This window comes from Leptosomus discolor, chromosome 11 (genome assembly GCF_034619465.1).
Source record: "Leptosomus discolor isolate bLepDis1 chromosome 11, bLepDis1.hap2, whole genome shotgun sequence".
NCBI classification, from domain to species: Eukaryota; Metazoa; Chordata; class Aves; order Leptosomiformes; family Leptosomidae; genus Leptosomus; species Leptosomus discolor.
This window is the reverse complement of record NC_141401.1, coordinates 16,956,333-17,407,005: the sequence shown is the minus strand read 5'-3', so window position 1 is coordinate 17,407,005 and position 450,673 is coordinate 16,956,333. Positions and strand designations below refer to the sequence as shown.

Sequence of the window (450,673 nt, the reverse complement as noted above, 5' to 3'; positions counted from 1 at the left end):
CCCAAACAGTAAAAACATATTATTCTTAGCTCACGTTTTGCATGTGCCAGCACCACAAGATAGAAGGGAACAGAGAATTACACCAGCATTTAAAAGCCAGCACTAAAAGCCTGATTAAGCAAACCCACATTAGGATGAACATTAGAAGATAAAGGGAGCAATAACTTGGAAAGCGAAGGAACATGTTCAGGACCAGTATCGCTGAGACACTGGAAACGCCGGAGAAGGACAGTGTGGTTTCTTAGAGAAAACACAGTGCCAGCTGGGTGTCGCGGAGTGGGGTTCACCGCCTCTGCAACGACGAAAACCTCTGGCCCCGGCAGCTGCCAGGCATGGCGAGACCCTCGGTTGCCCACGCAGCTCACACCATGTTCACAGGGTGCAGCTGCCACAAAGGGGCCTCACATCGGGGAGACCGTGATTTAACTAGTCATAACGCGACCTTTCGCTGACATTCGGGGTGCCCGGCCTTCCTCTCCAAGTGCTCCTTAGCTAAATCTCCCTATGGCAGGGCTTCACTTGCACGTCAGAGGGAGCTCCAGGCACAGGCTGGAGGCAGGAGTAGCAAATGGTCCCTGCTACTGCACTACCGGTGTCTGAGTTCCATGCCCGGTCGGGTCCCCAGCCACCTCGGTGTCCCTCCTGGCTTGCTGCCTGGCTCTCCGGCGATCTGGACCTTGCTTCCCGGGGACTGGGATTGCCCCCTGGCACTGCCCGCCCATCAACGTGCCACCACGATGCTTGTCCAGTCCCGCGCGGCCTTCAATCCAGGAACAAATCTTACTGGAAAAGACCACAAAGAAACATTTTTCAGCCAGAGCAGTTCTGCCACCCTGTTACCTGTGAACTTGCACTAAACCCACTTGAACTCAGACTGGTGCAGAAAAGAAAGGCGTTTTGGACCAACATGTGACATGTTGCAGGGCTTTCCGTGCTCCCGGCCATTGTGACTCACTGACATGTTTTTAAAAGTGCTGTAGGGCAGACAGCAAACTGCTGGGAGACAAGGCTTCGTCTCTGCAAGCATCTGGAACAAGCTTCTGTCTCTCGGAAAGGCTCGGTGGTGTTGGCGGCACTGCCCGAAGCGGAGCACAGCCATTGCAACTTGTCGCAGCGGAGAGCAGTACCATTCTTCCTCCTCTCCCCCCCCAGGACGGCTGCGGTATCGATGAGTGCTGGTGCTGGGCGGTGGGACATGGGTGCCAGCCCCCGTGATGAGGATGGCAGCGGGGAGGGTGCAGCGAGAGCCCCACTGCCACGGAAGGGAGGCCCGGGGTATCCATATACCACCTCCTTCCCGGGGACAGCGCTGGGGCCGAAGGGCTGAGCGGCCCTGGCGAGGCGAGCTGGAGCGGGGGCCGCGGCCGTGCAGCTTTCGGCGGTCCTGTGCCTCCGGGACAGAGATTCCCCTGCCCCGGGAGGGGGCCGCGACCGTTCGCACTTGGAGGCGGCTGAGGAGAGCGGCGCGGAGGGGACCCCCGGTGAGTGGGTCGCGCTGAGGGGAGCGACCCTGTGGGGAGCCGCGGGGAGGTGACGGGCTCAAGGGCCCCGCTCTGAGGCAAGAGGCTCTGAGGGGACCCACCTGACCGGGCTCAAGGGCTGAGCGCGGCGGCGCCGGGGGACCGATCCGAGACGAGCGGGGCTGAGGGATGGAGCACTGACGAGACCGTTGCGAGAGGAGCGGGCTGAGGGGAGCGATCGTGACGGGAGCGGCCTGAGAGGAGCGGTCCGAGAGGAGCGGGCTGAGGGGGGAGCGATCGTGGCGGGAGCGGGCTGAGGGGAGCGATCGTGACGGGAGCGGGCTGAGAGGAGCGGTCCGAGAGGAGCGGGCTGAGGGGAGCGATCGTGACGGGAGCGGGCTGAGGGGAGCGGCCCGAGAGGAGCGGGCTGAGGGGGGAGCGATCGTGGCGGGAGCGGGCTGAGAGGAGCGGTCCGAGAGGAGCGGGCTGAGGGGAGCGGTCGTGGCGGGAGCGGGCTGAGGGGAGCGGTCCGAGAGGAGCGGGCTGAGGGGGGAGCGATCGTGGCGGGAGCGGCCCGAGAGGAGCGGGCTGAGGGGAGCGATCGTGACGGGAGCGGGCTGAGAGGAGCGGCCCGAGAGGAGCGGGCTGAGGGGGGAGCGATCGTGGCGGGAGCGGGCTGAGAGGAGCGGTCCGAGAGGAGCGGGCTAAGGGGGGAGCGATCGTGGCGGGAGCGGCCCGAGAGGAGCGGGCTGATGGGAGCGATCGTGGCGGGAGCGGGCTGAGGGGAGCGGCCCGAGAGGAGCGGGCTGAGGGGAGCGGTCGTGGCGGGAGCGGGCTGAGAGGAGCGGTCCGAGAGGAGCGGGCTGAGGGGAGCGGTCCGAGGGGAGCGGGCTGAGGGGACTGGTGCGAGAAGAGTGGGCTGACGCGAGCGGAAGGACGCGGTCGCCCGCACCCGGCGCGCTGCCATTGGCGGGCTCTGGCCAATAGCGCTCCCCCGCGGGCAGCGGCAGCTCCCGCGCCGGCCGGGCGACGGCGGGCGGGGGCAGGATGGTGCGGACGAAGGCGGCGGGCGGCGGGACCTACCGCAAAGGTGCGGCGGGCCGGGCAGGAGGGGCGCGAGCGAGCGCGCGCGCGCGCGCGCGCGCTGCGGAGCCGCCGCTCCCCGCTCCCGCTCTCCCCTCCCCGCTCCCGCTCTCCCCTCCCCGCTCCCGCTCTCCCCTCCCCGCTCCCGCTCTCCCCTCCCCGCTCCCTCTCTCTCCTCCGCAGTGCTGGCCGCCCGGGCTCCCCGGAAGGTGCTGGGCTCCAGCAGCCCCAACGCGGGACCGTCGCCGGCCGCCAAGAGAGGTGAGAGCGGGGCGCGGCCGGGACTCGCCCCCTCCCTCCCCGCTCGGCCTGCGACGGGGCTGACGGCCACTCTCCGCAGGCGAGGGCCGCCGTGTCGGGGGGAACCCGGTGTGCGTGAGGCCGGTCCCCGCCTGGCAGAGAGGCATCGGGGAGTTCTTGCGGCTGGCGCAGAAGGAGAACCGGGCGCCCGGCGGAGAGGCGGCGAGGAGTAGCGGCCTGAGGCCGGCTGCCAAAAAGTAGGTGTTGGCCCCCCGGGGCTCGGGGGGCTGGGGGAGGCAGCCCCCATCTCTCTCCCCTCAGTCCCCGTCTGCCGTCAGCCCACTCCGTAAACTTCTGGGCCTTTCTCAGGAGCGTATTGAATGGCTGGGTTCCTCTCAGCCTTAGAAACAAGCACCGCACGTCCCTACAAACCGAAATTGCACCGAGATGGGTCTGAAGGAGGTGGGGGAGCGTTGTACCTTGGGGCGAACGGGCAGGGAAGGGGCCGGCGTATCAGAGAGGCAAAGTGCAACGCGGACGGGTTTTGAACGCTGGAGGGGTTCCGGTGGTCACCTGTAGCCCGGCTCTTGGGACGTGCTGCTTGAAATTAATGTTCGCTTCCTTTAAAAAAAAAAAAAAAAAAAAAAAAAAAAAGCTGTCTGAAGTATGTCAGAGAGCTAAAACCGCCTGCAGAGCAGCAGCGAGGCACGCAGCTGTCATCGCTGCAGCTGGTGCTCCCAGGCGTTGCCTTAAAGTGTGCACCGGTATTGTCAGAGTGTGATCTGGGGGCTGACATCAAACAGCAAAATCCCTGGCGTTTCCAAACAATACTAAGAGTGGCGTGCCTGGCTGCCTGCGAGGGGGCACTGAGCACTGTCAGTGCGCCCTTGGATGAAACATTGTGACTGGTTTTCCTGCACGACTGCTTTGAAACTACAATTTATTTTTGAAGGAGGAAGCGACCACTAAAAAGTTGTCGTTGTGTCTCAACCTCCCTTTCCTCACTGAAATAACGTTTCTCAGCAAAGTTTGGTAACACGCAGCATCTGTCTGTGCTGACCTCATGGGGATTTTGTGGAGTAGGTCAGGCAAATTCTCTTTGCTCAGACATGCTTCATTTGCATACAGATCAGAGTGATGTGATGCTCTGTGGCTGTCAGCTCTGTTTCAGAAAAGCTTAAGAAGACTGGTAGCGACTTCTGCACGTCAGAAATTGCTCTACCAAGCTGACACTTCATAGATTACCTCATAGGCTGCACTACTGACTCAAAAGGCAGCGGTGTGAAACATTGCCTTGCAGACACTCGGTTCTCAATTGCCAAGGTTTTGATTTTTCACCAAATATACATAATCCTAAACTGTCTGGGGAGGGTGCATAAGAATTAGTCCTAGATTGTCTTGAAGGACAAGCAAACAAAGACTTTTAAGCACGCGCTCTACCTCTTGGAGAAACAAAAGCTGTGTGCTGTAGCGCTGCAAAACTTTCATCTCTTCCGGCTGACATTTGTTCAGCTGGGTAAGGACCAGGTGGTGATCACCCTGCCGAGAACACAGCACCGCCTCCAAACCAGCTCACAGCTTCCCAGAATGTTCTGGAAGAAGCACGAGCTGTACTCGCTTAACTGCACAACTTGGGTTTTCCAGTCGCACGGGTAAGGTAGGTTGAAACTCAGGTGTGAAATGGGAGGTGAATTTTCCTAGAAATGATGTGGAACCTGCATGTGGCCTCTGGATTGAGGAGGACACACAGAAAACGGCCGAGGATGTGTCTGTGTACGATGTGTTCTGCACTGAGGTAGGCTTTTCGGCTTGAAAGGTGTGTGCTGGTTAATCTGGGCTTCTGGCACTGAGGATGAAGGAGCTGGTGTTAGTCCTAATGTCTCAAGGTGCAGTCTGGGGCTAATTAAGTCCCTGAGGTCACCCAGCCTCTAGGAAAAGGGCTTCTTAGCCTTTCAAACAGGAGTTGAGTTCTGCTGACTCTTTTGAATTGATAATGCTTTCACAGAGCTCGCCCCCTGCCACCAGATCCTGCAGAAGACGGCGAATCCTCTGACAAAGGCTAGACGTGATCTGACCCCAACTTTAATGCCAAACTACGTGACTCCTATGCTCAAGCTGTTTTTTGTATATTTGTGTAGTCTTTTAATTTGTTAGGGCTTGTGTTCAGCTGTTGTACAGAATGACAAGTAGTTTGAGAGACTGCAAGAACATCGTGGTGAAATTAAAATAGACTTTTTGAAGCTTAGCGTTCAGTATAAGTCACTGTTTTAATTTTTATCTTGGTTTCCTTGAGTTCCTCGGTGACTCCTGCGTACCATGCAGCTTTTATCTTTTGATTGCCTTGTGCTTGTCCAAGACTTGTTCTGTGTTTAGAAAGCAGCTCCTCAGTTTTCTAATACACCGAAGCACTCTGAAAATACATCTGTGTCTTGTCTTTGTTGAAGTAAAAACTGTCAATGATGGTCTCTTTGTCTGAAGAAGGGAAAGCTGGACTTGAGAAGACACCGGTGAGGTGGAAGGGCAGCTGTCCCTTGCTATGGTTTAGAGGTGAAGTTTAATTAAAACAAACTGGGTTGTTCTAACGAATCAAACCCCTGACAGCCTGGGGAGCGATAAACTGCTCCAAATAAATAAAACTTGCTCTTGTGGGGTGCCTGAGGCTGCCACACAACTTTTGGGATGATTTGTAGGAGTGGGGTCTTGTGGAAAAGAAGTGATGGGTCTTACTCTCAAGGGTTGTGCTTCTACTTTTTCTTAGAAGCACCAGAAGTGATCAGAGTAGGGTTTGGCTGATGAAAATGTGAGTGTTTGCACACAAGGAGGATTTAGCAGCAGCTCTCATAGATCAGCCTGGTATATTTATCGTGGGGATCACTGTCTAAAAGCCTCTTCCTAAAAGGTCTATGAATAAGAAGGAAGACTGTTATAGAAAAGCAGTTTGAGTTGCTTTGAACGAGGGGCAGCAAGTGAAGGTTTCTTTGAAATAGAAATTAAAAAAAAAAAATGATGGAAATTCAGGGGAACGAGCTTGTGATCATGTGCTGTACAAACTACAGGCTTCTTTCCTCTGACATCACACAAAATAACAAAAAGACCTTACTTCCTGATTGTTTTTTAGCCAACTGAAGCACAGTGCCAGTAAGATAAGGTGCTGAATTGCAGTGTGGCTAGAGCGGTGCCTGCACTGCTTCACGTCCCGTGGCTGCGGAGGCGCCGGGAGCGGGTCTCTCTGCTTTCCCTTTGCTGTTTGACTTTCCAAGGTAGCTGTGGTCCTCAGCCGCTGTTCGTCCTCCAAAACTGCCTGGGAGCCAGCAAAAACCGCTGCGCTCTTATCAGATCTGCACGTCACCTGCACCGACTCCTGTGCTAGTCGTGTTTAGCCGCCCTGTGAGGGCTGCGAGCTGGGGAAGGGAGAAGGACTAAGAGCTACCCTTGACAAAATTCAATCAGGGCTGTTCTCCCAGGCCAGCGCCGGTGAAGAAGCTCTGGATCGCTCTGACGTCTGCATCATTAAAAAGTTACAATCTGATGCAGCAGGAACGTAAGAGGCCGTGGAAGGATGCAATGTGCACAAAAGGAGCTCAGGATCTAATAGTTGCCTGTGTGGTACACATCTGCCCTGCTGTAAAATCTCATAAAAGAGCAAAACTTGGTGCTAAGGAGCCGCTAAACCCACTTTTGCTTCTAATGAATAAATATGCTCACTCCGCACTGGTGAAAGAAAACCCTAATATTTACATCAGGAACTGCGATCTTAGAGCCAAGGCCCAAAGTTTTTTCACAGAACAGCAGTTTCTGGGTAAAAAGCAGGAAAAGATGTTTGCTTGGGTGCATTCCCGTCCCAGTGGGAATATGGGAGAGGAACCTTCAGCGTGTGAGTGGGGCTGCTGCACTGGGGCTGGGAGAGCCGACTTCGCTCCAGCTGCTGCTGACCTTTGAGTTTGGCTTTGTAGGGGAAATGGGAACAGCAGCCAGCTGTTCTGACCATGAGGAAAAAAAATCTAAGAGGGAGAGAGAGATAAAGGAAAAGAGCTCCAGACAACTAGAAATAAAATTTATAGATAAGACCCTGAAGACTTGTAGAAGTTTCCACATCCAAAAGCTTGCCTGTTGTGTTTTGTTTGGCTATTGCTGCTCTGATAAAAAAAGAAATCTCTTTAACGTGGCGCTGTGTTTTGCAGGTCTGTAGGTGTTTGGTTGCAGGGGAGCGATACCCTCACTGTGCCACCCCAGAGACATTCCTGAGCAATTCACATCTATCACTGCAAATGCTTTACTCCAGCAATACAATTAGCAAAGCAATAGCAAAAGTTTAATGTGGTAAAGAAGGGTCACATATGGTGTTGAAAATAAATTTATGACAAGGACAAAGTGATTGTATCACTGTACTTGGTGTAATGCTACGCCGTGTAACGGCGGTTGTCCCTGTGCAGTGGGATTTCTAGAGTCTTAGGGCAAAAAGTGTAGTAGTGTGGAGGAACAACCAGCTGGAAATCCAGTCGGCTGTTATTACTATTATTACTACAAAGTCGTTTTCACTTTTGAGCTCATTTCTTGTAAGTTTAAAGAATTATTTGATAATGATGCTATTTTGGTTAAATCCATATGAACCCCACAATTCCCTGATCTTTTAGCAAGGCAAGAAAGCTAAAGCCTGGTGCCCGTGAACGCCCTCTGTAATTAGGATTTTCAATTTAATTTATAAAATGGAAAACGGGAGCAAGCTGAGACCTGCCAGCACGAGTAAGACCCACCGCCATGACCCTGCACTGACCAATTTATTCATCTCAATTTATTAATACACTTACAAGCATCCACTTAAAAAATAACTACCCGGAGCTGACAATAGGTGTCAGCAGCATCTCCAGCTACCAAACGCTGGACTGGGCCAGGGCAATGCTCATTCTGCCTTCTTCCAGTTTATTTATTTAGGTAACGTGCAGGGAATATGTAATTACATGGATGAGAGACTGAAATTGCTCATTATTTCCTGAGAGTCAGTGTTATCTCGCCAGGTAATGGTCTCCCCGGGAAAACGGCACCACCAAAATCACCCGCCGTTTCACCGGCTACATCATTGCATCGAACTGCCCTGAACGGCCTCAGCTGGGACCCCCACCCACGCCCAAAAGGTCCAGGAGCTCCTTTTGACGCAGGCTGTGGGCACTCGGACCTTTCCTGGGGGATGTTGGATGGATCTACATTGCCAGTGAGTTCATTGCTGCTTCTGGCTGCTTGAACGTTGCTCAAGCCAACCCAGGCCAGCAGAAGTGAGGTTTCTCCCCTGGGAAAAGGGCTGTTTCCCCACGGAATGGTCAAAATGCCACTTCTCCCTCTGTGCTGGGGCTTGGACTGAGCCGCTGCTGGATGGGCAGTGATGTTGGGCGTGGGAAGGGGGACAAGGGCCAGGGGCAGCACTGGGGGAGAGCAGGCAAGAGGGATGTGGAGGTGGGGTGAGAGCACAGGGGGGTTGCTGCTGGCATGAACGTGTGTCTCAGTCAGTGCTCTTGGATGCTCCAGAAACAGCTGCAGAACGAGCACTAGCAGGGTGTTTGGGAGAGGAGACGGTAGTGGTTAGAAGATAAAAAATCCCGAGCATGTAATATGTTGTATTTTAAATTGTAGGGGGCAAAATTGTCTTTGTCTGGGCAATAGAGAGTGATGGGACAGACCCCATCCTTTTCCATCCCCACGGCCTTTTTCCTCTTCAAGTAACGTGGGATAATCACAAAGTCCTGCTGCTCCAGAGCGTTTTCAAGCTTTTCCTGGCGAATTCTTTCTGCCCTCATGTCCGAAACAGGACAAACAGAACGTTTCTGTTGGATCTAGCTAGGCCGGGCTGGAAGGATCTCCTTCTGCTCTCCCGCAGCCGGGGCTGTGCCAGGGGGCAGCTGTTCGGCAGGGAGAGCAGATGTCCCTGCTGCGGGGATGCAGACAGAGGGGAGGGGGGAAAGGGCCCTCAGCTGCCGGGCTACTGCCCTCTCACCCCACTGTGGGAAATCCAACACGAAACCTCAGGGACCTCATCCCCCAGATGAGGGGTTTTCATCTCTTTTTCTGACCTGCAAGGCTTTACCTGAAATCAAGCCGTTACCAGACGATGCTGCACCGTGGCGTGTACGACATCCACTTAATATCTCTGGCTTTTTTACTTGCCAGTCCTTGAAATAAAGCCTCCTCACTGCAGCTGCCGCTGTTCTCAGTTCAGGTGCTGCTTCCTTGTGCTTTGCACAGGACACCTTCTCGCGCAGGAGTGCTGATAATTTTGGTAAATGCCAAACCTGTTCAGGTATATTCCTGCTCTGGACTGAATGATTACAGGGGCTCTTTTCACTGGGTGAGAGAAGAACAAGACTCTGGTACCTTCTCGCTTTACGTGGTTGCTCCTCAGCTCTCACTCCCCTGCCAAAAAACATTCTTTTAATCTTTGGTTTTGCTTTGACTTTGTTTTTTTTCTCTTTTCACGCTCACAGCCAGCATCACCCCAGGTCTTTTTGCGCTTGTGTCCCTGCTGCCCACACTGCTCCAGCGCTTGTGCCGGGGTGGTGCCTCCCTGTGCCTGATCCTGAACAGGAGCTTCATTGTCCTTCCCGCTGCCCCGGACAAAGGGGTATTGTCCTGCCCACCAGCTCCAGCTGGCTGCCCCGCGGCAACGGGCCGCTTCATCCCAGCCCGAGACGCTGCAGCGGTTTCAAGAGTAAAAGCAGGACGTTTCACTTCTGTTGTTAATAAAGCGCTTGGGAATCAGTCCGGCTTCTCACCTGTCTCTGTTGAGGATCAGGAGCTGAGTGTCGGCCTGTAAAACCTCCGGTGGGGTGGTTCTAACCCACCCAAAATATTTTTGGGTCAGCTGCAAGCTCCCTTCACCTCGTACATCTTTCAACACAGGGGCCATTCTGATAAACTCTCAGCGGATTGTCACAGGGCTAATGAGGTGTGCATGTTCAATATGACTTACCAAAAGAATTACTTGGACTAAAATTATTTGATGATTAAGAATTTTTTAGAATTCAGATACTCCTTGGGAGCTCCCGGATTGTTCAGAGCAGAAATGGGGAGAATTGGGATGATGAAGCGTATTTCAAAATGCAAACAGGGATGCGGCTGTCCCTGAGCCCTCTGGGGATGCATGTCCTGCTCCGGGATAACATCAGCTGCTTCGGTGGATCTGTACCGTTTTCTCCTGATGGCACTTAAAGAATGGGAGTGCTGAATCTTAATGTTGTGGAAGCACTTCATCCCCAGTGCCTTTTTCTTCTGTCAAAGATGGGGTGACACTAGTAGTAGGGTTTTTTTCATTAGTAATATCACAAAGAGACAAAAAGTGCAAAATAAGCTCATCCCAGAGCCGAGGCTTGGGATAGCCTTACACGTGACAGTGCCAGGGCAGGCTGTCTGAGTGGCTGGATTAAGACATTCTATACATGATATTAATATTGATGACTTAAAGGTATAATATTGTAACTGAGTCGGTGGACTGCACAGGTATATTGAAAGAGTGAGCAAAAAAGCTAAAGTGAAATATTAGCAAGTTTTACTAAAACTGGGCTTAATTACAGCGACAGGGGAAATTTACAAGCCTGGCCTCGGGAATACAATGTAGTGAGGAAAAATACATCGTTTAAATGCCTAAATTCTGGTTGTAAAGAGGTTTCCCAGGTGACTTTTCAAAATTAACCCATGGCTCATTCAAGGGGCTACGTACGAACAAGCTGTGACTTGTGTGGCCACATGAGATTGCCTGTGGGCTCGGGGGCCACATGCCAGGGACACTGTTTTTCCTCCGGGTGTTTTTTAGCCTTTTTCAAGCAATATTGCAGTTTTGAAACATCAACCTGGCAAACGTCAAGTTCTTCACCAGAAGTGACCTGGGAGCGTTGGGGTGATGACCCCCAGCGGGTTGCTCCTCCTGTCCTGCCACGTTTCCTTGGTGACTACTAAAAGCTGGGAAATTCTGAGCTTTTGGCGGGACGTGAGGTGTTTCAGAGCTGCGTTTTCCCTCCGAAAGCGCCTCCCAGCCCTTGTTTCAAGTAGCACGGAGGCGCTGCAGGCGGAGGGGATTCGAGACAACGATTCATCGCCACGTTCAAGGTCTCCAGTTTATCCCCTCGCTTTCTGGGTAGAGATTCCCCTTCCACAGCCCGGTGTCCCCCTCGCCCCACCGCGCCGGCTCGCGGCGGGGGCAAGCGGGGCTGCGGCGCGGCGGGCTGCTGAGCCCCGGCACGGCCCTGCTCACGGCCCTGCTCACGGCCCTGCTCGCTGCCCTCCTCGCTCAGCCCCGCCGGGCCCCCCTCCCGGCCGCCGCCCCGCCGAGGCCTGCCCGCCGCCGCGCCGGGCGCCACTTCCGCCTAGCAACGGAACGCGGTTGCTAGGGCGAACCCGCCGCGGCGGCGGCCCGGATGTGGTTGCGGGCGGTGCGGGCGCGCTGCTGCTATAGGGCGCTGCTGGCCGAGGGGTGGGGTAAGGGGGGGAGCGCTTCCGGGTCGGGGCCCTCCCCGTCGAGAGCGGCGGAGGGAGGAGCCGCGGCGGGGCGCGGGGAGAGCAGCGGCGGGGCCCGGCCCAGCCCAGCCCAGCCCAGCCTAGCCCAGCCCAGCCCAGCCCAGCCTAGCCCGGCTCAGCCCAGCTGGCTCGCTCGCTCTCCCGCTCGCCCGCCCTCACGGGGAGCCCAGCGCCGCCGGAGCGAGGTACGGGCGCGGGGGGCGGCGGGACCGCCGTCGCTCCGGGGCCTGGGCGGGGGCGGTCGCTTCGCTTCGCTCGGAGGCGCGGCCCGGCCACCTTCCCGGGGCCGCGCCTCCCGTGGTGCCTCCTCCGCCACCGCGGGGCTCGCCGCTGCAGCCGTCCCCAGCGGGAGGGGGAGCGGCCGCGGTTCTGCCGGTGTGAACGGTTCCAGCCGGGGGGAGGAGCCGCGCGGGGCCGGGGGACAGAGCGGGGACCGGCGGCGGAGGATGACAGTGGCCGGCGCTGGGGATCGCGGGGGGCTTCCTGAAAATGGCCCTGGAGAGCCCTGAGGGAGTCTGGCTGTTGGCGGACCTGAGCTGCGGGAGACGCATGGGGGGGTCCCACCTCGCCCCGGGGCGCGGGTGAGGGGAACCGGCTGAGTGCGGGAGTCCCGCACCGCCTCTGCCACGGCGGCTTTCCCGTGTGCGTGCTGCCGGCTGATCGGTCCCAAGGGTGGGATTGGGAAGGGGTGCGTGTTGACAAGCATTTCCCGTGGACTGGGGCTCTGCCTGTGGCTGGGAGCGTGGGGCAGGGCGCCTGCCCGGGAAGGGGCTGTAGGTGGCTTGGGTGCTCTTTTTGTGTCTCCAGGTCTAAGGGAAACAAAACACTCTGTGTAACTGCAAGTGTATTTACAACTTCTTTGCGTGAAGTGGTTGAATATTCCCCTTTTATCTGGGAAACTTATATAGATGTGCTGTTTGGCACGGTGTTGAACTTAAAGGGTTTGGGTTATTGTCCAAATTGCTCATGAGATTGTCGTCTTCCTTTCCCAATCCATTTAACTGATGGCAACCATCCTCTTTAGCCCTTCTCAACAGGGACTTGACTTGTCAGTTCATAGGAAGTGTCGTGTGCCGAGTCCAAGCTTGCGGTCAGCTGTTAGTACCTGCTGCCTCCCGTGTCCTGACTTCATGTGAGGTTTTCCACCTTCCCCCTTTCTCGTTGTCGGGCTCGCAGTGGCCTGGTTGAAGTCACACTGTCATGGGTGTGATCTCGGGCTTGATTTTTTTTTTTTTTTTTTTCTTATCAGTGACCTAATGCACATGTGTAACCAGCTTATGCTGCCACTCCCCAAGTTCTTCAGAACTTGCCTTTTCCTTCTCACAGCTCCCCAGCTGCTGGCTGTGATTTACTTAAATAAACCATCTTCTGTACATGCCCAGTTTAGTGCTATATTGGTAACTTGGTCTCCGTCAACCCGCTGGGAGAAGACGATGGGTGAACTGAGAAGCGTGAGCTTTGTTCATGTCGAGAAGCTCTTATCAAATATTAGCAGCACTTCCCACAGACACATTCCAAAAAAATACAAAGAGTGCCTTTGAGTTCCGAGTTTGGGGAGGTTGCTTTCTTCAGGCTGCAAAAGCCGTGGGGGATTCCTTGCTGCCTGCCAGTTGCTGAAGTTTTGGAAGTGTTGCCGATGCAGTGAAATGTTACTGATAGGAGAATTTGGATTTTATTACATTGCTGTTGTAGAGACATGCACAGGGTGGTCTTCTCCACGTGAAGCTCGGCTGATGCTGAAGTTCTGAGTCTGGGATGAGCTGGAGATGCTGCCTGTGATAAATACCAGCAACGGTTCTTGTAGGGGGAAGGTGACCACTGTCAAGGTGTGACCAGATAAGAAAGGAATTTAAATACCATGGTGTGTAAGGGGGAGATGACATGACAACGACTCAGTAAAAAAATAAAACACAAACCCTGATCTACTTAGAAAATGTGGAGGTTTGTGGTGAGAACTGGCCAGGCAGATCTCTTGTTCTCCACGTTGAAGTTCCAGCTGCCGGTGTCATGGTACCCTGGTACAGCTGATACCACAACCTTTTGGCAAAAACATTGCTGACTCCAATGCAGTTCTAGACTAGCCGCTTGATAAAATCAGGGCTTTGCTCTCGCGCCTTGCATGCGTACCTAAACTTTGTTTGGATCCAAGCGTTTCTTCAAACATTGCCTGCCCTGAAATTGCTTTTTCTGGACTCAGCAAAGGGTCCGGCTGGTACCTTTTTTATTTTTTAAGAATTGTTGGGCTGCGGGGAAGACAAGGCACAGCTCTGCTTTACTCTGCAGGTCTATAGCAGTATATTTTCAGCCGCTGATGTAAAGTTCTTGCCGGTTTAGGCCAACTGGGGCATCTTGCTGTGTTTTTCGTGTGGAGAGTTCTTCTGTTATCCTCTGGCCGCGATGGTTGGAAACTTGCACCAGATCCTTACAATAAATGTGTTTGTGGCCAGTACATACCTATCTGTCTGTGCCAGCGTTGCCTTTTATAAAACCAGCTCGTGTCTCCTTCGGCGCTTTCAGAGAGCACTCAACTCTGAGCTGCTTATTTTCAAACCACGCACGCCAACTTTGCAGTTGCTCTTCTCCCAGGTCTCTGTTGATCTCTTCTGTGTGCACGTGTTTGCTTAAAGCTAATCCCTGAACGCCCCTGACCGGAGCAGGGCGCGGGTGGCAGGGGAGGCCTCTTGGAATGCTGTGCAGTGTCGCAGGTAGTTTCTTTGTGCCGGTATCCTTCATGTCTGAATTCGTGTGGTGGCTCACAGATCACAGGGACAAGCTAATACCTCGTCTCTCTCTCGCTGATGGATTAAAGAGCTTTCTGGTTCATAGTACCATTTCTTGCGAAGTCTGAAGTGTATGACCTTGCCTCCTTCCAGTCCATCTATCTTACCCTTCCGCAGGAGTTCTTATGCTGCTCCAGTTCTCTGTATTGACAACAGTTTGACTTCCTAGGCCACAGTCGCTGATGGAAAATATTCTGGTGGGAGTGATCAAGCAGGCAGGTTCACAGAGCTCCATTGCGAGGGGGATTATGAGCTGGGTGAGATGTAGGTACAACCTCGTCCACAGCTGCTTGCTGCCTTCCGTACACTGTGATTGCCCCCACTTTTTGTGGTTTTTAAACTAATTTCCAGCTCTTCTGAAGCAATCAGTTGCTGTGTATTTTCAGGTTAACAGATGAAATCCTGTATAATGCCTTAAAAAGTGGTGCCAGATGAGACCAGGAATCCATCTGGCCCAATATCCTGCTCACTAGTAACCAGTAGCAGATGCCTGGGGAGGGGAGTACACAAATACAGCAGACCTAATCTGGGGAAATACTGGTTGATTTTTCTCTCTCCAGCAGTTCATGACCTCCCGGAGCCAGGTGTTTGAATTTTGTAACCTTCACGCTTCTCTTCCACGGATTTGTCTTCTCATGTTGAACCACTGTAATACTCACTGCCTCATGCAGAGAGTCACAAAGCTGGATGCTAAGCGTGTATGCTGCTTGTTACGTGGCCTACAGATGAGGAAAAGACAGAAAACAAGAACTGGGGGTGTCCAAAAAAACTAGCAAGAAACAAATTCGGGGCTCTTCTATAGCCGTGGTGTCCTGTTCCCCAATGCTGGCTGGAGTTCAGTCTGTCATATTTTTTTAAATTGAAGTTAGGGTGGTGGTTCCTGATGTGTTGCGCTTTGAATTGTGTCACCCACTTATATCACGAGATTTTACTGCAATTCCTTAGAGTCATTGCTCTTATTTACTGATCATGTTGAATTATTCAGAGTAGCAAATGTTGTCATCTTAGTGCTGCCTTCTCTTGCACAGCTCAATGTAGTTGAGAAGAGCAGAATCTGTTGGTGAGTCTCCTCCACTACAACACCGACCAGTGATGCCTTCCTTATCTCTTTTTTTTTAACCAGTTATTTTTGTATGTGAAGGATTTTTCCTTTTGTCCTATAGAGGTTTGCTCTCCAAAGGGCTTTGGAGTTAGTAGTATGATTGTTTTTTTCAATGAAGTGTATCAGCTGCCTTTTCCTTGTTCACATGCTCTGTCTTCTGCAAAAGGAAGAAGGAAGAAAAAAAAAAAAAGACAACAACCTCCAACTGACTGCTGAGCCATGACTTCATTTTATAAAATGTAATTAACCCTGCGTCCATTTAGTTTGTTCTTTAGGACAACTCTGATTTGCCCGGCGTGCCTGCCTGGTTTGTGGTTGCTCAGATGTCTCTGAATCGTTCTGTGAAAGCTGGTGCAAGTGTCTTTCGTGTACCCTTGTGCAGCTTTAACCAAGACACTATGGGGGGGACTTCCCTGTCTTCCTCCTGCATGACTTTGTGTGTAAAGTGAGGTTGTTGCTGTCACCTTGGCTTCTGAGTGGTCCTTTGCTACCCAAAGCCTTATTTGCTTGGCTCGGCTTGCCTTACTGGGGTCAGGCAGGGAGAGTGGAGATGGCCAGGCTCAGCATGTTGGGTGTAAAACACGATTTTAACTTTTAGGAGACATTGTCTAATGATTATTTAACCCAGTAATAAATCGTGTGACTTTTTACCCTTTTTTTTCTTTAATAAAACCTTACAAATTGTTATTTATTTTCCTTCTTGGACACTTAGCCTTGCTGTACCAGCTGAGCTGGCTTCTCTACAGCACGGTCAGAGCTCACACCAATACTCCAGCCACCATTCAAGGTGTAGGCAGGAACTGCTGCTTCTCTCCTCCACAGCTGGGGAGGAGTTGCTTTATGCTACTTAAGAACTTAGTCTTGACGTTGTATATTGACCTGACACTTGCACCATTTACGTGGAAGTATTCGAAGTCTCTGTTTAATGCCGTGTTTCCTGCTTGTACAACCCTCTGGTGATGGCGTGACAGCTGCCATCGCTGCTTGGGTGGCTGAGACTATATTTTTCCTAGTTTAGGCTTGGAATTCTGATTTATGGGGTATTTCTTGCTGACACAGTAAACTCAGGTTATTCAAATGGCAGTGTATGCTAAAGAAAGCTTAGATCCTCTGAAGGCTTGCTTAGTCCTTGTGTGCTTTGAATGTCCCATTGACTTGTCTGCCCTTCACTGTGTTTTGAATGAACTCTCTACGTCCTTATTATCACTTTAAAAACAGACATTTAAGTTTTTCTGTCTTACTTCTAGACTTCCAGGATTTGTGTAAAAACATACTTGTGCCTTGGTTTTGTCTTTCCTTCTTATTTTACTTGTATTAATTTCTTTCCTAGCTTCTGATTTTTACATGGCTAATTCTTCCATCTGTAGGGGATTTTGAGGAGATGAAGTTCTTATGAATCAGCTTCTTTCCTCGAAAAGCTGCATCATCCTCAGATATATGCTTCTCTGTATCTGCTGGCTTTCTCTGCTCTTCTTGGGAAGTGTCAGAGGAGCCTTTGATCTTGATTGCAAGTGCCAGTGTCCAGGGGCTCTTTTGGTTAATTCAGTCCCTGTTCTTGTACAGGCTTCCAGTTGTCAAAAAACCTTCTCAATTCCTAATGAGTCCAAGCCTGAGTGTGGGAGCAATTCTTTGAGTTGCTGTCACACAACCCTTGGTCATTACCTTCCTATTCTCAGCCTGAATTTTGCCTCCAGAAACTTCCCTCCATCATCGCTAGCTGTACCTTTGTGGACCATGGGCAGCATCTCTTTCCTGATGTTATTTGGTAGCGTGTTCCTGTACAAACAGGTAGTCACTGAAGATACGCCCTTTGGAGTCCTGTGAAGTTCCTGGTTTTGGTGAAATTATGGCAGTGGTCACCTTGACCTGCAGAGAACTGAGACAACTGAAGGCTTCAGCCTACAGTGGAAGAAATGCCAGAGTGGAAAGCACGGTCTGCAGGATGTGAAGGAATCACCTCGAAGGAGGTGACTCTCCTCCTCTGCTCCACTCTTACGAGACCCGACCTGCAGTACTGTATCCAGCTCTGGGGTCCCCACTGCGAGAAAGACATGGACCTGCTCGAGCAGGGCCAGAGGAGACCATGAAAATGGTCAGAGGGATGGAGCACCTCTGCTATGGAGGAAGACTGAGAGAGTTGAGGTTGTGCAGCCTGGAGAAGAATACGCTCTGGGGGGACCTTATAGCGGCCTTTCAATATATAAAGGGGCTTATTTAAAAGACGGAGAGAGACTTTTTAACAGTTCCTGTAGTGACAGGACAAGGGGCAACAGTTTTAAGCTGAAAGAGGGTAGATTTAGATTAGATGTTAGGAAGAAGTGTTTTATGATGAGGGCGGTGGGACACTGGCACAGGCTGCCCAGAGAAGCTGTGGCTGCCCCCTCCCTGGCAGTGCTCAAGGCCAGGCTGGACGGGGCTTGGAGCAACCTGGTCTAGTGGAAGGTGTCCCTGCCCATGGCAGGGGGTTGGAGCTAGATGATCTCTGAAGGTCCCTTCCAACCAAAACCATTCTGTGATTCTACAGAGAGGTAAAATCTCAGACTTCTTGAGCCTACTTCAGAGCTATATTCCGTATTAAATCCCCCTAGACCTTTCCTTTTTTTTTTTTTTTTTTTTTTTTTTTTTAATAGGGGGAGGAGGTAGTTCAACTCCTTCCTAAAATGCCAGCTTGATTTCTGGTTTGTCAGACACTACCTACCCTTTAAAAGACCGCTTATTTCTAGAAGTTGGCAAAAAAAGCAATGAAACACAATCAGTGTGAGATTACGACCATTTTCTCCGGGCTTTTCATACATTATTCCTTCCCATAAGATCTATTTAGAGCCACTCATCTTCTGAAATGGATAGGTGTCTCTTACCTGTCTGAATCCTCTGTTTTGGTTTGCTCCTCTGTGAGCAAATCTCTTCCGGATAATAACTTAATAGACTGAAGAGTTGACAGCAATTCTACCCTGAAGATTAGCCTGACAGTTTCTGCTTTGTGGAAGACAATTGAATACTTGGATTTACTACTCCTAGCATTGAATGTGGGAATTGGGGATGTTCAGTGTTGAGATGGGAAAACTGTTTTTCTGTCTGCCTCTGCTGTCCCGCCTTTTTTTTTTTTTTTCTTATGATTATATTATGACATTCCTTTAGGCTGGGAAAATTGCAGCTGTTTACAAAAAAGTGAAGGTTTCTTTGCAGTCCTGAATCTGCTGTCTTTTTTTTTTGGAAGCTGTCGCATTTCTGTAGTTGTCTAAGATGAGATGGCCATACTGCGCCTGGTACATTAGAGGCGGCCACATCATTTATTAAATATCCTGAGTGGTTGCTGTCCTATATACGTGTTTTAATGTCTATTGATAAAGCTTGGTGTGTTCATGCAGTTCATGATGATGCTGAGAAAACTCTGGAATACCTGCTTTCTATAGAGCTGCTCCTTTTTTCCAACCCACAAGGAATCGCTGAGCCTCAGTGCCGAAGCTAGGTTAATTAAGTTGTAGGAGAAACCTGCTTGAACTCTGAAGCCAGCCACCCTGAAGTATGTGTTTCTTGAAGCTATTTATTTTGTGTTGTAAAATATGATCAGTTCCATCTATCTCGGCGATTTGCTACGGAGCTCAGTTTGTAATTTAACTCATCTAATGTAGCAGAAAATCTTGGGTGCTTTTGAGATTGAAATCTGTATGTGTTTTTTCTTAAATACTTATCTTTGCACCTGTAGTTAGGGTAACATCTTGTTTGTAGAAATAACAAACTGAGCTTGGTGTTCCTGTGCTAGCTGCTGCACTTCTTTTCTGAGTTCTAAGTCAGAGGATGGATTCAGATTCGGTCCTTTTTCTTCCTTCACGTTAATGGAGAGCACACTACAGGAAAAACTAACTTGAAGGAAATCTGTCTAGTCTTCCTCAGAGCAAGGAGGGGCATATGAATTGAGTTATTGCTACTGTGGGATAAAATTCTTTAGGTGGGTTACTGAAGAGCAGCAATTTCAAGCATGTCAGACTTACTGGGTCTTCAAGCTTTTATTCCTTGTGACTCAATTCCTTGTAGATCTGACTTCTGCTTATTTAGGTCAATTAAAACAAATGAGAGGAAGTCCTCTAAAATACGACTTGTGATATTGTTCCACTGACAGTGCCAGTTCTGGCAAGCGTAATGAAAGAGTTCAACTTTTCTCGAGTTTAGTACAAGCTGCTTAATTGTAAGTCCTGTAGCAACCCCATTTTGGCTAGCTGGCTGTCCTTGGGTGCCTTGTAACTGTCTTCCTTTAATGTGCACAGCTAGTTTCTGCAGCTTGTTTTTATTTCCTAGATCTTAACAGAACAAGTTTCAATGAACAAAAGAAACTTAAGAACCTGTAACACCTTATTTTAATGAAGCAGAGACCACATACTTTGTAGATGTCTCTTTTCAAGTCCAAGTTAGATGTCAAAGGTCTCACTTTTAGGAGGCTCATGAAGACTTGTTTTTGCTGTCGCTTTTTGGCAGGGCTGCAGTAGCAGGTAACAACATTCTGATTTGCACTGGGAGGGAGATATTGAGGCAGCACATGCTTTAAGTAACTGCTTAGCTGGAAATAAGCATTTCCAAAATGTGTGCTATGTATGCCCCCACCGGGTAGTAAGGTTCTTCCCCACTCTGAAAAACGTTTGGTCCGTGGTTGCGGTCCTATTTTGCTAGCCATGGACTACCTCAGCTTAGCATCAGTGCCAGGTTAGATGGTTTGGAGGCCCTTGGGTTGTCTGAGTGATTATCCTGCAGCTGAGATCAGGCCTGAAGCCACTTCAGCATCTGATATTGCTTCCCAGCTGTCCTCTGTTTGGAAAGGTTTTGACAGGTTTCTAATTCTGAAAAAGCTCTGTGCAATGTTGGCAGCGCTGAGGCTTCAGCTTTACTGGTGATAGATGCAACACCAGTGATGGTAAATCATAGGCTGTGCTCTGCTTCTGCGGGAAGAGTATCTCTGCTGAAATTCATGTTCGGTGGTTAAGATCCAAAACTGGTATTAGGCTCCAAACCAATATGCAGTCCTTTGTTTTTGTCTAGATTTACTGGATACAGCGCTGGTACTCAGTGTTTTTTGTAATTTCTAAATGTTAGTAGTTGTGCATGCCAGAGTGCCTTCACTTGTCAAGATCTATGATTGAGAGCGTGGTGTTTGGAACCACTTGTTCTGTTCTTTCTGGTCTCTGCAGAAAACTGATTTCTTCAACATTAAGCAGACAACGTGATTGAAGACGGGTGTTTGGGGGTGACTTGTTGGCTGCTGTGGCGAGAGCTCAGGGTTTTGGCCCGCAGCACGTGGGCTGGGGGACTTGAGGGTGTTGGCATCCTCCTGGCTGGGGATGCTGCAGGACAGGTTTGGAGGTAACACCAGCTACGTGCAGGGTGACCATCGGATGTGCAGGCAGCCTTCTGTGTTACCATCTGTTTGCGGAGATTTGAGGGGATGGAGTGTGACTTACAGGTGGCCAGTTGGACTGTATATACTGAACATCTAGTGCAAGAAACCTTGCGCTCATTTGGACTTGGTGCAGTCATCTTAGTAATCCTGGTTTTGTTTGTGTGATTGAGCTAATGCTCCTGTTTGGGTTTCTTGCACCAGAATAGGTTCTTTGGAGTCTCTGAAGGCCTGCAGGGCTGAGGCAGATAGTGTAGATATTTCCCAGTAGTGTCTTGAAACCAAATTCTTTAACTTTTTTTTTCCTATGAGTAGATTCTGTTGAACGCTTGCAGCAATCCTGGAAATTGAACCTCAGTTGAGTACTGTAGCCCTTCTGTGGGCTCGTGGCTGATGCTGATCCTAAGACCCCACAGAGCTGAAGAATCTGCGTCATCACCATCCTTTTGACTTGGAAAATTTATTAAATGTTTGACGAAGCTGTTTACTGTGACACCTTTTGGTAAACTGGGGCTTGTCTTCACAAACTGTTCAATCGGTCTCTGTTAACATTTACAAAAGCTTGGAATAATCCCTGTGTTCTTGCTGATCCACTCTCCTATTGTGTGTTATAACTGTAGCGTGAGGCGTGTTAGAGTAGGAAATATGCTTGCTAAGGAGGTGTTCTAAAATACATTTGTGCTGAAACCCCATCTGTTAAATCTTGTTGAGCTCCTCTCTTTCTGAGTGACATTGAACGTAGTAATAGTTTACACCATCCGAGCAACCCAGCCTTGAAACGCTATTGCAGTGTCCTGGTGCTAGTTTTGTACAGTATTCAAATACGTCTCCTCTTTGATGAATTGAAATCCCCGTTAATAACTTTGAGATCATTTGCAATTAAATGGAGTCAAGTCTTCCAAGGGATTTACCCTTGGACCAGTGCTCAACCCAATATCTGAGCTTCCCATAACTAACAGACTTGCCTGAGGCACAGGTGGCTAAATTTAGTCTTCTAGCAAGCTTGCTATGACCTTGTGTTACAAGGACTTTTTCTACTCGTATCTATATCAAAATGTAAATGTGCTTTTCTGTAGTGGATGGAGCTTTGAGGCTTAGTGATGCCGAAAACCTTTTTGTGTTGGGTCATCGGCTGACGCTTCCAGTGCCACTGTTGGCAGCGATTAACTCCGTACCTGAGTGCGGTTCAAAAGGTTTACAAGCGATGTACAGGTACAAAGCGATCCTCACCGTGGGTGTTGAGGCTTCAAAGAAGACAGATGCGACTCGGTGCGTAGAGCAGATTACTTGGTAACGAACATTTCTAATTGACAGCTATGCTGAAGACTAGGGATTGAAAGCAGAAGTTGAATCAAACTGGCTTCATGCAGATGCAATTTCTGAACTGTGTGACTGGTAACGTTTGCCTTCGAGGTGACGTTAAGTTTATCTGTGCAAAATAGCACTTTACTCCAGCTTCTGGGTGAAGTTTTTAGTGTGTGTGAGACGGTGTACAGAGGTGGACAGCTCTGGCATCTGCTTTATTGCGTGGGTTTGCCTGCTTGTGTGAAGTGAGACTTATCCTCCGTGTTCAAATTTAGCAGCTTTTCGTTATGGCTGCTTCTAATGAAATACATAGTTCATCCTACCAGCATAGTGAAGAAGATGCATTCAATGTGTAATCAGGCTTCTGGAGCTCTTCTGCCATCCTCAAAAAAAAGAAAAGCCAAACTTTGCTGAAGTTGGTAGCAGGCTGCTAGCTGAATGGGAGAAGTTGTTGCTGAGAAGTCGAACAGGATTTTCAAGTGTCTGCCATGCTTATGTTTAGGAGCGCAGTGAGTGGTGTGGTGTTCTGGCTTGTGAAAGAAACTCTTGCAGGTGACTGGGCAAAACCCTTATTGTTTGGCATGGGCATGGCTTGGGACTGTCAGGATTTATTTCCCTGGCATTGACTCTGTTGTTATTGGCATGCTGGTCTCTTGCTTGCTACAGGTAGTACATGTTGTTGTTTTATTTTTTGGAGGGCTGAAATATTAATCTGATTAAGGACTAGGGTCATTGAGTAATATGCTGAGTGGATTTCAGTTGGTGAGTGTGTGACTCTATCTGTTGCGTTCTGTGTCTCTGGTCGTTGCATCTTCAGCAACTTTCAGAGTTGGAAAACATACAGAGAAGGGCAGTTTTGTTGAAGGCAGAGGGGCAGCTGCCTATCCTGGGGAGTCTAAAATGTCTGAGACTCTTAGGATTGGAAGGATTTCTTTAAAAAGCAGGCAACAAACTTCTGTATCTTATTTGAATGCATCTAAACCATCAGCTTCCACAAAAAGTGGTTAAACAGGAGTCAGCAGGTCCATAAAATGAATGCTGGTAGGACTGGGCAGTTGTGTCCATACTGACATCTGTAATCCAGTGGTTGTGGATGCTGGAGCAGACTGCAGAAGCTTACTGCTCCCTCTAGCATCTGTGATTGTCAGGGACAGAATAGCAGGAGAATAATTCTTATTTCAATTATTCAAACTTTGTGAACCCCTTGCCTTTCCAGAATATTGGGGCAGCATGGGGAGGCAATACTGCTGAAGAGCTCTGGAAGGTGGCTTGCGGATACTTACAGGAAGGTTTCTCAGCATACCGTACATACCTACAGGTCTCCCATGCTCAAGGGGGATTTCCCGTACAACGTACTGCCGCTTATGTGTAAAAGTGTTTCAAGGTGGGATAGGTAGAGACTGAAACCAGGCAAATAAAAGATTAGAAATAAGGGATGGAGGAAGTAATTGCACATGAAGTTCTTGGTCCTTTTAAAAGGGGAAAATTCTTGAAATTCCACCTTTTATACAGAAAGTGAGAGGAGGTGATCATAATGCCTCTCTTCAGCTTTCCTAGTGTGGGATCATGACCAGCAGGCAGCCGGGTGTTCCTGGCAGGCGGTGATCGGCTCAAAGCCCAGAACGGGGCAGGGACAACGACGAGTGAAGCGTGCACACATTAATGTCCTATTCTGTGTTGGACTAATTACATGAAGTATATATAGCGATGATTGCAGTGCTGCCCTGGTGCTGTTTTGCTTGTGTTCATGTCATGGCTGACCAACTGTGGATTGCTTTCTTAGTTTCTTAGCTTGCTGATCTTTGGCTTGCCAAAAATCTAGTTTTAATCAGAAATGGGACTATTAAACCAATATAAGTCTTTTTAGCACGGTTGAGGAGCTGTTCAGGTAGTTTTGTACCTAAACATGAAACTTGGTGTTTCGATACCTTGCCTGGTATTGAAACATCGTGTTGTGGAGTGTTAAAAGCTTGTAAGGCTTTGGTGGTAACTGCTGTGCCCAAAAGGGGTGGTTTTGGTCCTGCCTCTTCCATGTACTGCTGCTAGTGCTTGTCAAACCTGTTCCTGAGCTGCCCTAACTCTCTAACCTGTCACAAAGCTCGCCAGGTGTTGTTGGGTTGGCTTTCTCCTGTTGCTGTAATGAGGTAGACTTGTTCACGAATGGGTCTGATAAGCATGGGCAGGAGAGATACCAGCAGGAATTCCTGCTGGGAGTTGTTGCAACTCTTTGGTTGCTCCATCTTATGGAAGACACGCTTGGGTTTTCCTTCAAAGATACAGTTTCATTCTGGTACAAGTTCTAGACGGCCAGCATCTTCCCAGCTTTTGAGGCATGTGTGGATTGTTGGTCTCTCCTAAATGGGGCTCACATGTGGGGGAGGAGAACCAGGAGGGATAACCAGAAGCTGTGAAGAACTTGAAGTCTATGAAGACTCTTAAGGAGCAGCAGAGGCCTTGATGAATGGAGACTAGCGGGCTTTTCTTGAAAAGCGTCACCTCCGTTCTTTAGAGGGCCAGTGGTGTCACCAGAGTACATGGAACCCGTCATGTAGGGAGAAAGATGTCAAATATCTGTATTTAGGTTACTGCCTCATGCTTAGGCTTCAGGAGGAGTATCAGCTGAGCAGGTTGCTCTAATGACAGTTAAACTAAGAGTCTGTTAATGACCTAGTAAACCAATGTAGTAAGCAGGGTAATGTTGAGCAAATCATCTTTGCTGCAAAAGCTGGGAGAGGTGAGTGCTCTAACGGAGCTTGGTTACCCTTTTCTTCAGAAGCATGAAGATCTGAAGAACTCCATCTTCAGATGTGACTTAAAGGGGTCTTGCAAGAAAACTCCTTGGACTAGATGGGATTTTCTTTTTCCTTTAAAGTGTTATTGCATGATGATCCAGGTTGGGATTGACACCCGGGAGTGTGAACTTCACTGTGTGTAAGAAGACAAATGCCATTTGGGATGACTTTTTTTAGACTTGACTTAGGAGATGTTTACCTCTCTTCCCGGAGGGACTGGGAGTAGAAACATTTCTTGTGTAGACACTAGAAGAATATCAACTGTGTGACTCGTGTAACCGATAAAGGGATCCTTGGAAAAGAAGAGGGGGGGGAAAAAAAATCCAAAATATGAGCAAAGTGCACCGTGATAATAGTAACACACAGCGTGCGATCCAGGTACTGTGTGTTTCGGGGGAAGATGTAAGGTGAGCGAGTGCTGTGTAGAGGCACTTAAGACAGATTGCGATCAGAGTGTTCCTTAAAGCCTCTTTTGATAAGATAGTGAGAGTTCAAAATCCCACTTTTAAATATTTATCATAACTCAATGTTTAATCAAGGTGAACGCTCCATTCCGGTCCTTCTCTCTGAACTCCTGGCACCCAGACCGTTGCTCAGCTCTGTTGCATTGGGTACCCTCTGCTCTTGTTTCAGGGGAAGCCAAAAGGGCAGCTCTCTTTCTTTGCTCTGTGATAGAAGAAGAGTAAAAAGCAGATGTTTCATGTTAAGTTGTATGATTATTTTTCCCAGAGCCAAACACTATCTTTCTTCCAGGCTACTGTTCTTGCACAGTATCTGCAGCTGTTGGAGTGGGGGGAAAGATTAACTCATCTGGAAGTGAAAGGGAAAATACTCCTTGAGTGGGCTTTCCCAGTTTGAGTTTCAAGCTTTGGAGGCTGTATCAAACGGATCAGGGTTTCAGGAGTGGAGGCTGGCATCGAAAGGATAAAATATAGTTATCTTCATGAGCATCCTTGGCAGGGCTGTACCGTCTCTGTGCACTCAGGCTGAGATGTCATTGAATGACATATTATTAAATGCTTACTTGCTGCTGGAAACACATAGTCGAACTCCATGTTGGGAATATCTCAAGTAAGTATAGGCAGTGAAAACTTTATATAATGAAATTTAATTTAGAGTAAGCAGGACTCAGTTCTGAATGAGTGAAAAAATTTAAAGAATTTCATTTCATGATATTCACGTGTTGCAAGTAGACTCTATCTGAACTTGCCCCCATGTTTTCTGTAAATTTTGTAGTCTCCTTATCTTATTTGAGGCACCATTCTGTTCCCTTTCATCACAAAGACCGTTGGCATCAGTTTTGAAGTCTTCAATATTTTGCTGTTAACAAAACGTAGGCTCCCTGTTACGCATTAGAAGTACCTGTGGGTTTCAGCAGCTTGCTGGGAATACTGACCCTTCACGCACGCTGAGATCACAGTTAGGCGTGCTGCTAGATAACTCAAAAACTTTTGTTTACTGTTTTCCTTTTATAAAGACAAAATTGATCTAGACCTACTTGCAGCATTCTCCTGCTGCATTTGAAACGTGTGGGCTACTCGTGAGTTAAGGGAATTGAGAGAGAGAGAGTTTTTGCAAGCACTAGTATTTTTATTCTTTTTATTTTACCAAGGTGTCAGACAATAAATAGTGTTCTGAGTAGGACCCAAGTACAGTGTCAGAATAAAAGCTGACTGTCTTTTTCTCCAGTTGAGCAGAATAAATGTACATGTCAGCTTTGGAGTGTATTCAGGGAGGAGTTTACAAATTACCGAGCCCAAGCAGGAGCTTTGCTTCAAGTGGCAGTTGTCAAGGCATTCAGCTTTCTGTCCAGCTCTTTTCCACGTGTTGGATGTATTTGGTTTTGGCGAAAAGACGGCAAAATCTACCCAAGAAGGTATGACTTTTCCCCAGTTGACACTGCTACTTTCCATGTTTTGAGGGCAGACAGTCTTAGTGTGTAGTTTGGGTCCTTTCTGCTTCACTGCTGCTCTGCTGTCTGCTAGACATAGGTTTTAATACCTACTGATAACTGGTAAATAATATTGCTTACTTACTCACAGCTAGTTGGCACATAATGCTGCTTATTTAGTCTATGCAATCAAAGGTAGTCTCTTACTCTTTCCCTTCCGACAAGAAGTGTTATTTATATCTAGTGAACATTAAAGGGTCAGCAGCGGGTTAGGTCAGGTTAACAAAATCATCAGTGGTGGATGTGGGAGGACGGTGCACTGCTTCTGCTGTGAGATTTGGGGAGGATCAGGTGGAGCTAACAGGAGGCAGGTTCAGAAGAAGCAGAAGGATGTTTTTCAGGCAGCAAACAGTAAACTTGTTGAACTAGCCAAGGGCTGTTGTGGCTGCAAAGGTTTGGGCGAGTTCAGAGAGGACCTGGACGTGCTCATGAAGAGGTTGCACTGAATGTTCCTGAGCACCCAGAAGCCCAAAATGACGTGGGAAGGCCCAGAAATAAAATCCACTGGAGGTGGGAAAGTGCATGGACAAGTTATGTATGCTTACCCTCTTCTTTCCCTTTCCCAGACATCTGCTTATGGTGCTGTTCCAAGGTTAAGCTAGATGGGCCATATCCTTCAGTTCACCTCTTTGGCTCACGGAGGACACTGCTTTCGGTGGTTTGCTGCTGTCCTCTGAGCTGTATCTGTTAATGGTTTCTGTAACTTGTTAAGCAGCCTGAGCAGCACATGGATGGAGATGCAGGTGGTATGTTCTAGCTGCTCTTGTCTGATGGAACTTAAAAATGGGGACTCGCTCCTTCCTCTTAGTTTCATGCAACACGTGGCTTGAGTTTACTGGGCTTCCTGAGTGGTCGTACTGGTATCTTTATGACTCCCGAAGAGCTCTTCCTTGTGCATTGGCAGAATAGAAGAGGGATGTTTCATGCTAAGAACTCATCTATTTAATGGTTTTAACTATTAGTCAGACTTTTCTTTGGCAGTTTACTTGTTTGAGGTGAGGCTTTAATACATAATGATGCTCTTGCTATTTTTCACTTGTCCACTGAAGGTACTACCTGTGGAGTCTAAAAATGTTGGTACTTCTTGAACCTTTGAAACTGTCTTAATATTTTGGGGGTTGTTTTTGCTGTTTTGTGTTCCAGGTTTTTTTTTTTAATAGCTCTGGCTAGAGGTCTGTATGAGAGGAGAAGAAAATACTGAGCTGTGAAATGGTGTTTACCCTGAGATTGTTTGCATGTCTTTCAGAAAAGTGATGCATGCTAAGAGGGAATGCAAGCCTTTTTCTAGAGGAGGCTTTTGAATGCTTATGTATTTGACTGGAACAGAAATACTTTTAAAGTTTTATGCCAAAACTGCCTGGCAGTGTTGAGGCCTCCTGAATAGGCTTTCCTGCACGCCAGGGATCGTGATTTTTCCATACGAGCATGGAATGCTTTGGTTGAAAATCTGCTCACCTGAACATGTATTGATCCAGGACTGATGGGTTGCTTTTTGAATATGGCACTTGTTCATGGGGAGCTACACATTCTGTGCGCTGCTGAGCAACGTTCTCGTTAGAGCTTGACCTGAGTGCTGGAGCATTGTGTTGGCTCTTGAGGTTTTGTCCCATCATCTAATGACATTGGGAGGTGTCTTACCTTTTTTGCTGTGCTGGACAGCATGAAGACTTTGGAGAGGGGCAGTGTCCATTAGATTGGAATTTTAATATTTCTGTGCTTTAATTTGGTAAGACTATAAATGCCTCAAGCCTGAAGATGACAAACTTTTTTTTAAATATTATGCAGAGTTTTGTGCTGCTAACTGGTAGTAACAGAATAATGAGCTGAAGTACAAAAGATCCAAAAATTTTCTGTGTACCAGCTTCCCGAGAGAACTAATAAGGAATGGGTTTGTAAAGTCATCTTCCCTGCTGCAGCAGAAGTGATGTCCTCCTCCAGGAGCTGAAAAGCGTCTGTCATACACCCCCAAGTTTCAAGCGCTGCGCCTTGGAAATCATGTCTCTGAGTTCAGGCTGGCACAGATTTCCCTGGTCCCCAGAGGAGATGAAAGACCTGGTCGTGTACTCTAAGGTAGTAAATAACATCTCTTCACAAGCTGCCTTTAGGGACGTTAGTTTTTACTCTGAAACCGAAACAAGTTTCTCATCTGCTCCTTGCTTTGAAAAGTAATGGGGAAAAACATCTAGCGAGGCTTAAAGCTTCTGATATAGCTTTGTTCTCTCTCACTGATAGCTGGAAGAGGTCTTGGGGGTCTGTGGGGCTTCTCCAGCCAATGTGATGGTGTTTATCTGAATATCGTGACCTTTGAGGGCTGAGGAGAAACGCCGCTAGTTGGCAGTGTGCTGAGAAGAGGCAGCTTTGCCGCGGTTATGTTGAGCAATGCAGAGGAGCATGTCCTGAGCACAGGTGCGTGGGACCTGTGCCCAGCTCCGCACCCCCAAATGCTTCGTGTCCTTCTGGTTTTGGCATTTTGTAAAATAAGTAGCTCTTCTTCCGGAAGCAAGTTACCTGGCAGGAAACAGAGCAACCTCATTGAAGGATTCTGTGTGGTTGTATGAAGCCAAAGTCTGCCGAGTTCAAGCTGAGATGTGTGTCTCCAAGCCTAAGGCCTAGCTAGTGCCATCAAGGAGGTGTCACAGGAAATGGGCTTGGTGTCTTGGAGGTGCTCATTAAACACAAAAAAAGTTTAATTATCTGCCAAAAGCGAGAAAGGGTCCCTCTTGCTGTTCGTGTTTTCAGACTGCCTCTTTCATTGTCATTCTTTCTGTAGCAGGTCTTTCAGCTTACCTTCACAAAGGGCTGTGGACCTCTGGGTTCTGCATAATGTTAGGCTTTGGACAGCGAGGCTTTCTGGAAAAGGAAAGACTGGAGCTCGTTACCACGATAAACTACTGCTCCAGCTGGGTTGTCCACATATTCTTGCTCGTTAACCATTGCTTTTTGCTTCTGCGAGAGGTGGCTTTCTGTTTCATGCCATGCTTGCAGCTAAATGAGGTTCCTGGCTTCTTGGCCAGGTTTAACATGTACTGCAGTCGTGAGCTGAATCCTTTTGTTACTTAGGACTTCTCTGCGCTTTGCTCGAGCCATCTTGCTGCCAGATGGGATTTCTGGGTGAGCCCAGCACCATCAGTGTATGGCTGGGGAAAGGACAGAAACTGAGCTCTGCCTTTGGAACTTCAGGTGCTCTCAAGATGCTGGAGTCTCCTCTATGTGAACGTGAAGGAGTCATGTTTGCTGTGCCGCGGGTCGAAAGATCTGGTAGGGTTTTGTATGAGGTGGGGATGGGTTTTTGTCAGTTGACCTTGCCAGTAGGAAGTGACAGAGGCTGACCAGGATTATCTAACCCCTGGTTTGAACCTGAATCTTAGGATAACATGAGATGATTTATTTAATTTTACAAAGTAAATCATCGTTGTGTAATGAAACTGAGGCAGTTTCTGGCCAATGAACCTCATTTGGAATTTTTATGCACAACTTCTGTTTCTTCCTTCGAAGTTTAACGGGTGTGTTCGAAGTGGCAAGGACGCAAGCTTCTCCAGGTTAAAGGGTGTTCAGCATTTAAATATGTGGACTTTCATGTTAATGGGATACTCCTGTTCTTTGCCCAAGACTGCTTTTAGGGTTGTGATGTCAAGTAGCTGAATAAAGCTGCAGTCCCTTTTTCCCTGTGAATATAGGTGCTTGCGTCTTCCCTTTCTCGTAGGCCTTGGTTTGGTACGAGTTTGGCTGGTTCTTCCTTTCTGCAGCCTTTGACCTGGTCAAGTAGCTTGGAATAACTTTAGCGTCAAGTAGAACAAAAGCTTGCCTTGAATGCTTTGCAATAAACTTAATATTGGGGGATATATTCAATTACCTAATGCCTTTTCATTTTAGAGGAATGGATGTCACTCACCACTTGTACGCTGAAGCTGTGGAGTGGTGATGTGTATTCCTCACCCCAGTGGTTGGCTTCATTCAGGAGTTGGTGCTGGATAATTGTAAATGAGGATTAATTAATGACAGTTGTTGTGAGCTTGTAGAGACTTTTGAAGTCTCATACAATGCCGTTGAGCAATCGTCCTAGCTTCTTGAGGCCAGAAATCATGAATGACATTGAAAGAGCACGTGTGTGACTTGGAGTGGACTGACAACAAGCTTATGAAAGTATAGGGCAGAGGTAGACCAAATTCCTGTGTGCATCAAAGCGGTGTCTCCTGGCAGTGTGGTGCTGGTGACTTCAGTCTATCTTGGAGAAAGCAAAAATGCACTCTGGTACAGGGTTTCCTTCTGCTGTGGTCAGGGCAAGAGTGACCATTCTTCCTCTGTGTGCTTACAGAACAAGCAGTTTAAGAGGTTAGTATGGACCCTTAAACTTCTGTCCTTGCTGTAATAGTTGGGGAAGAAAGGATAAAAGTGCTCGCTTAGGCACAGACTTTGAATGCCCATTAGGCACTGGGGAGCCTGGTTGCTTGCAGCCCGTGTCAGAGCATCACATGTAAGTGACTCTAACGTGCTATTTCAGTCTGTCAGCAGAACCTGTCTTCTAGATGATGCTCAGAGCTTCTCAGAACTTCAAGTTGCTTTTTAAAATTTTAATTTTTGGTAGAACAATCCTTGTGTTTTCTTCTGAAGGAAGTTACATGGCCAAGTTTTGAATGCAGAATGGAACAGCATGTCTCTGGTCACCCTGGGCAGAGTTTTCCAGAAATAGTTTCATTTTGGTTCAACCTTTACATCCCTGTTACAGCACACTCCCCCTCAGAAGCTGGTGTTTGGGCCCTGTTTTGCCCTATGGGCTATGTGCTCTGAAGGGTGTTATTTAAGGGGAAAAAGACACAAACAAACAAAAAAACCACCCTTGTGCTTTCTTCTGACCAAAGTGCCTGGAGCTTTGCAGGAGATGGAGCCAGCCCAGGGATGCTGTGTCACAGGAGTTCAGGTTTGGGAACCTGTTTCCCAAGGTGGGGAAACACAGTTTACCAAAAACAAACCCCAAAATTACTGGAGAGCCATAAGGATCAGTATTTTAAGAAAACGCTGTCGTCTTTCACAGTGAAATTCAAGTTATTGCATGGAAAGTTATTAGTTTGCCCTGACATGGGGTAAGGAGAAATACTAGGGTTTCCTGTAAGAAGTGCTGTTTGGCTCTGTTTCATCCACAGTATTCTTGGAAGCCAGTATATTAAACTGAAAACTGTGAACAATGTTTTGGGGTTTGCTTTGTTTTTTGGGTTTTTTTTTTTTTTTTAGAAGAATAAAGCAAGATTGGAAGTTGCTTGTATGAACTTTTACATTAACACTTTCTAAAAATGTCCTTTCTTCTTTTCCAGATTCACTACAGATATGACTGGCTGGCTGCTCTGCTGCTCCTGTGCCCCAGCACTTGCTACCCTGTGATTTCAGATAACAAACATAAGAAGTGAGTTAAAAAACGTGTGGTGAGTATCATGTGTCTTTGATATTCTGGAACATCTTAGCATGCAACTCAAATATTCCTTCCTAACCAAAAACCAAAACCCAACAGACTAAACCAACCATATATAACAGAAGACACTATAACGTCCAGTAACTTATAACCAGGGTACATGAAATATCTGTCAAGCCTGTGGAAGGATGTTTAGACGTGAACGTAAATTGTTCAATTCTTACTCCTTATTTCAATTTTAGTATTTTTTTTCTCTCAATTTTGTCAGCATTTTTCACCTGAAGTAACTTCCCTGGGAACTTGCATCCCTGATCTACTCTCCCTAGCTTTATTTTTAGAAACATACGGGTTGAGCCGAGAAGTAGGTAGCTGCAATGCTGCTTGTCAGTGATGAATTTCTCCAACAAGTAAATTGGGTAGAATTAAAGTTGGGGAGAGTCCAAAGTCTTTTGTGGTGAACTGAAGCTTCTCAAAGTGCTTTAACTTTGTTACTGGGAGTAGAGTTGATGTGCTTTGTATATAAGCGTTTGTTCCAGTGTGACAAGTAAAATATGGGCTAGGTTGCCTATTCTATTACAACTGACCTATGAAAGGAGAAGAAAACTCAAAACTCGTGTTGGGAAAATTTGCCTCTCCAGAACGGAGAAATCAAAGGAAGTAACATTTGTAGGTGAGTGTTTGACTGACTCTAGCGTGGGTAGATACCCTGATTTGGTGAAATAGGCAAATAGTGATGAAAGTAAACAAAAAAAGCAAGTGTGTTGATTTGCTAAAAGTGATGACCTTGAGAGCAGTGCAAGTCTCTGCTTGGCAGGAGAGGTTTTTTTGGGTGTATGTAATGAGTACTGCAGGAGTGAAACTGGCACTAGATTTTCCTTTCTGGACTTCTGGAAAAACATAATGACAAACAGTATTTCGGTTCAATCATAAGCCAGTGCAAAGTAAGTGATACTTAAGTAGTTGGGGCATTTTGTTTAGGGCCATAATGGTGCACCATCGTTTGGGAATACTGTTTCTACTTTGAGACAAAATGGCGTGACAAAAGAAATTCTTTCTAAACAGTAATTTCTATTTTGCGTTTTGCATGTAGAAAGCGTAATGAGCTCTTGCTTTTGGTAATTTCAGCTGAGGGGGGGCAGATGGATGGGCAATGGTTTCATGCTTTCAGTAGCTTCCAGCCTGGAGGAGATACCTGTTGTCAATTTTGCCTGATACAGTATCTCACATGATTTTGCAGCTTCATCCCCTAAAACTGATTTATCTTTTTTTTTTTTTTTGGTGCCAGTAGTACGAGTGCCATTAATTGTTTGAGAAGTCTTTAGCTTAAGCAGTTCAGACTGGCGTAGTACAGTGCTTTTAGTATCTTCGTGTGAGTCCAATGGAGACGGTAGTCATCTGACTGTGCTTCATTTTATATTGCTTTGTCTTAAATATCAGCCCCTGAAGTCTAAAGCTTTTGTTGATGTGGTGGTGTGGAGAATTTCTTTTGTGACTGAAGTCACTGGCTTGTTTTCCTTCATCCTGCCTGTGAGATGTCTGGGATCTTGGGGACTACTTTTTTTTGTTTAATCAGTTCAACCTATTTCCCTGGGGTTTGGGATTGTAGTGTGCTTTTTCACTTGGGCGGAGCTTCTACCCAGCTCACAATGTCCAGGTTGTTCCCTGCCTCGCTTTCTGCTCAGCCACATACACCTGGGGATGTGGATTCTTAGCACAGCCTGCTAGGCAGCATGAATGCTAAATGATACAATGAGGAGACCCATCTTGTCTTTTTTTAATACAGTAGAAGTTGACAATACGTTACTAAAATCCTTTATCAATTCAAAGACACTGAAAAGTGCTTCTGTCTCAGCCATGGATCTTGCTCCCAAGCTGCCTACACTTGTATCTGGTTCCTGCCTGCTTTTATCTTTCTGTATATTTAAATTTAACATTTAAAGAAGCTCTGGTTTTCCCATTTCATGACTTTTACTTGGCCATAACCCTCTGTAAGCTAACACCCTGACTCATGTCATTACTTGTTAAAGAAGCATTTGTGTCTTCGTCTGTGTGTGTTCCTTGCCTCAGGATCTCCAAGCAGGGGTGTGCTGGCCTGACTTCTTCCCAGCTCCAGTGAAACCAGTTGCAGGTGCTCCCACTCCTGTGTGTGTGCTCTGGAAACAGGTGTTGTCCATGTGAGTGAGCAGTTAGTTCTTGACTGCTGTGTTGTCCGGCCAGTGTGCTTGGTGAACCACCTCTAGCTTGAAGAATCTGGCTTTAGAAGGAGATTATTTTTTTTTTCCTGCATGGCATAAAGGAACAAGAGCAGCAGTGGCTGCTGGTTAAATGGTTAAATTTCTGGCTTTAAACAGCTGCTCACAGGACATGTCTCTGCTGTGCTCACTAAGTAGTGTGTTGGAGTGGCTTGCTGCATAGTAGTAGATCCAGTACATGGTGATATGGGATAGACCTGGACCAATGGTGGCTTGCCCAGGAGAACGCTGTGCCATCTAAGTGATTGGAGTTGACTGCAGAGTGGACTTCTTCAGGTGCCGCTAAAGGAAGCTAGCTGGAACCAAAGGCTTTGGAGCCTATGTCAAAAAAGGAGATGGCAGCGAAGGCCGTAGATGCCTCTGTTGTTCTTCAGCTGTACATTGAGAGCAGCTCTGATGATGTGTGGTAGCTAAAATATCCTTCTGTACGCGAGGTTTTCTAGTTGTATTAGTCATCCATCAGGCTTCTGGATTATTTAAGTGCTGAAGCTTTCCTCAAAGAACAGCAATATCTATTTGTAGAAAGGTACATAATGTGAAGTGCAGTTCCAGTATATTAGAGCTATGCTGCTTGAGATGTTCTCAGGAATGCTGCCTCTCCTATTGTGGGACTTCATGATCTGTAAAGCCCCTATCAAACATCTGTAATCTTATGAGGCTTCTGATTGGTCTTAGGGACTCGAATGGTGATGCCATTAGAGGTCCTTCTCAACTTTTTCCACAAAATCACGCTTCCTTTTCAGTGCAGCATAGCTTCAGCTGTTGGGTATTGGTCTCCAAACACTGATAAACCCCAAGGAAAAGGGGACAATGACCAAGAAGGTGCTCTGTAGCATTAATAAAAAATACTCTTCTACTAGGCATAGGGGAGCCCCTAACTCAAATAGTTAATGACCCAAACCATCTTCTATAACTCTTCAACTTGTACAGACTTGATCAAAGTCTGAAAATGCCTAGAGCTGATCTGGTCCATTTTTAAGCTGTAATTTGTCTGTCTTTGCTGTTTACAGAAAATCTTTACGACAGCTGCTAGCTAGAAAGTTAATTACAATACAGTGTGATTATTTTCTCATAAACTTAGAGAAAACTCAAATCTTTGTGGCTTTTGTGATGCATATGGGTTCACTTCATTGTATTCTAACCCAAAAATTAGATGTGGGGTTTCATGTAAAGTTTGAGATTCATAGAGTGGCAAAACGCTTGTTCTTGCTTATGCAGTCTGGCTTTTATGTAACTCATTATTTTTGCTCAAATGTTGCAGATAGTCTGTTTCCTCTAGCAACAGCCACCAGATGTTCAGCTGAACAAGACTTAATTCTTTAAAATTGACCTGTAAGAAATGTGTGAAGGCGAACATGGGGGCAGAACAATTGTATATCAGCATGATTTCCATTTCCTTGCAAAAAACCCAGTGCAGGCCTTGCAGTTTCATTTGAGCAATGATGGATCCTTATTTTTTGTGCTATGCTATGAGGCCTTTTCCATGGCTTTTGATGTTTCCATAAATGTACTGTTGTGAGAGGGGAATGGGATCAAGCTGTCTTACAAGAATTAGCATTATGTGGGCAATTAGCACTGTATGGGTCTATCTGGCAGGTGTGCCACTGTGCTGATCCTGCTATGGATGCTGGTTGTCAGCTAGGCTTCTTACCTACCTGTAGGTCTTCTGTGATCATCTGTTGTGCTTTGATAGACTGATTCTATTTTGTATTTCTGTGGGAAGATGAGTCCTGTCTTGGTTTTGCAGCTGGGTGAGAAGAGTGCCCCGATGTTTTATGGGGGCACATGGGGTGAGTAGTCCTTATGGTGACTGCTAGGAAGTCCAAGCAGCCCTTGTCTCTGAAACATCCCCATTTTAGGGCTTCAAGTAACTCTGTCCTTCTGGGACTGCTCTGCATGGGAGAAGATTGCGCAGGGACTCTTCTGCTGAGGGTGAATGTTCTGATAACGTGGCTTCTTGGGTCTGTTGTTTTCTGCTCTGCGTCTGCAGAGACTAGATAAATCAAAGCTGAGCTGTGCCATTTCCCTTCCCCACAAGGATATCTTGCTCTAGGTCCTGTTTGGGCATGAAGGTGTGTGTGCACTGCACAGCCACGGTGGCTGTGACTGTGGTCTCCTGGCTGGACCTTCAGCCAGTCTCTGAACAGCATGGTTGGTGTGGGTACGATGCAGCTTTTAAGAATCTGAATGCAGGAAAAGCTGCACAGATTATCTTCAAGAGTAAATTTATTGGTCTTTAACTGGGAATAGTGACAGGTCTGTACCTAAGAAATATGTGGCTCTGCAATTGACTTCAGGGTTTCAGAGGTCAAAGTATCTGGTGGTTTAGGTTAGAGATGCTTCTGCTGGAAACAGTACTTATCTAGTGCTGGAAATGCTTCAGGACACAGTGCAGATGCTCCAGTCTTCACAATCGGGAATTTTGGTACATGTTAGCCTTCATTTTGATGCTTTTCCAGAGGTTCTAGATGTTTTCACACAAAATTTGACTTTTCTTCTGGTGAGCTGTGAGGCTGGTACTCAAAGTAGTTCCTCAAACTCCTTTCCCTTGTGCTGCTTACATCAGGTTTGTGTTTGCAATAGTTTTCAAAACTAGTGTGTGTGGATACTTACAGTAAGACCTTGCTGAAATGAGCTCATGGCCCATGTGCTTGCTGGCCGCTAGTAGGGCTTTACTGTGTTTACCAGCTGTTGTCATCCTTGCACAACAAGTTGCATTTGTTTCTTCTTTAAGTACGTGCTAGATAACTCATTTTCAAAATGCTCCCAGATTATTTTGCTTACTAAATATCTGCCACTTTTGAAATTCAGCATTTCTTGTCCTGTTTGCTCCTGGTGGGATGGGGGAGGGAGGCTGTGCTACGTCCCTGTGTTTCAGAAATGTGTGAGGGTGGAAGATGTGGCTGCAGTTTCAGTGAAAGCTGTTGCTACTTCAGTTAATGCAAATGAAAGCCTTTAGGTTCTTGGCATTCTGCTATTATACAGGATATGAAAAGAGCTACTGAAACAACAGGGGAAGCAGAACTCCTTGGGTACATGCATTTATTTTGAAATGTCAGAAGAATCATAAATGTCCAATTGTCTGCAAGTTCCTTAGCTGTCCATCTAATGGAACAACAGTGTGTGACAGCCTACTGCTGCTCAGAAGGATGATACCATCTACCTGTACCTTTCCTCGTGCTGTCTCTGCTTTTCTTAACTTCTCAGTAGGGATTCAGCTGACAGAGCCCGACAGAAAGTCAGACAGTTCTGGAGTTGGCTTGCTGAGAGGTCAAACAAGTGCCAGAGCTAGTGAAATGGAGAGACTTGAGGGCGTTTGATGGATGGAGGAGCAGGAAGATGCCTTTCATGATAGCTACAGGATAAGCCATTTGATGTGTATGTACCAGGCATGGCTGTTCTGATAAGCTAGGGGCTACTCAGATCTTCTAACCAGCTCATCACTGTGTCCTTCAGCCCCCAGGAGACACCCAAAGCCTGGCGTTGACTCTGTCCTTCCTTGTACTGAGAACATGGGCAGAGTAGGAAGCTGGGAACAGGCAAGGTCAGTGAGGTGTGTGGGAGCAGGTAGGTGGTGGTATGCTTGGGCACTGCCCTGCTCTGCCTGACTCACCCCTGGGGGTACAAGGTATCAATCCCTCCTTCCTACCCAGCACCAGGCTTGGGAGCACTTGGCCTCAGTGCTTCCCACTGCTTGTCTGTCCTGTGCTCCCCTAGTTGTAGCACGCCAGTGTGCTGCTGGTACCATTTGTGAAGCCGTCCTGTACCTTACGGGCAGGGTGTTGCCCTGTAGTTGGAGAGCCGTGACCCTGACCTATGGCTGCCGACTCTGGGAGGCTCCTTTGGGCTGGAGTTGCCTTGTCTTTGCTTAATTTCAGTTTTTAGCCTGTCTTAGCCTGGCCGCTAAACCACTTAAGACTGCTGTAGTCTAGACTAATCATGGTCTGTTATATCCCTGGGGATGGGGTGGAGGAGTCCGAACTGCTCTGTGATGTGGAAGCAGTGTTTCAGACTCGTGGGGTGCTGTAGAGGACTTGTGGAGCCGTTTGGGGAGTCACCTGAAGGTAGCCACTAGGAAGAGTATGGAAAGTGGATAGAAAAATGTTACTGGGATAAACTGATGGCTGTCTGAGAAAGGCTTGCTTGCTATTTACTTCTCTGGGGCCGTGAGAAATCTGGATGTAAATGCTTAATTATTTCAGTTCTAAGGTTTTGGAGGTTTTTTTTCTCATCACCTTGAACTCTCTTTCTGTGCTTCAGCACTTGCAATTGATTGAATATTAAACATGTTGCCATGTATCTGAGCTACTATAAGATCAAAACCAGAAGCAGAGTACATATGGAGCTTTGACTCACACCCAAACTCTGTGGTTGTGCTGTCGTAAATAGATCTGTGAAAGCTGTTTTTAAGCGCTGCATGGATGCTTAGTCTCACTGATTGCTTTCCTGGAAAAAAACCCACCACCAGGAAAACTAAAACTTACTAATTAATAACAATATGGATCTGATCACAACCTAGATCAGGTATAAGCTGCTTGCTTGTATGTATACGTGAATTGAAAAAGTTGTCATATAGTATAACTGGCCTTTCCTTAAAAAAAAAAAAAAACCAAAAACCAAACACTAAACCAAACAAAAACAACAACAACAACAAAACCACAAAACCAAACAACAAAAAAACCCACCCAAACCCAAAACCCCACTGCTACCACGGTAATCCAGGGAATAATTCTGTAAAGGGCTGTAAAATCTTAATCCTTTTATTTTTCTCAGCATGTAAGTGTGTAAGAGAGGTCAGAGGATGTGTGCCATTGTCAGCCATATTTGGTAGCATTTCAGGGGAAACCAAATGAGTCCGGGTGGTAATTAAGCTAACTCCTGTGCAGTTGAATTGGTGAGGAATAGCCCCACTAATGAGCATTGGTTTGCTGACTGCTCTAACTCATCTGTGCTCAGATAAACCACTCCTGGAAGTGGCATCTTCTGTCTCTTTTGGTGTGAGAGGTCCCAGATTGCACTCTGTGTTTGCACGTGTGCCCTGTGGATGAGGAGCAGATAAGATTCAGATAAGGGCTGTCCTACTTGCTTCCTAGCCAGCTGACAGGTAATGGTAAGAGATTTCTAAAGGCAAATGTGTGGTTGCTGTCATCTTCTCGTTCTCAAGCAGCAGCAGAGGTCTGCAGTGTTGTAGTAAACCACTTCAGGGAGTGCAGGTAATGAAGCGAGATCCCCCAGGGAGGTTGTGGCAGCTGTTGGACATCTTGCTGGTACTTTATAGATGTGGTCAAGCAATGATCTGTCACAAACAACGGTTTGACTGTAGATAGGTGGGCTGTCCCTTCTCCATGTGCAGCATCACCGTGTCCTGTAGAGGGACGATAGCCAGACCGCCATGGTTGAGAGTTTTCCACTTTGGTGTTGAGTCTTCAGATGCTTGGAAGTCCAATTATTAGCATTTCCTTTTAAAAGGCAGCAGATGTCAGATTGTCCTCAGTGTCCTCTCCTAAACTTTCTTCTCCAGCTGAATGAGAGTCAAGCCTGTACAGTTTTTGTAACAAAACCACATTCTCCTAGTTCTTGTTCTCTCGTATATCAGTGGAAATGTCACTCAGAAGAAGAAAAGACCTTTCTGATGTAGATATCTGTTGGCTGCACTGAAACTGTATCAAGTTTCACTTTTTCTGGGATGCTGTCTTTGGGGACATAGTGCTGGTCCTGTGAATGAGGATGCTGGTTAACCTCAAATGAGCTGTGAAGGTTGTAGGTTCAAAATGAGGATGAGATACCTCACTTAATGCAAGCTGCGGAGCATTGTTCTCGGAGCTGTGGGTACCAGAAGGCTACACAGATTCAGAAAGAAGCAGCATGTGGGGAAAACCAGTCCAGTATCATTGCATTGATATCACTGCAGGTTGTGAAACGGTCTTCAAGTCTTTAGCTCTGATATAGAGCACGGCTGTGTATTTCCCGTGCTCCCATGGTCTTGGCTGGATGTTGCTTCTAGCCACCTAAGATGGGGTATTGTGCCAAACGCACCCTCTGTGCGTCTTGGTGTGCTTGCTCATGCTCTGATTGCACCTGCACTTTCATGGCATAAGTTTCTTCTGAAAAATCTGAAATGTCCTTGTGCCGCCTGCCGATTTTCATAATCTGGCTGAGAAGGCTAAGCTGGAGATAGCATGAATTTTCTTCTGCATGTGGGGATTCAGCGGGATATTTTGTAGCTGAATATGGAGCCATTTTCAGGTTTCAAATCATGAAAGATTACTTTTCAAAAGGGCCTGATGTACAGGGCAGTGTGCATAGATGCTATCAAGAGGTGCAGTTTTTCTTTCTGGAAGAACTGCCTTGTAGGCTGAAGAATTTGGCTTCTGTTTTTTCAGCTTTTTCAAGGTTAGATTGTTTGTGTAAAAGGGGAACAGGCACTGTAATGAAGCAATTAATCTTGAAAATAAAGTTTTAAGACAGATCACATGTAGGTACTATAGTTGAGGGAGGCAGGGTTTCAGCAATGTATTCTTAGAGGCTCAGCCTTTATGTAAGTGAAGATTTGGTGGCAGGGAAGAGTTTGCATGGGAGGTTGGTGTTTTTCAGAGGACAGAAAGATGCTTGGTAGTGGAAGTACTCTGACTTCTCCCATGGTTAGGAGGTAAACCTCTGCATGGGATGAAAAAAAAAACCCACTACTTGTTTTAGATCATGGTATTCAAACTAGTCGGATGGAATAAGGTGTGTGCTCTGCTCAACAAGATTGGTGCTTGTGAAATAAGTGCTAAAGCTCAACATGAAGAAATCTGCCAGCCATGACTAGTCCAAGGCCATGTGTTGCAGGCAAAGGAATGTTGCCATCAGGATGTGCTTTCCTTGGCTACAAACCTCTGGGAGATTGCAACCTGTGTTGCATCCCTACTTCATTTTAAAATATAAACTTAACTCTTAAGTTTAGATGAGTGTGAAAGGGTAGAACAAACAGCTTTCTCCTCCAGCTTCAGGAACAGAGGGCTTCCTCTGATCGTTGCTCCTTGCTCACTATTTTTCTTGGGGCATTGGCTTCAGTTTCTCCCCATTGCTACTCCAGGGGAAGCCATAAAGTGTCTTCTAATCTCTTTGCACCAAACTCATCCGAGTTGCCTTAATCTTATCACAGGGACTTATTTTGGTTCTTGAGAAATCTTTAGGCTTCTTTCTGCAGTGTCAATGATTAAGTCACTGGTGGGATGGGAGATGCAGTAGCATGGATCTGCACTCAGTATAGCTGCTTCTCTTTTTGTGCTTCCTTAAACCTTCATTTATGTGCTTGGTAGCTAGCTTGAGTTTGGAATGTCTGCCAAGTGCTCGCTCTCACTTACTTGTTGAGTAGCAAGCAAGCTTGTATGGTTGTCAGTGTGTTTATTTTATATATGAAGAACAGCAGCAAAGCTAGCTGGTGTGCTTTGGGAGGAAGGTTGCACCCATCAAGACATCTTGGCTGAGGTACAAATACCCATGCTTTGCCCCAAGGTCTCTTGAATCCTGTAGCAGAGGGAGTAAATGACTTCAAGAGCCATTTAGGAGATGTGGTTTCAGTGTTTGGATAATCCAGTATTTAATAAAACCAGAGTTGTGAAGCTTTTCTTGCAGACAGGGGTGAGAAGCTCCTCTCCCTTGTGCATTCCTTTGTGTTACACTGCGTAACCGAGGTTGTGCTTCATTATTTTCCTCGATGAGAGAACACATGTGGATTGCTCTCCTCTGGCTTTATCATAATAGCTGGATAAATTGAAGGTCTTTGAATTCTTTGTCAGGTGGAATTGAAACACATGAATGGGTTAGAAGCTTGCAAAATAGGGCTACCAACACAGCTAAGGCCAACATGTAAGTCTAATTCCTCAAGGAATAGAGCAAAATATTTCTTTTTGTTAACCGCAAGATTTTATTCTTGTTCACACTGGATGATATTTATAGTTTTAATGGTATGTACCTTGCCTTTCCTTCCTAATAGATTGCTGGACCACAAGTGGGTGGAAGATTTGTTTGTTTGGGCACAATATTCACTTTACATAGGCATGTCTCAGGTTTACAGCAGAGGGCTGTGAACTGTGCAAAGTCCTTGATATGAGGCAAAGGAGAGAAGTAGGAAAAGTTGTCATGTAAAATTTACCTCTCTGAGACTGAAACATCTCTTCAGCTTATTTCCCCTGCTAGTTTGCATGCCGTTTCCTTAAGCTGATGTTGGTCCATCACACGCAACATGAGCTTGAACGCTTGTGTCAGTGCTGCTTGTTCCTGCCAGTTGCAGTCATTGCTGAGAACCAAACGTGCTGTGGGTTGAGCATCCAGTATCCTCGTTTTGGGTGTCGAGTAACTTCAGTGGTGATCCTCTTCTAGCACTGGGGAGTTCAAATCTGGATGGAAGTAACCAAAACAGCAAGGTGACCTGGCAAAAAGTTAGCCAAGGTGTTCACTTACTACTTAAGTACCCTTTCTGAGAAATAAGCATCAGGTGGTGGAACAGTGCTGAGATGCAGATAAAGGGTTATTGGTAGCAGTGGCAGAGGTTGTCGTGAATTAAATCCACTGCCATGACCTTAGCACAGCAACATTGCTGAATACATCTGGCCTTGATAATGAACATAAATGCGCTGCGGAAGCTGGAGATGGCTTTGGAGCTATTGTTTGCAGCTGAAAAATGGGGTTGCTTAGCAAGCTGCAGAGTCACCAAGGGGTCCTGCTGTGTGGGACCGCGTCAGGGCTCTGGGTCGGGGGGGAACGCTGTTGCTGCCTGCCTTCAGGCTGCTATTTTGTGAAGGCAGAGGACTATGTGTTTTTTCTTGGTACTCAGGGATTTTGTGGGTTGCCAGCTGTCCTTGTGGGGATTAACACCCTCTTGCATCTTGGGCATGTTCTCTATCACCTGGTGTAAAGGCAGGGTGATGTCTGGCCGCCCCGTATTTGTGAACCTGCATTCAGGATAAAAGTGTGAATGAGGAAGGGATAGTGATGTCTCATAACCAGGCTGATATTTTGCAAATTTAGATTTGTTGCATTACTGTGTACTTAAGGGGGGAAATTTGATGACCTTGATGGTGCGTGAAGGCAAATGCTGTCAGCTGGATAGGTAGAGTCGAAAGAAACCTCTAGAGCTTATATCAAGACTGTCACTGTGAGAAACCAGAGAGAATTTGTTGCCATCTCTTAACGCTGCTCGTGCCACCCAGACTTGTCCCAAAGTGCTGGACCATTGTAGATACGATGCCAGTGTGGAGAAGCTGCCTCTCCTGATGCTGCTTTACCTGATGTGGCGCACGGACCTGACCTCAGCAAGCAGTGCAGGGGATTTTTACAAAGAAGTTGCATCTTGTGAAGCACAGGTAGAAGAATTATGGGTGTGGGATGGCGCTTGCTAATAACTCTGGAAGAAGCTAAAACACCTGTCCAGCACGTGAAGACTTCTAAGGCACTGTCAACTTGCTACCTTCAGATTTAAGGAAGAAAAAATCCTCACAAAACCACCACCAGCAGAAACCTTCAAGTATCACAATTTTTTTAAAGCCGTGTAGCTTGTTCTCTGGAGTATTGATGGCTGTTTCTTGGCTTTCCACTGCAGGCTGGGGGTATGGGCTACTTCCTTGCCATATCAAGGAACTAACTAGGCACTAATGTTTACTTTCTGTGAACAAACATGACTTGTCTTAACTGTGTATCTTGGGATTATTATGTCTAATTGCTCTGCTGAGGAAGTGCAGGTTTTTATGGATCTTATGGTGTTAGTGTGGGTGTAGCCTATCTTGCCACTTGCAGGCACAGAATGAAACCAGTAACCGAACCTGGACCTTGCACTGGGAGGAGGCAGCTCACAGCTGCCAGCAAAAGGAGAGACCTTTGGTTTGTTTAGAAATAAATAAAAATAAAAAAGGCGAGAGACATGATTATTTCACAAAGCTATCACAGAGCTCCTAAGCATCTTCTGGCCTTCCTGCAAAGGGGCTGTACTCCTCCAGTGGGTATTTTGCTTGGTCTGCGTGTAATTCTCGGCATCTTTCAATTGTATAGGCTATCTGGATCAATCTCTTCTGACAGCTGAACTGTTTCATAAAGATACACAGTTGGGAGATCGGAAAAAAGGGAAGATGAGTCTCAGAGAGAAAGGAAGAGGTTGTTCTTTATATGCTGTAAGGATGCTGCCCAGTAGGATAGGTGGGGTGGTTTTGACAGCTTGTTTTGGGGCTGTAGCACAGCTGCAATGCTGACTTCATGGAGTTTTTATAATCCCATGATGGGAAGGGAAGACACATCGCTGCAGCAGTTTCAGGCTTTGAGTGTAACAGTGCCTTAACTATTAAGCTCCATCAGTTTTTAACGGAAGTGAGCTATACCAGTAAAAACCTTACCCCGTGAAAATAGAGGGGTGGGAGACAATGAGGTGATGGCAGGGAATCTGCTGGCAGCTGCTGCCCTGTCTTGGTTGCAGCTTTGAGATTTGTTTGCTTAGGCTGAAGCAACTTACTTATTAAGCCCAAACAAGCAGGATTTATTACTCGGGAGTCTTGGTTCTTCCTTTTCAGCTACTCTTTAACCTCTGCACATGGTTGCAATGTTTGTCACCCATGTTTGGCAGCAGTTTGCCTCCAAATAAATAGCACATTAAAGGCTGGGGGAGGTTTCTCTCTATATACAGGTATTCAGGACATAGTTTCCTCGTCAAGCCATAGTTCAGTTGCAAGCAAAATATGTAGGTAATGTCAGCTGAATTCTTGCCAAATGTCTAATTATATGAAGTGACAGCATGATCTGATCCTCTGCCTTTTCCAGCAGTCATGGTACAGTACCTTCAAGTAAGGAGAAGGTGAAGTTCAGGCATTAAAACAAAAAGACATATACATTAGGTCACTAAGTATCAAGTTTTCTTGTGTTTCCTCTTAACACACTGCTTGTCTCTCTTTTTGGCATCACCATTACTATTTGGTTTTTTTAAGAGATGCTGATATTCTGGCTCACCATCTCTTGCATCACTGTGTTTCCATTTTGTTAACCAGCTCTTAGGAGGAGTTTCTGGTGATGAACAATCTGGAGACAGGGTCCAAGTCAAGTCTGTTGGGCAACATCAAGAGTCTGTGGGATGGAGTCACATGGACTTGGCAGGGTTGTTTGCTCCCCCATTTTTTATGGGGCATAAGGGCTTTGCCTGCCAGTCCAGGTCTTAAAATTTAGCCACATGGGCTGCACAGAGTATACTTGTGACTTTTACCAACCTAAACTGTTGTTCTTTGTCACGTTCCCTTCTTACAGGTTTCTCTTTTTGTCCTCTCTTCATGTGAAGCTGTGTGGTGGTGAAGAACAACTTCTTCAGTTTCTGTGGTGCTGAATTTGTGCCCACAGCGCAACATGAATGCACATAGTCTCTTACAGCTAAATTTGCTTTGGCTGATTGCTGGTATTCATCCCTGGAGGACACACCTAAGCTAGGATGAATCTTGCCTGATTTATGGCATGCGTTGGCTCTCAGTGCCTAAACCCTTGCACTGAAGTAAATACTTGCATAAAGCTGCCTTTCTGACGGCACCTATTTCTGATGCCCCTTCATAACTTCATTCCTTTTGAGTGGAAGTGGTATTTTCTCTAAGGCTTTGGTGCTTTGTGGAGTGGACACTTGGACACTGAGAGCGCCGTTACACCCGTCTTTAGGGCTCGGGCTCGGTGCTGTGAGAGGCCACACTAGTTTTCCTTTGTCTCCTGAGCCATCAGGTGCAAATGCTCCACAGCATCAATATGTTGTTTTACCCTGACGAGATACCACACATGTTCTCTTCCCTGTCTAGCAGTCTTTTGATCTTTGCAGCTATGTACGGATTAATACCAAGTAGAGGGTGCGCTGCTGTTTCAGACTGCCAGCAGACATCATCCCAAGTCTACTTAACCTGGTCTCAGAGGCTGAGGTCCTGAATCCGAAGCTCATTTTGGGAGCTGATAGGAGCTTCGGCAGAGGTTTGATGTCCTTCTGATCTGAGGCAACCAAGAAACTGTTCTGCTTATTGAGCTTTTTGAGGCACCCTGGGTAGTGGTGGGACAGAGGAGAGGCAGCCTGTTCCCATCAGGCAGCCACAAGCCAAGTCTGGGGACCTGGAGCTCTTCTCAAGTTGGGGTACAGAGAGCCTACAGCTGAATCCCACTTCATTGCTGTTTTTGATGACGCTTTTTGTTGATACTGGGTGGCACTCGACACGAATGTGTTTTTCCACAGGGGAAACATGTACCTGATGAGTGCTTGTGTTCAGTGTGGCACACGGCCAAATGCACCTCTTGGAATTAGTCAGGGCTGCCGGTCATCTCAAGCTGGGTTTCACTAACGCAGCTTATACCTACCCCTTGCTATCGAGGGGTCTTCAGTTTTCTTTGACCCTGTCTCCTCAAGTTCATGAGGACATTTCTTCTAGTAAGAGGCCCTTCTCTGCCCCACACGCGCACACTGCGAAAGCTGTGTTGGCTCTCAACTTGATACTTGCATTCCTTTCTGAAAGCAGAAAAAGGCACTTCATGGTTTGGATAGTGCAAAGGGGTTTTTTTTGTGTGTGTTTAACCGCCAAATTTACCAGTCTTTCCAAGCTCTCTGAGCCTGTCTGCAATTCATCCTCCAGGCTTCTTTTCCTTGCCAGGCAACGTGCAGATAAAACAGTCGTAGACTATTGAGGTGCATCTGTGTTAAATTATGCTATAAATCTGCAAAAGTGATGTTGCTGCCAGTGATCCAAGCCTGTTCTAGAGCCCAAGCTGTGATGGTGGTGTTGTCGAGGACTTTGTCGTTGATACTGGTAACTGCAGACTACATCCATCAGCCACCATGGATGCACCTGAATCTTCCTGTTGTGGGTTATTCCTTGAAGATGCACGTGGCTGTTGAGAAGCTATCTCTTCTCTGGTAGGCTTTACCTCTTTCTTCTTCAAATCCATTGCCTGAAAGGAAGAGGGTGATGTAGATATATCCGCAGTTAGTGTTCCCTTTGCTGTTAAGCAACCTGGTATTTTAAGATGGAAAAAAAAAAAAAAAATACAGGTATATGCGATGCCTGGATATCAGAGAACATCTGCAGCATTCTCATCCCGTCCTAGGTCTGTGGCAGACCCTTTGCTACTGCCAGCTTTTTTTCTCATTTCCTCTGTAGCATCCTCATAAATAGGGTTTCTGCAGGAACCTGGTCTTACATGGCCTCACACAGCCTGTTTTGCAAGCAGTGATGTTATCCTAAACATCATGCTTTTTGCCAGTCTTTGAGAAGCCTTTCAAACACTGGATTTTAAAGCTGGGGTCGGTTACTGTAGTATCAGGAGGTAGATCTCAAAAGCTTTGTCTGTGTGACTGTTTCCTCCCAGGGCAGTGGTGCAGCAGGGGCTGCAGGACTCCCAGGAGCGCTGGGGATGCAGCGTTAGGGCTGGTGGTGTGCAGACAGCTGTGTGTGGGCTGAACACCTGCGTCGTTCAGAGGTGCTTGCTGCTGAGAAATGGGGATTTGGCACTCTGTCAGGCTTTTATGCAGAGGGATGTGTGTCTGACTTCTGCAGCAAGCCTCAGAAGATAGAGGGGAGCTGATCTGGCAGTTGCTCTTCAGTCTTTTCTCTTCCCACCCTAAAAAAAAAAAAAAAAAAAACAAAACTAAAATATGCAGAGCTCATGTTTCATTAGGGGATTTTTTCAATTTATTCAAGCGTCCAACTGTTCATTTAGCTGATCCAGCATAATTCAACTCTTCATAAAGAGCGCTAACCTTTTTCTGACAGATTATGGTCTGTAGTGCTTTGTTACACTTATAGGAATATACAGATATGGCTGCTGATATGGCTGCTGGCATTTGTTTGGCTTGAACTCTAGTGGGGAAGAGAAGTCAACGAATCTAGCTTGTATTGCGCAAACCACTTCCCTGAAAAATGGTCTATTCTTTGTTTTAACTCTCTTCATGTGGAAGAACTAAATTACTAACTAAATTACTTTTTCCCTCCCTAGCATTCTTGGCTTCTATGCTGAGCTTGTGTAGAGGGTATTGAGAACAAAGTTCAGGAATGAACTTACAGAATGGGTGCTTGGATTGCTCTTGGTGAAACAGTCAACCGAGACTCATTTGGAAAAGAAACTTGCCAGCACGTTTAGTTGAGGGTTATACAATTAATGTGTTTTAGCATGTTCACATGGTCTTTGAGGAAAAGACTTCATGGAAGTTCGCTTCCCCAGGATAGAAAATGGGATGAGTCTGTTTGGGTTCATTCCTTTCTGTAAAAACTGTAATCATAGGATGTCAACTTATGGTCCTGTGCATTCGTGAGTAACAAATGAGTGTAGTGATCCGCACTTGTCCATCCTTCTCCTTTCCCAGCAATTTAGACTTAAATACTGTTTGTATGCCTCATCTTGTAAGGCGTTTTTTCTGCCTGTGAAGCACTGAACAAAACTAACTGCACAAGCTGAAGATTAAATTGTTGGGTTGAATGATTCAATAGAAGCAACTTGTAATGTTTAAAAGGCATCTGTAACCTTCAAGGTTGGAAAGAATCTCCCAAGTGTGGGACATCTGACATGGCATGTACCTGCTTGCCATAGTCTGCAGCCAGCTTTGTCAATGCTTTGCACTGGCACAGAGAATTTTGACCTACTTTTTCAGTTTTTCTGTTGTTTTGCACAATATTGGGGACACTGAAACCAGGTCAGTCTAGTGCTGTTTGGGAAAGCACAGATAAATGCTGATCTCCTCTGTATGGAGGTAGTACTGGCATACAGGCAGGTAGTTGAAACAGGCTCCCATAAGAGGAGGCTTATTGAGGGAGTATGCCTTGGTAGAAGACCCTCTAGGTAACCGGAAAAATCTTGAGTGGGAGGGAAAAGGAGGGAAAAAAAAGTGTATTACAGCTGAGTGGAGAAAGCATTCAGCCTCTGCATCCTCCCTTCCTACTAGCTTGTGTAGATAGCCAAGCACTAGAGCAGGATCCTCTTCCAGGTCAGACCAAGATAGGGTATTTGGTTATCTGTTGATTTTTCTCCTTAGCAACAGGGCAGATCTCATAACTCTCTTAATATTCTTGTTAATAGGACAGTGACTTTGTCAGGAGTGAGTAATAAGGTGGCTTTAGAAAAAGAATTTTTTGTTGGGGCCAGTTGGAAGGTAGCATTGGGCAGAAGCAGGACAAGAAGTGGAACATCATGGAAGGGAAGAGATGAGGTGATGGGATGAGAAGGCATGAAGGGACGTGAAGCTAGTGGAGATATGTGTCCATGTAGAAGAGAGCAAAGCTGTGAGTGAAAGATTTACTCATTGTGTTTTAATACAGGAAGAACACTGACACCTGAGAAGCTGTCAATGTATGTAGTGAAGCAGAGGGTCACAAAGCCAGTTTGTTTCTCTAAACTCAAGGGTGTAAGCTAATAAAATGAGTTGGCAGGTGCCGATAATGTCAGTGAACACATCATATATGTCCTGGTTTCAAAATATTCCTCATTACCTGCATCCTGGCTGCTGTACCTTTTCGTGAGGGTGAACAGTTTGGCCCAATCGGAAAGCAAAGTTTTCTGCTGCTGAAGGCTCTAGTTTTTACACAGAATGGGAGTGGAAGCTGGTGATCTCATATCTGTATGTTTATAACATGTCAGCTGAGAGCCCTGGAGAATTTTATAGTCTTTGAAGTCATGTGGGAAGTAGCAGATCTTGTCTGGAAAGCACTCTCCAGTTCAAGAGAATTACCAAAAGTATTACACGGGCACGTGGGGCAGCTGTTGGAAAATCCAGTGAGAAGGCATGTGCCTTGTCCTAAAGCAATGATCTTGGAGTTGCTTTGAGAAATTGAGTTCCTGTTTCTGTAGAGAGCAGGATGAGATCACCCATCCCCATAGAAAATGGGGCTTTCTTGAAGGTCTGTTCTTTGAAGAAGAAGAAAGGAGTTGTAGGGCTGAACTACTTCTGCTTGTTAGTGTGTCGATCCATCTGCCAAGCATTTGCAGTTTGATTTCTGGCATGTATTGACTCCTTCATGAATCAAAACCGCATACAGACCTGGATCAGGTCTGCTTGATTTGACTTTAAGAAAGGGGGACACATTTGCAATTTCAGTTTGGACAGATTTTCTGAAATAGTGCCACAAACCAAGACTTTGACAGCTCTTGTTCTTATCTTGGAAGAGTCTCCAGAGTATCTCAGGTAGGTCAAAGACATTTCCAGTGCAAGGGAGGCGAGCTTTTCCTTTGAAGGGCAGGAACAAGGATTTTTTTGGCTTCTTCACACCCATCTCTTGTTTGCGTTGTACTTTGCTGCTGCTTTCAAACTTAAGGACTTCATTGAGAAAACTGGATGGCTGTGAGCAATGTCTCTGTGCTGTACCGAGTGCTTGGTAAGTGATTAAACCTTCCTTCACTAGACTGTGCTGCTGATGACAACGCAAATGGCAGCTGCCTTCAGCACCACCTGCAAGCTGGTTTGTAGCTCTAGCGCTGCGGTTTTGTTGATGGAGGTGAGGTTGTGATTTAGATCTTAGGTCCTAAGTTGTTTGTTGGGGTTTTTTTAACTTAGTTAACTGTTAGTGCTTTAAGAAATTTCCTTTCAAGCCTGTATCTTTCATTAAATAACTGTTCCCGTGTCTCCAAATATATTGTAGTGAAATGAGTACTGGAATTGGATGAGTCACCATTAGGGAAATATCTTCATTGCAGCTTTGTTTGCTCCTGAAAGTTACTTGCATTTAATCTTGCTGAGTGGGTGGAAAGGTAGGAAGGAAAATCGTTATGAGAAAGTTTGAATTGTGGCAGGAAATAGTCCTGGCGTTCTGAGTAGTCTTTAAATATTAATGCAACTGACTTCAAATTACAGTCTAGTCTTCATTCTTCTGGCAGTCCTCTTCCAAAGCCAAGCACTTTGTTAGTCCTCAAAAGCCGTATTTGATGGCATATTTGTTACAGTTGTTTTTAATATGTAGTAACAATAGTGTAATATCTTTGTGCAATTTGGTGTACTGACAGCTGGGATCTGCTCATAGGGTTGGCCGCAATAAAGAGTTTATCAAACGCTTGGTTCACTCATTGCTGATCTGAATTCCTGTTTGCAGGAGGCTTTCAGCTGGGAGAGAGGATGTTTAGTGTTTGCAGACTGTCAGGCGTGACCTTTCCATCCTTCTCCCTGGGGAGACCTTTTACAGATGGGGAAGGGGGAAGGATGGAGGCGTAGTAGCTTATAACCATTAACATCTTATTTCACTAGCCGGAAAATGTGTGGTGGAGCTCTGTACTTAATCTGCCTGAGAAAAATGGAGTTGCTTGTCCCATCAAAGATGCACTGAGCAAGATGGTGTAAGGGTCAAACTAAGCAGTGTGTTTCTGATGTCAGACCTGAAAGTTGACACACAGGGCTTAAGCTGAGTTCAGGCTTTAGTCTGGAGGAGGGGGAAGCTGTACCCAGGCTCAGGACTGCTTGTGTTTGGCAGAGGCTTGAACAGCCCTTAGAGGAGTGATGTACTCATGTTGTTGAGCACTGACAGCACTGCCTGCACTGCAATCACTGAAGGTCAAGGCCAACTCGTATCAGCTGTTTGAAGTGTGTTAAATTGTGTGCTTTTACCTTTTGGTGGCTTTCAGCCCAATTTTATCATAGCTCGTAAAATGCTTTTCTGTAATGATGCTGTCTTGTGCCAGCAGGTTGCCAAATAATTTTGAAAATACCTGCACCTAGGCATCAGGTTCTGCTGCAAAACCACCTCACTATCTGGATCCATCAACTCTGCAGGTCGAAAGCTGGTAGTAGTTCATAGCAGAAGGGAGATGTCAAACACCTTCTCGCATCATGCAGGAAAACACTGTAGTGTGTTCTTAAACAGCCTGTCTCTTCCTGGCCCGCTTCATGTTCCTCAGGGTCTTTAAGAAACCCTTTCCAGTGATTTTAGCTTATAGTGACTCTTCTTACACTCTCTACTGGCCATGTAACTGTTAGCTAGATGAGCAAGAAGGAAAAAAAAAAATCTGCAACTTATAAAAATTGTATCGTTCCTCCTTCCTGTGCTGGAGTCAGTCCCTGTCATCTGGATTTTGTCTCTTTCTTTTAGGGTTTTTAGCCCCTCTTCCATGTAATCCTTCATGGTAGTATCTTCTCAGTCTACAGAGATGTGCTGTTCTTCGAATCTCACACAGTGCCATGTGTCATTTTTTCCAAGCATAAACTGGGCAGAGTTTGTGCTCTTGCTAGAAACTTCTTTCTGTTACCCTTTTGTGAGGTCTGTAGTTTTTGCTCATGGATTATCCAACCCCAATGAAAATAATGACTTTGGTCTCCAGGGGAAACAAATCTTCTCTGGTTTTGATGGGATCAAGTCTGTTTTCCAAAGCGCTCCATTTTTTTATTCATAGAATTCCTCTGTTCTGCTCATCTTTCTTTGTGATTCAGCCCTAGAAGTGCTCCGTCATCATCCTCACATTTGATTTCTGTTCAGGCTTAAGCTTCCTTAGTCTCCATGACTGTCCTTTTTCATGCTGTTTGTTTTGAAGCAAGTCTCTCCTCCCAGGACAGGCTGGGGTGGGGTCCAATCAAAGTACCATTCTGATATCTGGAAGAGCATTGTCATGGCTTCTGCAAGCTGGTTTCACAAAGCAAATACAACTGTGCTTGCATCTACGCAAACAGCTTTGAGAAGCAGCGCTAACTCACCCCCTCAAAATGAAAGCAGCAGCTAAAAGTATGTTGGGAAGCTTATGATGAAAAACCAGTTAATCCTGTTTGCCTGTAATGGGTGCTTCCTGCTTATCCATATTCAGTTTCAAGTATTAAATCTTGAATTAATTTGAGGCACAAGTAAAGCTTGGTACTACCAAATACTGAATTTCTTGTATGTGAACATCTCCAACTCTTCTGTCCCTAGCTAAGTCAGCGGTGCTTAATCACGAAGGGAGTTTCACACATTACGTAGCACCCTATTGGGAGCTTGACGCTGCAGTGGATGTGATACAGTGGTTCTCGGATGACCTGATGATTTTCACACCTCCTGGATTTGCTGCAAACACGCTCTATGATGCTTTCTGCAGAGATCCACCTTTGTGCAGAGCCATGACAAGAATTCATCTGCCTTTCACTCTAGAAAAGAGGGATGCTGAGTCACAGGCTGTAACCTGTGCAACCTGAGATAGGTTCTAAGCATTAGTGTAAACTGTTAAAGATGGGTGGTTTTGTGGGATTGTCATGCTGCATAAAGCATCCATTCACCTGTATGGATGTTTCTTTACACTATTATTAGTTCCTCACAGCCTTCCAGGCGCACAGCACCCTTCCTATGGAAGTGGAGTCTGTTTAGAGTCCTGAAAACTCCCTGTCTGATGTAGAAGCCTGCAATAATACATGGACAAAAGCAGCAGAAAGTAGTTGTAAAGTGGTGTTGAAATTGTGCATTCTCTGTATGTAATCTTTGCTTTTTTGCTGAAGTATTTTTTAAAAAAAATTTAGGGACGAAACTCAAGCTGTGGAGAGCTGTGTCCTCTTTTGTGCAAACACACAGAACTGCAAATGGAAATGGATAGAAAAGGTCAGAGTTGTGCTAAAGACTAGTTCAGTATTCAGGAACTGGGATTTCCAGCTGGTAGCTACCTGCACTTTTTGGATCTAGTGCAGATGACTTCTGCCTTGTATACAGATGCCTTAGATCAAAACAAAAGATTCCAGAAACAAAAGCATACCAACAGTTGAAGGCTGGGGAAAGCATACCTCTATTTCAAAAGGGCTAATGCTTTTGTTCCGTGCCACTGGTTTGTGGATGGGTAATAACTCTTGTCTTTTATTTTTGGATAACTGGAAGTAGGTTCATCGTCTCATGAAACGAACAGAAGAAGCCCGTGCTAAATCCTTGCTACGGGAGGACTGGGCTGATTGTAAATATGGTTGTGTTTCTGGGTGTATCTGGTAGTGTTTGATTGCTGATGTCCTTCCATGTTGACTCTTGTTTAGGCGGTTTCATTCAGTACTTTTGTGCTGACTTTAGAGGTATTTGCTGGAAAATGGTGAATGCAACAGTGTCGCCCTGAAGGAGTACAATGCAGTATGTATCTGTCCCAGGATGTGGGGGATAGCTCCAGGTATGCTTGTTCCAGTTCTTGCTTAAGAACTGCACCACAAGCATCTCCAGAGCGTCCACATCTGCTGCCTAATACCGGCTCCTGATGCGGTGACTGTACAGACAAAGCATGCTGCAACCTTTCCCTTCGTCCTGCTGATTGCTTGAGAAGTGAGGAGAAGCTCCCACACCAGCACCGGCACCTCTGCACTGTCCCAGCAGGCCACGATGGTCTCTTGCTACAGAGACTTCAGAGTTCCATGTCTGAATGGCAGAAATTTCTTCTGACCACAGTGGGGCCAACCCGAATAATTCGGCTGCATTAATGATCCAGTGGGAGTTCACATCCTAGGAAAGGTCTCATGGTGAGATGTCAATCTTCCCTGCACTCCCTGGACTGCCTTTGTGGAGCAGGACCTCCTGGGTCTGTAGAATTCCTGCCTGTCTTTTTTTAGGCTGGTCCATGGGCACAGAGGAACCCCTTGGCCTGCATGGGTTGGGAAGCGTCTGTTTTTCCCGTTCTCTTTGACAGTTAGCAGACTGATGCTCGTGAGGTGCACCAGTGTGCTGTCCGGAATAGTCCGGAGTTGCCTGCGCTCGGGGTTATGGTGGTGACAAAGTAGGACATGTGGGAGGAAGGTGTACTTCACTTTCTGTGGGAGAACTGTCACGCTTTCATTTGCCAGTCATGAATGCAGGCTGCTGGAGAAGATCTCGGCCCTTGAGTCCCTCACCCGATTCCATTAGAATGTCTGGTTTTTTCCAAAACCTCATTTTTTTGGCAACTAAATCATGTTAGTAATGTGAACTGTATGTTGATAGCTAGAAATTTCCTGAAAGCTCTTTTTTTTTTTTAAATAATAAATCTTGCTTTGGCTGCTAATTTTAGTAATCTCTCTAAGACAACCATTTCAATTAGCAAATTCATCCAAAGTCAACTTTAAAAGTTGTAAAATGAAGAAGAATTTGACTTCCTAAGTGCTTCAATATTTTCTTCTCTTGGCATCTTCCATTTGCCACTTTTTATCTTTTGTCTGGCTTCTATGTATTATTTTATAGATCTATGAAGTGAGAGGAAAACAAACTTTACACTTCACAGTTGCTTTAAACACGGGATGCGATCTCCTCACAGTTTCCATCTGATGTGCTGGTGTAACTGAAGTTGCTTTTGTTAGTATGTGTGGTGTGAGTAACTGATAACTCCAGTAGCAAGTATTGGATGGGCAGCACTTAGATCTCTTTGTCATGCTGGGTTTTTCTATCAGAAAATGGTTAAGAAAATCATAAAGTTCCTGTATAGCTGTTCGTTTCCTCAAGGCTGGGAAAGTTGTGGACGTTGGTCCTGTTGTACATTTCTTGCTTAGTGTTTTAAAATAATGCTTTTTATTTCATATATCGTTTTTCTTTTTCCCAGGTAAGAAACCAAAAGCAACCTGCCTTTATCAAGTTCTCAAGAACATAATCGACCCCTTGGTACATTATCAAGATGCATTAGGAAACTGGATACAGTGCCAAAAGAACTCCATGCGTTTCCATGACTCTCTTGGACCCTGACTCAGATACTTTTGGATATATATTTCTAATCTAAGGAGAAGAGTGCGTACTCCAATTTCTTTCTGCCAGCTTGCTGGCAGAGATATTACACTAAGATCATGGACCATCCTAGTAGGGAAAAGGATGAAAGGCAGCGGACGACGAAAGGAATGCCAGGGAGGAGTGGGCACGGTTCTCGACCAAGCTCGTCAGCATCTTCTGGCGTTCTTATGGTGGGACCCAACTTCAGAGTGGGCAAGAAGATTGGATGCGGGAACTTTGGAGAACTGAGACTAGGTAAGAAGCAACCGTTTTAGTGGCCTGCCTTATCCAGACTAGCATTTCACCACTGGAATATAAATACATAAAAACTTACCCTGGCTTGAGAAATGCATGTGCTTGTCTCATTTCCCAGGCGACAAGCTGCCTTACATGAAGCTTCTGACTCAGAAGATGTAACTGTTAGCATTATTTTTATTTGCATAAAGTCAAAGGGAATACACTGGAGAGCCAAAAATGCAAATTTTCAACAATCCCAACAATGAAGACTGTTCTGAGCACTGAATGTCTTGCCTAAGGTGAAAAAATCTTCTTAACTGCTAAGTCTTGCTCTCAATTTCTTGTTCATAAGCTATGGTGCCCAATTAAAGTAATGAGTGAGACTTTCCCAGCACTCAGCCACATCTTCTCTGTTCCACGTCCCTCACTAATGTTGGTGCCTTAGTTTCAGCCCCATCACCCGCTCCCTGATCCCATGTGTTTGACACAGTGGCTGGTGAAGAGTGGGGTGTGCCGACTGGCCATCTGGCTGCTGCCTCTCAGCTGCTAAACCGGCCTGGCAGCCTCTGATTTTTTGTGGTCCGTTGGTCTTCTAACCACATGTCTTGCAGCTGGTCACCCAAACAGATGGCTACGCTAATGCATTGCTTGTTTAGCCTGACTTGAGCCCAGCGCACTGCATTGGGCTCTTAAGTCATCCTAAACAAATGATGGTTGTTTTTTAAATGAGGTGGAGGAAGCAGGCGGTGTTTTTAATTACATGCCTCTTAGCTTCCAATATGTGGTTTTGGGGTAGTTGCTGTAGATCAGAAGCGTCACCTTGTGATGATCTTGATCCTGACTTGCATTTCTCCTCTTCCGCTGAAGGAATTGGATGGCTGTGGTAGTGAACTTGAGGGTGCTTAAGACAGGTTGGCTGATGTAAATAGCATTTGCTGAAAATTTGGGGTGTATTTAGAACTGAAATTAAAATCATCTGTGCATCAGGCATAAGGGATGATAAATCAATCAGGAAATTGCTTCAGGTAACCAAAGGGTTATAACGTATAACGACTGATAATATCTTTGTAGATGCTTGCTCAGAATCTATGTAAACTTAGATTAATCTGCATAATCTTTCATTCTAAGGTTTGGTTATTGCATCCATATGATGTGCCACTTCTCAACAGAGTGAAGATTAACCAGCTTGCTTATGATCTGTCTCAGTAAACAGGTAGTTTGGTGTCAGCATTACATCAGGGATGTTTTATTGATTTGCAGGAGCAGAGATAATGCTCCAAAGGTGGAGAGAAACCAAGGGCAGGGACAGAAACTCCCACTTTCATGAACATGAGCATAATTGGCAGCTGAAGATAAGTTTGGATCCTTATAGTGACATAACAGGAATCGCTGTATTGCATTTTCAAAGGCCCCCCTAACAGCAAATGTCATGATAGCAAGATCCTCATGGAGATGTTGAATTGCTTTGTAATCCAAGCTCTCCTTTGAGGTTCAGCAGCTGTAGTGGATCCTTCCAGGTATATGGCTCTTGTGTTTATTTGGCTGGTGCCCAAATGCTGATCCTGTTTCCTTGGTGGTGATTCTTCATGTTTCTCAAAATTTTAGCAGTATTGGATCTCTGACTAATGTATTGTTCCAAAGCACAGGCTTTACATGAGAGATTTCACTTCTGAAAAGGTCAGTTTACAGACAAATTCTGTTTTAACTATGGAAAAAGCAACACCTGTTGATTGAGTGGCTGTTTTTTTTAGTATGCTGGTAAATTTTTTGCTAATATTGGTTGATTAAGTAGCACGCTATACTTGGGCAATGAGCCATATGTACTGATAACAGCAATTAGGTCTGAGGACCTTATAGAAGCTGTGTTATAGTGACTGGCAAAAAGTAACAATAGCTTCAAGAACTCCTGTTTGCTCAAATACCAGATGTTTTTATTGCACAGATGTGTTGTTAATTATCGCTGGGGGGAAGGAGAAACAGTGTGTCTGAAATAAGAGCAAACAAGTCTCTGATAACAGTTTTGTCCTGCGAAGATGAACCACAACGATGTGCCCTCTGCTTTTTGGCTTTTTTTTTATGTGGTTTGGGAGAAGTTAAGCACTAGTGAATTATTTTAGTAACACAGGAGGAACAAAGTCACACACTGATAAACAAGGGGGAAAATATTTTTTTTCCAATTCCACAAAGAATTGCTTTTTTTCAGGTGTTGTGTTTTCACTCTAAGCTGCTCTTGTATTGTGCTGCAGCACCAGACAGAGGACTGATTGTTCAGGGAGGAGATGGCATGTACATACGGAAGCTGTTTTCTGCAAATATCAAGCTCACTGCTTAGGGTTGATATTTCTTGCTGCAAATACAGATAGCCCTGGGGATATTCCTTTTTTTAAGCACGTGGGAGCAGCACAGTTGGATTCCAGCCCGCAGAGGAGCTGAATTGGGAAGATGAACACAAAACTCAGCGTCTGGCCCAGAGTAATAAGATGAAACAGGGTTAACTCATGGCCGTTTTTTTGGACAGGCTGCAGGTTAGGTGGTCTGTAAGAGCTGTGGTTTCCAAAGTGGCTCAAACTACTAGCAGGGGTACGGTACCAACAAACAGCATGGGATCTTGCCTGCTCTGTCCCTGGGCCGGACTCTTGCCTGCTTACGGGCTTTCACTGCCTTTCGTGCAATGCCAAGCTCTGTTGTGCAGCTCCCGGATATCTGCCAAGTCAATTCTTGTGCTGCCTTGGGAGCTGGAGCACACCTGAAGTTTTATAGCGTGACTTCTGCTGTTACGAGGTCCTGCATCTCCACCCCAAGCTGATAGGAGAACCAGCGTTACGTAAAATAGCCTGAGAAACAAGCTCACTGAGCTGTAAAATCGTGTGATGTCAGTAGGTGCTCACTGCTCAGGAAAAATGGGATTTAACCTGTCAAATCTAGTGCTGTGATAAGCCATGGCTGTAAACTTCACTGTAGAAAAGACATCGCCAGCTGAGCCTACGGACTGCCAGTTTGTATTGACTCAGGGACTTACAACCAGTGGGTATTTCTTGTATTTACCCGAAATCCTGAAATCAGCCATGTTAGGGGTAAATAAGCCTCTTCAAATGTCTCATTTTCCCTGGTGTTTGGCACCCTTATTTAGTAAAGCAATTAAATAGGTACTAATGTAAAATTATTCCAGTTCCAGTAGGTTGGAGGGTTTTCTAAAATAAGCATTAATTTCTGGATAGACCAGGGGCTTATTTTAATGCAGAGCTGTAGACTGGAGCCCAGATCTTTCTGCTCTAATGCAAACATTATCTGGCATTTTCGAAAGTGTGTTCAATTATAATTTAATAAGAATCATAGAATGGCTTAGGTTGGAAGGCACCTTAGAGATCATCTAATCCAACCTCCCTGCCGTAGGCAGGGGCACCTGTCAACTAGACTAGGTTGCTCAAGGCCTCATCTAACCTGGCCTCGAACACCTCCAGGGAGGGGGCATCCACAGCCTCTCTGGGCAATCTATTCCAGAGTCTTACCACCCTCGTACTGAAGAACTTCTTCCTAAGATCTAGTCTAAACCTACTCTCCTTCAGTTTCCTTCGTTTCCTCTTGTCCTGTTGCTGGACGTTCTTGTAAAAAGTCTCTCACCAGCCTTCCTGTAGGTTCCCTTCAGGTATTGGAGGGCAGCTATAAGGTCCCCCCAGAATCTTCTCTTCTCCAGGCTGAACAATCCCAGTGCCCTCAGCCTATCCTCATATCAGAGATGCTCCAGCACCTGGATCATCTTTGTGGCCTTCCTCTGGACTCGTTCCAACAGATCTATGTCCCTGTTACAGTGGGGACATCAGAACTGGACACAGTATTCAAGGTGGAGTCTCAGAAGAGCAGAGTAAAGGGGTAGAATCGCCTCTCTTGATCTGCTGCCCACACCCCTCTTGATGCATCCCAGGTTACGGTTGGCTTTCAGGGCTGCATGAGTGCACTGCCAGCTCATGTTGAGCCTCTTGTCAATCAGCGCCCCCAAGCCCTTCTCTTCAGGGCTACTCTCAAGCCACTCTCTATGCAGTTTGTACTTGTGCATGGGATTGGCCTGACCTAGATGGAGGACCTTGCGCTTTACCTTGTTGAACCTCGTGCAGTTTGCATTGGCCCACTGCTCAAGCCTGTCAAGGTCTCTCTGGATGACCTCCCTTCCTTCAAGTGAGTCCACCACACCACGCAGCTTAGAGTCATCGGCAGACTTGATGAGGGTGCGCTCGATGCCACCGTCCATGTCGCTGACAAAGATGTTAAACAGCACTGGGCCCAGAACAGACCCCTGAGGAACGCCTCTTTTCTCCCTGCTTAGGGGCGGGAAGAGTTAGGAGGGTTAGGTCCTGTACATCACTTGTATCATCCCTTGATACGCTGCTGCACCAAAGAGATTTTCAGAGAAATCTGTGTTTTCATGTGCTACCCAAAGAAATTGCAGTGTCCAGAAGTCAGATGTCAGCATGATTCACGCAGAGGTCTCGTGAAGATTCAGCGCATCTCAGCAGCAAGCCCCAAAGTAGAAGAAAAGCTGCTTATTTGTACATTGACAAGTTGAAGCAGGCTGATCAGATCCGGGAAGGTGCCCCCCAAAAGCAAGAACCACCCAGCTGACTCCCAGGCTTCAGTTTGAAGCCAGGACCTCTGCTGTAAAACAATAAAATAAGTAAAGATGGTAACAGCATCTGCTGTTAGTACTGATTTTGTCTCTGCTTCCCAAATAACACAATCATCATGTGAGTATTGGACTAGGATAGTGCTGGATCTGGAGGGCATGGCTAAGAGTAGACCCTGTGTAGGACCCACAGTAGGAGCTGTTATTCGGAGACACGTGCTCTAGAAGGGACAGCAAATGTGGCACTGCAAAATCAATGTGAAATGCTTCAGCTGCCTGTGGGACCTGGTCTCTCTGCAGATGCTGTGCTGTCTGGGGTGAGGTCTGCTTGGTCTTTAGGACAACTAGTTGGACATTTGCTCTGTTACCCAGCCCTGATCTGTCGTCAGAATGTATTGTCTATATAGCAGCAAGCTAGAAGGAAGGGTCAAAGCATTTTTGATTCATGTCATTCATGAGAGGTTTGTACCTGTGGCTCTTATCTTTGACCTGTAGGAATAGGGCATATGAGATCGATCAGTTTGGGCTCTTCTGCTGGTCTGCAATCTGTCTGTATATTCGACACATCTTACTGCCAGGGCTTGAGAAATCCACTCTGTTAGGTTTCCCACATGAATGCCGGTGACTTAATGCATCACTTCTCATTTAGAATATGTAGTTTATAATTGTTAGTGGAACTACCCAAAACTGAGGCATGAACTTAATCGCTGCTCCATCAAAAGCTTTGCCTGAACTTGAAAGGCTTTTGTTAGCACGGTTAGATCATCTGAGCTGTGTTACAGATCTTTTGTCTTACTGAGATAAGATGCGGCTTTTATTCATGGCCTGTTTTACTGTCCAGGTTCACTTTCTCCTGTGAGCAGTCCTGCTTTTGCTATTCTGTTTTAATACCAGGACTGCCTTGCAGAAAGAGGAGGAAAAAAACATTACACCTTGGACAGTGTGACAGCAAAACCGAGGGGCAGATCTCAGTCTGGAGCAAACTGATGGAGAGATTTTGGGGATTTGCTTTGCCATCACAGCTGGCAAAGCAAGCATCTCATGCTGCATCTTTAAGAAGGGTTTGGAGTTCAGAAGCTGGGCCCATTTGCACCCCCTTATGTTCAGAGTCTCCCCATAGCACGTGCTCTAAAGAGGATGGACTGGAGAATTAATTAGTTCATTTACCTTTGGCTGCTGGCCTGACATCTCAGGCTAGGGTTTTGCTAATCCTGTTTTTTTTTTTAGCTGAGGAATTTCATTACCAAAATTATCTTCTATTTAGTCGTCACCCTTATGAACCAGACCATAATAGGCTGGGTTATGGCTCCACATACATGGAGGGTGTTGGCAATGTCCTTCTCTGCCTTGAAACAAGCTTGGAAGAGCACCGTTGCCCCAATATTGTTACCCTACGTCAGTGGGGAGAGCACAGGTGTTGTTAGGAAGTCTGTGGGTCATCGCTCCCTGGATGGACTTACACCCCTCCATGCTGCATGGCAAAACTACCTTGAAATGGTGCACTTCCAAGATTGTGATGGAGGTTGTGGTATCTGTAGAGGATGGCATTCCCATGCCTCCCTCCTTAGGTTTTTTGGTGTTTAAAGCATCTAACTTTCTCATGTATTTGGGCTGGAGCTTCCCTTAGTCTGGCTCTGTGTCCTCAAACTGAGCATCTGGCTAGGAGTTCCGTCCTTATCAAGAGGAGGGGAAGAAGAAGTGTCAGCTGGAGCCGCCAATATGACTCATTTGCTGGTACCTAATAGGGAGCAGATAATTTAAGTGTATTAAGGCTCCCTTCCCTTAATGGCCTTGCATGTTCTCCCCCCACCAGCCGTTGGATAGCATCAGGCTGGAGTCCTTATCTGTCTCACAGGGTGTAGCACTTTATCCTGCCACCTGCTTTTCTGCTGCTTTGGCCTTCCAGCTCTTTCAGTGCTTTGAAGCCACTTTCCAATGTCTGAGTGTTCCTGATGTGACTGCAAAACCTCCTTTCTACCCTTCATTTCCAGCCTGGACGTAGTAGCTTTTATTAAAAGATCTAAAGAAATAGATTCAAACAATCCTGTGTGGCAAGGGTTAACGCTGGAGCTCAGCTTACACATCTGCTTGCATAAAACACTTCCTCTAAGGATATTTAACCTCACATTCAAATGCCTGCGCTGTGTTAAGCAGCATTGCCAGTTATCGTAACAGGTTGAAGCTTTCCATAAATTTTTTTTACTTCCTGGTGGATGTTAACGCAATCTGCTCAGTGTGGGACCTGGACTGGGAGTGCCTGATGTGAAATTCAGAGGCCAGAACTGCACTGAGCAATGTAGCGGGGAAAGGTATTGAAAAAAGTTAAATACAGAAAATATGAAGCTGTTATAAAGTAAAATAAGTTTCCCCTGATGTTTCAGGATTTAAAGATGACTGTCTTCTCTCATGTTCATAATGTCCTTAATTTTATTGAGTCTTCCAATGCTGTTGTCCTCCTTCGCATACAGATAGAACACATGGTGTGTTTTTTAATGGCGTCACATAGATATGCTAGAGCTGCTCGAAGTCCTACCTGCTCTGAAGTATGACACTCCCTGTCCTGGACTTTCTCAGTAGCTGGTCTGCTCTAAGCATCAGTATCTGTTCCAGGAATTGGAAAATAAATGTGTAATAGAGCTGGGCAAAGCTGATGCTACAAATAAGCACTGATAACTTCCAGTGCATATTGCTACTGAATTTCAGAGCTACAGTCACTCAGTGAAAGCCTGACTTGTGCTGTAGCAGTGCTAGCAATGAAGAGCAAAGGTGGTCAGTGCTTCCCTGTATAAAACCATGGGGAGCTTTGTGCGGTGGAGACTGCCCTCCTCAAAGGATACGGTGGAATTAGAGGAGGTCAGAAAGCTAGCAGAGATGTCAGGATGATGGGACGGATTGGGTACAAGGACTGCCTGAGCATCCTTCCCCAGTGATATCTCTTCCAGGAGCATTTGCTGTCAGTCATGAGCAATGTGGAGAAGGTGAAGGGGGAGTGATTGCTGAAATTACCTAGCAGAGGAACTGGAGGACATTGAATGATATGATAACTGGCAGCTTCAGAACCCACAGAGCGATGCTCCTTGACACATGTAGCTGTGCATCTCTGCCACAGATTGCAAAGGAGGCCAAGGGCTTGGTTCAAACACCAGACAAGTTCCTGGAGAAAAATTCCCCTCCAGCTGTAGCACGCATGGGTACCAGCTCTGGCTTAGAGTCATGGAGTTGCAATATGCCAGCAGCTGGCTGCGTGCTTGCCTGGTTAAAATCCTAGGCTCTTGCCCTTTGTGCTTGCCAGAGCTAGTATCAGACTAGACACTGCTCTGTGTTTTGGGGTCATGAGAATGGGTTTTGTTCTTTCAGTGTTTTTTTTAACATCATTGGTACTATATTGCAACTGGGAGTTATTTGCCTTATTAGATTATGAGGATCACCTTTGTGCCACTGGCATACAGAAGGTATTTTCTGCACGCTGCCTCCCTGTTCGTAGAGGAAGAAATAAGAACTGTGTGTAGATACAAAGGTTATTTTCATATGTCTCATTGCAGTAATCACCGTGATGTGTAGCATGATTAAGCCAGTTAAACTCTCTATAGATCATAGGATAAAATTGTTCGGTGTCCAGCAGATTTCTGAACAAAATGATGCTCTGACTCTTCGTTTTTTGTTCTCTGGACTTTTTTGGCGTGATGCAGATAATAAAACCAAATGTGTCCGGGATACCTCCTCAAACGCTTGCATCGAACATGGTGCTACCATAAAACATGATTAGCTTATGCTGAATGGCAGATAGCGTTTGCCTACTCTGGTGAACTGCTGCAGCTTATTGTTCTGAGACTTGCACTTCATTGAAGGCATGAACTTCAGCAGGGAGTTGAGAAAAGACAGCTCTTTGCCATCAGCGACGCTCTTCTGCATTGTGTCTCTAGCTGCAAGTGTTGACTGTGGAACTAACAGGTTTTTTTCTTTTTCCTTTGCAGGTAAAAATCTCTACACCAATGAATATGTAGCGATCAAACTGGTAAGTAGAAGCTTCAGGTGTTCTTAAATGACTTGTACTTAACATTAAAAATTCAGACAAAAAGCAACTTTCTTACTTTAGGCTTAATGCTGCTCTTGCCTTCAGCTAGAATAACTTAGAATAACGAAGATAATTCTTAAGGGCACTAAAAATGAGGAGAGAACCCATCCCTCCACCTGCTGAACACTTTTGGTACCTAAATGGTGTGTTGGTGTCTTATACCAGGGAGACTCTTGTTCCTCATTCCAAGCTGGCTGCCAGGCCCTGGTGAATGGCACTGCTTGCAGGTTTGCTACCTCTTCCTACTCCCTGGGTTGAGCCTTTCTGTTCAGGACTCCATTGATTCTCCAGAACTCTCTCTAGATGGGCTGTTGTCAGAGTGTTTGGTTAGAAGCATGGCAGTGTGCAGCCTGCTGCTCCTCGAGAGGCAGGAAAAGGGGGTGTTTCGATGGTTAAAATTCCCTTGGGGCGGAGTAACACAGCTCAGTCTGGTAGGACTCTGAGAGACTGCAGATGCAACAGGCAAAACAAGATCCAATTCAGCAAAAGTCGATCTTTCCTCTAGCTGATTTGAGTGGCTGAGGATATTTAGCCACAGCATCTTCAGAATGATTTGCTCCTTTTATGTCATAGGATGGTAAAAATGAATCAAAATGGCTCACCAAAGCATTGCAAGCAGTGCGTTAAAAAACCCAAGCCCCAACAGCAGTGGGCTTCAGAACTTTGCAAGCAGTTTCATTCACACATCTCTTCTCAGCCAGTATTACAAGCCTCAGTACCAGCTGTCAGGTCATTTTCTGCCCTGCAGTGGATGTAGCCCTCCCCAGGTGCACGCAGTGACAGCTTCCATGTTTCTTATACCTGGACCAGCGAGCAGTCCAGGTAAAAATTTGTCTTCTGAAGACTGCTTCAGGGCATGGAGGCACAGTGGTCAACCATGGTTTGAAGTAGGAGCCTAGGGGATGGTGAAATTCTGTAACTTGTAGGTTTTCTGGATTTATAGAATTATAGTCCAGTAGTTTGTGTTTATGCTTTAACTTTTCCTGTCTGTAAGCTAAGACTTTCATTAGTCTCTCGGGATTTTCAGACGTGATGTCTGATGTGCTCTTTTCTCATCCTTATGTTCTTTAATCGCAGATCCAAACCCTAGAATCTGAAGTTCAAGTTGTAATGCTAATTTGATATTAGCAGCAAACACACCTGTTTGCCAACCGATGTTGTCTGGCAAAATGACAGGAGTCATTCAGATTACAGAAGATCAAGATGGACTTGGTGCATTAATTCTGACCATGTTCAAGTGCCGCAGATTTTATATCTCTAGCGCTCTCCTTATATGATGCATGGGAGATGAAAAATAATTAAGGCTTTGCAGGAGGGACTTGTTTTCAAGCCTGTTGGCAAATGTCAGAAGATAATTCCCTAAAACAAATAGATGCCTGCAGTGGAGTTTAGGATGTCCTTGATATGGATCCACATCAGGAAGGAAGACTGGTGCTTGTTGAGTAGCTTGCTTTTTAAGCAGATCTGACACTAGAACACACGCTGTGTACACAGACGAGGTGTTTTATTGAATCAAGTAACGCTTCTAACTTGCTTTCAAAGATAATCCCACAAAGTTATAGCATTGGAAGGTGTAAGGAAGTAATAATATAGGAAAAACACAGCTGTATTAGTCCAAAGGATGCTTGTTTCTCTCAAAACAGTGCCTGCAGTGACACCTCCCAGTAACCTGAAACCTCTCCATAGCTGTATGGCAGAGCTGACTGGCATTACCTTATTGCTACCTTAATCTTACCTATTTTTTTTCCGTTAGCATTCTTTCGTTCTTCCCCAACCCCCACAAATAACTGAGCGTTAAAGCAGTTACTCTGCAACACACTCCAGGTTTATTTGCCCTGTTGTGATTTGTGCTTAAAAAATCTCTGGTCTCTTGCATTTGAAGGACTGGAATTGCCATCCAGTGGCCATCTAGACATTCACATAGCTGCTCCGTTTTTGAGAGGATTGAGGGAACAGTGGGAGAGATGGGGGTTTTTTGGCCTCCTAATCTTAGACCGTATTCCCCCGGAGTAAGAATTCTTCAGCAGCAAATATACTTCTCTTCTGTACTTAACTGTAATTTTCTTTATCTTTCGAATAATTTGCGAACTAGTGGTAGAGTAGCTGCTTTCAACGTACTTGAAGGCAACATTTTCTTTCATCTGCATTGTTGGACCAAGTCAAAACTCTGCTCCAAGTCCTTCTAGCTGTGTGAGATCATCTTCTGCAACTGCAACCCTGCTGTCTCAGCTCTTCGTGCCTCCTGTCATGATGTTAAAGCTGGAAAATTAGAAAACTGTGTGATGGATGCCGAAGAGCTGATCAGGAAGTGCTGTGAAATTCAGTGCTAGTATCTCATGGTTTCTCTGGGGGTGAGGATTGTGCTGCACCTTGGAAAATTGCTGGTGGTGGTGAATAGTGCCTGTGTTCTGACTTGTGTGGTGTCACCCTATAGCTCCTCATCCTGCTCTTCAGCTGTACAGTATTTGCTTAAGGGCATCTAGTTCACGGAGGAGTTTGTCTTCTGAAACGCCTTAGCTGTGTTTACTGGTTTAATCTTCTGAGGGTCTTTAATGCTGAATTGCACATAGGAGGAATTTCTTCCTTGCATGAAATGGGCCTGTTAACATACAGATGTAGTCTGAACGCGGGTACCGAGCTGTACCCTCTCATAGTGATCGCGATGCCGTTGGGTAGAGCTGTGGATTTTGTATGTTAGGCAGTAGCAATTCAGTTATTTTTGCTACAAATACAACATCTGCCAACATCCTTAAGCCCTTGGCCTACAGGACAACCATCTGTTCTGGTATGATCTTCTGGAAGCTGCCACAACTCTGGCAAGCGCCCAGAGCTCAGGTTCCAGCAGCTCCTGATGCAGAAGTGGCTTGGGCTTGCTTTCCCTGGTTTTGTCATGAGCAGCCTCACGTTGTGATACATTAATCCTTCTACCTTTATCCAAGTAGTTTATTTGGATTAATGAACTATTCACTGAACAGGCTGTTGCCCTAAATCCCTTTGCTGCGCAGGCATCTATAGACTCTCCCTTAAGCCACCATCAAAAATTATCTTGATTTAAATTACTTGTATAAGAAACTTGTTTTTGCATTGCTTTATATTTGTATTCAGTACAGGTTCAGTTTTGCCTTCAGGATATTTTTCACCATTCTTTTCTAAATAGTTGATCATATTTGACTTCTGAAGCTTTTAAACATCAGAAAGTTGAGAGGCAACAAGGAGTGTGTTCTCCCCTTCCTGGCAAATGGAGGGGGTGACTTGAGCTGGTGTTGAACAGCTTGGCCACAAGTCAAATTGCCTGAATTCCTATACAAAAATTGTTCTTCCGACTTAGAAGTCTTCAACGTGGAATTCACGCCAAATGTGGACATTAGTCTTACAGTACAGACTAGAGGGGAAACAAGACAAAGTGGATCAGCTAAAACCTTTATGTTCTCCTGTGCATATGGAAGAGTTATTCCACTGTATCGAAGATGTTGGTTCAAACTCTTGTCTATGTCCAAAATGCTCTTGCTCTGACTCACAGGAGCTGATGTGAAACGCAAAACGACTTTTTTTGTCTTGGTCTTAGGGGGCTCCTTTGTAGGAAAACTGCTTCATGATGAGCTCATCAAGTAGAGGGCTATTCAGCCGTGCTTTGGTGCAAGGCTTTGGTGCCGTGCTACAAAGTTTACATAGTTTTGATCATGGAGCATTTCTTTTCTCATAAGCAAGGAAACGAGCAACATCCAAACAAAAATTGAGGCCAATATTAACTTCCCTTTCAAAGATGCCTGGGCAGTAGGTGAATCCATATTACAGTTGGTCCCAAGTGCAGAGTTTTATTCAAAATGTAATTACTCAAGTCTCTTAATCCTCTCCATGTTAACTTTACATTTTTAGGAGCTTTGTAATCTTGCGTGTTAATGCCTTTACGGATCGTAGGCATTAAGTTTTGTGTGTAAAGTGCAGATGATGAGTAACAGTTGAGAAGTGTAATGTTTCGGGTGCATTGCAGACTTACTCTGTGACTAAAAATAGAATATTCTTGAGTGCTTTGAGATCTTTGACTGATGTGTGCTACTGAAGGGGGAGAATTCTTCCTGTGTTTTTACCAGTCACCTGGCTGCAATGTAGTGCTTGCTGCAAGCAAGGTTGTACGTTTTATACAGCTGTGGTCTGACTTAAAACGCAGATATATGACTCGACATTTTTCAAAAATATAGGCAAGTGATCAACAAAAATACTGTCGGCAACCACAGTCCACAAAGTGAACGTGGGACTTGAGCTTTTGCAACCTTGACTTTCCTCTTACCAATGTCCAGGGTCATTCTTCAAGGACCAGGAGCTACTCTGAAGAAGTCTTGAATTTCACTGCTGTGAATGAGCTTTGTATTTAACTGAGCAAGTTATTTCTTCTCCAGAGTGCAAATCTTACTACTTTTTGTTCTCTGCTTATTTACATGACATCTAATGGTGAAGTCTGTTGTTAGACTTTAAGTCTAGGGTGTTTTATCTTGAAGCATTATGTACAGTCACAAATCTTCAAGTGTGGGGTAGAACTTTTTAGTCAAACTGATTGTAACCTTTTTTTTTTTTTTTCTGTTTTAGGAACCAATTAAATCACGTGCACCACAGCTTCATTTAGAATACAGGTTTTATAAACAACTTGGAAGTGCGGGTAAGTAAACCTAGCTTAAGTTTATAGAAAGCTTTTGATTTCTTTCTTAAATCAAACATAGCCATCATACTTGTTGTGTAACTGACTTGAACTTACTGATCTGGGCAAATTCTTTTCACCTCACACAAGTTTTGGAAGAGATTTGGTCAGAATAACATTATATTGATACTGAGCAATTATGTGGGCCTAGAAACTCGAGTTAGTGAGGATTGACAGGTGTGGGAAATACCCACGTAAACATAGGAACCTTTGATGGAGGGAAAGTTATTTATGCATAGAATGACAGATTTCAAAAAGGTGACGTGAAGCCTTAAAATATAGGAAATTGTGTAAGAAACATAGAGCTTTTCTAATAAAAACCTGAAATACTGTTTTCATTGATATTTGCTAAATCCTAAGAGTGTCCAAAAGCTCATGGGCTCACAGCAAATATGAGAAGAATATCACAGGATAAGCCAAAGGTGGGTTTTATTTTTTTAAATTTTTTTTCTTTGGCAAGCTCTCTGATTTCCCTAACATAGGGCTTGAGCTTATGTCTAATAGTATCTGAATTTTTCTTTCCGGAATTTATAGTTGCTTTTTAAGCCTATATACATTTCTAGCATATGCTGTTTCCCATGCCAAGGGTTTCCACAGCCTTGACTACCCACTGCACAAGGAAGTCTCTCTGAAGCAGACCTTCCCTGCTCCTTCTGTGCCTTGATCATATATTGATCTTGGGTTTTGGCAAGTTTCCTACATTACACTTTTTATTTTTATTTTTATTTTTATTTTTTTTTACATTTTCTTCTGATTTTGTTTTTCGTGTTTTTCCCTGGATGGACCTAGCTTCCACTGGCAGAGGATGTGCAGTCATCTTACCAAAATACTAAACTGAACAAAGTGGAAGATGTATCTTCCACTGAGTTCATGCTATGCAGTGCCTGAACATTCATCTTGCGTTTTTCCTTTCTGCTTGTTCCAATTAATTTTTCTAATCAGTTTCCTTAATTTTGTGTAGTGCATCCTCTGGAGACTGGGTGCTATTGCAGTCTGCTATTGTGGCTTCTTTGCTTCTTATAGGATGTAAACTCTGGGATGTGTGAACCAAGCAAGTTGTCACTATTAGAAGCACTAAAATACTGGTTTTTTAAACAGGACTTGCCTACTGAAGTAAGGTGCTCTTTTGTATTCTGGTGGTAGCATCTGGTACTGTGCACAAAGCTCCTGACAGGTTAATGTCATCACTTAATTCCAGTTACCTGTGCTTTTGAGACTTGGGGTATTTCTGCTGAAGCCTGTGTGGTAAATAAATCAAATGTAGGTTCACAGAATAAGACAGACACTTAATTCTGCTCCTCACTCACTACCTGCGTTCAGTTGATGCTTGCCGTCGCTGTGATAACCTGGTGAGTGTCTCATGACACGTGAATGAATCCCAGTCTGCTTTTTCTACACCTGTTGGCTTTCTACCACTTTTTCAAGATGTTATTGGGGATTTTAAAATGATGAAATGTTGGGGGCTTGGCTTTATTTTGGTTAGACTAAGTATTCTAGCAAAACTGTAGCACAAGAGAGAAGCACAAGAGCTCAGGTGGAGGATGTGAGCCACATCTCCTCGTCTCTCCATGAAACTTGGAAGCTGAACAAAATAAATTTTGGTGGAGTCAGACTGCCAGGACCAGGGAGCCTTAACTTGGTGTCTGCATACTATGCTGAGAATTAGGGGAAGATTGTCTGTCTGTAAAAACAGATCGGTGCTAAACATATGCCAATTTGGGGGAAATAGATGGGTCTGTGTTCTTCATGCCAGGCTCCCCTTAACGGACCTTGCTTAAAAACTTAAACTGCTCAAGCAGCCTTGAACTTCAAGTAAGCAGGACTGATTGCTAGAAATTATCATAGACTTGCCAAATGAAGACTAAAAGTATCCAAACCCATGGTGTGTATGACTCAGAGGAGAACAACAGTAGTGCTACATGTGACATACTGTTCAATAAATTAGCCAATTAATCTTGCCAAATAACGTGGCTGACTGCGAACCTCCCACCGTTAGCCTAAAAAGTAAGACTGGTAAAAGCATTGCTGTAACGTCGCAGTAGCAGCGTGGTCCTCTTGTTAGTGCAGCTGCTGTGTTCAACTGCATGTACAACCAGATGGTCTCGGTGAGCAGCATCTCTACGAGAAATCAAAGTTGTCATCACCTGCAGCATTTGGAGGAAAAATGTGGGGGTTTTTTCCTAGTGAGAAGAATGTTAATGGTGATTTCCTGTCTCCTGGATGTTCAGAATAAATATTTTTAAAGTGTATTACTCTTGGATGCTAATAATAGGAAAACTTAGGTTGGAAGGGAGCAACCTACTTGGCCATGGATCAAGTAGGAACCTTCTTATAGGATAGCTTTGAGTGTGTTGAAAAAAGGTGTTTCATCTCTAGTATGTGACTGGATGTGTCCAGTTGGGACTAGCCTGGAGGGAAGTGTTTTGTGGCAGTCGGCCTTCCAAGAGAATGGTCTTGGGTGCTAAAGACTGCAGAAAACCTTATCGTGACTTGCTTGCAACATACCAGATCGAGAAGCGCGACCTCCAAGCTCACGAGCTTAAAGGTTTTGTACATCAAAACCCCTGCAGAAGCCCAATCAGTGTTGGGAGGTATGAAGTGCTCAATCACACTGGTAGGACAAGTGCTACTTTTGGAGAGAAATTTGCAACTTTGGAGCCTGGTCCTGCAGTATATTGCACAGAATAGTTTTGGAGGCCTTTGTCCCAAAATTTTAGAACAATTCTACAGTTCAATGCCTGAGGATGTATGTTGGTATCAGTTACCTGTGTCACTTGTCGCCAATAAAAACTAGTGACATTAATCTTGTCTTTTCTTTTTTAAGCTATTCAGTGGAGTTTTGCGTTTTCCTTGTTGCAGTTAAACAGAGTAGCAAATAGCCCAATAATTCAAGGCTCTGTCAGAAGTTAATTCCTGGGATGAGCTTCTGTGAGATGTTTCCGCGTGAACGGAGGAAGCAGCACAGTTGTGTGATAGCTGCTTCTTCCTTTTGCAGCTGCTCTGTAGCTTCCTGTGCCACATGCCCCGTCAGCATTGATGTTCAAAGACTTTCTGACAAGGCACTGAAGTTGCATCTGTTACCTCCCATCAGCACCAGCTTCTTTGTCTGCCACGTGACTCAGATGAAGGTCACTAGTCAGCTTGGATTATCTGAGGAGGAGACTGAATTTCTTGTCTTGTACATCTTAAGACGTATTTCACACTAGATTAAGATATACTGGAGCAGTGAAAAGTTTGATAAAGGGATCTAAACTATATGAATGTAGCTCCTTGTGATGCTTCTCAGAATAGCTCAATACCAATGGATATATCAAATGGATTCAGAAGTAGCTAACAGAGTCCTGGATCAGAAGTAACCGACTAACAGACATGTCTGCTGTACTTCTGCAAGTAATTTGTGCTATCTCTGATGTTTCAATGACTCCCTGCAGTAAGAGAAACTTAACAGCTCCCTTCTAATTTCCTACCTTGCCCCTCAAAATGGAGGGATGTTTGTTTATAGAAATGGGTTTTCATTATTCTTCCCTGAACTTTTCTACCCTCCAGAAGAAGAGGCAAGGGCCTGCTGCACAGTGACCATCTGCTGGTTTCTTCTGTCTCGCTGTGGAATTAAATATTTAATAACCTAAAATAGTGTATGACTGCTTTACCTTAATGTAGGCAGTGAAACGAAAACCAGTAAGCTGCAGGCACGGAGTCAAAGACCTGATGGTCAGTCTGTAGGGTGTCTCAGGAAAGGGCAAGAATTCCTTTAGGTTTTGGGTAATCTGGGATATGAGCCGTTTGCTGACCAAGATAATTGGAGTATTAACGATCTCTGTGCAAACTAGTTGTATCACTTTATCATCAATGCTATAAGATGTCGGTGTCATTCTGAACTGTTTCATGGTTGCTCTTTGTCATAAAATCCGTGTGAGCATGTGTGAACATCCTGACGTAGAAGATGCATCCTGGCCTGGGCTGTCTCCAGGATCTCACGTCACTGGTAGTGGCACAGTTAGTTCTGAATTTTTTTCTTGCTGGATAGTACCTACCTGGGTATGAACATGAGGAGTAGATCAGCTATCCACGAGAAGTCCAAGTGTGATAGGTATTCCCCAAAATCAGGCTCTTCTCTATGACCCCCTGAGAACTGGCTGTTCCAGCTGTTCCCCTCCTCCCCAAGGCTGATTCCTCATCTGCTGGGCTTCCATTGCTCTGAGGCCTCATTGGGCCACCTTCAGCAGCTGGGTCCTGCTGGTGGCATGCTGAGGTCTTGGCGACTGCATGGGCTTTGTCTTGTGGGCTCTTGATTATTGATATGGTTTGAGCACCTTCCAGGAATGGTCTTTTTGTTTTAAGGCTGATTCCAGGTTCTTACTCTCCTTCAAGCTAAACTCTCCTACAGACTTCACAGGGGAAACATCACTTCCAAAGCTTTTATTGGAAACGCGTACTTTATCAGCAAGCAGTGCCTGTATTTCCTCTGTTTCTCGCTCCAGCAGCCTTTGGCTTGAGCTGCTCTTTCCTGTGCATAATGTGGACGGACATACATGACTACATGGCCATGCTTTTATCTCTGCCCATACCATCCGTTGGATTTTTGGCTGCAATCTGCTGCAGCTCCTACACGTCCTTTTGCATACATTGGTATTTCCAACCAGCTAGTTTGAATTGTACATGGAGATACTGGCCTCTCCTGTTGACTAACTGCTCTGATCAGGACCTGGGCTGTCAATGGGGGTTGTGTGCTCAAGCCTGTAGAGTGGAAGGTGGATCCTACTGCTCTCAGCTCTGGTAGAAAACACTTTAAATGGCTTTTAAATTTGCGAAGCCTTTTAAACTTAAGACACTGCTATGTTTCCTGCTGTAGGAATTCTGTAACCTTACTCAGCGCCATAAGCACATCTCTTCTCTGCTAAGTGTTTAACATCCCTTTGCCAAAGGGAAGATGAAAACACTGTTTGTGAACACTTCTAGAAAGCTGATGTGTTCCAGGGAAGAGAAGCATGACAAAGCTGTCTGCACGCCGGGGCGCGGGGCTGCCCTGTCTCCCAGATGCAGCAGCAGAGCCCACGGAGCTGCTCCATGTCACTTAATGTGATGCAGGAGGATGGCTGGGTGCTGCAGGCACCTGCCTGTGCAGCCATAAAGCTGATGCCTCTCCTCATCCAGCTGCTGTCATATCCGATGGAGCTCACGTATCCGTGTCTGCAGAGCCTCCCAACGGAAATGGAAGCCAAATGCTGAGACTGTAAGACAAGCATTGTCCTAAAGCTTTTTTTTTCCCCCCCTCTCCATCTATGCTGGTTGGAGGAGGGAAAAAAAAAGACTTGTCTCTTTCTATAAGCCTTGCTTTGCTGAGAAGTTGAGGCAAACATGTCTGCTGCATTGATGTTTACTTGCGAAGCTTTAACTATTTTTTTTTTCCCAAAGGTATGTTTGTCCACTGAACTGTAAGCCTTTTCTTGAGGACAGGGAGCCCACTGCTGCATGACCATTACTGTATCACTCTGAGCCCAGTTCCTCTCTCTCAGGACGTGACCATGGCTGAAAAACATCTCCACACAAAAGGAAACTGCTCTTTAATCTTGTGCTTCCCTGCAAATGAATAATTCACCTTGGTCCTGGGAAGTATTGACTTTCCAGCAGTGACCAGTAGATGTACAGGAATGATTTTGTTGTTGTTGTTGTTGCTACATTTCAAAGCATCTCTGGCATCTTTCCCCTGTGGTTGTTAACGCCATCCATAATGCCTTCCCTGTAAGCTTTGCCTTTGGAAGGTAAAATGGAGTACTGCTTATTTTCAGGTTTCTTTTGGCTGTGCTGAGCTTATGATCGAGTTCCCGCATAGTGACAGCTTCTGCCTGCGCACATAGTGCGAAGAAGTCATGCATTTTTGATTCAGTAGTAGTTTATTTTTATATCAGCTGGCAGATAAGTCACACCTTCCCCCGCTCCTTCGCAGTCCCACCTTGGCACATGTGATTCATAGCAGTCCGGTGTCAATATGTGTTGGGTTTCATGCAATAGCTCTGTAGCCAGCGCTCATCCTTAAGATGAGTAGGTGACATTGGCAAGTGGATGTCAAACGTAATAAGCCTCTATGGTGTCATGGTGGAAAGCAGTAGAGGAGTGTGGTATGCTGGAGAATCCCAGGAAACCGAGAAGATCTCTGCTCTCCCCAGCCCACGCAATAGCTGAGTCACAGCGTATGAGCAGAATAGACTGACTCGGGGAGGTGTATGTCGTTACGTATAGAATATTGATGGAGTCTGTAGTTCTGTTTTAATTCTTGCTCTGTAAACAAGTTCACCTCTAATGAAGTATGGAGTCTGTGTGTTTACTTTTGGACCTCTTTCTGTTGTACAACTTGCTGGAGTGAAGCAGTCTGTTTACTTGTCAGGATGTAGGACCAAGGAAAGTGAAGGGGGTATAAATAACCAAGCCTTTTACATAGTCTAGTCAATATTTGCATATATATTTTTCGGTGTAGCTGAGCTGTCTACTACTCCATACTGCGTTGTTAGCTTTTCAGCATTGCCTACGTTGAGCATGTTTTTCTCATTCGGTGTTGCTCTTGCTTTACTCATGACCTGCTGCACGCTCTGTAGGTACCGGTGTCCTTTATAAAGAAATTCTTTCCATGCTGGTTGCATAATGCTGCCATTCATGTAGCAATTAGGTAGGGGTCATTTTAGTAAGACTTGTTATACAGATGAATGTAAACAAGTCACCGTGGTGGAGCATGCTGCCAGTACCAGCTATTTCACGGGGAACTCCCTGTGTGCAACGCTTTTCCCTAAGGGAGCTGGAGTAACTTGATGAGGCCACGTAAGTGAGGGTTAGTGCAAGATGTCTACACCCCTGTTTAATTAAGGAGTGTGAACATACGCATTAGCTATTGCTGTGGTCGCTTTAATCTTCAGAAATCCCACTCGTATTTGCCACCTTGAAACACTGCTGTGGCTGGGAGTTGAGCCAGCAGATCACCAAAGGTGCTGGTGTGGGGCAGGAGAGAGCTGCTGGGTGGGGGCTGCGCCTCCATGCCCTGAAGTGGGTTTGTGCTAGCGTGCAGTGACACATGGCCGTCACTTGAAGTATGTTTGTGTTCTGCTTCATTGTATGGAAAGGTTTGTTCATAGCTACTACAGCACTCTGGATAAGCACTGCAGCCTCCTTCTTTGACATATTTGGAAATATTTTAGAATCATAGAATAGTTTGGGTTGGAATGGTCCTTTAGAGGCCATCTAGTCCAACCCCCCTGCAGTGAGCAGGGACACTTTAGCTAGATCAGGTTACTCAGAGCCCCGTCCAACCTGACCTTGAATGTTTCCAGGGATGGGGCTTCTACCACCTCTCTGTGGTGGTGCCAGTGTTTCACCACCTTCATTGTAAAAAAATTTCTTCCATCTAGCCTAAATCTACCCTCTTCTAGTTTAAAACCATTACTCCTTATCCTGTTGCGCAGGCCCTGCTAAAAAGATTGCCCCCATCTTTCTTATATGCCCCCTTTAAGCACTGGAAGGCTACTGTAAGGTCTGCCCAGAGCCTTCTCTTCTCTAGGCTGAACAACCCCAATTCTCTCAGCCTGTCCTCACAGGGGAGCTGCTCCAGCCCCCTGAGCATCTCTGTGGCCTCTTCTGGACCCGCTCAAGCAGGTCCATGTCTTTCTTACATGAGGGCCACAGAGCTGGACGCAGCACTGCAGGTGGGGTCTTACCAGAGTGGAGCAGAGAGGAAGAATTCCCTCCCTCGACCTGCTGGCCAGGCTGCTCTTGATGCAGCCCAGGATACGGTTGGCCTTCTGGGCCTCAGGTGCACATTGCCAGCTGATGTCCAGCTTTTCATCCACCAGCACCCTCAAGTCCTTCTTGGCAGGGCTGTAAGTGTTCAGTTACTGTAAGTATTGAATAAGTGACTTACATGTGCAAGATGATACAAAGTGACATCCGTTTGTACAGAAGGCAATTTGCACCTTTGGGTCACATCTCGTGTCGTCGTTTCCCTACTTCAGATCCCTGCAATAGACCCTAATGCTTGTTTTAAGCTGTTGGGTTAACTTTCTAACAGTGTGGAACAACTCTTCTCCCTTCATTCTCAAATCTTGCAAAGAAATGTACCATTGCCAATAGGTTTGAGATGCCTCAACAAGGAGACGTGGTTTCATTCATCTGAATATGGCCTTTTTAAACAAAAAGTGCAACACATGTGGAGGTCCCTCACGCTTAGCTGCACCCTTAAAGAATGGTGATCAGCAGCTTCACTATAAAGTCAGGGTAGTCCAGCAAACTTTTGAACTTGAGGGATCTCTGACTTCAGAGCTTTTGAATTGCAAAATAAAATGTAGTGGAATACTGTAACACACCCAGTTAAAGCCTGCCTGCTTTCAAAGCTGGCTTGCTCTTGATCTCTGGAGAATAATATTTTACTATCTAAAAATACTTGGGGCTTTTTTAATGTGGCAGTTCCCTTGTTAGGAAGGGCTTCCTGAATGTGCACATTTCAGCATCTCTCTTAACATCAGAAGTTTTGCCTTCCTTGGGCTAAATTTAGGCTTTGTCAATTGGAAGCTATCAGATGCTTTTAAAGCAAGACCATTAATATTTGAATATGAGATTAGGGCAGTTTCCTTTTTATATTTCAGAAAGTCCTCATACATCTCTTACTCTTCCGGTATTCGTTGCAGTAGTCACAAATCAAAACCCAGCGACACTGGACGGTGTGCGGAGGGGAAAGGCAGGATGCCGGGAAGCTGAAAAATGCCTTTCCTGCAGATGCTTTTCCTTGAAGCCTGACATGCGCCACAATGGTGGTCATAAATCTGTAGCAGTCATCCCACATGCCTCGTTGGGTTCTTCTGATAGATAGCAACGTCTGCTAAGAGCAGGTTGTGCGATGTGCTGCTGGCCCGACTGCTGTAAGGATCCAGTTGGACTTGAGGGGAGGGACAGGCCGCTTAATCACAAAGGTCTCTGTGCTGCATCTGGTGCTTTGTAGCAAACCCTGAGCTGAAATATCTCATGCTTGCTAGCAGCCCAGGTTGTGCTTGGGACTTTGAGTGCTTCAGCCATTTGACTGAGGAGATGAAAATACTCAAGGTTTGAAGATAAACTGGACTTGGTATTTACATTGAATGGAAGATGCAATTTGGCAATTAGGGCCATGATAATTAGTAACTGGTTAGCCTTGCTGTTCTGCTTGTCCCCCTTTCCTAGTCCTCCTGTCAAAATGTTTCAAGCTGTCGGGACACTGCACTTAGTCTAGAGCTATAAAAGTCAATTCATTTTCTGGAGGGCTGATGTGTCAGGTGTTGAGTACTGCCTTGATTGAAACAAAGCTGATTCCCTTTTGGAAGGCGGGTGCCTCGTTTAGTGGGATCCAGCACCAGGAGCATCCTATGCATGCTGAAGGTTTTTAAGGTGCTGTGCACCTTAAAGAGAGAAATGTTTGAGCTGTGCCAGGGAGGTTTGATGCAAGTGAAATTCTGGTACGTAGGGCTGCTGCCTCCCAGACCGGCTATTAAACGGGTTTGGAGTTTGCATTTCTGAGCTGTGCCCTGCCTGCTATTCAAAAACCTCCTGCCATCTTTAAAAGATAAGCTATAGACTCTCCCCCTGAATCTGTAATGGGTCCAGCTATGCCAGAACAACTTTTCAACATGCTCTGTCCTGGGTGGAGACTTGCAGTTTTGTAACAATTTTTCTGTCTGAAAGTGGCAGTTTTTCCTTTAAAACTCCGTTCTGACCTGCTCATACTCATGCATCTACTCATACATACCTGCTATCTTAAGGTGAAACAAAGATACGATAGCTGGAGGTAGTATCTTATTTAGTGCCTCTGAACTTCTGTTTTGCAGGAGGTTCTCCTGTGATAAGGAGTAGGAGGTTTTCCATCAGGCTGGAAGGACTGCGGGGGTAACACTTTCCTACTAATCTGAAAAATCCCTTTTTCCCTCAAAAAACTACAATAGTTTCAGCACTGATGAATGCAAATCTCTTGACTTCTTATGGAGAGTTTACATGTGTTTGACTGTCAGCATCCAGCACTTACTACTTTGATGCTGTTGCAGGAACAAATGTCAATCTCATGGCTTTTTAATCTGTCCTCCTGCTGGGTCCTGCAGTGCTGCTAAAGCAGCTCTGATGGCAGCACAAAGCATTCCTGCTATCAAGCCACCCTCCCAGTAAGACCAGCGTGAGTGTTGTGGGGCCAGGCTGCACCCACAGCTTTGCAAGCAGGTCTCAGCACAGGTTGTGCTGCCAGGAATGTCACCCAGATTGCCCCACTGCGGTCTGGTGTGCAGAAGCTGGCCAGCTTCAGCTGACTGAGTGTGGCCAAGCATCATCTTAGTCCTGAGCACCCAAAGCAGAGGCTGCGTGTCTGATAGCGTTGTCTGCTTTATCCAGCTAAATTGGACAAGCCTGAGCTGTCATTCACGACCCAAATGCTGTTGGATCAATGACGAATACTGCCTGTACGTGCCAGTTTTGCCTTATGTTGCTGTGCCGTCCGGGCTAGAATGGCTCCTGGTCAATGCACAGAGACGTGGGTTGCAGCTGAGCTGTAATTCAAGCTGTCAAATTCCCTCTGCATTGTCATCACGGCAGTTTCACCCTATTTTGCAGCTGGCTGGCGCGCCGTAAGCTTAAAGTATCACTTAACTCGTGCTATAGATTTTTGGCGTGTGGATGGGGAGGAAGTAGAGGGCCGGTAAAAGCTCTGCCTCCAGCCGATAGTCTCCAATGGAGATGAACTGATGGAGGGCAGGGGCCACCTGGGACTTGGTGTGTGATCAAATCAAAATGTTTCTCGGGACAGCAGAGGAGCGATTCGGCAAAAGTCTTTTATTATTGCTGCTTTCTTAGCATTTTTGGTCTGCCAAGAAGTAGCCTCTTCCTTGGCAGTGCTTCTGAAGTTAATTTGCGTGCTGCTGAGCACTCTCTTGCAACTGAGAAGTTTTGTTGTTGATTTTTCTTAAGCTTCCTGTGGATTATACCTGTAATGTAATTAAAAGGCATAGCTTGTTCTTGAAGAAAAAAAAGTGCCATCACAGAGCATACCCTTAGTCATCTCAACTTCTCTGTTACCTGGTTAAAATGAAGCAGCCAAAAGGTGCTACTTACTTCCCTTTCAGCAGGTAGAGCTGGCCCAATGTCAGAATTGCACAGCCAAGGAAAACTGCACGGGAAACAATTTCTCTTTGGTATTAACCAGCAGAACAGAGTTGGCCGTCACAGATGTGGTCTGGCTTTGCACTGACAGCAGAACTCAGGCGGCACGGCGACCTGCAGCGTAGCAGGAGCAGGAGGCCACGTCTTTCTTGCTAGATCCATCACACGGGAGCCACGATCCCAGCTGCAAAGGCTGCTGACAGCGCCTGGGTGGTTGAACAGCGTGGAGCCAATCTGCAGAGCAACGAACACCTTCAAACTGAGCTGAGCTTGGAGGTAGAAAAGCAGCCTAGGGAGGTGGTTCATGATGCGACTGTTGTAATTACCTGAGAGCTTTGGGGGCAAATCCCGTTGCCTTCAGTAGGCTGCCGTAACCCCTCGCTTAACCCTCAAGAAGTTAAAAAGACTGCAGCATGGGCTTTGCTGAGTGCACAAAGAAACCCAGAAAGCAAAGCAGGAATAATTACGTGAAACAAAACCTTGTGATCTTTTCTCCCACTCTTGTCCTTGTATCACAGGTGTGTGGGAAAAGGTAGATAATTAAGCTGGAGCTTAAGCTAGAACTTTTTAGGGTGGTTTTAAATAACTCTTCTAAAATTAGATACTGTTTTGATCCTTCTCTTAAGGTGTTGTCTTATGTGCCTGCTGCTGTCATCACTAGAGCAAGAGATTGTTGCAAAGGGTATGTTGATGTAAAATCCAATGGTAATGTGGAGATTTGAGTGCAGTCATTTCCCTTGAGCCCTAGAATTGTGAATTCAGTCTCCTGAAACTTGCCAAAAAAAGCAATTTGTTGTGTTATGCTTTATTCTTTTGTCTTTGTCAAGAATTGAAACGATTTTACTTGACTCTAGTTTACTTGGTACAGCTAAAACACTGCCTGTGAATGGGTGTTTCTGGGTAAATTTCCCAGATTTTTAAAGTCTTCCTGCAGCTTAGCCTTTCCATCTAGGTCTGATTCTTCTCCCAGTCTTCTTTTATTTTTATGAATACAAATGCAAATGTCCCTTTGGTACCCTCTCTGAAACTGTTTCTTTCTTTGTGTATGTGAAGAGTCATCTAACAGAGTCAAGCCGTGATATCAGGAAACCAGCTTGGACGATCCAAGGAAAATGAAATGCTACCCCGTTTTGATAACACAATGATCGTGAAAATTGTTTTTCTGCAACTGAAGTAAAAATAAAATTGTCTGGATTTTTACCAGCAGCAAGAACAAATATGTTCTTCCTTCTGTCCCTCCCATGTCTGTTTTTCCTCTGTTCTTTTTCCTGTACCTTTTTTGTGTGTGGATTCAAATACTAACAAGCTACTCAAAACACAGCAGGGATTCAATACATCCTGTATATCCTGAGAAGATGCACAAAATATGCTGGGTTTCTGGAGTGAAGCTGGAGTCTTGGAGTCAGCGTGGAAGCCACGCTTTGCTTGCAAACTCGTTGGAGATGACAGTAGCTCTGTCTACTCATGGCTTGTACACAACTGTTGTACTGTTGTGTGCTGTTATCCCTTTCCATTAAAAGCTTGGCTTGCTCTGTGGTCATCAGGGGAGAAGGTGTTGATCCAACTAGTGACATTCTCCCTTGCTTTATTTCCAACTAGGGTTGAGAAGATGTTTGAGCTGTGCCTTTTCCACATCGAAGGGCAGGTGAAGTGCCTTGGTCTGCCTCTCCTCCCTCTTGGCAGTGGCTCTGCACCCTTCTCGCCCGCTGATGGGCTTGAGCAGAAGGTCCTGCCACAGCTACTCCTGCTGGGCAGCAATGCTGGAGCATTTAGCATTTGCTAGAAGGGAGATGATTCATTGCCCAACCAAAGCAGGAAAAAGATGTTGTGGAAAGCTGGCAGCAGAGAGCCAAGTGTCTGGCAGCGGTTGGAGCAAACGGAGCAGGAGGATGTTCAGGGGGAGCGTGAATAAGAGGAGCTCATAGTGACACTCCAGAAGGGTTGCTGAGATACCATCTGGAATAGGGTGAGCAGTTATGGAGAAGATATCTAGAATAAATGGGGCTGAGAGCAGAGAAAGCCAGCACAACAGCTGGTCAAGGTTTGAGGAGGTTGCTTATCTAGTGGCTACTGTGGCAGCCCTCTCAGCTGCTCTCCTTGCTGGGCTTTGGGCAAGGAAGAGGAGCAGCTGGGACTATTTCTTGCTAAGTGATGCTTTGCTGAGTGCCCTTTCTCCCAGAGGAGCCAAAACCAATGATGACCCAGCTGCCTCCCAGGCAGTGTTGCGGGGAAGCAGGCAGGAGAGGGTGGGATGCATCCAGATGCTCTGGATGGTCCAGTTGCTCTTCACCCTGTTCAGATGGGTGAGAGAGAGTGAAAGGTAAATCGTGGGCTTTCAAACCACAGTATCAAAGCTCAGGAGAGCAAGGAACTTATTCAGAAGCTTTGCTAGGCTGAAAACACTCATGATTCCCAAGCATGTTGGTCATCTCCATGATTTCTGTCAGAGCAGTGGGAAGGGAGCTGCCACAGTGCCCACCATGCTCTGACTGCAGTCACCGATGACTCACAGCAGTGCTGTAGCTCCACTTCTGTACGTTGATGTTTTTGTGTGCATGTTGGATCAGCTTACTGTTTTTAGGTTATTCCCCTAATCTGATGCCAGTTCAAGGTTTTCCACCTGCAGCGCAGCTGCAAGTGAGTTGGTGCTAGAGTCAGAAACGGTGTTTTCTCCTCATTTTGCTTCACATCTCAACTCCTGGGTGTTTTCTTATAACAAACAAGAGAAAATATTCTTGATCACCCAAAATCTCTATCCTTGCCTAAACTCCTCCAGTTAAGGTTGAAGGTGAAGAGCTGTATTGAAAAGCTTCTGCAGTCCTACTTCGAAATAAAACATCTCTGAAACATATGCAATCAAATATTTGAAAGACCTTTAGGATAACTTCATTTGAAGTAACAAACCTATCTTAACTATTCTCCCCTCTTTCTGTTTTTGAAGCAGATTATTCAGAAACCTGAACGTCAGAATGAGCCAGCTCATAGCTGTTCACCAATGTACTCGGGTAGATTTAAACCCACTACCCCAGGGCATGTTTTATGAGGTTAAAAGATGACATCTTGGCCCAGTCCATGTCGATAGCAAAGCTTCCGTTTCAGCCAGGATTTTATTCAGAGTTGAAAACTAAGAGAAGGGTAGATCCTCATTAGTGTAATCAGCTTAAATGGGTTGACTACTCTAAAGCAATTTGTTTAATTTGTTTGGAACATGTTTAATTTTAGCTATAGATGTTCAGCTCTCGCACAGTTGCTATTTGTGCTGTTTATCGTGTAATTTTGTGTTCTGTGATTTGTAAAAATAAACTTTCTGCTCTGAATGAGAATTTCGTGACAATCTACATCCCATTCATCAGTGCTGCTTTAAAATCACACAGAACTTTTTGTGCACTAATGCTGCTGGTGTGTCTCTGTGTCCGTTTCTGTGAAGAATAGTTCTTGCTGTTCACGTAGAGCGTGTTTTTGCATAGAGCATCAGCCGTTTGTTTGACGTTGGGTTGCTCCCCCCTCCCTCTGTCTTTGGATATCTAATTTGAGGTTCCTCAAGAGTGTCTTCCCTCTGCAGTAGAGCTCAGCTTTGAAGCCTGCATGAAAAGAGATTATGAAATTCTTCTGCCATTCTTCTTGAAATTGAAGACATCAGCTTCTACTTATTTGGCCACACCACATCCAAGGGCAGTTGAAACCAATTTCCCATGGGAGCAAAAAAAATTGGTGATTCAGAAGCTCCCAGTATCGTTCACTTTTCACAAGTTGCAGTTGTCTCCTGGGGATTTGATGTACGGAAACATGGCTTTTGGGCTTCCACTGATGTAGGTGCCATGTGTAGCTTCCTGCACTTGCTACCTCATCGCTTCGTGCGTGTAGTTTGGGCTGCTCACTGTTGCACAAGGTTTATTCATAGCTTCTCATGATGCTTGTATACAGAGCATCAGTGTGTATTCTCTGCCGCAGCAGATGGTTTCCGCTTTCCATGCCTTCCGCGTGGGGCAGATGCTGCAAAATCAGATTTCCCTTGGGCTTAACCTTTGATTGGCATCTCTGTGCCAGTTGCCATTTTGTAACCGGTCCCGGAAGCGGCTTTGGACTGTCTTGTATGTCGTGTATGTCCGATGGCTGGACTAACGCGGCTTGTTGGAGTATGCTGGATGTGCGATGAGTTATTAGGGCTGTTAGTCATGCTGTAAAGCATGTGGCAACACAACAGCACTGCTTGAATCAGCCAGGATGCTTGATCTTGCAATGGAAATTTGCTGAAAGGTGCAGTTCCCTGGTGTTAATCCAGCTCAAATGAAGCTCTCTCAAAGAGTAGCGGTCCTGCTGTTTGTTACTGTTCTTGTTCTTGCATTCAAGCTCAAGCAAACACCAAGTTTTTTTGTATTGATCCGACTTATTACTCAGCTACGTGAGCACAGGGAAGTGGTGGGACGGGTGAGGGTGGAGTGAGGATGGAACAGTCCCTCTTGGTGGCAGCCCACAGGAGCAGTGAGAGATTTCGCATCTTGGGAAACCCAAGGCCAGAGTTGTGTGGCTGCTCAGGAGCGTGGTGGAAACAAAGTCTGAGTTTTCAGCTTTGATGTCTGCATTTGCTCTCGTTGCAGCCGCAATGCTTTAATCTCCAAAATGCTACGCTAGATTTTTGCTGTGCTCAGCTTGAATTTTTTCCAAGACATCGCACTGCTGAAACAGCAGAATTTGCCTGTGGATTCCAGTGCAGCGATCAGTCTGTGTTTATTGGGGTGATAAACTTTCCACGAGAGCGAGGGTGGAGCGGGGGCCTTTTACATGTAGTCAAGCCAAATCACTCAGCAGCAAGACCAAAGCTGTTAAGCAAATTCAGATGATTTCTGCTTGCAGCAGCCTCTGCTATATTCGGCTGCCTTTTCTCTAAAGAAGAACCCGCACGTGTCATGCCTGGGTTTTCTTCCATTAATGTGGTGTTTTTGTTTAATGCCATGGAGAAATTCCTTGTTCAGATGTGATTTCATACATTAATTGCATTAAACTGATCGTGGTTTGTATTTCAAGTGTTGAATTGTACTTTTGAATCCTCAAGATGGGACCTCTGCTCTGCCTGTGGCTTTTCATCTTGCACTCTTTGAATCCAGAACTGCTCATCTAGGACAGGCTGCTTCACAGCACTGTGGCTTTCTTTGACCTTTTCAGTCCTCTGCCCACACAATTGCCTGCCATTAAAAACCTCAAGTTCGACTGCCCAGACAAAAGATACTTTTTCATCAATCAATCTCTTTTGTTGGCAACGTCCTTCTTAAGTATTTACAGATCTACTGGTGATATTTGTGGAGTTCCTGTGGTTCACGATGGCAACGGACTTGGTGGCACTGGGACACGTTGCTTCTTGCTGAAACAGAGCCAAACTGCTTCATGAATTATGCAGATGGGCTGTAATTAAATAAAATTTAATGCAGATTTTCTTAGGCTGACCCTTTTTACTGTTTGTAAGAAGGATGAGTCGAGAGATTCATGGATCTCATGTTTGCAGAGAACCCCCCTGAAATTGTCTAGCCTCATCTGCCTGCTTGGATCCTGCAGGCAACGGCACCCTGTAATAGTTATACCAAGCTTACAACTTCTCTTTCGAGCTTTGCTGCTTCCTAAAAAGATGCTAAATGTTGACTTGTGTTTGAGGGAGCTGAGGGTACATTACCCCATGTCACTTGTGACTTTATCCCAGTAACTAGTGTGGATCTGAGGAACCATGGCTTTGGCAGGGAGGCTGCAGGACTTGTCAGCCTTGCTCCTTTGGGTCAAGGATACGTGGGCGATGCAGTCTGGGTCTGAAAGTTAGATATGTGTTACAGCATTTTTATTCTAGCAAAGCCAGTAGGTAAGGTCTTGACTGCAGATCTGGCAGCGTTGCTGCTGCAAACCCTCAGAGAAAAATCAAACCCTAAAAATATGCCTGAAACTATTAATGTCTTCTGTAGGCTGGCGCTTTGGATCCTTTTTTTAATGTTGTTTGCTATGGCTTCACCTTGTAGGAGCTCCCACCAAGAGCAGAGCCTTCCCGAGGTTTAAAGCTGAGAATGGTACTCCAGGCTCTTAGCTCATAAGCCTTTGAGTGGGTAAAGCTAACTGAAGGAGTTGGGACCCCAGAGAGCACTAAATAGTTGCATTGCTTCCTTCCCTACATGAAATCCCCATCTTTCGAGTCTTGCTGCAATTTATCTTCCTGGTTCTTATGCCCAGTAGGAATTTAGTTTTGATTGCAGTGCTCTCTCTTTGCCAAGTAAGGCTGTAAGTATACGCCTTTCCCCTTGCTCTGGGAATGGGATTCTTCGCCTTCCTTAAGAGCCTTTCTGCAATTTTATTCTCCAGTATGTCTTAATTAGCACACTCCTCAGCCGAGTGGTTTCCTTCCTGATTTGTGCTTTTCGAGATTTATCCTGATGTAGAAATTGTGATAGAAGTACTCTCTGTGTATGTATCTTGAATTTCTAATGGTCTCAGTTTTAAACTTTTCATAGAATATTCTGTTACTCTCTTTTATTATTCTCTATAATTCTTCTATTATTCTCTAAAAAGTAGAGATGATGATCTTGGTATTAGAGGTAATTATTAGCTAGTCCTTGTCATATTTTACTGAAAACTCAACAGCTCACCATGAGTTACTTCAAGAGGTATTGCAATTATTCAAACTTTCAGCACTAAGCTGATGGCATTAAATTATCGTTTATGTTTATTTGGGGATATTTGAAAATGTTTTGGAGCTGCCTGGATCACATTCCATCATTATTTGGCTTTCTGAATTGCTTCTACATCAAACCATCCTGTTTTCTTGGAGGACAGAATTGCTGTTAATGCTTCCTGAAACACGAAGCTCTGTGAGAAGTAGCCTCCCCAGACCAGGTTGGGTAAATATTTTACATAGGATGTAAAACTCTGGTTGGACTGGGAATTCCTGCAATACTCTGTAATACCTCATTAATGCATCCTGATGACTGATACCTAGTATGATTCCCCAAGCATGTCAGTTAACAAGATTAAAACCATCCTAGGTAATCTTCATCAAGCTGCATTTTGTTCTTTTTGAGTAATGCATGGGAGCATAAGTTCTGTAATATTTAAGCTTTGGTAATCTAAGCACCACATTTATTGTTTTGTGGGCAAGTTGATGAGTGCCATTGGGCAGATTCATGAGGCTTTCCTAAAGCTGTAGTAGGACGTAAAGTTGTTACGTTTCTGACACACTCCAGCCTTAGTGTTTCCCTGTTCTATTGCCTTGACCTGGGCTGGGCTGGGCTGCCTGAGCATGCCACAGAGCAGACAAAACCGTGCCATTATACAGGCAATTTAATTCTGGTATCTGATAGTGAGGGGGTTTTCTATTTTTAATATTGATCTCTTATGTAAATACAGGTGAGTGTATGCATTTACTTAAAACATGCTGTAAAATTTATAATCACTATGCTTTCAGGTCCCATGCCATATAATTTACAGACTTCTGTGTGACTTTGTGAAAAGAAGCTGCGTACATAGTCATGCTCCCTGTGCTGAGCATTTACACTGAATAGCAGGACGTCGTATCTTTGTGGATACACCCAAAGATGTTGTTTTGACATAGGACAAATCTCTGTGTTTCAAAATAAAAAACCTTCCGTTGTGTTTTGGAACTGCTTATGAGATGTAGACTGGAAATACATTTTTTTAAGAAGGTGTTACACAGCTTGATACTGATGCAGGGATGCAGAGCACCTGTGCTAGATGCTGATTAGAAAAAATCGCGATGAATTCCTCCCTGTATGGGCTGGTCTGACTTTTCTTTTTGACTGAAAGGTAATTCAAGGAGCGCTGTGCAGCTCACTGAGTGTTGACTGAGGCTGGTTTTTTCCCTTTTCTTCTGATGCCTTTCAGAAAGCTAATCCATGCAAAAAGACACTGTCAGCTGAGTATAAATATTGCAAATCTTGCTGAGAAATCTGTTGCTGAGCTGTTAGGTGGGAAGGGTAGGCTCTGGCTCCTACCACTTGGGTGTCAAAAGTTTTGTGTGTGACTTACAGCAAAATGGTTTGCACATATGCTTAATGACTATGATTGCTTATTTTTACATGGTGGTGGGTCAAAATTTAAATCTTTGCTCTTTTTTAAAGGAAAACTTTTTTTTCCTTACTCCTGAGTGTAATAAGAGTAAAAACTTTGTGTAAGGTTGTGCTGAAAAACGACAGCTATGTATTATCTTGGTTGAAAAAGCAGCCCATTTTTGGACATGCCTCATTTTCTGCAGGGGCTATCATCTTCCTAACTGCTCAGATGACTGCCAGCCCACATTTGGGGTTGTACTCTGCCTGGTGTTTAGTGCAAAGTAGGGAACTCAGTGTCTTGTTCCCTACATCCAAGCTTTTAAGCTGCCAAAGCTAGATGCTTTCATGTGGTCGTGTTATTGCTTTGAAATCCGTTTGTCTGTTCAAGGGTGTAGCTGAGCAAAGCCTACACTGATTTGGCCTTCGGTTCATTCACAGTGCGTGCTGAAACTTATTTGCTTGCTGGGCAAGACCAAACAGAAAGGACACTCGAGAGGTAAAAATAAAGGCTCTGCCCAGCGAAAGATTTACACACAGGAGGAAGGGTATTAATGTTGTCCTGTTGACTGATTTCAATTCTTTTCATATTCTTCCAGCTGAAGGGCTTCCCCAGGTGTATTACTTCGGACCATGTGGAAAGTACAACGCCATGGTATTAGAGCTACTTGGTCCTAGCTTGGAAGATTTATTTGACCTCTGTGATAGGACGTTCACTTTGAAGACGGTATTAATGATAGCCATCCAGCTGGTGAGTAACAGCAGGCAGGGCTCTGCCTGGCAGCCTCCACAATGCCGACTCATTGTTTATGTCAGCCCTGGGTTAGCTGAAGGATGGGGTTGGTACTGTGGGAGGTTCAGGGGCGTCTATTGGTTGGAGAGAGAATCTCCTTCCATTGTGGAATCACAGAATGGTTTGGGTTGGAGGGGACCTTCAAAGATCTAGTCCAACCCCCTGCCACGGGCAGGGACACCTTCCACCAGACCAGGTTGCTCCGAGCCCCGTCCAACCTGGCCTTGAGCACTGCCAGGGAGGGGGCAGCCACAGCTTCTCTGGGCAGCCTGTGCCAGTGCCTCACAGCCCTCACAGTAAAGAGTTTCTTCCTAATATCTCATCTAAATCTCCCCTCTTTCAGTTTGAAACTTTTACCCCTTGTCCTGTCACTACCCTCCCTGATCACGAGTCCCTCCCCACCTTTCCTGTAGCACCATTTAAGCACTGGAAGGCTGCTATAAGGTCTCCCCAGAGTCTTCTCCTCTCCAGGCTGAACACCCCCACCTCTCTCAGCCTGTCCTCACAGGGGAGCTGCTCCGGCCCCCACAGCATCTTTGTGGCCTCCTCTGGACTCACTCGAGCAGGTCCGTGTCTGTCTTGTGCTGGTGCCCCCAGAGCTGGACGCAGCACTGCAGGTGGGGTCTCACCAGAGCGGGGTAGAGGGGGAGAATCCCCTCCCTCGACCTGCTGGCCAGGCTGCTCCTGATGCAGCCCAGGATGTGATGGGCTTTCTGGGCTGCAAGCGCACACTGCTGGCTCATATTCGGTTTTTCACCCACCAGCACCCCCAAGTCCTTCTCCCCAGGGCTGCTCTCGATCTACTCATCGCCCAGCCTGTACCTGTGCTTGGGATTGCCCCAACCCAGCTGCAGGACCTTGCACTTGGCCTTGTTGAACTCCATGAGGTTTGCACGGTCTCACCTCTCCAGCCTGCCCAGGTCCCTCTGGATGGGCTCCCTTCCCTCCAGCGTGTTGGCCACGCCACACAGCTTGGTGTCACCAGCGAACCTGCTGAGGGGGCACCCGGCCCCGCTGGCCGTGTCCCTGACAAGGACGTTAAACAGCACCAGACCCAATGCCAACCCCTGAGGAATGCCACTCGTCACTGGTCTCCACTCAGACGTTGAGCCATTGACCATGACTCTTTGAGTGTGGCCATCCAGCCAATTCCTTATCCACCAAGTGCTCCACTCATCAAATCCACGTCTCCAGTTTAGAGACAAGGATGTCATGTGGGACGGTGTCGAACGCCTTACACAAGTCCAGGTAGATGATGTCGTTTGCTGTTCCCTTATCCGCCAATGCTGTAACCCCATTGTAGAAGGCCATCAAATTTGTCAGGCACAATTTGCCCTTGCTGTCACCAATCACCTCCTTACTTTCCATGCGCCTTAGCATCTTTCCCAGGAGGATCTGCTCCATGATCTTGCTGGGCACAGAGGTGAGACTGAGTGGCCTGTAGCTCCTCAGGCCTTCCTTTTTTCCCTTTTTAAAAATGGGGTTATGTTTCCCCTTTTCCAGTCAGTGAGAACTTCACTGGACTGTCTCCACATCTCAAATATGATGGACAGTGGCTTAACCACTTCATCCGCCAGTTCCTTCAGGACGCGCAGATGCATCTCATCAGGTCCCATGGACTTGTGCACCTTCAGGTTTCTTAGTTGGTCTCAAACCTGATCCTCTCCTACAGCGGGCAGTTCTTTATTTTGCCAACCCCTGCCTTTGCCTTCTGCGTCTTGGGCGGTGTGGCTGGAGCACTTCCCAGTGAAGACTGAGGCAAAAAAGTCATTGAGTACCGCAACCTTCTCCATATCCTGGGTAACCAGGTTTCCTATTTCCTTCCAGAGAGGGCCCACGTTATCCCTAGTCTTCTCTTTGTCACTGACGTACCTATAGAAGTTTTTCTTGTTGCCCTTGCTGTCCCTGGCTAGATTTAATTCTATCAGGTCCTTGGCTTTCCTAACTAGATCTCACCATCCTCATCATGAAGAATTTCTTCCTTATGTCCAAACCCACCCTCTTTCAGTTTAAAAGTGTTGCCCCTTGTCCTGTCCCTACAGGTGTTGATAAAGAGTCTCTCTCCATCTTATAAAAGAAAGCTTCTCAGGTTTGAGAAAAACAGTTGCTTATGAAGGGAGGGTCAAATTATGCTTATAAGCAAACTCGCTTCTTGCGTAGCAGAACCAGTGAAGCTGGATTCCTAGGGACTTGCGTCCTGTGTCCCCTACACACCCCTGCCCCAGTATCTACCCCAGCTCCCTCCCTCTTGTTTGGACATCCCCCAGAACATCTCATTTCTGACCCACTCCCTGGGACACAGGGAGCACAGCAGCCTCCCACACTCCTACCAGTTTTACTGGTTTGGTGCTACCAGGCTGCTCATAGGCTGAAACCTCTGAGCGATGGGAGCTGAGCTCTCCTTAGCCAAAATACCAGCATTGGAGGTCTCTGCCTTGGTGAAATTTTGTCAAAATTGGCCAATGGGTTTAAATGACTAACAGTTGGAAAATAATAGGGGCAGCATCACTAAGGCCCTGAATTGCCTGAAAAGGAAAGGAAACCAGGCTGAAAGTGGTAGCTTGGATTTGTGTTTGCCTTAAAAGTGGACAGTGTGAAAACTGAAGATACTGAATGTGTGAACTTCCACAAGTCGGTAGGGCAAATCAGTTATCATTTTAGTTTGGCTTTCTGTTTTTCAGCCTGTGCTCTGCGGATACCCAAGTGGCACAGCAAAGGTGGGACTGTATGTTCATGTTAACAGATCTGTGGATAGAAGTGTTGAAGGAAGGAGAACATGGTAAAGGGAGTGAGGAACACATTCCTTTCTAAATAAACTGGTTTGCCACAGCAAATCTCAAACGGAGAATTGAGGTCACAGATGCAGAAGTTTGAACAGCGCCTGCCTGCTATTGGTTTCATGAAGTTGTTCTCCTACGGCTGAGCATTCTAGTTTTGTTGGCTTTGTGTGTTCCTTCATCAGTGGAAAGCCAATTTATAGTATTGATTTTGATTAAATCAAGTGGCAACAGATGGCAAAGCCTTGGGTATAGCTTGTGTGACCTTTTGGTTGTAAAGATGTAAAATGTAAAGATGTAAATTTATTCCCATGTGACTGCTGGGGAAATCAAGATTGTCACAGCAGTGTCTGTCTGCCTTTTGCCAAGCCCTAGGATTGCAGATTAGCTCTGTGCTTGGACAGTTTTCACTGGCATCATTTGCTGATCTTGTGACCTCAACCGGTCTGCCAGCTCATCTAGACACTGGTGCCAGTTTGAAGAACAGATGCTTAGGGTGATGCAGGGGGACACCAAAAACAGTTGCAAATGGAGGAGTTGGTTTTCTCTAAAAGGAGCAGGCAGTGCTGCTCCTTTCTCCATGGGGAGATGTTTTAGGACCTTTCCAGTCTTCTCAGGGAGATTACTTGAGTTACCAGCTTGGAGCATATGCATTTCAGGAGACAGATTTAGCATCTTCAGGTGTGCCCCTTCTCCTTCCCTGGGAGGTTTCCTGGGAGAAGGGCTCACCTGGCCCTTGGAGGCGTGTTTTCTGAAAGGGCTGGCACTTACTGCTCAACTGGAAAGAAAACGATTTGCTCCAGCCACAAGGCTTTGATGGAAATTGTCTGGGATTTATCTTAGTTCCTACATTAAATTGTTGCAGTCACTGTGTCACGCTGCAGTGTGAGACACACATCAGAGGAGGAAAGTTGTACTGTCAAATTCAGTGGGTTCGCCTCCATAAATTATGTTTTGCTCTTGCTTTTGACCAGCCAAGCCTGCTTAAGCTGCTGTAATTCTGACCACAGGTGTGAGACGTAAGACTTCACTGCCAGAATCCAGTGCGTTGCACGAGCAGTGTTTCTCTCCTCTGATGCTTGACGTGCCTGTTAACAAAGCTAATATCCAGGGAGACTTCCAAAAATGTGAATGGCCCGGTACCACCCAGACAGCAGAGAAGAGCACCTGCCCTGATGTAGGGAGTGAGGGACAACTCTGCACGTTGCAGGAAACTGCTACTCTGGATCTCACCAAAATGTCATTAAATTCTATTTTTTTTAAGCCTAGGAAGTCCACCCAAAGGTAAGGCAAAACTACTTGTCTGGGAGGCCCGTCTGCAGCATGGAGTTCTGGGAGCTCCCAGGAGGTGACCCCAATGCTGGTCACATCTCTGTGTTGCCTCTCCTGCTGTGGGCTTGATCCTTTCTGGAGGGGGAGGAAAGAAACATCTGCCATGGATGTCTTTGCACTTGTTGGAGCAGCAATGCTGGCAGCTGGGATGCCCTGAGCTAGTGGGATGTTAAGAGTCCACCCAGATCTGTCTCCCATCACTTGCATGTAATGATCCCCATGTCTTTAGGAGCATCCAGTCCCTTCTCTGCTGTCTGTGTGGTTCCTTGCTGTTGCTGCTCCTTTCAACGTCCCATTTAGCTGCCTTCTCCGTCCTCGCCCTCCTTAAGCCTGACCGCTGCTGCAGGACATCTCCAACACATCTACACGTGTGCTGCATGCTAAAGCTAGGCAGGGACTTTGAATGCGGTGTAGTGACACTTGATCTCCTTTTTTTGTAGCTGGTAGTCAATTTTTAACCAGAGGCATCCCTGAAAGGTGTTTTTTAATAAGCGTATGTGCTTGGCTGGTCTTAGCTCAACAGGTAGCAGCATCTCAGGACTGGAGTGGATCCTTTACCTCTACAGATGTTAGAAGAAAGAGAAGCTCTCTAGGAGAAACAAATATATCCTCATTGTTTTAAGGAATGTTGCTTGTGATTATGGGAGAATTTAAATGTGGTTTTACATCAGGAAGACTCTCCCTGCTGAGGGGATAGAGACCAGATGATAATGTCCTTCAAGAAGGACAGCCTCTTTTGGAATCTTTTCAGATGAGATGACAAAGTAGGAAGGTCTGCCTCAGCAAGAGGATGAGCCATACAGCCCTCAGGTTTGTCACTAGGCTTGCATGATCTTCTGGTGAGTGTGCATTGTGTTCAGAGCTGTGGCAGCAGCTTATCAAACACAGCTTGAGTTGTATCAGAAGTGCTCTTGGTCTAGTGCACCATTTCATACCTCTCGGTGTAAACCTGCATTGAAGGAGTCCTCCGTTCTCCTTCCACAGCGGAAGTTTTCCAGTTCTGTTACTGCTGTAACTTGTGCGCCTCTGATGCTTCACATTGCTCTGCTGAGAGCATCAAACTGGAACTGCTTCCTCCATCCTCCTCAGGAAGCTGAACAGATCAACTGGTTGACATTCCTGAATGAAGCAAAGCTTGGCAATTAAAAAACTGTTCGCTAAAGTCAGTCCCTAAAGCCCGTAAATCGGAATTCAGCTTAGGGCTTTGCGGAGCTGACTTGGTGTTTGGGCTGAGGGAGAATCGTTTTTTATTCTGGCTTCAATTTTTTGCTCTTGGCCAGGTCCAACATGTGCAATGGTCATTGACAACTCAGTTTTGTCAGGAGTAAATATTATTTTCACTCTTGCTTTAAGTGCTTGCTGTCAGAGACAAGGTCTGTTGTGCCCAGCACTGTGCAAATACTTCTGGCTGCAATCTGGACCAAGTCAAAGTGAAAAGTTTTGACTGGTGACCATAAAAATCATTTCACATAAAAGACACCAAAACAGCCCTTAACAGGAAGAATTTTTAATCTTTGCTGATCTGATCTATATTCAAGCAGGTGATGTGTGGAAGAGGGGCTCAAATTTGTCAGGAGGGTCTAGAGATGGGATTGCCATCAAGATCAGATCCGTAAGAGTTACTTTTTTGGGGGAAGAGGGTTTTATTGCGCTTGCTTCCTTGGCAGGAGAAAGGAAAATAGAAGCATGGATTTCTTTGGCATCTGGTTAAATGTCACAAATATCCTCTCATTTCCCAGCTGCAGTGCAGGGGTCCTGCTGTGTGCCAGGGGATGCTTTCCCCTTCTAGGGTTTCTCGGACGTCTGAAATGGAGATCTGTGGCTCCACTTGGCCAGCCGTGGCCATGAAAATCCTGCTTTAATTCACAAGCAAGAGTCTCCCACCTACCCCTAGTGTTCCTGTGCCCTATGATAAAATGCCATAGTCTGTTCTTATTAGTGTTAAACTAACAGAGCAGATGTTAACACTGCTTCATGGTCACTGTTTTTCCAGTGTAAAAGCAATTCCGATGGTTAGTCCCAGTTCCTTGCAGTGGTTTCTCTGTCCATAGAAGAATTAATGCACAGACGTTAGAGCCTGTAGTTCAAACACAAAGGAATGGGCACCATATCTCTGCATCCAGCAGATTTCTGGAGTGGGAACTCCATGTCTTCTCTTCAGCTGTGTGATGGGTTTGAGTCAAGCCGAGGTCATACTGCGCTGGTGCTGCTTGTTTCTTCTCAGGCAGCAGGCCTGGAAGGGCAATACAGCGCAGATAGTCACCAGCTCCCCATCAGTAGCAGCTACAAGCAGGGTGAGTGTCTTGTCAGGGCGAATAAAGCATGGAGGCTACTCCAGGAAACATCTTTCTGACTTGGAGAGCGTCCTTCAGGAGTCGTTGGCTGTGCACAGCTCTCTGGCAGCACATCGTGAAGCATCCAGGCAGGTGGAAGTAAAGAAAAAGGAATATGAAAAACCCAACAGCATCTCTGTGTATGTGGTGGAAGCAAAAAAGGCAGGTAAATAGGTATCTCTAAGTGCTACTGGAGTGTATCGGTTCATCTGACACCTCAACTCAAGTGGTTGTCCTGGCCAATGCAACTTGCTGTGGGTTTTTAAGGAACAAAAAAATTATGCTTTTTTCAGGTTGTGTAATTGCTGTTGTCCATTTCAACAACTGAGCTTCTCTGCTAGCAGGAACAAATCAAATGAGCCAGTCAGGCTCTGTTTGAAAACTTGTTATGTATGGAGAGGCGAGGAAACGCTGTGTTCCAGTTTTAAGGGTTGCATCTTAATTTGAATTGCCTCCTGACATATCTTTTTGTCTTCCAGCCTGCTGCTGTGTCCTGTAGGTGATTCAAAGTGTGAAGAATGGCTGAGGTGCAGAGCATCTGCTCTGTTCTCCGTCATCCTATAATTGATTAGAAATAATGGCTGTTAGCCGTGAAACCCATTTTCTCAGTGCATTGAAATAAATCACTACTTAGAGGGGAGGGGAATGGCAAGGCATGCTGTTAACTTCTTTGAAGAGCCTTTGAGCAAGTCCTGTTTTTTCAAGACTGCTTCACCTACAGTCAATTTTTTTCCTGCCTACTGCCCTGTCTGTACATCATTTTTTATTTTATAAAGAGTGCTGCCCCCTCCTGCCCGTTACTTCCTTCTGAGTGGTGGAAATGCAGCAGGTGTTCCTTAGAAAGAAGGTATCTGATAAACCTCTGGGAGCAGGATGGAATGCTCACATTCATGTGGGGCTTTCAGCCAGGTGCAGATCCAGGGTCTGTAAAGCGACAGAGAGGTCTGGGTTTGCTGGCTGAGAACACGTCTGAATTCAGAGCACAAAAACAAAGAGCAGTTGGGGTCTATCAGCCCAACGGTGCTTGCAGTTGAGGTAAGCGGGGTGGTTGGAAGGACCAACGTGGGGTTACTGCTGTGGGCAGCTGCTCAGCTGGGGGAAAAGCTGATGCAGAGCTCCAGCCTGCCCCGTGCAGGAGGTGTGGAACTGTCCGACCAGTATCAACCCAGTGCAAAGCCGCTCAGGAACTAGCGACTCCCCACAGGGAGGTCCTTGGGGGGTGACCGGCCGGTGGCTCTCACCTTAGGTGTTCACCAATTCTGATAGCATCATGCTGTGAGGTACACTACAACGGTGCGGCAGTGACCTCTGTGGACTGACGCTCGTTAGTGCAAAATTTGGAGTTTGCAAGAGCTCTGCAGTGGTTTCGTGGTGTTGCAAGCCTGCATGCAGACGGGTAGATTCAAATAGCCTTTCCAAGCAAGCATCTTGCTTAAAAAAGCCACCGTGCCCCAGCATGCGGGGCAGCTGTGGACCAGGACAGCCATAAATGGGAATTCACATGTTTTCGTTTAAAACCTGAAAAGGAAATTAAATACTAATAAACAGTAATAAATAAATTAAATAGTAATAAATTAAATGAAGTTATGAGTTATTTCCAACTGGAATCATCTATTCAGTTACGAACTCAAAGGAGAGCTGCTTGGTGACCTGTTCAAACTTTACCTGCAATATATTTAGTTTCAAAAGCAATATTAATGATGAGCATCTGAATGAGCTGCGTTGTTAGAGGGGAAATAGCCTTCCATCATCTTGGAAGTGGAGTTTCTGCCCTTTTACCCTCCCTTCTCAGTCATACTGCCAGAAGTTCGTCAAAAGCCGAAAAATATTCCAGCTATTCCTAGTTGACAACCAATAAGATTAATTATTATTTTTAGAGGATCATAAAGCTTCTGCTTGCCCAAAAATCCCTCTCCATGAAAAATCTGGTGTGTTTATGACAACATACGGGTCAAGGGAGGAAGGTGGTAATAAACAAAGCAACAAGGGAAGGCTGTGGGCAAGGCAAGAGCTCTTGGTAACTGGTTTAGTATGTTTAAAATCAAAACAAAAAGGCTGCTGCAATTCCCCGTGACATCCTTCCAAGAGCTGTGTCCCGGCAGTGTTTCAGAAACTGCCTTTGCAATTTCTGTAGGAATAAAGTCCGGGAGCACAGTAGGGTGGACGGTGAAAGGAGGGGATGACAAATTCCTCTTCCAACTCTGCATCGGAGGACATGACCCAGCTCCGACGGTAACTGCGGCCTTGGATCACTCCATCTGTTGTTGCATTTCTCATAGAGTAGCTGAACTCTGAGGTAGCCCTGAGCCATGGCTAGGTGAGGGGCTAACAAAACCTGGCTGCCTCGCTCGTGGGAGAGCACGGTAGCTGGTCTGCTTGCAAATAACTTGTGCCTCGTTGTTTTGCAGATATCTCGAATGGAGTATGTGCATTCGAAGAACCTCATCTACAGAGATGTCAAACCAGAAAACTTCCTTATTGGCCGGCAAGGCAATAAGAAAGAGCACGTCATTCACATCATAGACTTTGGATTGGCGAAGGAGTACATTGACCCGGAAACCAAAAAACACATACCTTACAGGGAACACAAGAGCTTAACTGGAACGGCGAGATACATGTCCATCAACACTCACCTTGGCAAAGGTCTGTGTGGTTGGTGGGAGCTTGCTGTGCCAAGTCCTGCAGACCTCTGATGGTGGCTTGGCTGACGGCTCTCTTGTACCCTTGGAGCTATTTGTAAACCTCTCGATGCTGTGATGCTGTTTACAGTTGTGAAACTTCCCCCCCCACTTGTGATGAATTGAGACAGCTGAAATGTTGGAAGCCTCATAATTATAGTTTTTATTAGGAACTAAATAACTGGTAGCAGTCCTGCACTGATAAAAGGCAAGTAGGTGGGTAGTAATTGCTGCACTAAATAGTGACCAAATAGATTTTTATAGCAGAGCTTTATACCAGTACCTTCCAGTTTCAGGTGTTAGAGGTGGCTGTTCCCTGACCTCACAACTGCTTGGGGAAAATGAATGATTTAACTAATTTTAAACCTGGCTTTCATCTCCTCTCCTCACTGCCTTTCATACCAGAAGATTACATTTCTGTGGCTGAAAGGCAAAAAACCTTGTTAAATGTTTATATTCTCTTAAACTCGTAAGAGCAGTAAGATAATGGAATTTTCTTTGAGTAGCCTCCCAGCTGTGAGATCAAGGCATTGCTGGCTTTTGTGTCTCTTGGAGAGCTCGCTTGCTTTGGGGAGTCAGGAGGGATGAGCCCAGCCTCTCATTTGGGAAAACCTGGTGAAGAGTCAGGAAGGGATGGAGGAATGAGAATCCACAGTGGGAGCAGGCTCGGGAACTGCTGGTGCTGGGGAAGTGCTCTGCAAGTGGATGTGGAAAGAAGATGTGCTTGCCTTTGAAGTGCACCACATGCCTTCTTTAGGACCCATTTCCCTGCAGGTTTTGCAGCTCATGCAGGAGAAGAGTCAGTTCTGGGTGGGTGTTTTTGAGGACGGGAGGGTTGGCTGCCGGCCATGTGGGGCTGATGCTTTGCTGGTGAGGCCAGCCCAGGTGGAGTTGGTCACTTCACATTTCAGGACCAAGCAAAAATAGTCTGAAATTTTTCTGAAAGACAAGTGCACTCAGCCATCTTCCTGAAAAGTTCATCTGCATCATTGCACTAAATTACCCAGGACATCCTCTTCTTTTTTCCCCTTTTTACAGCTAACTTGCAGGAACTGTCATCTCGGTTCCCTTCTGCTGAGTGTTCTCACCCCCAGCATCTTTTGAGGGTTAAATTTGCCGCTGCTTTGGAAGGAGAGGCATGCTGTGCAAAGCACTGCTTTTTTCTGTTGCAGATGATGCAGCATCAGGGACAGCTCACACACCGTTTGTCGTGGCGTGTGGGCTGCATGACTAGATCTGGTCCGGATTGTGGCTATGGAGGGCATTATTTGCTTGCAGGTGGAGATTTGGAGGAGAGGAGGTTGCATCAAATCGGTCTGCAAGCTGCATGAACCCAAATCTGCATGATGCAGCCCAGCACAGCAGCAGTCCCATGCTGTTGCACTCCAGATTTGTTGTTCTGTCTTGTATCCTCCCTTGGGGTTTTTTTATACATTTTGGTAGATTATTTTAAGGAATTTTTTTCCTTTGGCTTGAGGCCCCTTTCACCACCACCACCACCACCACCACCCCCCCATTTCTAATCGTAACATCTGCATGGCAACAGCAGCAAGTGTTTCACAAGGAGAAGCAGTGCTAGAAGGAGCTATTTTTGATCTGTTCTGATGTGATGAGCTGCAGAAGCAATTAGGAAGGGGTTGGCACTGTGCAACGTGGTAGTTCCCTGCAGGTGGTTGCAAGTGTCCGCTGCCTGTTCCTGTGTAGTTCAGAGGAAATAACTGATCCAGCACCGCACCACAGGCACACCATCGGCACTGGCAGCCCAGAGAAGAACTGGGGAACTGCTTTATTCCTCTTCAGTTAATACTTCCACGTCTTATCCATTCTACCTAAGGCTGGGCATTATGTCTTACAGCTCCTGTGTTACCTCATGCCTTCGAGCTGATCTTTTCTTTACGTGTTTTCTGGTTTTTTGTAACAGGTTCTAGGTGGTTTTGCACAAGGTCTGAGCTACAGACAGCAAGTGAACTTCCCTGTGATAACTTTATGTCAGAAATATGCGTGGCTGCTGATCAGGTCTCAGATCTGTTTCTGCAGCTGCAGAAATAATTTGTCATCTCTTCTGTCCTAGAGCAAAGTCGTCGAGATGACTTGGAAGCCCTCGGCCATATGTTTATGTATTTCCTCCGAGGCAGTCTGCCCTGGCAAGGATTGAAGGTAGGTTTGAGCTTTAGGTTTTGCCCTTGGAAATTTTGTCTGGTTTCTACCCAAATGAGAATCTGATGAGGGAAACATTTGTAAAATCCAGACAGAAACGCTGTCCTCTCCTTTGAATCCTTGAAGTCAAATGACAGGGTGTTAGCTTTACATACAGGAAGGATTTTAAGACAGAAATTTATTATCTGTCACTTCCAAGTTACTGTTAGCGTAGCTGAATTGGTACAAGTCTGGAGAGAAGATTCAGCAGAGGCAGATGAGGAGCTGGGACAGGGACAGCAATGAGAGAGCCACTGAGCTCTTGGAGCAGCTTTGCTGTAATGTGAAGCTGCCCCGAGCTAGAGCATGACTGGAACAGAGTGGTTGTTTATGAAATTCCAGTTACGGCACACAGTCCTGCAGCTGCATCTGTGAAACGTGTTTATAACGGGAGCGGTTTGATGGGTTTAGACATGCAGATGGACTTGAGCTTGAAAAACTGTTTTTTTGGCAGAAGTATTGAGCTTGGCTTCCCTCCAGAGGCACTGCACACTCAGTGCTTAGAAGTTTATGAAATGTCATGTACAATGTGGAGGGCTGCAAGCAATTGAGTTGCAGCAACTGCAGCTAACATCCATCAGCTGAATTAACTAGTAGTGAGTCATTTGCTGGCTCTGAAGCTGTTGGTAGCTGCATCTTCACTTCTCCATCGCTTTCCTGATGATTAAGCTACGCTGTTCAGCTTTGAAACTGCAGTGAGTGAAGGGATCGAATCTGATCAAGTTAGGAGAAGGTTTATAATGAAGACATCCTGTTAGGGCTGTTGGTAGTACTGTTGGAAAAAGGAGACCAGCTTTTGGGCTCACAAGCTGCTTAGCAGAATGCTGCTATGGTCGGTGGCAGTGTCTTGCGTGATAGACCTCGTTAAGATGCTTTGTTGCTATCTGTACAGAGTTAGTCTTAGCTTAGCCTTATCAGAACTGTGCCAGAAATCTTGGCAACAACTCATAAAAGCAAAGAAAGGTTTTTTCAAGCATTAAAGTGATCGTGAAAGAAATCAGAATCTCTCTGACTTTAAGTTCACATCTCTGTAAGTGTGTGTTATTCTGTGACATATTTTGTTTCTGGCTTAGTTGAACTTAGCTGCTTTAAATTAATCCTGTAAATCACTATAAAATAATTCCAGGTTTAGACAAGATTCTACAAAATTTCCTCAGTGCAGTGCTGAAATTGATATGAATTAGTTGGCTGCTCTTGAAATCCTGCATTTTTTTTAGCACCAGAACAAACATAGACTCTTTAGCTTGATCTAGAATATGGCATCTTCACTATTCTAGGTTTCCTCAGCTTACCCTTTTGGTCTATACTGTCAGTGCTAAAGTCTTGAGAGAACATCTTATGATGCTAATTATGCAGCTGACAGGTCTAATTGGCATATTTTGAAATCGAGGCAATAAAACTTGTTCTTAGGGTGCCGACTGGAGCAGAGTTTTCTGCTTCAAGGGGGATTTAGGTGGGAAATCTGACTGAAAATTGTTTCATTTTCTTGATGAGTGGCTGTTTAAGTGATAAGACTGTTTGGGGGTGAGAGGAGAGGCAGTATGGGAGTAGCATGGGATTTGGTAGAAGTATGACTGATGTAAACTACTTAACTATGAGTGGCATTCTGTTATACACAGTAAAACCCAAATTGCCATTGCAGCGTGTCTACTTTTACAGTTGTTTATGAAGTCATCTTGGTTGCCAGTGGCTCTAAGCCTAGGACAGGATGCTGTTGTGCAATTATAGTGTATGCAGCTTTGTCGTCTTGGCCCATGAAAGCTTCCCTATATGGTCCTCAGGACTGGGCGGGTAAGAAATCAGCCTTGTAAGACACTAACAAGTGTCCTTCATTTCAAGTGCTGAAGATGTTTTGAATGTGTCCTTGGGTATTCTTTGCCAAGAGCACATAAAATGCATAGTGAGAATTACAACAGGGTAAGATAGTGTTCCTACTGGTGTAGTCTAGGATGCAGTTCAGTTACAAATAACATCTGATACCACCCAGAATCGGTATTAAATACCTTGTTTTTCTTCCCATACAGCATGTCGTTTATCACATGGTTGAACTCTTTCTCCACAACTGTTTTGTCTTTGTGCGCTATAGGCTGACACCTTAAAAGAGAGGTATCAGAAGATTGGGGACACAAAGAGAAACACTCCAGTTGAAGTTCTCTGTGAGAACTTTCCAGGTAAAGCCCTGATGGGACCATTTGAGTGCAATTGGAGGTGGGCATAGCATGTTAAATATGACAGTTCTGAGCTCCTCTGGCAGAAAGTATTTGGATGATGTGTATCCATTATGTTGTTCCTCAAGCTGGCAAAAAACTGGAGCTGCCACTGTAAATAAGCAGGGCCTGAGGGCTTGTGGCTGTGACTTAAAATGAGCATAACTCTTGTCATCAAGGAGACTGGACAGTGCTCAAGTGCCTTGTGTTCCTGCTTTGCTTCTTGGCTTCCTTCCAAAAGAGGGCCTTGTTGTTTTCCCTCTCCCAAGTGACCATGTTGGATCTACTGACTTAATTCTTTTCCAAATTGAAGGTTTTACAGGTGTAAAATGGTAGGTGGCGAGCTTATATGATGGGACAATGTGTCTGTCCTTGAATTCCACCTTCTGACAGGGGTTTGAAGGAGAACATTACTAAAGATGTGCCTCTAGCCAAGCCCAACACCTTTTCTCCAGTTAAACAAAAGTCCACCTTGGAGCTAGGAGAGCAGAGTACAAAATTAAATCCCTCCCCAGGTATCTTGCGGCCTCTCCACAGGTACCCTGTGGCCTTCACAGAGTGGGATTTTTTTGGTGTTTTTTGAAAACCTGACACCAGGGAGAGCACCTGGGTCCCCACAGTTGGTGCCATTCCTGTAGGAGCTGTTGTGTGACACAGCTCTTTTCCGGCATGAGGAGCAGCGAGCCCGGGAGGGGACTGTTGTTCACTCAAGTAATGCTAATTCCCCAGACATATTTGGATCCAAAATCCACATGGTTCGTTGGGGCTGGCTGTTCTCATCTTTTTCCCCAGTACTTCTTCCTTAGAGCTTGGTCACACCTGCAGGTCCAGGCTGAAGGGAGATGAGAGAACTTGTTTCTGTACCTTGCTTGCCTGAAACCTGTTGGTCCTCCACCTTTCAGAGGTACTAGCAGGAAGAGGGGATTACCTTTCTTCTCCTTTTTTCCTTTTTTACCTCCATGTGACATGCAAGCTGCAAGCCATGGAGTTAAGTATCGCTAAGCAATGCTGTTCTTATTTTTGTTAGCTAAAGGCAAAAACCGTGCTGGTGTCTCAGTCGTACTGAAGTGCACAGACTCATGCCTCGTCCTGAGCTCTGCTCAAACATCCTACCTCAGCCTAGGTGTGAGCCAAGGGAGAGCTAGGAAGGGGTAGGACATGAGTTACCAGGGCTCAGTTCTCTGTGCATGCAAAGTATGACCTAGATGCAGGAAAGCAATTAATTAGCTTAACACCAAACACTGTTCTGTGTGTGCCAGTTAATTAACGTTGGGGCCTCGCCTTCCAAGTCTTGTTTTGGATATTCAAGGCTATGACTGATGTAATGACGTTGGGCAGCACTGGGCAGCCAGACCCTGGTTGTTGCTGGAGCTCAGGGGTGCCATGGGGTGCCTGCCGATATCTCCTGCTTTCCTTCCCCAGGTGAAATCACTGTGGCTATTGTCTGTGTGAGCAGACATACATGTGGGCATCCTGTTGGCAGGTTCAGTGGCTTGGCGTTTATTGTACAGTGTGGTTTAGTGTTTGTTTTTCTACAAATATGTAGAATAAAACTAACTGCGGAACTCAGATTTGAGGTGGAGCAGCAGCTCTCTGGAGCAGAGGTGGGACTTCTAGCTTTGCTTGAGAAGTGTTTGAATTGACTTGCATTGTGGACTATTACTAAACCCCACTACTTTTATAGAAAAAGCCAGAGGTAGCACCGGCAGCCCAGACAATTCTCTTACAGCGTGATGCTCAATACTAAAACACAGACCTTGGTTTATAACTCATTCAGAAGATTCAGAATAAAAGCAGACTATTTTTACACTTCGGGCAGGGCAGGAGGGCTCTGGAAAGCTGAGTGAGATTCATCCAGCAATAAGGGACTGTTGAGTAGCTCACTGGGGGTGAAGACTTGTTGGATATCTGCAGCTTCTGTCAATGCGCATGGCTCAGCTGAACTTCACGGAGCCTGGACAGCTCATGTCACTGGTGATCTGGCCCTCAGCCCAACTTTAAGCACCGACTGTGATCCTGGTGCCACGGGAAAGACTCGTTGGAGTTAATTGAAAAGCATATTTCCTTTGTGTGTTGGCTCTGGGAGGCTTGTAAGTGATGGAGCTCATGTACGAGCAGAACTGATGCTGCTGTTTTTCCCCCTTTTCCAACAGAGGAGATGGCCACATACCTCCGTTACGTTCGGCGATTAGACTTCTTTGAGAGACCAGACTACGATTATTTACGAACCATCTTCACAGAGCTGTTTGAAAAGAAAGGCTACACCTTTGATTATGCCTATGACTGGGTCGGCAGACCTATTGTAAGTTGTCCCTGCAAAAGGCACTGCCCTGCCTTCCAGGTGCTGCTTCCCCACCCCCGGCTCTTGTTCCTGATAATCCCAGTTAATACCAGTGAGCTTAGGGTCAAATCTTTCACTTCTGTTCTCTAGCTAACATGGGCTCAACATAGTGAGATGTCCTGATGTTGTGTTCAGGGGGTTCTTGCAGTGCCTTGAAGTTGCCCTAAGGGGCAGAAGTCCCCTTCCCACCTCTTTGGGGCATTCAAACTTGATTTTCCCACTTGTGGCAATGAATGTGACTAGACTTAATTTCCTCTAGTCTAGCACAGGATTTGAGACAAATACCTAAAGACATCGATCTTAAAGCAGGAGAGCATACTTGCTACCTCAGCACTGAATGGTGGAAGACCTCTGTAATGGTCGAATTCTCGTCAAGATGTATCAGGGATCTAGGCAGGGCTCTGTGAATAGTAACAGCAAACCAGTTCTGAGCTCAAAAGATCTTGGGGGTTACCCTACTCCAGAGTCTGAACTGGTTCTTTATAGCACATGGCAAGGAAATGTGGGAGTAACCAAGCTCCATTTAGCAGTTTCATGATGCCAGATGGACCATAATTGTGATCTCATTATGTTGCTTCTATTGTCAAAAGCCATTTATACTCAAGAAGACCTTGGCCAAAAAGATGTGTCATGAGGAAATCTAACAGAAAAGTCTAGAGCTCTTCCACTGGCTGCCTGTCGCTTGTGTTTTGTGTCGTTCTGCTGGTAGCCTTCCTGCTAATGGCCAGTCACCACACACTGGCAATGGCAAAGGCATCTGTAAATTAATTGTCACTGGTGCCAGATCAAATGCCTTCAGTGCTAAACTTGGTACCGTTGCCGGTGATTTGCCATCCCAACTATATTTAGCATTACTAATGTTTACTGTGCCCAAAACAGTTCATCTTCATAAGAAATCATTCCTTTTGTGAATCATGATTTTTCTCCTCATTTTTGTGTAATTACAAAGGCAATTGATAAAAAGCACCTCGTAAGACAAGCATGCTATTTCTGACAACTGCAGTGGTTGCTATGGAGATTTTGATGTTGTGAGCAGGGATTATGACTTTGGTGAGAATAGAGCAGATGAAGCTTTAATTTTAACAAGTCCTGTTTCTACGCAAGTGTGACTTTTAAAAGTGGCAAGATGACGAGGAAAACGAGTCTGTGTGTTTTCAGTTGTAATAATCCTAGTGAGACACATTAGGTGTGATCCGACAGTGGTACAGATACCTAACGATATCTTTTTCATTAATTTTTATACAAGACGTGTGGTGCTGGTGTCCAGCATCAAATCACATGTCCATCAAATCACAGGGATTTTCTAGCCCTAGCTGTAATTTTCCTCGATTATTGTTAATACCTTTGGGCACTGTTTTAATGTTTTCCTGCTACCGTTCGATGGGAGCCAGCCTGACAAGTTAGATTTGTGCAGGCGTGTGCTGAGGGAGAGCACCGTCCTCAGCATTGGCTTCATCCTAACCAACACTTTGTTTTCCAGCCTACTCCAGTGGGATCTGTTCACGTAGATTCTGGGACGTCCGCAGTAACAAGAGACAGTCACATGCATAGGGATCGACCATCGCAGCAGGCCCTTCGCAATCAGGTGTGTTGCTCACAGCTGCTTCGGCAGTGCCGCATTGTTTGGCACTTCTCTGAATTCCTCTTGGACTGGAGAAGCAGAAGCTGTATACCATTAGAGGTGACTGGGGCTGATTGTTGCTTTGGGCATAGCAAGCAGAATTCCTGCTTAGTTTAGAGATTAAGCAGAATTTTGTCAAAGCAACAGACTGCTAAAATACTGTATCAGCCAGTGGGATTCCTCGGGATTGTGAACCAGGTGGAGTACAATGTGGAACGGGTCGTTTTCCTGTAGTTTGTGGGTAAGCTGTTTGAGTCAGCTGTCCAGCCTGGTCAGACTACCTCATCTACCTGGCCAACAACATTCTTCTGGGTGCTTTTACTCGTAGCACATGGACTGTGGAGTAGTCCAACAGTTGTGGCGATGGCAGCCTGCTCCCAGGTGCCCTCTTCCCATGGACGGTGTGGCTGCGATAAGGATGTGCATGCCCCGTGTACGCGCAGTATATCCTTCTCAGGTGTCCAGTTCGCAGCGTGAGTGTTGCAGAGCGTAAAGGACTGCCAGGGTAGGGTCCCTTGGGGAGGCTGGGCATTGTGGTCTGGATGAACTGCCAGTTTTCGAATTTGAATTTCCCCATTTTTTATCCTTTCTAGTTGTAATATTTTGTTGGTGTTGAGAGTTTGGATTTTCTGTATTAACAGAACTGATCAGAAGTTCAGTAGATCTCCAACTGCTGGCTCCTAGCTAGAGCTGTTGGTGCTCTTACTTCCCAGTGAGTGGTTCTGGGCTCGCTCTGCTCCTCTAACCGCTGTGTGCCATTCTAGCTCCTTGTCTGCCGCCTCTGCTCCCACTCAGCTCACGCCAGTGGGGTTCATGGGTGCAGAACCGAGTGTGAGATGTAATAACCTGTCTGGGCTCAGCTTTCCTTGTTCCGTGCAGCTGGGGTCTGAATGGTAGAGCAGCTAACGTAGACTAGAATACATCTTGAGCCGTCAGCCACAATCAGGGTGAATACTTCTTGTTAGAGTGTTGCTTGTAGGAAGCTGGATTGTTTGAAGCACGTGTGCAGTACTGTGTTTATGCATGCTGATTAGTGTGGACTGGTTTGTGAGTACTAGTAAAATAATCTGCTCTAATATGTTGCCTGATTAATGCATTAACCCCTCTTTTTTGGATGGCAGTCTCTAGTTGTCCGCTTTGGCCACAGACCTTCACGCTGTGTACGTATGAGGCATCTTGTTTCCATTAACGGACAATGACGCCTGGCTTCATTTTCAAGCATGTTAGTTTACAAATTATAGCATTTAGCCCAAAGAAATCTGTCCTAGTCACAAAATATTATGCAGGCAGCCTTCAGTCCTTGTTCTTTTGAGCCTCACAAATAGCCTTGATGCTGTATTGCATAGCAGCTTTTGTCATTTTCTCCACCTAAACGTTACTTAGGATGCTGAATTATTTAATATCCCAATGTGAAGGGAAAATCAGTTTCTTCTTGCTGAAACATAAACAACTCTTTTCCAAGGGATTCTCCTTTTAAGTATTGAGCAAACAATTTCTCTCAAGGAAAAAGTAGAAAAAATAAATGTCTAGAGCAGTGAATCGGAGGCATGGGTTTGGGTCGAGTGTCTGCCTTGATCTCCAGATTTCATTGCCTTATTTTTGTTCCCGGGTATAACAACTGCAGATTCTCTTTTATAATATTTGGTTCCCAGTAAAGACGCTGATGAGAGATCTCCTTTTTGTAGCCTTTTCCTCTAGGAAGTGAAGATACTTAGCTATCGAAGATGGATGAGCCCTGCTTCCTCTGTCTTTGAGTGTCAGTCTTGTCTTGTAATTTGGTAGCTGGTAGGAAGGTGATAAGTGTTAATGGGAACTTGATGCTCTCAGATTTCATGGGCATCGCTTCCTCAATGTCACTGCTTGGGTTGTGTTTTGGCTGGCTCAACTCAAGCATACCTCAAAACCAGTTTAGCACATACTTGGCTGTAGAGCTAAAAGAGAAAAATGTGGCTCGTGTGGCTACTAGAGCCTTTCCTAGAAACTACTTCCAGGCACCTAGGCAGAAACTTGCTTCTCCTGAGGCTTCTCCTACTCCATCGCCTGGGCTAGCCAAGCAACCTGATAGCTTAGTGCCTTGGAAGAAGCAGCACTCAAGATCTGTCTTCTACTAGCTTTTAGAACCTGCATTTAAATTCTCCAGTTGTTCATGATCTTGTGACTTGCAGCCATTAAAAAAATATTCCACGGGAAGTGCTTCTCCTTCGAGTGTCACCAAGCACAAAAAGCGTAAGCAGCACCTCAGGCTGATGGGAAGAACACATCGTAAGAAGATTTAATAGGACAAGCCTGGACAGGACCACCTCTGGGGAAATAGTACCTATGAACTGGGTTTGGTGACTGCCTGGAAGGAGGAATGGCACTATGGGTCACTCCAGGATGGAGTCAGAGGTCACATGCAAAGGGAACAATAGTGAACGTTTTATGAAATGCCAGGAGAGTTCTTTGTTCTCCTGCTTTTTGCACGTGCTCCTGCTCTAGTCGAGTGACAATTTACCAGTTAGTGTTGAAGTTTACTCAGGGGTTTCTGCAGTCTTTCTCTGCTTGCAGTCTTTTTTTCTTTTTTCTTTTTTTTTTTCTTTTTTTTCTTTTTTTACAGTGATCCTGAGCCCTGTGGCTTCTCTTTGTCTGACGGGGTTTCGGGCTCATCAGCCGTGGCTGCAGGGAGTAACACAAAGTAGTGCTGGGGAAAGGCAGGGCCTGTGCACCTCTCTTTGGTTAGCTACTTCAGCTTTACTGCTGATAACCTGGTGTTTATCCGCTTGAGCCCCTTGTTTCCTGGCCAGGTCCATGGTGTCTCTGTTCAGCATCCCTCCTGCCGGGTGTGTGTGCGCTGGGGTGGCTCTGCTGCTCTGCCCTCTCTTCTTTCAAACCTGTGCTTCACCTTTGAAACCTTTGCTTAAATTTTTATAGGGCAACCAGGGAGACGCCTTGTAAATGTGTCCCATCGGTCACTTCAGGCTTGACTCTGCCCTCTGCTGTTGGCCTGAGGCCAACCTGTTTGTCCTACACCTGCCAGTCTTAGGGAGTGTTCCTTCAGCTGGTGGTTGGGTGTAGGTGCACTGAGATCCTCCTGGGTCTTAGGTGAATGATGGATGTGTTGTCATCAAAGCTGGGTGACCCGTAAGGAGCTTCACATGCAAGTGCAAAGTGGTTCTTCTAATAAAACAAATAAAATTCTGATAATTGAATTGCCTCTGTTGGGGATAAAGAGGAAACTGCTAGCAAAAGTTTCTTATCTACTTTTCTGCAGAAAACCAAAAAGCCACCAACCCTCTCCCCAGTCAAGCAGGTGTGGTGGATGTTTCCTTCTCCACTGTACAGGTGAATCAGTGTGTGGAACTGGCTTTTGGTGAAATAGAATGTGGCTTTGTTTTATGTTGCAAATTTTAGTTAAAAAATATGTGTTTTAGGGAGGTCAAGCTTGTGTATCCGATCTTGGTGCCATGCCAAGTGCTCTGGTGTGTGTGACCTGACAGATGTAGTTAAACATACTGTCAGTGTGTTTATTTCTCTGCTGAAACCCATGGAAATGAAGCCGTGTAAAGAAATAACTTCCTGAATAGATCTGAGCTTTCTCTTCATTTAGCAGCTAGAGGAGAAGAAATCCACTCCTGCAGTGGATTACTGCAGACACTGCTGAAGTATGAGGTGCACTTGGTAAAGAGAGATTTTAGCCCAGCTAAAAGTTTAAATGCCTTGCTTTTTGCAAAGAAACTAACTCACTAACAAACACCCTTTTACTTCTTCCCCTCATTCACCTTTTGCCCTCTCTTCTGTTTCTCTGGTGCTTCTGAACTTGTGAGCAGGCATCATCAGATCGCCGAGGGGAGTGGGAGATCCAGCCAAGCCGGCAGACGAATACCTCGTACTTGACATCTCATTTGGCTGCAGATCGGCACGGAGGATCAGTACAGGTACCTCTTCCTCCTGATGTGTACAGCCTTGATGCAAGAATTTGTGTTAAATCGCCTGAATTCTCCTCAAGTTGCAGTGACATCATGGTCAGGACAGTGATTTCACAAGCTGGTTTGGTCCTGTCCAGTATGTAACGCTCAAGCCGTGGTTTTGTGGCTTGGGTCCCAAGCTGTGATGGCCAGCATCACTGCTGTTACCGCTTCAATGGAGATTTTCCTCTGAGAGCTATTTTGAACTCAGATTTGTCGCACTAAACACAGAAAGGAGTGTATATTAGCAGGTCTGGTCTATAAAGCACCCCTCTATCCCCACCTTGGGGATACTCTTAGGTAGTGAGAGGCAGCTGAAATAAGGTCTGTTGCATATAAACCCCATAAATGTTAGGAAAATAGTTGAGCTGTTCCAGTTCAGGCTTGACAGGTGAGGTTCTGGTTGAATTCCTGCTGCTTAAGGGAAATCTAGAGGTGTCAGACTGGAGAAATGGGCAGTGGATGGCTGGTGCAAGCAGGCTGTGCTTCTCCCTCTGGATGGAGGGGGGGACAAGCTGAACTGTCGCTGCAATCACAGGCTGTGGTGACCCTGTTCTCTTGCTCCCCGGTGCATTTGCATTTTAGTTTTGGATCCAGTGGCAGACCAGCACCAGCGTAAGGGTATGGTGGCTGCAAGTTGGATCCCTGGCTGATGGCGCTGTGGAAGGTGGATGAGCAGAGGATGCACAACAGTGCCAGGCAGCATTAAAGGTGGCACTACAGCTAAACTGTTAAATTCCTGGAAAGACTGCTTGTTTATGAAACCATACCTGCCTCTGGTTGTCACTCAGGCTCGTTGAGGGAATTTCTTGCCCTACTGCCTCAGTAAGATGGCTGGACATGCTAGAGAGAAGATGCAACAGTCATTCAAGCAAACAAAAAAAACCTGATGTTGCTGGCGAGGTGAACTCTGGCAGAGGTTTGCCTGTGAGAGCTGCCTCTGAGTGCCAGACACAACACTTTGAAAATTGGCTCTGGTGAGATGGGAATTAGTGCCTGGAGTGGGACAGAGCTGAGCTGAGGATACTGCAGGGTGCCCCTAAGTGAAATGCAGATTAGGTTGAAATTTTTACTTATTCCTGATACTTGGTTGGATTCAATGATCTTTTTACTTGATTAGCCACGTTCCTTTTTTCGTTTAAAGATATTGTACCGAGTAGCAGAGAAACTGAAAGATAAGGAGGAACTAATCTATCTATAGCTCTGATCTCAGACATGAGCAGACAGTAAACTGGAGAAGTGTTCAAGGACAGATTGGATGGGCCTTTGAGCAACCTGATCTTGTGAAAGATATCCCTGCCCATGGTAGGGGGGCCTAGATGATCTGTAAAGGTCCTTTCTGACCCAAACCATTCTGTGATTCTATGGATTCAGCTCTCAGTAAGTACAGAGCAGGTGTTTTTATTAATTTTCTTTATGTAAGGGATATAATTTCCTTGTACAAAGCCAGCATGAGCTGTGTCTCCCCACGAACAGTGCTTTGCCAGAGTAGCTAACAGCAATAATGCAGTCGTATTCCTAATTTGACTGGGAGGCTTGCCTGCCTGAGCAGTGTACAAGCCTGTATGTGCCACCATAAGCATTAAAATTCTGCTTATCTGCAGCCAAAACCAGGAAATATTCTGCTGTGCAGAGCTGCTAGGCTGCAGATGCTTAAATGGTTTCTCAACAGATGTTCAGCTTATGCTGAACCCTTGGGAGGTCAGTAGCTTCAAGTGGCCATTTCCTTTAAGGCAACAGTTCAATTTGCCACATCAGAATGAAGTGACAGCACGTGAAAAAAGAGGAGGAAAATCAAAGCCTTTTGTAAAATGAAGTTTAACAAGTCGCTGAAGAAAGGTGGGGTAGATCACTGGGAATAGCACGATTAAGTGCTAGCATTTTGCAAAGTTGTGTGGGAAGTGTGGGGGTCTGGAGAACCTGGGTGGGCCTACAGTGTGATGAGTCTGGGAAGGGGGTGTGTGAAGAGAACCCAAGGGGTTGTCACTTGAGGAGAGCTCTGAAAACCACATGAGCTGAGTCCCAACCTGTCTTGGCAGAGACTGGCCACTCAACATCTGTAGAAAGAGCACGTACTGGTAGAACTTAAGTGTTCAAAACGAACATGGATAGACACACCTAATAGTGAGGGAACATCTGCTTCAGTGGCTTCCTTCCCTTCATCTCTGGTGGTTAGGTCATTCAGAGCCACCAGGAATACTGGGTAGCACCTTGACCTCCCCCATGGGAGATACCTCCTTTTACCTTGTAGAAAGGTGAAGAAGTGGAATGAAGGGGAGCCATGCATCGTTCTAGCTCTGGAGCCAGGAGCAGCTCCAGGTGTTCACAGCAACATGCAGCAGCCTGTCCTACCTTCCAGGTGGAGTGCAGAAGGGCTGGCCGAACTTCAGTCCCGTACAGGCTTCTTTGGTGGTTGTCATAGCAATACAGCAACAATGAATTATCCAGAAAATTATGTGCTTTCCTGGCAAATGCAGAGCTGCTGGCAGCTGGGGATCTAGATGGTCATCCCTGTAGTGGAAATGCTGATAAAAAGCTGTAATGTCAGCTGTGAAGCAAAAAGATATGAGAGACCATATTAATAGCTTTTGGGTGAGGACATAATTCCAGAAACTGTCTGTGTAAGGATTGAGGTGGGTGGCTCTGGAGTGACTTCTTCCCACGGTGTGGGCAGGCAACGGGACTGAGTCGCTCACCTGAGAAAGTGTCAGGAGAAAACAATCAACATAATACTCTGTGTGTGCGTGTGTACAGGGCTTCCCGCTAGCGGCTGTGCCTCCCAGAGTGGCTGCGCCTGCCAAAGACACAAGACCTGTGCTGGGCACAGGAGTGTAAATTAGCGAACATGGGCACAGGCCCTGCCTGCTGTTCTCCTTGGGATGAACCAGGCTGGTCTCTCCAAGCCGGGCACATGATTCAAAGGCATCCAGGGAACCTGACAGGGTGCAAAGAGATGAGAGCAAACAGAAGTTATTCCACAGATTTCCCATTCCCACAACATCCCTTGTCCAGGTGGCTGGAGACACATCACGTGCAAGGGGGCTTCGTTAATGGGGTGTTCGTTTGTGTTTCAGGTGGTTAGCTCGACCAATGGGGAGCTGAACGTGGATGACCCGACGGGGGCACACTCCAACGCTCCAATAACAGCGCAGGCGGAGGTGGAGGTGGTGGAAGAAGCTAAGTACGTTTGCTTTACAAACAGGCTTTCCACTGGTGTGGTCATTAATCCTCCTCCTGGGAAACGAGTGGGGATGTTTACCCGTGGTGAAGTACTCGATGCTCGTGTCCCATGCCCTTTTCCTTGCATATTGCTGCTTTTGTGCATGGTGCCTTCAGTGCTGCTGCTGCCGCTGCTTCTTTTTGACACTTGTCATGGCTGGAGAACGTAACTCCTACTCAGAGCATGTATTGCAAGATAGACAGTAGCACAGATACCAAAACAATGTGAATTAATTTCAGGAATCCCAGTGAGCATCCCCTGTTCCAAAAGGAGAACACGCTGTACTCTCATGTTGAGAGTGTAGGAGTAGCTTGAGCACAGCTTGGTGAAGAGATTGTTTGTCAGAAAGTTAACACTTTATTTCTGGCTCCAAGAAGTGGATGCCAGGTATCCAGAACGGTCCTAAAGTAACTCTTGCAGGGATGAGTAGTTCTCTCTGAATTCTCTTGGTCCAGCCCAATGGAAGCTGAGCGAAAGAAACCAGGAACAGCTCTCCTGCTTGTGGGGAACAGAGTGCTCCCTCTGAGCTGACCTCTCCTCTGTAGCTTGTGGTCAAGAGCGAGAACTGATGTACAAAGTTGCTGCTTCAACCATTTTGGCCTCCCTTTGCACACGTGCTGCATCCGGCACCATCATGTCACCTTTTGCATGATCCTCAACATGAGACCTTCTCACTGCCTCTGATCTAGACCAGGACCATAGCAGGTCACAGTATAATCCAGACAATCCCTGGACAAGGGGTAAATCGGCCCCCCCTTTGAACTGGTCAGTGCTGTGACGTTGCCCAACTGCCTGGTTGTAATTTGACTGGATGACACTAGTGTTGCTTGTCCCACATTGTTTGTCTCAGCCTTTGTGGAAACCTGTTAGGAGTGGCTTGTGGGAGGGTGAAGAGGAAAACTGGCAGGTGTGAGGAAGGGTGTGTTGATGGGAAGGGTCCCTAGTTGTCTGGAAGGTCTTCTGCTGTCTATTCCTCTGTCCCTTGGGAAGCACTTCTGCGTGGTCTTGTTCACTGGTAGCTGGCCTGGGCGTGATCTGGCAGCAACATGCCCAAGCAACAGATACACTTTCTCCTTCCAGCCAAAGGAGCGAGCCTTGGTTTTGGTACAGGCTCCTCGTAAAGTATGGCGGGGTGGGGGAGGGAGGTGCAATTTGCAGAGTGGGCAATATTCCTCTTAGATGTGGGTAGTGTGGCCTGCAGAGACCACCAGTTTGGCATCACAGGCTCTGTCTTAGACTGATGTGGGTGTCCCCCAGGCATGTGGCTTGGGGTTGCTCCTAGGATGGGGCAAATTGTCACCCTTAACAGTCCTCGATACAACAACCCAATGCAAGGAAGAGCCAGCTTTTCAGATGGGACCGCCTTCAGCCAGTGTTTCTGCAGGACCTTGTTCAGCGAGGCCAGGGTCCAGACCCCACACCTGTGTACAGGGGAGATGTCAAGACAGGTCAAAAGGAGCATGCAAGGGCCATGCTGCCCAAACGGTGTCTCACAACGCATGGAAACTGTTCTGTCTCCCTCCAGCCTTTGTCTGTGTGGTCCCAGTTTGGTTTTGGAGGTGCTGGGAAGCAGAGCACAGGCTGCTTTGCACTGACAGGTTTGGGGTCTCTTGTATTTCCCAAGTGTAGTCTACTTCATTCCTCTTGCCCCAAGGAGGGCTGGCTTCATCTTCCCTTGCATCTGTGATCATAAATCCCCTCAGTTATATGAGGAGGGCAAAGGACTTCTGGATTCTGCTCTGCAATGAAGAGGGCCAGAAAGAGCTAGAAGGAGCTGGAGCTGGGGGGTCTGTGTTTGAAGACAAGATGCAGTAGCAGAAAGGTCTTTCCCTGGCACTCCCGGCAGGCAGAGGAGCTGTGCAAATGCTTCTGCTTTGGGGTATGCTGGAGATAAACTCCTGATCCCAGCCGTGGGTTTCACTGAAGGGCAGGTCCTGGGCATAGATCCATGGCCCTTCTGCCGCTGGAGCTGCAGGGGACAAGAGCAGATTCCTCTCCTGGTGGCCCAGAGCCCCTTTCTGATTCCAGGCCCAGATAAGAACCTCATAGGGCTGGTGGCTTCATGGAAAACAGGGGGTGTTTGTCGGAGGCCTCAAGACCCTGGAAAACGTGGCAGTTCTCAGCGGCGCCATGGCAAGGGCAGAGGTGGTATGAGGGCTGGGGGCGGGCGGTGGGCAGGCATGGTGTGTGTCTGCCAGTCTGCACTGCATGTTTGCATGGCTGCAGTGACATGCTTTCATCCCACCTCTGTGAACTAATTGCTCTTTCTTCCTTTCTGTGTTTTTTCTCTACACTCTCTGTAGCTGCCTGAAAATGCTCAACTTGTGGTGAGTCCCTCTCTCCAGTCCACATGCAAGGGGGAGCGGACCAGACTAGACTGGGGTTGGCAAAATCAAACCGACCAAACCCTAAAAAGGCACAAAGTCAAAGCCAACCCAGAGCTGTTCTGATTTTAGGACCGTGTTGAGGACCACATGCAATATTGGGGAGGGTATGGGCTATGTCTGAGCGGCCTCATTAGGCCGAGCAATTTGGCTGATCCCTGAACTGATGGATGCAAAAGACGAATTTTAATCCTTTTCTATTTGGCTTACCATCTCCCTCAAACCGTTATGTCCGTGAGCAGATGATGTCTAATGGAGTTGGGCAGAGTCGGGACCAGGCTTGCCGAGCATCTTGCAGGAATTCCTCACGCAGACAGTTATGAAGGGAAAACCCTGTGCTGTGTAGCGAGGGGAGGGGGCCAGTCGCTTCCTCAGAGAGTTTCCTTTGAAGAAGCACAGGCCAGAGCCTGTATCGTTAGAGAGGATGGAAACATGTGCCCATGGACTCCTCGTTAGTGACAGAGCCCCAGCTACAGCCCCTGCTTGGAGAGTGTCGGGGGGAGATGGCTGCTTTCCAAAAACCCTGCAGCTGCCAGCTGAGGGTGCAGGTGAACGGGCTTCTGAAGGAAAGAAGAAGCAAAGGGGTGGGATGAGCATTGGTCCAAACCCAGCTCAGGCAAATGTACAGTTTCATCGGGGTTTTGAAGCCACAGCTGTAGTGTCCTGGTCTCAAGGTGTCCCACACAGGTGTTCCTTCCTCCCTTGCCCCTTGGGTCAACCACATACCCAGGAAGTGGAGAGGACCAAGCAGAGACTCAGATGAGGGGTTTGTAGGTCCCAGGGAGGGCTAATGGGTGGGAATTGCTATGGAGTGAGGTGACAAAGCCCGTGTGCAGCGAGGAATGTCCTTGTTGGACGGGAGACTGACTGTCTCTGCCCTGCTCTCCATAGGCATTGCCTCCAATACCTCTGGCATCTCTGGCTTCTCTGTATGTCATAGTCTGGGGCTGTTCTCTTGGGCATTGTCTGCATGCAGAGAGATCACGTTCTGTAATTGTCAGCCTGCCTTATTCTTTTATTTTGGTGTTTTGCCTCTGCCTGTCTGAACTGCCAGGACTTCCTTTCCTGAACCCTTCCCTGGACCTTTGAGTAACAGCCTAAAAAGACAGTCACAAGGAAAAACAGCCAGAAGTCAGTCAGCTCCCTTCGTTCGGTGCCCAAGGAAACAAGTGCTGCTCAGCCCTCTTCTTCCCCTACCCGCTGCATGCGAAATCATAACTCATGCATTTTCCATCCTCTTTCCCCATAATGTTCTCTCCCTTACTCACCATCGCCCAAGTCATGAAGGAAGGTGGCTGCTGTGGGAGAGAAATACTGTGACAGGTTAAAGCAGAAGGGTGGTAGATGGCCCGGGACAATAAAATGCAAGAGCAGTCCTGGGGCAGGGGGTGAGAGTGCCAGCCGTGCGCAGGAGCCTGGGTCGGGTGGTGCTTCAGACTGCACGCCGCAAACGTCAGGCTAGGTGGGTAGTGGTGGAGTCATCACAGGTCGCTCTGAGCCTGGGTTCCTGCAAGGACAAGTGCTTTGCTTTTTTCCTTGTCTCACCTCCAAGCTGGGCCTGTTCAGAACCTAAAGACAAATCGTGGATATTAAACTTCCCCTGGCTCTTAGTCCATGCAGGCCAGAGGAACGTGTAGTGGGAGGTGGCCCTCCTCCGACTGTGGCTGTTTGAGCTCTCCATGTTGTAGAGGGTTTCGGTCTCCTCAGCAGATGATCTATGCTGGCAGGCTTGGCTCACGGGGCAGGGGGCTGGTCACCGATCGCTCCTGCACCCCGTAGTAAGGGTCGTGCATCTTGGGGCAAGAACCTTCTGGGGTGCGAGTGAGAATGGACCTGTTCCTCCAGCTCTGAGAGGACAGAAGTGTAATGCTGACATTTCAGGGCCACGAAGGACCCAATGGAAAATACTTTGGAGAAATTATTACAGTGTTTTTGAACGCCTTTGGTCTGGCTGTTGGTAGAAGATACTTGTAGGAAAAAATGGTCTTTGCATACTCACATCTGCTCTTGCTGCTTAGGCGGGCAGCCCTTCCACCAGCCTAAAAAAGTAGTCTTTCAGCATCACCCAGGCTTCTCTGGAGACAGCTGTAACAGCAGGAGAAAGACATATAGCTCAGGAGCAGAACTCTCACAGAACAAACACCTTTCTTCTGTGCAGAGGTTTCCTGACAGTGGGCTGAGGATAGAAAGGTAGAGGCACCTTAAACTCCCAAGTAACTCTGTAGGAAGCCAGCAGGACTAGAAAACCTGGGCAACTGCTTTCAGTGTATCCACAAGTGAAACCGCCACTCTTCACGGTTCAGCTGCGATGGGCGTTTTTCTCCCCACCTCAGCCTCCACTATCCATCCTTCTTGCTTCCCCTAATCCCCGGGTGCTGTGCACCTCCCTCGCATCCGATGGGGGAAGAAGCAGGCGTTCTGCATACCGGCACTGAATGATTTATCCAAGGTGGAAGCTCTGGTTATCGTGAAAGGTTCAGTAAAGAAACCTGGTTCCTGAGCCGAGATCTCTTTGGAACTTGTCTTTTTAGTGAACAGTGGTGAAAACCGTGTGTCTCGTAGCTGGGAAGAGCAGCCAGGGCTTGCCATCCCAGTCCGCTTCCTCCAGGGTTTGTACAGAGGGAGCGGAGCAGCTGGATCCTTGTTTTACGGCTTTCCCAGTTGGCTCCTTGTGTTCCAGCCCCAGTTGAGCCTTGGGAGGGAGCTAGCCCGGTGCTCAGGGGCTGCGCCCCGCTGTCACCTGCAGCCTTTGGGCAGTGGGACCCCCAGCGTGCGGCCAACTTGCCTTCGCTGGTCTACTGGTCCGGGCTGGTGGATGAACCACCCACCAGCATCTGCTGACCGTCCCGTGGGACGGCAGGTCTGTCTTCTGGGCCTCGGTACGGGCGCGCGGAGGTGCTGTTGCATGCAGTTGAGTGGAGGCGGCAGCCCGGGATGGCGGGGGACCTTCGCAGGGTGCCGGGCACGGGGCTAACTTGCCTTGTCCTTTGTGCCCCAGGTGCTGCTGCTTCTTTAAGAGGAAACGGAAGAAGACAGCTCAGCGTCACAAGTGACCGGTGCCTCCTGGGCCTTGCAGGAACCACCATACCTGCAGCTCCTGCCCTGTCTCACTGGAAGGGGCTTCTCTTTAGGGGGGAGGAGGAGGAGGCATAGGAGGAAGAAAGAAAAAAGAAAAAAAAAAAAAGTGACATTTTAAACCAAAAAGAGAAGAAAACGTTCCAAAACAAACCACTCTGGGGTGGATCTGCTGAATGGTCTCCCTCGTTCACTCCAAGCCTGAAGCTCCTTTTGGGACCAGGACTGTGGCTGGCTCAGGTCTTGGTCGCCCTGGGAGGGGGGCTGGCTGGCTGACCCTCCTTCCCGTTGTTTACGGCGAAGGCATCGTTCACGCAAACCTGAGGACTGTGCTTAGTTCCTGCTCACTTTCTTCCCCTCCCTCCCCTGCGCTCTCTGCTCCTCCGTCCTCCTCCCTCCTTAATTAAGCAAAGAAATAACATAGGTTCGATTGGCTGTCGAGAGGGCAGGAGGATGCGGTGCGGGCAGGAGAGTTGCGTGGGAGAAGGGCCTGACTGCTGCAGCAGTAAGAGACAGGTTCCCTTTTCGGCTCCTTGGGAACAGTTACACTGTAATGTGCAAGCTGTGAGAAATTTGCAATCTACTGTTCCAGTTAGGTTTTATTTCCGGCTCCCTTGACATCTCCCTCCTCTGACGGTAACAGAGCAATGTGGATTGTTTTAAAGAAGCTGACGTCGTTGCACTTTTTATTATTTTTAGCATTTACAGATGCACATTGTATCTGTGGATCTCTGCGTGGCCACCCGGTGCCAGCGCAGACAGACATTCAGCTGGGAAGACAGTGGGGTGCAAAGAATGCCCTCGAGTGGGGATGTCGATGACATCCACACGCCCCTCGTGCCAGTCTGGGGTTCCCGACGCCTGCCTTGGGCCATGTGCTGAGGAAAGCATACTTGAATTTTCAATCACCCTTTCCAGCTGCCGGTGAATGTCCCTACCATGGTTTCCTACACCGTGCCTGACTCAACTGGCCAAGAGACGCGAGGCTGTAGCCTGGCGTTGGCAGGAGGGAGCTGCGTCAGCTTTGCTGAGCTGGAGGAGTTTGCGCTGGCTTAAGAGGTAGATCTGGATTAAGGTAACGGGGAGGCAGCCGCTTCCCAAAGCATAGGTGTTTGTCGGTGTGGGCAACTGGGCAGCCTTCTGAAATCCCTCCGGCAGGGTGTTTATGAACGCGTACCTTCTGCGAGAAAACGTTAGGAGAAGCAAAGCTTCCCCAGCAGGGGAGAGGATACTTCACTGCCTTAACACTGATTTCATCTCCAGATGGTCAGATAGGTTTGACTGGAATAGCCTTCACGTCCTCTCTGCGAGCACAGGTCTGGGGCACGTGGGACGCCATCCCACCGCACAGGAGAAGCCGCGGTTCTCACGCACCGCTTTTGAGCCAAACCAATAGCTAGCAAAGGGCTTGGGGCGCTTTGCACCTGTGTAGAATGAAAATCTTCCATCCTGCTGCAGCATTTCCAAACTCGGGGAGGAGGCCGAGGCTGCCCGGGTGTGCCGTAGGCGTGGCAGGGCTGTGGGAGAACTCCACCTTTTGGGGAGGTTGTGAATAGGTTCCTTGTAGTTTCTTTCCATGTGTGACACCTGACCAGACTGGGAGTGTTCACTTGAGGGACTCTGCTTGTCATAAACTCGGGCCTGGCTCACCTCAAAAATCCTGGAGAGCGTAAAGGGAGAGACTAGATCTCATTATCTTTTGGGGTTTTTTTAATGATGATCTGCATAGTTTGGAGTTCATGGAGCAGCACTCCTGGGACGTTCGGTTCCCCCAGCTGGGCAGAAGCCAGCTTAGAGGGCAGGAGATCATCCTGGGCCGGGAACTCCTGGGCTTGCTCTTCGTGCATCCCTAAAGCAGGCAGACGCTGGTGTGGTGCCAGGGCGGAAAAGCCTCGCTTCCTTGCCAGGATCCCCGTAGGGCACCTCTTCACTGTTCTCTGCTGCGTTCTCTCCATGCCTTATCCCAGCGAGCGCGGCTCGGAGGCACGGGGCTCTTCGCTTGCCTGCCCACCCGGAGATGCGCGCACCCCCCTTCTCGTTCTGCAGAGCGCTTTCCTCCAGACGTACCGTGGGCCGGGGCAGGGAGGGGACCACTCGCCTCCCGCAGGCATGTGCCAGGGCGCTTCGCCCTCTCGTCCCCTCCTGCCAGAAGGAGGACAGGGACTGTGGCCGCATTCCACCCTTCCCTTTCTGAACTCCTCCGCTGCCAGTGGCTCCCAGAAGCCCGCTGTCTCTGGCATAGGCGTTCCCCTCTCTGCTGTAGGAAACCATGGTTTGGCATCTTGGGAGGGGGGGAAAGGGGCACAGGCGCTCCCAGGGGAGCGGTCCTGCTCGCTGTGGATGGAGCCGGGCCCTGAGACACTTCTGTTGCTGCCCTCCCAAGCCCCACTAAGTGCCTGTCACCAGAACTCGATTCCTTCTGCATCTCCTGCCGTGTTTGGTCATTCCTCGCTGACTCCAGTCACGGAGCAGCTTGTAGTTGCAGCATATGTAAGTGTTTGCAGGGTGAGGGAGGGCGGGAGGGAAAAGGGGCCATCTCAACAGTTTTTGTTCTTAAATTTGTTTGTTTGTTTTTTTGTTGTTTTGGGGTTTTTTTAAAGTGAATGTATTTGATTGTTTAGAAACTTTCCTGACCTTGTTTTTAAGTGGGTTGGTTTGAAAGCTATTTCACGGTGACCCACTACCGCTTCTCTCTGGAGATACGACGTTCTTTTAATCCTACGATGATGTGTTTGTAGGGGAGGACTGTCCCCCCCACGGCATGCTGGTAATGCTCACTTGTACCAAGCCCTCTTGCACTATAGTCGTACGTTGGACTCTTCAAAAGGGCAAAGATGTGGGGAGGCTTTTTTTTTAAAAAAAAAAAAAAAAAAAGGAAAACAACGGTTAACAGCAAGTCCTGTGCTTGAGGAAACCACTGTCCCCAGGGAGCTCGGGGGTGACTAGGAGACACAAGCCAGACTGAGCCAGCCATGCTGTGGTAGGAAGCAGGGCATTAAGCCAACCTGGGCAAACTCTCCTCTCCACACCGGCAGGCGTTAGCAGCTGGGAGACCCCAGGGACGCGAGGGGAGGGCTCTCGGGCCGTGCGGTGGGGGCACGCGGTGCTGTGCTGGCCTCCCCGATTGTAGCTCTCCCACGGTGTGGCCCACCAGCGTTGCGATGCAGTCTTCTGAGGTATCAAGTGAGGTGATTATTTTTTTTTCAATAAAACATTGCACTGCTGCATTGTTCTCCATGAATAGACGTATTTATTACCACTTCCTGACAACATCACTTGTGTTTTCTTTTCCTTTGCTTCTGTTGGGCACTCTTGGTAGCCCTCCTCTCCTGGGAGGAGCTCTGAGCCCTCCTTTGAGGGGGTGATGGACGGTGTGGGATCTTATGGGACCTTTTCAACTTTGTGCTTTACAGCCATGGATGGTTCAGCCCCGCGGAGCTTGGCCAAGGCACGGTGGCACCGCTTTATCTTCTCCCTGTGCCTGCACGTTCCCACTTCAAGCATCCTGGGTAGCAGAATGGCTGAACCATTGCTTACTTGGAACACAAGGCTGTGAACCACCCCAAAAGGTGCTGTCACGGGGTCCCCCTGTCCCTGGAATAGCATCTACAGCTGCTGCTGCAGGCGTCCAGTGTACTTTCCCTCGAGTGGGCGGGGGACGTGCCTGTCTGCCAGCCGGGGCACACTGAGGGGCTTCGGCTCCAGCCGAAGCGACCACCAGCCGAATCCCTCGGCACATGCCACGCTGGCAGCCACGCCTGCAGAGGAAGGTGGCAACGGTGCAGGCCCAGCCGCTGGTGCCTCGAGTGCCACCTTCCTCTGTCCCTCTGTCCGCTTACTGGTGTCTTTGTGCTGCTTCCATGGAATCAACCGCCAGGATCCTCACCGGGATTGTGAGGTTTCCCAGCGTGCACAGAGCTGCTGCTTGTTGCTTCTCAGGGCAGAGAAAAGCCTCAAAGGAGCCGCCACCTCTCAGCCCGATGTCGCCTCTTTGAAAGGCGGCTTTCGCGGTATCCGGGCAGGGAGAGCACCTGCGGCGCACCTCCCGCTCTGAGAAGCTGCGTCGGGCCGGGGCCTGGGCCGGGACACCTCGGCCCTTGCCCTGCCGCCACTGCAACGTTTGCAGCGTGAACTTTCACTTCCTGCTCCCAAAAGTCAGCCTCGGGACGCTCTGAGGAGGAAGACCAAGGCCCCTGGACGCAGGCCCCCCGCCAGGCGGCTCCCCGGGCGCTGGAAAGGCCGGGCCGGGCCGGCGGGGCCCCGCCGCCACCAGCACCGCCCGCCCGCCGCTCGCGCCCATGGGCCGGCGCCACCCTCGCGGCCTCGCCCCTCGCCAACCCCCCCCGCCTCTTCCTCCGCGACGGCCAATCGGCGCGCAGCTCCGCTCCTGATTGGCTCGCGCCGCGGCTGCCGAGCGAGGGGTAACGTGGCAGCCGCCCGGCGGCTCCTGCCGGCGCCGCCCCACCCTGCCGGAGGGTGCCTTCCCCCCTCCCCCTCTCCCCGCGGCCGTTGGTCGCGCCCGGGCGGCTGGGGAGCGCGGCGCGTACCACTGCGCGGCGGGGGCGGGGGGGCGCGACGGGCGGGGCCGGATGCAGGCGGCGCGGCGGACGCTGTGGCCGGGGTGCGAGCGGCGGAGGATGAAGGTGCTGGTGGCGGCGGCGGCGCTGGGCGCTGCCCTCCTGCTCCTGCTGCCCGCCGCCTCGCGGGCCGACGAGCGCAAGAAGGGACCCAAGGTCACCGCCAAGGTCGGGGGGGGCCCGGCTGGGGCGGGGGAGGCCTGGGGTGGGGGGGGCCTGGGGTGAAGGCCTGGGGCGGGCCTGGGTGAGGGGGGCCTGGATGGGCTGTGGGGGGCCTGGGGTGAAGGCGAGGGGAGGGAGGGCTGGATGGGCTCTGGGGGACCTGGGGTGAAGGCCTGGGGGGGGGGCTTGGGGGAGGGGGGCCTGGGGGGAGGGAGACCTGGATGGGCTCTGGGGGGCCTGGGGTGCAGGGTGGAGGGGGGGAGGGGGGGCTGGATGGGCTCTGGGGGGCCTAGGGTGAAGGCCTGGGGTGGGGGCTTGGGGGAGGGGGGCCTGGGGGGAGGGAGACCTGGATGGGCTCTGGGGGGCCTGGGGTGCAGGGTGGAGGGGGGGCTGGATGGGCTCTGGGGGGCCTAGGGTGAAGGCCTGGGGTGGGGGCCTGGATGGGGCAGGGAGGGCCTGAGGTGGGAGGGGCCTGGGGTGAAGGCCGAGGGTGGGGGGGTCCTGGGGTGAGGGGGGCCCAGCAGAGGTTGGAGGTGGGGGGCAGCTGGGGAGGTGTGGGTGGCCTGACCCAGTGAGGTTAGGCCTAGCTGGACTTGGTGAGTCAGACCTGGCGGGGGGGTGGGTGGGTTGGCCCAGGAAGGTGAGGCTGGCTCTGCTGCTGCCCCCCCTAACCTACTCCCACCCCCCACCAAGGTGTTCTTCGACCTGCGGATAGGCGAGGAGGACGTGGGCCGCGTTGTCATCGGGCTCTTTGGCAAGACAGTGCCCAAGACGGTGGAGAACTTTGTGGCATTGGCCACTGGAGAGGTGAGGGGCCAGCGGCTCCCTGGCTGGGCCTCGCCCGGCTGCCTGGGAGGCTCCTGCTTGGTGACCTGGGGCAGAGCTAGACGGAGGGAACTCTAGTCCGCCCCATTGCCTCACTCCATTTTCTCCTTCCCCATCCCAGAAAGGATTTGGCTTCAAGGGCAGCAAGTTCCACCGTGTGATCAAGGACTTCATGATCCAGGGAGGAGACTTCACCCGTGGTGATGGCACTGGAGGTAATTTGGCCCCCACTAGCCCAAGGATCCAGCCGCTGTTTTGAAGCGAGACAGCAGCCACGCTCCCAACCCGCTGCCTGGCTACCCCTGGGGACCAGCGTGGAGCTGGAGCATGGTGCCACAGTGGGAACGAGCGGCCATGAGCGAGCACACAGCTCCTGGTGACCTGGCCTCAAAGCAGAGCTTGGCGCTGAGGAGGGATGAGCGCAGTGAGGCATGACTGGCTGGTGCCCGAGTATTACCCCTGTAACTGTGCCCTCTGCCCCAGGAGGACCTGGAGCTCCTCACTGGGAAAACTTCCCTCTGCAGCAGCTGGTGCCTCTGCCGGGTGTCCTGGCTGCCAGGACACATTTAGTCTGGTAGCAGCAGGGTTCAAACCTTCCACCAGCACTTAGCAGACGTCAGTAAAGTTGATAACTGGCATTGGGGCTTGTAAGCTCTGACCAGGTCTGCTGTCACACAGCCTCCTGCTCCGGTCCCTTGGGGGCATGATCCCTCCTGCCCGGCTCATGGGGTGCTTTTAGCACCCCAGGTAGCTCATGGCTCCCTGTGGTGTTGGAAGTTAGTCCCCCCTCTAGATGCGCTCATTCACCCCACCCAGCCTGTGGAGAGAGCCGCCATCATCACCCCTACCCCGACATGTTTCCAAGAGAGCAACACGGCCTTTTTTCCCCCACCCCTTAGGAAAAAGCATCTATGGGGACCGTTTCCCTGATGAGAACTTCAAGCTGAAGCACTATGGCCCTGGCTGGGTGAGCATGGCCAACGCCGGCAAGGACACCAACGGTTCCCAGTTCTTCATCACCACGGTGAAGACGCCGTGGCTGGATGGCAAGCACGTGGTGTTTGGCAAAGTGCTGGAGGGCATGGTAAGGGGGTAATGGGTGGTAAAGGGGTGATCGATTCCCAGGGAGAGATCGGGATGGGGGAGACACTGCCTAGGCAAGCTGGCTGGGGGTAGAGCACTGGAGAATGGGCTGGAAGGTGCCTTCTGGGACAGGGATTGTGCTGAGCTGGCTCTGCCCGTGCCCAGCATTGCCCCACTCTCACGCCTCTGCTTTCCCCAGGATGTGGTGAGGAAGGTGGAGAACACTAAGACAGACAGCCGGGACAAGCCCCTGAAGGATGTCGCCATCGCAGACTGCGGCACCATCGAGGTGGAGAAACCATTCGCCATCGCCAAAGAGTAATCCACCCTCCCGGCTCCGCGACACAGCGCGGGGCCCTGCGCTCTGCAAGGGACCTGGTCGCAAAGGGCTGCGGGCCTGGGGCTGCCCTGCTCCCCCTCCGTGTGTTCCCCTGTCGTCCCGGGGCAGGTGAGCAGCAGCAGAGCCGCTGTGCCCCACGCCCCCGCCGCCCGGCCTCCCCCTTCACCCTGCCGCTGGCCAGCGGGCAGGATGGGGCGCCGGCTCCTCTTCCCATCACTTTTGTAAGAAGCACATGTACCAATAAATGTGACCAATGTGTTTTTTAAAGAATCACCCTTCTGCTTTTGGAGGGGTGGAGGTCGCTTAGCATCCCTCGACCCTCCAGCCCCCTCCTGTCACATTGCATCAAGCCGAGAGCGGCACCGTGTTTGGCCCAGATTTGCTTTGCAGTTACAGACCGCAGCCACCTTTTGCCCATCAAGCCCAAGTGATTTATTGCACCGAAGCCCGGGTGCTCAGGGGGTTTTCCAGCACGGTTCAGAGTCCAAACGCTCCTTCTGCAACCCCGAAGCATCAGGGCAGAAGGCAGAGCTCCTGCTCTCCAAAGGAAGGCACTTTGGATGGGGGTGGGCGAACAGCACTGGCCAGGAGGGCAGCTGTGGCTCCCACTGTACCCCTTGGCTTCTCCCACCCAGTTTTCCTGCCCCATCCCAGCACGGAGGAGTTATTTTTACCGCAGGGATCCTTTCCTCTGCCCGGCTGCTCACCACTGCGGCCCTGGGTGCTGGGTGGGTGTGCAGGAGCCTGGCAGGCCAGGGGCTCAGGGTACTGCCTGGCTGGGGGTGCAGCTCAGGGGGATGTAGAGACCCTGCAGCACCCCGCTGAGGACGGTGTTGGGGAGCAGGTCTGTGAGGAAAGAGGGGAGCTGGAGCAGCTTTGTTTCCCTCCCAGGCCCCATTAAAGGAAAAACACGTCTTGGGGGCCCTAAGAGCTTTTTCCCTTGGAGGCTTTGGGGACCCGCGCCCGCAGTCGCACTCCTTACCGGTGCCCGGTGGCCGCACGTAGGGGTCGATGCAGAAGCCGACAACGGGCCGCTGGGAGGGCAGGCGGCTGGCGCTGCCATGGGAGAGGGGAGTCAGCACCCAGCGAAGGGTCCCACTTTTAGCTGAGGTGACCTGGCCACGTGCCTGTCCCCATTGTCCCCAACCTCATGTCTTGGGGTGCTTAACGCAAGCTAGAAGGAATGAAGCAGGAGCCAGCGGAGCCTGCGGCGCTGCCCACCGCTCGTCTACTCACGGGGGGCTGCTGGCCTTGGGGTCCTGCTGGCAACGCCGCACCTTCAGGAAGTCCAACACGTCCTGGGGCAGCTCCGCGTTGTGGTACAGCACACCCTGCCGTGCACCCGGAGGGGAAGGTCAGCACCCCAAAACCAAAACCCAACCCAACCAACCCCAAAATCCACTGCCGGCCAGCACCTTACCCGGAGGTAAAGCTCCAGGCCCTGCCGGCGCTGCTCCAGCACTTTGGGCATCCAGTTGGGGACGCGGCGCGGGGGGAAGTCGGGGACCTTGCAGGTCTTCTTGATCTGGGGTCGGGCATGGGGCGGGGGGGGGGACACACCACGGACCATGGAGGGGGAGGCTGGTGCTCCCTCCCCATGTGTCCTCCCCCCCCCCCCCCGCCCCGCAGTGCCGGGGGTCTCACCTGCTTGTGCAGCGCCTGGAACTCGCTGTAGCGCTTGGCCACCGTGTGCCGCCGGCCATTGCACAGCACCTCCACCCTGAACACCTGCACCGCGGGCCAGACCCGGCGCCCGCCGTCCTCCTCTTCAGCCTCCCCGGCCCTGAGGAGGGCGCCTGGGGCCTTCTACCCCACCCCACCCCCACCCCCCCACTGTCCAGGACAAGCAGAGCGCCTATCCCCTCCCCCCCCCCCCCCCCCCCCCCCCAACCGCCAGGGTTGACAGGGACTCCCCTCCCCCCACTCCCTCCCCGGGGACAGTAACGGATGTCCACCGGCTCCACCCCACCTTCCCCCTCCCCCCCCGGAGCCCCACCTTCCCACCTTCCCCCACGCCTCACTTCCTTGGGGGGGGGGTGTGTGTGTGTGATGTGGAGAGAGAGAGAGGGAGGGACGGGGGGGAGGGGGAGAGAGCCCTCCAACCCCTGGGGTAGCTGGCAGCCCCCTAAAGCAGCTGGGGCTCGCCATTACCCCAGGGACACAGGGGACACTCCCCTGGGGGCAGTCAGGGAGCTCAGTCAGGTGGGACACACCCACCCTCATCCACCCACCCCCCCACATCCCCTCCCCCCCACGGAGTTAGATGGGGACCATCACCCCCCCCCCCCCCCCCCCCCCCCCCCCCCCCCCCCCAGAGGAGACCCACGAGACAGGTCACCACCACCATCACCCACCCCCCCACCCCCCACCCCTTTTTTAAGTGCGGAGAACTCTGCACGCCCCCCAGCAGGGACCATGGGGACAGGCAGGGACCCACAGGACCAAAGGGACACCCCTCACCACAACTGCCCCCCGCCCTCCCCGGGGCAGATGGGCTCCCTGGGAGGTGGCAGGACTTCTGGGGGCAGGAAGGGCCCTCCAGCCCTTGGAGCATGTGGGGACACCCCAGCAGGCACTTTGGGGACACTTGCCCCAATCCCCAGGGCGCATGGCGCCAACACCCCCACCCAGGTCAGAGAGGGACCTCCAACCCCCCGGGACATGGGGAGACAACCCCACCCCACGCCCAGGACCAGTGGGGACCCCCTGGGAACAGGCAGGAACATCCAACCTCCGGCAGGTGGGGACATCCCCGCCAGGGGACCAGGGGCACCCAGGAGCAGACAGGGGATCCCCCCACCACCAAGGGCCAATGGGTATCCCCCAGGCCAAGGACATCCCCCCCTTTCAAGGACAGAGGGTGCCCCTGGCAGGGGCCCTGGGGCAGGTGAGGACTCCCGGGGACACTTGGGGACCTCCAGCCCCTGGAGAAGGTGGAGAAAACACCCACCCCCTTGGCCAGGAGGGACCCCTGGGCGACACTCAGTGACCTCCACCCCCCCCAGAGTGGGACAGGGCCCACCACCGCCTGGGGCAGGTAGGGACATTCCTTCCCACACCTGAGGGCAGATGGAGGCACCGCGACACAGCTGGGACTCCAGGGGCAGACATGGAACTCCACCACCACCTCCCGCTGGGGCCAGTGGGGACCCCCCCAGGCCAGGGAACCCACCCTTTCAAAGGCAGAGGGGCTGTCCCTGCCGGCCGGGACCCCGTAGGACAAGCAGGGACCATCACCCCCCCAAGAAAGATAGTGGCACCCTGGGGCAGACAGGGACACCGCCCCCCCCCCCCCCCCCCCCCCCCCCCCGGAGCCAGAGAGAACACACCAGGGTAGAGGAACACCCCAACTTTCAAGGGTAGAGGGTGCCCCCCGGGCAGGGACCCCCACCCCCCAGGGCCAGAGACCTCCACCCGCTGGGGCATGTGAGGACACCCCCGGGGACTTCCAACCCCCGGGACAGAAGGAGGTAACCCCTCCCCGGGGGCAGTGGGGGCGCTCCGGGGCAGACAGGGACCCCCCCAACCCACAGGCGCCAGAGGGAACCCCCCACACACCCTTTCAAAGGTAGAGGGTCTGTCCCCCCCCACCGGCAGGGACCCCTGGGGACAGGCAGGGACCTCCACTCCCGGGGCGTGTGGGGGACCCCTGGGGACAAGCGGGGAACTCCGACCCTCAGGGCAGAGGGAGACAACCCCCATCCGCCCTCCTCCGGGCAGGTGGGGACCCCCTGAGGACAGCCCAACCTCCACCCCCTCCCTGCGGCAAGAGGACACCCCCCCTTCCCCGTAGCCGCCCCTCACCGTGTGCGCCTTGTCGGGGCTGCCCGCCCGCGCCTGGGGCTCCGCCGCGGGGATGGAGACGGCGATCATGGCCCCGGGGGAGCGGGGGGGCACCGGGGGCGTCACCGCCCGTCACCTCCCGCGGGCTCCGGGACCGGGGGCAGCCCCGCTCCGGGCGGCCACCGCCCCCCGGGCACCACGGGGGGAGCCCAAAGGTACCCCGAGGGAGGGTCCTGCAGCCCTAGGCTCCAAGCGCAGCACCCCGGGGGGGTTATTTTGGAGCCTGGAGGTACCGCAGGGACAAGGGGAAAGGAAAGTGGGAAGTCAGCACAAGCTGCCCTTTCTTTTTTTTTTTAAGGCAGAAGAAGGGGTATCGGTTTTAATAAAAGCCACTGCTGGATTCCTGGGGGAGTGGAAGGAGCAAGAGCTTCTCAGCCATCACAGCCCCCAAAGGTTCCACGGTGGCTTCTTGGGGGGCAGGTCCCCCCCCAAAGCCCCACCACGCAAGGCCACTGAGCTCAGATCCTAAAAACAGCCCAGGCTTGGAGCAAGGCAGAAAGCCAAAGCTTAATCAGGAGCCAGGGCAGGTGGCTGGGGCAGCGCCCAAGGTCACCCCACGTCCCAGCCACAACAGGGCAGGAGGCTCCGCAGCCTCCCTCAGCCTCCGCAGGGTGCAGCCGTTACCCCTCCCCACCCCAGCCCACAAACAGACAGAGCCCGTTTGCCCTGATAGAAGTTTTATTACAGAATTTTAATGGCACTGCAGGAGTAAGATAGTCATTAGAGCCCTAAAACCCAGCCTGAAAAATATACATTTTACATATATCGTTAACCCCCTGCTGCAGGTCTGGTCTGAAAGCAGGAAACTAGTTTCTCTTCAGTAAGAAAATATATGTTGCTAAATGAAAAATATACAGTTAGAAGAGTTACTGGCTTGCAAGCTGCTTGTCTGGGGGTTAAACCTCTACCAGCTCCAGAGCGTTTAACTAGGGTTCGTTCATGTGTAAAAGAGGAAGAGGTATAGTGTATATAAAAAAAAAAAAAAAGGCAAAGTTCAGGTACGCTCGTCTGCTCGGTCCAATTAAGAAATAGCCTTGGCTTCGGGTAGGAACGCTTCCCAGTACTTCACCAGCTGCGGAGAGGAGAGAGGGAGAGAGTCAGGAGCCTGCAGGCACTTTGCCAGCACCATTCAAGCCCAGAGCGAGTTGAGAAGCACTTGGGGGGGGCAGAAGCCATAAGGCACAGCCCTGCCCCTGGCAAAAGGCATCAAGGGGGACGCAACGCTTCTATTTTGCCCTGCTCCGGCCCCTGGGGTTCATCCTTCCCCACACCTCGGGAGCAGGACGCACCCACAGTGGGGGTTCACGAGTTCGCACCGCTGAGCTTCGAGAGATGAAGCTGGGGCAGGGGCTGGGGCTCCTCACCTGTTGCTGAGAGTTTAGTAACGTCTCAAGGTATTTTGTGACGTGGTTTCTGAAGTCCTTGGACTTTTCTTTCTGCAAGAGAGGGGTGCAGCAGTGAGTGCAAGGCTGAACAAACCACCAAAACCCTCTGGCTTTTGGGGTGGGGGTGGGGCACAGAAGAAACCACCAGGATTTTCCTGTTCCTCCTGGGGCCCCGTGAAAAGACCAGCAGAAGAACCCAGGATGCTGAGGATGAAGGTCACCTCTGGCCACAGCCTGATGGCTCAGAGGATCTTTGCCCGCCCACCCACAGCCCTTCCTTTTAACGGATACGCTTCTCCACGCAGAAGCCCCCTCTTAGCCAAAAGACACCAGCTCTGCCTGCAATAGCAATGCCCCAACTCACACGTGTCCAGATTTACAAACACTACCAACCGCTGTACTGGGAGCGGGGTCGGGAGCCAAGGTGCCCCTCGGCTAGCCCGGGCTGGTGTTCCCAGCCAAGGCACATCAAGGCCAACCAGGTGAAGGGCTGCACACCAAGGGCTAGGCCAAACGTACCTCAAACCGTATCACTTCCTTACGGATGACAGCAGAAATCCGCTCAAAGTCCCTTTCATACTGTGTCACACGGGACTCCCACTGCAGAGAGAGGAAGCAGAGAGGAAGCGCGCTGTTTCCAGGGCAGGGGAGGTGCAGAAGCTCTCGCTCCCCTCTCCAAGCAGTTTCTGTGAGAGGCCCTCAACAGTTCTGGTCCTCGCCGTCACAGCAAGCTGAATCCCTTGCTGCAAGCTCAGCAAGGAAGCCACGGGAGATGGGACCATGAGCAGCCCCTCCTGGAACTTCTGTGGCTTCCTTCGGGGCTTGCTCAAGGCTGGCTTATCCCTTGATGCACGCTTGGCGGTAGATACCTGTCCCTTCAGCTCAGAAGGTCCCTTCTCACTGCTCAGCGGCAGAGCACGGAGGGAAGGAGCTGAGCAGAGACCCCGTTCCTCCTCAGCCCCTACCTCCGAGATCTCCTCTTTGGCCTGCTGCAGCTTGTCGGGTTTGTTGGCCCACAGCAGCCTGGCCTCCATCTCCCTCTTCTTCTGCAGCATGGTCTGGGCGTCCTGCCACCGCTGCCAGGTCTTCATGCGCTGGTCAAAGGCTCCCTGAAAGGAAGGGGCAGAGACTGAGCTCTGCTCTGCCTCTGCTACCACACCAGGAGCAGCGGGCAGCTCCAAGGAGCTCTTTGGTGAGGGGACATCTGCTAAGGGCAGAGCTGCTTCATCAGTGAGGTCCTGGACCCATCTCAGCGCGACCAAAGCTGAGCCAGAAGGTGGGCTGCTCTACTGGCAAAGGAGCCCAGGTGCAACACCAACCAACTCGTGCTTCAGGAGCAGCTCTGGGGCCTCCTTCCGTACAGGGCTGGCAGCACAGGATTTGCCCACCTGCTCCAGGGTTTGGTACGAGCGTCACTGGAGCAGCTCAGCTACGCACACAGTTCGGCACAATCCCGCACAGGCCTGAGGCCACCTGCTGACGTGGCAGCACCCCAAGCACAACGCCTAGCCCACACCCGAGCTCTGCTGCCGGCCCGCTTCAGCCCTGCCATCGAGAGCGGCCAGCACAAGGCGCTGCCTTTGCCTGTCCCACACAGGATCTCCAGCAGCAGCTTGCAGGCGTCTGCCGGGAGGCTGGATGATTCTAGCAGGCCTGCAAACCACCAGCCCAAGCAAGGAAGACCCCATTAGGCTTCTGAACATGTCCAGCCAGATTGTGGGGAAGAGCCAGCAAAGCAGAAAGCAGTGTCTGATAGGCTGGTCAGAAGGACAGAGCAGCCAAGAGACAGGTAAAGGCTGAGGCAACACTAGGGCTCCTTATGAGAACATCCCAGATAAGTCTTACTACCACCAGCACTATCGGAGATCTTGGTGCGGCTCTGGACCACCCACCACACCTCCCAGTACAGACTGGTGGACCAAGGAGGCTTGTGCCTACTCACTAGGCTGTGCTCTGGCCTCTGCAGCCCCCAGAAACAACTGCTCAGCAGCAGGACATCTTTGGTGCAGGAAGGAGTCAGCCTGCCAGACTCGCAGCTCACTTGGGACTGGTTTCTTTCAGCCTCCAGCAAGGAGGCCAGTGCACCAGGCAGGCTGCATGGACTGCACTGAAGACTGCATGAAGACTCAAGCTCTTCCCCAGTAGGATCCTGGCAGATCGATTCGCAACAGCCAGATCACAGGCTATCAGCTCACAGCCTCTGCAGTAGCTGCAGCCTCCACCTCTGGAAGGGTTGAGGCCACCTACAAGCCATGGACTTGCTCCACGTCCCCCCTGGAGAACAGCAGCAGATCCAGGCCTCACCTACCCCACTTTTCCAATCTAACCACTCTGACACGTGCACAACTGGACAACCAGCAAGTCTGCCCTCTGCCTGGCGAGGTCAGAAGCAAGCCTGTGCTTGAATTTAGACGACCAGCTGCCTCCCAGCACACGTAAGCCCAAGATGGGTACTAGGACCAACAGCATAGCCTAGAGCTTGCCCCAAAGGAGTGCTTACCCTTACAACTGAGAGGAGGCGGATGTAGTCTCCCAGGAGCTCGGCCAGGAGGAAGAAGTCATTGTTAGCCTGTTCCTGATGCAGCTGTTCAATCTTCTCTTCCACCTCAGCCAGCTGCGACAGCGCCCGGGACAGCGCCGTGTTGTCCTCCGAGCTCCCCAGCATGGCCAGACTCTTTGCAAACTGGGCTGTATTCAACGCTAGCTCTAGTAAATGGAGTAAGAGAGTCAGCCCATGGGCCTTGCTACACCAGGTGCTCTGCAAAGTAAAGCCCCAGCCTGGAGTTCAGCCCAAGGAGCTGCTTTGCTGCAGCCCCAGGAGACGCTCGCTGGAAGAGCCAGCACTGTCTCGGTCAGAGCTGGCAGGTTCTGCAGCACGGCAGGAGGAGGGCTAGGCCGGGGAGGAGAAGGGATGCGGCGGAGTGGGAGGACAGGCAGAGCTTTGCAGAAGTCAAGCCAAAACATGCAGAGGAAGAAAAACATCCCCGCTCCCTGCCAGAGGACAGCTCGGAACTAGCAGTAAGACCAGTTCCGCTCAGGTTTGCTACAGCAGCCTTCACCCAGCAGGACACTGGTTCACTTCAACACCGTCGTCCTAAGCTTGTAGGGCTGCACAGAACAGGTGGGATTACTGTTTTACTTCTGCCTCGACAATGAAGAGACCGAGAGTCCTTTACAGCAAGGAAGCAGTGTCCTGTCTCCTCAGAAGTGCCTCCTAGGACACTCCCGCACGGGTGACCTCTGGTCAGGCACCGCATGAGGCGTCACTGTCAGGGGCCAAGCTACAGAGCAAGCGGCACCAGGCCCGTTACCTTTCCTGTGGGTCACCAGCGTTTCAACGACAGCGTGCAACTTCCGCAGCCGCTGGTCCTCGCACTCCACCTCCTGCAGCTTCTCCTCGAACCACTGAAATGGGTAAACCCAGAGCTGATCCCCACGGGGGCCACCGCTGTGGCGCTGCGGAGCTCTCCTCGCATCTCGCACTCAAAGCTTGAGCCGGGGAGAGCTTGCAGCTCTGGAGCAAGGATGAGGACAGCCCAGAGATGCCCTAATGCTTACTATGTCAGATTCATTCATCTTGATGGTCATTTTACTGACAGCATCCGTAGCTTTGTTGAACATCTTCAGTATTCCTGCTCCACTCAGGGTCTGGGTGCCTACTGCTCTTGGTAGCTATAAAGAAATAGAAAGGAGATAAAAGCAGCTTAGCAAGCAGCCAAACAGCCACCACAGTGGCATCACTCTCCCTTGTGGGTCCCTTGACAGGCAGGGCTTCTCTGCACGCAGCAACACAGGCACCACAGCTACTGCAAAGGATTAGCCAGACACCACCCAAATGGTGGCACAGCCTGTACAGTATTTCCAACAACAGGACTGGAGGTGTTTTCAAACAAATGAGGAGTTCTGGGATCCGTCTGCTCTGCTTGGCCAAGGTAACACAGATCTTTAAGAACCAGACATGCTACTTGAATCCCCAAACTGAGGGCTGCCCAAGGTCACTAGGGTTGCAGAAGTGCTTCGGAGCATCTCTCCAAAAGCCAGTAGCAGCCTGCGCTGCTGGGGGACGCTAGAGTAGAGCGGTGCTTTGATGCTGGGAAATCCTCTATACCAGCCACAACTATTTTCCAGACAGAGCTGCATCTGCTCAGCAACAAAGCAAGGTGCTTCCACGACACCTGCTCCTACATCAGAGCCCTCCAGCACAGCATTAGTGCTGGAATCACTCAGGCTACAGTTTCCCCAGGGCTCAGCCTCTTTAAGAACGACTTCTCCACGTGAGGTACCAGTTGGGCATGGACACGCTCTCCTTGGAGGAGCAGGGACCACATTTGCCACATGTTTCAGTACAGACCCAGCTCTCTCAACATCTGAGCACCAGGCCAAGCCAGCACAGGACCTCCCTCCCCTCCAAACTGCAGGCTACAGTCCTGTCACGGATTTCAGTGAACAAAGACGCTCTCAACATGTGCCCCCCGCTATGATGCGGGCAGGCTAGGCCACAGCTCTTTGTGAGCGTACAGTGCTTAGGCAAGCACTGACACAGAAGAGAGTTCTGTTGTACGAAGATCGCACGGCAAGTTTTTGGTAGCGGGGGGGCTCCAGGGGTGGCTTCTGTGAGAAGCTTCCCCATGTCCAACAGAGCCAACGCCAGCCAGCTCCAAGACAGACCCGCCGCTGGCCAAGGCCGAGCCCATCAGCAACAGTGGTAGCGCCTCTGGGATAGCGAGTTTAAGGGAAAAAACCTGCCCAGCTGCAGCTGGAGAGAGGAGTGAGAGTGTGACAAGCAACTGCACAGACACCAAGGTCAGTGAAGAAGAGGACTGTGTCCCGTGGGAGGGACCCCACGCTGGAGCAGGGGAAGAGCGTGAGGAGCCCTCCCGCTGAGGAGGAAGGAGCAGCAGAGACAGCGTGGGATGAACTGACTGTAACCCCCATTCCCTGTCCCCTGTGCTGCTGGACAGCAGGGAGGAGGTAGAGAATTGGGGAGTGAAGTTAAACCTAGGAGGAAGGGAAGGGTGGGGGGAAGGTTTTTTAAGATTTGGTTTTATTTTCTCATCACCCTACTCCAATTCATTGGGCAATAAATTAATTTCCCTAAACCGAGTCTGTTTTGCCTGTGACAGTAAATGCTGAGTGATGTCCCTGTCCCTGTCTTGACCCATGAGCCTTTTGTTATATCCACTCTCTCCCTGTCCAGCTGAGGAGGGCAGCGATAGAGCAGCTTTGGTGGGCATCTGGCATCCAGCCAGGGTCAACCACCACCACTGTTGTCAATGTCACTGGTTAAGAGCTCTTACAGAGTTCTGCTGCTTCTGGCTGAGCTGTGAAGCCTCATGCCTCATGACCTGCTTGGGTACCACTTCCTTCTACACTTCCAAGGTACTTGTAGCTACGTTATTCCACACTACTGACCTCCTCCTTTTCCAAGAACTCCCTGACGTCTGGGTCCTGCAGCATTGTGGGATGGCTGACCACTCTCCGGAGGTACCTGTGGAGAGGAATGCACCAAGAGTGACTTTGGTTGTAGCAAACCTGGCTCTGAGCCATCACAGTGAGCTGCAACATGCTTGTCATTTACCCTGAAACAAGGTGTCCTCATTCACCCACCAAAAGTCCTACCTCCCTGCAGACTCTAGTCAGACTAGCCTGCAAGACCAGACCTGCCAGACCATTGATTAATACTTGCTATAGCAAGAAAGTTACTTGATACATCAAGTGATCAAGATCCAGCCTTACATCAACAAGGACACTTTTCTTTCAGAGGCTGAAGCTGGAGGGGATCAGCATCCTGGTGCTAACTACAACAGTCAACGCAGGTGGCAGAGCAAAGGCCACTTGTGGCTGTGTCGTTAGGGTGCAAGTCAGACAGAGACCAAGTTGTTTCTCACCTGATCTGCATTGTTTGTACAATTACTCAACATCCATACTTTAGGGCTCTCGAGACAGCTCAGTTTTCTCCCTTCCCTGTCAGCAAAGTTTGGCCAGATTTGGACCAAACACCAGCAGAAACTTTTGAAGCAGGAGATTGTTTTACAGAGTCAAAGCATCTCTCTGCAGTCGCAACTCTTCAGCAGCCTCCAGGTTTGCTGCAAACCCAGAAGCAGACGGCTTTTCTCAGGTAGGGAGGAGCGTGCAGCCAGTCTGACCTTTCAGAGGTCCCTTGCTTGGCTCAGGCACGAGGGGATAGCTGTTGGGGTCTGTACCTCTCTAGAGCAGCCCGTCTTTTTTCTAGGAACTCTGCAGAGGAGGAGTCTTCTTTCCCAACTTTCACTTTGGTCATTCCTAGCACAGAAGGAAGACATAATTACTGAGCTGCTTCAAACCCGATACACGCGCGGTTCGTTACAAAGTACAGGCTGTCGGGTGGCGGTAGAGGAGAAGCATTTTACGGCAGGAATTAGACCTTGCATGAGCAACAGCTACTTGGAAATTTAAAACCTGTTTATACCTCACATCTAGCAGAAGTCGACATCCAGAAAAGAGGGAAAGCAATGCCAGGCAAGACTGGAAGGGTTACAGGTCTGGACTCAAGTGAACAGCAACTCAGTGACCGCGCAGAGGATAAGGTTTCACTCTACACGGAGCAGATGTGGAAGCATCTGCAGGCTCAAACAAGGCTTGAAGCCCAGAGCTCCAAGCATGGAACCCGAGTTTCGTCTGTGCCACAGAACCTAGACTATTTTCCACACCTGCTTCCCACAGCTGCGCTGCAGCTTCCCCTCTACCCTGCTCCGAGGCCGCACGCAGGCCTGTCCTTGGGGCGCAAAGCTCACCATCAGAAGGACCAGCTCCAGCACTCTCCACCTCCACCACTCACCTATGAGACTCTTCTCGGGCGGCGGAGGAACGATGAACCCGTTTTGGGCATGCTTCTCCGACAACTTCTCATAGAGACCCAGAAAGTCACTGAACCTCCTTTTCACTGAAAACTGCTTGCTCCTGAACATTGGCATGCTCGTCTGGGGGAAGAGACGAGACTCAGATCAGACTCACCCAGGGAAGCTTGCCCCTGCACGCACAGCCTTTTGCTAGCTCTATCTGCTGTCACTTCTGGGGATGAAGTAGGACAGCTTGAGCTCTGCAAGACAGAAGGAATGAATAGAGCAAGCCTCAGCCTAGGTTTTCAGCAACTTACCTCCTAACAGCTCTCCTTGGACCGAGCAGCAGTATTCATGCCACTAAATAACAGAGCAGCTGCTACTGCAGCCGCAGGCTGCTTGGTAAGCCCTGCCCACTGCCTAATCCCATCATCCCTGCTCCACACAGGGACAGGGACCGCTGTCAGGTCATGCTTTATCACCTTAAGACTACAGGGGCCACCAGTGGCTTTTGACTGTGTTTGCAGAGCAGGAGTGGAGGCTAACAAGTCCCTTAGTCCCCTTCACACACCATCAGCTTCAGACCACAGGATGCCTGTCGTCCAGCAGCCGCTCTCCAGACAGCCAGGAATAAATTTTTGCAGAGCTCAGAGCAGCACCCCAAAGCTCCAAGCAAGGCAGCAGCTGCAGAAGGCTCAATTTCTTGTGACTAGCCCAGGAGAGCAGGTCCTGACGCAAAAGGGTTGAGTTCAGGTCAGCTTAATCCGATGCGACCATCGGCACAGAACCTTTAGCAACGACCCCAGTGTCTGGGGCTCTCCCCAACAGATGTCATTCCTGCTGCTCACTCCAACACTGAGCATCGGTACCAGCCAGGACTGCTGAGAGCTAACTGGCTGAAAACAAAGGCGGTCTCCTTTCAAACAGATTCAAAACCTGTTTCTCAGCTAGGCTCATCCTTTGATCTGTAGGGCTGGATTATAACTCCTGAATCCATGTAACGAGGCATTCAGTCCTCCTGTCTATTTAGGTCATCACTGGCTTGTCTGAGAGCAGACAGTCCAGCTGCCTTCAAGCATGGAAAAATAACGGCAGCCCATCTCGGGAGCGATGAGTTAGACGTACCTGTGTTGACACTTTGTAGGCTACATAGGCATTCATGCCATCCCCTACCGAAAACAGAAACAAGGCGTTAATGTCACAAGATCAGCACGTTCCACTGTCACCCGAAAGCAAAGCACAAGGCTCCTGCAATCTCCTGGCCTTTGCCTGCCTCAGTGGTTTACATCTTCGGTCTGACAGAGCCCCAGAGCTTCACGCAGCACCACAGGCAGCATCTCACTGCGGGACCCTGGACTCCTGCCCAGCAGGCATTTCCCCAACCTGACTGCTTAGCCTTCTTTTACATCCTAAGGCAGCCAACGCAGACAATCAGGCGCTTGTTACACCGACAGCATTTGGGCTGGCTCCACGCATCTGCTCAGCACGCAACAATTCGGTGGCTGTACAGTACATGAAGCAGTCTATTCAGGCGATGCAAGTCAGACAGCCCCTGACTGCATGTGGTTGGATTCTGAAACATCACAGGCAGTTTTCTCCAGCTAACACAGAAATCCCCTTGTTTACCTGGCAGTTCAACTGAAGGGCATCCTCAGAGGTCTGATGCTACCCCTAATATACCTCTGATTTACATGTCAGTGCACCTCCCAGCTCCAGAGATCACGAGTCATGGAGTGAGAACAAGCTGCCACTCATGAGGCTGCTCCGCTGGCTGGGACCAGATGTTACCTTGGGTTCTCTGCACCCCAGGGACTGCCACGTAGCCGGCCAAGTTCCTCTGACTCCCACTTTCAACACAGAGAAATCCTCTTGCTTCTCAGTTTGAAGCCAGAGCTGCTTCCCTGGCAAGCACAGCTGCTAGAGAAGGTGCCAGAGCATGGAATAATACACTGTGGTTTAGGTTAATGCAGTTTTGCCATCCCCTTGCCAGCTGCACACAGGACAGTGCTGCCTGGAGGTCAAGTCAAGTTGGTCACCACAGTTCCACACACCGAGCTCTGCTACTGCAAGCATCACGTTTCACCCTCCCAAAAAAACCTGCTCCTGGCTCCCTGCCTTTGAGGTGCCCTGGCTTTCCAGAACATGCTTCTGCCTCACTCATTCTCAACCTAGGCATTTTGCTTTGTGTAGCTTCATTTCTTCTAGATGTTGGAGGAAGTCTCGGAGGAGTTACCCCGGGATAGAGTTTGCGCTTGCGGAGACAGCTCAAAAGCCAGCACTGGGGCACGTGGAGGTGACAGCTGCATTTGGTCCTACTGCCAAGCCTGGCTTGTCTAACTGTGCTTCACTGTACAGCAAGACAGGACGTTAACTCACCAACTTTCTCTGGGTCACTCACTCCTACAGTCAGCTCAAATTTGTCCTCCTGTTCTTCTTCTTCCAGCTGTTTGGAGTAAGCACACAAGGACTGCAAGTTAAAACTAGAAAGCCAGGCTTCACACCACCCCAAACCATGACGTCCCATACGTTACAGCGAGCTTGTCACACTGCCAAGGCATCTTTGGCACTTCAGTCTGGCTAAGATCATTCTACAAAGCCCTTGAGCTTCTTGCCTGTGTCCAAGCTACGTGTTCCAAGGATCCCAAACTGGATTTGTCTTTACTACACCACTACGTGCACAGACTGATGTACAAACTCCTCAGCCCCAAGGTGAAACTCTGCAGAGGCCAGTCTCAGCTCTGCACAAGACAGCTCCCTTTGGGCTCTTTTACATCATGATTTCAGTTCTCATCCAAAACAGCGTAAGATACCCAACTTATGCAGAAGGCAAGTTGTACTGGGTAGGCACATGGGGATGGAAAGCTGGGATAGCAACTGGTAGACCCAGTCTGAACTGGTCTTTTTGTCATACCCTGCTTTGCTAAAGGCCAGTGAGCAGGTACACCAGCAGTACTGCCTCTGACAGACCACAGAGGCTTCAGGCTTGCTTAGCAAGCATTGCCATGCCTTGTTAGGGGAACGGCGTTAAAGGACTGGGCGAAGCACAGCTGCAACTGGTCTCAATGGGCCTTTGGTCTGTGAACCTGAAGGTGACAGCTTATCGGTTCACTGATCAGCTCAGCACCCTGGCCTAGTTCTGCATCACTCCTTCACTTCAGCCAGTCTGCAGACAGCTCCTGACAGCGCTGCAGTCCGTCCTCCTGAGCTCAGGGGTGTTTGGGGCAGAAAAGGAGCACTTGTCTCCAAAATAGTTTCAGTCTCTCTACAGGAGAAAATGCAGATTTAGGCCAAGTACCACCTGATTAACCGGGCTTGGTGACCAGACTACAAGTTCCACTTAAGGACCCTGTGCTCTCACGTCACTTAGGAGACTGTTTCTTTTAAAAACATGGACAGGAGCAGCTACACCGCTTGCCCCAGCACTGTGTGACAGAGCTCCAAGCCAGAGCTTGGACCCTCAGGACCAGATCAGCCGCTTGCTATTTCAGCTTTGAAAGCAGTCTGCATCATCACACAAGCAAGAATGCCATCAGGCTGACCTGAACCCCACTTCAGTCGTATCAGTCCCAGCCTGATGGCCTGAGATACAAGCCAGGGCATCCAATATGGCAATTACATTAATTGCATCATTTAAGATGCATGTTTACAACCAAGTAAGCAGACAGGTTCCTGCCAATTACAGTCTGAAACCAGCAGGGCAAGTTGGAAAGCTCAGAGCAATTCTCACCTCCTCATAGCTCTTCGGAGGGTTTCTAGAAGAAGAGCTTGCAGCTACTTCTAATGAGGGGGCAGGATTGGATGCTTTGGCCAGTTCCTTCTTCTGGTTGTTTTGCGTGCTGTCTAGAGACAACTCTACAGTGGCATCTGTCAAGAGAAGTTTGCAAGGGTCAGCCTCTCTACTTCGGGTTTCTGGAAAGGTAATTTCAATATTCTCCAAGAGGTTCATGGGATTTAAGGAGTAACAATAGTTTCAATTAGCAAAAAAAATCCATAGGGAGGACACATGTAAGCAGGGGGAAGAGCATGACTTAATGCATCTTCACTGCAGTAAGAGCATTTGATCAATCCTGCTGGAGAACATTAAGTTAATCCAATGAAATTCTTATTCTAGAAGGAGCTGGGCATCACCCCCTTGCTGTGTGCTAGAGGAGCTGCACACTAGAACAGCTAAAGCTGAGCTGGATTTTTACACAGCACGTAGGCCAGCCTGGAAGGTAGGCTCCTTCCCAGTACACTTCTCCACCCAGAGGAAGTAAAAACTTCCATCCGTTTAGCAGGTGTCTCCAGAACTGACTCTCAGATGCCTCTGCCAGAGATGTCCCACCATGCCAGGGCTGGGGAAGGTCTGACCCTCCTCGTTTTCCCCAGCTGAGGGTGGTCATGTTTCCTGTTCCTTGGGAACAGACGTGTCTCTACTAGAGATGCTTCCTCCACCTGTATGGAGGGAGAAGGTGGCAGAGACTAAAAGTCTTTTAACTCTGAGAAGACACTCCTCACCTTGCAGTTTAAGACAACAAAAGTAAAGCAAACCCCATTTTAAACCTCTTCAGCTTCCAAACAGTTAATCCCGCTGCATGATTATGCTAGAGACCTGGAGGAGGTTACTCCGACCATCCCAAAAACACTTTGGGAGCTTAGCGCTCCCAAAGCAGACTGGAACACGAGTTTGAGATAAGGACCTGCGATAGTCCAGAAATATCCATGACCTGCATGTTATGCTTAAAAACAGATCCCTCCAAGCTTAGAGCTCAGAAAGCCACAGCAAACACCCAGAAGGTACAGACTCACCTGCAAATAAGTCCTGATCATCTTGCTCTACACGAACCCCATTCTCTTTTGAGGTGCTCACAGGGAGAAGAGATTCTCTTTTTGGTGCCGTGGGCTTGCTCTGTAAGAGAATTAAAAGCACGTAAACAAGAGGTCATTTACACTGAGGAATGGAGGCTGGGGGACCAAACAGTTCGCCTTCCTAGCCACTGCCACACAGAGTCACTACCGTGTGGGCCACGTGGCCGGAGGACATCACAGACTGCTTCCCTTCCACCCACCCTTGAGCGTTACAATCTCTGCCAGCAGGGCTGTACCGAGGCATCTGAGCCATTAAGACACCAAGCATCACGCGAGCCTTCAGCGCCAGCTTTGAACCTGATTTTTAGCAGAACGGGAGCAGCCAGCAGGTCACTGGGACGTGCTAGCCCACAGGCCAAGCGTCACAGCCCCAGTCTTTCTGCTACAGGTGTCGGGAGCAGGAGGCAGTCGAGACCATGCCAGCACTCCTGTTCACAACACCCGTAACACACCCGGCCATGCCGTTTCCAGGCAGTGACTTGCACGCCAGCACTAACGCTGCATCAAGGCAGGTGGGCAGCACCTTAACCGCAGTGAGCTGAGCACGCTGCTGACAGGAGAGCCCTTGGGGAAGCCAAGCTGTCACCGCTGGCGGCAGAGGCCCGCAGCAATTTGCTTGCCCAAAGGCAAGACGCCGGGGACCGCAGGAGCCTTGTCAGCAGCTTAACTTGTGCTAGCAGTTCAACCACCACGACGAGCAGAGGTGTCCTTCCGCAGAGCGCTGGTTAGGGCCCGCACAAAGGCAGCCAGGCCGTGCTTCAGTGCAGCAGCTCACTTCAAGTAGTGCCAGAGGAGCTCACAGCCGACTTCACGGAGCTGCACCAACCCCTCCAACAGCCCTCGCAGCAGGAACAAGGCTGTCGCAGCTGGACTGAAGTCAGGCACGGCGCTCTGTGTTTTGCAAAGCAATGCTGGCAAAGTCTGGCACGCCACGCTTTGAGACCCAAAGCTCGCGCTCCCCGTGTACGGCTCGGCTGGGACAAGCCAGCCCCAAGCACCAGGGCTGGGATTTACAACGCAGCTGATCCTGCCACAGCAAACAGCCTCTTGGGCACACAGCTTCGCTGGGGGGGACCGTCCTGGCTACTGGGAGCAGGCTTGTGGACAAGGTGTAAGCCCACCCGAGAACCTGTGTGCCAGCCAGTCCACCACACCAGAAGGCAGAGCTATTTCTGCATTCCTGCTGCAGGCAAGCACCATGGATGCCGGCAGCACAAATCATCCCTCGTTTTGCAGGCAAACAAGGAAGTACAAGTTATTCCAAGCAAGGATCGGACAGCAAGCACTATTCTTTAACATCTTAGCAGAAAACAGAAAAGGTCTTTGACAGCCAGTAAATGGAGCACTATTAGCAGCGGCTCCGAACCGACAGGCTCCTTGGCATTTTCTTCAGGAAGGAAACATCATCGGTTCCCACTGCTCCTGAAGGACTAAAGCTTTGCTAACGCAGCTCCTCTTTGAGGCTGGCTCAAGTCTTTGGGTACGTAAAACACCAGTGCCGTTTGATGGGGAGTCCTCCCGTATTTTAGGACATTTTCCTGGAGGAGAAAGCTGGGAGTGCTCCCAGCTCGGATCACAACAGTTACAGGCAGGAGCTACATTTGTTAGCGATGGAGAGTGTGGAGCAGAGACCCGCACCAAACATCACACCCAGACCCATCCCAGGGTCCTTCAGACTGGTGCCCAAGCCAACAAGAGTACCGCCACCACCACCAGGACCTCTTCCAGCCAGCGGCCAAGAGGACTACTACCACAGTGACCCACGTTAGGGACATTTGTAGCAGGTCTCATTCAGAACCTCCGCTTCAATAGGAGCTCTGGTAAAGAAACCCCACTGCACATGGACAAGGTAAGGTGGGCTCTGAAGTTTCCCTAATGAGTCTCCCAGCTCTCAAACACAGAAAAGGGCTATCTGCTTTTCTGCTGTGACCGGTTCTCAGTTCGCCTTACATTCAGTTTTTAAGACTAGGAAAGTACCACACCCTGTTCCTACTTCTCCATCTGCTACTACAGAAAAGCCAGGGCCTCTTTTAGATCAGCCCATGACATAATACCCGCATCTCAGAGGCCTGATCCAGTGCACCCCGATCATCACGTGTGCAGGCAGAAGCTCCCCAGGTCCCCCAGCGAGAGCCTGACGCTTACGATCGGGAAGCAGAGAAGACTGTGGTCACACAGGTATCCAACCTTCGCTGACAGACAGACAAGGTCCAGCTCCAGTTACATTTGTGTCTGACCTGAACACTCTTTTGCTGGCTACTGTACCACAGCTAAGCGCCGTCAAGCCACCGGAATGCCAGCAGTTGGGTGCATCTGCCTCACCAGCCTGACCCCCCTGCTCCACAGAAAGTGTTTTGCTCATGCTCAAGGGCAGACAGACAACACAGTCACCAGGCCGCACAGAAGAGCCAAGTATTAGTTATGATAGTTGCTTCAACAACACTACTAAACACCTGATAAGCTGCTTTAGCTTAATAGACTCCAGTTTAGTGAAGGGACGCTTTATTTGCGCGAACGCCCGCAGCAGTCAGTGCTCGTCCATTTTGCTAGGCTGCCTCTACCGCAGAGCAATAAGCCGCCTACAACATCTTCAGCTCTTCAACAAAGAAAGGTCCCAAGAAGTTCAAGACCATCACCATACCCTGGTGCCAGCCAGAGGTACCAGCATCTTCCTCTCACAAAGCCACGGCTGCACTTCCCCACGTTATTCTCAAAACGTACGACCGCACTGCTCTTTTTTGCCCAGACCAATGTGAGAGTTTCATCCTCACAAGCTCATGCACATGTCCCCAAATCTGCCTTACTCCCTGCTGCTAAGCCACCAGCAGAAGACAGCCTACTGCTGAGCAAGCACAGCTCAAGGACACCAGGGCAGCACCAGGCCGGGAGCTCCACCAGAAGCAGGGCAGCAACAGCCTCAGCTTTGTGCCGGTGGCCGGAGAAGCTTGGCCAGGCCAGCTCCCTTCCCAGTAGCAGAAAGGTTTGCAAGTCCACGACCACAGTCTGCTCGAGGCCTCCCTGAGCCCAGTCCAGGGAAAACATGAGGGCTGGGAAACTGCAGACAGGTGAAGGTTTCTGGAAAGCTTCCTGCCAGAGACACCAACTCCTCCTGCTCTGCCGGCAGGAGCAGGCAGGCTGGAAAAAGCCCAGGTGAGACAGGAAGAGGCCACAGCGTCAGCCCTCACAGGGGACAACGTGACCAGCTTCAGCTCGTAGAGCTTAGGAAATCAACCCTAGTACCTGCAGTGTTCAAGCAACCAGCCTGCTGGAAGAGCCAGCTTCTGTGGCCCCTCTAGCAGAGATCCTCGCTCAGTGTGGACGCAAGAACTTGAAGCCAGAGGCTGGCTGGGGAGGGATTCAGCTTGGGAAAGCACCAGCCAGTGTTTTAACTCCCCTCCTGTCGGCTGGTCACTGTTTGGAGCAAACATCGGCACAGCTGGCCAAAGCTGGCACGAGTTAATGCCAACGGCCTTCAACAACCAGGGATTCGTACACCGGAGACCATCAGAAACAAGAAAAGGCGCAGAAACCCTTGACCATTCACACCTCCACCTTCAGTGGGGAAGCTGCACAGCAGCACAGTGACCTGGTTTGCTGAACAAGCGCCACCAAACCTCCCTAGAGCCTTCCACAGATAATTGGGTCAGTACAAGGCAAGGGAGGCCACCAAGGCGTTGGCGAGCCCCCTCACCACGAGCAGGGGACAACGGGTGCCTCGTGCCATCTCCCCCCCGCTGCACGGAGGGGTTTGTCCCCCAACACCAAACGGAAGGCAACGACCACCACGTCAGCCACACCAGCACCCTCTGGATGCTGAAGGGACACGAGCCGATGCCAGGGGAACGAAGACAGGGGCTTTTCCCCGTGAAGTCTCACAAGCTGCGCAGCGAAGACGCTGAGCTGTGGCTGCCACCGGGTTTCAAACCAGCGAGGCAGCCCGCTCACGAGGCACTCTGACCCTGACCAGGGGGAGTATCAAGCAGCAGGCAACTGCCCCCCGTGCTGTGCCCCAGCCACGCAGGGACATCTTTACACTGATGGGCTCCTTCGAGATGCTTGGGTTCTGCAAGAATTGATGGGTTATAATCCCGGGGAAACAGAGACCGGCCCGGCACAAGCTGTTTCACCATCCCGCAGCCAAGAGAGCCGGCTGCAACACCGGGGCCTGCTCCCTGACCCCCGAGCACACCCCTGGTCCCCACAGCACGCCCCTCTGCAGCCACCCAAGGCGCTTGAGGTGCTCTCAGGGAGGGAGGAGATGCCGGGCTCCGTACAGGAATACAGCCCACAGGCATCGCCCACCCCCCTTTTATTTCGGGGTGGGGGAGGGGGGGGTTAGCTGTTTCCCCCTTTTTTAACCAAACACGGAGGATGCCAGGCCACTGCCTGCAGGCACCGGGCAGCCCCTCAGAGAAGGGCCCACTCACAGGCATCGCCGGGCCCAGTCCCGCAGCTCCTCCCTCACAGCTGCCCCGGGCTGGGCCTAGCCCCGGGGCTTCCCCCCCGCCCCCCGCACTCACAGTGCCGGTGAAGATGTCCTCGCCCTCCGTGTCGCTGTCGGCCGCCTCCGGCGCGTCGCTGTCGCCGCCGTGGGGCTCGGGGAAGGGCGGGGGGAGGCGGTCGGCGGGGGATGGGGAGCGGGAGCCGCAGGCGCCGCCCGACGCCATGTCCGCGCTGCCTCCTCCGCCGCTTCCGCCTGCGACAGCCACGCCGGAAACCACCGCCGCCGCCTTAACCCTCCGGGGCGGGGCCGGAGGGGCGGACGGCCTTCTGATTGGGCTGCGCCTCCTCCTGCCCCGCTCTCCCCAGCTAGGTGGAGCCAATGAGCACCGCTGTTTTCCTCCGCTTGCAGGCGTCCCTCCGTCCCCATGGAAACGGACACGAGCTTGGCGGGCGGCGGCGGAGGGATGGCGGGGCGGGGGGGGGAGGCCCGCCGGGCCGTACCATTGCATCGGCGGAGGGGGAGCGTGTGTGTGTGTCCCGGGCGAGCCCGGGGCTGAGCGGGCGGCAATGGCGGGTGTCCCCACGGGCGGGCACCCCACCCTGCGTCCCCTCAGTGCCCCGGCCCAGGTGGCCGTGGTCCCCTCAATGCCTCGGTCAAGATAGTCGTCATCCCCTCAATGCCCCAGCTGAGGTGGCCATAGTCCCCTCAACAGAGAGGACCCAACAGAGAGCCCATGCCCTGGCTGAGATGGCACCCAACCCCTCAATACCCTGCCCCAGACACCACGGTCACTTTGAAGTCCCAACCAAGATGGCCACAGTCCACTCCATGCCACAGCCACCCTCCCTGGGACAGCTGAACTCTGAGGCGGCCATGGTCCCCCTCAGTGCCCTACCAAGATGGCCACAGTCCCACTGACACCTCAGCCAGGACAGCCACCATCCCCTCCACACCCTGACCAGCATAGCCACCTGGGCTTGAGAGCTTTCACAAGCAGCCCGAGAAGCAACGCTGCCACAAATCACCTCGATCTCTCCTCCCCACCTTTGATTCCTCCTCTAAACATCCAGTAGTAAGTCTTGTGCAAGCCCAGAATACTCTTCCCTGCAACCCAGGATGAGTCCCATACTCCCCAGGAGATCCTAGGATGAGCCCCCTATCCCTGAGACAGTGGCTGCCCTCGGTGTAGTTGCTCACTCATGGTGATGGGTCACCACCACCCCATGGGGCTGGTGGTTCTTTTGGGATACTGCCAGGAGGAGCCAGGCAGGGCAGTAGGTAAAGTAAAGCCAGGTGAGACACCCTGGACTTTTCATCAGCTTTGGGTTAAGGGAGGAGATCCCAATGTGGATAAATCAGATGAGGTCCCTGAGCTGCTGGACACCTCTCAGCTGAATTAAATCACCAGGTGATGCCCCAGGGAGAGGGTCTCTTTCTTCACATGGGAAGCACCAAGGGGAGCTGCTGGGTAGTGCGGGTTCCTCAGTTGTGGGAGAGTAACCAGAAGAGATATATTTTCCTTCTTTTGTCTCAGCGGTTTCCTGCAACAAAGCAGCAAAATCCAGTAGAGACCTCCAGCCCTTCCACATTGGATCATTTGGTTTCACATGTGATTGCAACCATGTCACACTTTCTTCCTTCACCCACGCTGGCTCTCAGGCAAGGAGCACTTGCGCTAGGTCTGCACTCTGCTTGTTGCAAACTGAAAACATAACATGGCTTATCCTTATCTTGAAGGACTCGGTGCTGTCCTTCTCCCCCTGCAAATCAGTGAGCAGCTGCTAGCTCCCTTCTGTCTGAAATTGTCTCTAGGCCTTCTAGTGGCAAGGTCCATCCTTTTGCTTGCAGGTGGGTCACCATAGAGGTGTCATTCTTCTGAACTGACATAGCAGTGGATGGCTAGGGATGCCTAGGAATGAACATAGCTGTCCCAAAGAACTTTCCAACAATAAAGTGCAAGGAGCAAGTGGAGAAGACTGCTTTTGGCAAATCTGATTTTGAGGGCAGAGAAAAGGCTGAGGCTGCAGGACAGCAAAATGAGCAGGAGAGGCATCAGGATGACAAAAGCAGGTGCCAGAATGATCTCGAGCTCCTTCCAGCTGGACTTTGCACCTTTTTTAGGTGATTGACAGCCTACACCCTGCCTCTAGCACAAAGGGCAGGAGTTCCCCCTGGGTCCTGCATCACATCTGCAGCATCTCTTGTCTCTGCACAGCTGTATTCAGGCATCTTAGTTGCTCCTCTGAAGTGTTTCAGAAGCTGAGATCTGAGCTGTCTTGTTAAGCTATGGAGATAAATTCCACCCAGCCGCTCAGCCATAGCAGGCACATCCTCAATTTTATGCAAATTCTTATTGTACATTCACTTGGTCTCTGGAGGATGTCAGTTTAACAGAATAGTTTCATCTACTCTCATCTACACAGGGCTGGAGCTCAGGCACATGATAGCTACTAGTTTGAGGATGGGAACTTTCTGGTGCAAACCTCTTTTGAACATACACCAGGCTTTGGGTGTCAAGTTTAGACCTCTGAAGAGACATGGGTGGCCTAGGCTCAGCTGTCCCACAGGGTTAGGGGAAATCCTACCCCTATAAGTGAGGCAGGAGCCACAAAGATTTCTACAGTGGGACCAGACATTACACCTAGGCACGCCCTCACCCCTAGATGCAGAAGTGTGGGTCAGCTTGTGGTAGTGTCCTACAGCCTCACAGTCAGTTAAAGTGGCTCAAGATGCTTCAAGGAACTTCATCATGACCATGTCTGCAAGTCTTTAGACTAGCCTTTGAGAGCTCAGCACAGAGAAGGGCGGCTTTATTACCCAACCCACATATGTTCAAGATCCTCCCATATCCTCCCCATGTGCACTGAGATGCACCCTCCTGTGTGCACAGATCTTCCCTTTCCCCTCAGGGCAAGCTCTGACCCCAGCTTCCCCACACATCCCTCTTCTTCCAGCCTACTCCTCTCCCTGGGGGCTCAACTCCCCTCTGTCCCCAGCCGCATGGGTCCTCTGATCCCCTTTGCTCCCTTCTGAGCACATTGCCTTCTCCTCCACCCCCTTTATTGTCCTTCTGAGTCCTCTGTGCACCCCTCCCTGCTTCTCCTTCCCCTTTACTGCACACTCAGATCCCCACCATCCCCGACCAGGGCTCTCCATGGCCAGGCAATGCCTCCAGGACCCCTGTGCTTACAGGAGAAGCTTCCCACAGGAGCCGGAGGAGCTCATCAATCACCTTTTTATTTTATTTCAAGTGCTGTATGCAAAGTCATTCACCACCAGGTGCTCCCAGCGCCCCTGTGCAGACCCTACTTCGATACCCACCATGATCCGGTGCTCACCGCTACTGGGTGCGAGGCCAAAATAAGTTACCCGCCTCCCCGTACTGTGCTCCCAGGCACCAGGGCAGGTCAGCATCAGCCCTCGAGCACCAGCCCTGCCGGTGCACAGTTCACCCAGAGTGCCCCGCACCAGGGTAAGTGTTTGCTTCAAAACTCAAAGTCCCATTCCCGGCACTGCTGGCCCCGGCTCCCAGGGCTCAGCATGGCATGGCAGCCTCCGATGGCAGCGGAGAGCACCTGCGGGGACAACATGAGCGTGGAGGATCAGGTTGTCCCACTCGCCCTGCCAGCAGGCCGATGCTGTCTGGGGGATTCCCAGGAGAGGCAGGGAGCCATGCCAGGCAGTACTCACTCCATCTTGGCTTCCAGGTGGTGGATGGTCTGCTTGTCCAGGTAGCGGCAGAAGAGCGAGAGAAGATTGCTGGGCAAGAAGAGAGGCTCCACCAGCAAGGCCTTCGGCACTTGTGACAGCTCCCGGGCGACCAGGAACACCGTGTCCGTCCTGGGGGCATCAGCGCAGGGGGTGAGCATCCCACCGGCCAGCAACCCCAACCCTGCTGCTCACACAGCCACTCACCACGTCTCAAAGTCCCCGCTGCGTGGCTCCAGCGGCGCGTCAGAGGACAGCAGCCTCTCGCCATGGCTCAGCAGGGAGTAGAGCAAGGAGATCCCAAACTGCGAGGAAGCACCAGGAGGCGCGTCACAGCCAGCAGCAGCGGCACCCCAGGGATGCCACAAGGCTCTGCGCTCCTCAGGGCTGCGTACCTGGTTCTTCAAGGCCATGGTGAGGGGGAGCTCGGGGGACTCGGGCAGAGGCCTGGTCATCTCCCGCAGGACCTCAATGAGTTTGCTGAAGGTCATCCCGCCCACCACCTCATTCAATGGGCTGTAGAGCAGGGGGAGAGACTGGGCAGGGCAGAGGGGAGAGCAGGGATCTGAGACTGTTTGGCACATCATGGCCACAGCCCCATCCCTGAGCCCCATCCCAACACCTGCAGGGGATGCAAGGATCAATGCTGCACCCCCCATCCCCAGGGGGGCACTGCCACCAGGACTGTTTCAACCTCTCCTGGAGATCTTCCTCCTCCCCAGGGAAGAGGTTCCTGTCATGTGTCAACCCCACCAGCTGCCTGGTCAGGCTGGGACCAGCAAGATAGGGGCCTGCCCCATTGCCCAAGGTGCCCCCCCAGCAAGAGCAACAGGGAAGGAGACAGCTTGGGATGCCCCTGCCCCAACTGGAGGTGCTCACCTCGTCCAACACGTCCTTCTTCATGAGGAAGGGCAGGTGGTGGGTGATGGTCAGCAGGATCTTCTCCACTTGCTCCTGGGTCAGGTGGGGCAGCAGCCGGGCTGTGAGCTTCTTGCCCTTCCGCACACACAGGAGCTGCAGGAACTCATCTTCTGCCTCCCTGGGGATGAAGGCTCCATTGGCACAGGTCCCAAGGGACCTGTAGCATCTCTGTCCATCCAGAAGGACCAGCACCAGCTCCAGTGGAGGACAAGGCTCATGGGCAGGGTCAACACAGGCCACGGTGACACACAGAGGACAGGATCCAACCCTCCCCGTCACCGAGAACTACTCATCCATAACCATCTGAGGCCCACGAGGACCAGAATGTGCTCCCTACTCCTCTTTCCCCACAGCACAAACTCACTCTTCACTGCTGCAAGCCCCGATTTTCAACGCTTGGTAGATACGCTCCACTTCTCGGCTCTTCTGCTCCTGACAGCAGGGCTGCTGCTCCTCCGGGGCCAGGGACATCTTCCGCTGTATTTCCTCCACTTCCAGCAGCTGCAAGAAGAGCTGGAGAAACAGCACAGGGTAAGAGGGCAGTTGGAGCATCTTCTATCAACTGGTTATCCAGGGCTGCTGCCCAGATGTCCCCACACAGAGCTCCTTGGATGAAAACCAAGCATCTGCACCATCCCACCCTGCCCCAAATTGCAGCTCACTTACCTTTTCAATCCTGTGCAGCGCCCGAAGCCGGTGGCTCCCCGCAGCCTTCAGGAGGGGAGAAAGGCACAACAGTTACAACCAGCACCAGCCACCGCCGCCAGCAGAGCACTGGGCCAGCTGCTCCCTGGGGATCAGAGGCGGCTTCAGGATACAGAGCAAACCCATGGGAAAGCCACAGCCAGCTCTGACTGCCCAGAGCCCCATGCTCCCCTTGGCAGAGGACAACCTGCCACCACCAAGGCGACACCTGCTCCAACTGTGTGCCACATCCCGCAGCTTGGGGCAGCGCCCATGCTCGGTTGCAGCAGCTCTTAAAGCTCCTGCTAAAGCTGCTCCAGGGCCTGGGGAAAGCTCAGAGCAGTGTCCCTGGGCACCCGGGGCACCAACCAGCCTGGCTTCCCCTCACCTACCTCCTCCACGAGGGCATGGTGCACAGCATCGATAGCCCGGCGAGGGCTGTAGCAGGTGGACACCGCAACCTGGCCCAGCGAGCCCGCAATGCGCACCACTGGAGGAGAGACGGGATGTGGTGAGACCACGTCCTGGAACCCTTCATCCAGCTCCCCGCCCTCCACCCAGCCCCTCACCAGAGTCATATGTCTCCACTTTTTGGATGAATGGTGTGACCAGCTTGGTGGGCTCCTGCTTGTTGCGCCCACCGAACAGCTCCTCCTCTGCCTGTTTGCGCTCCAGCCGGTGGTAGTATGTCTGTAACAACAGGTGTAGCCAGGAGGGGAGGCACCACAGGCCCCGGCACCCTCGGGCTCCCAAAGAGATTAAGTCCCAGCCCTGAGGACCAGAATAAGACACTGGTGCTGCCTGCAGGAACTCACCTGGTAGTAGTAGTCATCATCCATGTTCTCACTCTGCAGCTGGATCATCTCCACCTTAACAACCCAGTCCTTCTCCTTGGAGGTCATCAGCCCAGCATCAGGGTCCACTTTAGGAGACCACAGCTTCTTGGCAGAGATGCTGGTACAGGAGAAGATCGCAGCCTGCTGTGACTGCCCAGAGCCCCCCCCACGTCCCCGCAGCTCCCTCAGGGACACCCTTACCTCTGCGCCTGCCCGCCTTGCTGCTGCCGCTGGGTCAACATCCGCTGGTGCTGGGGGTGCAGCTGGGTCATATGGCTGGGCGCACTGCAAAGGAGATCAGATGGGGGTCGGGGGGCTCAGCACCTGCACTAGAGCCATCACCAGAGGGGGGGACACCCCCCAGCTGCTCTGTGGGGCTCCTCCACTCCCACCCAGGCACCCCACTTGCTATCCTGCTACCTGAGGTTCAGCTGGCCACTGGCTGACGGACTGAAGAAGAGAGCAGGGTCCAAAGAGGGAGACATGGGACCGAAGTGCATGGCGAGAGGCCGCGGTGGGCTGCCGATGTTGGGCGACATGGGCCGGAAAGGAGCCGGAGAAGCGTACCCTGTGGTCTGGAAAGGAGAGAGGAGCGATCAAGTGTCTGAGGCTTCTCCTCCGAGGGTCCCGGAGGGGTCTGCCAGCTCCGTGCTGGCTTCTGGCTCCCATCCTCACAGGGACAACCCTCTCCCTGCACAGAGGGAATGTGTAGGGCACCACAGCAAAGTGATACCCCCCCAGGATCCTGCCACTACAACTGAGCAATGCAAGGGGGCCCAGGTGTCACCAGGGCTTGAGTGCCCCAGGTCCATCACCAGTACTGCAGCGTGACACCAAGCACAACACCATGCCCAGTGCAGGTCCTGTGGGGACATCAGGACAAGCAGATTTACGAAGCAATGGCTACACCTGTGGCTCCACTTTCCCATCAGCAAGACACTGGAGACAGGTGCTCAGGATCAGACAGAACTGCAAAGTCTGCCCTAGACAGCAGGGCTTTAGGGAGGTACTGTCTCCAGCCCCTGCCACTCCATGGCCACCTCAGAGGGGACATGGCGGTGGATCGCAGCCTGCTGCACTACCTGGTTAGAAGTGAAGAGCGGAGAGGTCCTGCGAGCCGGCGTGAAGGGCCGAGGGGAGCACGGGGAGCGAGGCATCAGGGGTGACTGCTGCAGGGCAGGACATGGAAGGTGTTGCTGGGACAAGCCTGTCCTCAAGGCTGCACTTCTGGGGAGGGGAAGGCAGAGAAAGAGGGGATGCAAGAGCTCCCCAAAACCCATTACCTGCCGGAGAAAGCGCTGTGGGAAGGACTTGGGGGGCATCAGTCTTAAGTCAGGGCGCTTGAGCCGGGGAGACCCCCCATAGCCCCTCTGCATGGGGCAGCGGAGAAAGTCAAGGGCCACATTGGTGGATGGTGGGGGCCTCTCCAGGACCTGGAAGATAGCTTTATCCTGCAAGAAGGAGACAGGAAGAGATGGGAACAGGGCCCAGCCGGGATCAATTTAGCTCCCCCAGCATCGGGTAGCTCACCAAAACCTTTGGTCATTGCTCAGCCAGACCACGCACTAGCCAGGCTCCCACCCTGGCAGCGTGCAACAGCAGGGAACCCACAGAGATACCCGGCATGGGGGTTCCAGACCCCTCAAACTCAACAGCTTTACCTTCAAATCCAGGCTCTGCTTAGGGTGGGCACCTCCACTCACAACCTTGGCATACAAGAGACATACCTGTGCGCCTCCAGACCCATGACAAGGCTTTGGAGGTCCCCCAGTCACCCCAAATCACCTGCAAGACCCTTGGCTCAGGGTACTGGGAGCCACTCCCCGAGGGCCTGGCTGGGGGTACCCACCTCCAGCACATGGTGGGGTAGGATGCTGCTGGGGCAGGAGCCCCACGCAGCAGGATCCATCGCCAGCTGGAAGACAGAGAGACAGTCAGCATGGGGCAGGGGACACTGCAGCTGCTGCTCAGCCTTATCACTGGATAAGAGGGGACATTTTTACCAGGTCCTCTTTGCCGAACTCTGCCCAGGAAGCACCAATCCTGCTGTCCAGCACTGCTGAGTCCTGGCTCTGCAAGCAAAGAGAAAGTTACAGGCACGTGCTCAGCCCTGCCACAGTGGGTCTTCCTCCCTTGGATAGGGAACAGACTATCCCCTGGTGCCCTCCATGGGGCAGGACCCACAGGTGAGGGGATGGAGGGGGAAGCAGCGGGTCCCCACCAGCCCCTCTGCCTGCTGGCCAGGTGCGAGTCCCCTCCCTCTCCGCTCACACATCACCTCCAGCGTGGGTTTGCTCTGCACAGCTCTCATCACCGCCGGGTCTCCCAGGTCGTTTGGCTCCTCGCAGGGCTCCTCGCAGGGCTCCTGGTCTTCCTCCTGTTCCTCAGTCCCTAGTTCCTCCTCCTCCTCCTCCTCTTCCTCCAACTCAGAGCCGACCTTCTCAACCTCCAGCTCCATCCCACTTTCCTCCTGGGGTTCTCCCAGCTCCTCCAGCTGCTCAGCCGCTCTGAGCCCCAGTTCCTCCCCAGCCTCAGTCTCCTCTGCCACTGCTTTGGCCAGCTCGGGGCTTATCTCTGGAGGCATCAGGGATTTCATGGTGTCCTCCTCAGTGGAGTCTCGGTCTTGCAGGGGGGAAAGCAGAGCATGTTAGGGTGGGTAAGAACCCAGGTAGTGCCTACTAAGGTCCCTGCTCCCAACCCAGCTTCTCACCAGGCAGGGAGACATCCTCCTCACCCTGTTGGGTGCTGGCTGATCTTCCCAACACTGGGGCTCCCCTGAGATCTTACCTAGCCCAAAAGTCATCTCGTTGTACAGGTCGAGCTCTTCATCCTCTTCAGCCATCTCCTCCAGCAGAGGCACATCTTCCACCAGCAGGTAGTCCTCAAGGATCTAGAGTCAAAAGCAGCAGAGTCCTTGCTAACAGAGAGGCAATCCCAACATGCTCCCAAAGTGGAAAGTGGGGGACACCCAACCTGCCCCGACCCCACTGGTGGTGCCAGGCAGCTCCCAGGGCTCACAGCTGCCCTACAGCTGGAAAGGGAAGAGCACGAGCCACCAGCACTGCCTGCAAGGACAGGACCTGCTGGCTCAGGGCAGGGTAGGAGACAAGTGAAGCCTGCCGGGACCAGGGCTGTGGCCGCCCAGAGGTGACCCCTGCCAACACAGGGGGTGCCAGCATGGAACAGCACCAGCGTGGCTGGTGCTGAGTGACACCATTAGGCTTCAGAGTGAATGCCCTGCTACCAGGGCATGAACAGCACCCAAGCACAAGGCAAGGAAGAGCACCCCACCGGCACCTCCAAGGCAGCGTCTTCTCCGGTACCGACAACTCTGCAGAGAGCCGGCACCGGGAGAAGCAGCCCCGGGGGAACCTGCACCGGTGAAAGGGGGGCGTGACCCAGGGAAGCGGGAGGGGAGGCGGCCCCGGGACGGAGCAGCACACTAGGGCGGAGCAGGGCGGGCACTCACAACCGGCTCGCCGCCCTCCGCCATGCCGCGGCGCCGCCCGCCCGCCCGCGTCCCTCTACGGGGCCGGGCTGCGCCCCCCGCCGCCTTTTACGGACCGCCGCCGCCGCGCCGGCGGCGCCGCGCCGCCGCGCATGCGCCTGCCGTACAGCATGGCGGCGCCCACTGCTTCCGGCGCCTGCGCAGCCGCTTCTCCCCGCCCCCTCGGCTGGGCCCCGCCCACGCGGAGCCGGGGCAGGGCGGGGGGGAAGACGAGGTTCCATGGCGGCACCCGCGAAAGGGGGTGTGAAACCGCGAACCCCCGCGTCTGCCGGGGCGCAGCGACCCCCGCCCGGCTGCGCCCGCTGCTCTCGTCGCTCCCTGCCGGCGTTTTTCTGACCTGAACCCCTCCACGCGGCGGGTGCGGCTGGACGCGTGCCTCGGAGCCCCACGGCAGGGGGAAGCAAAACTGGGGCGAGGCCGCTGTAAACACCTGCGCCCCGCAAAGCGCAGCAGGCTGTCTTCGTCCCCCCAAAGGCCAGAAACGCCTCGGTCATGTCTGACCTCACCCGCTCCTTGAGTATTTCTGCTGATAAAAGCAGAAGTGCCCTAAAAGAGGAAGATTTGGCTGTTCTAACCGAATCAGCGCAGCCTTTTAGCAACATCGTGTGGGAGGGTTTGGCTTCTCTTTACGGGGGATACGGCAGGGTCACCTCCCGTCCCAAGGGGCAGAGCCCAGGTGTCAGCGTGCAGAAAGGAGCCGCATCCTGCGATCGGCTGTTTGTGTGATCAATCCTCCTCGAGCCAAGGGGGTCACTTGCCTGGGCAGAGCCAGACTAGCCTGCGGGCCGGGCTCCGAGGCGGTGAGCCCCGACGCCAGCTCAGCCGCCGATGCAGCTGTCAGGGCTTATTGCTGTGAGAGCCTGACAAGGCTCCGGCAGCAGCTGCATTCCCTTATCTCAGCAAAACACACTCGACAGCAGCTGCGTGGCTGCTGGCGCCGCTCACTGGGCAGCCAACAAACCCAGCAAGAGCCCATCTCAGAGCTGGGCCCATGGGGATCAGTATCAAGTATTTGCAGGTTTTTTCTTTGCTCAGTCCCGATTTACTGGCTGCCTTTGGGTGAGCGATGTTCTCTGTACACACTTTACTGATTTAAGTGAGGTCTTTAAAGGGGATGTATTAAGGCAAGTCTTAAATGGGGCCCAGTGTTAGAGGAGCTCTGTGATACTGCTGTTTTCTCCCCATTAGTAGTGACTTTCCTTTCCTTTTTTTTTTTTTTTTTTTTAACTTTTTAATCCTTATGCAGCTGTATGGAAGACAATACAAACATACCTGCTTCTCAGTCTGAAACAGCAACTGTAAAGATAAACAGTACATGACCTGCAGGACCACATGCAGACAAGCTCCCAAGTGTATAAAGCACCTATGTGCTCTTCAATACTGTTCATTTGCCTTTCCAACCTTGTTTTTTTTAAAGCTGCTCTTCAAAGCTGCTGTACTTCTCCCTGCAGCGTTCCAGGCTGCTCACAGGCACAGCCAGCCGAGCCAAGCTTCAGTGCTCACAGGTTTTCCTGATTCTTTGACCTTCGGGTTCTCACGGCTGATGTCATCCTGCAGCCCCTAGACCAAGACAGTCCCACAGAGGCTTCTAAAGAGACTAAACCAAGGCAGAATGGAAGGCACCCAGGCCATGCCATGCCAGTGCAGGCCATCAGCGTAATACTGGCCCTGCCTGCAAAACCTTCCAGGAGAGGCCGTTTTTACCCCCTTTTTGGTGAGGGGAGGAGGCGGGCGAGCACCTTGGAGCCGCGATCTGCTCCCAGCGGGGGTTCCTGACCGCACGTGTCCAGCTCAAGGCCTGGCCGAGCGGCCGCCCATGCTCGGCCGGGGCCCGGCGCCGCCTCACACCTTCGATGCCTCCATGCTCGAGGGGAAGGCCGAGGGCGGGAAAGGCCCCAGCACGGGGAGAGCGGGCCAGGGGCACAGCCACGGCAGCAGGTCCTACGGCTGGCGCCGCGCCAAGCCCCGGGCGGTGCCTCAGATCCGAAACGAAAGGGAAAGTGAAAGCGACGCTGCCCGCAGTGCGCAGGCGCGGGGGATGGCTCGCATGACCTCTCAGCTGCCGCTCTTCCTAGAGACTGATGACGCGTAGGCAGTTCCGCATCGCGATTGGCCGCGCGCCATCGGGACTATAAAAGGCGGCGGGCGAGGGGGGCGGGCTAGTCCTTGAGGGGAACGGAGCGGAGCGGAGCGGCTGGGCTGGTGGCGATGGAGCTGGCGCTGAAGGTCGGGGTCCTGGTGCTGGTCGCGCTGGTCGGCCTGGGGGAGGCGAACGGTGAGTGCCCGCGGCGGCGCGGAGGACCCTGCTGGGGGTGAGGGAGGTGCTGCGAGGGGCTTGGTACCGGTGTGAACCGGGGGCGGGAGGTGCTGTGAGGGGATGGGGTGGGGCGGGGCAGCGAGAGCCCCGAGGCCGGTGTGAGCCGGGGGGAGGTTCTGTGAGGGGCCCGGTACCGGTTGCTGTGGCCGGGTGGGTGGGCACTGACTTCTTGGAGGCGGTGCCCGCTGCAGCCGTGCTTCTCACTACCCCTTTGCCTTCCTCTCCAGAGGCACCGAAGGTGGAGGTGTACTCCCGCAACCGTGCCGTGCACGGGGTGGAGAACACCCTCAACTGCTTCGTGAGTGGTTTCCACCCTCCGAAGATCGACATTTCCTTCCTGAAGAATGGGGAGCCCATGAGCGGCGTGCAGTATGCAGACATGTCCTTCAATGACAAGTGGTATTTCCAGCGCCTGGTCTACGTGCCGTTCACCCCCAGGAAGGGCGACATCTACGTTTGCAGGGTGGACCACGCTGTCTTTGGCAAGCCACAGGATTTCCGATGGGGTATCGTGTGCCACCTTCTTCTTCAAGCTTTGCTGCTGTTCGCTTGTAGAAGCCAGAGACCATTCGTTTATGTCTAGTGTCTCTGTTCCCCTTCTTGGGAAACAGGGTGCTCTAATGGGGTGGATTTTGAAGCTCTTGTGCTATAGATGGAAAATCAACTTGGTTCCAGCTGGGCTGCTGGAAAGGCTGTGTGCACATAGCTGTGAAAGGGTTTATTAGTCGCAGATGGGGCAGGCTTGCCTTGGTGTGACCTGTAGGTGTTTGGCTGTGCTATGCCTGATGACTTTAGTGGAGCACTCTGATCTCTTTCTAGGTGAACTTGCCTAGAAAGACATGGGTCATGCTGTGACTTTTGGCTTTATTTTTGGTGACTAAAAAGAAGGATGGGACTGATGGTGGTGACCCAGCCTGCTACAGCAAGCACACAGCCAAGTGGTGGGGCTGGTTCCAGCAGGGGTGGGCTTGTGGTGTGACAGGAGAGAAGGCGTGCTGTTTGACCTGAAGCTTAACACTCTGCTCTTCTTTCTTGCAGATGAAGACTTCTAAGCTGAGTCTGGAATAACCACGGTGAGTTAGGCTGGTGCTCCGTGCTATGCTGATAAAGAGAACATGGAGTGCTTTTCTGTGTGTAGCTTACAGAGTTGAGGAGCAAAAGGAACCACCTACCAAAATAATATATATAGTGTTGCCACTGATTGGGAGTGGGGCTGTTCCCACACCCTTTCTAGCCGCTGTTTTGGCCAGTTATCGGCCATACCTTGCCTACAAGAGTCTCTGTTGCTCAAAAGAAATGAGCCTGTTGGAGCAAAACTTCCCTGGATGTCTTTGGTGTGTCTGCCAGATATCATTTGGAGTTGTCACATATCCTCTGGTGCTTCCCCAGACCCTCTCCTCTGTCCAGTGAGGAGGAAGTTGCCATAGCTGGGAATCCCTGTGACCTGGGGGGAGGCAGGCTGGTTGGCCTTGTGGCAGGCAGTGTGGTGGCTCAGTAATGTGGGATTTATGAGGCACAAATAGATGCCTTGCTGCCAAACCTGAAGCAGTTGTGGTTTTATTCACTGGTATCTCGCAGTCTGAGGGCTCTGGGTTCTTCAGACTACCTGGGCAAACTGATCTGGATTTAGCAATCAGGTAAGTAGTAGTTTAACCCTTGATAGGGAAAAGAAAACTAAAGACATGTAGCCTAGCTGGCATAGCTGCAATGCTGGTTGAAACGCCATAGTTACGTACCCTGGTAGAGGCTGGATAATTATTAACTGTGCCCCGGACAAGCCTTGGCAAGACCCCACTGGAAAAGCCCTTCACATCAGACCAGATGGTGACCGAATCACGAGTCAAACTTTGTAAATCAGAAAAACTGCCTTGGGCATTTCTTCTTGGGAAGATGTAGATGGACCAGAGTTCTTTAGTTCTCGCTGTTTGATGCTGCTGTCCCTCTAAAGCGCTCCAGCCTGCCCTTGCTGTAAAGCAACGAAGGCTTGGAGGCGTGTTAGGCTTTCAGGGACAAGAGAAAATGAGGGTCAGTTGATCATCTTTCTCGTGGGGGGCAAGATACACTCTTTAATTTGCAGCAGAAAAGCTGAGGTGTGATATTGTGGGCTGGGGAAAGGCTCAAGAGATCCCAGGAGCCAGCAGTGGTTGTATTGGAAGGGGATTTAGAAGGGATGCTGTAAATGCTGAAGGGTTTGCTTCTGGCTGCCACTTGGGGCAGGATGCTGAGGTACGTGGACCCATAATTTGATACAGGACAGACACTTCTGGGTAACAGAACTCTGAAAATTATATACAGCTGCTCTTGTGGTTTGTCACTTGCCTTTGGGCAGCAGGGATGGGGTGTGCTGTGCCCACGCGGCAGCATGGCATGCAGTGCCTTTGGGGGGGAGTGGTGGTGTGAAGGTCAGGATGGTGAGGGGTGCCAGGCTGCATTGGAGGTGGGACATTCGTGACTTGCTAGGGTCTGGGGACAAGGATTTACTGAGCTGGGGTGGAGGAGTTGAGACCAGGATAAAGGGAGAATATCCATGCAGCTGGTGCTAGGGGTGGAGAGCAAGGACCGTCTTGGCAGAGGATTGCTTGTTGAACTCTGAACCCCCACCGAGGGTTGAATATAATTGGAAGGTGGGTTGATCTGCCTGCAGCTGGGACTCTGCAGTCAGAGTTCCCTTGTGGAAAGTGCGTTTTTTTTTTCTGAAAACAATTACAGTTGAAGGTGTGAACAGAGTGACTGATGTCCATCTCTTCCCCCATGCAGGTCTGAAAAATTCTGCCTTGCAAGTCAAAAATAATCTTGAGCTTCTGTCCTTTCTTCACATCTTGCTTGTGGATATGATGAAGAGCATTATTCTTCATTGCATAATTTCTTCTTTAATAAAGCTTATCAATGAAATACTGTCTACCCAAAGCAGTACATGAGCTAGAGTTGTTTGGGGTTTTTTTTGAGCACATCGTGATAAATAAATGTTGGTATTTCTGTTTGAAAAACAATTGTAGCTCTTCAGTGCTCTGAATTGTACGGGATTTTTATCTAAATAAAATTGGAGGACTTCAGTGAGGTCCTTTTAAAATGTTTCTTCGGAGTCATCTGACAACCTGAGCTGATTTTGTGGGCTCCAGTGGCTGATGGGTTGTGGGTGGATCTGGAGCATGGTGGCACTGTGCTCAGTTGCACTTTTTATCCTGCTGAGAAGGTGCAGGAATGCTTTTCTATTAAAAAAAAAAAAGGTTTATCTGGTGTACATGGGATCTTTGTGGCTCTGAAGGGAAGGTGCAAGGTGGGACAAAGTAACCTTGGGGACACTGGGTCTGATCTTAAATCTGGGTGAGGGGGAAAAGGAGTGATGGGTGGGATGTGGTGCCTGCTTCAAGGGGGGGAACTCCAGCTGGTGCTTCTTGGGGGAAGCAGAGGTGTGTGTGGTGGTGACTTTCACTTCCTCTCCTCTTCTGCAAGCGGCTGATCCCACAGAAGCCCTGTTGGGGGCTGGTCTTCTGCCATACCTTGGGCATTTGATAGCACTACCCAAAAATGGTGCTGCTGCGTAGAATCAGTCAGCCTGCTTTGATTTTATGAGGAAATGGGTATGATTGCTTGATGAGCATTGGATCAAGGAGGCTCTAATTGGTGCTGATCTCATGTATGGGAACAAGGATTTCTGGCAACCAGGTGGGTGTGATCTGTCACATGTCTCTTCTTGGGTTTGTTAAGATTTGCTGTGACTGGTGTCGCAGAACAGGCACTTGAGATTTTGAGGGATCTTGGCTTGTTTCATAGCTTTTTTTCATTATAACTGCATTTTCTGTTAAGGATTAGGAAAATCCAAACTTGCAGTTTCAACACCCAGGTTGGAAGTTGCTGTGGTGAAGGGACTGGTTATGGGGATCCCTTTGTGCTCATCAGAGGAGCATTCAAACCAAGAGGTGGGCATGTCACAGCTGGGTGGTTGTGCAAAACATTCGTTGCCCGTTGTGGGACAACAGGACTCCCTGGAGCCACCACACAGCTCAGCCTGCAATGCCAGCCATGCTCTGGAGACCAGACAGGGACTGTGCTGGCCCCAGCAGTGGTCCTGCTATGGTAGAAGATGGTCTGGGAGGGATGAAAAGGGCTTCTCCAGAGACCCCAGTGGAGCAGCACAGCCTGTGGTGAGAGCCCAAGGTGGCTTGAGCTGTGGACCTGTCCTGGCCTCCTCCCCTGGATCACGAAGAGCCACCAAAGTGCCTACCACGATCTCAGCTTCACCTTGGCTGTCCTGGAGAGCATCAGACAGTAACAGCTCGATGCATCAACCAACAGGAGAACTTAATCCTAATTAGGACACGAGTGGAGGTGACTGCAGAAGCTGAAGACGCTGTGGCACAGGCAACATCTAACGACCATGTCTCCAAGGAAACTTACACCAACATCTTCCTGCACCGGGGAAGTCTTTGCCCTGAGTGCATTTGTGGGCTTTTTGTGGTCTGTCTTAAGAACTGTTTTGAGGGCTTACTCAAAAATCTCCCTTCCAGGGGAGAACAATGAACACCAATCCCAGAGGCTGGCTAATTTTGATTCACGGCTGAATTTCAGGACCATACCTAGAAAAACCTCTGTTTTGTCAAGCGTCCTTGGGGTCCAGTTGGGGCGGTCTAAAGGTACCTGGGGTGTAGCTGCACTGCTGCTGCTGGCTTTTCAGCGAAAGTCCCCAGGGGATGGACTTGTTGAGGGGCGTCTTGGCAAGTTTGAAGCATGAAACAAGCCTCATTTGTGCTTAATGAAATACAGGAAACTTCTCTGCAAGCAAACCGTTTCCTGAGTCAGCCAAATACGAGTGTTTTAGGAGAACAGCTCTCTAGGAGACCTTTTTTGAAGACCAAATACTTTCTTACGAGGGGCGGTTTGAAACCTGTATGGCTTCGTTCGCGGTGCCTGAACGACTCGGGGCGGGGCTGAACGACCCCGCCTTGCCCCAGCACTTCCCGCCGTCGCCCCTCAGGGCTGCTCCTCCCGCCGCCCCTCAGGCTTCCGCCGCCCTTCAGGTTCCCGCCGCCGTCCCTCAGGCCTCCTCCTCCCGCCGCCGCGATGTTCCGGGGCCGCCGCGCCTGGTTCTCGGGGAGCGTCAGCACTGGCCCGCGGGAGCTGTGGGGTGAGGGACCCCGGGGATGACCCAGGGAGACGACACAGGCCCTCAGCGGGGCCGAGCAGTGGGGGCACGGTCTTCTCACCCCTCAACGCGGCAGAGCAGAGCTGAACCCCCCCCACGGCGCGGCAGAGCGTGGGTTTGGCGCAGCCCCCTAGTGCTGGGGCGGGCCACGGGTGCCCCCACACTTAGGGAAAGACCAAAAGAGTCCTCAGTGGGGCAGTGGGAGACCCGTAGCCATGGGGGGGGGGGGCATCACAGCTCCCACTATGGGCCTGGCCCTGCGGCCCCCTAGCCAGCCCAGGCAGGTGTCCCCACCCTGGGCCACCCCAAGGCTGGGGACCCATTGGGGCATCCACCTTCCTCCTCACCCTGCTCTTCCCCCCCTGCAGCGGCCGGTGGTGGGGCGCTTGCTCCCTGGCGGGACGCTGACTACCTCTTCAGCAGTGACGCCGCCCACCCGGACACCCGCAGGTGGGCTGGGTTCCCTGGCTGTCCCCCACCCCGTGTCACCCCCGTGCTGACAGCACCCTCCTTGCTTGGGAGATGCCTGCGGCCCCGTTTCATTCTCACATTTAGCCCTCTCCACGCAATGTCTGTAAATTAAACTAATTGTGCTGGTTTTCTCTCTACCGTTGAACTGATCTACTGGACAACTCAGGGCCTAAAATAGAGGGGACACCTTCCCCAAGGAATGAACTAGGTGCTAAAAAGACAGCACAAGTTAACCCTGAAAGCAAGCACGGGGGTGAAAATGGCTGGAAAAGGGCTGAATTGCCACTTCCCTTCTTAAAGTAAAAAAAATCAGAGAGCTCAAGACAAATGTAAGGAAAGGCTTTTCCGGGTCTTCCTCCAGCTAGTGAATGTTTATATATACTCAATATTATGTGAATATGTTTATGTGAAAGGGAACTGTAATGTTTTCTCGCAATGGTCTGCAGCAGGCTTTGCTAGGCTGGACTAAGCACCTTATTTTAATACACGACTGCTTAAAACTGGCTTAGATTTCTGTAATTCTTCAGCCACCCGCTCCAGCTGCTGGAGGGGGATCCCAAGAAACCCGTAGTAACGACCTTCCTTAGAAAATTAGGTGCTTTTGACAAAAATATCGGAGCAGGTCAGTTTTAATGACAATATGCCTCTAAACTTTTTTTTTTTTTTTGGAAACCATCTGTCTTTTTCTCTTCCAGAATACACGAGAGCCTCAATTACTTGGAGGGCAGAGCTACAGTCTTTCACTCCCGTTACCTCTCTGCGTGGGCGAGCACTGGCACAGGAGCAAAGCCATCGGTGGTTCTGGGCCACTTTGTCCTGCCACCTGCCTGCCTGCAAGAGGGTCAGAGGAAAAAAAAAAAAAAAATCAGGGTTTTGCTCCCCTGAGGATTCCCCCATAGACACAGCCTTATGGGGGTGCAAACCAGAACCTCCAGTTACTTCTGCTCTAAGTGGAGGGAATTTTCTTCTGCTGGGAGTGATTCTTCCTCCCCGGAGGCAGAGGATGCTCCATCTGTTATATTCTCCATCTGTTATGACAGAATCACATGGAAGGGACCTTAACAATCACCCAGTTCCACCCCCTTGCCATGGGCAGGGACACCTTCCACTAGACCAGGTTGCTCCAAGCCCCGTCCAACCTGGCCTTGAGCACTGCCAGGGAGGGGGCAGCCACAGCTGCTCTGGGCAGCCTGTGCCAGTGTCTCACCGCCCTCACAGTGAAGAATTTCTTCCTAATATCTAGTGTAAATCTCCCCTCTTTCAGGTTGAAATGGTTATCCCTCGTCCTATCACTACCCTCCCTGATCAAAAGTCCCTCCCCACCTTTCCTGTAGTCCCCTTTCAGCACTGGAAGGCCACTGTAAGGTCTCCCCTAGAGCCTTCTCCAGGCTGTACAACCCCAACTCTCTCAGCCTGTCCTCACAGGGAAGGTGCTCCAGCCCCCTCAGCATCTTTGTGGCCCTCGTGGTGCAGTGAGCTGCCAGGGCTCCCGAGTGGTTTTGCTGGCACCTGTGAGAGGCACGGGCAGTGATTGCTCCACGGTCTCATTATTTGACACTCTCACAGTCATTTATTTTTTTTTTCATGGCAGAAATCAGGAGAAAACTCGGTAGTTTTATTTGGGAGCAGGCAGATGATTCACTTGCAGAACAGGTAAGATGAGAAATTCGTACAACTGGAGTTGTAGCTTAAAAAAAAATAGTGGTTGTATGAACTTCAGGCAGCTTGGTTTTCATCCCAGACCCTCAGCCCAAAACCAGGATCAAATAATCTGCTTGTGCTTGCTGCGCTGTGCGTGTCCCTCCCAGTGTGACAGCCCCAAGGGGGGGGACACAGCACTGGAGTGAGTGTGGGACACGCACGATTGGGAAATTCTCCATCACCCAGACAGACGCCCAGTCTCCCCAGCACAGCCTTCAAGGGATGCCAGTCACTGAGGCCCGAGCTCAGCCCTTTCGTGTGGCATTTTCATCCCCTGTGTAGCTCTGAGACACTGCCTGCTCTCTTCTTAAACCAACTTCTCAGTACTTTTGAAGTGAAAATGTGATTAGATTTGTGTTCTAAATTATGCTTGAAATCACAAGTCCTAAAACCGCCGCACTCTTGGATCACATCTCTGGTGTTTTGTGGGGTACCCAGGACACAATTTTAACTCAACTCTGTGTTGATACTCACAGCCCAGTGAAAATCTGATGGATGAACTGGTGGCGGCGAGAAAAAGCTGTGAGGAAGAAGCAGAGGAGGATGTGCTAGACCTGGCTGAAAGGTATTTTCCTGCCCTTGGCAGTAGGATTTGGATGCACCCCCTAAATTTCAAGAGATCCCCAACAGGAAATAACAGATATTTCCCCCCCACCCCTCGATACAGCACCGAGGAAGAAACAGGCTCCAGAGCACCTGCCCAGGGGGAATTTCTCTACCGTGCCCTCCAGGAATACCCGATGAGTAACATGGTCACAGGTAACGTTTGGTGTCAGTAGACTTTTAAGGAGTGGAAAATATGCCTGGAAACGGTTGCGGATGAAGCAGGGACCCCTCGTGCTCCTCTCTTCCTCCCGGCACTTAGAGGAGCAGAAATGCTGCGGGTGCGACTGGAATCCCTCCCTTCCCCTCCGCGCTCTGCATTGTCCATCCCGCCAGAGAGGGCAGCTCCCCTCGCCAGACCTGCCCTTTCCCTTCGTAGGCTACACCGCTGCTCGTGACATGAAGAAGTATGTTGGAGAGCTCCGCGATTTCATCCCTGGCACCTCGGGCTACACGGCCTACTGGATTCAGAACGAAATCAACATTTACTCCGACGGGAAGACTAGAACAAAGAGAAAATTGTAAGTAACAGGTGGCTGTTCGCGTCGAAAACTTCAGTAAGAGCTGCCAGAGAGCCATCGGTCCCGTTTGGAAATTTAGTCCCGTAGTTAAGATGCTGAGACACTTCCTTGCTTGCTCTCTTCTGCAGATTGATGGTTGTTTTACCCCTCAGTCTTGTTCTCCCCACGTTTTAGTTAAATAGCGAAGAGTTTGGTGGTGTCAAGCTATGAATTCTGAGTTAAATCTCCGCAGTACGTGGGGGATGTGTAAATTATCCCTGCTTGGCTTATCCTCATGCAGCTCAGCGCATTCGGTGTATATTTAAATACCTGGCTACATTTACTGTAAACATGTTCCTCTTTAAATAACTATTTAAAACAGAACTTCACAGCAAATACAGACATTTCTCCCCAAAACACAAATCCTTTGTCTTTTTATTTGTACCAGGGGTTTTAAGATGTGGCTGTGAACAGCAGTTTTCCTGGGAGGGACACCCTGAGGTCTCCTCGCAGGGAGAAGTCTGCACAGCCGCAGACACCTGTGGAACGTGCTCAATGGTGGGACCTGGCACCATTACGGGCTGCCAGGACAGGCAGGGGCTGGCCTGGCATCTCCTGGGCACATGGGGAGCTCCATGGGTTTACAGGTTTTGAGCACAGGCCCCCAGAATTCCCCTAAGCAAAACTCAGGTCGTGCTGGAGCCGGCCATCCAAGGCAGGGAAGGCCCAGGGACCCTTGCCCAGCCAGCCCGGTGCCCAGAAGTGCTGCCCGCCCTCGACAAGCGCGCCCTGCCCACAGGTGATGGTGCTGGATGGTGCCAACGGCCGAGGCGGAGACCTGTAGGTCTCCTTTGCCTCCAAGCAGTCTCTCTGCAGAGCAGGAGTTTCAGGGGGTGAACCCTGAAACTCTTCCATGCCTGTTGCACCCTGGGGAAATTCTTGATGGAGCGTCTTGCTGCGGGAAGGATCGCACAAGCTTCACCAGGGCCCATCTCCACATGGGAGCTTCTAACCCCAGACACAGCACTCTGCTCAGCCCAGTTCACACCCCTCACACCTAGAAACCCAGCGACAAGACTCCTTCCTTTCACTGAACCACTTAAAAGTGACCAACATGGTTACAAAAAGAGACTTTTATTCTGGCACAACATGACCCCCAAGCCCTCCACTCGGAGGAGGCACAGGCAAACCTGGGAGGTGCTGAGGGTGAGAAGCTCCAGCAAGCTCTGAGGAGCCACCACAGTCGTCCTGTCTCACCGCCCTGAGAGCCCGTATAGTAACAGCTTTGCAGCTCACACCCCAAACAGCCCACAAAGAACCCAAAAAGATGCCGTCACATGCAAAGGTGTTGAGTCCTCCTCAACCTGTGAAGCCTCGAACACCTGTATTTGGGACATGGCAGCCCAAGGAACCAGCCCTCCCTCGTCATCCCTGGGGACACAGGCTTCCAAAGACCAGGCAGGCTGAGACCGTTTCCCCACGTTTATTGGAAAAGTGACATACAGTGACCGACTCAGAGCGCTCCTCGGGGCGTTTTGAAGTTCATCCCCACGGTGGGCTGCGTCACCTGCAGGTTGGACAGGCTGCCGAAGTCCTGGAAAACAGCACGGGATCCGTCACACCGCCCTGCCCACCATCCACGCCCGCCCCCGCTGAGGGCGCAGGTCGATTCCTCCAGGAGGAGGGGGACACGCGAACGCGCGGCGGCAGCACGAAGGCTGGATTCACGTCTCCAGAAAGAAGTGGGGACGACCACCCTGCTCATCGCTGAAAGGAATCTGGCCTTTTTATGAGCGAACCCACGTTCACCTCCACCCAGCGAGAGCTGACGAGGAGGCCCCTGGGTCAGCAGCCTAGGGTGCTGCAGGAGAGGGGGAGGGCGAGGAGCACACCACCCTGCTAGCGGGGTCCCAGGCAAAGCCACCACGCCTCTCCCCTCTCAAGAGACATATGGGAATTAACCCGCCTGCAGGTCCCAGGGCAGAGGGACCCCCACCACGGGCCCAGATCGTTGAAGCCTTCATCTGATGTCATCAAGCCCCTCAGGGCAGCAAGAGTGCTGCTGGGGACATGCCACCAGCCTGGCAGGGTTACCCGGGGCAGGGGGACAGCTGGGACCACTCACCAGGAGCTTCAGCATTTCCTTGGTGTCTGGGTCCACTTCGATGATCTCCTGGTCAAGGGCAGAGACCTGGGGAGGGAGGAGAGAGAGACACAGTTTGACGAGGCCCCGCAGCCACGTCCCTGCTGCCACCGGAGTGTCCCCACACACCCACTCCTGTCCGATCCCACTGCAAACAAGATCTTGCTGCTCGTCGTGGGGAAGGGCTCCAGCAACAGACTGAGCCAGGAGGACCTGGATGGAGTCCAGGTCTCCTGCCAAAACACCATGAGTGGCCACGTGGCCACAGAGCGACCCCACGCAGGGAGAAGAGTCTGTTTTACAGCAAGTCTTTGGAAACCCAAGGCCTAACCAGCTCCACGCCAAGGCTGCCGAGGAGCCAGGGTCAGGTCCACAACTGCGCTGGTCCTGGTGGTCGCCACCAACACTCGTGCTCGTCCTGCAAGCTCGTCCTGCAACATGAGTCCCTAAGGCTGGAGCCCGACCACCATGGTGCCAGACAGCGATGCCAAGTGACTGCCTGGGCTGTGCCACCCCCAGGGCCTGAAGTCTCCTGCTCTTCCAGGAGCAACCTCCTCCAACCCTCTCTGGACCCCAAACCTTGACCTCCACGTCCCTCCTTCCCCAAGAGACTTAGGTCACGCCAGTATTTTTGTAAGAAACCACAAATAACGCAAGTTCAGCTAACACTGCATCAACAGGTACAGCACGAATGCTCCTTCGCTGCTTGGGGTCCCTCCACGGGTGATCCCTCCCACCAGCACCACCTCACCCTGCCTTCGGAGCTCAGCTGGAAGGTCCCTATGTAAAGCACATGGCCAGTTGCCCTAGCTGGTTCCTCCAAGCCTGCGACACCAGCTGTGCAGGTCAGCGCTGTGCCGACACCTAAAATCTGGGGTGTTGAAGCATTTGCCAGGAGCTGCTGTGTTTCACGCGTCATTTCTAGCTGTCAGGCGTGAGGGAGACAAACTGAGCCCTGGGCTCTCACAAAGAGCCGTGTCACCTCACGCTGGGCTACCAAACCAGGAAGTCAAAGCAGGGAGGGTGCTCCCGAGGCAGACCTCCAAGTGCAGGGGACAGCACCAGCCCACCTTACCACACTGCCACGGCTCCCGTGGCATCCTACCATCATACCTGTTCATCCCAGATAATCTCTAAAATAACCTTCCACGTAACCAAACCTCAGCACAGATGATTTGGGAGGGCTGAGGTAACGGAACCGAGCGGTTTTGTGCAGCACAGAAACCATCAGCTCAGCCAGAAGCTGATCAGGGAGATACGGAAGAGGGGCGAGACCCGCTGTGTCTGAAGGCTACAGGGTTTGGGAGTGACGGGATCGAACCCATCAGACCCAGGAAATACTTTTGGAGCTCCTCTCCTCTCCCTGCACTATAAACGACCAGCTCGCAGGTGAGAGCTCAACCCCTTGCGAACGCCGGCTGAAGACGAGAAGGGGTTTCACTAATTCCCTCTCTTCAGCGACAGCTACTGTACCGCATGTTGGAAGCCACTCTGAAATATCCTCCCGCATCCCATCAAGTTGTTTTTTTTCCTCATTTTAAGTTACGAAAATCGAGGACGGCTATCATCTGCTGACCCACAGCAGGGTTGGAACAGAACAAGTCAGCTGCTCTTCCCACCCAGGCAGCAGTTCTGGAGGCAGCGCCCCAATAACAAGGCCAAAATCTGCCTCAGCCCTCCCTGACCCAAGCCCTCCTCAGCTCCTCCTGGCTGAGGTTTTGTTTTGAAGAAATTTGTGGCCACTAATGGAGAAAACACCTCGCGGCAGGATGGACAGATGCCGAAGCGGGTACTTGAGTGCAGCCAGAGCCTCACCTCGGGGACGTAGTTGTCCCTCCTCTCCCTCTCCTCCTCCTGCAGCTTGATGGAGATGCCTCGGACGGGTCCCCTCTGAATACGCTTCATCAGGTGGGTGACATACCTGCGGGGGACACAGCACCATCCAGGGCTTCTCCAGCCTCCCAGAGCCCACGCCTCCCTTCGCCACCCTCGTGCTCCCCGCCGGCAACCCTGGCATTGTCCCACCACCTCCAGGGAACACCAGCGATGAAGGATGCAGAAGTGTCCGACAGCACCAGGGTCTGGGAGGGACTGGACGGACCCCCCCCAAACACGGGAAAGCCTTCGGCGTTCCTCTCCCTGCACTATCGATGACCCGGCCACGGGCGAGGCCGCGATCACTTTCGAATGCAGGTTCGGGCGGCAGCTCCCGACCCCCCGCCCCGGGACCCCCCCCGCCCCTTACCCCGCGATCTTGTTGCGCAGCTTCTTGCTGGGGATGATGGCGATCTCCTCGCACACCCGCTTGTTGGTGTGGAAATCATTCCCCAGGCGGGTGTAGTACTTCTCGATGATCACCCGGGCGGCCTTCTTCACCGTCTTCGTTCGGACGCGTCCCTGGCCGGGGTGGAGGCGAAGGAAACACCGGTCAGGCCCCGCCGGGCCCCCGCAGCGACCCGGACCCGGCTTCCGCCGGCATCTCGGCAACGCGCCTCACTCCAGCCCCGGTCCCCCCTCCCCCGGCCCAGTGCTCTCCCCTAAGGGCCCCCCCGCAGTCCGGCTCCCGCCGCTCCCCGTGCCCGTCCGGTCCCCGCTCCCCGCCGCAGCCCATCGCTCCGCTCCCCGGAGCCGCTCAGCGCGCCGGGCGGAGAGGTCCCGGCGGTGGATGGCAGCGGATGGTGACGGTGGCCGGGACCCACCATGTCGGCGGCGGCCGCGGAAAGAGAGCAAAGGATGGCGGGAGGCGCGCGGGGCCGCCGGGAGCCCGCGGCACCCACAGCGCCACCCCCCGGCTCGGAGGGCGCCTGCAGCTGCCCGGAGGGGCGGTGACCGGGCCCGGAGGGCGGGGCTCCGAGCGGGCTCGGCTGCGGAGGGCGGGGCTCCGAGCGGGCTCGGCTGCGGAGGGCGGGGCTCCGAGCGGGCTCGGCTGCGGAGGGCGGGGCTCCGAGCGGGCTCGGCTGCGGAGGGCGGGGCTCCGAGCGGGCTCGGCTGCGGAGGGCGGGGCTCCGAGCGGGCTCGGCTGCGGAGGGCGGGGCTCCGAGCGGGCTCGGCTGCGGAGGGCGGGGCTCCGAGCGGGCTCGGCTGCGGAGGGCGGGGCTCCGAGCGGGCTCGGCTGCGGAGGGCGGGGCTCCGAGCGGGCTCGGCTGCGGAGGGCGGGGCTCCGAGCGGGCTCGGCTGCGGAGGGCGGGGCTCCGAGCGGGCTCGGCTGCGGAGGGCGGGGCTCCGAGCGGGCTCGGCTGCGGAGGGCGGGGCTCCGAGCGGGCTCGGCTGCGGAGGGCGGGGCTCCGAGCGGGCTCGGCTGCGGAGGGCGGGGCTCCGAGCTCTCTCCCGGGTCCCAGCGCCCCTCCCTGCCGCGGGGCGCTGCAGGGCCGGATCCAGCCCTGGCCCCTGAGTCCTCAGCACCACTCTGCTCCCCTGGGTTGCGCTGAGGCAGCCAAGGAGGCAGCTCTAAGGGACCAGGTACCCCAGGTAGCACCGGCTGGTCCCACATTAGGCTGTGGTAGAGGAGGACGAGCACTCACAAACTCACACCACGCATGAGAGAGAGGGGTCTGGGCCCCTGGGAGCATGATGCAGCCCAATAAAGGAGGGGTGGCCACCCCCGGGTGGCTGCTGAGTTACTCACTGGGGGAGGTGGAAAGCAGAGGATGAGAAAGGAGCCCAAAGGCACCCCTGCAAGGGCACAGGGCAGCCCAGGGTGCCCACTAGTGGCAGCCCCCCTGCACCCCTGCAGACAGGACCCCTGGAGCCCAGCTCCCCTGTCAAACAGCCCAGCAGCATCTCACCCCTCCACCAAGGAGTGTAAGAGTGCACATGGGGGCACAGGACATTCCCCTTCACCCCATTAACTTGCTGCTGTAAGTAGGGGAGCTCCAGCTGGAGCCTGGCTGCTTCTGCCACCAGCCTCCAGAAACTGGAATGGGAAAAAACACACCTCCCAGCAGAGGCCCCCAGCATCCACTGGTTCCCCCACCACACCGGGCTGAGGCTCAGCTTCTCCTGCTGTTCCAACACCAAGTGCTGAGGGTATTGAGACAGCACCTGATCTCACATGAAGCACACAAACAAAGTTGGCTTTTTTTGCTGCAACGTGTTTATTATGTGCCAAAAACTACACCACAGCTTACTCCACGCGTCTGTAGGAGAGTGCAGTCTTGCCTGCATATACTACAATGAGGTAGAGACTTCACACACAGCTTCACAAAACCCCACAAAGAGCAGCTGGGATATGCAACAATGCAACATCAGCTCAGCAGGAAAAAAAAAAACAAAAACAAAAAAGGAGAAATTATGACACTGGTTCTTTGGCACACAGCTTCCAATAGAGGGGAAAGTAAAAAAAAAAAATTAAAGTTCTCAAATCCCAGCAGCAGCATTTCAGTCGACTGCACCATTACTCCATACATTTTGGAAAGGAAAGGAAAAGTACTTGTCCCCTCTAAGAGAAAGGGCTCCTATGAACCTTCATCTGTCCACCGAAATGCAGCCCTTTTTTAGCTAGTTACAAAAGAAAAGTTAAGTCCTGTGACTTTGTGTGATTAAAAACCTCTATCAACCCCCCTTAAGTGCAACTTAAAAAAGTGCAACAAACTATTTAAAACTATATACAGCAGCTCAGAGATCATTTATCCGGTCCAGTTTCAAATCCAAAAAAAGCCCGTCCTGTTCTGTTGCAAACCCCTCGATTTACAACTTTCCACCAGCAGCCCCCAGACACAAATTGCAATAATGTTAAAAGCTGCCAGGAAAGAAAAAAATCTCTCGTTTCAAACGACTTAAAAACTGTTTAAGAGTGTAAAAAGGAACTGGTAAAAACCCTCGAGCGTAAAATATGAAATATGATTTGGTTTAAATGAAGAGCAAAGTCTCCTTGTTGTTACAGTAAAAAACGCCAGCTGAACATTCAGTTTTTTATGCCGTTCAGATGGGGGTTAAATGAATGGAAAGGCACTGTATGGCAACTGCAAAAAAATGGAGCCAATGAGACCTGCATTATTACCATCAGTATTGCAAGGAATGTAAAAAAGCGCCTTTAATAAATAAAAAACCTAGGTGAAGGCATCTGCATAAACACCTTCTCAACACGTGGCCCTTTTTTTTTTTTGCTTCTCGTCAGCAAACTAGGAACCAAAGTCTGGGAACTGCAGAATCGCTTGAGGGGCGCTCCCCCCCCTCAAAAAACCCCTAACAAAACCCGACAAAATTCACTGTGCATTAGTGCAGAAACAAAAAGACCAGCAAGTGCAAACGTGAATGTAAGATTTTTTTTTTTCCCCGTTAGTCCTCAGGAAGCACGTTCCCAGCCTGGGTCTGGCACCAGCAGGCACGCTCGTGCGCTCTCCACTTGGCAGGTTCACAAAAGGACTTTCTCCTGCGCCTGCGGCAGCCCCCGAGCCTCGGCGGCCGCTTTAGCTGGAGTCTCTGTTCTTCTGGTTGCGCATCAGCGGGCGGTGGTGACGCAGGACCTCCATGGAGTGCTGCCAGTGCCAGCAGGAGCGACAGAAGTACTTGAAGCAGATCTGCGGCGAGAGCAGAGGGGCAACGCCGTGGGGCAGGGGTTTCTGAAGGGACGCTGTCCCACCGGTGGAGCAGCAGCCCCTCCTGCCCTCCCCGTAACCCCGGCCAACACAGCGCAGGGAGGGAATTCCGGCCATGCTGGCGGAGGGCATGTCGGGCTGCGCTTCCAGCCTGGCCCCTTTTAAATAGGTCTAAAACGCAGAAGCAAACAGGATCTGGGCCCTGGCCAGCAGCAGCCACCCGGGGGCTCTGGCAGGCAGGGGCTGCCCAACCTGCGGGCAGGGACGGGCAGCAGTGGGGTGCTGCCACCCCCACTGCGCTCCCGCCACCGCCTCGGCCAGCGGAGCAGAGCCGCTGCCGCTCATCTCCCACCCAGGCTCCGTGGGAAGCTGCCGGATCCTGGCCGAGCTCCTTTGCCCTCAGTGACCGGAGGTCAGTCAGAGTCCCTCTACGTTTTGGGCAGCCCCAGGACTGACTGGACAGGGATGGCACTCCAGCCGCCAGCTTGTCACTGCTGGCAGAGCAGCAGCCTCCCCTCGGGGGCAGCCAGCTGCCCACGGCAGGCCCTGGCAGAGGCTGTCGCATCCAGCACAGTGGAAAGTTGCCTTTGCCTCCTGGTGAGCACCAGAGCTGCCCCCCTCCTCCAAAACAAGGGCCACACCTGGGGCTGCTGCATGAACTCTTCATCCTCCCTGCTCAGCAAGGGACAACAGGCATCCCCAGATGCTGAAGCGGAGCCTGCTCCTCCTCGAGGAAACCCCCCCCAAGCACAGCAGCTGAGCACAGCCGGCAGGGAAAGCCGTACCTGGTCTCTGCAGAAGAAAGGGCCAGGCTGGGCATTGCAGACTTGGCACATGGAGTCCTCCAGGTACGGGTCTATCTGAACCTGCGGGAGAACCAGGCAGTGGGCACAGAGCAGTGCTGGGGGTGACTGCCTGTGCTCCCTGGGTAGCCCCAGTGGCATCAACCCACCACCCCGGGTACCCGAAATCCATCACCAGCACCTCTCGCAGCTGGCAGAGCCGCAGTTCACCTCCTCCCTCTGCCTCGCAGGGCTATGGGGCAGGCTCTGCAGGCGTGGTGCCCCCAGCAGTGCCACCCATCACGCACAGATTCAACTCCCAGGGCGGCCCCACCAGCTCCACTCACCTTTTTAGTAAACTTGGTAGTTTTGATTTCCACAAACGCAGCGGTCACTGCCTTCAGATAGCTGCGCTGGTTGTTAAAGGTGACACGGCCAGACCCTGGAACAAGCCAAACCACAAGCATTAGACTGACCCTGCACCTACAGCAGGAACTGGCAGAGGCCAAGAAGGAGCTGCTGCAGCACCACCCTTCCCTGGCGCAGTTCAGCCACCAGCAGGGAAGCAGCTTTTGCAGGGAGACTCTATCCAAGGCCTCATGGCTCTGCCTGCCTCCTTCCCTAAGGCACAGCAGGCAGCTGAGTGCTGAAAGGCTTTTCCATAGACACCTCCAGGCTGGTTAAGACATGAGCTTATGGGTGGCAGTGCTCCCAGGAGGACCAGCAGCAGCTGGGCAGCCAGAGGGAGGCTGCCAGGGCACTGCTGAGAGCAGCGCAGCAGTGGGCTCCACGCCTGCACCTAAAACAAGCTGGTGCCAAGATGGCTCAGCAGCTTTTATTTTAAGCCTCCCACTCACCCCAGAGCCTCACATTTTGCAGCTTCATTGCCAGTCAGCAGCATTCCTGCACCACTCGTTTCCAGCCAAGTTTTGTTAAACTCCAGGAAAATACATCTGTGCTTACCTACAAGCTCCTCTTCTCAGTGCAGGGGCAGCTTTGGCCATTACAAGGGTGTGCTGCATGCCGGCAGACTGCTAAAGCTCAGCTCACCACTAACAGCCACAGTGCAAAGCATTACCCAGAACCCAGCTACTCCTCTCCTGTAGCATCACACAGGGCACAGGCTGGAAGGCCTGGATTACACTGTACAGGGTCTGCAGCTGCACTCAGGGGGAGCTTTCTAAGAGGGTCAATCCCACCTCCTAGCAGGACCCCCAAAAGCCACCTGGGCAACTGCTTTCTCTGCTGACCCAGATCAACTGATTTCAAAGGCAGCTCATCATAACTAGTCAGACACCAATTTCTCACAGTACACGCCTCCAGCAGGATCATCCTCTACCCAAGATGACTCAGCAGAAGGCAGGTTACACACAGTGGGCTCCCCTTGAGGAGCCTTCTGCCAAGCCAGGGCCAGCAGTCAAGCAAGCCCCGAGGCAGCAGCTCAGCAGAGATGCTTCAATCAACACAAACAAAATTAGGGCACAGTTTAGTTACCAAAATTGAGTTCATAATGCTGCAACTTTAAGACAACTTCAAGAGTGGAAATGCCAGCTGGGAGCCAGACATCTCACCTACTTGGGGGAGGAATCTGGGCTCTGCAGGAAGCCACAGGAGGCTTTCAAGATCATTCTCTAGGCCCTGTCAGTGCCAGCACAGGGCAGGTTGGTGTGCCAGACTTCATCCAAGACTTGGCTTAAAGTCTCATACTTCCATTCCCAACCCCTTGGGACTGTCCCCTCAAAGTCACTTCAGTGACAGAACACTGCAGCACCACAGGCACAACCCAAACCCAAGCCTTGACCAGAAAAGCCTGAAAGCTCTCCAAGGACAGTGATGAGCAGATGACAGCTCTGCACTACCAAACTCCAACGCTGATCCTGCCTGGCAACGCACAGGAGATTCATAGTCCCTTCTTAAGTACTTATGACTTGCTGCAGCTTGAGCCTGGAAAGCTGGGCCTCACGTTGAAGCTGTAGGGTTTTTGCACACAGACCAGTAACCCCAGTGCTGTCCCCCGGCTGTAAGGCCACCAGGGAGGTACACAGGACATGTCCTGACATGTGATGTTTCAGCTCCTGTGATGTAGTGGCAAGTGCTCCATTCCCCTTTGGGAGGCTGCCTCAGCAGGGCACAGGGCTGCTCTCTTACCTCAGGGGCTGCGCTCATGACCTGCCCCTCTCAAGCACACAGCCCCATCTGGGAGGTGGGACTTAGAGGCTTTGTCCTTTCCACCTCCAAGAGCACAGTAGGTCTGCCTGACCACAGGTCACGGTTCAGGGCAGCCACTTAAGCCACAGGCAGCAGACTTGCTGCCTGCAGCAGCTTGTGGTTTCAGCCCCAGAGGGGAGTGCTGTCCAAGAGTCACGCTCATCATCCCCAGCACCTCTGACACTGGCAAAGTTGATGCCTTGAGCTGAGGGGGACAGGCCATCACCCAGCAGAGCCACTCAGGACACCTGAGGAAGCCTCTCCACTTGTGCTACCAGCTGCCTTGAAAGCCCAGAGCAACAGCAGCCTGAAGGGGATCCAAACAGGACAGTAAGGACAGGACACTGCCCACGAGTGCTGGTTCAACTGAGCTGCCTGTGACCATGCCCTGTTCCTCTTGCCAAACAGCTTGCACCTCTCCAGAGGAAGGGCCAGCAGCCAGTGGCTTTATGTTTGCCCTGACAGGCAGCAGAAGCCAGGGCAAGACCCACAGCCATCTCTGCTCTGGGGATGAAAGAGCAGCTAAAGCAGCATCTAACAACCATTAACAGCACTGACAAGGGCAGGAAACACTTCAGCAACACCCAAAAGCCTCACGCTGCCCTGGAATGATCTAAGACCTTCCAGTTTCCAGGTATATCTGCTCTACCAGCCCTCACTGAGGCCTGTCTTACCTCCTCATGACCAGGAGGTGAGAAGCATTGCCTGGGAAGAGGCTGGCTGGACATCTGCTCCCGGAGCAGGCAGAGGCCAGAGCCTGGCACTCTGGGTGGTCTTCCCCATTGAGGGACCGAGTGAAAGGCACCACTGCAGCCTCCTCCGAGTACGCCACGGGCGACTACCAATCCTGGTGGGATCATCGCTTACCGATGGGGTACTTGTGCTTGTCCGTGTCGATGCCAGCGTAGACCACCCCTCCAAACAGGTCGTACATGACAGCTGCCAGGGCCTCCGCGTTCAGCATCCCATGCAGAGCCCCCACGAACACAGTCTTGCTGGGATCAAGCCGCTGCGAGGGACTGCGCACGAAGTTGCTGTCTGCCAGTACCCATGGGATCACCTGCACCTGAAACCACACACAAGCAGGCCAGGTTGGCCAAGGGCCCACAAAGCCACACACCGTGCTGCTCCACAGTGCCCTCAGCTGACAGCAGAAGCCATCCCAGACCCTAGACTTCACCTCCAATGTGCAAGAGTCACTTTGTTGTCACTGCTCAGGGTCTGCATCCAGGGCACTACAGCTCTGGAGCTCCAGCCTTGTTCCAGACACCTCCAGAGAGTCCACAAGGCCCGTTCAAGGGAACAAAAACCTGCTACACCACTCTCCTTCCAGCCAAACGTAAATCCAAAACACTGGTCCCTTGGGGCTGGCAGCCAGGCAACAATCCATGCACGAGTGGATTTTAGCCTACTGCCTGCACCTATGTTTACAGTCAGACACCTCCTCCCTGCACAGGAGCCTGTTGTTGGAGGAGATCAATGAAACAACCCACCCACTGCCAACTTCAACAGGAACTTCCATCTGCTAGACAGCTGATATAGGGCTCTGAAGAGGAGAAACTTCTGCCAGAGCTAAATCACCAAGCATGAAAGTGCTGCCAATAGCCAGACACCGGGAGAGCTGTCTAGAGTGCAATTAGTTTGTGCCTGTCTAGGTAAGAGCTGAATCTGAATTCTTTAACTCCAAACTCGTGCAGGTGTACCTGATCTACAGCTAAGGGCCCCCTTCAGAAGGCCAACCTGAGCCTCTGGCAGCCTCAGCAGCTCCACCTCCAGAGCACAGGTCAGCCCACCAGGGCTGCACTGGGGAGCAGCTGCAGTCATAGCTATGGATCCAAAATATCTGCCTGCAGTGAGCATGAAAGCCATTTGTTCTGCAAGCAGACGAGGTCTAATAAAGCACCAGAGGGATCAGAGTCTGTCTCTGCAAGCAAAGGTGTGCTGAAAACCAGCATGAAGCAGTGAAACCCCTGTCCCCACGCTCCCTTCCAGCTAACTGAAGCTGCTTGCCTTCATGAGGCCAGAGTCTGCCACAGACCCAGGAGCTCCAGGTCATGATTTCTGACACAAGCTGTTGTGAAGGACACAAACACCGATTTGACACTTCCCTCCGTGCCTGCATCCAGCCCTACTGCAGGAACACAGCAATTAAAGATGGCCAAGAGCCAGTTTGACTCCTGCTGCTGTTTTAGCCCTGCTCTCCTAGAGAGAGGATGCAACCCCTTGTCTCTGAGGGTCTCATCAGCATCCCCCACTGTCATCTGTGGGGCTACTCCCATGGGTCTGCTCACCTCTTTGCAGCGCATCCTGCGGCTGGACATCTTGAAGTAGTACTCGCTGAGCCCATCAGGGCTCAACAGGTCCTGGGAGCATGCCTGGAGCAGAGCACGCACAGATTTCTCAGATTCAAACACCAGGTAGACATATCCTTTGGAGGTAAAGGGAAAGAAGCAGTTAGAATGGTAGCAGAGAAGAAACAGATCATCCCAGTTTGCAGTCACCCTCAAAATCACTTGGCTACCACTCAGCATATCTGTACTACAACTCCCCTGCTGTCCCCAACCCCTCCTAGGGGAGGGTAGCAATTTGCAGCACCTGCCCCAGCAGACTCCACACACAAGATCCACCTGGGATGCAGAGAGCCCAGCCAAGCCGGGAAAGAGCCCACACTCGGCAGGGCACAAGAGGGCAGGTTGCTCAGGCCCAGTGCCATGTGGGCCATGCCCCCCCCGCCCCCAAAGCCACATCTAGACATGACAAGTGGGCACCACCAACCTGACCACAGTGTGGCCTGCAGGAAAACAGACTCTGCTTCACATTTAGGATGTCTTGGCCCAGAAGTTCAGGGCTTGAAAAAAATCACTTCCATCAGCACCAGCGCTCTGTACCTCACATTGCTCTGGTGACTGAACAAGGCCATCAGGCACCCCTGAGCCTACGAACTAGCCACCCCCTACCCCACAACTCATTACTGCTTACACAACACACCAGCCCGGCTGCTTCAGACAGGATTCTGCCCCTGGCCCTGTTCAGCTCCCCAGTCCCCACAGCCTGCCAGCTTGCTGCGGACGCACACTTGGACTCACGGCACACACGCTTCAGGTGCCTGTGCTGGCAGTGGGGACTAGTGGCTACCGCCCAGAGCAAGACAGCCCCACAGGGGGCTCCAGAAGCACCAGAGAGGTCTTCCCCCCAACCCCATGCTTTTGCCCAGCTCTGCTAGGGACGGGTGGGGATGCCAGGTTTGAGGTGACAGTGCTCTGCAACCCTGGTGCTGACCCAAGTGAGAGCGGGACATTTACCCTAGGGTGCTCTGTACCATCCAGTCACCAGCATGCAGCCGTACCATCCCAGCATCCGTGCTGTAACATAGCATGGGAAAAAAATAACCCTACCGTGTCGCTATTACCTTTAGGCATATTACCTTTGGGAGGGCAGCGTGGGTGTTTGCCATCCTTACCAGGCCACTCCACACTCAGTGAGCCAAACACACGGAAGGTGTTGATCAGTCCAGCTACAGACAGAAGGAGAAAAGTCAGCATCCCCAAAAAGCTCCATCCTTCACCCTCCTGATGTCAAAACTCGAAGGCCTCAGTGCGAAGCCAGGGGCTGCTCACCTTCTGTAATGTCCCACGGGACTCCTCCCAGGAACACTTTGCAGGAGTAGACAGGGTTCTTGTAGTTTCGGGGAGGCAGCTGCCCACTCCAGGTGCAGGTTGCTTCATTCACAGCTTGGACAAGCACAAGCAACCCTCAGTATAGGATCATTTACTTCCCACTCTCCCATAGGTCTCCAAGTAAATCCCCATATTCCACAACTACAGGTTCAGCAGAGCTGTGGCAGCAATGGGCAGCTGCCCAGACAGCCTGCCTGTTTTTCTGTCAGCAGCAGACCCAGAGTCAGGCTTGTGCATGGAAAAAGGTCTAATCTGCTGCAAACTCACATCCAGCAATGGTATCTGCAGAGGTCACCTATGTGCTCTCCCAGGAGTACAGGGCCATCACCATGCATTGAAGCCTGCTGAGACCCACCATTCAACTTACCTGCTGCTTGCCTATGAAGCCTGGCTTCTCTTTCGATACTGAAGGGGTCTTCTGGAGAGTCCAGGAGATCCCAGGAAGGCCACGCAGATGCTCCAGGCCACCTTTTTGATGCACTGGCTGGGGAGGAAGACGCTGCAGCCAGGGCAGCTTGATCTTGATCCAGCCGGGACCCCACTCCCATCTTTAGGGGATCTCTTGACACCCCACTGAGGGGCAAGAAGGGCAGAGGAGGGGAGATGCGGAGGCTTGACTGCAAGAGAAAGTCCACATTAAAACCCAGCTTCTGAGTAAGAGCACATAATATAACAACACTGGAGGCCATGTAACACGCTGGGGCCCTGCCCTCACCCACAGCAGAAGGGGCTCTCTGATCTCTTGAGACCCTCTGAGGTCTGGCAGAGGCAGGAAAGCAGCCACCTCAACTGTCCCAGCAGCCTGATGGGACCACAGTTTCCCTGGGAAAGGCCTGCCCCTGCAGCCATTTCCCACTGAACCCATGCCAAATTATCAATATCAAGGATTGTCAAGCAGGAGGCACCTTGCAGACCACAAAGCCAACAGCTACCCCGCTGCTTGCGCAGCCTCAAGGACAGCTGCCACCCCCAGGAAGCACCAACCACCCCTGGAGGAGTCTCATGTTTTGCTTTGGGCCCTGTCTGCAGCAGGCAGGGCTGGCTGGCAGCACCCACGAGCTCTGCAGGCAGCCAGCTGGCTCTCACCCTCCCCAGACCAGCTCCCAGGCCTGCCTGACCAGGGCGTGGGCTCAGCTGGCTGCAGACCCAACCACTCACAGGTTTAATGTGCCTCTCCCAGGGTGGAAGGAGCAAAAGCACAGATTAATAGAACAGCAGGGATGAGACACACTGTGCAGCTCTAGAGTGCCAGCCGCTCTGCGGATCTAGACATGCGCTGCTGTGGCACAGCCGCCCACGCTGAGGCCGTGCTGGGGAAGACCTGACCTTCACGAACAAGGCCAGCACAAAGCCCTGCCGCCCCCCCACCGCCTGCCATCAGAGCCTGGGGTGCTGCAGCTGCTTACAGCACCCCTACTCAAGGTCCTGATTCTCCAGCATGGATCATAAGAGAATCAACTCCACATCAAGCCAACTGTGTCCTTCATGCCCACCCTAACATGGGGGTCAAGGCCACATCTGCAGCACGGTAGAGCCAGGAGCAGCTCAGCCCTGGATTTAGCCTCAGGTCCTGAGGACGAGCCATGCAGCAGCACCCCCAGAGCTGGCTGGAGCCAGGCTGTCCTGCTGGCACCCAGAGCTGCTGCTCACGCTGCAACGCAGACCCAGCAGCACAGACTGGGTCAGCAAGACAGACACTCGCCTCACTTGCTGACTTCCAAATTTAGCTATGCTTAAGGGAACAGGAGCAGGCTAGACCCAGTTTGCTCTAGAAGAAACAGCCCTGAGATGGAGAAGTGCAGTCAGCAAATGGGAAGGGCAATGAAAGGCAGGGACAGGAGCTCCTGAGAAGCCCAGGCTGGAGCCTGGAGGCAGTTGTGCTGCTCAGTCACCTCCCTGCTGGGATCAGGGCACAGACACCCTCCTGCCATGCACCAACTCAAGCACTCAGACCCCCCTGGGAGCTACTTTAACCCATTAGGACTGGAAGCACAAAGCCAAAAGGCCAAAACTTTATTTAGAAGAAAAAAAAATTAAGAATACTGCCAGTTTGTGCTGAAGGGGGACTGCATGAGCAGCCCTTCTTCCAAACCCTGGGCTGCAGGAGAACCTCACTGTGTCAGCATGAGCATGACAGCTCCCTCCAGCACTCCCTTCCTAAGCAGGCAGGGCTGCTGCTTGCAGCCCCCCTCCCAGCTCTCCTGTGCTCCCCAGAAACACAGAAGGACACCAGGAACCACAGAGTGGGTCTAAGACCCAAACTTACGATCAAGTCTGAGAGGTGGTCAGAGCCAGAGCTGAACCCACTGGTGTCTGAGTCCGAGGGGCTGCTGGAGCGGGAGTCCAGGAGGGAGCGGGAGTCCAGGCGGGAGTTTCTCAGCGTCGGTGCAGAAAACTTTTCTGACAGATCCGAACCAATTGGGTCTAGAGGCAGAAAACCCAGCGAGGGCTTCCCCAGGACGTTCCCGATAGGGTTACTCAGCATGCTGAGAACTGCAACAGAGAAAGAGCCTGTCAGTGCTGCAGGATGACACACCTCCTTCCCTCTTGGCTCTGTGGCAGAGGCCCAGGAGGCTGCTGGTCTCCTGTCAGCCCACAAACAGCTTGTCTGGGAGGTGGCACATCTGAGAGGTACCAACCCTCCACACAGCTCTGGAAAGGCTGCAAGCTCACTGCCATCAGCTGCAGCATAGTGCTGCACAGCTGGAGCCAGTGGCAGCAGCCTGGTGTGGCCAAACACGAGGGTGGGTTACTCTCCCAAGGCTGAGATCAGCCAGGAGACCCCACTTCATCTGGGAGCAGAATCAGAGACCCCACATCCTAGTTACGGACCTTGTACAGGTGTTCCAGACAGGCCCCCTGCCCAGTCTGTGCCATGACGCTGGCATTTCCCGCTGCTTGTGCTGGAGAATGCTGGGACACAGGGGGTCAGCTACTCATGCAGTTTTAGCAACGGGGGGGCACAGATGCGGCCCACAGCCAGTCTTTGCTGCACACACTGATGGCCAGGCTGAGAGGAGTGAGGCCTGGCCCGTCAGCAGGCTCAGAGGTGGGACGCCACACACGTCAGCCCCAGCTGGAGCTGGCTACGGGCAGCCAGCAATGTGCCAGTCCGGCCTGCCGACAAAGGAGACGCTTCACAGTCAGCGGCGAGCGCCATCCCCGGTACGCATTCACAACAAGCCTGTCTGGTCAGGCCTTCGCCCAAGAGCCGACAGACGAGTGTGTGCCAGACTGCTTCCCTCACACAGCAGCAGCTTTTCCTCCCACTGAGGGGAAACAAGGCAAGCAAGTTCCTCCCTACAAACAGAGCTGACCCCCCGGAGCAGAGCACCGGGCCACTGAGGGGTCATGAAAGTCTCATCCTGCTCTGTGGGTCAGCAGTGTGGGGGCCAGCTGCCACCCAGGAGAGGGAAGGCAGGGCAGGCTAGGCCACACGGGATCCCACAGGGGCACAACACCAGCCAGCTCTATTCAAAAGGAGCAAGTCTCAGCAAGCTGAATGTGTCCCCAAACCAAATGAAAAAGAGCAAAGCATTCAGAAATGATTTTAATTATTCAGAGGCTGCAAAACAAGGCAGCTTGCCCTGAAGCTTTCAGTTTTCAGCAAAGCAAGTTTGGGATCCACTTGATATCCTCCAGCCCCACCTGACTGCAACCAGCTAGGACAACAAGGTTTTTAACCCAGATTTTCAGTAGCTCTTGTGCAGAAGAGGATTAATAATCTAAAACACTGCCCAAACCAGGCAAGTAAAAATGCCATCATGCTTGAGTGCGCTACAGTCAGACACCAGTACCGACTTGGTGCCAGCACCAGAGAAAGCTGCTGAGCATGCCTGAAGCAAGATGCTGGGATACACCTGTCCCAAGCCATGTTATCCAGTGGCCTACCTGCCAGGGAGCTGGCATCTCTGGCCTCATACTACAGGGAGAAGCCTCATAACACCAACAGAAACCCCAGGCAGGTACAGGTGGGTCCTTTACTTGAAGCATTTACCTCAACCTGAGGCAGAACCAGTCTACACGAGCCCTCAGTGAGAGTCACAGCATCTTGCCACATTTGCAGAGCCTTATGTCTGCAAGTTTGCCCAACCGAGGCACAGACCCATTTTGGCTACAGCGCAGGACTACAAACTCCCCCTCTGACCGCACTTGGAAAAGAACTTCCCGCCCTTTGAATATCTGCGTGGCTCTCCCTGACAGCAGCACCTGTGCTCACACCCAACCCCACAGCCACAGAAAAGCCTCACCGGCCCAGCAGTACTTACCCTGGGCAGAGCTCAAGCAGCAGCAGCCCCGCTAGCAGCAGCGGGTAGCCGAGGGAAGGCTGCTGCAGACAGCTCAAGCCGGGGAGGAGACTGTTCCCTCCTAGTCACAGCACAGAGCAGGGCAGAGCATCTCCCAGCCCAGGCAAGCCGCACTATGCTGGTTTGCCGACTTCTCCGAAGCCACGTGATGTGTTTAAAAATACAGCCAGTGTATTGTTCAAGGGAGACAGCTGAATTTGTTAAACAGGCTCAAAAATCTGATTAGTCACTAAACAGTACAAGAGTCAAAGCAAAGCAGCTGATCCCATGGCCCAAGCCTTGCTGCCGACAAACACTCCAGTGCTGACGCCCTCCTCAGCCATCGAGCATGGTGGGTTTGTAACACCAGGCTGCGAGCAGCCCTCTGCTGACCCTGTGTGCGCAGCACTCGGAGACCCGAAGCAGCAAAAGCCACGCAGATCACTACCCGGCAACGCTGTGCTGCACCCCTCTCCTGGTTATCGGACACGCAGGACCAGAACTCCATCTGGCATGGATCAGCAAGGGTTCAGGCTTATCAGGAGCTCCCAAAGGCATTACAGGGTCCAACTGCTCTGTCCCATTTATTTCACTCCTCTCTGCAACCACTCTGGCTTGCTACAGCCAGTGCTTACACATTTGCTCCCAGCATTGCTTAGCTCTCACTGCAGCTAGAAAACCAGTAAGGCCAGTACGAGTGCATTCAAGTAGCAGCATTACTCGCCTTTAAAGGGATCTGCTGTCTGGGCCATCCAAGTTTCAGCACCTACCACCAAGCAAAATCCTGCTGGCTCCAACTGACCCACTCCCAACCTTATGTCCTGGAAGTGCTGACATCCTGCTGTTAATGCAGACGGAGTTCATCCACTCCAGAAGCTTTGACAGGTCCGCACAGGCAGCGCTTGGTTACACGGTCTGCAGGCTACACCGAGCTTGTGGGAGACACCACATCCCCCCAGTGCATCTGAGAGCTTCACTTGGTACCTATGGCCATGCACAGGGACATCAGGAGGAAAAGCTGTGAGCCATGCTCAGCATTTCTTCCTTTACACTTAAGGATCAGGTTGTGTCCCCTGAAGCCAGCCTTTGCAGGTAGCCTAGGAAACATCAGCGTAAGAGACCAGATTTTATTTCTCATCCCTGCAATCCTGCTCCAACTCCCTGCTCAAGTCCACTGAACCCTCTCCTGGGGACAGGGCACAAGAGCTTGACAAAGGTTGCCCACCTAAACAAAGCCCTCAAGTCATTGGGGCCACTCCATGAAACCACAGTTCTTCCAGGGAAGTTGGCCTTGTCTCCCCTCCAAGCAGACAGCTTGCAGAAGAGAAAAAAAACATTTCCAATGCACATGCAAGATGCATCAGCAGTTTCTGTTGTCAAGAGCATCCCTGAAGGTCCCAAAGTGAAACAGCAAACATCAGGTAACTACTCAAACTAAGAAAAAAAACTAAGTGCAAACAACTAAGTATTTTTCACATCTCCAGGGGCAATTTTAACAGAAGGGTCAACGCTATTCCCATTCATCTGCTCATACACAGCGGCCCTGCTGTCCAGAGCGCAGCAGTTTGCAAAGAGCTTCTGGAACTTTTCATGCCTCCGCTCGGAGCTGCAAGAGAGGCACATGCCAACGCTCCTTTGCAGGGGACAGCAAAAAAGGTAGCTTTTAATAGAAACTCGGCTCTGACTTTTGACTCACTGCTGCAGCTTTAATGACTGGATTCAGAGCCAGCGTGCTCCATCTTTGAGCATGTCAGCCAAACACTGACAGATTTAAGAGCTATGTGGAGCAGTCTCGATACCAATATGGCACTCTTCCAGTTCACGGGCACTCAGGTCACTAGAGAAGGAGCATTTTACAAACCACTCCTCCTTGGTTGAGTGTTCCCCAGTAAACACTATCAGGACAATGCTGTTGCAATATGTCCTCTTAATTTCTGCATCATCCTGGGGCCCCTGAAGATATGGAAGGGAGCATCTGCAAGCACCTTGGACCCATCACACTCAAGCCAGACACTTTGCAGCAGAAGTACACAGCTACACTGAGCCCACGGTGGCTGTTTCATAGGGTGGCTAATTTCAAGTCTTCAGGCCAATTCTGCCCTGGAGACCCCAACTTATATTTTAAACCCAGTTACCAGCCACCGAGCTACTACATTCAATATGAACTTACCCGCTCTCAAGCAGATCATGCCATCAGCACAAGATGCAATTCACAGCACATCCCAACAGCAAGATGTCCAGTGCTCAACCCAACCAGCCTCAGAGCAGCTTTTATTCTTCCATGTGCTGTTTAGACTTGCAAGTTAAGGTTTTCAGCACCTGTCCAGCACCATGAAGCACACAGCTTTCTTCCCCATGTACTATAATTTACAGCCATTTAGGAATTAGATCTCCCTGTAGCTTTGACCAAGCCCATTTTACAAGAGACAGATGTAAAGATGAGGCCTACGGAGCTGGGCTTACCAATGCTGGCAGCTCAGGGAAGGGCTCTGGGTAAACTACTTTACTGCTACGATGACAAATCTTTAACACCTTGAACAAGACCTTAAGATAATAACGATGCTACACAGAGTATCCACTGAATTTATTCCTGACAGCTAGAGTTGACAAAGAGCTCTGCCACTATTAAGCTGCCTCTGAACAAGTACTTTGGCTTTAGTCTGGGTCTGCAGGAGACCACCCAGCAGAACAAGCCAACAGCACATTAGCAGAGCAGTGCTTATACTCTGAACTTGACTAAAACTGATGCAACAAGGAGTAATCTGGAAACTGAGTCTTGCCCAGAGCAAAAAGCCTCTCACCTTACAGCTGTGCAGGTCCTTCTGCTCAAGATCTTTCCCCACACTGTAAGAACAGAGGAAGCTTCCCCATAGAGGAAAACAGCATTTGCCATACGGCAACACACATCACAGCCTCTTTGCAAGCCCAAAGGCACACGTAATTGTGCGTGCACCCAAGAAACTCCTGTCGAGCAGAACAGCATGCCAGGCCCCAGATTCTTACGTTACCAGCAATGGCTGGCACCTGCATCCTTAATGAGCAGAGCAGTTCGACACCACATTTGGCAGTGACACCAAGCACTAGATGAGCACATGCACACAGTTCTTTAAGTCATGCTCTGAAGATGTGTTCCAGCCTCTAAAAGCTCACTGGAGGGCTGGAAAAACAGCTGGCTGTTTAGATAGGACCAGGACTTGTCTGAACAGGTCTACAATGCTGAGGCCCTCCGAGGGTCACTTTTGCTGGCTGGTACCTCCAGCAAGGTTAGACAGAGGGACATTTCAATCTCCAGAGATGAGATACCAGAAGTTTGTCTGCTGGGAGCTTACTCAGCACAGGAAAGATGGCAGACTGTCAAGATCTCCCCTTCATCCACCAACTACTACTTACACTGAAAGTCTACCCTTCTGCCCTGATCTTGCAGAGGCAGGGGCAGAGAGATCAATAGGAAAGCTCTTACCAAGAGAAGCAGGGCAGAAGAGAGGGGTTTTCAGTGCCACCGTGCTTCTGCTTCCACTCAGAGACACCTGCCATGCCTAGAGGCCACAGAGCCACATGCACATTTGGGGCAGGGTGGCAGAGGAGGGAAGCAGCATGACCAAGGCCCTGGAGACTGAACACAGTGCAGTTTCTTTTGTCATTCGGCACATAAGCTTGTAAAGAAAAAAAAGGGCTGATGTCCTAAACAATAGCCTGCTGCAGTTCCAGAAAAACAGCTCGTCTGCAGTTTTTACTGCCCAGCCAGACTCTACCCTGGTGGGGTGGGAGCAGGCTGAATGTTTTAGTCAGCCAAAAAGCAGCACCTCCTACAGACATCAAGCAACTTCATGGCAAGAGAAACATTTGCATGTCTGAAAGGCAAACAGGCACCTTAACCACCTCCTACAGCTATAGTTAAGGTCTCTGTAGCTACAGCAGTGACACAGCAACAAGCTGCCAGAGCGAGTTTTCCTCCCTCCATCACACACGAGCACTAAGCTCCTCAAACACAACCCACTCACCACAGGGGAAGGGGTGATCAATACTCTAGACTAATGTTAAGTGAAGTTTTAGCACTTCACACCAGCCATGGGACCTCATGCTGCCTGCGAGGAGCCAGCACGCCTGCAGCCACAGTGCAGGGGACACCAACTGAACCAAGCCCAGCAGAAGCTGCAACATATGCGGGGCTGCAGCATACGGTATGGAAACAGGCTTTGCTTGGCACAGGGAATGTAGACATTGGATTCCCCCCTCTATCCACTCCTTAACAGGGAGTTACAGGGAACAACCAGGTTCTTACACAAAGAAACAGGGAAACGCTGCAGCAAGAGAAGTAGCACAAAAATGTCTTCCTCGTGAGGCAGCCATGGGACAGGGCCCAGAAGCAAAGGGGAACTCTGTCCTTAGGCCCTCAGAGCTCATCCAAGCAGCGCACTGGATATCTCCAGAGATCTTGTCCAGCTCAAATCCACCCAATTTGATTATGCTCCCACTACTCCATTGGGAAAAGTAGTCACTGCTGTTATGAGAGGAGCCACCTGAAGTCAAAGGCACACACTGTCTCCAGAGCTGTACATCACAACAGAAGTCTCCATCATCTTGAACCAACTGCCAACTTCCAAGAAAAGCAGCTCCCAGAACTGCAGATGTGATCAAACCAGCAGTAACCACCATCTAAATAGGAACTACAGCACAGTCCTTTTTGTTTCTGAACTACAAAAGAGGAACCTCTGCCCTGACAGATTCTTCATTTGGGGCAAAGAAGAACTGAGGCTATTCGGGCAGCTATTTCTGGTTTGCTAAGAAGGGGGCAGGGGAATAAAAAAAGGCAGCTTGATCCCACAGCTGAACCACAGAATTAGAGTCAGGACACCTGAGATCTATTCTTGGTTCTGGCACCAACACGGTAAGTCACTTCTCTGGCATGCCCTGAAAAATGGAAAAAGTAGCAGAACTAGGAACAGAGGCACTTATTGCATTAACATTTGAGAGCACAGGTCCTCCTCCTGCGCAGAGAGTGGGACCTGGCTGACAAGAAGCCTTGCTGCTTCTTAAGGCAGGGAATTTACTCCTGTGTTTCTGGGAAGGGAAAACAGACACCCAAGGTAAATACAAAATCAGTAAAGACAGCTAAAATGCGATTCAGGACTACAAGCGCACAGGTAATTGCATTCACTAAGCAGACTGCCACAACTGCGTTTGTCTTTAAAGAGATCAGAACATTGAAATACAGCAGGTTTTAACATGTATCAGTCCCAGAGAGATTTAAAAAGCCAACATATTCAGGTCAAATTCTGCACAACAAGCTTTAGCTTCGTAAGCCTCAAGAACAAACACTTCTATATTTGAGTACCAAACTCCTCTCAATTATCTGCTGCAACATCCCGGGTGCAAACTCCGCAGCATGTGTTACTTTGCGTGCTAACAAGGATGAGACTGACTCATTTTCACCGCTCAGCTGCACCGCAGTTTGTGGGGTGTTGAGTCCATCAGGATATCACCTTTAGGAGAAGGTACGTTCTTTAGACGGGGAGCAGGCAGTCAGGCATAGCCTTTTGGGTAGGGCAGCAGGCTGAGGTAAAGGAAGAACAACTGACAAAGGCTTTAGTCCCAAACGCAATCTTATTTGAAAAATGGCACAAAAGCCTCACTAAAGCATTCAGCTGGCATAAAGCCACTTCATCACTAGACTGGCACACCCAGCACCAGCAGCAATACCTGCAGGTTCCCAGTTACCTTCTAGAGGTTTGCATGCCTCAGGTACAGGATCACAGCTCTAGGGATTTCCTTCACCTTCCCTCTGCACTCTTGGAAAGAAAACAAGCCAGAAGGGCAAGGAGGGAAGCCGAACATTTCTCCATGGCTGCCTCAAATGGAGAGCGGCTGCTACTGTGTCTGAGAGCAGTCTCTGAGCTGGCAGCAGCACAGACATCACCTGTGATTCAGCTGTTTTGCCAGCGCCTCAGGGACCACGCACAAGACAAGTGAGCCCTGAGACATGGATACAAGGGGCTGAGATGGAAGATGCAGCACTGGCTGGAGATGGCCAGCACCCCAGCCCTCAACCTGCGCTCTCTGGGAGGCTGTTAATTCAGCCCCACAGTGGCACCACACAGCATCTGTGTTGCAACAGCTCAAGGACTACAGCACCTTTTGGAAGCAGATAATTTCAGAGCCAGCTCAGAGGTGCCCATCTAAACGGGCCTTGTTCTGAGAACACTGGGGCAGCCCATGGATTAGTGTCTACAGTCCCTTTGGGTCATGCTACTTCTGCCACCCTCCAGCAGCTTTCCTATCCTCTAGAAACTTTCCTATCCTGCTTTCAGCACAAGGTTGGACTAGATAACCTTAAGAGGTGCCTTCCAACTTGAATTACCTTACAACCCTAAAAAGACAGCCTGTCAAGAGCACTGCAGAGGGCCTAAGAAGTCTTCTTACAGCAGTCCCACATGCAGTCACCACACAAGAAGTCAGCTAAAGGGATTTCAGCTGTACAACAGGCCACTCTGATGGCTCACTGGCCTCACCCCTAGTGTCACCACAATGACAGGTCATCCAGCAACACCACACTACACAGCCTGGCTATCAGGGCAGCACACTGCGCCCAGGCACAGTACAGCACCACGGACAAACTCAAGCCTAAGGCAGGAGTAGATGCTGAACTCGGGGCCTGTCCCACCAGAGCTGGGGAAGGGGAGGAGCGGGCATCACTCCTACCTTCTGCTACAGGCGGCCCCAGCACACCAAGAGAGCAGCTCCAAAAGCTGTGCAGAAGTCCAGACAGTTCCCTACCCAGCTCCAAGTGGAAGCACTCAGACCTGAACATGCTGTAGAATTTGTAATGAAGGCACTGATCCAAAAACACATTCGGGGCCTCTTCTAGAGAGCTACCCTATTACCACCAATGAAAAGCTTTGTCTACTGTGGCTTCACGTCTCCGTCCAGCAAGCAAGCATCCCATCTGCTGCTCAGACATCTAGCAGTGCAAAAGCTGGAGGAAAGCCTACCCACCCCATTTCATTTCACTGGCACAATTTTGGGATGAATCTTACCCCAGGTCAGAGCCTGCACACACCTAAACCACACTGCTGCTACCTCCAGTATTGATCACACCAGGGGAAAAAAAAAAAAAAGACTAAGCTATTAGTTGCCTGGTGCAGCTCAGAGCCACCAAACAGCAGCTCCAACACTCTTCAAAAGCTAGCCAAGAGGCACACACTCCAGACTACAACTTGAGTCAAAAATCTTACAGGCAAGCTCCACAAGCCCTGTGTATTCGTCCACAGCAGCATCACCAGGCAGTGGAGCACCAGTCAGCACATCTATGAAGGTCTGCCAGTGTCAGAACATTTTCTTCACCACATCCAACTGCTTCAAGCAGGATCAGATGCTTGAGAAGTCTTTGCCTTCCTTGCACCAACACTCATCTGCTGTTACCTCCAGAGAGCACGCAGGCAGCAGCAACAGACCCTCAGGGTTGCTCCAGAGCTGCAATAAAACATCCTTCCCTGACAGAAGTCAAGGGGAGGGTTTTGGGTGGTGCATGCCTGCTCCTGCAAACCATCCTCCAGCCTAACACTGGAGGCTGCCCTGACCCACTTCAGTTCCAGCTGGATACAAGCAGAGATGCTCGTTAGGTTCCTGTTCCAGTTACTCATCTATTTGCATCTTCTACTTTACAGCATCAGCACAAATAAAATCTGTTTAGAAGAAGCTGCTCAAACAAAAGCTTTAAGAGGTGGATTAAGAGCAACTTCCATTAGGAACCAATTGCAAACTCAGAGTTTTGCTACTTGTTTTACTTATTTGATACATATTTTATTCTGTTAAAGATCAAATACTGCTGCCACATGAGCAGTCTGCAGCTATTAAGTGCTCCCTGCTTCCTATCCCACAGCATGGCTGGCTCCAGCCAGCAGTTGAGAAATCAGCCCACGGCCTGTGCACAGCCCTTACTGAAACGTGCTCAAGAAACAAGTGCCCATTAAGCAGCCACACCAAGTGCATCCTCAGAAAAGCCCTACAGGAGCCAAGACGGCATGGGGCAAGCTTTTAGTAAGGCCACCTCAGCTACTCCTGAAGTACAACTACCAAGCAGGAGACCATGAGAGTCAAGCCAGCTCCCAGCTTTGTTCCCTTACAGCATTATTATGATTAACTTCCACACAGAAGGCACCATCACCATGTTTGTGCTTCCACTGCTAAGCCCTGAACAGTAGACAGCCTGCTCCAGATGGACTTGGACTTAACACACAGCTGCTGGGAAAGCCCATCTTCCTCTCAGGGCAATGAAGGACACCGAAAACATAGGGATTCAGGATCCCCACTGCCAGCAAGTCTTTGGTTACTTGCTTGCCTGAGTCAGGCACAGGTCTGAGGCCAGCAAGAGGTGGTCTCACCTCCTTGCTCCAGCACCAATGACCAGCCATCAGCAGGATGAAGGAACCTTTTACCAAGTTTTCCAGGCAGACTCTGGCTTAAACTCAAGTGAGGCTGCATGTGAACAACGATGAAGAGAGTCTCACTCAGGGTGAAGTGCTCCATCCCTGGACCTGAAGCTCCCCTTTCACTAGAGAGCAGAAAACAATTTTCTTTCTTGAATACTCTGATGACAGCCCAGAGTCCTTCAAATACTGAGCTCTGGATACATCAAAATAAGCCTCAGAAACCTTCCTCCAGCATGAGGAGAAAGATTTTCATGAAGCCAAGCATGAAGGCAGCAACTGTCTTCTGAACCCACCTGTCCAAAAGACAGCACATAAAAGAGCAGGGAGAGACCTGGACACAGAGGTGCACAAGGGAGAGCACTATGGAGCAGGCATTCAGCACCACACTGCAGCACAGGTTAGCCTAGCAGCAAGTTAAATAGCCAGGGAGAACAGCCAGAGATCTGGGGGACTTCCCTCACTCAAATCCTCTGCCCCTCTAGCATCTTCCTCAAGCTCTGCAGCTGAACACTCAAACCAACAGCTCAAGGAAGGCTAGCAATTGCTGTGTTGTACTTACTAGCAACAACCACCCCCAGACCGATTAGCAACGCTTGCTTGGGTGGGGGTTCTCAGCTGCCTGCCACCACATAACACAGCATTTCTGACGACAGTCAGAACACAGCCTGTCCTGGGGGAGCAGCTTACAAGCCCCTCCTGCCCTTACTGAGAAGAAAGGCTAGGAGTCCATGACAACCGTGCTTCCTTCTGTGCAACAGGACTTTCCTTTCATCCTTCAGAGATCGGGTTTTGCCTTGAAGACTTCAGAGTCATTTGTACTCAGAAGCCTCAGCTATCTGCCAGGCGATGCACAGCAGATTGCCTGCAGTTCTAGCCTAGCAGATTTTAAGCAACTACAGATAATCAGCATGTTCAAGCTTATTGCAGAAAGAAGTTGCTGTGCTCTGGGAAGGAAGAGAACCAAGGGCTGAAAAGATGCAGCAGCACTTCCCTACCACAGACCATTTCCCCAGCACCAGGGCAACTGGAGCTGTAACCTTGAAGGCTAGGGAACGAGACAGCAGCTGTCACCCCAGAGAAGGCACAGATGAGGTGGGAGCTGCAGTCTCAAGAGCAGATCCAAGGAAAATCTCAAATCTGTTGCTGCAGCAGCAGCTTTAGGGTCACACGACAAGCACAGAGGCCAATACAGCAAGGTGCTCCATCCAATACCATTGGGAAGAGCTCACCTAGAGGCGCAGAAACCCCCTCTGGAAGAGCTGATCCTTCTGAAAACACCCTTGCAGGTTAGCATTGCAAACTCAGTGTTAACAGACTGGTTTTAGGATGATTTCCCAGTGGGCAAGTCCCCTGTCCCACATAGGGACAGCCTCCCAATGTAGGGCAGGACAGACCAGACCAAGCAGCTGGCATGCAGGCTAAAAACCAGCCAGGAAGACCCAAAATCTGCACACAGACCTGCTTGTGTACTGCTGTCACCCATTCTCCAGGCAAAAATTGGATCAAGACCCCATTTGCCTGTACTCCTTGAGGAACAGGGCAGCAAAGGTAAAGGGTACCATTAAGGGCAGTCCCATCTCACTGCCTCTTAACCCCTTCTTGTCTCTGCAGAGCAATGAACTTGAAGATATCAACACAAGCATGCATCTACTATGAGGCTACTTGAAAGGAGAAATGCTGCCTCAAGAAACACAGCTAGGGATGGCAGGACTGGAAGTGTTCAAGGCTAGCTTCCTGCAAAAGCCCCTCCATGGGCCACAGAGCAGGTTTCTGAGACTTGCTGAAGTATTTCCAGCCTGACAGATCTAGTGGCAGCAATGGGTTTGAGATGCCTTTCCTGCTATGAGACAGCAGTTCAATTCTATAGCCAATAAATGCAGGTAACTCGAGCCTGCAGCAGCTGCTGCCTCCTGGAGAGGCTCTCTCCAGCCACCAGCTTCAGGGACTAGCAGCACATCTGGCACGCTCTCAAGGGCTAAGCCCACTTCCTCACTGCCTTACAGCACTGGACCCAGAAGGAAAACTAGTTACAAGTAACCTTGTCTGGGTGCAAGGAGTTCAGCAGCCCTTTCAGAAGGGTGACATAGGCAGCACTGGAGTGTACAAACCAGCCCCGCTGCTCTCTGGCCTCCTCTGGCACAGCCCTGGCCAGCAGCAGGCACCTGATCCCACTGCACCAAGCTGCACAGTGGCACCGCCCTGGGAGTACAAGGGGACACCAGAAGGGTTTGTAGCCAAAGGTCCTTCCCTGGGTTGAGAAAGCTCTGCGCTGGCAGGGACTATGCAGACAGGAGAGGAGGTCCCAGCTCATCTGTACTCAAGCACAAGCACTGCAGGGGACCACATCAGCAATATTTTTAGCCTGATTGTTCAGGTTTGTGTTGGGTTTTTTTGTTTGTTTGTGGGGTTTGTGTGGGGTTTTTTTTTTTTTTTTTGCATTTCCACCCTTCCAGCCACCTCCCTGTGGGTCTGCGCAGCTGAGTCACTGCTGGAACCTTCCAAAAGCTTGGGCGCCAGCGGCACAACAGCTCTGCTTGGCAGCACCATCCCTCCCCAGGCCCTAGAGACAGCCCAGTGCTGATGCAGCCTCACCTGCTCTCAGGACACCCTGATGGAGACCCCAGCCCTTGGGGCAAGGCCAGCTGCAGCCTCCCAGGCCTTAGCACCAGGCCTTGGGAGCACCCAGACACAACAGCATCCTCTGTGTCCTCCCTCTTTCCATCACAGCACAGCTAGGCCACTCGGAAGCACTGGCACCTGCCAGCCTCTCAGATCCATACAGCTTTCAGACACGGGAACATTCCTCTGCCACACAGAGAGAAGAGTTCCACAGCCTTTCAGAAGACACTCCTGAATTACAAGATCTTCCCTCCCAAGATGCTCCATATCCACTTCAGGGCCCTTACAAAGGAGGAAAAGATGAGGCTCTGCAGACACGGAAGGAGTGAGCAGGCTGAAGCAATACAACAGCCATGCACAGAGATCAGCCTTTCACTTCTCCAGCCAGCATATACCAACCCCACAGCTCTTCGAGCACCGAGTAACAGCAGCCCAGATGAAGGAGCACTCGTGGCCCAGCTGCCACACACCCAGAAAGGGAAGGTGACACTGAGAATGTGGTCTCAGATCCGTGACACCCCCAGCCTTATGGCACTAGGCCTTCTGCACAGCCTCTGAAGGCCAGAGGCTCCTCTGTGGAAGCAGCACAGCTGCATTTGGGCTGGTTTTTACACCCCAGCCATCCCCCCTTCATGTACTGAGGGGAATACCAGGAGTGCGGAGTGAGAAAATGGGCCTCTCCAAACAGTACTGAGTGCCATCTTCCAGCTGCTGTTACCACAAGTTGTCACAAACACCCACTGGGTGCAGATCATCTGAGCCCAAGGCAGTGCCTGAGGTTAGATCCTTTCTACTGCTCTTCCCAGGCCTCTGCGGCAGGCAGCAGCTCCAGCACAATGCACTGCAGTCACCAGGGGCACCTGACACCAGATACAACCTCTGCAAGCAAGGAGGTCACTGGAGCACCTTCAAGTCACCAAATGGTTCTCCCTCCTGAAACCAGAAGCCCCTCCACCCTTGGACAGCAAACTTCACAACCACAGTCCACTCAGCCCCACCACCCAACCTGCAAGGTGCAAATCCTGCCACAGGCTTGTGCAAGCACTGCTCGCCTGCCTGCCGGAGCGCTGCAGAGACATCCACGCCTCTGCCAAGACAGCCTGGCAGGAAGCCGGCCAAGAGAGCACTGGAGATGGCTACAGCAGATCAGGTGGGGCTGGGACATCCGCACAGATCAGCCGCCTCAGCACGTGCCAGCCCTTGTTCCGCAGCTGAGCTCCGAGCTCCAGGTGTGGTGGTTGTTACCAGCAGCAGAGCCATTCAGCATAGATGTCGCCTGCTTTAAGTGTGCCCTGTACATTAACAATCCCATAACACAGGTTCAGTGCCCCATAGTCTGCTAACAACCATAAAGGGCTCAGTGCACAGCTCTAAGGCACTCAACCAGCCCACTGCACACTAATAACTTTTATTTCTCCCTCTTTGAAGGTTTCAGCTGGCAATGAAAGGAGGACAGATACTTAGTGTGTGGTATTCCCTGGTGCATTACAGGAAGCCCATAGGACCATGCACTTGAGCAGAGCAAGGCTTAGTAAAGCTACCACAGCCCGACAACGTAAGTGCCTGTGCTAGGGCCCACACGCAAGCCTGCACACTAAGTCTTGTGGAAATTAGATGTAGAAACTCAAATATGCTGTGCTGATGAAGCTGTCCTTTCAAACCCCACAAGTGATTTTTTGTTTGTTTGTTTTACAACCCCTGCAGCAATATTCAGCGCTGCGTCCCAGCAGCTCTTCCTATCCCAAGGGCAGCATCCCCTGGACATCAGAGATGGTCAATAGCACCCCCTTGCCCCCCTCAACATCTGCATGGACAAACCACACCACCCAGGCCACCCCAGAAGCTATCTACATTCCTGTCAGCACCAACTTTACGCCTGGGGCCTCCTGTGTCACCCAAGTCTGCGCAGAGATGCACTACCCTTTTAACAAAGCAGCAGCGTGCTGCTATAAAGGGATGAGTTTCTGTAGCAACCAGGCTGAACTTGTACAAACTCTGCCAAAGCACTAGATCTTTCCATGGGCTGATACTTGAATGAACACACCACCATTTGGGAAACTGGCTTTTATAGCCCTCAAAGGCTGGGAAATGAACTCTTCCCTCTGTTTTACCCCCCTGCTCCATCACCAGGCTGAGAAGATGCATTAAGCTTCTGCATGCATCAGCCCCCTCTCCTGCAATCTTAGAGAAGGCTGGTGCCTCTGCAAGAGTTAACCGAACCCTGCACCACACCAGGGAAAGCACCCACTACTCCAAAAACTCCCCACCAATCCCAGCTGCAAAACCAGACTGGAGAGGATTGAGGGGGAACAGCAAACATCACAGCACAGCTGCAAGCCCACACCCTGCCAATCACATCGGTTTGCACTGGACCAAAAGAGTTAAAGCAAGAAGCCATTCCACTGCATCTCCTCCAGCCCACTGCTAGGCACAGACCGCTATTTCTAGTTGAACGTGGGAGTGGAGAAGGATCCCTCCAAGTCTTCCACCCAGCCTGCGAGGTGCCAGCTGAAGTTGTTAATCAGGTGCCAGCTGCACCTACCACACCCGGCAGGCAGAGTTCGGCAGGTGACACTGCCCTAGCACAGGAGCAAGTGGTGCTGCCCAGACTTTCGCAGCAGGGCAGAGGGGGTGTCCCTCCGCAAGCCCACACACCCTCGCCTGCAGAGCTACCTGCCACCGGGGATTTTCTCAGGCTGCCAGAGCAAAGTTCAGCCTCACTCCTACCCAGCGTGTTCAGTCTCCTGACACCACATCCCCCACCCACTCCCTCTGAACACAGGGAGAGGATTCCTCCTCTCTCAGCAAGGTTGTTCCTCCACCAGCATTACAGCACCAAGAAAAATAAAAGGCTGGGCACTTCTTGTCTGCAGTGAACTGACAGCAGAGCAGAGGGGGTTGTGGCATAGCCAGCCACAGCCTCCCCAACTCAACTGCCACATTACACAAGCATTACGGGTTGAGAAGCCCCCACCAGTAACTGCCAGCACCCCATTACACAAGCAAATCACTCCGCATTAGGTTTAAAGTGGCCACAAATAAAAGAAACCCAACAACTGTTGCTGCATTTGTCAGCAGACTCACCGGACTGTGTGCTGGTTTGTGCTGCAGCATCAGAGTCCTGGGTGCTCCAGGGTCTGTCCCACCCTGTCAGGTTGAGGGACTGCAGGCCAAGGCACAGATCGTTGGTGTCTGGGAGGCCACGGGAAGACTCTTGCGTGGACGTGGGGAAAAGCATCCTGCTTGCCACTGCTTCTTCAGAGTCCTGGAAGTCTGCTCAGATTGAGAACAAATAGAAGCTTGAGAGTTCAGGGCTGCTTTTTTTCTTTTTAAAGGAGTTTTCCAAAGCCTTAAGCCCCAAGCCAGGTCTTGTGCTGCTCTGAAGCCACAGCTTCTGCAACTAGCAGTTGCACCCCAAAAGGCAGGGCTACCATATGTCCAGAAGCCAGCCCCCCACCCCCCTCAGCCCCTCCACCTTCCTATCCCGTCTGCATTACTGACTGGGTCAGCATGTGACCAGGCTGCTGATGCTTACTGTGCTGACAGTGACGTCAGAGAGCCATGCAAGAGAACTGCATCAGCTCTTACAAAATAAAGGTAAGAAGAAAGATAAGATTTCCCCCCGAAAGACAAGACAGCAGGCAGGAGGAGAGAGGTGCAGCTCCAGCAAATCGAGGGAGGCAGGCAGCACAAAAGCAGGGCTCCACAACACAGCACGGCAGACGCCAGGCTCGAGGCAGCAATCCCCCCAGCAACGACGAGAACAGCAGCAGCGACAGAGCAGACAGTTTTAGTGCTACCCAGCTCTCCTGTCCCCGCCTCCCTCCACCCACCAAACCCAAAAACACTTTAGTCCTGGACAGACTCCAGCTGCTGGCTCCAATTCAGAGCCCAATGCAAAGCTTCGCAATTCTGCTAGCATAATCTATTTGGTTCAACTTGGCCACTGTGCCTCACTGACTCTGCATTGTTTACCACTGAGCAACAAGGATAACCTTCAACCCCGCTACCCAGAGAGAAGCCCATTATCCCAGGTCCAGCCCGAGCAGGCTCATCACACTGGTACAGGAACAAGAGGACCGGCCGCAGTGCAGGACCCATTTCACATCAGGAATTTTTCATGGCCTGTTTACCTTCTGCCTGCCTGGTCCCCCCTTCCACACTCCCAGCTCTCCCCTCCCCTGCAGGGTGTTCACAAGCCTACGGGAGACAGCAGATTCTTGCCTGGGTTTAAGCCTGTGCCAACAGCCTAAGGAAACGCAGCAGGTTCATAGTCTGAGAATTCCAGTTTAATGCGGGGATCTGGGGGCTGATGAAACCACAAGATGCTCTGCTGTGTTACCCAAAATCTGAGTCAGAGGGCATTTATAAGCCAGCTCCTGAGCAGCAGCAGCTGTCTGCTCCTCCTCTCACTGCCCCCACACCCTCCCACTGTGCCATCAGCTGCACACCTCGCACACACACCACTCCAGCTCTTCGGCAGGGCACTGCAGCCGCTCCAGCCTGTCACGTTACCCCTCACGTGTGGCCTGGCCACCCCCGACAGCCTGACAGCATTCCTGGCCTCCTTTGCCACATCCACATCCTGTGCCATGCCACTCAGCTGCCCATGACCCAGCAAAGCCTAGGCAAGGGCTGGTGGCAGTTAGGGACCCTGCACAAGACAGGCCACCGCCACTGGAGGTGGGACCCTCACCTTCACCCCATGATGATTTGGGGAGCGCAGACATTCCCAGATCACAGCAAGGGGGCTGAAGCACTGCAGTCAGGATGAGAGCAGCTAAAACAGTACCTGCTGGCAACCTGCCACCCTCCCCCTTCCCAGCTGCAGCCTCCTCCACAGCACTCCACCAGGATAGCATCCACCAGGCTTTTTTTTCTCCCTACTCCCCTAGTAGTACTAGTATAAGCTGTAGTACCAAATCAGTCACATTACTATCAAGCACCTGTAACAGCAGCAAATATTCCTCCAAAAGCATCACACTGCATCTTCAGCAGGGTATTCCACTGAATTAATTCTACCAGTATAGTTTTCAGATTGCTTGTTTTGGACAGGCCCTAAAAAACATTTATAATGCAGCTGTAGGGAAGAGAGGATAAAGGCACATTGCTCAGTTCCCACAGCAACCATAACTTGCCCATATGAATATGTAACATTTCTGCATTTATGAAAATGCACAAGTGTGCTCTAGCCCAGATCCTTGGCAGTAGGAGACTACCGTCCCTCTGGGGACCAGGACCTTGCTAGGTTTTATGCCACCTTCAAGATTAATTCCCACCGAGCTTCATCTTTTGGGAAGCATGGGCACAGAGAATATCAGACAGCAGAAACTGAATCCCACTCAGAGTCCCTCATTCAACATCTTGGATGAAACCGATCACTGAAGAAATAAAGAAAACACAGAACAAATTTATCAGCAACAGGAAGCACTCACTCCACAGCACCCAGCCACATTTTCCCTAGCTATCTGCATTTCTTAGGAAATAATGCTGGTTTTGTTTAATTGAACCAAATCAGATTCAAGTTCAAGAGATCTATGTTTCCCTCTGATGACTTCAATCTACATTAAAGAGAAGCTCCCCACAATTCAGTTATGGGTATAACTGCTGAAGCACAGAGCAGAATTTGCTTAGATAACCAGCATTTTTTTAATCAGACCTTCTCCCATCTGAAGCAAACAGCCAGCACAAGCCTGCTTTCCCTTTAACACTCCCAGCCACACTGAAAGATTGATACAGGTCATCAAGGAAAAACACGGAGTTAAAAAATAGAATTTAAATGGATTTCTAGAATATTTTCAAATTCAGAGCCTGGAAATTTGTTACAAAGCAATCAATTGTTGATAGCAGACAAAACTAACAATACTGGGGCAGGAAGAATTAATTTCCTACAAAAATTCAGTCTAAAGAGTCATAACCTCAAGTTATTCATAAGTAAATGTCTACCAAATATTAAATAATTTTACTTTGCAATGTGACAGCCCAACCCAGCCCAAATGCTTTGCTGCAGACTGTCCCAAGCCCCAAGAACCAGCATGAGTCTTTCCAACCTGGATTCTTCCCTGGAGTTGCCACTGGAAGCCAACCATCCTGGCAGAGGGAGCCGTGCTGCACTGGGCTTGTGCCCAAGCGTCTGGGAGAGACCGAGCTCCCGCCTCCTGAGCCGGTTAGGTTTGGTTTCAACAGCATCATGAGAAGGAAGTCCTTAGTGAAACGCTCCCATGCCGGCCTTGGAGCAGGTGGCTCTCCTGGATGACACCCTCCTGTCTGTCCAGGAGATCCCTGGAGCCAGGGCGCACGGCAGTGCAGGCTGGACAGCTTTCCACACCACTGCCTGGACAGAAAGCTGCATTTTTCAGACTTTAAATGTTACCACTGCATTTAAGACATTTCAAAGGCTTCTTAAAGGTGAGCATCTCCACACAGTTCAGCTCTTAACCTGCAGTTAGAGCCTACTAGCCCAGACAGTTTACACAAGCTGCAGCCCCAGCTGCTCGTCCCCACCCCAGCACTCCCTCCCCACTTACACCAGTTTAGGCAGTTAAGTTTCCACACAGGAAGCTGGGCTGGGGAGCCGATTCGGTTAAAACCAAGCCACAGGGAGTTAGTTTTAAGCCTGGCTTATTCCCCTGGTCTGGTATGCAGTGTGGCTGCACCAACCAGGCATTTGAAACAGGAGAATATTTAGAAAATTACAGCCTAAGCCTGTGTGGAGAGAACAAGCAGGGACTGGCACCAGGAGCTGTGAACCACAGGCAGTTTGTGGCAGGCAGGTTAAGGTAGCATGGGGAGAGCTGAGCACGATTCAGTCCCTGTCCTGTAGCAGCAACATCTGAGCCATCAGACTTAGTCTTGAAAGGTAATGTTCATTCACACACAAAGACATTCAGATGTTTGAGCTTTCCAGACCTAGGCCACTTGCAAAGCCAGGTGAAAATCCAGCAGATGTGTTTTAGCTTGAAAACTGAGAAAATACAGAGAAAGAAGGCAACAGGATGGTTAAGTAAACATGACCCAAAGTAGATCCCACTCCTACCACCTCTGTGGCCATGAAGATGTCTCCCTTTGCTCCCTCATGCTAATTTCTAGCAGAGCCTGAATACGGAGGAAGCCCCTCCATGAACAAGGCCCCTGAGCATACAAAGCAGGGGAAGGACAACCACAACTCAACTGTAAGTTCTGTTCAGTGACAAAACCAGACTTGCCTTCATGTGCAGCAACCTTGTGGACTGGAGCTCTAACCAAGGCTGAGCTTCCAAACCAAATCCAGAGAGGCAGGAGGCAAGGCCAGCATTTTGGCAGCCTTGGGAATCACAAATGGGAAGGCAGCTCCCAGCAGAAGCATTGTTTTGCCTTTCATACCTCTTCACACCTCCAGTTTTAAAGGCTAGGAATTGCACCCCTAAAGATTAAGCTTCTCAAGTATGTTTTGCAAAAAAAGAAACAAATCTCAAGTGAAAGCTTTCAGAGGATGAGCCAATTGCATTCCTAAGATACACTGGGGATCATCAGGGGCTTAGGAAAGCTCTTGTTAGGCATAAACCTACTAGTTACACGAGGTTTTCCTGATGCACAACTAAGCATCTTCCCTATAATCTGAAAAATTCCTCAAGTGGAGACATTTGCTGCTGCTTGACCCATTTCACAGCCAGATGAAGAAGCCTGCCTTATTCCAGTAACCACAAACACTTGAGCAGCTGGCAAGCAACTATTTAGGAAACTAAGGAAGAGGGCACTGCAACTAGCCTTGTCACTCTACCTACCTCTTCCAAGAGCATAAGAGACCACCACAGGATTACAGCACCAAAGCCTGAACGACAGAGCAGAGTACATCAGGAAACCTGCTGGATCTTCAGCAACGCCATCCAATTTGCAACCGCTGCAGAGTGTGACAGCTCTAGGCCAAGTCCCTGCTCTTTGCAGAACACCATTATCCACTTCCATTTGTGGATCTGACGAAGAAACCCATTTTCTGCAATTCTGTGATTTACTAGAGCTACTTTCCAGCACAGAAAAGCAACATAGGCAAAGACTTGTTAATGTGACACTTGAACTATAAAGGCCAAACCAAAGGCAGTAGATGTGCACCTCTTTTTGGGACATGGGTGTTGAATTTCACTATGGTGGACATGTGAACATGGGCATAGAGCATTTATTTGGGGCAAGCAGAATTGTTCTCAGCTGCCAGCTCCAGGTAAGCTCCTCCTAACAGCCTTGCTCTGCCTCAGGCACCCTCTTAACCCCATGCACTCCAAGCATGCTACATTTTGGGGTCTCTGCAGCTTACAACATTTTGTCTCCTCATCCAAGACCCCACACATCAGGTCAACTGCATCCAGCACTGTCTGGCATGTTTCCTCATGGCTGCAGGGCAGTGAAAACAGAGGAACTTACAGTACCAGAGGGGACTTTTTGGGCAGCTAAACAAGTGCTCGGTCATTGACTGCAGTTGAGAGCAAACAGGAAGCCAATTCAGTCATCAGCTAGTCTGGGTTTGCATTTATCTTTCAGTTTTCCTTAAATAAAGCAGCCACTGAGAATCATTAGGACCTGACAGGCCACAACTAGCAGCCTTTACACTCAACTTGGCACCTTAAGCCACTCCCATCCACAGGAAGTCATTTAAGCATCTCCCATTCCTTCACACAATGGACTGTCAACTTATAGCAAAATAATGGCTGCTACATCTCAAATGAACAGAGCTTAATGAAAGAGAAATCAATGCTGCTGGGACATTTGGGGTACCTGCAATCCTTTTAAATCTATTTGTTTTAAGCCAGCATTACCTTCAGTTGAAGACAGTCAGCTTAGCCAGGTGAGTAAATGGGCATACAAAAGCTGAAGAGGGAGCTTTACTGACTGTTCTACTTAAATAAGCTGGAAGTTGTGCCTACAGAACAGGATGATAATTTCAAAAGGTTCAGGTGTTGTTTTTTTTTAAAACTAAATCCAGTAGCAGCACATTCTCCCCAGCAAGTCCCAGCTTCAAAGTCTGGCAAACAAACCACCTGCTACCTTAAGAAACTGGCTTTGCTCACATTCTTATTCAGACCAGTGATGAACATGCAGATCAGCTTTGAATGTGGGAGAGGAGAACCACATTCCCTGTGAAGCAGTTGCTCAAGAACATGCAGCACTCCAGCAGCACCATCAGATGCTGACTCCTGCCTCTATCAAGGCCACACTCTCTCCCATCTCCAACAGCACACTAAAAGCCACTAGATGTTAGCATCTGCACTACACAACGTTGCTGAGGAAGTCTTGCCTTTCTTCAGAGAGAGAGGCCTGAATCAGCCTGAAAGGTAGGTGTTTTGAAGCACCATGTGATCCTGTCCCAGAAGCTACCAGACAGGTTCTACAATTAGAGCTTTCACCACACTGCTGCACTGTGCCCTCTGGTTTGGGCTAGCAACCTAAGCCCAGTGCTTGGGGAACTCCTGGAGCAAGCGCCCCTGAACTACTGCGGTGGTCAGGCTAGGCCTGACCACTCAGATCACTTTGATGAGGCAACTAAGTTCACCAAGGATTATCATTAACTGCAAACTGATCTTTACAGAGATTTAACATTAGGTATGGCAAGCTAAATCTCCAGTGGCAGTCCCTTCTGCCACACAGCTCTGCCCAGATCTGGATAACTCTCCAACTGTGTCAAGCCAGGAGTGCTGAATAAGCTTGTTCTCTCACATTGCTCAGGCTGCTGCTGTACTGATCTCTTCTCAGCACCGTCTTGCTGCGCACCTCATCACACAAAGTAAGGTGTCTCCACACGTGTTTCCCCAATAGCATTAGTGAAAGGTCACGAACTTCTGCCACCCCTTCTCCACCACGTGTAAGCCTCTTAATGCTAAAAGGGCTGCTTAAACACAAGTCCAATCCAGGATAAATTTAGTTTGACCTAAGGAAGACAACTGAAAAGCTTGAGGGACCATGAATAGATTAAAGTACAAGTATTTCCCCTGTTGGAATAAAAATCTCTTCCCCAAGCTCTCCCACCAAAGGAGTTTAAGTTGTAAAAAGACAGTCCTTTCACCTGGTATAGCTACTACATCAAGGGTGGATCGCCAGGCTCATTAAGACTGCCCAAGCTATAGGTTTCATAATATAGCCTAACTACAACACACAAGTTGTTCCTGCACTGCGTAAAGGCACCAGAGGCTCTTGAATTCTTCAGAAGTGATTTACCTTGGAGCAGTGACAGGACACTGCATGAGATCAAGTGTCTCTGCTCTGTTGGTCACCTACCCAGAAGCCAGGCTCACTGAAGGCAAGACACCGATCCCACAAGAGCCTTACCTTGTTCACACAAAGGCACAGCAAACAGCTCCAACAGCCTGCTTCAGGCTCTAAACCATGTGCCCAGCACAGGGGGCAGTTAGCTGCATTATATTCTGAATTTTAGTAATCAGCTGCTCAGCCTTGTAGCCATCAGGTATGAATTTCTGCAAGACTGCCACAACCTAGGCCAGGGTCCAAGCGCTGAAGCACCTCCCCATTTACAGATCATGGCTGTCCTAGGATTCCCATTCTTGCTGACAGTGCCAACTTTTTCATGGAGATGCTCATTAGCAACACATTAAACAACAGAAGCAGTTCATGCACTTTCCTGACCCAGAGACAGAAGAAAGCTCGCAGAACTGCTACATTCAGGCCCTCATTACCCACCGAGAGGTCCTGACTGACACGAACAAAACACGGCTGGGACTGCAAGTAGACCAATAACTCTGAACTGCTGATGCACTGGCAGATGCTGACTCATCCACATATTTACAGCCAGTAACTGCTAGCCTGGCCAGGATAGCTCAGGTTGTACACTTATCAGTCTCCTGTACAACCCAGAGGCACCTTCTGAGAAAGATCTCATGTTCCCATCAGCCTTAACAGTGAGGGCACCCAAGGCAGCCACTTTCTAGCCCTGGCTCAGCGGTGTCCAGCATCCTTTGGGAAGCTAACAAGCCTCTTTCCTCATGCCATCACAAGCATTTGTGCCACTGCACAAGGGATTCGCTACAAGCTAAAAGCCTCCTGTCGGGTTAACTAATGCTGAGCAGGGCTCCCACCCTGGTCCCCAAGCCACACGAGTGCCTGTGCCAGCAGTCACTCACGAGACTGGCCTCAACTGCTACATCAGGAACAAGAAAAGCTGCTTAGTATGTCCCAGAAAACACAACTTTGGTTGCCCTGCAGCAGAAATAATGTTTGCTAGAAGAAACCTCCCTTTTTTACATTCAAGTCCCATTGTACTTGCCCTACAAGAGGTCTTCCATAGAAGTTTCTCAATGATTGCCTGAAACACAAGCACAGTTTAACACCACTGAAGGGAAATTCACCCAGTTTCCAATCAAGGCACCACCTCTCAGCAGCTCCACACCAGGCAAGACCCTCTGCTCCAGACATCCCTAAGAAATACCACCGTAACTGACAGACCAAGCAGAGATTTACATGCAGCAGGTTCATTTCATCACCAGGTGAATACCCCCATTCCTCCAAGAAGAGCTTTCTAAGTCTAGAAGACATGACTGCAAATTAACATCGATGTGCCAGCTTTAAGCCCAGACCTAAAACCAGAATTAACACACATCTTCACAGGATGAATCTGCTCTAGTGGGCAGGGATAGTTTCTTTATCAACTATGTTAACTTGGGCAAGTAAGCTGCAACTTAATTACGAAACATTTCCATTCCAAATTATAAACCGAATACGAAGGGCTACAGCTAAGATTTCAACAAGGCAGCCAGAAAAAAACTCTTTCATGAACTCATTGTAAGGAGATACAGGAAAATACTTAGGTTTGTTTCTCCCTTACACTTCCAGTGCATCAAGATCAGACAACACTGACTACCACTGTGCCAAGGGACAAAAAAATGTCTTAACAGCTCAGTACAACAGTAGATTTCAAAGTGCAGCACTAACCACACCACTAACCTGAATTAGTTAATATTCACTATGCAACTGCTCAGGAGTAGCCAGCATATCCTCCAATACCATTTTACTAGGCACGTTTCAAGCAATGCTGGCTATAGATCCATACCTCGAAGCAAACGATTCACTTCCCCTGGTATTTCTGCAGCGCCAGCACAGGATCACATGGCCAGATCAGCCCCTGGTCCACAGTGCTAAGCCCTTCAAATACCCAGGAGATTAAGCTGCACTGGAAGTCATCTGGTAGCAGTCATTTCACTAGTCCAGAACAAAGTTGCACTGTGCAAGCATCGAACAGACCCACAGGATGCCCAGACACCCATTTACAGCCTTTTTTTTTTTTTACACACATTTGACTAAAGCTTGTCAGGTTATCCACAAGCACAAGACAAGCCTGTCTCCAAGTGACTGCAGAGAACACTTCTCTGCCTACAGCAGCCTGCAAGGTCACCAGCTGGTGAGGTTTTTCCCTTTACTTCCCACTTTGTTTTGGGACAATTCCAGAGGGTCAGTTTGTTTCCAATACTGGCCAAAGTGTTTATTGACCCTGTAATTCAGAGGCTGGAGGAGCAACAGCAATCTCAAGTGTCCAAATCCTTGGCACAAGTACCATTGCACAGAAGTGCACTGGCAAGAGCAACATCAGGCACCAGGCAGGTACGTTTACTGGCAGATCTTGCCTACTGTAAAAGGACAAAAGCAGCACATCCTTCACTTACACAAAAATAAGATTGGACCCAACACTCTTTGCTTTGACATAGAGCCTTCTGTTTTGAGGCAGATCAAGTGCAAGACAGCAGAATATGCCCACTCCCCTCAGCCTGCAGGAAGCAAGAACTTCCAGCACTGATTTCATAATCCCAAGCTTGCTCTGCAGCAAAGTCTTCACCTACACATACTGCTTCAGTGTGCTCTTAAATACACAATTAACTGACCTGTAGCAAACAGTTATTCAAAATTATTTTGCATTTTTAATATATGCAGATCAGCTGTATTAACCACTAACAGATTGATCCTGCCTCCGGGAGAGCCAAACTAAAGGAACTATTACACCAGAAGTTGGCAGGTCAGACAGCAAGAGCTCCCATCCTGCCCGCACAGTGACCCACAGCATCACAAGGAGCATAAGCAAACATGCCCAGGCACCTCCACACTGCCAGAGAACAACTGGGTAATTCATTCCAGGCACAGAAATGAAGCCCTCTGTACCAAAACAGCACGAACCCCAACTCCAAGCATCTCTGATCACAAGCACAAACCAAAAACGACTGCCACCACCACATGTTTGCTAGGTCTCACCACATAACTCCTCCCCTCCACCAGCCCCAGATCCTCAAGCTCACCTCTAACCCAGCCAAATATATCACCTGGCAGGATGTCACGTTTGTTTTTTGTGACAGGTGTGGTGCAGACTCCACTGAAATCCAAGGAGTTGTCCAACATTGCATTTATTCGGCGAAATATATCTGCATTGCTGCAAGTGGAAAGTGCAGGGGCATCTGGGCTATCCCAGCAGTCTTTTATGCTCCTCCCAGTATCTTCTTTCTGGTAAAAAAGAACAAGTATTAGTGTCAAGCAGGCTAGTACTCACCACTCAGCTTTCAACACATTGTGGAAAGTCTGGATTGCCTCCAACACTCACATTAGCTTTAGCACCAGGTCTTAGCAACACAGAAGTACAATTCTTGGCATCAGAGAAACAGTTAAGCAAACAGGTCAGCAATTTGTCAGCACAGCACATCAGACCAGGACTGCCCTAGTCGCAAACAGGTACCAATGCGCCACGGCTGGGATGACTTTAGACTAATAGCCACAGCACCCAAACTAGTTTGGTTGCTAACATGAACTCCCTGCTGCTTTTCTCCAGCACACAACACTAAAGCAACAATCTGATTAACAGAGGCATGTGCCTTCTCCCCAGAATCAGCCTCCTGATACTGGGGGATGAGGGGGATGCTCACAGTCAAGGCAGCCACCACAAGAAACCACAGTAGCTCCTCCTGTGCACAGAAGAGCAAGACTCACTTTACCACCCAGGTTTGGGAGCTCTGAACAACATCTGGGAATGGACCAAGTCAGCAGCCACACAATCACTTCAGAAAACAGGCCTGCAGAAGAAACATGGCTTCCCAGAGAATCAAACATAGCCCCAAGTCCTAAGGTCTCCCTTGGAGAGGCAGAGAATCTTCCCTTCAGGTAGCAGCTCCTGACCACAAAGGGAGGTTACTCCAGACCAGCTCTGCTTTAGCACAACCCTCCATAGGCACTGGCCTACCAGCATCAAGGTTTTGAGACCATCCTAAGCAACCAGAGCTCTTGTAAAGCTTCCTCTGCATGGAAAAAAACACCAAACCCCTCCTGCTTGCTGGTGCTGGTCCAGAGAACCAGCAAGAGCAGGTGCTTCCCCCAGCTGCTTGCAAGCCACTTCCACATCCAGGCTCATTTTTGGTGCAGCTGCACAACATTCAAGCCTCTGCCAACCTAGAAGCTGCTAAACTTCATTTCTAACCAGCATTTTTGGACCAAGGGCAGGTCTTCCCACCACCCAAAAGCCACTGCAGCAGAACTCTGCTCCTGAGCATGCTGAGCAAATGGTATCACTATCAATTAAGACCCACATTAAAAAGAAGAGCAGGAAGGCACAACCTTGCCAGTCTTGGCCTCCAGAGCAGAATCCTTGCCATTAAGCAAATAGAGTTAGAGCCAAATTCAAAGAACTGGATCGCAGTGAGACTGGCAAACAAGCCCCTGCTACCCCAAGATACACAGAAGCCTATGGCTTTAAATTGGGCCATTTGTACTTGTCAAGAAGATATTTAATACATCTACCTTTTGGATGTGTTCCTGCAAGAGTTTCGGGCCTGGCTTCCCCCACATTTCTCCTCCTGCTTCATCCACTAGCAAGCCTGAAGCATTGAGCTGGTTTTACTTTCAAATCCTCCCTTACTGATCTTTCCAGTACGTGGCCTGTGGCTGAAAGCAGGTCTGAACTGAATTTCACGTGGACACAGGAACTTCAGTCCAGCCCAAGTTACAGGGCTTGCATTTTCCCCCCAATCCTGTCGTTTTACTGCCATAACATACGATCTGATAGTTTCTCCACACAAGAGCTCCTTGCCTGCTCCCCGCCCCCCCCCCCCCCCCGCCCCCCCCTTTAGATAAAAAGCAAAGGAATCCCTGTCCTGGAAGCAGCAGGAATAAGCTACTGAATTGTCAACTCACACGATGCCTCCAGGCAGGACCTGAACAATTGATTCGGGATTTCAGCCCGTTTAAGGCTGTTAACATCCATTCAGCACTGGGGTCCGGGATCTTTGTCTAATGAAAGGCTCAGCCCACCCCCCAGATAAGCTCCTGGGACTCTGCAAGCACAATTCAGGAGCATTTACAAGACAACAGTAGAACAGGTAGGGCTGAAAGCGAGCTTCAGACAAGAGGAAACAGGCAGAGCAAGCTTTAAGTTATCTTTATAAGAAGCAGCTGAGGAATACAGCAGCTTAATTGAAGAAAGTATTGCCAGTCATCTTTAATAAAAAGAAATGCCACATCAGGCTGCTTTGGCACAAGTGAGAAACTCCATATTCTACTCCTGTTACTGCTAAAGAACCACTTACAGCAGGAGGCAAAGCTTTTCCCTAGGAGTTTGTGCTCGCAAGACAAAAATAAACCCGAGCAGCAAACCAAGCGCCTGACCCATTCCTGCTCATTTAGCATTTGATGCTTCCCACAAACAGCGGCACCAGTCCTGCTACATACAAGAACAGAAAACAGTAAGAGTATGGCCAAATATTTCTACAAAAATTCCTTCCACTTACAGAGCTTTTAACCTTAAGACCATCAAGGAAATCCTAGAGATACTGCAAGCATCCCGGACACAGGAGCTGGCATCCAACTCCTTGTAGGAGGTGGCTCATTCTTCCCCTGGTAAAGCTCACCCTCCTCCCTGTACCCCTCGAACGAAGATATTCTTTTGAAAAGAGCTCTGCAGGCCTTCAAAGCACGCAGAGCCCAAAGCATTCAGCAGCCTGGACAGCCCGGTGGAAAGAGTTTGCAAACGTGTAGCTGGAGAATACGTCCATATCCTTTAGTCTCCGTGTTAATGCCAACGCACAGGGAAATACCACGCCTGAGGCCGCGTCCTCCAGAACCTGCTCCGCTCTCGCATCCTCAAGCCAAGACAAGCAAAGGAGCACTCTCGAGCCCAGCTAGAATTAGCTTTCAGGGCTCCATCTTGAAGGATTTTGCAATAGTTAAACACACACTGCCTGTTCAGGCTTCTCTGGAAGTCCTCCACACAGCAGCAACTACAGCTCCAGCCCACACTCAGAGCTGATGATCCCTTTGGCTTTCACCGAGGCACCAGTCCAGGAGCACTGGTGTGTCCTTCTTCCACAGGCCCCAGCAGTGACCTGGCACACTGTAAGACACAGGGTATAACCAGAGACCCAACAGCAGCCGTTCTCTGCTGGTCCTGCCTGCTACAGAACACAATCACAATCCAGGAGGGGACACCATTTTATCGGTGCAGCCACTGGATGAACACGTCAATACAGAAGCATGATCCAGCTCACAGGTCACTTGAAGTCATCACAAGTCAAACACTGCTTCCTGACACCTGTAAGTCTGTTTGAGAGCTGAGAGTTTTAGGGATTTTCCTAGATCAGAAACAAACGAGAAAGGCAATTCAGTTCTCTGCAGTAGCAGGCAGTGCCACAGAGCAATTTAGAGGCTTCAGGTTCATTGTGGTAGACCTGGAACACAGACCCAAGAAGCATCCCACAAAGACACAGCAAGGAGACTCTCAGACAGGAGTACAGTCCATCATATCCCGGCTCAGCTAAACCCTTAGCCAAGAACCCATGTTCAAGCATGAAGAGGCATCCCCAGGACACTCCGAGGTCTCAAGGAGGGCACTGTCAGGCTCCAGACACCTCTAGCACTCCAAACAAAACAGCGGAGTGAGAAAAAGAGTGCCAGGCTTGACTTGGAATAGGGAGGAGGAGTTTCCACTCCCTCAGAGTAAAAGACAGACAACTGCTTACCACCATGGTAGAGAGCTCTTGTTTGCAGGCTCTGCACCGAGAAGCCGGCAGCACAGAGGCTGTCAGGTCTCTGGAGTTCCCACTCCATCAGCCCCAAGCAAACCCCACAGCTGCAGCCTGCTCTTTACCGGCAGGAGGTCGCACTCCAGAGACACACACAAAACCCTGCAGCAACTGAGTCAGTGGAACATACACTTGGGCAGCAAAAGCCACCAAAGATGTCCAAGATAAGCGGAAACAAAGGTACCTCCACAGCCCCGAGGCAGACATGCCCGTAAGAAACCTACAGATAACGAAATCCGAGGGCTAGGCAGAACCCGCAGCACCACAGCGGCGCCAGCACAGGGTTAGGATATCCTGATCCTTAGGGAAGTCATTAAACACAGCTCAGCTGCCGGTACAGCCACGATGTGCATTAGCTCCTAGGGACACTCTGGAGCAGACAAGGCTCCCTCACCTCTGCTACAGTTCAGCGTTTTTTACATCTTTCGTAGAAGTCGCACTGGGGCAGTGCCACGCCAATGCCCAAAGGGGTTCAGTGCTGCAGCTACAGCCAAGAGTGCCTTGAACCCCGAGACAAAATTTAAGATGCTGTTAAAATGGTGTCAGTCTCAACAAAATCAAGCCAATACGGCTCCATACTTGATCAAAGGCAGCTCTGAAAGTCCTTTTTGCCTCTCAAGCTGAAGTCTGCTACACTGATATAAAATGTAATATTGGTGTAAATATAAAGTATAAAATTGGTTGCTACCAAGCAACGCTGCTAACAAAGCAACAAGCTCACACACCGAACTCATCCCAGACAGGGTTAAGCTAGGGCACATCAGTTCTCACCAATAGCAAGGCTGAGCTTAAGCAGCTCTCTCAGGGTTTACTCTGTGTAGAGAGAGTCTGGAACACACCTGGCTGGAATCAAGACTGCAAGGGATTTTGATGATCTTATTTTACAGGGGAGCACTGACTTCAGAAGAACATTTGCCAAAACTCCTGTTTTTAAAGAAGCTTCCCTGTTGAGGCACCTATTTTTTTCTGGTATTTTGAGAGCACCAAGATGCTTTGAAGCTCTTATCCAAGCAGCTTTGGAAACGAGCAATATCAGAGCAGCCTGTTTCAGCACATTATCAAAGCAGAATAAGGTTTTAATTGGTTTAGGGAGAGTGTTCCAGTCGAGATAAACTGCAGCAAAGCAACAGGATTCTGAAACTCCTCACAAAACACAGCTCCCACCCTTTGCACAGCTCCAGCCAGAGCCCCTCACCAACTCTCCAGCTGCCAACACACACGGTTAGCCTATCACAAAAGGCAGGAGCAACGAGCATTAATGTGTTTTAGCTGGGGAATACTGAAGGGTAAAAAAACCCCAACAGAACTTGTTTTTCAGAAGACTTGTCTCTTGCCTTTGCCCATTCTGCACTTCGGAATTAAGCCTCCAGGGTCGCCAACAGACGCCAGGAGCCTGCAGTCACCTGGTTTTTAAGAGTAAAATAGCGGCACACAGAGCAAACAGAGCTAAAAGGCAGTTTAGAAGCACTCAGCACTACCACTCCCTACCAAGCAAGGCCACAAGCACCCACTTAACCCAAAACACACCCTACCAGCACGAAACAGAACTCAGCACCTCCAGTCCAGCTTCACACCCCCCCCCAACCCCCCAATAACCTGGGATGAGGGCAACTCTCTTGCTCGTTGGACTGGGACCACTGGGTTTCCTCCAGTAACAGCTTCATCCCTGAAGGCAGCACAGGGCCTCAGGGCTTCACTCAGCAGCGGGGCCCGGGCGGGGGGCCGAGCGGGGTCTAAGCCCCGGCTCGGCCCCCACCCCCCCGAGCCTAGTCCCCGAGGGAAAGGGGGCTCCGACCCCCCGCTCCGCCGCCACACACAGAAAAGGGCGGGAAACCGCCTCAGCGCCACTCCCCGCCCCCCCTCCGCGCGTCGGCAACGTGTGAAACCACGTGACGCGGGGGGCGGCCTTAAAGGGGCCGCGCGCACCGCCTCTCTCCTCCCTCCCTCGCCTCCGTGAGGCACCGGGCCCGCCGGCACGTGTGTCCTCCCCCCCGCGTTCCCCCCCCTCACCGGCGGGAAGGCCATGGGCGGCGCTGCGGGGCGGGCGGATCCCAGAGAAGAGGGAAGCGACAGCAGCGGGCAGCCCTGCCCGCCCCGCCGGCTTTTATGGGCCGCCGCCCCACGGGGGTAGCGAAGGGGGGGGGCGCCACTGAGGGGAGGGGCTGAGGCGCATGCGCACGGTTCCCGCCCGCCGCGTGGCGCCCCCCCCCCCCGCCCCCCATTACTCCTCCCCTATCCCGGCGTGCGCCGCGCGGAGTGGTGGGCGCGCGCTGGTTCCCGCCCTCAGGCGGTGTCGCTCCTTCCCCTCACACGACGCCCGGCAGCGGCTTCAGTCCCCCCCCGGGCCGCCCCAGGCTGCAGCGCTCGCTGTGCCCCGAAGTGCGGGAATGGGACCCCCGAGGGGTTAAAACGGGGCTTCTCCTCAAGGGGAAAGGGGTGATGGTGGCGCTGGCTTCAGCCCCCCCCCCACGGCCCCCCTGGTGCAAGGCAGTGGCTCTGGCCCCGGTCACTGTGGAAATGGGCTTTCCCCTGCTTGATGCCAGCAGTTGGTGGTGCTTCTGTTCTGGACAGTATTTTGTCACCCATCAAAAGAATAAAGGTGATTTTATCCCATCTCCTACCCACATGCTGGAAAAAGCAGAAAGGCCCCTCACCCTTTTTGAAGAAGCAGCGGGGGTTGGAGTTGAGCTGATTTGGGGTCTGGACCTTCTCACGTGTCCTTTGCTCATCCTGTACCCCCGGTGCTGGGCCTGGCTCCTTGTTGGGCTGCAGCTTTGGAAAGGGAGAGCGGGGGCTCTCTTAAATCCCACCCAACCCATGCTGGGAGGAGAGATCTTGGTAAAGAGTCAAATTTCCTTTTTTTCTTTTTTTTTTTCCCCGGTTTGGAAAAGCCTCCTGGAGTTGGCCCCAGGAATCCCTCCGGTGACACTGCAGAATAGGCCCAGCCCTGACATAGCAGGTATTTCTGCGGTCAAACCACGAGCAATTCTGCTTTGAATAAATAGCTGGAAACTTCCCAGGACTCCTCAGATCCCTGATTGGGACTGAACGCCTCCCACCCTCTGCCAAGCCCCAGGGGGGTTTACCCTGTGCCAGGTTTTTTCCAAGAGCTAGCAGCTTCCCGATTCAAGCAGTGCCACCCTCAAGGGACTTGCATGTCCCCAGCTGCTTAATGGATGGCTGGTCCCCTGATGTCCCCTGTTGCTGCCCTGGGGAGGCTGGCAGAGTCCTGCTTGGTGGCAATTTGGGGCTGATCCGGCTGCTGTACGCTCAGAGCAGAGGAGGGGAAGGGAGCGGGTTCAAGAAGAGCTTTATTGGGAGATCCTGGCCATAATAAATAGGGGTTACACTGGGAGACAGTGGTGAGGGGCCGGGGGTGAGGCACGCTGTGCTCCTGTGGGGGCTGCAGCCACTGCTGCCCCTCCAAGTGCGACATCGCCCAGTGTCCGATCCGCCCTGTCCCGCTCCTTCCTCCCAGTAGCAAAGCTGGCCCGGGGGTAGCTGCCTGCCGCCCCTCTGGGGATTGAGGCAGGGAATAACCCAGCAGAAATTGGGGATGGGAGCATTTCAGGGAGTGGTGTGGGCCAGAGGGGGGTGGGAGGGCAGGGCCATGGGTGCGCAGGGCCTGGCCGTCACTGCGTTAGGGCCTGGATGATGTCCTTCACCAGCATGGTGCCGATAACCATCTTCTCGCTGTTAACGGTCAGCTGGGCCGCAGCACCCTCCCGTCGCTCCAGAGTGATGAGCACCAGGCTCCCACTTGTCATCGTCTTGGCCGCGAACCTGTGCACCAATGAACACAGGGCTTCAGGGCAAGCTGTCCCTCTGTCACCCTCCTGTCCCCCATGATGCTCCAGCATCTGCCACCCGTGGCCACCGTCACATGTGGGTTCAGGCAGGCTCCTTGTCCTAAAGGAAGCCCTGCGTGTCCCTGCTGTGATTCAGGTGGGACTGGGGAGGTGACGGCACCTGCCTGGTCCCGGTGTGGGGGTCTGGCTACCTGTATTCGTTGTCGGCACCGCAGGGCACGCGGCCCACGTTGGCCGCCAAGGTCACTTGCTGGACGATTGCATGGTCGCTCCGGCATTTCTCGGGCAGCGTCAGCTTCTCCGTGATCTCGCTCATGCCCATCAGCTTCCCTGGAGCGGGCAGCAGAGGCACCTGCCTGTCTCTGGCCACTCACCCAGTGGCCATGTCCCTCCTGGGCCTGATTTTGCTGTTCCCAAACCAAGACCCTCCGGCCACCAGGTCCCTGCATACGGGTCACCCACAACATCCCAAACTGGCTGCCCTGCTTGCTCCTCTCCAGCCCAGCAGAGATGGAGTCAGGAAAGTCCTTCTGCAACTCTTCCCGGGCCTGTCCCCACATCCCTGACCAGTGACAGCAGCCACGTCCCTAGGGATGGGCTTCTCCAGTCACCAGCAGCAGTGGGGCTGGGTGCTGCAGGGAACTGAGCACCCACCACTCAGCGTAGACCCCCATCGGCGGGGTCAGAGCATGGATGCTGCTGCTCCAGGAGCACAGGGACGCAGGGCCAGGGTGTCCCCGTCACTCACTCAACACAGTGCTGGGAGTGCCAGGGGCAACACGAGCCCTTCACACCGCGTGGGGACCCGTTGGGGACACCGTGACACCATAGTGGTCACCCCAACCCGTAGGCTGTGGGGTGCAGGAGGGGGGTGAGGGGAGCAGAGCTAGTCTAGGGGCCTACTGAGCAGCCACTTACCCTCGCCCGGCCGCGTGAGGTGCTCTAGGGCCACGGCAGGGGCGGCAGAGGGGACAAAATGGGGGGGTAAGCATCGGCGCTGGGGTGGTGGGTGCCCGCGCACCGCCCCGTCCCTGTCCCCCACTCACCCTGCTCCTTCTTGAACTCGTTCTCACTCATGAAGACAGGGGCCATGAGCTCCCCCACGGGTGGCTGGATGGAGACGTAGAAGTGGCGCGTGTGGGTGCTGGGGAGACAGGCAGTTGAGGGGGGCACATGCTCAAAATGTCATCCCACCTCATGTGCCACTGGGCAGGAGGTGGCTGGAGGGAAACTGAGGCACAAAAGGCCTCAGGAAACGGGGAAACCCTCCAGGCTGGACCTGGGGCTGCTGCTGCCTCCTTGTTCCCTGCAGGGAGCCCAGTGCCTTTCCTGCTCTCCCCCCAACCACCCTGTGTGCCCATCCCAGTGTCCTCCCACCCCTGGAAGGACCCTGGTGCCTGTCCTGCTGTCTCCAATCCCCTGGAGGGGCCCTGCCCCACTGTCCCCTGTGGCACCCCATGCTCTCTCCCGCCTCCTCCATCCCCTGGAAGGATGCCTGTCTGTCTGTCCCCAGTGCCCTGGAGCACCGTAAACCCCCATCCTGCTGTTCCTTGGGGCACTCCATGCCCTGTCCTGCTGTCCCCTGGGGTACCCCATGCCTTGTCTGGCCATCACCTGTCCCCTGCTGGTCCATGTCTCTTGGAGGGATGTCGGTGCCCATCCCACTTCCCCCACGGCCTGGAGACCCCGTGCCCTGCCCCCACTGTCCCCCGTCCTTGGAGCACCCCAACGCTGTCCCCATCCCCTGGGACAGCCATCCTGTCCTGCCTGGGCGCTCACCACAGCTGGAAGTTGGCCGCCTGGGTGGAGTCGCAGAAGTCGATGCCCATCACCACGCTGGCCGTGTTCCCGGGCGCCAGGCGCTCTGAAACCACAGGGCTGCCACCGTGGCCTACGTCCCCTCCACCAGCCACCCCCTGTCCCCGTCCCGCCTGCAGCATCATGGCTGTGCCATACCGATCTCGGGGAACTCCTGGATCCGCATGCCGGAAAGCGGCTTGGGCTCGCTAACCCGCAGGCTCTTCACCTCAGCATCAGTGTTGTTGGAGATCTGGATCTGGACGGCCACCATGTGGGGGTCCCCCGGGAATGGCCGGCGGCTGAAGCAGTACTCGACCGAGAGCCCCTCGCCCGCCATGCGGTGCAGCAGCTCGTAGGTCCTCACCGCGCCGAACGCCGGGCTCAGCAGCTGCAAGGAACCGAGGGACTGGTGTGGGCTGCTGACTCGTTCCCTGTGTCCCCTATGGGTGGCAGGGGTCCTGGGACCCCCCCGGGAAGGGCGTGGGGGGCACTTACAGCAGGTGCCAGGGAGGAGTCAGTGAGTGTGAGGCCCTCCAGGTCGGTCACCAGGCTGGTGGAGACGATGCTGCTGGAGGGGACAGGCTGGGGAGGAGGTGGGGTGACTGCAGGGTGGGCGGGGTGGGGGGAGGAAAGGGTTAACAGAGCTCTGATGGGCCACAGCCCCGTGGGGACAGGCCCAGTGACATAGTCCCATTGAGGACAGCCAAATGGGGACAGCCCCCGTGGCACACCTCCATGGGGACAACCCTGTAGGCACATCTCCATGGCCACAACTGCATGAGGACAATCCCACAGGCACAGCCCCAACAGGGACAGCCCCACTGGCACAGCCACCTGTCCCACAGCCATCCTCTGGGGACAAGGACCGCTCACCCCACTGGGTCCCCATCCCAACTCGGCAGCTCCCTAAGGACCCGCGGGGCCCTGACCTCAGCGAGGTGGGCGCCTGTGCCTCAGTTTCCCCAGCACCACTGCAACAGCCATCCCATGTGCCCCAGGCAGCCACTCACAGTCATCCAGGTCGAGCAAGGAGATCTCCTTGGGGCCGGCCCTGCTGCTGGGGGGCTGCAAGGGGGCAGAGAGATGGGGCTGGTGGTGAATGGGGGGGTCTGGGTGTCCCCACACTGCCCCCAGCCCAGCCCGGCCCTCACCGCCTTCCTCCGCTTGGCTTCTGCCTCGGAGCCAGAGTCAGAGCCTGAGGAGCTGCTCTCGGAGGCGCTGGCCTCCTCTGATGAGGTCTCGGCACGGCCTTTCCTCCCCTGCGGTGCCTTCTTCTTGGCCTTCTTTGCCCCCTCCTCCTCTTCCTCGCTGGGGCTGTGGGGAGAGCCCATCTCAGAGGGGGCTGGAGTTTGGCTGGGGGCACCCCGCTTTCCCGGCGGGTACCTGCCCGCGCTCTCCGGGACTGCCTTCTGGGAGCCTTCCTTCTTCCTCTTTGGCCTCTTCTCCTCCTCCTCCTCCTTGTCCTCCGACTGCTCTTCACTGCCTTCCTCCTCCTCTTCCTCGTCTTCCTCCTCCTCACTGCCGGAGCTGGAGCTGCTGGAGCTGCTGCTGCTGCCGCTCTCCTCACTGACCGACTCGGGCTCTGTGGGGGGCACGGCTCAGTCCTGCTGCAGCATTCCCCCACGTCCCCACAGCTCCCTGCTGTGTCCCACTGCATCCCCACTGCACCCCCGCATCTTCCTGCCGCATCCCCCCAATCCACCCCCACATCCCTGCTTCCCCCCACCATGTCCCTGCATCCCCCTGCCACATCCCCATCATGATGGGATGTCCCCACTGCAGTGTCCCTTGCCCAGTGTCCCACTGTGGTGGCCACTGCCTCGTGCCCCACCAAGGTGTTCCTTGCCTGATGCCCCATCATGGTAGCTCGTGCCCCATGCCCCACCATGGCAGCACCTGCCTGATGTCTCTGCCGCAGTGACCCCTGCCCGATGCCCCACCTACCACAGCGGCCCCCACCCCATGCCTTGCCGTGCCACCCGGTCCTCACCGCTGTCTGCCGACTCTGTGGGCCCTGACTCGCCCTCCGAGTCGGAGTAGAAAGGTTTCTCCACCTTCTCCTTCCTCTTCTCTCGGCTGGTGCACTTGGTCCACTCAGGAACCTGCCGGCACAGGGTTCATGGAGCAGGGCCATCGCCCATGGGTGGGGGTCCCAAACAGCAGCCCTTGCCCCCCTCCTGTCCTCAAGCGGGTGTGTGGGCACCAGAGGGGGGACATGGGGCAGCTGAGCAGCACCTCGGCACCTTCTGGGGTTCTCCCAAGATCTCAAGACAATGCTCCCACCTTGGCCCTGCCATGCACCTCAGCACCCTGGGGTGCTCCACGTACCTCCACGTTCCTCACAGAGGGGTCGGGGGCCTCATCTGGCCAGTCGGGCAGCTCCTGGTAACCCACAGCCTTGGCATTGAGCAGGTGGGACAGGGAGCCCAGCTGGAAATGGTCCCGATCTACAGCAGGGTGAGAGGTGGAAGCAGATCAGGGACAGCTGTGTAGCACCGTGGTGACAGCTGGCCCCGTGTCCCCGTGCCCTGTGACCAGGGGTGGGTACCTTTGAAAGAGGACTCCAAGATGGGAGCAGGCTTTTGGGCTAGGAAGAGCTTCTTGGCATACTTGTTGAGGGCCCCGCTTTTCTCGGTGGGCACAATGAGCTGGCGGATAAAGCGAGCCCGGTCGCGGATGTCATAATTCTGGTCATACTTGGCCAAGTTGAGGACGTACTGGGTCAGCAGCTTGCTCTGCGCCAGAGGACATGCTCAGGGCCAGCCTCTCCCTGGTGGGGAAACTGAGGCACGCCATTGGGCCACATCCCTGGTACCTGTTTGGAGTTGGTCAGGTAGAGCTTAGCTGCCAGGTTGATGACCTGCAACTTGACGATGTCCTCCTCGTTGGTGAAGGACTTGGCCATCTTACGCAGCACGTCGGGTGCGATCTTGGGCACGTGCTCGCAGTACTCGCCGATGAGCCACAAGATGCTGGCCCGCGCCATCGGCACCTGCAAAATGCCCCCGGGCACGTGGCACCACTGCCACTCCCCAGGTCCTGTGGTCCATGCAATGCCTCAACCCACCTGGATGTTGTCGGTGAGCTTGGCCATGTGCTTGATGATCTCGCTGTGCTGAGCCGGCTGCATCTGCAGCAGCTTTTTGATGACCACCACAGATTCGGCCACCACCAGCTCTGCGGGCAGAGACCTGTCCTCAGCGGGGTCCTGCCTTGAAAGCAATGGAGCCCCTGTTTCACCCCCACCATGTGCACTCACCGTCCCGGTTGGAGAGGAGCTGGACCAGGCCATTGAGGCAGGTGTCCCGCACCTTCCCGATGTTGGTGGCGCAGCGCCCGATGGCTTGGATGGTGGCCGCCACAAAGTCCTTGTCCATGCTGCGGATGTAGGTCTGTGCAGGCATGGGGAGGGACACATGACATGTCACATGCCAGTGCCAGGCATCCCCCCTGTGTGATGGTCACATGTTGGGCCTCTTTGGAGCCACCCATGAGGTTGGCATGGCCTGAGCCCACTGCTCCTGGTGGGGCTCTCCTCCACAGTGCTGTTTTGGCACCCAGAGCCATGGCAGGGTGGCACCCCGGTGGCCTCAATATGGCCATGGCATACCTGGAACTCCCGCAGGATGGTGGAGATGTTGGTCTCATTGGCTAGGTTGGTGAGGACCTCCAGCTGTGGGAAAGAGGAAGAGATGAGCAACATGGGGCATGGGGTCCTTGCTGTTCTCCTGTTCCCAGGGCATGGAGGACAGATGCTCCCTAGGGAAGGGCTCCATGAAGCCCCAAAGCGATGAGCGATGGGTTCTGCTGGGTGCTTCCAGCTCACCTTGAGGATCTTGATCTGAGTGGGGTCTGTGGAGCGGATGTAGAAACTCTTCAGGTAGGGCTCAAACATCCCCTGTGTGCAGAGCCAGTGGTGTTAATGCCATCTCTGTCCTCCCCTTGCCAAGGCCACCCACAGGTAGCTGGGTCTGGTGACCCTGCTGGCTAGCCCTCATTCTGCTCCAGAGTCAACAGGGCCAACTCCTCCCACACCAAGTCCGAGACTCACCCGCCGTTTGATAGACATGGTGGCCACGTTCTGGAGCACAACGTACTGCACCTCACTATGAGAACAAAAGGGACCACCATTAGTGGGTCAGGGCCAGACCCCCACAGCAAGTCCCTGTGAAGATGGGGAAGGATCCACCACCAGGCTGGTGCCACCATGATGCTGCTGCCCAATGTCTGGACTGGGCTGGGCCAAAAAGCACTCTTTTTTGGCAATTCACCCCAACCTGTCATCCCTGCAGGGATGGGCTTTTGGGGCGTCTCTCCCAGGGGCTTGGGGCTCCCCATGGGTCACACCAACTGGGGTGGCAGGGTAGGGGACCACCACAACCCAGGTGCCGCAGACCTGTGACTCCGCAGAAGCCGCACCAACGCCTTGGCGATGACGCCAACCTCCGCCTTGGGTGCCAGGTGGAAGTAGAGCTGTGCCACAGCCATCACCACCTGCAGGGACACACCTGAGTGTCACCCAGTTGGCACAGGGACACCCCGAGGGATGGTTGTGTCCCCCAGTGTCCCACCAGGCAGCACCTAGAGGAAGCCTGACCCTGAGGACGTCCATCCTCAGAGTGTCCCCATCCCTGGGTGTCCCTCAGGCCCCTGCTGGCTCCTCGGTGGGTGTACACAGCACGAGCCCAGACACCACTGGTGGCCTCAGTGGACGAAGAGGGCTGAAGTGGGGGGCTCACCGCGGCATTGCGGCTCTGCAGCAGGGGTTTGGTGTTGCGCAGGAGCAGACGGTGGTCGGGGTCCATGACGTAGGGCTTGCGCTTGGCCAAAGAGGCTGCTTCTGCTTTAGCATCCTTGGTGTCCTCCTCCTCAGAGCCATAGAAAGCCTTCTCGGCGCTCTCCTCCAGCAAGGACTCCTGCCGGTAGGTGCGACGCCTTGCACCCTACCAACAGCACCTCCCTTCACCCCACCTCCCCGGGGGTTCCCAGGGCACCCTGAGGCTCCCCCACTCACGTTCTGGTTGGGGCTGAGGAACTGGGTGCGTGCGTAGCGGGTCAGCATGTTGATGATGACCACCTGCCCCCACTCCTCCACGTCAATGAGCAGGTTGCAGAGCTTGCGGTAGTTCTTGTGGATGAGGTCGATGCGCTCTGGGCAGACCTCCTCGAATGCCATCACCACGCTGCCGGCCACCAGCTGCGGAGGGAAAGCCTGGGGTGACTCACCAGGGTGGTGGCATCTTCATCATGATGCTGCCTTGATGGGGATGGTGGCATCCCCATGAAGATGCCAATTTGGTGGGGATGATGGCTTCCTTGTGAAGATGCTGGCTTGGTGGAGACAGTGACATCCCCACGAGTATGTCAGCCCTGCAGGGATGGCTGCATCACCATGGGTGTGCCATATCAGTGGGGATGGTAGCATCCCCATGAGGACGCTGGCTCGGTGGGGACAGCAGCATCACTGCAAGGATGCCCGCTCTGCATGGATGGCTGCATCCCCACGAGGACATCAGTTCGGTGGAGACATCTGCATCCCCATAAGGACGCTGGGTCAGCCGGGGATGGTTACATCCCCAGATTTAAGAGCAGTGGAGACATGGCACCATGCTCACCGTGGTCTTGTCCGCCAGAAGCTTCTCGATCACTTCAATGAGCTGGTCCTTCTGGTCCGAGTCGAGGCTGTGAGGGAATAGGAGGGCAGGTGCAGCTGGACCAAACTGCCCCCACAGCCCTGCCTGTCCCTGACTGCACCGAGCAGCTGAGACTTCAGCACTGGAGCCTTATTGGTACCCCCAAAATGTTACCTGTACAGCTTGGGGATGGCGTGGGCAGCTGTCTTGCGCACGTATGGGGACATGTCTGAGGCAGCCTCCTTGATGGCCAACATCATGATGGGCACGATGATGGGTACGCGGATGCTGGAGAGGACCCGCAGGGCGCTGGCTCGGATCAGCTGGTTGGGGTCCTGTGGGGACACGCACGGGGCTGCAGTGCAGCCGTGGGGGGCTTGCTGCCCCCCAGACCTCCGCACCTAGGTCCCCAAACCAGCCCACCTTGAGTCCTCGCTGGAAGGTGGAGATGGAGAGCAGGGCCAGATCCTGCTGCTCCTCTGCGTAGCGCACCAGGTAGACGTATACCAGCTTCTTCACCTGAGGGGTGAAGGTGGTGGGGCCACCTCAGAGCTCCCAAACCCCAGCCCATTCCCAAAAACCTCCTGCAGGGGAGGTGCCAGACTCTGGGGACACCCATGGATGCCACCAGGGCCACCCAAGACCTTCCTCACCTCGATGTTCTTGCAGGCAACGTTTTTCACCACGGCAGGGAAGAGGTCAGAGGCATTTTTACCCCGGGCGATCATCTAGGGGGTAAAGAAGCAGCATGACACCAGGCAGCTGGCATGGCATGGCACAGCACGGCACAGCACAGCACGGCTCAGCACGGCATGCCTCGGCACCGGCACTGCCGGTGGTGAAAACACCCACCGCCACGATCCTCTTCATGGCCTCCAGCTTGAGTGAATCCTTGTTGCTATCGAGCATCTCCTTGAGGTCATCATGCCTGCACAGCACCGGGGGAAAAAAATTCCCATTTTCCATTTTTAGCTATTTAAAACCATTTTTAGTCTTTTTTTTTTTTGGCTTCCAGCCTGCCATCAGACTGGCAACCCGACCGTCACCATGCAACATTTATGGGGACAGGAGTTGGGTTACAGCCAGGTGAAAGAGGAGCTGGAGGGACTGGTGCAGCACTAGCACCCACCTCTGTCCCCATCCTGGGCACCTGGATGAGGACCCTGCCCCAGCCCGGCTGTGGTTGTCACTCTAGGATGTCCCCAAACCACTTCCCAGGGAGCAGATGCTCATCCTTGGTCCATCCTGGCCACAAGCCCAGCTTGGCTGGGTGTCCCTTGTCCTCTCATGGGCATGGTGGTATGGATGTGCCAGTGCACCCTCATGCAGAGCCCTTCCCCTGTCCCCTCCCTGGGCTGGGAAAATGCCACCAGCCTTTTATAAGGCTGATTGTCTCATCGCCACTGTCCACTTTTCTAAGACATCTGTCCCCACCAAACTGGGGGACCTGCAAGGTTGCATCCATCCACAGCAGCTGAGGGTGGCACCCACGGGATGATGCTCAGCCAGAGCCACCATCAACAGAGAGTCCCAGGGAGGGTCCTTGGAGAGGTCTTACCGCGGCGGTGGCCCTGTGCCAGTGGCCACTGCAGGCTCGGGGTTGGTGAGTGGCTGCAGCTCATCGGCTCTCAGGGCGCTGTAGCAGGCAGGTTGTCCAGCCTCAGTGGCCAGCACCGGGCTTGTCACCTCCTCGGCTGTGTCACCACCCGCTGGTGTTTTTGGCCAGCCAGCTGGCCCCACTGGTAGCTGCCGCAGCAGCTTCTGCACCGGCGGCAGGGACAGCATGGCTTCAGCCGGGGGTGGTGGCCCTGAGGACCGTGGCAGGGCTGTGGCCCTGCTCCTCCTCCTGACACTGCCAGCTGAAACCTGATGCTGTTGTTGGGGTTGGGTTGCAGCCACAATCACGCTGTCCTTCCCAGAGGACGAGGCCGCCCCAGGGAGTCACGTCCCAAGAGACACTCGTCCTGCAGCTGGGGCTTGGGGACATTCCAGGGAGCTCCTTCCCCAGGTTCTTTGAGTGTCTCTGTCCTGGCCAGGGACCCCCACGTCATGATGGGACACCCGCCTGGGTGGTGGGGCGGCACAATGGGCCCCCTGTGGGTGTCCTACCTGGGTGGTGGGGTGGCAGGATGGGCCACCTGTGGGTGTCCCACCGGAGTGACGGGGTGGCACTAGGGGGGCACTTCTTTTGTCCTATGTGCCATGCACGGCTCATGGGGATGGTGACAGATCTAGTGTGGCCTCAAGGGGACGAGCTCTGGGGAAGGGCAGCATGAAGGTGATGGGGCCAGTGCCTGGGGGGTCAGGCATAGCGGGGACTCTGCCAGACTGGGGCACACTGCCAGCAGGGCAGGGAGGAGGGGACACATCCAGCCTCAGGAACACTGCCTGCGGGTCAGGACTGGGGTGTCACTGACAGATTGGGGGATACTATCAGGTGGTAATGGATGTGGGGACACTGCCAGACTGGGGGACACTGCCAGAGGGGCAGGGTTGGGGGGACACTGTCATACTGGGAGACACAGCCAGGGGTAGGGACCGTGATGGTGCCAGACAGGGGTATACTGCTGGAGCATCAAGGAGGGGGGCACACTGTTAGAACAGGGGACACTACCAAGGGGTCAGGGCTGGGGGGACACTGCCAGAGTAGAAGCCAATGCCAGGAGCTCAGGGAAGGTGGGATACTGTGAGATGGGGCCAATGCCAGCAGGTCACAGACAGGGGACACATCCAGACTGAGGGACACTGCCAGGGGATCAGGCATGAAGGACACTGCCAGACTGGGGGTTGGGGGGGACATATCTAGACTTGGGGACACTGCCAGACTGGGGGACACTGCTAGTGAGCCAGGGATGAGAGGCCACTTGCAGAGTGGGGGACACTGCCAGGGTGTAAGGACTAGGGGGTCACTGCCAGAGTGGGGGACACTGCCAGGGGGTCAGAGACAAGGGATACATCCAGACTGGGGGACACTGCCGGGGGGTCATGGTTGGGGGACACTGCCAGAGTGGAAGGGACAGAGCATCAGGGCTGGGGGACACTGCCAGAGTGCAGAATAGTGCCAGGGCAGGGCAGGTGACACTGCCAGACAGGGGGACACTGCTGCAGCATTAAGGGGGGGGGGGGAGGGGGTGTGTGTGTCCAGGGACAGGGGACACTGCCTGAATGAGGGACACCATCAGTGAATCAGGAAGGTGGGACACTGCCAACAGGTCAGGGTGGGGGACATATCCAGAGTGGGGGACTCTGCCAGGGCTGGGGGGACAAAGGGACTGCCACGTTTCTGCAGCTCCGCAGCCCCCCCCCCCCCCCCGTCTGCCTCCCTCCCCAGCATCTTGCCGCACACAGGGGTGACATTTATCAGCTCCCTCCCCGCGCTGGGGACCTCAATGGCGGGGGGGGGGGGGGGGGGGGGGATGCGGGATGCCATCACCCGGGTCCCCATGCAGACCCCCCCCCCGCCTCCAAAACCCCGCGGTTTTCCCCGGAAACCCTCCCCGGCCTTCGCAACCTGCAGTGGTGCTGGCGTGACTGCGTCCCTTGTCCCCATACCCATCCCTGTTCCCACGCCGGGGACCTTGGCCAGACCCCAGCCGGGTACCACGTCCCCGGTGCGGACGGCGGCCAAGGCCCGCGGTGGCGGCTACCGGGCCAGGCTCGGCCGTTGTCCCCTGTCCCCCTCCCGCGTTGTCCCCACCTCTTGTAGTCGGAGGAGAAGATGCCCCCGCTGGCGGGGTCGTGGCCGTACTCGGGCTCCCCTAGGCTGGAGGAGCCCCCCTTCTCCTCCCCGTAGGCCGGGCTGGCCGCCATGGCGGCGGTGCGGGATGCGGCCGGCTGGGATGCCGGGATGATGTCAGCGCCGTGCGGGGCCAGGACCGCCCCGCGGCCCCCCGCGCTCCCAGCGCCGGGGATGCGCCGTTGCGGGGGGCATCGCCCAGGTGGCTCCACCTCGCCCGAAATTCGGGGGGGCGGCTTTGTCTCCCCCTAAAGGGGTCCCTAGCCCCGCACACCCCGCGAGCCGCACAGGTTTGGGTGCCACTCAGCGGTAAAACGGGCGTCATTCGGGATGTTATTGGTGGTAGTGCTTGTAGCACTTCCCATATACCATACATCATAATAGGTTATATATAATTATACATATTTACATTATATCACATTGTATTACATTATATTACATTATATCAAATCACATCACATCACGTCACGCCGTACCATACCACACCATACCATACCATACCACACCATACCATACCATACCATACCATACCACACCATACCATACCATACCACACCATACCATACCATACCATACCATACCATACCATACCATACCACACCACACCACACCATACCATACCATACCATACCATACCATACCATACCATACCATACCATACCATACCATATATAACATATTACATTATATTATGTTACATTATGTTATACATAATACATCAGATAATATACAATCTATATCACATACTATACATAATATGCTATATACTGTATACCATATAGCATATATATGTTATATATTACACATTACATTATAATACATTAATTATATAATATGAAAGATTTTATATTCTATCATATTATATAAAATATTCTATGTTATACTCCAGAGAAGGGCAATGAAGCTGGCGAGGGGTCTGGAAAACAGGTCTTATGAGGAGCACCTGAGGGAACTGGGGTTGTTTAGCGTAGTGAAGAGGAGGCTGAGAGGAGACCTTACCGCTCTCTACAGCTACCTAAAAGGAAGTTGTAGCGAGGCCGGTGTTGGTCTCTCTTCCAAGTAACTAACGACAAGACAAGAGGTACTGGCCTCAAGTTGTGTCAGGGGAGATTTAGATTGCATACTAGGAAAAACTTCTTTACTAAAAGAGTGGTTAGGCATTGGAACAGGCTGCCCAGGGAAGTGGTGGAGTCACCATCCCTGGAGGTGTTCAAAAGACCTGTAGATGTGGTGGTTAGGGACACGGTTTAGTGGGGGCATGATAGTGTTAGGATAACGATTGGACCTGATGATCTTAAGGGTCTTTTCCAACAAAAATGATTCTATGATTCTATAATTCTATAGAGTATATGGTATATAGTATATTACATATTATTTATTGTAATTATTATTCGTAGTATCATTATTAGTATTACTATTATTAGTAGTATTACGATTAGTATTAGTATTTACAGGTAATTCTTGTTATTGGCAGATATTTTAGTTACTATTTTTCTTTGCTGCTAGCAAGCCCCAAGAGGCGGGCTGCCAGCCGGGCAGCTCTCTCGCCCCATCTCGCAGGAGTGAGGCAGTGGGAGAAAATGGGCACATTTGATGTAGCAAAATTTAATAAAGCATATAAATTTAATAAAGCCAATAAATAATGGCAATTAAGCTCCAGCAAGTGGAAAGAACATCCCCCGCTCCCCGGCAAAGGTCCCCTCGACCTCCTGCCCTGCCTTTCCTGCTCCCTGCAGCTGGGTCCCTGGCAGGGCAGGCAGCAGGAGCCCAGCCCTCCTGGGGCCCCCAAAGGCCTCATGGGGACCCCAGCCCCCTTTGATGACCCTAGCTCTCTTTGGGGACACTGCAGGGGTCCCAGGGACCCTGGGACAAGGCTCAGCTGTCCCCACCACTGCCCTACTGCCATCCCCACTGCCCATGAGCCAGCCCCAGGGGGAATCAGGTCAGGATGCAAATGCAGGGCTGGCTCTGGGTGCAGGGGACGTCCCACCGCGGCCGTGAACACCCAGCTCCACGCTTACCAGTTGTTTGTAGAAGTCCACCAAACCCAGAAGGTAGAGGGCGAAGTGGGTGCAGTTGTTTGTGCCCAAATTATAGTTGGCTTTCCTCTCCATCGCCTCCCTGACCTTTTTACGGAAGTCACTGAGGTTGACCCTGCCTTTTTTTCAGGTAAATCTGGCATTTCCCCTTCGTGTCTTTCATGTCGTTGAAGACTTGCTTGGTGATCAAACCACTGGTCTTCTCAGTGTTCATTTCTGGAAAACCGAGAGCTACCCATTGCCCTGGCCCAGCCACTGTGCCACTGGCTGCCTTTTGGACACTGCCATGTCCCAAACGTGAGCAGGGGGTTGGGCGCTCACACTGGAAGTGTATGACCTCTCTGTCCCCACAGCAGACGGCTGTGTGTTCGAAGACATGGCTGAAGCTGACAGAGTCTTATTGCAAGGGGACAAGCACGATGTCCCCGGGCTCCAACCGGCTGTCTGACACCTTCACGAATATCTCGCTGTGCCTGGGGACACTCTTGTACAGCAGAAACTCGAATGCCTCACGCTGCCTTGTCTAACCGTGCCAGGGAAGGAATGTGAGGAGGCGGCAGATCTATCCCCATTGGCCCCCAACTCCCCCTGAGCCCCCCAGTCTGCCAGCAGAGGTCTCCCCAAAGTCTACTTACCGAGCTGCTCGACACCTGCATGGAGAGAGGACCAGAAATGGGGGTCAGTGCCATGGTGCTGCCGTCCTGCCCGTGCACAGAGGGCAGGGTCCCACCCTGCCGTCACCCCCTGCCCCTGATGGCTGCTGCCGGGCGCAAGGGCTTGGCTTGGGCAAAAGCCACCCCTCCTTCCCAGCTTCTCTGAGCTGGAGACGTCCCGGGACAAGCCCCGTTCATCGTCTCCCCCCCCGATCCCGGCATGAATGTGGTGCGGGGAGGTGCCTGCAAAGGGGTGCGAGGATGGGAACATCCTTACCAGGCTCATTATCAGTGATGTCCCTGGGACGGAGCAGTGAGAGCCGAGCTGCTGGCACCTCCACCAAGGGCTGTGGGAAATGCAGCGGGGATGGGTGGGTCGGCGGGCGCTGGCGCCAAACATGACCTCTTGTACTTCCTGACACAAGTGAGAGGCGGAGAAAGGCTGAAAGCAAAACCCCAAAGCGGTTCCAACTACACGAACCCCCTGGATGGGTTTCTGCATTTATTAGAGCTGGGGTTAATTTTCTAATTCCAGCTTAATTGTTAAGTTTGGGAAGGGAGGGAGGTGAGGTGGGAGATCCTGGAAAGGCTCTTGAGTCAGAGGAGCTGCAGGACAGCTCCAAAAGTGTGTGTCCTGCAGTGACCTTGCCCCTGCCTCCGAGAAACCTTCGTGCAGCCCCAGTCTGGACCCGTTATTGACCCCTGGGGAAAACCCCCGGTGACTGGCCTCCAAGCAGACCTGGTCCAGCCTTTTGACCAGTTTTCAACCCAGCCAATATTGATTTTGATGCTTGCAATGAAAGATGGCAACCAGAGAGGCATCTGTTTGTCTTGTTGGGCCACAGGGAGCAAAGGGTGGCAGCTCCCTTTGAAGGAGGCAGGAGGGGGTGGCTGAGGCAGGGGTGGGACATGTAGTCACCAGCCATTTCAGGGCAAGGAGCTTCTGGGAAAAGGAAAGCAAAAGTGAAAACCACACAAATCAAGGAGGGTGTCACAGGCTCTTAGTGCAACCATTTATTGCCACGCAAGAGGGGTGCCAGAGCAGACGGTGCATTGCTGGTCTCCCAGGGAAGGATGCTCGAGCCCCGCTGGTCCCCCAGGTTCATGGTGGCCTCCATCACTGCGGCAATGGGTACAACTGGGAGAGAAGATGGGCTGTGGTGACGCTTTGCTGCCATCCCTCGCATCATGTAGCACCTCCTCTGCAGTGCTGGGCTGGGGGCTGCAGGTGGCCTGGAAAGGGGGGGGACGGTGCCCCAACCCCCTGCCCTGCCCTTTGTGCTCCTGCAGCCGCATCCCCTGCCAGCGCTGGCAGCTGGAGCCGACCCCTCCTTGGGACCCCAGAGGCCTCGCAGGGACTGCAGTCCCCTTTGCAGACCATAGCCCACTTTGGGCTCCTCACTGGGCTCCCAGGGCCCCCACCCATCTCGGGGACCTCACAGGCTTCCTGGTGACCCCGCAGCCCCCCCAAAGACCCCAGCCCTGCTACGTACCCCAGCTCCTTTTGAGGACCCTGCAGCCCTCGTGGGAACCCAGCCCTCCCAGACCCCGCAGTTCTCTTTGGGTACCCCAGCCCTGCAGGGGACACAACAGCTCTGCTGGCAACTCCAGCACCTTGGCAACGCCATCCCTCCTGGGGAGAACTCCCTCCCAGGGACCCCACAGCCTTCCTGGGGACCCTGCCCTCCCAGGACACCACAGTCCTCCAGGGGAGTCCATCCCTCTTTTGGGAACCCAGCCCTACTGGTGACGAGGCCGGACCTTGAACCCCACCGTCCTCCCGGGGACAGGACCCTTCTTGGGACTCCACTCTTCTCCCATGGACCCCCAACCCCCAGGGGATCCCAGCCCTCTTTGGGGAAAACGCAGTCCTCCTTGTGACCCAGCCCTCATTGAGAACCCCAAAAACTTCCCAGGGACCCCACAGCCCCGCTGGGGAGGGCTCACAATGGGGATACTCACGGCCCAGCTGCCGCTGCTGCCACCTTCCTTTTTGATAACCACCTGCAAGAGAAACTTGTCCATGTGCAAGGGGCTCAGCTGTCCCCACTGCTGTCCCACCACTGTCCCCACCACCCATGGGCCGCCCCACAGGGAATCGGGTCAGGATGCAAATGCGGGACTGGCTGTGGGTGCAGGAGAAGTCCCACCACGGCCGTGACACCCAGCTCCACGCTTACCAGTTGTTTGTAGAAGTCCACCAAGCCCAGAAGGTAGAGCGCAAAGTGGATGCAGTTGTTTGTGCCCAAGTCATAGTTGGCTTCACATTCCATCACCTCCCTGACCTTCTGACGGAAGTCACTGAGGTTGATCCCGCCTTTTTTCCGGTAAATCTCGAATTTCCCCCTCTTCTTTTTCATGGCTTTGAAGCCTTCCTTGCTGATCAAACCACTGGTTGTCCCAGTGTTGGTGTCTGGAAAACCGAGAGCCACCTATTGCCCTGGCCCAGCCACCGTGGCACCGGCTGCCTTTCGGCCACCGCCGTATTGAAACCGTGAGCAGGGTCTCGGGTGCTTACACTGGAAGTGTATGACCTCTCCATCCCCGCAGTAGACGGCTGCGTGCATGAAGCCACGGATGACCTTGCCCCAGCTGTTGTCCAACGGGAAAAGCACAATGTCCCCAGGCTGCAACTCGCTCTCTGACACCTCCTGAAAGATCTCTCCATGCCCAGGGACACTCTTGTACAGCAGAAACTCGAATGCCTCACGCTGCCTTGTCTAACCGTGCCAGGGAAGGAATGTGAGGAGGCGGCAGATCTATCCCCATTGGCCCCCAACTCCCCCTGAGCCCCCCAGTCTGCCAGCAGAGGTCTCCCCAAAGTCTACTTACCGAGCTGCTCGACACCTGCATGGAGAGAGGACCAGAAATGGGGGTCAGTGCCATGGTGCTGCCGTCCTGCCCGTGCACAGAGGGCAGGGTCCCACCCTGCCGTCACCCCCTGCCCCTGATGGCTGCTGCCGGGCGCAAGGGCTTGGCTTGGGCAAAAGCCACCCCTCCTTCCCAGCTTCTCTGAGCTGGAGACGTCCCGGGACAAGCCCCGTTCATCGTCTCCCCCCCCGATCCCGGCATGAATGTGGTGCGGGGAGGTGCCTGCAAAGGGGTGCGAGGATGGGAACATCCTTACCAGGCTCATTATCAGTGATGTCCCTGGGACGGAGCAGTGAGAGCCGAGCTGCTGGCACCTCCACCAAGGGCTGTGGGAAATGCAGCGGGGATGGGTGGGTCGGCAGGCGCTGGCGCCAAACATGACCTCTTGTACTTCCTGACACAAGTGAGAGGCGGAGAAAGGCTGAAAGCAAAACCCCAAAGCGGTTCCAACTACACGAACCCCCTGGATGGGTTTCTGCATTTATTAGAGCTGGGGTTAATTTTCTAATTCCAGCTTAATTGTTAAGTTTGGGAAGGGAGGGAGGTGAGGTGGGAGATCCTGGAAAGGCTCTTGAGTCAGAGGAGCTGCAGGACAGCTCCAAAAGTGTGTGTCCTGCAGTGACCTTGCCCCTGCCTCCGAGAAACCTTCGTGCAGCCCCAGTCTGGACCCGTTATTGACCCCTGGGGAAAACCCCCGGTGACTGGCCTCCAAGCAGACCTGGTCCAGCCTTTTGACCAGTTTTCAACCCAGCCAATATTGATTTTGATGCTTGCAATGAAAGATGGCAACCAGAGAGGCATCTGTTTGTCTTGTTGGGCCACAGGGAGCAAAGGGTGGCAGCTCCCTTTGAAGGAGGCAGGAGGGGGTGGCTGAGGCAGGGGTGGGACATGTAGTCACCAGCCATTTCAGGGCAAGGAGCTTCTGGGAAAAGGAAAGCAAAAGTGAAAACCACACAAATCAAGGAGGGTGTCACAGGCTCTTAGTGCAACCATTTATTGCCACGCAAGAGGGGTGCCAGAGCAGACGGTGCATTGCTGGTCTCCCAGGGAAGGATGCTCGAGCCCCGCTGGTCCCCCAGGTTCATGGTGGCCTCCATCACTGCGGCAATGGGTACAACTGGGAGAGAAGATGGGCTGTGGTGACGCTTTGCTGCCATCCCTCGCATCATGTAGCACCTCCTCTGCAGTGCTGGGCTGGGGGCTGCAGGTGGCCTGGAAAGGGGGGGGACGGTGCCCCAACCCCCTGCCCTGCCCTTTGTGCTCCTGCAGCCGCATCCCCTGCCAGCGCTGGCAGCTGGAGCCGACCCCTCCTTGGGACCCCAGAGGCCTCGCAGGGACTGCAGTCCCCTTTGCAGACCGTAGCCCACTTTGGGCTCCTCACTGGGCTCCCAGGGCCCCCACCCATCTCGGGGACCTCACAGGCTTCCTGGTGACCCCGCAGCCCCCCCAAAGACCCCAGCCCTGCTACGTACCCCAGCTCCTTTTGAGGACCCTGCAGCCCTCGTGGGAACCCAGCCCTCCCAGACCCCGCAGTTCTCTTTGGGTACCCCAGCCCTGAGGGGACACAACAGCTCTGCTGGCAACTCCAGCACCTTGGCAACGCCATCCCTCCTGGGGAGAACTCCCTCCCAGGGACCCCACAGCCTTCCTGGGGACCCTGCCCTCCCAGGACACCACAGTCCTCCAGGGGAGTCCATCCCTCTTTTGGGAACCCAGCCCTACTGGTGACGAGGCCGGACCTTGAACCCCACCGTCCTCCCGGGGACAGGACCCTTCTTGGGACTCCACTCTTCTCCCATGGACCCCCAACCCCCAGGGGATCCCAGCCCTCTTTGGGGAAAACGCAGTCCTCCTTGTGACCCAGCCCTCATTGAGAACCCCAAAAACTTCCCAGGGACCCCACAGCCCCGCTGGGGAGGGCTCACAATGGGGATACTCACGGCCCAGCTGCCGCTGCTGCCACCTTCCTTTTTGATAACCACCTGCAAGAGAAACCTGTCCATGTGCAAGGGGCTCAGCTGTCCCCACTGCTGTCCCACCACTGTCCCCACCACCCATGGGCCGCCCCACAGGGAATCGGGTCAGGATGCAAATGCAGGACTGGCTGTGGGTGCAGGAGAAGTCCCACCACGGCCGTGACACCCAGCTCCACGCTTACCAGTTGTTTGTAGAAGTCCACCAAGCCCAGAAGGTAGAGCGCAAAGTGGATGCAGTTGTTTGTGCCCAAGTCATAGTTGGCTTCACATTCCATCACCTCCCTGACCTTCTGACGGAAGTCGCTGAGGTTGATCCCGCCTTTTTTCCGGTAAATCTCGAATTTCCCCCTCTTCTTTTTCATGGCTTTGAAGCCTTCCTTGCTGATCAAACCACTGGTTGTCCCAGTGTTGGTGTCTGGAAAACCGAGAGCCACCCATTGCCCTGGCCCAGCCACCGTGGCACCGGCTGCCTTTCGGCCACCGCCGTATTGAAACCGTGAGCAGGGTCTCGGGTGCTTACACTGGAAGTGTATGACCTCTCCATCCCCGCAGTAGACGGCTGCGTGCATGAAGCCACGGATGACCTTGCCCCAGCTGTTGTCCAACGGGAAAAGCACAATGTCCCCAGGCTGCAACTCGCTCTCTGACACCTCCTGAAAGATCTCTCCATGCCCAGGGACACTCTTGTACAGCAGAAACTCGAATGCCTCACGCTGCCTTGTCTAACCGTGCCAGGGAAGGAATGTGAGGAGGCGGCAGATCTATCCCCATTGGCCCCCAACTCCCCCTGAGCCCCCCAGTCTGCCAGCAGAGGTCTCCCCAAAGTCTACTTACCGAGCTGCTCGACACCTGCATGGAGAGAGGACCAGAAATGGGGGTCAGTGCCATGGTGCTGCCGTCCTGCCCGTGCACAGAGGGCAGGGTCCCACCCTGCCGTCACCCCCTGCCCCTGATGGCTGCTGCCGGGCGCAAGGGCTTGGCTTGGGCAAAAGCCACCCCTCCTTCCCAGCTTCTCTGAGCTGGAGACGTCCCGGGACAAGCCCCGTTCATCGTCTCCCTCCCCGATCCCGGCATGAATGTGGTGCGGGGAGGTGCCTGCAAAGGGGTGCGAGGATGGGAACATCCTTACCAGGCTCATTATCAGTGATGTCCCTGGGACGGAGCAGTGAGAGCCGAGCTGCTGGCACCTCCACCAAGGGCTGTGGGAAATGCAGCGGGGATGGGTGGGTCGGCAGGCGCTGGCGCCAAACATGACCTCTTGTACTTCCTGATGCACATGAGTGAAAATCCCCTGGTGATTGGCCTCCAAGCAGACCTGGTCCAACCCTTTGGCCAGGTTTCCACCCAGCGGCCCAGTAAATGTTTCTTTTGATAAATATTTTGATGCTCAAAATGAAACGCTGGCAATGAAAGAGGCATCTGCTTATCTTGGTGGGCCACAGGGAGCAAAGTATGGCGGCTGCTGTTGAAGGAGGCAGGAGGGGGTGGCTGCAGCAGGGGTGGGACTTCACTCACTGCAGCTTCTGAGGAAAGAAGTTTCTGAGAAAAGGAAAGCAAAAGTGAAAACAACACAAATCAAGGAGGGTGTCACAGGCTCTTAGTGCAACCATTTATTGCCATGCAAGAGGGGTGCCAGAGCAGATGGTGCATTGCTGGTCCCCTGGGGTAGGATGCTCCAGCCCCGTGCGTCCCCCAGGTACATGGTGGCCTCCGTCACTGCGGCTCTGGGGACAGGTGGAAGAGGAGATGGGCTGTGGTGACGCTTGGGCAGAGGAGGTGTCTGGGTCCCCTGGGGTAGGGCTACCCACTATGGCAGTGGAACCCAGCCCAGTTCTGGTGATGCTTTGCCCAGCCTCAGCACAGTGGATGCAAAGTGGATGCAGTTACAGGTGACGGCATCGTGCGTCACCACCTGGTCCATGGCCACCCAGATCCACCGCTGCAGGGTGGCCACATCCAGCCCTCCCTTCCGCCACGGCACCTTGGCTGGGCCCCACGTCTGCAGGAGGCACCTCTTGCCGCACTCAGTCTTGATCCCTGATGGGGTCATCGCTGAGATGCCTGCGGGGTGGAGGGGACCCTGTACCCATTGTCCCTTCCATGGGGACGCCGTGACCACCTTCTGGGGCTCATCCTTGCACCCACCCTTGCTACCACCCACCCTGGCCAGGACCAACCTTGCTAGCACCCAGCTCTGTACCCATCCCCAGACCACAGGAGCCTCCCAGGACTCCCCGTCCCTCCTGCACACCCACACAGCACTGGCAGGCCCCAGCCGTGTGGTCTGTGGGCACCGTTGCCAAAGCAGAGGGGTGGGACTGCCTGGGTGCGAGTGCCCTCCTCACCATCTTCCCCTTTATCTTGGCAAGCAGGTTCATCTGCAAGGAGAAACCATGATGTGCAGAGAGCTGGGGACACGGGATCATGCCCAGCCTCACCTCGGGGACCTCTCTGTCCCCAAACAGTTGTGTTGCCACCTTGCCCTGCTGTAACCCAATTTGCAATGCACCTGCCCCGGTGTCTGTGGTCTGCAGTGTGCCCCATTGATGCCCTGCTGGCAGTGTGCCCCAGTCTGGCAGAGTCCCCGCTATGCCTGACCCCCCAGGCACTGGCCCCATCACCTTTGTGCTGCCCTTCCCCAGAGCTCGTCCCCTTGAGGCCACACCAGATCTGTCACCATCCCCATGAGCCGTGCATGGCACATAGGGCAAAAGAAATGCCCCCCTAGTGCCACCCTGTCACTCCGGTGGGACACCCACAGGTGGCCCATCCTGCCACCCCACTGGCCAGGCAGGTGTCCCATCATGACGTGGGGGTCCCTGGCCAGGACAGAGACACTCAAAGCACCTGGGGAAAGAGCTCCCTGCAATTTCCCCAAGCCCCACTTGCAGGATGAGTGTCTCTTTAGATGTAGCACCCTTTGGTGGCCTCGTCCACCAGGAAGGACAGCGTGATTGTGGCTGCAACCCAATCCAAACAACAGCATCAGGTTTCAGGAGACTGTGCAGGGACGAAAAGTGTGGCCGTATCCCTGCCCCATCCCTGTGGCCACCACGCCCAGCCAATGCCATGCTCTCCTTGCTGCTGGTGCAGAAGCTGCAGTGGCAGCTACTGGTGGGGCCCGCCAGCCAGCCAAAAACTGTTGTGTGGGGAATATGACCGTGGAGGTGGTGAGCCTGGTGCTGGACCACGAGGCCGAACAACCTGCCTGCTATGGCACACTGCGAGCTGACAAGCTGTGGCCACTCGCCAACCTGGAGCTCGCAGTGGCCACCGGCACAGGGACACTGCCACGGTTAGAGCCCACCAAGGATCCCCCTGGGACTGAGCGTTGTCCCATGGGTATCACCTCCAGCTGCTGTGGGTGGATGCAGCCTTGCAGATCCCTTGGTTTGGTGGGCATGGGTGTCCCTTAGAAAATGGGTCGGTAGTGGCATTTCCCAGCACAGGGAGGGGACTAGGGAAGGGCTCCGTGTCTTGTCCCCACTATATATTCCCAGTTTTGGTGACAGAGGGAGGTGAGATGGGACATCCTGGAAAGTCTCTTGAGTCAGAGGAGCTCCAGGACAGCTCCAAAAGTGTGTGTCCTGCAGTGACCTCCCCACTGCCTCCGAGAGACCTCCCTGCAGCCCCAGTCTGAATGCAGTATTGACCCCTGGGGTGCAGTCCAGCCCTTTGGCCAGTTTTCAGCCCAGCAGCCCAGCAAATATTTCTTTTGATAAATAACTTGATGCTCAAAATAAGTGGCAGCAACTAAAGAGGCATTTGTTTGTCTCAGTGGGACATAGGGAGCAAAAAGCAGCGGCTCCCTTTTAAGGAGGCAGGAGGGAGTGGGTGCAGCAGGGGTGGGACGTTGCTTATGCTTACCTGCCCCTTCGGGGAAAGGAGCTTCTGGGAAAAGGAAAGCAAAAGTGAAAACCACACAAATCGAAGCAGATTGGCACAGGCTTAGTGCAACTGTTTATTGCTATGCAAGGAGGGGGCAAAGCTGACGGTGCATTGCTGGCCTCCAGGGGAAGGGTACTCCAGCACCGCTCATCCCCCAGGCACATTGTGGCCTCCATCACTGCAGCGCTGGGGACACCTGGGAGAGAAGATGGGCTGTGGTGACAAAAGCAGGCTTTGGGGTCGCCTGAAGTGGTGACACCCACTATCATGATGGTGGCACCCACCACGGCACCGGCCAGCTGGTCCAGCCCCAGCAGGGTGAGGGCAAAGTGGACGCAGTTGCAGGTGATGGCGTTGTACTCCACTGCCTGGTCCATGGCCGCCCGGATTCGCTGCTGCAGGGCGGCTGCATCCAGCCCCCCCTTTTGTCGCAGCACCTTGGCTGGGCCCCGTGTCCGGAGGAGGTGGCTCTTGCCGTGTTTGGCCACAATCCCTGATGGGGACACCCCCGAGCTGCCTGCAGGGCAGAGGGGACACTGTACCCCTTGTCCCTTCCATGGGGATGTCCCCACACCATGACCTCTTTCTGGGGCTCACCTTCCAGGTGGATGATCTCCCCATCACCGCAGTAGATGCCAGCGTGGGCGGCCCACCAGCTGGGGCCCCCTGAGGCCAGTGGGAAGAGGAACAGGTCCCCGGGCTGGGGCTCAGTCATCCCGTTGGGGACCACCTCAAAGTGCTGGCCTAGCAGGCCCTCACAGAGGAAGAATGTCGCTGTGCTCGCCACCCCAGCCATTGCCTGGGGAGTTGTCCATGTTTCAGGACCACCGGTGCCCTGGGGACACCGTCAGCATCAGCGACCTGCTGGCTCATCTCCCACCCCTGGTGGCTTGGGCACAGCTTGGGTCTCCATGTATAGGGAAACCCTCTGAGATGGTTCCCACCTCTTCTAGGTGCTGAGCACCCGTGGGTGCTGAGAAAAAGGCAGGGCGTGCAGGATTTGGCCCTGTTGTGCCAGGGGTGAGACAGGTGGTGTGGGGCACAGAGGGGATGCCAGCACATACCTGCCTGGAGCTGCTCACCTGGAGGGACAAACACCCAGCATCAGCCCCAGTGGTGCAGGGGAGATGGGACTCAGGGCACCAGTGTCATGGCTCAGTCCGTGCCCGGACTGCTGCCATCCCCCTGCCCGAGCCAGGGTCCCCATGCCAGCACCCCCAAACCTGTCGCACCCAGGAGCCCAGCCAGCTCTGGGGCTGGAGGAACAGCCTGTCCAGGGCTTGCAGGGTCTTCACCACGGCACTCACCTGTGGGAGGAGAGGGCAGAGCGAGCCTGGGACCCAGCCTCTGCCAGCACCCATCCCCTGCTGACACCCATCCCTGCTAGCACCCATCCCTGCTAGCACCCATTCCTGCTGGCACCCATCCCTGCTAGCACCCATCCCTGCTGGCACCCATTTCTGCTGGCACACAACCCTGATAGCAACCACCCTTTCTAGCACCCACACCTGCTAGCACCTGTACCCTTCTAGCAACTCTTCCTGCTAGCACCCATCCCCTCCTGGCACCCATCCCCTGATATCACCCACCTCTGCTGACATGGAGCTTTGATGGCACCCACCCTTGCTAGCACCCCTCCCTGCTAGCACCCCTCCCTAGCCTGCAGCAGCCTCCCAGGACACCCTGCACAGCCCCCGCCCCCCCCCCCCCCCCCCCCCGACTCAGCACCGGGCAGGTCCCAGCCATGTAGTCCATGGGTGCCACGTGCCATAGCAGAGAAGTGGGACCTCCTGCGTGCGGGTGCCCTCCTCGTTGGCTCCCCCTTTACCTGGATGAGAAGGTTCATCTGCAAGGAGAAACTATGATGTGCAGAGAGCTGGGGACACGGGGTCATGCCCAGCCCCAGCTTGGGGACCTCTCTCTCCCCAAACAGTTGTGGTGCCACGTTGCCCTGCTGAAACCGAAGCTGCAGCCTCGGGCACCACACCAGCCCTGGCGCTCATGCTGTGCCCTGCTCCCTTGCCTTGGGGACGCCTCCGAGTTCTCCTCGCTCCACTGTGGTCTCCAAGCAGCTGCTGCTCCAAAGGCGGCTGCAGGGCAGGACCTCAGCCTCTCCCAGCAAGCACCACGGTTGCTCTTGGCACCCGCACACACCTCCACTGGTGCCCAGGAATGTGCCCAGACCACACCAACCGGCCCCACTGTGGCACCAAGCCAGTCCCGCGGGGCCAGTCCCAGGGGGACAAAGCCATCCTGGTGTGACGTTTTATCAACAAACCCCTTGGGTGACCCCAGTGGAGTCACGGCCCTGTGGCCACAACACACTGGGCCCTGTGGCCACGATGCACTGATAGCTAGTAGCCATTAGGCTGGTGCCAATACACCTCTTGCCTTGAAGGTGGCCCAAGGGATGGCCACCAGCCCGTACCCAGCCCCTGACCCGGTGTCCCCAGGGCAGTACGTGGGGTCAGATCCAGAGTCACACTAAACTTTAATCCTTGCTCCACGGGGAGGGGGTGAGGGGGGTGGGTGGTGTGTCAGCGAAGGCTTTGGCAGGGCTTGGGGCAGGTGACGTGGGAGCTGTCGCCCTGTGTCATCGGGCAACCTCCACAGCACCGTTTATTAAGGAGCCTCCAATAAACAAGAGCTAATTATAGCTGAAACCGGAGCCCGGTCTGGACATGGCTCAGTGCTGGGCAGCCACGTTAACCCTTCCCAGCCACCTCCAATCCCACAGCCATCGTGTATCCTCCCAGGCCTTCATGTCTTCTTCTGGTTGCTCTTGTCCCCTCCTGATTCCTACCATCCTCTCCTGGTCCCCGTTGTCCTGTCCTGATGTACGTCCTGGTTCTCACCACCTCCTTCTTATCGCTAGTGCCCCCTCCCCTCCTGGTCCTCACTAGCTGCTCCTGGGCTCCATCTTCATTTCCTGGTCCTCATCATTCCTCTAGGTTCCCTTTGCCACTCTTTGTCACCATTGTCCCCTTCCAGTCCCTATCATCCCCTCCTGATCCCCATCTTCCCTTCCTGGTCCCCATCACGCCATGCCAGTCCTCACTATCCCCTCATGATCTCCACCCCCATTGCATGCCGCTGTCCCCTCTTGGTCTCCATCACACCTTCCTGTTCCCCATTGTTCCCACATGGTCCCTCTTGTCCTGTCCTGGTCTCCATCATCCCCTCTTGGTCCCTGCCGTCACCTGCTGCTCTCCACCATCCATCATTGTCTCCTGGTCACTATCAAAACATTCAGGTTCCCATTGTCCCCTCCTGATCCTCATCATCCTCTCCCAGTCCCCATCACCTCCTCCTGGTTCACCATCTCCTCCTAGTTTCCATCATCCTCTCCTGGTTCCAAATCATCACATCCTCATCGCCATCATCTCCTCCTTGTTCCAAATCATCCTGTCCTGGTCTTCACCATCTCCTCCTGGTCCCCACCATCTTCCCTCAGTCCCCACCATCTCCTCCTGATTCCCATCATCTCCTCCTGATCCTGGTTGTCCCCTCTTGTTGCCCACCATCTCTCTTTCATCTCCATCATCTGCTCTTGGTCCTCACCATCTCCTCTTGATCTCTGTTGTCTCCTCTTGGTCTGCACCATCTCCTCCTGATCCCCAATACGCCCTCCTAATCCCCACTGTCCCCTCCTAGTCCCCACCATCTCCCCTTGGTCCTCATTGTCTCTTCCAGGTCCCCAACATCCCCTCCTTGTCCTCACTGTCCCCTCCCATTCCTCACCACCCCATGCCATCACTGGCAGGATTGGGGCTGACAGGACAGTGGTGCCTCCCTGGGTCACCCAATGACCCCAACTGAGCTGCCCCCTGGCCAGGGTGCATCTGCCAGCTCCCCACAGCCAGTGGGATTAGGGTGGCTGGAGCCTTGGGGCTGCTCCCGACCACAGGTTTCGAGCCCGTTTCCAGCATCTTTGGGTAATTAGTAAATTAGTAATTAAACACTCTTTGCCTGCTGCGGGGGAAGGGGGGCAGATCCCAAGGTTTTAGGTTGGGTAATCCTATGGCATCTGCCCCAGCATCTGTCACCGAGCCGAGTCACGACCCCGCTGCGGGCTTTAACGTTTGCTCCTTCACCCCCACCCAGCCGTCTGCAGCCCCTCGGCCATGGCGTCAGGCCTGCTCGGGGCACTCCCTGAAAATGGGCCAGGTGGAGCCTCCCAGGTGCCCATCTTGGGTGCTCAGCCCCACGAGGGGGACGGGGTGCTGCTCCGTGGAGACCTCACCTTGAGGATGACACGCAGCTTGGTATAATGGAGAAACGGGGTGGGAAACCATATTTTTGTAATTATTGGCTTTCACGGGCATGCTGATGATTGGCCGGCAGCAGATGGTTGGCCCAGCTAATCCCCCTCCCAAATCCCTACTCTGGAGCTGGCTTTTACCCGACGGCGAGGAGGAATGGGCAAATTAGCCGACTCAGCGTGTATCGCCATGCCGGCCGCTCCCCAGCATCCCTCAGCACCAGGCACCCGGATCCCCGCATCACCCATGGGTGGGCTGGCACCCTGGGGTGCGGGTGCTTCCAGCACCCCTGGATCGGGCACAGGGGGTTGTTTGACCCATGGGTGAAGTTCTGCTGAAGGATCTGGAGCTGCAGGCAAGGGACGGGCAGGGCGAAGTGACAGCTTGCTCCTGCCGCATTAGCCCAGCGTCATAATTCTGCTGAGGGAGGCGGGTGGCCGCTGCCGCAGATGGCGGCTGTCAGAGATCTGGGTCAGGGCGGGGGGCCCACCGCAGGATGGAGGGCTGCAGGGTGGGATGGGGCACCCCAGGGGGGGGGACGGGGAGTCCCAGGGGTGGAAGGATGCTGCAGGCAGGCGTGGTGGAGCCATGCTGCAGGCAGCGGTGACCGGAGCCACGCTGCAGGCAGAGGTGATGGAACAATGCTGCAGGCAGGATGGAGCCATGCAGCAGGCAGGGTAACGGAGCTATGCTGCAGACAGGGGAAGGTCAAGCAATGCTGCAGGCAAGGAAGATGGAGCCATGCTAACAGGCAGGCAGGATGGTGGAGACGTGCTGCAGGCAGGGGAGGCTGGAGCCATGCTGCAGGCAGGGTGATAGAGGCGTGCTGCAGGCAGGGGAACATGGAGCAAGGGTGCAGGCAGTGGGGATGGAGCGATGTCACAGGCAGGGGAGGACGGAAGGAGGTTGTAGGCAGGATGCTGGAGCCATGCTGCAGGCAGTGGGGATGGAGCCATGCTGCAGGCAGGATGATGCTGCCATGCAGCAGGCAGGGATGAGGGAGGGATGACCCCCAGCCCCCGGATCCACTGGTGTCACTGCCACCAGCCCTCAGCAGGGACCTGCTGCCAGCGCCTGTCCCCTGGGACGCCTCTGCTGGGGCCACAGACAGCAGCGACACCCCCAGGGCTGCAGGCTGAGCCCCCCCCCCGGAGTACACCGGAGGCTGGGGACCCCCAACAGCAGCCTGGCCCATCCCTGGGGACAACCTGGGCCGGGTGACGGTGGCCACCCGCCATCCCCCTGAGCTGGGCAGGGTGGGGTTTAGTGGCTAAAGCCCTCAAATCCCAAATTGTGCTGCCCTGTCACGGCGAGGGTTTAGTGGCAGTTGCGTAACCCCGGGAGCCACCTGGCCCCCACCTGCTGCGGCGTCAGCAGCCCAATGCCCCCAGGGGCCCTTGTCCCCCCCCCGGAGGGGAAACTGAGGCACAAGGGGGTCTCACCGAGCATCCTCCCTCCCCAGGGCGGATTACCTCCAGGGCTGGTAATTAATTACTTGGGGGCAGGGAAATTACCCCCCTTAATTACCACTTTTCGTTATTCCCCTCTAACCGCCTTAGCAAAGGGCTTATGCGCTTACAGGACCCGGTGGGCACCAAGGAGGAGGGGATGACACATATGGGGGTCCCTACCCCAAGCCCCATCTCCCACCTATGCTGCAACCTCAGAGCCTCGCAATGCTGGGTGGGGGGTACACGTGGTGGCAGGGTGACACCCCCACAGTGGCCTGCGGTGGCGCGTGGAGGGGGTGGCTTAGGTGTCGCAGGGTTTAGGGTTACAGGGCTGGGGCTCAGCACCTTTTTAATTCTTCATCGCGTGGCTGATTGATCCCCCCCCCCCCCCCGCCCCCCCGCCCTGCACAGACACTAAAGATTAAGAGGGTGACAAAGAGGCGGCTGCTTACACAGCACCCGCCACTAAGCTGCCTTGAAGAGAGCAAGGCAAGAGCCCCGCTGTCCGCAGAGCTGCTGGAGCACCCACCGCCTCACCAGACCCTGGTGCACCCACCGTGGTGGATCCAGAGGGAGGGGAGAGGGAGAGGTCAGGAACACCAGGTCCAGGATGGCTGCGTCACCAGCGGGGTCGGTGGTGAGCGCCGGGCTGGATGATAGCCCCACGGGTAAGAGGTGGTGTTCTGCTTGAGGGCATGCGACATGGCGGGACCGCGGTCACTGGTGGGGTCTTTCTCCGGGATGGCTGGGTCCCAGATGTGGTCTTTCTCCATGATGAGGCCTGGGGGTCCTCATCATGGATCTTCTCTGGGATGCTTGGGGTCCCCATTGTGGTCCATCTCCAAGATGCCTGGTGTCTCCCGTTGTAGTTTTTCTCCAAGATGCCTGGGAGCACCATCATGGGCCTTCTCCTGGATGCCTTTGGTCCCCATTGTGGTCCTTCTCCAAGATACCTGGGGTCCCTTTCAGCCCTTCTCTCCAAGATGCGCAGGGTCCCCATCATGATTCTTCTCTGGGATGTTTGGGGTCCCCATCATGGTCCTTCTGCAAGACGTCCAGGGTCCTCATCATGATACTTTTCCAGAATGGCTGGGGTCCCTGTCATGGTCCTTCTCCAGGATGCCTGGAGTCCCCACTGTGGTCCTACTCTAATATATCCAAGGTCCCCCTTGTGGTCCTTCTCTGGGATATCTGGGGTTCTCAGCTTCTCTCACCCTTCTCCAAGATGCTGAGGGTCCCCATTGTGGTCCTTCTCTGGGCTGGGATGCCTGCAGTCCCCAACCCTCTCCATGATGTCCATGGTCCTAATAACGGTCCTTCTCCAGGATCCCTAGGGTCCCCAGCTATGGCCCTTCTCCAGGGTGCCTGCAGTCCCCAGCCACAACCCTCTTCTGGATGCCTTTGGTCCCTGGCCCTTCTCCAGGCTCCCCACAGTCCCCTTCTGCGACCCTTCTCTGGGATGCCCCCAGCCCCTTGCTGGGAGCCCAGTGTCCCCAGCCGTGGCCCGTCTCCAGGACACCTCCAGTCCCTGGTTGTGGCACTTGTCTGGGATGCCTTACTGGGACACCCAGTATCCCCACCCCTAGGGACACCATTTCATCCCTTTTTTTTTTTTTTTAACAAAAAAATTGTGTGAGAGCTCATCCCACAGCATCCAGGTGCTGGGACATGGGGAGATGCCAAACCCCATGTGCAATACCTGGAGTCCCTGAAGTGTCCCCATCCATATCCCTGGGCTGGACCAGTGGAGGTGGGAGTCACCCCATCACCAGGATGCTGGGGGCGGGCAGCAGGAACTGGTGGGAGGGAGGGACGAGGGACACCAGAATGTCCCAAATCACCTCGAATGTGTTGGCTCCACTCTCACAGGGCTGAGCCCAGCCCCTGGCAAGGCGCTGAGCCCCGTGCTGCTGTGCAAGGTGTGCGGGGACACCAGCAGCGGGAAGCACTACGGCATCTACGCCTGTAACGGCTGCAGCGGTTTCTTCAAGCGCAGCGTCCGCAGGAAGCTCATCTACAGGTGGGAACAGGGGTGGGGGGTCCCTACGGGGCAGGGAGTGAGGGGATGGGCAGCCAGTGAGACAGAGACCCAGGAGATGGACACCCCGTGGGGCAGGGACTGGAGGGCTGGGCACCCAGTGGGGTAGGGACCCATGGGATGGACACCCACCAGGGCAGGGACCAGGGAGAAGGGCACCCAATGGGATAGGTTCCAGGGGGATGTGAACTCAGTGGGAGAGGGATCCAGGGGATGGACACCGAGCGGGACAGGGATATGGGGTTGGACAGCCAGTGGGGTACGGACCAGGGGGATGGACACCCAGTGTGACAGGGACCCTGGGGTATAGGCATCCGGTAGGGTAGGGTCCTGTGGGATGGGCACCCAGCAGGGCAGGGACCCTAGGGTGTGGGCAACAAGTGGGTCAGGGACCCAGGGGAACTTGAACCCAGCAGGTCAGGGGCCAGGGGACAGGCACCCAATGGGGCAGGGACCTGGGGACGAATCCTGGGCACCCTCATGGGGCCAGGACACCTGTCAAGGCAGGGTATTCACTGGGACAGGGCATCCTTGGACAGGGGAGAGGGAACCCACGGGGGACAGGGCCTTCATTGGGACAGGGCACCTATTGGAGACAGCGTGCCCATCGGGGTGGAGCACCCACTGGGTGGAAGACACCCATGGTGGGGGGGACAAGACACCCAACAGGGACAAAGCACCCCCAAGGATATGTGACCCACGGGGGCAGGACACCCCTCAGGGACAGGACCCTCCAGGAACAGGGTGCCACCTCTCCCCACAGGTGCCAGGCGGGCACAGGGCTGTGCCCAGTGGACAAGGCGCACCGCAACCAGTGCCAGGCCTGCCGGCTCAAGAAGTGCCTGCAAGCTGGCATGAACAAGGATGGTGAGATGGGTGGGGGACACAAATGATGACAGATGGTGGGAGGTGATGGCAAGGTGGCCGGCGCTGATGCCACCTTGCTCCCGCAGCTGTGCAGAACGAGCGCCAGCCCCGCAGCACAGCCCAGGTCCGGCTGGACAGCATCGAGCTGGACACTGAGCTGCCCCCTGAGCATGTGGCCACCACCCGTGAAGTCGCCCCAACCCCCTGTCCAGCTCCCCGTGGTCCCGGTGCCACCATCGCTGTCACCCCAGGTCCCCGAGTGCCCACACCGCCCACCAACCATCGCTTCATGGCCAGCTTGATGACAGCTGAGACCTGCGCCAAGCTGGAGCCTGAGGATGGTGGGTGGCTGCTGGTGGGGAGAGGATTGGTGGGGATTGTCCCTATGCTGTGGTGACCACCAGGATCCTCTTCTGGTCCCACAGCTGATGAGACAGTGGATGTGACAGGCAGCGAGCCAGAGCGCGCAGCTGGCGAGTACCAGGTGGCACCATACCCGGCAGCCAGCCCCGAAAATGTCTATGAGACCTCTGCTCGTCTCCTCTTCATGGCTGTGAAATGGGCCAAAAACCTGCCCGTCTTCTCCAACCTGCCCTTCCGTGACCAGGTGGGGTTGGGGTCCCCCATGGGGCAATGAGGACACCCAAAAATGTAGGCAACCGGTGGGATGGGGATGGCTGGAGCATCCCCACAACATTCATTGCAGGCGTTTGGGCTTCCCCCCCTGTAGAAGATGCTTTTCAGCCCAACCAACCATGGTGGCTGCAGGATGCTGGAGGTTTGGGGGTGACAGGGGTTTTGGGGCTCCCCCACCTCTCCCCAGGTGATTCTGCTGGAGGAAGCATGGAGTGAGCTGTTCCTGCTCTGTGCCATCCAGTGGTCCATGCCCCTGGAGAGCTGCCCGCTGCTGGCTGTCCCTGAGCCAGCCCCTGGCAAGCTCCTGCCGGCCACCCTGGATGTGCGGGCGCTGCAGGAGACCCTTGGTCGCTTCAAGGCATTGGCTGTCGACCCCACCGAATTTGCCTGCATGAAGGCCGTGGTGCTCTTCAAACCAGGTGAGGGGACCCACCAGCACCCGCTGCTGCCTCTTCCTGTGTCCCCACCCCATCACCACCTTGTCCCTGCAGAGACCCGTGGCCTGAAAGACCCCGAGCAGGTAGAGAACCTGCAGGACCAGTCGCAGGTGATGCTGGGCCAGCACAACCGTTCTCACTACCCTGGGCAACCTGTCAGGTACTGCTGTCCCCACGTCCCCATGGGTGACACCAGGGGTGGGGACACTTACCTATAGCCACCACTCTGTCCCTCAGGTTCGGGAAGCTGCTGCTGCTCCTCCCATCACTGCGCTTCATCTCCTCTGAGCGTGTGGAGCTGCTCTTCTTCCGCCGGACCATCGGCAACACCCCCATGGAGAAGCTGCTGTGCGACATGTTCAAGAACTGACCACCTCCCCGCCCCACGATGTCACCCAGCTTGTCTGTCACCTTGCATTGGCACCCTGTCACCCCCACCCTGGGTCTCCTTGCCCTGGGGTACTGCGGGGTGTGAACGTGCCTGCGATCCCATCTCCAGGGTAATGGCCAGGACTACGGGATGCTGACAGCAGCTGGGATGTGGGACCAGCTTCACTGGGGACAGCTGGTGGCACAGGGATGTCCCCGAGTACCACATGGACCAGAAACACTTCATTGGGGTGGGTGCCTCGATGGGTGCTGCTGTCTCAAATGCTGGAGGAACCCATGGACCCAGGCAAGGTGCCCTTGCTGTGGCACTGGCACCCACAGGGACCCACTGCCACCGAGGGGTGACATGTACCTGGGGATGATGCCAGCCTGAGGCGTGACACCAGCCCAGGAGTAATGCCAGCCTGGGAGTGACACCAGCCCAGGGGTGACACTGGCCAAGAGTGCTGCCAGCCTGGGGTACGACACAAGACCCAGGGTGACACTGCCTGGGGATGATGTCAGCCTAGGGGTGACGCTGGGCACAGAGACGATGACGACCCTGTGGTTGATAGCAGCTCAGGGGTGACACTGGCTGGGGGTGATTCCAGCCTGGGGGTGATGCCACCATCCAGGGGTGATGCCAGCCTGGGGGCATGACCCCAGCCCAGGGGTGACACTGGCCAGGGGGTGATGCCATCCTAGGGCTGGGTGGCCCCCCCAGCCATAATCACTGTCCCTCATTCCCGGGGTGTAGGGCCCCCCGCCGTGACTTCAGCTCTGCGATCCTGGGGGACACGTGGTGACGGACCCTTGTGCTTGTGTCCCAGGGGGTTCCTGCTGTCCCCACCCCCCCAGTTTTATACTCTGAATAAAGAGGGCTTTTGCAGCCAGCCTCCTTGTGCCACTGACTGGGGGTCCCCCTCCTCAGACAGGGGTGGCAGCAGGTGGGCGCCAGCTGAATATTGATAATCTGAATAGAAATTAGTAAGAGAAAAAGAAATAGTATGAATATAAATAAATTGAAAATAAATTATCTGAATATAAAGTAAGCTAAATATCAGTAAAATGAAAATAATCTGAATAAAAATAAAATGAAAATAAATAATCTGAACATAAATAATAGCAAATAGCAAAAATCTGAAATAATCTGAATACAAATAAATGGAAAAGAAACTATCTGAATATAAATAAACTAAATATAAATAATCTGAATTGAAATAGAATGAAAATAAGTAATCTGAATAAAAATAAAATAAATATAAATAATCTGAATATAAGTAAGATGAAAATAGATAATCTGAATATAAATAAATTAAAGATCATCTGAGCAGAAGTAATTAATCTGTATGTAAATAAGACGAGCAGAAATAGCCTGGACATGGAGAGGACGAACGCAGCAAGTGCACAGCGCTGAGCCGGCAGCACCGACGGAGGCCCCGGGGAGCCGCCGTCCCCCCGCATCGAACACAGCACCCAGCGCTCCTCGTTATGGCTCTTTAGTGAGGGGGGGTCGGGGCTCGCCGAGCCGGGAGGAGCTGAGGTAACCCCACAAATGGCACTCAATACACCCCTACGGCCTGACGGCAGGAGGACAAAACCCCAATCCCGGCAGAAATCTGGGGGCTCAACCAGCGGCAGCGGCCCCCGGCTGCGGGGCACCACAAACCCTTCGCCTTTGTAGAATTACACTTTTATTTCTCTTTTTTTTTTTTTTTTTTCCTTTTTTAAACAGTTTCTAGCGCGGATGACACAGGATAATATATCCTCGTACAATACAGACTTCAGTTTTAATTTACACGCAGCAGACTTATAAATTACTTAAAAAAATTTCCATTAAAAATAATAATAATAATAATTAACAGCCCCTCTCCTTTCCAGTAGTAAGTACATTCACGCCGCTCCGGAAAACCCCCTTTGCCAACGGCGGCGGCTGCGGGCGGGAGGGCTGGGCAGGAGCCGGGGGAGCTGCCGGGGGGACGTGGCGGCCGGGGACCCTGGAACACCCCGTTGCCCCAGACACCTGGGGGCCCAGCGCCGCCTGCCAGCTCAGCCTCTGCCGGGGCGTTTGGTACAAACAGAGAGAGAGAGAGAGAGAGATATATATATATATGCACACATATTTCTTTCAGTTATTTTTTCTTCATATATATACACACAAATATATTATATATATAAAGAAATATATTTTTATATATATTCTATACATTCATATATATAAAGAAATACAGATAAAATATATAAACATATATCCTTTATATATGGTATATATATTTTTATATATTTCTGTATATATATCTACTCCCTATATAAAGAAACATAAATATATATATAAAGAAACATATATATTTCTTTGTACATACAGAAATACATAAAAATATATATAAAGAAATACATATTCTTTTTATATACCATATATATGTCATATATATTTCTTTATATATAAATATGTATTATATATAAAAGAAATAAAATATATAAAGAAACATTTATTCTTTATATATTCTTTCATACATATATTTATTTATACAGAGTATATTCTTTTATATATATTTCTTTATATATAGAATATATATTTAAATATATACATTTAAAATATATTTTCTTTAGATATATTTAAATATATATATATGGGGAATAAATATATAGAATATATATCTCAAAAGAAATACATATACATACATATATATATACACACACATATTTGGAGGCACTGCCTAAGGCAGATCCACCGTCCCGGCTGCTCTTGTGCCACCAGGGTAAGAAAACTGAGGATGAGGATGGTGCCCTTCTACCCGCCCTCAGGGCCCTCCTCGCCCGGAGCCTGGCCACTTTGAGAGGAATTCCTGGGGTTTTGGACAAAGAGGCTCTAAAACAGGTGGTTTGGGTGCAGAGCGCTGGGGATGCTCCAGCCAGTCCCAGCTCCAGGGGATTTGGGGTGGCTCCCCAGGAGCTTCCACATCATGGTCACCCCCCACCTTCCCAGGGCATCTGGGTTGGTCCCCAAATCCCTGTTTTCCATCTGGGGATGGTAAAATCCCGCTTTCCCCCACGGATAGGGGATGATTGACCTGGTCTTGCTCCGCTCCCAGGCTGCAATGCTGAGGCAGATGCTGTTCCCGTGCCCCGACCCTCCCTGCAGCATCTATCACTTTCCCCCATTGAAAAGAATAAAAAAAAAAAAATTAAAAATTTAAACATTTAAAAAATAAAATAAAAAACCCCAAACAAACCCAATAAATAAATCATCCCTCGAAAGAAACCGCCCTTTGGGCAGGGGGAGAGGGGACTGAAGGGCAGCTTGACTAAACCCAGAGATGCGGGGATGCCTGGCAAACCACAAAATGCTCCGGAAAACTAAATTTTTTGGTATTTCCCCCCTTTTTGGTAGTGTTTTGGGAAGGGACAAGCCTCAACCTGCAACGCCCAGCCCATCTGACAGGACGGATCCATCCTTTATTAATCTCATTAGGGCCCCAGGTCTCCTAATTTTGCCCTTCCAGAACTTTTCCGGTAGCTGGAGCTTCTCCGGGTGCCACCGAGGGTGCTGATCACAATGATACAGGAGGGATTAAGAGCCAAGTCGTTCGCTAGAGTTGCCGATTAGTTCTGTCACAGGCACTGTTTTTAAATCCTACTAATTACACCTCCAGGGATTTCTTGTTCAAAACAAAACTCAACGTATAGAGCAAGGCGGTACCAGCAAGTGACGGATGGTGACACTGCCAGGATGGCTCAGCCCATCTCTTCCCTCCTCCCCCGGCCAAAAAAAAAAAAAAAAAATTTAAAAAAAAGCTCTGTCTGGGGAAAAATATTAAAAAAAATAATAAAAATAGATATATTTACAACAAACTCCAGTAACCAGCATATAAACAAATATAGCTTCAAGTAGTCCTTGATTATTATTATTATTATTTTTTTAATACTGATGGTCTCCAAAAAAAAAGAGGAAAGGTGGTTAGGTCACATTAAAAAATTAAAAAAAAAAAAAAAAAAAGAGTGATTTTTGGCAGATTTTAATGCTTTTCCATGCGCTTGGTGTTGGCGTGGATGAGGTGGTTAAAGCGCGGAGGGCTTGGCTGGCTGGAGTGGAGCCAGCAGCGGCTCGGGATGCTCCCATGGGTTTTTTAGGCTTGGTCTTCTCCTACCGACGGCGGTTTGGCACAAGGCTTTGGCCGCGCGAGGCTCCGAGACGTGGGATGCTCCGAGGGGAAAGGCTCAGGAGCCGGCCAGTGCCCCCCCATCCCCGGTCCAAACCCCCTGCCCCGCCTTGAAGGTCTCAACCCCCCCAACCATTAAGGCCACCATTAAAACCGTCCCCCATCGGCCTATTTAATTAAGAATTTATCCTCCTGGCGTTGACGCAGAAGCCATCGGGTGCGCTGCCGGTGCTGCCGACGGGGAGGATGCTCCAGCGCGCACCACATCCCCGGGGTGGAACGTCTCAGACCATGAACTCATTGCTCCCCAGGAGGACAAGGGGTTGGGTGGCGGTGCAGTCGGCCTCGGGGTTTCTCTTGCGTCCCCCCCCAGTCCCCCCATCCGGGGGCTCTTTGGTTTTTGGGGGCGAAGTTTTCACACTCTTCAGTTTCTGTTTGCCCTTCTCCGGGTTGAATGTCCCACGGGTGGTGAACTGAGGCCGGTCCTCAGGGTAACGGAAAGGTCCTGTGAAGCCCTCGGGGCTCGCCCGGGTTTCAGGGGGCTCGCCAGAACCCCCTGCTCGGTAGAAAGGCGATTTGGAGTACATCTGGAAGCGCTTCCTGGGCAGGTGGGGCAAGCAGGAGGTGGACGATTGGGAGGAGGAGGAGGAGATGGAGGCATCGGCTGGGTCCGCCAGGTCTGGCCGCGTCCTGGGGTGCCTTCGCAGCCGGCTCGGCCCCTCCGCCTTGCCGGGGCGCAGGGAGGTAAGTGCTATGCTTCTCTCTGGCAGGAGGGAAGGGCCACCAGAGGATTAACACCCCGCAACCACCCAGCATCTCAGCGCCGCTCCTGGGGGGCACATGCCATGAAGCCAGGACAACATACGCAGCATCTTGCTGGAGGCAGCATCACCCAGGACGATGCAGCAGCACTGGAGGAGTGCTCACCTCCCAGGCAAACCCTGGGTGCTACCACCCATGTCCCCAGGTCCCCGTGTTTTAACCCTTAACCCCTCTCTTTACACACATTTGAATAGCTGGCTTTAAATTTCCCGTGGGCAGGAAAAACCACCTAAGCCCCATGCAAGCTACAAAAAAAAACCCTGAGCAACCTGGCTCATTGCAGGGGGGTTGGACTAGATGATCTTTGAAGTTCTGTTCCAAACCAAACCGTTCTATGATAAACCCAAGAACGCCTGGATTTACCCGAGCGATCGGAGATGGCTCCTTCGGAGTCAAAGTTCAAATTTTCAGAGCTGTCGGCGGTGCCGATGGAGGCTTCAGACTCAAGGGTTTCATCGTCAGAGGCACGAGGCTCCAGCGTCAGCATCTCATACGTCAGCTCCTCCCTGCCAAAACCAACCCAGCCCCATTGACCCAACAGGACCAAAAAGGTGAGGAGAAGAAAGGGCTGCACATACACCAAGAGATCACGGAGGGATGGAGTCCTCCAGGTCACCCTGTGAGCAGCACATCAACCCTACGATGTCAAGCGACATCCATAGGTAACCTATAGTTAGGGGATGTGGCTTGAACCCTTGGCCAGACTCACTTTTCCTTCTGCAGGCTCTCAATCTGCTCGGTCAGCACCTTCTCCTCCTGCTGCATGGCCACTTGCTGCTGCTCCGTCACCTCCATCTCCATGGCTTCCTCGCTGCTCATGGTCTCCTCAGGGACATCCGTCACTGAAGGCAAACGCACGGCAACAGGAGATGTTGGGCTGGGGTAGGCACCGCGTCGCACACGTCCTTTGCCCTGAAGAGAGACAATGGTGTCACCATCACCAGCCAAGGTGATCTTGCAAACATCTCAGATGCCAACCACACTGCTCTCCCCAGGAGCGAAGAAGACGGCCCTGGCCATCGGTCCTCAATGCACTGCCAGCGGTTGCACCCAGAACCCTCCAAAATCTCACCCCAGGCGGGGAGAGGTACCAGAAAGACTCAACACATTGGAGGGGGTGAGGATGGAGGTGGTGAAGATGGAGGCGGTGATGATGGCACTGATGGACCAGCGACCAGCTGACGGACTAAGCGCAACTTGGACTTCCAAGCAAGCCCAGCTGGCGGCAGGATGGGTTTCTGCAAAGCCCACAGCCCATGTGATGGGAATCTTGACCTGCCAGGTGGCCATGTTGGCTTTGGGTGGGAGCATCACCAGGGCTTTGATTTCAGGCCACCCGGCCTCCCACTTTATCGTTAGATCGTATCTCACATCCTTCCCTCACCCACCCTTGGTACTTCTTGAGCACTGCAAGTGTCTCCACTGACTCCTTCAGCAAATGGTAACTCACACCTAATCGTGTTGTCCATGCTCTGATCTCATGTACATGAGATCCAGAAACCAAGACCACCTCCAATGGTCCATCATAAGACAACAGATGTTATTTTTTGTGCCCACAGTTAAACGGGAAGATTTAATGCAGCTCTGAAGAGCCACCTATTTTTTTAATATTAAAACTGACAATGAAAAAGGACTCAAAGGAGGGTAGTATATATGGAGAAATATTATACATGCAGCTGGTTTAATCTTTTGAGGACGAGCTCTACGGATATGCTTCATGGAATAGAAGAAAAAGATGGATTTGGAGGAATGAGGGACACCATGGCCATTAAAAAGCTTTTATCTTAACAACTATCATAACCAAACACATCTCATCTTCTAAATTCAAGATCCCGGACAGACCAGGACTTAGGAGATGTTGACCAGCCTGAGCACCATCACTTGCTGCCCTCCTCCTGACAACCATCATCCAGGATGAATCTGCATCTCCTTGCAGCTGAAGAGCTCATTGCAAAACAGCTTTTCTCCCCGTAGGACAGAAACCATGCTATTTAAACCTACTGCTGGGGCATCCCCGGGTCTTCCTGATGCCCCAGACCTTCCATGTGCCCAGACCAGGTTTGTAGGGTAATGGAGCCTCCCTTTTTTCCTTTAAAAATGAGACCTGCTCCATTTTAATCTTTTATCTTTTAACATCACATCTCGGAGACCTTTCTTCAGCAGTGAAGGCGCTCCCGTGCCCCAGCATTCTTCTGATGACACCTTCTCCCATGGACTCCTGAGCTGAAGCACAGCTACCTGAATCCTATTAGCCAAAAACCCAGAGATCACAAAAATCCCACCAGCTTGTGGACTTAAGCCCCTGTGAATTGGTGTGCTTGCAAAACGGCATCAGGGGAGCAGAGCTCAAATTTTGCTCTTCTCCATCTCCTAACCCTCACAGATGCTGAAGGATGGGGAGAAGCAGCATAGGCTGAATCTGGTAGGAAGGGAAACAGCCCCATGAGCATCCCCAAAAACCTGCAGGTGCTTTTCTTGCCCATCGTGGTCTCACTGAGAACTCAAACTCAAGCTGGGATGGAGTTGGGGAATACAGGGCTTGGACCCCTCCCAATTCAAACCCAGGTGTCCCAACCTTGCATTCAAGGTGGTGGTGCTCCTCCTCCAAGAAGGTGGAGGAGACCTTTGGATGCCTTGTGGTTTCCGAGGCATCCAAATCGGGGTTTTTATCCACCACCTCAAGATACAGCAGCACTGCGAAAGCAACTTGATGTTGAAACGCATCCTGAGTAGAGCAGAAATTGGGGTGGGAACAGAAGGGATGAGTCAAGCAAAGCAAAAAAAGAGGGAAGCACAGGATGGAAAAAGAAAAAAAAAAAAAAAAAAAGAAAAAAGTAAGTAGGAAGAGGAAAAGGAGGGAAAGCAGTTTTTCGAGGAGCTGCGTGCAGGCATGGCCAAACGCTGGCTGTCCCAAACTCCTGCCACCCGGGGGACCTGTGGGAGAAATGGTGGCCCTGAGGAGCAGCACCCACTCAGGGACTAGGCGGGCAACGTCACGGACAATGGCCGGTGGGACGAGGCTGGAATGAGTGGCGGTGACACACAACGGAGGGACGCGGCGGCTGGCGCAGGGTGCGCTGCAGTTAATACATACCGGGATTGAACTGCGGGTTATGCTCATAAATCTAACTGCAATTAGTACGGGTTTCTGGATTAGAGAGGAGATGAAAAGGAAAGCAGAAGGTTAGAGTGCACATGCCGTTGCCCCTCCAAAAAACCCGTTTTTGTTATTTTTTATGGTTTTTGTTTGTTTATTTTTTAACTGGAATGAGTGGGGCAGCTTTGCAGCACCAGCCCCACAACGTTGGACAGCCCCTGCTTGGATTTCATCCCCCAAAAAGCAGGAGCAACGTGTCCCTGAGGACCACAGTGGGCAGGTCCAAGCAGAGGGGCCGCTTGGCTCTTTAACCCAAGCCTGGGATGACCGTGCTGCGCCAAGTCCGTCCCTCTCCTGCAGCCCAAGCCAAGCGCAGTGTGCATCTGCAGCCCAACGGCCCCCCAGGAAGCATGGAAGCTCAATGAGATGGGTTTGCAGCTCCCAAAAAGGCGGTGCGGGAGCAGGGAGAGCCTTTGAGGACCTCATTTTGCATTTAGATAATGCAATTGAGCATGAAAAAGGATGGTCCAGGTCTCCCATGGGGCGACATCAAGCCAGTCAACAAAAGTCTTGACTCAACCCAGGACCAAACAAGCTCAAATGAAGGTGGAAACGTTGATCAGGAGTGTCTGAGCTGGAGTGACCACATTTCCACAGACTGTTCCCACCTCTTTGTGCTTTGCTATTACTCCTGCAAAGGTGAGGAGCCACCACAGGACTGAAGGTCCCTGTCCTGGGGGAGATGGTGGGGGAGGTTGTGAGGGGTTTGAGAGGCTGGGATAAGCAGGAGAAGGTAAGTTAGGGTTCCTTCAGGGGCGAGGAGAGGACAGGAGGGGGACACAGATGGCTTTGGCATCTCACCATTGATCTGCGGATCAAGGAGAGGCGGCTCTTGGCTTTGTTCTCTGCAAACTCCAGGCTGTTGATGTCCTTGAGACGAGCCTTGTATTTGTTCATCTGCTCAATGACGATTAATTCTACGCAACTAAGGAGGGAAAAAACCCAAAAGAAGCAAAATGTGAGGAGGAAATTATTTGATCTGAGCTGTCTCTGTCTTGCCTGAAGATCTGAGCTGATGGAAAGGCATGGAGGGAGAAAGCTCCAGCTGAAAACCAAAGGGTAGTGGAAATTCCCCTAAAAAAAGAGTGATAACAGGCTATGGATAGATCGAGAGACTTGGACTAGAAAAATTAAAGACCTCCAAGGATCCCACCAGAGAAATTTACCCCCTTGGATGAGGGTTCAAGTAAATACAAACCTGGGAAAGGCAGGTTGCTTCTAACTCGCTTTCATGCAGTAATGCTGCAGCAAGCTTGTTTAGCTGAGCTGGCTATTTAATGCTGCCAGGAGTGTGTTTGGAGAAAAAAAAAATAATCCTTTCTACGTAATAAAATTAAAGGATGTGTTATAGCTAAAGTCTAAGGGAGAAACTACAAATAAATCCTGTTGAAGGACAAGTGCTCCTATCAGCTGGTCTCCAAGCATGTTCTGGTTTTCAACCATTTTAATACTTACTGGAGGTAAAACCACCTCTTTCAGAAGCCTGGCCCTTCACTGGATGGTTTCCATTATTATCGTCGTCTCCATTATCTATTTTTAAATGTATTTAATACCAGACAGACTGAATTTGGGCAAGCACTTAACTTTTTCTTTGTAAAACTTTTGCAATTATGTCAAGTACTTTAAAGAAATCTAGGTACGCAATATTAATATTGCTGCAGATCAAACAAGCTCACCTCCTCAAATAAAAAAGACAAAATTAAGTAAGAATAAAGATCTGCTTGCCATAAATGGGATTAACTATAAAACCACATCAAAAAGCTCCGCCTTTTCCTGCTCAGATGTGCTGGGCAGGAGCACAAGTTGATCTGCTCTTGTGGATTCTTCATCGCTTAAAAATCCCCGTTCAACAACTTCTTGGGGATCGAGAAAATATGAAATATCTTCCTGAAAATGCATTTAATATGTGTTTGTAATTTCCATGCTACAGCTCTCTATTCTTGAGTCATTTGACCACACTAAGGGTTATCAAGATGTGAGTGTTGACATGGTAATGGTTATGGACCTGGATTGTCCAGCACCATGTTCTTACGTGGTTGTTTTACTGATGTCCTGAACGCTCTGCAGTGGGTCTGTCGTATCAGGGCAGCGGAGGATACAGGGAGCAAAGACGATGGCCAAGGCATTAGCTGACATGCGGTTGGTCTCTTCTTGGAGGGCAATCCTAACAAAAAAAAGGGATTAAGAAAGAAAGAGGTGAAGGCACCTCCACTGTACCTCTTCCACATGGCCATGGATGAACAGAGGAGATAACAGTTCTACAGTGCAATCTTGCTTTGCTAGCAAGCACACTGCTCTGCCCTCGTCTTTGCTCTGCTCGAGGGAGAAAGCCAAACCTAAAGAGATATCAGGTGTTCAGAAGGCAGGCAAACACCCGGCCTTGTCCACCCAAAAAGCCTGTCCCTGCAGCTGTGAGAAGCACCACGGACCCGAAGGCACCACAAGTGACTAAAGCGCTGTGGAGGTTGCTCACCAATATAAGCATCATTTGGAGAAACAGCTCTGGGGCCACCCCTTGAACACCTGCTTTTGGCCTCAGCTATTTTGGTATGAAGAATGCCCGAGCATCCTCTCTTTGCCCTTGCCCAAAGCTGCCCTGGCCCAACATACCTCACTAGGTGGAAGATAAGACGCTCCAAGGTGCTGAGATGGGTCCGGGAGAGCTGGTCAATGACCGAATACACTCCTCGTACCGTCTCCTTCCTTTCCTGGAGGCCTGCAAAGAAAGAACCAATGTTCAGAGGCGGCTTCTGCTTCCCCCTCCTATTTAAAATTATACCTTCTTAACACTTACTTTTACTACTGAAAAGATGGATCTTCTCGCTAATGGTTTGGGCTGAAATCTGCTGCAATGCAAATGCATGCCCCCAAAGGTGAGAATGAACTGCCTGTGGCTTTGCATAAAAATCCCTTATAGCCAAAAAAATCAGACTTTGAAACCAGGTAAATATAATTTGCAAAACCAGCTGGTTTTGGCCCACAGTAAATAAAAAGTTTGGCACTAAAAGCGGTCACTGTTTCCCTCTGCCAAGGGAATGGGGTAGCAAGGGGGACTCCTTACCCATTGCCCGCAGAAACTCCTCATAGAGCTCAAAGGTCATAAGAGGGTTGGGTAGATCTCGAAGCCACTGCTTGAACACGCTGGCAATGACGTGGATGTTGTAGTCATCTAAATTCACATTATCGATGTCTGAGTTCAGCAGCAGATTGAGGAAAAAGAAGGAAAAAAAAGAGGCAATGATCTATATGAAGCTGTTAGTGAAGCCAGGGGGCTGGACTAGATGACCTTTAAAGGTCCCTTCCAATCCAAACCACTCTATGATAAACTACTCCTATATGATAGAAAATGTTCATGTGCCACCCCAAAACCACACTCTGTTTAACAGCAAGAAATCCAGCACCAGGATTCAGCGAGAAATGGATTTTCCAGGGCAAGTAATCTTAGGTGGGAGCAGGATTTCTTTTCTTGCTGGCATCGACTGCTACAGTGTAAGTAAGGCAGCGTTTTCCCTCAACTACAATGACTTTTTTCATGTATTGCACCCCAAAAAAGCATTAGTCGGTGACTTGAATTTTGGTCAGAGACATGAAAGCATCGCTTACACAGCCTGCAGTCGGGGAAGGCAGGACCACTCCCTTGTTTTGCCCTGATGAAGCATCCCAACTTCCTTACATCCAACCTTGCGGCTGCAGAGATTTTTTTTTCCCCGTGGTGTTCTTTTTTCCTATCCTTTTACCTGTATCAAGTCCTTGCCGTAGCTCCTTGATCTTGTTGGTGGACCCTGATTTTCTGTAAATGCCCTCTGTGTACAGCCCATGCATTTCAATGTAGTTGATGAGCTTCTCCACCAGCACTGGCACCGCTCGCTCCTCGCTGGTCAGCCGGGAGAGCTCCACGCCAAACTGCCGAGATGAGAGATCGGGGTCATACTGAAGAGGAAAAGGAAAAAAAAAAAAAGGCGGGGTTAAAATCCTTTTAGGAAGCAATGCTGGTGCAGTGCTTGGAGCCAACTGTGATTCAGACTTCTTCAGCTGATCCAGGTGATGTGGAAGTCAGTCTAATGAAGAAGAACAGGACAGTGGGCAATGTATGTCTTCCAATGCTAAATTCACCTCAAGTCATAAAAATCTGGATTTTCTTTCTTTAACCACCTCACTGTGGTTATATTCTCAGCCTGGCAGAGCCAATGCAGCTGGGATGGTGCCCCTCCACCTCCTGCCTCTCTGGCACCATCTCCACGGATGACTTCACTTCCCAAAGAGGACGTACGAAGCAGAACAGGTAAATCTGAGTCTCGGGTACTTAGACCAACACGCAGCACTGGCAGTTACCAAATATCTGTGAGCAAACATGATGCCAAAATAAGAGCATGAAAAAACCCATCTACATCTGTCAGGAAAAACCCTTTTGCTGGCTGCAAACGCTTACTGGTCATTTGATATCTGGCAAATTCAAATGTGAACAGAGTCCTCCTGCATGGGAGATTTTGGGTGGGAAAAGTCAAAAGACCCAATAGAATTTTGACACAAATGCTCAGCCCCAGCAAAAGGAATGTGAGATGGCACATGCTGCAACCCAGTCATCAGCAAGACAGTGGTGACCATGACCCAGATCACAGTTCCCCTTTATAACCACTCCTGCATCTTTGTTCTTCCCATTCAATGTCATCGTGTCATCAATCTTATCAGCCTTAAGAGATGGTGTGGGGAAGATGCCCATGCTGTTTCATGCTCTAGAGAAAAAACAGCACCCCAGAAAAATCTGGTCTCAGCTACCAGCCGAAATTCATCACCTGTTGTTCAACCAGCCTGCTTGGCTGCTAAAACCATCAGCAAATGCAACACCACAAAACCTATGTGCTACTATACTAAAATCCAGTAGCTCTGAGATGAGGACCAAGCATGGGTGAAAGCAATTCTATGGCCATCGAGAGAGGTGAGCTTGGCATTTGCCCAAGTCCACCATAGATCTGGTGAAACACATCCAGTTTGGGACAAGGCTAACACAAAATCAACCGTTGCCAGCATAATAGATGGTTTGTGGCTCCTCGTCGCTGAAACCCCCCCCTAAAAACATTAACCCACCGAGCACAGAGAAGCCAGAGCCTTCCTAGAGAAGGACCTCCAACTGCCCAAGTGGAAATCTACCGTGGAGACACAGTGAACTCGCTTCCTTAGGTACAGCACAAAAACTTCCTTGTGCAGGGAAACCCCAAGAAATGAGAAGGCTCCAAGCATCTCTGAGCTTCTCTGAAAAAAAAAAAAAAAATCAGAGATCTCACTGAACTTCTCAGCTTTTAGAGCAGAAACTCCTATGAGGCATTCCCAGCTCTTGCAGAAATACTGCCAGAAAGGGAAAGAGCGTAGCAAAAATACTACATATGTATTCAAAATATATAGATATATCTCTTCAATGTATATATTCAGATTAGGTCTTGGGAAAAATGTAATCACACAGCTTTATGGAGGCTGTGTATTGTGGAGGCTGCTCTTCCCCGAGAAGCCTCCCACAGAGCTGATAAAGCTTTGCACACATTATTATCCTGGCTGTATTATCCTTCTTTAGGGCACAAAGTAAACTATTTAAAAGAAAAATCACCAAGTCTTGATGATTCATCATTAACCAGGGCAACCTGCTGCATTCATTCACTGTCCTCCATACCCTTAAACCCAGCGTACAGTATTTAATTCCCCTCCAAGGAGGACAGTGAGGGCTTGAGCATCCTCCGTTCACTCTTCCTCATTCAGCTGTAGTGCTGCCGCTGCTTGGAGACCACGCCATGAACCTGAGCAGGGATCAGTGGGGTTACGAATAACCTGTGTTTCCAAGAACAATCCCACATTTAAGAATAACCCCACACTTCCAAGTCCTTAAAAGCTATAAACCAAGGCAGCTTTCTATTATTTGGTATGGCTACAAGGCAGGGAACATCACTGCAACATCTGCATGACTGCGCAGATATATAGTGATGCATCGCTACGTTACTCCCAAAATACATGCAAACACTGAAGCACTGGTTGGACCTCCAGGGATCTCTGGTCCAAGCTCCTGCTCGAAGGAGGGTTATTGTCAACATTATATCAAGTTCTGTGCCTGCAAACATTTTTTATACAAGCTTGGGAACACAGTCTGAAAGGTATTTAATGAAAGAAAAGGAATGAGAGACATTTACCTTTTTGGAGCACTTGGTCGTGGTTTTAAGACAGCACTTCTTGTGACAAGCATATTTACATACTGCAACGAAGAAAAATAGTATTTAATAATAAAAAAAGTCAGATTGATGGAGAAATACAAATTAATATGAATTAAGTAGCTCCTCTCAGGACTAGCAGGTCAAAAGCACGTTGAATTCGCGGTTTCCAGGGGCCAAGTCTATATTAGATGCACTCAAACAAACAAACAAAAAAGAAGCCTTTAATATTAAAGGTGCTGTATTTAAGTCCCTGAAACATTAAAAACCCCCTGATCTATGAGTCACTCTGAGCTGTCAGACATGGATACCCCCAAAGAGGTTGGAAATAGAAGCCAATTTGTATTCTTCCTGCACTGGGCATCAGCCTGAAATACCCCAGGGTTGATACTTTCAACCTAATCAAAGAAAAGTTGGAAAAACCCAAGCGATGGATCAAGCTTTCCCATCGGTCCTCCTCCATTTTCCTGATCTCTCCAAAAATTCACGTGCCTAGAGGTCAAATAGGCTAAACCAAATGAATTCACCACAGTCACCCTACAGGCTGAAGCTGTAGGGCACATTTGCCATACCCGACTCTATCGTCCCTTCTTATCGTGAAACTTAAATATGGTTTGACCACATGGGATGACCATGTGACCTTATGGGATAAGACATGTAACACAAAGCTTTTACACAAAACTAACTGTACCATGAGGACTGGAAGGACTGCTGGGATGGACTTACTAGTTGACTTCAGAAACCCTTAAGATTTGTCCCAAAAGCTCTTCTAATGTGAAAAAACACAAATTATTTGATAATGGAGTTGCAGAAAACAGCAGCAAACACCTTTCAAAATCCAAAACCTCGTCACTGGGATACAAGTGCATGAAAAAAGATCAAAAAGAGTGTGCTTACATTTACAAACAGAAGCCCTGTCCATTATCCAGATCAAGGAGGAACAATATTCACAGTAGGTGGGGATGCTGTACTGGGTCGCCTTAAAGATGTGACCGTTGTGCTCTTCCACCTGCGACGATAAAGGTTGGGTGGTGAGAAAAAGGAGATGGGTGCTTAGTCTGCTGCAAAACGGGGAAACAAACATGGTCAGCTCTCCAGCTTTTAGCTGTTATTTGCTTTTATTTGCTATTTTTGTTTCCTTTTCAGCCCAACAGCCCCATACACAACCCAAACAGACATCCAGCCTGTATGGGAACCGACCATCATGAAAGCAAGGTTAGAAACTGTGTTTGACTGAGGTTGGCTGGTCAACTTCTCCATGTTGAGGTGGTCTTCTATGCATCCATGGCCCCTTTTTACTCTGCACCTGCATCCTTCCTCGTGCTATCAAATCCTTTAGGAAAAAAGGAGATGTAATCTCCCACATCTCTGATATTAGAGATGCAAAACACACACTGTAAGTTTATGCAGAAACCCAGAATAACATTCTGTTTTGGTCTCAGTTCTTCTATAATAACTCTTGATATTACATTTACTGTCTTGACTGATGTGGGACATGTTTTCAGAGAACAACCTACAGCGATCCTTGATCAAGCAAACCAAATCCACCTCATCCATCTTGCTAGCATGTCCTTTCACAGCTACACGTTCACTACAGTGTGATGTTCAGATCTCCACATAGGATGTGCCACAAGCAGGTCTCTCATCACTCGTCATTCTGGCCACAAGAAACATTAAATTTTTAATGCGCAGGCACAGAGTGCTCAACTCACCACATCCGCTTCCTTTTTTCTTCTCTTTTTTCGTTCCGTTTTTGGCACCTGGTATTAGAGAGAGATTTAAACATATTTATGGGCAATTTCCTCAGATAAAGCCTACAAAGGGTTCATATCTAACATTGCACACTGCTTTCCAGCCTCATCCTCCAGTGCACCTGCAGCCCCAGGAGAGTCACTCTAGAAAACTCTCCTATGGATCACCCCATTTTCAGAAATCCCATGGACAACTGTCCCCATCTCAAAGTTGAGCTCTAGCACCAAGTCCAGCATCAGTGACCTAAAGTTCTCTCATTTCATGCAAGACACCCAAGGAGAACGTGGCACTGCAGCTGGAGCTGATGCTCAGCCTGCTCTGAAGAAAACCTGTCTGGAGAGGAGACTAGGGAGAACTCTGAGCAGAAGAGCCAGAGGATGGGGTATTTGTACAATAAACACCATCTCCCAAGACCAGCCTGAGACTCTGTGGTTGTCCTCGCAGACAATACAGAGAAGAAAGTGAGGAGATTAGGTTTGTGAAAGGCTTATTGCAAGCTCTGACTGCTCTAAAAACTGCACCTAGACTCTGAGGACAGCTACTGCCTGTGTCCCCTTCTCCTGTAACCTGACTGATAGTGAATTATGTGGTCGCTTGAGAAGAGGTCAAGAGACTAGGAAAGCTTGTGTCTCTTTCACCTTCCCTCAAAGATCAAAAAAAAACCCCAAAACTAAAGAAGGAGCACCAGGATCTGCCTTTCCAATCATCCACAGATGGTTGCAGCTTTGCCCTGGAGACATCTACATGTTGGCATTGGCCAAGACCCAGCTCAGCCCAGACGTGAGCTCAGTGAAAGCTCAGTGAAACACAACCAACAAATCACACCTTGCGTGCCAGCTCATGTAGTCCACCTCAGCTTAAAGCAGAGAAGACAACAGAGGTTCTCATGGGTCTACAGAGAGTATAATCCCATGGAAACACAGTTCCCAAATCTTCAAGGGGCTTAAGAAAAGTGCTGACTACCTTCACTGCCGTGTAGTCCAGGGGTTTGTACTCTATCATATATTCGTCCAGGAAGACTTTGAAGGTATTGACCCAGACTTTAACTGGAGACTCACTCCAGTCCCTCTGTTCAAGCCTCATGGTCTTCTCCAGAATCTGCTCGAATAAGGCGTAGAGGTCCTTATAGCGGATGCTTTTCCCATCATCCATCTTTTAAGGAAACAGAAGCAAAAAGAAAATCAATTTTTCACCTCTGACTTCCTATTCTGCTTGAGACAATTATTTCAGCCTGACTGGCTTCCAACCACTCGGAGAGTCCAAGTATGATTAAAAGAAGGAAAAAAGGATCATCTAACAGAGAGTTGTTTTGTGAGCTTTGGCAGGGTGGCTTCTCAGTGCACAGAGCAGGAGGACATTAAATGCCAGCTCAAGTCTTAGAGGGAACTTTTTGTACAATCTGGGCAATATAACAGCTTTTTTTGATTATTGTGATCATAAGCCATAGCAATCGTTGCTCAGGTTCAGATATAGCATAAGAGCAGAGCTCCGCATTGCTCACAGGTCTCCACCACTCGCAAATGTAACACGCAGGTTTCCAAGTACTTTGGGTGGCAAAGTGGAGTTTATTGACTTACTGTTGTCTCCCATTTGACTGTGAGCAAGCTGTAACAAGGAGATCAGAAATCTCCACTCAACTTATGTTGAGAGCTGGCTAATGAGGAAGAGTTAGTCCAAGTTTACAGCTCATGGGACGGAATACAAAGGAAGAGCATCCATCTTTTGGGATGAGCAGTCCAGAGTGGAAGGCTCAGCAATGTCTACACCACCAGTAGGACCCAGAGCATCTTATTTCTCCTGGAGGTTGAAGTTCCCACCCATCATCTGGTCACTCACCGCCAACGCCGAGGAGTAAAAGCTGAAGATGTTTTGTCGGAATTCCTTCAGCGCTTTCTTGAACACAACATCCACCAGTGTGTCCTTCTTGCTATCCTCGTTATCCAGTTCATTCATCTGGGAAACCAAAAGGGTTTACGCACCCATGCCACTTTTGCTGTGGCAGAGCACCGTGTGAGATGAAGCAGCACTAACAAGCAGCTGCTTCACCATGGGCAGACGATGTTACTAATGATTACAAGGGAGTTTCTCCTGAATGCGAACTAGAAACACAAGCATTTCCCTACAGTCTTCAACCCCTGCCCTCCTAGGTCACCTGTTTCTGATGCCACCAGGGGCAGCCCAAAGCAATGGAAGCCTTGAAGCTGCCATGCTAGTGCAGAATGAGCGCACAGTGCACACACAGCATGCCCATCTTTTCTTCCAAGCCTGCCCTGGTGCATGCTGTGCACTCTTAGTTGAATTAGTATTGCTACTGCTGCCCCCAGGATAATTTTGGCTTTGTTGCCTCTGTCTGCTCTCTGATGATTTAGGTGGAGCAGTGAGGACAGAAGTTACCTTTTTCAGGAGAAACTCATCCATGCTCTTTAAGTCGCTAGCACTGGTTATGATCTGCAGCGAGTCATTCTGCCACTGCACAGGCTCCAGGGCCACGTTGCTTATCTTGACGCTGCGCTTGCGTTTCACTTTGGGAGAGGGCTCCTTGTTCTCCTTAAACTCCCGCCGGTAGATACCAGAGAGCTCAGGACTCCGTGGAGGGGTCAGGTGGTGAGGACCCAACTCTATGGGTGATAATTAAAAAGGAGAAAAGAGATTGAAGAGCAGATAAAAAATAATTCTGCCACTAAACCAGGGAGATGGACATTGGAATAAACCTGCAGAGGAGAAAAGCACTGTGTGGTACTCACAGGAAGATTAAATGTCATTTCCCCTTTGGTTATTTCCTCCGTCAAGAGGGGGAACATCTGTCCATGCCCAGATGGCTGCCGGGAGGATTAGCGACACAGAATTCCTTGAGATCCATTTTGGATCCCACTCCTCTCTAAACTACTTGTCACATTTTGGGTTGACAAATCCAAGAGATGTGAACCAGCATGGACATTTGATTTGTGCAGCTTCCCAACCCGTTTTCCCCAGCAGCCTCCACTGGACCACACCATCATACCTGACACTCCCATTTACAGATACCCTAACCCTAAAGATAAGCCAACCTTCCTCATTTCTGTATCTTCACCCGAGCCCCTGTATATTGGGCTATGCTTGGCTGTAGCGTAAAGCCAGATTTACACTAGCTTTTCCCTCTGCCACGAGAATGAACGCAATTCCTCTGCTCCTTACAACACCAGCACCATGCCACCCCACCACTTACCTTCGCCAAGCTGCAAGCCAGAAATCATCTCCCTGCCGGGGGCTTCTTGCTCGGCATACAGCTCCAGCAGCTCAGACTGGGTAGCGAGCTTCTCCCGTGAGGTCTTCTTCTCCCCCTGCTTTCCCTTCACCCAGAACCTCATCTTGGCTCGCTGAGGCCTGGAAATAAGTCATGGAAAGAGGAACTGCCTTAACTAGCAAAACATCCTTCTACCCAAAACTACCCTGTATCTCCTGGACCTTCATGGTGTTTGAGGAGGAGTTAAATCCACACAACTTCTACCGGGGAAATCAAGATACTCATCCTCAGGAAAGGCAAGAAACTCAAGTTTCATGCATGTAATTGAGTGGGTTTTGGGATAGGATATCTGGCCCATGTCGTCAAAACTTTATTGTAATGGGAGCAGGACACCTCTACTAATTGGGCATGTCCACAGTTACATAGGAAAGGTGGGACGAGTAATCCATGTGCTGGTTTTGGTTAGTAAAGCTCCAAAGGAGCTGGGGTGGTTCAGCAAGGTGATGGAGAGCAAGAAGGACATGGGAGGGACTCCTCTCCCATCTCCAGCCATGTTTCCTACCTCCCATCTGGAGCCAGGCTCTTCTGTGTGGCCGCCAGCTTCCCAATCTCCCCCTGAGACATGGTTTTGTGCAGTTTCGTTTGGCCTTCCCCAGATGCAAATCGCTGCACTGTCTGTAACGATTCCAAGCACGAAGCATTTTAAAACGAGACTGCTCTTGGGATGGCAGTTGATTTTTTTTTCCTAGCAAAAATTATATATATCATGTGTTACATCTGTCTTTCTACCTGCCCACAGTAAAAAACATACAGTCCCGTCGAGCCAGCTAGAACCAGAGAAATATTTTAATGACTCCTAAAAAAGAAGGGCATTTCCTTTGCTCCAACTCTACATCAAGGTCCAACCTTCTTTCTCCTTGAGCAACCAATGATGAAAATCAGTGTGCACCAAGCCACGGGTCCTCATCACTCAGCCTGCATGACTGCTCCACTATCTTGGTCCAGGCAGCCCAGGTCTCCATTCTGGAAGAGCCATGTTAGCCATGACAAAGTGATTTGTGGTGTTCCTAGCACCAAAGGAACCTTCGACCACATGGATCTGTCCCAGCAGAGCTTCCTCCTCCAACTCTTGCTGAAGACTTGACAGAAAAGAACAAAGTCTTTGTGCCAAGGACACGCCAAAATGAACCCTTTAGAAATAAGAAATTTTGCAGCTTTAATACAAATGATGTCTGCTTCTGCCACCATTTAAAATGCCTTGGGAACATTTTTAAAGGTTATATGAATTTGCAATAATTCAACCTAATGGGATTCCATGAAATAGCCCAGAAATAGTCTTGCTGTATTTAAAAAAAAAAAAAAAAAAAAAGCATTTTTTGTTCTTTGTTTCCAATTGCAGCTATGATTTTGAAGTTCGACTCCTGGAGGAGAGACTTCTGGCCTGAGGAAAGCAAGGAATCAGGTTGTATGAAAGGATTCAGGAGATGACAGTCAAATACCTCCTGTAGCTTTCCCATCACCTATATGTCTCAGCTGAACACACTTGCTTTTAAGCATTTATTTTATAAATTTAAATAAAATATGGGCTGCAGGAGAGTCGCATTTACCATGTTCACTCTTAAATGTTTTATTTTTCACTCCTGGACTAACCACTCTACCAGCCAGGAGATGGCAGCATATAAGGCAAAATTGCCACTGGGAAAGAAAGAAGCTGCCTAAACCATCAAAGGGTTTCTTTCTTGTTCCTGTTACTCTCACATTTAGGCGATGATCACACATAAATTGCAGATGGATAGTGGAAAAAAAACAACCTCAAAGCCCATAAAAATTATTTCCATCCAGCCCAAACTTACCACTTGCTTTGAAAAACGACCTACTAAAATATTTGCCTCCGTGAGATAGTTTTGTTCTTGAGTAATTTCAACCTTTTAATCACTTTTAGTGCTTCGTGGGGTTATTTGGTTTGGGTTTTTTTTGGTTTTGTTGTTGTTTTTGGTGTTTTTTTTTTTTAAAAAGTATTTTGTCGGGGCATTTACTCCCTTTTTTCCTATTTCAAAGCCATTTTAAGCACATTGGTATGTGTTGACCATGGCAGGCAGGCTAAGGGGATCGCCGGAGCAATACAGAGGTTGCTCTATAGGACACCATGTACACTTTCTTTTTTATTTATATATCACATCTACTGCACAAGCAGATCTGGTGTACAGATTTTGGAGCAGTGCAAAGCAAGTGAACCCCCCGGCTCACACTGAAGACTTGGAGTCAAAAACACCTGTAACGCACTTTTTAGACAAAAATGGAAGAAGGATTTTCTACCATTGCTATCACGGCCTCTCTCTGCTCTGCCCCAATTCTTGACCTACTATCGTTCACCGTTTCCTCTGCTATCACAGCATCCTCTCCAGCTTTTGAAAGCAAGGACTAAAAGGCATTTTTGGCATGAGATCCTTCTGTTTGAGGGACTCCTCCTCCAAGAAGCTCTGAAGGGGAAGTCCCTTGTCTGGATGGGAAACCTCCTCAGATGTCAAAACGAGCCCCTGCACCAGAAAATCTCTGGCCAGGGAACACCACAAAGCATCACATGTGGGCAAATGGCAATAGCCAGGGCTCTGGAGTTGTCCCATGGATGAAGAGGGGACCAAATATTTTTCTGAAAATATTTCTCCAAAAAGGCAACCTGTATTTCACCCACCAGTGCTAGCAAGAGGTAACTATGGCCAAGTGACTGGTCCCATCCAGCAGCAGTGCTACATGCTGCATTGAAGAGCTTCCTGAAGTGCAACGCACCCTCTGAATAGCTTAGGACACGAGATCTTCTTTCATTGCTGGCTCTTAGGCATGCTTGGGATCAGCTGGTAACATTTGTCAATTTGTGGCTTTAGTATGGAGGTTGGAACAAAATAACTCTTCGTTACGCAGATCCCTCTCTCCAAGAGCCTCTGCAGAAGGAGGATGTACTCAGAAGGTATTTCTGGTGTTTCTCTAACCAAGGCTTTCCATTTACCTGCTGCAGGAAAGCTCTATAGGCTTAGGTGCAAAACAGAAGGGGTATTAATATGTGCTGACCACAGCCAGGAGCTATTCCTCCCACTTGGACTTGTCTCAACGCAGAGTAGGTTAATCCTCTGCTAGCCAAAAAACTCAAGCAACCTTTAAAGGCTTAGTCTTGTCAAGAAGCCTTTTAGCCTTAAAGGCACGTTGGAGTCAATTGTACCTTCAGCAGCCACCTTATATACTCGTGCACCTTGGGTTTCAGCTCTGCCTAAAGATGTTCCTAGTCTTCGCTGCTCTGGGATACCCCAGACTTAGGTCAGGAGCATTGGTTTCTGGTGGACCTCTACCTACCTGCTGGTGATACACAATCATTGACTTGATGATCAAGAAACCAACGGGCAAAACAGGCAGGTTCACACCAGTGCAACTGGTGAACCATCACATGCTCAACTTCACAAGGTGACACGTGATCCCTCTTTTGTCTATCCAGCAGCCCTTGGCCGCTGAGCAGCACATTAAAAGAGGCTTCTTTGGAAAGTCATAGCTGGGGGCAGGAGCTGTATGAATAACCTATTCACTAGCACAGAAACCAGCCTGCACATGGTGGCTGCCTGACTTGTCTTCATGTGAACATCACGAGACACAATGAACGTGGCTACATAAACATCAACCTACTTGTGTTTGTACCCAAAGCAACATACACCAGTATTGCTCTATCATAGGCTGCTCCATCATCTCTAACACCCAACTGGGTTCCGCTAATCAATACAAATAAGCAGTCCCTAAATTTTGCCACTTGTGGGCATCCTGACCCAGAAAAGCCACAAGCCAAAGGGCTGGTCTCAAACCTGCAATACAGAATACAGACGGAAACACTGTACATGTTGTCAGGACACACAGACATAGGGTATCGCTGAGCACACGACTTCATGGGTTTGCTAGAGAGCAGAACTCGACCACACAAGCGGTGAAAGTGCTGATCACCAATTAGAGCTAGTGATGGAGAGCAGAGGAGAAGAGGGATACAGGAGAGACGAGAGACAGTTGGCATCTACTACTACTTGCATGCGGTGAGAGCTGTTAAACCAGGTGAGCAGCGTCCCAAGGAGCATTTCCACAGAGCGGAATGAGCCAGGGCCCTCCCAAGGATGGAGCTTGCCCAGCATCAGCCCAGCACCTTTCACATCCCAGCAGGAAAGATTTCTACAGCTAAAAAACCCCTAATGCTTTGTGAGAGGGTAGCCTCCAGGAACACAGCACAGCACTCCAGGTACAGCACAGCCCCTCACCTAGGGCTTTCGCCAGGCTATGTAAAATACTACATTTTACTACATAAAATTCTGCCTTTCCTGATCTACAAGCAGGGAGATGTGCAAAGATGCAGCCAAACAATCTCAGTTCATACAGCTGCATCTTTCAACCAGGTTTCAAGTATTCCTGGCTCAAAATCCCTGGAAATTTATCAAGAGCAACCTTAAAAATTCATGGAATTTGTAAATCTCTGCCCTCTTCCAGTGAGGAAATTATCCTGGGAAAAATTTATCCTTTGTAATAAAAGCTGCTAACAGAAAAGTCACGAAAATCCCTCCTTGGCCATCTGCCTTTCTTGGAAAAGCAGATTTTAGGATCGCACGAGATGTTTGCCGGCCCCACAGAAACCCTGTAGCACAAAATAAGCTGCTGACTTTGGTTTTCATGCTTTTCTTTGGTTTTATACTCAGCTCCACATCCAGGACCACAGCTGGAGTAGTGGAGCAAGGCAGCTCTACTCAACGCTCCACCTGAGCTCTTACAGCAGGAGATGATTCCTGGTGTTTATCCACACTTCTACAGAAACACCTCCACCACCTCAGGGAAAAAAATATGAGTGGGTTGGAAGCTGTTAGCCTCTTCCACTCCTGAAACATCTCAGTTTGTGATTTCCTGAAAGCAGCTTACGCAGGCGGAAGATTAAGCCTGGGATGCAAATGCTCTGCAGCACAGGCTCACATAGCACAGTGCTGCAGCCTGTGGACCTGCCAAGGGACACCAGTTACTGTGCTTGAAGAAGACACTAAGGCTGTTTTTTTTTTTTTTCTTTTTAATCCCACTATTTCACTCTCACTGTATTTTTATTGCCCAATTTAGGTGGTTTTGCTTTCTCTAAGATGCCGTCTGCCAGCATTGCTCTGATAACTGAGGACTGAATAATCATCAGATACTTTGGTTAAGGATACAAAATCAAAAACAAGGTGTACGATGTATATAATTTTCTTTGTTGTCTGTTGCTTTTTTTGACAATATTTGCTTTGATCTTTTCTATGGATGTGTGTAGGTCATTTTTAGAGCAAAAGAATCCTAGGGAACTTTGCTATTGAGGTTAAAAAACAAACAAAAAAAAATAGGTAGCTGTGCAATACAAGTTGCAATGCTCCAGGAAAGCTATGGAAACTGTAGCTGATATTAAATCAAGCCAGAAAACATCCCCACGATGCCAAGAAATACAAATGATTTCCCCATTGCGCCTCCGTTTCTGCTGTGTTCACCGAGTTTACCCATCTACAGCACCCTTGGAAGTGGGAGAAGAAGCGGTGGAGGGATCAGTGCAGCTAAGGTTAGCAAAGAAAGGCTTCCACAGCTCCGCTCGCTCCCTTGTTTCATTTCCCCCACCACATTGGGAAAAATTACCATTTCGGAGTCACTGTAACAGGCCTGCCCCAGCCGGGCTGCAGGCACTGCCTCAGGATGAGGAGGTTGGTCAGAGGAGAGAAGGAACTCAAAATTGCCATCGTAATCATCTTCCTCCGTATCCCCCTCCCCATCAGCAAAAGTACCTCTAGTCAAGAAATCGGAGCGCGTCCGCGCCATGCGGGCTTTCTTTTTATGGGTCGGTCTGGGAACCTGCTTGACCAAATGATAAAACAAAACAAAACAAAACGGTTTTTAAAATAAAAAGGAGATTCTACTGATGTTTGGCATCATAGCATAGCTCAAGTACAGCCTTAAGACATCTGAGTGACATTGCACCCTACAGAAGAGCCACAATATTACATCTAGTGAAAAAAAAAAAAAACCACAACAAAAACCACCTCAAAAAACCCCAAAAAAAGGACCACGAAAAACAAAAGCCAAGACAGCATAGTGAAAATGGACAATCATGGATGTTACTCAAACATATGTTAAACCAAACCAAGACAAGACTGTGTTGGACAGTGTTTGCCATCAGGACAGTGAGATCCTTTTTATCCAGAGCTGCTACAAATTAATATTATGGAGGTTTTTCATTTTTAAAAGAAGGTGTGAAGGTTGCCATACTGTAATATTCCCCTTCTTTACTACTAGCAGCCCTTGTGCTTTATAGTTCACTTCCTTGAAGCTTCTGAGGGAAAAAATGCAGAATATGTTTTTCTCTTTCCCCCCTGTTCAATTAAAAAAGAAAATAAGCAAGCCACAACTTACCTCTCCTCTGCCAGACCCAGACATCTTAAATGGCTTCCTAGCTAGTTCACTCTTGGAAAGGCAATGATGATTTGCTTCTCTGCTGAAACACAACAGAACAGAGATGTTTTATCTTCTCCTAAAAACCCTTCCACCATGCCAGCCCAGCTCGCAGGAGCATACAAGGAGCAATTGCAGCCCAAGCACTCAAGACCAAATTGCAAGTTTGAGGTCATGGGGTTTCGAAATTGCTTTGAATTCTTCAGGTTTTGAGTTAATACCAAAGGACAAGAAGATAAAAAATTCTGCCTGCCAACTCCACCCATCATGGTGGTTACAAATGGTACCTTTTTGCTTCTAGATTCTCAAATGTGAGTGTTCTGTTGCAGAACAGGAAGTAAAATGCGGATATTCCTAATGTATTTTTTTTCCTGTTGCTTGTTCTTTGCATGAACCAGGAAAACAAATGGAACTAATTTTTTTGGGGGGAAGACTATTCTCAGATACCCACTTCCAAACCAATTCTCCAGGACCTCCTGTAGATTTTCATACAAACTGGTTCAGAAGGAGAGCACCCTTGTTTTGCATCTAACATACCATTAAAAAAAATACACCCACTTAAGTTGCTTTTTGCTCAGCTTACTCTTTCTGCCATCACTTCTGAATAAAACCCTCACCGTGTCCACGTGCGAGGGACCCCACTGGCTCTATCGGGGGGAAAAGGCTATTTTTTTATTGACTTGTCCTTTTCCCCATTACGAGCGCCTGGACTTAGTTAAAGAACCTGCAGAAATCAAATGGGAATCTCCTCCCGTTGCAATGGCACATAAACCATGAGACTATTACACTTGGGGCTACCTTGAACATGAACAGCAAACATTCACTGCTAGTTTTTGCCTTGAAAAAGGCACACCAGGATTTGGGGGGACGGGCGAGTGTTATGTCCTTTTTGAGTCAAAACCTCTCCAAAACTAGGAAGACAGCTTAAGCAACACAATAAAGTAGGAGCAAAAGTTGTCCTAAGATCTTGCTGCGGTCTCTAGTGCCTGTGCTGCAGCAGCCCATCATTTAAGCAACTCAAACGGAGCTGAACGACTGCTAAGCCCATTACACATGTAATTATATATGTGATACACTGTCCAAAGTGCATTTGCATCCCAAACTCTCTCCAGACAGTTGCTGGTTTTTAATCTACAATAGTAAGACTGTCCGAATGGCTTTGCTGGCTGTGTTAATTACACAGTAAACAAGAAAAATCCTGACATTTTCTGCCTTATCTAGCCATTTTTACTCTGACCACCCAAAAATCATAAGAATTTTTTCTTCATCTTTCACCTTCAGAAATAAATTCCTATTTACCCATAAAGGGTAAATGAAAGTAGTGTTGATCCTCTATCTATTAACTCCCTTCACCTGCTCATGTCCATGATTATCTCCCCTGGCTTACATCATGTCCATCATATAAGAGACTGAGAAATCATATTTACAGTTCTTTTTCCTTTTCCTCCGATTTCTGCCCGCTCGTTGCTAGAAACCTGTCTTCATTTCACTAGGGGTTTTGTACAGTCTCCAGAAATAACGTTCAGGACCATTTGTATAAAATGGTCTCTAGTAGAACAAAAAGCCTACCGAGAAAGTCTATGAAGAAAGCCTACAGAGAAAGCCCACCATCTTTTTACTCACTGGAGGCCAAAGGGATTGTCTTTCGGTGTGAAGAACATAGCGCTTGCCCTTGTCTCCTCGGTGGCCTGGTTGGGGATTCGGGATTGCCGGAGGCGCTCTGTCTTTGAGAAGTGGCTGCCCGGCAGGTCCCTGGGGTCCAGAGCTGGTCTGGAATGGCACCGGGGTTCCAGTGCCGATCCTGACTGACCTTCTCTTCGCTCCATGAACATGCTGACAGGCCTGTCTTTGAGGGCACTGTGGGCGGGAGAGCTTCCCCTGGTCCCAACGGTGAGACCTTTAATGTCCACTGATGAGGTTGGAGTCACACCTGTGGTGGGGCCATGCTCCTCTCTGTTCTGGGGGTGCAGGATGAGGACTGACTGAGGCCGGCTGTCGGGTTTTTTGGTTGGTTTGAGGGAGGGGTCCTTTATTCTGCTCTGCTCAACCCTTTGCAAAGCCTCCACCCTCCCTTGCTGCTCGAATGCTTTACGTTGTCTCTCCAGAATCTCCTTCTGCTGACGGATCTGCTCCATCATCTCCCTCTCATTTTGCAGCTGAAGCTGCTTTTGCCGTTCCTCCTTCTCCACGTTGAGCTTTTCCAGTCTCTTGATGACAGAGTCTGGAGAATGGGCCTGTGTCGCAGTCACTGTCCCACATTCCTCTCTCTTGGTAGAGGACTTCTCCTCTTCCTCCCCTCCCAAGGCTCTGCCCTGGTCTGGCTCAGAGTCCTTCCTGATCTCAGAGAACATAACTGTCCTCTCCTCTCTTTCCACTGCTTTGTTCCTCAGGTTATTCTCCACCAGCTTCACCTTCATGTTATCTTGTGGTGGAACGTAGAAAGTAGGTAGGTTGCTGGAAAGGAAGGTTTCTCTTGGATGTGCCTTGTGTATAACATTCTGGGGATCACAGACCAGGCGCTCTCTCACAGTAAGGTTATCAGGTAGCTCCAAGTCTGAAGGCATCCTTCTGCAACTGGGTAAATTGCTGTTCACATCTGCTGCACAGAAAGACTTCTCCTGCAGATGAGCCTGGAGACTGCTAGGCAAAGAGTCAGTGGACAATGACTGTGCATCTTGCTCATCTAAAACTAAGGAAATTAGTTTATTATTTGGAGTGTCTTCACAGCTTAACATCTCAAAGCTCCCTTGAGAGCTTTCGCTCTCTGGGGTTCCCTGAGGGGAATGAAGTGCCTCAGATACAAGTTCAGTGGACCACCGCCGCTCTTCTGAAGGTGACAGCCCACCGGTAGACCGGACCTTGAGCAGCTCCAAGCTAAATTTTGCCTGTTCCAGTTCACGCATCCTCCGGCTTTCTCTTTTTGCACGAACCACTTTTTTCTGGTTGAGATCCTCCAGTGACTTGGGTCTCTCTCTCACAACGACCTCCTCTTCAGTGCCCACCCCGCTCTGGCTACTGGCTCTCTCATGTCTTTTGTACAATAAATTTGCAGAAGTATCCAGTGGGTCCATGTGGTTCACCCGACTATTCTCTATCAGCGATTTATGTTCCTCTATGGCTCTCACTCGCTCTTCAAATGAGCCATCCTCCCACTTAGATGGGTCGGAGCCCTTAATTTCCAAAGCATCATCTGCCTCCAGTCCATCCTCTCCTCTAACTGATAGGCTGTTCTCCAGCTGCATCTCTTTTAACCGCTGCTCTTTCAAAGCTCTAAACCTGCAAGAAAGCAGAAAAACAGCATATTGTACTCACATGCCCACTCACGTCCCTTCAAGGCACTGCACCGGTGGCATCTCATCACCACCACCACCACTTCACCACCGTTGGCATCTCAAGCGACCCGCCCTCTACATCTGGTGCAAGACAATGCGAGTGCATGTTCAGTTTTGAACCTTCCCCTCTCATGCCATCTCTCCTACACAAGGACTGCCCCAACGCACCTGAAAGCTCCTTGCATGCTGATGGCAGCAGGTCCAGCCTCCATCCCTGGTCTAGCTCTTCTGTGAGCTGACGGAGCCAGAAGAGGTTAACCCATTGCACCCCCTTGGCTTCTCCATCTTCACCATCCTGCCTGGGATGACTCTGCTACAGCTAGCAGGGACTCGCGCCCCATACCAAGAGCTCTTTCCAGCTCCCAAATCTTTCACCCTATGTCAAGGTGCTCCACACCTTGCAGGCAGCGCCTCCAGAGAACAAACCAAGACCTGCCCTTGGCCAGCAAGCCAAGGCATGGCTGGAAACCCTCTCCTCTTTGCAGCAGCTGGCTCCAGTACCTCCTGTCCCTGCGAGACAGCGCAGCAACAAGATTGGCAAGGCAATCTGCGTTAAAAATAGGCTACTTAACTGGTGCTGCTGCCAAGGGGAAAAAAAACTTGCAGGTATTTATGGTCTCAGCTTTCCACTGCCTACGTGCTCCAACCTGAAATAGGCTCTGCTTATTCTAAGAGTAGGACGTACAGCTAAATAAACTCCTTTGTTAGGAGGAGAAAGCATGGACAAGTGAAGGCTCAGGGCAGGTCAGGAAAGGGTCAGGGATCCAACAAAGGGACACCATCCTCTGTAAGCCACTGTAGTCCGAGCAGTGCCCGAATTCACACCAACCACCTCCCAATGCCAATGAACATCATCAAAAAATGTTTTCTTTTTTAACCGAGGCCAACGGTGTTACCTTTGTCGTGCTAAATATCCTCTGCACACTGCTTGCAAGTAAACGACTTTGTTTCTGCTGGCTGTGTAAGACTGCTTTGCACGGTGTCCTCGCCAGGCTGCCTGGATGCTGGTGGCTGCGTCATGCCGCCGCTTGGCGTACTCCCGCCAGCAGCTCTGGATAAGGTGGGCTGCAAACTGCATCTGCAGGAACCTCCGCCTCTCCACGAAGCCACGCCAGTGGGTCTGGAGAACAACGGCAGCTTTGCTGAGGACAAGAGGGTCTGGGGATGGTTCGCCTTGCTTTCGGCTCTGGTAACTACGCCAAAATCTCTGCAAATACAGCAGGCAGCTCCATGTAACATGCGTTGCATGAGGATGGGAGAGCACCTGCCTTCAGGCAACCTTTCCAGCTCTGCCTCCCCCATTTCTAACTTACGCAACTAGGAATCAAACTCCTTTCTCAGAGAGGGGACCTGATTTTACCCATCAGCTGAATCTGTAGGGTTCACGGATTGTAATTTGCAACGAAATCAGGCATCATCACCTACCTGTATGATCACTGCAGCTTGCCTTAAGCTCAGGAACTGCCTCCTGCAGAGCATGCTGCGGAACCAGCGCTGCAGCAGCGTGATCCGGCGCAGCACCTCCTGATGGAGCAGGTCCTGCAGAAGCTGCCGCTCCCGCTCCTTCATGAAAACCTGGTCAAAAAACCCCAAAAAACACTAGCATGGAAAGCTTCCGAGACCAAATGATTTAATCCTCCTGGTTTCCGTGTCCTAGATGCCCAGAAGAAAGTTCAGCAGCTGATTTTAGTTAAGTCACCTCTAAGAGGTTTCTGCAGTTTCACCTACAGCCTGCGACTGTCCAAGCTTTGAATTACAGAGCCCCTGCTTTCCCTTCAGGGAAGGCATAATGATAGCTATTGTATCAAGCTGTGTCTACACACAGATGTAGTTTTTCGAAGGCTGCCTTGTTACAAACAGACCTGTGACTTGGTTAACACAAAACAACGATATTCCTTACTATCTTGTGTTAACAATACTCAAAGCTTGATTTAAGCCATCGGCTTCTGGCAAACAGAATAAAAATAGTTTCATTAATTAAAAACTTATATAAAGATGTTAATTTATCATTACAGAAATGCAGGTAAATGCTACAACCGTATCTTGAACGTAAGTCGGAGCTGAGTATAAACATTTACCATTGTTCTTCCAACTTGGTAATTGTCTGGATCGAGTTTTATTTTCTGGAAGAAATTATGGATATTGTGCTTAGACGGGATGATTCCTTGTGGCAGAAGGACATGGAAATGGTTCACAAAATCCTGAGAGGGGAGAAAAAAGAAACACCAAGATTTGGTTAGATGGGTCCTGCTGTGTTCCTTTCTTCCATAAATAACAGATTTCCCCCATTGGCCACATGAAACGGGATCTATTGAGTGAGAAGAAGGACAGACTGCATTTCACGGACTCGGGAACAACAAGTTTAATCCACCATTTGTATTCGACAGGAAACACATCAAAGCAGGAACCCAGCAATGTTCAAACATCTTTCAGTGTGGGAGGAGAGGCTCTGCAGAACCTACGGGGTCATCTCGAGCAAAAAACGCTCTAAATCCTCAACAAGGGCCACTACGGAAGGGGGTTAGCAGCATTTGCAAAGCATTTTTGAGATGCTCCATCAGTTACTGCTGTGAGGACTCAAAGAGCGAAGGAGGTACGAGAGGAGAGATCCTCCCAAGTAAGGTTGGGATCCATGCTCACGGCAAAAAAATAATTGAGCTGTTTTCCTTTTCTAAACAGCTGCTGTGCAGGACACGACATCTGGCCCAAAGCAGCTGCCAGCAGGAAACAAATCGGCACCAGCAAAGCATGAAAGGACTGACATGTGTGCAAAACCTGGCAAACACACACAAAAGAAGAAAAGGAAAAGCTGGATAACTCCTGAGTGGTTTAGAGGATGCCAATCACCCCTCTGATGGGACGCAGCCAGCACCAACATGATGGGGCGAATGCCATTCCCAGGTGATTCCAAAACACATGCAGAAGAACGCATGCAAACTGGATACCTTTTCAAAAATGAAGTCCATGTTACAAAAAAGCACTGCTTTTGTTCAATACCCATAATGTTATCTTTAGAGGGGCTCGCAGTCATCACCTGGGTCTAGACCAGGTTGCTAGAAATCAGCAGCACAGCAGAGGACTGCTCCATGCCAGACATCAGCTCATTACATCCACTGCCTTGCATGAGCTATACATTCATTACCTTGTTAAAAAAACGAGCTAGCAACATTGAGACAACTCTGATAATGACGCTAAAGGTGGTGAAAGATGGAAAACGTTTTACTCAACCTGGAAGGAGTATTTGCAGCTGTATCCTGACTGGCGAATGCGAACTGTCTCCAGCATCCCCGTGTACCGCAGCTGCCTGAGCACCAGGCTGTCGTTGAACCGCAGGGGCAGCTGGAAGGGGAAAAACAGGCCAATGATGAGCAAATACTTCCTTTAACTGAAGCTTTTAAGCGCGCAGATGGGTAAATAGATTCAGCAGATGTAGCACATGCACGTTGACAACAATGCTAGAAGAGGGATGGAACGTGGGCTCCCGGGAACCGTAGCCATCCCACCAGCGTTGAATCCTGTTTGCTTCCAAGCAGCCATCAGATGGAGAATTTCAAACAGCTAACTATATATATAAAGCTATAAAGAAGGTTTTTTGGAGTCCCAGAACTGAATAAGACCCCCCAAGGGCACAGCTAATGGGAAAGACTGTGAGCAACTGAATAATCTCCTAGGCATAAAGCTTCATCTTTAAATGTCTGGGTAAAACTCCGAAGGATTAAACCACACGAAAGCATCACTACTGCAACCTTCATTTTAAACTGAGGGTCCTTAGCCCATGAGACAAATGCTTAAAGTCAAATTCAAGAAATATAATGCATCACCAAGTCAGTTTGTATAATGAGGCTTATTCTAAAAGTATCTGCTTTTACCTGTAGAAATTTTATTTTAAAGAAGATTTAGGGCTCAGTAACAGCACAAGTGAATTCATGGTGCTCTGTTATGGGTGGCAGGAGCTTCAAAGGAGTTAAATTCATTTATTAAAACCAATATATTTTTCATATAAATTAAATCCATGTATTTTTCATATACATGTTTTCATATATGTGTTTCTACAATTAGCCACTGCAGTTTATCAAGGGCAACACCCAAGTGATAACATCCATGCTTCCCATTGCTCCTATACAAATATCTTCTAAAAACAACTCAATTTGGGTCTTTCTTTTCTTTTTAACCCCCTAGAAAAATTTACAAAATATTTCCAAGATGATTTTTAGCAGCACTGCTTTCACGGGATGGGATTTACCTTTTCAGCATTGGATCGAATGCACTTGACAAAATAAGGTTCTGCTTGGCCAAGGGTTTCCATCAGCTTGTTGAGCGATGCCTGCAACAGAGAAGACACCTTCAGTTGGGAAACAGACAAGAGACCACAATGAATAATGAAAATCTAAGCCCTTAAAGCAGAAAACAAAAAAATTGGAATAAATGACAAGTAAACCAGGCAGATGGGAAACTGTTCCCCAAAATGAGTGTTTTGGCCCAAGCAACTTGGCTGGTTTTGTCTTTGCGCCCAACAAATTAGCTAGAGAGAACTATAATGCTGGGTTGTGTTTTGAGATCTCCATCTCGACCTTTTTTCACATCAGCCACTGGAGCCCAGAGTCACATCCTGCCCTGCACCAACAAGCCTCTCCTAGACGTGAGTGGGAGCTCCAAGACAAGGATTTACGCTGCACCAAACAATCACTGATGTTTTTTAAATACAAATAAAATTTCCCTTTATCAAAAGCGACTCCACTCAGCATTCATTCCTGATCTTTGTTGAAACTTTATTGCTGCCCTAAAAATGAATTTTCTTAATGACAGTTTTGCAAAGGGAAGATCTAGAATTGGCAATGACTTGCAAACTGGAATTTGCAATGATATTTGAAGCCTGTGAACCGTAAACATTTCATAGATCGTTTTTAGAGGAGAACAGCTTCAAGGCTGGTATATTCCTGGCCATATTCCTCTGCTGAAATGCACAGCTGTGATCACTGAGAATTGAGGGTTTTCCAGGTTCCCGTTCTATATTTCACCTTATTTCTGCATCATTATTAAAAGTCTAGCCCATACAAATAAATTTATATTGGCATCATTGCTACACCAAACTGCTCCAACGGGCTGAGTTATTCCTCCACCTTGCAAATCTTTGACTCTTTTGCGATGAAGCACAAGCTCTTTGAATAAAAACATTCTGAAAATCAGAGCATGCTGAGTCAGTCTGCGGCTGGCTGGGCTCCTCAACTGCACTTTTTTTTGCTGTGCTCTATAAATACTTTGAATATCTCTAATTGCCAAGTACATTACTCACATGGTGTTAGTAACGTGCTGCAGGGCTGATTACTCCTGATTTTAATAGCTTTTAAAACTCAGCTGTGTAAAAGATATTCTGTTGCATATTTACTACAAGCAGAGTTATACATTTTTGAATATACATGTTAATAAAACGGTGTGATATTAGAAAGATGCATTTCGGCTACACATCTGCTTGCAGGAAGCCTTTTCTTCTCCTGATCATTTCAAAGACATCTTTATGGGAAGCCTTTCATGTTTAGAAAAATGTATCTACATGCAGGATCTGGGGAAGAATAAGGGATGGATCCCATGCACGTGCGATGCAGCTGCGTTATGTGTCTATTAACTGCATGCGGATGTCCCTGTCATTCCCATCCCAGGGAGCAGCAGGAACACTACGATGCAGCAGACCTCTGCTGTCACACTCCTGGTTTTCTTAAAAGTAGACTGACATTACACTTTTTTTTTTAAAAAAAAAAAACAAACAACCCCAACAACTACTAGGACATACCAACCAGTAATGATGTTGCTGCACCATCCCACTGCGTCCCACACCGAGATACTGGGGAGGAAGCGGGGGGCACACAGGATGCAACCCCTTTGCCAAAGAGCCCGGCCGAAAGCCCAGCAAGCAAAGTGCTCCCAGCACTGGAAATTGTGGAAACTGAGTCGTACTGCGACCGCCGGCCCCGTAGGAGGGGGTATTTCCATTTCATCAGCCTTCAGCGACATCCCGTGCACAGCAGATGGTTCAGGCACCCTCTGCCATCTGGCGCAAGCTCTGGTCATCGGGAATCCATAAAGGACACGCGAGGTCCCCGGATTAACCCCACACCCTGCTCCTTTGTCCCTCTGCCTGCAAAACTTTTCAGCGGCCCAATCTTTCACCACCTGTATTTGGTCACTCAGGGCGCAATGAAGCATTTCAGCATCACCTCATGCTAGACAGGGCAGCATCCTTTTCTCTAGGGTACCACCCGCACGCAGGATAAAAGGGGAGGCTACAAATCACTGGGCTGCAGTTTACCAGCAATCTAGTTTTCAACTGTGAAAGCCATTGCTGCTCTTACAGCATCCTCTAATAGAGGTATTTTGCCTATAGATCACTGTAAGTATAAGCATGGTTAAAATCAATAGGAGACGGAGCAGCTGCAAGCCGAGTGTTCAGGCATTAGTCACAAGGCAGCATTTATCAGCAAACAAACCCCCCCAAACCCCGTGATAGGAAACATTTGTATTTCCTGCCTGTGACCCAGTTCCATGTGCCGCAATTTTATTAGCCTGCTCTTGATAAAAAAAAGCAATCTCACTGGCTTGCACCAGGCTGCTCTCTCTCGAGAAAATGCTCCTCTCTTACCAGTGTTAAATGAAATTAGGGCTGGAGTGCCCAGTGTTTGCCTAAGGGGAGAAGCAGGCAGTCATTCCAGAGCTGCCTCTGACTGAAATACATTTTTATTAATTTCAGTAAAAAAGGAGGTGTTGTAGGCATAGCTCCTACATTGTCAAATCATTGCTGGGGAACATCAGAAACCATAAGGAAAAGGGCATTTGAATGATCCACTTTGCTGCATAGGGGCAGCGGGGAAATCTTCACGGCGTTTAGGGGCCTTTTATTTGTATGTGCTGTAAAAATATATATAAAAATCTCAACCATGCACCATGAGGCTTTTCAGGTTTTGTCTGAAGGATAAATAGATTTCAAGGAGGCATTTCACTCCAAGACATCCCTGTTTCAACCTCGCATGATATTGTATGAATTAAAGTCTGCAGAAGTGTATTTTAACCAGCATACCATTACACCAGACTAAGCTTAATATATATATATGGATGTGCATTATGCAAAATATATATACATGGATATATATATATACATGAGTGTGTATCTATATGTTTAATTCCCTAATTTTACCCAAAGCTGCGCACAGAGACTTTCTAAAAATAGCCCACATGTCCAAAAAACCCCACCAAAATTACAAGTAAAAACCAAGCCAGACTTGCTTAGAAACTGATTTTTAACTGAAAACCTGCTTTCTAATATTACCACCTGCTTGTACATGTGTCTTGTAGCAGTTTCCAAGCCCTAATGCGCATATTGGAGGATTACTTTTGCTGCAGCTATTCCTAGGGACAGCTGCCTGGCGCACAGCGCCAACAACACAACAAATGCTGTATTGATCCCTCCTCTGAATTCCTCTGCCTGCCTGGAGATAATGCAGCAATATTTTGACCTTTCCGCCCCTATTAAAATTCACATTCTGGCTGGCTTGAAAGCAGATTGAATTTCAGATGCTGAATGCAAGTAAAAGACTGTAAAAATGTCATTTGGGGATTTTGCGGTTTCTGGACTTGGCAGAGAAAGCACCACGACGCGATGGCTTGGAAAGTGAGGTACCAGAGGAGAGGGGTGCACCGACCTCTCTGCCCTGCAGCTCGTTCTCATGTCCCATCTTGCTCCACCACACCATCCCTCACGATATCCACCATTGCTCTTGTTTCTCTCCATTTACACCATTTAGATACCTGCAAGGTGTCTCCCAGCTTACATGTCCTCAGCTGAATTCACATCCTAACAGTGGTGAGGATGGGACAGGATTGTGCCTGCACATCTCCTCAGCACCCTGCGGACCCAGAGCAGGTATGTGCTTTTACTTGACCTCTCGGTATCAAAGGCAAAGGATTACCTGGAACTGGGCGCTGATGCTGGGCGGTTTTTTCTTCTTATGGAGATGAAGGAGAGATTTGGTAATGCGGTCATGCAGCGTCAGGTTGGTTAGGTGCTTCAGGGACTTCACGTCCAACATGTGCTGTAGAAAAAGAGAGATTCTATTTGATAAATACAAGAACAACTAGATTTTATGGTCATGCTATCTGCTATATCCCTCTGCAGGGCTTCCTTAGGTGACCACCCTACTTAATCTCCATGGGAAACACCAAGGGATGGCTTGCAATGTAGCTCTGCTCTATTTGGCCGAAGACAGATCCCCCAGACCACGTTCCTCCTAGCTCCTCTGAGCACTTGCCAAGGGTATCTGACCATGGGAAATTTGACTCTCCTGCTCACTAAGGGCTGCAGAGAAACCATTCACTGATAATGAGCAGTTCACCAATTAACTGTGCAATGTGCACGCAGAGAGGAGTAAAACCAAAGTTTGCTCCTTCTGGTCCTCCGTTCTGGACTACCGATGCAGCACCAGCAAGGACCACAAGAAGCATTATTCTTCTAGACACAACAGGTCTCTTGGCATCTCTTAAAATACAGTAAATGCAGCCAAGATGGAGGGAAACTGAATATAAGACAACCCTGTTGTCTATCAGGTACCAGTCCTCTTGCATAACCTACCTGCTCATTTTAGTTTACAGATTTAATTATCTAATTTCACCAGCACATATGTACTCCTTTTCCAGGAGAAGAATAAAAGGAGCCAGAGCAGGTCCAAGAAAGGAGGATGCAAGCACTCATATAGCACTCTCCCAGCACAAATCAGGGCTGAAATTTGTTGGTTTTACATAAATTAAAGAGCCCTGAATAGAGCTGACCAAGATCTTGATGCAGACAGAAGTGGTCTTCCTCGTACCCATCAGCAACTCATCACTGTACCTACAGTCTTAACCCACAAACCAGCAAGGTAAAAATGCTGCTTCTCACTTACCTTTGGGAGATTTGGTTTGGCTTTGAAGTTCTTATTTCGCCTGGAGAGATAATAAATGGCTCAGGTTAATCCACGCGTGCAATTGCAGAATGGGGGAGTTTATGAAACAAGCTCTTCCAAATCCCCTTTAGCAGCTGCTTCCTATAACCTGCACTGAAATCGGGCTGCTTCTGCATGCTGCAAACCAGTTTTACAAATTCAGTGGCACAGGTTTGAGAGGAAGGTGTCCAATTAAAGGGAATCCTTACATTGGAAATGATGGGGATGCCGGTAATTTGGGTAGAGCGAGGGAGCGGCGTTGCAAAATGACTGACCACCCTCTTGCTTTTTCATACCCCATGTTAACTCCAGCCACGCCAGCGATATTCTCTGAAGCTGCAGTGTGAATCATCGACATCATTTCCCCACTTAATTTGTAATGGAAACTTTGATATCATGTTAAAAAATGTGACTGCATTACGTCACTGTCATATCTTGAGACTGGTTTGACCAGCAGATTCATTCCTTCTCTCTCTCTCTTCCCTGAGTCTTTCATTACAAATGAATGATAACAGTTAAACGAATCAGATGCATAAAACATACTTGGGTCACTTTGACCCGACCATGCAATGTCTCCAAATCTACTTGAAACCCTGACATTTTTATATTCTGGCTATTTATATTCCTCTAACTACCCATGCTGCTCCTGATGCCCCAGGAATAAAGCCAAAATCCTCTCCTTTTGCACTGACATGAGGATGCCATGGGCCCTCTCCAGCAGCTTGCTGTTGGTTGTGTTGATGAATATCCCATCTTTGTCTAGGAAGGCGCCAGGGCTGGCGAGCCTGCTGTGCCGCATCCCCATCCGGCCATTCCAGCCAACCGCATAGGCATCACTGCAACACCAAACACCACACAGTGTTAGGAAGACACACAAAAAACCTGGTTCTATGACAAAATAAAAAATAAGATAATAAAATAATCCATTGGTAGAAAATGAAAGTCGCTGCTTTATTCTTCTAAATGTAAGAGCTGAGGAGCTTTCCTATGGTGTCTAGGGTCCTGCAAAGCCTCCCCTGGGCTGCACTCAACTGCAACACTTTTGGTTTGGTAGTGGGATTTTGATGGTTTATTTTTTTTAATTTTAAATTCTCTATCAGCCTTGCAGAAACCATCATATGAAATAAAGGTGATCTAAGCTGATCTGAAGTCTGAATCCCCCCCCCCCTCCTAGAGCTATCTCAGAAAGGAGGAAAACGGACAGCAGGAGACTCAATGCAGCACCACTCCTCTGGTCACAAGGATGCTGAAGGACACAGTGCTTTAAATGGGGTCTCCAGCACCGTCACTTCGGAGGTCTAGCAACAAGGCAGCCCTTTGCCTTAAAGTCTTGATTTGGAGGAAGGGTAAATATCAAGTGCCACAGAGAAATTAAAAAATAAAGCATGTAAAGTTGTTCATTCAGCCAGCTCAAAGCTTGGAGCCAGATCCTTGGAACAGCGTCACGCCTTGCTGCCTCGCCGCAGCACTTTCCAAATTCCTTCTTAGCCCCATTAAATCAGCATTTTGCCATGTACCACTATTAAAAGAAAGGATGAATCACAGCAAAGTAAACCTCTGGCTGAGTGCTCCAGGACTTGCTTTTTTTAAGCAGCCTGTTTGATTCAAGGAAGGCCAGTGAGATGCTTTGATATCCAGGTGATCTCTCCTGACCACCTTCTTTCTCTTCACAGCTAAGGTCCCATCCATCAAAAACCTCCTATTTGCAGGAAGGGAAAAAAAAAAACCCTCACTAAACCTCAATGGCCACTTTTGGGATCTACATCCTATCATTAATCCTGGCCAACCTCAATGAACTCTCAGGCTTGAGACCAGCTGTGGATATATAGATTCTGAACAAGAGAAGAGAATGGTGGAAAACCCTAGAAATTGCCATGTGGTTTTGAAGGAAAAGAAAAAAAAAAAAGAGATCAAATGACAGCTCTGTTTATTATGGACCCTTTAGGATGGATACATGCATATGGCGACTGACGCAGCCTTTTTGGTACTTGGGAGGTCAATCACCTCACCAAGCCCAACCAACTGTTTTGAGACAGACCGATCAACACCTGCTTTCCTGCACGCCGCTTAGAAATCACCACACATAAAGCAGTTTCATCAATGAACATAAACCAGCAGGAAAACAGACAGCCTGAGCGGTTTTGGTTAGCAATGGCACGGCTTTCATTACTCGATGGCTGGCGAAGGCACTTCCAAGGCATGCTGGCTTCCCAATGCTCTGCTGAAGCCTGGTTTCACACACTCACACACCCCCACACGCCCTCCCGCATGTGCAAAGCACTCATCCACTTTCTTCTGAGATCAGAGGAGAGCACTTGGCTCACCAAACCCTCCACAATGACTTCCTGCATGATGTCATGACTCAAATTTGCTTTTAGAAGCAAGCCCCAGGCTATCCTGTGGGTTGGATGTACAACGCAGACTTATCAGCGACCGCATGATCATGAGATGGCTTTGAAAGCAAATTCCTGTTTAATTTATCTCTGTAAATTGCTTGCCAGTCTATCTGCTGGCAAGCTGCTAAAGTAAAACTCTCTTCTATACGTTACCTTCACCCTTGTATCTACCCCTTCTTGCTTGACAAGCGCAATTTAACTGAAATACCAACATCTATCAAGTGTGATATGACTCTTCAGATCAAAGTCATCTGCAATGAAAGGTACCAAAATCACCCGCCTATTCTGAAAGCGCAGGCTGGATTTTAGAGATCTTATGAGAGACTTGGTTTGTGCTTTCAGAAGGAAGGGACACAGATGACATTTGGGGACCCATCACTGATGATGCCCAAGAGAAGCAAAGATCACAGACTGTGCTACTGAGGCATCACACCAGAAGGAACATCGGAGTTAGGACAGCTTCAAAAGTATGTTTTCTGCAAATATATCAGTAAAGGGAATAAACTGTCTGTCTTGACTCTGTTGTTAGGATACCACTGTGGAGAATGATGGAAGGAAGGCAGTAGTTGCTACCCTTGATCCTGGCTGTTTAAGGCAGATTGCTCTGCTGGCTTGACTTAAGCCAAATAAACAGAGCTGACCACAGACTGAACTCCACAGTAAATAAATACATTCCCCTCGTTGCCTGGGACAGGAGGAGTTTGCCTGCCTTCATGACGGCCCCTCGCTGAGATAACTGAAATGTTTGGGCTATGAAAACGCTGGCAGCCCAAGCTGCTGCACTAATGTGCCTCCAAAGCTGGACGCGGACAGTCAAGAAAAGCCCCATCCCACTTCACAAGTGTTCTTCATGCACCAACACCAGATTTGAAGGCTTGCTAGAGAAACTACTGAACTTTTCTTATCTACACGTGAAGATCTCCACTGGGACAGTTTCACCTTACATCATGTTTAGGGAAACCTGTGCAACCAGAGATACTAGAAACAGTGAACGTCACCTCTGAAGACACCAAAATTCTCTGCCTCAAACGGTACCATGTACCCTACTACTGTCATAACCCAACAGATTAGAGCTGTAGAGGAGAAAGAAAAGGAGGGGTGGAAAGACTGATGTGAGGACAATCAGAGTTGCATCACCTTCCCACAACAGGGTAAGATTGCTTGCACAAGCTGGATTTCTGCCCAAACTCGAGAAGTGGCACAAATTTATTAATTCAATCCAACAATTTTATGGAAATCACATCCTCTCTGACCACTGAAAATAAGCCAACTTGTAATGATATAAGAATATTCAGTTCTCCTTCAGCAAGGTGCCACCACCACTCTCAAAAGGAAGAAATTCAGGGCAAGAGGGACATTCTAGTCTTGATGGCACTCAGCAGGCACGTGGTGAACAAAGCCAGACAATAAAAGACACTTTTGTTCCCCTAGAAAAAAGGGGAACCGTGTGTATCTAATTTCTGTCTTGGTCATTTGGCATTTAAGCAAGTAAAAAACAAGGTTTAATAATATATTTGGCTTAATAATATATTTTATTTCACGTGGAAGAGAAGCCCACTGAGATGCAAGGACCATTACAGGCAACTTGGTGGACACGTTTCAGGAGACAGTGTCAGACTTCTCTCGACTTGTTCTGGACTTCTCATGAAACTCAGAGCAGCCATGAAATTACACCTGGATGTCTGCATCTCCAAGCAATGGTTTTAGGAGCTGAGAATGCTCTGATCATGTCTTTCCCTAGCATACACATACACATCTGCTCAGGGGGAAGCAGAGAGGCACTGTACCCCTTTAGAAGTGGTATTTGGATAACCAGCCTTTCTGGGGTCTGCAGAGGGATAGCACAAGAGTAGCTGGAGAAAAGAAGGATCAACACCCAGATATCGCTTTGAAATGAAGACATTTTGCTTCACAAGCAACTTAATTCTGAAAGGGATTTGGAAAACCTTTTGCAGAAGAGGCATAGATCTGCATCTCAAAGTGTAGACCTGACTCTCAAGCAAAAAGGTCTCATTAAGTAGTTGCTTGAATGGCTAGAACCTTCTAGGAAGGATTAAAAACTAAAACTGTACATAAAAACTGTACATAAAAACTGTAAAAATTGAACCTTTTTGAAGTTAACATGCTTCTTTCTCTTAAAAACAAGCAAACATTTGAGAAAGCACCATCTCAAGCCCCATAACTTCCCCGGTCCTCCACACTCAGCCTAGAGCCACCAACACACCGCTTGTGTGCAGTTCTGCACCCAAACACATCATTGGGTTTTCCACACCAGAAAAATCCTTCATAAATTTTTATTTCCTTGATATCAGTGCATTCATTAATTTTTTTTGCAAGCTTCTTACCACCTCGTATGCCACACCGTCTACAATTGCTGCCTTTTGATGCAGGAAAGTTGTTTTCCCTGCCTGTCGTTTGGTCAGGTAAAGATATTTAGATACGATCACATAGCAAAGAAAAAACAAAGAGAACACAAAATAAGCAAGCTGGAAGAAACATTAATATAGTGATTTATAACAACAGACGGTGCTCTCCCATCCCAGATTTTCTTGTCATGTCAATGTAAAAGCAAGAGACTTACCGCTGGGTCCTCTCGTTGATGGTATTGACTCCCTGGAGATCTGAGAGCGGTGTCCGCGGGCTCTTCCGAGTAATACCTAAAGCAGCACATGAAAAAAGATGTTTCTACCTGGCTCTTCACCAAAAGGAAATTAGCACAGCCATAGCTCAGCACTGAGTACAGCGAGGAGGAGCATGTACGTGTCATGGCACATGCTGGGCATACAAGGGTGCCAAGGATGCCAACATACCCATCGTCTACTGAGTTCTGCCTCTCGCCACAGAGTCATCACTCTTATGAGTAAGGCTGTTTGCTCAAGCCTACTAATTCCCCTCCCACACATGCACATTGTGTTAGGGACACGTTGTCCCAGCTAGTAAGCAAATGGGGTAAAGGCAGAAGTTGCTGTGACAGGGGGGACCAGCCACCCGTGTCCTGCATGTCCAAAACATTCCTAAGCTCTCTGCTGTGCATGGGACAACCCAGTTGCTTGCATGAGCAAAACACACCAGACATAAGTAGGGTGCTTGGAAAAATGGTCATTTATTCCTTGCACGCTTCTTCCCTTCCTACAGATATACGGACAGGACACGTATAGCAAGTAGTATATACTGTATGGGGAGGCTTTATTGCCTATTGAACCTATATCCTTTGATAGCGGTTGTTTCACAGTAATTTATATTTAATAAATAGCCAAGGAAGTTATCACACATGGTTACAGAAGCAGACATTTCAAGCTGTTATTTTCCCCGAAGTGGAAATGTTTTGTAAGCAAGCATTTAGGAAGACAGAAGACAATTCTTGTAGACAATAAAATACTTTTCAAGTCACTAAACTACAGATATTTAAAGACCCAATAAGATTGAATTTGACATGAAAACAGCCGAGCAATTTTTTAACTGTCTCAAAATTGCTGCTGCGAGACAGGAAACATTACAGCACTCACCTAAACATGGGAAAAATGTATATTCCTTTACCCTGAGACTTCTGCAGTGGAAAAAAATTTGCAAAGAAACCCTCTCTAAGAAGAAAAAAAGGTCTAAACTATCGTTTGTAACAGAATAGGAAGAAACAATAGCATATCCCCTCCTCCTCACATTTATCATCTTCCTACTTAATATAGCCCAGATGCTGAGCTAAAAGGTGTTCTAAGGAAATTTTTATTCTGAAGATGAACACAAACCAAATACACAGAGATCTGAGCCCATCCTGCTGACCTGCCATTCCTCAGAGTCTGAAGTTTCTAAAGAAAAGATGAATTCCCACCAAACCTCAACAGATGAAATCCCTTTAATGAGACATCTACTGTCCTCCTTTACCTGTGGAGACACTCTAACAGCTTGTCTTGATGACTGAACATTGGGCAGGAGATGCCTGAAAAGGCTGAGGGTCCACTTGGTTAAGTTATTGTATCCAAAGGTGTCCAAATATCCTACAAATCTGAGCAAAAGAAAAGTTGGGAATGTGCTGCCACAGGTCATCTTTGATCCTGCCTGTGCTCCAAGGCAGGACCAAATCACTCCTGCTGAGAATGTTTCGCAATCTCCAACTCTGGAGATTTTTGGAAGGCAAGCCAGATAACTTATCCAAGCGCCTAACTACTCCTAGAGTTCAAAACTCTCTTTTGAATCCCTCTTTTTGCCATTTAAGACCTTTTTTTGTTACGTTTCTTGTCCTAGAAGTGTTCTTTTACCTCTTTCAAGACTGGCATTTCTGTTTAAAGCACAGGAACTGAATTGTAAATGGGGGAAAAATGAGAATAATCAGGAATCTGCTTAAAATACTGCAGTAGTATTTTTTTGTAGCTAATTTTACACTAAAAAAGCACCTAATGTCTAGCTGTGTCTACTTTTTATATAGTATATACGCCTGGATACTTCCCCATTAAGGCACAGAAGGCTTCTCTAACCTAAAGCATTTCATTTTGCTTTGAGTGTTTGGTGACCAGCTGCAGTACTAACGAAAAATGGGCTTTCAAAGATTTTTTTTTTTTTCAGTCCATGCCCTTCTTTTTGGAGCAAACTGTCTTCCTTCACTATGGTGCACAAGCTAGGTTAAAGAGGATTGCTTTAGATATACCTCCCCCCAAAAAGACACTTCTACATTGTGCCACCACTTGGCTCTTAAATCAAGAAATACATCCATGCCACAGCCAAATAAAAGTTGTCATATAGATGCAGTCCCTTTTCTGGGAAAGAGAGTGGGGTTTTTAGAAATGAAAGGTAAAAAGGTTTTAGATTTAAGCCAATGAGTCACATGTGGCTTGGAGAATTCTGTATAGTGAATACGGGCTATTAAATTTCCTATATTAATACGCTGCAGGTAAGGAACAGTGGTGCGAGTGGAAACCACTCTTTCCCTTCCCCCAGTTCAGATGCAGGCTGATCTATTTTACATTTCAGGAATAAAATTATTCTGATTTTACAAGCACATTCCCTTTTCTTCATCTGTAGTGTTTCAGAAAGACAGACTGATTTGCTGAGGTCTTTGTCCTCATTGAGAAGAGCTTTGGATAATCCCACTCTACTCCCTACTCATGAATGTCAACCAGCAGAGCTTTGTTCTTGAACTCAGAGATGTCTAAACCCAGTGCTTTGCTCTGGTGGAACGCCATAAATTAACTGATAGACTCAAAGACACCAGGCAAAGCAGCTGAGATGGTAAGGGAAGGGCAATCAGTTGGTTACACAAGCCGAATACCAAGTGACCTAAGGGGAAGCTCAATACACTCATCAAATGAACTAGTTTTCTCTCTTTGCACACAGCTAGAACTAATTGCACAGTTCAAGACAAGGAGATGATCTATTTGGTGCCTCTCTCAAGGATGACATGGGTGTAACCTCATCTGACTTCTGGGAAAAGCCGAGTCCCTGGGGCCAACCTCAGCCCGAGCATCCTCACCTGTGGGGCCTGCAAGCCCACTAAATTCAGGACCCCAAAATTACACACGCTCTAGTCCCAGTTTAGCCTGCCAAAGAAATGAAGCCTGAGGAAGCAGCTTGCAGGAGCACACCCCGTGGGAAGACACAAATGGTTTCTGAATGCAGAACATGAATTACTCGTTTGTCAGGTCGGATGCTCTCAGCTAATTCACAAACTACGGCAATGTTACTCTCGGATCCATGTGTTGGTTTTATCTTAAGAGAGTCTAAACTGTGTAGACTAGTCTGTAAGAAGTGAGGTTTCAATATGTTGAGCTCAACTTCATTGCTTCACATTAAATTCAAGCTCTATTTCTGCCTCCTGAGTTGTATGAATTTCCCTTCACACCTAAACAACTGAAAATTAAAACCCCCAAAACTTCCCACATTGCTGAGCTAACTTACAAATTATAAATTTAATTAATTAATTGCAATTAAAATTACTCTCCTGATAGCGACCTTCCTTTTCAATAGTTTCTTAGCAGTATCAGTAAGGTCACTTAGCATAATGCCACTTAAGAAATTCTAGTGCTGCGTTTGTCTTACTGCTTTAGATTTCCTTGTAGCAATAGTGGCAATGGTGGGAACTTATAGGAAAAAATAATATAGTCTAAATTAAGAATTAAAGTGTAAATTAAGAATTAAAACACCTCTGCTCCCCCGATGCTACATGCTGCAGGAAGTATGGAAATCTGATACAAGGTTTCTAGCAGAAAAAGCATATTTGTGAAAACTTAATGTGCAACTACTGTACTTACCGTGCCCAGCTCTGCAGAAAAAACCTGGGTGGTTTGCATTTACACCTAAATTGCATGATGTTTAAGTTAGCAACTTGGGCTGCAGATTTGCCCTTGAAGACTGCACATAGCAGCGCTCTATTTCTGTAAGCTTTAATGTGCAACATGAAAGAAGAGAATGTCACAAAAATGATATATCTACAGATACGAGAACCAAATATCTATTTTTTTTTAATATATATATAAAAATACAGTAGTGCAGGCAAGAGTGTCTGTGTGTCATGCAGGATGAATTTATTATGTGACAGAGGAGTGAGGAGGAAGAAACAGAGACCAAGTGCATGTTTTACTCAACTCATTCTGTAAAAAACCATTGCCAAACACTTTAGTTTTAAGCAAAAGCCCTCGGAGACAATAATTTCACAAGCTAAAGTTATTTTTGAAGTCCAATGAAATGCAAATAAAGTCAAATTCCAGCTGTATCAGCCACATTTCTTATACTAGGAATATTCCTACCGGACTTGCAGTGCTTTGAAATTACTACCACATGCAATAATGACAATAAACCACATGAAAAATACCCCTAGTATCAGCATCCCGACTTAATGTCAGAGAGTAAATGAGGAAACCGCCCACAAAATGATGTGGTATCTCAAGAGACATGGGTTTGCATTTAATTTTACTCTTCAAACTCTGCCTAATAATTTTCCAATAGGGTCAAAATTACTATAAGGCAGCCGGTTTGATCCTGGATGGCTCCTCAGGCGGGTTTTTTACCCTTTCTATGCTGAATGCACCTGGTTTCCATTTCTTGGCGTGTGAGTGTCGTATCAGAGGGAAGGGCAGGTGGTGGAGCCTTACTGTACTTCTCCTCCTTGCATCTCTGCAGGATCTCTAAGCTCCTCTGATGAACTGGGTGATGGAGAAAGCTAAAACTATCCACACTTTTCAAAACCGCACATGGCACTGCATCATCATGCCCTTAGGAAGCAAAATAAAAACAAAAAAAAAATGGAGAGAAGAGAAAGATTATATAAGCAGAAATCAGGAGAGGGTAAAGAACAAGCCCGAAGGACGCAAGAGCTCAAGGGTTGCATGTTTTTTGCGCTCAACACAATTTAACTTCAGTTTCCTCTAGACATGGTGCCGTGGCACAGGAGCTGTGTCCCAACCCCACTTATAATCCTTATTAGGCAGAGTATAATCACTTTATAATCAATCTGAGATTATTTGGGAAAAAAACAGATGAGTAGATAAATCTTTACTTTTATTAACTGCTTTTAACAATCCTTTCCATGCCTCTGCCAGGCATTATCCACAATCCCCTGCACAGATGCTCCTGGACACAGCCACCTTGAATTCTCATCTTGCATCCCAGTGCCATGATTTTCTCAGATATTGGCAATTGAAAGGGAAAAATACAAATTATTTGTATTAAACAAAGGTTCCATATTCCTCAAGGGCAGAGGACACAGATTCTGGAGTTAGGTAGGATGGTTTTGAGGTCAAAAGTTGGAAAAAACCATCATTGTACGGCCAAGAAGACTTTTGATGGCCCAGCTCTGACCACAGGGTGGGGGAGAGGCTACACAGGTGACACTGTGCAAACAGGCAGCACCTCTCTGTCATCGTTTAAGCGGCCATGTCAAGGGATATGTCATGCTACCACTGAGGCGTGATGAGGTCACCGAGGAGTTACCTTGTGTCTGCACGTATGGGAGCATTTCATACCAAGGCATTAAATCACCAGAAAGGACTGATCAGAACTTTCCAGAGGAACACTGTCAAGCGTTAACACCACTTCATGTTGCTCAATGAGACCTCAAAGACCAATTTTTCGGTTGCTATCACCCTTATTCGGCAAATACAGGTGGGTTTTTTATTGTTTTGGGGGAGATGTTGGTTTTTTGGTGCCCAGCTTCAGGAATAAATCTGCAGAAGTCAATGGGATTGTTTTTGAGAAAATGTTATTGTGTAGGTCAGCTTGGGCACTAACCCAAGAAGCAAATCTTGTTGGCCAAATGCAAATGCAGAGCCCAGCAAGGGAGGGCACAGCCCCAGGACCACAAACCCTTCATCAGAGTGAGGACTTAGGTTTGTGTCCAGCAAAACCAAGATGAGAAAGCTGGGAGCCTCCACATCCCAGTTTATATGAACAGCACCAGTTCTTCCATCAAGTTTTTGCCAAGAAAGAATTAGGGGTTTTTTGGCATAATAAATTCATATCAATGATAGAGCAAAAAAATTATAACCAGCCAAATTCCTCTCCTAAAAAGCTTGATAATGTTCCTTTAATTGAAGTTCACTAATGAATCTAGATTAAACATGTAGTTCTTTTGGACCATCTCAATCCTTCCTGATAAACTCCATAATAATAATTAAAAAATCAAGTAATTGAAGAAGTCCACCCTTCAGCTAATTGCAGCTCACCAGACCCCGGCTTGTTTCATCCAAGGAGGGCTGGCAGCACCGTAAGAGGTATCTCTCAGGCAGAAGAGAAAGGTACCCAACAAAATTCACGGTGATGCTGCTTTGCTGCTCTTCACCTCCAGGTTAACATGGACAACCACACAGTCACTAAAAGCTGCACTACAAGGGCATTAGGAACACAAAAAAAAAAAAAAAGAAAGTCCCCAAAGCCAGCAGGAAAAAATGCTGATTATCCTTACGGAAGCCTCCGTAGCGCTGGTTAGCACTGCTGGCCTGGAGAAGATAACCAAAAGGATGATGCAAAAAGAAAGCAGAGCAAAATTTTGCAGAGCTGCTTATACATAAGCCAGAGATTTTTCATTAAAATCCCCGTTGGGTATGGAAAGCGTGACTTGAACAGGCCTTCAGACAGGTAAAAGCAAGGGAGATCCATCTGGGGTTAAGATAAAATAGTGCAAAGAGCCTTAAGTAAAAAAAAAAGCATGCTTCAGACACTTTCCTGCTCATGAATTACACCTGTGTAATGGATGGCAGCAGCAGCAGACAGGATCTCAGAAAGCAAGAACAGGGCAGCATGCCTTTTTAAAAATTACATACAAATATTAAGCATGCACACTTGGATGAATGAATGTGTGTGAAGTTATTTTCAGCTAATCTACCATAATTTTATCAAAAGCTCCAGGTCCGTGGGCAGTGAAGCATTCAAATCAGGCTAATTAAAGCCAGCAAGATTTAGTAAAAAACCAAAATAAACCTAAAACATATGTTGTCTTTGGTTGTCTGCTTCTGTCTATCAGGATGGGGTAATTTTAGTTATTCTTTAATAATTCACAAATGCCTTCTGCCATAGATGCAAAGCATCGGTTTGGGGCTTTTCTGCATTATTTCAGGGAGCAGAAAGGATCACCAGTATCTGGTAGTGGATGTGCTGTGCCACACAAGCCTGCCCCACTGTCCAGACACTGGCCAAGCCTTCTGCTCAAGTCCACCTCTTCTACAGCCATCTGCTTTGTGATGCCTTGGCAAGACGAATGGGATTTTGTAGGACAACTGAACGGGAGATGGGCATGAGGTCTTGCCAGTAAAAGCATGATGAAAACATTGCTATGGATCTCAGCTTGCTAACTGCTACCACCACCTCGGCAGAAGTCATTCTAGGATATGATGGGTGCCTCTCCAAAGAGAGCAGAGGCAGATAAATGTGAGTGGTCCCAGCTCCGCCATCACTTGGAGGGCAAGCTTTCCCAATGGATGAGGTGTACCTCAGTATGGGAATTAGATTTAGGTAATCTCCTCCCACTAGTCCTGCCTATATAATAGTGACTTTCTCAGGACTTTTTCCCAATTCAGGCTGAAGATTGCGCATAGAAATTCAGGGTATAAATTATCTGAGGATTGTTGGGAAGTTTAAGACAAACCTTATTCAGCTTTCTGAGGGTTTGTTTGGGGTTTTTTGGGTTTTTTTTGGTTTTTACTCAAAAAAAACAGATGTTACAAAGCACAAATCCATTTGAAAGCAGGCTAAAGGATACCAGATAGATAAAAGAGCAGCACCATGAGCTAGAAAAGGTTTAAACTCAGCTATTACCATATATTTGTTAGTTTCGGTATGGAAAGAAAAGGCGATGCAAGAACTGAGTGTCAGAATTGTCTGAAAACCTCCTGGACTTTATTTTATACCTATATATCGATATATATAGAGATATAAGCAAGTTATTGCCACAAACTCAAGACTGAAAAGCAGAAAGCTAACTAGAGAGGAGACAAGCATGGCAGGCACGACCGATTGCCAGAGGCAAAGAAATTGAAGCAGGGCTTGAAATTAGCTCTTACTTCCCAAGATTGAATGTATTTTTATTATCTCCTTGACCAGGTCGCTTTAGTCCAGCCTGAGTTTCTCCCAATGCCAAACATCTTTGCCATCTATCTCTCGGCATTATGAAAACATTGCTATGGATCTCAGCTTGCTAAGTGCTACCATTCCATAAATGGTGCCTTGATGTGCCAGAAAGACCCAGGTTCATGAGAAACAACTTTTCTCTTATGCCGCATCCAAGTGATTTGAGAGGAAGAGCCTCAAGAGCTGAAAGCCAATTTTTTGCCTCCTGCTCTTCTTGGGATGCTATTATTCGCCCTGAACAAGAAAATCATTCTCTCTGCTTGTACGGCTTCCATAGCTACGTTCCTTGTCCCAGGCTCCTTGGCTCACCTTGATGCACAGATCTCATAGTAAAAAAAAAAATCCATGGTGCGGCTCTGTGCTTAATTTTAACTCAGCTGACATTTTCCCTGCTGAGGCCCTAATTTCATCATGAATTTCAAGCCCTTTTGTGCCCATAAATTAATAGTAATAGCTTGTATCCTTCTTTGCGAAATTGCTTTACACAGAGAAATGCTCTAAAAGCACAGCCAGGTATTGCCTGCCACAGCATGATGATGCACCATTACTTTCCTTTAATTTAATGCCCCCTCGTTCGGCATGAGGTGGTTCTGGATGACTGTGAAGCAATGAATTTTGCTAGACAAGAGACACGCTTTCTTGCAGCTTAAAGGGTGAACAGCTTGAAAAATTATAGAGAAGAATTATTGCCTTTTTTTGTTTCTAGACAGTTCAAGAATTCCTAGCAAAAATAATTTGCCTTATTTGCTGAATAATTTTTATGTCTCTGAATCATTTCCTATGCATGCATCTTAAAAAAAAAAGGAAAAATTAAGGCAGCAATAAAGTGAAAGCCTTTTCTTACATGTGTTAACATTCAAACGTACCTTTAAATGTAACTTTTGCATAGCAAAAATCTACACACTGTTTTAATGAGCTTTTTTAATAGATTAATAGCTCCTAATAAGTCAGGCTCTTAAATTCTGTAGTAATACATTAGACCTAAATTGCTGGTGACAAACAGGCACTAGGATTACGAGATTGGCACACGTACCAGTTTTCTTCTCCACGTATCGTTTTCCAGCCTCCCTAAAAGCAACCATCGCCCTGAAAAAAGCCCGCAGGACTGCCCAGCGGAAGACGGCCACTGGGTCGATCCCGATCATCCCGCAGATGAAGGCATTTTTGCTGCTTCGCAGGAGAGCTACGATGTCTGGGCGCATATGATCTGTGTTTTTCTCACGGAAATCCTAGGGAAGGAGAAAAGGCAGGGGTGAGAAAAGAGTAAAATAAACTGTACCTACAAGATATGCCAGGTAAGATCTGCATTAACCTCAGTGCACATCCCTAAATTCTTCCCCAAAATGCCCACACACAGAGCTTGCAATGCGGAGGAGAACAGGAAGACACAATCCCCACCACCTTCTCATTTCGGCCAAGCTTTTCACCAAACACTTCTCTCCCGACCCTCACGTCTCTTCTCTAGCCAAGTCCTCTCCAAAACATCTCTGTGGAGCCTTTGGGGCTCTCCTTCCCCATCACAGCTAGATGATTTAAATGAAAACAACTGCCGGGGAACAGCTGGGTGACAGACCTTCACTCCGTACTTCACTTTGCCCGCATAGTGTTTGATGATGAAAGCCGGCTCCATGACCGCTGGAAATTCAATGTAGGAGTTCCCTTCGTGTTGACGCTTAAACTTGTCCAGCAGCGTCTGGTTTGTGGCCTGAGGAAAACTGAGTGGAAAGAATTAAAGAGAAGATAGCTGTAAACCCAACAAAAAAGCTTTTACACTTCTTTCTGGACCACAAATGGGAAAATACAGATATTCTGAGCTTCCACTTCTGTGCCTGCAGATACTAAGCAAGCACTCTTTTGTATGCTGTCACGTGGCTACATACAACTACAAGGTATATCTGGTGTCTGAAGAGCTCTTAACTGTTTTAGTAATGGTCTGAAAGCAGTTATAAAAGCACCAACAGGTGTATTTTTATTGTGGTATACTGCATTGTATGCCCATTGCATGGAAATTATTTAGGGTAGCTGCATTTATCTGAAAAACCAAGTTGCTGTCACCGGTTCCGTGGCTTAAACTGCTCCTGTATCTATGGGGTATTCACACATTTAGGAAATACTGAGCTGTTTTGTCTACAGCTCTCATTTCAATTTCCGGAGAAAAAAGGACAGAGCTTGAGCAGAGGCTCTTGGTAAGAGCAAGCCAACCCTCCATCCTTAAACTTCCTGTAAATCTGCAAATTGGGGATGTACTTCACAACTTTACCTAATTTAAGCTGTTTTAGCCTGGTACGGTATCACTGGGACAGCGTCACTGCTACATGTCTGGTCAATGAGACAAGAAATGTAGGAGAAACCTGCAAGCAAATGGTGGGAGGAGAGCTTGTGCTCTGGACGGGAGCCAAGCAGATCCGAGGTGACACCAGCAAAACTGCCAGGCCTTTCCCTGCCCTTCACATGGAGAAAACTGGCACGTGCATCCAACAGGAGATCCCTTATGCTCAGAAGTTTCCACCCAAAGGCTGACCCGGAAGCCAGACGCTCATCTGATAACTTCTACCAAGACAAGCTGTACGGATATAACGAAGGATGCAAATCTGAGCTGCATCCCTGATGCCTGCAAAAACACATAGTAGAGCAGCCCCGATGTACAAGTGCCCTCAGTTCACTCTGGCTCAATTTTTAAAAGTAAATTGATAAATCCACCTTATATCTCAATAACAGCACCCACACAACCTGTTTGAACTCATGCACTTGGATTCTCCCTTCACTCAGCTCAACCTCAAGCATCTTCATGTTGTTACACCACAAGAGACAGGGAGAGAAATAAGGAGAGAAGCAAAGGAAACCTTTGCCCTTCCCTTTAATGGAAGAAATTCTTGAAATGGAATTTTAATTATTACTTGCCAAGGCTTTTTGCTCAGCTTACTGATTCTCCACTGTTTGCCTTACCACCTCCGACAAAAAACTAGAGACGTAAGACAAATCAGCCCAGCGAGCTATTAGCATCTTTCTGGGGAGAATCACAACAGGTAAGACTTAAGGCTCAAGGATAAACACTTTGCAAGTGAAAAAACAAGTATCACCAGTAAACCCAACAGTTTCCTACTCACTTGCTTTCCTCATCCAGCAGATGGAGCAGGCCCGTCGGCTTCTTACTGATCAGGTTGATGCAGCCAGAGTTGTCTATGTAGTCGATGTTGTGCCAGCTAATCCCTTCTGCTCTATATTCCTCCTGAAAATATCCCACAGATATTATAATAATATTGGGTGCAAGCGAAAAAAATGGTCAAATTCAAAGGGTTTTGTGGAAACTGATGCACTGTTTACCAAAATGAACATCTCTTCTGCTAATATGACACCAATTTTTTTTTTTGACGCAAAAGAAAATTATAAAGAGCCCCTTGAACAACCTAAACCAAGGGAACCACACAGCATTTCACAATTTCATGTGCACCAGACTTTTGCACAGGCATAGCTTAGCTGTATGGCAGACCACGCCTACCGAGGATGCACAGCGTGCTACGCATCATTGCTTCTCGCTTTCCTTTTCCTGGATTGCTGTTAAATCATTATACTATGTATTTGCATGAAGTAATATTTAGTATTGAGTTGCTAGAAGAAAATGGTACTACAACATATTAATTTAATTACACAGAAAAAGCAACATAAGTCCCTTTCCTGCCTCACGGGGCTCTAATCTTCTATATCTCACAATATTAATAGCTGGCAGAAACCACTGCTCCAAGACCAGCAAAGCCACAACCCTCTACAGTAAAAGCAAGGATCTGTCCCCAAATTCATGCTGAGGAAAAAAAAAAGCTATTTGTTTTCCACCAAAATAACTCCAATCCTTGCTCTTCTATAAAGTTTATCTCCTCTGAGATAGATTTTCAACTGGATTACTTTGAGAAGGCTTCTGCAGAAATTATTTTAGGGCATCTAGAAGAACGCAGAGTTTAAATATCATAATTTTTATCATATGCTTTGAAGACTTGTGACTCACTCTCGAAACAGTGATATTGGAAGTGCACCTTACTCCATGTGTTGGAAAAAGTCCTACTGATCCAAGCTGCATTTTTACTTTTATATCATAAGACATTTTGATGGCAGAATTGAAGAAAAAAAGGAAAAAAATTCTCAAAATTGCAGTAATATGACACACCTTTCTAATAATCCAATTCATTTTTATTGCTGCTACTGCTTTTATTTTTTAATATGAGCAAAAACTTACGTTTTTCCAACTCTCCAATGTATCCTCATCTAAAACCAACATGAACTCTACATATATTATTTTTAGAATTAAAGAGCCTGAAGTGCTTTGACACATCTCACAAGGAAATTTTTGCTAAAAACCTACAAGGTCCTGAATTCAGTATTTGAGACATCATATACCTTTACACCAACAATACACACTCTATGTACGTGTGTGCAGTCACAGAAGGAGTTTTTAACAGCCCTAAAGCCTTTCGGATTCAAAACATAACCCATCCCATTAGAAAAAAAAAAATCCTGAAAATAAGAAACATCTCAGCATTATCAATTTTTTTTTCTTTTTTGTTAGGTTCCTGCAGAGCAACCAGGACACAGCAGGCATGCAAAATAACACTCACAAGTCCCTGCTAAATTACAGGCATTTAAAAATCATATATTTGGCTAAGACCTGTCGCATTTTCCGTGCAAGTCAGGAGAAAAGCTTCTGTATGGCAATCCAGCCAACTGTAGAAGACTATATTTCTTACACAAGTGTGAGCTTCTCCTGAGTGATTTAAAAGAGAGAGACGGTGATGCGTGCAGCGGTAATGGCATTCAGCACCATTTATCAACTGCCTGCTTCTGACAGCCACTTAACCGGATGCAGGGTCCATTAGTCCCAGCTTTGCCTGCTCAGGGCTGGTCCTGAGCACTCGGAGAGCAATAAAACTTGCCATGATGATAAAAGAAGAGCCTTATTTTAGTGGTGATGGGTGGCTGGTGCATGTTACTTGGCTTACCTATTGATTATTGTGACTCTTTTTTGAACTACTTCTATGGGGGCATTTCATACACCCCCCCCCTCCCCCCCCCCCCCCCCGATTATCTAGAGTGTCAGATGTGCATACATCTAAACCCAGCACACACCATCAGTCTGCTCTAGAAGCTCTCTAGACATCCATATCACCACATGGGAGAGCTGCACTGTGAACGTTGCTGTGAAACTCTTCTGACCATGCCAAAAACTTCTACTGCTCCCAAGACTGGTGAAAAATGACTAACGAGCAATGCCAGCTGCTGGTTTTTTTAAAATATACTCCAGTAAATAACCATAAAAGATCAGAGTTCAAGGTCTCTACTTCTCTAGGCCCATTTTCAGCTCTGCCACAGATGGTGCATGACCTGAGGCCACTCATCACATACCTCCTGGACTCAGTTTCTTCAGCTGCAGAATTGTGGCTAATTTTTCCTCCTCTGCTCTATTTTTTCCTCTGGGGTGGGTCAGAAACACTCACTTCCAGGCTGTGGGGTTGTTCCCCACATCTGCCCGTCCATTGCTCCCTCCCTTCCATCCCCAACGCAACCTCTTGCTGTGTTGGACAAATACAAAGAGGGATTAAAGTCCTGAACTAATAACCTTCTCCAATAACTCAGATAAATGCTGTCATTTCAAGACAGGAGTGTACACAGCAGCAGGAACTATTCCACAGCAATTGATCCAAAGCTTAAACGGAAAAACATTCCCCTTATTTATTTTTTCTTAGCATTTTTTCAGTTCTTGGTTTGGTTGCCTTCAGAATCAGAGTCCAGCAGAAATAACTATGGCTTTGTGATTGACCGATATAATTCCTTGGGTGTTTGCTGGTCTGCAGAACACTGTGCAAATTGTCCACATAAAGGCAGAAGCTTTAGAGTAAAAATCATTTTTGTCTATATGTATATGTTCAACTTAATTAAGTTTCAGTTATCAAACTTCTGTATGATTTGTGTATGAGTTCTATATTCATCTTCTAATGACTTTCTGCAGAATTCAGGAAATGTCCTTAAAAACTACCTCCAAAACATTCCTTCACTTCTAATACAACAACAAAGTCTGCCATCCTTTGATGGCGCAGGGTCCTCATAGAGCACTTGAATGTTAAGGAATTAGATCCAAACAACATGAGGTTTTCATTTAACAAACGTATGGTCAAGATGAAGACAATACGAAACACAGCAAACAAAAAACCTCAAACTGGAGGTTAACTAAAAATCAGCCTAAATTTATATCTGGAGTTAAAACTAAGTTATGTTTAATGCAAATCCAAATGTCCTATGCCGAGAAGACCATCTTTACATCAAGAACCAAACCATTAACATTACCACCATCTGCAAAAGTTTCTAGCGCAGTACAGTCCATAGAGTCCTATTTTTGGCATCCTTAGTCCCAACAAAAATGTACAGACTCACTCCTCCCATCCCTGGATAGCTGAAACCTGGTCTGCTGGAAGGTGGTGTGATGCAAGTTCACTTGAGAGGAGAGCACTGAGCTCCCAAACTTGACAAAAGGAATTGAGCAAAGAGCAAAAAAACTACATTCAGGTTTTTTAGAGTTCAGCAGCTCCATATTTTCATTTAATTACGGGGTGAGATGCTACTGATTGCTCTCCAGGTGACCTGCATAGCCACCATGAGCAGATTAACGCTTCCCAGTTGTGCATTTAGAAACAATTCTGCTGCCCCAGCCATGATGACACTGGCAGCACGTCAACATTGGCACCACACGGCACCGAAGGGGCTCCTTCTGCTGGCGTGAGCGCAATCACTTCCCAAATGCCATCACCCAAATCAGACCAGGGCTGTGTTGCTGTAGCCACATCAGAACACTCACTGCAGCAACCAGGTCAGCAAAATTGCATAATGTCAATTTGGCCTTTCTGACTCAGCTGAAGCTTAGGAGCGAAGGGCGCTAGTGACTTCATCTTGCCTCTCTCTAGGGGAAAAAAACCCATATACATATGTACTTCATTATTGCATTCAATATTAAGGAACATGTGGCTAAGCAGGGACGTGGCTCATAAGAAAAGGCAGTATTAGTTGGACTTTTTCATGTTTGAAAGGGATGCTTTTTAGACCTTAAAATGCTCAGACCATTCTGAATAAAACACAATGTCATGTTCAAACGTAAAAAAAAAGATACAAAACGTGGATCCAGACTTTGAAATTCATATACTCAGAATATGAGCATAAGCCTTTACCAAATACCACACAGCATTATCTGAGGCATATCAGCATTTAAAATTTGGGGTACCAAATAAACAGAATGGGGCAGAATATCCAACATTTTTACATATGAAAATTAAAGGAACTCTAGTAAATAGACAGCTAAGCATGATTAAAGAGAAACCCTGCCTGCCTACAACTGACCCCAGAGTACAAACACTGCTTATGCCACACAGAATAGAGAATTCAAGATTAAGATACACATGCTGAGCATCAGGAAAACCTTCCCAACTGGGACGCGAGGCTTGGTGGAAACCCTACTGTTAGCAACAGCTAACATCCGTAATTTTATAGTTGAACATGTAGAGAAACAAGACTTGTTATCTTTACAGGAGCATTAGATCTGCTCTGTTATCAGGACTTTATTTTGATGCTAAGCCAAACAGAAACATGTTCTAATCCAAGCAGAATTAAAGGTTTATATATCTTAAGTGGGAGAAAATACCCACGAGCCCAACAGCGTCTTGAAGGTGCTGGAAAACATCTCTACGCATCCACACGTGCTCTATTATGAATTACTTCATATCCAGCCATGGTCAGCAGTAAAACCAAATGCTAAAAAGCATAATTAGAGGAGAAAGAAATCATATAGTAGAATTTAGAGGTGGTGGGAGGGAGTGATCAGGAGCTTTAAAAATTTAAAGCGAAGAGGAACATGGAAACCCAAAGAAGAAATGAAACAGGAGAGACGTGATTAAAAAATCAAAACCAAAAACCAAACCCATAAGCTTCTCATCTGTCTTAAAGCACAAAACTGAAGGATTAGTAAATTCAAATCAAAAGGCAGTGAAAAATCAGGCCTGAATACAAAGGCATGGGTTTTTCCATGATACATGAAATTTGTTGCCCCATCATGGGATATCAAATGTAAAAGATCTGTCATGATTTAAAGAAGTCTGGAGGGTGTTGGGCATCCGTCCCCACAGCCTGCAAGCCAAAAGCGACGAATATATCTCAGCAGTGCAGTGCCCAGGAGGCAGACGTCTTATACCATAGGGATACTGCCATTAGTTGCAGTGAAAATGGACAAGCAGCCCCAAAAAATAACGTTTAAAACCCAAAGACAGGGATGATGCTCTTGCCTCTTTCCTGGGGATGGGGCAAGACTGAAGGTAAACAGACAGGTAAAACGTAGCACGCAGTGTTGTTTCAGCTTTTGTCAAGTCCAAGTAGGAAATTAAAGCAGATTAAGAAGGAAATGTAAAAGAAAAAGTGATTAATTATCTGCATGGAACCACATGCAAGGGAAATATGTCATTTTCTGTTTCTCAAAAGCATAGCAATCCCTGCTTCAGAACTGCTCGAGCAAATCACAAGAGCAGAGGAAAACCCCCCTCCTTCCAGATGGAGCTAGATAAGCCCCAGGAGTTTATCTGTCCAAGCCTTTCATTATCAGGGCACAGGAAAACCTTGTTTACACAACGAAAATTCCCCAAATAAAGTGGGAAATCAATTGAAAAATCCTTTTCCAGCATAGCTCCACATGGGAATGTTTCCCATTGTGTTCCCATCGCAAAAACTTGCGTAATCCAGAGCCATACACTCCGATGCGATCAATAGGCAGATACTTTTGCATGTTTAAACGCATATATTTTGCCTAAAAATTCACAACTAAACAGAAGGGTGTGAAGCTCCTCTCTTCTTGACTCTAACACCATCTGCTTCAGCTTCAGACGGCATTTGCAAAGTGAGAAACTAGGAATTAAACCCCCTTCCACGTCTCCCTCCATTCCTAGCTGACTTCCTCAGCTTAAAATAATCCCAAAATACTCTTAAAAAAAATTACAGTTCAATATGACACCCACAAAAATATAAACCTTTGCAAATAAAAGCTTAAAGCCACTAAACTCAAGCACATAAATTGTTTCTCTCTTGATTGCTTACCCAGTAACAAGGTACCATCAGCTTTGTACATGCTGACGGACAAGATATGAAAAATATCTCAAAAATCTCAGTTCAAAAATTAGAAACAAAGCCATATTTTGCAAACTATATTGAAAACCTTCCAGGAAATAGCCTAATATTTAATGTTTTAAAAATTACATTAAAATAGGTCATTGTTCTATGATAAACTAAGGAGCTAAACATGGTAAAATCTCCTTTCTGGATACGTCCATACATGTATCTATCCTAAAATCCATCTTGGGGAGCTTGTGGAAAGCTTTTCCAAGGCTGGAAATGGCAGCATGGCATGGGGAAATCTCTCCATCCAGGAGAGATACACCCAGGATCCATCCATCCAGGAATTAATCCATCCTATGGAGGATTAATTGCTTGTTCAGCAAATGCAGGTTGGGCATTGTGAGCCAGTCCCAGCAGAACTATCCCAGCGTAATTTGGTAATTAAAGTGAGCTTGAGATGATAAATCCTTGAGAAGGGAAAACATTATTATTAGAGAGTTCCCAAATGAACAAGACTAACGTCCGCTTATGGGCTGCAGACGATTCGGATGCCTCGAGTTCCTGACATCCCTCCAGGAGAGGATGCCGAGGCTGACAATGCCGACGCCTTCATAAATGAACAAGGCTTTTTATGTTTGTTCTCAACTGAAGTAGAAAAGGAATTTATACATGTAGCCACATATATATATATAATATATATATTTTTAATAATGCCCCACAGACACAGTATATATAAATAGGTATCCACATGCTCTAGAAATACAGAACCTATAAACATGTTTATAAGCTGCTCTATTTTAATGATAATGTCTGTCAATGCAGGGGTTCTGATGAACAGCCTTCCCCTGCATTTCTTCTGCCGCCCAATTTTAAGTTGCAAACCACTTACGGAGCATTGGCAGATGGCTTTGAAGCAAAGGTGCTCCTTGAGATAGTATTCTCCTTTGAGGTGACTATTTCAGCAGCTCCTCAGTGAACTGCAAGTGAATTTGGCTTTATTTTGAGACTGATCCTTTGTCCACTGACAACCTCCCATCTGCTTTACATACGCAACCCGAAACTTTTAATTTATCATAATTTGGATTGTCCATCCTCAGAGAAAGAGTGGGGGCTCAGCCCAGGGTTTCATGCACGTGGCTGTACAAGCTATGCCTGCTCTGCAGCATTTAGCTCTGAGCTCAGACCAGCTCCCTATGCTTCAGTGGCAACAGCAGGTTTCAGTGATAAATTATATTTTGCTCTCAAAACGGGGAAAATTGTGGTTTTCGCATGATTCAGCTGGCAAAACACACATTGCCACAATGCTGTTTGCTCCCTTCACAGGAGCATCCATCTTCCCAACCTGCCCTTACAACAGACAGAAGCGTGAGCCTAAAGATGCTGCATGATCTGATGGCAGATTAATTTCTTGCTATCTAAATGAAAGAGGAAAAGAAATACATATATATACACATATATATCTCTCAATGCAGTCCTTGCAAGATGTATCAGGCTTAGCAAATGTGAAGGGGACCTCCACAGTGGTCATGCTAACTCCAGACTGGTCCTCCAGGCTAAATGTCGTCTTCCCCTTCCAGTCCCCACTACAAACTCACGTCAATAAATACTCTTGCTCCGATTCCTCTCTCATTCATTCACACTTACAGTAGGCTGACAGTACTCCCTATCACATATACATATACACACACACACATATATATAATTGTCTTATGCTACCCCCCTAAAATCTTGTTACCAAACCAAGTGTCCAGGCAGGAATTTCACATGTAATGAGTGGAACAGCCACGGTCAGCGTAGACCATCCAGTCCTGCCTCAATATGACATTTTTTTGGACGGGTTGAAGTATTTCAGAGGCTCATCTTCTTGCTTAAGAAGAAGGGAGCTCACGTTGCACAACGCTGTCCTATGAAAATCCACCAACACACATCAAAGTCTTTTGTTTTTAAAGAAAAGCTGTTGCTCACAAATACTGCTTGTGCTTTTTTACTGAGATAACCAAAGATTTCATTACATAGCTGCCTAATTTAGCTCAGAGGTATAGGGAATGTGCAAGAATCTCCCCATGACTAGTCCTGGACTATGACCAAGGGCTTGGCCCTAAGAGACCACTATAGAAGCATCCTAGATCACCCCAGAGCACACCTAGTGGTCTCAAAAGCAGTGTGTGCTTTGGAAGGGTGCAGGAAGAACATACTTTTTCTACCATTAATAAATACAGATTGGTGTTTATTTCATCTTTATCTCATCCTTTTTTAATTTCTATTTGGGGGGGGGGGGGCTTCATAACGTACATAATATTAGTACATGTATATAATCTGAAAATAAATATACATGTATTGGATTGCGTCTCAGGAGCAGGTCAGAGGCAAGTCAGGCTCAGGATTCCCAGGACAGAGCTGGCTCCAGCTCAGTTAGGTGGGCAGGACTGTCCCCTGGCACAGTCCATACCCACAAATATTTAGCCAATATTTCAGTAGGAGCTACAATCAGCAGGTAACATCACCTAACTGGAAAAAAGTCAAGGAACTAGCTCAGAGAAGAGGAAAAAGGACTCAAGAGATGGTGGTGATTTGGGAGAGGGATAACGGCACCTGAAGCAAAGCATCTGCAACTTGGAGAGCTCCAGCAAGGAGCATGGGATGAAGGATGGAAGAGTGGATTTGAGCAGGGGAACCGAGGTGGTTTGGGGAGGACAGAGAACTGCTGCAAGAAGAACCCAGGGATGTGCTCAGATGCTGTACGGGATGCCTGGTGACGTTCCTCTTAGTTTGCCTGGCTTACAAAAAACATCAGGGAAGGCCAAGACATGGGGACATCACTGAGATAATCTCTTTATCGATATAACCTTTGCTTTTGCTCGCTTCAAGACACTTTTGAAAGATTGTCCCATGGAGGTGACGAGCAGAAGGGACTGTGACCATCACATTCCTCCTCCTCCTTCCCGACAGCCACGTTTCCAACACACACAGGCATGCCAAACCCTCTTCAGATCACCTCCAGCACAAAACACCTCCAACTGCATACTTTGTCAAGGAAAGGACTGCATCAAACCTGCTGACAAAAAGCCATATGCAGTACAAAGTGGTGACAACCACATGTTGGACCTGACTGTTCATCCCACCAGCTTTTTGTCCAAGTAATTCTTCTCTAGCACGTGCTTCTTTTTAATTTAAAAAAACCAAACCAACCAAACGAAAAGACCACAAACTTGGACCTTGTGTTGTCCATCTCCCAAATCAATTCTGCTTTTCTCTCTTTCTCCTTAGGCAAAATGAGCTTGAACACTAAAATTACACATCACCCAGCTTGCAAATAGGAGCTCTCAGTGCATTTGTCTCAAGAGTTTTACAGACATTTTCACAAAAAGCTGGTCTTCACAGATACAGTACTTCTCTGCACTGGGCTTAAATTAAAGGTCAGGGAATGAAATTCTAAAAAACCAAAGCAACTCAAACCTGTTTCTTTTGGATACCTAGCTCTAACACAGAAAAGATGCAGAAAACCGCTGAGTCTTTTACACCAGTACATCACACCAGGAAAGCTTTCTAGAGTATTTCCTAATGATATTTTAAGCATGTTTTCTAATTTGCCTACCTAGGATGCTGCTACACAGATTTAAGAACATTACTTCTAGGAGTTCATATATTATATATGTTATATATTTGATATTATAATGAACGTTCATCATCTGGAGAAACCCAGGAACAATGGGGTGGCAAACAAAGCTCCCCCAGACCCAGCCCTGGCCACGCAGTGCCCCAGGAGGGGAAGGACACAAGCCAATGCTTTGGGGGACCAAAGATGACCAGTCGTGTCTTATTTCAATCCTGTAGTCTGAAATCTTCCTATCCTAAAGATAACGTTTAAACAATTCCAAGCATACTTCTTTTAAACTATGATTTATGTACTCTAAGCATCTCTTTTTTTTCCCAAATGTGAGTTACATATGATGGCGTATTGCCAAATAATAAATCAATAACTTGTGCAGCTTGTTATTTCTCCACATGTCATATGGCACACAGATGACAGCAGCATTTTTTGGAGGGCATCCGCCCTCCCATCTCCAAAGAAAACAGAAATTTGAACTGAGCCTCACAGTCCTCAACGGTTGACTTCTGATCGTTGGCTTTTGTCTTCAGAGGCAATAAAGAGGTGTTTATGCCTCACCAGAGTGGTGAGATACAAAAAAATCCCTTACTGGAAGGAAGAGAAAAACTGCTCCCAGCAGTAGGAGCAAGACCCTTTTTCAAAATTTATTTTAAATTTATTTATTTAAAATGTATTTTAAATTTTCATGTTTTATTTTCTCTAAAGGACATGCAAGCCTGATGGGAGACAGAGCAGCACAGCCTGAGAAACCTGCATATCCATGATGCTTTAAAATATCGCAGGCATCACAGCCATTTCATAGACTAAATAAACCACCTATCACTGTGTCCTGTGACAAACTGATGCTTTTTTTAAAATTAATTCACTCCCACTGCAATGAACAAATTGTTATAATGTTCATGATCTAGTCCTGACTGTCAGGTTTCTCCACTGATTACACAGGGCTAGTAAAACCTATAGACCTCCCTAAATATTTATGGAGCTTTAGGTGGCTGAATAAACATTTCATATGACTTGTTATCTTTATGAAATTAAGTTTTTCTATCTGAGCAGGCTGAGGTTTGCTGTCTGAGACATCAAGCTCACCAAGGACCCCACCAGAAAATAGACTTTGCTCAACACCTGACCTCATGCAAGTTGGTTGCGCTCCAAATAGTATTTTTTTCAGTCTCAACCTCAGTTATACATCAATTTTTTTTAAACAATAAAAGGATCTCCTCAAAATTGAGGTCTGGTGTGTAAACAAAAGGTAGAAAATGGGGTAGAAGAGAACTTCAACAGAAACGCCTGTGGGATGGAAAACTACAGGATGACCTTTGCAAAGCATCAGCTGAAACAAGGAAAGGGGGGCAGGGGTAACCAAAAAGCTGAGCATTGGATGAGCCTGAGAAGGGATGGGGGGAGATCAGTGAGGTGAAAGATGACAAAGTTTGGAGAATGGGATATGTAAGGAAATAAAAACTTGCATTCCTGGCCCTCAAACTGCCAAAGATCTGGAAACTTGGAGGAAATCATACCATGGGTGCTATGTTACTGGTGACCTCCAAACCAAATCTTCATACACAGCAATTATTTCGTGCAATGCCCTAAAATGGGGGGGGGGGGGGCGGGGGGAGGGAAGGCAATTTGCAGTGCAAAAATGCTATTTTTCTCTCTCAGAAGCACTTGGGTGTTATCTGAATGTCAAGGCAGCTCTGGGCCTATCTGCTCTGCAGAGAAGGCCACTTGAGGAGGACACGAGGATGCAGAAGCCACCAGGGAACAGAGAACCGCTGTTCTGTGTGATGCTCTGATAGGACCTAACGAGTCCAAGAGCTACGAGGACACCTCACCTGAAGTTGCCAGATAAGACCTCTTCTGTTTTGAAGAGCTAAACATGACTGTACTTTGCGAGGAGCCTGGTGAAGGACACTCCATCCTCCTGCCGCTCAGAACAAGCTCCATATCAGGCAGAAGTTGCAGCCACCAGCTACAGCTCCTCATCCAACCTCCACCCATAAACCTGTGAGATACATGAGGAGGAGAAAACCACCCTTGCTACGTGATGGGGCAGGCAGTTCCAATTCCTGCAATAGCAATCTTTCTAGTTCAATAAATAGATCGTTGTCAGTCCAAAGCCAGGAGTTTGCCTATACAGATAGATCAGGATTTATGAGCCTGGGCTTTACCACCTGGTTAGGGTTTGTCTTTCTTGTACTATTCCATCATCTGCTAAAGCATATTCCCACGTATCCTGAATCATCACTAAATCTTCCTTAGCAATCCAGAACAGTCCATTTAAAACGAAAGTAGTAAAGAAACACCAATAACTGTCTTTATTCAAGGCAGAACTCTAACATTCACCATTTTTTGCCTTCTCCTCCTACATTACTATAAACAGCAGGCAGAGACACCATTATCCTTAGTCTCACGGTCGGCTCAAAGAGAGGAGGTTGCTATTGCAAAGACCTTTGCAGACCCTCAGTAGGCAGCACGACAGCAGCTGTATTTATAGGAGGCATCAGGCTGAAGCCAGACTGCCTGAGGATGCCTTGGCTGGTTGTTTGCAAACCGCTGGAAATAGCGTTGTCTTCAGACAGAAGGTTTAAAAAAAGATTCGCAAGGCGCATTGTATTAGATTTCACCAAGGAAAAAAAAAAAAAAAAAAGAAAAGAAAGGTTTAAATAATCCTACGCTTCTGTTAGATGACTTTGTGGTAGGTATTTTGGTTTCCATAACATCAGCAGTATGCCACAGCGCCAATTACATCATGGCTAAATACCATTCCGGCACACACAAATTCTCTGATGATTTCAAGAAAAATCCTTAGTGAATACTTAAATTTGTCATTTCCCTTAGCAGAAGTGTCCGAACATCTCAGCGATCTGGCTTGCATCTCCAAAGCTTGCAGGTGGCTAAAGAAGCCTATCTCTGGATGCAGAGGAGAACCCATCACCAATAACCCCACTTGTTTTTCAGCCATCATTGTAAAGCCACAATATCTCAGAAAAATTCACAATTCAAAGTAATATAACTATTTTGCCATCTTGAAACAAAGTTAACTACCCAGTCTTCACCTGTAGACTGGCAACTATCATCAAGAAGCAGGTTAATCTTTGGGCCAGCTAGGAAGGAAGGATGTTCTGAAGACCCAAGATCTGAATGTTTCTTTTCATCAAATCCACTCCTCCACATGCAGTACATAACTCCAAGAGGAGAAGTGATTAAACCATACAAATAATTCACCCAAGAATTAGCACTCATGCAGCTGTACAGCTTATTTATATTTCTACAAAGCAAACTATGTAGAGATTTTCCACCAGCAGAGCTTGCAGTGCTCCAGCCCTAAACAGATGACATGCTCTGGCATTAAGAACTGGAACGAGCCCTTTGCAACGAGATGCCTCCGCCACTGCTCCTCTCATCCATAGAGCAATAACGACTTCATGTGCTTGACAGATTTATAGGAGAAAGCTAATTAGGTCACTGGTTATAATCTGGTCCGAGGAGAATTACAGATTGCTGCAATCAGGAGCTCTGCACAGCCCTGCTAAGAAATCCCAGCCCAAGCACGGAATTCCCTGACGGATGACGGCATCTCGGCTCACTCCTGTGAAGCCAGTGGAGGCTGCTGAAATCCAAGTGCCTGGAAATCTCACCTCACCGAGGTATCATCTCTCTCCAGCTTCCAAGAAGGGTGCTCTCTCCCTAAGTCTCTTCTAGATAGTGTATCAGCTAATTTTATAGCTTTAAAGAAATAGCTATATTGGCTTTGCAATTGTCTTTTAGTTTGACTTTTTATGGTGGATAATGGTAAAATAGACCTGTTCCTAGAAATACAGTTTTTCCCATTAACTTCTTAGAGTATGTATTGAGTAGGGTGCATCAGCATAAAAAGACCAGCTAAAAAAATGAAATAAAATGGGTTTGAGCAGCTCTGCTCCACCTTCTTGACCAAAAAAACAAAAAAAAAAAAAAAGAGAGTTAACAGAGAAGCATCAAACTCTAGAGCAAACATCCCCCAAATGCCTCAGGGCTATATTGCTTGGTTTTGACCATCCTCTCACTCAAGACGACTTCTTTTTCTAACTTTTCAGATCTGTTCTAACACTGTGGAGGCCCAAAACGAAACTACCAGGGTTTCTGGGAAGGGTTGGTTTAATACTTTGATCTCAGCTGGACTCAGACCGCAGAGTGCAGCTCATCAAATACTGGCTCTACCGAAACTAACGATAAGGAAGATTTTCCTTGACCTCATCCAAAGAACAACTTCACCCAAAGGGAGGGCATGCAGACTGGCATTAAAAAAATTTGAAAAAAAAAAAAAAACCCACAGCATTTTTAAGTCTAAAACATATTTATTGTATTATACAGCCCAATTATATGTTGTGCATCCTTGAAACAACATGTACTGTAGCAGTTTTCTTGTCCTGCTTGTTGTTAGATAACAAATGATGTTCGGTGAAGCCTCCTCCCATTCTAATTAACAGACTACGCCATCTTGTCGTATATGTTACTTGCTAAATTATGGCCTGTATTTTTGTTATCTTTCTTACAGCACATTGATTTGAGGCTGGAAAGCGACACCCAGTCTTAACAAACCTAACGCAAAGCTTAAAGTTCAACCTTTCCTAATCTGCCATGACCATTGGATGTTGTAAGGATCTCAAGTCTGAACTTGTAGAACATGTACGAGAGTGACATTACACCTCCCTCCCCACAAATTAACACTGGAAAGCAAAAAAAGCCAGAAGATTGGGTTGGCATTTTCAACAGATGCCAAAAAAGTAACTTTTATGTGATAATAAATGATACAGCAGCAAGTCCAGACAAAGGCAAGAAAGAAATTGCTCATAGATGAGCCCTCTGAGCACATACCAAGGAGACAAAGAACAATGATTAAGGTCTTCACGATGTTTGAGGATACTTGTATCATGAAATGTTTATTTAAAACCAGAAAATCTCTGGCTGGATTTTATTTTGCAGGTAGCAGTAAGTCATATGGTAAATTAGAAGGTAAATTTGAATAATTGAGTATACACTCCTTAACACAAAAGAAGTAAAGGGTCAACCTAAGAACTGTATCAGTGCCAAAAATTCATGTCAACACTCATTGGCATCACAGAGTAAATATTTCCAGACCTACCTGTTCAAGTTTAAAGATGTGTTGGTTAAAGTAGTGCTGCAAGCGCTCATTGGCGAAGTTAATGCAGAATTGTTCGAAACTATTATTTTCATAGTCTTCAAACCCAAAAATATCAAGTACTCCAATGGATAAAGTCTGCAAGAAAAGTAAGAATGAGGATTAGAATAAAATCACAGGAAGTAAATGGATTATTTACGCACAGTACATAATCAAAAGCATACAAACAGAATTAAACAAACTTAATAGCAGGACTTTTAATTTTTAGTGGAATTGTTGATATAATGCCATCTGGAAGACTTCACATACATCAGAGAGACAACATGTAACTTTCGATATCTGGAGATATGGCTTTTTTCTAAAAGAAAAGTATTTTTAGAGTTGGGTTTTTTTAATATATAGACAAATTGACATCTTTGAAGAAACCCGAACTCAGTTCCAAGTTATTCTATTGGATCTAAGATAGTATTTATCTTTTGAGGGGAAAAATGGGGATAGGGTTGGGGAAAAAAAAGCTTAGACCATGAAGACAGTCCACAGAAACATGCCTACGAGGTGTCTAAGCAAACACGCTCCAGCTGCAAGCCTTCTGAAGAAACACCTGCACGGCAGGGGTTTGCGCAGAAATAATCTATTGCAACGAAGGAAAATAAGTCTGCTCAGAAGTAAAATAGTATCAAATATAAAATATTCACCTTGCATACCATATGGATCAGGTGAGTGTCTCCTACTGGGAAGCATAACCCAGACAGACTGATTTCTGGAAACATTGAGTTGCTCTCGCCTTACTGAAGGGAATGTAAAATAATGCAAAAACACTAATGCTGCTGAAAAAGAGGGCTCAAATCCATCCCCTAAGTCAGGTTCCTTCGTAATTAAAAATTTAGGCAACAGAGCTGTTGAGCAAACAAAACAAAAGCTCCTTTTCTAACCTAATGACCCAAGAGTGTGGTTTCCCTGCCTTCTGCATCCTTTGAAGACTCAGCTACTGCTTGCCTTGAATGAAGGGCTCTGGACAGGGAAGGGAACCAAGCCTCATTTCCCACAGATGCTGTCCCAAGGCCCCGTACTCCGCACAGCCATCCCAGCCCCTGCCACCAGGACATAAGAAAGGCTCTACAGGACCAGCCCAGCATCTCCAACCGTGGCAGCAGGACATCCCATCCTGGTGTGATGGATGCACTCCTCCTGTTTGAACTGACTGAACTTTGGTCCAGACAGATGCTCAGCAAGTACACCTAACCAATGTTAATCCTATTGTGTGAGGGTGATAACTCTGCACCAACCCCCCCCAAAAAATGGTCTGGCTGGAGACTGGGTTGATAAGCAGCTGAAACTACATTAACACAGCAGAAAATCTGACTTACAAATCAACCACTACACACTATAAATATCCACAGCCATCAGGGCCCAAGGAGCTCTCCCTCCAAAGTAGCTGGCTGTGTGGTGGTGACCTCCCCTTGAGTAGGGTAGGGACTCCTCTCAAGGTTACACCTCAAGGCTGAGAGTTCCTTTACCTGACACCTGACATTGATGGGTTGGTAAGCGACATTTTGCCCAACACTGCTGTGAATGCACAGCTTGCCTTGCAACCTCCTGGCCCCCTCCTCTCTTCCCAAACCAACACTGCTGCCCCCATACCAGCCAGGCAAGGGGTGGCAGTGGACCCCTGGCCACATGTATTTTGGCCCGCAAGCAAGTGCAACCCATCACTCCCCAGCTCAGACTACCCTTTTTTCCCTTAACAGGCATAGAAATGTGGACCTTTCTCCTTCATGTAGGCACTGGTTTTCATAAAACTTGAGCCCTCTGCCTGTTGGATGAACTTGGTAAACTCAGGGGATGAGGAACATGGGGGATGTGACAGCAGATAAACCTCATCGACACAGGGAGCCAGGGTGAAAAACAAGCTTAAGTAGGTATAATTTCTGCTGCAACTGCCAAACCTGTGTATGACTGTTCCGCTAAACAAGTAATTAATAATGTTACAAATAAAACTCAGACTGTGTCCACCTAGCAAGCCTGTTGTCATCAGAAAAGGAGTGAAGAACCTGAAGGACGCATGCACGGAGAGCTCCACCAGCAGTTCACTAGCAAACCATGCTCTGGAGTCTAACCAAAGCCATCTCATTTACACACAGGCTCTGTTCATACATTATAATCAATTAAATAAAAATATTGAGAGGTAAAAGCATTAGCACTAGGCAAATGAACCAAACCTCAAGCAGGGTGGACAAACACCCCCTCCCCCCCACCTCAGAAGAACCTTAGAGCTGCCAAGCACCCTGGTTTTAATTTTATTGGTCTTATCTGCATTCTGGATCTCAAAAGACTACCTTCCTAAGACCAGCCTAACTCCACTGTCAGAAATATAAACCAGACTATCGACAAGTCTCTCTATGCTGCAGGTTGTCCATTGTCAACAGATCACATAACGTGGGAGGAAAATATTCCTTCTGTGCTCTACTCCTGACCAGGGAACCACCTACGGTTGGAACAGACAGAGAGGCTGAGGGCAGAGCAGCCACCCGTCTCGGGAATTGAAACTTTGTATGATAGAGACTTTGGCTACTGGAACAAGTGAAAACACAATAAAAAAGCATATAAGCACGATAGAACTCTAACCCATTTTCCCACGAGGCCCTTGGCTACTTTATCCTTCATCCAGGCTTTTCTCCCTGTTTCAGGGCCAGACAGACTCTACGTCCTCACCCCTGCCCACATCATGACAAGGATGACTACTGAAGGTCTTTGGCTGGCTTCCCAGAAGTTTGCATCACTTGGCAAAATGCCCATGAGAAACAGCCGTTTGACCAGAAGATGGAAATTGGGAAGCCACCCGACCAAGGACGGAACGTGGCAGAGGGATTCACTCTTACTGCTTCCCAAGGGTCAAGCGTCCTTCTGCTTGTCCCAATGAACGTGGCAACCCTTTTGTTCACAGATATATTCATTAAATGACAGCCTAACAAGCAGAATGCTTCTGCTTCATCTTTTTTTAAAAGAGATTCTAGTAAGAATTCTTAAACTCTTTGTATAATTAGGAGCTCATATTTTATCTATATTAAACATGGAAAAAGTGCTGATGGAAACATGACAAAGTGACTTTTTCTCATCCACAACACTGATGCTCCATTTGCCTTGCCCCTGCGTAAGCAAATCCTGACCCCAATCACCCCACCACCGTGCAAGCTTCTCCCTGCAATTCCACAAGAGCTCCCTAAAATCACCCTAGATAAAGTCCCTATTGCACTACATAAAAACAAGACTTAGAAGATAAGCTCACGCTTCCAGAATCCTTATGGAATTACCGACACCAGTTTTCACAAGCACTGCACTGATGCTCTGTGGAAATCCTTAAGCCTCTGCCATGAGTGAACACATTAAACTGAACGAGGTTCTCAAGCTCTTACAAACATGATTTAATATGAAATAACTGAGCACAAAAACACTCCCACTTTTTTTCAATGCTGGTTCATTTACTGTGTTGAAACTGGTACAAAACATATGTTAATGTGTGTGTGTAAATACATTCATAAAGCAAAATAGAAGAGTTGTATATATACTAAAAAATGGCTATTTCAGTTATAAAAAAAACCTCTTACAATTATATTTTGAAGTTGTCTTTTTATAATTTTTTGCTGACACCCAAAATTAAACAAGCTCAGACAGGTAAAATGCACAGAACTAAAAAAAAAAAAAAAAATCTGTATTTCACAAAATCACTGTAAGTATCAAACCCTGCATACACATGAGGATGGTTAATTCTGCCATGGTTGTTATACAGGGAAAAGCAGCATTTTTCTCAAATCACTGACTATGTGGACAACTCCCGTACACCTCCAGAATACAAATTTTAAGATGTAGTGGTTTTTTTGCAGAATTTCACACCAGAGAAATCAGGGCAGAGCTCTGCGGTGAATCAGGTCGTTTGCCCTCTCTTGCAGGAGGTGGCATTGCACACTTCCCGAAAGAAAGAGGTCGATACATGTAAGTTGGTAAAACTTTAAAAATGAGAAATTAGGAATTTACAGCTATTTTTCTGCTTTCTGGCCAAAAAAAAAAAAATTCTCATGGTACATATGCAAAAGGGTTGTATCAGCTTTTACGTTATAAAGCACCACAAATCTACCAGTACAGAGTTATTTGTTACAGCAAGGTTAAAAAAAAATTATTTCCCTTGAGGTATGCATAAATAAAATTTTGTTAAGCTGCCTGACAAAAGCATGTAATCTGTCTGCTTTTAAGATTAAGCTTGCAGCCCAATACGTAAAGAAAATAATCAAAGGAATTTTACATTTACAAATCTTCTAATTCTTCAGTTTCAAATTCGCACTTTGAACAAGTGCCATAAGCAAATCACACAAAGATGTAATATAATTTAGACCTCGACTAGCCAAGTCTAGTTTATGTGCTAATGTTGCTCCTTTACCAAAACTAACATTTAAAATTAACAAGCACACAGCACAGACAAGCCTGCAGACAACTGTATTACTTAGTATTATCAAATCTATAGAAAAATTGCTGTAATTAAAAAGGATTTTTAAAATTTGGGCAAACCCTGGGTTAATAAGCACTTTCGGGTTGAGATGATAACAAGTGACCTCACACTTTTCTAAAAATGTCACAGCCATGACATTTAAACACCGAGCATGAGTTTTAAGGGCTTTTGGCAAATGACGGTTTTGAAGCTACGTGCTCTCCACTTCCCAAACCACCAATCAATAACGATCATTGGAGCTGATTTATGTAACCCCAAATGCACATTGGTGATGTCATTCTACCACAGAGGTATATGTATATTTTGGCAATCACAAATAGGTTTGCTTCAAATTCTTGGCAAAAATACATTTTTTTTGAAACTGTTTTAATTTTTTTTTATTTTTTAAACCATATTCCAAAGCCAATAATGTAACAAAAAAAAAAAACCCAACCAAAACCCCCACAAAAAACCCCAACCAAACCAAAATCAAGCCACTAACCAATCCCCCCCCAAATCACCATTAAATCTAAAAGGACTACTCCAATCTACATCACCACAATATACACGATAACCTACTATATAATGCAAGAGGCAGTAATTTGCTTTACATTTGGAAGTGGGACCTAAATAATTAACAGATGTGCATTAAATCTGGTGCATGTTCAGTAATTCTTCCTCTGTTTCAGGTCAGACAGCCAAGAATTAACTAGTAGATTAAATTTAAATGAATTTTTTTCACAGCCATGAATTCTTAATTAATTCAACCATGAACTTTCTTCATGGCCATGAATTTGCATTCATGATCATCACCATGTACGCGGCACCTCATCTGAAAACAGCAGCAGGGTTATTTAGGAAGAAATGAACACACTTCACAAGAACCAAATGGGAAAAGCTTAAAAAAAACCCCCACCTTCGAAGAAAAGCCTTTTGGTCCACAACAGTCTATGCTATATCATCATTTCAAGCAACGAGACAGACTTCTAACAATTCTTAACCTAATTTATGGAAGGAGAATTAAATAAGAGATTCTGAGGTTTAGTAATCTAATTCTCAAGAGGAGGAAAAGTCTCCAACCTCATTAATAAAGGTCAAATTTCAGACAGTTTGTAGGGGATCATAAGAACATAAAAGAAGCTAAAAGCGATAGAGAGAAGACCAAGGAAAACGGAGTTGGGGTGAAACTGATACACAGCAGTGCTGCTATGAGCATAAAACAAGCCGTATCAAATAACTTTTTCACAACTTGGTGCAGAAATAATATGCTGTGAGTCCTGTCAGCAAGGAAGACAAGCCAAATCCTACTGTGTTTTCCCAAAATAATTCACTGTACATTTAACTAAATTTGGATATCAAAGGTCTGATTTACATCTTGCAAATACTTGCTTGAAAAACAGTGGAAGAACAACGGCCGGGTGTTTATTTTATTTACCCAACTTCATCTTTTGATCTTCTCTTACTGCTGACATCAAATAAACACACATATTGGGATATGAAAATTGTCTCCATTCCCATTGCCCCAGGTTCTCCTGGGGTTTGGACTTTGTTAGGACCTAGGTCTTCTTCCCACCTGTAGTCCACCAGCAATTAAATAGGCTTAACTAGCTATAAATAGCCTTCTCGCCAAATACTGTCAGCACCAATGAATATTATATCCACCACCGGTTCGGTTGAGCACAAGTTTTGGTCAACACAGTTGTCCAAGGTGGCTGGGGCAACAATGTTTTGCCCCACCAAAAGGACTTTGCTAGATGCAGGGGCGGCTGCACATGTTTCCATAGCACACAGAGCAGAGTGCAAACCTGGCTTTGGTGTGTGTGTCATATGTACATCTGTAAGTGTTTGTCGTCTTCTGCAGCCTCCAGCCTTCATGTCGAAACCTTGAACTACCACAAACAGGCGAATGGTAGCTCTGGTCAAGCCAACTTCTGTGAAGACTATACAAGCTCTCCCCGAGTGTTTTTATAAGACAGCTGTGTATGACCACTGAAATAAAAATTTACACTCATGAAGAGATACACTTTCATGTTCATTTTTCTCATCAACTTCAGATGCCGTTCTGCTCCCATAAAACTCTGAATTCAGATGGTTTTGAGCCTTATTTTACCTCTGCACAACATGACTGTCATATATGAAAGCCCTCTGCCAAAAATCCATCATTTGACAATCTTCTGAACATTCACAACCTGCAAGATTATTTCAAAACATATCTTAAAAGTCAGAGCAATATTGGTGGCAAATGTGGGCTGGGATTAAGCCAGGACACTTGCTGCAGGTTGAGTCGCACATTGCTCACCCACTGCAAACTCAGGAGTCAGCAACCTTTTGTGGCGAGGTGCAAGATTGTATTTTTCTTTTATAAATCAGACTCAGTGTGTTTAGGAGATTTTTTGAAGGAGCTGGTAGATGCCAGCAAGTATACAGCATCCAAGTGCTGAGATCCTGCCTTGTAGCGAGGACTTATTCCCAGGGTCTGGAGATGCCCCTGCTCCCAGTCCACCTTCCAGTTACTTGTTGGTGTTGCCCAACCTCAAGACCACATATGGGAGGTTAAGAACCACCTATATCCTCATCTGGGGTTTCTCCAAGCACAAGCTGAAAAGTATTTTAAGAGGACTGTGAAGTGGTAGGAAAACTCAGATTAATCGGCATCAGCTCAGTTCCTCCAGGGCAGAGAAAGGTGGTAATTGTTGGTTGGTGTCTCAAGGGCAGCCGCACATCCCGGGATGCCCTCAGTTGCTCACTGGCAGCGACATTATTCCTTGAGGGCAAAGGAGCAGCTATTCCCAGCCCTGCCAGCCCAATCCAGGCAGGCGCTTCTCCTCCCTCTGTGCTGGAAGGACTCAAGTCAGGGGCTAAAAAAAGGGGCGAGAAGTGACACTGTAGAACAACTCGAGAGAAAATTAGCTAGTCAATGTTTAACGAAGCTGCTCTCTGCAGCTCTGTGCAATGCACATAAACTCTCTTCTTTAACCTCTCTACCCATAAAGCAGGCAGGATTAATACATTTTCATGATTTCTGGGGGACTTGTGAAAATCAGTCAATGTTCACAGAGGACTCTGAAGACAAACCTAACTACACTCCTGTCTCTAGAAGTATATGTTTCTTGGTATTTTGTGGTTTACCTTCCTGTTTCAGAAAACCTGGCCCGCCTACAGGGGGTGGTGGATTTCGCCTCTAGTATGAGCCTGCACTTTCCTGCAGCTCCAGGTCCTGGGCACTTGCCAGCGTAGGCGGATCTGCTCTTGCGCAAGGGCAACACTGCTCCCAGCTCCCAGAGCTTGCTGTCTGACCTGGATCTTATCACTACACCATGCCATTTCGGGCAGAAAACTGTGAATGGGGAATTCATGAGATGACACAGGGAGAGGGGGCAAGGGGAAGGTGGTTATGCTGCGCAGGAGTCTTGGCTGGAGGAAGCAGAGGGTTAATATGCAGCGGCGATGCTGGAAAACAGCACGAATTCAGGCTGTTCTGGCTGAGATTTGAGGTTGGGAAGCAAAGTTTAATGGCCCATAAACACCTACCATTGTGCCCTGCTATTACAGACGTGCTGACTAAGCAAGCAATAGTGTCCTAGTCTGATTTTATATTTAAATATTACAGAACAGATAATATTTTTCAAAAATCATTGGATCATTAAAAAAAAAGTATTTGAGATGCATTTCCTTGTCAGACCAAATTCACCTTTTCTGCTTCACCAAATACAGTGTTGCTTTTCTTCCTGACAGCCTAGACAAAACTTTTGATGACTTGAGGGGAAAAAAAATCTGGAAAGAATACATTTTTGGTAAAATATTAAACAGAGGGAGAGGAAGCATGTGCAGTCAGAAGACATGCCGGATGTTATCTTGTCAGAAAATCATATTGCCAAATTTTATATACATATTTATATTTCCAGTCTATAATTACACTCTGCAAGCATTTCTATGGAGTTAAATAAAGTGCTGGCTACACTGCAAGCCTCTGCAACTTCAGTCCTACAGCATAATTCAAACGTAATGTTAGTGCTTAGCAAAACAATCCTCCTTTTGGCAGCTGTGGCTTCAGCTGGGGTGTACAACCCCCCCCAAAAAACCCACATACTGCTGGCCCATGCCCAAAATTTCCAAGCCAAGGGTAGCTGGCAAGCTGCAAGCATGTGCGTGGATGCATCTGTACACTCGTGCTTTTTGGGGTCAGCATCCCCCCACCACAATGAGCACGGATGAATACATGAGATGTTTTGGAGAGGATGTCCTGGCTCACGGCATCCAGCCCCTGCTATCGCAGGAAACGTCATGTCATTCCTTCCATCAATTCTTTGGGAAGGCAGTTCAGCACTGTGCCGGCTTCGCTCTTCCCATTGTGACCTTTTTTTCCCCTTAATCTCATTTTTCTGCTTGTTATAGATGTGCTATCTCAGCACCCACTGACAACACAGCTTGTTCAACATTTCTAATTATTTTTATGGAGCAACTTCATCAAAACACCTCACATTAGCAAGGTCTCCCTTTTTTTCCCCTTGATTATATATGGTCCTGTAGTTTTAGACGCAAGGAGGAAAACTGTTTGGCATTGCTCCTGGAGGGGGTGGGGAAACCGGTTTTTGTGGCTACAACAAAACCTCTTCCCCAGACGCTTTGAGGATATATTATTTGAGGTGCTTTACCCTTCCTGGGTCAGCAAATGCCACCTAAAATAACGATGTACTCAGTCTAAAATATTAACTGAAGAAAAATTAACTGTATGTTAAGCAACGTGCTGTTAGGAGCTTATGTAATGTTTTACCATGTAGTCACCTATTTTAAAAACACAAGAGTGTAGCCAAAAGTTCTGATGAGAAGTTACCTTGGTGCTTTCCTCCATATCCTTCGAGTTGAGGAGTGCATGGTTAATTCTGAACACTATCCAGTCGAACAGGGCGCTGTACAATGATTTAGCCATGGAGTTTCGCACAGTCACAGCCTGAAAGAGAAAAGAAAAAAAGGTGATGGGAAACGATTCCTGCTCTGCACTAAAATGAGTTTTGCTTCTCAAGCTCCAACGTTCGTATTTCTCCCCTGCCAAAGCTTTTGTCTGCTATTTGAATTTACGCCACGTATGTCAACGGTCCTGACGCCATCGGGAGTTGGTTTCAAGCCCAGAACCATGAGATGTGCCCCCTGACTTTGGCTTTGTTTCCTTTAGCGCATTCAAGCAGACCATGCACAAGATCACACCATAAATGCCATCACTGGTAGCAAAAGGACAAAACAATTTTAAAAAAATCAATATATTAACTTCACCAAGATCCTTGAAGAGTTTATTCAGGAAGAATGAAAAAGGAGGGTGGATATCGCACAGCGACGACAGCAACTGATGTGAAGCACACGCTGGGGCAGGCAGTGCCTGGTACCAGCAGAAGGGTTACAAAAGGGGAGGCTAAAACCCCTACAGTAAATCTGTGAGCGTTACTGAAAACTTGAAGTTTTCCAGGTACTGCCAGTGGGAGCTACAAATCATGGCAGGCAGATTCACTGCTCCTCCAGCAGCTCTCCCAGAAAGAGGAATAATACCTCTGAAGAAGGGCCATCCCCATAATGGTGCTCTCAGCCACAATACAAAGGGATTTTTCTTGATAAACAGTGATGAAAACCAAGATCAAAGGAGGGTACGCAGGCTGCACTTTCCCAAACACGTGTGCTTTGGGACAGGCACCTACGTCCATAACTGTAAAGCAGTAATTCATATTTAAGGGCTATCTTTGTTCTTGCTGCTTAAGATTCTTCCTTGGTTTAAATTATTACCTTGAGTTGTACTGCAGTGCTTTAATATGTATTAATCACCTAAAATCTTACGATACCAGTCGTGACTGTTAAAATTCGTTTCATTTTAACCACTGTAGAAGAATAAACAAGGAAGCAGAAGGTTCACTCATAACTATTTCAATAAAACCTTGAACTATAACAAACCTGTAGCTTGTCACACATTGCTTTGAAATCCTTCTCAGCAACCCTCCCCTTCAAGGCACATCATCTGAGTGGCCTTGTTTCACTGACCCCATGCAAAAGAACAAAGCTCACGTAGCATCATTTATCTTCTATCAGCTTGTTCCCACTTCTTTTTCCTTGAATTTTTCTATGATAGCATTTTTAGCATGAACACAAGCTGCTCTGCAAACGTTTTGCTCTTAACATGCAATGAAGCCAGTACGCGGTCTTGCTTTCTCTCCCTTTCGAGCTGGAACAGGAGAAGGCAGTAACACATCCATCCGTGAGGATGCTCACAAGCTCACAGCGTATGCTGCTACCCATTGCTTGGTGGCAATAAAACGCTGTCAGATAAGTCACATTGCAATAAAAATTATAAAATATCACAACAATTAACAAGGAATTACTTGCCCAAAAAAAAGCATTGCTACAAATCAAAAACAAGCATACGATGGAAATACATGAGCAACAGAACCGAAAGGATTTGTTGTAGTGGAGACCAAAATAGCACTTTTAAGGACTGAGCATGAGCTCTTGAAATGTCTGAGTTATCCAACAAGTGTTGGAAAGCAGCTGGCATTTAGAAATACAAACAGGTCTAGTTTCCAATAACTGTTTTTTCTTTCCTTTCTTGAAGAAAAGGTTTGGGGGACGTTTTTTTTGCTGTGTTTATTACAAAAGCAATATGGGTTGTTTGGTGTTGTTTGTTTTGATGTTGTTTTTATTTTTTACATTTTCCCAAAATGTGGGAGAATATTGCAGTAATTAATACAAAATTTCAAGATCAATTCTCTAACCCCATGCTCAGTCTCAGCTTACTTGATTGGATGAAGCTGGAAAGCAATCAGTGCCACTGTCACACCAGAAAAATCGGTCTCTGGGGAAAGACGAAGGCCAAGACCCAGGAATGTTTCTCGCTGCTGTAATGCTTTCTCCTAGCGTAAACCAGCCCAATTAACTGCTCTAGCACAAAGGCATGCAATTAAAAACGAAAACCATTCCTATTTAAAGCCAACAAAGAACAGCATAGTTCCCTCTATACAGTCATATATGGGTTTATATTGCAACATTTTTCTTTCCCCCTTTTATTAGAGGCTATAGCAGGACTTCACCACTGAATTTTCCTCTTTTTTTCTAACATAGATGAGGATATTGTTAAGCCTGCACCACTCCAGCCCTGCCCAGTTTCCTGCAGAGATGTGCAGGGTGAGCTATAAGCCATCGCTCTTCTTCCTGAGATGGGCTTGGCTACATGGCAAGCTGGGAAGCCCACAGAGAGCTGCTTTCCTTGCTCTGCTTGGGACCCAAAAACATAATCAAGGTCTCAGACCTTAGTTTCTTCAATAGTTATTTTTAGAAGCAATAGCTGTATTGTAAGAGCCGTAGGAAACTCCTGGAAAAGCAACATATAGAGAATATAGGGGGGTGGAGCAGACGTACACATGGATCTCATTTGCGAAGTTGTTGCTCCTTATAAGCCAATTTCTTCTCTCTGTTGTACCAACAAATCCAGATAATTCCTTGTCAGATGCACCATCATAGTGGACTTGGGGCAGTGTAAACAGCACTTCGCCCCGGACACTCCCCCAGACTATGAAATGCAGTGGGGCCGATACTGGGATGCTCACTTTGCCTCATGGTATGTGCAGTCTCCTCCTGGCAGTATTTCTACCATGCACACAGCAAAGAAATCTGGTTTCGGACACCCAAGTTGCTCCAGTGCTGCTGGGTGCTATGGGGTCCCACCAAAATGTGCTCTCCAAGCTCACCTCCCTGTCCTGTGATGGACCTGCTTGTGGGGAGCACTGCCCACTAGTGGGAATGAAGTCCACAGTACCCAGCATCCATGGTACCCAAACCAGCAGCAGCTTTGTAAAATGAGGCATTTTTAATTGACTTGGAGAGTTGGAGACAGCACTTTGCCTTCATGCAACGTCTGTTTATAAAATACCATCAGACACATTAATCTATTTTATACAACTCAAGTTTGGGCTTGTTTTTTTTTTCCATTTCAATAAAGTATTTATTCTTTAGACTAGATCCTGGATGACATTACATTATAGATAAAGCCCCTCTCTATCCTAAATAGATATCAAACTACGTAATCCAAGGACCACCAGGGAACAGTATTTCTTTTCAAATTAAGGAGCTGCTGCAATTTCAAGAGTATGACTTCATCTTGAGACACTGTACCAGGTTGCCTAAGGAAGTTGTGGATGCTCCATCCCTGGAAGTGGTCAAGACCAGGTTGGATGGAGCCTTGAGCAACCTGGTCTAGTGGAAGGTATCCCTGCCCATGGCAGGGGGGTTGGAACTAGATGATCTTCGAGGTCCCTTCCAACCCAAACCATTCTGTGATTCAATGTTTCTCCCAAAATTGCTGCAATAGTCCACTTCAAAAACAAGTTTCCCACTTTTCTGTTTAATTTCAGCCATTCACTATTGCCATCATCTTGCATTGCCTTATGCCACCACGTAGACGGTTTAAAATACCACTAGTCCATAACACCCTTAAAATAAAAAAATAAATAAAACCCATACAGCAGCTTGTCCCTTTCAATATATTTTGCTCTTATTTTCTCTGTTCAACAGGGTAAAGCTGCAGAGGAGTGGCAGGGTAAAGAATGCTTAGCCTGCCCAGCCGTCCCTGCTGTTCTCATCACAACCCGGTGTGCTATATTTGGGATATTCTTGTTATAATTACAGGCTTGTTATTCAAGAGAGGATTGCACCATGCACTTACGTCCACTGCTATCTGGCTGAGCATTGAAAATAAGCACTTAAACATTCATTCCTGCATTTATTGGGGTATTTATTTATTCCTGTATTTATTATTCTACATATATTAAATGTGAATATTCTCTGAAATATATAGCACATATTACATATGGCTTGTCTTCAGGTAGTCACCTACAGCTTCTTGTCTCCTCTGCAAGACTCGTTATGCAACATTTAGGCAGATCTAGAACACTGTGGCACTCATCAAACCATTTTTATTTTGCTCACAAAGCAAAATAAAAATAGCTCCTGCAACGCCAAAACAAATCACCTGGGGATCAAAGCGAGAGCAACATCTTGTACACACGCAAAAATATCGCTGATTCGAAAACAAGATAGATCAAACACACTTTAACTCAGAGATTCAGGAAATAAGTTGAAGATGAGGTTTTAATCAATACGTTTCCTGCTTATCAGGCCAGCAAGGATATATATTTTATTTATTCTATGCTAGAAATGCCACTTGTTGGGGTTGGCCAGCTTTTGCTAAGATCCTAATGTGAGATGTTTAGGTTTCTTCATATAATTGCACTGCCAAATTAACTGGCCTGAAAGTTTTCATGACAGGCATTGGATTCAGGCTACCTTAAAAACAGAGAATACTTTTGGAAACATTTTCTGCCAAAAAGAACAAGGGGAAGACAGACTTAAGAATTAAAATCTCTCTTTGAAGTGTTTTGAAGCAAGGACTTACAGTTCCAGAAGCGACAGCCTGTGTTTTAAGGCGGCAAAAGATATAATCTGAGAAAACCAAATTTGCTCAAATTAAAAGCCTCTGTATGCATTCAGTAGTTTCTGACATCTTAAGATTGCAAACTTTCTAAACACATATGAGCACATCTTCCGTCTCCTGCCATGCCTCCAGCATCACCACTGCTCCACACCCCAGGGTCAGGATTTCTTACTCCTGCTGTTCTGCACTCAGCTGAGATTTGAAACACTGAGCAAAGCTCTTGCTCTGCTGGCGTTATTCAAAATATTTGCTGGTACCCAGATAATCCAGGGAAAGTAAAAGGGATAGAGTCCTCCAACAAACTTATAATTGGAAAGAGCAGGGAGTCAAGCAAAAAAGAAAAAAGTACGTCTGCTTTTAAAAAGAAATAAATAGAAAATTAAAATTTCCTTCCCCTCCCCTGAAATAGTTCTGCTGGTTGTGATCAAATTCAAAAAAAAAAATTAAAAAAAAAAATTAAAAATTAGTATTACCTATGAAACTTGAATTTTATAGGCTTCTTTGCTATAACAAGACTATCTTTGCATTAGACAGTCCCATACTATCTTCTCCCACAGAACCAATGATTCACAAAGAGCAAAATCCAGGAAAAAAAAAGCTGTGTATGATGATGAAAAATGGTGGTATTTTAATATTTTTCTTTTTACTGCTTCTTTTGGCTGCCATTAAAGCCTGTGCAGGGGGCTGGATGGCCAGAGCCAGTATAGCTCTTAGGAAAGAAAATAATCATATTTTTAATAAATGCCAGAAAGATGATTTCTTTAACTTTGCTACATATTCAGAAACCACAACAGCTTATACATAGACAACAGGATTAAAGCATCATTTTCACTTCCCAAAACCCTGGTTAAACCAGCAACTTTTTACTCACCCTGCCACAATTTGGTTTTGGGGTGGCTTTTTTGTTGATCTGGTTTTTGGTTTCGTTTTTTAAATAAATCTAAGGGAGCAATAAAGCAAAATTTTATGGCTTTAAACATTGAAAGAAAGAGGCTGCCACAAATGTAGTGCTTCACAAGCAGATGGGCCCCTTTGCTGCACAGCTCATGCACTGGATGTACTGATTCTGAAAAACTCATTAGAAAAACCTCCTCTTCTTATTTTCAATTTCTTTTCAAACCTCAAAAGAGGTCTTTCCTCTACTTGTTTCCCTGGATCTTCCTGGAGATGCAGGGCTGCCAGAAATAGTAAATCTCAGGCTTGTATTTGTGCAAAGTTCGAGTTGGCAATGCAACATCACAAATGTTTGAGACTCTTGACTCGGTCCTGGAGCCAAAACCAGGAGAAATCTCCAGCTCCTTGACCCCAATACGGTATGAAGGCACCGGCTGTTGCAGGGGCAACATCAGAATTTAAGATACACATATCTACCAGCATGTAATCTAACGGGGAACCTATCTCCCCCAAAAAATAATCTTGAATTGAGCAGAGGCTGCCATCAAGGTGGCATGTCACAACCCAGCTGAGCTCAGTCCACTTTTTACTTACACAGCTGAATGGGTCTGGTACTCTGTGAAGGCTTAATTTAAGGTACCCTTACCAAACACAGCTCTTGATTTCATCCTCTTGACATAGCCCAGTAGAGAAGAGATGCCAAGCTCTGCCCTGCTTTCAGACTCTCATCTCCTCATCAAACCAATAGATGACTTTGCAAGGTGCACGGTGAAGAGATGCCCACGTACCACCAGACAGGTCTTCATTCTGTTGACTCCACTGTCATCCCCTCCACTGCCGCTGCAGACCCTGAAGGCCACTGTGGTGACCCGCCCTCCTGGCACATGCCCAGTTAACCTTTTATAGACTTTTTTTTGCATAATCTGCTGGGATTCCAGTTCCCTGAGGATCAGCCCATGATCCTTATTGGATTCAGTGTTTGTATTGTTGACTAATCCAATATATGAGCAAAAGCGAGCAATAGTTCAATTCCAACAACAAAACCTCAAATGTTTATAAGGTTTTCAGATTAAGGGGAATAAATTAATCCTGGAGAATAGAGGATGGGTGGAAACAAATGCTGAAGGGCTTTGAAAGGCAAAGAGCACCAGTTTATTGTGCATAATTGCAGAAATATCCTGGTGATTGCACATCCGAGGTAGCAGCAGATAAACAGATCCTGCTGAAGAAAAAGCCATCAAGATGCTGCTGGAAGCTATGTGGTTTTAATCAAACACTTCCATAGCCAAGATGAGCATTTTCTGGACCATGAGCCCCACTAACTCCAGTGAGAGTCACAGCAACACTGAAATACAGAAGCCAGACCCTTTCCCCAATTACTCCATCCAAACCAAACCAACCATACACTGTATCTCAAACAGCAACTGGCCTCTGACATTCAACTTTAAACAATTTTGACCCAAACAAAAACACAGCATGAAGGGCTCTTGTAACCAGCATAAACACTTCCACTAACATTTTGTTTAAAAAAAAAAGTCTGCATAAAATAAATAATCATTTCTGTGCAGTGCATCACTCAACACAGAGACTCAGAAAATTAGAAGGTAGAAGCAAAGCAAAGCTCATCCCTTTTGTTATCACTTAGGAAGAGCACTATATTGATGCACTGGTCAATTCCGGTTAAGAAATTATTCCCAAGTGGTATTTAAGAGACAGCTACAGATCTCTACAGACTTTAAACCTCTTAGCTCATTGAGAGGTCTGCCCATCTTCCCTCACTGCTACTGCAAAAGATGGCATAGACTGATCCTGGACAAACAGAACAGAAAGGCTGGGTGATGGATTTGCTCAGGTACCAGCAGCTCTTATGACCAGTTCATTAAAAAAGCAATTAATACTAGATTTTAACAGCCATTGAGTTTGCTCAGGAGGGATGCTGAGCATCACTCCATGCCCACTACCTCCCAAGCACTGGAGGCACTGCATGCTTCTCTCTCTAGAGAAGGGAGGCAGAAAAACCCAAAGACCATTTTGCACAGAAAAAAATGCCCTTTAAGGCAAGCATATTGGCAAGTAGCAATCTGTTTTGAGTCACTACTGTAAAAAATGCAGCTTATGTAGGGTGTCTGCATCCAGAGCTGGGTTTTTGGACCCCAGTTCTCAAGCACAGACTCAGTTAATGAGAAGTAGTCTTGAGAAGTAAAACTGAAGAGTAAGTGTAACCACCAAACCAAATTCAAGCCCTAATGAGGAGTTTATTAACCGTGACAGAGCTAGTAGAGTTTATTAACTGTGACAGAGTGCAACCCTTATCCTATTTCTTCGGCATCATACAAATCTATGAAACATCCATAAAGACAGGCTGAACTATTCAGTTGGTCAACGTGCTGTCATTAGACCTTCAATAATTTTTTGTCAACATAATGCTGTTAAATTCCAGCTTTTCACCAGGGGACAAAATAGACATGAGAGCGAGGTCAGTGCACTCACTCCAGATTTTCTGAAAGCTATGAGTACTTGAAAACAGGATGTTTAAATGCCTTTTTCTCAGGCACAAGTCTGTAAAATTCATTGGATCTAGAAGAAAAGACTAGTTAGATGGTAACGATGACTTGTTGCCTTGTGGTCAGCCTAGAAGACTTGTTGGTTTGTTTTAGTCTGGAAGACTTGAGCCTTGTTGGTCACAGTCCCTTCTTTCTCCCATTTTTCAGCATTTCCCCTAGGGATGATGTGTGTATGTATCTCATGATGGACATTAACAATGTTATTTCCTTCCACTGTATAAACCCATTGCCAGTGCCAAACGCAAAACTCCCACCTGTCCCAAAAAATCTGGCTTTACAAAAAACTCTCCTTATAAACTTCCCAATAAGAACTTGCAATAATCTCCAAAAATGTATTTGTTAAAATAGAAATTATCTCGATTCAGCCATAGAATATACCTATGGATTCTTTCTCTCCTAGTTACCCAACAGCTCTTCCATAACACGTACATGAGCACACACGTGTGCGGGTGTTTCCTGCCCTCTAGGAGGAAAACAAGCAACACACCCTCTCCTTTCAGACCCATATCAACAAACACTTACAAAAAAACAATTAGAATAACTCCAGGATGGCAAGAAATGTTTCTTTCTGATTGTGAAGTTTGCAAGACTTGACGCAAAACTCAAAGACAGGAGTTATTTAAGTCAAGCCAGGCACCCCTAAATACTTCACGTTTTCTGCTTGTGTGTAATAGAAATGGAGATTCCTCTTCTCTTCAGGAAATAAGATATGAACACAGGAAGAAAGGAAATACCCCCTTCTCCCTTAGGGCCTTTGATGAACTTCCTATAATTTCTATACAAGGATGAAAGGTGCTTCCAATGAAATATTTGGGGGGGAGGGGAGGAAAGCAGCACTAGGATTCTTCCTCTTCAGGAAATCCCTCCAAAAATCAAATCTGTAGACATATTTTTAGTGGCTCTATGGGGGCTTTGTTTGTTTGTTTTTCTTTTAATATGCAGAATAAATTTTTGGTGTGTTACCCAATGAATCAATTGGCATTTCTGCTCACAGGGATTTGGCACTAAATCCCAGGAACTTGTTGGTATCCTACCAAAAAAACAATTTAGTGAGCTATTATCACACACAGGATTTGATTTTTGTAATCATTTGATGTCTGTTTTAAAATCCTTATCAGCCATTCCCATTTTTCCCCCATTTATTCTCTAAGGTGGAATTTGGCTTCAGAATTACATTTGTACTCACTGTAACACAAATGTCTTATTCCAAGATGACTCAGAGGAAAAACCACATTTTAATACTTACTGAATTTTGCCCATGGTATTTACCGAATATTTTCTGACAATGCCTCCCGCCTTCAAACGCAGGTTTGAGCGATAGATATAATTTTCAAATAGGGGAAAAGAAAAAAAAAATTCCGGAAAAAAAAGTGTTTGTTTTCTTATTTGACTCAAAGTATCTATTCAACAAAATTATGCTGCATGCATGAGTAAATAATGAAACAAATCAGTTTCTAGTCTAAAAAATCCACATTTACCTCTTTCTTTTTTTTTTTTTAAATTGTATTAGGTTAGTTAGTGAGAAGAGCTATACCACTACTAGCAATAGGATTTATCTGAGATTAGAACATGCAAAATCAAGAGAAATTCAAGCTCTCCTAATGCACTTGATTTGTATCTCAAAAAAGGGTGTAATGAACAGGAACAGAAGCCAATCCTCCGATCTCAGTGAGTCTTGGACGTGCAGTCAATTGAAAACAGCACACGTAGGCAAGCTGGTCATGATGAACTCTGCAGCACTCATGAATTACATGATTAAATAAAACAGACTCAAAATATACTTTTATTTGAATAGCGTTTAGGGGTCCCAGCTACTAATAAAAGCACTAGTGTCGGAGAAGTAACTACTGCATGTACTAAAATACTATTAAAATCCAATTTTTATCTCTGACACTGTTATTGCTCCACAAAAGCTGAAAAAAAACCCTATGTAAGATGGCTGCAGCCTGGGTTTGTAGTTGTATGGACAGAAGAACAAGTGCCGAGGGATGGCTTGTTGGGTCTGTCAATCCTGTTCTGAGACGGAGTAACATCTCAGGAAGGAAGAAATACGTAGCTGTGAAGTAGAGCTAAATTAGAAAAGGAGCCGAAAACAAGGAGGATGGTGATGAAGCATAGTAGCACCACATACAAAACCTGCTGGTGCATCGCATCCTCTCTACAGCTCACCACTGCAGCTAGGAGAACATTTCTGGATTTGAAAAAAAATAGGTGAAAGTTGCTGGAATTAGGCAAGGTCTAAATCCCTCTTTTTGTCCAAACGCGGGGTTTAGTGTCTCACTCTTATCTCACATCAGGTTCAGCCTATTCAGTGGGTCCCAAGTCACACGTGTGTGCACAGAGAGTTATGGTTTCCTGCTGTTCTGCTCGCTTTCTATTTATGACCAAATACATCGCGCGTCTGGTTTACATTCACAGCCATGTCCTGCGGCAGAGGATAGATTAAGCAGCTTTTGTGGTTCCCCTTTGGGTCACGGGACATAGGCCGAGACAGGCAGGCTTAGCTTTTTTTTTTTTTAAACAGGGGCTTAACACCCAGAGGAAACTACTCTTGCAGGATATCAGACTCTAGCTTAATCCCTATCTTGGCATCAAGGAGCATTATATCATACTGGGGCTGGATAAGCATGATGTAATTTTCCATACTTGTATTTTATCTTAGCATCATATTAAAATCCTGTCATTCTTGTGTTTGCTTTTCCTAAGAGAACTCAAATCATTAATGTACCGTGCTGACTCCAGCCTGCAAAAGGTAGGGGGTTTTTAATGATTTTTATGTTTGATTAAGGAGGAGGAAAAATATCTTTAAAAGCATCATTGGAAGAAGATGAGTGAAAAATACAAGTCTAATTACAAAAAAAAAGTTCATTTAAAAATGATACAAACTTTCCTGCAAAAGCTCATTTTTATGTTTTATTTCTATAAATCTACCTGCAAACTATATACTTAAAAAGAAAAACAAAACAAAACAAAAACCAAAAACAAAACACCACAACAAAAACCAGACCCCTTAGCCTCGCACTACCACAACTGCTGGCTTTTGCCTTCCCAGCTGGCTCCCACGTCCCAGCAGAAAATGTCCACTATCATCCCAGAGCCAGGAGGCAGCAGGCTGTCCTGCCAATGGATTTTATCCAAGAGATGCAAGTGTCAATGATGTTTTCCAGAACTTATGGGTGGATTTTACAATGACAAAAAGTAGATTGGAATGTCATTACCATACAATACCAAATCGTTCTCCTCTACAACACTGAAACAAAGAGGCATTGCAGAATTCTTCCACTAAATCAGTTATAAAGTTCTCAGATTCAGAGATTACTTTTTTTTTATACTAGTTTCCAACTTCACATATCAAAACACCTCTTCTCCTTGTGCTGTCCCTTCTCTAATACCAGTTTCCCAGTACCTTCACAATCACCTTCCTTAGACAAAGGTCCACGTCCAACCTACCAGTCTGTATTACTCAGAGATATTTTTAGCGGCTGTCCCAAACCATGCCAACACCCTTCTCAAAAAATCCCAACCACAACAGAAGGCAAACCGAAGGGTTTCTCCAGTGAGGCAATCTTCCTTCACTAATGTATCATCAGGTTGACAAGAAAGTCCTTCAGAGCCACTAGCTTACCTGCTACTCTAGGAAATAAGAAATCGTTACTATTTTTTGAAAATATAATGAAAAACATTTTTAACATTGCATTCTTTTCATCATGTGTTAACACGTTCACATTTACACCACTCCCCATCTCGCCTACGTTCCCACTGAAACAGCTCATGCCACGGCTCCTGAGGCATAACACAGGAAGTGTCAGTGTGCTCCTGCAACCTGCCCCCTCCTTACTCATCCTCCTGTCATCAGATGGATGTAAATGGGGAAAATGAAGCGGAAAATCTGAAACAAGAACATCTTCTGTGGGTGTCAAGGACCCACCTATTGTATCTCAGCTGGTGGCAGGCAGGACTTGGGAGAGGACAGATGGGAGACCCATCATCCCCAACACAGACTAGAGCCTGCTTGCTATTTATTTTTAGAGATGTTTTGCAGGTCTCCATCTATAATATTGTCATACTGTAGCTGAATAACTGTAATATGCTGTGGTCATGCTTTTCAGAAAAAGCACCCAGGTTACAGTCAAAACCAAATTAAACCAAGACAAATCTTGTTAGCGATTTTCTCAAAGTCTCAACTGTGAAGTCATGCAGTTACAAGCACTAACTTCCTAAAAAGACTTCAGTCAAAGCCTTCAGCCTTCTGATTTGGACAGTGTGGTTAGAAAATGTCATGTGTAACAAATCAAAAGAGAAAAGACAGGAAAAAAATCCCACCCTCTCTTCCTGAAATTTTCTTCCAGAAAACAACTCTGTGGATCTTGCTTCTACCTGTGGAGGAAAGGATGAGAGAAGAGACACAGGGAGCACCCCTACTGCAAGGTGCTGAAATAGAGCAATCGTGAGCCTACCATAAAGCACTGCAGAAGAACAGAGTCATCAGGCAGCCAAATTTGAAAGGTCCACTGATGGCAAAGGTTTCAAAGAAAAAAGTGTTTTCCTCCACCTACATTCATCCAGAGTCTGTTCTATCAAAAGCATGAACTGAGATCCCATTTAGTCCATGTTTTCACAATGAAACCAGTACATAAATACATTAATAGGTTACTGAGTGGCACAAGAAGTAGATGTGTGACCTGACCTGAGGAGAAACCTGTAGGCTACGTTCAGGGAAATTTGCTCACGACTTTACAGGCACAATGTACCAGCATTCCAACTGCGAAGCCCAGCGCATAGCCAAAAATGGCACTTGAGCTTTTGTAAGCCAAATCCTGCCTTTCCGTTAGCCCTTCCCAAGCGGAACCAACGCTTGTTCTGCCAGTGTATCATCATCTTCACTACAGGCTGCTTTTTTTTTTTTTGGCAAGCTTCCTCAAAAAGAAATTATTTCTCGTCACGCCTCGACTGCTACAGCTGTAGAGACAAAGTCTGTGCAACAGACCCTGTCCAGCCACGGAGCTCCCACACCTCCTCCTCCGTCAAGCATTGATAAACAGCCTTAGGCTGAGAAGAAATCAATCTAAATTTATTCAGACTGGGATTATATAGAAAAATCCCATATTCCAAGCAACTGTACCAAACTTACATCCCGCCTGGGAAAAGCTGACTTGCTAACCCAGGAATGCTTCGTTTCCATTCTTATAAAACTTGTCACATGAGTTTAGCCTAAATTTAAGTAACAAAAGAGACTGTCAAATTAAAGCATCTTTTCAGTAATCAGATGTAATTAAAAGAAGCCTTTAAAGAGTCAAGAATGGATTTGATGCCAGAAAGGGCAGCTGGAGTGGGGAAGTTGGTTACAGGCAGAACAGTCTGTGGAAAGTCAGCATTTCCCTTCTTAAAGTCCTTATTTTGGACTTTGCTCAGAAATCTTGACATCTGAATGTCTCCCTTTTTATTTCCAGACATTAACACCAATAGTATGAACACAGCTAACACACAAGAATTTCCATGGCGGCACAGAGCAGCACAGTGACTGCCAGAGCTTTTGCACGTGACTGCTGGGTTCCCCAGGTGTTCAGATGTATGTTACCAAGCACGAAGTTCTGCAGGTTTGGGAGATCTTCATAGACACAAGCTCCTTTCAGCCAGATCTCAGCACCATCTCTCATGCACCGCTTTGTGGGAATGTTAGGGCATATAATCATATCATGAAGTGAAAAAATAATGAAAATTAGTTAAAAAAAGACCCAGTGTTGAGGGACTCAGGCCTTCTTAATACAGGAAGGATGCTGCATCCCATGAAGAAATACATGCAGCACATCAGTCCAATAAAACCTGTAGTCTCATTTAAACTGTATTCTGTCACCAAGCACAGCTGTTCCTTGCATTTTGAAGGGAAAAAATGAGAAACCTAATCCCATTTAAAAGTTTCTTTTGAAGTTCTACACTGACAGGTTGCCCTCATGTCCTGAAGCAGAGACACTTGCTTGGCTCTTAAAAGGTTTGTGGAGTTTCAGTTGTATTCTATTAATATTTTTCTGCCAATTCTGAGTACACTCATCAACGTACCAAGTCTTCAAAGGAATCCTGCTAAGCTCCTGAAGCTAATAACCTGTGGTGACAATGAGTCTCCTCAGCTAATGGAGTTTGGTATAAGTAGGTGCTTCCAGCAGTTTTGCTACTTGCTATTCCATTAAGTGTCTCTGTCCTCATACTTCAGAACTGAGAATTTTTGTTCCACTTTCTTCGCGGTATTAATTATTTTGTCTCCTTCCCACTTTTTCTCCTCTAATATTTTCAGTCTGTTAAATGCTCATGATTACTTGCAACTATGATCTTCTCCTTTGGTATTTTTGCTTTTCTTTTTAACATCTTAGGTAATGTTATGCCATTTGGCCCTGGAACTCCATTCCTTTTCTCTTTATAATGGTCTGAAAAAGGCATTAGACAGTACCACTACTAGTACACAAGCTAACGAAACATTGCTCAGCTCTTTGCCATAATGAAAGACTTTTTCCCCTCATTAAGGTCTGCCACACAAGGCTTCTCCATCTCGTGTCTCTGCCAATTAACTGTTCCCATGCTGAAAATTAAATGTTCTTCCAAAGCTTAAGCCACTAACGCATTGCAGTTTTTCATCCAAAATAACCATCTTGAGATGGTTATTCATGAACATGCCAAGTGTCTTGTATTTATCAGCAAGAAATTCATCCCAGGTAAAGAAGGTCAGGGTGAAGTGACACTTTATGACATAAAAAAAAAAAAAAAATCTAATGACTTCATGCCACCAGAAGGGAGAGATGTGCCTGCCCCACCGCTCTTGGGCAAAGGTGCCCTCCTCTCCCCCTTTCTCCACCCAGCGCAACGCTGGTGTTTACTAGACGTCTACTGAACTTAGCAAAAGGACACAAACCCAACTCTCCTTCCACTCCAAGGACTTTCTCTAGATTAGGTAACTGAGTCAGCACAGATCCAGGGATGATGAACACCTGAGATAGCGGAAGGATGGAGCAAGGCTGCACAGCCCTCGGCAAAGGCAGACAGAAGCCCTGGACTATCTTCTTTCTCCTGCTTTACTGTCACACTAAAAACATAGTTCAATGCTTATTACCCTGTTTTTTTCTGCACATAGCAGATTTTCAGGAGACTGAATATTTTGTTTAGCAAATCTGACCTGAATTGCGCAAGTGCTTTTCTAACTAATCATTAGCTGATTTCCCATGGACCTATAGCTGCACGTATTTATGCAGAATAAAAAGCATTTCACAGATTCCATTGCAATTTGGGTGCTCTGCACACCATCACAGAACAGTTTGATGGTCTCCTTCCATGGCCACCTAACTGCCTGCATGTAACACTCATTTGCTGAATAGCATACAGCCATTCAAGCAAAGATATGATGGCACATTGTATCCTATAAAAGCTTGCAAATAAAAATTTTCAGAATATCTCGGCATTACACAGAGTTTTAGCAGACCCCAAGAACTAGGGATGCTTAGGGCAGTGCACAGGGACTTAATGTTTGCACCCCAGGTCTTGTCGTCACAATGTAGAAGAGGGTCATGGGGCAGGAAATAACATGCCTTTTATTTCGTGCTCCACAATGTCTGCTTGCAGGGACCTCCCTGGACATACAACTCAGTCCCTTTCAGTTCCTCTGTTTTTTAAGATAGCCATTTTCCACTTATACTTACGAATACACATTAAGTTAAATACAAGACATATTTATGGTGACACTCATCACATCAAACAACCAGCTCCTAACAGCTTTCCAAAATTAAAGGAAGGCAAGAATTAGGTCACTTGTTATCCAAGAAGTTGTCTCACATCTTTTATTTCCCTTCTGTTGGGCAATTTCACATCAGACTTCTTCTGAAAGTGTGAATTAATTCATTAACTAACCCTTAGGGATAAAATGTCCTTGGTCACAAATGGCTGAAAATTATAAAGATTTACTAAAACAAAGTCTTTTTGTTTAAGCTTAAGAAATACCAACAGAACTAAATTAATTGGAAGCATCATGGAAAAAATTGTTTTCTGGAGGGATGTAAAAGAGGATTCACTAACAGATGCATTCACTTTGATAACAAGTTTTTCCTCATCTGATGAAGAACATGGAAAAAATGCAGAGACCGGTGAAAAACAGACACCAGCCTGATAAGCAGAACAAATGGGATGGAAACAAGGTGGGGATGGTTGAGGAGCTCAGACACGGGCCTTGTCTCTGGCGTGATGGAAAAGGGGAGTGAGAACCACCAGTCAAGTTGCTGAATGGATTTGAGAGAGGTCTATGACTGTATTAGTCAAGGCATAAACTAATGGCCTTGTATCCTTGCAGTAAGCTGAGATGGAAAAAATCTGAATTCTTTGAATTATTTAGATAGAAGCAGCAAGACAGACGTGGCCCAGAAGGGCAGTTCCTTGCACAGATTAACCTTAAGATGATGCTCAGATTACAAACAGGATCAAGAGGAAGATTTCTAATAACCCCCAAGTTCTCCACAAAGATTTGATTGAAGTGCTCTGCTCCTGCATCAGCTGCATGATTCCTACCAAACATCAGTCAAGCCGCTTAACATTATGTGTCTGGGTTGTTGGGTTTTTTTCTTTTAAATATCTGAACTGGGGCTTATGAAACTTCCCTACTTCAGTAGAAGGACTGCAAAAACGCACATAATAATATATGAAACAAAAAAAGCCAAGTGTCTGGAGTTGAGGGGCACTTGGGGAAGGACAAGAGCAACCCTCAGCCTCCGTTATTATTCTGCTACCACTAAAATCCTGTTTTCCCCTATTTCATCTACGTGCCTGCTATATTTTACCTTATTGGGAAGAAGAATACTGTGGCTGCAGGGAGATGCCCAACATTCAAGACAGACCTGAATCAAAATCCCCTAATCATCCCAGACACCACTGATGGCTCTCTTCCTCCTATAGTCAATTCTTCTCTTTTTGAAGGGTCCTTACCACTGCATTTTGTTTGCTAAATGAAGTGGACTTGGCCAGCTCACTGTTACCAAATAGTGCCCTCACCCTGCAAAGATACACCATGATTTCTCTGGAAATCCATTAACCGCTGCTAGCTCCATTAATACACCATCTTGCTCCTGATAAAGACATTGGCAGCTGTTTTGGACAATGTACCAAGACCTCTGAACACAACTGCAGCCTTTCACATCCGTGCAGCTTTTTTTCTAAGTTTATCTCCAGCATAAAGCTTCTAAACCTTAGCGCTAGACCAAATTACGCAGCCATTTCAAACACTGCATTAAAATACCATCCAGCTACTATAAAAGGAAAAATGAATAGTTCCAAGAGGCAGCTCTGCGGCAGACAAGCCAGCGTGGCTCTGAAGATAAGAGGCAGCTGCCAGAGGTAAATATAAGCATTATTTATGGATGTGGTATCCTTGCTCATTTATATTTTGACAAGCACTGGAGATGCAGACCGACAGCAGACAGACAGCTCTCCCCGCAGGGCTGCAGACGCATGGGGTCTACAATCAAGCCCACCAGTGTCACAGCAAGGAGAGGTTGCAACTACAAAGCAGTGTTGATTTTCACCTTCAAAACCAGGTCTCTCCTTGACTGCCTCTCCTTAATTTCAGAAATTAGCGACATGGGGACATAACCCAATGTTAATACCATGGTCAGACACAATCTCTTAACAATACACCATGATTTACTGAACGATCAGAAAAAACCCAATGGCACACTATGCTTTGCAGGGTCTTCCTAAAGAACCACATGCTCAATCCAGAATCATTGTAATGTCCTGAGGCCAGGTACTGACTACACACTGAGAAACAACAGATCACACTTTGAAATGGGAGCTCAGTTCACAACAATTTATCTGCTCCTGGCTGCGGCCCTGCTTGAGCAGGTGCTGCTGTCACACATCTTGTAGCCTCCTGGATGAAATAAAGTAAATCGAAATCTGTATGTACTGGGAAGAGCTTGCTCAGCTGAAGATGATGGCACTGGCAACTGCTGGTACACAGGAGGCAGTGCTTTCATTTTGTTGGAGTCCTACCTTCTTGTTGGACTTCAGTGTAACATTTTAACCCGTTAATCTGATTTAGATCCTCCAAGGTCATCCAGCTGAACAGTTGTATACAAGCAAGACTCAAAATGTCTTGACTTGTTTAAAGAAACACAAAAATGACAAGGCCAACATTTCTGCCTAACTCATAGGGGGCAAAGACATCAAGAAAAGTCGTAAGTAAAGAAGTACAATATGAATAAAAAGAGAGGAGCCAGATGCTAATTGCAGCTGTCTCCTCCAACACCATCGGCTTCAGACTGTTGGGATGTCTGTCTGCAAGTTGTCCACACAGACATTTCGCAGTACCTTTTACCCAAGCATCAAAATGTGGCAGAATAAAATATCTCGTTTTACATAAATTACTGCAAAGATGAACAGAACAAACCCAGGAAAAGAGCCTGATATAAATTTATAACTGTCATAAAGGAGAATGTTTCAAATAAGGAGTTGCCAAGCACTCAAACCACTGTTTCAAAAAAAAAAAAAAAAAAAAGGCCCCAAACCACAGGACAGTGTTTCTAATCAGTGTACAATAACAACGCAGTGAGCAAGCATGCAGACAGAGAGGAATGCGGCATCACTGCAAATCCAACAAAGGCATCCTCTCCGTGCACTTGTGGGCCTACAGCTCGGGAAAATGGAAGAGAAAAGGCTTGACTTGGTATTAAAAAAAGGCTACTCAGCACTGATGCCTCCAAACTACTGAAGGAAAGGATTACTCCAAGCCACCTGCACCTCCTCTGCCCATTCAAGATATTAAGGGCTGGTGACAATTGTCAGGGCAGGACCCTGAGGTTACAGATCTCACAGGAGCCAGACTGTGATCACAGAATGATCACATTAGCATTAGCCATTTCATGGAAAGATTTTCTATGTCAAGTTGTCATCCATATATATTCCAACACAGTTTGATGAAAGGGATCAGCAAACATCAGCCCCTGTGCAGAGCACAGAAAGTGAAACACCCAAACCCCTATGGGCAAGTCCAAGCACCTCTACTGAATATGGTATGTGTCTCTCTAGCATGGAGTAGATGCCCATAGGAATGTCATCAAAGCTCAAGAACCCATCCCAAATGCAAGATCTCAAGGCTTTTTTACATGAGAATGTTTATTTCAAATTAGAGCTCCCAATTTGCTAATAACCCAAAATTCATAAAAAGGTAGAAGACAAGCAAGAAATGCAGGTCTATAAGTGCCTCAGCTACAGAGCCAATGACTCCATCAGGAGACACAATCTCCTCAACAGCAAACTCTCCCACTATCCTGATCTCATCAGTGATGCTGGAGGTAGAAGCCCAATGCTACTTCCTCCCACTTCACCCACAGAGCCAAATAATTTAGTATTTTCACTCACAGTTTAGACAATAGGTTTCAGAACCAACTAAAATTTCTTAGAATTCCTTCTTTTGCAGAGTTTTTGCTCTTCCATTAATAACTCCTGTGCTGCGCAGGTTGACTATATAAAATTGTTCAAAGCCTTGGAAGGCATTTGGTAGATCCAAGCTGCTGCTCTAGATGGTGTAAAAAAGCAAGCATGTGCCAAAATTACAATCATTTTTTGAAAGCCATTGCACTACAGGCTTTTCCAGACAAACTTCTCTGAAATTTTCAGTGTATCAACAAGCCACGCAAAAAACACCAAGCATTTCAGCATCTGAAAAATAAAGTAGCTGCTACATACATCATCGCTCTATCAAGAAAGGCAGCTGCCTATGAGTTACAGGAGTCGTGGTGGGATAGTCATGTCTGAAAAATCCTTAAAACCTCAATCACTCCATTTGAGACAAGTATAATGCTCTTTTGTGAAACACTCAAGAAGAACAACCAGCCCATTGGTCCCCAACAGCCCAGTTAGTCATGAGCAGGATTACTAGCCATCAGTATTCTTTGCAAAGTCCCAAAATGTCAAAAGAATCGCACTCTGCTTTCCTGATTCAGGTGGATCTGAATCTAAGTCACCTCTTCTACTCCCTGAGACAGAGGAATGCCAAGAGAAGACGACCTCTTGTCATGGTGAGGTTCCAGTTAGAGCATGTCAAATTCTGCTCTAGTACATCAAGCATGAGCAAGTCTGAAGTGAACCTGCTACCAGAGAGAGGTCACTGTCGGATAAAATTTGGTGGTCAGGATGCTAATGTTGTAAGGACAGTGAATAAAAGGCATGGGTGGTGCCTATCTTAACACAATTCACGGCTGCTTATAAAATGATTTCGTCATGGAGATTACATCAACCTTTCCACCACAGCCTTGTGCTCCTTTGTCTTCCCCCACGGTCACTGCAATCATCACACCCTAATCTTTCATTTCTTGTACTAGATATTGGTGCCAAACTTTTACAAGTAAATACCTGAGATTCAAGAGAGACAACACCAAAAACATTTTGGAAAGCACTTGAGAAATTCATGCTGAGCCATTTTAGGTAGCAAGAGGGGCTCTTTGATCTCAACAGAAGGAGCATCTAGGTAAGACTGTTTCAAGCTATTTCAATACAAAACCTGGTGGCCCAGGTTAAAATATTAGAAGAAACAGTTTAATCCAGCCTGCCCAGTTTTACAGAGAGGTGGTTGAAGGTATATTGCTGCATGTTGTTCTATCATCACAGCTGTCTGGAAGTAATCTCCAGCAGAAGGGTGGCTATAGTTACGTTTTAAACTTTTCTAGCAATTTCTTAAGCCTGTGCCCAAGATGCAGGAAAAAAGCACAAATACCACATCCATTACATCTCCTTCACTAAGACACAGTAAGAGCATTTGTGTGCCCTTTGTTAGGGGACATTCAAGTCTTGAAGAAAAGCAACACTTAACTTTTAAAGATTAAAGCTTAGTAACAGTTACTGAGTTCAAACATACAATCTTAAAAGTGGAGAAATTATTTTTTTTTCCTCCTGGAAAAAAGGAATCAAAACATCTACAGCTGACCCTAATGACAACACATCATGTGCTTACTTATTTGCAACACAACAGACTGCTCTCAGAGACATTACTCAAGATGTTGCAAATTCTCATACAACCATATGACAAGGGGAATAGTGGGAGCAAGTATGGTGTGATGCCACGCTCAACGTTCTTAACTTGGGGGGTAGGGGTGGGGAAGGGCAGAATACAAGAACATTAGATGCAGAAACAGCCAAAACAAGTATTGTGGCAGAATAGAGCTTGTACACTTTGGAGAATGGAAGAAGAAAACAGAGGTGTTTCTGTTTATTGGCCACAGAAGAGAATTCAAAATTCCTGGAAACGACATTATTTAGAAAAAACCACGTTTGCTGACATTGTAATCCCGAGACAGACCGCAATAGAGAAGTAAAACATTTTATGTAATGCCAGCCCGACGGTTAGCAGTGGCACAGACTACACTCAAGTTTGAGAGCGGCTGATGGAGTTGTGGCTGCTCCAAAGCATCATGCAAGGACCCAGGTTGTGAGAAGTGTGAAGAAAAGATAATGGGAATCTCCTACAGAGGATCTTCAGCTCCTCCCTTACAAGTACTATGACTTATGTAGGCACTTAGGACGCTGTCAAAAATTTCCTGGGTGTCTTAGGTCATCACTCTGCTGTGGGATGAATCAGTGCTACAGTTTAAGGAACAACGTATGAAGACTACTGCTTGTATCATCTACACTCAACTATGCACAATTCCGCTTTGGAGAACACTTACAATACTGAAGTCATTAAAACAGTTAAAGACTATCACAGAATAATGTGGAAAGCTGCTTTCCAGGAACAGCGTAGAAGGTACAGTCAATGATTTTCCAAATTCATACACATCAGCTTCTACACGTACTTATTTTTTCATAAATATATAAAAACTGAAAGAAACTCTACCAGAGCTAAGTGTACATTTCAGACTCATTTCAAAGCATTCAAAATCATCCCAAGAGTTTCTCTTTTAATTACAAACATCATGTACAGACCTCTGCTAGTTTGTACGGTAAGATCAGCTTCTCTCCTACTGTCACTGTCTTTCTGGTAACCAGGGCCTCAAACAGCATCTCTTCTTTCACCTAAAACAAAAATCTTGATGTTAATGCTTATTCTAGGAATAAATTTTTTAAAATCTAATTAAAAAAAAAAAACACATAAAATTTGTAATTGTAAGCATTTTCATACATTTAAAATTTATAAATTTAATTTAAAAAAAAATTTAAAACACTTTTGCCAGCTCTTGCAGAGTTAATGTTCAATGCATAAGAACAAGCTAGCCATTGGGAGGGGACAACTCAGCACATAAATCCAGCATCAGAAATCAGACACCACATTATTCAAGGGAACCTGATTTTCCACATTCAGTCATCGCATTTCTATCAATTTCCCTTTGGTTTCCTCTGTTCCTGGTGCAGCTCCTCCCTCCCAGACTTTTTGTTGGCAAAATAAGTCAACTTCCTAGTGTTGTCAAGATGACATCATACAAATTACTCCCCACACAAGCAAAATAGTGTCATCGGTTTAAGAGACATCCAAGTGGAGGGTTTTTTGGTGTTTTTCAGGGTGGGGAGGAACTAGGAGGAAGGAGAAACCTTCTGAAAAGCACCTGATATTTACTCTGCTATTCACACTTGACATTTACTCCATAAAGACACCAGTTCCCAGCAAGGTAACAGAAACCAGTTTGCAGTAAAAAAACCCAAACAAACCAACCCACAAACAGTTGTGTGAACACAGACACTTCGGCAAATAGGTGCTGACAAACTGAGCAGTAACTGCCACGAACTGGGAGAAAAACCTCTTTTCTGACCAGTTTCAAGTCGCTCTTATTTTGATATCCCCTGGAGAACTTCAGAAACATGCCCTCTCTACTGGAATAGATGGTGATAGTCTCTTACAGAAGTTAGACCTAAATACTTTGAGTCATTGACTGCTCTTTGCTAAATTTCAACATCAAAAAAAGAAACTGTTAGTCTGGGTGAAAAATCTTTGAGCCCAGAGTTAGCACCTATGGATTGATACGGAGACGTTGTTGCTTGAGAAGCCACACTGAAGTCCACACAAGCTGCTTATCCTAACTGAAGGACTCCATGCAGACACCAGACCTGCTCAGAACATCTCTGATGAAGACTAAAAGTACAAATCCACATTTCTGAATCCATTCAAGGCCATATTTTTATCCCAGGTAAACCATCTACAATTTGATGTAGATGATGGGAAACTTGGTTATTTTTGCACTTTGACTTACTGATTTAATCCAGTAATTAGTATGAAGAGCAACATAAATAAACCAGTGGAACTTAAGAAATCTCATAAACCATTGCCACAATGATGCTGTACTGTACAAAAAACTACTTTCTACCAAAAATACTGTCATAAGAGTCTCCCTGATAAACTCCAGTGCATTTTTATACAACAGACTTTTCCTGCAACACCCACTAACAAGAACTTGTTGCTGTGGTGCTGAAAGCAGAAAACATCAAGTCACCTATATACAACTTTCACCTACTAGCAAGGTCTATGTCACTGGAAATCAAACGTAAACCTTTGAGCTTTGTTTCAGTAGTCTTCAGCAATACTCTAGAGTCACTTCCTACAATGATTTTACCTTTCAAAATCAAACAGAAAAAAATAATCTTCTGGTTCATCAGGAAATCCACAGCAAGTTTTCAAATTTGGTTTCTATTCCTCTACATTCAGCAAAATAGCTATTTTTTAAAATTTCAGCTCCGCAGACAAAACATGGACACTTTTCCAGCGGCTTATGACTGCTGGACCATCAGCTGCCCTCCCTCAGTTGCACAGCTTGGAACAAAAGTGAGTTTCACAACATCCATTATCCCACTTCAGGGATGCTGCAAACCCGCAGCCAGCACGCTGGCTTTTTGTAATTATCAAAGACAACAAGGCAGATGGGTATCAGATGGTTACTAATTCAAACAGCCCAATGTAATATTCCTGAACAACCTAAATGCTTCCAAGTCCCAGATTTGTCAGCAAACACAGGGATTTTAAACAACTACCCGTGCCATCCTTCACCATTCCCATCTAATGTTCACCCTGGTTTTCTTCTCTCTCTGCTCTCCTGATGGACAGGACCTGCAGATGAGACCTGCTGCAAGCTGACACGGAGGGGCCGCATGGAATCATATCCTTGTACAAAAACATACTTGGCAAGGATGGGAACGTAATCCCTGCACATCCCTGGGTTTCCGCCTGCAATTACCACCCAGCAGAGCTTGATCTTGATTGCTTCATCACCTCTGAGAGCCAACACCATGGGTATAGCCAAATTATCCTAATTTTCATTTAAGGTCACAGCTTGAAGGTAGCTGACTCCTGATGCCAACAAGGAGCCGTAGCAGCTTTCTAAAGATAAACTCCGCGCATGCCGATGACTAAGGACACCTGGTGCATGGAGATACTTGCAGCTTCCCCATCGCGTACATCCTATGCTTCCTCCTCCAGTAAGCATGATACACTAAAATAGAGACAAAAAACATCCTAGCAGATGAGCAAAGAGGAGAACACAACTTACTTCTTTATTTTGTGCCCTGAGAGTTACACTTCTAAGTTACATTTAATGGATTTTTGCTTTCTGGTGCCAAAGGACAAGTCCTGCTCTCCCTCTTAAAAAAAGCTACACAGCCCATAGGAGTTTATATCTTAATTACAGGGACAAAATACAGATTTAAAGACTTCACTGCCACATGCGAGTCAACCCAGCGCTGAGAGGGCTGGATGACTAAAGCTCTAAAACCCAGTGAAGGATGACCAGCAATGCTGCCACAGCTATAAACATCAGTGGAGCGCGGCAGGGAGCAGACAGCCAGCAGGCTCCCGCAAGCGCTGGGCTGGAGCCAAGGCAGGCGGAGATTGCTTCTCCAGTAATTGTGGGGTATTATGTTATAGCAGCTGAAGAAAAATGAACCATTTCCAACTTGAGAGCTAGAAAACATCGCTTTTTGTCTCTCCTCCCATATTTGAGAAAGGGATTACAGCGTTGAGCATTCATTCAAAAGCTGTCTGGTGTGGAGTAACAGAAAATAAATTCAGATTTCTATTAGTTCCTCTCGAAAAAGATCTGAACCTTTTCTTCAGACTTTCTTTCAAAAAACCAGAAAGTGATCTGACTTGAGTTCTGGCTCAGAGCTTCACATCCAATGAAGATGTCCCTGCTCATTGTAGGGGGGTTGGACTAGATGAACTTTGGAGGTCCCATCCAACGCAAACCATTCTACGATTCTATGATTCCCAAAACTTCGTCCAGAAAATGTATCCAGAAGAGAAGGTTCGATGCAAGCACTAGCTGCCTCATAATCCTCACCTCCCTTTTGCTCTCCAGTTACTTTCCAAGATGGTTATCACACGAGGAGCACAACATCTGTGGAATCCCTCTGGGAAGCTGAAGACAATTTTTTAAGTAGAAAAAGAACTTGAGCACATAAATCTCCCACAGAGGTAGATGTTAGCTCCAAAAGCTAACATCATCAATGCAAAAAGAGAACTAGCAAAACTAATTTAGGACACTTGATAACTTATATTTCCCTTTACTTGCATTGAGGCTGTTTACCTAAGCCTAAAAAAGGAATATAAACCCGCTCCACTGAGTGAGGACAGAATTTGTCTTCCTTACTCAACACTCCATCCACGGAAATGATTTCCAGTATTAGTAAATGTACATAATCAAAATGTTCCTCCTCTTCTAACAGGAAAAAAAAAAAAATAGTCTCTCTCAAGGTCAACTGACACTAGATAATTTCTAATAGATTTTATTAATAAGCCCACAAATGAGCCTTTCACAGCTTCTCCTCAGAAACACAAAAGTTCTCCCCAGTTTTACACAATCCCCTACGACTTCTGCACAGGGCCCATGATATATGCAGCGCTTGCACAGGACTCATGTCTGCTTGATCCATCAGGCAGCCTTGACATCATGCTATGGCACAGCGTTTCAGCAAAGTTTAAACAAAGGCCATGAAAAACCTGCCAAAAGCCTCACATAATCCACACGCTATGTCTGTTCTTGGGGGGGCGGGAAATGGAATCAGGGTCTTACTGTAAATGAAACAATGATCTGCAGAGCCTGGCCAAAATCCTATATTGCAGTTCGCTTTTTCAACAAATGCTGGTCTGAATGTTTTAATAAACCAAAACCATATTGGACAGGGTTGTTGGTATCTAAGAAAACCAAAATCCATTGCAGATCACCTTCTCTTCCCAGATTCCTTCAAAAAATCTCCATATTAACTTCATTTTACAGGGACACAAATCTCATTACACAGAGGAAAGACAGTTATTCAGTGTTGTTGCATTATCTGCTGCAGCAGGGAAGTTCCCCCAGTTGTCCTCAGAAGTTCAGAGGTTCCAATGTAAACCAGCTCACGCTAATTTGGACCAGACTTTCCTTGGGAGGGGAAAAACACCTCAGCTTTGCATAAATTTTTCATTTCAGCCAGGCTGTTGGTTCCCCCCCTCCCCATTGGTGCTGTGCAGGAGGACCGCATCCCCTCTTCTTGGCTGGTCTCAGAGATGTCCAATTCAGCTCCTGCTTCTCAGAGTCTTTCCACCAACTCCAGCTGGATTTTTTTCTCTCTCTTTTCCATGTCAAATCCTCGACTGAACAAATCCAGCGAGTCATTTAAGGAAAAAACCCAAACCAAAACATCCCCCCCCCCAGGTAGTATCAGATCACAGCAGAGCTGGTTTCTTCCATCATTCTGCTACGCTCAAGGCTGTCCTGCCAAGCACCCAGTGGCGGTACGAAAAGAAACTAAACTATTTGTCAACTACTATTATTTTTATTCTGAGATTATTTTTCAGACTTAGTGAGTAATGCCAAGATATTGAGAGGGAATTAATAACTTTTTTCAAGCCATCTCATATTTTCAGCAACAATGGCTTGAAAAGCAAAACTGTACACTGACCACAAAAAAAAAAAAAAAGTAATAAAAATAATTCCCTAAATGAGAGAAAATACGAAGTGTCAAATGTTTCAACCAGTATTTTTGGTCTCTGGCTGAGAAGAATTCACTCCACTTAATTTGGAGATATGTAAGTAGCTAACTAACTAATAAAGTGCAATGGATGCTCTTTGAAATGATGTTTCATCTGTTTGAACAATTTAGTCCTCCCTTTTGGTCAAATCTGAATAAGCATTACAAGATCTATTCAGGTCTGCAAAGAAACAGAAACCAAGCATTTCTGAAAGAGAAATCAAGCCCCTTCTGAAAATGAGATTATTTGCTTTATTTCAGCTGCTTGAGAAGTGGGTCCATCAGAAAGTTTACACTTGGAGGCAACCAGTGTCTCCAATTCCATGGATAAATTACCATATAAATGCAACTTTAAGGACAGGCAACACCACTTACCCAAACCCAGCAATGTATTTCACAAGATCGTATCAGAGATCTTCATTGTCCTGATCTAATTAACAAGGATTTTATGCTGTATATGGTCATTTAGCTTGCAAAAGAATCACCAAGATGAGCAGAAATCTACCATTTGCTCAGCTACACCAGTGTCTAGTGCTTTTTCAAAATGGTGATAATTTTTTTTTTTTTTTTTTTACATCTTGCTGACACTACCTGCAAGTGAGCATGGTATCCATGCTCTGTGCTGTACCAGACCATGGCACTAAGCCACCGTTGGATCCATATAGCTCAACTGACGCATCATTTCACATGTACATGTGCAAAAAATAACCTGATACCTTACAGCATGCAGATGTTGCAGAAGAGTTTGTTTGCAGAAGAAAGCCAGGGCAAAGACCTAAAGCCTGGAACTTTTTCAGATCTCTAAGTCACTCTCTTATTCAAAGCTTTTTTAAAAAACAATTACTACATAAATGACTTGGCGCTCTCGCTATGGCCATTTTTTACAGGGTAAAATCAACAACATTCTCCTCCTAACTCCTATTTTCCTTCTGTTTATTTCTGCAGTTTCCAAGGCCAAAACGCAAAGAGCATCCAGCTGCTTATACTCATATTTTACAGAAGCTTTCCCCTCCCTAAATTCAAAGCATTAATGAAGTGCTACAAAAATCTATGAAAGCCCATCCTGAGTTCTTTAGGTAGTGAGATAGCACAACCGTTACGTAAGGGAGGGAACGGGAAGACCATCATGTGTACGCAAAATGCTGAATTCTCCTCTCATGCTATCACAAAATTAGCAAATTTAACCTTCCACACCATCCAGCGAGTACAAAGGGATAAAGATAATAGTTGTTTTAACAAACTACAAGTATAACATTTCAGTATCCTTTGAAGTTACAAGTGGTTTAGAGCGTTTCAAGAAATGTGAGACAGAAAGAAGAGTTTCTGGCCACCTATATCCACATCAAGAGGTGTCAAGCTCAGCTCTTGAATGTGTAAGGCAAGCGCAGGACCAGTTGGCTTACTGAAATGAAGACTTTTCTCATGAACAGGTAATGCCACAGATTCGTAACCTGCTTGGGCTAACAGAGCAGCTCTCTTAAGAACAAACTTAGTGCTTTTACACTGATTGACAGAATTGGATTTGGCCCTGGGCCACACAGGTTGAGACCTACAAATCCTCCCCAAATTATACTCAGTGACTCACAGAGGACAAAGTGCTTTCAGTAAAGGGTCTTAAACAGCAGATAGCATCAACAGGATCACAAAAGCAATAGACAGATGCATGGATAATAGGTCCATAAATAGGTACTAAAGGGATGAGATGCACCTTCCAGCATCTCTAATACAACTTTTGCAGATGCTGACAGTGTAACAACAGACAACAAAACACAGTGAGCAAGCTCAGGATCTCCCTGAACTAGAAGAACGAGCTGATGGTCTTACAATTGCTCTAGTATTTTATACAAATATCGGAACAGATTTCAGGAGCATCAGGGAATTTTGGTGGGGAATCTGATGGTTGGTGATTTAAGAAACTACTGTGTTGAATGGCAGGTTTGCTTTCTACCTAGAAGTCGTCTGAAGTCTTTCAAATTTTAATCACAGAAACAGTATTTTCAGTCATTTAAACCTGAAGCTGAAGAGTAGGGGAAAAAACCCTACACTAAAAACCTCATTAAACAAAATCTTTATGACTTTTCACTGGCAAACATGAACAGCCCATATGAACGATAACACAAGAGAACTTACTCTTCAATGAAACTGGAAATAAATTCTGTTATAAAACAGAGGTGGCTCATTCGGTGTGAATGTTACAGGACAGAAAGCGAAGGCTTACCTCCAGCAGGTCCGACACAATAGGTAGTATTTCAGGGTTACAAATATCGATGGAGTCATCCCGGTAAGTCTTCTTTTTGTAACGGATGTTACCCAGGTGTAGTATTGCCGACAAGAGAGAGAAAATTCTAAAGAAAATAGAAAGAATTCATTTTCACTTGGTTATTTTTTCTTAAAGCTAATGAAAAAGCAAACCACATCCCCAAACATCCAAGTGCCATCTTCATAGTTGACTCATTTCTCTAATTTTCAATCCGAATCAGTTTATGTCCCAAGTGTTTCCACAAAAATGATGCTCAAATGAAGAACCCTATTTGCCTCATGTAAAAAATGTTTTCACTTAGTCAAGTACCAAACTTGCACTGGTACAGCTTTCTTGAAAATTATGTAACACATCGAACCCATGGTTATTAAATGGCACCACATCTTATAGGAAAAAAAAGAAATCCTCAAGTAATCTAGATATCCAGATTAAATATCAATGCAATTGCCTAAATTAAGGGGGAGACTGGACTCAGCCATGCAGGTGATCCTTTTTAGTCCCCTGGCAACACTTATTTATCACCTTCTCAGATCTAATCCCAGGTAGGAAGCCTATACAAAGAAGCATAAATGTTTTTATAAAATATAAGCATACTGAAACAGAGAAAAAAATGTTACACTTCAATTAAATTTATTGGGCCAATTTTTTTTTTTTTTGTTAATTTGGTCATTTTTAAATTATATCCTCACTCCTCCGAAAAAAATAGCTCTTTGAGACTATGGAGTCATGTCTGACTTCAGCTACAAGCTCTGTTTGTCCCTATTTCTATACTCTCTGGGGAGCTAAAAATTAGTAAAATTAAATTTGATTATTAGTCATGCCACCAGCTTGTCCAGACCATGCACCTTCACCTCTCCAAGTGAGTCCTTCCTTACCTCTCAAATAGAGATACTGATTACTTACTGTGAATTACAGGGACGCAAATATAAAAATTTCTCTTCTGTAACTGTTTCCACAAAGGTGAAACCCTGTGTTTTGCTACAAACAATCACTTATAAAAAAACATCCTTCCTTTTCTACTCAGCTGAAGGCTGTTACTTATTCGTGTTACAGTTGTACAATGCCAAGCAAAACACATTTGCTCGTACAGCAAAGAATCCACTATATTTTTTGACAAGCAAAATTCACTAGGAGAAATAAAAGAACTTGTGCGCTAAGAAAAGTTGTTGCACAGCAAATAAAAAATGTGAATTTACTGTGATATCCAACTCAGTCCCAATACTTACTGATTGCTTTACTCCATCAATTAAACTCCCTTACTGCACCCTAAACAGGCTTTAGAAAAAACTTGTTGCTGAAACCTGATTCTTGAAAGATAAGCAAGCACGCTGACATATAACTTATTTACACTAGAAGAATGTATACTTGGGTTTATCCTTGTGTGTGGAATAGATAGAGCAAAAGCAGTCTTAATTTCGTAATGGATTTGTTACAAGTTAGGGATAAAGGATGAGCTCATGAAAAAGATTCTCAGCTGGATGAAAATTTCTTGTTGGAGCAGAAGGCAGGACAACATCTCCCAGTTAACGGCTTCTAGCTGCTGGCTCAGATACAAGTTAAAAAGCAAGAAAAATGGTGTTTAAAAAAAAAAAGTTTTATGTTAGCTTCTTAAACATCATTTACCCAAGGTGATGAATAGGGTTTCAAGTGCCAGTAATAGAAAGCTGTAATTCTCTGTTCCCACATAAACCTCCAGAATTGCAGACAGAAAGGAACCACGTTCATTAAATTATCGTTTTAACATCTTGACTCAAAAAAGCACAAGATTTCTCATTGTGTTCCAGCTACTGATGTGCTTTCATCAATACTTACGATGTCAAAAATCGTACTCACTTTGAAGGCATTTTTTTAATACCTATTTTTCTATGCCTGTTACTAACCTTAATAACTTATTCGTCAAATTCATTCAAACCTACTCAAGACTTTCAAGCCAACAACCAACATGAGAGGAACTATTTTGTGCCTTTGGTTGAAGATGATCCTCTTATGAAGCATGTAATTCCTTGCAGTCAGTGGAAGGCAGTATTCCAACCGAATTTCAATCAGTGCTTTCAGTGAATTAATGAATGACAGCCATTTGGAAATAGGTCTACAGAACCAGCAATTGCATGCAAAGGATTAAGCATGATGACTAATAATCAGGATTCCTGATTAAACTGGGATCTGGATTCATGACATACAGAGTAAGGCATGACTATTAACAAACATTTAAAATATACTTCAAGGTTCCAACCTCCTGCCAACGCTCCATTTGCATGAGAATCATTAACTACAGTAATGACGGGCATATTTTGTTTATACCTTTAAATTTTGTTTACTCCTTTATTGTATGAATGGTCAAGTGTCATTATTCATAGAATGGTTTGGGTTGGAAGGGACTGTAAAGATCATCCAGTTCCAACCCCCCTGCCATGGGCAGGGACACCTTCCACTAGACCAGGTTGCTCAAAGCCCCATCCAGCCTGGCCTTGAACACTTTCAGGGAGTGCCAGCCACAACTTCTCTGGGCAACCTCCTTCCACTGTCTTACCAATTATTTCTTCTCACCAGCCTGATATGTTATGCAGAGGACAACAGTTACATCAGCTTAAGTCAGGTGAATTATCTCACTGATTATGGAGGTTATATTACCTAATATAATCTTCAAGCCATTACTATGGAAAATAAACTCACTGTCTGCGAGTCTTGGGAAGAAACCCCACCATCTCCATGGCTAGTTGTAACCGCTCAAAGTCATGCTTCAAGTCCTCCCCTTCCACAGAAAAGCAGTCCTGTTGGGTTCAAACAGAAAGATTAAGCATTGAAAGAAATTAAGATCAGAACACGTCCAGATGGCCAAGTCAACACTTCATAAATATCATTTAGTGATCTCCATGCCTTTTGTCAGCGACTAGAACACTTCCAATATGGCACTGGGAAATGAGATATCCAGGGGGACTCACTGACACTATGGGGAATAACTGTGGCTATTACCCCTGACACCCAGCCCAAGGACAGGGGGATTCACAACACCACCACAGATACAGCAAGAAACACATATGCAATACAAAATCAGGATTAGCTCCAGCGGCAGGGCAGAATTTTGCTTCTTAAATATTAGAAAGAGTACACGCAATTAAAAGTTGGATTTTTTTTTTTAACATTCTTTTTTAAAGTCTGATTTTTTTATATTTTATTTTTAAAATCAAGCTCCTCAGGAAAACCTGCTTCTACAAGGACTTTATGGAAAAGCTAACCAGAGTGCAAATTTCAATACAATAATTATTTATGGTATACACAGACATTTTTCTCCGTACTGCATTTTTATCCAGCACGGTGAGATGGGCTTTCAAAGGACACTGCACCTCCACCACAAATGCCTTGGTCTGGATAGCCTGGACCTCAGAGAGGACTACATTGGTATACCTTTTCCAAAATAACATTGTTGGCTAACTTGTCCTGGAGATACATGCTTCTTTCCGAGGCTTAACTTCTAACACAAGAGGTGAGTCACACCATTCTAACAGCATGGCAAGAGTTCGTCAACGTGGGACAATTAGTACACAAAAAAAAGACGTGAATTAACAAGATGAAGTATGTTACACATTTACAGGCAGTTTATTCCCCATTAAGTCCTGGTCTATTAGGAGTTCCTATAACTAAAGAGGAAGAACTCAGTTTTAAAAAAGAATTCACATAATTTCATGTAAAATATCAGCAAATTAAATCCTGCATAGTAAAGGGAAGGTTTTAAATATATTTTTGACAAACTTTATTCTAACTACCAAGCAGTTTTCTAAAAATGTGATCATTGAGAGAATTTGAAATCCACTATGCTTTATACTTCTTGGAGGCTAACATGTCTGAACAGTTTAGTTTTTCAGACAATCCCCAACCTGATGGCAGTCGTTGATACTTTAAGGGAAATTCGATGACATTGTGGACCCAACTAATATTGTCCTGCACCAATGTTTAGGGAACACAAATGCTCCTTAAATGAGTGTATAAACTATCAATGCCAAGTACCTTCTGCTTTGGCTCACCATGGGCCCCCACGGATTATCAATTATTCTCTCTCACTTCATAGCCCATATTTAATACTTTTCCTCATTGCTGCCTATAAAAATTCCTGACCTCTGAATCAAAATTAGTTTATTGTGCATCATACAATATAGCGTTATCTTAAGCCTCAGAATATTTTACTAACACTTTAATAGATCCTTTCTCCAAGTTAATCTAGGCATGTTCATTAAAAATTATAGCTGCGGTTGCAGTGACAATTAACTAAGCAGCTGGAGCCAGAGAGTTTCTTTTGGTCATTTGTCTGTAAATCATATTTACCACACGAGCAAGTATGCACAAACTTCTGCACAAATAATTCTTAAAGTCTACACTAAACAGGGTTACGTGAATACTAAAGTGAACATCATCAAACAGGTACCAAGTAGTCACAGGATGATGACTGTTACTTGAAAAGACACTCGTACTTATAGTACATAGGATAACTCATAAACACAGAATATATAGAATGAAGTTATTTTATAGTATCAGCTTTGTGTCTTACAGCACCTATCCACATGTAAAGCCTCACAACTGTATCAGTGATATGTCCTTCTTCCCACTCCATAGCATCATTACAGCGATAGCTACTGATTATAGCAGGAAATTCTTAAATGTGATATTTATTTCAACATAGGAAACGACTTACACACAACTGCCCTATCCTCTCGACTAAAAGCTACAGAAGTTCAATCGGTCAAGAAAATTGAACATTTTTGATCAATAGTGTTCAGAGACAACAATTTAATATTGCACGGACAAAGTCAATTTAGAGATTTTGAACAGTAAGACCATTTAAAACCACACACAGCATCAATGACTGTAGGGTTTTAAATGTAATGAGAAAATAATACACCTGCATGTTCTCAGGAAATACTCATTAGAAAAGTGACACTTTTACCTTTCATTAACAGGCGATTGAAAATTATCCTTTTAAAGAGATGTATGAAGTGCTTGTCTATATACTATCCAAAGGAATGCAACAAAGATATCTACACTATATATCAGTAAGATTAGCAGGCAGCAGCAGCCACAGAATCAATCACAAAATGGTCAGGGTTGGAAGGGACCTCTGGAGATCATCTAGTCCAACCCCCCTGCTAAAGCAGGACCACCTAGAGTAGATCACACAGGATCATGTCCAGGCAGGTTTTGAATATCTCCAGAGAAGGAGACTCCACAGCCTCCCTGGGCAGCCTGTTCCAGTGCTCTGCCACCCTCAGAGTAAAGAAGTTTTTCCTCATGTTCAGGCAGAACTTCCTGTGCTCCAGTTTGTGCCCGTTGTCCCTTGTCCTGTCACTGGGCACCACTGGAAGGAGTCTGGCCCCATCCTCTTGACACCAACACTTTAGATATTTATGAGTGCTGATAAGGTCCCCTCTCAGTCTTTTCTTCTCCAGCCTAAAGAGCCCCAGGTCTCTCAGCCTTTCCTCATAAGAAAGATGCTCCAGTCCCCTCATCATCTTAGTAGCCCTCCACTGGACTCTCTCCGGCAGTTCCCTGTCCCTCTTGAACTGGGCGGCCCAGAACTGGACACAGCACTCCAGATGTGGCCACTCACAGCAGAGTGGGAGGAGAACCTTCTGAGACCTGCTGGCCACACTCACCTTGATGCACCCGAGGATACCATTGGCCTTCTTGGCTACAAGGGCACATTGCTGGCTCATAGTCAACTTGTGTGCCACAACTTGCAGGTCCTTCTCCTCTTCAGCAGGTCAGCCCCCAACCTGTACTGGTGTATGGAGTTATTCCTCCCTAATGCAGGACCCTACGCTTGCCCTTGTTGAACCTCATCAGGTTCCTCTCTGCCCAGCTCTCCAGCCTGTCCAGGTCTCGCTAAATGGCAGCGCAGCCTTCTGGCGTGTCAGCCACTCCTCCCAGTTTAGTATCGTCAGCAAACTCGCTGAGGGTGCGCTCTGTCCCTTCATCCAGGTCATTGACGAATATTTTGAACAAGGCCATACTCAGTACTGACCCCTAAGGAACACCGCTAGCTAGCAATGCAATTATTTACACCATAAAATATCAGGATAAGTTGTCCCTTCTAAACTCAAACCTTGGCCAACTGGCTTTCTCAGCCACTACACATAAGACTGAGGAGAACCTGGACAAGTTTTCACACCTGTTACAATGGGACCTGGAGTCCGCAGAACAAAAATATACCCACAAATTCTGCACATGTCTTTTTTAAAACTTTTTTAAAAGACACCAAGTGTCGCTTTTAGTGTCACTCCACGTTCCAGGAGACAATTTCATTTTGTGGCATCATTCAACCAAAATAAGTCACGAATCAACAGCAAAATACCGTAGACAACTCAGAAGCAGCACAATCTATGCCGAAGGCAATTTAATTAACGATTTACATAACAATTGCCAAACTCATTAATCCGCATGGAAAGGCCTTTTGCAAATTATCTACTTAAAAGCGGATGCTCTCTGTAGTGTTTCAGCTCTGTCCCATTTCCTAATGGATGATAATTATAAAAAACTCAGGAGTTTCCTTGATATTAGGGGCAGACAAGCATTACAACGTCCATGCCCACAGACCAAACTCATCATTAATATTCTGCCAGAGCAGTTAGTTTCCCAGCAAAAGCAAGTCCTCTGCTTACTATCATCACATTGAAGCAATCCACAGATTTCCATGGAAAGCTGAAAGACTGTATAATAAATAGGGTTTCTTTATAAATGGGACCATCTGCAGTGGGCTGAGTCTACAGTTATGAGGAGAGGTCCAGGGTGTGCTTACGAGCGAATCATCAGCTGAAGCAATAACATGTTTTACCACGAATATCACAGAAAACAATCCCGAGCAAAATAAAATACCAGATAAACGGCCAAATTGTAATGGCACACAGTTCTGCTGTGCAAAATAAGGACATATAACACGGTAACCCCCAAGCTAGCAGGGCATTATTGGCCCCTCCAGGAGAAGGTATCAAATCTAGAGTTTGTTTTAATTTTAATTCCTCCAGTAAATTGTCCTAACCCACTCCTTAAGCAATTCAGGTCTTTGCAACTTAGTAAAGTGTACTAAGGTACATAGAAAAGCATCTGCTCTTCACTCTGCTCTTGTAGGACCTCTAAGGATGCTGATGTATTAAGGATGCCAATATAATCTTCAGTATTTGTAAACCTTGGGGGGGCAGACTCCCTTCCTCCCCTCCTCTGGATTTTGCAGTGAAATCTTGCTGCTGAGATGCTTATTTAGCCCAAAGGAAACCCAGCTTTTTCACAGATTACCTCTTACTCTTCCAGATGCATCAGCTAGAGTTCATCAACCATTAAGCACATGGCAAAATTAGCAGGAACAACATGCAACTGATCTGAAACATGCTTCCCCGTGCAAGACAAAACCAACAGAGACCATCACGGGACACACAGACACCCAAAGCACGTCACCAATTGAAGCCACCGCCTCTGACTCGGTTGCACAGGAGGAGCCAGGGAAGGGGGAGAAGCTTCACCGTTCCGTTTTTTGGGTCAATCCATTTGGAAAGGATGATCATCAGAATCAGCAGAAGTATTTTAGGAGAAGGAATTGGTTTTATGTTCTGAATAATATCAGGATTTTATTTTCTCACAGATGGCTGAGGGGCATGTTTTTGGGTTTGTCTTCCCCCCCGGAAGCTGGAGAGCAGATACACTCCTACAACCATCATGAACTGATGCATCTCTTAGGGCTTCAAGAGACTAATCTGCTGTTTTATCGGAAATGAATTTCAATTTTCACACGGCTGCCGTATCACAATTTCCATAAGTCATCGTGTATTAGATCAAGAAGGAACAAAAACCCACAATTTAATTTGCTAAAACTAGATGACCATATCCAACTGTTGAAGAAGCTTTCCAGATGGAAGGAACCAAGAAAGAGCAAGGGAAAACATATCTGTATTGTCATAACAAATACACAAGCAACACCACTGCAGGCAAAGGAAGGGAGAGGGTAATTAATAGGTTAAAATTAACTTGACTTTGTTTTCTGCCCAGGTCTTGGTGCACCTAACAAATTCAAGTGAGCAACAGCCCTGCACCAGCAACACAGAAGACGTGGGTACTTGTACTGACCGGCTCAGAGTCATAGCAATAATCATCCCAGCTCTGTCTGAGGGGTTTCTTTGTCATCTGAAAGCAAGGCAGACTGGGTTAAGTAGTGTTCAAACCAAAAATAACTCCCACTACCTGATCTTTAACCAGGGTAGCAACATCTATTTTCCAAGTAAAATAATGGTTGTTACTCTGCATAGTCATTACTTTTATTTTTTTAAGGTAAGATTTATAATGCTTTTGCATTCACGGTGCTCTGATTCCTGCTTACAGTGTTTTCAAGACAGTGAGGACCTCTCATGCAATAAGCTTAATGGATTTTAAGACCTTTTTCCCCATGGTTGGAGAAATCTTTGGTTTACCTAGAGCTGAAGAGATGGAAAAATCACACTGAAGAGCAGGTAATTTGTTTCTGCTCTCAACCTCTGCTCTAGACACATGTAAGTGCTGCAAAAGTGTGATTCTCCAACCAGTTAGAAAGCAACATGTGAAAGCTTTTTAGGAATTTGCATCTTTTTCCAATCAGACAGAGATGGAGTTGAGAGAAGTCAAAGCACATGTCAGTGGCCAGCCCTAAGAGGGAGACACACATGGCACCTGAGCTCCTGATGAACTTAAAGTAAGGATCTTATCCTGCAAATCACTCATTTCAAAAACGGATAAATGTGACTAACCAGCACAGAAAATATTGGGCAAATTGCTGGTTATACAACAGCAGGTATACCTGACATTGGTATGAGATACGGAGAAGTCATCCAAACTCAGGGGATAGCTTAAGCAGATTTGCTTTTTAAAAAAAAAATATTTTTTTTTTTCAAACCTGCTCCCTACATTTACAGATGAACAAAATAACAGCACATTTTGAACAGATTATTTCTAATCTGCAATGCATAATGCACGCTTGGTTTTCATAACACAACGTGATCTGAGGAACCTGGGAGAATGAAAACAATGCCTGACTCAAGGACTGACTCAGTCCTTGACTTAAGGGGCCTGGTTCAATATTTTATGGCTTTTCAATTTTAATACTTAATTTTTAGTTAAACACATAGGTTTATTTGTGAGTTTGTTCTTTTTCCTTTTAAAAAGGCAGGGATTTCTCTAGAACACATTTAAGAAGCTACTGTAAATGCTCAAGGGTCATTTTATAATTGTCCCCTTCTACATTTCCAAAGTTTCTTTTCCCATTCCTCCACTATCTCTTTTTTCTCTCCTTCTCCTCCTTTTTCCCCTTTGCCTCTAGGGCATGGGAAAGCTGTTACTGCACTGTCAGAAAGCCTTAATATGAAATGATGCCCTGAACACACCTAAAGAAGCCATTTTCCCATAGTTGTCAGTGTTAAATGGTCTCTCTAACACCAAACCAAATTATTAAAAATTTTAAAAAATATTATAATAAAACCCCTAAAAATTCAAACTATTGTCCATACACTGTTCAGGCAAGTCCCGAGTCTGCTTCCCTGATCCACTGGACATACCTCAGCATCCTTCTCCAGCCTACTCACCCACAGCATCCTAATTTAGATTAAAATAAACATTTCAACCTAAATTACTGCATTCCTACTAGTTCTACACACTACGTGCCATTGGATTTACAACTTTACTTTAAATATTAATGCCCTTAAAGTGCTATTAAAAAAAATACTGTAATTAAAAGCAATGTTTTCAACTAACATAAAGCTACCAGATTGCCCAACAAAACCTGTGAATCTGACAAAACATTCAATCTAAAACATCTTGGCACTTTCCTGCTGCAAAACAGCAGCACAGATGGTCGTGAAGATTACACCACGTTCTCCAACTAACGCCTGAGGCACAAAGACAGGGAGCAAAAAGCCTTCAGCTCTCAGTACGTTACTCTGTGCACATTTCCTGATCCTGCTAAGAGTGGGTGGGAGTCGTTACTATTACAACAGATTTTGGCTTTGATAGCCCGCTTCAAAAAGATCTTCCAAAAGCCCCAGGTAATTGAGACATATTCTGGAGTTAAACTATATTTCCAGAAAATCTAAAGGCTATTTGGGTTGCACTGTGGGCACAAGTTTCTCTCCAGCTTATGGGTTAAATCACTCTTATCGCTAATCATGTTTCAGCTCCAAGAAAATTGCAATTAGTTAAAACCAACACATAACCTAACTACTCTTCCACATATTCCTACTCCTTTTTTTCTTTACTTTTTGAGCGAAGAGCAGTAAAGTACCTATTAACAAGCATCAGTGGACAACTGCATCTTAAATACCTAAAGTAAATCAGATTTTCCAAAGTATGAGTTTATCTGGCCATTGGCAATACCTCACTCAATTTTAATTCACACATTTTCAATGGTTGCTTTGTTTTTATATATATTAAACTTACTATATTGTTAAATTCAAAGGATCATGCTAACAGCCAGCCATGAAGCTACAGAATTAGGACTACCTCATGCAAGACATTATATCCTGAAGTGCTACTAGTATCACACATTTTCCCCTTTTCTCTTACTCAGTAGACAGATGTTAATGAGTAAATGACATTCACACAGACAACAGATACATTATTACTGTTTCTCCCTTCAACAATTAAAACCACAATATATTTAACATATCCCAAGTAGAGGACAAAAATGGAAAACATGGATTTTTTTTTTTTCCCATTACTATCAGGTGTTCAGATTGCCAATGCAGAATTACTTCCAATGATGGAAGACTGCCTATGCAACATTAAGACAACCCATTTATACTGCTCCACACACTCTCTTTATTAGCATTAAATATCAGCAGTAGAAAAGGCAAGACCGTGTATCATAGTCCTGTACAGTATTCCCACCTGGTTGAGGTAATGATATTCCTCAGGCTGCTTCAGATGAAATGCTGATCTCTCCTCCTCACTCGCTCCTGCCAGGAGGTAATAAAATACATGGTAGTTCCTGGTGACAAATAAAAAGAAAAAAAAAAAAAAAAAAAGATGTTAAGACTTCAAAATAAACAGCAGCATTAGGCAAAGAAGCACATGTAAACCTCATAACCTGAATTTCCAGCTTCCAAACTGAGACATGAACACTGTTTAGAAACAGCCCGTACCCACTTTGCAGAGATGTAAAAGATTAAATTAAGTAATGCAGAATGACATCCCTCTTTTCCATCCAAGGACATCCACTGCCCTAGAATACACTTAAAAGAATTCCTAGCCGACATCATCATGTTTTCCTTCAGAAACATGTGCAATGCCTACTTATTTATTAGAATCAAAACAACATATTTCCTTGCAATGCAGAAATAATTATTTTTACTACCTTATTACTGTTAAAAAGGTAAGAATTTTGCAGTTGCAGTTCCGTAATACAGAACTGTAAGATCTTCCATTTTTATGGCTACTCAAATATCCAAAATACTTGAATATTACTAATACTAAAAATACACCAAGTGACACTCATCTGTTTTGCTTCACGACAGCTCTAATACAGATTAATGCTAAGAGCATAGCAGTATTTCTAAAATTAAAGCTTTGCTTGTATGTTGGATGTTTTCCAAGACAAACCAAGTTTAATCATCTTGCAACACCCATTTGTCAAGGCTGTATATGCTATTTAACTTTGGGATCACCCACGAGCATTCGAGAAAACTTCTCGCACAACATCTATCTCAAAAGGGAAACACAAAGAAAAGTGCCAAGAGTTGAAAGACAACTAGAAGCAGCAAATTTCTTTAAAATCAGATTAATAATTACAGAGAGAGGAGTCTGTAACAAATAATATGTTGCAATTAGGAAAGAACAATTTGCTTAAATTTGCTGTCTATATAATTTTAGCTTTTTCTAGAGGCCCTTCTGATGCCTTCAACGTGTTAAGAACTCAGAACCAAAATATCATCTTCCCCCCACAATAAATTAGATATTAAACAGCTTACAAGTTGCACAAGAAAATGAATGGCACGTAATAATCCATATGTTGTGAATCATAAAGACAACAGAAAATAGAAGTCAAGGACTGTCAGTAACATAACGGAGTTTATTTTCCCTGGGTAGTACATTCCTGTCTAAACAGCAAAATATAAAATGCATCATCTATCTTTGAAGCACAGGGTTAGGAGCAGGAAAACCCTGATCCCTTCATGCCAGCTCAAACAGGGTTTTAAGCTACCTGTGCCATGCTATTGGCACATATAGAAGCCAAAATCAACCCTGTAAGCAAAATACAGGCACCTACCGTTCATTGTGCTCCTGATAGACTAGCCTTGATTTCTCCAGAAGGTACTTTTCAACATAGGCTCTGGAAGGAAAAAATAAAGGCGTTATTCATTGACCCAATATTCACCTTAAATGAATACAGCTTTACCGGGACTTTTCAGACTTAGTATGCACAAAAAAAGAGAAAGTTTCAGCCTTGTTTCACTTAGTTATATAAATTTCTTCCTAGGCAGAACAAGCCCAATATTATGTTTGGCTTTTGAGGTTTTTTTGGTTTGATACAAAGCCAACACTAACTTGGATATGAAAAACATGATCTCAGATGCGTTAGCCTATGGGCAGGGAGCGCAGGGGGAAATTTTGACAGCAATGAAGAATCTCGGATACCTATTTAATCCAAAGCCAGCAAAATAAAATTGCTTGCAGACCAAGATTTGTGCACACAAGAAATATATCTGGGTGCAAAAGTTTGCAAGATCAGATTTACTTGCAGAATCAGTTCTCAAATCATCATTCCTCCTTCCAGAAGAGCCACTTCTCAACAAATACCCAGGTTATTAACTTGTGGCTACAATCAAAGCAAACAATTGCAAAAGCTCCTTATTGGAGTTTACATTTTATCCTAAAAGCCTCCACAATAGCCATGTTTAATTTACATATTAAATACTTTTTTCAAGCTTCTAGAGCTAAAACAAGCTTCAACAGGTTTTTTCTTCCAAACAATACTCAATACTAACCAGTAACGACAGAGATTTAAAACCCAGAGTTATAATTGGCAGTTGTGATGATGTAGCTGTGCTTTTCCAGCTACACACACCCAGTCACGTGGCACTGACATTACCAGCCACGTATGAATCGGGAAAGCCAATGAACCTTGGGCACAGTAGGACAAGGAGGCGCCTCTGTGCTCGCTTCTCCACCATAGTCTCCAGATGGGGAAGACAGACATATTTATTACTCAGTAATTCTCCCCTCCTTTCACTAAAAAATAAAATTAAATAAATCATTTGGACGTGCTGCAGAGGCTTTGTGACAACTCTTATGGCAGCTCTTAGGAGAGGCTACTGGAAATTGCATATCCAACCCTCAATGGGATGATCTTGCTGGACAGGAGGAGTAAAGACGACAGAGAGCAAAGCAGTATTATTCTTCTGTATGCTGTGCACCAAAAAGGTTTATTCTTATTTATTCCCTGAGAGGAAGCTGAGAATAGTCTACAGCTATTCCTTGCTGACATGTTGTTTTTGTTTTTTTTTTTTTTCTGTATCCCCTTTCTAACCTCAAACCAATCTTTCCTTTCCCAGCCACACCATAAATTCACTGCAGGCTCAGGGAAAAGATGAGTGAAAAAAGGTATCAGAGTGTCCCAGATCCCACTCACATCCCTGGGTGGCTCAGCATGCTGCTGTACAACTAACTGGATCATGTCCACCGCCCTTGACATTTCATCCCCTTCCCCTGTGATTTCTGCTTTGTACAGACACCCCACCCCCCCACCCCCCCAATCCCTCTCATGCAATAATTTAAGTTGGAAAGGTCTTCTAGAGATCTTCTAGTCCAAATCACTACTGAAATCAGGGCACATTTTTTTAAATTTTATTTTTATGGTTTAATTTTTTTGTTTATTTAATACCAAATAAAATTTTGTTTATTTTTTACCAAAATGCTGTTTTGGTAAAACACCCCTTGTTGCTTAGTGCAAAGGTCATAACGAGTACATGTGCCGAGAAGAACACATGTCCCCTCTTGTAATAGGATAGTGAAAAGGAAAACCAACTGAAATATAAAAAGCTAGATGTCTCTGATTTCTTTGTATTTACTGTTTTCAATTATGTCAAATCTACCTTTAAGAGTAAAGAAAAGGAGTTCTAAGAGAATGATTTCGTGTAAAATACTCATTTAAGCATGCTTCAGAGCCTGTACTTAGCATCCTAGGTAAGATCATCTGAAATCTGAGACTAAATTTCGTATACAAATACCAACATGCAAAACACCCAAGCACAGCATGTTTGAGAGCTCCAGCTCATAGTATTTGAGATACAGCCCCATGCCATTGCACAGATTTACCATTATACCAGTGTACTGTTGCTTTTAATTAAAACGTCTCCTATCTGGCTCTTCTGCAATTTTATGGAGCGTGTCAGATGTTGAGGCTTTTGATCATCTTATGAGGACTGAACAGGTTGCAAAGACCTTCCTCCAGAACTCGCTTATCATCGAACAGGACATAATAAATTCATAAAGCCTTATGGGAATGCACTTAACTGTAGCCATTGCTCATGCTCCATCAATTTTAAAGACATCTTCAAAGACTTCATTTCATGGGGCGGAGTGGGCTGCTACTAAAGCTTTTGGCTATTACATCTCAAGTTTAAATTCACTTCAAGTTTTGGGTCATTATATTCACAGGGTTTGCAAGCAAATATCTAACTGCTATTTTCAGCCTCTGAACAGAGCAAAATTCTGATTTGGGGCTGCAAATTACAATTACATTAACAAAGCAAATAGTATGCAAAATACAGGCTGATAATTGACTTGGGTTGTTCTTAAAATCTATGCTAAGTTTTTAAAAAAATTAAAATACTCGTGATCTTCTTTGTAAGACTAAGGAAAAAAATTGTTGTCTCGTACGCCAGGAAGAACTCACAGTGGATTTTTTAAATGTCTTTTTTATTTTCATTGGGGCAGCTGCAAGCTTATAGGAAAGCACGGTCACATCACACTGTGCAACCAAAGACCAAAAAAGTATGGGTTTTTAAATAAGAGAGAAAATGCCTCTTATTTTATGAACTAGAGTATACAAATACACTGTTACTTGCATAGAGCTGACAGAGCATGCCGATATAATAGGCAAGGCATTTGTGTGATTCTTGTTACCCTGTGTTTCAGTAGGTATTAAAAAAAAAAATTGAGGCTTATCCTTTTAAGAAAACTGTTCACCAGAATTATAGGAGGGGAAAAAAAAAAACAACACAAAAAACAACATCAGATTTGACATAGGATGAAAAAACAGCAGGAAGGTACACAGAGTACCCAAGCTCATTTGAAAAATTAATGGAAGCTATTTGTGTGATACTGTTCTGCAGGAAAATAAAAAAGAAAAAATTTAAAAGTAATTCTCTAAAATAACAACAAGGTCCCAGCAAGAGATCTCTTGCTGCAAAAATTATACAACCCCTGGAATGCCACTTCTACTCTTCGTTTCTCCAACTGAGTTAATTAACCCGGACAAAAAGCGGAGTTCACGAAGCCTGCTCACTTAGAGCTAGCTTGAGTCACTCTGTGACGACCTGATGCTGTGTAAATTGTCTAAAACCAAAGGGAAAGCCTGGCTTAGGTAAGCCCACCCAGAAGGTTTCATCCGTAGGCTTCCAATCGTGCAGCACTTCTGCTGCAGCCCTCCCCAGGGGAAGGAAGGTTTGAATCACAGCTGTACGTCCCATGAGCTTTTGGTAGAATCGTTACGTTGGAAGAGACCTCTAAGATCATCAAGTCCAAGTAGCAGAAGAGATGCTGAAATAAACTGTGAAGAACCATGATGGAGACAAGCATCTCCTTGCAATGGCCTGGGGGGGGGGGGGGGGGGGAAAAAAAAAAAAAAAAAAAAAAAAGAGGCCCTAACTGGTCAAGGGCTGGCTTAAAGAGAGACCTCAGGGTACAGACAGAAGCATATTGGGAATTAGACAGCGATCAAGAAGAGCCTGGCTCCATCGCCCCCGTAACACTCGTTGGGCAGCTACAGATTTAAAGCCCCCCCTCGGCTTTCTCTTCCTGAGACTGAGCAAAGACAGCTTGCTCAGCCTCTACTTCCTATCATATGTTCCAGACCCTAACCCATTCTAGCTAAAATGTTCCGCTTTCCTCCCTTAACTGCCATCTCAAGAGGAAAAGTTCCATTTCAGTTTAATTATAAAGTTGACATCATGGTTAAGGAAATCGTAACTGGCTTGAAGCCAGCTCAGGTGTATTCACACTTCAATGTGCAGCTTGGATATGCCAACATTTTCATACCAATGGATTTAAACATGCTAAAAAAAAAAAGAAAAAAAATAAATTTCCCTGCTCTCCATTTCAGGAAACATACTGGCCAAAAAAATTAACCTTCTTTTCTGTGTACCTCCTACACAGCCTATTTAAGCTCTTTGTGCAGGTAAAAGTATGTACAGCATCTTCAACCTGGTTCTCACTTACCCTCTCACGGTGCCCGTCTCCTGATAATTCACTTGAATAAATTTACCAAAGCGACTCGAGTTGTTGTTATGGGCTGTTTTTGCATTTCCAAAAGCCTGTGAAAAGAGAGATGCCATCATTACACTCATAAAGCCACCCCTTCATCTTATTTATATGCACATCACTAACAACTTAACTTTGGGGATTTTGCTATCACTGTATAATTAATAAAAAGCATATGGCGAAAGTTAGTTGAATGGTCTACAAAATAGTAAGACGAGCTTCTGGGGCCCATATTCACTTTCAATTTTGTATTCATGAAGGGCAGATAAACACTGTTTAAGAATAAAGTGTTAGCTGTACAAGAGAGATTTAATATTTGAAGTTATTATAGTCTATATTAAGGCTGTGTTTTATTCATTTAAATAAATATAAAAGTACACTGCTCCAACAAGACTCTCAACTTTAATGAGCTAGAGGAAGCTGCTTTTTCATTATATATGGAATTAGGAGGAAAAAAATGCTTTGAAGGCCACTCAGATGTTAGACAATGTCATATATAGCACCAGCATAACCCAGAGTATTTTCAGCATTTCAGACACTGTCGTTTCAATTTGCTGCTCTTGTTTTTCTAAAATCAAAATGCTTTTAAGCCTTTATTATGCAAAGCTTTTATTGAAATCCTGCCTTACCGAGGCACCTAATACAGAGAGATGTTTATTGGCATTTAAAAGAAATCTCTGAACAGAAGAGCTGTTGGAAACCTGTAAGAACTGCAGCTCAGCTTCACTGAAAACTGGTATTTTCAATTGTGCCTAAATCACTTCAATAATAATCCAGCCCACAGTGACAGAATCTGTCAAGCTGCCAGGTCCAATTAATGTTTCATTTATTAAACCAGTTTTGATAATTATTCACCTTTTCTTCTAAGTCAAACTTATTTAAAGTAATCATACGCAAGATAATTTCTAGGTGTTTTTTGTCTATGGACTTCGTATCACAATTACAAACACACTTTGTGCTGATGCTTAATATCAGAGCTTGGCTCCGAGCTTCCAATAGATTTATTCCCTACTCGGCTTTTTATCAGAAAAGATTAAAAGGGCTTTACATCTATAATCTGAAGCTTTTCAAATGACCTTTTCAGATTTAACTTTGCAACTAAAAGCAAAAAATAAAGACAAAATTAAATGAAATCTTGGCAAAAAGCCATTTGACACCTTCAGTACCTGTGTGATGCGTACTCTTATGTCTACTTTTGCTGTCCCTGGCAGATTTATTTAGCAATCTGGTTAGATTTAATGATTTAAGAACTGAAGGACATTTGCTAGCAGAATAATGACGTGATTGCCCCCCCCGCCCCATTTGAATACAGGGTTTTGTTTAAACTGAAGCTGTTGCATATGAATTTGCTGTAGTTGAGTAAAACAAGTTCTGGGATAGCCAAAACCTGCTGAGCAAGCAGATTATACTTGTAAGATTACTTCCAACACACAGCTAAGGTTCACTCTCCTACAGACGTTTCACATCTTTTCAGGCTGCTCATACTTGTTTTCTGCTTATTCCCCCCAAAAATCCTCCCCACACCCAGCACCTCTCCTCTACTCCACCCTCGAAGATGCCCACGCCTCCAGGTGACCACTGAAGCCCTCAAAACTCTCCTGGTGATGAAAATCCAGGCAACCTTTCTCCAAAAATAGGCATTTCAGCCTTAAAAGACAGGATGCTATTTAACATTCCAAAGGATTTACCTGTCCGCCTCCAGGTATTTCAGTGAGCAGAGACACAGCAAGAAGCTTATAAGCAGAGTACATTGATATTCAACACAAGGTAGCGCATTGCCATATATTGAGATATTAATTTTAAATTATATTAATTATGTTACGAGCATTTTCCTGCAACAGGATTGACTGTAATCTGAAACATCATATTAAGGCAATAAGATAGATGTTCCATATACGTAATTAACATTGCTCACTTGAGAACAAACGAGCCAGCAGCAATATGAACTTGAACAGACCAAATGGAAGGCAGCCTTATTTTAGTCACCCTTTCATATTATTTAATAAAGAATTTAAGCAAAAAAACAGTATTAAAAGGAATTTCTGGTTCAGTTTGTTGTGCTTATACCTTAAGCACGGAGAGAAATAAGGCCTATATATTAGGATTTCTTTGGGAAAAGCCTTACCCAGGAATAAATCTCTTCTATTCTGTATCAAGGAACATTTAGAGTCAGTTTTAAATATCAGAATGGGAAACTGCAAGAGTCCTCTTTTTTTTATGAGCCTTTTTCTGGATTAACATGCCAGACCACATTATATTTTATAACCCAAACACCTACAGAAATCATAACCCATAACATCCCTCTTTCATGCATTTTTCTTTATTGCTGATGTAAATGAAAAAGCCCTTTGGATCACATCTTGTTAAAACCCAAGGCTGACTCTATGGCAAAGGCACGCTGGTGAAGGGCCAACAAGTAGCTGAAGAAACGCCTGGTGTTTAACTTGAGACAACTTAATACATTTTTGTTTGGTTTACTCACCGTGTTTCTTTAACAGAACTATTGGGCTATGAAAAAAAGTGCTATTAATTCAATTTACGCATGCCTAATCTATATATACTTGAACAGGACACCACGTCCTTTGGCAACCAGGGCATAATATAATAGTTCAGCTTCGGAAAACACAAAATGAGTTATAACTACTTCCCTAAAACAAATTATCTTCTGTTCATATTATTTCCCTTTACTGACTCATTGATTTGAAGCTGCTGAGCAGCTCAACACACAAAAATCCGTAACAGCATTCCTAAAATTCTCGGGGAGACCAAAGCTTTTACTGGCCAAGGCTCAACATTTCGAAGGAAACAAAATTCATTACGCTCCTCTGTAGGAGCCAAGCATCCCTCTGGACCCAGCGCTGGTGATTCACCAGAGAAATGAGCAGCTCCACTCCTCCTGCCTCCTACCACCCTCCTGCACAAAGAGATGCTTATCATGGACGGCAGGGGAAAAAAAAAAAAAAAAATTAACAGTTTCATGGCTAAATGCTTCACGTTTCTCCTCGCCTGATCCTGAAGGCTCACAGTCTCTTCATTTTGGACTGAAAATAAATGCAATCTGGATTGATAACAGCCGGAATAAGGCTTATTTTAATGTCTTTCCTGAAATAAGGTTATTTTCCGAACCCCTGCACCAAGGAAAACACCACAGCGACCTATTCTCATATGGCAATGACAATAAGATTCTGTTACATAGATAATCCTAATTGAATGTCATTCCCTTATAGAATAACAGTTTCTGTGGCAAAAGCGCTAGCGGACACACATGCCTTTGCTGGCGTACTTAAGGTCCCCAGCCCTGCCCTTCTCAATGGAGCCTCCAGCACTCACCCTTAGAGGGAAAAATAAATACATCATTTTATCTTTGCTACATACAAAGAGAAAGGTAGTAATAGACAAGAGCTTTTAAATGGTTTCCTGTCTACTTGAAGTGTAAATTAAATTTTTCAGAAAGTCATACCATGAATACATCAGAAGAAAAGCAAGCCAACTGCTTAAATCTCAATGCAGGCTATGCCATCATGGAATAGTTATATTAATAGTTATATTCCACTGTGGGGCACTGAAGGGAGCAAGACTTAGTCACGCTCATTTATGCTGGGGACAAGAAATAGGTTAATATCAGACAAGAGACTGCTGGAAGACTCGTATTCCCTGGTTTAGTGTGAATTTTAGAATTCCTGAAGCAAATGTATTCATAAAGTATGAATGACTTGTAACTGTCTAAGAAAGTGGAAACTCAAAGCATCAGCCAGCAATATAGCAGCCAGGGAAATAAAACACTCATCTGAACTTGTGCAACACAGAGGTGCTGGTAAAGGACAAGAGGGGTGCAGAGACCATACGATGCCCAAGGTGTAATGCACGCAGACTGCACTAAAGCAGAGTGCATAGGAGAAGTCTATTTACCATCAAATAACATAAACACAAGGCCAGGGTCAGAGTTAGGTGGACATGACACAAGCGATGTAACGGCCAGGATTCAACGCACATGTCAGATGTGCATTCGCGTGCTTTACCTACAGCTTCTGTTAGAGAAGCCCAGCATACGCTTCCACAGAGTGGTGGTTTTAAACATCACCTGTAATTTATTTGCAGATTTCAAGGTTATTTTTCCCAATATTCTATATATTATGCTTAAAAAAATAATTCAGAAATATATTTATTCCAAAAGAAAACACTCGGGGGGAAAAAATAGCATATTGAAATTTACTAATTTTAATGTCTTTTTTTATGTGACAAGGGCATTCACTGGCTTTTTAGTTCTCTGTAGTTACTAATTCCTTTCCGCATCTTGAAAGATAGACAGCTGGATTATAAAGATCACTTTTGTTTGTTCTCATTCAACCTGCAACCGATCTCCCAGCACTCTTCTGTTCCTGTTATATTGCTTTTTAACAGAAATATATTGAATTATGGCCAGAACACAAAATGCATCTAGACTACTTAAATTAGAGCCTTGCTAAATCCCTTTTTATTATTGCTTCTGCCCTGGAAAATAGTTCTTTTAAAACTGCAGCTCACTGATGATAAAATCTATCAACTTGAATTGCACTGCTAAAACTATACCACTTTGACATACCTCCCCCACTTTCGGTTTCCATAAGGAGCCCTAAGACCCACCTCTATGCAGCAAAGAGCACGACACCTAAGTAAGCACCTAAATAAGTACCAGAGCCAAAAAGTATGAGCTACAACATGCCTTTTTGCAAAGTAAAATAGCATTTGTGTGAATCCTTCAAGGCGCTGCTCTGTGTGGCCAAGTAATAATACTGAATATCTAGTTTATAGCAATTAAATACGAGTTCAAGTGCTGACACCTCATTCTTTCATTCTCTTGGTTGTGGCTAGATGTTCCATGCTGCCTAATGAAACCATCAATGCTTTTATGGTAAAAAGCACAAACCACAAAGTTTTTGTAGGGTTTATGCTGCAATGCTTGAGAAGAGCTCTCACCGAGAATGACCTGCAACCCTGAACTGCCAAACACTAAGCAGACCTTTAAAACCTTTTAAAGATTTCTCTTGTTATTCTTTCTTCAGTGAGCCACTGGAGCACATTGCAGAACCAAAACCCAATTTTCCATTTCAAAACACAAAGGTGACAAAGCAGTTTAAACACAAGGTCTATAACGACAAAATATGTTCATTTTTTCTATTATAAACAAATAATGTTTTTCTCAAACATTATAGGAAAAAAATTCTCCTGGCTTTTGACATGAGCAGGAGACCTTGAATGGCACATAGGAGTTTAAAAAAAACCACATCTGCACCGACCTATCTAAAATCTCCCAGGCTCTCATACGTATAAGGGTGTATATACAACTCAGACCAATTCAAGAAACATTTTAAGGTACTCCCCTCATCTGCACCCCCTGTTTAATCAATAACCCCCATAGCATCTTCTGGTTGTCAAAAGCTGCAGCACAACAAGATTGCATGAAATAAAACAACTCAATATTTTTAAAAGAAAGTATTTGCAAAGATCCAGCTGCTGTTGTACTACAAGAAAAAATAACTTAACAAAATATTAAAAAAACTAGATCTACGTTTTCCTTCCTTGCAATGCAACAAGTCTGTTGCAGGCAAAAGAAGCAAGTAAAAGCACTCAAACCTTTGCAAGCCCTGCAGCAGCTGGCTGTTCAAAGGTGCTGGTGATTCGTTCCACAGCGGACATCCAACTCCCCATCAAGCCAAGAAACAGCAACACGATTTTTTGCTTACAAGCTTCTCAACACCATGTAGTTTTCTGTTTCTTCCCATAAAATTACTAATGCAACTTTTTAAGCTGGCACAGCAACCAGAAGATGCAACCCTGTCCTCTCCTTCCTTTTCCTTCCCCACCAAAGAACCTTTCAAATACATGACCTGCAAATACTTCAGAAAGAGAAAGTCCAAAGGACAGACACCTGGGAAGTGCTGATGAGACCTTCCTCTCCCTCCTGTCCATACGGACCTCACAGAGAACAGGTCCCTACGGACAGGCTCACAAAGACTACTTGAAGCTCCAAAGCCATATTTAAGGGGTCTCCCCACTCCAAACATACATACCACTCATTGCACTTATGAAGGCTAAAACACTCTTCATCCCACTGTCAATGACAGCACACCCTTCACTAGGCAGAATTAAACTCAGCAGTATTCTTTCGATATAAAGCACATCTGATACTTCATTTCATAATTATAATTATTGGACAGCAGCCAAGTGAGCTCTACCATATTAACAGACGTACCTTCTTGTAATTTAACTTATGTACAGAATACTACTCATGATACAGGCTATGAAACACCTTTTTAATTTTTTTTTTTTTTGTTATAGACAGTTTCTGCCAACTAAAAATGTCTTATCATTGTAAAATATTTGCGCTAAACCTACCTGACCACTGAGGTCTGCAAACTGAGACTATTCATGGGCAGCAATCCCCTCCTCTGCTGAATCAAGTTGCCATCCTGGGATGGAGCAATTAATCAACAAATCTTTTGCAGCAATTAGGCTTAAAATAAAGGGTCAGTTAAGACAGCTTGTCTTTGTGCACTTAGAGTTCACACTGCCTAATTCAAATATGGGATAAAATGACTTTTAATGGGAAAGCACTGATTTGAAGATGGTTTTGGGGTCAATTCCATTACATACATACAGTGTCTGTAAAGGAAATATCAAGAGGACCATTAAATACACTTATAGAGTAAGATATCCTAGATAAAGTACTATAAAAATCATTACAACATGCACTTGTTTAGGAGATTTAAAGCTCTGCTGATGCAGATGCTCTATCAGCTATGTAAGAAACAGGATTTAGCATCTGCATTCCTGGCAAATGCTTCAACATTGGCAGAATATTCCTCCTTTTCTCATACTTAAGCACAGGATCAGCCCATTTCAGCTTCCTCCTTTTAAGCAACATTCCAGGAAAAAAGGAATTACCACGTAACCACGATGCAACAAAATAAAACCCCAAAACCAAACCAAAGCCTCTTACTTAAGTCCTCTTCCCGAACAGGGACAGTTTTCCTGTGCAAGTGCTGTAACAGGAAAAAAAACCTTGCTAAGCTGGCAGACAGTCATCAGCAAATGTTGGTACGGATGGATCCTGGAGGCAGAGGCTGCCAAATCCATAACGTCTGGCTCACATCCCTGGTCCTCTGCTCATACTTTTTTTTTTTTTTTCCCCCATGTAGGGTGGATGGCCCTGGGAAGAGCAGCCAAATGCACGTGTTTTCCAGCAAGATTGCTCACATTGGCCAATAAACCAATGTTTTGGTGGAAAAAAAATCTTAAGTCCGAGTTCAGCTCCAGATTTACAGAAGTACCCCAAAATGAAGCGGGGTACCTCAGGGTTACTATGGTGATCTCTCCAGCCCAGGGGATGCTTATGGCTCCCAACTGCAGCCAAAGGACAAACTTTGCTACATCAGATGCAGATAGCAAGTGTCTGACAGGTCCCCAGGACCAAGCAAAATCTCCTTAATCCGTGCTTCTAATGATGTTTTCATACTGGTAGATACAAAATAACCACCCAGCAATAAAATAGCCAGTTGAGAACAAGTTATGGTTTAATAAGGAGACTTTATGCTCCCCCAGTAGGCAATACAAGTACCATAAATGAACACCACAGTGGAAACAAAACTGCATGTAATAGTGACAGATTAAAAAACCTTCATATATACTTCAGGTCGTTATCAAATAGGTTATACTATATAACACAACATCAAGTCATACCACAATTTCCTCACCTTGCATAACTCATTTTTAGAGAGCTAGATTAAGTACAGCGATGCACCACAAGCAGCTGATGCTGCAATTAAAAATACTCTGTAACTGCTAGAAATAACCCCGCATCATGTCAGAACCGCAGCTGATTTCCTCTACTTCAAAAAAGTCTTACTGCAAATAACAGAGCAGCTCACATCCCTTGAGCCAAGGAAAAGACGACATACGCAGCATGAGGATTGCCCTTTTTCTCAAGGTTGAGGCTTTTGAGTCTCCAGAGCTGTTGACACCTCGTATCTCACCTGCTGTAAAGCCACTGTTCAAGAAAATATGACTTCTCCATTTCCAAAACCAGACAAACATCCATGTGTTTAAGTGCTCTGCAGAAGTCGGGGTAAATCACTGCCTCCAAAGCACCTCCCATAGCTTTTTAGTGCATTGAGCATTACAGATGGCTGGCAAAGGCAGTCCTCACCTGTTGCTCCAAAAGTAACATGGTTTGGGTCTTTTTGTCCGGAAGCATGTTGTCTTGGAAACGTTGATGTTTCAAATGGTTATACACACGACACCTCAAACCAAGTAGTTTTTTTAAAAAAATATATAGTTCCATTGTGTAAAAACATCTATGCAGGACACTACGTTCCTTTAGGACAACCTCAGAGGACAACACATTTAGATATATGTGAGCTCTCATCTCTATTGTCACTTTTTGACAGCTCTAGTAGCACTCAGAAGCGCTTGCTGGAGCTGCGACTCACTTATTTTAAGAGTTGGTGATGACAGGCTGGCATTTCCAACGGCTCGCCCGGGCTGGGACTCTTGGTGCAGTGCTGCTTGCTTTGGGCGGTGGAGCTGTGGACCTCCAGCCCAAGAACAGGTCTGGAAAAAAGCCATCAAAGTTTGGGGAGGTCTTCTTGAAAAGGCACATCTCCAATGCAATGCCAATGTCAGCTAGAGCTAAGAGACGCTGCCTAGCATAGAAGCGAAATGCCATGCATCGACAAGAATCTCATCCCTTGGAGAGGCATCTCCACCAACTTCCACCCCCTTCTCAGCAACTATCAGCTTCTAAATTAGGGAGAGGCATCTGGTCTGCTGTACAATCGTTGGACACCCTCCAGCCCTTGGAGGGGGCCTCTCAAAGTCCCTTCGAAATTTTTTTTTCCCTTTTTTTAATATAATCATTCTACATGGGGCCATAAACATTTAGAAACGAAGCTTCAAATTCCCACTGCATACTTGTATAGCCCAAAAAATGCTAAAAAAAAAAAATAATAATTGAAGCATTCACTGCTCTGGGCCTGATACAAGTTTTCCTGCAGTTTGTCACCAAAATCAATGCCACAAACCGAAAGACAGGAGAAAGTGTCCCTACCGTAATGCTTCCCATCTGGAACCTCTTAGTAGAGGCACGGAGCTCTCATGTATTTTTTACACACATATTTTTTCCTGCTTTTCCCAAGAGAAATATGTGTAATGAGGAAAAACAAAAACACGTTAACAGCAACAAAAACATACCACTGTAATACGAGACCCAGCTTGGCTTCTGCCTGTGTTGTCCTTCCTCTTAGACCTCAGCTACTTTCTGCTAGTTACAGACAAAAAATAATACACGCCCTCCCCTCCAGAAAAAAGAAAAAGAAAAAAAAAAAAAAAATCAGAGCTCTGCCATTAAGTCAACACAATAAAAACCACATTTGTTTTCTGCCATGTAAAATATCACATGAGTAAGGACAAGGTTAAACGTGAATATACATGTCTCCAGCCCCTCCCTGTTTTTCTGTGGGATTATATAAATAATCCACAACTCTTCTTGATGCAATTCCAAAATTTCAAGCGCTACTAAGCTGTAGCATCACATTTCCCTGCATCATACGCAGTTAAGATTATTCGCTTACGCCATAGCAGCTCTGCTGGGCTGATGTTTTCCAGTACTTGCAACATTTAGGTAGCCACAGGCAGCTTCAGACATCTGATCGATCCATTTTCCTCTTTTTAGCACAGTTCAAATGGTGAAGTGGGACCTTAGAAATGCTTATTATTAAGATTGGGGACAGACCACAACACCTGCAGGAGCTAGAAAAGTCTCAAACATCAATGTATTCCTATTAGGTATTTGTCTTAGGAGAGGACGCAACTGCTTAAATGTGTATTTTCAGCCATTAGGTACAGCAAAATAGGGCAATTTAAGAAGTACTGCTTGTCACCTTTCCAAAGGTATTAAATGTGGGTATTTTTAAGATCGTGATGGAGAGGTTTTCTATAAAATGAAAAAGGGGAGCAAGCTAGGAGTAAATACCATCCACTGCCTACAAAGAAAGGGACAGCTGCAATGCGAGGGCAAAACAGCCAATGCCCCATGGCACAAGATGGGCACAAATGTAATTCATTTTGTCATGCAAGAGGTCTCCAAACAGAGAATGAGTTTCCACTTCAAAGCCCACCCAGCCAAAATCACCCATCTAGCTTTGCACAGTATTCTTCAATACTGCCAAGATCAGTATTTCTGAGAACAGCACTTCAGTTTTTAAAAGAAACTTTTTAAAAGAAAGTTGTACTCCAACTTTCCACATAGCAGAAAACATTGTGCGAAACACACACAGATATTTTTCTGTTATCCTGGCTTTGCAAAATGCCAAGCGGTTGGGAGGGTGTGTTGGGAGTGTTCCCCTGCTTTTTGGAAAGGGCAGGAGTCAAACCAATCCCACCCTTAGCATGCCAGCATGGATGTGCTGGCCAGTGTGCCAAGGATGCAGAGTTCTCACTTCTCCCCATGTGAAGAGAAGCAGCAGCTCTTCATCATCCACCTTGGCCAAGCAAGAGAGATCATGAAGTGGGGGACTCAAAAGCACCTTCATTCTATTCAATTTTTTCATGAATGTGTTAGGAAATGCAGCTTGAGGCCAGTATCTTGCATTAATAGGCAGGATTTACGGTGGCTGCATACATCCAGCATTGCTGCAAGACTTCAAGTACTCAGACATCAAGGAGCAAAAAGCCTTCGCAAACCACCCACTTTGCATTAGAGATTTGACTCCAAAATCAAGGAAACCAGAAGAAGGAATGCAGTGCCAATTTTTAAGAGCAGCATCCAAGAGCCATCGAGCCTCCTTCTGAAATCACCCTCCATCAGATGTGATACATCTTCCAAGTTTCACAGCAAATGAAGCCAGGGTCCTCCGAGATGTGATCTCACTTTACTGCATGAATGAGCCGATCTCCGGAGCTACACACAGCATGGAAGCAGGAGGAGGATGCCAGGTCACTGAGGATGCCTGAGAACTGCAGCGCAAATTAAGTTTAATAGCATTTAACTTCACAATCTCTTTAGTCTTTGTATGTAATGTTTTAGGGAACACCAACTCATTAAACCTTTATGTGTTTTAGAAGAATATAACAGTACTGCATTTAAATTAGAAGATATTCAGAAAAAAAAGGTGTGTGACGGATGGACAGACCATGACCTATTCAGAACAAATGAGTGATGTTGTGTTTGCTGCACTGGGAGCTGTGCACAAGTATTTTATGCTGTGACACTCACAATTCTGTGACACAACTCACAATTCTGTGACACAACTCACAGGGGCATTGCTTGCTAAAGCAAACAGTAACAGCAGACTTTGTTTTCCAATTAATTTCATGCAAGTAAGCAATGCTTCGTTAGAGTACATGCTCATTAAATTCTCTCTCTTTTGGTTTCCTGAAGCGGTGGTTTCCAGTAGACAGGTACTGGACATCTATTTTTTTTTTTTAACACCTTTTCTGTTTAACAGCCCGATAAACCCTCTCCAATTGCTCCCTACTCTGAAGATATTCAGCAGATACGCTCCCTCTCCAACACTGTGCAACTAAACAAAGCGTGCAACTCCCCTTGTAAGAAACGTGCAAGCTCTACAACAGCGAAGTTTATTTCTTCTTCAAGAAGAAAGCATTTCTTCTTTCAAGCTCTGAAGAATCACTACAGTGTGTTTAAGTCTTTTGGTAAATCTTCAGTAACTAAATACATAGGAAATAAATTAAAACCACAACCTGATGCTGGTATAATAGTAGCTGTCATGGGATATACACAGAGGCGAGTTATTTTGTAGACAGACAGAATAGTATCTTTAACCAGACTAACTGGAATAGCTGGAAAACCCAACAAGCTTTTGATTACACGTCTTCTGCCAGGCTGAGAGAAACTGCAAAGCTCACGTAGCAACTCAGAGTATTTTTTCAAATTTAGCTAGAAATTCATCAGTTGAACCCAATGTGAGAAAAGCATCTTTAACCAGAAGAGCACAGGGACATGAAAAATGAAGAGGAAAAACAACCTCTTCCTGTGTTGACCAGCTATATATAATTTATGACCTACACAAAAACACATTTTCATCTATTATTTGGAAGTGGGTAGTGACCTAATACGCAGCAACACATGAAAATAAAGAGTGGGTCATTACTAGTTACGCTTCGTTTACAAAAACAAACCGAGAACCAGCATTTGCAAGGAAAGGAGCTGATGGCACTCCTGCACTTGCTCCTGGCGTGGGGATGGACCACCAGAGCATTCCTGCCTGCACGACTGAGGGCATCAAAGTGACACCCAAAGGCACAACCCCAGCTCTCTAGCTACTGCCCATACCACCCTTACATGATATAGAGCTTCCAGAGGGTGAACGTGACTTCACGATGTCTGATCCAAGACATAATTTTTGTACAAGACAAGAACACATCCAAACGTGTAGTTTTGATGTCTTGGATCTCCACTCAATTAAAGTAGAACTACAGAGATGATGGTTTGTATGATTTTAATCAAACTCAGTAGAGCATGTGTATGTGAAGGTATCAGTCTTAGTGCAGAAGAAAAGTTTTGGAGGGTATCTTAGATCCAGTTCTCACTTTCATCACATGTTACCCACTTCCAAAACCTTTACTCCATACATAGAGCTATAAAGTTACCACTGACAGACAGCAATCTATTTATTCCGGTAATACACCACCCAAGTCTGAAGCTGCTGAGAACACCAAGGAGATGACCACTCAAGCAGTCACAGTATAGTCAAAACGTTTCAGTATGTATCACTCGGAGCAATTTGGAAACATCTTATGGGGCAGGAGCTGAAAGATTATCTCCCTTAATAAAGAACACATCCTCATGAAAGTGGGGTTAAAGCAAGGAGCCCAGCCACTCTGGTTGAATTTGGAATGATGTGAATTATTTTCTTAAGATGTGTATTATCCTGCTCCCTTTTTACATAAAGAGATGCATGCAGAATGCAGCAGAAATTGCTGGAGTGCATCTGTTTATCCCAAATGGGAAAGACAGGGACGCAGCTTCTGCTCACTCACTCAAAGCAGCTTTATAAAACCCCAAACAAAAATACCATTAGTGGTAGCTAAGGAGGGTTTTGTTTGCATCATTAAAGAGAGGGTATTAAATGTGTGTGTTTATTATTGACTTTAATCAGCAAGTAAAATACCATGTTAAAAAATTAATCTCATGTGCAAACAGCATTTCTTCTCTAAATAGCTCTGCTTGCAGTTCAGGAAGAGGACGAGGGATGGAAAAGGAACCTGAAAAACTGACAAAAAGGAAAAATACAAAAAGAAACCTTTCTTTCTCTTGCTGATCCTCATCCTCTTGTTTATAACTCCCGAAGAGAACAGCAGCACAATTGTCCTACCTCGTGCTGGCTGGATTTCAGCAGGAAGGCTTTGGTCACCCAGCCTCCGGCATTCGATACACGAGGCTATTACCCTGGTCATCTCTCCCTTTTTCTGCTGTTTCTTCTCAGTCTCTCCCCTTGGATGACATCCAGGCAGATGGGAACTACTGAAAATTCATCAGCTGCCTAGTCTGAAATAACTATATTAACTAAAACCCAGGTGGAAACTGAAACAAGGCGGGGGGGGGGGGGGGGGGGGGGGGGGGGGGGGGGGGAACAACAAAAACACACTATCAGGGACTGTACAAAAGAAGGAAAAAAAAAAAGGATGGAATTGGTGCTAAGGAGCTCCAAAAATCAAAGTTTGAAGATAAGAAATGCTGAGTATCAACATCACTTTAAGAGGTCCCGTCTATACTCTGCTGCTCCCTGGGACACGTGGCAGAAATACATGGGGGACCCTATTCCCAACCTGATCAAGATCCTGAGCCAGCCTAAGCACATACAGTACAAGTCAGTTTGGGATTATTACTTCATTTGCAATTCTTCCAGTGCCACTTCAGAAAACAAATGCAAAGACAACTCATGTAGTAGGTAGAGAGAGGCAGGAAAAACTCCACGTCGAATTATCAACATGTTTAAGTACCAACTCACTGAACTGTGCACGTCTTTCGCATCCTCTTACCCACATCCTTGGCACCGGCCCGCAGCAAGATGCACAAAATTAAACTGAGCTGATTCGATGGCAAGGAATAGGATGGGATCGAAAACAAAAATACCTGCGTAATTTCTTTTGAAAACGCTTCCAGCAATTCCAAGCACCCTACCCCAACCACGCATCTTTGTCTGAAGAAATTTTGCTCCTAAGCAAAATGAACTGTGGGTACGGCAATCTGGGGTGAAGGCAAATCAAATGTGGCTTGAATCAAGTCAAATAAATGGAAATGCAACGTTTTCTCTCAAAGCATAAAACTTAACAGTAAGCACAAACCTGTTTTACTTTTTGAATTTCTAGTTGAAAGCTAGAAACTTAATTAAACTCTTTGGAAAAATTAGTGCTTAAGATCTTTTGACATGATAACCATAAAGCAATTTAAAAATTACAACCATTAAAGTCAAAATGCAAACTTATGGCTCCTATAGACTTCAATATTTGCTCGCACAGATCCTTTGTGCCTTAAGCCAGCAGGTAAGACGACCTAGTTATTCAAAAAGCTTCTCCCAGCTACATTTCTCTTGCCCAACAGACAAGATTAATACAGAAAGCCAGAAATATTTTGCTTACTCATAATTATAACTTAACGAAGCTTTCACAGCAATAAAAAACCAGCAAGGGCAGGAGCAGGTGATCTAACGATCTGCAAGAGTTTTGCGGCCTAAATGAAAAAAAACTTTACTAAATATTCCTCGAATACCCGACCTCTCAGGTCAATACTGCTCGTAGCAAGACAATTACTCTATTTACACACCACTGAGCCTACACTAAGAGCTTATGGACTTCTTTAAAAGCCTGACGATCAATAAAGTGCAATTTAAAAACTTAGTTGAGGGGGCTGCTAATGGGATGGAGATTGAGCAAACGCTGACCCACACTACCTCTAAACTTTATAATTAGCCTAAATGATAACCTTAATCAGACTTAAGAGGGGTAGATATTAAGAAAAAACGCATTTCTATTTCATATTTATATATCTCATGTATAAATAATATTTATTATTTTATGTATCTCATATCTCTTATAGATTTATTTTCTATTAATATATCTCATATATTATATATTTAGTTTATATCAACATATCTAGTATTTGACAATTTAGGAAATGCATCTTTGTTGCAGACTAACATGACACAAATATTGCTGCGTGCTTAATCCTTGAGCAAACGCGGCTGGTCCCACTGAAACAAGGCTGTTGTGATCAGCAGCATCACCTCCATGCTTCAGCACTCTGCTGAGACGTCAGCTGGGGGATGCACCAAAACTCAGAATAACCTCAACTCACGTTATTTACCATTTCAGACCCTTGTAAGAAAAACCGTGGTGTTCCGACCTCAGTATGCTGTAATTGCATTGTTCATCAGATGATGCATCTACTCAAGCATCCAAGTCAGCATCCACTCTGTCAATAACTCAGGCTGATAAATTCAGTTAATAATCCCTCTTGTAAACCAGGCTAACATCAATATGTTGGGGGGTTTTAAAGCATTATGTTTTCTCCCAGTTTTATTGAAATTACTTGGCTTTCCTGTAGCAGATGCAAAACAGATGTTATAGAGAGGGAAGGGTTGCAAGAGCCAGAAAGAAAAACCAAGACAGCAACAGGCAGGTCACACCCATTCATTACCCATATATTTCCCTTCTGCCATGAGGCTATTTATATTGCATCTGTATTATTACAAATATTATAATTGTGATGTAATTCTAGAAACCACAGTTTTCTCCTTCGCAGCCCAAAGTAGAAAGCAGCACGCAAGTCAAAAGGCTTCAGCAAAGTTTCTTTGTGCTACGTAAGCACTTTGGAAAGCTTCGCTCCCATCTTGCAGCGTTAACTCCGATACTGGGGTTTGCAATCCCCCCTGAAGCAGCCCAAACCTAGGATTAATCCAGGCTTACCAGATCTTGGATGCCCCCTTGTTATACCAAGAATATTAAAAATGAAAACAAATTTGTGTACATGCACACAAGGCAACTTAGTATCACTGGCAAAATTAAACATGCATCCTTCTTTATGTGATTTGCAGCACAAGTAAAGGGACAGGATTGGAGTTATTCATCATTTCGAACAGCAGCATGATGCAAGAATGGGGAATAAGAGCAAATCATGGGTGATTTAAGAACCAACTGGCTGTGTGCACAGACAACTGAACTGGCAGATGACCTACCTTGTTAAATTTTTAGGCACACTTCACAAGCAAGGACAGATCTTTGAAGGTCTTCGCTCTCTCCACAATATTATTTTTCCCCCCTATTTAATGGTAATCTAAAACTTCTGGCAGTAGAGCATTCTGATTTAAACCAAACGTACAGTGGCAGTTAAGAGAGGATGTAGAAGCAGGTTATTCTTTGCTTCAATTTGCAGAAAAAGAGTAGCAAGGAGGAAAAATGAGCCTTGTGCTGCTCTAACTGCTACAGAAAAATCTCCGCCCAAACCAGGGTTGTATACAGGTAACCTATACCCCGACAGCCTTGCTCCTAGCACCACACTGGGAACCATAGATCATCATCCCAGTTTTGATCAGTTGCTATTTTGGGTGATTCACTGAAATTCCTTTAAAAATTATTTGATACTTAAAATTGTAAGTTAGCGTTGACATCTTTTTCAACTCCCAATTATGCACCTATATACTGGAGTAGCACCTGCAGTCATTCGGCAGGGCCACTCTACCCAAGCAGCAATATATAGCACACCTCACCTTTTCATTGACAGATGCAATAACTAACATATCAGATAAATTTCCATTGCTAATCAGTGTCCAAAAGTATCCATCACGGATCTCCTTTTCAAGGGCAAAGAAGGGTTTACTCGTACTACAGCATGCGTTCTTCTGAAGCTTGAGAATAACGTTACAATAATGCTTTTTACAAGGAGAATGTTAAGCTTCATGCCAAGCCACAACCCCGATAATGAAGTGGGGTTTTATTCGATTATCTTGCACTTCTATATGACACCCGCAATGCAGATTTTTATGTGTGTGTATATTATTATATTAATACTATACTACATATATTATTATAGTAGATATTATTACTATTATACAGATATTAATCTGGACTCTTACGACACCTGCAATGCAGATTTGTGCGCGCCTATGTGTATATATATTATATCTATATATGCACATACACACGTAATCTCTCAATACTTGCAAAATACCATCACATATTTTCCTCTAGCTGCTATTTGGAGAAATTACAAATATTTACTCATCATAATTTTTCCTGGAAAGCACGTCCCGCTGCATAGCAGGTCAGCTCTGCCCCACGCACGCGGCAGAGCGGTACCTGCAGTTACGGCCGCTCCTCTCCTTGCTGCCACCATCGCCGCGCCTGCAATTAGCAGAGAGGCTACTTGCAGGGTGATTGCGTGCATTCATCCACTTCTGATTAACAGCTCTGGGAAAAAACATGATGGAGAGGGAACCGAGCGATCTGAAACACGAAGGCTAAACCAAAAAAAGAGCAACAAAAAGCCAAAAATAAAAATTGCACGTTGGGTTTGGCAGCGTGCTGGGATTAGATCACCGTGAATCCCAGCTTAAATAAAGCTCAAACATGAATTTCCTGACTAAGGTAAAAAAGCCTGGCTTAAATTTATGAACTGCTGGCAAGGTTACCTCTATCCCAGAGGCCTCCAAATACCAAGAAAACTCTGGCCCAGAAATGCACAGCTCAGCCTGATAATTCAAATACATTCCTCTGAGCACGGCCGGTTCTGCAGCTGTAGCCTAGATGATAAAGAATTAAATTCCAATAAGTCCAATTTCACATTTTTCAGAGCCTTAAATTAAACCGTAGAAGTGTATTTCTAAAGTTTGCAAACGTTCTTTTTGATGAAGAAATGGATATAAGCCTTCTAGAGAAGGTTGCTTTAAGGAGACAACCCCAAATCTTCTCCAGCTCTGTCGGATGCAGCCCACTGCACCCATACTTTGCAAAGAAAACAAAATATGGAATTTTCTTCTCTTCAGGACAATATTCTGGATCTCCTTATCTAAAGAATAATTCAATTTCACAGTGACATTTGTAAGATATAAGAAGCCCCACACTTTCCCATAGGAGACAATCAGCACTACCCCTTACACCTACCAGCCTGTATTTAAATACTCCAAACCCAGAGAAAGCAGTAATTTGGAAAAAAAAAAAAAAAAAAAAAAAAATTTCACATTATTAGATCTGCTTGGTCTCTTCTTCTTTTTTTTTTTTTTTCCTTTCTTCTTTTTTTTGCTTTTTTGTTTCTTTTCCAAGCACATCAGATGCTTCACTGTCCATAGAGATTAGATCTGCTATGCTTTGGAAAGCACTCGAGCATCGCATATTTGGGATACAGCTCCCACCCCGACCCACCACGCCAAACTTTTGCTCCTCAAACCTGCCATTTCTCCAAACAATCTCCAATTTCCTTGATGATAAAGCAGAACAAAGTTTGAACATTTTGCCCTTATCTTGGACACGAGCATTTTTATCCACATGCTTTCATTCTCCTTTGGCATCTCTCACACAGCAACTTGTCCAAGATTCTTCTCCCGATTAAAAACTGTAAGTAAATCTGCCTGGTTCGGGACAATCAGTAAATCTTTGATCCCTACCACAAAGTCACTGCATAGGAACCCTGTTTCTCTGCTCTTATTCCCTCCTGAAAAAACCACAAGGATATTACAGATCTGGAAAACACTGGCAAAAGAAGTAAGATTTTTTAATTGCATTATGGTCAGAAATCACTGAACTTTTTTTTTTCTTTTTTAAAATTAAAAAAAAAATCAGCTTCTTCCCCGCCATTTTTTGGTACACATGTCCCTTCTTCTGAGACCTGTGCTCTCTCCTTCTTCAAAAATCTCGCTTTCCTGAAAGTGGTAATGAGGGGAGGAGGCAGTTTTAAGCAGAGTTTCTTACTCTAAAAAGGTCTGTTTAAAAAGTATTTCATTTTTTTCCCCAAAATTCATATTTTCTTAGTGTGTTCCATTAGCGTTTAAGTATTTTAATGGGAACAGCTCGGTAATTGCTTCATTATGTCCCACTACCAGTCTGCCTATGAACTGGTCCACACCAAATTAACTATCTTGGTAAATGCAAAAGTATTAAAAATATCCAGTAATGCTTAAAATGGGAAATAATCACAATTACTCAAATCCCTACTTCTCCTATAGTGGATTATATGGTTTCCTGGTCCCTTTTATAATGGAAATAACTGAGACTATTTGCTTTCATGACTATAAATAATGGTTTTCCATAACTGCCAGCCACCCTTGATTGGCTTGTGCTGTGTTGAATTTTGAGCAATTCTTAAAACAATATTGTACCATCTCTTCCTCCATTCTGGCTTTACTTGCGGCTGTTGGTAGGGTCAGGACTACTGAAAACAGAAACATATCCTTTTAGAAAATGCTCTGCTCTTACAGCAAAGAAGATTACATTATTCATTTCGCATCCCGACAGCTTTGCCGCAGCTGACAAGCACCAGTGTGGGTGGACGGCAGCTATATAACATCAACACCATTCATTTTATCAGTTGTGTCGTTAGGATCTACCAAAATGTTTAGCTTTCACGTAGCTAAATGAATTTTTATGAATATCCTTACTGGGTTAGCAGCAAGTGGTACAGCCATCCAGGTGTAAGCCAAAAAGCAAGCAGCATGCTGCTGTTCCTATGGTGCTGGCTGGAACAAAGATAATTTATGGTAGTCATTGCGAGCTTCGTGTAGTCAAGCTGACCTCAAAAAAACCCATCCAGGTTTATTAGACAGAGATTGCCACCATTTTAGGAGATCTCTGAGCTACAGATGACCGAAAGTGGTGGGACTGGCAGGAAAGCATCACCCTGCCCTGCTTAATGTCCTCCCAGGGATGGGATGAAGGATGAGGTGAAGCCTTCATCTGGCTGAGCACAGCCATCCTTGTGGGCAAAGGAGGAGGATCTCACTCTCCAAGGCTCTTCTCTACAAAATAGAGGTGGTGCTTACCTACATCACAAAGCTTCATGGGAGCAAGCAGCGATGCACATGGGACACTAACCATCCCAGAAAGAGAAATCTTCATTGATTTGTTGCTCACACTGATGGAAAATTGACGTAATTTTTTAAAAAATGCTTTATATTGTCTTAAAATAAATGATCTGTAAAATGTCTCTGCTGTTTTAAACTCAACAGTAACTCTTAAGATTTAGCTTGTCCTTTCATCTTCTCTAACGCAGCCTTCGCCTGTAAAAGTCCAAATCCCCAAGCACTTTGACAAAGCCAAAGGCTCAACTGTCTGGCACAACGTTTATCCCTCATCCATCTTAATTAAGTAAATAAAAGCAAGTTGCAATCAGCTGCTGCAGTTAAGACAGATCCTTTCCGCAAACACGGGAAACAATGATTTTATTTGTCTGCCCCAAATTGCTGCCATGAGCTTCAGCGAGACTTGTGCAATGTGGGTTTGGGGAAGGATTGTTCCATCGCCCTCTGCCACGCACTCCGCTGAGCTTTAACTTAACCTCTATATAATATTTAACCTTAGAGGCTGAACAAATTGGAGCAGCTACCTGCCTGTGCTTCGCTATATTGCCGCATTTTTTAAAAATTTATTTCTGTTGAATTTGGCAAAGCTATTTGGTCAAAGCAGGAGGCACTTGGTTAAGCTTCTTTATATCTGGCAGACATTGGGACCACAAAGAAAACGCAATCTTCTCCGAGCTGTAGAACAGATGGTCAACACTGCTCATCCCGGCAATTCCTGGGTTTGGACATTTTGTTGATACAACCCTAAACAATGATCACTATTCACACTGATGCTCGTGCTCTACTTGCAGTCATTAATGAACGCATTGTCTTCTCTCTTCCTATAGGAAGCATATGGGGAAATAAGGTGTACACATTGCAGTGCTGCAGTTGGCTCAGGAGGTCTTCAACGTGAACCTCTTGACCCCTTCACTAAATCCACTTCAGCTTCTATGCTCCAAAACTGCTGCAATTCAAACCCAGTCCCAGTTGTAAGCAGCTGAGGTCGTCTGCTGCAGGACCAGATGGGAGCTCGTCCGCAGCAAGACCCTAGAGGTGCACGCGCGGGCTCGGCACCAGCTGCTTCCCTCCACGCAACGGCTCCCTGTTGCGCTGAACCGCTCGCTAACGTGTTTACAGAGTGTATACACACATATATAACCTATGGACATATATGTCTCTAATTTCCATCTAGAACAGCTACGTACTCAGCACCTTTACAAATATGATGCTTGCAGACCTGTCCAGGCTTATACAGGAAAGCAAAGTAGAGACAGGATGAAGCATCAGCCACTTGCACCAACTCCAGAAGTAACTCTCTACCTTTAGGTTTATATACATCAACAATCACTGAAAACATTAAAAGGAAAAAAACCTACATAGCTAATTGCATTTCCTCTGTCTCTCCACTGTATAAAAGAAGCGACAGTAACATTTTCTGTGCTAGAAATACCCATTTCTGTGCGATAAATAAGAAGGGAATGCCTCTCATATTTGAAGACACTGAGGACCAATTCAGAAAATTTTATTTGCTGCCTTGGGAAACAATTTGTTCAAAGTCCCAGAACTCAGTAAGACACCATCACCCTGTCATTGAGCAGATAAGAGAGCATATCGCTCCTCAGGCAGCAAAACAAAATGCTCTCACCAGAGGTGTTTAGTGGACAGCACTCCCATTTTGTGCCTAGTGAAGCCACAGGGACAGCAGAAACCATTAAAAAGCCAAAATTTGTCAACTGCTACCACCAGAGCTGGGTACACTCCCTGTCCTACAAAGGCTCCTTGTTCTCAGGCTCTTCTGTTCCCCACCAAGGGCAACTATGCTGCAGCACAGCACCTGTCTGGCATCCACCCAGCACCCAAGCCCAGCGTGTAAAACCCGATATGGGTTCCCCAGCCACGAAAAAAGTCAAATAAGTCTCAGTAAATGGTCCTAAAAACAAAAACTGTATTTTGGCTGGGAGACGCAGGGAGAGCGGGGAAGAAACACAATCCCTACTACAGCATTAAATTCTCATTCCATGACTAGAAAAATACAGTGCCATATTAACTATGCACATTAGGGATAATATGTCTATGCCTCGGTTATCAATGTTAAATCCTCATGGAAGCCTTACTGGACATTAGCAGCACAATCTTTGATCAAAAACACTACTTAGAGTGCTACACTACCATTATACTATTTGATAAATATATATAATGAAAAATGAAACAAAAAGCTTTCAGAAAAGCGGCCCGCCCTTCATGCTTTATAAAATGTGCACCCTTATATTCAAGTTTAAAAAAAAAAAAAAAAGCTTAATACAAAACCAAATAACAGATACACTGGTGCAAGTCAGTGGAAGATAAAAATATGGTATTAAGAAAGTCAATTTTTCTCCAATATCATTTAATGCTGAGCATCATCTGGGTTTGCAACAGTTGCATGCTAGTGTGAATACACGGTCCCTGCTCCAGTCAGACTCAGGATTATGTTGTATAGATGTATAGGTATCTATACAGATAAATATCTATCAAATCTAGATATCCAGATTTTATAGATACCTGGACAGATCCAGATATCTATTAAATCTAGATCTCTAGATTCAAAATATCTAGATATCTCTAAGATCTCAACCTAGATATCTAGATATATATCAATAGAGGAAAAAGTGAAACCCTAGAAGACCAGTGAAAGAAAAGTAAAGAAAGGATAAAAATTGAAAGGTATGAATGAGAACAAATGGCAAAACAACTCCCCCAAAGAGAGATGGCAAGGAGGGAGGGGAAAAAGATGGGATCCTTGGACATGTAGGGTCAATAAAATGCTCCCTGTAAGACAAGCACTCCACCTGGCAAAGGCAGAGTTCTATTTAGCATTTCCCTTCTGGAAACAAAATAGCTGCTAATTCTTAAGGGTGGAGAAAGAGACAGCTTCATATAAACCTCCTTTAATAACTAATCCATTTTCCTGCCGTCATCTTAGGTCAGAAATAACAACCTCTATCATTCAAGCATAAAAAGCTGGACTTTAGGGTAATGAAATATTTGCTGAAGATAGCAAATAATGCAAAATAATAATATTAAACTCAGCTACTGATAAATCTGCATCTTTCAGAAAGACTCTAAAGTAAAAATATTGAATAATTCAGCAAGAAATGGATGAACAAGACACTATTTGATACAGAGTCTGAAACTGTAAAATATCCCCAGCTGAAGAATAACAGCATTTTGAAAGTGCTGGTGAAAAGCATTTGGTGCATGAGCCTTGCTGTATGACTCCTTTGTGTCACTGCTGCCGGCGGAGGCCTGCACAAATTCTTCCCACATTAGGCATCATCTGTATAATCTCTGTGTGCTGCTCCCTCTCTAACCTTTCTGTGCACTGGGGAAGAATGCAAGGCGAAAAAATCCTGGCTGCTGCATTAAACACCTACCCCAAACTCAGAGCACATAGGTGATCAATAACAACTGTATATATTGTAGGTTAAAAATGATCAAAAGTGAGTAATGAGCAGAGTAACTAGTCTTCCCTCTCCCCTTCATATAAATCCATTTTTCAGATATAAAACCTCTAGAGCCACATGACACAACCTAATTACTTAAAAATCAGTGTATTGGAAACTGAACGTCATGAACTAAATCTATTTTTGGTTGTTTGGGTTTTTTTAAAGTCCATTTTAATGAAATTTGGTTACCTCCCATTAATACTGTTCCCTGTAGGAAAAAAAAAAAATTATTATACTCACATTTTACCTCCCATTAATACTGTCCAAGTAGGGGGAAAAAAAAATATATATATATATATACTCAAAGTTTACCTCCCATTAATACTGTTCCAAGTAAAAATATTAGTATGTTGGATTGGATAATGGCTTTTCTTGCAGAGAAATAACTGCACCATAATTTGCTGTATAAAACCAGCATCGCCTTGCCCTGGTTACGCATTGCAGGAGTTAACAGGGTGGGATCTGCCAGCAGAGCCGGGTCCTACCTGGGATTTACTACAGGTCTTGCACACGTCTGGCCAAATTGCTTGGGAGCAGCAGAGGGGGACGCATGCACATTTAGCTTTAGCATCTCTGTGTTGTCCAATGCCACTCGAATACACTGAAAGTCCAGGACATGCTCGATTCTTCTAGTTAATTGATTTTTTTAAACTCTGCTCAATAGCTCTTTGTTTCACTCTGGAAACATTCAGCAGCATCTACTGAAATTCTGGCAGCGCAGTATCGTTTTCACTCACACCTCACAGCAGCCAGCTCTTCAGCTGCTGCTGCAGGAGCTTAATTCAGCTGGGTAAAAGGAGGGAAGAAAGCTGTACATTACCACAGCAAAGTCCTATAAAATAAAATTCAGTATCTTTTAGGTGGTGCTTACATTTTCCTCTAATAATGCAACAATCAGGATTTTTTAAAAAAAAAGAAAAAAGAAAAAAATAACAGCTTTTAGACCTCTAGACCTTAAGATTGAAGCTATAACTTTCCCCATACAAGCAAAACACACATATTGTGTAATACTGCTCCAGAAATCAAAAAGCAATTCCAGTTGCTGCTCCTAAGGTTTCTATGCAAACCAACACGTATTTTGGGAATGCAAATACCACTGCTGTCTCTACAAAAGGCTAGCTGCAATCACTTTCAAAAGCAATTCAAGCAATCAGCTCCTTTCCCCCTCTTCCCCCCCATCCCCACCCCCGGCATAGATGCTGCAGATGCACATCAGCTGTGAAGGACAGCAACAGCTACCCTCTGCCACCGGCAGCGTGCCTCAGCCCGTCACAGACACATTTCTTTTTGCCTTTTTTTTTTTTTTAAAGCAATTAAGAAATCCCCACTGAGAGGTTTGAAGATGCATATAAACGGCTGCTTAGAAAACGTCTGCTTTTTGTAGTTACCATTGCGGTGCTTCTTGTGACAAATGAGATGTTCAGAAAGTTACAGATGGTAACAGGATCTGACACAGACTCTTTTAGATCTAGGCTCATCCGGTACCTGTCTGGGGACCTTTGGGCATACCTGAGCGAGGGAGAAATCTGTTACTTCTGTATCTTTGCTGAGAATTCGGGAGAAAAAAAAACCAACATGATATAATAAATTAACTTGCATTTAAACCTCCCCAGGAAAGCTGAAGCATGGTTTATGTTTCACTTTGCACCGAACAGAGGAGGATGTTCACGTGCTGCATCATGCACCGGCACTGGGTGGTGATTCCAAGGAGGTCTGGGGACAGCACACCAACATCCCACCATAGACTTATACCTCTTAAAGGTGTAAGTCTATGAAAATAAGCTGAGCTACCAATATAAAGTTCATCTGGATGTTTCTAGCTAACATAATTAAAGAAAAACCAGGATCTTAAAACACTGTCCTAAGTTCACAAGAACATTTTACCTACCTAGGGGGTAAAACAGCCCTGTGGTGAAACCACAGTTCTCCAGGTAAACCACTAGTTGAATCACAAAATGGTTTGGGTTGGAAGGGAACTTCAAAGATCATCTAGTCCAACCACCCTGCCATGGACAGGGACATCTTTCACTAGATCTAGTTGCTCAACCTGTCCAACCTGACCTTGAACACTTCCAACGATCGGGCATCCACAACCTCTCTGGGCAACCTCTTCCAGTGTCTCACTACCCTTAACTGGAAGCCCTGTGACAACGAAGTTTTAGGGTTTTTTAGAGCAAATCTTTAGTTGTGGCTTTTGGAATTAGAAATGAAGTAGAAACACTTCGTGGTCTGCACAAGTTGTCTAGAGAAGCTCCTCCAATTCCCTCCTCCAAAAAAAAATTGCAACTGTTGCAGTAAAGCGTTTCCCTGACCAGCACACTTCCTCAATGCTTTCTTAAATAATATCAGGGTTGGCATCCAAATGAAAAACAAACTACCTATGTGGCAGCAAAGTTATGCGCTCTGGGTCCCTGAAGGAGCATCAAGCTGAGCATAATGAAGTTTTCATCTGAAGTATTGCACGAAGTCTATCAGAAACAGAACTGAATTGCAGCACATGCAACTCTTCCTCTGGTAACTACATAAAATAATTTAATTCCAGAAGCTCAGTCTTGAAACTAAATGGCCAGAGAGCAAAATTCTGGTAAGCTCAGCTCTATGGATACCCTGCTGAAAAAGCAATCTTCTACAGAGAAAAATGGACTTTATAAGGAAAATGGGGAAAAATACAGAAAAAATATAAAGAAAATCACCTTTTTAAACTGACTCGAAGCTTGTTATTAGAAAACTAAGTACGGTATTTAACTAACATCATTTATCACAAATGAGTAATATATAAATATGTAAATATTTTGTAATATCATTTATCACAAAACAAAAAAAAGCATACTACAACCACTCCAAGGAGCACTGCTACAAAAAAGCTTGCCTATTAAATCCCATTGTAAGAGAAAGAAAATCCATAGGACTTATGTCAAACACACTTTAAAAGGACACGCTTGGTCTCAGTACTCGCCTCTAACTGCAGTCGCTGCTATACACAACTCCTGGATGATATTACCGCATTTAGATGGCAGTAACAGCTTGCCTCGACAGCTGTCCCCAAAAGTGCAATTTGGACAAAGCTCACAGGAATCTCATGCAACAACAACAACAAAACCACCACCACCAAATCACAAACAATGGCCTGAGGCTATTCAAAAAAGGTAAATTAGAAAACCAGTGAAGCTGGGGCGGGGGGTGGGGGGGGGGGGTGTGCGCGGGGATAAAAATCTTAATTTTGCTTCACTTCCGCTCCTGCCGTGCGAGCACAACTGTGAAGGCATTCCCAGGAAAAAGGTGGTTCAGGGCAGACACTCATGCTACCAGGGAGGCTTTGCAAGCAGGGAAAGAAAAAGAGATTAACAGGTCGAGGTAAACTGTTATTTGTTGTGCTCCATTCCCTAAATCAGAAGTTGCAGCACACACAAAGAAGTTGTCGCTGCCTCCTAAAAGACAAGCCTGAGATGAACATAATTTAATTTTAAATACTCAGAGGGAAAACAAGAGGATCGAAGAAGGTGTCTGGTGGAAGGGAGAAGAATGAATAAAAAGAGGGAAAAAAAAAAAAAAAAACAACAAGTTTGGCATCTAAACTTAGAGAAGTGAAAAGTGTATTTCAACCACAAATGCCAGGAATTGAAAGGTCAAATCTGCAAATGGGTGGCAAGGTAACACAAGCCTTTACAACAGATCTCTGAAGATCCCTTTTTTAGGAAATATAAGGAAGGGCAGGGAAGAAAAAGCATAAGTATGCACATTTTATCTTTAAGCCTGCGTGATTTGTGACTATTTGGGACTGGTGCTGGCAGAGCAGAAGAAATTCTGGATTACCCTCACTTTCTCCAAGAGACCTGGAGGCAGCTAGAGAAGCACAACAGCAGCCGTCCAGCTGCCAGAGTGAAGGAATGCAAACTTCTGTTCCAAAAGCAAAAGTAGTAAGAGATACGATTCAGAATTTTTTTTTTCCCTTAAAAACAGCTGCAGTTCTTGCAAAAGGAAAGCAAAGAGGCTCAGCGCATCCTAATCCCAACATGCTTCTCCCCAGGAAGAAGCAAGTGGCCATCACCAAAGCATCCAAGCAAGCAGACTTAACTTTCCAGTCCCAAAACACAAGGGTAACTACAGGGATCCTGATAATCACAGATCTTCAAATTGCACCATTCTGAAATTGCTTGCACCCTCTCTCCCTCTTCGATAGCATAAAATAGCAGCAAGTAGAGAAAGAGAAGCAAAGCAAAGTGCAGCTCATGGGCATCCTCTATTTCTTGTCTCTGGACACAAGCTTGTTTGACTATAAGCAATGACCGTAAGTCTGTATTTGGCATAAACAACCCCAATTTAATCTTTCAAGTAGGTGGAACAGTTCATTTATTTAAAGGACTGCATCAGTGGACTGAGTGACGCTCAGGCAGTTTTGCAACGGGACTATTTTACCTATTCCTGAAAAAAGCAGAATTTAAGAAAAAAAAAATTCCCAAAACTTCCTTCTACCTTCTCTTTCATGGGGCTCTCTCTTCTCCACCTCTGGAAATCTAAGCTAGACAGAGGTACTCTCTGACACTACTTAAGAGAACTACAAATTTCTTTACCTTCAGTTTGTTATACAGCTTTGCTGCTTTTCAGGCCAAAGCCCATCCTGAATGACTAATCATTTGCTAACTCCAGATTGAATTAGCTCAGCCCATTCTACCTGACGTGAAAACAGAAAAAAAAAAACTTGTTGGCTTTGCAAAATGAAGCTGTTTGCTTATGCTTAGCTGAGACATCTACGAGCACTAGTCCTTCCTCTGATTCCCAGTTGTCTGCTGGTAGTTGAAGCTGACCCAAGTCCTCAGACTCATCAATGGAATACAGACGCAGAAGGTAGATATCTCAGTCTAAAACTGCCAAAAAACTCTTTCAAAATAGAAAACAAATCCCAAGAGAAGAAAACACAGCCATCAAGCCACCTCTCTGGACTGCAAGTTTGAAGAATAACAGTATGGCTGAAGCTGATGCTCACGTCACCCATGTGCAGACAGGCTTTAAGAAACAAAACTCTTTAACAAGCAAAACTGTTGATCCTAAGGAAAACCATTTCATAGAGTTACAGGGCAAACTCAAGGCAAATTAATGAATGAATGCTTGTATTCCTCTTCAGAGTTTCATATCTGCAAAGTTAATGATGCATTTAATCTCACCTCCTTTCATAGACGGGAAAAGTCCTCATAATGTAACTAATCACACCGGACAAATCAACTACTCATGATTAGAAAATAAAGTTCTGACCATGAGAGTCAGCTTTGATCTCTTCCAGCTCAATGAAGTTGAGTGCACAGAAACTCCGTAAACACGACACTATCAATATTTTATGTGCAATGTGAATTATCTTTTCGATGTACTATAAACTCTACCAATAATTCAAGAAAGGTTTTTTCATTTCCATTTTCAAACTGAAAAATCACCGAGATACATCAGTACTAAGAAATATTTGAGTGAATACAAAGCATTAATAAATTTGTCTCAGAAAGCCATTTGCTGTACTACTTTCTTTTTTTTTTTTTTTTGAAGCAAGTAGAATTCTATAGGCAGAAACACAACTTTCTCTTATTGCTAATACTGTTATAACTTGATTATCAGCACTTAGCAGACAACCCCAGGCTAGTGCCATAATAAAACCCCAAGTACTTGGGTTTCCTATTTTTTTTCCACTGTTAAAAAGTTTCCATGCTACTATCGTTTTCATCTTACCTCAAGCACTGGTCCAGCTCCAAGAATAATCTGTTCTACTCCGCTGGCAAATCCCTTCTGGCTGAGGGCGGTGAGGTGATGAATCAGAAAGTTGGTGCTCTGTGTCTTTCCTGACCCACTCTCTCCCGAAATCACGATGCACTGGTTCTTCCTCCGCTGAAGCATGGCGTGGTAAGCCACGTCTGCCACAGCATAAATATGGGGCTCCAGTTTTCCCAGCTGATGGTTATCGTACATCTTGACATACTTGGGGTTATAAATAGGTAGAAACTTGAATGGATTAATAACGATGAGGATGCTGCCTACGTAGGTGTAGATTTTTTCTTGCTTGAAGCGGTTTCTGAGATTTTCCAGGAGTGTTTTCTCATTCAAGTCCGGCAGGCTGCACAAGTCATCATAGTCCTTCTGCTGAGGCTGGGGAAGGAAGCCACGCTCCACCATCCTGCGACGCTCCTCCGTCACCCGCAGCCAGGACTGGAGGCTTCCATAGTGAATGGACCCATCCAGGTTCTTCTCCCGCAGGAGGAAGCGATAATCCTCGCCACTGATGCGGTTCTCCAGGGCCATGCGAGGCCACAGCATCATGCGCTGGACTGGGCAGTCCGTAGGGTTGAGGATCCATTCCTCCCCACCAAACTCCTTCACTTCGGCAAGGACGTAACATTTTGTTTTCTCAAGCTGAAGTTTATTAATGAGCAAATCGATCACCTCAGCGGCCGTGGAAGTTTTCCTGGTGGTGATGGGGCAGTAGATAGTTCCTTCTGCGATGCTCCCGGGGTATATGTGCAGCGTGTATTCGCTATCCTCAAAGCGTCGTCTTCCTCCAACATCATTTACACTCATATTGGATCCTTTCCCATCAGTACCTGCACTGCATAGTCAGGACCATCCTATGTCTTGTCAGGTCATCATGCTAGCAATGCTAAAAAGAGAAGCAAAACAAAAACAGATTAGGTGTTCTATCTTGGCAGGGATCCTTGAAAAAGGGTTGATGTGCATGATGAGGCGGAGCAACTCAAGTTGATGATACCAATCACCTTAAAGAAAGCAAATGATGATTCCCCGCTGACATCTGAAAAGAGAGCAGGTCTTTCACACACCAAAGCTGTAATAAATAAAGGTATTTAACACACAACTATTACCCACACCTCAGGGTCCCCTCTACTCAGATGTAACTACTCACAGCACCTCAAACTTTTGCTAATTTTTCTCTGACTCTGAAGCAGTGAAGATCCAAAAAGATCCTCTGATTTTCAGTGTATTTCACGGAAAATAAAATCAGTATTTTGAGAGCAACATACCAGACAGCCTACTGAATCAATAGTGGCATTCTCCTCATGTTGAAAGTTGCTACAGCCTTATCGCTTAATATTAGCACGTAACTTATTTAAGAGTTAATGTCTCTTTTTCCATGTTTGCATACTTCATGCCAACCTAGGGAATGCATCATTCAACTAACCATGACTTTGGAAAACACCCCTTGATTTTCCCAGCGCTGACTCACCCGTACATATAAACTACGTATTTTCTAGATGTTAGAGAATTAAACCTTTTGAGATTTTAAACAGTTGCATAAAATGCTAACTTAAAAAAAAAAACTAATTTTAAAATATCACCTTAAAGGCATACTCCAAGCAAAAGGAAAATTTCTTCTTTGTCATAGAATCATAGAATCATTTAGGTTGGAAAAGACCTTTAAGATCGTCAAGTTCAACCATTAACCCAACACTGCCAAGTCCACCACTAAACCACGTCTCTAAGTGCCACATCTACGTGTCACTGAAATACCTCCATGGATAGTGACTCTGCCACTTCTCTGGGCAGCCTATTCCAATGCTTGACATCCCTTTCAGTGATGAAATCCTTCCTAATGTCCAATCTAAACCTCCCCTGGCACAGCTTGAGGCCATTTCCTCTTGTCAATTCAAAGCCCTTCCTGAGCAACATTCAAAATGACCCTTGAAACACCATGATTTGCCCAGACACAAGTTTAAAAAAAACCCGAATTACTAAGTGGTCACAAGCTCTGAGTTCTCTCACATTGTACAGGGACACATGACTCCTGCAGCGATGCCCATCCAAGAGCACACACTGCTGGTATGCCTGATGCTTTCCTCCAACACTCCTGGGATGAGGACCTTACATTGACTCAATTCACCTATTCCTATAGCTGCTCCAAAATCCAGACTGTGAGAAGAATCCTCAACTTCTCATGGGTGTGTGGTACACAACACCCTCAAAATTTTGCTGCCAAGATTTTTATCTTGGACCATCACCTTCACCTGTGGACCTAGTCCTTGCCCTACATACATTATCCCACGTTCCTGTGACAGTGAACAGTAGATAAATTCCTTTCTCTTCCTGTCCAGGAGATTCTCAACCCATTGGAATTCAAACAGTAGCACTTTTCCACCCATCAAGTCAATCTTTTTCAGAGATGTCCATATCTGACATCAGATACGAAGTATTACAGCCAACTCACTCGTACCATCTCACTTCTTATTTCTCTCATGCTGCTTAAAAACCACAGAACACAAATCTCCCACGCTGAAACATCAAGTGCACAGCTAATTTCTCAAACTTAATCCCTACAAGATGACGACACCCCACCCGCCAGCCTCAAATGAAAGCAATTCCAGAGTTAATGATCCTCAGTTCTCCACCAATTGGTTCTAACAAACTCAAAACTCCCCCAGAAGATGTTAAGAGTTATTCCAATATAAAGACAAAAAGTAACTGAAGAAATGCAGAGGACCCTCAGCGCCAGGATCTGGGCAATAAAGTGTCAGGTGACATTTAATACAGATAAAATTACATGATGCACATCCTAACGTTATGTATAACTTTGAGCTCTTCCTTGAGCACTGCCCCACAGGAGCAAGACCTCATAACTACGGCAGTTCCCTGACAGCATCAACAAAACACTCAAGAATGGTCAAACAACATGAGTCAAAACCCACATCAGGTTTAAGGAGCTCCTGAGCTTCAGATATTCAACCTCAGGAAGACTATTCAGAGGAAGCTTTTCACATGGTCGTCCTGTCCTTGTGGTCCTCCCCAAGTACCCAGATCCAAGACCTTCAGTCCAGCACAGACACACTCATCTTCTACTCTCACGCAAGGCTGGGATTTGGAGATTCATTTAATTTACTACACAATTCTGAGGTCGTCAAATGAAAAGCACTATTTTGTGTTGTATTGTTTCTCACTCCAATATTTCATTAAGTACATTATCCCCAGCCACACGCTATTCAAAGCAAAGAAATTAATATGTCACAGTGAAATACATCTGGCAGGGACTCACAGTGCATTGCTTGGTAGTAGGACATATATTATGTACTGGGAAGCGCTCCAGATGCTTTCCTATAGCTTTAGTATAGGCACAGATGCAATAGGGATGATGTCAGTTAAGTACCGGGTTGGGCTTTCTTTGTCTAGCTCTATGACTCCAGGATCAGCTTTTCTTCAAGAAGCGAAAAAACAACCCACCACACTTAAGCTAGATAATTCCTCATTGAGATTTTACTTCAAAGCGTACAACAAGAGGGCTGACTATTTTTATTCAAGTTATCACAGTGCATCAAAGACTGCTGACTCACGTGAGAACTGCAAACAGGACTAAGTTGGTTAAGCAAACTGACCTTCCCTTCTACCTCCTCCCTCCCGTCAAATACATGCAAGCTCAATAAATGCTCTATAAAACATCAGGCCATCCTACCCCTCCTACCCAAAATCTTTCCTCACTTCTCTATAGATGCTTATTCTGCATGGACTGAGTAGAATAATAAAGATCTGTGTCATCTGCATCCAAACAACTTGAATTCAGCAGAATTGTGAGCCAAGCATGGAGATGCTAAAAGCCCCAGTAACTCTGGGAACACAGAACAGCCAAGTCCCCCTCCAAACCACTCAAACATCAGAAGATTACACTAATGACTAAGAAATTTAGCGAGGTCAGAAAGCAGAGAGGTGTTAATTTGAGCCCTGTAAATCACAGGAGGCATGCCACAGGATTTACTTTTAATAACACTAAACATGACTCGGAGTATTATGTTAGGTCAAAGAAACATTAATGAAGGTAATTGCTTGTGGTCTCCCAACTGCTGATGCACATAAGCCTGGCTCTGCTCAACATCAAACACGCTTCTCGCGGACAGTCAGTTTCCAAAGTTTTTTGGAGAAAATATTGCAATGAAATACGTGTAATTAGGTAATTACCATATGCCAGGGAGAAAATCTCTCCTAATGACAACTGTTCAAGCAGGCTGTCATATTAGCTTGTATATGACTTTTAAAATTAACAATATTTTTGCGTTTGGAGACAAAAAATTAAACAGGAACACGAGAAGAACAGAACAGTAAGTATTTCGCAACCCACAAATACTTGCTCTATGCACTATTTTAATTAAAGACCTTTCACATTGCTATGTGTTTAATGATGCAACACCTGTCATTTACATCGGCTTATGGAAAAGAAAAGCTAGTATCTCACTGAAAGGGGATGCTTGTCTCTGTACCCAAGTGGCAGATCATAAGATGACCTGACTTTACCACCAAGCTGTCATTCAGCTGCTTCACTCATGTGCTGGCTTTGGCAAGGATGAAGGCGGCAGTAACGGGATGCTGATCCCAGGGAGATAGAAACCCAGACCTCAGAGGTCAGAAATAATTGCAAACTCCCGTGAACACTCTAGCCAAAATTTGTAGACTATGCATGCCTGTGAAGGGAAGAATTTATGATATTTTAAGCCAATATACTTTCAGCCTAATATTTTCTATATCCTTTTCCATTTTCTATGTTTGAATGAAGATTCTTTACTCAAATTGACCCTGCACACTGATTTAGCTCAGTTTTACTATCTTCACATAATTCTACTTGCAATGTAAAAAGTGTGATCCCCAAAGAAAGATGAGGTTACAAATGAAGCCTTGTGTCCTCCTGCATAACAAAATAGATTAATATTTCCAAGGAGCTCAGAGGACCTTATAAAAATCACCATAATAACCTGATCACCATCAGGGTAAAAGCATATTAAAATTATGACAGTCAACTAGGCTTTGTGAATACACTAAATGTGTAAATGTGGTTTACTTTTACATGACACAGAATCTTTTACTAGTTGACCACAGTTTAATATACAAAAACACTGGTAGCAAACGAGCTCTCTCAAATTAGACATGTATATGACTGCACATAGTAAGCACTCTTGCACTGGGGGCTGCATCTTTTAACAAGTGTTAATTCTTGTAAGGGATATCACACAAATGAGGACGCTCCAATTAACTTTGGAAAGGTAACTAAAACGGAGGCTTTTGGTCATGCCACTTCTTTCTTTTCCATTCAGAAAGACCAATCTCAATATTTTCATTTTCAGGGACAATATGCAGCACGTGGCAAAAATCCAAAATAAACCGGTTACTGGAAGCATCAGTACCCGTCATAAATAATCTGTGACAGCTAAAGCCTGAAATCACAGACAGAGTTTGCCAAATATTGGATGATTTGGAAAAAAAAAATAGAGATTAGTGTCAGCGTTGAGGCTGCTAAAGAGGCAATTCTGGTAGCAAAGTTCACTCGGTTTTATTATAAAATCCCATAACCCAGAGACAAGAGACTACAAAAATAGCAAAACTTTCTCCCTGTTCCGAGTCCCCAGGCAATCATAACAGGCTCACTTGCTCAAGACAGGCTGGATTTATCCATTCACTGGTACGTCAAAATGCATAGTGTGGGGGGCAGAAATTCCTGAAATAGATAAACTTTTAAAAAATCTGATAAAGAAACAGCCAATTTAAACAAATTTCACTGCTTAATCTGAATATAACGGCACAACAGCTCTCCGAATTTCTCTCCTGCAGCGGCAAATAGCCTTGTGCTGCTGGTACCCAAAATAACAGCCCCGCAACATCAAAACTGATGCCAGACTGACACATCTGCGCCAGCTGATGCTGTAAAAACTACCACAGCCTAGACAGGCAGAAAAGCCCACGTAGATGCTAACATCTTGGTTACTATCGCACAGTTTTACATGTCAGTTCACTTGATCATCTATATAATGCTTAACCCTCTCCTTTTCATCATCTTTCTCTTCTGTGCTCACCATGTTTTTCTCTTCCCATTGTTTGCTGATGGGAGAGAAAGATCATTATCATTGCTTAATCATCTACATCTGTCTGTCTCAAAGAACCTCATGGTGCAAGTGCAGGAGGTGGTGCTATCTAAATTGGAGATTTATGGACCCAGGTACTGGCGCATGGAAGGCAGGAGGTGCAAAAGAGACTGTTTTGCAGTAAAACTGCTGGCAAAATTTCTATAAAATGAGTTTTCCCAAAAAGAATTAAACCTCTGATGCAGGAAAAGTGAGATTTGTGTTATAGCGATCATAGAATGGTTTGGGTTGGAAAAGACCATTAAAGTCATCTAGTCCAACCCTCCTGTAGTGAGAAGGGACATCTTCACCTAGATTTGTAATCGCAATTCAAATTTACTTCAAAAGGGGCGATAAGCTTGGATGGAGAAAAGAAAACAAACCCTCAGCACTCCAAGATTGTCCATATACAGAAGAAAGGTATTTTAGATAAATTTCTGTGTAGTTTATTTGGACTGCAGCACCTAAGCGAGATGCCAATGCAGTGAGATGACCTAAATTAGAACAGAAAATAAAAGCAGGAGCAGAGACACACTTGCCGTTGCTCAGCAGCAGCAACAGAAGTCCCTGCTGGACCTGGGGCAATGGGGTGTCAGTACACAACCAAAACACAACCTCTGCAGGCACCAAACCACCCATCTCCTGTGACAACAAGGACAAGCATGCAGTGACAGTAGCATCCCAACCACACATTTTACTGTTTCGGTGGTTTCTTTCCCCTTAAAATTTTATATTTTGTCCCAATTCTGTAATCAAGAACTCTTCTCCCTTGCTAGATCTGCTTCATCTCACTTGGAGTTCAAAGCCAATGTGAGTGAACCTAAAAATCTGGTGTCCCTTCACTCCCTGCAAACCCAAATGATTTGATAGAGAAACCTTGTCAATGTCCCCAAGCCCAGTCAGAGTCATAAATTGGTTTTTTGGCTGGTTTTGTAGAATCATAATAAAAGCAGAAACCAGGCTTGGCCAGTGTTAACCACCATGCCTCTGGTAAGGGGGAATACTTCTGCAAGTAGGGGTGATCCCACACTGTCATGCCTGTACAGCCAGAGATGTCTGTTCAGCCTCTGAGGAGGATCCCCAGAATATAAAAGTAGTTGTGAACACACAGCTCAAACTATGTAAATCATTCCCAAAGATGTACAGTTGCCCACACTAAGTGTAACCTAAAATAGGTTGCAAGTGTTTTCTAAGTTGTTCCTAAGCTCACTGGCTTCTCCCGTGGCTTGAAAAACCGAGAAAAGTCGTATCAGGCTCTTTTGTCCTTTATTTTTCATTTTTATTCAGCACTTTAGGCAACTCTATCAGCTTCTTGTCTTATAGTAGAGGGTGAGATGTGCATTTCAGCTTGTCACATGGAAGCTTCTTGCTGTGCCCTGGAGTCTTTCGTCTCTTTCAGAGATGGGCTCCATCTACCCACACTTTAATCTGACACTTCTTGCTATTCAAGCAGCCCATGGACACATAAAGCACATCAGTAGATGTCAATCCCTTCCAGTGCCTGGAATTACCCCATGTCTTGAGGTTTTGACATTCCCTTGTGGTCCGAAAACCACTCAATGGTTCCCCTCCTACTAGCAGCTGGAAGATGGGCGAGGATGGTTCTATCCATTCATCACATTCTTGCTGATGCATCTCATGTGGACATCTGTCAGCTTCTACCAGACCTTTTAGCTGAGACAAAATGAAAATGGGAAGAAAAAAAAAAAACCACCAAGTAAACAAAAATTACAGGAAAAGCTGTTGCAAAACAAAGTACTCCTAGAAGCTGTTGCAAACGGTTCTGATGAACAAGGAACTGAATTAGGGCATGAATAATAACACGGTCGCTTAGTCTTCCCCATAAGGTCAAAGCACCTTCTGTGAAGGGAATGAATCAGAGTTCAAGGAATTAATCAGGGCTACACAGTGAACAAAGCTCTTGTCTGCGGGATTCCTGCCTCGCTGGCTGGAGATGCTACCATAGGCACGGATGAGGGTGAAAGGTTTGAAAATAAAGAAGGGACTACAGGAAGGCTTGGTGAGGTCTTGTGATTGAGGTAACCGAACAGAAGTGACTTCTTCTGTCTTTGCTTCTGTGACAATATTTTTGCATGATGCTGGGAGTCCCAAAAAAAACCAGTGCAAACAAAATCTTGCCCTGGACCGTTCCTCTTTCTTGAGCTCCCAATTTGAGTCACTGCATCTTGATTTCTGGAAGTGCTACCATTCTCCTAAAACGTACTCTCTACACATAAAGGGTGGCAGCAGTGTTGAAGTATTAAAATAATCAGCTTTCTTCATGGTACTCTCTGAACAACTGGCACTTGGAAGTTAATTCTCTCTATGTCCCAGAGCTTCTTTGATGAAATGATGTTGGAGTAAGCAAGGATGCAAGAAATGCTGGGTACTCAGCAAAAAAACACAGCATCATTGAAAGTTTCATTCTGACAAACAAAGACTGTAATGAAGTCCATATCAGGCACTGTGCCCTCCAGCTGCTCCCTTGGCTTTTTTTGCCAAAACCAAACAAAAAATAATATATATAATAAAATAAAATTTAAAAAAAAAAAAAAATCAAAGGGAATTGCTGAATCCTCTCTCAGACTGCAAGGGTGGCATTTGTTTAACTTAAACTTGCTGTTCTCGTATTCCCTACGTGGCTAACGAGAACTGTAAACTGAATGGCAAGGGCTAACTAAAAGCCAGAAACTAAGAAGTGCTTTGTGTACCCCAAGTGTTCGGAGACTTTGAGGGGGATGAATCATTGCTACAGGTTGTTCTGCTTCTTCTAATGACTAATTAAGTAGGCACTGGCCAGAGGCATGATAACCCTGTTCCAAATACCGAGATAAAACTGTCCTTTATAAAAGTGGCAAAATTCCATTTACAGCACCTTCAACTTTTACCACATTAACTCCAGGCTCGAGCACCGTTGTATGACAGAGTGTTCCATACGAATACAGCAATTCTGTTCACGTGAACAGCCAACATACCTGATTTTCCAGCTTTGCTGGTTGTATTTGCTCCTTACAGGTGCACACAGAGCAGTTCAGCCTCTGGAAACACAACTGGAAACAAATCTGGAGTTGATATCCCAAAAGCATAGATCACTGTCAGATACCACATTAATACCAGTGCAGAGAAGAGCCAGCTAGCAGGGAGATGGCTGTATAAACCGCAAATGGACACAAGATCTTCCCATTATTTCACAAAGCACATGCCTAGCTATTTATATTTTTGTCTGCAGACAAAAATTTCACATATAGAGCCTGAAAAAAAGCCAGTGTTTACAATAAAAATCTTTTTGAACCTGTTAAAAATGAAGGATATTGAGTGTTAGAGCAGAAAGACACTGCCAAGGACTACAGGAGTTCACACTGAGGAGGATCTTGCCAGCCCCAACACAGATGCAGAAAATACCTTTTTCAGAGCCCAGTAATTACATTAGTGTTAAGGACAAGACGCTTCTAACCCAGAAGAGCTCAAGAGCTTCAGAGAACAAAACCTGGAGAAATAAAGGCATCCTTCCCCTCCTAATCCAGCCCTGCAGGCACCAGCAGTAGAAGAAACCTGACTACTGCTGCACCAAAAAAGATGCACACCAAAGGATGCGGTGCGGCACTCCAGTATCTCTTATAGCTCCAACAAGCACCACACTTGAAAGAGTAGCTGAGCAAAAAGATACTTGCCTTTCCAGAAGCAACAAGTAGGATACAAATACATTGCACTACCACCCAAATGCCACCATATCGCTGCATTAGAAAATTTCTGAAGGGAAATAAATGGCAGCTTGTTAAAAAAATTTAATTTTTATATGTCATCATCAAGCAATAATTTCTCATTCAAGAAATAATTTTAAGTTCATCATAATATAAGAGTATTTTGAATATTGAGATATATATCAATTGATGTATACTGATATACTGCTATATATAAATACATATATATATATACACACACTGAGAGATATATATATATAAATAAATTTATATATGGATCCTTTTGAAAGGATCTTGTTGCGTCAGAGAACCATGTCATTCCACAGATCCTCAGCGTGGAGATCTCATTCCTTGGGAAACTCAACCCACTTGCAGCACAAGCTGAGACAAACCAACACTTCTTAGCCTTGCTTATCATGGAGCCCACGCATGCATCAAAAACATTAAATCACTTTGGAAGTGACAATACCTGTGCTGTATTTCCCTAAAAAGAAAAATTAGGGACAATTTACATAACTGAACGTCACCACATTATTTTTGAATACTGGGTCAAATAATATCTTGATTATTTTAGATGTTTTTCCTGCAGTCTTAAGAGCTTTGAAGTTATTTGGAAGAAGTTAATACTGCTCAGGTGCAAAGTCAAACTTAAGTGCAGTAAAGCTAGGAGAAAATATATTAATGTTGTTACTGATGTTCTCTCTCTCCTCATTTTATGGAGGATTATGGATGACAACCGATAGCGAGCAAGGGATGATTTTAAAGCCTTCTTACAGAAAACTCTTTTTGGCAAACAATCCACTTTAAATAATTTTCCAGTGTTCCAAATGCAATTTTATTACATTTCACAGAAATTATTACCTGCCTGCTCCCAGCAACCCATGAACACAAAAACCTGAGCTTTCTCTTCTGCCAAAAAGACATTTCCAACTTTCCTACTGATAGGCTAAATACTTCTCAAGATTAAAATGAACGATAAAAAGCAACTCTGGCTGGTCAGAAGCCAAATACCATGTTTTAACATTTTAGGTAAAGCATACCATTTAATGAATGAGAATTTAAATAGCTAATTCTCCAGTTTTTCTGCTCTGTCTCATTCTTTAAGCAACACTACAATTCAGCTGTTCTCAAGCATCTGAATAGGAATAATATTATTTTTGGAAGTCCATATTCTTGTAGTACCATGCACACCTACCCCCGCAGCTGCTGGCATCTGCCAGCCGTGGTTTCTTCTGCTATAACTCTTACTTCCAAAACACAAATCACCAAGGCTTCCACACAAGCTCATCCTTGTTCTTTCAAAATCCTCCTTAAATGAAGGCGACCCTCAACTAACTGCAAAAAGCATGTGAGCTTTGTCCTCTGGTTTGCCACTTCTGCTTGCACCTCCTTCCCATTTTCCATCTGCAGATGAAATCATTTCCCCAAAGAGAATCATCTTTTCTGCAGTAAATGAAAGTCAGCCCTCAGCAGCAATAACTGCAGCCTCGTCAGAACAAAAAAAGCAACTCCTCATGACTAGACTTAGGTTCATATTAAGTAAGAGACGATGCCATGTGTTATCCATCTCCTCTCGAAGTTCAGCATCCAAAACACCACTTAACCTATGTATTTTAAAAATTTGATGTCTATAGCCAGACCATATAGGTAGCTTCCACTCCTTTAGAGCGAGCACTTAAAAAAAATCCTACAAAATTAGGATGCAGAACTACACAAAAGCTTGTAGTGCTGACCTGAAAGCATCCTTCTGCTCCTTGGTCCATGCAGGTACCAGGTACACAATCCGATTATCCACAAACTGCAAGCTGATGCCTAGCCAGTAGCAACCTATACATTCTCTTATAGCCTAGCTAGCACAAAAGAATAGATCTTAAAGCATTCAGAAATGTGCCATCAAAAATCAAAGGGAAAAGAATATTAAAACTGTACTGCCAGGTCTGCTTAGTTACCTTACAAAGAAAAAGTAACCTAAAAAACTCAAACAAAACAAACACCAAACATGAGTCATATTTTAAACAGATTTGCAGCAACTTCCAGTTTTATGAAGAAAAAAAGTCTTTTTCCTCTGAAGACCATATTTATAAAAAAATATTCATCCCACATATTATGATAATTTACAAGGGAGGGCACAAATAGGATGTTGCACTTAAACTAACCACAAAACAATATATTCAATGTCAAAATTAAGCTGTCAGGGAAGTGCCACAACACACAAGAGTGGCTTTTAAACTCAAAAGAAGAGCGTTCTGAAAGCATCAGGACACAAAACCAATACCAAAAGCCTTCTTACAATCCAAGGAGGACTGAAAAATCCCTTGAATTATAGATGACAGCTTCACTAAAAATAATTATTGTCAGCTACCTGAAAACACAAGCTTTGTAGTTCTTTGAAAACATCAATATCAAAAAGAGAAGTAAAAATAGAAGAGGTGGGGGAGCTCTCCAAGTCTTTAATAATACATGTCATCAAAATATTTCAAGGCTGATATATCACTAATTAATGTTGATATTCTAAAACTGAAGGGACAGCTTGTTTAAAATACCATCAGTATTATATAATATATATTATATATTCCACAGTTAGTACTTATAGCACAAATCTCCACACTGCAGCTTGCCTTTTTGTCCACTTAGCCCTAACAGGCAAAGCTTCCTATGAAAATCTTTTTTTTTTTTTCCCCCAAATTTTTATCTTATTCCTGAATTCTGTAGCTGCAGCTCTCACGAGGACACAGAGCTGCAATCAACAGCTACTTTAACTGTCCATGACATACCTGAAATAAGCTGTGGATTTCATGTGAAGGACTAAGAAAATTAAAGTCTATCCTGGCATCACTCTCAACATTTTTAACAAGGAAGGCAAGAACTGGAGGGATTATGGAGAGAGGGTTATTCTGGGGCATTAGAGATCCTTTTACTAAAGAGAGGCACAGTATGGCAATGTGGAAAAAGTTTCCAGTTCCACTGCTTGTCTACAAGCAAAAGTACAGGAGGAAGTCAAGTTGCATTTTGAAAAATGGATGCGAGTCACTAATTAACTAACGAGGTTGCTATCCTCTGCAAGATGGGAGGTACTGTTACCAGGACTTATTTTTTATTTGCTCCATTAAAACAAGCATTGGAATATCATAGAAAAGAACATTTTATTTTTAAAAAAATTAGCAGCAAAAGGAGAAATTCCTACGTGTGCATGGTGTTTGTTTTCACAGGCAGGCTGCTGAGAGATCAGTGATAGCATCTAAAGACGACTGTATAAAGGACACGCTTGACCAAGCGAGGACTGGACCTTGTAAAGGGTCTATGGGAACTACAAGCTCCAGTCGAGCTAAATTCAGCTTTTCCTTGAGGTTATCAAGTTTTTGCTTTTCTTGATGGAGCAGATATGCTGACTGAAGCCTCCAGAAATTTGGCCATGTTCCGTGACCGGTACCAAGGAATCGATGCATCCATTAGGGATGCCATAATTCACCTTTTAAAAATGAAACAAGCAGTGAACGACCAAGGATCTACAGCAGATGCTGTTAACACAGCACACTGTCGAAATACACATGTGTTTTAGGGTGCCTCTGATATCCTCTGGGTTATTTGCAGCTGGTTTATGGGCGTTCATACACCTTTTGCATCACCGATAAGGATTAAGAAGAAAGCACTCTGACTTCCAAACCTGCCAAGCAGGTAACTCCATACAGCCACCCAACGCAAAGCAGGACAAGTAGCACCTACAGACAAGGATTAAGATGACACTGGTGGACAAAGACATACATAGACTTCACATTTCATTTGAATCTTCCCAGTTTTGGGCAAAAGCTAGAAGATAGCAGCTTGGATCACAATTTCATTCTTTCACTTGGGTAACAGCTTCCACCTTAACCAGCCAAGATACAGCTCGACACAAAATAGGGTAGCAGAGGAATGCAGCTGTTGAGCAAACAGAATTCAAAAGCACATTCTGGAAAAAAAAAATATTTTTTATATTACTACATTAGTCCAATAAGGTAAAAATTAAGCCAATCGAGGTAACAGCCTGAATCTCATCATATTCTCTGGGAAAAAAAAAAAATCTCATCTGGAGGTTGGAGATCTGGTTTCTTTGGAGATCAAGCAGCAAAAATAGAAATATTCACAAGACTGGCAGTAGAATGATTTCAATGCTTCAGTGGGCATAAATTAAAACTGAGCATATTGAGTTCAAACCTGCAAAATGTATTTGATTTTTCTCTTCCATTCAGCATGTCTTGTATTTCCATGTGTCCTCCCTTGTCTTTAGAAGGGCTACTTTTCCATCCAGAATAAGAGCTGGAGAGGTGAGCTTCCCACTTTTTTCCACTGGCAGGCACGATTTTTCATTAGGATAGAGCATCACTACAAGAATTCTGACCTGGTCCATCCTCAAAACGGAAAGGTTAAAACAAACAGAAAACAACTGGTCCTCGAGCACACAGCTCAGGCAGTCTGCATCAACAGAGGTCAAGCATCCTCAGATGGTTTAAGAAATTAGATGACTGAGATTGCAGCAGCAAAGTATTAAACATCTCAAAGATAATTCCACATCCCAAATCAAAACGTCACGGGGAGAAAGAGAAGCTCTCTTAAGCCCGAAGCAGTTTTGCAGACCTTCGACATCTGTTCGTGCATTTACCGCAGGGCAGCTCACAAAGCAGCTCCGGTGACGGCATTTGCCCTAATTGCAGTCAGCAGATAATCACACTTATCCTGAAAAGGGCTGCCAAATGCAATATGAGAAAAATCTCTCTTCCACCTCTTATATCTGTTTTCTTTGAAACTGCTGTAAACCTAAAGCCTCCCCTAGGATATTTTGGGTTTGAACATTTCTAAGGTGATTCTTCTAATTACTCAAGGACTATTAGCTTCAGTTGCAGGATTATTCCCAGAGAAAGTCATTGGGCCCTCTCACCTTTTACTTTCCACCACATGTTGATCTGTCGCACAATTTTTCTCTTTCAGGTTCAAGGGGAAGTGGAGTTATCTCTTCCCCACAAAACATAGAGTAATCTCTGTACCTCAGTACGGAGAACCATCACTTCCACGTGACAGAGATGAAATACAGACATCCCTCCAAAACCCGCAGTACACATGGGTTTTAAGCCTCTTCCTTTGTAAAGAATATTAGCAGTATATTTCAGATACTTTCTTTGCTAGTATAAAGATGCCACCAGTAACAGAAAAAGACAATTCTGCATTTAACAAATTTGCAGTGATTTGGTTATAAACATAATACTTAAGTTACTTGAAGTTTTTTTTTTTTAAACTATTATTATGACTTTTAAATTAGAGCGCAACCAAACAGCTTCCATAAGCTTGAACTATTTCTAGACCTTGTTTTCTACCTCCAAATGTCCCAGGAGAAGGGCTTGTTACAGCAAACAAGGTCCTCATAACTTTCACTTGTTTCTGTAGGGGACCCTTCATTTGATCCAACCCCTACAAACCAGTTATTGCCACAATCAGACCACAGTTTCCAAAATGTTGCCTCAGCTCTTAATATTGTATTAGGTATGCTGAACATCAGTGTATAGTGATGAGAAACACGAGCAGACGGTAGGCTTTACTAAGACCATGAGTCCACCCAAAAGTAAGCAAGGACCACTGCACATCTCTCCATCCCAGAGTACCTCCTCAGCCTCACACCCTGGAGCGGACACAGAGCAGGACCTATATTTAAGACAAAACACAACCCCAGCCTGGCATCCCTGCCCTTGGAGGAGGACAGGACACAGCCAAGGTCAGCCGTGTGTTATCTGAAGAACCTGAAATGCAATGCTGCAGTCAAACAGGCTCAGATAACACAGCAGGTTTCATTTCTACCTTTTATTTACATGAAGGACAACTGAGATGAGAACTACAGGTACTCCACGACATGCAGATCTAAAAGGTTTTCCACTAGCACATCTTCACCTAGAAAATATATGGCCTTTTCCCTGATACTAAAACCTGATTTACAAGAATCAAACATCGGTCATAATGGAGAAACCATATATTTGACACTTTAAAATATGATGTAAGATCACAAACCTCTCCTAAAGTCACCAGACCTCAATACAAAAACACCTTCCAAGACCCTACCTAAAAAAGTTACACTATTTACTTTTCTCCAGTTATTGAAGTTTTTTATTCATATTCGGCAACATTGCAAATATTTCAGCTGGAATATTTTCAGTCTTGTGCATGCATCTTGTCTATCTTTTTCATACTCAGAGGATTAATTTCAAAATGCACATCCGTCCACCTAAATCAACATACCTAGAAGTTTCACATCATTTTAATTGAAGCAGAAGTTAGGTGAGGGGGACTGTAAACCATTTGAACCAAATGCTTTCAGATTACTGCAAATTATTCAGCTGGCACAAGGCCAGCACAACTCTCCACAGCAGAAAAAAGAGGTCGGGTAAATCCAATAACGAGTATTTAAAAAGACAAGTCAACAAAATTAGTTCAATTTTCTCGCTGGAGGCAAAGCAAGGTCATTATGAAACGGGGGGCAGGGGGAAGGGAATGAAGAGGGGATCCAACAATAAAATAAAATAAATTTAAAAAATCAGAAGATTTAACCTATTGGGTTTTGCAATTACTTGCATGCCATTTCACCAGCAGAATTAGAAATGTTAGGACAGCGGTGCTGGCCACAACAGGCAGCTGCCCGGAGCCATAACACACAACAAGCCATCCTCTCTGCCATCACCCCGCAGCAGTGACGGGTGCGTCCCGGAGCAGATGCTACCTCTCAGCTCTCATCAGGCACAGCAAGACACGGTGCTTCTCCCATGCACTAAGAACTCCCAAGATTAGCTTCCAGCAGAAGCACAGTCGGAAGAAGGTGCGGGTACGTTACTCCTGCAAGTTTAAAAATACACTAAGGAAAAATTTAAAATGCACTAAAAAGGAAGTTATGAGACAAATTGATCTTGCACAGAAAGGTTTTTAGGACTCATCTTAGTTGACTGGATGAATGCCAAGTTATTACTAATCAATGTGCATTGTTCAGAGAAGACCGAAATAGATCTCAGTATTTCTTTACCGTCACTGACATTTACACACTTTTTTTTTTTTTTTTTTGAGAGAGAGCAGATGATATGAAAAGTTTTTCTTTCTATTCATAATGGTCCTGTCCTCATGTTCCCCCGCCATAAAATGCTGTCCCTGACATACCAAGTCCACCTATATTGTATGCACAGGAATCACAGACCACGACTTGGATCAGAAACCCAAGATTTAACTGATTTTCCATGAACTTGTTTCCTATCCTATCCTATCTTTCCATGCTCAGCCCAGAAGTCACTTTCTAGAGAAAAATGCATTTTAACCAGTTTAGGATTATTATCCTTATCTATACCTTGACTGCAGAAAGTAATCTAAAGTTTCCCAGACATTTAAGGGCACTGATGTTTTTTGTGCTGTTAGTATTTGGGGTCTGACAGTCACATGGGAACACATTTGTTGTATTCTTAGTTGTCCTCATTGACTTTACACTTAAGCTTCATGGATTTTCCACTTTCCTTGAGCCTTTCCAATCAAATCTGCAGTGAAACTCATCATCAATTTGACTTAAACAAGCATCCTTAACCCTAACCTTTAAAGAAAAATCAGGTTTGAAAGACCTTTTTTTTAGAAGAATGAGGGCTTTTTGTTGTTGCCTTTTTAAAAATACCTTTCTCTGAAACAGAGGTTTAGGGAGGTTTGGTTTTTTTTCATAAAGAAAGAGTGAAATACAAGACAAAATTATTCATCCTCATACTCCATAACCCACTGTTTCGGGATTCCACCCCCCTCAAAAGTTAACCCAGGCTCTCAGGTTCTCACGAGGAAGGTACCTCCTTTATTTTCTAACAAATTATTAGCAGCCATATTTTCATAACATTTCAAGACTTCTCCTCTACTAAGAGCATAAGTTCATCACTTATATCAAAGGACATTCATTTCTATAAAAGTAGTAAAAATAAGTCCGCTATGGGAAAATAAGCACTCTCTGCTCTATTTTGTCAATTTAAAATTTAACAGAGCAAATACCAACTTCCCTAGACAATAAAACAAACAAACAAACAACATAGTGGCATTCTGGTTTGAATTCTATCAGGCTCCACCCATCAAATTTTAACTAAAAAACGCAAATCCAAAGAAAGCGTGCGCAAGGAAATTTCCCAGCCTAAGTTACCAAATAATCCAACTGAATATTTTTTCCTCCAAACTTCCATCACATCTTTAGTCTAAGGACAACATGTTCACCTCTAACACAAACCACTTTAAACAAACTACTATATTTGTTTGAAGAAAGAAAGTTTCAACATATTTAGTACCATCCAGATGCTGTTAAATTTGTCAACTTCAGCACATTGCTCCAGTGATTTAGGTAAATTAGTGAAGCCTCAGCAGCAGCAGTTTGTAATTGCAGCTGAGGTTATTCTTCAGGCACGATTTGTTAGATAGGAAAAAATCATATCCTTTGCAAAACAGATTGGGCTTTCTCCGAGTATGTAATTCAGTTTTATAATTTACATTTACAGTTAGCTATGGCGATTTAAGCATGGAAGATCCTGCTTTGCCCTGATCCTGTAAATTTACTGCAATACTTACAGCAACCCCATGAATTCCTACCTTCCCCAATAATTAACGTTAATTAGTAATTAATGTTATAGAAATAATGGCTTAGAAGTTGCTCTTCAAGGAAACATCCCACTAGTGGGCTGTGGGGGGTTAAATAAGTCTAATAATCACTTCCAGAGTGACTGCATGGTCTCCTTGTCCTCACATCCAAGGTGTCATCCTTCCTGCCTCCTTTAGAAGACAACAGGAGAAAACACAAAGTCAGCTCAGAGCTTCTCTGAGAACATATATGCCTAATTCTGTTACCTGGAAAACAGAGCGCATACTGGCATCATATGGTAAAGGAAAATATGTAAGTGTAATTATCCCTCTAAAACACCTTAGAAAACACATGGTATGGAAATGGAACTGCCTTAAATCTATTAACTTGGCTATGTGATGAGATCAGCAGAAGGGAGCATGAAAAAAAAAATTTAAAAATATATTCCGTGTAGGATCACACAACTAAAGCACATTCATCATCCGGATAATGTAATGACACTAGGAAATGAGCTAAGTAAATCCAAGACTGAAGTTTCATTTTCTGAAGTGCATCTGTTTGGCTCGTATCACCCTGAACCTCATCATTTAGCCATGCTGGTTTTCATCTCAGATGCATAAGATGCAAGAACATAAATCAAAAAGGCTTATTTGACAAGCAGCCATGGAAAACAGGCTTCTAATTTGTTTTTATAAATAAGTAATCTGGATCCCAGCAGGTCTTTTGCCACAGCCCTCCATCCAAGTATGCAATGGATGACATCCCATTTCAGGTTGACCCTTACTCGTATGCTAGGTTTGGGGGTTTTTTGGGTGAAAAAGAGCGTCAATCTTCACTAGGGAAAGTTAAACCAGCTGGTTTTTCACTGAAGCAGATGAGAAGCACTGGATCAAGCCTCCCAAATCAAGGGGGACAGCATGTTCCTGCAGAGGAAGTAACATCCTCCACTACATTCCTTCCCTGGGATCATCTGGCCATTGCTTTCTGTGATTAGAAATGAGGAAAGCCAAAACTGAGGTGGGCTTACCATGGAGCCAGTCAACTACTCAACTGAAAACATTTCTGGGCATGGCAAAAATTTTTTACATTTCATGTGCCAACAGTACGAGCAACTGGCCAAAACTCTGGCTGAACACATTCACAGTGGGACTCCGATGTTGGATCAGGCCGGTAGAAAAGGGGTTGGCTCCCTCCAAATGAATCAAGTGGAGGCCCATCACACCAACCAGCAGAAATCCTGTTAGGTTGAGAGGCCTACAAAGCAAAAGATACAGAGATTTGGGGAAATTTCCAGAGGAAGGCACACATCAGCTTGCCTGTCTTCTCCGTGCCTAAGGACTCTCGTCACCAGTGATGAAGATTTTTGGTCACCAATAACACGATGAAGAACTTCAAAGTTTTTTTCAGATTCATCCTGAGCACGGCCATTTCATGGGCTGGCTTGTTATGCTTTGTAAGACTTCACAAGGGGGTGCTCTCCAAGGGGTGTCCTGGTGTTATTTTGCAAAGAATTCCCCCGTAACATAAAGCTACAATGAAAATTTTGCATAAGGACAGGAAGAAACCTCCTCTGTCTGAAACACCTGCCATCTCTACCCTAGTGTTACCTCTCTCACCAGCTGCAGGATCACCTCCAGAAGCAATTTTCTCTCCCCACTTTCCCCCCAAAAGAGCCAAAATATCCATGTCACAACTGCGGGCACTCTGGAAAGTCATAAAGACACTTTAGAATTACCTGATTTAACATGATTTTTATCTTCCCTTGTGCCTAAGCTTTCCAAGCCTGAACAGAAGTAAATAAATAACAGCCACCAACCCCACAACACCAGCAACATTCCAACACCAATACCATATCTCACTCAAGCCTTGAGGCTTGGTGCAGCTCGACTCACTCGTTAGGGTCCATGGCAGAAGATGCTCAACCTTGGGGATGCCTCCACTGTAGAGCAGGACGGACAAGTGTTTTTTGTCTGCAACAGCAACAATCTGCTCCTGGCCCCTGTCATTGTCATCCTCCTCCTCCTCACCAGGTTGCCAGACTGTGTAGGCGCCAAGGGAACAAGCTGCACATATTTCAGCCACGGCACTGGAAGTCCTGGGCTGACGCACGAGCTGCCCACGGACGCCAGATTCTTTTGCATTTTCTGCATGCATGCTGTAGGCAGCACCAGAAATACCGTCCATGTGGAAAAATGGGAAAATATTTTATTTCTCTGATAGGAAAGAAGCCATCTAGCCAAATCTGGCTTTGTTCGGGGGGAGGAGTGCCAGCTCTCTGTAAAAGGGGTAACTCAGGAACGCTAATAACTGTTTTCTCTGCATAAGTAACCTACGGTCAAGCTCAACCTCTTTATCTCAGTGAAGGATAAAGCCCTTGGTGGCAATGCCCTAATATTTGGCTACTTGCTTATCAAGCGGGAGCCTTATTACAAAGGCTAATTCAAGCAGAGATTAGATTTCACGTATGAAGGAATGGACAATAGCATCAGACATTCTCCAAACACCAGTAAATAAGATTAATGCAAGTGCCGCTGCTGTGCGTTTTCACCTCCACAATGCCTTAAACAAAAAAAAAAACAACCCACCCTGGTACCTCCAAACTAACCTTCCCAACTGCTTCATCATATTTCATCGCATAGACATCACCTCACTTCTCCTGGCCAGCAGCAACTACAAATAGTCTGCAGGAAGCCACTAATTTCCTGAAAAGAGGGTTAACCGAGAATCATAGGAAACGGAGAAAAATTAAAGCCGGGTATAACATCTTGACTAGGCTAAGCATACTGTAGGAGGGAAAAAATTTGTTCACAGCACTGAGCATGATCAGAAATCTGAACTCATGCAAAATTAAACAAGACTATTAAAATTAGTAACACAGATCTAAAAGAATTACGTTCTTCAGCACACTTGCCTACAGAAAGCCACTTTCCACGCTTGGGTACAGTTTTCATGTGTAACTACCTAAATAAAGGTGACCATCTAATACCTTAATTAGAAAGAGAGACAACTTAGTTGTAAGATATATCAAGCACCTCGCAAATCGCAATACCTTGCAATTAAGTGCTCCCACCTAAAGGACTAGTTTAAAAACTGAATAGCAAAATAGAACTCGGCAATGCAGTGAAATTTCACTTGCTCCACAGTAGTGCTGACAGATCAGAGACATGCAAAAAATCAACTGAGCGCTCTGCAGGAAACAATTCGAATTAAAAATGTGAAGCTTCGACAAATTTGAAAAAAAAAAAAAAAGTAGGAACCTTGGTTTTAAAATGTCCTCAGTTGTCACAAAATACTGTGCAACAAAAAGAGAGGGAACGCACAGGCCAGCACACCAACAGCAGCTGGGAAAAAAAAAAAAAAAAAAATTGCTTAAATATACTTCTAAGTATTATAGCGGCCCTCCAAAACTCCAGGGATTGCACGATATTGATGCAGAATAAAGGGGTGATATGAAAACCATAAGAGCTCTGTGCTGCGGACTGCCATGCAGATGAAATAGCCAAGAGGGCGAAGGAAAGAAACACGTATGCGGTGTGGCAGCAAAAGGGGAACCAGAGTGATACAGTATTTAAATAAATAAATAAAAATTGAGGGTGCTAAATCCAACAAAGACAGAAAAAGAAAAGGTAAGACTCCCTTCTTGGACACTTATCTCAGCCGGCAGAGCAGCTTCCCTCTGATCAGGGCAAAGGGAATCTTACCCTGCCCCAACCTGCCAGGACATTGCAGCAAAAATCATTACTTTTATACAACCGCGTTGCTCTTCTCTTGCATCCTAGTACATCCTTACTGAATTAAGTTTGCATTTTTTATCCATACCTTTAAGGCTCTTCCTTGTGTATAACTTAAGATCACTATCAAGAAGTTGACTCCTCTGCCAGCTCAGGATGCCGATCTCCATTTTCAACCCATTAAGGAAAAAAGAAAAAAAAACAAACCACACCACTTTCATGATTTTCCAAGACTCTCCCATCACACATTTGAAAGAGGTAGCCTCTAAATATTTATACATCCATTTCATACGCTCTTGAGCTTTTCTCTCCCTTACACGATACCTACAAAGCAGAAATACCCCACAGCCAAGGCTGTAGGTGTGCCAAGACCCCACACTAACCTATCCCTTTTTGCTGGCCTCCTTGCTAGACTCTACGGATCCATCTCAAAGTTATTTGCAACTTCTGCAAGAGACCTGGGGCTGTAACTAGGGCACACAGGCAATACAATAACTAAAAACACGGTATAATACTGTAAATATTTATAAAATAAAATTAGAAAACTACAAACCATTAACAATGCATTTCAGTTGAAAAAAAATCCCTAAAAACAAGAGTAGAGCTCACAACGAGGAGGTTCTTGCATCAATTGACTGGCGGCATATCCCGCAGATCAATGTCCTCTCCCGGGTCAAGCTATGTCTCCCTCCTGGTGGTACCATCCTAAACTCAGAACTGCTCAGACTCCTTGTTCCAAATAAATAAGCTTACGGAAAAAAAAAAATTTACTCCTTCAAAGGTTTAAAGATAACTTGATTTAACCAAAATGAGGGAGAAGCATTTATATTCTTAGTTTTACCAAGAGAATGAAGGAGATGTGGGCAGGAGTCTCTGCTAGTGCCACAGTCCTGAGCAAAGCGCACCTCTGCATATACCCTCAGGAACAATAAAACTAAAAATTCCCTTCCTAGCCTAAGAACTTCCTAACTGACACACTAAAACCCTACATATCAGCTCTACAAAAGAAACTAAAAAGTAAAAAGAATTGTTCTGCTGATTGTATTGTTTATCTCAAAGGGCCTTTTCCAACCCATCCCCAGTTTGGCAAGACCCTCTGGACAAGCACATGTCTTGCTCAAAGCAGCAAGAGGAAACCTTTCCCACCCTCAGGATGACAATTAATCAAATGTATCACAAATTGCCTTGAGATCTGGGCGCATCTCACCATCTTCTGTGCAACGAGAGATCCCAGGACCAGAAAAACAGCCTTCACTCAAGGAAGGTCCTGGTTCTGCTCTGGTTTGAAAGCATAGGCTGCTCCTTTGATGACCTGCCAGAAGTGGCCTCCAGCGAGGAAGTCCGGGATGAGTCACACCACCAGCAGAAGGAACTTGCCAATCTAGATTGAAAAGCATGGATGAAACTTGGGATTTTTCTCCCTGCTCTGTCATCTCCATTTCTGCACAGCAATGCTCGGTAATTGCATGCTGCCAGGCAGGCAGTCCAGTAAAAAAGCAGCAAAAACACATGGCAGAAACGGGGACGGTCTGCCAACCAAGGCTTTTTTCCTGAAAGGAGAAAAACTGAGACAAGGGGCTGTTAAGACACTGAAAGGATCATCTGGTAAGAGCATCATAAAAGCTTTTTTTTTTTACTGACTTGCATGAATTCCAGTTGGCATACGGGTTTATTGCTTTCCACACCTGCAGAGCTACGAGCCAAGAGCTTGTACGGCTTCTGCATCACCTCTTTAAATACTGTGTCCTCTAATCTGAATTAGTTCATACATAAATCCAGAAAAAAAACCTTTTAACCCCATAAAACAGCCTCAAGAAAAAGAAGTTTAGCCCCTAGCTCCAACTAGGGATAATTTACCTAAGATGGAGGGGGCAAAGATGTGGTATGAAAATATAGCATGTTGAGTATTAAGGACGAAACTATCGCACAACTCTTTTTCACAGAAAATCCATTTCACTCAATGGTTGGGGGTAAGGCATTTCTTTGCTTCACTGTCACAACTCATTGCTATTCAAAAACACATTAAAGAGGAAAAACAGTAGTCTGTCTTTTCAGTTCAATTTGGCAGTTCTGGTATTAAAACTACTAATTCAACATGTTCTTTACTTAAATCAAACCGAAACTGCAGAACATTTGCTGTAGCTGCCGACCTTGCTCCGCACCAGAGCATTTGAAATCTCACTCCATGCCTTTTTATTGTTGTTTGGTTTTGTTGGTTTTTTGTTGTTTTTTTTTTTTTAATCTATCCAGCCCAACCACTAATTTAAAGGAAACTGTGCTGGATGCTCTAATTGACCCCGTTCTCTTCCTTCCCCAGTTTGTCTCTATAATTAGCCCTTCCCAGCTCAGCCCAGCAAAGGGAATCAGAAACAAGACCTTTCTGAGCCACACCCTGCAGACCACAGCAGCTGCCTTGTATTGGTTTTGCCCCAAAAATCAACATACGCTGCAGCATTAACTGCTTCAGGCCAAAAATGAAAACAAACAAAAAAAAACCCAACAAGACCAAATGTGCATTCACCATTGTCAGGCACGTTATGGGGAATGATGCAGCTAACTCAAATGAAAATTTCACCTGCAACACTAATCCTTTGGGTGTACTTTGTAACATCAGCAAAATACTTGTTTTCCTCAAAACAATACAGTTGCACAGCTGTCCACACTAAATTCACCTACCTAGGACTCGCACTGCTGCGTATCTCAGCACACACACAAAATGTGGAGAATAATTCAGCTCTGCACTAAGGCACCACAAGGACCCACACCTTGTTTCTTGAGAAATTAGAAGGCATGTAGAGAATGAGGAAAGGAAATGTATTTAAAAAATAGTCTTATCAGCAAGCAAACGCCACCAAAGAAAATTTACTTCCCTACTTGCCTCTACAAGAGGCGACAATTCGTACCAGGTAACCAGAGTTGTGGTTATTTTATGTCCTTGGGAAAAAAGGAAAACAAACGAAGAAAAAAACCCTAAACAGCAACAACAACAAAAAAGCCCTAAACCTCCCCCCCACCCCCCAAAAAAAACCCAACAAGTTTAGGTCCAGATTTGCAGAGCTGCTGGGCACTGGAAAGCGCAGGACGAAGCAGCAGTCCTCAGCGATGCCAGCAAAAACATACAGGGTGATCTCAAAGCCTGCAAGTCTAACCTGGCCTGACCCACGCCCTCTGTGCCACCATGGCATCTTCTGTCTTGGTCTTCACATAAGGATGATACTACAGCCTACCACAACTATCCAAAACTAAACCAGAGGAATGTTTTTTGGTTAGTTTTGAGCTTCCTTTCCTTCCATTGCACTTCTCCCATCTCTAAAGTTCCAAGAGCATCCATCTCAAGAGGCTATTCCTGAAGAATGTGCCCACTAGGAGAAGCACCCCAAGATCTACAATGCACAATACTGGTGTGCACCAAGTCCCTAACTCACCACTTTCTGCTCAACTTTCACACTTGACTTTGCAGCTTTACAATTATTTTGCAGGCCAGAAAGCTTTTTTTGTTGCCTGGAGCTTAAAAACCAAAACAGTTGCATTTTTTGATGATTAATTAGCATTACCAGCTGAGACTGAAGTTCTCCTCTTCAAATCCATCAGCAACCATTCACTAAATATTATCCTGCCATTTCAGAGCTACAGCTCCCCGAAGCACACAAACACACATACTTCTGTAACCATCAGGAATTTCAACGTTTATACGTTTAGAAAATTAAATTGCAGCTGGCAGGAGTCTCACTAATAACGGCAGCATCTGAACCTGTAATGATCCCTCACCTAAGGAAAATAGTTCAAGTTTTTTAAATACTTGTGCCCTCCACCCCATGAAGAGCATACCTGAAAGAAAAGTATGTAGATTAATGCTCCTAGAAAACCTAAACAGCAGAAAAGAAAGTTGATCCAGTACTACAAAAAAGTACCACCTTTCTTAGTGCATAGTCCACGCTCAAGTAAAAATAACTTGTAACTAACACAGAAAGACTGCACCTAAAACATTTTAAATCCATGTCTGCAGGCTTCAATATTTTTTTTTCTTGAAAGAAGAGATATTCTCTCAAGGATTTCATTTTCACTAAAAATAAACACATCGCAAGCAAGAAGATTACAATCTCCCCATCACACAGCTTGAATCACGAATATCACGCACTGAGCAACTTTTAGACTGAGTTTTTAAATGAGTTTTGCATGCAATTGAAAATGGTTCGTATTTAGCACTGGAGATCTCACACTGGGGTCATTCGCTAGACTACAACAACTGCATAAAACTTCTCATTCAGCTTTTACTCCTCAAGTTTCACATCCTCCTGAACAAAACAAAAATGAAAGCAGCGCTCAAGCAGGACAGCTGCATCACAGAGAAGTAAACCAGAGGAGGAAGCTCCTAAAGTTGCTAAAAATCCAGCCAGCAAACACTGCGGGCGAGATCCACACCTTCCTTTAACAAGAACAAAACACAGGAAAATATTCAGGCAGAGGTTGTGTGTGTGTGTGTGTGTGTCCCTTGTTTCAGTTTTCAGATCTTATTTCTTTGCAGCAAAGATTTTTAGGTGGGAGGATGAATTCTCAATACCACAGACATGGACTTCGGTGCTCACTTTTTTCTCCATTTCATTACCCGTACCCCATTTGCTGGAGGTACTTTATTTTTCTTTTTTAGTACTTTTTTTCCTCCTCATATTTATTCTATTGCTCACCGCAGACAAACAGCAACAGCTCTAGAGCGGTATTTAAATCACAGAAATGGAGGGAGAGGAACAGGAACAGAACATATAGTACAGCTGAACTCAGAAACAATACATCTGAAGGCAGGCCTGCAGCTCCCCTCCTGTAATTAAAAAGGGATTTGAGCCTGAAACAACACACATGAGTCCACGTCTCTTCCACAGAGTGGTAGCAAATGTCACGGGGCAAGCAATTGGCAACTGCTACTAAGTTATCTTTCTTCACAATTTATTTCTTAGAGGTACCATTTCAACCTCGGAAGAAGAAATACTACTGTTAACATTTATCAGTGCTAATAAATTCCTTAATCAAATCACTGCAGATTGCAGAGAAATCCAAGATGTATTTGGAGAAGTGCAACTATGCTTTGAAACAGATCCTGTCCTTTGACAATTCAAGATGTGCTCAGCAATCACCAGTCGACTGAGGTTATGCAGTGAGCAGAAAAAGAATTTTTTGGTTTATAAAATCATACCTGCCGACTGCTTTCAGTTAGTTCATTCTGTTCATAGTTGAGGAATACTCTTAAGATTCCTCATTATCTGCTGCAGGCACCTCAAACCTGACCTCTGCTCTGCATTGTCCTCCTATCTCCTCGCTTACCTTCCAGGCACAGCGAAGTGCCTCTGGATAAGATTATCCGAGGCGATGGCCACAGCGAACGAGCCTGTCTTCTGACATGAAACGCAAGCGCCTGCCTGTGCAGATTATTCATGCAACAGTCTTGCCTTGAAGGATGAAACACGTAGCACGTGCCCTTGTCGCTCACTGAGACGTTTCGCCTCGCTTTGTAAATGAAGTGGCCCAAATCCAGACCGAGTCGCCCGTCCACTGCATCTCTCTCCAGCAAGCTCTTCCTGCAGCAGGGCTGTATCTTTATTTTCTGATGAAAAGCAGGAGAAACAACGGCTCTGCCTTTAAACAACATCTGTCCAAGTCCGTTCTTCAAGAAGGAGTTGTTCAGCCACCCCTACCACCAGCAGCAGCAACAAAACCCACATAATTATCCCCCATTTACTGAGCAATTGGTGAATTAAGGAGCAGAGACTGGCTCTCCTGCACTTACATTTCTCAAAGAAAACCCCAAAAGGGGTGTTTACCAACATAACCTCCCTCTTTAAAAAAAAAAAAAACAACACTTGTTCTGAAATCTTAAAAAGTTGGTTGACACAGTTTCAATCAAGCGCTACATTTCTACTGCATTCAATTATTTATTTTTTTTTGCCTAATGGAACCACATTCCTCAACAATTAAATCATTTACTAATTCCTCCCAGGGGAGGTTGTCCTACGCACCCAACAAGCATAAACCAACCTAACAGTTCTCAGACAAGTACTGTAAAAGTAAAGATGTCAATGTTTCTGAGAATTTTATTTCAGTCTGCATATTTATGTAAAGCATGAAAAGACAGTAGACTTAGGGAAGTCATCTGAAGTAAATATTTTCAGTCAACTAGTTTTAAGTTCATCCCTCAAAACCAACCATGTAGATGCCGAATACAATAAAAGAATTCTTTCTGGTCTATCAAAAAAATTCATAGTCTGGGTTGGTTTTAAAGCTCAGGTTTTTCAAAGATACATCTATATGGATTAGACACTCCACTTCCATTAATGCTTGACCACAATATATCATATCCAGGATCATATACCTTTTTAAAGGTCATGCTTTACAAGTAATACAAGTTGTCGTAAGAATTTTGATTAAAAAACAGCACAGAGGCTGTCAGATCATCAGTGTCTGATGGATAAAAGCAGAGACCTTAAACAAGCACCTGAAGGAGTAACTCTGTTTCAAGGTCATTTTGGGGTATACCAGAAGTGAGTCAAGGTGAAGAGATCAGCAAGTAAGAGTCAAAAATTATATTGAAATCCACATTTTTTTACTATTTTCACATTAATAAAGGTGGTAACTGAAGTACCAGCAGGAGAAAAATCGGTATTTGCATACCCAGTATGCTCAGTGAAATTCTAAATAAATAGTAACTATCAAAAAGTAAAAGTATCGAAGAGCACCCCAAATGCAGTATTTCGGTACATTACAATTTGTGTATTTTTAAAGCATATTTTTCCTTTGCTAGTGCACGCAGTACCCAAGTGGGACAGACCACTGCTTTACTCCCCTTGGTCCTATCAGGTATTTGCAGTAACTCCTATGAGTCATAGGACGGAAAATAAGATGATTTCTCTAAGAGAAGAAGTTTCTCTAAGAGAAGAAGTTTCTCTAAGAGAAGAATGCTGAGCACCCAGTTTGAGATACTGAAAACACTAGGGTCGAACGGGCCTGATCCAGCCCTCCCCTCTATACCTACAGCCAGCCTGGGGAGCTTGACACGAACTGGGATGTCATAAACCTTCTTTGGGACCTGGAAGAGACACTTCAAACATACAGCAGAACCCAATGGAGAGATGAAGGAAGACCACAGCAGAGCTATGCCTGCATCTTGCCTTAAGTCAGGCAGATAGCTGCAAAAAACCCAATATAAGTCAGTAGCCATGCAAGATGACAGCTTGGATGAGATGCAACTGACTGAGCCTCCCCACGCACTTATTCCACATCAACAGCGAGAGGATGCAACTAAGGGGACCCTGACAATATTCCTGGGGCAGAATGGACAGCCACGTCTCCAAGGGTCCAAGCGCACTCCAGCTTGTATCTGGGTGCTTTATGTAGAGAGCGCACAAGTACCTATACCCCAACTTGGACGTATTGTATATCTGGCCATACAACAGCAGTTCATTTTGCTGCCTCACCATCTCATTCTCTTCTCCTATTCTCTTCCATGACAGCATTGTGTGCCAAGACTATGAATTTCTCAAGGCAAGGAAAATAAAGCTTCATCCCTCTTTCCAGCTGTTGGGCATCAAGGTTTGTTTGTACACAGGGACAACGTGCTCGAGCTGGGGTGAGAAACAGATCCAGCCTCACCGCTGTCCTACCTCCAAGCATCCTCAGCGCACCGCAGGCTTTCTACTCTTAGGACTCATCTCCCTCACAGATGATGGGCTTGGTAGAAGACCTAGCTCCATCTCTTCATGAGACTTTTAGCGAAACCTTAAAGAAGGACGACAAAAAATACCAACAGAGCCCAAAACAGCCACCCACGGCTTCACTTAACAGAAATGAAACACCATGGCTTAGCAAGGAGTGGACACCAAAGGTGTATGAGAAACCTACACAAGAAAGAGATGCCTCATCGCCCTGCAAAGGGATGCCCAGCCATGCCTAAAGAGAAACCACAATGCAAGATTTTAATGGCAGAAAGGAGTAACGATAATCCTTAAATCGACAGGTATTTATGTCTTTCATTTTGCCTAGAAAAATGGCACATGACCATTTCACCTCCAAGGAGTTTCCACCAAAATGGTACAGAGCCAGCCACTTGCCAGCTTCAGGCTGATTATCAGCGAATCAACCTGGGTGAGGACTATCCCCGTTCCCCTCCCAAGACTAACTGCAGCTAGGTCAGATCCTCTTTCAACTGAAGCCTGCTACTAGATAAGCTTAATGAAATAATGGAAACGCAGCGTACAGTGGCCGTTTAACATGCTTGCAAGTGGAACGCTGCGCTCCATGAACAAGGACTGCAATGCATCACACAGAATCTTGTTCTCCTTGGACACCTTCCACCCAATGCAGCTCAAACTTCTTCCTTTCCCTTCCCTTCTCACAACCTGCAGACCACAGGTCGAAGATGACCATGAGACATCTAAAGCTGCAAGAAACCCGGTCTGACCTCACAGCCGACCCTGCTGGGAGCAGAATTTTGGTCCAAGTGACCTGCCCTGTTCCCTTCTGACCTAAGTGATCCTATGGTCCTCCATCAGAGGAATGCGATGGGAAGAAAAAAATAATAACCTAGAAGCAGCAATACACAACTGGGTAGCATTAAAATCCGTGGAGGTTTTGTTAAAAATAAAAAGTATTCGTGGCAAAGACATACAGCTCTCATTTCACCTATAAGAGTTTTCCATAGGTACCTGTTACAGAGTTCCTCCACACAGGAAAAAAACCAAAACACTACCATAATGACTAGCAGAGCCGTAACTCCTGATAATGTTTTGAAAACAGATACAAAAATTAGTTTGATTCTAAAAATCACTGTTCAATATGCTTTCCTTTTGAATTTTGATATTTTTTGAGGTCATAAGGTTTGCCGAGTTTGGTTTTAAATCTTTAATTCCAAGATACAGAAGTTAAGACATCAACGCAACCACAGGAGCGAGACGTACATCACACCATAGTGTTCGACCTGCCAAACACGGTAGCAAGATTTAATATTGAAGAGTCACATAGAGAAAACAAAGACTTTTTCATTTCCCTTCTTTCCTGTTGTCATCCATTATCTGGCAAGAGTTTCACACATTTGGTTCATATAGTTTGAACCCTGAACACCTGTGCCTTCACACGTATACCCAAAGCCTACAGAAAAATTTGGCCTGTGTAAAAGAAATACAAAGGACCAGAAAAATAATCTCAATTCTGATGATCTATAGACATCTCATCAGCAGCACTGCATCCTTACAATTCAATAAGAAACCCACGCCTAAGCTTTGTGATAATCCCAACCGTCTGACCCGAGAACACAGCATAACATTTTTGCAGCAGGAAGTGCAGACAATTAACGAGCTTCTTTCCCGAGCAGGGAATGACCTAGACACAACCAAAATCTCCAAAGATACTGCTTTGTCCAAAGGAATGCTAGAGAAAGTCTCGAATTTGCAAACTTAAGCCACGATCCTTTAAATATTTATGCTCATGTTTACTTCTTAGAGAAGAGAGAAATCCCGTTCACTCAAGAGGAAGTTACGCAAATGTAGGCATGCAGGACCCAAGCCTGAAAAAATAAGTTGCTCTTTTTAACTTCAACACAAAAAACCTCCGTCTTCTAAAGCTGAAACCTGCATCCAGCCTGTCTTGGGGAGCCAGACTCCAGCACCAGGCTGGGAGCTCCACGAATAACATAACAAACATGCCTTCAACCTCAGGGCAACACGACAGCAAAACAACCTGTCTAAAACCAGTGGGGTTCCTTCCTGCAGACAGCAGCTCTTCTCAGGCGCTAGGTCTGCCTTCGTACTTCTTGAGCATTTCATGTGCAAGTGGGACCGCAAAACCATTTTAATCACAAACCAATGGGACGCAGGGATTTCTGAAATCAAGTTTGACCAGCTAAGATGCTTCAAGAGGCTCAATGACGTTGTTTTCTCCCAAATAAATGTATTTTTGAAGGAATTTTGTTCAAAAGCTGCACGGTTTGGAGCAAGAACTAGAATTTGACAGAAAACGGCCATGCTATACCCACCAAAAACAACCCCCAAATGGCTCGGATCACGTTTGCTCGCAGTTTTGTTAGACTCGAGGTATTTAAGGCTTCAGGACTACGTGGTGTGCTTGGTCCCATGGCTGTCATGGTGAACCCCAGTCTTCCTCCCCAGCTGCCTGGTGGCATCAAGCTGCAAAACCAGTGCAGGGACCAGCACGGTCCCTGTGCTCCCAGTACTCCCCCTGTTGACTTGCGGGAGATGCAGAGGAGAAATCCATTCTTCCATCCAGAGCTGGAAACCATCCTTCCAGAAATCAAGCAGCGCACACAGGTGATTAGGAGTTCTAGTCCAGCCCCACCTCGAAATAAGCTAAATTAAGGTTGCACAGGTAACCTCAGGCTTCACGTTTCCCGAGCTCCTGACCTTGCTTGATTCACATTCTCAGAGGTTTCTTGCAAACGTGATGAATGCTCGCTAAAATTCACCATGAACATCGTAGATAAAAATAATACAGGCATAAAACATTTAGATGGTTAGACTTTCCCCCCAAAAGCTTGCCAGTCTGAATTTTACAGGCACGCATAAGTGCCAGTGTTTGCGAAAGATAGTGCAACAGCAGATGTCACGTCAGCCATTCAATTCCTTTAAATCCTAAAATGCCATTTCCTCAGGGGGAAAAAAAAAAAAAAGAAGAGAGAAAAAAAGGTAAAAATGTGAACTTTAGAAATCGTAACTGGAGCTGAGGACGCACAGAAGAAATAACTCTGAGGCACGCTCTGCAAAACTGAGCCTACATTGTAATACTTTTTTTAAAAATAAAGAGAATCAGGGAATTCAAATAAAGCTTTTTTCAGATTTTTCAGAGGCGCCACTGATGGACCATAGGCCTTTGAATAAAGAGGAAACATCTCTCAAACCATCCTGATGTATATATTGATTGCAATAAATAAATAACTATGTATAAAGTTGCATCATCATGGATAGCCCAGGAAACAAAAGCTTGTTAGTCATGTGTCAGGGCTGCTGAATTACCTTCCCTACCATCAGCAGCTGGACCGACAGCTTCCAAAATGGTTTTGGGGATGAAAAATCACAGCCAAGAGTGAAAGCAAAGGCTGGAAGCGCCTTCGTAAGGGAAAAACGCAAACAAAATCCTCCTGATTAATTTAAAAAAAAAAATTAAAGGATGAGAAAAGTCACTGAAATGGATGAGTTTACTCAAAAGGCGTAGGGGAAACCGTGGCTATCGTGTGAGAGAAGATGCTCTTCAGCGATAACGCAGCCTTTCTGACCCCAACCGGAGTTTGCTGGCGCCCGTGGTTAAGCTCAGCTCAGTAAGGCTGCGCTTAAGCATTCACAGCCCATCACCACCGCGTCCACACACACCTGGTCAGGAGAGAGAAGACGACAACACTCCCCTGTCATTTCCTAGCACTCCCCTGGGAAAAGTGTCAGGAAAACGCTTGAGCCGGCCAGAAACCCATTTCTCCAACTAATATTCTATTTACGAGGCAATTTATTAAAGCGCTTCGTTATCGATTTAGCAAAACGCTACGCTGTTCTGTCTCCCCGCCTTCCTTTGCCACTATGTGATTATTTTTTTTATACGCCGATGGGCAGGGTAATGCGCGCTGCAGCGAGGGATGGGAAAGCCATGATTTCTGCTGAGCTCACGCTCCCAACTTTATTAATCTCAGCTTGATTTCAGGATATGAAAACGTAAATGGAGGAGGAGGAAGCCGATCTATAAGCAGAAGGGCGCCAAAATGCCCGGCTCTGAACTTACGGCAGGTCCTACCGCGAGTCACGTCGGAGGGTTTTTTTTTCGGGGGGGGGGGGGGGGGGGGGGGGGGGGGCGGAATAAAGCAAAGGCCATTTTGCTACGTTTAAGAAAATTCCAGAAAGAAATATCGACTATTTAAACCTTCGGAGGAGCAGCGCTCCCGTACAGGTCCGGCTTGCCGGGGAGCGAGCTGCCGCGCAGTCAAACACCGCGTTAAAACTAGAAATGCCTCGTTCGGACGGGGTGGGAATCGTTAATGCCGCTCTCGTTCAGCGGCGGTGCCCACCGCCACCGGCGCCCGCCGCAACGCCCGGGGCGGGGGATGCTGCGGGGATGTTACGGACCCACTGGTGACACTGGAAACACCCCGGGAGATAAAAGCTCCCCCCGCCCCCTCCACCCTCCCGGCTGGTTGTTTCATCTCTCCCGTGTCCGACCCGCCCCAAGACGGGTGCAAACGGCACCGGGGGAGTACAGCCCGGCAGCCCCGCTGCGCCCGCCGCCTCCCCACACGGGGCCCGGCCGTCGAGGAACCGTCCCGCACCTTGCGCCCGCTGCCTCCCCCGGGCGGAGGGGGGGTGGGGGGGGTGTCGGTGCTGCGGAGGGGCGAAGCTCGCGTGGGCCCAGCCATCTTCACCCGCTGCAGGAACGCGGGGGGCCCCCACGCCACCGGAGGGACTCGCCCTCCTCCGCCGAACAAAGGCTCCCGCCGGCTCCGCGGCGGCACCGGGCGTTGCGCCCCCGCGCCTCACGCTGAGCGGGACGCGGCGACCCCGGCCCCGAGCGGCGACGGCACCGCCCGCAGGCGCCGCGCCCGCCGCTCCCACCTCACACACACCCGGAGGCCCCCGCCCCGCTCCGCTGCCCTGCCGCCGCCGCTCACCTGGGTGTCGGGGCGCGGCGCATCCCTCGCCCGCTGCCGCCGCCGCTGAGGGGGCTCCCACGGGGCGCTGTGAGGGGGGACCGGGGGGGGGGGGGTGTCCGGGGGAGGAACGGGCGCTCCCGCCGCCGCCGCCCAAGCGCTGCCCGACTGCCCGCGCGCGCCTCCCTCGCGCACCCGCCGCCCGCGCGCCGCCGGGGCGGGGGGGGGGAGGGGGAGGTGAGGCGCGCGCCCCGCCCCGCCCCGCCCCATCGGTCGCCCCGCCTATCGCCCCACCCCGTCGGTCGCCCCGCCTATCGCCCCACCCCGTCGGTCGCCCCGCCTATCGCCCCGCCCCGTCGGTCGCCCCGCCCTCCTCCCGCGCCTGCGCACACCCCGCTCGTCCCCGGGTCATTACGACGCGGCGCTGCTAGCTTTACGGCAGCGCGCAGCAACCGGCCGGTGCCGGCGTCGCGGAGGACGAGCGGGCTATGAGGCGACAGGTGAGCGGTGGCGGTGGCGGGAGAGGCCCCGGCGGGCCTTGCCACGGCTACAGCGGTGTCGGTGAGGCCCCGGCGGTGGTTGCCGTGCCCGGTGGACGCGCAGGCCGCAGCCGTTGGGGGGTCCGTGCTGGCCTCCACCGGGCCCGGAGGCTTTAACGCGCGTTTTGAGGAGAAAATGGTTAAAATCGCTAAACATGGAGCAGCGTTACCGGCACTGGGTGTCGAGCCGGGGCTGCCCGGGCACGGCTGGGCCTGGGTGGACTCACAAGGAGCGGTGCTACCGGCTGGTCCCAGGCCCTGCTCGCCACCCCGGCCTTGACCCTGACCCTGACCCTGCTCCTGGCCCCAGCCCCGCCAGCCCAGGTGAACCCTCTTCTCTCCCCTTAATTCTCATTTATTTCCATAGAAGCAGCAGCGGGACGAGCGTGCTCTTCCTGGGGGGCTGCTTGTGTGCCCTGACTCCAGCCAGCACCGGCTGCAGCTGCCGGGAGAAGCGCGGGGTGAAGCCTGTTGCTTCTCCTCCCGGGCACCGTGGGTTATGTCTCCACAGAGCAAGGACCACCTGAATCTGTTCCTCTGACTGAATTCCTTCTCATGACTGAATTCCTGTGATCTTTAGGTCTTTCAGGCAAATTCCCTCCCAGCACTTCCCACTACGCTCTTGAATAAACTCTCTCCAAGTAGGTGAACGAATCCATCCACGTCCAGTTTAACATCATTTGATGAACCGAGCTGAGGGTTTCCTGACGTTACTTATGGGAGATTCTCAGTGGCATCTCTCATCCTCAGGCGTTCAGGTCACTGGGTTTTTTTTCCACTTTAATGTAATCCCGGGCTGCAAAACACGTTTGATTTAGTAGCATTTGATGTAGTTCCTCCAGCTTTTAGTTTACTGCCCCGTGAGATGTTGTGAAACAAAACAGGGTTCTGGAGTTTGGCTGTGCAGAGCAGCTCCATGTTTCTGGTTTGAGAAATTCATCAGGAACGGAAAGGTCTGGGCATCGTCTGTGCACACAGACATTACAAACATTTTCTTCTGAGTCCAGCATTCAGGGCCTATTGAACCCACAAAGGCTCTGTTCTCGAACTATACAGGAGTTACGATCTAGAGGCTACAAAGGGATTGCTTATATTTAACAAAACAGCAGATGAGTACACTTCTTTTCTGGCTTAGTTGTTTCATTTTGCTTGCACCACTTCTCTGGCTCTGTTAGGAGACAGATCTAAGTAGGAAGGCTCAGGTGCTGGTAGCTCAGTCCATGCTGATAAACAGAAATTCCTTGTCTGATCTTGCTACTGTTAACAACGATCACTATTAAGAGCGCTGATAGTGTCTAAAAACTGTGTTTCCAGCAAAATGGAATGGTCTGGTGGTTAAATCGTGGGGCCTTTTACTCCTGATTGTTCCAAAGACCGAGCTGCCAAAAACTTCTCTGTCCCTCCTAACTCTCCTGGTAAGGTCTGAATAATTTGTTTTTCAGGTGGCTTTTTCTATTTACCTCCATATTCCTGAAAGTTGGTACAGGAGTTCAGTGACGTGGCGCCTTAAAATATTCACTCTGGATGTTCTTAGCACCTTGAATTTATTAAAATAGACTTTAGGAATCTGATTAATCCTTAATTTATGCTCTCTTTGCTCCATCGCTGCCTATTTACACTCAATTACTAGGGAGTTTCATTCTCTGGCTCCCAAGTGCTGCCTTCAGAGTGCAAGGCAACAATTACATGCAGAAGGTAGTTGTCTTTAATGTTTCGAAAATAATAGGTTTGGGGGGTTTTGTCAACTATTACAGAACGTAGGCTTTGCGTTGCGTCCTGGGCACGAAGGAGTCCCATCAGTCTATGGATCAAACTTGCACTAACGACAGCAGCTTGTTTGTTAAACTGTTATAACTTTGAGAGGAGGGAAACTTGACTTCTTGCCGTATTGATGCAAGACGGGACCATTTTCAAATCTATAAATGGAATGAGCGGTTTCATCTTGGTTGGCTTGATGATATTTTTATTGAAATGCTTCTTTTTCTCTCCCCGGTGTTCTCATCTCAGTGCTCAAAACGGGGCAGATGAATATCCCTCTGAGAAGCTGAAGATTACAGAGAGTTTGCACAAATTCCAACTACTAATATGCAAATAAAATGAATGAGCAAGACTGTTGTTGGCAACCTACAACAAATGTTCCAGACCTGTGTCAGTATTTATTCCTATTTTTATGAAAACTTCTGAACAGAGTGTGCCTGAGCCTTCAGGAAGCAAATCCTGGCTCTGTCTGAGCAGAGCTGCTTGCGATCTGTGACTGGATTTCAGCACCCCTTAATGTCAGAGGTGCTCAGATCCACATCCCAGCTTCTCTGCGGATTCACCGTTAAGCTTTAACAGGGAGGCTCTCCCGAACAAAACCACCTCTCTGATGGCTTTTCACAGCCCCACTACGCTTTTTTGGTCCTTGCTGCGTACCTTAAGTGGCTCTGAGAGGCGACCGGGCCTACAAAGGGTTTTCCTTTAAGCTGTGCGCTGCACACTGTGAGTCATCCTGCAGGACTCACAAGCAGCTTCACAAATACCAGATGGCAATAAAATTAAAAAGTAGTAGCTAGTGGCAATTAAGCATTTGCTATAACCATTCTCCCTTCCTGACTGTAGGGAGCTGCCAAATGTCTGTTTGGTTTTTTGTTTTGTTTTTTTTCCTTGACCAAAAAATCCCAAACGATGTTTCTGCAGAGTGGAAAATTAACAGAATACAGGGCACACACTTCCTTCCCTAGCCCGTAAGCCCGTTTGGACTTGAGTGGAAAGCTATTTGCTGCATTTCCTACATCTCTAGAAGACAAAGCAGAAAAAACACAGAGCAAAGGAAAATTTGGGGCATTGTATGGGCAATGTATTTGCATGCAAAAAGTATTTCAGCAGTGACCCTGTTACGCCCACAACCTCGTCGCTTCTAGGCTCGCAGGATGTGGAGCGCTTTAAACCAGACTATATTCGGGCGTGCTGCGGAGTTGCTTGGACTTAGTTTGGATTTTCTTGTTTCGTTTTTATACTGCAGGCTGCTGCAAAGGATTTGCTCCGCAAACTTGGAAGCAGTTTGAGTTCATTAGCATAGGAAGCGTGTCCAAATACCATTGTGTTTGGCTCAGTATAAATAACAATGACTGCTCCCCTTCCTTGTCAGTGACTCTTGCTGCTTGGCATCTCTTGGATCTGTCAGCCATACACAAATAGTTATTAGCTTTTTCAAGCCCCAGATCCTCTACCTCAGCCCTTCCTTCCGACGTACTACACATGCAGCGTGCTTCATCCATTCTGTTATTTACCAGTCACATGTGGTGTGACCTTGCCAAGATTTTTTAGAGATAAATCTCTTCAATTTATGCATACCTGGCCAGGAAGGACTTTTTCATGATTCACATCGCAATAAGAAGCACAAATCTACTTCTTCCTAACATGTAATCAACACATGTGATTTTTTTTTTTATTCCCCGTATCATAATGGATAATTAGTGTCTCATCGTTTATTAGTTTTCACACGGTGCTTTAAGAAATCCTAACATGTTTTCATGCTGCGATTGGCACAGATGAGGAAAGGGTGAGGCCAAACCAGCTCCACATCACTGCTGTCCCCAGCTGCGGCGTTTCTAGCCGCATCCCAGCAAGGAGAGAAGCATCGGGGGCTGATGATGCATCGCAGCAGCTGAGGAGCCCGGGCTGGGGGACACGAGAGCAAAGGAAAACCGGGCAGATACAGAGGGGTTAAATTAACAGCTTCTCTTAGGAAGATCTCCTAAATCCTAGTCTGGTGCCAGCGAGTATTTTGTGTTATCTGTTGAGTAGCACCTCCTAGTGTGCTGTGCATCCTCTTAAAACATGCTTAAATCCCCCTGGGAGGGGAAGGCAGCAAATACAACAGCTTCTGAAAAGGGATGATACGACTGGTAAAAGACCAGAATTAGCGGCTACATAGATGACCTGTTAAACGGAAAGGAGTCGGGAGAAGTCCTGCCTGGAAGACGTGTTGAAGTCCCTTGAGGACATGGGGGGAACAAGGTGCTACAGTCTACTTGAATTTCCAGGTGCTTTTTTAAGGATAAGGAGCATCCATTTGTGGAAAGTAGGCACAGATTTAAGAGGGAAGAACATAGCCTGGACACAGAATGGAGTAAAAGATTGGAAAGAGTGGGTCGGCATGACCAGTCACTTCTGTTCGCAGGTGGACATCGCCAGTGGAAGCCTGCAGGGATCTTCAGCCCTCAGCGTACCCAGGAGTGTTTTCTCCTTTAGTGAGCAAAAATTTTTTGGCAAGTTAAAACCTGAGCTAAACAATGATAGGTGTTCTGCGGACCATCCAGCTTCGGTGGAACTTGAGTTATTGAAATCTCTACCGGCTAGGTAAAGAGTTGTCCTAAAGATTCCCACGGTAGGGAACTGGTTTGTGATCTTGTTTTGCTTTGTTTCTCCTTACTCATCACCACCTTGCCTCCTATGCTGGCGGGCCAGCAGGTTTTCCTGGAACAGGTCAGACGTCTGGCACCAAGCTGTGGCACTGTCTGCTAGGCGAACAGGACCGGATGGCTGTCAGCTCCCAAAAGACTTTTATTTAAGATATACCACTGGTGCAAAGAATTGCAGTGATTGTCACTGTGCAGCTGTGACAGCTGAAACAGCAAAACACCAACTGACTTCTAGATCACACACGGTTTCTGTGCGAAGCACGGAGCTGAAGGCGTGCCTGCAGTTCCCGAGCAGGAACTACTTTGAAATCACTTTGCTTTGAGGTTAAGATCATAACAATGCAACCTTCATTCAGAGCCATGCGCTGCTCCTAGAGCAGTAGAAGAGCCCGGATAAACCCGTCACATGCTGCAGACGAGGAGGTGCTTGTCCTCCATCTGCTTATCTGGCAGATGGTTCAAACGCTGGTCCTTCAAATATCCATCTGGGAAACCTGGGCTTTTGCACGCTGCTTGCTGAGAAGGAACTCGAGATGGTTGTTGCACTGTATCTTGTCCCAGGTACGATCTAATTCCTTAATTCATCTTCCCTTTCTATGTTTCAGCTTTTGAAGTTTCCTGGAGTGCTGTGGCCCCGACCTGCACAGGATGGACCCTGTTGTTCTCAGTTACATGGACAGTTTGCTGAGGCAGTCGGATGTTGCCTTGCTGGAGCCCCCAAACTGGCTTAACGATCACATCATCGGGTTTGCCTTTGAGTACTTTGCCAACCACCAGTTCCAAGAATTTAGCGATCAGGTTTGTTTTATCAGCCCCGAAGTGGCTCAGTTCATTAAATGTGCCCTTAGTCAGGAAGAAATAGCCATATTCCTTCAACCCCTGGACCTTCTCCACAAGAAGCTGGTGTTCTTGCCTATCAATGATAACTCCAACCAGGTTGCTGGGGGCACCCACTGGAGCTTACTGGTTTATTTCAGGGACAGAAAGTGCTTTGCCCATTATGATTCCCACAGTAAATGCAACTCTGTCCACGCCAAGCAAGTGGCGGGGAAGCTGGAGGCCTTCTTGGGCAAAAGAGGGGGCAAAGCAGCCTTCGTGGAGGAGAAGGCGCCTGCCCAGCAGAACAGCTATGACTGTGGGATGTACGTCATCTGCAACACGGAGGCTTTGTGTCAGGGATACTTCAGGGGCCGGCCGGAGCCTTTGCTGCAGCTCCTCACTCCCTCCTACATCACCCAGAAGAGATCAGAGTGGAAAGCTCTCATCACGAAACTGGCACAGAAGTGATGAAGGTGCAGCTCCAGCCCCCTAAAAAACTGCCTTCCCCGTCCGCGAGGCAGCACCCCCAGTGCCTGAGGGAGATGCCCATGCGCAGGATTGTCCCAAAGAAGAATGTAACCCCCTCCAGCATGGCTACACCCCCCAACACCCTGTTCCCTCCTGGAAAAGCCTTAGTCCCCTTTGGAAACCACTGGCCTTTGAACTTCTACTTTGCTTTCAAAGAAATCCTCCTCTTGATGGTGAATTTTTACACTAACTGTTGTGGCAAAAAGGGTTGCTAAAGAGACTTCTCTGCCTTTGCCCAGCAGGCAACGTGCCCTCGTCAGGTGGCTTTAATTGGCTACAGGCGTTGCTGTTCCAAACCAGGTTTAGCAAATGCCCTTGAAAACCAAGTCCCCAAATGCTTTATTGTGGCTATTTCTAATTTGTGCCTCCTGCTAGTGGTATTTGAGCAGTCTAGGCTTTAGCAGCAAGGATTTTTACCCCCGAAAACCCAATGCTGAGATGTCGATCTCAAAAGATGAAACTCCAAAGGAAATGCTACAATTACAGAATGGAGAGGAAAAAAAAAAAAATCAGTTTTCTTCAGATAGGTGCTCCTAGGCTGTACGGCGATAGCTTTTTTTTTTCGTTCCCCACCCCTGCTTGCTCTTATTACAAATTAAAACCTGGCTCTGAACTGCTGGAAGATTAATAGGAACCTGAGAAACCAAATCCTAGGAAAGGAAACTTAATTGAGATGAAAAGCGACACTCACTCTTTGAAGTTTGTTTTTTTTCATTGCGATTTTAGGTCGTCTCCATGCAGGGAGGGTTCGTCAGCGCTCCCCAACCTTCATTAGCGTTCACTGCACTGAGTGTACAAGGCGGTCGCTGCTTCCTCTAGCACAAAACCAGTTCTGTTACTCGAGATAAAAAAAAACACACCGGGGAGAACAAAAGGACAGAGTTTGAGGTATAAAAGCCAAAGATAACTGCAGTCTCCTTGAAGCCCAAGAAGTCCTTAATACACTTCTAATCGAAACACTTTTCCTCCTGTGCTGGATGATGTCTGGGATCTCAGAGCAGATCTTCTCATTGAAAGACAGTCTTAGCAGTGGGGAAAATAAAAATTAAAATGAGGTGTCGTTGCAGGATCAGGAATAATCTCTAACCTCATGCGAATCGAAGAGCAGGTTGCTCAGGTGGTGTCTAGCAGAGCAACCACACCCCAGCGCACCACCTGGATCAAGGAAATCCAGGGTAAACATAACCCTCCGAAAAGAAATGGGGGAAGGATCATTTTTAACCCGGAGCCCTTCACCCAGCATATTGCTGGCCCAGCCCCACCACTGTGTGTACCAGCATAGCACCGAGGTGATGAACTGTAGGAAGATCTTGAACTTCCCTCGTTGCTCAGAGAAAGGTAAGTAGCCACAGCCCAGGCTCTTCCAAAACACCCCAGCAAACACATACAGGCAGTGGTGGGGCAAAGCGAGGGTCAGGGTCGTTCCCCTCCTTCCTAGGCTGCCCGGATGGGAGAGCAGCCAGCCGGCCAGGGCATCCCTCCAGCACCAGCCCACCCTGGAAAACCCCTTCCACCGCTCAGATGGAGCTGAAAACCCAAGAGATGGTTGAAACAGGATCAAGCCACTCGCTGAAGGGGATTCACTTTGGACTCCACGGGGCTTTGCCGGAGCAATGTCACTGCCACTCCCAGGGCCAGAATAAAACCAAACTGTGCACTTGACAGCATCATCCTGTCTTTTGTGTAGGTACCTGCTAACGAGCGGTGGCTCCCGCTGCCCCGTGGTTTCTGGTTGTGCAGCAGTATCGTGGCCACGATGGTTGTGACTCACGGGCAGAGCCTTGAGTCTCACGGCGGCTCCTTGGCCACTCTGCGCTGGGGACAACTCTGCCACGCCTTGTGCGATAGGGAGGCAGCTGTACAGGCTGATTTAATCTCCTAATCCTATTTTTAGGGGCTGATTTGGGCTGGGGAGGAACGCAGACAGAGGGGAGGTGAGAAGGCAGGATGGTGGGTGCGACTGGGGGGAGCACTGGAGGGACTTGAGGGCAGGGGCTGTGCTCATCCAGCAGGCACCCAATGGTCCTGGTCCCCATCCCCAGGGGATGAGGCAGGGCTGCCAGAGGCAGCAAGGTGAGCACCTGAGGACGTTTCGTGCACCTGAGGCTTTTACGTGACATTTCTTTACACAAAGAAAAGCAAATAAGCTCAAGCAGGGTGTTGCCGGGAGAGCAAACACACATCAACCAGGCGGGCAAACACCTGCTGGAAAACAAAACCAGAGCCTTGCAACCGGCTCCTGGCAGCAGGGACCCCCCCCAAACCACACCAGGTGCTCACCCCTGGTCTCCTCCAAACCTCCTCCAGGTCAGCTGACAGCACCCATGGCTTGTCCCACCGCTGGCTTTAACCAAAGAGCCCTGAGAGGAGCCAAGGTGGCAGTCACCACCCTCACGTGCCTGGCCCGGGCTCAGCACAGGGACAACGGACCCCCCCACACACCTGCTTTGTATTGGATGCTGTGGAGCACACAAAAAACCCACCACACTGGGCACACAAGACTGAAAAAAAAAAAACAAAACAACCCTATCTTAAACCTCATTTTTGGGGCTGTAAGCCCCACTTTGAGGTTGAACACATTGAGTACCAACTTGTTTTTAGAAAAAAAAAAAAAACCAAACCCACCCCATTTCAGCAGCCAGCTTGCACCAGCAAAATGAGCTGGGCAAGTCCCCAGTGGTGATAGGGTGGCAGCGGGACAGCACCTTTCATCCGCCAGGTGACCCACAAAATCAAAGGCTCCGACAGCCCCGTAATGCCGGAGCTTTGAAGCAGCTTTGATAGTTTGGCCAGGAAAGTGACTGAATCACAGACCACCCCCCAGCACCCCAGGGTGCTAAAGCTCCCAAAAAAATGGGGTGACACCACCCCAGTCCCTGCACGGCCAAAGCCACCTCTGCTGTGGCATTCATTTTCATGCATTTCACAGATTTTTCATGCATTTTGCTGCATGGGTCAGGCTGGCGGGGGGGGCATTTGGGTTGTGGATGCACAGGGAGGAGGAAGAGGAAGAGGAGAAAAGCTCACCCTGTACACCCCAGCAGGATGGGGCTGCAGCTCAGCACTGTCCCCAGGCACCCACTGTCCCCAGGGTGGCCCTGCCACCAGCTTGTCATATCCCACAGTCTCTGCTGCCATCTAGTGAAATAACCTCCCCATCCCCTACACCCAGAGCATCCCTGGCCCTGGGTGTCCCCTAAAAGCCACCCTGGTCCCCCTGCCCCAGCCAGGGCTGCACCCCCAGCCTGGTATCCCCACCCGGCATGGCCAGGGTAACGCACAGGGTGACACGCAGCGTTCCCTGGTGGGGAGAAACAATGCTGAGCACCTACCGACATCCTGGTGGTGCTGGACCCACACAGTGCCCCTCCAGCCTGTCCTACAGGGCGTGACGTTGGGGGGTCAACAGCCCCAAGTCCACCAGCGCTGGCTCAAAGGGAGGACGAGGCAATGCCAACCTGTCCCCAGGCAAGGACAAGGCTGTCCCCATGTAATCCACATCCTGAGGACGCAGCCAGCAAAGGGGCACCGGGACAGCACAGATTCTGGGTTACCCTGTTTTGGGGCTCGCAGCCTGGTACCGCTGCAAGGAAGCTGGCAGCAGACAGCAATATGCTAGAAAATCCTGGTTTTATTTTAATTTAAAAGCCTTTCTGAGCCCGGAGCGAGCAACGAACTCTTCCCCAGGGAACAGGCATTTGGCCCCATCAGCACTTGTAGTTCCCAAAAAATTGGAAAGAAAACCAAAAGGAATCACACAGGTATCGCTTGCCACCCCAGCACGCTCCTGGGGGTGGCTGTGGGACAAATCCTGCGGGACAAATCCTGCAGCACTTGCCGCCACACAGTGATGAGGTTAACACGAACCAGGACACAGACACACTGCAATCCAGAACGTTCACCAGTGCCAGCCACGGGCTCCTTTTGGAACATCTTAACGAGGCGAGCGGAGCTAACGAAGCCTTGGTCCGGCACCATTGCCAGCTGTGGTCCCCAGTGACGACGCCTATTCGGGGGGGACCCTAAAGTGCTTTGCAGGGGACACTCACGCACACCCCGAGATGGCCCGGTGCTCCAGCAAAGGGCTGGGAGCCGGTAAGGAGCCCAGCAGAGCTGGGGGATGCCTGGATTGCACCCCCACCCTTAGGTGCTGGGATAGATGATGCCCCCCAGGGCTGGTGACCCCTTTCTGCCCAACCCCACAGAACCCCGGGGTTGGGGCCATTCCTCCAGCCACGGCCCCTGGGGTAGAGAGGGGGATAAAGAGGCAAGTTGAGCCCAGAGCAGCAGCAACTCATCCGCATTTTTGGGGGTTCCCAGTGAGCCTAAGGTCATCTCTTAGCAAGAAAAAAAACAAGTCTGGAATAAAAACCAGCGCCCATTTTAGCAGCAAGTCCTAATGGAGGTCCAACTGCTCGGCAGCCCCGAGCCATCATCCGGTGGTATGGCGCAGCAGCGTCCCGGGGAGAAAACAGGTTTCCAGTGGGACGGGGAGCTGGCACTGGTCCCGCCAGGAGTGGATGCCAGTAGGAAAAGAGAAGATACTTGGTCCCATTTTACCGGCCAAGGGAAAGCCAGGCTGCACACCACAGCCACGGCCGGGAGGACGCAGCACCGGGATCCGTATGCAGGGTGCCACTGTCTGGGCATCCGTCCTCAGCCAGTGCTGCGGGCAACGGTCACCTGCAAGCAGAGAGCAGGGTAAGATAGAGCGAGTGGTCACGGACACACTGTGTCCCCATGGGCACAAGGAGGAAGACCCCCTGATGTCCCCAAGCCAAGGGAACCCACTCCTGTCCACCCGTTAGCTGATGCCTGCGGTTGTGTTAGCCCCAGGGCACAGCCCAGCTCCACCCAGTGCTTCCTACAACTGCAGAACCAGC

General features: G+C 47.7%; 17 protein-coding genes and 1 non-coding gene across 38 annotated transcripts; 7 read left to right on the top strand and 11 right to left on the bottom strand.

Annotated features, from left to right (window-relative positions):
• Positions 1-2,507: 2,507 nt before the first annotated feature.
• On the top strand, positions 2,508-4,885 carry PCLAF (PCNA clamp associated factor). The gene is made up of 4 exons (XM_086471796.1): positions 2,508-2,550; positions 2,727-2,804; positions 2,884-3,040; positions 4,789-4,885. The coding sequence occupies exons 1-4, from the start codon at positions 2,508-2,510 to the stop codon at positions 4,844-4,846; spliced, it is 336 nt and encodes a 111-aa protein (XP_086327922.1). The 3' UTR covers positions 4,847-4,885.
• A 51,057-nt stretch (positions 4,886-55,942) lies between these two features.
• Positions 55,943-119,590, top strand: CSNK1G1 (casein kinase 1 gamma 1). Of its 5 annotated transcripts, XM_086471833.1 has the most exons (13): positions 55,943-56,120; positions 64,695-64,735; positions 69,380-69,449; positions 89,278-89,429; positions 98,322-98,556; positions 100,663-100,748; positions 102,874-102,958; positions 105,148-105,296; positions 106,816-106,920; positions 110,763-110,870; positions 113,975-114,081; positions 116,424-116,447; positions 119,503-119,590. In XM_086471833.1, exons 1-13 carry the CDS (start codon positions 55,943-55,945, stop codon positions 119,555-119,557), a joined length of 1,395 nt encoding a protein of 464 aa, XP_086327959.1. In that variant the 3' UTR covers positions 119,558-119,590. The 5 variants fall into 5 exon arrangements, with proteins under 5 accessions (XP_086327959.1, XP_086327961.1, XP_086327958.1 ...); XM_086471835.1 differs by lacking the exon at positions 110,763-110,870; XM_086471832.1 differs by lacking the exon at positions 116,424-116,447.
• Positions 119,591-124,168: 4,578 nt separating this feature from the next.
• On the top strand, positions 124,169-126,549 carry PPIB (peptidylprolyl isomerase B). Its single transcript, XM_086471359.1, has 5 exons — positions 124,169-124,324; positions 125,012-125,125; positions 125,265-125,358; positions 126,043-126,227; positions 126,426-126,549. The coding sequence occupies exons 1-5, from the start codon at positions 124,169-124,171 to the stop codon at positions 126,546-126,548; spliced, it is 672 nt and encodes a 223-aa protein (XP_086327485.1). The 3' UTR covers position 126,549.
• Positions 126,550-127,079: 530 nt separating this feature from the next.
• On the bottom strand, positions 127,080-130,439 carry SNX22 (sorting nexin 22). Its single transcript, XM_086471335.1, is given in 7 exon segments — positions 127,080-127,346; positions 127,348-127,412; positions 127,549-127,622; positions 127,803-127,897; positions 127,987-128,091; positions 128,211-128,294; positions 130,371-130,439. Coding segments are annotated over 7 exon segments (759 nt in total).
• A 651-nt stretch (positions 130,440-131,090) lies between these two features.
• SNX1 (sorting nexin 1) lies at positions 131,091-148,127 on the bottom strand. 2 transcript variants are annotated; one of them, XM_086471354.1, is made up of 15 exons: positions 147,981-148,127; positions 143,401-143,500; positions 142,340-142,476; positions 140,989-141,055; positions 139,738-139,781; positions 138,612-138,753; positions 137,998-138,076; positions 137,207-137,282; positions 135,353-135,466; positions 135,106-135,220; positions 134,295-134,500; positions 132,760-132,903; positions 132,314-132,394; positions 131,774-131,845; positions 131,091-131,481 (listed from the first exon to the last, which is right to left on the bottom strand). In XM_086471354.1, exons 1-15 carry the CDS (start codon positions 148,125-148,127, stop codon positions 131,431-131,433), a joined length of 1,575 nt encoding a protein of 524 aa, XP_086327480.1. In that variant the 3' UTR covers positions 131,091-131,430. The 2 variants fall into 2 exon arrangements, with proteins under 2 accessions (XP_086327480.1, XP_009955605.2); XM_009957303.2 differs by having other exon boundaries at positions 135,106-135,199.
• A 2,994-nt stretch (positions 148,128-151,121) lies between these two features.
• On the bottom strand, positions 151,122-157,552 carry PATL2 (PAT1 homolog 2). Of its 2 annotated transcripts, none has more exons than XM_086471445.1 (19): positions 157,523-157,552; positions 156,841-156,943; positions 156,332-156,675; positions 156,057-156,125; positions 155,903-155,968; positions 155,337-155,504; positions 155,136-155,222; positions 154,474-154,628; positions 154,255-154,338; positions 154,033-154,171; positions 153,787-153,907; positions 153,610-153,707; positions 153,200-153,244; positions 152,898-153,046; positions 152,492-152,651; positions 152,008-152,148; positions 151,820-151,917; positions 151,595-151,744; positions 151,122-151,479 (listed from the first exon to the last, which is right to left on the bottom strand). In XM_086471445.1, exons 1-19 carry the CDS (start codon positions 157,544-157,546, stop codon positions 151,440-151,442), a joined length of 2,241 nt encoding a protein of 746 aa, XP_086327571.1. In that variant the 5' UTR covers positions 157,547-157,552; the 3' UTR covers positions 151,122-151,439. The 2 variants fall into 2 exon arrangements, with proteins under 2 accessions (XP_086327571.1, XP_086327572.1); XM_086471446.1 differs by having other exon boundaries at positions 155,136-155,219.
• Positions 157,553-159,743: 2,191 nt separating this feature from the next.
• B2M (beta-2-microglobulin) lies at positions 159,744-162,952 on the top strand. The gene is made up of 4 exons (XM_086471463.1): positions 159,744-159,836; positions 160,106-160,384; positions 160,917-160,951; positions 162,636-162,952. The coding sequence occupies exons 1-3, from the start codon at positions 159,770-159,772 to the stop codon at positions 160,928-160,930; spliced, it is 360 nt and encodes a 119-aa protein (XP_086327589.1). The 5' UTR covers positions 159,744-159,769; the 3' UTR covers positions 160,931-160,951; positions 162,636-162,952.
• A 1,987-nt stretch (positions 162,953-164,939) lies between these two features.
• On the top strand, positions 164,940-168,606 carry TERB2 (telomere repeat binding bouquet formation protein 2). Its single transcript, XM_009950803.2, has 7 exons — positions 164,940-165,003; positions 165,390-165,471; positions 166,188-166,333; positions 167,084-167,145; positions 167,670-167,758; positions 167,861-167,952; positions 168,176-168,606. Exons 1-7 carry the CDS (start codon positions 164,940-164,942, stop codon positions 168,319-168,321), a joined length of 681 nt encoding a protein of 226 aa, XP_009949105.1. The 3' UTR covers positions 168,322-168,606.
• A 1,157-nt stretch (positions 168,607-169,763) lies between these two features.
• Positions 169,764-173,192, bottom strand: RPS17 (ribosomal protein S17). The gene is made up of 5 exons (XM_086471542.1): positions 173,139-173,192; positions 172,685-172,836; positions 172,255-172,360; positions 170,422-170,487; positions 169,764-169,890 (listed from the first exon to the last, which is right to left on the bottom strand). Exons 1-5 carry the CDS (start codon positions 173,139-173,141, stop codon positions 169,810-169,812), a joined length of 408 nt encoding a protein of 135 aa, XP_086327668.1. The 5' UTR covers positions 173,142-173,192; the 3' UTR covers positions 169,764-169,809.
• LOC147414702 (small nucleolar RNA SNORA71) lies at positions 172,502-172,634 on the bottom strand. Its single transcript, XR_015183832.1, has one exon. It is a non-coding gene; the product is annotated as a small nucleolar RNA SNORA71 (small nucleolar RNA).
• A 2,655-nt stretch (positions 173,193-175,847) lies between the features above and the next one.
• On the bottom strand, positions 175,848-217,026 carry CPEB1 (cytoplasmic polyadenylation element binding protein 1). 6 transcript variants are annotated; one of them, XM_086471442.1, is made up of 13 exons: positions 217,012-217,026; positions 211,264-211,441; positions 201,062-201,250; positions 187,536-187,547; positions 184,910-185,136; positions 183,011-183,260; positions 182,584-182,697; positions 182,391-182,480; positions 181,258-181,394; positions 179,834-180,032; positions 177,106-177,200; positions 176,762-176,842; positions 175,848-175,958 (listed from the first exon to the last, which is right to left on the bottom strand). In XM_086471442.1, the coding sequence occupies exons 1-13, from the start codon at positions 217,024-217,026 to the stop codon at positions 175,848-175,850; spliced, it is 1,698 nt and encodes a 565-aa protein (XP_086327568.1). The 6 variants fall into 6 exon arrangements, with proteins under 6 accessions (XP_086327568.1, XP_086327566.1, XP_086327567.1 ...); XM_086471440.1 differs by lacking the exon at positions 187,536-187,547 and having other exon boundaries at positions 182,376-182,480; XM_086471441.1 differs by lacking the exon at positions 187,536-187,547.
• A 1,607-nt stretch (positions 217,027-218,633) lies between these two features.
• AP3B2 (adaptor related protein complex 3 subunit beta 2) lies at positions 218,634-230,053 on the bottom strand. 6 transcript variants are annotated; one of them, XM_086471308.1, is made up of 28 exons: positions 229,941-230,053; positions 227,096-227,171; positions 226,897-226,971; positions 226,667-226,762; positions 226,418-226,578; positions 226,226-226,292; positions 225,625-225,807; positions 225,350-225,526; positions 225,007-225,104; positions 224,662-224,716; positions 224,437-224,508; positions 224,221-224,283; positions 223,870-224,002; positions 223,678-223,787; positions 223,426-223,602; positions 223,159-223,345; positions 222,939-223,057; positions 222,601-222,712; positions 221,994-222,192; positions 221,762-221,924; positions 221,621-221,675; positions 221,106-221,212; positions 220,767-220,998; positions 220,590-220,674; positions 219,857-219,954; positions 219,729-219,752; positions 219,002-219,140; positions 218,634-218,784 (listed from the first exon to the last, which is right to left on the bottom strand). In XM_086471308.1, exons 1-28 carry the CDS (start codon positions 230,051-230,053, stop codon positions 218,634-218,636), a joined length of 3,327 nt encoding a protein of 1,108 aa, XP_086327434.1. The 6 variants fall into 6 exon arrangements, with proteins under 6 accessions (XP_086327434.1, XP_086327435.1, XP_086327436.1 ...); XM_086471309.1 differs by lacking the exon at positions 219,729-219,752; XM_086471310.1 differs by lacking the exon at positions 219,729-219,752 and having other exon boundaries at positions 221,762-221,893; positions 222,014-222,192.
• Positions 230,054-233,670: 3,617 nt separating this feature from the next.
• On the bottom strand, positions 233,671-236,476 carry LOC147414701 (uncharacterized). The gene is made up of 6 exons (XM_086471416.1): positions 235,799-236,476; positions 235,504-235,518; positions 235,190-235,391; positions 234,852-235,084; positions 234,634-234,675; positions 233,671-233,809 (listed from the first exon to the last, which is right to left on the bottom strand). Exons 1-6 carry the CDS (start codon positions 236,021-236,023, stop codon positions 233,789-233,791), a joined length of 738 nt encoding a protein of 245 aa, XP_086327542.1. The 5' UTR covers positions 236,024-236,476; the 3' UTR covers positions 233,671-233,788.
• Positions 236,477-236,520: 44 nt separating this feature from the next.
• On the bottom strand, positions 236,521-238,838 carry LOC147414700 (uncharacterized). Its single transcript, XM_086471417.1, has 6 exons — positions 238,648-238,838; positions 238,353-238,367; positions 238,039-238,240; positions 237,701-237,933; positions 237,483-237,524; positions 236,521-236,659 (listed from the first exon to the last, which is right to left on the bottom strand). Exons 1-6 carry the CDS (start codon positions 238,768-238,770, stop codon positions 236,639-236,641), a joined length of 636 nt encoding a protein of 211 aa, XP_086327543.1. The 5' UTR covers positions 238,771-238,838; the 3' UTR covers positions 236,521-236,638.
• A 1,584-nt stretch (positions 238,839-240,422) lies between these two features.
• On the bottom strand, positions 240,423-242,767 carry LOC147414699 (uncharacterized). The gene is made up of 5 exons (XM_086471334.1): positions 242,639-242,767; positions 242,471-242,488; positions 242,004-242,205; positions 241,543-241,923; positions 240,423-240,478 (listed from the first exon to the last, which is right to left on the bottom strand). Exons 1-5 carry the CDS (start codon positions 242,765-242,767, stop codon positions 240,423-240,425), a joined length of 786 nt encoding a protein of 261 aa, XP_086327460.1.
• A 4,962-nt stretch (positions 242,768-247,729) lies between these two features.
• NR2E3 (nuclear receptor subfamily 2 group E member 3) lies at positions 247,730-251,467 on the top strand. The gene is made up of 8 exons (XM_009957875.2): positions 247,730-247,787; positions 248,989-249,139; positions 249,921-250,024; positions 250,111-250,365; positions 250,450-250,631; positions 250,848-251,079; positions 251,152-251,257; positions 251,335-251,467. Exons 1-8 carry the CDS (start codon positions 247,730-247,732, stop codon positions 251,465-251,467), a joined length of 1,221 nt encoding a protein of 406 aa, XP_009956177.1.
• Positions 251,468-255,910: 4,443 nt separating this feature from the next.
• MYO9A (myosin IXA) lies at positions 255,911-405,539 on the bottom strand. 4 transcript variants are annotated; one of them, XM_086471911.1, is made up of 43 exons: positions 404,697-405,539; positions 375,407-375,501; positions 371,235-371,297; positions 369,857-369,956; positions 367,073-367,129; positions 364,595-364,597; positions 361,640-361,737; positions 358,925-359,051; positions 351,700-351,789; positions 329,663-329,779; positions 320,352-320,486; positions 305,592-305,713; positions 304,058-304,199; positions 303,518-303,713; positions 299,016-299,135; positions 294,518-294,593; positions 290,233-290,376; positions 289,502-289,541; positions 288,533-288,655; positions 284,818-284,898; positions 283,803-283,913; positions 282,653-282,775; positions 282,000-282,149; positions 281,471-281,781; positions 278,866-280,518; positions 277,204-277,285; positions 276,433-276,648; positions 271,334-271,446; positions 270,754-270,911; positions 269,943-270,166; positions 269,385-269,501; positions 268,512-268,700; positions 267,509-267,556; positions 266,694-266,805; positions 265,779-265,840; positions 263,343-263,535; positions 262,667-262,795; positions 262,216-262,321; positions 261,638-261,769; positions 260,407-260,530; positions 257,158-257,360; positions 256,812-256,954; positions 255,911-256,389 (listed from the first exon to the last, which is right to left on the bottom strand). In XM_086471911.1, the coding sequence occupies exons 1-43, from the start codon at positions 405,537-405,539 to the stop codon at positions 255,911-255,913; spliced, it is 7,950 nt and encodes a 2,649-aa protein (XP_086328037.1). The 4 variants fall into 4 exon arrangements, with proteins under 4 accessions (XP_086328037.1, XP_086328034.1, XP_086328035.1 ...); XM_086471908.1 differs by lacking the exon at positions 364,595-364,597 and adding an exon at positions 259,543-259,596 and having other exon boundaries at positions 276,433-276,645; XM_086471909.1 differs by lacking the exon at positions 364,595-364,597.
• A 39,523-nt stretch (positions 405,540-445,062) lies between these two features.
• Positions 445,063-447,452, top strand: SENP8 (SUMO peptidase family member, NEDD8 specific). Of its 2 annotated transcripts, XR_015183826.1 has the most exons (2): positions 445,063-447,128; positions 447,208-447,228. XR_015183826.1 is itself a non-coding variant. In XM_086471599.1 (1 exon), exon 1 carries the CDS (start codon positions 445,092-445,094, stop codon positions 445,728-445,730), a length of 639 nt encoding a protein of 212 aa, XP_086327725.1. In that variant the 5' UTR covers positions 445,063-445,091; the 3' UTR covers positions 445,731-447,452. The 2 variants fall into 2 exon arrangements, 1 of the variants encoding a protein (XP_086327725.1); XM_086471599.1 differs by having other exon boundaries at positions 445,063-447,452.
• The last annotated feature ends 3,221 nt before the right edge of the window (positions 447,453-450,673 follow it).

Coding starts and splice junctions, on each gene's coding strand:
- PCLAF (XM_086471796.1), top strand. CDS start 2,508: ATGGTGCGGACGAAGGCGGCGGGCGGCGGGACCTACCGCAAAG. Junction 2,805..2,883: donor GTCGCCGGCCGCCAAGAGAG/GTGAGAGCGGGG, acceptor CACTCTCCGCAG/GCGAGGGCCGCCGTGTCGGG. Junction 3,041..4,788: donor CTGAGGCCGGCTGCCAAAAA/GTAGGTGTTGGC, acceptor ATGCTTTCACAG/AGCTCGCCCCCTGCCACCAG.
- CSNK1G1 (XM_086471833.1), top strand. CDS start 55,943: ATGGACCATCCTAGTAGGGAAAAGGATGAAAGGCAGCGGACGACGAAA. Junction 56,121..64,694: donor CTTTGGAGAACTGAGACTAG/GTAAGAAGCAAC, acceptor TTTCCTTTGCAG/GTAAAAATCTCTACACCAAT. Junction 89,430..98,321: donor TAATGATAGCCATCCAGCTG/GTGAGTAACAGC, acceptor GTTGTTTTGCAG/ATATCTCGAATGGAGTATGT.
- PPIB (XM_086471359.1), top strand. CDS start 124,169: ATGCAGGCGGCGCGGCGGACGCTGTGGCCGGGGTGCGAGCGGCGGAGG. Junction 125,126..125,264: donor TGGCATTGGCCACTGGAGAG/GTGAGGGGCCAG, acceptor TCCCCATCCCAG/AAAGGATTTGGCTTCAAGGG. Junction 126,228..126,425: donor GCAAAGTGCTGGAGGGCATG/GTAAGGGGGTAA, acceptor TGCTTTCCCCAG/GATGTGGTGAGGAAGGTGGA.
- SNX1 (XM_086471354.1), bottom strand. CDS start 148,127: ATGGCGTCGGGCGGCGCCTGCGGCTCCCGCTCCCCATCCCCCGCCGAC. Junction 134,501..135,105: donor GCTGGTGACCCACAGGAAAG/GTAACGGGCCTG, acceptor TCCATTTACTAG/AGCTAGCGTTGAATACAGCC. Junction 131,846..132,313: donor AGGAAGTGATACGGTTTGAG/GTACGTTTGGCC, acceptor CCTCTCTTGCAG/AAAGAAAAGTCCAAGGACTT.
- PATL2 (XM_086471445.1), bottom strand. CDS start 157,546: ATGGCGGAGGGCGGCGAGCCGGTT. Junction 152,652..152,897: donor GGGGCTTGCAGCAGTGAAGA/GTGAGTTTGTGC, acceptor CTTCATCCCCAG/GGAGGCAGAAGATGAGTTCC. Junction 151,918..152,007: donor CCATGGCCTTGAAGAACCAG/GTACGCAGCCCT, acceptor GCTTCCTCGCAG/TTTGGGATCTCCTTGCTCTA.
- B2M (XM_086471463.1), top strand. CDS start 159,770: ATGGAGCTGGCGCTGAAGGTCGGGGTCCTGGTGCTGGTCGCGCTGGTC. Junction 159,837..160,105: donor CGGCCTGGGGGAGGCGAACG/GTGAGTGCCCGC, acceptor CTTCCTCTCCAG/AGGCACCGAAGGTGGAGGTG.
- TERB2 (XM_009950803.2), top strand. CDS start 164,940: ATGTTCCGGGGCCGCCGCGCCTGGTTCTCGGGGAGCGTCAGCACTGGC. Junction 165,472..166,187: donor GCCCACCCGGACACCCGCAG/GTGGGCTGGGTT, acceptor TTTCTCTTCCAG/AATACACGAGAGCCTCAATT. Junction 167,953..168,175: donor GATGAGTAACATGGTCACAG/GTAACGTTTGGT, acceptor TTCCCTTCGTAG/GCTACACCGCTGCTCGTGAC.
- RPS17 (XM_086471542.1), bottom strand. Junction 170,488..172,254: donor GGGACAACTACGTCCCCGAG/GTGAGGCTCTGG, acceptor CTCCCTCCCCAG/GTCTCTGCCCTTGACCAGGA. Junction 169,891..170,421: donor AGGAAATGCTGAAGCTCCTG/GTGAGTGGTCCC, acceptor GCTGTTTTCCAG/GACTTCGGCAGCCTGTCCAA.
- CPEB1 (XM_086471440.1), bottom strand. Junction 201,251..211,263: donor CAAACGTGACATCCTGCCAG/GTGATATATTTG, acceptor CAATCTGAGCAG/ACTTCCAGGACTCTGAAGAA. Junction 180,033..181,257: donor GCAGGATGCGCTGCAAAGAG/GTGAGCAGACCC, acceptor GTGTGGTTTCAG/GTGCAGGTGATCCCATGGGT.
- AP3B2 (XM_086471308.1), bottom strand. CDS start 230,053: ATGGCGGCCAGCCCGGCCTACGGGGAGGAGAAGGGGGGCTCCTCCAGC. Junction 221,213..221,620: donor CTTGCTCGACCTGGATGACT/GTGAGTGGCTGC, acceptor CCCACCCTGCAG/TCACCCCACCTCCTCCCCAG. Junction 219,753..219,856: donor CGAGTTCAAGAAGGAGCAGG/GTGAGTGGGGGA, acceptor CCGTGGCCCTAG/AGCACCTCACGCGGCCGGGC.
- LOC147414701 (XM_086471416.1), bottom strand. CDS start 236,023: ATGCAGAAACCCATCCAGGGGGTTCGTGTAGTTGGAACCGCTTTGGGG. Junction 235,085..235,189: donor AGAGGTCATACACTTCCAGT/GTAAGCACCCGA, acceptor TCGGTTTTCCAG/ACACCAACACTGGGACAACC. Junction 234,676..234,851: donor TGGACTTCTACAAACAACTG/GTAAGCGTGGAG, acceptor TTTCTCTTGCAG/GTGGTTATCAAAAAGGAAGG.
- LOC147414700 (XM_086471417.1), bottom strand. CDS start 238,770: ATGTTTGGCGCCAGCGCCTGCCGACCCACCCATCCCCGCTGCATTTCC. Junction 237,934..238,038: donor AGAGGTCATACACTTCCAGT/GTAAGCACCCGA, acceptor TCGGTTTTCCAG/ACACCAACACTGGGACAACC. Junction 237,525..237,700: donor TGGACTTCTACAAACAACTG/GTAAGCGTGGAG, acceptor TTTCTCTTGCAG/GTGGTTATCAAAAAGGAAGG.
- LOC147414699 (XM_086471334.1), bottom strand. CDS start 242,767: ATGGGTGCTGGCAGAGGCTGGGTCCCAGGCTCGCTCTGCCCTCTCCTC. Junction 241,924..242,003: donor GGAGATCATCCACCTGGAAG/GTGAGCCCCAGA, acceptor TCTGCCCTGCAG/GCAGCTCGGGGGTGTCCCCA. Junction 240,479..241,542: donor GGGGGATGAGCGGTGCTGGA/GTACCCTTCCCC, acceptor ATTGGGTTGCAG/CCACAATCACGCTGTCCTTC.
- NR2E3 (XM_009957875.2), top strand. CDS start 247,730: ATGGCTGCGTCACCAGCGGGGTCGGTGGTGAGCGCCGGGCTGGATGAT. Junction 250,025..250,110: donor AGCTGGCATGAACAAGGATG/GTGAGATGGGTG, acceptor TTGCTCCCGCAG/CTGTGCAGAACGAGCGCCAG. Junction 250,366..250,449: donor CAAGCTGGAGCCTGAGGATG/GTGGGTGGCTGC, acceptor CTGGTCCCACAG/CTGATGAGACAGTGGATGTG.
- MYO9A (XM_086471908.1), bottom strand. CDS start 405,539: ATGAGTGTAAATGATGTTGGAGGAAGACGACGCTTTGAGGATAGCGAA. Junction 371,298..375,406: donor GAGACGGGCACCGTGAGAGG/GTAAGTGAGAAC, acceptor TTTTCCTTCCAG/AGCCTATGTTGAAAAGTACC. Junction 260,531..261,637: donor GACATCAGTAAAACAACCAC/GTAAGAACATGG, acceptor TTCCCTCCTTAG/TTGCGTAGAATTAATCGTCA.
- SENP8 (XM_086471599.1), top strand. CDS start 445,092: ATGGACCCTGTTGTTCTCAGTTACATGGACAGTTTGCTGAGGCAGTCG.